The sequence below is a fragment of the Neomonachus schauinslandi genome, chromosome 8, assembly GCF_002201575.2.
Source record: "Neomonachus schauinslandi chromosome 8, ASM220157v2, whole genome shotgun sequence".
NCBI lineage: Eukaryota > Metazoa > Chordata > Mammalia > Carnivora > Phocidae > Neomonachus > Neomonachus schauinslandi.
In genome coordinates, this window is record NC_058410.1 from 41,465,258 (window position 1) to 41,884,248 (window position 418,991).

The 418,991-nt window shown below is 35.7% G+C and overlaps 2 protein-coding genes and 1 non-coding gene across 4 annotated transcripts; 1 reads left to right on the forward strand and 2 right to left on the reverse strand.

Moving 5' to 3' along the window:
- Positions 1–17,988: 17,988 nt before the first annotated feature.
- On the reverse strand, positions 17,989–31,924 carry GJA1 (gap junction protein alpha 1). 2 transcript variants are annotated; one of them, XR_006540471.1, is made up of 3 exons: positions 31,706–31,924; positions 18,756–20,924; positions 17,989–18,482 (listed from the first exon to the last, which is right to left on the reverse strand). XR_006540471.1 is itself a non-coding variant. In XM_021693100.1 (2 exons), exon 2 carries the CDS (start codon positions 20,906–20,908, stop codon positions 19,760–19,762), a length of 1,149 nt encoding a protein of 382 aa, XP_021548775.1. In that variant the 5' UTR covers positions 20,909–20,924; positions 31,706–31,924; the 3' UTR covers positions 17,989–19,759. The 2 variants fall into 2 exon arrangements, 1 of the variants encoding a protein (XP_021548775.1); XM_021693100.1 differs by having other exon boundaries at positions 17,989–20,924.
- Positions 31,925–102,001: 70,077 nt separating this feature from the next.
- TBC1D32 (TBC1 domain family member 32) lies at positions 102,002–309,883 on the forward strand. Its single transcript, XM_044917351.1, has 34 exons — positions 102,002–102,040; positions 102,222–102,379; positions 111,366–111,527; positions 122,576–122,753; positions 133,944–134,012; positions 135,900–136,025; positions 137,568–137,646; positions 137,751–137,854; positions 137,946–138,007; positions 138,600–138,744; positions 141,461–141,520; positions 144,465–144,555; positions 147,520–147,660; positions 150,306–150,398; positions 152,578–152,720; positions 156,410–156,537; positions 164,664–164,865; positions 165,436–165,518; positions 173,783–173,921; positions 177,566–177,653; positions 179,851–179,969; positions 188,095–188,211; positions 199,523–199,611; positions 232,260–232,382; positions 233,725–233,833; positions 234,561–234,654; positions 250,508–250,633; positions 256,065–256,148; positions 277,301–277,370; positions 279,077–279,192; positions 279,943–280,097; positions 287,282–287,422; positions 296,489–296,677; positions 309,442–309,883. The coding sequence occupies exons 2-34, from the start codon at positions 102,225–102,227 to the stop codon at positions 309,559–309,561; spliced, it is 3,900 nt and encodes a 1,299-aa protein (XP_044773286.1). The 5' UTR covers positions 102,002–102,040; positions 102,222–102,224; the 3' UTR covers positions 309,562–309,883.
- A 38,612-nt stretch (positions 309,884–348,495) lies between these two features.
- On the reverse strand, positions 348,496–348,600 carry LOC123325607. Its single transcript, XR_006540542.1, has one exon. It is a non-coding gene; the product is annotated as a U6 spliceosomal RNA (small nuclear RNA).
- Positions 348,601–418,991: the final 70,391 nt, after the last annotated feature.

A 418,991-nucleotide genomic window follows, 5' to 3' on the forward strand; every position in this document is an offset into this window, starting at 1 on the left:
AAGAAGAAGAAGAAGAAGAAGAAGAAGAAGAAGAAGAAGAAGAAGAAAGAAGAAGAAGAAGAAGAAGAAGAAAGAAGAAAGAAGAAGAAGAAGAAGAAAGAAGAAGAAAGAAGAAGAAGAGGAAGAAAGAAGAAGAAGAAGAAAGGAAGGAAGAAAGAAAGAGAGAGAGAGAGAGAGAAAGAAAGAAAGAAAGAAAGAAAGAAAGAAAGAAAGAAAGAAGGAAGGAAAGAAAGAAAATTCTCCTTAAAGAAGAATTACAAACAATATGTGTAGATATCTCCCTCCTGGAAATGCAGGTTAATCCCCTCTCTCCTTCAGTGTGGCCTGGATTTAATGATACCTCCAAAGATCATGGAAAGGGAAAATTGGTAACTTTCCACTGGAAAGAACTGGCAAAGACTATATTAATGAGGTGATCGAGGCTAACAGCACCAATGACAGGTTAGGCTGATATCATATACTTCCTGATTTAATGTGATACTGTTGCTATGTAAGAAATATTCTTTTTCTTAGGAAATGCACACTGATGATTCAGTGGTAAAGGGGCATAATGTTAATTTATTACATGGTTCAGAAAAAATACCTACACAACACATAATATGTGTATGTTTGCAGATATATACACACAGAAAATGACAAAGAAAACATGGCAAATATTAACAGTTGGTGAACTGGGTTGAGAGGTCTATTGAAATTCATTGTACTATTTTTGCAACTTTTCTGAAATTTTAATGTTTTCAAATAAAAATTTAACAAAATTTAAAAGTGATAATTTTTTTTAATTTCTTACAACTTTTCTTATTCCTTATTACAGAATCAATATATGGTCATTGTGAAATAAATTTTAAGAAACAAAACCAAAAATTTTAAAATTAATAACAATAGATTATGAATATTTCATACTTTCAAAATGCATTTATATTTTTTAAAGAAATCATATTAGACAAATTGATATTTAATCTTTTTTCCTATATTGTGAACATTTTGTCATATCATTGTAGTTATACTATTATAATGGCTGAGTGACATTTCATTATAGGATTATTTCCCCAATTCCCTAATGTTGCTTATTCAAACTGTTGACATTTCAGTATAATAAGCAACCCTGACATGAAACATATTTGTAGCTAAATCTTTTCCCACATGCGTAAATATTTTCTGAATATAATTTTCTAACAGTTATCAATTTTTTGTTGGATAATAACATTATTATTATCATATGTATTTTTACATAGAAAAAAAATTTCAGTAACACCTAGGGGATCCACAGACCCCAGCACCCTAATTCCATTCTGTGGATGTTATGACCGTAAATGTATTGCTTTCAGTTCTGGTGGTTCCCTTATAACTTTAAATCACAGAGCCCTGTTTCTTTATCTGTTTACTTCTAGCTATGAAAGGTGAGGGAATTAGTGCACTTAAATCACCACCTACCTTTATTTCCCCTCTCTACCTTCAAAATTATATTATAATCTTGGATTTATTATGAGTCAGCATGAACCATGTGCCAGGCACTATATGAAAAGAGGAGGAGTGTCAGAGAAAGAATACAGGTAAAATAAAAATATTTTATTTTTTCTTATTCTTAATTGATCTATAAATAACTATTGGTTCAAAGCAATAATAGCAACAATATGTTGGGTGATTATACTTTACTGATAAGTAAAATGAATGATATCAATATTATAAGAATAGGAGAAGGAAATTGAGAACACTCTAAGACTGATCTGCACTATCCAGGAAGGATCATAGTGTTACTTAAAGATGGACTTAGTTTGCTGTAAATGTCAATTGCAAAATCTAGGGCAACCACTAAAAAAGTTTAAGAAGTATAATTGATATGCTAAGAGAACAGAGAAATGGAATATTGTTAAAGGCTCAGTTAATAGCAGAGTAGGCAGGAAAAAAAATGGAAGACAGCAAAGAGACAAAGAATAAGAAAGCAGTTACAAATGTGGTAGATATTTTTCTCCCCTGTGCTGGCAAACAGAGCTATCTGCTGTGAGGTGGTGGCAACAATTGCCTTCTCTTCTGTTTGGATCACTTTGCTCCCCAGCTGCCAAGGATTCTGATATTTAGAAGCAGTCTCTGCTGCTGCTAGTGATCAGAAGAGTAGAAAGAATGTATTATATTGAGGTATGGGTATCTTAAAGCAGTGCAGCAGTGAGCTAGCATCTTGAAGGAGTTTTGGTGAAACACTCCTTTCAGTTTTTATCCCCCAACCTTAGGAAAAAGGCAAGAATTCATGGAAACTGGGCCAAATGATTGTCTGAATGGCAGAGACATTGTTTTAGTCAGACCCACTGTCCCTTCTTTCTCTTTCTGAGATGTCCTTAAATCAAGCTCTATTTGTTTATTCTGAGAAGTTATATGGTGGAAGGCACTGGGACCAACATGAATATAACCCAGTTACCGATCTCAATGACTTCACATTCTAGGAGAGAAAGTAGAGAACAGAAATAGGATTACATTATACCATAATAAATGCTATGACAGAGAGGAACAAACTGTAGAAACACAGGGTAGAAGTAACCTAGACTGGAGGGGTTATCTAGAAAAGATAAGATGACGAAGATAAGCTTTGAAAGGTGGAAAAAGGTAAGTTAGGTGAAGAAATATGTTGTAGACAATGTGAGCAGCACACACAGGAACATGGAATTGGGAGACATTTTCAGGGCCATGCTAGTATTCTTAGAATAATTTCTTTTCAAAGGGTTCCTTGGTTCCTTTTACAATGTGACTAGTGTCTGGGCCTGCACCTCAATTTACCAGACATCTAGGGACATTTCTTAAAGCAAGGGTTAGTAGTTAAAGTGCAAAGTGGAATCATGGCTGAGGAAAAATCATTGTTAAATCCTAGCTAAAAAGAGAACACAAGAAGCAAAATAGGAGGAAGAAGAGAGACAACACCAAACTCCCCTCCTCACCAAATGTACCATATTGGAGGTGTTTGGTTCTGAGTCAAGAAGTGGCCTTGGGAGATGCATACAATCAGGCATGTCATGCAGAAGATATTTGCACTAGCATATTTGCGATCTGAGAGATGCCAATACCTGGCAACTGAAAATATGAGAAAATATAAGACTTTGTCAGCAACTGTTGAAAATGGCAGGTGTTAGCTTTTCTAATGTGACCCTATCCAGTGAGTTCTCATCCTTTGCTGTGAAAACAAGTCCAGAATTTATCAAATGATCTGACATCTTGTGTTAGGCCTTGGTCTTTTGGCTGACATAGCATGCAGGATGTTTGGCTGTAAGAAGAGGGTCAGTTGTGTTTTTAAGGCCCATACTTCGTGGTCCTACATTTCAGTATCCACAGAAAATCTGGCTAATTTTTCTTTCATTTCCTTTTCACCTTAATACATAGTGTTCTACCTTGAGTTGAGAAATCAGCCAGCTATCCCTAAACAGCTTTAGATGTCAAAATAATATCATACATCATCTTACAAACAAGTTAAACAAGTCGCAAAAGCTTGAAATGTCACCCTCACGATATGTACCTATGGCAATAAATTGTGACCTTAGCACATCAAGGAGAACACATCAAGGCAGAGCATAATAGAATTGGCCATCTAAAGTTCTCTCTACAACAGGCCTAGATCTCACAGGAAAGGATTTTTTAGAGCATGAATGCAAATGCATACACTTAACTCCTTGCCCTTCCTTTCTACTCTGCTCATTCTTGGTCAAGATTACTAAATCTGTAAAGTGGTTTTGAACTTTTACCTTGATTTCATGAACATTATTATCTCTAGCTTCCCATCTTCTCACTTTTCCCCTGGATTCAATTCAGAAGTCAGCACAGTGTCCTCATTAGCTGCTTAAACCACAGCAATTCCTCTTCATGGCAATTCTTTTCTTTTGCATTATGTCCAGGAATTTTGGTACAAAATAATTTATTTCTTCACATTAACTTTTGAACTAAATGAAGGCATTGAGTAGATTTGGTTTCTAAATATGTTTTCAGAAATTTTTTATGTGGAAAAAAATTGAAAATAAGACATTAATCTAGAAATTATTGGTTTATATAAATCTTTTATGTCTGGTAAGAACCTGTGACCCAAGCCTTTGGATTTAGATACGCCTGTTTTATTTTTAAAAAGTTAAAAAGATCTAAGGTAGCATCTGGAAAAATAAATGGGTAAGAGCATTTAATAAAAATAGATTTCAAAATTATAGACTGAGCTCTAAAATGCCCTTCTAGATAATAAAATTTACTCTGAAATTAGCATAACTTTTATGAGGCCATTATAACATAATACTAGACACAATTCAATAAAACAGATTTGATGGGCCAGAACTGACTCTATTATATATAAATTATAATATGATATAAGAAGCATTACAAATCAATGGGAAACAGATGGACAATGCAAAAACTTTCATTGTTCCAAAAATTCAATGTCATAGAAAGGGTGGAAAGAGAAAATTAGAGACTTAAGAGATACAACAAAATGCAACATATGGACTTTGGTCTCAGATGCAAAGAAATCAATTGTAAATAGACACCTCTGGACTCTCAGGTAAATCTGGATATGGACTGAGTATTAGTTGATATTAAAGAATTATTGTTAATTTTTTTACATAGGATAAAGGCACAGCTATTATATATTTTAAAAGGAGATGTCTTTCTCAGTTAGAGAAACATACTGGATTATTTACAGTGAAATGACCAGATCTCTGGGATTTGTTTCAAAATATTCAAGATTAAAAAAACAAAAACAGTGGGGAGGAGAGAGAGCGATGATATAAGGAATACAAAATGATCATTGGTGAAGTATGGGAATTCATTACATTATTCTCACTACTTTCCTGTACTTTTGAAAATTTCTATAACACAGTTATTTTAAAAAACACTGGAATCTGTTCTTCAAATAAAACCTCACATCATAATAGGAAAAAAAAAAAGGCAAAGTATTTCTCTGGAAGAAGAGAGAAGAGAGGGCTACAAACTCCTAGTTCTTCACCCTTTCCCATGACAGCCTCTGAAATGTCTCCATGGAACATGGTTTAAATACTGCTGCATCTGGTCCAATTCCCTAAGCTAACAGCAGAGGCTCTCTCCAAGCTCCATAGTTTCAGAGTTGACTAACCATCCCCAACTAACCTGTTCATAGGAATACACACTGTACTCACCTCCTGGTACAACTACCTTCACCCACCTCCCCAGGTAGTGATCTCCCTTGTTCACACTAACCTCATGCTTCCCTTGTTCTTGATGCCTAAGAACTTGGTAAATATGTTCCTCATTTTTTGATTTGGTGTCCTTGTGTGGGATATTTCGCCACAGCACTAATCATAACTTTCATATTATTAAAGGACTATTAAACTGAAAAGAAAATACTGTGGAGGTAATTGGTCAACTATTCAGAAAAAATTTAGTATATGCCTAACATACATTTGCCAAAATTTTGAGAGCAATAAAGAGTCAAATGTAAAATAAAAGTAAAAGCATAAAATAAAGAGCTAAGATAAAATTATAGTTGAATATCAAATCTCTACATGAGACATAGGATTTTGTAATCTTGAAAGTCAAGATCAAAATTTTTTACAATACAGAGTCTAAGAAATGTTTTAAAGTTTAAAATCACATAATAAGCTAGAAAATAGCCACAGCAAAAAAAAAAAAAAAAGAGAGAGAGAGAAAGTGGTTAAACTTTTTATTATAAAAAGAGTTCTTTTTTTTTTTTTTATTTATTTATTTATTTATTCATGAGAGATAGAGAGGCAGAGGGAGAGGGAGAAGCAGGCTCCCCATGGAGCAGGGGGCCCGATGCGGGACTCGATCCCAGGACTCTGGGAATCATGACCTGAGCTGAAGGCAGACGCTTAACCGACTGAGCCACCCAGGCGTCCCTATAAAAAGAGTTCTTAAAAACACTAAGACCACAAAAGAGCAAATGGCAAATGTCATAAACTATTATTTCATATGAGAAAAATACCACAGGCATATCTATATAAATATAGATAGATATTATTAATGTCTCTATTAATTTAAAAAATGCAAAATAAAATGAGAGTTTTACTTATTAAAATAGCAATAAAAATGTATCAGATATAATTCTTGTTAGGTTCAAAAAAGTCTTTAAAATATTCTAACCTTTGACTCTAATTCTTTTTTTTTATATATATATTTTTAAGGATTTGTTTACTTCTGTTAGAGAGAGAGCGCACACAAGCTGGTGGAGGGGTGGAGGAAGAGGGAGAGAGAGAATTTCAAGCAGACTCCACACTGAGCACAGAGCCCCTGACACAATGCTCGATCTCACAACCCTAGATAATTGACCTGAGCCAAAATCAAGAGTTGGACACTCAACCGACTGAGCCACCCAGGCACCCCAAAACGTTTGACTCTAATTCTTAAAATGTATCCTAAAGAAACAAATCTTAAATTTTAAAAAATGAACAAGTTTGCTCATTAAATGTTACTTATAATAGCAAAAAAATTGAGAAAAATATTACTGTTCAACAACAGAAGGTTAAACAAATAATAGCTCAAATGCTCAATGACATCTAAAAAGATTCTGTTATGAAAAGACAATCTACTGAATGGGAGAAGATATTTGCAAATGATATATTTGATAAGGGGTTACTATCCAAAATATATGAAGAACTTATACACACTAAAACCAAATAATCCAATTAAAACATGGGCAGAATAGACATTTTTCCAAAGGAGACATACAGATGGCAAACAGACACGTGGAAGATGTTCAACATCACTAATCATCATAGGAATGCAAATCCAAATCACAATGAAATAACACCTCACACTTGCTACCTAAGGATGTGGAGTAAAGGGAAGCTTCACATACTGTTGGTGGAAATGTCAATTGGTGCAGCCACTGTGGAAAACAGTATGGAGTTTAACTGTAAACAATTAAGAATAGAAATACCATATGATCCAGTAATTCCACTACTGGTACTTACCCAAAGAAAATCAAAACACTAATTCAGAAAGATATATTCACCCCTGTGTTTTTGCAGCATTATTTACAATAGCCAAGATACAGAAGCAACCCAAGCGTCCATCAATATATGAATGGATAATGAAGTTATATATATATATATATAAAATACATATAAAAAAAGAATTAGAGTCAAAGATTAGAATATTTTAAAGGCTTTTTTGAACTAGCAAGAATTATATTTGATACATTGTTATCACCGTTTTAATAGGTAAAGCTTTCATTTTATTTTACATTTTTTAAATTAATAAAGACATTAATAATACCTATCTATATGTTTCATATATACATATGTAATGTTACTCAGCCATGAAGTAGAATGAGATCATTCTATTTGTGACAGAGTGGGATGGACCTAGAGGCTACTAAGTGAAATAAGTCAGACAGAAAAGACAAATACTAAATAATTTCACTTATATGTGGAATCTAAAGGACAAAGCAAAAGAGTAAACAAACCAACAAAAAGTAGAAACAGACCTATAAATACAGAGAATAAACTGACGGTTGCCAGATGGGGCAAGGGTGGGTGGAGGGGACTGGGAAATACAGGCTTCCAGTTACGGAATGAGTAAGTCACAGGCATAAAAGGTATAGATAGGGAATATAGTCAGTGATAGTGTAATAGTGTTGAGTGCCGAGGATGGTCGCTACACTTGTAGTGAGCATACCATAATGGATAGACTTATTGAATTAATATGCTGCACACTGAAACAAATGTAACACCATGTGTCAACTATATTTCAATAATAAAAATTTTTTTAAATTAAGAGATTCTGTTAATGCAAAAATGGTTACATTTTATGATTAAGTCTAAAAAAATTGGGGGCGCCTGGGTGGCTCAGTCGGTTAAGCATCTGCCTTCGGCTCAGGTCATGATCCCAGGGTCCTGGGATCGAGCCCCGCATCGGGCTCCCTGCTCAGTGGGGAGTCCGCTTCTCCCTCTCCCTCTGCTCCTCCCCCACTTGTGCTCTCTCTCTCTCAAATAAATAAATAAATAAATAAATAAATAAATAAATAAAATCTTTTAAAAAATTGAAGGATGTAGGTTTCCATATAAAAACTATTGCTAATATTTTCAAAATAAAGGCAAACCTACTTATAGATTCAAAAATATTAAAACAAAATCTCTATATTTAGTCATTCTTTCCTTTGCATATTGAGATTAAATGAGGGTTTTTTTCTTCTTATTTTCTGTTAACTTTTAAATTTCTTTCAAATTTTCTCTAATAAATTTTCCTTACTTTTATAATTTTTTAAATACATTTTGGAAAAGACATATGCTATACTTACAGTGCAAACAACTAGTGTTTATGAGGAAAGAATGACAAAGAAGTTGGGCAATCTAAACTGTTGCTTGATCTTCATAGTGATATAGTATGCTGTAATGAAGCTTATCGTGTCCTTTAATTATAGATCTTTGTATCAAGCTGCTAGCTAGGCAGAAAGTGAAAAGGAATTGCTGAGTTCACACGAAATACAGATCTCTGGCAGAGTTCTTCATCTTCCCTTAGCAGAATTCTTGGAGATTATGAAAGACAATGCCTCATATTATTCTGAATCAAGAATTGCCATCATAATCAAGACTTTTTATATCATGAGTCAAACATAATGTCAATCAGATTAAGAACCATATACTGATTATGGAGAGTGGCAAAATATTTGAGATATATCATTTAGGGGGGAAAAGACATTCTGCTAACTAACATTGCTTCTTTTAATTTTAAATACATGGCTAGGATATGTATACAAGAATTGCAGTATTATTTGTAATAATGACATATTGGGGAAAAATTGAAATGCCCAGTAACAGAGGAATAATTAAATACTGTACAGGACAGGGTGCCTGGGTGGCTCAGTCATTAAGCGTCTGCCTTCTGCTCAGGTCATGATCCCAGGGTCCTGGGATCGAGCCCCACATCAGGCTCCCTGCTTGGTGGGGAGCCTGCTTCTCCCTCTCCCACTCTCCCTGCTTGCGTTCCCTCTCTCGCTGTGTCTCTCTGTCAAATAAATAAATAAAATCTTTTAAAAAAATAAAAATAAAAAATAAATATTGTACAGGACATTCATCCTGTGGAATGTTATACAGCCATTAAAAATGAGGTAGGTCTAGGGTGGCTGGGTGGCTCAGTCCCTTAAGCGTCAGACTCTTTTTTGTTTGTTTGTTTTATTTCAGGGGTACAGGTCAAGCGTCAGACTCTTGATTTCAACTCAGGTCATGATCTCAGGGTCATAAGAGCAAGGCTCCATGCTCAGCACAGAGTCTCCTTGAGATTCTCTTTCCTCTCCCTCTGCTCCTCCCCACACTCATGCTCTATAAATAAATAAATAAATAAATAAATAAATAAATAAATAAATAAATAAAAATCTTAAAAAAAAAAAAAGGAAGCAAGTCCCTATAGTTTGCCATGAAAGTTTACTGTAAAGAATAAATGATTCACAAGCAGTATGTATATGTGTAGAGTTTGGTAACATTTAGCAGGTGGATAGTAAGGGGATCTTCACTTTTTTACATACTTCTGCCTCTGTTTGCATTTTTGTGATGAAAGGGCATTGCTTTAATAACTAAAGGAAAAGAAGAAGAGGAGGAGGGAGGTGGAGGGATCAACAGTAACTGCACTAGCAAAGCAATAGCAGAGCAAAGAAGGAAGGGAGGAGGAAGGCAGGAAGGCAGGAGGAAGGAGAATTTGCAGCTGCAGCCATCAGATCCGTGAAGGGCCATTCTCTGGAGGTGGCCTTGACCATCCACAAAGGGTGTCCCACGATGGCATTGTTTTAGTGAAATCACTGTAGGCCAGGGTATGGTTCTACAGTTTTGCAGCTTGAATGTCCATTTACCAAGAGCTGATCTATTTGTGAAAGATGAGCCTAAAATTTTCTCCAAATATGAAGCAGTTATAAAAAGTGGGAAACCACCTCATACATTTAAAATTAGAAAGAGATGCAAATATTGAACCAGAGCCTTATATTCTCTGATGAGCGTAGCCCTCTCCTCTCTACAAGGCCATTAGGGACAGCAGAGTAGTGAAAAGTGTTCAGATGCGCTTTCAGATCTTGACTGGGCCACTTACTACTATTGACTCTGGTCAAGTTACTTAACCTCAGTTTACTCATTTGTGAAGTGAAGATACTAATAATGATCTCTCAGTTTTGTTGTGCAGAAAAAGGGAATATTAATATGCTGAGGAGGTAATTTGATGAGCATAGAAAAAGAAGGAAGAAGTTTGATGTGAAAGGTTAACTTCGACTTATGCATGTCTCCCTAGAGGAGATATATGTCTGGTATAGAACTAGAGAGTCATGCGTGCTACAGTTGTGCTCACGGATCAGCAGTCAGTAATTTGGAGGTGTTGCTGTTATTACTATGGCAGACAAAATGCTAGGCGCTGATGGTAACAGCAGAGAAAAAGACAGAAGAGGCTCCTGTTTTCATAATGAGTACAGTATATGCGGAAGTCAAACACTGAATCATTCCGTCTATGTTGTGATAAGAGAGCAAGGTGCCCTAGGAGTAGAGTATAAAAAGAGAAAGCTTCCGGGAGGAAGCAAGAGTTCAGCTGAGAACGGAAGGATGAGTAGGAGTTAGCTGTGTAAAAGAGGAGGAGGAATGTGAATTAGTCAGAAGGAACCCCATCTGTGCAAGGACCACCAGTAGAAAGAAACTGAGAGCTTCGGAGGTGCTGGGAAAAGTCTAGAACAGCTATGGCTCAGAGAGCTATGAAGAGCAATGAGACAAGAGCCCAGGTCCAGCGGATGTAATGTCTGAGAGGCACCTGAAGGATTGCAGTCATTATTTCCATAAAGACAAAGGGAGCCAGTAAAGATTGCTTAACTGGAAGTCTATCTTGCCTTCCCTCTATTCTTTTTTTTTTTTTTTTTAGTATTAATAATGCTCTAGACTCTTAGCTACTCTATGGTGAGGACACATTCTGACTCATCCTTATAGGTTTATATCATCAAATTCTCAAGAGTTCTGAAGGTTCCTTACAATGTGTACCTACCTATCTACCATAGGAACTGAATTTATGTGAAGTGCTTCTCACCTTGTTTCCTTTTCATATTTATACTGTTCTTATTTTCTAGTCCTTGTCTACATTGTTGAATTTGGCATAAGACACTAAGACTTGTTTTCCAATGGCCTTGTGATACACAAATTGACATACCACTGTTTTACTTACTACAATTTTTACAGAAGTAGGAAACACACACACACAATAGAAAAAGAAAACACAGAGGCTGTGTTTTGACGCTCTGAATCTGACCGTACTGGGTCTTTTTTTTTCCAGCATTACTACCTTTCCCTTTGTCATTTCTCTTGAAAGAAATTGTAACCATTAGTTACTGCTTTCCATTTATCAAGGACTTACTGCACGTCCTATGTATGTTATTCTCATTTAATCATCACAACAACGTTGCAGAAATGAAAGTTTATTTTTGTTTATAGTTGGGGGACTGAAGCTCAGATGTTATATAGATCTTGTTCAAGGTCACACAGTGGATAAATGACAAATACTAATCAAGTGGTCTGTTTCAGTTTACCTGTACTTCTGTCACTTCAAAAATCCCGAGAACCATAAATGTAAATTAAAAAAATAGTATTTCTGGATAGACTCTCAAAAAATTTATGTTTGAAATTATGGGCATTGAAAAGTGTGAAAGGAAAACTATACTACTCCTCAAACCTCGAGCCCACAAGCAAAATATGCAAAATCTGATCATTGATGAAAAATACATGTTACTTGCTATAAATGGAAATGAATGGTAAAAATAAAAGTACACCATGTCCAAACCATCAATACAGCTTTACCCTGACATATGGTTGTATTTATGGTTTGGGGAGATACTAAAAATAACAAGAAAGGGCACAAGACTTGTTTAAAGCACCATCTTTTAAAAATGTGTAGTGTATAAAGATGAATACAAGACCGAATCTTATTTAATGTATCAAGAATTTTTTCAGACACCCTTTTCTCGACATTTCCTGTCTAATTCCACTTTTGTCATTTTTGCTTGACATATCATTTCACTGCACAGCACACTTGTATTGATCATCTGAGGTTTGTGAACAGTTTTCAAGAGGCAACAGAGTTTATGTTCTACAAATATTGGAAATTCCCCAGAAGTCCTGGGATTTTTGGAAAATCTTCAGACATTCATGCTTCTAATTCTTGAAATCATTCGCAGCCTTAATGTAATGTGGCTTTTAAAAGCAGTGCCTGCATTTTAAAGGTCATCTTGCATTTAGCCACAGATTGAGAGGATTGTTAAACATACTTTTTAAATGAAAAACAAAATCCAGTCTAAATACCTGAACCAATCATAGGGTTATCTTTGTCACCACAAACTATAGGTCTTCCTTGACTTATGAGGGGGTTAACCCCCAATAAAACCATCTGAAGTTGTAAAGATCATTAAATCGAAAATGCATGTAGTACATCTAACCTATGGAATATTATAGCTTAGACTAGCCTACCTTAAATGAGCTCTAAACACTTACATTAGCCTACACGTAGGCAAAATCATCTAACACAAAGCCTGACATATAATAAAGCATTGACTATCTCATGTAATTTATTGAATACTGTACTGAAAGTGAAAAACTGAAGGACTGTACGGGTACAGAATGGTTGAGGGTTTACCTTCCCGACCATGTGGCAGACTGGGAGCTGCAGCTCTGCCCGGTATCAAAAGAGGATCCTACTATATAATGCTGGCCCAGAAAAAGATCCAAATTCAAAATTTGAAGTACAGTTTCTACTGAATATTATCACCTTTGCACCACCATAAAGTAAAAAAAATCCTAAATCGAACCATCATAAATTGGGAACCATTTTGTATGGGCTTTGTACTGTGTTAGACTGATTCATGACACATTGAAAGAGTGAAGTTTCTTTTGTCTTAATGACTTATTTCCAAAGCTAAGTTGCTACTGTACACCTACAAAAGCTGTAAATTCCTGTGTTAACTAGCTAACCACACTTTTTTCTATCAGAGCTACTCTTTTTTCTTACAACGTTAGTGTATTTTATATGAATAGATTCCCACCTTGAAATTTTTCTCTAATTTGGTGTTACTTGGAATACATTATAGCTTCTTTAGCTCTTTTTTCACTCGCACATAAGAGCTAATTATCATGGAGAATCATCAGTTCAGAGGCAGAGCTTGGCTATAATGCTGACTAAAACTGGTCAAATGCCAAGGCACCCTGGTTCCCACATTTGCCACGTTTGGAGTTTTAGATAACCATCACCTACGGTTCTCATACTCTTTAATTATAAATGCTGGAAGTCCTCCAGACAAGTGAGGACCAGAGTAAAGATGAAAACCAAACGAATATTGTGATGGTTTTTAATGATAGTCTTTAATTACAAATCTTAAACTCTGCCAGATTATTCCAGAGTTACTACTGAAATGTTTAACTTGGCACTTGTTAAAAAGTAAATATTTACGGGAGCAAGGAAAAGGTATATATGATGAAAGGAAGTGTTTGGTACCACAAATTAACAAACACCTAACAACAATCTTGCAACAAAACTGTTCTACATGTGCATAAGAAATAGAAAGGAAGGAGTCTGATGGAAGCTTTATGTCATTTCATCCATTTTATCTTCAATTGCAAATTCAGCGTGGAAAAATTACACAATTGAAACTCCAGCTATGAACAAAACCTGAGAGGAAAGTGTGTGTGTGTGTGTGTGTGTGTGTGTGTGCGTGCGTGCGTGGCTGTATACAGCTATGATAAACCAGAAAACTCTGATGAGAGGTTAGACTGAAGAAACGAATGGAGAAGAAATGTGATTTAAAGTTCTACACTGAAATCCCCTCAATCACGATCTAATTTACTGTATCTGCTGTCATTTTTCGTTTTGAAAATTATGAATTACAAAATTATAAATTATGATATATTTTAAGTATCAGAAAGTAATGTAACAGGCAAATCTCTGTTACAGTTTTAACTTACATTGAATTATAGATGGCAAGATGCTGGATATAGTTACATTTAATTTCCAAATTACTTTGGTCTCACTGAAATTTGAAACTCATGAATGTAAAGTGGTTCCCCCCAGATATTTTTGAATTATCTGCCCCAAAAAGGCAGTCATTGACAAGCTTGGCCAAAATACGGAAAGTTGTCTCAGAACAAACATTGTCTTTAACTAGTTCTCCTGTTGTTCTATCTTTGAATAAATCTTTATATAGTGAGGAGCTTGGATGATTAGAAATTAATATGGTAGAGCACTATGAAGGCCAATGTAATTCCGGTTGCTCTGAGTTGAGGAAAACTTAAACTAGACCTACAATCACATCAAAGTCTTCAAGGGCAATGACCAATTCAACTTTGGGACTCTGGCTGGAGTTGAGGCTTCAAGGCCGGTTTTAATGGATCTCAACATTTTCCCCTTCGTTCCCTACAATTCTTTGAGTTAACCTCAATTGTAGTCATTTTCATAGAGTTTAGGCTTAAGGTTAGTTTACATTTTATGTGAGGAAGCTTTTCTAAATTAATTAACTGTGTTTAGAATTAATAAATATGCGTGAATATATGAACTATATAACTCTGACCCAAGTTTTTCAAAGCAGAAGAAAGTCTTACACTTTTCTTCACTTACTTTTTTTTTTTTTTTTTAATTTATTTATTTCGGAGAGAGAGAGTGAGAAGGCAAGAGAGGGCACAAGTGGGGAGAGGGGCAGAGGATGAGGGAGTAGCAGACTCCCCACTGAGCAGGAGCCCGATGTGGAGCTCGATCCCAGGACCCTGGGATCATGACCCGGGTCAAAGGCAGACACTTAACCAACTGGGCCACCCAGGTGCTCCCTTCACTTACTTTAAAAATAAACTTCATGGTTTCTGCTACCATAGCAAATTCCGATTAAGTTTTGTAAAGAGTTACTGACTCAGGGCGCCTGGGTGGCTCAGTCGTTAAGCGTCTGCCTTCAGCTCAGGTCATGATCCCAGGCTCCTGGGATCAAGCCCCGCATCGGGCTCCCTGCTTGGCGGGAAGCCTGCTTCTCCCTCTCCCGCTCCCCCTGCTTGTGTTCCTTGTCTCGCCGTGTCTCTGTCTGTCAAATAAATAAATAAAATCTTAAAAAAAAAAAAGTGACTGACTGACAAGAGATTCCAGCACAAATGCCCAACGAGGCTCCAGTTCCACATTGCAGAGAGGCAGAGGGCTCGTTGCATTAAATAAGACTAGGGCCAGGCTTTGCTTTCAAAGTGGGCGCCTCTTTGAGACAGTTTTTGTATTCAACAGGAAAGTGTGTAGGCATTGAAATTACTCTCCACGTCATAGCCCAAATAAGCATTTGGTCGTTTGGAAGAAACATCCGGCACCAGAAGAAATAATGACTTAAAATTTTGACACTTTTGAAGACCAGGAAACATGCAAAATTTTTCCTCCGAATCAGCTTTCTTCTTTACATGATACTCTTTATCCTGTTGAAGCAGTGTTTCCACGGTATTTGTTCCGTGTCTGCTCTTGAGTTCTGAAAATTGCCAGCTGCGAATTCTGACATGCCAAGGGCTCAGCTGTATTTGCCCAACCAAGAAAAGGTAAAAACAGAATCTCAGAGCCAGTGAAAATTATAAACACGTTTCTACACTGTTGGTGTGCTGTTTATAAAAAGAACTCACTTTAAGACTTTAATAAGCACCCAAACTTCATTATTTTGCTCTCCCCCCGAGTACAAAGCACAGATGTTTTGGCATGTTGGGATTTGAAGTTTGGAATTTTTAGGAGAGGCAGTGTGTGGGCAGAAAACTAGCATCCTGGGCAGGTTGAGGTTCAGCAATTTTCTCAAAATAATGTAAAAGAATAGCCCATGGCCTGGAAACTTAATAGAGACTCACAGGGGCTAGGATGTTAATGCACTGAACCAAAGAAGGACACTGGACTTCTTCCCAAAATTTGAAGACATTAGACAATCGTGCCACTTTTAAAAATAGGCAGCATAAGCTTGCGTATGAAATTCTGAAGTAAAACAATGGTAACATAAAATATATGATTATCTAACAAAAGACTAGAGAATTCCACATAAAAGCAGAGGCTTTGGGTGCCTGGGTGGCTTAGTCGTTAAGCGTCTGCCTTTGGCTCAGGTCATGATCCCAGGGTTCTGGGATCGAGCCCCGCATTGGGCTCCTTACTCAGCCAGAAGCCTGCTTCTCCCTTTGCCTGTTTGTGCTCTCTCTCTCTCTGTCAAATAAATAAATAAAATCTTAAAAAAAAAAGAAAAAAAAGCAGAGGCTTTGTTTAAAAATAAGTTTCCTAGTGTTAACAGAATAAGAAATAGTGTTGTAAGACAATAAAAAAGAATCTTGGAGTTTCTCTTCCCTATTCCTATTCTAATATTAAACTTTTTTTCCCCCAGCAGACTCTAGAACTGCCCTGCCCAATATGATACCCACTAGCCACATGTGGCTGTTTAATTAAAATTTAAATTAATTCATTTCTTCAGATTCACTAACCACATTTCAAGTGTTCAATAGATGATGTGGCTAGTGGCTACCATAGTGAACAGAATAAAACATTTCCACCACCATAGAAAGTTCTACTACTTCTAGAAGATTCAAAATTTTGATTTTTTTAAAGATGAAATTTTATGCAAAAACTGAGTAATATTCGTGGAATGAAACCACATTGTTTTCTCGTAATTTTTAAACACAACTCAATTTAATTTTTAGCTGTGGAAAGCAGGCGGCCAATTAAGAAAAATGTAGAGTGGAACATCTTTTTTAAACTTCTGGAAGAGTTCACCTTGAAGCTTCCTTGGGCAGGAATTGTGGGGCCATTCTAAAAATTGCCACTCCTTAACTACCTGACATATGCTTAACAGTGATTTCCTTTGGGAATGAGAACTTCTCAGATATATGTATACATTTACAAAACTGTGTACATTTCTAATATGCCTATTTTTAATAAATTGTGAAAGCTTTAAAGTTGGGGAATGTTTAGAATGAACTATTTCTGAAATATGTAACTTGCCCTCTCATCTCCACACAGCTGTTATCAGAAACCTATTTCATACCACCACCCTACTTCAACATTCAGTGGTCTAATCATTTGTCCATCCACATCCTGTGACCCCTGCATGTGCAGGACATAGAAACACGTACATTCAAATAAATCATTAGTTTCTCTATTCCCCGTAGTAAGTGTAAACACATACATGCACAGAGAAAACTTGCCTCTCCCATTGGTTTCTCAGCCAGCCAAATGATAATACCTGAAGATATGTTGACATTACCAATTACATAATTGACTGGGAAACTGGTTATTAGATAATCCTTTGATTTAAAGCAGATCTCATAACCTTTGCTCATAAAAAAAAAAGCAACTGGACTAGATTATTTCTAAATTAGTAATGATCTTATGCTCTAGTAATTGTTTGCTTTGTAATAATGTATATGTAGATTTAAAAAAAGCTATTGAAATGTGACTTAGTAGTATTACTGTTAATAAAGTTTATATTTAAAATTACAACATTATACATTGCCCCAAACTGTTCTACTCCCTCTGAATGATTCAATTTGGGGGGATGGGCGGAAAGGGAACGTTAGGAATTTCTAAAATGTATCTTCTGTATTTTCACAATGTCTTGGAATAATGGACTCAAAGATCTTTTTCATTCTTTTGTCACAGAGCATACAATACTTATACTTTGTTCTTATTATCTCCAGGAGGCTCCACAGCTTTAAAATACCGTCAACCTTATCTTTTTATGCTTACTTCTGTCATGTGAGATCTGCTAAATTACCTAGCATTACCTTATTTTAAACTTTATCACGCATCTCATTAATCTTATATCCAAAATTCTACACTTGGGTACTTTATCTTCTTCTCAGTTGAACAAATACCCAAAAATGTTAACAATCAATGTTGCACTGAACCTAATTAATGATAATTGTTTTAAAGACTCCTGAAACTTGTGAATCTTATTTGCCTAAATCATCATAACCGATGGAAATGTCTTTGATAATCGTGAACAGATGTACTACAAGGTTTAAAAATCACACAGGATATAGAGGCTATCCTTATACTAAATTAAAACTTTATTGAATAAAGAACACTCTCCAGAACACATCTGATGGACTAGGTCTACATTACATGCAATGAAGCTGAACATGACAGTAGTTTAACATGGAATGTCAAACAAATTAATATTTTTCATTGTACAAAACCGTTTATGTAGCTGACATGCAAGAAGAAAAGTATGATACTCTGCATTTTCACTAATCATCTCTGATGAGTTTTAAAAAGGCATCTGAAGAAATTGGTAGATTTCCTTAGGGTATATTTCAAATAAATTAGTTACATGTGTACTACTGGAACTCTTTCAACCTCTCTTGCATTCCAAATAAAATCTTAGTGCAAACATCAAAGTTGCTGGTCACTCCAAAAGACTGCCTAACTTATAACAGAATACAAGTTCTTAATGCGTATTAAGTAGGACAAAACCAAGAATACCAGTTAACTGCAAAATTCATTTAGGCACACTTAAAATCCCACTCTAAGCATTTCTTCTAAGTGTCTCACATTAATTACTACAGCCTGTTTACAGTACTAAAATTCTATCATTCAAGCATCCACGATTACATTTCAGAAAAAGAAAATCATCCATTTCAGCAATAGCATTACTGCTATATTCTAAAAAAGAGGGGGAAAAAAAAGGGAAAAAAATCACAATTAACAAAAACCAGTATCCACAATAGGATACATGGGGGGGGGGGAACCACTTAGGGGAAAAAAAAAAAGTGTGCTTTACTTGCACAGCAGGAATTATATAATGTAAACACCATATTGGCCCACACCACAAAATCCATGAGAAAGGCTCAAATTTGAACACTGTGTTTGCATTATTTTCAAATCTGTGTTTGTGAGTTTATACTGCTCTGCTTGTACCAATACATGACGAATAAAACACACTCTTCCACACACATACACATACAAGTGATTGTTAAATATTGAGCATGGCTTGCTTCCCTGACTCTAATTCAAAAAATGTTAAGTGACATCCCAACTGTTTTAAAAATGTTTACAGAAACCATTAAATGAATGTGAACAGTAGTTGAGGAATGATGAAAAAGTGATGGCATTGACAGGATGCAAGTAGATGTAAAAAAAAAATTAATAATGTACATATGACTGACTGATATTTGGGGAAAATGCACGGAAAGTCTTCTTCTGTGGGCCTTGTCTGAACCTTTAACTGATACCAAGAATAGAAAATACACTATGACAAGTCCACGGCCACCTGGAGGGTCAGGCCTACAACGCTTACCTTCAAAGTGCAAATTTTAACAATGGAATGTTTCAGCAGGGACATTAAAGACAACCCTCCAACTTTTTCTTGATAAAATGAAACAAGATGTCCAGGAAGTATTGTTTCCTGGCCAAAGTTATTTCAGTTTCATGGTAAAACAAAAAAAGTATTTAACCAAAAATATCACCCACTCTTTCACATACACAGAACTATTCTTAGGGGGTATGGGGGGGGGGGGAGAAAAAGCCCTTACCTATGTATCACCTAATGCAACTTATATTTAGAACTAAAGGTCTTTGAATCCACTACATTAAATACCAACTTGTACCTCCCTTAGCCCCTCCCTCTCCACCCACCTATCCCAAACACCCCCAATGAGCCTAGGTATTCTAATGTCTTTGTGTTTTCTAAGCCTCATGACAAAGGCTGTTGAGTACCACCTCCACTGGAACAAAATGAACACCTAAGGTGCACTTTCTACAGCACCTTTTCTCTTCTCCACAACTGAGTGGAATCTCAATGCTCTCAAGCCTGGCTCTAGATCTCCAGGTCATCAGGCCGAGGTCGGCTGCTGGCACGGCTGCTGGCTCTGCTGGAAGGCCGCTGGTCCACAATGGCTAGTGGTTGCAGTTCATGCCCAGTAGCTAGTTTTTTAGAATTCTGGTTGTCATCAGGGAAATCAAAAGGCTGTGCATGGGAGTTGGAGATGGTGCTTCCGGCCTGCCCCATTCGATTTTGTTCTGCACTGTAATTAGCCCAGTTTTGCTCACTTGCTTGTTTGTTGTAATTGCGGCAGGAAGAATTGTTTCTGTCTCCAGTAACCAGCTTGTACCCAGGAGGAGACATGGGAGAGAGGGGAGCTGTGGGTGAGGAGCAGCCATTGAAATACGCATATTTCGGAGATCCACACTCTTTGGAGGGGCTCAGGGGGCCAGTGCTAGCATGGTAAGGATCACTCTTTCCCTTCACGCGATCCTTAACACCCTTGAAGAAGACATAGAAAAGTTCAATGATGTTCAAGGCAAGAGACACCAGGGACACCACCAGCATGAAGATGATGAAGATGGTTTTCTCCGTGGGGCGAGAGAGGAAGCAGTCTACTTGATGAGGGCAGGGATCTCTTTTGCAAGTGTAAACGGCACTCAAGCTGAATCCATAGATGTACCACTGGATCAGCAAGAAGGCCACCTCAAAGACAGACTTGAAGAGGATACTAATGATGTAGGTTCGCAGCAGGCCCCCTCGCATTTTCACCTTGCCGTGCTCTTCAATACCATACTTGAACTTCTTTATTTCAATCTGCTTCAAGTGCATTTCCACGTTGGCACCATCCGTTTGGGCAACTTTGAGTTCCTCCTCCTTCTTGTTCAGTTTCTCTTCCTTCCGCATCACATAGAACACATGAGCCAGGTACAAGAGTGTGGGAACAGACACAAATATGATCTGCAGGACCCAGAAGCGTACATGAGAGATTGGGAAGGATTTGTCATAGCAGACATTTTCACAACCAGGTTGTTGAGTGTTACAACGAAAGGCAGACTGCTCATCACCCCAGGCCGACTCAACTGCTGTCCCCAGTAGCAGAATTCGGAAAATGAAAAGGACAGACAGCCACACCTTCCCTCCAGCGGTAGAATAGGCTTGAACCTTGTCAAGGAGTTTGCCTAAGGCACTCCAGTCACCCATGTTGCCTGGGCACCACCTGAAAAGAAACAAGAAGACAACTAAATGATCACGGACTAGAAATTATTAGTTAAAATGTACAGTTGTTTCCAGTCAACGGTCAAAATATTATAAAAAGTCTCATATCCTTCTATCACTTTTCAAAAAAAAAAAAAAAAAAAGGGCAAAATCTTCCTGTCCCGTTTTCCCCTGCAAAAAAGTCTCACAATTTTCTTTTTTTTTTTTAAAGGTTTTTTATTTATTTGACAGAGAGATAGAGAGAGAGAACAAGTTGGCAGAGAGGCAAGCAGAGGGAGAGGGAGAAGCAGGCTCCCCGCTGAGCAGGGAGCCTGATGCGGGGCTCGATCCCAGGACCCTGGGATCATGACCTGAGCTGAAGGCAGCCGCTTAACCGACTGAGCCACCCAGGCGCCCCAAGTCTCACAATTTTCTTGAGATATGGTAAGTCATAGACACAGAGCTGACATGCCCAGTAAATTGCAATCTTAACTTGCAAAGATATGTTACTTGCTCAACCATGTGACTTGAGAAACTGTCTATGCTAAGTGCCTCTGCTTATTTTATCCATCTGATAAATGAGGACAATTCTTGCCGGATAGGCTTGTGTCTGGATGCATGACTAAGCAAAATGCTGAAAGATGGTATTCAAAAAGTATGGATGTTTAAGAACTGGGATAAGAACACCCTTGAACACACACAACCTGTTTCCAAACCTCAATCCTATTATATAGCATTTTATTCTTAATTATACTCTGAACTGTTTCACCTTGCTATTTCAATTGTATTTTGTGCATGTTCTATATTATGGTCATTTATACTTCTGTTTCTTCTTAAGCAGTGACTTATGTGGTTCAGAAGTCTGTCTTCTGCCCAGAGAAAAATATGCTGTACTAAAATACACCATTTTGACATAATGTGTCATTATGTGCAGGAAACTACTTTCAAAACAAGCAAAGATTAAATGCACATCACATTTCTTTTTTTTACAAAAAATTTTTTTATTTTAGAGAGAGAGTGCGTGTGTGCGTGAGTTGGGGGAGCAGAGGCAAAGAATCTTCAAACAGACTCCCACTGTGTGTGGAGCTCCACATGGGGCTTGACCTCATCACCCATGAGATCATGACCATAGCTGAAACCAAGAGCCAGAGGCCTAATCAACTGAGCCACCCAGGCACCCCTGCATATCACATTTCAAGTAGAAGTTCAATTTGTCACAATACTAATTATAGCCTAAAGGGGCGGGGGGGGGGGGGGGAGACGACACCATTTTAAAGTGTTATCTCTAGCAAAAATTATTGGTTTTTCATCTTTTGATTGCTGTATACTTTCAAGTTCCCTTATCAGGCTTTGGGCCCTTATCCTATAGACTAGATTTAACTTTTCTATCAATACCTAGATATCTTAAGCCTAGGACTTCCCCATTGCTGGGGATGAGAAATGGACCAAAGTCTGTGGAGATGACATGGATCTCAAAAGTTATTTAGCTAATTCGATTTATACTTCTAATGCCAATAGTTCATTTAACTAATGAAAGTGGAGCTCTTAAAGGTATAGGAAATATTTGACTATCAGTAGAGGCACAAGGAGACTTATGATCCCAAGGCTAAGGATTTCCAATGCACCACACTGGTTTTAAAATTATAGTGAAGCTGGATTAAGGCTAGAAATGTTTTCATGCTTTGATACAATCTTAGCAAGGGCTGAGAGCTGGGAATAAATGAGTGACATTACATGTGGCAGGCACAGAGAATATAGTTTAATTTTCAGAGAGTATTAAGTGGAGAGTAAAAAAAGGATGAAGTGGTCAAAGATTATTTAATAATCAAAAACAAGCAAAGCAAAGACTTTCCAGGAGCTTAGTAATGAAATTTTAAATAGTGCAACTGAAAGTAGGATTATACAGGCTTCTTGGAAATATGTTCATTATCTGAATATGAAAGTTTCTCATCTGGTATTCAATTATGAGCCACCTTCTCCTTGTAGGAAGTAAATGAAATCCAAGGGAGTCTTGTCCCCACCATGCAACGTTACATTGCTGTTTAATGCCTGGACCTCCGGGCTACAGGGGCCAGAAAAAATGAAATGGAAATCTGGCCTGGGATTTCCTGGATTGAACAAAGAGATGGCTGATCCATAAAGTGAAACTATGTACCAGCTATCTAAATTGGCAGTTGATGGGTGTCTTTGATGGCAACCCAAAGACTGATGCCAAGGAATGCTAAGGGAAGATTGGGAGGTGGGTGGGCAGGTCACAGAAATAATGCTTTTCCAATGATCATAAAAAAGGGAGCTTCCCTTCTACTTTTGGGAAGGGCCATTTTAGATTCAGAGGTGACATGTTAGACAGTGAAACTGATGTATGAAAAGAGCAGTCAAAAAAGAACAAAGGGAAAAAAAGAACAAAGGCTTATAAGGTTGACAAAGAGAGTTAAAGAGTCAAGAAGGCTCAAAGTGATAGGGAGTAATTTAGCTTTGATGGACAGTTTGATGGTGAGACAACGTAAAAGAAAAAACCTACAATTTAACAGAAAATACTACCCTGGGAATGAAGAAGTACAGTCCATGAGGGTCAAACAAACATAACAGAATTTTTGGAGCTCTATCAGTAGATAGTTTCTATGTGATGATGTGTAAATTGGCCTTAATTCTGTTTGCAGAGAATTACAATATTTTGCCAGTGTCATCTGCTTTTGCTCAATACTCCAACTGCCGGGAGGGAAGTGGGACAGAGAAATCAACTCTAAAATGATTAACTGTCTGCATACATCTCATCAAATTCACTCAGTGATCGAGCTCAAGACAAATTTAACATGTTTAGATATATTACTGGGCATACTGAGAAGTCATTTTGGTCAGTGTTTCATCATTATTCAAGGCTCAAAGTTAAAATAGAATTATGTAGATGCTTGTGGCAATTAATGACTAAGCTTCGGTACATTCTATGGAAAATAAAACTTGACTTTCATCTAATTCTGAGGTTCCCCAAAATGCCCCACAGTGCCAAAGTATGTGAATTGGGTCACTGAGCAGTTCACTAGGTAGTCTTCTTTATTAACACACCAGCAACTTAATTGCAAAGTTGTCTTTTCTTTAAGCACCCACACGGTTGTCATTTGCATTAATGAGTTATACTCTTTCATCTGAATGAGATGAATTATCCAATTAGACACCTGGTATCCTGTAACCAGTCATTACCACTATCATAGAGACCATCAGATAATGTTTAATGTGAATGTTTATAATGCTTGTGATTTTCAAGGAGAGGTAACAAAAATATTACCTTTTCTGGGTAGGTGTTCCCTTTGTTCTGAGTCAAAAGTTCTATCAACTAGTTGACCCCCCCACCCCATTAGTATTGTCATTTTTCCAAGTCTTGGTCAAAAAATTAATGTCTTTTTATAATTAATAGGCATAATTACATGTTCACAGAATCCCTGGCATTGATTTACACACTACAGCCCTCATTCATATTCACCAGCATTAAGACAGGTCTATTTTTTATATGATACATGAGAAAAGCACAGCAGTGGAGGCAGCTGAATGTTCATCATATATATTCATGCCTCCACCTCCAGGTTCCCAGGTTGGAACTTTATAGGTAGAATAAGGTCTCCATTAAGGAGTTATGCAAATGCTTGACAGCAGGTGGAGCATCCTTCTTCTGTCCTCTGTGTACCGTATTAGGGCACATTTTCCTTTGCTCTTTATGGCCCTCTAGACTAGAGGCCAAAAGCCACAGATATCCAAGCATGACCACTTCTGCAGTGGTCCCTGAACCGCACCACAATCATTTGGTAGCATTTGTTAAAAACATACATTCCTGGCACTCACCAGCCTGACTAATCTGATTTGGGTGGGGGGAAGAGTGCTGGGATATTAGTTTGTCTCTTTTCTCTTTTTTAAACAAATGCACCAGGTAATTCTGAAGTTTCAGGCCAGCAGGCAAGCCAAGCGTTCCTTGACATTTTCGGTGCTCTCTTGTTCAAAATATTTAGGACTGGGAAATGCCAGGAGAGCAGAAAGGGACGGAGAGTACCTAAAAAGGCAAAAGGGGTGGCCCAGGATCAGGAGCAGAGGCTGACTGGGTGCCTGGGAATGAAGCTCACCCTTCACGGCACCACCTTGTGTCACTCCACTTGCATCTGATGCGCCCCAAGACCACAAGGACTCAAACACCTTATTTAAAATGAAAATAAGTCTTCAATTTTAAATTACGTTTGACTGTCCCTTTTGCCAGAGCAAATCACCATGCCAAAGCTGTAGTCAAGTCATTTCATGTCATTAATATACTAAGAATTGTTAGGAAAACTAGAAAATATTTTAATTTCAATTTTAAAGAATTTCCCAAATGACAGCTGTAATGAGCTTGGAGCAGGGACTTAAAAATGGCAAATGGGATTGTTAAAAACCAACATGAGACGTGACACCTATCACCTTTTTTATGACTGAAAGTAAGCACTTAAGAGAAGATGAAGAAAAAATAAAATCACGAGGGCTAAAAATGTGTAAGAAAATGACTATATAAGTTCCTCAAAAAATCATTAAATAGATCTATCTGGGGAAAAGTGTAATGCTGTGTGTTTTTAACATACTACAACCAAAAAAATTTTAAGCCCCTAAGCTAAAATGTAAACCTCCTGATGTTTTTCTTTAACTTTTAGAAGAACCCCTGTCCCTTGCAGTAAATGTCTTTGAGGGGGCTCAGTCAAGACAGTTACAATGGCCAAGAGGTTCCTTGGTAATATTCACATCTACACGTAATTAGCATAACCCACATTCATTCTGTCAGCAAATACTATAGGCTTTATCTTCCTCCAAAACCCAGACTGACGAATCCCTCCACCACCCCTGCTCCTAGCCCCATCTTGGCCATCATCACCTCCTCAGGTTTCAGGTCACTAGCCTAGTCACCGTGCTTGCCAAACCATTCTCCTCCAAGAGCCAACCTCAAGAACGAACACTCAAGCTCAGCTCCGTCTCTGTGGTTCACTTCCTCACTTCTGTAGGTCTCCACTCTGGTCTCACTTCATCAGCCAGCCCTCTAGTCCGCTCACTTCCTATTCCCTTTGTCCTGTTCTTGTTTTGTTTTGTTTTGTTTAATGGTCTTTAGCTGTACTTGACGTATTACATATATTTACCTGTTTGTTGTCTGTCTCCCTCCATGGCAAGGACTTAGTATTATCTGCTTTCCTCCACTACAATGTGAGCTCCTTGAGGGCGTGTCTTTGTCCACGGCTGTAACCACAGTACTTAAGAGTCAGAGATACTAAATAAGTATCTATTAAATGAATTAAAGGAGGCCTGTATCAAAAAAAAAAAAAAAAAAGGGCACCAGGTTCCATTCATCAGTGTTGTTTACTACCTCTTTGGGATTCTCTTATGTATTTCCCAAACTTCTGAAGTTTCAAATTAATTTAAAAAGGGACTTTCTGGGGCGCCTGGGTGGCTCAGTCGGTTAAGCGTCTGCTTTCAGCTCAGGTCATGATCCCAGGACGAGCCCCGCATCGGGCTCCCTGCTCAGCAGGGAGCCTGCTTCTCCCTCTCTCTCTGCCTGCCACTCTGCCTACCTGTGTTCTCTCTCTCTGTCAAATAAATAAATAAAATCTTTAAAAAAATAAAAAAAATAAAAAAGGGACTTTCATAGTAAAAAAAAAAACAAAAAAAGGACTGTCAGCATCTCCTGTTATACAGACATTAAATTTTCAAGTGGTAATTGCTAAAACAGAAAACTGTCTGTTGAAACAACATGCTTCAAATGATTCCTGAGCAGTCAGTAAGGACTGATGTAAGAAAAAAAAAAAAAGGTTCTTTAACAAAGAGCTTCTTGAATTTATTACGTGACATCATAGTAATTTGGGATTCTTGCAGCACTGTGTCAGGTATCGTAGATGTTGACTCAGTCTTACTATTCTGTTGTTACAGGTTAAGATTTTAAAACAACCACCGCGTGCTGTCATCCCCCCAATTCTGCAGTATTCTCACTCTGTACTATGTGATGCAATCACGGCTGAGAATAAGTAACACCAGAGTGTCTCGCAATAGAAGAAACGGCCTGTTTAAACTTGTTTCTATTTCAAGGATGACAAATCTTGAGGTAGGCCTGGAGCTCTGAAGGGTTGCTGATAGCAACCCTGGGTAACAGAACATCTCAGTGTAGTCGTCTACGCAGGCAATTAAGTGATTTGAATCGGGTACCATGGCAAATATTCCCAGTTCAAATAATACACAACCTTTTGCTTCCTTATACCTGGACGGTTACCCTAACTCTGTGGTGCGTCAAACCTACTCCATTTAAACATCTATTTACAATTCTGCCTCCTGGTTCCCTGATTATCCTTAGATTCCTCTATAAAGAATGATACCATTTTATTTCCTCAGGCATATGATGCACAGCATAGAACTGCATGGTTTGTTTTTTTGGGGGGGGGTGGGGGTAGGCGAGGGGTGGGGTGGGGAGAGACTAACCTCTTTCCTTGGTTCTTACCCCTGTTCATCACATAAGTCAATCTACATCAACGTCCACAGAACATTGAGATGAGATGGATGTTGAGGGGTGAGGGACTCCGAAGATAGTATGAGGCCTACCAAAGAGAGACAACATCCCGCCCCAGTTCTGCAGCTACCACTCAACTCCCCCACTAATAGAAGTGTCTCATGGTCACTTCATGGGTGCTAGAAGAAAAACCCTAAGCCAGAAGCCGCAGGCAAAAAGCCATGTTCTTCTATTGTGATCTGATGAGCTTAAAAAACGTAATTTCTGTCAGTTCTTGGTGTTCCCCTCCACTCACCTCCGAATTGACTATTTTTATTGAATAGCCTGGTTATTTTCTCAACATGTAAACACACCATTAGGGTGCTCACAAGTGTATTGATTAAGAACAGTCTATTTTCTTCAGTGAGCACTGAATAAGATAACTCATGTACTTGGAGCTCTTTTAAGAGCTCAATGAAGTTTAGTTATTATTCTTTAAAAGATCTTTAGATATAGATACAGTTCATGTATTTTATTATCTTGGAATATTTTCTTTAGCAAAACAGCAACTAGGAAATGATTAACATTTTCCTAATGGTAATCAAAATTAGTTTTCAAGATGTTCTTGTAATGAGTACAATATTGCTATTTTAGCAATCCCATACAGATCTGTGAGAAGGAAGAATTTACCCTTTATCAGTTGATAAGGAGAAAAAAACCTTGAAGAATGTTTGCCTGTCTGTTTGTATTTGAAGGCATCTTCCCCAAATCATGAAAAGAGCCATATCCTATAGGACATATCTGGCTCACAGAAATTGCTAAAAACAAACACACAAAAAAAACCCACCACTCCATTTCTGTGTTACTGTGAATTTTAAGCATTCCATAAAACATATTTTCTAGAAATTAATTAGAAAGCTAGGGAAATTTGGATATAAAGATTATGGAAAATTTTAAGGCTAAAGCCATTGATATACATATCTCACCATGGTTTGTGTTTTCATTTTGGCAAAAGACAGTATGTACCTACATAGCCAAATGGTCAATTTAGACAGATTAAGTGAAGACTTTAGGTAGTTATCCCAAGGATCAAAAAAATATATACAATCAATTAATCTCCCAATGAAGGAGAAATCCTGGGGATTTTTTTCTTAAACTTGACTTACCTATACTGCATATTGACCTTAATGATAAACACTAAATTAAACTACTTTTCCCTCCAGAGCTGAACTGCTGTCTGTGGATAAGCTTCAACAATCTATTTAAACAACCAAGAATCTTGGAGGGAAGTCAGAACAACAGGAAAGGTGGAGTAGAAAGTATTAATCACTGGTGACTTCCCTATCATTCCCTTCCCTCTGGTATCATATATTAAAAGGCTCTGAGGCTTCATACAAAGAGATACCTCTGGATATTATAAAAGAAAGGAAGGAATGCACTGTATCATGAGTTTCCATCCTTCTCTATGCAGGAATTGGAAACATCTAAGAAAACAACTCTCAGTATCTGCAAACACACCCTTTTAGATGCTTGCTACAGAATATCTTTGAAACCTTGTTTCCCAGAGAGGGTCGGCAATGTGGGAATCAATCATACAGTAAAGGGTGAGAAACCAAGTGGATGGCAGCTGTGGTGATAAACTCTAAAAGGCATTAGAAAAATGTGGAACCTGTTTAAACAGTGAAGAAAGTAGGCGCACAACACTACTGCCATTTTCCATGCAAAGGACAAGTGACAGCTATACTCTGACTTTGGGAAGTACAAAGCATCACACATACACGCTGCCAGGGCAGAACCTACTCCTGCCATAATTTTCAGTCAATTGGCCTACCTGGAAAAATTACCCTTCCCCAGAGGTCTTTTCTACCTAACCAGTTGGTTTTTTTGTTTGTTTGTTTGTTTTTTTTCATTATTTGAGATGGAATTAATTTAATGAGGTCTCTGCATTACTACAGGCTTTTATTTTCAACAATCCTTGCACAAAAATAAAAATTTGGCTTCTTTAAGAAATCTCAATCTATTGTTCACATTGCAACGGGGCACTTTGTGATCAAGTGTGCCCAATTTTCAAAGGGTGAGAGGAAGCACCTTTTTCTTACTAACTTGGTTGGTGATACAGAAATTAAATCCACCTCCGGGCGCCTGGGTGGCTCAGTTGGTTAAGCGACTGCCTTCGGCTCAGGTCATGATCCCAGGGTCCTGGGATCGAGTCCCACATCGGGCTCCCGGCTCAGCGGGAAGCCTGCTTCTCCCTCTCCCACTCCCCCTGCTTGTGTTCCTGCTCTCGCTGTCTCTGTCAAATAAATAAATAAAATCTTTAAAAAAAAAAAAAATTAAATCCACCTCCAAATAAACCCAAAGCTACCAACAATGTATAGCTCTCCTTTTCCCACCCCCACTTTGCACTTCTGAAGAGAAACACAGGCACATCTCAGGTTGAGGATGAGTATGAGGTTGGTCAAGGTGAGATTATGATAAACTTTATCTGACAAGCTCAGCAAACATTTGGATGCCGAAGAGGATAGTGTGGGCAATCCGCTGCTCGGAACTCAAGGTTTGAGTTTCCGAATTCTGTACTGATTTGCCTTTGGACACGTCATTAGCTCTTCCCTTATTTCATTACGGGCACCTCCTCCCCCCCCCCCCCCCCGGCTCCCCACTCCCATTCTTGGGAAGTTTTTGAGAACTTCCAAGAGAGTTACAAGTGAAGTATAAGCACGGTAATTCCCAAGGTAGTCAGATTGCCTTACCAACGTTTACACAGTAGGATTCAACAAGTTTAAGAGGAAAAAAAAAAAGGAGGGGGAGGGAAGGTAAATTGGATTGACACGTTTAATTAAATTAATCGTTTGCTCTTCTTTTACCATTTGGCACCAAGTCCATCTGCCCCTGCTCCTCCCCCCCCCCCTTTCTTTACAGTGGCGGCGGCGGACTTGAGCCCGGTTTGACTGGTAAGGATTTCAGGGAAACGTAGCAAACCTCGACAAACCCCGCGGTCGGGCAGCGCAGGAGTCCGGGGCGAGCCCGACGGATGCTAAGATGGCAGAGGCGCCCCGCGCCCCCCCTCCTCCCCCCCACCCCCCCGCCCCAGCCTCCGCATAAGCTTTCATTTTTACTTGCTTTTCAGCATTCGCCGGTGCAAATACTTCAAACCTCAGCGTCGCACCAAGAATTTAAACTAATTACTTTGGCCTGTGAAGTGTGAACAGACAAAATCCTTAGCGGGCACGAAAATGCATGGCTGCACTTCTGGCTAACAGAAGGCGTGTTACCAACAAGAGCATTTAAGAAACTGAACCGTTTAACATAACAAATCAACGTAATCACTGCCTACAGGCAGCACTCAAGCAACTCCAACCCGAAGTTGCCCTACAGTTCTGAAGTCTGTTACAGGTTCGGACAGGCAGAAGAGGAGTCGGAGGGGTGGGGGATGGCTAGCTCCCTCTAAGGCGCTGTTTAAGAAATTTTGTTTCATATTCTTTCTAAGAGTTTCAGTCTTAGGAGACGGTTTTGGAAATGCACCCTGGCATTCACTTTTGTTCTAAACGTCTCTTCTTCCCTTCTAATGCTTTGTAAGTAACCACCACCCATTCAAGGGATTTCATCTGCTGAATTGCCAACGTGGTCGAGTAAAAAAGGTGGCTCTCCTGAGGGTCTCATGTTTCCATAGTGGTTGCTAACACAAAGTAACTACTTACTGTTGCTTTAAAAACCTCAATATTACAACTCTGATTTTTATATCTTTTTATTTACTGGGGAAAATTCTAGGAAGGGACCACGTGGAAGTCAAGTAACCGCAAGGTCTTAACAAAGCACTTTGTTAAGAAGTTTGCTTTGCACAGCTATAGAACATCAATCAGGATTTACATATGAAAAAGCACAAAGTGTAGAACTCTATAGCAAGCAAGCTAAGCAAATTTGCACTTTGATTTTTTTGTGATGTTGTCAGTCAAATCCCCAACCCAGGCCCCAATCATCCCCCCCCCACCCCAGTTACAAAACACCTAGACTATTATCGATTACCCAAAAAAGTAAAATTATACTCTAAAATGAAGAACCGAATATCCAGTAAACTGGTGCTTTATTCTAATCGGAAAGGTTTGGATCTTATTTTACCTGTTGCATTATTGTTAGAAACGTTTCAACAGTTAAGAAAATACTGAACGTTCAATTTTAAATGTAAAACTATAGACACATTTTCAAGTACATCATTCCACTTACAGTATCATATCAAAGCTACATTTAACACATTTTAAAACTTTAGAAAACTTTTACGTGTAGAAATAGAAACGAATAGGTAAAGGTTTTTTTGTTTTTTTTTAACTTACTCTTTCTCTTAAAAGAAGTAGGCACGCCAAGTAATTGAACTCCTTGGAGGATGAAGTAAAATGAAAAAGCAAGCTCAGGCACTCAGACCTGTCTATTTAAAGTTTAAAAGTCTGCTGCTGTTTGGTACTTTCTTCACTCCTTCCCCCTAATGAAAGAAAAGTGCTGATACCTCGTAAAAGCTTTTTTCTAATTGGAGCACAGAGCTTTTAAAAGTTTCAAGCCACTGACTCAACGAGGAGGAGGGGCTGGAGAAGGGGAGGGGCAGAGGAAAGGCGGGGAGGAGAGTGGGGAGGAGGCCGGTGAACGTGGAAGGGTGGGGGAGAAAAGGCTCAGAGGAATAGCCAGGTTGAGATCAAGTTGTAGTTTAAATTTGCTGACGAGAAAAATGGAATAGCATTCGAGACGTGAATGCCACTACTTGCAGCTACTCTTTATAGATAGCAATTACTGGTTTTAGTTAGTGCTTGTTTCACCAAAAGTCCAGGGATAATAAAAAGTTCTGTATTTTACAATACTACAATCTTTTCTTCAATTATATATATATATATATATATATATATATATATATATATATTGCATGTTTCATGTTGCAGTAAATAAAAATGGTGGAACAGAGTTTAGCCAGTGCAAACTTGTTTGATATTGGCTAAGGTGTGTGAAGTTAAAGGTGGGTGTGAGTTATTTAATGATCTAATTCCTTTCCTCTTAATTTAAGTAGGGACAATTAACAAAGGAAATGGTGGGATGGGAGAGAGACATTGCAAAAATGAACATATATGGTGGTATGCCCATCCCAAATCTACCTTCCAACACCGCCCCCCCCGCCGACTGCTTTGAATTTTTACTCTTTCCTTCAGTTTAGCAAAAACTAGTTTTATATTTACAACTGTATTGTATATAAAACATTTTGACTGTGGGTTCGTGGTAGCTGACCTCTACCAGATCTTTTTTTAATTTTTTTTTTTATGACCTCTACCAGATCTTTGAGGAACAGAAAATTTATAATATCTCAGTTCCATTCATGGCAATGCATTAAAAAATAATGCATTTGCAGTAAAATGTCAGGATTTTTTTTTTTAATGAAATACCCACATGTAAGTTGGCATTAAGTGGATCCCCAAACTATTGACCCTCCTGGTGACCATCTCCCTCTCCAAAACCCACTGTAGAGTTTTTTGACCAATGACGGCAGAACTGTGCATACAATTTTTAGATGGTTTTCCTCCACTTCCCTCTTCAGCATTCTGCATTAAGGTTTATAATAGCCTGAGTTATGTTGCCTCATTCTTAGAGTGGGTACTCCTTTGAGGACTCCCCAGATGCCATGCCAGAGGGCTGCGGTAGGACAATTCCCCATAAATAGGCTTCAGTGATGCTCCTGAAGTTGGGCAGGGAAATCTCTTGGCCATTATTTTCTGGAAACAAAGCAAACTCATCTAGCCTGAATATTCCTTACTCTTTTCTCACTAATACAAGTACCAAGAAAAGGAGATGGCAAATACTTCCTGACAGATACCTTTCCCTACTTTCATTAAAATGATTATAAAACACCTTTTGAAATGTTATTTTAAGACACAATTTTGCTCTCATTTGCTGGGCTATACTATTTTCAAGGGTACATTTTTCTTTAAGTTAAAGAAGGTGAATAAAGAAGTAGAAATTGTAATCTGACTTTCATATCTCCAAGCTCAGCAACCCATGAATATTGTTTTGGTCTTGTATATATATCGTCCTGTCCTTCACATGAGTCTATTGTGTTGTCCTAACTAAAAATTATTGTATTCAATTCAGAAAACATTCATGAAAATGTGATTTATTCTCTTTATTATAAGAAACTCTGCTTCCCCCCTTTAAAAAAAAAAAAGTCTGTGCTTCATTTAGTTTACATTACTATGTGTTTTACTTTAGTAAAATTATTTATCAAGTACAATTATTATTGAATTTATCCATTTTATTTTAAAAATTTCCTAAAATGCTAATTCAGAATTAGTTGCATGATTGAAAAATTGTGATTATTTTATAACAAGGTTTTTTAAACAAAAAATTGTGTTTGTTTTCAATTATGTTTTGTTAGTGTACAAAAGAATATTGATGTTTAAGTATTCTCTTACCTTTTCTTTTTAGTGTATGCTATATGACCAACTTGAAATAAAACTAAAGAATTTCTTTATACCAAATTAAGTTATTCACGGATGTCACTTGAACCATTTCCTAAGCCAAAGGGATTAGTGAAAGCATGAGCCAGTAATTAAATATTCTCTTAACATATGGAATATACTATATCTTTTATTTCTAAAATGATTTTCACAGAATCATTCCTAAAAGACACTCTATGTGATTTTCTCTTCTTTTGGAATAATTCTACCAAAATGTGATCCTATAAGTAATAATGCTCAAGGGGAGGTGGGTTACTGTGAATAGCTTCCCTGTTAGAACACTGACAACCAGTTCTCTCTCGTGAACACCTACCAGCTTCTCCAAATGCCTGGTAGAAACTCCTACTATAATTCTTACTCTAGCAGTGCTGATGAGTTACATTTTGACCAGTAATGTACTTTTATTTTATTTTTTTAAAAGATTTTATTTATTTCAGAGAGAGTGAGCGAGAGAGAAAGCACAAACAGGGGTAGGGGCAGAGGAGGAGGAAAAACAGACTTCCCGCTGAGTGGGGAGCCCGGCATGGGGCTCGGGGCTCCATCCCAGGACCCTGGGATCATGACCTGAGCCCAAGGCAAGCACTTAACTGACTGAGCCACCAGGCGCCCCAGTCATGTACTTTTATAAAGAATCTCACTTACCTGAACTTAGAAGCTTGTCTCGATTGAAATGTTCTGTAAAAATTGTGGGACAGATTTCTTTAAATATGTTTTTCTCGTATTCTCAGAAATACTAATGCCATTTCATCAATATAAACACTGACTTCCGAGAACTGTAATTTCTCTGATTGCTGGGTCTTGTCTGTGCAGAAGAAATGGATGCAGTCTGATTTGCTAGTCAGGCACTACTGCTCTTGAGGGCTGAGGGACAGTCACTTACAGTTGCCATCATCTGCACAGCCTCTTCAGGCACCACCATGGGCCAGGCTTAGAGTCTGCTGTATCCTTGTTGCTCTGTGGGTTGAAAAATGCACGTTATTGGCACAGTAGAGAATAGACTCTTTTTCAGAACTGTGAGGATTTCTTAATATGAGAAGCAACTGTATTTTTGGATTTTTACCTTTATTCCAAAATACCAACTTCTGGAATTTTTAAAGAGATGAACAGATGGATTCGTTTTTAAGGACTTTAAATGCCTATCTCACATAAACTGTGGTGGATTACTCTCATTTCAACGAGTAGCATAAACATCCAAAAAGAATTGGTGGCTGTAGATTGGAGATGAGTAAGGAGAACATTGTACTGGTAGAGGAATGAGTTATGGGAACTTGAACTAGGGTACTAGGAGTAAGAAAGATAAAGGAAAATAGAATTATCAGAACTTGATGACAGATTGAATGAGGAGGACAAGGGAGAGAAGGTGTGGAAGCAGAGTTTGGAGTTTTGATTGGGAAAATGTTACTAACACAAAAAAGGAAGTCTGGATTAGGAACTGATTTGCTGAAAGAGATGTAATGATTTTGATTTGGAGTATTTTAGTATGAAGAAGTGAAACATCTAGGTAAAGATATCTCACTAGAAATTTAAAATATTGGCTATGGAGTTCAGGTTAAAATTGTTAAAGATTTGGGATTATACGCATAGAACTGATGTTTGAAAATAACAGGTACAGATGAGATTACTGAGAGATAGGATGATTTAGGCTATGTGCCAAAAAGTCACACACACACAGCCCGAGTGGATTTCCTCATTTAATGTAAGCAAATAAAAAAAAAAGAAAAAAGAGGCAAGGTAGAATCTGGGAAAGAGAAGGGTATTTAGAATGACCACAAGGGCTTATTTGTAAGGAAATATCACCTAAGTACTGGGAGAGTTTCAACTTTGAAAAAAGGACATTTATTCCTTTAAAACAAGAGTGAATGCAGAGCATAAAGAAAAAAAAAAAAACGTTTTGGGGTGGAGAGCATGAGCATTAGGAAGCTGGGGTTTGAAGATAACTTCTCAAAATGGTGAGGTTATCAGCTGACTACAAATGAAGAGTGAGTTGAGCAGACTTGAAGGTTGCAATACCTCTGGGGGACTCCGAAGACAGATGAATAAAAGGATTATCTAAAACAGGGAGGGTCTAGGGTGATTATGTATTGGAGTAAAATGTCATTGTTTTATAGATTTCCTTTTATTAGTATCAGAATAATCCTTTCTATGCACCAAATTTCCATTTTATCTAATAATGATTGGACAGTAAGGAAGCAGAAGTTAATTTGGACCTCAATAATACGCAAGTTCAGAAATACTCTACCTAAATTGGTAAAACCAGCCATAAAATGTGTTCTTAATGTGACGGTTGATCAATCATACTTCCTTTAGAATAGTGAAGATTTCCCAACATATTACTGACCTGTGCTAGAATCCTTTTTCAGTAGATGTATTTCTGGGGTCTGACAATTTGCTTCATAACTCCAGAGAATTCACTTAACTGAGACTTGCTTCCCATTATTTAGCATTCTATCATCCTTGAGAGAGATTTCAGGATCAAAGTTTGTCTCAACCTGGGTAAAATCTGAACTTATTCTGAGAGATAGCCCACCTCTCCACCTCTATCTCCAAGTATATCTTACTGTGAGGCTACATACCAAAAAAAAAAAAGATTTGTCAAAGGAAGAATTGTTTTGTTTTGTTCTGTTTTGTTTAATGAGAGAGTCCCAGCCAGTGGATAAATTTGTCTTTGGCTCCACCTTCTGTACAAAGTGAAAATGAACATCATCAGAAGTAACTGGTAAATCATTTAATACTTTGATAATTTTTGCCTTTTTAAAATTAAGCTTGGTTCATTTTTTATGATCATTTTTTAATGTTTATATTCCTTCATGCAGCAAATATTTCCTATGTTCTGAGGAACTATGCTAGTGACGATTTTTTAGTTATGCAGTGAAAACAAAAACAGTATTAGGTTGAAATTCATACAGCTTTAGGGTTTGAGTTTTCTTTAACTGAATTTTGAAAAAGTGACCAAATAATTTTTGGAAAAATAATAGTTTTTTTCTTAAAGGAACATGTTCTTTTTTCTAAGGTTCTACAGGGAGTTGCTATTTTTAAGCATCCTATTAATGCTGTGTCCCCTTTAAAAAATTACCAGAAGCAAAGCTAGAAGTTTTGGATCTGAAACTATTGATTTTGCACATATATTAATTTATATTAAGGAGACACATTAAGGCATTTGGACAGACTGACAGTTGGCTATTTCCTCTAACAATTTAAGTCAGCTAAAGCTCATCTAACAATGAGAAAATATTGTAGTATTTTAAGCCAAAGAAAATGAACATTATTTAATTAATTAAAAATCATTCAGCAAAATAGTTATCTCGTCAATAAAATCATTCACCATCATTTTATATTTGGCATTGTACTGAATGCAGTGGAAATTTGGAGAACAGAGAGAATATTTTATAAGTGCAGGTGATTCCTTTATATGCAAAATGTTTGCAAACAATCAACATGAGCAACATATAGTTATAATAACAAATGCATGAACAAAAGTATTCACATGCGTGTTGAGTTGATGCCAAAGAAAAGGGAAAGACATCATTGCTTCAGAAGTCAGCTGATAAAAATTCCCAAATGAAATATTTATATGCTTGGTTATAGCACCACTTACTAAAGTCGTTAAAATGCCCTTCTGTTGTATGTCTAAGCCTGCTTTGGTGTACAGGGAAAGGTACCTATGGGCAGCTTTTATACAGTACATGTCCTTCATGGATACCACCAAATTTAATAGAGCTTTCATTTAGGATAGCATGAAACAACACAATTATCTATAAGAAATTATGTTTCATAATCACTGACCTCTACCTCTGAAACTAATAATACATTATATGTTAATTAATTGAATTTAAATTTAAAATTCAAAAAAAAAGAAATTATGTTTCATAGTAACAATAAATTCTGTATGTAGTAAAAATATTACAGCCCACATAACTCTAAGAATGACAAAATTAACAAACTCCGTAAGACCTTAAGAGAGCCTCCAGTTTTCTTATTAATTAATTATTTGCTGCTGGAAATGAGTAGTACTTTAGTGTCAGGTGGGTACTGATAAAAAAACAAAGTCCAAAACTGTTGTAGCAAATTTAGTATGTTTGGAAGGTGTAGGTGCCTTTTTAAACTCTTGAAGATTCATGTAGTCACCTACAACAAAACACTAGAGGTCAGAGCCAGCACAATATAAAGTCAGAATATTACCACCCAGTGAAGTATGGTTTAAGGCCGTTCAAAGCTCTTTCAGACCAAAACCGTCTTCCCTAGTCATTCACTATGGAGGGTAGATGTTCCACCATTAAAGTTTTACCTGTGGATTAAGACATTGGAGTCCTTAAGGAGGTGACAAGGTACCTATGGGCAATTTAACAAAAAATTAATTTACCATTGTGACTTACAAAAAGAGCTTTAAAAATCTGGGGATATAAATTTGTGCCATGTGCCATGACATTAGTGCCAGATTAAAATACAAGCTTTTAGACCAAGGTCAGCCTCACATTTAGACACTTTTTAAGTACTTAGTAGTAGGCAGGCACTGAACATTTTGTATAACTTGGTGTGTATTCTCTATGAAGTCCCAACTTTGTTCTTTGTAGGTGCTGAGACCACCCCTTCACGTGAAAAGAAGTGACGATATTCCAGAAACAGCACTCATATTGTAATACAAAGACTTGGCCCCCCGATATCCTCCAAACCAATGACTGGACACAGAACGAAGGGTCAAGTAACTAGTTTCTTACAGCCTGTTCATGCGAAATTATAGCCAATGTACATTTGTTGAATACCACTAAGTTCATCAAGAAGAGCCTATTTCTAACATTCATTTTGCTGATTAGCAAACCACTAATTTCACTAGTGAAAATCCCTACCTAACATTTGGTGTGTTTCAAGGACATGAATACAGAAGCACTGGTAGTTCTCTCTGAGGTGGCCTTTCTGATGTGTGTTTGCCACCCAGCCCCAGACCATGAATTCTTGATTAAGTATCCATATTCTACATGTAACTTCAACCAACCAACACACACATTCATAGCACTGTATCTTTGCTGAAGTTTTAAAAAGCGAATCATAAAACAGGAAAAGTATGTATCCCTTAGGTAGTACAATTTAGTATACTAGAAAATGGACGTAGCTTTTGGGATTCCTAGTGGTAAGAGGGTAAGAGAAAGCCAGGAGTTGAAAGCAGATGCCAGAAGAATTGGAGCATATTAAGAACACATAGGGATATTTTAATAATTTTACATTTGCATGGCCCCATCTCAAGAAGTTAGGCATTTACTCCTTAAAAAAAGGCAGGGATATTTTAAATGCTTTTAGTTTAAAGTTAATATGTGTTCTTACTACTTCATAATACTTTATGTTTACTTTCATAAGTAACTTGAATCCTACATCATATAAGTCCAGATTTACTCGTATTCAATAGGTTTTCCTTCATGTTCCACACTGACCTTCTCCACCCCACACCCCGGACATTTTCCCAACCCCGGATCATTCATGTTGAAATACTAGTAGGCAGGTTGTTATCACCTGACTTCTGATCTTGCAAGCAGCATGGATAGTCTCCTGGCAATCTTGTTTTATAAAATTCCTAGTCAAAATAGCAGACTTGGTGTGTTTGAAAGGGTCAGGTGACTTTTTAATCTATTAGAAATTCATGCAGTATTGGGTGGAATTCATTCCAGTAATCAATTTCCCTTCTGTAATTTGAGTAGTTCTTTTATTTTCATTCTTGAGTAAAACACTCATGGTTTTTAAATATTGAAATTTAAAATATTAAGGTGTGGAAAGTGAAAGAAATCAAGTTATTATTACAGGTAACAGTATTTTTTTTTTAAATTCTGAAGCATTAATAGACACAATGAATGTACTTCAGTGATATAATTCTTCATTCATGGATTTGTATATAAAGATTTTCAGTAACTTACTTGGCTTCTTTGAAATAGTTTAGTCAGTGGGAAAAGGAGTACAGAGTTGTGAATCAGACCTTTTGATTATGCCCATCCATAAAAAGATAGCACATTGTGTGTTTAGATTAAATTCTAAAATATAGCCAGCTTTAACAGAATTTTTAATGAATTGACCACTAAACCAGATAGGACATAAAATCAATCTTTATTTTGGACCTTAATTAGGCAATGAAAACTGCAATTTTGGATTCAGATTCAAGAAACAGTTATAGAAACCTATTATGTCTTTAATATTTCTGTGGTTTTACCTAAAGGCAATCCTAATTAAGTCAGATTCATTTGGAGGGGCTTCCAATATCCTTAAATATGAAGACATGCTAAAGCCAAATTATAAAATGCTTGATATACTTTAATATTTAAATTAACTAGTTAATAATTTTAATATAAAACCCCACAAAGCTATATAATTTACTATTCATATCACAAATTATAGGATATATTTAAAACAATATAAAATTGCCTAATAGTTCATCATGAGGCAAGATGAGCCCATAATGCTTAAAGGTTTTTGATGACTACAGTCTTCTTTTCAAATGTCAGTTTATCTAACCATATGTATAACCTTATTTGGAAATGATATCAAAACTCCACAGTTGAGGCCTTTCCTGAAGAGAAGGCCCAGACCAAATGGCCCTTCTGATACTGGCCTTTCTGTTTAACACCTACTCTGTGCCCTGGCCTCTTAGTAAAAAGATCTGGATTCCAGGCTAGGAGTTGAAGCTTCTCTGCCATTGACTTGCTAGTCACGTTTGCTTTGGATAATTCCCTGACTCTCTTTTCTACCAACTTTTTGATGTGTAATAAACCTATAGAAGGGTGAACATATCCTACATGTGTCATTTGAAGGATTTTTGCAAATCAGATACATCTGTTTAACCAGCAATCCTATCAAAACTGGAAAATTACATCAGCATCATCCCCATAGCTTTCCTTGAAGCCCCTTTCTTTCATTAGTTCCCCCATAGGGTAATCACTATCCAGTCTTCCTTATTTTTCCCTCCTCTCTTTAATTAAATGGAATCTTAAAGAATGTGCTTTTTTGTTGTCTGGCTTCTTTCAGTTTCATCTATATCTCTGTAGAAAGTTATAGGTCATTCATTATTATTGATCAGTCAAATACTCTTGTATGAAATACCACTGTTTATTTTTTCTACCTTTAATGGACTTTTGGGTAATTTCCAGTTTTTGGATTTTACAAATGAAAATTCTCTGAACATTCTAGTACATGTCTTTTGAGTTTTATGTCATTTTTTACTGATTTGTAAGAGCCCTTTATTTATTTAATGGGTCCTTTTGTTCAGTATATTGTGAAAAGCTTTTCTTCCTCTGGTTGCCTTTTTACTCTCTTAATGGTTTCTCCTGATAAGGAGAAATTTCTAGACTTAATATACTCTAAATTGTCAATCTTTTCTTTACAATTAGGATCTTTTGTAATCTTTTAAAGAAATCTGCCTACTCCAACTAAAATCAAGAAGATATTTTCCCATGTTTTCTTCTGTAAGTTTTATTGTTTTACCTTTCACCTTTAGATCGGCAATGCCTGTGAAATTAACTTTGTGTATGGCATAAAGTAGAGGTCAAATTACATTTTTGTCAATATAGAAATTTAGCTTATGCAGCATCATTTATTAAAAAGACCATCCTTGGGGTGCTTGGTGGCTTAGTGGGTTAAACGTTTGCCTTTGGTTCAGGTCATGATCCCAGAGTTCTGGGATTGAGCCCCTTTGTTGGGCTCCCTGCTCAGTGGGGAGCCTGCTTCTCCCTCTCCCTCTGTCCTTCCCCCCTACTCATGCTCTCCCTCTCTCTCTCTCAAGTAAATAAATAAATAAAATCTTAAAAAAAAAATAAAAAGATCATCCTTTTTCCATTGTACTGCAGTGTTCTCTCAGTGGTAAATCAGCTGACTATATATGTCTGGGTCTATTTCTGAAAACTCTCCATTCTGTTCCATTGGTCAGTTTGTCTATCTTTGTACCAATAACTTGTTCTCTTAGTTACTAATCTTTTATGAAAGGTCTTGACATATGATAGTATAAGTACTGCAGCTTTGTTCTACTTTTTCAGATGGTGTTGGCTATACTTGGCCCTGCATTTTCATATGATGTTTTAAAAAATCATCTCATTTTTCAAATACATACAAAATAAAAGATAAATAAGAAAAAAAAAAACTGTTAATGTTCTTATTGGGATGGCATTAGGATGATTCTATAGATTTTTATTCTTTATTTTGCCTCGTCTTCAAGGGTATTTTCACTGGATATAGAATTTGGGGTTGACAGTTTTTTCCGTTAAGCACTTGCATGCATCATGTTCCATTCTTTCCTAGCCTCATAGTATCTGAGAAGTGAGCTATTAATTGGATTATTATTCTTGTATATGTAAAGTGTCATTTTTTTCTTGCTGCTCATAAGATTTCCTCTTTATCTTTGGTTTTCAATTATACAACTATTGTAACTGAAAATTTCTGTCTTTCATCAAATTTGGGAATTGGAGGCCATTACATCTTCAGTTGAAAAAAGTGTTTTTTTTCTGCTACATTCTCATTTTCATGTCTGTTTGGACTATGATGTATATACAGAACTATGTGCTAGCATCTAACAGGACACTGAGGCTTTGTTCATTTTTTTTCCTCCCTATTTTCATATTGGATAATTTCTTTTGATCTATCTTCAAGTTCATTTGCTTTTTCTTCTGTCATCTCCATTCTGCTGAGTCCACCATTGATAATTTTTTTTAACATATATTTTTTTTGGCTCTAAAATTTTCATTTGTTTTTTCCTTTATCATTTTTATTTCTCTGCTGAGATTTCATATCTTTTTATTCAATTGTGAACATATTTTGTTTTACTTCATTGAAGTTAGTTAAAATAGCCACTTTAAAACTCTTAACTTCTAATACTAACATTTGGGACATCTTAGGGCTGCTCTTAGTTGATTTTCTTTTCTATTTCAGTGTGTTCCATTTATCTGGTTTTTCATGTCAGGCAATTTTAAAATTATACCCTAGAAATGATAAGTGTTAAGTTTTTGAGATTCTGGATTCTGTTATTTTTCTCTGTTGTGTGTTATTTCTTTTGTTTTATCCGGCAATTATCTTATTGGAATTTTTGTAGGATAAAATTATTTTAGAGCTGAACTAGGACATCTCTATGTTTATCTTAGGGACATCTGGAAGTCTGTCACCTAATCTTGGCCAAGAAAAGATCAGTGAGCTAACTAATAATTTATAATATGCTGTTTTAGGTTCAAAACTCCCCCTGGAGCCACCCAAGATTGACTTGTTTGTGGATGAATTATACCTGGCATGACCAGTTAAACTTTTGAGCTTGGCTTTTATACCTAAAAGAACATTAAAGGGCCCACTGAAAATTTCTGGGCAGGGTCTCCTGAAACCAAGACTTAGCAGAGAAATCTTGGCAATTCAATCCCAAGATGAAACACATACTCATTTTGTGAGAGTGACAGAGCCTGGGGAGCTGAAGGTCTCACACATGTGCTTAGTGCTTGCTTTTTTTTTTTTTTTTTTTGCTTCCTACCCCATCCTCCTCTTCTCTTGAACCGTATTTCCTTTGCCTTCAATAAATGTCTTACATGAGTATGCTCTGTGGAGTCTTGTAAATCCTTTCAGTTATCTAACCTATTGTAACCTATGCAAAATTGAACTGCTAATTCTGTTTCTTGGGTAGCAGCATTTCAATTACTATTGGCCAGGATCTTTCTAACTGTTCCACACATGTGTGATTAAGGTGTCAGTCAAAGATATGGGCAGGATGAATTTGAGCAACCCCTTTCTGATTTTTTCCTTCCAAAATTTACCTACTCTCTTCGATGGTCACAGTTTTCCAAGCTTCAGTTTTATGGCTTGCCAGGCTGTTTTCCATCCCAGCCCCAGTGCATCCAGCACCATATGCACTTGGCCTCCAGCTGAAAGTTGCAAAAAAGGGGAACTCACTTGATGGAACTCCATTTTTCTAGACAAGTACATAGTCAATCTTATTCTGTTCGCTCTCCAGTGCTGTAAGGAGCTGCTATTTGTATTAGGTCTAGATTTTATGGATGTTTTCTGTGGAGGATTCAGGCTGGTTTGATCTTACTCTATCATTATAGGAAGTGGAACTGCTCTCATGAGATTTTTAAACTATTGCCTTTTTTAAAAAAAAATTATTTTTTTAAAAAAAGTGGTACATTTTTGTTTGTTTGATACACAAGACTTATTGGAAACCCTGAGCTAATGGAATGTTTAGAACCAGAGCATTTAAAGGAGAGTTTGTCTTATCCTAAGAATAATTATGAATCCATTTGTTCAGAAAAAATATTTTTACCAAAAAATAAAAGCTTCATCAGTTGTTTGCTAATTCTAACTAAGTGGTCTAATGATGTATTTGACTCACTACAGCCCTAGCATTATTGGATAATAACAAATAGATGCCAATTACATCTAGGGGGGAAAAAAAAGCTTGCTATATATAATACATGAATATAATCTCTTCTTCCTTTTCACTATGTTATTATACAATCTTATTTAATCCAATGAGGTAGGTATTGTATATCTATTTAACAGATGACCAAACAGATGTTCTGGGAAGTTAAGTACCCTGCCCAAAGTCACGGTACTAAACGATAAGGCCTGGTCTATTTGATTTCTAAGTCTGAGCTCTTAGTTATATATAAGACATGATTAACTACTGTGAGTTAATTGGTATCTATAAGGATGTGTGTGTGTGTGTTTGTGTGTATGCTTTTAGTATATTTGTAGTAAGTGATATTCCTGGCAGAGGGAAAAAAAGCATTACTGAAGGAAAGTACCCTGGCAAATGCTAACAACTTTACAAATTTCTTGTGAATAATGGTATTAAATTGATCAGCAAATGAATATGGTTTTTATGAGGCATATAAACAAGTTTATAATAAACCATAATTATTCAGTTTTCTTTAGTATATTTAAAATAATTATGTCCTATAGTTAGTACCTCTGGAAGCACAGATATATTTCATGGTATTGTAGGAAGATCTGTAAGGCAGAATGGCAAACTATGATCCACAGGCCAAATCCTGCCCACCATTTATTTTTGTAAGTAAAATTTAATGTTATGATATTTTATTGGAATACAATCATGATTATTTTTGTACTTATTATCTATGGCTGTTTTTAAGCTATAATGGCAGAGGTGAGTAGTTGTAGCCAATACAATATGACCCCCGAAACTAAAATATTCACACTCTGACTCTTAGCAGAGACAATTTGCCAACCCCTACTCTTAAAGTATCCTTGAGATTCTCTAGTTTTTCTCTCTCCCATCTTCCACCTTCCCATTTTATTAATAAGGTACTTGAGATCCAAAGAGGCCTAGTAACAAATGAATTGTATATCTAGGACTAGAACCCAGGTCCCTTATTTCTCAATTTGGAACTTTGAATTAAATCTTTCTTTCTTTTTCTTTTTCTTTCTTTTCTTTCTTTCTTTTTTTTAGGCTCATGTTTATAGAAAGACATGGTTCTCTGATCTCTGTGTGAATTTTATTCCGGTCTTTCTCTAAATCATTTCCCACATGATGAATTAGGTTTATAAGCTAGGAAAGTATTTCCTTCAGGTTCACAAACACAGAATCAAATCACAGAACAGCCTGTTTTAAAAGGCTACATTTTTACACAAACAGTACATGATTTGGTAGGCTAATATTTAGAAGACCAATGTCAGTGGGTAGAAACAGTTTGTTCACTTTATACCTGCTTGTCTTAAGTTACCTTACCTTCATATTTGCTGAAATTTTCAGATGTGTAATTGATCTGTCTAAAGGTGGTTGCTGGTTATCATGCTAATTTCCAAAGCTTTAAGACTGATAGTGAAACATTTCAGAAAGTTAACAGTCATATATTTAAGAAGAAAAATTCTGCTGCAACAGGTATCATTCTAATGTAGTATGTGCATGAATTTGCCCTTTGTTTCCAAAGTGTAAGGTTTTACTTCTAACATTGATTCCTTCTAAAAACCAAATGAAGATTTGGACAGAAGACCTCAAGCTTTTGTGTATATATGCTAAACCTCCGTCTTTAGGCACAGATCATGATAATGGGACAGCAGATGCAGCTGCACAATGAAAAAGCATTTTTATCATTAAAATATTATCTAAACATTATTCACAAAGGCTTTTACTTACATCACTGGAACGCCTCTAACTTTAAGTAGGCTCTAGAATAGTTATTCACAAAGGCTTTTACTTATAACATTGGAACCCCTCTGACTTTAAATGGGCTCTGTAGTAGTGGGTGCAACATTTGCAGAATATGATATTTAATTGGTGAACTTTCTTAAATGCAGATGATTGGGATCCACCAGAGGTATAGGGACTCTGAATCTTGGGGTGGGAACAGTTGCATGTACCTTAAAGATTTAAGGGTCAAAACTGTTCAGGGGGGAAATGATGAGAGAGAAGAAGGCTAACTGAAGACAAAGCATAAGCTGACACCTGCAACCTCCCCTCACCCCCTACTACTGGGTGGGACATGTGACATTCTTCCAGGAATCTCCCAACTATCTTAATGTTAATGCCTTGCTAGAGGGGAAAACAACCTTAACTGGACAATGGCATGGCCTCTGGTATCTTGTAGGTCTTTTTTAATCCTTTTAAAACCTCCCTTTTCCATACTTCCCCCAACTCCAAGTATATACAATCAGCCACTCCTCATGACCCGGTGCCGCAGCTCTTTTTGCCCATGGGTCCTGTCCCCGTGCTTTAATAAAACAACCATTTTGCACACACAAAAAAGATTTGCATGTGACTCTGAATCACAGCAAAGTCCCTCTGGTAATGAGGAGACTGTTTTCATCTGACAGTCTAGAAAACTGAGTTCTAATCCTGACTATCCTGTTAAGTTATAATGTGGCCTTGGACAAGTCACTTAGGTAGCAAATAAACAGGGCGGAAGGGCTGTTCTTGCCTTTCTCCAGAGTTGTTCAATTTCTTTTGTTTTCTCATCTGTGAAACCAGGATGATACTACTATCCACCTTGCAATTCTTATGAGAATTAAGATCATGCAGATACTTGATTTTGGCTCAAGTAGTGATCCCAGGATACTGAGATCGAGCTCTGCATATAGTACCTAGCACATAGTAAGAAGCCAGTAAAAGTTAATTCATTAGACTTACTATGATCATTATTAGTGCTGTTGCCAAAATGACTTAGAACTATAATTCAATATACTAGACATACTATTGGGATGCCTGGGTGGCTCATCGGTTAAGCGTCTGCCTTCAGCTCAGGTCATGATCCCAGGGTCCTAGAAGTAGATGAAATTGCTTTTTACCAAGTGTTTAGGCTTTTTTTTTTTTTTTTTTAGTAAAAGCAGCAGCTTGTTGCTTGACTACTATGTCTTTTGACAAGGTAGATAAAAATTCTATGATAATGCCAAAATTACACTGCAAATTGTTGAAAACAGCCATTATATCTCTCCCTTGTTGAGTATTTGAGCATGAGCAATGCATTGTGTGTTTCATTAGGGAAGAACAGGATCCTAGGATCATGACCTGAGCTGAAGGCAGTTGCCCAACCAACTGAGCCACGCAGGCGCCCCCTTGTTGCTATAATTTTAAAGACTTAATAAAATTGTTGTTAATAGCCTTTTCATCATTTAAACTGCCTTCCCTTGAGAATTCCATAATTGCTTCTGATAAATTCCTTGTAAGAGTATGGGGAACTGAGGATAAGAAATGTTTAGATGATCATGAACATACACAATATCAAAGTTTACTTTATGAGAAATAACACTAGGAATATTGAGAAAGAGCCAGTCAAGAGATGCCATGCTTATTGTCTTATAAACTAAAACTTATGTTTTCTACAAGGTAAGTTAAATGAGACTATAAGAGTGAACGTGCTTGCTTTTCCTATCAGATCTCTCTTCCTCAAGTTTGAATTAGAGAAATTTCCCTACGGGGAAAAAAAATAGTTCTTAATACATAAAGTGAAGCAATAGATTAAAAAAAAATATTGTAATACATGTAGAAAATAAAAGAAAAACCTAGCAAAAGACTAATTTGGATTACATAAAACAACATCAATGGTAGTAATAGATACATAGGCAAAGTATATTAACCAAGAAATCGAAATGATTAACACATTAAAAAAATTACCACCACTAGTAATTTAAGAAATATAGATTAAAATAAAATAGCATTTTCTCTACAGAATTAGTAGAGATTATAAAATAGCAATATGAAACACTGGTAACAGGGCGTGATGACACTACTATTCAATGCTACTGTGTGTATAACTTAAAGTTTTTAAAAAATCATTCAGGGGCATCTGGGTGGCTCAGTCGTTCAGTGACTGACTCTTGATTTTGGCTCAAGTAGTGATCTCGGAGTCCTGAGATCGATCTCTGCATTGGGCTACAGGCTCAGCATGGAGTCTGAGCTCAGCAGGGAGTCTGCTCGAGATTCTTTCCCTCTGCCCCTCCCCCAACTCAGGGGTGCAATCTCTGTCTCTCTCTCTCTCAAATAAAGCTTTTTCTAAAAAAAGTAATTTAGCAACAAAACATCAGTCTTGAACATGTTACATTTTTGTATTAGTCTAGTCTCTGAGGTTTGCAAGCTACAGAAACCATACTACACCTGTTTAGGTCAAAAAGGAAATCATATCCTAGTTTGAGAATGGAATCTGCTACTAAAATTATGTTATTAAGAATCTCTAATCTCTTAAAACTAATTTCTGGCTTTTCTCTTTCCTCCGTGTTAGCTTCATACCAAGGCAAGCTCTCTCTAGTGGTCACTAGAAAATTGGGCTTATATCACACCTGTTTAGCAAAATCCCTAATGAAAGGGAATGACTTTTCCACAGTAGTTCCTGGAAGAACCCAAGACTGAATCTCCTTGTCTGGGTTGGGTCTCACATTCAGTCCTGAGCCATAGATGCCCTAATTCCCAGGTGTGGGTCCTGCATGTACCTTTGGAGCTAGGAATGGAGTTGGCTTTAACCCAAACCTCTTGGAATACAGGGTGATTCTCCAAAGGGAGATACTGTCACCAAAAGGAGGGGAAATTAAGGCCAGTCAGGAAAAACAAATAGTTATTCTAGGGATGCCTGGGTGACTCAGTTGGTTCAGCATCTGCCTTTAGCTCGGGGCATAATTCAGGGGTCCTGGGATAGAGCCCCACGTCGGGCTCTCTGCTCAGCAGGGAGTCTGCTTCTCCCTCTTCTTCTGCCCCTCCCCCTGCTTGTGCTCTCTCTCTCTCTCTTTCAAATAAATAAATTAAACCTAAAAAAAAAGGAAAAGGTTACTCTAGTACAGTTTTACCCTTTAATAATACTCTGTGAATCAATGCTACGAAATAATAGATGAAGATTTACACTTATTTTTTTAATTTTTTTTAAAGATTTTATCCATTCAGGGCGCCTGGGTGGCTCGGTTGGTTAAGCGACTGCCTTCAGCTCAGGTCATGATCCTGGAGTCCCAGGATCGAGTCCTACATCGGGCTCCCTGCTCAGTGGGGAGTCTGCTTCTCCCTCTGACTCTCTCCCCTCTCATGCTCTCTCTCACTCTCTCTCTCTCAAATAAATAAATAAAAAATCTTAAAAAAAAAAAAAGATTTTATCCATTCATCTGACAGAGAGAGAGAGAGCACAAGCAGGGGGAGCAGCAGTCAGAGGGAGAGGCAGGCCTCCTGCTGAACAGGGAGCCTAATTCGGGACTGTGTCCCAGGACCCTGGAATCATAACCTGAGCTGAAGGCAGATGCTTAACCAACTGAGCCACCCAGGCATCTCCAGATTTACATTTACTACAGCTTTAGTTATAAAGCTTTAGCAAAAAAAAGAAAAAAAAAAGAAAACAACAACAACAAAAAACCCTTGAGCAATCCTATTGCCCAACAATAGGGGAATTGTAAGTTAAGAAATATAAAATGTTTTAGGGAGTCATAAAATTATATTTTCAAATGGTTTTTAGTGCCTATGGGGAAAGGACATTTTATAATATAAAGCCATAAAGGCAGAATATAAGATAATACATACAAGATGATCCCACTTTGTCAAAAGTACACAGGAAAAAAACTTAGGAAAATCTATTAAAATAACGATTAGCCCAAAAAAAACTGTTGGAATTCATGTATTCATAAAACAAATATTTTTGAAATTCTTATTTGATTCCAGGAATTTTTATTCTGAATATTATTGTCTCTATAATTTTCATATTTTTACATATGTTACAGTAAGCAACTGAGAGGTGTACTGCATTTAAATTGAAATTCTAATAACCCCACTTAAATCCTTATAATGTTCCAAACATCGTTGTATGGTGGTTTCAGGTACACTGTTCCATTCAGTGTACCTCTTATGAAATCAGTTGTCCGTTCTATTTGCTCCGTGTGAGTATTGTTCTTCTGCAGAAGCCATAAATAAAATTTGTTGATTGACAGAGCGATTCATTTGTTCATTCATCCAACCACCTATGAATTGTTGGTGGGATTAAAAAATAACCCCTAAAGGAATTTCCTAAAATTGGGTAGGTAAGAAAGCTTTTAAATTATCATGGGTCAGTGAACAGGTTTTTCCAATGATTACTATATGTTAATTATACTTTGCTTTAAGTAAATGAAGAGCTAAATGAATGTCAGCAATTCTGTCAAAGCCATTGTGTGTGAAGAGGTTATGCTCATATACAGTAGCCTTCAACTGCAATCATAAAAATCATTTATGTAAATCGTCTTTCTGCACAATTTTGGAATTACTGTATCTTATTATGAATATTTAAATATAGTATTGGTGTTTAAATATACTATAGATGCATTACCTATATTCAGAGCTCATTTATTTTCAGCACATTCATTTATGAATAATTTTTATTCATTCTGCTGGCTCAGGTGGAATAAACGGTTACGAAGTTTTCTGGCCAAAGGATTTTCTGGCAAGAATTTGTGGCTGCCACCCCCTGAAACTTCAGCTCATGAGAGAACATTATTGGGGGAGGTAATGCTTCCAAGGTTCAGAGGAGATTGCTGTGGCCAACTTTCATGAGAAAAAAAAAAAGTAGGCAGAGGTTTCCAGAGCAAATTCTGCTGGGAGGAAATGCAGAATGGCCTTGAAGGCCAGCTGGAGGCAGTAATCTTGATTATATAAGGGGCTGACTGGGTTAGTATGTAAGGGTGCTGGGTGATGGTAAAGAGATTCAACGGATACAAGAGAAATTTTCTCTCATTTTTATTGTAACTCCTTTTTTATTAGTACTTCTTTTATTTATTATTAACTTGGAATGTTGATTTTATATGTATTGGAATAATTATTTTGGAATTAGATACATATTTTTATCATATATCACTTCTAGACATGTACCCAAAGGAAATATAAGCAAACTATGCTGATTAAAATATTATTAAAACCTCCTCACGGGCGCCTGGGTGGCTCAGATGGTTAAGCGTCTGCCTTCAGCTCAGGTCATGATCCCAGGGTCCTGGGATCGAGTCCCACATCGGGCTCCCAGCTCAGCGGGGAGCCTGCTTCTCCCTCTGACCCTCTCCCCTCTCATGCTGTTTCTCTCTCGCTCGCTCTCTAAAAAATAAATAAAATCTTAAAAAAAAAAAACCTCCTCACATTCAGTGTCCGGTTCTTTTGAGAGATTCAGAGTCACTAATACCCAGTTTTTCCTTACAATATCACTCTTTGCGCCATTAGGGTATTTGTGAATTAGCATATTTAACTTTTTAATTATGAAATGTAACATATATAGAGAAGAATATGTAACATTTAACAGTACAGTTCAACAAATAATTAGAAAATGACCCCCTATGTCAAAAGAATGTTATGCGCACCCAAGAAGCCCAGCATGCACTCTCTCCTACTCCTCACAGGAACTACAATCAGTTTTAATGATAATCATTTCCTTGCTTTTCTTGCAGTTTTACCAACTGTATTTGCATCTGAAGCTCCCACCCCCCACCCACCCCACACTGCCCCCAACCTTTCTGTATTAAGTGGTTTCTGAATTAGATCTCAAGTACCTGGGTGTCCCCTTGAGTGACAACGGGGGAGGAGGAGCAGTAACTGGTAGATGGTGTTGAATATGATCCCAGTGAAGTCAAATCCATCCAGAGCTGCTGGGGGATTCATAGTTCCTTCCAGGTCACTGATTTATGTAATGGACTCTTCCTAGACTTGAGATCAAGAGCTAGTCAGTCCATTCAATCTCTTGGTTAGGAGTCAGAACTAAATAGGCTAACCTGGCCTCTGATTCAGTTGTCTATGATAACCATGGAAGACTGTCTATAACGGGTCACAAAGCAGACAGATTTGTGCTGCAAAGGCCTGGGGTAGTTTCTGAACAGGCCAGAGGAGAGGCACTGCACACTTCTTACTTTGGCCACCTAATGCAAATCAAGAAGGTGACGGATGGCTACCTGTCTAAACCCAGAACTTAGTGTGTCCAGATAACTTAATAGCCATTATATCTGCCATTTATTGAATGTCAAACACCATTCTTAGTGATTTACACACAATAGTTCACTCCACACTAAACCCCGTAGGATAGGTACTATTAAACAGATGAAGGAACTTTTTTTTAAACAAATAAAGGAACTAAGGCTTTGAAAATTTACTTGTACAAGATCACACAGTTAGTAAATGTCTGAGCTCAAATTCATGCTTAGATTCTCAGGGATGGTTCCTAAAATGCTGAAGGAACACAGATGAACTACACTTGATAGAGGTAGGTTTTCATTTCCATCTTCATAAAAAGTGCATAACTTTTACACTGTAACTGAATAAATAAAATTTCTTTCAAGGTGACTTCATGTATTTTCTTAAAGTTCTATTATGTTTCCAAAATACGTTTGATTTGGGAAGTTGAGAGGACAGGAGATAGATAATCAGTTAAACACTGCACACCAATTCCCATTACCACCCTCCTATTGCAGAATGGCGAATTCTGTCCTTTGCAGCTGCGTTTGCAATGTTTACCACTAGAGGGAGGAATCAGACCATGGAGAGTAGCAGCGAGTCCCCTAAGGACCACCTTGGCCACTTCTTGCTCTTCATTGGCAGTTGGAAGTAGAATGAGCATGAAATTGGAGAGGCATTTGTTAATAAAAATAGACGTCTTCTTATTATCTGGAAGAGATGATTTCACAACCCCGGTTAGAGAAGAGTCAACTCGTGGAGCCTCAAAGTGAGAAAGGCAAACATGCTTAGTATCCTTGATTTGAGGATCCCTAGTAGTACTCTAGAAACCAGTAGCACTCTTCCCCCCAAACTGTGACAATCAAAAATGTCTCCAGAAATTGCCAGATGTCCCCAGGGGCAAAATTGCCCCTGACTGAGAACCACTATTTTAGAGTAATCCAAATGTCCTGAAGACTTGAGGGCTCAAATAAAATCCTCCCTTCCTGGTGAGTGGGGAATCTGGGGCTCTTCTTGGTCTGGGTTTCACTATTCAAGGCTATGAATAGAAAGGTTAAGGCTAGTCCTAGTTCATAAAAGAAGGATAACATCACAAAGAATAACATCACAATGCCAGGCAAAGTGGCTAAAGACACAAGAAACAGCTTGAAACTTCACAATTATAGGGAGAAAAGAGTAAGAAATGAAACAAAGGAATGAACTAGAGATGATGTTAGGAGTTATCATTGCAGCTACAAACATTGGGGTGCAGGTGCCCCTTTGGATCACTACATTTGTATCTTTGGGGTAAATACCCAGTAGTGCAATTGCTGGGTCGTAGGGTAGCTCTATTTTCAACTTTCTGAGGAACCTCCATACTGTTTTCCAGAGTGGCTGCACCAGCTTGCATTCCCACCAACAGTGTAGGAGGGTTCCCCTTTCTCCACATCCTCGCCAACATCTGTTGTTTCCTGACTTGTTAATTTTAGCCATTCTGAATGGTGTGAGGTAGTATCTCATTGAGGTTTTGATTTGGATTTCCCTGATGCCAAGTGATTTTTTGAGCACTTTTTCATATGTCTGTTGGCCATTTGGATGTCTTCTTTGCAAAAATGTCTGTTCATGTCTTCTGCCCATTTCCTGATTGGATTAGTTGTTCTTTGGGTGTTGAGTTTGATAAGTTCTTTATAGATTTTGGATACTAGCCCTTTATCTGACATGTCATTTGCAAATGTCTTCTCCCACTCTGTTGGTTGTCTTTTGGTTTTGTTGACTGTTTCCTTTGCTGTGCAAAAGCTTTTTATCTTGATGAAGTCCCAGTAGTTCATTTTTGCCCTCGCTTCCCTTGCCTTTGGCAACGTTTCTAGGAAGAAGCTGCTGTGGCTGAGGTTGAAGAGGTTGCGGCCTTTGGAGGACTTTGATGGATTCCTGTCTCACATTGAGGTCTTTCATCCATTTTGAGTCTATTTTTGTGTGTGGTGTAAAGAAATGGTCCAGTTTCATTCTTCTGCATGTGGCTGTCCAATTTTCCAACACCACTGGTTGAAGAGACTGTCTTTTTGCCATTGGACATTCTTTCCTGCTTTGTCAAAGATTAGTTGACCATAGAGTTGAGGGTCCATTTCTGTGCTCTCTATTCTGTTCCATTGATCTATGTGTCTGTTTTTGTGCCAGTACCATACTGTCTTGATGATGACAGCTTTGTAATAGAGCTGGAAGTCCAGAATTGAGATACTACCAGCTTTGCTTTTCTTTTTCAACATTCCTCTGACTATTTGGAGTCTTTTCTGGTTCCACACAAATTTTAGGATTATTTGTTCCATTTCTTTGAAAAAAGTGGATGGTATTTTGATAGGGATTGCATTAAATGTGTAGGTTGCTCTAGGTAGCATAGACATTTTCACAATATTTGTTCTTCCAATCCATGAGCATGGAACATTTTTCCATTTGTTTGTGTCTTCCTCAATTTCTTTCATGAGTATTTTATAGCTTTCTGAGTACAGGTTCTTTGCCTCTTTGGTTAGATTTATTCCTAGGTATCTTATGGTTTTGGGTGCAATTGTAAATGGGATTGGCTCCTTAATTTCTCTTTCTTCTGTCTTGTTGGTGGTGTATAGAAATGCAACTGATTTCTGTGCATTGATTTTATATCCTGCCACTTTACTGAATTCCTGTATGAGTCCTGGCAGTTTTGGGGTGGAGTCTTTTGGGTTTTCCACATAAAGTATCATATCATCTGCAAAAGATTAGAGTTTCACTTCTTTGCTGATTCAGATGCCTTTTATTTCTTTTTGTTGTCTGATTGCTGAGGCTAGGAATTCTAGTGCTATGTTGAACAGCAGTGGTGATAGTGGACATCCCTGCCATGTTCCTGACCTTAGGGGGAAAGCTCTCAGTTTTTCCCCATTGAGTATGATACTCGCTGTGGGTTTTTCATAGATGGCTTTTATGATATTGAGGTATGTACCCTCTATCCCTACACTGTGAAGAGTTTTAATCAAGAAAGGATGCTGTACTTTGTCAAATGCTTTTTCTGCATCTATTGAGAGGATCATATGGTTCTTGTTCTTTCTTTTATTAATGTATTGTATCACATTGATTGATTTGAGGATGTTGAACCAGCCTTGCAGCCCAGGAATAAATCCCACTTGGTCATGGTGAATAATCTTTTTAATGTACTGTTGGATCCTATTGGCTAGTATTTTGGTGAGAATTTTTGCATCCATGTTCATCAGGGATATTGGTCTGTAGTTCTCCTTTTTGATGGGGTCTTTGTCTGTTTTGGGATCAAGGTAATGCTGGCCTCATAAAATGAGTTTGGAAGTTTTCCTTGCATTTCTATTTTTTGGAACAGTTTCAGAAGAATAGGTATTAATTCTTCTTTAAATGTTTATAGAATTCCCCTGGGAAGCCATCTAGCCCTGGGCTCTTGTTTGTTGGGAGATTTTTGATTACTGCTTCAATTTCCTTACTGGTTATGGGTCTGTTCAGGTTTTCTATTTCTTCCTGGTTCACAATAGCCAAACTATGGAATGAGCCTAGATGTCCATCAACATATGAATGGATAAAGAAGAAGTGGTAATATATTTACAATGGAATATTATGCAGTCATCAAAAAATAAAATCTTGCCATTTGCTACGATGTGGATGGAACTAGAGAGTATTATGCTAAGTGAAATAAGTCAATCAGAGAAAGATAAGTATCATATGATTTCACTGATATGAAGAATTTGTTAAAGAAGACAGGATCATAGGGGAAGGGAGGGAAAAATGAAACAGGAAACCAGAGAGGGAGACAAACCATAAGAGAGTCTTAATCTCATGAAACAAACTGAGGGTTGCTGGAGTGGAGGGGGGTGGGAGGGATGAGGTGACTGGGTGATGGACACTGGGGAGGGTATGTGCTATGGTGAGCATTGTGAATTATGTAAGACTGAATCACAGACCTGTACCCCTAAAACAAATAATATATTATATGTTAAAAAAAAAAAAAGGTGTTATCATGCTCAAGAAACAAAGCCTTCCATAAGAGGAGACCTTGTATGTGATATCTGCATGAATGGGGAAGAGCTGTTAAGTTCTTAGAGCCAATTCAAATGCTTGTCTTCCAAACCTCCTCTTTGAGTATTTTCTTTCTGACTTACTGGTACTCAAATCCCTTATTCAATCATACCAGAAACCTTGGAGTTATTCTTTGATTTAAATATGAATTTTTCTATCTGTTAGACACATCTGGGACCCATAAGACCTTGGTTACATTGAGGGTTGTAGTGAACACTCTGCATTCCAGTAAGCAGGCAACAACTTCCTTACTTGCAAATATGGTGACCACACACAACCCAAAAGAAATTTTATCAAGAGGAAAGAACCAAACTCCTAATATACAACTTACAGAGTACAAGAATTCAAAGAGCTGTGTGTTCTGTAACGCCATAGTGAGCCCCTTATACTGCCAAGAGCTCTGTTTTTACAAAAGTAATATCCATGGCTCCTGGGTCTTGATACCAATAGGTCACTGGTTGAGGGTTCTGGTAGTTTCAGATCTACCTTCTGGTACAGGTAGCTCAGTCTAAGCTATCCATTCACTTCTTCGGAGGTCTTTTGCCAAAAGGATGATACATGGATCCATCCCACCTAGTGATGAACTCTTCTGTTGAAAAGTATGGTTTCTTATACTAAATCAGTAAAAACCATTAGACTGTTATATTCAAGGGCATCTGACTCAAACACAGTCACATTGTTTGCTGGAGTGGGTCATAGTAAGCAGGACTCAAGAAATGTTTATTAATTGAATATATGAAGAAATGAATGAAGAAATGAATGGCCACACTCACAACTTAGAATATCCTACTATTTAAATTTTTCCTCAAACATGGAAATGCTTTTACTTTTTTAGTGCTTGCTTCTGCTCTGGAAAGCAAAGGGATTTTAATCAGAGAATGGTGTTGGTACCTGCCTAGATTCCTTTTATTAGCCTATAAGCAGCCATCCTACAAGGACTCTGTTAACTACTAACAACTCAAACCTTCCCCTTTCTCTTTCCAGAGAATTGCCTTAGGTCAAGTGGTAGCCAGGACCCACCTCACCTATCTTGGAGGCTATCCCCTCCCAACCTTGGCCAATGACAAAGGAATCCAAAGGTCAGCCCCCTTGCCTCAAGGTGAGTCAAATTTGTGGTGTAATTCACATTCCAGAGCTTCTCCATGGGATCAGACTGAAACTATTGTTCAGTATCACTGCTGAGCTTCATTTTTCCCTGCCTTATTCTTTTGTCTTCACTTTGCTTCTCCTAAGGACACTCCCCCAATAAATCATTTGAATAGGAATTTCCATCTCTGGCTCTTCTTCTATGGACCCTGTGCTAAGGCATTCATTGATGGCATACCAAGACCACATGTCAACATTTCTGTCTTTCCCAAACTTTTCAGGAAAAAAAGGGGATGGCAGAGCATCCTGTTTGCATATAATTATTCTCTAGTTGTTTTGAAGTCACCACCCTCATCTTACTTTAAACTTTCATTTGAGCTCAGTGTTCTCAGTGTAAGTCCTTGGATCAAAGTACTGTAATGGTAAGATCTTAGGATTGGTATTTACAGAATGGTAGAGTTTTACAGCTGAAAAAGAAATCAGCTAGCTTAAGTTCTTATTTTACAAATGAGTTCATTGTAGCCCAAAGACATGATTTTCTGAAGGTGATACAGTTAGTGAGTAGCAAAACTGGGACAGAATCAGATTTCCAATCTCCCATTTAAGTGTTTTCTCCAAACATCTCTTCTTGTTAGTTACTGTGCTCACAGGAGGGAATCTTTTAAGTTGGGTGCTATGCAGGCAAGTTGGAAGAAATGCCTTAAAGTCTCAACATCCTTGAAATATTATCTTAAATAAATGTTAAGAACAATGTGACTGTAGGATGATTACTACCTAGATATTTATAGTTCTAAACCTCTATAAAAATTTACTGAATTTTCTCGCTAGGGCTAAGTAAGTTAGTAAGACAAGATTTCATTTCAAGAAGTTTTGTAGGGGAGACTGTCAAAAGAACACGGGGGCTACACTAGTGTTACAAGCAAGCTGTGGAGTCAGAGAGGCAGTAATTAATCTCATCTGACAGAAGAAGGGAAAGCCTCCCAGAGGAGGTAATATTTGAGATGGTTTGTGAAGAGTGAGTAGAATTTTGATAGGTAGAGAAGAGAAAAGGGCATTATAGATAAAAACAGTGGAATGTGCAACAGCACAGATAGGAAAGTTTGGGCACTGGAAAGCCTTCCTGTGTGGCTGAAGTAGGTACTTCTTGGGAAGAGAGGCTAAGAGTTTGACTGTGTGAATGGAATTACTGTGAAGAGTCTGGGATGCCATATACAACGTTCTGTCTTTTCATTATAATGCCTCTCCATTCCTTCCCCCCCAATTTTCACCTCCATACATTGTTTTTTTTTTCTTTAGTTCTTATGGGGTATGGCACCATGATGAATACTTCCTGGTATGCGCTTACATTAAGTTAGAGAAAGCAGAGAGGAGAAGTGGCCTGCAGCTTTCATCTTCATCCCTTTTCTTGGGCATTAATGAAGAGAAATAAGATATACAATTGGGAGATAAAACGGTAGCTTCAACAAAAAGATTAAACTGTCAATCTCTTAACTAATCAAGAAAAGAAACTAACATATTGAGCCATCTAGGACAACTACTAAATTTATTAAGCACTTTAAAATTGCCTAATTTAATTCCCACAAATTACTGCATCAGATCTATAGCTGTAATTATCTCAAGTATAAAGATAAGAAACCTCAGGCACAAGCATTCAGTCACATGGCCAAGGTCACAAACTACCTTGATGTGGAATGCTCTGTCTGGATTGTTCTGTCTGTGCCACAGGCTTCCCAGGAAGCACTAAGGGTGCATACAAGTGGCCGGAAGTACAGCATCTGAGAGCCAGCCGCTGGGATCCTGGGTGGGTCCTTTTGTAAGAGAAATAATTGAGAAATTGAAAGAGGAAAAGAGGAAGGCAAGACAAAGAGTCGTAGAGATAGGAAAGGGAGAAAGAAAAAGGGGCAATAAAGATACGCTTTAAAAACATTGAGGTTGATTATAAATATTCTCTCTACCAAGATATTAAATATACAAATGCATCACATCTTTCAATATATAATAGGGAAAAAAATCCCAGGAAAACATTTGGTAGTTTAAAATATCGATGTACAAATATATGTATACCTGTTTTGATGGTTGTTTTACATAGGCTTAAATTATGAAGTAAAGCTCAACAAAAAGAAGACCTTGAAAGTAACGATCACAACCTTTGGTAATAACGTAAATGCTTTTTAAAACTTCACCATCTAAAATGCTTTAAAAATATTCCCAACAAAATATCATTTACATTTCAAATCTATTAAAATCCTTCATTTTTCTTAAAAGAATATATTGAATCATTTTGATATGCTCTCATCCATATGTATAATAATGACAATTTATTTCTTAAAACATTAGTTTTTTCCCTGTGGATTAGCATTGAAGTTAGACTTGGCTCTGGAATGCAATAGGAAATATTAGATTTCAGACACTCAGAGGAAATTTTCTGCCCATGCATGGTGGATAAACACACATTATACTGTTTACATATATTGTATTTCTTCTCTCTCCCACTTGGGAAAACAAAGCCTATAAATTGTATTTATACTGTTAGCAATGGAGTCTTTGTTTAGTGAACCTTATAGAGCATCAGGTGTTTTTCTCCTTGGGTCCTTAAACTGAAACTTAATTGTCCCATGTCACATCTGTTCACATCAATCACATTACATTATTTTCTTTACCATGTGTTCTTCGAGGTGATATGATTGATATGACTAAATGTGATGGATCAAAAAGGTCTGTTAGGCACTTCAGAAAATTTCAAAATCTCAAGCCTGCAGGCCAAGGAATCTCTGTCTGCATAATTTGGTATAGAGTTAAATTTGGAAGGGCAATACAGTTCATCAGATTAAGAATTTTTGACAGTGATTCTTGACAAACTCCTTTTTGATGATAAAGAAAAGTATGAATAATTTGCTAGGGCAGAGTCAAGGTTAGGGAGTCATTACCTTGTTGTATATTACATAAATTCAGGAATGAATCCATGTGGAAAAGGATTTGCAGTTGGAAGACTCTGTTTTGAATCCCAGCTCCTCATGTTCCAGTTACGTGACCTTGGAGAAATCACTTTAATTCCCTGAACCACAGTTTCTCATCTGTATCGTCTATCACAGAGAGTATCATGAGAATAACAGGAAAGAATGTATCTAACAGAACGCTATAAATTACTAAGTTTTATCTCAAGACCCCACAGTTTTATTGAAGGTCTGCACTGAGTAGGAATCAAATTATTTTTAAACACAGAAAGAGTAACAGTTAAAGTAATTAGGTCTTTGATGCCCAGGAGCACCTCCAATGTAAAAGGAAGTAAGTGGTGGAGGGGGAGGGGAATGCCTTATGTTCAGAATCCTCATGTATCTAATAACTATTCTGTTTTGACCATCCATACACTGAAGCAGTTGTCAAAAGTCTGAGGAATCACTCTTGGTGAAAATATTCTCTTGTCAGCTGATAAATTCTCCACTTATATTTTCACCAGAGTTGTACTGTCATTATAAACCTTAAACTGGGAAAGTTGTATCACTATTAATAGAACTCTCCAAGTGGGATTGTGGCTTGGAATTTTCTCTTTCCTACATTCCATTCTTGCCAAAGACATCTGATGAGAATCTGTCAGTGACTTTGGGTTCCTCCTTGACTTGTTTTCATAGGTGGCCTGCTATAAAATAACCTTTTAGCTGTCTGTAATTTTTAATTATTTTTTAAAAAGATTATTTTTTTATTTATTTGAGAGAGAGAAAGCATGAGTGGAGGTGGGGGTGGGCAGGGGCAGAGGGAGAGGGGGAAGCAGACTCCTTGCTCAGGGAGCCCCGATACAGGGCTCGATCTCAGGAACCCAGGCCCATGACCTGAGCTGAAGGCAAACACTTAATGGACTGAGCCAACCAGACACCCTGTGTAACTGTAATTTTTTAAAGCAAACTATACCTGTAATAAGCATCAGACACACGGGGCTGAGCAGAATAAAGAGCTGCATACTAACTAGAAGTTGGGGCTGGGAGAGGAAAGTCAAATGTAGGGAGAAGAGCCCTTGCCGAGGAATCAAGACACTTGTATTTGGCAAAGAGGGCCAGCTTTGTACTAAGGTCAAGTGTAGTTAAAATGCCCTTCTTTTTTCAGCTTCAGCTTTGGCAAGGATATTTAAGCTGTCTGTGCTTCAGTCTCTTCATGGATGGCATCTTCTGCAGCTCAACTTCTGTATTGTGAGGTGGTAAATGGACTCCACTACAACTCAAATGTGCAAAGTAAAAGAGCTTTAAGCCTCCTAGGTAGTGAGGGGGAAAAAAAAAAAACCTCTATAAACCAAATTTAACGCACATCAACTTGAAGCAGTAGGGTCCTATGATTTAATTTTTCTCTTTAGGTAAAAACCCAGTTTATCTTGCATTATTCATGATCTTTCAGGATTCTGCTTCATTTTTGGGTTCCTCCCAAGTGGTAGCTTTTTGGGGAAAGGGGTTATTGGACCTTAGGACATGCAGCAAATAGAGGGAAACAGGATCTCCTTGGCTTCAGCCTGGTCTTTAGGAGTGTGCTGGCTGGTTTATTTCATTTCTGGGCTGTGCCCACTGCTGAAATCCAGTGCTGACAATTATGGCAATGAGCTCGTTCTCTCTTCATCCTCAACTCAGTGAGGACCTGGCGTTTTTTCCATATTGACTTGGTCTCAGCTTGGCACTCATTAATGCTGCCTAAATTTCTAAACTCCAGTCAGAGTGCTCTGTTCTTCAATCTCCAGCTTCGAGAACCCTCATCCTTACACAGCAGCCACTCCTTATAAGCTCCCAGCTATAATTCAAGAGTTGCTGCCAAGTTTACTTGGCATGGTCTGCCTCTGGTTCTGAGAGATGGGTGTCCTTTCAGAGTTCCAAAGATAGAGAAGAAACAGGTCTCCTGCATTTGAAATTTACCCTAACTTGTCTTCTCTGGAAAGGAGATTAGAGAAGGTGGATCAGATTACTTCTCACACTTCCTTTCTCTCTCTTCTTTCTCCCCACCCCCAACCATGCCCAAAGGGAAGGGCTTTCCTTTTATTTCCTCTATATCATATTTTCCTTCTACAATAGGACTGCAAGACATCCTAGCTATTATAAATAGAAGGAATTCTTTTTTTCTACTCTGTGGGATAAATCCTATGATCTGGTCTATCAGATTGGAGGATTTGGGTTATTAAATGTGCAACTAATATTTGTTAGATTACTATTCTTTATTTGCATTATTTAGACCATTTAAATAAAAATGAGCTGAGCCAAAAAGTAAAATATGAACACCTTCTCCCTCCACAGAAGTTTTTTTTTATCTGCTATTAATTATTTTGCTTTATTGTTTTTCTTAGAGTTCTAGGTACTTCTTTGTAATTCAACCGTGTTGTCAATCTAAGTTTCATCAGGAAAAAAGAAATCACTTTCAGTATTTACAATAAAGGGAATTTAATGCATGGAATTGGAATGCAGGCAGAAGCTGAGAAGCTAAGAGAGTGCAGTGGAGTAACTGAAAAATTTAGCAACAGCAGAAAGTTACCAGCACCTTTATGCTAAAGAGAAAAAAGAGGGTGGTGTTGCTGTACTCCAGGGTCTGAAGCCATGGCTTCCACATCCAAAAAGAGCTAGAACCAAAAAGGAAACACCAATATTGCTAAAGAAGCTGCCCAAGATAGAGAAGGAAGAAAATAAATCATCTGATTTTTCTTCCTTTCCTCTCTTTCAACTGTTTTCAGTGGCTTCAGTCATTCGCTTGTTGCAATGGTCTGAATGTTTGTGTCCCTGCACCACTCATACGTTAAAATCCTAGTGATCTCTGATAGCACTGGGGGAGAAGGGGGGTCTTTGGGAAGTGATTAAGCCATGGGGCTGGAGCCCTCAAGAATGAAGTTAATGTCCTTATAAAAGAAGTCCAAGAGAGAGCCCTTGTCCCTTCCACCATGTAAGGATAGAGCAAGAAATCTGTGACCCCAAAGAAGGCCCTCACCCAACCATGCTGACACCCTATCTTGAAGTTCTAGCCTCCAGAACTATGAGAAATAAATTTCTGTTGTTTATAAGCCACCCAGTCTGTGTTTTCTTGCTATAGCAGCTTGAATAGACTAAGACACATGGTAACATAGAGGCCTGGGAAAGTCAATCTTCAGGGGCCATCCCTCTTGAAACACAGAGTAGAGGAGGGGAAAGGCAAAGAATGCATCAGAGAGCAAGCAGGACCAGGAATGGCACAAACCAGTTTTCTAGAATTCCTCTCAGCATTTTCTGATGCACTAGGGGCTCTAGTCATTTCATCTTTGGGAAGTGGTTTCTCCTGGGGGTTTCTGAAGTCTTTTACCAGCTCTAACTGGATTGGATATCTATGAGGCTTGGCTCCAGTGGTGAATCCTGGAATCACCCTTCACCTGAGGATTCCCTTTGTCTCTGTCCTGAGCTGGATTTTCTATTTTCTATAACCCCATGTTTGTCTTTCTAGGTTTATCTCTTCAATTGTTCAAATATATTTTCTTTTTTAAGATTTTATATATTTATTCATGAGAGACAGAGAGAGAGAGAGAGGCAGAGGGAGAAGCAGGCTCCCAAGGAGCAGGGAGCCCGATGCGGGACTCGATCCCAGGACGCTGGGATCATGACCTGAGCCGAAGGCAGATGCTTTAACCATCTGAGCCACCCAGGCGCCCCAAATATATTTTCTAGTAGCTTTCTGAGAAATGGTACCCAGGAAGCACATTTTGAGATCTTTTATGCTGGAAAATATCTAAATATTTTTATTCTATTCTCATGTTTGATTGATAGTTTGACTATGTATGGAATTCTAGGTAATAATTCCATACATACCACAATATGTGCCAATTTTCCATTAGAATTTTGAACGCATTATTCCATTGCCTTTTATCTTCCACTGGCTATTGAGAAGGCTAAAGCCATTCTTTTTCTCGGGTGTGTGTGTGATTTTGATTGCTGTAATAGGTAATACGTGCATGGTCCAAAATTCAGAGGCAACAAAATGCTAACAGAAAATGAAAGATGACTTTAGCTACCTCCATTTTGACCTCAGTCTGTATTTTCTAATTGATTAAGTTCCTTCGTTCCAGCTTATCTCTTAACTCAGGCAAAAGACGCAGCAGGCAAAGCATCCCCTGATGGAACCAAAACTACCCCTTCAAGCAATAAGGACTTTCTGGAGCCATCAAGACCCTGCAGGACTGGGATGCCTGGGTGGCTCAGTCAGTTAAGTGTCTGCCTTCAGCTCAGGTCATGATCCCAGTATCCTGGGATCGAGCCCCGCATCGGGCTCCCTGCTCAGCGGGAACCCTGCTTCTCCCTCTGCCTGTCGCTCCACCTGCGCTTGCTCTCTCTCTGATAAAGAAAAAATAAAATCTTTTTTTTTAAAAAAAGATACTACATGATTGATTCCAAGAAAATGATCCACCTGATCTTTACTGCCTACCTGCATGTGCCAAACGACATTTGTCTCAAATTTTCCTTACTTTATAAACCTAGAAGTATTTTCAGCACTTTGGAGACAGTTTTTGAGACATTAGTCTGCTATCTTCCTGGTGTTGGCTTCACTGAAATAAATTCCTTTCTTGTTTCACCACCACTTGTCTCTCTGCCTTTGGATTTTGTCAGTGGCAAGTCTCTCTGCCTTGTCTGTTTGGGAACCCCAGAGCCAGGTCTCCTGCATCCACGTGCCCTGGTTACGAAAAGTAAGTCTTTCTCACATTCCTTTCCCCAAGTCAACTGGTTTCCTACCCTCAGAGTTGTAAGCACTATTACCAGCTTCTTATAATATCCAACTCCTAAAGATACTCTCTTTACATGTATATTTACATATCAGTTTATCAACATAAATCCTCTCATTTGCACAGATTGTGTGAGTATGTGTTTTAGGCATTGCACTCTGCAGGAATCAGACATCTTTTACTAAGATATTGGTTAAAAGTGAGGCACTGAGCTTTAATATAATGATTCATGTTAACCTAGGTCATTTATTCATTGACATATCATTCAGTCTCTGTCACACATTATAAGTATTGTAGATCTTATCAAAAAAGCAATGGTTCCATTATTTTCTAAAATGTTATCTGTTCACTGTGGAGAGACTTTTATACATGGCCAAGAAAGAATTTAACTCACTCACCCTTTCAGGCAGCTTCTAGAAAGATGGTTAAGTAAAAGTTTTGACAATTCCAGTATGTGGGTTTTTTTCCCCAGATCACCAACAATTCTCTGAAAGCAGCTGGGTTTTCTACAATTTAACTCAATTCTAACACTATCTGCCTGGAAATAGCATCAGATCCCACAAGTTAAGGGCTCAGTCCTCATCCTCCCTCAGGCCTACCCACCCCCACTTCAGATGCCAATCACAAGTCCTGGTTATCACCTGTGCTTCTGACCAAGGATCTGGGCTATAGAATGGAGGTTCCAAAGACCCCCTTCTTGGGTTTGATTAATTTGCTAGAGAAGTTCAGAGAACTCAGAGAAACATTTTTTCTTACTAGATTACCAGTTTTATCTAAAAACGATATAATTCAGAAATAGCTAGATGGAAGAGATGTATAATACAAGGTATGGGGAAAGGCGCAGATCTTCCATGATCTCTCTGGGAGTGCACTCTCCTTGCATTTATATGTCCTCATGTCTTCAACCTGGAAGCTCTTTAAACCCTGTCCTTTTGTGCTTTATGAAGGCTTCACTATCTAGGCACGATTGATCAAATAATTGGCCACTGATAATTGATTCAACCTTCAGATCCTCTCCCCTTATGGGGGGTGTGGGAAGTGGGAGGCATGGGGGCTTGGGGGAGGGGGACGCTGAAAGTTCCAACCCTCTAATCACATGATTGGCTCCACTGGCAACCAGGGTCATACTTAGAAGCTTTATAAAAGTCAGCTCATTGACAGAAAAAAGGACACCTTGGGCTTTCTATCCAGGAAATTCCAAGGGTTTTAGAAGCTCTGTGTTAGAGGAATATCGAATATATATTTCAAATCATGAGAAAAAAAAAATAAAGTGATGATGGTATAGAATTGTATATGAGAAAGGATATTCCTTCAAAATTTAGACATTGCTCCATTCTTAATGTTTAGAAGTCTAAACCCATTTTTAACTTTTCATGCTTTGTATGAGAACATATTTTATTCTTACGAAGATCTTAGGATCTTCTCTTTTCTCCAGTGTTGTGGAATTTCAAGGGATGTACCTTGACATAATGCCTTCAACCATTCCATCAGCCAGTGTATGAACCCTTTTAATCTAGAAACTCTTCAGTTCTGGGTTTTTTTTTCTTGAATTATTTGTTTTTGATTTTTTCCTTTCTGCTTCTTTTCTCACCTTTTCAAAATTCTTGTTTTCAGATAATGGATTCTCTGGATTAGACTTCTTTTTTTTAATATTTTTTTCATCAATTTATTTTTTTGTTCTACCTTCTAAGAATGGCTTCAATATTATTTTTCTGTTCTGATGAGGTTTTTTTTTTTTTTTAAATTTACTGTCATATTTCTAATTCCCAGAGCTCTTTTTGCTGTCTGAATATTTGTTTATAATAGAATCCTGTCTTGTTTTGTGTCTGCAATATTATCTCTTTTCTCTCAAAGGAGATTTATGAGAGTATTTGGGGGGAGGAAGGGTTTTTTTCTCTGTTTGCTATAAACTGGGTTTTTTTTTGTTTGTTTTAGGTCTCCTATTAGAAGCCTTTCCTATTAGAGGCGTTTCCCAGATCCTTGGTCAGGCAAATAAGAGTAGGGGATTAGAAAGCTGGCTGGAAACAGCACATGGTTGGGCCTATGAACTATGTAAGTCTATAAAGGTTGAGAGATCAGTTGTAGGGATTGGACTTAAATAAGTGTGGGAGGAGCTACAGACTATAAGGGGGTCCTGGAAGTGAAGGACTGGCAGATCAGTGAAGTCTCTAGCAAGTTCTTCTTCAAGCACTGCGAAACACAGACAAGTTGGGATTTGTAGGGGAACCTAGGAAACCAAGTATGTCCAGCCATCAGAATACGACTACAAACAGGAGTTCAAGAAGAGGTCTGTGGGAAACTATTATCTCTGGACTGTTTCTGTAGGTTTGTTGCCAGGTGTCTGGTAGGTAGTAAGCCTGGGAATGCTATTTGTTACCAGGGCCTACAGTTGAGAAGAAGTGCTAGACATGGAGTTAAGGAGAGGGGGAGACAAGCTGGAACCTATGGAGGCTGCTTTTAGGCAATAGGCTTGAGCAATGGAAACTTGAGCAGGGCAAAAAGCCCACAGTGATCACCAAGCTTAATGCAAACAAGCTCATTAAGCAACCCACCTGGAAATAGCCATAGGCCCTAACTGACCAATTACAACCAGCCACAGGTAATCTTAGGAACTACCAAAAAAAGGAAAATTCCATATGTCCCCATTCTTCCTCATTCTGTCCTATAACTGTGGCTCCTCACCACTGCCTCCTGACAGTCAGTCCCTCCTTTGCTGTCCTGCCAGCTGCTTCCTTGTGATATATTCAATAAACTTCAATCTCTTCTGTTCTGCCTTGGGTGAATTCTTTCACAGCCCATGCTGCCAGCTCCCTCCCCCCCAGTTGCAATGCCCTCCTTGGGTGGCCTCCCCCCATCTGATCAGAGCACCCCACAGAACCTACTGGGAACTTTTCACTTTCTGGCATGATATTTAGCTCTGATTATTTAGAGAGGAATGACCACTGCTTAACTTTTGTCCTCAAATTTCATGCAAGTTTTCTCCTGGCCAGTTCTGAGAACCATACAGAGAAGGGGAAATGTAACTCCCAACTTAGCCAAGCTGGCAAGAGAACAACATAGCATAAGGACTGTGAATTTAATTATAGGATGCGTCTGAGAAGTTTGATCTCTCTTTTGGGGCTGGTCCAGTTCCTAGAGAAGACTCTATCCATTTCTGACAGAAAGGGTGACTTCCTAGGTGTCTGTGTCTGGTTGCTAAGGGAGGAAGAAGCTAAAGTAATGGATTAGGCTTGAGTGTGCAAGTATTTATGTAACATCTTTGTTTTGAGTATGTTTTTCCTGCCCCAACATTGGTTTCCAAGTCTAGAGTCCTCTGTTTATTTCTTCAGAGAATATATCCCCAAATCGTAGCTGGGATCATCTCCATTTTTAGTGGCATCTGTGATTGCTGATTTGTGAACTTTGGGGCAATTCTGTCACTTAAACCAGGTTCTCTTCTTGGCTCTTAGCTTCCTCCTCTTCTAGCTTAAGATTACTTTTTCTCAGGTCTGCTGAGTCATTTCCTGCTTATCTATTTGCTTTCTAGCTTATAAAATTATATAGCTGTTATTTTTGCATCTATTCTCCCTTTTGTGAGTTTATACTCTTAAAAATTCTTCATTATCACTTTAGTATGGTTTAAAAAAGGAACAGAGGGGTGCCTGGGTGGCTCAGTTGGTTAAGCGACTGCCTTCGGCTCAGGTCATGATCTTGGAGTCCCAGGATCGAGTCCCGCATCGGGCTCCCTGCTCGGCAGGGAGTCTGCTTCTCTCTCTGAGCCTCCCTCCTCTCATGCTCTCTATCTCTTTCTCTCTCTCAAATAAATTAAAAAAAAAAATCTTTAAAAAAAAAAAGGAACAGAAATAAAATCATGTGTTCAGTGTATCATCTTTGACTAGGAATTCACAAAAATTTATTTTATCTATTTGGAAGTAAAAGTGATTGGATTAAAAAATTCATATGGTCCATGGTGGGAGTATTCAGATAGAAAGTGAAAGCTTGACCACATATTCTGGGTTTTTTTTCTCACCACCTACTCTGCCTTGGAATAATAAAACAACCAGATCTATGAGTTGACCAATTTAAGAAAATATATCTGAGGTCACTGTAACAGAATCTCATTTATTTCTTTATTCAACATGTATATTTTAAGAAACTATAATCTTTCAGGCACTGTTTTAGGTAATGAAAATACAGCAATAACAATCAGGAAAAACAGGAAAAATCTTGCTCTTGTATATTTTATATTCTAGTAAGCAGAGACAGATAATAAGAAAAATGAGCTGATTGCTACAAAGAAAAATAAATCAGGTTAAGAGGACAGGGGAATGGGTTTTTGCTGTTTTACATAGCATGAACAGGGATAGCCCCTCTGGGAGGTCACATTTGAGCAGAAAGCTGAAGAAAGTAAGAGAAGTGGGGAAAGAGAGTTCCAGGAAGATGGATCAGGGCTGTAGGACACAAGAATGTTAGATTGGTCCAAAGAGTCTCTCAGATAAATTACATTGGTAAGGTTGTGATTGTTGGTGGGTTTGGGGGGGGGGGCGGTTCTTAATAGGATCACTTGTCCATTCCTTCTTCAGGCACACCTATGTCCTCATAGGTGCAGGAGTGTCCAGAGCATGAGAATATAGGTTAAGAATTCATTTTCTTAGTGTTAGGCAAGAGCAGAGTAAGGAAGCAATGGCAGAAGAGATGGCCCATGTCTCTTCAAGGCTTGGTGTGAAATCCAGTAATTTCAAGCATATTTGTGAGTTCTGTTGAGGAGGGCTATGTTTCCAATGGCCTATGGCCTAGAAGAAAACAAGCTGAACCCAGGCCAGAAGCAAACCACTGGGCTGATTTTTTCACTGTCCCTGTGGTTGAAAGAGACCAGAGAGCAAAGATGCCCTTTCTTCTACCTCAAAAGAGAGGAAACATTAAAACAAACAAAAAAACTGGCTTATCAGAAAAGATAAAGAAACCAACAAACTGCTGTACCTTTATCAATTACTAGTTTTTTCCTATTTGAGGGAGCCTAACAGATTGCTGAACAGCCAAGGAAGATCAAACATGACCAAAGGGGAAGTGCTAATCACTTAAGTAGATTCAGTCACCACAAAGGTGAAGACCAAGCTAAAACCTGATGGCTCTCATTGGACTAAAAGTAATGGAAGAGAGAGAATTAACCTTTATTTTTTTTTATTTTTTTATGTATTTTTAAAGTTTAAATTCAATTAATTAACATATAGGGTATTATTAATTTCAGAGGTAGAGTTCAGTGATTCATCAGTCTTATATAACACCCAATGTTCATTACATCAAGTGCCCTCCTTAATGTCCATTACCCGGCTACCCCATCCCTCTACCCACCCTCCCCTCTAGCAACCCTCAGTTTGTTTCCTATGATTACAAGTATCTTTGGTTTAAGAAACAAAACAGAGGATCATAGGGGAAGGGAGGGAAAAAAATAAAACAAGATCAAAACAGAGAGGGAGACAAACCAGAATTAACCTTTAAAAACAAAGGCTTCCAGGGACAAAGTGATAGGACACACAAAACTTTCTAGAATTATGAATCATGATTTTTTAAAAAATGTCTCACTAGGGATGCCTGGGTGGCTCAGTCGGTTAAGCATCTGCCTTCGGCTCAGGTCATGATCTCAGGGTCCTGGGATCGAGTCCCGCTTCAGACTCCTTGCTCAGCGGGGAACCTGCATTATCCCTCTGCCTGCCACTTCCCCTGCCTGTGCTCTCTCTCTCTTCTCTCTCTCTGACAAATAAATAAAATCTTAAAAAAAAAGTTTCACTAGACTAACTGAAAAAAATAATGGTTCCTGCTGATAAATAAATTAGTAGTTTGGGACATTAAGTAAAACAAAATAAAACAAAACAAAACAAAACAAAAAACTGTAGCATGGAAAAGCCAAAAGCAAAAACACAAAGAGATAGAAATCATGAGGAAAAGAGAAAAGGCTTGGAGGATAGCTCCTGAAGTGAGAACATAATAAAATTGGAATTTCAGAAAGAGAAAAAAGAATAAATGCAGAAGTAATAAACAGAAAATTAAATAAAATTTTCTTTGCTGATGAAAGACTATATTAGGCTCACTGTGTCTCAAATATGATTCATTAAAAGGATCATGGCATGATGATATTTCTGCATTTTAAGGATAAAGGAAGCTCTTTCCAGAAAGAAAAAACAAATTAACAACAAATTAACAACTAGTATCAGACTTCTCATCTGTAATATTAGAAATTAGCATACAGAATAATAATGACAACAGTCTACTGAGAGGGGCAAAGAAGCCATCAATTCTCCAGTTTAGCCATTCACCTTTGAGAGAAAATGAAGGGCATTTTTAGCTGGTAAGGATTCAGAAAGCATAACAGTTATATACCCTAACAAAAATACTTTAGGAAGTATTCTAGCAAGTGATAATTAAATTACAAGAGAGCTTTCAAAGTAGGGAAAGACAAAGAAAAAAAAATAAGTGGGGAGTGATGAATCTTACATAGGTTACAAATCTTAAGGAATTAGTAATATTGCTTAGGAATTTGTAATAGAATTATGAAGTAAGAATTTTTGAAACAGAGGAGATAAATTGTGAAAGAAACTCCAGTCATAACCTGCAACCCAGAAGGTTAAATTAGAGCAAAACAAAGTTGTGAATAGAGTAGGATGAGTGGAGGAGTAAAATATGCTAAAGGTTTTATTTATTTATTTATTTATTTGACAGAGAGACACAGTGAGAGAGGGAACACAAGCAGGGGGAGTGGGAGAGAGAGAAGCAGGCTTCCCGCCGAGCAGGGAGCCCGATGCGGGGCTCGATCCCAGGACCCTGGGATCATGACCTGAGCCGAAGGCAGACGCTTAATGACTGAGCCACCCAGGTGCCCCGCTAAAGGTTTTATTTAGAGCAATGGCTAAACTGAGTGAATATAACATAAATTTTAAATTTTCAACTTGTTTTTTTAAAGATTTTTTATTTATTTGAGAGAGAATGAGAAAGACAGAGAGAGAATGAGCAGTGGAGGGCAGAGGGAGAGAGAGAGAGTGAGAGGCAGACTCCCTGCTGAGCAGGATTCAGGGCTCGATCCCAGGACCCTGGGATCATGACCTGAGCCAAAGGCAGACGCTTAACTGACTGAGCCACCCAGGTGCCCCTAAATTTTCATCTTATTATGGAGGAAGTTGCCAAGTAAGGTGAAAGGGATAACTGATATTTTATTTTAATATAATAATAGAGATATGTAGTTTAATTATGCTTGTTAGGAACAGGAAGGTAAAAAGCAGTAGATCTGGTAGGTATAGTAGACCTTATTTGTTAAGAAAGAAGAAAAAAGGTCATGAAAAGATAACTGCTCGTGTCAGTTAGAGGAAAGGAAAGGAAATTAGGGGAAAAATAGTTAAATAGTGAACCTAAAATAAGGCAAAGTAATAAAAAAATGACCTGTGAACTACTGACTTTCACAATTAAAAATAGAGACTTGTCAGCTTGGGTGAAAAAAAAATTAGCTAAACTTATTTCAAACAGAGTTGGGAAAATGTTGAAAACAAGGGTCCAGGCAAATTATACCAGGCAAATGAAAAAACCAAAAGAAAGCAAATGTGGCAAAATTGAAACAAGACCAAGTGAAAATTCTAGGCAAATGCATTAAACTACATAATGATAAAGCAAACAAAACCATATGCACTAAAAAATATTATCAATGAAATATACAAAGCAAAAACTAGAAATAAGAATAATTTTTTAAATTGAGTTATTTGACAGAACTGGGTGTATATAAACTAAATAAGAAGCTCCTCTCTTCAGTAGATTTATATGTAGAAACTTATACTCAATAGGACTATACATTATATTGGCAACATTTGTAAAATTGATCATATACTTTGTTGATAAAGAAAACAATGTATTTTTTAAATAGAGATTTTTATAGACCACATTTTTAAAATTATAATTATAAAAAGCTTAGCTACTTTTAAATCAATAAAAACTCTCCAAAATATCCATTTGATAAAAAAAGGAAATCAAATTACCATTGACTACATAGAAATTATTGAAAAAGATTATAGTGTGGGGATTAGCTAAAACTGCTTTCATGAGACAAATATTTTTATTTGTATTTAAAAAAAGAGAAGAGTGTCTTAATTTGTGTTCACCCAAAAGCAGAGCATAAGGCAAGGTCTTGGGGGCAAAGAGTTTATTTGGCAGAAAGTAGGAGTGTGGTGGCATGGAGAGCAAGACGAGGAAAGAGGAGGAGAGGATAGATATAAATAAGGTATGTGATTATGGTTGCTCCTGTAGAAATGGGGCTCACTGGCCTCCTGAAAGACATTCACCCTTCCCTCCCCTGCAGTTCTCAACATAAATAGTTTTATTTAAAATTCAAGTGGCAGAATAAAAAACCAGGAGTAAATAATAAAAATATGAAAAAGAACAATGATGGAGAAATTGCTCTACTAGATATTAAGCTTGGCTATAAAGTCACTGTACCCAAATCAGTAAGGTATTGGCATGAGAAGAAATAACTAGGAAGTATAACAGAATAAAGCATTCAGAAACAGATTTAAGTATATACAGAAAATTAATGTAATAGTGATATATTAATTAAATGAGTAAAGGATTATTTAGTTAATAAGTGGTGTTAATGGGTTATCCATCTGAAAAAAACAACAACAACAACAGAATAAGACTTCTCTTTCATCCCACATATAAACCTAAATCAAATATTAATTAAGGTCTAAATGTTAAAACAAATACAAATGTTAAAAATATTAGATGACATTATAGAAGAAAATTTATATATAAAGTGGCCAGGAGGCTCTCTCTAAGTAAGACACAAAGTAAAAGTGGACATATTTGTCTACTCAAAATTAAAAGCATATCTTAGAGCAAATTATATTCCAATAAATTCCAAAAGATAAAATTAAGGAAAATATTAGTAGTAATAATTATAATAGCAACTAACATTTAATTAGCACTCTCCATGGACCAGGCACTGTTCTACTGCTTTACATATATTAAATCATTTAATTCTCACAATTACTCTTTGCAGTAGGCATGTCATTTAACTCCATGCTATATATGATTTAGAGAAATAATCCTCCTAACATAAAAAGATCTCTAAATTTGTTAAGAAAAAATACAGACCATCCAATAAGAAAAAAAAAAAAATGGGTACCATCTATGAATGGGAAAACAACTAAGAGGAAACCCAAATGATCAATAAATACATGAAAGAATGCTGAATCTCACTATTAGTCAAGGAAATGGAAATTAAAGCAAGAATGAGATAGCATTTTTCATTTATCAAATTGGTAAAACTCTAAAAGAGAGACATTTAGCTTGGTGAGGATATAAGGAAAGGGTTATATTCATACATACAATCATTGAGTTATTGTCATACATTCAATCATTAGTAAGAATGCTAATTTCCTACTTTTTGGAAAGTAAACCTGGAAAATCTATTTAAATTAGAAACATCCATACACCACAGGGAATATACTATATAGAAATAAAGACATGAGTATAGCAGGCTACCTGTAAGAGATACTTACTACAGAGAGGGTAAAAACTGGAAACAACCTAAATAGGATCCATAGAGTTACGGTTGAATAAACTCTGTTTTCATAATATGGAATTTTGTGACATTATAAGAAGAGCTGACATGATATATTTATCTGGAAGGATGTTCATGTGTAATGTGCAAGGAAGTGATAAATTCAAATTCTAGAGTAATGTATGTAATATGAGTTAGCCTGGTGATGGGTATTAAGGAGGGCATGTTCTGCATGGAGCACTGGGTGTTATATGCAAACAATGAATCATGGAACACTACATCAAAAACTAATGATGTACTGTATGGTGATTAACATAACATTATTTAAAAAAACCTCCTAAATATGTGTATATATGTTTTTATGACATGAAGAATAGTATGAAGGGGCGCCTGGGTGGTTCAGGCGTTAAGCGTCTGCCTTCGGCTCAGGTCATGATCCCAGGGTTCTGGGATTGAGCCCCGCATCGGGCTCCCTGTTCGGCGGGAAGCCTGCTTCTCCCTCTCCCTCTCCCTCTCCCCCTTGCTTGTGTTCCCTCTCTCGCTGTGTCTCTCTCTGTCAAATAAATAAATAAAATCTTAAAAAAAAAAAAAAAAGAATAGTATGAAGAATACACACCTTACTGTTAATAATAGTTACCCGGGGGACAGAGGAGCAGTGTGATAATTAACGCTATCTTTATCTCTTTCTTAGTTTACCAATCACAATTGGCATGCAATTCTTTTGTCATTACATGTTCACATATTATATTAAATATTGTTAAATTTCTATTTTGGTAAAAACACTTAAAAATATGTTAAATCAGAGAAGGCTGTCAATGCTTGCAAAATTAATTCAACTAGACACACACAGTGAGATGTGTACTTTTTTTCCTAATAAACTTCATTTTTTTTTAAGATTTTATTTATTTATTTGTGAGAGAGACTATGAGAGACAGAGAGCATGAGAGGGAGGAGGGTCAGACGGAGAAGCAGACTCCCTGCTGAGCAGGGAGCCCGATGCGGGACTCGATCCAGGGACTCCAGGATCATGACCTGAGCTGAAGGCAGTCGCTTAACCAACTGAGCCACCCAGGTGCCCCATAAACTTCATTTTTTTAGGAGAGTTTTAGATTTACAGAAAAATCAGTTAGTGCAGAGAATTACCATACTTTTCACCCAGTTTCCCCTATTATCAACATCTTAAATTAGTATGGTACATTTATTACAATTAATGAACCAATATTGATGCATTACTATTAACCAAAGTCTATACAAATATATAAAGTCTTCATTCAGATTTTCTTAGTTTTTACCAAGTGTCCTTTAACTGGTCCAAGGCCTCATTCAGAATACCCCATTACATTTAGCTGTGACAGTTTTGAACAGTATTGGTTAAGTATTGTGTAGGATGTCTCTCAGCTGTGGTTTTTCTGATATTTTTCTCACTATTTAGACTGGCATTATGGGTTTTGAGAGGAAGACAACAGAGGTAAAATGTTTTCATTGCCTCATATCAAGGGTACATATTGTCAACATGACTTAAACTATTGATGTTGACCTTGATTGCCTGGCTGAGGTATTTTTGTCAGGTTTCTTCACTGTAAAGTTAGTCTTTTTCTTCTCTCTTTCCATACTGTAATTTGTGAAAGGAAGTCACTAGCTATGCACAGCCTACACTTAGGGAGTGGGAGTTATACTCCATCTCCTTGAAGACAGAGTATCAACATAAATTATTTTTAATTCTTCTGTATGAGAGATTAAGAGATTTGTCTCTTCTCTCCTATTTACTTATTCAATCATTACTTTATATTAGTAGGACTTATGGGCATTTATTTTATGCTGGGTTTTAATCCAATGCTACTTTATTTTTTTGTTTGAATTGTGCCAGTTTTGCTCATTGGGAGCTCTTTCATTTGGCGTCCATGTTTCCTTTACATATCCCCATCATCATGAGTTGTTGTTTTATTTTGAGCCCTTCCTTACTTTTTGACACTACAAGATGATCCAGTTCATGTCTTTTGCCTGCACCAGTCCTAGAATCAGCTATTTATCCAAGGATCCTTTTTTTTTTTTTAACTGGAGAATGATCTTAGAAACCAGATCTACATGCTAGATATGCTCTTTGCTTTTAAAATGTCATTGCTTCTAGGTCTTCTCAGCTGATAGAGCAAGGAAATACTATGTATATACTAACCTGTGTATATACACATATCTATAAATATTTCTATATGTAACCATCTAAATCCATATTATTAGACTAAACATGAGTTCATACTGATGTCTCCAACTTTAATCCTCTACCACATGATCCTTCTAGCCTCCTCTACTTGTTTATTTGTAAACAGCACTCTTAACAGTGAGACACCTGGCTCCTACTATCTGCCATCTTATTTTTTTAAGTCCAGCACACATGGATAGCAGTATTAGAATTGCTAACTTACACTTCTGTGGAGAAAAAAAAAAATTTTCAACTAGAATATTGTGCTTACGTACAGTTTCTCTTGCCTTTAATCTAATACACTCCAGATAGTTCTAGAGTTGTTAGGTCAGCACATTTTCACCTCATCCTCTACACTTGTTTTTCAGTTTGTTAATTTTTGTTTGTTTGTTTATCATATTACTTTAGATCTACACTTGCATGGGGTCAATGTTTGGAGAATTTCAGCCACAAGTTGGGTAGTTTCTGTACAGTTCTAGGGCTTGTCAAAAATAGAGATACTTCCCATTTGGGGGTTGGTCTGCTTGTTGAAACTGTTATATCACAAAGAGAAAAATAATAAGAAGTCTTCAAAATACAGGCATCATCCAAAAATTTCATTGTTCCTTTTTTCTATCTCAAACATAGTGACAAGCAGTATCAAGATATTACCTTCACTGTTTCTGCCCTCTGCTTGAAGGTTGGATTCTTTAATTTTCCATGGTTTGGAGTTCCAGAGATGGGAGTGAATGACAAAAGACTTGTTCAACACCTATCACAGAGTCTCCACCAGCAGCACTGGGTTAATTTCAGAAGGGATAAAGGTGTTCCAATATCTTTTATTACCTTCCCCAGGGAAGAAGGCATGGGCCCATGGTGAGACCTACTCATAGTCCTCATGCCTCATTTGGGTCACTGAGGTAAAGCTTCTCTTTATCCTTCATAAAAACAGAAAAAAAAAAAGCAAAACTGGACTGATGCCTAAAGAAAGGTGCTTTGGGCTGAGGACTTACACATTGCAAGAAACTCTTCCCCAGCAGAGTTAGTACCTTATTTTCTAGGAAGGAGCAGTGGATCTTGACAATTCTTTCAGTAAGAACAACAGACAAAAATCATAGTCCATTAATCTCACCTACTTCTCATATGGAGGGAAAAAAAATCATTACATGGTGGTGGGAGATATTTTGAGTTCCCCAAATGAGATTTTTCTGAAGGTCTCCCATAACGCATTCATCTTTCCACACCGAAAAACCCCACAAAATATTGTCAGAGTCACAAACAGCTTTGTGAATGAACTCATCCACATATTGAAAAGTTCCTAGGTTTTAGATTCCACATTTAGGGAGTCCTGTGGAACTGCACAATAGGATGGTTTGGAAATCAGTCTAGCCTATCTAGGTGATTCTGGGAACACTCTCTTAGAATGGTTACTAATGCTCTCATCAGTCTCAAAATAATCCTGTAAGTACCATATTTTGAAGTGACTTAGATTATTCCATGAGAAGGTCATTTTCTAGGCAATTCCCTATGGAAGTGGTAATTTTATTTCAACACCTACAAAGATAATCCTGGTAAAGCCTCAGTATAGGTCATCTCCAGGAGAATTATCTCTTCAGATGATGAAGGAAAGATTACTCCACGTATGACCTGTCAGGGTTGTTACCATGGTGATCATTGGATATATTTGTCCACCCTATTAGTGCCCTACTGGGACCATTTCTACATTTCCGTGACATGCATTTCTCTTCAAGATGACCATGAATTTTAACTGATAATCTGTACCTCTAGGGTTTACATCCATCACCCTATTATGCCCCTAGAGCAACAATGAAGAAGTCTGATATGACTTTATCAGGAAGCAAACCAGATTCAGCAATAAGATTTGTATTTATCAGTTTTGTCAAATATATATGTTATGTGTTAAGTGAATTATAATATATAATACATAATTTATCTATCATCTCTCTTTGTAGACAGATTTCATCCTTTTGTACTATACATGGGCAGACACTAGGTGTTCCTAGAAGCGCTTAGTCAAATTTTCCATTTATAAATCCCTTTATAAAACCCGACACACTATTTTTTCCCCTCACTTAAGAAAAACATGCAGACAAAAGTGACTTGCTTTGGGGCACCTGGGTGGCTCAGTCGTTAAGCGTCTGCCTTCAGCTCAGGTCATGATCCCAAGGTCCTGGGATCGAGCCCCGCATCGGGCTCCCTGCTCAGCGAGGAGCCTGCTTCTCTCTCTCCCACTCCCCCTGCTTGTGTTCCCTCTCTCACTGTGTCTCTCTCTGTCAAATAAAAAAAAAATGATTAAAAAAAAAGTGACTTGCTTTTTTTTATTCTTAAGTAAGTCACAGCAAGATTTATGTGTGCATTAGCCAGTAGCGGTAACAATGACAGTTCTAGCCAGAAAGCCAGGTAAGCACATGGTTTAGGGTAGAACATTAGCAAAATACAGTGCAAAGCATATTATTTGTATTATTGAGAATAAAACTGTTTTGAAATTCAGAGTGTAAAAATTGATTTCCTTATATATCTTTGTTATTAATTATGAAATGCCTTTATATTCCATTTTTTTCCTACCTGGGTGATTACCAGTAATACAATGTTTTACAGTTTATAGATTAAATATAAGCCTTGATTAAAGAGATAGTGTAATACAGAGGTTAAGAAGGCAGGTTCTGGAACCAGACTGGTTTTGAATCCAGCCCTACTATACACCAGCTGGTATTGTGTGACTTTTAGCATGTTATTTATCTTTTTCCTGCCTCAGTTTCCTCTTTGGAAAAATAGGGGAAAACCTAGTTCTGCATCATTGAGTTGTAGTATATCAAATTAATTAATGCATGTCAGCTGCTTAGAACCAAGCCTGGCACAGAGTAAGCATTTAATAAATGTTAGTTATGCATTATTTGGACTTATGACACAATCTGTTTTAACTTGTTTGGTTTTAAATATTTACTCATAAACTATTTGGTACTTGTAGCCAAATAGGAGCTACAGAATATATCTCAGCTTCTTAATCATCTGGTTTAATTTGTTATAGCTCATAGCAAAACAGGAGAAATTTAAAAATAAGACTAATTTCCTTGAAATTACAGATTAAATATCCACCACTAGTGGAACAGTAATATGTAATCTATATTATAATTCATATAAAGCTGGACCTGATTACTCTCACTCTGAAATCAACCTGAACATGGTATATAATTAGAAAACAAACACACAAATAAAAAACGTAATACAACATCTCTAAAAACTTGGAAAGCAACTTAATTGTCTCCCCAAAAAACACCAAAGAAAAGTTTCAGCAATAATACACCACAGAATTTCTTTAAATCCTTTCTCCCACTTACCTTCTTAGAGTCTTGCACCACATGGTAGAGCAGATCACCCTAAACTGTGATCCTCAGAACTCCCCCAAATATCCCCTAAAGCCAGATGGATTGATCTTTAACTTTTTTTGCCCTTCTTTTCTTTATTTTTTCTTCCTTGCCATATTTTTCTTCCTGAAGCAACTCTGTCATTTCCAATTTAAAGCCATCTAATTAGCGCAAACTTCTTTCAATTCTGGCACCCTGATCTATACAACAAAACCCAGGAATTTAAGAGGCAAAAGAGAATTATTCATAGTGGGCTAGGAAAGAAAGAGGACATGAAAATATTTTAATATTTTTTCCTGCACCAAAAGGAGTTGTAAAACAGGAAAATTATTAGAATATATGATAATTAATACAGACATACACTGATATAAATCTTCAGAATTTATTTTTCAACCTTTGCTTCTGTTTACTATCTACCTGGCAAAATAAATATTTAAAAAATTGCTGTAAGTGCAAATCATGCTTCTTTAGATATATGGGAAGCTTTGTAAGACTTAAGTCCATTTTTAGAAAAAAAGAAGATCAATTGATTTTAATTAAAAAGTAATAATTCATTACACCTTAAAGTAGTTATATATTAGTGGTGGTTACGCATGTGTTTTGGATAGTGTCCTTTGTTTCCAAAAGTTAACAAAAAGAATAATAAAATTCTGTTTCATCAGAATATTCAGTTGAGTTACCCTTTTTGAATCTTTGAATCACTTTTTGAATTTCTGATCATTTTATATCTCATTTTGTTTAAACAAAAGTAAGAGAATGGGGAACTTAATGCCTTATCAAATGGTTTTTTAAATTCAGAAAGGAAGAATTTCTGCAAATTTGACACATTCTATTGGAACATGGAAGAGAAAAGGAGGGTCAGAATAGCAACACTGAATAGTACTCAGTTCAGTAAATCTTATTTTCCAGTTTCTCTGTATAGCTTATTGTTGACATGTCCTTTAATCATGACGAAGTATAATCAGAAGTTACAACATTAAGTTATTACCAAGTGATAAAATGTTTGATTGCTTTATACTATTTACTGCCTAAATATTCCCCAAAATCAGTTTTTATTTTTATTTTTTATTTTTAAGATTCTATTTATTTATTTGAGAGAGACAGAGAGAACACAAGCAAGGAGAGGGGCAGATGGAGAGGGAGAGGGAGAAGCAGACTCCCTGCTGAGCAGGAAGCCTGATGTAGGGCTTTATCCCAGGACCCTGAGATCATGACCTGAGCTGAATTCAGATGCTTAACTGACTGAGCCACCCAGGCACCCCTCAAAATCAGTTTTTAGATTAGGAATAATTTTTGAAATATTATGTTACAGATGGTGTAATCAATTTGAAAAATATTTGAAGTTCAAATGAAGATAAATCAATAGTTGAAAATATGCTTCATGTAAAAAGATCTAAGGATTTCATCCTAAGGATGAAACTGACACATCGTTTGGTTCATATTTACAAAGAATTTATTGAAGAATCAAGTATAGGTCTCTCTGAGCATTCATTTGGATATTTAGAAGAAAGTTATGAGCTATGTTGTTCTTCTCTACCACAGGCAGGCATTTTCCTGAAATACATTGATCTTCTGAAACAAAACAGTACACAATCACCAACAGACACATGACTTATCAGGGAAATGCAAATCAAAACTATGATGAGATATGACCTCACACCTGTCAGAATGGCTAAAATCAACAACACAAGAAACAACAGGTTTTGATGAGGATGTGGAGAAAGGAGAACCCTCTTGCACTATTGGTAGGAATGCAAACTGGTGCAGCCATTGTGGAAAACAGTGTGGAGGTTCCTCAGAAAGTTAAAAATAGAACTACCCTGTGATCCAGCAATCACACTACTGGATCTTTACCCAAAGAATACAAAAACACTAATTCAGAGGGATACATGCACCCCTATATTTATAGCAGCATTATTTACAACTGCCAAGATATGGAAGCAGCCCAAGTGTCCATCAATTGATGAATGGATAAAGTAGATGGGATATATATATATATATATATCTAAAATGGAATATTATATATATATATATATCTAAAATGGAATATTATCCAGCCATTAAAAAAATGAAATTTTGCCATTTGCAATGACATGGATGGAGCTAGAGAGAGAAATAAGCCAGAGAAACACAAATACCATATGATTTCACTCATATGTGGAATTTAAGAAACAAAACAAAAGGGAAAAATTAAGAGAGAGAGATAAATCAAGAAACAGACTCTTAATTATAGAGAACAAACTGATGGTTACCAAAGGAGAGGAGGGTGGGAGGATGGGTTAAATAGGTGATGGGGATTAAGAAGGGCACTTGTGATGAGCCCCAGGTGATGTATGGAAGTGTTGAATCACCATCTTGTACACCTGAAACTAATGCTGTATGTTTAACTAGAATTAAAATAAAAACTTAAGGGACGCCTGGGTGGCTCAGTCGGTTAAGCGGCTGCCTTCGGGCTGGGTCATGGTCCCAGGGCCCTGGGATCGAGTCCCTCATCGGGCTCCTCGCTCAGCAGGGAGCCTGCTTCTCCCTCTCTCTCCCTCTGCTTGTGCTCTCTCTGTCAAATAAATAAAATCTTTTTTTTTTTTTTTAAAGATTATTTATTTATTTATTTGACAGAGAGAGACACAGCGAGAGAGGGAACACAAGCAGGGGGAGTGGGAGAGGGAGAAGCAGGCTTCCCACAGAGCAGGGAGCCCGATGTGGGGCTCGATCCCAGGACCCTGGGATCATGACCTGAGCCGAAGGCAGACGCTTAACGACTGAGCCACCCAGGCGCCCCCAAATAAATAAAATCTTAAAAAAAAAAAACTTAAAAAAAAATAATAAAACATTATACAATCAATAGCAAGAGTTTTTGAACCTCAGCCTCATATTTGACTTTTTGCTATAGATTATCATACTTTATTCAAAGTCTTAACAGCTAGACATCAAAAAGAATGATATGTCTTGGCTTTTTTTTTTTAAGATTTATTTATTTATTTGAAAGAGAGAGAGAGAGAGAGAGGGCATGAGTGTAAGGGGCAGAGAAAGAGAGAATCTTAAGCAGACTCTACACTGAGGGTGTAACCCCATGCGGATCTCACTCTCAGGACCCTGAGGCCACAATCTGAGCTGAAGCCAAGAGTCAAGACGCTTAATCAACTGCACCACCCAAGTGCTACTAGTCTTGGCTTTTGCTGTCGTTTAAAGTAGATGTAAGGATTAGCCTTTAGGAAAATAGTAATCATTTAATTATTCACTGCGTAACTTACTATTTCCATAACGACTGCATATTAACTTTTTGTTGTTGTTGTTTGTTTGTTTGTTTTTGTTTTTAGAGAGGGAGAGAGTGGGGAGGGGACAGAGGGAGAGGGAGAAGGAGAGAGAATCCTAAGCAGACTCCATGTCCAGTGCGGAGCCCAACGTGGGGCTCGACCTCACAACGCTGAGATCATGACCTGAGCCAGAATCAAGAGTCAGTCGCCTAACTCACTGAGCCACCGAGGCGCACCTGTTCATTTTTCATAGTGAGTATAGTGTTTTATGTTTAACTGTGAGAAGTTGGCCCAGAAAAAAAATTAATGTTGTTGAGTGGGAAGATAAGTTCTCATTTAAGCACTATTATAAAATCTAAGTGATTTAGAGAAAATTCTGTTGCCCTTAGCCTGGTTGTAAGATAATATTAAGACACATTCCACAGGGCTATTCTTAACACTGGTTAGTGACATTTAGCAACTTCTGAAGATGTGCAGCATATAAATATTTCCATAGTATGGTCCTTACCATAAAAGTGTACACAGCATACAAGTAAAAATTCTTCTATAGGCTGTTTTTTGCCCCCATGTGAAATTATGCTTCAGTAATATTTAAGGCAAAGGGAAACAAAGAGTTCAACATAAGGTGGAGAGAAGCAATTGTAAGTTCTCCACTGCCAAGATTAATTATGTTGTTTCTGTAGAAAATTAAACAGCAAGATATGATGTAAGAGGGGGCAGGATCCTGGTTACCATTTACTGTTTACCCACAGGTCCCTGAGATTGTCTGCCCTGTTTTGAACTGTGTAGTGAAGTAGGGGATCTGCAGGCTATGTCCCTCACTGGGATTCTAATCCTTCCTTTAGGTCTATCTAATGCTGCTGAAGAAGAAATCACTAGCCTTAAAAAAGCACTACCTTGATATCAAAGAGCAGGACCACACTTTTGGTAGACATAGGCTAACTAACAAGCAACAGAAGAACTATAAAATATGTTTTTTTCACTGGTTTGCTAACTTGGAAAGTGAAATATTTCCACATGACTGGCTATTGGACAAGATAGAGAATCTTAAAGGCCTTATCGAAGATATTATGAGGTTTTTTTTTCAGATTTTATTTATTTATTTGTCAGAGAGAGAGCACAAGCAGGGGGAGCAGCGGACAGAGGGAGAAGCAGGCTCCCCACTGAACAGGGAGCCAGATGCAAGACTCGATCCCAGGACTGTGGGCTCATGACCTGAGCCGAAGGCAGATACTTAACCAACTGAGCCACCCAGGCATCCTGAAGATATTATGAATTATTAACATTCTTCCCCAACCTCTCTAGCTAAGAAAAACTAATGAGGTAGAGTAATTATGTAACATTAGGTAGGACAATTTGAGGGAACAAATTTTATTTCACTTTTTGCTTTTTTTTCTTAATTTTTTAAAAAAAACATTTAAAACTAGTGAGTTCAGCTATTTTTTTAAGTGCTTTTATGGGGGTCTTGATTTTTCACTTAGTAAGTGGATAACATTGTGTTTTGTCTCTTAAAAACCCTTTCTTTCTATCCACATGCCATGCCTTGTAGCTTTCTTTAATGTAAGCACTTACAATACCATGCTATCATTCTTTCTCTATGTGCACTGCAGTCAGTTGAAGTTATGGTGAGAATCAATGAACATCATTGTTGTATTCTATGTCTTGACATTTGAAGTAAAGTCTAAACACGATTCAGAGAAAACTACATAGGAAGTCATTATGACATCCATGACATATTAAAGGTACTGAGATTTTGGATTCTATAACTATCTTTGTGGTCTGTAAAATCTAAAAGTGCTAGGTTTATCATAATTTTACTCAAAATACTTCCATGCTCTTCCTACCATTACTTCTTGTACTAAAAAAAAAAAAAATGGTTGAGGAAAAAAGACTCAGTGACATTTCATATTTACTGCTGATTAAGATATTCAGGGTTTATATAGTTTTCTTTGCACAAGTAAAAATATTACTGTAGGCTTTTTATTAAATATATTTTGTCTGGATAAGCGAAGCCATAAATATTATTGACTCAAGGAAGGTTAGTTAAAGTTGGCTGACTGCCAAGAAACCTCATAAGACAGCACTACCTTGAACAATTTACTGCAGTCTGACTTTAGGGTCTGACACAGTGTTTCAGGCTTTTAAAATTTGTAATATTTTTGTCAATGTGCCACAGTTGAAAAACCAGAATTGACTCGAAGTGGATCAGCCCTGCAGGCTATAGGGGAATCTCATGGAAAGAATTTCATGATGAGGAGCCAAACCTCAGGAATGGAAAGTCAAGGAATTTTCTAGTTTTTTTTTCTTTGTCCATACTTCCCACTGTGCATTTTTAAAACTTTCCTCTTTGTAGACCTATTCTGTTTATCTTCTCTCTTTTTGTATATATTGTTGAACTTATTAATTTACAAAGAGGAAATATAAGTCCCAAAGTCCAGTGCCTTGGTTTCCCCAGTAGGCAAACTTCAGGTAAATCAAATTATTTAAAGTTAGTTTGGTAAGCATGGAATACGATTGGGTGAATAGGTATGTCTATATAACTTTTGAATAGTAGCCCCTTTGAAATTTTATCCCTTTCAGAGCTCTTGTTGAGGTGATGGGCATGGGTGGTCATGTTTGTATCATGTGATACCATGAATGGGCAGACAATCTGTACATAGATCTAATCATTCAGTCTCAATGTTTAGAATTTGAACCAAGGGACACAGACACAAACACTGTTTTGGAAAATGTGCCTACTGGATTCTTCTTGCGAAGTCAGTGTCAGACCTGGCTCCTTGGAGAGCCTGAACAGCCAGCAAGCAGAAGTTGTAAGGGAAGAAGAGAAGATGTTAAGATCAATCTGCAAGGAGAAAAATGAAGCAAATACATAAATCTAAATAGACACAAGGATCTTTGTGGTCCTACAGAGAAAAAGATTTACAGAGTAATGGCCTGACTTTGAAGCCTGGCTTTGGGTCCTAAATTTGTTTGTTTCAAATTTCCTTGTTGCCTATGTGTAGTGTTTTCATTTGATCTACCTTAGGTGAATTTCTGTACTTGTAGTGAATATGGCATACACACACACACACACACACACACACAAACACACACACACACACCAGTATTTTTTTAGGTTTCAAAGTGAAACATATAGATAATTTAAAAGCCAAATAGTAATACAGTGTTTCTAATGAAAAGTAGCAAGTAGTCCAATGCTTCATTTCCTCCTCCCTCCCAAATAACTTCTCTCCTGAACAAACCACTTTCAACTCTTAGTTTCTTTTAGAATTTACTTCTGTATTTCTAAAACTTTTGTTCAAATTCCTATTTCTTATTCTATAAATTTTAGCGTTATAAATTGATTTCCTACTATGAAAGCAGAGGATTTAGCTGCCTTTTACCAATTGCCATCCATTCATCTAGTATATTTACATCATTATTTTTGGTGAAATCAACTTTTAATTTTTACATTATTATGACTATAGTTGTGTATTATTACTGTTACATATTGCTCACTGCTGAGATATGAATTGTACAACAGTTACATTTCCTTTTAGAGTTAATAACTGCCTCATTTTGGGGAGGTTTAGATTTTTATGGAACTGTCATTAATTTTTCCCCAAACTCTATAACAAAAATCCCAAAAAAGCTAAAAGAAAGTTTTGACATAGTTTAAAAAAAGCAGGAAATCTGTCAGTTTCGTTTAGATCCTAGAAAAATTACTCTAATTTTTCCCAACACCATTTTTGAAGAGACTATTTTTTCCCCATTGAGTATTCTTGGCTCCCTTGCCAAATATTAGTTGACTGTATTGTAAGGGCTTATTTACAGGCTCTTGATTCAGTTTCTCTGGTCTATGTTGTCTATTTTTATGCCAGTACCATATTGTTTTGATTACTATATCTTTGTAATATAATTTGAAATCAGGAAGTTTTATGCCTTCAGCTTTGTTCTTCTTTTATGACTGCTTTGGCTATTCTTCTGATCCATGAACATGGAATATCTTTCCATTTGCTTGTGTCTTCTTCAATTTTTTTTTTTCCATCAAAGTCTTACAGTTTTCAGTGTACAGATCTTTTGTGTCTTTGCTAAAAATTTATCCCTAACTATTTAATTGTTTTTGATGATATTGTGAATGAGATTTTTTCTTTATTTCTTTTTCAGATGTTTTATTGTAAGTATATAGAAACACAGCTGACTTCTACATATTGATTTTGTACCTTGCAACTTTACTGAATTTCTTTATTAGTTCTAACAGTTTTTTTTGGTGGAGTCTTTAGGATTTTCTATATATAAAAGATCATATCATCAGCAAAAAAGACAATTTTACTTCTTTCTTTCCAACTTGGATGCCTTCTATTTCTTTTTCTTGTCTGGTTGCTCCAGTTAGAATTTCCAGTAGTATGTTGAACAGGAGTGGTGAGAGTAGGCATTGAAGCACAGTGATGCAGGCCAGTGACAGAAGACAGGGCCTGATATTGGCCCACAAGCAGCTGTGGAGACCCTGGCTGTTGGAGGGCTCCTCATGTCCATACAGTCTCTTCCGAGCATGTGCATTATAGTGTATGCTAATGACAGGTGTCAGGTTGGCGATGTGCAAGTGCATGGCTGGATGGGCTAGCCTCAAAAGTGCTTATGGTTGTAGGAGTCAGCTGCAGGAGTCTAGGCTGTCATCTTGCAGGAGGGCAGCTGTAGAGGCCTGGGCTGGCTGTCAGTGTGTTTCCCAGGCTCTAGTGGGGGGCTGGCATCAGGGAATACAAATGCCGGTGGGACAAAAGCTAATGAAAACTACAGAGGGTTCTCCATGGCAGCAGTGCTGGCTATTAGTTTCTTCAGTAGTGAAATCTGCTGTGTTAGTCTGCAGAGCAGGTCACTGTAAACCACAGTCTCTCCCAGTATGTGGCGGCTATTGGTAACCCCTGCTTTTCTTCCTTGTCCCTAGCTGTGTCTATAGGTTCAATATGTCTCCATTTTGTGGGTCTGGGAGAGGTGAAGCCTAAACAGGACTTTGGTGCTCCAAGAGGCTGGGGAAGCTAGATGCTTACCCGGCTTTTCCTTTCATGGTAAGGGCAACTCTTAAGAGCTGGGAAATTGCCTCTTAGCACTGAACAATGCTAGCTTGGGGGATTCTTGGGATGATGCTGGAAAAATGAGGCTGTCTTCTTTCTCTTTTAGTGTAGTTATTCTCAGATTTTTTTTTTTTTTCCATTCCACTATGTTGCTAAAGTGGGTGTCAGAGCTCTCTCACAGCTGTTTTTGTTTGTTGATATCTAATTGTTAATCTCTTGAAGGATGGAGGCTGGCGTCTCACTCCAGTCTATCAATTCTGCCATTCTGATATTTCTCTTGATCATTATTCAGATTATTCCCTCACCTCTCTTCTGTGTTCATTCATTTATTCATCCATTGAACAAATATTCTAGAGAGCTATGTGTCAGGCAGTATTAGGGATACTGTAGTTCTATTGATGAGAAGGAGAGAAAGTCTCTGCCTCTATAGAGCTAAAGTTCTAGTGAGAGAAGCATAGCATAAAAAAAATGTAGTAGGATGTGAAACTAAAAGTTTCTATTGAGACATCTATGTATAATAGATATGATATTCCAAAGTGAAGTAAAAAAATCAATTTTAAAGTTTTTAGAGAGTTGAGAAGTTTTTTTTTAATTAATGTATTTGAGAGAGAGAGTGCACAAGAGAGCAGGAACAGGGTTGAGGGGAAGGGAAGAGGAAGAGGGAGAAGCAGGCTCCCCACTGAGCAGGGCTCAATCCCAGGACCCCACGATCATGACCTGAGCTGAAGGCAGATGCTCAACCAACTGAGCCACCCAGGCACCCCAAGAATTGAAAAGTTTTTGCATGATCCTTCACTGCTCAGGAAGTAATCAGACTGTGTAAAGACTGGAGAGAACTTTGTGAAAAATGATAATGAAAGGGTATTAAGTTTATTTTTTTTAATATAAGGTAGTCAGTAAAAGATCCTTCTTTACTGATCTCTATTTGTTTTATTGATATTTGGGCAGAGAGCTAAAGGAAGTGAAAGAATCAGCTACATGTATATCTGAAAGGAGGAACCAAAACACAATGGCTTGAAGATAAGAGAATGCTTACTGTGTTTTAAGAATAGCAAGGAAGACTGTAAGTATCAGAGTGACTAGGGGAGGGTGGAGGAAGACTAGATGGAGATGAAACTGGAGAGGGAATTGCTGACCTGGGGTGGTGTCACTGGATGTGGTAAGAACTGGAGAGATTCTGGACATGCTTGATAGTGGAGCTGGCACAATTTCCTGATAGCCTGGGTGGGTATGGAATATAATGTAAGAAAGGAGTCAAGGATAGTTTCAAAATTTTAGGCTGAGCAATTGGAAATGAGGGTAGGTCCTTTACTCAGATGGGAGAGAGATTCAGGAAGTAAGAGGAAGCAGAGTATGTTCAAAAGTTGGCTTTGGAAATGTTAAACTGTGAGAGTCCTATTATCTATCTGAATGGAAATGTTCAACAGGCAGTTGTATATAAGAATCTACAGTACAAGTGAAATGTTAGGGTTGGAGATAAAAGCTAGAGAGTCATCACAGTACACTTGGCATTTTAAAATCATGGATCATTAAGTCTTTGTAGGGTATCCCTGCCTGAGTTTGGTGAGCTCTATCTTCTGACTCATTTCACTCTTCTAAAACAAATAGGGTTTCTCTCTCTCAAGTTAGCTTGCCCTTGACATCTCAGTAAACTCATGCCTATATTCCTTGCACGCCAAAGACTTTTCCTCTGAATATAACAGCTTATGTCTGATGAGGTCTGATTTCAGGACAGAAATCAGAAACAGATTTTTAGAACTGTATGGAATCATTCAAGATGATATGTAGCACCTTGTCTAATTATTTGCATACATGTCTCCCTTACATGTTACATGTCTCTCTCACTGGATTATGAGCCAAAGATAGTAGTCTTGTCTTACCAATTTTATGGTTCACTGGTCTTAGCATAGCATTTAGCAAAGTACCTCACACATGGCAGATAGATACGCTTGATTAGTAGATGGCTAGTAAGTGATTTTACGGAAATGATCAGTGACTCTGAAAGAAGAAACCAAGTGCATTTGCTCAATTCCCTTCTCCTTTTGATTTTTACTCTTAGCCTATGCATAGGATGCATGCACTTTACTCTCTGCTTTCCTCTGTGGGGGTGGCCAGCTATTTTACAGCTATGCAAGTGACTGGGTAGGTAAAGGCAAATTTAGTGATGAAATATTAGCAAGCCTGTTATGACACATATATGTTACATCTTCAATTAACATTTTCCCCCCCCTAAAGATTTTATTTTTAAGTAATCTCTACACCTAACATGGGTTTGAACTCATAACCCAGAGTTCACGTGCTCCACCAACTGAGCCAGCTATGTGCTTCTTTCAATGAACCTTTTAATGAAGTTGATATTTTATCCCTAGCTATCTGACTCCTCTGTTTACCTTTCAGTTCTGATCTTGGGTGGGAAAGGGGGGGTGCTATTTATTGGGCCCCATGTACTACGAAGTTTTAAAGGGCATTCTGTTTATAAAATGAAAGTATAGGGGAGCCTGGGTGGCTCAGTTGGTGGAGCATGTGACTCTTGATTTCCGCTCAGGTCATGATCTCAGGATTGTGAGATTGAGCCCCGCACTGGGCTCCGCACTGGGCATGGAGCCTGCTAAAGCTTCTCTCTCTCCCTCTCCTTCTGCACCCCGCCCCCCCCACCACTTGCTCTCATGTGCTCTCTCTCTCTCAAAACAAACTGAAAAAATAAATAAATAAAATGAAAGTATATATATTAATAAAAATCAAATAGTATAGTAGGGCTTATAACAGAAAGCAAGCCCTTCTGCCTCATTGCTGCTCCAACTCCATTGTACTTTCAACTTCTTAGAGGCAACCATATTCAAATGTTTGTTTTTGTCTTGATAGTTTTCTCATTAATTCAATATAATACCACCATATCATTATTTACCAACTTATCAACTTTAGAGATAGTCCATTGGCTTCTTTCTTCTATGGTGCCTAAGGATTTAGTGCACTTATACCATTCCTGTATGAAGATCTTGTTAGACCTAGCATTATATATACTAATATCACAATTATGGTAGAAGAAATTTTCATGCATAATTGTGAAATGTATGTGTGTATGTATTGCCAAGGACATAATCATGCATTTCAGATTATAGACAATAAATATTGAGTGAATATATACATTTTAGGTTGAAATTTTTCCATTTAAAATATGAATATTTCCCATTATTAAATATTCATAAGAAGCATTTTTTTTATTTTTTAGATTTTATTTATTTATTTATTAGAGAGAGAGAGAGAGCAAGGGGAGAAGCAGAGAGAGAGGGACGAGCCGACTCCATGTTAAGTGCAGAACCTGATGCAGGGCCCCATCCCTCGACCTGATCCCATGATCCAATCCCACGACCCTGAGATCACTACCTAAGCTGAAAACCAAGAGTCAGTTGCTCAACTGATTGAGCTACTCAGGCACCCCAGAAAACATTTTTTTAAATGGCTGACATTAATAACATATGGCTGCACCATAATTTATTTAAACTTTAGCATATCATGAAATATTTAGGAGGTTTTCCAATTTCTTAAAGATACAAATAACCGGGCGCCTGGGTGGCTCAGTTGGTTAAGCGACTGCCTTCGGCTCAGGTCATGATCCTGGAGTTCCAAGATCGAGTCCCACATCGGGCTTCCTGCTCAGCGGGGAGTCTGCTTCTCCCTCTGACCCTCCCCCCTCTCATGCTCTCTCTCTCTCTCATTCTCTCTCTCAAATAAATAAATAAAATCTTTAAAAAAAAGATACAAATAACCTGTCTATAAACATCCTTATAATAAATCCATCAACTGTATATCTGATCCTTGGAGCAGATTCCTAGAAATGGAATTACTGAATCAAAAGTTCTTGATACATATTGCCAGTTTCCTTTCCAAGAAGATTTTGCCTATTTGTACTCCTAATAAAAGAGATTACTATAAAGGAATATTATAAGAGTATTCATTTTGTTGCATACTATTCAATGCTAAATATGTGTATGCTCTAAAACTATGCTAATTTTGTAAATTTAAAATGGTTACCTTGTTTTAGTTTGCTTTTTTTTTTGATTGCCAGTGTGCCTGAAGATTACTTCTTGTGTCCTATTATTATTACATTTTAATTTCTTCAGTTTAATATTTCACTATGTCACTAAATTGAATTTTTTAATATTCAGAGAAGTACTTTATAAATTACTTCTTGGTTTTAACATTATTGGCTTCTTGGTTTTAACATTATTTTACACTTAAAAAAAATCCCACAGGAAAGCAATGTTAAGGATTAACAATCTTATTAAAAGTTTACAGTGATACAAAATTTAGCTGCATAGTTATATTTATTTTGTTTTTCATTATATACTGTGGGTCATGGAATTTCAATTAAACTTTTTGTTATTGAAATTTGTGTAATAGTCATTGCATATTATTGCCATCTTCAGGTGAAATGGTTTTTATAAGTCAGAAGGCCTCTGCCAATGTTTATTGTACTTTATGTATTTGATGCTTTATGATCATTGTTTTAATCTTGATCTTTCCCACGGTTTTCCATTTACTTTTTGTCATTTGAGTGGTGTGCTGTGGTGTGTGATGTATTTGTGTAATTTGAAAAAGAATCCCTGTAGTAACTTATGCTTAGGAGAGGTAAGCAGAGAAGATAGCAATCCTTTCCACTGTATTACCAACAAAATTCACATGGTAGCAACTGATTAGCTCAGGCTGTGTCAACTGCCTGTGTCTGTTTGTCTGGGGTTGAGAGAGGGAGCGTCTTCCTCATGTGGAATCAGAAATGAGAGACACATAAAACGAACACAGTGTTGTATGTCAATTATACATCAATTTAAAAAGAGGAAAAATTTTTTTAAAAACGAGAGGCTATTTCCCCCAAATTTATGACAGGGTAGAGAATCCTAGACAGTGAAAAAAACCAATAGCAATTACCTTATTTTTACTAAAGAATTTTCAATGGAGCCATTGTCTGCTGGATAAAGTTTTATTCTTGTGATATACTATACAATCTTGGTCTCTAATAATCTAGATGACTGTATGTTTTTGAGAATTAACTACACAAAGATTCCTCAAACTTGTTTCGCAACTGAGCACTAGTATACTTGGGCTAATCAGGGAATGCATGAACCTTGAAATTAATTACTAGCTCAAGTCAATTAATAACATTTTTTCCCAGTGGTTTGGAGGGAATCCTGGACCAACTAATATCATTTTATAAGTATTCTAAGTTTTCAGTTACATTATATAAACACTAATTAAATATTGTTTGAATTATTTAAAATAGTGTTTGGTAAAACAAAAAGCACCTTAGGAATATGTAATAGCCCTTCATTATTATTCACTATTATATAAAACCATAAATAGTACTATGTAGTAATAAGTTACATTTCATTTGGTTTTGAGTATCATTCTTTTAGGATTATGCGTTTATTTGAAAGAAATGCTTTTATTGACAGAATGGTATCAGTCACTACTGGCTGACCTTATTTTCATTCCATTAGCTTAATATTTCTTGGTTTTGAACATGTCTAGGAATATGAAATTATATGCTGAGCACTAAAGCCAATAAAAGCAAAGGAATATTATGAATATTATATTATGAATGATATAATTCACTACTTGTTTAGCATACTCTAAAATAATTTTTAAAAATAGTTACAGGTATGTGAGAAGATGAGAGATCATGTCAAAGGTGAAAGCTTAGGACTAATAGGTAGAATTTGACTAGTTGAATAAGTACAAAAATATTTAGTCAGTCAGTCAGCTGTGGGAGTTTAAATTGGGTTCTTGCCGAGCAGTATTCACGATCAATTTCTTTTCCAGAATATATGGTGTTACTTGCCACAGTGATGGGTTTTTGACTTGCTCATCTTCAAATCTGTATTCCTACTATGCCTTCCTATTCTATAAAAGTTGTTATACTATCAATGATGTTTTTAGACACCGTTGCAGCTTGTTCTGGATGTGCATTACTCTCTGCAAATTAAGTGCACTTGCGCAATTTGGAAGGTAACCCAAATGTTTTATGTCTTTTCTTGGTTGTGTATATGCTGGTAAACATGGTCATGGAAATGTGACGTTTTCTGTAGTAGCATTTCATAATCTTATCTCCAGCTTCCTATGGTGTTGGAAACAATTTCAGTGGAGATGGTGGCCATATTTCAGTGCCCAGTAAATGGCTCTGTGGGATTTAATGGGCATTTGTGCTGATCATAGTGGCTTCCAGACTCAGGTCTCCTATCCCTGAATTTGGCTATTGCTCTGTGTTCACAAATTCAATAGTTCCATGGTAGCTCAGAAGGAGTATTTCTACTGCAGGGTCAGTTCTGTAGTGCTCTAAGAATAATTTCTGGAGTCTCAGATTAAAGCCTTCTTCTCTTGCCTTCCTAGTAATTTTGTAAACTCCTAAATACCTGTACTTCTTAAAATACCTAGAGTGGTTTCTGTTTCCTGACCTGAATTGTGACTGATTTAGCCCTTTACTAAAAATGTGTACAACTTGGAAAGTCAGAACAACTTGCCACAGGGATATGTGGCAGAGACTGCTAGCTATCCACCAATATCCATTCTGTCTTCTTTTAGTAATTAAAGATCCTAGTTTTTCTTAGCCAGGCAAAGACTCTACTTTTTACCTCTGTGGCAGCTACCAGTGTTCATATAACTACATCTTAGCTAATGGGATGTAAACAGAAGTGATGTATGTCACCTCCTGGTGATGCTCTTGCCCGTTTCTCTTCTGTATTGGCTGAAAAACAGATGTAGTCATGGAAGGTGGAGAAGCCACCTTGGACCCAAAGATGAAAAATTCTTGTTGATGATGGCAAAGCTGCTCTACCAGCCTCAGATTTACTACGTTTGGATGGCAACATAAGAGATAAATAAGCCTCCTTGTTGCTTAAATTACTATATTTTTGCTCCGCCCACCCCCCTTTCTTTTACAGTGGCTTATATTGTAACCTAAACGAATACAAGATATATATGGACTCTGAAGTTTGAGGTCAAGTCTTAAAATGACTGAATGTTACTCTATTAACAGGTATTCCTATAAACATATTCCATATATTTATAGGAATGACTTAGAGTAGCTCATCTACAATTTTTATATAAAAAGACCTTTGGCTGTGGGCTGGTAATATGCTTTCAAAACACAGAGTTGGGTAAAGTATTTAAAAACTGTGTTAGGGGCGCCTGGACGGCTCAGTTGGTTAAGTGTCTGCCTTTGGCTCAGGTCATGATCCTGGGGTCCTGGGATCGAGTCCCGCATCGGGCTCCCTGCTCAGCGGGGAGGCTGCTTCTCCCTCTGACCCTCCCCTGCTCATGCTCTCTCTCTCTGAAATAAATAAAAATCTTTAAAAAAAAATAAAAACTGTGTTAAATCAAATCTTCAAAAGCAAAGTTCAGTTATACTTGAGAGTGCATTATAATCCTGCTTTCAAAGAGTGAGCTTCTTGTCTCACTCGCATACTGTTAAAAGAAGAATTGACAGACAGGATAGGACCATAGCTCAGAGATTAATTCAGAATATTCTTTAGGTCAAGCTAGGTGGGATCAGTACATGAACCCTGTATATAAGGACAAATAGGTATCTATACTAATTCAAATTCTTTATCCAGACATTGGAGCATACCCTCAATGCTAAATACTTATATTTTGGGTAAATGGCCAAAGGCCATGTGAGACCTTTGGAAGAATTTTTCATCAGTAAGACTTTGGTTTTCTTATCAAATGACAATATCCCTCTGGAAAAAAGCAAAGTCCACTCGGAAATGGGAAATCCCAGATATAAAGAAGGCTTTAATAGCAATGTTAGAGGTTTATATCCTCATTGCACTCTGATTTATTGTCTAGGGAAAAAAAAGAGCCAACTTCAAAGCTTTGAAAATTTGAAATGATTTACTCTTTTATTAGATTATGTAAGTTGGATCTGACCAAGTTCTATGAAAATATTCAATTCAAAGCTGTAGAAATGGGCAACAACACTTCCCCCAAATTTAAGGCCTTTGTTAGTCTTTTACATGTGTTATCTCATTGCAAGTCCAGGAGTCCCAAGCACCTTTTATGTCCACAGTCTAATTTTCGCTTTTAGTTAAAGCAAACATGTAAAAACCATGTTTTAGGTAATTGACCTTGCTCCTGTGGCCATGTATGTTTGGAACAAAACTCAGTGCCTTGGCAAAAGTCCATGGACAGAAGGAAGACCAGCAGTTTATGCCATCATCAGAAACTCATCCTATTAGGAACAATATATATCAGATAGTGGGATACTATCTAATTGACCCAGTCAGATTCTGTAGCAGATAGCATTTCTCTGGAAACAGACTCCAGGAATCCGAGATTTGTATGCAGACTTATTAGTGTGTGTTCTTGGAGACAGTATCTGGTAGAACTTTGGGAAGTAAAATTAGGAATAAGAAGTTCAACTGTAGGGCGCCTGGGTGGCTCAGTCATTAAGCATCTGCTTTCGGCTCAGGTCATGATCCCAGGGTCCTGGGATTGAGTCCCACATTGGGCTCCTTGCTCAATGGGGAGTCTGGTTCTCCCTCTCCTTCTGCCCCTGCTTGTGTCTCCTCTCTTGCTGTGTCTTTCTCTGTCAAATAAATAAATAAAATGTTAAAAACAAAACAAAACAAAAAAGAAGTTCAACTGTAATGCCCTTGCAATAGAGGCTTCAGGAAATCACGAGGAGTTCTGAAACTGGGATGCTTCAGAGTTGTTCCAACTGAGACAAAAAGAATGGCTGATTAGATATCACCCTGACCAGTCATCAGACATGAGCCTTTCGCAGGGAGGGAGCATGACCACTTCCTTCTTCCAGGGCAATTCCTGAAGAGGGATTCAGCTATAAAATATCAGTAGCCAACACTTCAAGGAGATGAGGGAATAAGTGCTTTGTCCTGAAGGGATATGGGCTATGCATCAAGGCATCCTCTATAGAGTCTTAGGGAGTTTGTTTGTATGTTTGTTTATTTTAAATTCAAGTTAGTTAATATACAGTGCATTACTGGCTTCAGGAGCAGAATCCAGTATTCATCACGCACATATAATAGCCAGTGCTCATTCTAACAAGTGCCCTCCTTAATGCCCATCACCTATTTTTTTTTTTTAAAGATTTTATTTATTTGACAGAGAGAGAGATAGCGAGAGCAGGAACACAAGCAAGGGGAGTGGGAGAGGGAGAAGCAGGCTTCCTGCCGAGCAGGGAGCCCGATATGGGACTCGATCCCAGGACCCTGGGATCATGACCTGAGCCGAAGGCAGACGCTTAACGACTGAGCCACCCAGGCGCCCGCCCATCACCTATTTAGCCCATCCCCGCACCTACCTCCCCTCCAGCAACCCTCAGTTTGTTCTTTATATTTAAGGTTCTCTTATGGTTTGCCTTAGGGAGTTTTAAATGCAGGTGGCATTAAGAAAAGATGGTCATGAACAGACATTTTTCTAAAGAAGACATCCAAATGGCCAACAGACACATGAAAAAGTGCTCAACATCACTTGGCATCAGGGAAATCCAAATCAAAACCTCAATGAGATACCACCTCACACCATTCAGAATGGCTAAAATTAACAAGCCAGGAAACGACAGATGTTGGCGGGGATGTGGAGAAAGGGGAACCCTCTTACACTGTTGGTGGGAATGCAAGCTGGTGCAGCCACTCTGGAAAACAGTGTGGAGGTTCCTCAAAAAGTTGAAAATAGAGCTACCCTACGACCCAGCAATTGCACTACTGGGTATTTACCCCAAAGATACAAATGTAGGGATCCAAAGGGGTACATGCACCCCGATGTTTATAGCAGCAATGTCCACAATAGCCAAACTATGGAAAGAGTCAAGATGTCCATCAACAGATGAATGGATAAAGAAGATGTGGTATATATATATACAATGGAATATTATGCAGCCATCAAAAGGAATGAAATCTTGCCATTTGCAACGATGTGGATGGAACTGGAGGGTATTATGCTGAGCGAAATAAGTCAATCAGAGAAAGACATGTATCATATGATCTCACTGATATGAGGAATTCTTAATCTCAGGAAACAAACTGAGGGTTGCTGGAGTGGTGGGGGGTGGGAGGGATGGGGTGGCTGGGTGATAGACACTGGGGAAGGTATGTGCTATGGTGAGCACTGTGAATTGTGTAAGACTGTTGAATCACAGACCTGTACCTCTGAAACAAATAATACATTACATGTTAAAAAAAAGAAGAAGATGGTAGGAAGGGAAAAATGAAGGGGGGGAAATCGGAGGGGGAGACAAACCATGAGAGACTATGGACTCTGAGAAACAAACTGAGGGTTCTAGAGGGGAGGAGGGTGGGGGATGGGTTAGCCTGGTGATGGGTATTAAAGAGGGCACGTATTGAATGGAGCACTGGGTGTTATATGCAAACAATGAATCATGGAACACTACATCAAAAACTAATGACGTAATGTATGGTGATTAACATAACATAATAAAATAAAAAAAATAAAAAGATTAACAACTAAAAGAAAAATTGGCAAAGGTTCACTTTATGTGAATTCTTTTCATAAGGAATTTAAATGGCTCTTAAAATATGAAAAGATAACCAACTTTGCTCATAATAAAAGAAATACAAATTAAAAAAAAGAAAAGATGGTCAGAAGCAGTAGAAGCAGAGATTATAAAGAAAGAGTCAAAGTGAATCATGAAAATGATAGGGTTATTATAATATGGACAACAAGGTAATTAGGTTTCTACAACAGTTTTGGGATATCTTAAGAGGTTTTTGTATCTTTAACAATGATAAATGATATTTCAGTTCTTCATAAACACTAACTTTGCTGAGAAAATTTTTTCCCTGTTTCTTACAATCTGAGAAAGCAAACCTAAAAAATAGATCTTAGGTATTCAACTTTGAAGTGTATCTTATGTGCAGAAACCTTCTCTGGAAAATATTAGACTTCTGGAGAGATTAAGAATTTTGCTTACTTATTTTAAGTTAAAAATTTTATCTTCCTGTTGAATTATGAAGTGCCATGCTATGTCCCTAATGTATTTTTTCCTTAAGTTTTATTTTTGCTGACACAAATATAGCCTCAACAGCTTTCTTTTGGATAATATTCATCTGGTTTATCTTTCCCCACCTTTTTAATCTTAATTTTTCTGTTTTTAGGGTTTTGATAAATAGAATATAGCTGCTTATTTTATTATTTTTTAAGATTTACTTATTTGAGAGGGAGAGAGTACAAGTAGGAGAAGGGGCAGAGCGAGAGAAACTCAAGCAGACTCCCCACTGAGCAGGGAGACTGCTGCTCAATCCCACAACCCTGAGATCGTAACCTAAGCCTAAACCAAGAGTTGGACACTTGACTGAGCCACCCAGGCACCCCTATAGTTGGTTATTTTAATAGTCAGTCTGACAGTTCCTACAAGAGGGCTGAGTTTATTTAAATTAATCAGTATTTTGGACTTTTTCTATCATGTATCTTTGTATATTTTAATTTTTCCTATTTTTCTTATGCTTCTGCTTTCTTTCTTGACTTTTTTTTTTAATTGAATGGGATTTTTGCTTTTCTCTTATTTCATTTTTCCTTCTGTTTTTGGTATTTGTTTCTAATTTTGTAATGGTTACATTTGAAATTTTACTATGCCTACCTAATCAAGTTCAGTATCTTAAACTCCATGTAGAAAAATACAAGAATTGCAGAATACTTCAACCTATCATGACTTCCTACTCATACATGATTGTTTACAGTATTTTAGTGCTATGCATTTTTACCTTCACAAATTAGAATATTATAGGTTATTATTATTTTATACAGACAATATTTATTGAGATTTACTTAAATGCATTACCACCCTCACTTGCTGTCTGGCTATCTTCCATTCTTTTATCTCAGGTATGCTATTATGGTTGTTTTTCTTTTTCCTAAGTTATATCCTTTAGAACAGTGGTTCTCAATCTGTGCAGTTCAAATCACTCCTGCTTCCCAAGAAAGCATTTTATAAATACATGGGGACATGTTTGTTATCACAATGATTAGATAGCAGTTACTGGCATCTGTAGTGTGAGCTAGAGATATGAAACATCTTGAATTACACACAGAAAATTTCCCACACAAAAGAATTGTTCTGGTTCCTATATGACTCTCAATGATCCTGCCGGACATTCAGGTAGATGAAAAAGCTCTTGATAACTATTTGAGTATAGGAATGAATTCCATTTTATATAAAAATATTTGGCAGTTTTAACACCAAATTTTCCCAGAACGCAAAAACTGTGTAATCAAGGAAAGGGTATTATTTTATTTTGTTCTGAATTTTAACAATAATAGCTTACTATTTCAGAAAAATCACACCACTACTAGCTCTGTTAATCTTGATGTTTGAGGTGCTAATACAACTCATCTGTGTTAATCTAAATATGTAGCTATCACATTGCTGGTGATTCTGTGCATGTGCACACACACACATGCATATATACATAATGGGTTTTATAGGTTCACCCACAAATAAAGTTACAAGTGTGCCTACTCTGGTAGATTAAGCATACATTTTACCAAGAAACATGCTGCCACAGTTGGCAAGGACATATTATACTTTTACTCTTGGAAGTAACAGCGTAAACATCAAGGAAATCACTGATTCTAGCTAACATGTGAAGTGTATCAGATGTTATTGGACCAGAAGTGTAAAATTTAAGCTGGATAAGGGAGAATTTATTGACATTAAACCACTCATCAGTGGCTTGGGACTATTCCATAGACACCAGGATCTGATGCTAATACTCTGATGGGTTGGCTCCTTACCTTGGACATGACCATGGTCTGGGGATTTATCTAGATTGGAAACTGGATGAAGGTCTATGATTATGCACTGCAGTTTCCTGCACAGGTTCCTCATATATGGTATCTCATGGTGTCACTATGGAATCCAATTGTGTCCTGTTGCTTCCAAGATTAATCTCTAACCCATAAACATGCCAAATATGACCCTTTCAGTTGTGGCCTATTTGCTTCTCTAGCCTCCCCACCTCTTCCTTCTAACTCTACTAACTGGAGTACCGGCGTAGGTTACACCTCTCTCTTCGCTTCTTTTCTTGACCCTTCTATCGGGTTAAAAGGGGATTCTGGATTTCCACAACACCTACCTGGTGGGTTTCTCTAACATAACACTTAATTGCACTGTGGTGTAAACGTTGATTTCTTTTTGTGTCTGATTATGAGGGCCGTCTTCTTCACAGTTCCCAGCAAGGTGCTTGGTAAGGGGAAGGCATCAATAAATGTTGGCTGCTAAAGAAAAACCGCGCTGTAACATTTCAATACCATTCACGTAATTAAAACGTTTCAATCTATTTTCAGTTTCACTTTTACTCAACTCTTTCTCTTCGTACTCGGCTCCCTCCCATCTACAAGTCCAAGGCCAAACACAGCGAGCGAACCTGAAACTTCCTTTAGGAGCCCGGCAGGTCCCCAGTGCCACTCCCTCTCACCTAGGAAGCCCGTCAACGCGCTGACGTCACGCGCACCGCAGGCGTCCCGCCGTCTGGCCCACCCGTCAAAACCTTCCGGGATCTCTATTTTTGCGGTTAGCGGGGACAACTTGAACTCTGTTCGTACGGAAGGCCGGCAACGACGAGGACCAAAGGCGGGTCCTTACGGACCCCTGCTTCCCCAAAGTAAGGTGACTTGTTTCCCAGAAAAACGCGCGGGCAGCCAAGGATCCACCCCCAAGCACTTGCCGCGGTCTCCCGGGGAACGGCGTAGCGCGCAGGCCAGGGCTGGGTGGGGGCGCGCGTGCGCAATGCGCGGCGTTTGCGCCGACCTGGAGTAATGGGCATGGGCGTTTGATTCTTGCAGAGGATGGCCCATTTCTCAGGCGAGGACGAGGTGATGCTGCAGGCGATGCTGAGGCAGTTGTTCCAGAGCGTGAAGGAGAAGATCACAGGTGCTCCCTCTCTGGAGTGCGCCGAGGAAATCCTCTTACATCTGGAGGAAACTGATGAAAATTTTCACAAGTAAAATAGCTTTTGATGTCTTAAGCAAACAAACCAGCCGATCCAGAAAAGGTCCAAGTGTAGTTAGAGAAAAAATGTTCGTTTGATTATTGTTAAAATAGCACCCAAGTTGGAGGTTCATTTTGGGGGGGTTTATTTACACAAATGCCGAATTTATGTATTATTTATTCTTTACTTTCCAAAGCTGCTGTCTTTTCTGTGTTTCTACTGCCACAACCAACATATCCTAATTCTTCATTTTTCCTCATGGGCAGCACAGTAACAATAATTGTAAATTGTCATGTTCTTCTAAGAGCAATTCTGTTATTTCAGGGGATTCCTGTCACAATGCCTGAAAGCAGTGAGTTTCCAAGATCTCTCTTCTTTGCTATGTGGTATTTCAGTGGGTGCACCAGTTGCTCGTTCTGAGCACTGCAGGAATACTGAAGTGGGATTATTAACGTCCTATGGAATAGCTTAAGTTCTTATGAAGGGATAAGCCGCATACTCCAATGCCTGTGATACATAGCAGAAATATAAGTGCTGTAGCAGGGCTAGAGTACTCTGGGCTTGGGAGCAGTAGGCAGAGGAGTTTTTAATGAGAGAGGTACCATTTGAGATTATTCTGGAAGGTTATGTTTCTTTAGAGACTTTTGTTTTTGTTTTTGTTTTGGTTCGTTTAATTTAAATTAATCCTCTCCATTGAAAAGCCTTCTTGCAGGTATCTCAATTAACTGTTATTGGTAACAGTATTTTAATTTCAGTGTTTGTATTTCATTTTGATCTCACAGAGATGATACTGAAAATTTATCTTATGTTACCTTTAAACTGACTTTTGGGTGCCCTGAAGTTGTATTTATCTGGAACTTCACCCATTTCTTACATGGGCATAAAGGGATCCCGGAGCCCTTTAATGTAAAAGTTTGTTTTTACTTGCAGTTTTATAGGAGTATTTACAGTTTTCACCAGATTCTCAAGGGAGTTTTCAAAAGTGTGGAATTCTTGTTAATATAAAGTTACTAATTTCATTAATATTTCTGGTTATACATATAGTTTTTTTGTATTTCCGTGATTTTCTTGTTTATTTCTTCATTAAATCCACTGCTAATAGCTAAGTAGATTGTAGAATAATTGCAACTTTCTCAAATTAAAGTTTAATTAAATAGTGTTTTGTAAACTCATGTAATACAAATTTACCTCACACAGATCCTCTTAAACATTAAGTTTGGGGTTTTATTTCACATGCAAGCAGTTTAAATTGTAAATTACTGTCAGTTTTTCCTAGGATCATATTCTGGGCATTTGTACATTTCATCTAGATTTTCAAATTTATCACTATAAAGTTTTTCATTAATATCCTGTTAACTTTTTAATATTTTTATTTTTTTTTATTTTATTATTATTATTTTTTTAGAGATTTTATTTATTTATTTGAGAGAGAGAGAATGAGAGACAGAGAGCATGAGAGGGAGGAGGGTCAGAGGGAGAAGCAGACTCCCTGCCGCGCAGGGAGCCCGATGCGGGACTCGATCCAGGGACTCCAGGATCATGACCTGAGCCGAAGGCAGTCGCTTAACCAACTGAGCCACCCACGCGCCCAACTTTTTAATATTTTTAGTATCTGTAGTTATATGTCCCCCTTTTTATTTTATTTATTTTTTGTGTGCCTTCCCTCTTCTGCTAGGGGTTTATTTTGTTAGTCTTTTAAAAGAATCAGCTATTGGCTTAGTTTTTCCTTTCTATTACGTGTATATTTTATGGTTTTTACATTCTGTTCTTTATTTTCTTTCTTCTTGGAAAAATTTTAAAACTTTTGTGATCAGTGGTTAGCTCATTAATTTGCAGCTTTTCTTCTTTTTAGCGTAAATGTTAAAGGCTACATATTTGCCTGTATTGTTTCAGTTGCTCCAATTTTAAAATGCTTTTCAGATTAAAGTTAGGTCATTGATGTTCCTCTCAGCAGTCTAATGACTCTTGTAATAAAGTAACTTACTCTTCAACAGTGCATTAGATTAAATGCATGCTGATTAACTTTCATAGTTAATTTTCACTGTTTACTGAGGAGATTTACTTTTGGTCTACCTAAAAAAATCCAGACACTCTCAAATTATAACAGTTTGTAGTCTTTAAGATTTATAATCCTTAAAGTATTTTAATTAGTTTGTAGTCTTAAAAGCATAGATGGTAAAATTTACATGTTAATTCACTAACCTGAGACCTGTGTCTTAGGAGGAAGGAACTCTGGGTAGGAGAGGAGAAGAAGAGGAGATGCTTGTCTTTGGTGTTTTCATAGAATCTTACAATTCAGAGTTGGATGTGATAGTAAAGGTCAGTTAGTCCAGCTGCTCATATTTTGTCTTTGTTTTCACTGACCTAACTCTCCTTGAACATGATATGTTCTTGAGTCACTTAGGTATATATTGCTTCCTGAAATGGTTCCTACTTCAGAATTATCTATCTTCCCATCTCCACTATCAGAACATTGGTTTCTTAAATCCACCCAATGTTGTCCTGGTCTTGGCAAGAACAATTTTATTAAACAGATGTATAGGGGAAACTGGTGTCTTTAGAGTATTGTATTTTTTTAAGAAGATGGTTAGGACAATTGAGTCCATACATGATGGATTTCAGGTAGTATGATAAACTAAAGTGGGGGAAAATACAGTCATTTGGGGAGAAACCATAGTGTAGACAATAGTAGCCCTTTCTGGGGGGTTTGCCCTAATGGGCAGTTTTCCTAAAGTATCTCTGCTTTCCAGAACCTCTTCTATTTTTCTGCCTTAAACTATACATATTTTCTAAAAGATCCAAGCTTTCCCCTTTGTCTCTGAAAGTGGCAGCAAGGATTTGAGGCCTGTGGGAGGGGAGAGAGGTAGGGATGAGGACATTGCTTTCATTATGTGTGTATGTGTTGTGTAGATTTTGACACTTAAACTGGCCCCCAGGAAACAAACTGGCCCTGGTTTTCAGTCTTGGCTACACCAGAATCAGCTGGGCCCCATGTAAAAAAAATACTGACGCTTGGGCCTCTTCATAAACAAATCAGAATATTGGGGTGGGGGGAAGAACCTGGCAGTGGGGGAATGGTAGGGGCTGGGCCTTGTTTTTGAAAAAGCTCTCTAGGTGATTCTAACATGCAGCCCAGGTTGAGAGTTGACAACCACAGAGTTAGAGCATATTTATTTGCATTTATGCAAGAAGTGTGTGTGTGTGTGTGTGTGTGTGTGTGTGTGTGTGTTTATTTTAGTAGTTATCAACCCTGATGATTATAAAAGTCTCTAATGCAGATGCTCATCTTTGTAGCCCTCACATCCAATATACTTCGGGTCTGATACAGATGGAACACAATAGTATTTATTGATTTGGGTTTATTTTTTGTTTTATAGAAGAATCTACCAGTGATTTTTTAAATTAGTGAACTCTAGGGTGTTTAAGTGTTAACTTCAAGAAAGCATCCATTGTGTAAAGTGATATCCATGTATAGTGAAATTACTAAGAATTATATGTGTGCTTCCATAATTAATGAATGCATTTCTAGTAATTGTTTATCATGACTCAGAAGCCTATTCTTTGACCTAAAAGGTTGTAGGTGATGTAAAATACTCGTTCCTTCTATTACATATCCTTTTATATACTAACATGATATATAAAGTTTGGTTGGTCGTATAATAAATCTTTTGATTCTGAAGTAAGAATTCCAAATATCAGCATTATAATTCATAACTCACTCTAATAAAGTCTCTTTTTAAAACATGTCATTGCTGATAATTTTTTCTATATATGATTGAAATTTTTTTTGCTTATTTAAATAGCTAAGAGAATGATTTCTTGAAACAAAATTGTACTAGATTTTTTTTTGTTTTTCTGTTGTAATAGTACTCTGTGTATCAGTGCATATTTTGGTATATTTTGAACAATTCAGAATTTCATCATGAAAGAAATAATTGAATTTTCTTGGAAAAATCTAGGTAATAAAACTGGAGAAAAAAATTAGAAAAAGTGGGGAATGTTCTTTTAGCCAACTTTGTAAAGTTTTTCTGTGTAAATGTGAAAAATTTCATATTCATCAGTAGTAAAGCAAAATGATGAAGCACATTGCTGTGTATTTCAGTTGAGCTGCTTCTGAAATGTGAGGTGAACACGTTTTTCCTTAGTAGGAAACAACTGTACTTTTAGCTTTTAATGTCCCTTTTTGAGAAATATTTGGAAAAAGATATTTTGCATTCATTTGGTAGTAGTGTCTTTGAAACCAAATTTTTATTTTTTTCTCATTAAATTACTTTTAAGGTAACAAATAAGGTTAGTCAAATATATGTATAGTATATTTGGTTTGAAAAGTGTCAAAGTATAGCTATGTGTAATAAACAGCAGTTTTTGCATTAGGATTACCATTATTGTTATGTAGCAGGTACCTGAAATTTGGCAAGGTCTGGTGTTTTGTCTAAGGTTACAAGATTGACCAGTGTAAAATTTAGAACTTAAACCTGAAGCAAAGGGATTCATAGATTTCTAAAGCTTTAACATTTATTCATTGTATATATCATGTTCTTTAAAAAATAAGAAACTTCATTACTAGAAAATTTTAAGATGAACTTAATAGACTTACAAATAAATGGAAGTTGTATTTATTGTAGTCCATGGCAAAGCTGTATTATTCCTTAAATTTCCAGTGCAATTAGAGTATGTTAATCTGAAAATGTTAACACAGAGGAGTCTGCTAAAAATAAATCTGAAAGGAAAGGACCTAAATTGTAGCAGAATTGACTTAAATTAAGCCTCGTAAGGATCTTCTAAAATAAGTTCTTAAGAATGTACATTTTTTTGAAGGAAGTTTTACATTTCTTAAATAGAAATTTTAAACATAGAGGTGATTCACCAGTATCTTTAGTGGTCAGGGTTTTATAATGCTTCGAGTGAGGGGATGTTAATGGTCAAACTGGAATTCTGCAGGCCATACTTGGTCTGTAGATGTGTTTCTTTGGCTTTGTTTAAAAAAAAAAAGGCAACATTTAAGAATTGGGAGGTGGCACATAAAATAGTTTTCTGGCTTTTCTTAGAACATTGAAAAATCAACATTAGGCTAATATTCCTAAATGGCAACAAGTGGCTAAAGCCATGTAGAAGCTCTTCCTTTTAGCTGAGACATGTCCTTTTATTTCACCCTGCCTCTTTTCTCTCTTACACATGGCCGACTTTACTGTCTACCCCTGGTAACATCTGAGTTTGCAATTCCGGAATAAGTATGGGACCTTTTGAAAGTCTCTTTTGTGCATCCAGGGCTTTTGCTTTTATAAAAAATAAGCATATTGCAACACCTCCAGAATAATTTCTTAAAAATGATGCAATGGGTTGGTTTAAAGAGCTGTGGTTATCATTAATCTTTTGGATTAGTTGTAGATTTCATAAGAGCAACTCGATGGCACCAATACTGTGAGGATTACAATGAAGCCAACACAGTACTTAATTTTATAGAAGTGTTTCTCCCAGCCCATAGTAACAATAACTTTCTATCCTGGGCACCACTATAGAAAACAGCGTTCCTTGCAGGATTTTATGGGACATTGCCGTGAATTCATATGGTAAAAAAACCAACACAAAATGAATTGTCAGATGGGAATTTGAAGCCTTGGATTTTTCTTACCCAAAGAGAAGAAGGGTCCAATTGCAGAAATGACTGTTTACTAATTTGAATCTTCCAATGATCAATGAGTCAGTAGAGCATCCAAAGGGCCGTAGGCAGCCTGGTAGTCCTCACATGACAGAGGGCCTTATCCTCCCTGGAGATCTTTTTTCTTAAAAGAGCAGTGACCCATTAGGCAATATTCAATTTTGGGGTTCTTGGGATCACTTAATTTGGAAGATGAACCAGAACCTTGAAGTATTTTGAATGGTGTCTTCTGGGACATAGTACTATGGTCATAGATAAAAATGATGTCACTAGAAAAAAGTATGTGGTTATTCAAGTTCCCAAAGAGGAGGTTTAAACTTTTTCTCAGCATATTTGCTATTTGCTATTTATAGATGATGCTAAATAGTGGGGAGGTTTTTTTTTTTTTTTTATGTGTCTTTTATTTTAGAATGGTATTCTCTTAACTTTTTTTTTTTAAGCTTTTTATTTATTTATTTGAGATAGAGAGAGACAGAGACAGAGCATGAGCAGGGGGGAGGGGGAGAAGGAGAGGCAGAGGGAGAAGCAGACTCCCGGCTAAGCAGGGAGCCCAACATGGGGCAGATCCCAGGACCCTGAGATCATGACCTGAGCCAAAGGCACACACTTAACTGACTGAGCCACACCCAGGTGCCCCTTCTCTCAACTTTTTGAATACATTTTGTTAATGGGCTTGTTTTATATTTCTTCACTGCCTTAGTTAGGAAAATGTCATTTCTGTTGCTTATAGTTTGGGCTTTAAACAGAGCAAACACAAAAGTTATATTTCTCAGTTAAATATTCATTTCTTGTGATTGCTTGATTTGTGGCACAGAAACGGGGCTGATCAAACTAAGGAATCATTTGCCTTTCCATAGTAGACGTTGATGATGAGATGTAGAATTCATCTTCAAAGTGGCCCTTCCTTTAGTTTCAGAGAATTAACTCAGGCTTCCCCATGTTTTGTTTCCTACTGAGTATCTCAAAGATGTGAAGGAAAACTCCTGTGTCTGTTTGACTAGCCTAGAGCAAGATTGTGAGGAAGATCGAGATTGTTTTTAGGGACCTTTCATCTCTTTGCACTTTCTTCCAATTACACTTTTCCTTTTCCCAGCACTAAGAGTCTGGCTGTGAGGTCATACTGATTAGGCTGAAAGGATTATCTATTCCTGGATCCTTTTTTATTTACAAGGACATTTTAAAGAAAGCAATGATACATTTTTGGTCTTGGAATTTCAGATACTCTGATTCTTCAGAGGGTTTCTGGTTGTGGTGGGATGGTTGTGGTGAACACATATTTTTTGGGCTCTTCAGATCTCATCACACATAGCTGCCAACTCTAATCTCAGAGCAAGCTGTCCCTCTGTGGAGGCATTATAGGGACTGTCAAATGTTAAAAAATTAGCATCTTTAGAGGGCATGTATTGAATGGAGCACTGGGTGTTATACGCAAACAATGAATCATGGAACACTACATCAAAAACTAATGATGTAATGTATGGTGATTAACATAATAAAATTAAATTAAAAAAAAAGACTTACTGTAAAAAAAAATAGCATCTTTAAAAGATTCTCTTGAAACCTTAATCTCTGAATTCTTCTTGCCTTTTTGTAAGTTTTCGTCATTTTGTATAGAATATGCAAAAATTTGGTTTATAATTACAAATACACAAACTAAAAAATAAGTTTAACATTTAAAATGGATGGTAAGTTATGCTTGTATAAGGGAAGATCTTCAAGGTAATATAAGGCAATGATGAATCACCAGAAGAAGCAAAAACTGTAAAACTGCTTAAACGATGATTAGAGGCTATTTTCTATGATATATGATTCAGTAAGTTTTGGGTTTTGTTTTTCTTGGAGTATTTCTGAAAATTAGTGTTCATCATTTTGATGTTTACAAAATGATGTTTTCTTCTTCTGCCATTAATAGATACCTATTTTCTTAAAGCTTAGAAGTTACTAGCTCAACATTGAATCTAAATATTAAACATTTAAAAGTAAATTCAATAAATAACTTAAAATAAATTTTTAAGTAAATTATACTTTTAAATTTAATATGTGAATTATAATTTTGAGAAAATAAAATGTAATAGATTTATCTCCCTAAATGCAAGAAATTTAAATAATATACAGTTGGTAAAAACATGAGTGTTACATTTATCTATTTCCCTTTCCAATCTCCATTGAGCACTACAGAACATCTTATTTTATTTCTTAAACATTTTTGAAATTTTTCCATTTTGGGGAGAGTGTGGGATTGTGGGAATGACAGGAGTTTCGGATTAAGGTGGAACTGAATTAGTAGCTCGTGAATTTTTTTTTAAAGGTTTATTTGAGAGAGAGAGAGAGAGTGTGTGTGTGTACATAGAAGCTGGGGAGGGGCAGAGGGAGAGAGTAAAGAATCCTCCAGCAGACTCCCCGCTGAGCATGGAGCCTGATGCTTGGCTTGATCCCAGGACCGTGAAATCATGACCTGAGCAGAAATCAAGAGCTGGCCGCTTAACCAATTGAGCCACAGACGCCCCTGTAGCTTGTGCATTTGACAAGGCTTTTTAACTTTTCAATTTGTGTCCTCATCTATTTTACCTATTTCATGTGGTAAATAAAACAATATTAATAAAATACTTAGGGCAGTGTCTAATACATGATAATCACTTAAAAATCCCTCCTTGCTTATATGCAAATCAAAATGTTTGGTGTTTGTGGAGAAAATTAAGCGTGGCCTCATGTAAGTGGAGATGCAGTAATTAAGAGGCTTGATTGATTAGGTATTTAAATGCTAAGCCAAGGAAATTGTATTTGAAGGATAATAGACAGCCAATAATTAGTTTTAAATACAACAAATATTTATTGAGACATTATGTATGTGATGTGGTATGAGGTATTGATATGAATAAAATGGCTCTAACTCAGATAATGAAGTCTGTGAGTTTTGAGGACCAAGATAACTAGTGTTCAGGATAAATATGAGAGGGAAGGGGAGGTGAAAGAAGATGAGCAAGAAGGCTGCAGTAGTAATCTCTGTGTGAGGTGATGTGGATTTTCACTGACCAATAGAAGTGGGAAAAAAGGAGAAGTGATGAAGCCAAAGGATGTGTAGGCAATATTAACAAATGTTGATGACTGGGTGGATTGATGGAGTGAGTGGGCATGGGATGCAAGCAGAAAATGCCAATGTCCCAGAAAAAAAAAAAATTCTAGATTAGTTTGGTGATTGGGATGAAAAATTTAATCCTAATGTAAGGTAAGAAATCTGAGTATTGTATAAAACATTCTGTGCTAACATTTTTTTCCTGGATATGTTTAATAAGTGAGGTCATGATATTTACTGATTTATTTTTTAAATATTTGTTTTAGCTATGAATTTGTGAAATATCTTCGGCAGCATATATGTAACACTTTGGGGTCTATGATTGAAGAAGAAATGGAAAAATGGACATCTGATCAGAATCAGGATGAGGAATCTGGCTATGACACAGTTGTACAGCATGTTACTAAAAGGACTCAGGAATCTAAAGAGTGAGTATGCCCACAATAATGTTTTGTTTTATTTTATTTATTTATTTAATTTTATTAAAAAAATTTTTTTTATTAACATATAACGTAGTACTTGTTTCGGGGGTACAGCTGTGTGATTCATCAGTCTGACACAATTCACAGTGCTCACCATTGTACATACCCTCCCCAATGTCCATCACCCAGCCACCCCATCACTTCCACCCCCCTCCACTCCGGCAACCCTCAGTTTGTTTCCTGAGATTAAGAGTCTCTTATGGTTTGTCTCCCTCTCTGGTTTCCTCTTGTTTCATTTTTCCCTCCCTTCCCCTATGATCCTCTGTCTTCTTTCTCAAATTCTTCATATCAGTGAGATCATATGATACTTATCTTTTTCTGATTGACTTATTTCGCTTAGCATAAATACCCTCTAGTTCCATCCACGTGGATGCAAATGGCAAGATTTCATTTTTTTGATGGCTGCATAATATTCCATTGTATATATATACCACATCTTCTTTATCCATTCATCTGTTGATGGACATCTAGGCTCTTTCCATAGTTTGGCTATTGTGGACATTGCTGCTATAAATATTGGGGTTCAGGTGCCCCTTCGGATCACTACATTTGTATCTTTGGGGTAAATACCCAGTAGTGCAATTGCTGGGTCGTAGGGTAGCTCTATTTTCAACTTTCTGAGGAACCTCCATACTGTTTTCCAGAGTGGCTGCACCAGCTTGCATTCCCACCAACAGTGTAGGAGGGTTCCCCTTTCTCCACATCCTCGCCAACATCTGTTGTTTCCTGACTTGTTAATTTTAGCCATTCTGACTGGTGTGAGGTGGTATCTCATTGAGGTTTTGATTTGGATTTCCCTGATGCCAAGCGATGTTGAGCACTTTTTCATGTGTCTGTTGGCCATTTGGATGTCTTCTTTGCAAAAATGTCTGTTCATGTCTTCTGCCCATTTCCTGATTGGATTAGTTGTTCTTTGGGTGTTGAGTTTGATAAGTTCTTTATAGATTTTGGATACTAGCCCTTTATCTGACATGTCATTTGCAAATATCTTCTCCCACTCTGTTGGTTGTCTTTTGGTTTTGTTGACTGTTTCCTTTGCTGTGCAAAAGCTTTTTATCTTGATGAAGTCCCAGTAGTTCATTTTTGCCCTCGCTTCCCTTGCCTTTGGCAACGTTTCTAGGAAGAAGCTGCTGTGGCTGAGGTTGAAGAGGTTGCGGCCTTTGGAGGACTTTGATGGATTCCTGTCTCACATTGAGGTCTTTCATCCATTTTGAGTCTATTTTTGTGTGTGGTGTAAAGAAATGGTCCAGTTTCATTCTTCTGCATGTGGCTGTCCAATTTTCCAACACCACTGGTTGAAGAGACTGTCTTTTTGCCATTGGACATTCTTTCCTGCTTTGTCGAAGATTAGTTGACCACAGAATTGAGGGTCCAATTCTGTGCTCTCTATTCTGTTCCATTGATCTATGTGTCTGTTTTTGTGCCAGTCCCATACTGTCTTGATGATAACAGCTTTGTAATAGAGCTTGAAGTCTGGAATTGAGATGCCACCAGCTTTGCTTTTCTTTTTCAACATTCCTCTGGCTATTTGGGGTCTTTTCTGGTTCCATACAAATTTTAGGATTATTTGTTCCATTTCTTTGAAAAAAGTGGATGGTATTTTGATAGGGATTGCATTAAATGTGTAGATTACTCTAAGTAGCATAGACATTTTCACAATATTTGTTCTTCCAATCCATGAGCATGGAATGTTTTTCTATTTCTTTGTGTCTTCCTCAATTTCTTTCATGAGTATTCTATAGTTTTTGAGTACAGATCCTTTGCCTCTTTTGTTAGATTTATTCCTAGGTATCTTATGGTTTTGGGTACAATTGGAAATGGGATTGACTCCTTAATTTCTCTTTCTTTGTCTTGTTGGTGGTGTATAGAAATGCAACTGATTTCTGTGCATTGATTTTATATCCTGCCACTTTACTGAATTCCTGTATGAGTTCTAGCAGTTTTGGGGTGGAGTCTTTTGGGTTTTCCATATAAAGTATCATGTCATCAGCAAAGAGTGAGAGTTTGACTTCTTCTTTGCCGATTCAGATGCCTTTTATTTCTTTTTGTTGTCTGATTGCTGAGGCTAGGACTTCTAGTACTATGTTGAATAGCAGTGGTGATAGTGGACATCCCTGCCATGTTCCTGACCTTAGGGGAAAAGCTCTCAGCTTTTCCCCATTGAGTATGATACTTGCTGTGGGTTTTCCATAGATGGCTTTTATGATATTGAAGTATGTACCCTCTATCCCTACACTGTGAAGAGTTTTAATCAAGAAAGGATGCTGTACTTTGTCAAATGCTTTTTCTGCATCTATTGAGAGGATCATATGGTTCTTGTTTTTTTTTTATTAATGTATTGTATCACACTGATTGATTTGCAGATGTTGAACCAACCTTGCAGCCCCAGGGATAAATCCCACTTGGTCGTGGTGAATAATCTTTTTAATGTACTGTTGGATCCTATTGGCTAGTATTTTGGTGAGAATTTTTGCATCCATGTTCATCAGGGTTATTGGTCTGTAGTTCTCCTTTTTGATGGGGTCTTTGTCTGGTTTTGGGATCAAGGTAATGCTGGCCTCATAAAATGAGTTTGGAAGTTTTCCTTGCATTCCTATTTTTTGGAACTGTTTCAGAAGAATAGGTATTAATTCTTCTCTAAATGTTTGGTAGAATTCCCCTGGGAAGCCATCTGGCCCTGGGCTCTTGTTTGTTGGGAGATTTTTGATTACTGCTTCAATTTCCTTACTGGTTATGGGTCTGTTCAGGTTTTCTATTTCTTCCTGGTTCAGTTTTGGTAGTTTATAGGTCTCTAGGAATCCATCCATTTCTTCCAGATTGTCTAATTTGCTGGCATATAGTTGCTCATAAAATGTTCTTATTGTTGTTTGTATTTTTTTGGTATTGGTTGTGATCTCTCCTCTTTCATTCGTGATTTTATTTATTTTGGTCATTTCTCTTTTCTTTTTCGTAAGTCTGGCCAGGGGTTTATCAATCTTATTAATTCTTTCAAAGAACCAACTCCTAGTTTTGTTGATCTGTTACTGTTCTTTTGGTTTCTATTTCATTGACTTCTGCTCTGATCTTTATTATTTCTCTTCTCCTGCCTGGTTTAGGCTTTATTTGCTGTTCTTTTTACAGCTCCTTTAGGTGTAGCTTTAGTTTGTGTATTTGAAACCTTTCTTGTTTCTTGAGAAAGGCTTATATTGCTGTATACTTTCCTCTTAGGACCGTCTTTACTGCTTCCCAAAGATTTTGAACAGTTATGTTGTCATTTTCATTTGTTTCCATGAATTTTTTTAATTCTTCTTTAATTTCCTGGTTGACCCATTCATTCTTTAGTAGGATGCTCTTTAGCCTCCATGTATCTGAGTTCTTTCTGACTTTGCTCTTGTGACTGAGTTCTCATTTCAAAGCATTGTGGTCCGAAAATATGCAGGGAATGATCCCAATCTTTTGGTACTGGTTGAGATCTGATTTGTGCCCTAGGATGTGATCTATTCTGGAGAATGTTCCATGGGCACAAGAGAAGAATGTGTAATCTGTTGCTTTGGGATGGCATATTCTGAATATACCTGATTTGTGACCTAGGATGTGATCTATTCTGGAGGATGTTTCATGTGCACTAGAAAAGAATGTGTATTCTGTTGCTTTGGGATGGAATGTTCTGAATATATCTGTGAAGTCCATTTGGTCCAGTGTGTCATTTAAAGCCTTTATTTCTTTGTTGATGTTTTGCTTAGATGATCTGTCCATTTCAGTGAGCGGTGTGTTAAAGTCCCCTACTATTATTGTATTATTATTTATGTGTTTCTTTGATTTTGTTATTTATTGGCTCATATAATTGGCTCCTTCTATGTTAGGGGCATACATATTTACAATTGTTAGACCTTCTTGTTGGATAGACCCTTTAAGTATGATATAGTGTCCTTCCTCATGTCTTATTACAGTCTTTGGTTTAAAATCTAATTTGTCTGATATAAGAATTGCCACCCCAGCTTTCTTTTGAGGTGCATTAGCATGGTAAATGGTTTTCCACACCCCCTCACTTTCAATCTGGGGGTGTCTTTGGGTCTAAAATGAGTCTTTTGCAGACAGTATATTAATGGGTCTTGTTTTTTTATCCAATCTGATACTCTGTGTCTTTTGATTGGGGCATTTAGAACATTTACATTCAGGGTAACTATTGAAAGATATGAATTTAGTGCCATTATATTGCCTGTAAGGTGACTATTACTGTATATCGTCTCTGTTTCTTTCTGGTCTATGTTAGTTTTAGGCTCTCTCTCTTTGCTTAGAGGACCCCTTTCAATATTTCTTGTAGGGCTGGTTTCGTGTTTGCAAATTCTTTTAGTTTTTGTTTGTCCTGGAAGCTTTTTAGCTCTCCTTCTATTTTCAATGACAGCCTAGTTGGATATCGTATTCTTGGCTGCATATTTTTCTCATTTAGTGCTCTGAATATATCCTGCCAGTCCTTTCTGGCCTGCCAGGTCTCTGTGGATAGGTCTGCTGACAATCTAATGTTTCTGCCGTTGTAGGTTATAGACATCTTGTCCCAAGCTGCTTTCAGGATTTTTCTCTTTGTCTCTGAGACTTGTGAGTTTTCCTATTAGATATCAGGGTGTTGACCTATTTTTATTAATTTTGAAGGGGGTTCTCTATGTCTCCTGGATTCTGGTGCCTGTTTCCTTCCCCAAGTTGGGGAAGTTCTATGCTATAATTTGCTCCAATATGCCTTCTGCCCCATCTCTCTTTCTTCTTCTTCTGGGATCCCAATTATTCTAATGTTGTTTTGCTCTATGGGATCACTTATCTTTTGAATTCTCCCCTCGTGATCCAGTAGTTGTTTATGTCTCTTTTTCTCAGCTTCTTTATTCTCCATCATTTGGTCTTCTATATCACTAATTCTCTCTTCTGCCTCATTTATCCTAGCAGTTAGAGCCTCCATTTTTTATTGCACCTCATTAATAGCCTTTTTGTTTTCAACTTGGTTAGATTTTAGTTCTTTTATTTCTCCAGAAACGGATTCTCTAGTATGTTCTATGCTTTTTTCAAGCCCAGCTTTATAATCATCATTCTAAACTCTAGTTCTGACATCTTACTAATATCCGTATTGTTTAGGTCACTGGCAGTAGGTACTTCCTCTTGTTCTTTTTTTTTGAGGTGAGTTTTTCCATCTTGTCATTTTGTCCAGAGAATAGTTGAATGAGAGAACAAAATGCTAAAAGGGTAACAACGACCCCAGAAAAATATACACTAAACAAGTCAGAAGAGACCTGAAAGAGGGGTAAAAGAAAGGGGGAAAAAAAAAAGGAATATGATCAGGCTGGTGAATAGAGCAGACCCACACACTAGATTTTGAGTGTATTTTTGCCTGTTAGAAGAAATTGCCTCCCAAAATTTTAAGGAAATAAAAACTTATATATATATAAAAAATAAGGGTAAATACAGTGAAGGGATAGAATATGAGTATAAAGATGAAAATTTAAAAAGATTTTAAAAAAGAATCGATAAGTTGGTTGAAAAAAGAATGAAAAAGAATTAAAAAAAAAAGAGAGAATGTGATTAGGCGGGAGAGTAGGACAATGTCATACACTAGATTTGGGGTATATTTTGGTTTGTTAGAAGGAACTGTATCCCAAAATTTTAAAGAATGAAAAACTTACATATATACAAAAAAAATAATGTTAAATACAATGAAAGGATAGAATATGACTGTAAAAATGAAAATTCATAAAAGATTCTAAAAAAGAAATTGATAAGATGTTGGTTGAAAAAGGAAGGAAGAAAAATTCAACCCAAAAATAGAAAAAGAAAAAAGTAAAGAAAGATTAAAAAATTAACTTTGAAAAACTAAAGCAGCATGGGAAAAAAGCCATGAATTCTATGTGCTGTATTCCCCTATCACTGGGGTTTTGCCGTTTTCATTGATGAATAAACTTGTCTTGGCTGGATGTTCTTGCTGATCTTCTGGGGGAGGGGCCTGTTGCAGAGATTCTCAAATGTCTTTGCCTGAAGTGGAATTGCACCGCCCTTGCCAGGGGCCCGGCTAGGTAATCTGCTTGGGGTTTGCTCTTGGTAGCTTTTATTCTCTGAAAGCTTTCTGTATAGCTTTGGAGGACGAGAGTGAAAATGGTGGCCTCCCAATCTCTGCCCAGAGGAGCCGAGAACTTGGGGCCCCACTCCTCAGTGAGCCCTCAGAGAAAAGCAGTCAATCACTCCTGTCTCCCCAGTCTCTGCCGCACTCCATGCTCACTCAGCCTGTGACTGAGTGTTTCTATCTCTGGCACACGACCCCATGTGGAGTCTCCAAACCCAGCAGGTCCCTGTGGTGTGCTCCCATGCCGCTCCTCCTGGGGGAGGAAGGGAGTCTCCCTGGATCTGCCGCTTGTTGCATCCCTGCTGGAAGAGCAGTGGCCCGACTGTGCCGCAGATCACGGTTTATGGCAACCCTGAGCTGAGAGCCCACTCCTCAGCTCTGTCTCTGCAGCCGGCTTCCCCGCTCCAATACCTGGGAGCTCTGCCGCACTCAGGCACCCCTGGTCTTTCTGTGACCCCGAGCGTCCTGAGACCATACTGTCCCAGTGAGGGTTCCACCCCCCGCTTAGCCAGTGGAGCGACGTCCTTCAGCAGAGCAGACTTCTAAAAGTTCTGATTTTGGGCTCCGCTGCTCTATCACTTAGCAGTACTGGCTGACGGAGGTACCCTCCCCCTCCGTCTATCTTCCCGAGTATTGCCTCCCATTCACTTCTCCACACGTCCTACCTTCCAGAAAGTGGTCGCTATTCTGTTCAGAGAGTTGCTGCTATTCTTTTCTTCGATCTCCTGTTGAGTTCGTAGGTGTTCTAAATGGTTTGATAACTATCTAGCTGAATTCCTGGGACCAGACGAAATTTAGGTCTCCTACTCCTCCGCCATCTTGCTCCTCCTCGGTCACCAGCCTGCTAGAAAAAGACACAAGTCACCAGCAGCTAGGTGGAGGCGTTGTGGGTCAAGGTGTGGGGTGTGGAGCTCCTATGCTCTCCAGGGGAGCTCACCATTCCCCCCCAACCTCCATGTGTTTTCTATTTTATTTATTTATTTTTAAAGATTTATTTATTTGTCAGAGAGAGAGATAGTGAGAGCGAGCGCACAAGCAGGGCGAGTAGCATGCAGAGGGAGAAGCAGGTTCTCCGCCCAGTGGGGAGCCCAATGTGGGACTCGGTCCTGGGATCATGACCTGAGCCAAGGGCAGATGCTTAACAGACTGAGCCACCTAGGTGCCCCAGGATTTCTTATTTCTTGATTTGAAGAAAAAACACAAACTAGAGTCATGTTCATCTTTGGATAATATAATTTCTAGTAATCTATTTCTGGTGGTACTATTAAATTTATTCTAAAAGGAGTATTAAAATATTTTGTTAGTCAGAAAATGAAAGCATTTTCATGCTAAGAGCAGAGTTTTATATGGGAATATTAGGAAATTTTTTTATATCTGCATAAGCCATTTAATTTTCTTATGTTTTAGTTCATCCACGTGTAAAAATTAAAACAATGATAATTACCTCACAAAGATGTTCAATGTCTTAATGAGTGTATTCTGCTTTGTGAGTCGTAGATGATAGATTTTAAGTTGTGCAGAGTATTATTTTTTTCTTTGTGTGTGTGAAATTGAGAAATTATTTAGGACTAATGATTAGGCAATAGTATCTCTATTAACAGCATTTTTCTGTAATAATTAGAAATTATTTTCTTAATTAAACATTTTGATATTTTTTAAATAGAGGTTTACAGATAGAAGAATTTATTTGTAGGGTCTATCATCTATTCCTCATATATATAAGTGCAACTACTAACCATGTAGATTTTCATTATTAATTGATGTGGTTTTTATTCATTACCTCTTAGAACTTTTTCTTATTTTGACTTCTTGGAGTATTGAATGAGTCTTAATGGTGTTTATAGTCCATTTTATATTTGTTTTACTTTGGCTTTTTCAAAACTGCAGTGGCTACTATTGAAGACTAGTTCATTTGACTCTTGATATTGAGGCTCTGGCTCTCTAGCTTTTTGTTTTTTTAAATTTTAAAAATTACTATTCTTGGGGTGTCTGGCTGGCTCAGTCAGTGGAGCATGCGACTCTTGATCTTGGGATTCTGAGTTCGAGCCCCTTGTTGGATGGAGAGATTACTTAAAAATAAAATCTTTAAAAAAGATAAAAATAAAATTTTTTATTCTTATCTCTTTCTGTGGTCAGTTTGCTGATACTTCTTGCAGAAGAATTCATGTTGGTGTTTTCAAAAAGGTCTGGAGGAAACATGTCTAAGATGAAACTTACATATTTTCTGTGGATTTTAATGACCCTTGATCCTAACCTATATACATCATTGAGATTCTTACCTTTATATTCATTTATTAAATTACTATATCGTAAATTATAAGGGGAAAGGACTTTGTGTTGTTTATATGGCTATGCCTAACTGGAAAGGAGTATGGGTACTGTAGTTTAGACCTGTGTCTAGCTATAATACAAATACTGTGGAAGGAGAGAGTAACATTTGATGGATAGTTCTTGATTGCTACCAAGGCATTGTTATGCTTCCCTGTTGCTTGCTGCTGAGAATGTGTAGAGGAGAAAGGAGGAGGCTTTTTCAGTTATCCTGTACGTACTTTGCCATTTAGTCTGATGGGTGTCCTAGGATTCCTTCTTGCTGTTTATATCCCCTTACCTTAAACTTGGATCTTCCCTGGACTTTTTCCTCACCTCTATAGCAGTTCTCTTCTGTATGTGTTTTCCTCCTGCATTGTTCCTAAATATTCTCATCTTCTTTCAATATTTTTGTGTTTTCTCACAATTTCTGGTGCTTTAAAAATACATACATAAATTAACTTTGTGTTGAATTAGCTTCTAGTTATATATTATATAAATTATATGTTGCTGAATCATATTAAATATATGAGAATATATTTTAAGTTGTATATAGAATTACATATATTTAGCAATACGTAATGTGTATCATATAATTTAAGATGTATTTTAAAATTCCTTTAAACTTTAGGGCGCCTGGGTGGCTCAGTTGGTTAAGCGACTGCCTTCAGCTCAGGTCATGGTCCTGGAGTCCCAGGATCGAGTCCCGCATCGGGCTCCCTGCTCAGCGGGGAGTCTGCTTCTCCCTCTGACCCTCCCCCTTCTCGTGCTCTCTGTCTCTCATTCTCTCTCTCTCAAATAAATAAATAAAATCTTTAAAAAAAAAATAAAAAAAAATAAAATAAAATTCCTTTAAACTTTAAAATCTCAGCCTCCTATTTCTATCCAAAACCCCAGCATGGTGTTATTGTTTATATGAGAGTAACTTACCTATCCTTCCTCAGATTTATGGAGTTACAATGACCCATTTATCGGAAATATAAAGAAGGGGAAGTTTCTGTGCTTATTTTCCTAATATATTTTTATTACAAAATGATAATAAATATATGTTTCATGCTTTATATTTACAAAGAACTTTCAGATACATACTCTTATGTCTTGCTACAGCTATATGAAATAGGTCAGTTAAATTGTATTCTTTTTATCTCATTTTATAATTGAGGAAAATGAAACTGATTTATGATGACAAAGCTGGTAGGTAAAGTAGTCAGGATTGTAATCCAGGGTTTCTGATTCCAAAATAATATTTTATTCCCTATGTTTATTTAAATCATTATGCCTTTTTGTTTTAAATATAGAAATTTCAGTGGTCCTGGTCACATATTACAGGTTCTTTAGAAAAAAATAAAAGGCTAGATTGAATTTTTTTTAGTAGTTTCATCTAGCTCTAAAATTCAGTTTCTAGGATTTTGGGGCTCTCAGTCTTTTTTTTTAAAAGAGTTTATTTATTTATTTATGAGAGAGCGAGAGAGAGGCAGGGGAGAAGCAGGTTCCCCATGGAGCAGGGAGCCCGATGCATGCCTCGACTCGATCCCGGGACTCTGGGATCATGAACTGAGCTGAAGGCAGACATTTAACCGACTGAGCCACCCAGGCGCCCTGGGATCTCAGTCTAATGTTAATATGGATGCTTGAGGGTTTGCATATAATAAGTGGAGAACTTTATAAGTTCTTTTTGAGACTTTATTTATTTATTTAGATTTTATTTATTTTAGAGAGAGAGAGACAGCACACATGCGTGAATTGCGGGAGGGACAGAGAGAGAGAATCTTAAGCGGGCTTGTGGGGCTTGATCTCATGACCCTGAGATCATGACCTGAGCCGAAATCAAGAGTTGGACGCATAACCAACTGAGCCACCCAGGGACCCCATCTTTCTAAGACTGGAGCTAAAAGGGATTTAGAAGCTATCTGGTTCAAACTCTTACCAATTTCAGGAATCCCTTGCTTTTCTTTTTTTTCTTAAAGATTTTTTTATTTTTTATTTAACAGAGAGAGACACAGCGAGAGAGGGAACACAAGCAGGGGGAGTGGGAGAGAGAGAAGCAGGAATCCCTTTCTTAACATCTCTGACAGTGGGTTCTTTAGCCTCTGTTTCAAAGGACTTACTGGTAGCTTAACTCTTATTTAGGTCTTAATGGTGGCTGTAGGTGCCTATAACAATAGGCAGGGAAGAAGGGAAGGAAAGAAAATAGAGGAAGAGAGCAGGATAGAGAAAGAGATAGAAATAAACGGAATAAAAGGGACATGTAAGATAGACTGTTCTGGTAGCATGATATTAGCAGTTGACTGTTGTGGAGTACAGGTATCCATGCCATTGGAACATCTGGCCTTAGACTGTATTAATTTTACTACCTTGGTCCATGTAATCAGATGAAGAAACCTGTGAAATAACATATGTTTTGGAATTCTTGTTAATTTTTATTCCTGTTGTGTGAATTCCATTGTGCTACTTGTTCTTTAGGAAAAACTGATGCATTTTTTTTTCTTTTTAGAACTGTGCTCTTAAAGGGACTTTACAGAAAAAAACATAAGATAGTTTAATTTAGCTGAGTGTTTTAATTTGTGCTAATAGTCTTTCTCTTACCAAGACTGCTTTGAATTTAAAGATACAAAGAAATGATGCATTCCCTGAAGAATATCATGATGGTAGTGGTGGAATCTATGATTAACAAGTTTGAAGAAGATGAGATGCGAAGTCAAGAGAGGCAGAAAAAAATCCAGAAGGAGAAAAGCAACAGTTACTGCACAGATAATTGCTCTGATAGTGATTCATCATTCAATCAGGTGTGTTGTTTCATTTCGCATTTATGTCTTGAAATGGTATTTAATAATCAGTAACTTCAATACATTCTTTGTTAGCCAGATTTTTTTCTGCTTTCTAAGATTCAGAAGAAAGATAATAAAATTACCCAATCTTAAAGATTGAGTACATGAAATAACATCTTCTAGAATTATATGTTCAGTGAATCATTACATTATATCTGAGAAATCTTAATGAGGTATGGAAATAAACTAATTGATTTTGGATTTAAAAAAAAATAACACTTGAAACATCTGCTTAGGCTTTAGTTAAATAAAACATCTTATTCCCAATTGATTTTTATTAATCAAAGTTTACATTATAAATGAGATATGGAGATAAAACATTTCCTTTATCTTCTGAGATGAAGGTCACTGTAGATTGTTTTGAAACATGATGACACCAATAGTGTCATCTCAACTAACTCAACTAACACTACATCAGAAACTAATGATGTACTATATGTTCGCTAATTGAATTTAAATTTAAAAAAACCCCAAAACAAAACAAAAACAACAACAAAAAACATTAAGCTTCTTCTTTTTGACATCAAGAGATTTGAGGTTTTACATTTTCTTTTTCCAGGTTATTGGAATCCTTGTCATTTGGCTAGAGCAGAGCTAGCAGAAAGGCCACAGGTTAGATTAGTCCTAATAGAAGACAAAGGAGACTAGTTAGACTAGAACCTTATATGCTTGTACCATCAGCTTCCTCACAGAAACTTCCGGGCCAATGGAGTCTGACCTTTGTGTGAATCCTACCTGATATTTCTAATGAAACATTTTCACCTAATTAGTGCTAACTTGGGGACATAGCTATACAGATCCTAGCCATATACCAAAAGGGATTTGGGGAGTTTGGGTGAAATGTGAAACAGTCACACATATTGTTCACAGTTGAGACTGCATTTATCAAGGAAAAGTGTTTGGAAGTCATTAAAGCAGAACTTAAAAGTTGCTCTGCTCAGGAGAGATTGTGCTAAGTTTTGAATTTTACAAGTCAGGTTTATTTTCTGATGTGATGGAGGAAATGGCAAAGACTGTGAATTTTCTTCACGTTGTAGCCCTTAATATTTCTTTGTTGATTGACTCTTTGGAAGAAGCTGGATTATAGAGATTTTAGTTTAGTTTTATTCAGTAGGTTATGGAACTGCTTCTTCAGATCAATGAAGGCACAGAAAGACCCAACTTTTAGGACTTTGGGTGCTCACAGAATTATACTTTCTTACTTGATGAACCATCTGTTTACACTGAAATTGAACAATAAAAGGAAAAAAAAAATGAAGCATTGTTATTTGTTCTAAGAAGTCCAGGTGTTCAGACCGCATAGGGTTGATCGAGTAGCTAGCAGTCAAAAGGTGTTAATCTGAAATGTTAAATTATTTCCAGTCCTAGAATCATAGGTTTTTTAAGAAATTCAAAGCTTTGGTAGAAATGGCGTCGTACTTTCAGAAGATGTTCTTGTTTTTTATTTTGTTTTGGTTTTATTCTTGAGAAGGAATCAGACTTTAAGTTTATATGGCTTCTTTGGGATGCCCACAGGGTATATCTGCATTTTCAAGTATCTGTCCTTTGGATATGACTTTGTTTCAGAAGGCTCTAATTGAGTTGAAAGTGAACTGTGTCCACCCACAAGGCATGGGATCCCTGGACTTTGAGAAAAAAGCATATGAATGCCAGAAGTACCCCCAAAACTCTTTCAGTGTGACCAAACTCCAGGAGATGTTTGGGTATATCTTTGCTTAGTGAAAAGAGACCCTTTTACATGAGCAAAGAGAGCATGAATTACTATATTCAGAAGTTGAAAGGGTCTCTGAAGATATGTCAGTCATTCATTCCATTAAATACTGATGTTAATAATGCTTTCAACATTGATAAGTTATTTGCTCTGGGCTTAGAAAAATCTGTCTGAATTGTTGTATGAATAACCTTGAGTAAACAATTCTGATGCTACTGTTTTGATATTGGTAGAAAACTTGTATTTTGTGAATAGAATAGGCTTTATTTCATTGTTGTTAATTTTAACAATTGCAGGCTGATTATATATGGATTTCTGACCCATTATTGAAAAACTTTGGACATGGTTGGCCTTGGACACTATTGGTGTACATTTGAGGATATTAAAGAATAAAGAAGAGAGATTGGTTTTTACTATAATTGTGAGCAGAGCACTGAAAGGATTTGGTATTGTGATTAAACCTTGAAAAAAGTCATTGCAAAATAATGCTGGAAAGATAGAAATAATAATATTAGCTGTATGTTATTGAGATTTCTGCCATACATTGGTACTTATAGACTCTACTTGACTTTATATTCAGTATAGGTGTTACTAGGCCACTCTATAGAAAAAAAGTGAGGCTTACAATAATAGGTAAGTAATTTGCCCAAACTCGTATTGCTAGTTAGGCGTGAACTGTGAATTTAAGCCTGGTCCCTCTCCTTCCAGAGTCTTTGTTCCATACTACACTGCCTGGAGACTGCTTGGGTTCAGATCTCGGTTCTACCACTTACTAGCCATGTGATCCTGGACAAATGTCTTAACTTCCCTGTGCCGTGGTCTTTCTCATTTGTAAAATGGGAATGGTACTACCACTTACGTCATATTGTTTTTGAGAATATTAACTGAGTTAATGTATAGCAAGTCCTGAGAACTGTTGCTGCTACTCTATACATGTTAGCTTTCATCTCTTAAAGGATGTGGTGGAGTGGGTGCCATTCAGAGACATACTTCTCAGCTATGGTCCTGTATGGTTTTTAACTGAGCTTCTCTGAGTTGTTTTCTACAGCTGGGAAGTAAGAGGATTACCTCTAATATACCTTAAGCTTTTAAAATTCATAAGCTTTCCTACTGCAGTTTTTCTGTCTTCCCCTTCTTTGACAGTATTTGGTGTAGTACAGCGCAGGCACTAGGCTGTGTTATAGTGTGCAAACTATTTCATTATGTTCCAAAGGAATGCCAAGGTGCACACTATTTTATATGGAGGAAGTGAGTTTAGGATAGCAGTAACCTGTTACTCTTGTATAATGTTAACTTATTTAAGGGGTTTACTGTTTCTTTGCTTTCAAGACAGCCTCTCTTTGAAACCCATCTTTTGGTATCTATGGTTGGCAGAATAATGGACCCCTTGAAGATATCCATATCTGAATCCCCAAAACCTATGAACCTGTTAGCTTACATGGTGCAGGGGTCTTTGTTAATGTGATTAAGGATTTTTGGATGGGGGGGGCTATCCTCACCTAGAAGAGTCAAACGTAATCACAAGCATCTGTATAAGAGCGACTCAGGAGGGTCAGAGTCAGAGTAGGTACTGTGTAGGTAGGCTGAAGTAGAGGTCGGAGTGAGGGGATTGTTGGCCTTGAAGATGGAAGGAGGCCAATGAACTAAAGAGACTGTAGGCAGTCTTTAGAAGCTGGAAAAGGTAAGGAAATGGATTCTGCCCCAGAGCCTCCAGAAGGAACACAACCCTGCTGATATGTTTTAGATTTCTGACCTCCAGAACTGTAAGATAATAAATTTATGTTGTTTTAAGTCACTAAATTTATGGTAATTTGTTGTAGTAGCAATAGGAAACTAATCTGGTGCCACCGTCCTTGCTAGTTCACTGGTCTTCTCCACAAAGCTCAGGGATGGTCTTTCCTGTATCTTAATTCATAGAAAAGAAGATACAATTCCTTTGACTTTGTGTTTGAACTGTATCCTGGGAACAATCTGAACCCTGTCTTTTGCTAGGCTTTGAATTCTTCCAGTAAGATTTTTCTTGAGTAGATTTTTTTCCTTTATTGGGTGCATGGTCTTTCCCCTATCTTTCAGAGTACTGACTTTCAACCACTAGTGTATGTTTTATCCTAACTCCTCAAACCTTAGAGTATTTTGAGTTCAACCCATTTTCTGGCCTCCCTAAAATCTTCAAAGCTTTTACAGTGCTCTTTTTGGTGAGGAATTCTGCTTTTGAGGATATCACACTATGGCTGACGGATTATGATTCTCCTCTTTTTTTAGCAATATCAGCCAGATAACGGTAGGATAGCCACAGCCCAAACCACATTTCAGAAGTTCTTCCATCTCTAGCTACCCTCAGTTCATCAGATTTTGATTAGTCTTGTTGTATAAGCAGAAAAAGATAAGAGCCTAAAGCCTTAAATGTAGAAGTGAGAGGGAAAGGTAGCTGAGACTAGAGAAAATGAAGATCATAGCATTGATAATGCAGCTTGCTCATATGAGGCTGGAGGCAGGTGGATTGCTGGGGAGAAGAATTAGGTAGGTGCAGGTGTGAGCTTTTTTGTTTGCTTGCTTAATAGTTCTCTCTTGAGACAGTTTGACACCAGAAAAACTGATTGATTAACAGTGCTAAATTTCTTCTTTATGAATACCTAAAGTTTCTTTATACTTTAAAATATTGATAGATTTTTGTTATTACCTCTTAATGGTAGCAATTTTAAAATGAAAGCTGTTTTTGTTAAAACATAATTAAAACATAGGAAATTAAGAAACAATTTATCATTTTTTAAAAAGATTTTATTTATTTATTTGACAGAGAGAGAGAGAGAGATCACAAGTAGGCAGACAGGCAGGCAGAGGGAGAAACAGGCTCCTTGCTGAGCACGGAGCCCAATGCAGGGCTTGATCACAGGACCCTGGGATTATGACCTGAGCCAAAGGCAGACGCCCAACCGACTGAGCCACCCAAGCACCCCAAGAAACAATTTATCATTTGAAAATGTTTTTAAAACATTGTTTTTGTTTTGAATTAGTAACTGTTCTGTATTTGAGACATTTTGAAAGGGGGGTGCATAATTTAAAAAGTTTTAGATGCACTAAAATTTGAAAAAGCTATTCTACAGGAAGCTAATTCATTCTGAATCTTAGAAACAAACCAGTCTGAAATAAAGTCTGGCTCTGCCATTGATGAGTTGTGCACCTTGGTTTTTTCTCTCAATGCCTCAGTTTTCTTATCTGTTACAGTGGAGATAATAATAGAACCTACCTTATAGGGTTGTTTTGTGGATTTAATGATTTAATGTGTGTAAAGCATTTCGAACACTACCTGGCACATAGTAAGCACTAAGTGTTTGCTCTTGTTCTGTTCATCATCACTGAGTGATGTTTCTTTTTTTTAAAATTTTTTATTGTTATGTTAATCACCATACATTACATCATTAGTTTTTGATGTAGTGTTCCATGATTCATTGTTTGTGAGTGCTCCACGCAGAACGTGCCCTCTTTAATACACATCACCACACTAACCCATCCTCCCACCCCCCTCCCCTCTAGAACCCTCAGTTTGCTTTTCAGAGTCCATAGTCTCTCATGGTTCATCTCCCCCTCCGATTCCCCCCCTTCATTCTTCCCCTCCTGCTATCCTCTTCTTCTTCTTTTTTTTTTTTAAGATATATTGTATTATTTGTTTCAGAGGTACAGGTCTGTGATTCAACAGTCTTACACAATTCACAGCGCTCACCATAGCACATACCCTCCCCAATGTCTATCACCCAGCCACCCCATCCCTCCCACCCCCCACCACTCCAGCAACCCTCAGTTTGTTTCCTGAGATTAAGAATGAGGAATTCTTAATCTCAGAGCGATGTTTCTTTTCTTTTCTTTTTTTTTAAGAATAGGAAGGAACTTGTGCATTTAGACATTAAAGCCTGAAGTATCATTAGGTTCAATATTTATATATTTCTTATTTTCTGTAGTTCAAAAAACAATAATAGTTGTCTATCTTTGCTTGTATTTTAATGGTTTATACAGTTTACAAACCAAATATTCGGAGTTTTCTAGGGTAAATTAATTTTGAGGGTAGTTTGATTTTGTTTAAGTGTAGTCATTGAATAATGTGAATATTCTTTAGTACATGTTGTAATAAAGTAATTGAGTGTGATATCTGTTACCAAAAAATTACAGAATGTTTTATATTTGTAATCCTTATTAAACTGCATTTGACAGAAATATATCCCAATCATATTTCAGCATATCAATACCTTTAATTAGGATCTATATTATCCTATAGAGGACCAGATACATTTTAGATTATCCTTCAGTTCTGTTTCTGGCTCTTTCTCCTTAGAATGTGCTCAGAAATTATTTGCCAGCTTATGCTTTAACATACATAAATATGTTTTAAAAATCTTCCTTTTGGAAGTATCAACTTATATTGATATCACCAACAGATCTGTCTTGTGTTGCTTTACAAATCAAGTTGGCATATACTACTCCCCTCAGGAATTTTCAATCTAAGAAATATCTAGCACTGTTGAAAAATCTTAACAAATCTGTATTACATGGGACACACTATCTACTTGCTCTAGTTAAAGAAGTTACTGGTTAGTTGCTATGGAAATTTATGTCAGTCCACTGATAGACAATAACAGACCTTAAAAAAAAATAGGTAACCTTTAAGGCAGGTATTAGGTTGGAGAATGAACGGAATTAGTAATTAAATAATAAATAATTAAAAGGAAGTAGATTAATGAGGCTTCTTCAATCAGATAACTATTAGAGGCTATGCTTTTTTTTTTAAGATTTATTTATTTTAGAGCGAGCACACGTGCACAAGCATGAGTGGGAGGGGCAGAGGGAGAAGGAGAGAGAATCTCAAGCAGACTCCATGCTGAGCACAGAACCCATCGTGGGGCTCAATCTCCCGAACCTGAGATCAGGACCCGAGCTGAAACCCAGAGTTGGACACCCCCAAGCTATGCTTTTCTATGTATTATAATCTGGGAGAAAAGGCAAATATGGTAGAATTGAAGGATTTCACCTCTTTGGTTGTCTGTTCACCAACATATGCTATGTGCAATATATTATGTGCATATACTATGTGAAATATTTTGTGAACCTGCTAAACTGAAAAGATTAATCAGGTATACATTATGTCTTCAAGGAGCTTACTTGAGATTGTGAAGAGGTTATGTACATAAATAACAGAGTTGTAAGGTAGAAATAGTGCATCCTGGGAATCTAAAGAAGAGTCTTTATAACTAAGACTATCAAAAAGCTATGGAGGAAAGTATTTCAAACAAGGGAATGGACAAAAGCTCTAAATCAACAAAGAATATGTCCTATTGGGCAACCTGAGTAGTTTGTTTATATGAAGGGTTAGAGCAAAGAGTTTGTGGGAGTAAATTGGAAGGGTAGAGTAAGGCCAAATTACAGGGCAAGGTTTAGATCTTAATTTATTGTTCCTAGCTATAAAATTCTAGTGCCTGGTACATTATGTTAATAGGTATCCGAAACATAGTAGATGTCAAATAAATATATGAGGAATAAATGAATGCATTCAAAAGCTAAATTGGATTATTTTGTAAGTAAAGGGATATCATTTTAGGTTTCTGAACAGAAAAGTGTGTTGGGGAGATTTACGTGATAATTGTGTGCAGAAGGGCATGAGCAGGTGAGGAAGCAGATGTAGAGAGAGAAGTTAGAAGGCTATCATGATAGTTGAAGTAAGAAGGCCTAAACTGAGGAGGCTTTGTAGAAATAAATAGGGACTGATGTGAGAATTATTACAGAGGTATGATCATTAAACTTGATTATTGAAGTGTTTTGCGGGGAGTAGTGCAGAGTAAGCTGTGGTTTCAAGCTGAGGTGGTAGGAAGACCATGGTGTCATAAACCATGCCTGGGATTAGGGAGGAAGGTTAGGTGTGGAGAAGAATATAGGGAGTTCTTTTTTTTTTTTTTTTTCTTCAAGATTTTAAATGGCAAATACCAGTAAGGTATTCCAGTGGTGTAGCAAGTGGTTGAAAATGCAGGATTCACTTGGTAGAAAGGTTGGGCCCACCTAATTAGGTGAGACCTTAGGAAACACATTTTCAGAGGGCCAGGAGAGACTAATGGGTGGGTCAGAAAAGAAGGTACCAAACCACAATGCACTGGGTAGGAACTTAAGGGAGTATGAATTTCAAGGTGGAGGTGATGGTTAACTAGCTGTAATGAAGGCTAAAGAGAAGTCACTGCTGAGGACTAAGAAAAGATCTTTGAATTTGGTGAATAATTCACTGCAGAATAATACTGGGGAGGGGGGGAAGAGGAGGTAAGTTGAAGGATCATCATGTTGATTAACCTTAATCATTTTTGTGAAATAAAAGGCAAAACCGTTTTCAGAGAGTAAGGGTTGCTTGCCTAGAGTATTGCACATAAGATTAGAAAACAGCCTTTGTCAAGGGGAGCATTTAAATAAATGAATTTTGTTAAGATTTATGTATTACATTTTTTGACTGCTGCTTTGACATAATATTGGTTGCTTCACCAAGTATGAACTGGCTGTAGTTGGGAATGTTTGAACAATGTCTGGCTCCCCCCATTTATCAGGGCTGTTGTAGAACATGCCTCTATACTGGGAAAGAGGCTGGATTAGAATGGGAATCTATGGAAATGAATGAATTAGATCTTTAGATTTCTTGATCTTGAATAGGTAGTTGGTAGGTAGAGTCAGTTATTTTATATTTTCTCATAGAAAATTTCCTGAGAAACAGGAAATTTACTTCAAACTTTAGAATTTTATAACAAAATAAAGCAAAAGACTTTGCAGTTTTCCCATTTAATTCTTCCCAGTGACACTGGGAGGTAGATGTGAAAACTGAGGATGGGGTTCAAGACTCCAGGGTCATATAACTAGTTGAAGATTGAGCCAGGATTTGAAACTTCATCTGTCCAAATAAGATTCATGTCCTTGACATCATACTTATTTTTTAGTAAGTTGGATGGCAAGACGTTTTAGACCTTGATAATGATCTGGTAAAAGTCATGATGGGAGTGTGGAAGGATCAGAAGAAATCAAGTTTATAAGAGGGGCAAAAGGGCCAGGCTAAAGGGGGTAAAAAAAAGCTTGTCTAGCAGTAGAACAGAATGAGTAAGTATATATATATATACTTTACATGTATTTGAGTACATTTATATGCATGTATATGTATATACTTCTGAATGTACATATATGCATTATATATGTATCACAAATGCATATAAGTACATATGCTTATATATACTATTTAAGATATTCTATATTATTTATGTTTTTTTTTCATTTGGCAAGACTGCTGCATTCATATACTTATATTTATTGTTAGTATTCCTAGATTTTAATATTTTAACTATAATATAAAAATTCAAAATTGAAGGTCTATTTAATATATATTGCTTTTAATTTTGAAAAGTAGCATATACAGAGTCTTTAGCAGTTCAACTATATACTTTTAGAAAGGAGTAAAAGTAAAACTTAAGGTGCTTTAAGAAATGGAATATCAGGCTGTTTTGGGTTTTTTATAGAATGGTTGTATGTACCCTGTGTTGCTAAGGACAATGTAACATTGTGGGAAGACTCACTTTGTAATCATTTATATATTAAACTAATGTGTATTGAGTGACTACTCTGTATGAGGCACTAATTCAGGTATTGGGGATACCATAGTGAAAAAAGACCAAATTCTAAGCAATAATAGGGCAGCCATGCAAAACTCTGGAGGAAGAGCATTGCCAGGTGGGAGGATGGAGATGGCAAAGGTTCTTAGGCTAGAGTGAGCATGGCATCTTCCAGGAATGGGGGAAAAAAGGCCAGTGTGACTGAAGTCTGGATGGCAGAGGGAAAAATTGTAGGAGAGTGTGTTAGAGAAGCAGGGGCCCAGATCATGTAAGTAAATCTATATTCTGAGTATTGTGGGAAGTATCCTTTGTGGGATTGAAATAAGGGAGATGAAGAGATTTGATTTGTAACTTTGAGAAGCTTCATCTGACTGTTGCTGGAGAATGAGTGGATGGTAGGGTGGAGTAGGATGGGATTTAAGAATAGAAGCAAGGACTGAGGGTTGCTGGAGTGGAGGGGGGTGGGAGGGATAGGATGGCTGGGTGATGGACATTGGGGAGGGTATATACTATGGTGAGTGCTGTGAATTGTGTAAGACTGATGAATCACAGACCTGTACCCCTGAAACAAATAATATATTATATGTCAATAAGAAAATAAATAAAATAAAACATTTTTTTAATATAAAAAAATAGAAGCAAGGAGACTAAGATGAATTGAAAGAGTCTAGGCTAGAGTTGATGGTGCCTTGATTTAAGCTTTTAGCAGGGAAGTATAGGGTAGTTGGAGTTAAGATATGTGGAACTTGGGGGTTATCTTATGGGACTTAATGATATTGGGTATAGGAAATAAGAGAAAGTGAAGATCCAAGATTGACTTCTATTTTTGATATAAGTAAAAAATCTGGATGGGTGGGTAGTGTCATTTAGGAGACTGGAGAAGTTTGGGGAGGCGCAGGTTTGGAATAAAATCAAGAATTCTGTCTTGGACATGTTAAGTTTGAGATGCCTATTAGACATCCAAATGGAAATGTTGAAAGGATAATTATATATAACTTTGGAGAAGCAGTGACTGATGGAAATTTGAGTCATCATGATGTACCTAAAGAACTGGATGAGAACACCTAATGGAAGAGTGTACATAGTAAAAATGTGGATGGGAATCTGAGTTCTGATAGCTGGGTGCCTTGGAGAAGTTATTTAACCTTAGTTTTCATATTTCTCATATTTCAGTCATTGTGAATTGAGATCATATAGGGCTTGTTACATAAAAGGTAATAAATGACAGCTATTATTTTAATGGCAGTTTTATTTTTAGATGATAATTTTAGGTATTAGTCATATTTAAACTGCCTTCAGCAAGAAAAAGACCCTTTCCTTTTTCAAAATAACTTATGGTCTACTATAAACTTTTCTCTAGATAGAGGCTTTTATCTCTGGAATTTTTCACCAAAGAGGCGGCATGGAGGGCTAAGGAAAAGTACAGGAAAGATAAAGAGACAAAAATGTTCAAGCAGCATCATAGCTCTGCCTAGGGTACCATTAGTGCCTTCTTGTTTTAGCTTTCTGTTTCATTCATCTCACATTTCTGGGTACAAAACATCTTGGCTTTACATCTTTTGAATCTTGTACTACATATTGCAGTTGCTCAGCAAATAATAATAATTTTCATATACATGAAGTACACTGTTCTCCTGAGACTTCAGTTCCCATTTAAATGCCTTGGGAAACAAATTCCACGTTTTCTGCCAAATCAGAATAGATCACTCTCTTTTCTTGCTCAGAATGCATTTTGTGCTTTGAATTATATTAAAAAATAATTTATAGCAGTACTTCTAAAAAGTCTACTAAATGAATGTTCTGTCAATTGTGTTACAGAGTTACAAATTTTGTCAAGGAAAATTACAATTGATTTTAGACCAGTTGGATCCTGGGCAACCTAAAGAGGTAAGTTTAAAGGATAGCTGTCAAGTTCAATCAGGTATATATATTTATAATATATTAGATTATAATCAGTAGCAGGTGGACTGTTTCTCTTGAAGATAGGCTTTTATTATCATGGTGCTCCTAGACTGATGTCGCTGCTAGACTTTCCAGTCTTGAAATGAAAGGTCACAGAATAAGGGAGGCTGTCAGAGAATTGTCACGGTTTGTAGGAGGAAATTTTTATGTCTAGTTTCAGTTTTGAAGGGATAAAGTTATAAGCAGTTGTCTCCCAGACTGTTCTTTCACTGTTGCTTTGTATGTGATATTTTAGTGATTTCCTTGAAGAAAAACGATCTTCATTTAATGTTCTTTCTACTTCTGGAAAATGTGAGCAACTTTGACACATGTATTCATTTATTAGAAAAAGGATTTTAAAGAAGGAGTTCTATTGAATTGTGCCTGTTTATATTTTAAGATTATGTACATTGCTGTTTATCATCTTATTTCATTAAATCAGTCTGAAATAGAAAATAGGATTTTAAGTACCTAAGACTTTTGTGCATATCTTGCCAATTGGTTTCAGTTTTTGAAATGTTTTTCAAGTTTTCATTTTATTTTACTTTATTTTTTAAAGATTTTATTTATTTGAGATAGAGCACGTGTGAGCACAAGTCAGGGGAGGGACAGAGGGAGAGGGAGAAGCAGGCTCTCCACTGAGCAGGGAGCCCAACTTGGAGCTCGAAGGCAGACACTTAACTGACTGAATCATCCAGGCGCCCTATATGTTAACAATCTTATTGTCTTCAGTTTAAGTGGATTACTTGGAAATCTGTACTTGTTCGGAAACTTTTATTGTGCTTCTGCAAGTAATAAATTCTTAATGGGATTTTGTCCTAAAAATTAACTGAAAAGGAGAAAATATTTAATGTTTCTAAAATCTCTCCAAAGTCCTCCAGTCCCTATCACAAATATAGTTGTGTTTAGGAGTTCTTCTTTCATAAGAATATATAGACACTTTTAAGTGCATGTGTATTCTTTTTCACCTAAAACTTGATTTAGAGTGTCTGGTTTCCTAAGGTCTTAGCTTCTCCTGCCCTTCCCCCTTCCCCCCCACCTCTTGCCCTTTTTAGACCACTAGGTTTCAGTTATTTCAGCTGGAGAAACAACCAGATTTTGAGAAACGGGTTGGAATCAGTGTGTTATTACTCACTAGTTGGAGAGTGGTGGGGGAGAAGCCTTGCTCCATTCATGATTGGAGTAGAGCTATTTTTCACTGCTGTCATTTGGGTCATACTGTTTTGGGTGAATTCTGATTCGATTTTGCAAAGAATGATTAAGAAGTAAGCTTTCCATGAAAATACAGACATTCAATTTTGCATGACACTGTTGACTTTTCCTACCTCAGTGGTTAGAAGGTCAGAAAATATGGTGTAGCAACAAAAACTAGTCCAAATTATTTTGTGAGAATTGTTCCTATATTCTGGAATGGGAATGCTTCACCAGGGGCATATTATGCTATTTTTAAAATTAAGGCCCTCAAACTATAGGACCACCTATAGGTGCCTACTTAAGTAGGGAAAATGTGTGAGACAAATCCATTGGAAAACCTTGCCCTGGTGATTCAGATTTAGCCACCATTCTTCTTCCTCTTTCACTTAGACATGTGACCTAGAATCTCCAACAGTTAGGTTTTAATTTTTGCTTTATGTAAAATAACAACCTATTTTTTTCTGTTTAACACTTAGTTTCAAAAAATGAGTTCTCAAAAATTGTTTTATAAAAGGACTTCTGATTTTCATCAATTGGCTCTTTGAAACAATTATCTAGACTGCTTTTCAATGTTTAATATTTGAAGTATTGGTGGTATTCTAGTGGCTGGGTATTAATAAAACATGTTTTAAATTATAGGTGAGATATGAAGCCTTGCAAACGTTATGTTCAGCTCCGCCGTCTGATGTTTTGAACTGTGAAAATTGGACGACTCTCTGTGAAAAACTGACAGTGTCTCTTTCAGATCCTGATCCTGTGTTTAGTGTAAGGAAACACACTGAGCAAGACAGAAGTCTTTGCTTCATAGAACTTACATTCTAGTAGAGGAATCAGTGAACAATTATTAAAGAAAAAAAATCTCAATACGTTTATCTGTTGAAAATCGCATTCTTCCATCAATGAAGATATAATTATACTGATAAACAGAAGTGGTTTGGAAACAAGTGGTTTGTTGTTTTTATAAGGGGGGGGAAATGTGTTCAATTACCTAATATCTGGATGCGGTTCAACCTGACACCAGATGATGATGCAGACTTCTGTAAAAACTCAATGATCCAGGAACTTCAAAAGGGAAGAAGATATTTCAGGGTCACTTTTAACATTTCAAGGCTTTCTAAAAGCAAATACAGTTGTAAATTTCTCTGTATTTTTTTTCTTAACAAAGAAAAGTGGTCAGAGAGGTTTCCTTTTAAAAAGTTATTTAACAGCTTTATAAACAGTAAATATCCTAATGGGTCAATATAAGTGGCTTTGTTTAGCCATTATAGATTATTCAGCAAGAATATTGTCAATGTTTAATAAAATGGGAAGAAGTTGTTACAGAGGGGAAATGGTAATAGAACCAATCATTTTGGACTAGAAAACAAGACATGGCATTCTTTTTTGAATTTATGCTTGATCCAGATTCTTGAGTTGGATTCTGTTTCTTCATTTCCTATTCTAAAAGACTCTTGCATGTAACTGAGTGAAGCCTATAGTGTTTGAAGAGTGTGACAGATACTTACCAATTGCTGTAACTATAAAAATAAACTTTCCAAAGTATTTAATATCCTGTATTCAGTAAGAATTCCTTCGGGTTATTAGAAATTTTTAGTCATTTGGGTAACCATTTTTTCTAATTATGCTACATTTGATATAGGTAAGTTATTTACCCCCGCCCCAGAGTAGAACACTTGAGGAGATGTTATGTTTTTCTTTAATGGGATATTGAATTTCATGATTAGGATTAATTTCATCACAATATTAAAGTTGGTAAAATTAAAATGATAGGTGTCATTTATAAGTACTTACTAGTGCCAAATACTTTTCTAGCTACATCTATTAACATTTAATTCATTTACCTTGTGATAGTTTCTACTTTAGGTTTTAATAATGTAAATTTGGAAGATGTGTTAAATAATTCTTTTCTTGGGAATGGGCAAAATATTAGAGTCCTAAATGTCAAATTACTGAAACTACCCATGTAAACAATTTTAAAAAACAACAAATGTTGGATTTGGAAGAGTGGAGTATTTTTTGTTTGTTTGTGTTAACCATTTAGTACTCCTACTTTTCCCTTGATACCTTCACATTGTACCTTCTTCTGTCTATCAAACCTCACTCTCTCCCCTCCCATGTAGTTTTAGTCAATTTTACTTTTTACTCACCAACATAAGATTGTGCTCTTGTTTATAAGTACATTCCTACTTAAGTTTTGAATGGATTATTTTGTTTATTTTCTAAGTTTTTCACTATGTGAAAAATAGGTTTTTCATCTCTATTCTATTTTTGTAAGAATCTCTGATGCAAATCTTTTCATTTCCACAGGACCGGATTTTAAAATTCTATGCACAGACGTTTACTCTTTCACCATTACATATGACCAAGGAGATTTATACAAGCTTAGGTATGTTTATTAAATTTTTTTGTGCTTAAGAAAATGGATAGGAAATAACTTTTCAGAAAACACTGTAAATGAATGATATCATATTTTTAAATTTTTCTTTTCAGCTAAATATTTGAAGTTATACTTTCTTTCTAGAGAAAATTATATTCCTACTCTTTCAGCTGGTATAGATATAAGTAATCCTAATGTGATCTGCTTACTTAAAAAGGTATTCACTTGCTATATGCTTTTTTAAAAATTTAAATAGTTCTATATTTAAGAATTCTGATTTTTGAGAACTGTTACGCACTGCTTTTCAGGTTCGTCTTCTAAATGAATATCAGAAAGAGGCTCCATCTTTCTGGATTCGTCACCCAGAAAAGTAAGTCCTCTAATTTATGCTAATATAAAATATAGGGGTGTTACTGTCCCATGTACATTACAAGGAGAAAGAATAGAGACAGTCTTAATTGACTTACGTTTTTGGGAAGGGGTTCATAGGTTTATTTAGCTTTTCATGTTTTGTGCTTTCCTACATGAATGGCTCTATGCAAATATCATTTTATATTATTTATTTATCACAACAAAGCAAAATGAAGTTGTTGTAGCCTCCAATTCTTTTATAATTTGTCTTTGCTAGTTTGGACAAGTTCCTTAAGTGTTCTTTAACCTTTTTCCTTTCAGTTCTAAAATTTTTTAATAAGGTTGTAAGAGCAACTGTAAATCTAAAAAGGAAAGTTAAGTTTGGAGAGCCAGTGTTGAAGTAGAAAGAACATATGTTTTATAAAAAGCAGGAAGAAATTGGGTGTGAATCCCACCTCTACCATTTGCTGAAACATAAAAAAAAAAGTTGTTTCTAAAAATTTTCACTTCATTATTCTATAAATATAAAATATATCACTGGTACAGTGGGTGTGTATATGTGTAATAGCATTTGTTTTTTTTCTAAAACTGTTTCGTTCCCAAACTTTAAGGTATATGGAAGAAATTGTGGAGAATACTTTGTCCTTATTATCAGTTAAACATGATCAGAGCCATCTTGTCTCACAAAAGATTTTGGATCCAATTTACTTTTTTGCATTGGTTGATACCAAGGCTGTGTGGTTCAAAAAGTGGATGGTAAGGAAAAATGGAATGTTTTTATACTTTTCAGTGCATTGCTGTATTGTTTCAAAGAATAGCTAACATTCCAGTTTTTACTGTGTGCTAAGAGTTCTAATCACTTTTACATGTTAAACTCATTTAAATCTTACAGCAATCTATGAGATAGATGGTATTATTACCTCATTTTACTGATGTGGGAGCTGAGGCATGGAGAAGTAACTTAAGATTGTTTACCTAGTAAGTGACAGAGCCAGAATGGGATTTTAAATGATAATTCATTTGAATCTAGTAAACTGAATGATCTATCCAAAATCTAGTCTTTTTTAGTTTAAAAGCTTCAGATTTTTTAAGTAGGTATGGTAGAATGTGAGTTCAATGTTCATTTTTCTCTGACTTAGGAAGTATGTCTGAAAATATCCTTTCATTTACTTCCTCCTGAACCTGTAGTTTGGAAAATGTTTAATGCCTGAATGCCGGTGATTTCCAGGGGAGCTCATTACTGTTCTGGAACTGAAACTAATTGAAGAGTAAAAGAGATCCTTATGCTGTTCCTCCCTCATCTGCTGAGGAATAAGAGTGGTCTGTGTGGTAGTAGCTGCAGCAGTGCTGGCTTTTATTCTTACATCTTTGTCCCTCTAAAATTGGTCTGCCAGGCATTATGTATTTGCTGCTGTGGGGAAGGGAGAAGGGTGGGGCCATGACTTGCCATGCAAAGCAGCAACATGTTTATTTACTGCTTGGCACAGTTTGGACATTACCTAGTTTGGCTTATTTTTATTTTTATTTTTGTTATCTAAACTGGATAGTAATGCCTAATTAACCAAAACCCAGTTCTGTCCAGGGTTTAGCCCTTACCTGGCCTATACTGTTTATGTTTGATAAGTGTTTGTGCTCAATTTAATTAACTTGAACCCTTTGTTTCTTACATCTGACACTTTCTCCTTAATTTTTAATTATCAAATTATACCTTTATTGTAGAAAACATGCGAAATATGTAAAACCACAAATTAAATTTCTATAACACAGATATAACTATTAAGATTTTGGTTATGTAGTTACATTATATACAATTGTAAATTTATCGGTTTAGGTCTTTAACAAATCCTATTCTGTTGGGACTCCTGGGTGGCTTAGTCATTAAGTGTCTGCCTTCTGCTCAGGTCATGATCCCAGGGTCCTGGGATCGAGTCCCACATCGGGCTCTTTGCTCAGTGGGGAGTCTGCTTCTCCATCTGTCTGCTGCTCCCCCTGCTTGTGCTCGTTCTCTCTCTCTCTCTGACAAATAAATAAATAAAATCTTTAAAAGAAAAACAAATCCTATTCTGTTTATAATTTTTTCACTTAACATTTTTTATTGTTGGTACTTGATTCTCAAGAGTATGCAGCAGATCACAGGAAAACTAACCAACAGAAAATTCTTTAAAAAAAAATCAGCTCCTGAGTGTGTTCTAATATTAATGAAAATTCATCACATTACCCTATACTCATCTAAGTCAGAGGTTGGCAGACTTTCTAAAGGGCCAGCAGTAAATTTTTGGTTCTGTGGGCTGTACTGTCTCTGCACCTACTCAATTCTGTTGTAACCCAAAAGCATCCATAGATAATATATAAAACTTTATGTACCAAATCAGGTAACAGCTGAACTTGGTGTGAGGGATATAGTATAGTGACTGGTCTAAGGCATGCCCAATGAGGATTTCTTTTCAGAACATGATCAGAAGTTGAATTGTTGGTTACCATTTCTCTTTTAAAACTGAAAAAAGGATTAATGGTTTTTGAAAACATTTTAAACCACTAGGGTTAAAACACACAGGGTTTCTATTAAACCTCAATTAACCAATACCCCATTTAATTAAACTCTATTTCCTAGAATTGTGATAGTTTTTTCCAAGTATAATACTGTTTAATAGTTTTTATTAAGTAAAATGAAGAAGCTATGTTGAAAATACATATCTAATATAATTTAGTAATATTGATGTATAGTCTCCCCTTTGTGCAATGCATAAAAAGCATGTTTTAATCCTACTATATTTAGCTCTAAGGAGAGAATTATTTTTTGGCACTTCAAATCACTTAAAATATGTGATTGGCAGAAAATGAATAAGATACTGTTCTTTCAGAACATTTCATGCTTGGCAAACTTCTGCATATGTAGACAGTAGAATATCCTCTTCATTGTGAGGGTTGTGATCTTCTCCTCCCCCACTTTTGTATCTTTCCTTCAGATATGTGTGTTGATAATGGTTTTAAAATAACTTAGCACAGGGCGCCTGGGTGGCTCAGTTGGTTAAGCGACTGCCTTCGGCTCAGGTCATGATCCTGGAGTCCCTGGATTGAGTCCCGCATCGGGCTCCCTGCTCGGCAGGGAGTCTGCTTCTCCCTCTGACCCTCCTCCCTCTCATGCTCTCTGTATCTCATTCTCTCTGTCTCAAATAAATAAATAAAATCTTTAAAAAAAAATAAATAAAATAACTTAGCACAGAAACTGGTTGCATTTGAGGGATCGAATATTTTTTCTACTGGTCTGTTAATAAATGATCCGTAGTTTTTTCTTATCATTTGCATTCTTGTGATTGCTATGCTCATAATCCATCGTACATAGAAAAACCTGTTTTGTACTGATTACAGTAATTTAAAACTGTTGTTGGTAATTTATGTTATTGGAAATGATGCAGGAAAAATAGACTTTGGTATAGCTTGAATATTAAATATCATTTTCTCCTAATTTTAGCATGCATATTATAGCAGAACTGCAGTACTAAGACTTCTAGAAAAGAAATATAAATCTCTGGTAAGTCTATTTCTGTCCTTATTTTGAGAAATAATATCACAAAAAGATATACAGTGTAATAAGTTGAATGTGCAAAGTTGAGTGATAATTAATCTTGGTTGATGAAACAATCCCCCTTTTATGTGATCTTTTTAAAACTACCATTCTGTGAAATATAAAAGGATATAAGTAGAGACTTAAATTATAGTCAGGATAACAATTAGGAAATCCATAATTACAGAGTAAATTGAGATGCTTAACAAGCTAGTTTGAGATAAGCCCTATTTTTAAGTATTATAACTTAATTCAGGTTGGGTATTTGTAGGGGAGTTAGTTCTGTAAAATATACCCAAGTTTTTGACTGAAGGTTGTATGAAAAACGCAGAATGTTAAATGCTTTTGTATTTACAAAATTAATTCAAGTTACACCAAATATAAACTAATATTGTAAAATACATTAGCAAAATTTTCTACGTTTATTGCTATTGGTAGAATAGTATGTACAGGCATTGAAAGGAATTGAAAAGCAATCAAATCAAACATAAAATGTGAAATTTATTAAAATATTTTTAAAAGTTCTCATATGACTTTGAAATAAGTATGATTTCTGTAGTTAGAATCTTGAGTTTAAAAGGGCAAGTGAAATATTCCTAGAGTTGTGAACTCTCTGAGTGCAGTAGAGCATAAAATGAAAGAACAATAATTTTTCTGTGTTTGGGAATCAAGAACATTGAGTTTCAGAAAGGAGAAGAGAGGAATGTTGAAGAATAGAGTGAGGATTTATTAGTAGAAGTAGTAAGTGTTTGGGGCGCCTGAGTGGCTCAGTCCATTAAGTGACTGACTCTTGATTTTGGCTCAGGTCATGATCTCCAACAGAGGGAGGCTCCAAGCTCAGCAGGGAGTCTGCTGGAGATTCTCGCTCTCTCCCTCTGCCCCTCCCCCTACTTGCAGGGCTGCTCTCTTTCTTTTTATCTCTCTCTCTCTCAGATAAATCCTAAAAAAGTAGTGTTTAAGAATTTTTAATGAATTGAAATAGTCTTTCCACATCTCATTTCCCTCCCATTCCTATTTTAAATGAAGATTTTTGCCATATGAATATAGACTGATCCTGTCAGAATAGAGGAAGGGGGGAGAAACCCCAGTGATTCACCCTCCCCATGGTCTGTCATACGAATAATTTACTGTTGCTATCACAGGAGCCTGGGTGGAAGTTTTGCAAATGTTTCTGATAGATTAACTTTTTAAATAAGGAACAAATTTTTAAGAGTTAATTATACTATAATCAGTTTTTAGTCTGAAAATAGTTACTTTATTATAAAGAACTTTATATCAAATACATCCTGTACATAATGGGTCAAACTTGCATGAGATTTCAACTTAAACCTTATTTTCTCTTAAAAAGCTTTCCTAAACTTACAAAATATGAGTGAGTTCATAATAATAGAGGATGGATGGCAACTCAGGTACACTTACTTGCCAACTCCTAAGATGGAGGAAGGGCAGGGGAGGGAAGTTAAAAAAACAGGATATGTGAAAAACCAAGAGAAAACTTAAATTTTAGCTGTCAATATTTTTTTTAAATGACTTTGCGAGGGCAAGAAAAAGGAAATACACTACATAAAGCCATTTCAGAAGTCATTCCCTTAAGGGTAGATTGGGCAAAGAATGAAGTTGTTTAAATAAAAAGTTAAATGTTTATGCTGATAGCCAAAATGCTTTTCAACTAGTTCATGACTTTACAATGCTATGGAAATAAAGCTCTCAGCTTTCTCAATTCTTAAAAATAGACAGCATGGGGGTGCCTGGGTAGCTCACTCAGTTAGCATCTGCCTTCCGCTCAGGTCATGATCCTAGGATCCTGGGAATGGAGCCCTATATTAGGCTCCCTGCTCAGCAGGGAGTTTGCTTCTCCCTCTGCCCCTCCCCCCCATGCTTGTATACACTCTTTCTTTCTCTCAAATAAATAAATAAAATAAATAAATAAAATCTTAAAAAAATTGACAGCAAGCATATAAATTGTGTTGCCTAATGCTACCTACTTAAAATTTCATAAATGTCATAAATGTAATAGAATTGCACAGAGTAGCCACTAACCATGTATTAGTTTTAAATTATAATTAAGGAAAATTAAAAATACCCAGTTCCCTCAGTTTCCCTAATTACATTTCAAGTTTTCAGTAGCCACATATAGCTAGTGGCCACTCTGCTGGACAATGCAGACATTCCTCAGTTGCAGAAAATGCTATGAGACTATGGAGAAGCTAGAAGAAATGCTTTAGCAGGTCATCGTGCCAAACCCACTGCCATGATTAAAGCCTTTATGTAAGGAGCTCTAACAAAGCAAAAGACAAATGCATGGAATGGTCTTAAAGTTTCCACTGTACGTGCACAAAATCTGATCTTCAATTCTGAAAAGTAGGGATAGAGTTTATATTCATTTTTCCCAATGTTTCTTTTCAAAAGTTGGGCCACGTATACTTTAAAATTTATACACACACACACATACACACACACACATATCTTTTGATATTTGCATCTACTGAATATATAAAGGAGTTCTCCATAGGGAATAGAAAGCTGATCTAGTTCATATTCTGCTGGCTAGATAGGAAGAAAAGACTCTAAGGCAAGGGAACTGGGGATATTGGCAAGAGAGTTCTTAAAGTCATGGTCACAGAATTTTTGCATCTTTCACTGTAAAGTATGAAGTATGTATCTATTTTTGTCCATTGACACTGACATTATAGCAATATTGTTGGTCCACAAGTATGAATGATGCCATTGTTAAAATATAATTGGGGAGGCTGAGCTCCAGTGGCCTGGAAAAATATTATTTTAAATATTTTTCTTAAATAATTTTTCCAGCATATTTTTAGAACCTTAATTAACTTTTTTTTTTTTTTTTTTTACTGCTTGAACTTGGGGGCTGTAAATTTTTAGAATTAATAAGTTATTATTTTATTAGATAACTACAGCAGTTCAGCAGTGTGTTCAGTACTTTGAGTTGTGTGAAGCCATGAAAGCCGATGAGATTTTGGGTCATTCAAAGCATTGTGGTAAGTATTGTTTTCCTCTGTTACATACTTTTAAAGATGATACCTTTTAGTAACTTAGTTTGTAATGGTCAGTAGCATGGTAAATTAGATCACTTCTGCTAATGTAAAATATTTTCACAAATTTAAAAGACACAGCATGATGATGACTTTAATAACAGCTGTACATTTGAAATTAATGCATTATCATATGGATTGTTACATATGCAGTTCTTCAATTTATACTAGAGTATATGTCCTAGTCTGTTATATTGAGATAAGATACTGCTCATTCTTTCCTCTGGTATATTAGTCATTTAATTGACCTTTATGCGTTTTAGGAGGAGAACATTTCTGTAAAATACTGTTTTATTACTGGATACCCCACCCTTTGATTCCTGTCTGCTTATCCTCTTTCTGAGCTAAAATACCCTAGATGTTTCATAATCTGGCCTTAATTACTCTATTGAATCTCAGGAATAAGTAAAGTGGATCTTCTCTTATAGTCAGATTCTGCTACGTACCAATGTCTATACACTTTTGTTAATCTTTTTTCCTTCTCTTTTGTCACGTCTCTAAGCAAATAGTACGTTCTCTGAGAATATGAAGATCTTATTTTTTTTTTATCCTTGGGTAAATTCTTTATCTAATTCAAGCAAGAAAAATGGTCAAAGACCAGTAATTAGTGGGTTTCAAAAGCTAGTGTTTTGTAGTAAAGGGGGAAGTATAGAAGCCAGAATTTATTCAAGAGGAGGAAAAGGATAAGTTTATATAAACTTACCTCATTTATAAATTTATGGATTTTTAAAAGTTTTTGATATTAAAATGTTATATCTAGTGATTTTTTTCCTCCCCCTACCATTCTACTAGGACATCATGGCTTTGCTCTCTTCCCTATCTAGTGAAGACCTGGGGTGCTTCATGCTTTTTTTTTTTTAGCCATTTCTTTCAAAATCCTTGCTCTTTCTCTTTCATTTCAGAGTTTCCTGTCTGCAGTTTCTTGTCTTTAGATCAACTCAGTCTTCCATCCTCTCTGGTCTTCAGGAAATTGAGCAGAGAGCATTTGTTATGCATTCAGTGGACATACTGCTTTTCTAACCATAGCAACTGTGTTGCATCCTCTTAGGTATTTTTTCTTCAGTGTCCACAATAGCTATTGCAAGCTTTTACCAGTCTTATCAAGGGCCCTGCTTTACCCTGGCTCACTTTTCTTTCAAGAGGAGACTTTGCATCCTACTACACTAAGAAAAGTAGAACTTGGCAGATATGAATTCCCCAAACGTCCTGCTTCTGAGCATACAAATGCATGTTTATATGCCCTTATCAATATCCCTTTTCTTTGGACTGCACTGAATAGGTATTCTTTTCCAGATTGATTTTTTGTTCTTGATTCTGTTCCCCTCTGGTGTTCTTTGGGTTTTGTTTCCATGTTTTAGAACTGGGACATTGCTTCACTTCTTACTGTGTCTCTCTTTCTGTTGGTACTTGCCCTGCATTATCCGAACCTCCTGCAGAGAAGCTTCCCTGCAGAGAATACTCTTTTAAGTATCCTAAATACGCCCAGGGCCCATTTCTTTACCTCCTATTCACTTTTCAACAATGGAAATGAGGCAATTTCTAGTGCTCCATATCTTCCCTTTATCCATTTCCCCTCTTTCTTGTCCTAATTTTATAGCCTTTGCCTCTGTTGACCCTTTCTTCTTCTTGGTACCATTCTTTCTTGGAATTCCTCATTCTCATGAGGAATCCTCATTTCACTGGAAAGGCTCTTTTCTTTGTATGTGTGTATTCACAAGGGTGTTGCCCTTTTTTCTCACCTTAGTCTACCTGTTCTCTTTGTGGGAGCCCATTTACTTTCATGGTTTCAAAAACTATATATGTGTATGGTGACTCTGAAATATTTAAGTCTGCCACTTTACTGAATTCCAGATCCATATACCCTTATCATACTTAGAATATCTATCCGGGTGCTCCATGGGCACTTTAATATTAAAATATCAAAGACTGAAATCACTTTATTCTGTATCTAGAGTGGTTTCTCCCTCCTTTCTCCTTTAGAATTACTTAAATTCACTATGTATACAGATGTTGAGGTAGGAACTCGAGAATTTTCTTATTCTTTCACAGTCCCCATGTAGTCCTGTCTGAGGCCTATTGACTTAATTTTCTTCAAGATTTATCTGTCTTCTCTTCTCCATTCTTGTTGCTGATGCTTTTGCTCATGATTTTTTTTTTAGTCTGATTTCAGACCTTTACCTTCTTCCATCTACCTTTTATGCTACCATCAGGGTTAGTTTTTTACATGCATATTTGATTACTTTCATGCTCATAACACTTTAATATCATTTCAATCACCTCTATAATAAAATCCATATTCCTTTTGTAGCTTAGTCCTCTGTTATCTGCCCCTGACCCTCAAATTCTGGTCATGCCAGACTGCCATGAAATTGGAAGCCCAGTTTCATGCTTCTTACTGGTTTTTGACACCAGCAAATAATTCATGGTCTTATATCAAACAGGTACTCAGTAGATCTTGAGTATATGGATGAATGATATGTATTAGGTGTATATATTTTACAGATTCTAATTTCATTTGCTAACATGGTTATAAATACAATCTTTTATAGTATTGACTTTTAATTGGTAGAATTAAACAGTAATATTTTCTATTGACTTCCTTAACTTATTCTTGAAGTTCCTCTTGATAACAAATGATAATTCTGACAATCTTATGCTGATTTAGAAGGAATACTGTATGCATCTTACACTTCCCTGAGCTTAAATTTTGTGATGAATGCTTTTCCCCAGAGATTTAGGTGTTATAGGATCTTAAGAAAGATAATTAACTTTTTTTTTTTTTTTTTTTTAACACCAACAGAGTCTTCATTATAGACTGCAACCTTATTTAATGTTTGGAAGGGGATGAAGATAGGTACTATCTAAAATATAATAGCATTAAAATAAATATTTGTTTGCTTCTCTTTTAAGGGAACAAACAGAAAACCTTCTACTACTCAGGACAAGAATTACAATATATTTATTTCATTCACTCACTGTGCCTTTTAGGAAGGTTATTGATCTATACACAAGGCAGACGGCTATTTCCCATAAAGCTGAAGAATAGAAAAGGTAAGTACAATTAGGAGAAACGAATATGTTCAGCTTGGTAAGGTTAAAGTGCTATGAATTACTAAACTTTGGAGATTTTGCATGGTCTCTTCTAGGATACTTAGTGACATACCTTTTAGTCTACTGATGGCTTGTATACCTTGAAGTATTACATTTGCTCTTATCAGTATGTGCTTTCCCCCTACATTCTAGTTTTTTCTATTCATCCAGCCTTTAATGCTTTCCTTATTTCTCCCTGTCTTTCAAAATCCTAGACATACTGAACGATCCAGATCTGGATTCAGAACTAGAAGACCTTGTTTAAATTCTAGTTCCCTTATAAACTGGTTATGACCTTTGGGCAACTCACTTAACCATTGCTTGTTTTTTTTAATCTACAAAGATGGAATAATATCAGTGATATTGAGCTCACACAGTTTTTGTGATGATTAGAGATGCGGTTTCAGAACGCTGTTTTATAAACTGCAAAGCCCTGTACCATTTGATACATTACTATGTTACCCTAAGTCCTATTTTTAAAGTTCTCCCCATCAAACTTCAGCACATGCTATTACTTTTTTGCCTCCCTTAAAACTTTAAGTCTATATAGGACTATAGTCTAGCGACCAGCAAACTTTTTCTGTAATGTGTCTGATAGTAAATATTTTTGGTTTTGTGGGCTACATACTGTCTCTGTTGCATATCCTGTGTATTTGTGTATTCATGTGCGCATGTGTGCAAAAGAGTTATCACAGCAGGCCTGAGACTGCTATCCTTAGGAAAGCCTGCTTGCAAGGTTGCACTAGCTGGCGTCTGGGAACTTGGATTTCTCACTCTTCCCAGAACTGATAAGAGTGGTTCACTGTGCCTACCTAAACTGTCTGTACGCACAATGTAGTTTATACTGAATACTTGCTTTCCTTCTGGGAGTCTGGAATCCTGGTATGTGCTAAGTAGAGTGTGCTTACATCATCAGCCCCCAGTAAAAAGCTTGGGCACTGAATCTCTAAGGAGCTTCTTGGTAGCCAACATTTTATGTGTGTTGTCACAGCTTGTTGCTGGAAGAATTAAGTATATTTTGTGTGACTCCACTGGAAGAGGACCCTTGGACGTTTGCACCTGGACTTCACCTCATACACTTTTGCTTTGTATCTTTTGTTGTGAAATACCATAGCTGGGAGCACAACTGTATGTTGAGTCCTCCTACTGAACCATTGAATCTGGGTATGGTTTGGGAGACCCTTGACACAGTTTACACACCTTTATTTATTTATTTATTTTTAAAGATTTATTTATGTATTTATTTGTCAGAGGGGGGGGGGAGAGAGGGACACAAGCAGGGGGAGCAACAGGCAGAGAGAGAAGCAGGCTCCCCACTGAGCAAGGAGCCCGATGCGGGGCTAGATCCTAGGACCCCTGGATCATGACCTGAGCCGAAGGCAGATGCTTAACTGACTGAGCCACCCAGGTGCCCCATGTACACCTTTAAAAGTGTAAAACAAAACAAAACATTTTTAGCTTACGAGCCTTACAAAATTAGGCCATAATTGCTATAGTTTGCCAATCCTATTATGGAGTATCTTCATTTTGAATACTTTTGTACCGTTCCCTAGTTGTTTTACTTAAGGTTTTCTCCTCAGTTACGCTGGTTGTGAGCTCCTCAACAAAAACTGTTTTATGTACTGATATATCCTGTGGTCATGTAATTCTAGGCATAATGAGCACTTAGAGAATGGACTTTCAAGAAAAGAGCTGCCATTTTATAGGATATTGTTGAACTTTACAGAAATAGAAAGATTAATAAATGCTTGTAATGTTACTGCAAGTATTGAACTGAAGTTTATATGTCTATCATCTGTAATTAAGCACTTTATGTTGACTTTTAACATCGACCTTTTGGCCTGACGAATGTCATAGGTCATCTCAAAACTCAGTTTTGAGAGCTTTGTTCTACTATATTAGCGTAAGTCAACAGTTACCTCTAAGTTTTACCTGCATTTTCACCAGAATCTTGATGAAAATAGTCTGCAGCAGGGGTTGGTAAATTACAACCCATGGGCCAAATCTGGTACTGTTTTGTATGGCTTGTGAGCTAATTACTAGAAAAAATTATGACTATTTTGTGACATGTGGAATAAAATTAAAATTTTGGTGTATGTAAAATCTTATTGGAAGACCACTGTACTTGTCCATTTGCAAATTGTCTATGGCTACTTTACAACATCATAATTGAGTATTTGTAACAGAAACAGTTTGGCCACTGAGCCCAAAATATTTCCTCAAAAAAGTTTGATACCTTTTCTACAGTTCTATATAGATAAGTTGGCTGGAACAACATATGAAGCTGAATTTTATCGTTCCTAAAAAACTCATGGTCCTAATGAGATTCCAAGATCTTCCTGCTGTAGGTTTATATGAAGTGACGGGTCCACCATAAGTGGTAAAACTGCACCTGCACATAGGACCTGCTGTGTTATTGTCCTTGCCACCTTTTAACTTCCCATGTCTAATTTGTTTTCCTGGGGCCTTCTGTCCGGGGTTCCAGCTCCCTTCTCCTGATTTTACCACAGTCTCTGAAAACTCAGGAGGATGGGAAGCTCAGTTAAATTTTTCTAAGTTGTAAGTGTATACTAGAAAATAATCTTTTTCTTTTTTCCTTTTCAAAGATTTAGTATCCCTTACAGATCTTCTGGTTCTGTTTACCCAACTTATCTATTACTCACCGAGTTGTCCAAAGATGACATCAGCTGCACATTTAGGTAATTCTGCTTCTATTTTAAATAGTGTAATAGAAAACATCTAAAAATACTTAATATTCCATTGTCTAGACATTTTGAGTGACTGACCTAGTTTTGGTAAAGAGGTTTCCTAAGATGCAGTATTATTCATAACAAATTACGTTGGTCCTGGAAGTAAACCATGAAATTTAATTTTGTTCATTGATGTTTTAAGATGTTCCTAATTTTCTACCTTTTTATGTAGAATTGATTTTTCTGAGAATTTTAATGTTGTTCTTAAGATCAGGATGTTCTTAAGAAATGCTACTAAGGGAAATTTGATTGATAGGTACTAATGTGTTCTTTCTTGCTGTTTTCTATGCTTTATACTTGCCTGATGTTTTGATCAGCCTGCTTGTTTTAGCTCACATCTAAAACTTCAGATCTTCTCTTATGAAAGAATAAAGCAAAAGCAAAAACTTCATGTTTTTGAATATAATAACTTTTAGTCTTTACCTGTTGACTGGCTTATAACAAAGTGGTTTACAATATTTACATTTAAAAGATAACTTACACTTTTTCCTTTGACTATCAATGAAAGTTTACAAAGTAAAACACTTTAATAACAAAACACTCCCATAATCTATAGGCTCACAGTGTTCTAAACTTGGAAATTACTGTAGAGATGCTGGCAAAATTCTGAGAAGAATTCAAGTGAATCAAAGAAAAAAAGATAGTTTGGGCCATATATATTAATGCTATATGCACCTATCAATCAGTATGTTTTATTTATGTAATTATAACAGCTTATTAGTCTTAACAATGGCTCTCAAATTTCTTTCTGCCTTTACAGCATTTCTATGTATAAACATGTAGCTTATGTCCTCCTGTGATATGTTCCTATAACATACGGTGCTTCCTTTGTTAAAAATGTTCCTTCTTATAATTATTTGCCAGTGTCTTAGTTTACCATCTAGTGGCCTGTTTTTTGATTTTTTTTTGTGTCTTAGTTACAGTGCCTAGCACAGTGTCTGGCACATAGTAGGCACTTAAAAATAGATAAAAGAATGGATGAATGAATGAATGGCCATATGCTCAGCAGTAGTATCTCTCATTGCAAACAGGGTCTGGAACTGGTTGGAAAAAAATCACTAAACTTTTCTTCTCCATTTTCTTTTTGTCAAGTATTGACTTGAAGTCTTAGTGTGTTCATGGAGTATAGAATATTGTAACCTAAATTAAGAATTTTGGTGTTACCTTTAGTATTATAGCTTACAACCTAAGCTGCTAACTTTTGGTTCCTTACATTCTTGTAGAACACTATTTTGTGAGTATATTAGGTAGTATAACCTGAAAATATATTGATTTATGAAACCAAAAATATCACACTTATTTTAGTGACTATTCCCTGTGTTACATTTATTTGTATTTGTGTTTTCCTGTGTATATTTTAAAAGAAAGTTTTTACAATCCTCATTCATTTCACCAGTTTTATGGTGATACGAGTAGTGGTGTGTTAGTCTTAAAGGAGGTTTTACCTTTTCTGCCCTTTTAGCCATCATTTTGTTTTACTTTCATTTTCTACTAGGCTGGAAACTTGAATACATATATTTTTTTTCTTTTTAAAGATTTATTTATTTATTTGAGAGAGAGAGTGCCTGTGCGACTGGGGGGTGAGGGGCACAGGGAGAGGGAGAGAGAGAATCTCAAGCAGACTCACCATTGAGCTTGGAGCCCGAAGTGGGGCTCTATCTCGTGATCCCGAGATCATGACCTGAGCTGAAATCAAGAGTCAGATGCCTAATTGACTGAGCCACCTAGGTGCCCCAGAAACATATTTTAAGAAAAAAGAAAAAGTGAATACAAGTGTTTGCTGGGAGGAGAAGAGTTGTACATTTGCTTCAAATCTCATCTGCACTATTAGCAGTGACTTAATGTCAAACAGTGAATGATCTTCTGTTGTTTCTCAGCATTCAGATTTGTCATTTACTTTTTAAAAATTAACTTGAGGATATATTGAGCTTAATTGATCACCCCTTAGGTTTCAGGTTATGACTTGACAATACCTCATCCTTTGGGCATTGCGTTGTGTGATTTTTTTTTTTTTAACTATTTAACTTTGATGTTGATCTTTTTAGAACAGCAATGGCTAAGTCATAAATAAGATATATTAAGTTCTTAATGTTTAAAATTTTAATATCTAAAAGTACTTGTTTATCAGATAATTACTCTCCTGCAAGTATGGTGACTGAAGTTCTTCGGATACTCTGTGATCAAAAAGAATGTGCAATCGAATGCTTATATAATAACACTGTGATTGAGGCACTTCTTCAGCCTATTCATAATTTAATGAAAGGAGCTAAGGTTGGTATTTACTAAAGAGAGTCTTTTAATTGGGTATTGGGAATATTCAATGGGACTTTATTTTTAAATTTGACGTATTTGAAATATTTATTAGAATATCTTTCCATATATGAATGTATTTTATGCTGACCCTAGATTTTTATTTAATGTTAAATCATAGTTTATGTAGTCAGTTGATTTATTTGTTATTGACAGTGTAGGGGGAAAATACATATAACATAATTTTCTTTTCTAGTCAGGCTTAGGTATAAGGATTGAGGGAAGTTATTAAGGTATTTGTCTTGCAAATCTAATCTTGTGAATTTTTTTATTTGTTTTAACAGTAATTTTATAGCCTTTACATTATTTTTCTGAAGAGTCAGCTCTGTTTTATGTGAAGAACTAGTTTTTTAGAAAAAAAAAAACTTACACATATGTTCAGAACTGGGATGCTCATATCTCTTTACAGTTTGTATGGCCCGTTCCTTTGCATTTTGTAATTGAATCCTTACAACTGTGGCTGAAAGAAGTGGATTGCTCGAGGTCCAACATTTAACAGGTGGCCGAGTTGGTACCACTACTAACCCTGCTATCTGTCCATTTCTATGACTTAAGCTTCGGGGGAATGACTTAAATCTTAATAGGCTAAAGGTTTTGCCTTTCCATGTCTGTGTTTTGTAGTGTTTTTACTGTTTTCATCTCCTGTGCCCACTCCTCAATGGGCTGGGCAACTGTTCATCCCATCATATAGTCATTATTCGTTGCTCATTCAGAAAACATTAAGCATTTAGGTGAATGTGGTACAAAGTATGGAATTCTAGGAAATTAAGGGGCTGTAATTTTGATTTTATGGTTAGCCTTAGGAAGATAAGCAGAGAAGGACCAATAGAATTCCTAATACAGTTTAATGTAATAAAATGCCATAATGTCAATGGTAATATGAAATGTGAACCTCATACCAGAGTTGAGAAATGTGCTCTTGGATTTTGTTTCAGAACTGTTGTTTGTCTTTGCTTTCATATATCTTTAACTTTTTATCTTCTTGTGGCTTCTTTCCTTTATCTGTAAATATGCCTGAATCTGTCTCATAGTTGGGATGAGAGAAGCCCTTGATCATCCAATGCACATCTTTAGCTACCACCTAATATCTGATCTTCTTAACAATTAATTATGGAAGACTGCCATTGTTTCCTGGCTCCCTCTATTCTGTCATGTTTCAAAACATTGCATTTTGATCTTAACTCCATCACATCATTGATTGCTGTTGCTTGTAACTTCCTACACCTATAACTAGTGACCACTTTTCAGACTATTATCTACCTGATTATTAACACAGTAGACAACTTCTAAAATTGTTTATCTGGCTTTCCAAAGTTCCTATATATTTTTTGCCCTCCCTTTCTAACCATTCTTTCCCTGTCACCTATGAGGGCTCCCCTACCAGGTCCCTGCTGTCTTCAGTGAGTCATGACCTGGTTCACTCTTTTCTCTCAGAAGAGAGTTTTTCCTAGGTGATTCCCTCCAGTCATGAAGATTAGATGTATAATTAACATCTAAGTTTAGATCTCTTCAGCTCTAGAGTTGTCTTTAGATGCCTGCTAAACACCTTTTTGAGTTACTCCATGAGCAAATCAAATGCAATTTTCAAAACAGTAGTTTTTGGTTTGTCAGTTTTTTCTTTTTCATTTTCTTTCTTTTTTTTTTTTTAAGATTTTTTTATTTTTTATTTGACACAGAGAGAGAGAGAGTACAAGCAGGGGGAGCGGCAGGCAGAGGGAGAGGGAGAGGGAGAAGCAGGCTCCCGGCTCACCAGGGAGCCCCATGTGGGGCTTGATCCCAGGACGCTGGGATCATGACCTGAGCCGAAGGTGACACTTAACTGTCTGAGCCACCCAGGCGCCCCCTTTCTTTCTTTTCTTTTCTTTCCTTTTTTTTTTCTCTTGCTCCACTTCTTCAAGCTTGCTCGTGTGATGAGTAGGACTGATGTATATCTAGACTTCTTCCTCATTTTCTTCATTCCATTTGTAATTAAGCCCTATAGACTTGTTCTCTTATGTGTCTCTAAAATCCATGTATGTCTTTTAATCCCTACTGCTTCTGATTTTATTTAAGCTCTAATAATTCCTTGCTTGGAATATTGAAATGATTTTCTTATTTTTCCCAGTCTTTCACCTTTCTGGCCTGTCCTCTGTATTGTCACTAAAGCCATCACAATACTTTCCTACTTGTTGCTTGTTAGATAAATGTCTAGTTAAAAAGTCTGAAATTTATCAACTTTCATGTTGTAGCCTACCTATTTTTTCCCATGTATTTCAGTTATAACAGATTATTTGCACTTTTTGACAAGGTTATAATATTTCCCTATGCATACTTTTCCCTCACCCTGGGAAGTCTTGGTCTAAGTGAAAAATTCCTTTCTTCAGAATATAGTTTGTTTTTTTTTTTTTTTCCTCTGAAAATTTGTCCTAGTTCTTCCTGGGAAAGTTAGGTGTTTATTTCTCCATATTCCCATGTTATCTATTTCTCTAATTATGCTGGCATTATTCTTGAGTGTAAGAAACAGCCCTCTCGCACATAATAGACATTCTGTATTTAATCTTAAAGCATTCAGCATCACCCTTTGAACCACTACTGTATCATTGGTGCTTCGCTAGGTATTTGAAATATAGAAGAGATTAAGACTTGTACTTTCTTCTGAAGGAGCCTATTCTAATAGGAAAGGCAGACTATTAAAATACTGGATGAGGAATAGAAAGGTTTAAAAAAAGCAAATATATGAGAGAAGGAAAGTATTCCAGGCAGAGAAGTTGTTTTAAGAAGGGTATTTAATGTGAAAGTAATAGACTGTATCATAATGCCTAATATAATAAGGAAATATTCAGGTGAATATGCCTGATTCATTAGTTATAAAGCTAACTCACTGAATTTATTAGGCCGTATTGGTTTCAAAGTATAGATACTCAGATTTCTTATAGAGAATATGTGTATTGGCAGCTATGCAGGTATAGACAAATAAGTAGGCCCCCAGAAAGAACAGGAACTTTAGGAGACTTAGGCTTCTAGATGGGCTCCAGCATTAATATGACTCTAGTTTTTAGTAATTGCCTTGTACTAATTTGCTATATGCTGGCAAAGATATTTTTAGTATTCCCACTTAAAATTAAAAGTAAAGAAATATGATTGTTTCACCCCCCCCATTAGATGACATCATTGGTTATTGGTCAGCACGTGAATTGGTTGTCCTTACTCAGACCTATAATTCATGACCCAGCCAATTGCACAAAGGAATGGTGTTCCTTAGAAATGATGGCAGTGTGTTAGAAATCGTGTATAATAAAATTAGGGTGGATGTTCAGGAACTGGTGAGTGGGAAGTAAAGGGCAAGATGGATCTAGAGGAGCTACTGCATTTGTCAAACAGAATTATATGTAAAACTGTAATGAGAACAGCAGTTCTCTCAAGTGTCTTAATAAACAATAACTGGTTTGGATAAAAAGTCTGTATGTATCTGCCTCATCAACTGTGCTGGTAAGTGAATGTAATATAGTGGCACATTTAATTCAGACATACTTCATAGCCAAACAGTCATTAAATTTCTTTTTATTGTGGTAATATAACTTTGTTAGACTACACTACCACCCTTAAATTTTAGTCTGTGAAATGTTAGCATGTCATAAAATTATATGATTTGTTATCTTTTTAATGTACAGACTGCTCCAAATTGCTCTGACACAGCTTTAATTCACATAGCTGATATTTTGGCAAGAATTGCATCTGTAGAAGAAGGACTTACCTTACTACTTTATGGAGAAAATATGAACTCTTCTGAAGAAAAAAGGTATATGTCTATATTTTAAGTTTGTGGAATTTTTAGCACATTTTCTTGATCTGATTCAAAAGTTTCCAAAATGTCATGCAATATGTTTATAATGAAAATCAGGATAACTATTCTAGATAGTTAGGTTCCTAATCAGCCACTAACAATGTATTAGATGATTTCAGGTTGAAGTAGTAACCAGAATTATGGACAATGCAGGCAGATTAGGCCTTGATGTGAGCAACTTCAAAGTGAGAATAGGAGGGTTCACTCTAGATGGGATGTTTTTGCTTCTTGGACTCTTTCAGTCTTCTAAAGCCACCCGTGATTGATTCAAGTCAAACCACACAAAGGTGCACAAAGGAAAAGCTAACTTTTCCGTCTTCCTTCTCTACCCTCGCTTAGTTCTATCTCCTGGCTGTTACCAGTGGTAACATTTTGGTTATGCTTTTAGACTTTCTCTGAACTTATAATGATCTATCAAACATATATTCATAATCACAGAATTTTTGTTTCCTTTTCATAAAAATAATATCATATACAATATTCAGTTTTCTTATGTGTAACCATAAGCATCTTCCAAAATGAGTACAAAATGAAACACTGTTTTTAATAGCTCCATAGTACTTTGATATGGCTTTACCATAATATTTTCAAACTTTTCCCCTATTAATGGATATCAGGTTGTATCTAGGATTTTTGCCTCCATAAATAATACCACAATAAGTGTTTTTTTTTTTTTTAATCTTATTGATTGTGATGGATTATATTAATCTTTGAATATTGAACTCAGCATTGCATACCTAAAATAAATCCCATTTTGTTGTGGTATATAATTCTTTTTATACATTGTTAGATTTGATTTGCTAGTCTTTGTTGAGGATTTTTGTGTCTATGTTCATGAGAGATATCAGTCTGTATTTTTTGTAATAGCATCATCTGGTCTTGATTTATTCTAATGAAAGCCTCATAATGAGTCAGAAGAAATGATTTCTGTTTTCTGGAAGAGATTGTGGAGAATTGGTATAATTTCTTCCTTATATATCTGATAGAATTCACTAGTGAACCTATTTGGGCCTGGTGTTCTCTGTTTTGGAAGATTATTAATTGATTCAATTTTTATATTAGATATGGGCTTATTCAGATTGTTTATTTCTTCTTGTGTGAGTTTTGGCAGATTGTGTCTTTCAAAGAATTGGGCCACTTTTCTAGGTGATTAAATTTGTGGATATAGATTGTTTATAATATTCCTTTATTACCCCTTTAATGTCCATGCGATCAGAATTTATGGTCTTCTTTCCATTCTGGTAATAGTAATTTGTCGTTTTTTTTTTTTTTAACCTAGCCAGAGGCTTATCAATTTTATTGATATTTTAAAAAGACCAACTTTTTTTTCCTCTGCTGATTTTGGTTTTGTTTTTAACTTCATTGATTTCTGTTTTAATTTTAATTTTTTACTTCCTTTGGTTTTAGTTCTTTTCCTAATTTCCTATGGTGGAAGCCTTGATTATTGATTTTTAGATCTATCTTCTAATATATACATTCAGTGCTGTAAATTTTCCTCTAAGCACTGCATTTGGTGCATCCTATAAATTTTGATAATTTGTGTTTTAATTTTCACTTCAAAATATTTTTAAACTTCCCGAAAGACTTTGACCTATGTATTTATGAGTCTGAGAGTGCATTCTTTTTAATTTAAGGTATCTTACGGCTCAGAATGTGGTCTATCTTGGTGAATGTTTTGTGTGAACTTGTATATTCTGCTGTTGTTGAAGTATTCTATAGATGTCAGTCATATTTAGTTGGTTAATGATATTCAGTTCAGCTTTGTCCTTAATATATTCATGCTGGATCTGTCAATAACATACTTTGTTATGTGTTATATCTCTTTATTGAGGTTCTGTGTTTATCCATTCTTCTCCTGAGTTCAGTGAGCATCTTTATGACCATTAATTTGAATATTTTAAATTAGGTTCTTATCTCCATATCATTTTCTGAGGTTTTGTCTTTTTGTTTGTTTGTTTTGTTTCTTCTGTTTCCTAATTTGTCTTGGCTCTGTTTTTTCTATGTATTAGGTGAAATGCAGGTACTTTTCTCAGTCTTCAAAGAGTGGCCTTGAATAGGTGATGAATCTCTAGTTCAGCCTTGTCCTAGCTCTTGGTTGTCTTTCAAACCTTTGTGATTATCTCAACTGTCTGATTTATTATTGATATGCGCCTTTTTTGAGGGCTTGCCAAGGCCTGTCCGTGATTCAAGGGGAGGAAACTCATTTAGCACCTAGTTTCAGTCTGATTAGAAGCCAGACCTTCAGGCCACAGCTTTGAAAGTGTGCAAATATATTTAGTCCTATGGGGTCACATTTGTAATCACTGCTGGTCTCTAGACCAGATCTGGAGGTTTCTCCTGGGTGTGAGTTGCAAAAATCATGAGTTCCAGATGAGTGTATAAGATCTTCCCTGGGCAGTCTAATCCAGCTGTAGTGAGGCCAAGGGGGTGTGCAAGGATGATGCTTTCCTGCTTTTGTTCCTTGGAGTGCCTCCTTAGCCTCTTGATGTGTGGGAAACTTGAAGCCTGTTCCTGAGGCTAAAGCTGTAGGCTAAGTAAATAGGCCTTTTTTATAGGAAGACTGGGATTGTTTCAGTCTGCTGTTGGTGCAGGGCCCTGGGATTGATGGCCTGTCAAGAATGGTCTTTCCAGTTGTTATACTCTGGTGGAGCTCAGGGCCAGGTGATCAAGGGGTGTGGTTTGTGTCCATCTGCTGGCTTGAGCAAGGCAGCTAGAGGGTGTAGAGAACAGGGCACATTCACTAGCTTTAGAAAGACAACAGGAAAATGTCTTGAGTGTATGTTTCCATGGGCTTCTATAATAGAGGTGGAGAGTGCCTTGTCTGTATACTGGCTTTAGGTTGGGAATAGGAGACTTCCCCGACAGCTCACACTCCCATGTTCCAGCTGGGGAGTTGGGGAGTACTGCAACTCTCCACCTGGCCTCAGCAAGTGCCACAAAAGCTCACCCCTGCTGTACCAGCAAGGTGGTGGTAGCCCTGCTAGCAGGCCATGTGGAGAGTGCATCTGTGGCATCTACCATCCTCATCTGTCTCTGAAGAGCATCTCAACTGTCCCCCGCCCTTCCAGCCAATGCCCCCACATTAGCAAATGAGTCTCCTTTACATACATACAGTCTAGGGGCCTTTCCAGACTACTGTTCCTTTGCTGGGTCTTGGGGCAAGACCACAAACAATCCCTTCAAGAGGGGAATCTGTTTCCTTATAGCTCTTTTAGACCCCCTGGATGTTAGCCCTTTTGGTTTTCCAAGCCAGGTGTTCTGTGGGCTTATTTCTCTGGTGTAGATCCCAAGAGTGGGGTCCCTGATGTGGGGTACCAACCTTTTACTCCTCTGGGAGAAGCATCTGTCTGGTGAGATCCCTTCTTGTTATGTGTTGCCATGCCGTGAGTGGGGTGTTTTTTGGGAGACTGTGTCTCTACTTCTCCTACCTGTTTTGATATGGTCCTTTTATCCTTTGTTGTGGGAAGCAGTTCATTTAGTTTTCAGATCTTTTTCACAGGGAAATGATCATATGTAGCTTGGGTGTGTCCATGGGAGGAGGATTTTCCTACCACTATCTTGGACCTCCCCTCCAGGAGCTTGCTTTTTAAGTTTTTTACTGTCTAAGAAATGTCCTCAGCTTTATTTTCTAGCCCTTAGATTCAGATTGTGGTTTGCATTTCTTAAGTTATATTTTTTCTATAAAAGAACATTCTTATTCTACTATCCTATTCTTGTTTCATGAGTTTTAAGTTCTCTTATATCCATGAAGATACAAAGTTTTCATTTCTCATTTTCTTTTTTCCTTCCACATTGATTTTTCTATTTGTTGTCTTGGTTTCTGATTTTAAATTAGAGATTTCTTCAGATACTTAAAAGTCAGTAAATAGCTGTTTGAGAACTATGCAGGAACATGGGACCTTTTTACTTGTGGTCTTTGCTATGGGGGAATCTTGCCATGGATTTGTTTTGGGAACCTCTAATACCAGCCTCTTTAGTCTTTGTTCTGGTCAGATTCCATAGAGAAGGATCCTATAGCTAGCCGCCTGCAGAGAGTATAAGCTTAGTGGGAGAAGATTACTGGGTGCAGAAAGTGGTTTTCAAGTTTTACTCTATAAGCTTTGATTTAACCCTGTGGTACTCTCTACCGTTCTTGATCTTTGCCTGCTTTCCAAAAGATACATGGGGGTGGCTATATGGAATGTGGAAGGGAAGCTGGTCAGACTTTTTAAGTTGACTTTCAGGCAACTCTTCTGTTTTCAGTCCCACTTCTACCCCTAGTAGAACCAATTTGAGTTTTTTGAGAGGTTCTATGAGATAAATTGTGTTCTGTTTTCTATATTGTGGCTGATCATTCAGTTTTTCCAGGTCCTGAGTTACTTTTTGTTTTTTTCAACTTTCTAGATTCCAAAACATTGTTACTGTCACATCCTTTCTTTTCTCCTTGACAGCTATAAAGGCCTTCTGAAAATTCCCTTCACTTTTGCATTTTAGTATTTTAAGAGGGTGCAGATGTGAATGTATGTGTTCAATCTGCCATATTCAACTGGAAGTCTTTTTCTATATAGATAATAATCTTTTGTAAAATGAAGAAGACTAACCTTTTCTCATGAGTTCTAAGGTTTCTTTTTATTCTTCATTACTTCCCTATTTCATTGTTGTTTTTTTTTTTGCTTATAGACATTTAATTATGTAGTCAATTTTTCCCCAATCATTAGTATTTCTAAGTTTTTAATTTTTAAAAATTTTTTATTATGTTCAGTTAGCCAACTTATAGTACATCATTAGTTTTTGATGTAGTGTTCAACGATTAATTAGTTTCCCTTATGTTGAAGTTAAACAGATAAGACATTAAATGTCAGTTTCTTTTGAATCACCATCATGCTGTGGTTGTTTCTGATTATATTATTTATATTGGAAAAAGACTGGAATCATCTCATGTCCAATAACAAGAGGATAATTGATTAAATTGTGTTTGTACAAAGGAGCACTTAGCAGCTGTGCAGTGGGAACATGGAAATTTTTTACGTATTGCTGTGGAGTTATCTTCAGGATATCTGTGAACAAACAGAACTCAGAAGAATGTTTTAGAATGCTACCTTTTATATAATGGAAGGGAATATGAATAAACCAAATCCTATTGTTATTTTTCTAAAGGAGTGATAAAAGGGTAAACTGAAAAGTAATAGTTTTAGAGGAAGAGAGAAAACATGTGGATAGGGAGGTAGAGATTGAAGATATATGGGTTATACCTTCATTGTACCTAGATTTGACTTTGGAATCATGTCGCTGTTTTACATGCTGAATGTAAAAGTTAAATCAAAAAGAAAAATTCACATTTCAAAGAAATTCAAACAAATGGGAATAAGTGAATTTAACTACCAAGCAAGTTAGTGACCTACCCATGCAGAGGAAAGAATTACCTCAAGTGACCTGATTTGAACATTTCTAGTGGGATATATCATAAGGTTGGAAGAAAAAATTCTGAAAATAATCTTAAACTGCAATCAGTATATTTTGAAACTATTATGAACATATTCTAAAATAAAGCAAATAAGTAATTAGCATCATAAGGAACTAGAATATAGAATTAAAGAAGTTAAACTTGAATTTTAAATTCATAATGGAAATATAAGTATTAATTTATTTTTCTTATGCTTTTCTCAGAACTACCACTGAAGAGGTCTAGAAGTAATAACAATCCCTTAACAATGAGTTGGCACCCAGATTGTGGTCTCTAAATATCTAAGTTTTTGTTATTGTTGTTTTTTCCTACAAAAGGGGGAAGGGATCCTTGAAGGTAGTTGTTTCTGCATTGGGCCAGGAAATATGCAAGGTGATCCTGAGATATCTTACCATTCTAGAAAGTAAGGAAATTATCTAAGACTAAAGACATAGTGTCAGAAGTACCCCAAGCCACCAGAAGGGGCCTCCTACTGGTTTAAGGTAGATAATTTGAGGATTAAAAAAATGACTTGAATGATTGACATACATAAAGCCTGCAAAAATGGTTTTAAAAACACACTAAAATTAAAAAAAAAAAAAACCTTGTCAATTACCAGTTGAGGTTTTGAGGACACCAACTCATTATTTTGCAAGTTGATTAAAAATGTTCAAAATCTTTTTTTCTATTTCCTGTACAAACTGTATTTTTTTTTTAAAGATTCATTTGTTGATTAGGGGGAGAGTGTGCAAGCATGAGTACGAGTAGAAGGGGCAGAGGGAGAGAGAGAGAGAGAATCTCAAGCAGAGTCTGTGCTGAGCATGGAGCCCAATGCCGGGCTCAGTCTCCTGACCCTGAGATCATGACCTGAGCTGAAACCAAGAATTGGACACTTAACTGACTGTGCCACCCAGGCACCCCTGTACAAACTGTATTTTAATGTAACTATTAAGTTACTGTGGATAAAGTTCTTCATAGAAAAATTTTAGTTAATAAATGCAGAATAACTAGAAAATCATCATTTGGTAACTCCTAATGAAATAGTTGATTTAGGAAATTATCATGAATTGATGCTAAAACCATTAGGTGAAAGGCTTGATGTGGGGAAGACTTCCCACTGGAGAGTTCAGGCTCATACCATCTGACCAGTTGATTTTTAGCATCATTACAATTGGAATAACCAGATATGTATCTAATGATACGATGCAGTAGAAGGTACACAACAGCAACCACCTATGAAGTTATTTGGCTAAGAAAAAAGAAGTTGAACTTTAAGCCTCTAGATATAATTATCAATTTATAAGAAATATGGAGAAGTAGAGGAACACATTAAATGACAGCATGGTGAAGCAATTATCCATATAAAGAATGGATAGGGAAAATATGTCATTTCTCCAAATTAATGGCATGGGTAAAAAAGAAAAGAGGGGGGCGCCTGGGTGGCTCAGTTGGTTAAGCGACTGCCTTCGGCTCAGGTCATGATCCTGGAGTCCCTGGATCGAGTCCCGCATCGGGCTCCCTACTTGGCAGGGAGCCTGCTTCTGCCTCTGACCCTCCCCCCTCTCATGTGCTCTCTCTCTCTCTCATTCTCTCTGTCTCAAATAAATAAATAAAATCTTAAAAAAAAAAAAAGAAAAGAGGGGGCCTAAATGATCACAATAACTTAATGCACTCTGTGAAACTTGTTTGAATTTTGATTTATACAAATCTATTATAAGAAACACCTTAAGACAATCAGAAGAATCTTGATATGGGTGGATTATCAGATTATATTAAAAAATTATGTTTTGTTAGTTGGGGTATTGGCATGTAACATAGAAACCTTAATCAGAGATGTACACTAGGTGAAATGATGTCTGGCATTTAGCATACAATATTCTAGTAGAGGTGGGCAGAGGGGAAGGTCAGGGAATAGATAAAACAAGACTGGCAAAATGTTAATAACTGTTGAAGATGGGTGGAGGGGTACATGGAGAGTCAGTACCCTATCCTATCCACAACTTACTGTGTTTGTTTTTAAAGCCAGAAAAACTAAAAGTGTGCTGCCCTGGAGCTAGATACCCTGGGTTTGAGTCCTGGCTCCACTTCTTACTAGCTATGTGATATTGTTTAAGTTACTTAACTCCTGTAAGCTTTAACTGTATTTCCTTATCTTTTTAAAAAGTGAAGAATATATCTACTTTATACGGTTAGTGTAAGAATTAAATGAGTTAATACATCTAAAATACTTAGAACAATGCCTGGCATATTAAGTATTTACTATGATTTCCTTATTTATTATTACTATGAAAGTGCCCAGCCTCTGAAATAGAGGAGCTACATCCTATTAATGGCTTGGGAACTCAGGATTATGTTTTTACTACAATCAGGTGAAGTTACATATGGCTGTGGGCCCATGGTGTCTATAACCTTTTAAGCGTATAGTTTTGCTTTTTTCTATCTGCGTATTCTTTCCTCTAGTCTCCTGAAACTGTTCTCCTTATTAGACATTTATCTGTACATGTGTGGAAACAGGAATATTGATATGTTAGAGAATAGGTAGAGAACCAAAGGGAAGCCAAGTAAATGCAAAGTTTGTGATATGGCTAGACTTTTTGGTGGTACTTTAAGAGGTCATGATTTATAACATTGGAATCACTTTTAGTCTATCATGTTTTAGTCCTACAGGTGCTCATACCATTGCCCAGTTTTCGAAAAAACTTCTTGATGAAGATATTTCTATTTTTTCTGGATCGGAAATGTTGCCCGTGGTTAAAGGAGCTTTTATTTCTGTGTGTCGTCAAATATATGGTACATGTGAAGGCTTACAGGTGTTAATTCCTTATAGTTTGCATGAGTCTATAGCAAAGGCGTGGAAGAAGGTAAGAATTTTCAAGCTTTTTTCCCTTCCTGTAAATCTTTATTTCAAATATAGTCACCATTATAATGCAGTTAAAATCTTTTACTGGGGCAAATACGACTTTCTTAGCATCACAGTACTCTGGGGAACATAATGCTTTTTAATTTGGTACAGGATGACTTCATCTCATTTCCTACCAGGGCAAAGTTCTAGGACCAAACTGGGCACTTCAAAGTCTTTTCTTCTGGTAGGAGAGCCTTTAGATAAATTATCTTTGCATAAACTGACATTCTTCTTTGGAAGCTATTTCTGAGCAATTTTTACAGACAGCTGGGGCTTTGTTATGGACACTGGAGATTATAATGTAGCAATAGTCAAATGTAGTATGTATCAGTGAACTAAGCCTTTTTCTCCCACATTTATATACTTCCTTTATAAAATAATTTTACATGATATTTAATGAAAAACCAAGTAACTTAAAATTTGAAGGTAATTTAATTTTAATTATATTAAGGATCAACTGTAAAAATGTATCATGAGATCTTATGAATAATGCTATCTATAAAAAATAATGTAATCTGTTGTATTTTAGACAAGTTTGCTATCAGAAAGAATTCCTACTCCAGTAAAGGGTTCGGATTCTGTTTCTTCAGTAAGCCAGGAATCCCAAAACATGTAAGCACAATTGACTAAACTTACCTGTTTCTCTACATTTGCTGAAATAATTTAAATGAGAATGTAATTGAATGGTGTAGCAAAAATACACCTGAAACTAATACTACACCGTATGTTAATTAACTGGGATTGAAATAAAAACTTTATAAAAGAAAATACAGGAAGGAAACTGTGTACATATAGGATTAAGGAAAATTACATCTAGGGGGAGCTTTAGAGATCATGTCATACTTTTACCTTAAATCTAACATTATTTATTATACTTGCTTTATCCTGTGTTTACATTTGGGGTTAAGAAATTGGATCTGTTGTAATGTTTCCCGAAAATGTGGAGAATTATCAAATACTAGATTTGGAAAGCTAACTAGGGATTTCCCGTAGGAATAAAGTGTTTTCAAATGCCAATGAAGTCTATTTATATTTAAATTATGATTTTTCAAAATGTGTGGGAATGCATTTTAATTAGATTTTGGCATTGGAAAATAATTAAAATCAGTATTTACACTGGTTTTTAATTTAGACGTCTCCATGTTTTTTTTCACAAATACCAATAGGACATGGAGTCAGATTAATGAGAAAAAAACATTTTTTAAAAATTAAGATCTGGTGACTTATGTACTGGAATTCTCTTCTTAGTTGTTGGCATACTCTAAACAGATAATAGAACTTCAAGGGATATTCTTAAGAAAAATTTAAAAATCAACATTTCAGGTAGACATAGTTTAAAGAAGTCAAACAAAAAGCCTTTTTCATTTCCTTAACAGTGTAATGGTTCAAAAAATAGTTAATTCTTCTCTAAAAATCAGCTAAATTTTTTTTCTGATAGTTGTCATAAACTTAAATCCATTGCCATTGTGTGTGTGTGTGTACGTGTGTGTATGAGAGAGGAGGGGAGAACATTTATGCAATTTTTGAGGTGATTTTTAGATCTCTTTTCTTTTCTTTTTTTTTTTTTTTTAAGATTTTATTTATTTATTTGAGAGAGAGAGAATGAGAGACAGAGAGCACGAGAGGGAAGAGGGCAGAGGGGGAAGCAGACCCCCTGCTGAGCAGGGAGCCCGATTTGGGACTCGATCCCGGGACTCCAGGATCATGACCTGAGCCGAAGGCAGTCGCTTAACCAACTGAGCCACCCAGGCGCCCATAGGTCTGTTTTCTTTTCTTTTAAAGATTTTATTTATTTATTTGAGAGAGAGGGGGAGCACAGAGCAGGGGTGGGTGGGACGGGGGCGGCAGAGGGAGAAGCAGACTCCCTGCTAAGCAGGGAGCCTGATGTGGGCTCCATCACAAGACCCTGAGACCATGATCTGAGCCTAAGGCAGCCGCTTAACCGACTGAGCCACCCAGGCACCCCTAGATCTGTTTTCTTTGAGATCTTTGTGATTTGTCATTTTTCATTTCATTCATGCATTCATTTTCTAATTCATTCAGCTATATAATGGACCAAGTGCTTTGACTTCTTAGGATACCTGTATGCCTTAAAGGAGCTTATTGTGTCCTGTAGAATACAAATAAATACAATGTGGCAGCATAGTATGCTAAATTTATATGATGGGGCCATGTGGGGTCCATTGGGAGGCAACTTATGGGGGAATCTTTCCTTAAGAAGTTGTTAAGCTAAGTTAAAGATAACATATGTTAATTGACTAAAAACTAAACATTATTTCAGATGGAAGAAATGGTCAATAGGCTAGAAGAGGGAACATGATTAATGTAGTTAATACATTTTACTTTGAGTAATATTTTTAGATTCTGAAATTAGAGTGTGAAGGAGCTAATAAATTATATGCCATTCCTTCCCTCCTGAATTGTGAACCAAGTAATAGTGATAAAGAAGTCAAACAAATTAAAACACTGAATAACACAGGCTTCCTAAGATCTCAAGAATTAGATTTACCCTTCTGTCACAATTGGCAGTGGACAGCCGTAGGCTTCCCTCTAATGTGTAGAGGAAGCAGAATGTGTGCTTCCTACAGGTAGGTGGATCACAAACAAGTAGGCTGAGAGAGAGGCATTGCTAGCTAGGCATGCTTAGGTCATTCTCCAAATCGCCAGAGTCCCTTCTTCCATGGGAGGAGTAAGTGATTAGGTGGGGAGGGGCAAGCAGTGTTAAACTGGGGAATGTGCTCCATGTGGAAACTTGTTTCTGGGGGAGAAGGAGGTTCCCTCAACATGACATTAATGTCTTAGAAACAAAAGATTTATTTATTTTTTTAATTTTTTTTTTTTAAGATTTTATTTATTTATTTGAGAGAGAGAGAATGAGAGAGAGCGAGTACATGAGAGGGGGGAGGGTCAGAGGGAGAAGCAGACTCCCTGCCGAGCAGGGAGCCCGATGCAGGACCCGATCCAGGGACTCCAGGATCATGACCTGAGCCGAAGGCAGTCGCTCAACCAACTGAGCCACCCAGGTGCCCCTAGAAACAAAAGATTTAATAGAGTTTTTGATAATATGGAGTCAGAACTGTTGATTTCATTTTCATCATCAAAATTAAATTAGCACTTAGAGTTGAATGTCTTTTGTTCTTTTGTGTTAATTGAGAAGTTGGTGTGAGATAGACATTATTTGTTGCTTCATAATTTGGTAAAACTTGAGTGTAAAACCATCAGGGTCAGTTAACTAAACATATCCTAATGCCAGTACATAGCAGATTCCTAATATGTTTCTTTTCCTTTTTTTTTTTTTTTTTAAAATTCCAGTATAATTAACATATAGTGAGTGTTATATTAGTTTCAGGTATACAGTATAGTGATTTAACAATTCCATACATTACTAGTGCTCATCATGATAAGCATACTCTTAAACCCCTTCACCTGTTTTCACGCATCCCCCCATCTGCTTCCCCTCTGGTAACCATCTGTTTGTTCTCTATAGTTAAGAGTCTGCTTTTTGGTTTGTCTTTTTTTTTTTTTTTGGTTCATTTGTTTTGTTTCTTAAATTCCACATATGAGTGAAATTACATGGTATTTGTCTGTTTCCAGCTGATGTATTTCACTTAGCATTATACTTTGTAGCTCCATCCATGTTATTGCCAATAGCGTGATTTCATTCTCTTTTATGGCTAAGTACTATTCCGTTGTGTGTGTGTGTGTGTGTGTGTGTGTGTGTGTATGCGCGCATGTATATATATATGCACACATATATACATACCACCTCTTGTTCATTCATTTAATGATGGACACTTTGGCTGCTTCCATGTTTGGCTATTGTAAATAATGCTGCAATAAACATAGGGGTACGTATCTTTTTAAATTAGTGTTTTCGCGTTTTTTGGGTAAATACCCAGTAGTGGAATTACTGGATCATATGGTAGATCTATTCTTAATTTTTTGAGGAACCTCCAAAGTGTTTTCCTTAGTGGCTGCACCAGTTCGTGTTCCCACCAACAGTGCACAAGGGTTCCTTTTTTTTTCCTCCATATCCTCGCCAACACTTGCTGTTTTTTTGTGTTTTTCATTTGAGCCATTATAACAGGTGTGAGGTGATATCTCATTGTGGTTTTGATTCGCATTTCCCTGATGATTGATGTTGAACATCTCTTCATGTGTCTGTTAGCCCTCTGTATGTCTTCTTTTATGAAATGTCTATTCTCGTTATCTTCTGCCCATTTTTTAATTGGAATATTTTTTTGGAGGGTATTGAGTTGTATAAGTTTTTTTTTTTTTTTTTTAAGATTTTATTTATTTATTCATGAGAGACAGAGAGAGAGAGAGAGGCAGAGGGAGAAGCAGGCTCCCAAGGAGCAGAGAGCCCGATGCAGGACTCGATCCCAGGACCCTGGGATCATGACCCGAGCCGAAGGCAGATGCTTAACCATCTGAGCCACCCAGGTGCCCCGAGTTGTATAAGTTCTTTATGTATTTTGGATACTAACCCTTTATCAGATATACCATTTGCAAATATCTTCTCCCTTTCCTGATACCTTTCTTGAATCAGTGAATAAATTAATAACACTTCTCCTACCTCTAGACACTAGTCTCTAAATAATGACACCAACAGTAAGACTGATATGATAAAGGTAAAATTAAAAGTAAGTTGCTAAAAGTCTTATTTTTGAGCCTCTGACAGACTAATGTTAGGTATTTTGATCTTATATTTTCCGATAACATATGTTAGAGATTTCCCCTCCATCCTTCCATTTATTGATGTTTACTACAGAGAAGATAGAAGTATTTATGTAGTCATCATAGGGGATTGGTGTCTTTTAACCATTTTTTTTTTTTTAAAGATTTTATTTATTTATTCATGAGAGACAGAGAGAGAGAGGCAGAGGGAGAAGCAGGCTCCCAAGGAGCAGGAAGCCTGATGCGGGACTCGATCCCAGGACCCTGAGATCATGACCTGAGCCGAAGGCAGATGCTTAACCATCTGAGCCACCCAGGCGCCCGGGGATTGGTGTCTTTTAAATCTAGACTTTGAATTGCAATCTCAACTCAAATTTCTACCATGCTGGTTTGGTTGATTAATTGTGATGACAAGCTATGTGGGATCATCATTAGGGTGACCATAGAGAAGAATATAATCAGAGGGACAACAAGGTGCCCAATCCGCCCCAACCAATCAAGGGGCCTTTAGAAAACTAGAGGGTGAAGTAAAGTTGGGGGTGGGGGGAGTCTTTAATCTGTAAAACTCAGCCTATGATCTCAAAGAAATAAACACCTAAAACTCAATTTCCATGAAAGTGTCTAACCCTCCATAATATCTAACCATTCAAAGAATGGAGTTCTCATAAGCTGACAAAACCATGTATTCTTTGCCATTGCCCTTATCCCAGCACCAATAAACAATTCAATGGCTTGGATTTTCCATTTTGAAATCGTATCTTCTCTATAATTGAAAGAGAATTAAATGCTAAGATCATGGCAGAAAAAAATAAATTATGTCAGTTCTCTGTAATTTTTGAGAATGGGATGCAACCTATAAGTTTTTTTGCCTGTGTTGTTTTATTTCAGGGGTGGGAGTCAAGGTAAACTTTAAAATGCTCTTTCTTTAATGGCTAATGGTTATTCAGGTTTTTTATTTGTGTTTCAGATATTTGATTATGTTTTTTAAAAATACTACATTTTTTAATCTAAACATACACATTTTTGTTGACTTGTTCAAGGTATTCTTGTATGATTAAAGAAATTCTTTAGCTGTAATTATTTTTAGAGTCTTAGTATTTTTTGGCCATTGTCCCCCCTTAACTACTTTATTGCATTAGTTTATGCAAAGACCAGGTTTTGGTTTTGCTAATGCTCTTTTCATCTCTCTCCCTCTCCTTTTCATTGTCTCTCCTTCCCTCATTCTGTAGTACAGGAAAGTAAATGAAAAGGGAAATGAGAATGGATGGTGAGAGAAGCAATCTACATCAGCCATACTAATTTTAATACATTTTTATATGTAGCACTTTCATATTAAGCTCTTTTAAATATTTTAAGAACTTTCTATTTTGATTTTACTCTTTAATCCATGAAATATTTGCAGTACACTTGTTTTCAAACAGTTATTTTTACTACTATCTTTTTTTAAACTGTTGACTGATAATTAATTTATATTTTCAGAGAACCTGGGTAGAATGGTATGTATCCTTTTATGTTGGTTGAGATTTTGTGATGTAGTACAGGGTCAGTTAAACCCATAATCTGCCTTTGCTTGAAAAACCTTACTTTGTGTTCTTTATTGGAAGCTCCTAATTTTTCTTTTCAGTCAGTTATTCAATTTGTAGACATTTATTATTTTTGCCATTCATTCAAACTTGTAGCCTATTCTTTCTCATAGGCTCACCTTTTTCCCCCCTAATGAAGTATATGTTTAAGTTTCCAAATAGTTTTCCTTTAATTATTGTTTAAGGATTTGAGAGTAGTTAACTGATACTCTCTTTCTATCTGAAAATGACTATTTTCCCTCCAACCCACAAACCCACCCCTCAATGTATCTGTTCTCTCCATCCCCTCCCCACCCTCTGTCTCACCCTCACTTTTTTTATTTTTTAAGATTTTATTGAGAGAGAGAGAGAGAAAAGGGGCAGAGGGAAAGGGAGAGAGTGATCCCAGGCTGACTCTGTGTTGAGCTTGGAGCTGGACACAGGGCTCAATCCCACGATCCTGAGTTCATGACCTGAGCTGAAATCAAGAGTCTGATGCTTAACTGATTGAGCCACCCAGGCGCCCCTCACCCTCACTGTTAAGGGTACTTGATAGTTTCTCTGGGTATAAAAGTTTTGATAGGTAATTATTTCTCATCAGTATTTCAAGCTATTACTCCATTTTCTTCTGGAATAAGTAGTAACTGATGAATCTGTTAATATAATCACCTTTCTCTTATAGGTCATATATTTTGTCTCTCATAGCTTATGATTTAGTTGTGTTGGGTTTTTGTTGTTGTTGTTGTTGGTTTTTTTGGACTGGTGTCTTTCCTCAAATCTAGAAAAATTTTATTATCTTTTTAAATATTCCTTTCCTTCTCTTTTACTGCTTTTATTTGATGTATGTTGAGACCTTTCAGTATGTGTTCTGTGTCTCATCTGTTAAACATTTATTTCTTATCTGCTATCCAATCAATCTTTGTACGTGTTTAAGTGGCTATGTTTTTTTATTTCCAAAATTTCCAGTGGTTCTTTTTAAAAAATGTACCTGTTTTTATTTACCCTTTGCTATTTGCTTTAGTTTTAATAGAAAAATTTTAAAAACTTCCTTTCAGTATCATAAATTTATTTTAGTCATGATTTCTGAAAATTATTTCAGCTGGAATGGATTCATTTGATAAGTTTGATTCTGCTATCTCTTAGCTTTAGATATCTTTTAAAGTTTGGGAGTTCATTTTTGAGAGATTTTTTTGTTTGTTTCCTTCCCTACTTTTCTCCCTCTTCCCTTACTGTTTCTCCCTACTTACGTTTTTATGTTCATTTTTTCATGTCCAGTTTTATGGTTTTTCTCTTTATGGTCATGTTTTAAATAGATATTGTATTGGCATTTTGAGGCTTCTGTCAGTGATGATGCAGATATCACAGATACAACTGAAGAACTAGAAAATAAATTGATCATATGCTCATTTCTAGAAATGAGTATCTGTCTGTGTCTTCCTGTTGCCCTAGGCTTATGGCTTGTCAAAGTCCCACTTTTAGAGTCTGTGTTATACATATGTAAGTATTTTGTTATATGTGATATTTCTTTAAATATATAAATTTTATTTTAATTCAGTTAAATATATATTATTTTTATTAGTCTTACCCAGTCCTAGGTCTAAAGCAGTGAGCTTAACACTGGTCTTGTGTCTCATATGTAATTCCGTTAGTCATTTATATCCTACTGGAACTAAATTTGGTTTCCATTGTCTCCGTTTACCTTAAAAGTAGAGTTCCATTTTTTTGTATTTCTGTTCTCTGTCCATGGTGGAATTTGTTATTTAAACATGGTTATATCTTTGGCCATTGCTTTGTGATTGGCATAGAGAATATGTGTCAAAATATGTACTAATGATTCTTGTTTTGATTAGAAAAGTCCTGGATTTCAAATTTCTTTACTGTTCTTTTCAAAACAGACTCTGACACTTCCTAATTGGGGAGGGGAATGGCACACATCTCCATACTCAGTTTCACTATACATGTAGATACTGGTTTTTGGCCTACTTTTATATCCAGTTTCTTTCCAGACAACTAGGACTATCCAGTAGGTAGTACATTTTCTCCTTTTGGTACTTCCGAATGAAGTGCTCATATCCCCTCCTACATTTCCATGTATCCAGCTCTGACTCTCCTATTAATTGTGTCTTCTGAATGTTTCAGACTTTTTCTCTGAAGAATGTTAGTGGCCTTCCTTTTAAAAGTGTTTTGAGGAAAAAAATATCATTCTCCAAAAGTAAAATTAAAAACCTATGAAAATAAAGATACTGTACCTGATATGCTTTAGAAAGTTGGAAGACAGATACTCTGTAATGAAAAGAAAGTATAGAAATAATGGAGATTTGGGACTTGGGGACTCCAGGCCCAGCAGAATTATGGTAGAAGAGAATGAAATTAAAGCAAAGATGAGAGAACCTAGATGTAATAAAAATGCTGACACCTGTAGTTAATATTTGATTAAAGTTAAAATTATTGGGTTAGAAAATATAATAATAAAAACTCAATATCAAAGAAACCATACTTTTTATCTTATTTTTTAAACTGAATACTTAGCCATCAATATGTACTCTATAAGTTTACTAGCAGTATTAAGCTGAAATATTTTCTTTTCAGTTTTGAATGGAATAAAGAAATGCATACCTTTCTTTTTACCTGTTTCAGTATGGCTTGGGAAGAGAATTTGTTAGATGATTTACTAAATTTTGCTGCCACTCCCAAAGGACTACTGTTTCTTCAAAGAACAGGTGCCATCAACGAATGTGTGATGTTTATGTTCAATCGATATGCAAAAAAATTACAGGTATGAATTACCATCTGCTGCAGGCAAAAAGAATTTTTGTTGCTCTAAAAGCCATTAAGAACATCATTCTGTCTTCTCTGCGTGAAGAGGTTATTAAACCTCAATTAAAAAGCCATATAGCATTGTAATATTTAACTTGATATTTTTACAGGAAAGCATTAGAGTTGATGTTTCTATCTATGGATATGTTTACAGGATGGGAAGCAACCAGATGGAATTGAAAAATATAGTTAACCATCCAGATGTGTTATAAATATAATAAACATCTGGTTACACTAAAACTGGGTGGAATTTCAGGAGGGGGAGAAACCTCATTGGGTCTAAATGTACATGTCAATAAGAATTTAGTCCTCACAGTAAAAAATATTTGTAGAGGGATTTTACTGATACTGTTAAATAAAATATAGAGTATAATTTAGTCCTTTCTCAGATGTTCAGTGAGATATATTCAATGAGGTATGTTCAATGAGGTATATTCAGCTTTTTGGTGTGATAGTATAAACATCTCTGAACTTCTTGGCTTTTTAGGATCATATGTATGCTTTTTTTTTTAAATTTTTTTTTTTTAAGATTTATTTATTTATTTGAGAGAGCGAGAATGAGAGAGAGAGAGAGAGAGAGAGTACATGAGAAGGGGGAGGGTTAGAGGGAGAAGCAGGCTCCTCGCCGAGCAGGGAGCCCGATGCGGGACTCAATCCAGGGACTCCAGGATCATGACCTGAGCCGAAGGCAGTCACTTAACCAACTGAGCCACCCAGGCGCCCCCATATGTATGCTTTTTTTTTTTTTTTTTTTAATTTATTTATTTGAGACAGAGAGAATGAGAGACAGAGAGCATGAGAGGGGGGAGGGTCAGAGGGAGAAGCAGACTCCCTGCCGAGCAGGGAGCCCGATGCGGGACTCGATCCCGGGACTCCAGGATCATGACCTGAGCTGAAGGCAGTCACTTAACCAACTGAGCCACCCAGGCGCCCCATATGTATGCTTTTAAAAGTGTCTTCTTTGTTTCTGGCATCTGTTGTATATTGATGTTACTAGATTACCAGGTTGTAAATACCTTTTTATTTGTTCTTCAGTTCTAACTTCCTGCTTTTGCCTAAGCCTGTAGAAACACAAAAACTTTTTTTTTTTTTTTTTAGTTTTTGCCTGTGAAGAGTAAGTAGTTTATGAGGGAGGGCCGTGACCAACAAATAAAACATATGAACATTAGTTCATGGGTTTATGATATTAGGTTCGTATGTACAGATATGTTTTTATTGTTCTTATTTAAATGGATCTCAAGTATAGAGAACTTAGTTATTTACACGCCTCAGTTTATGGCATACTGTAAAATGTCTGTCTTGATTAATTTTATTCCCCTTTCATTTCTGATTCACAGTTCCATTTCACCTGGCATGCATCCCTCTACCCCAGGCTTCCATACTAATGTGTTTAATATGTGTAATATCCTGGGATGTGTATACTTCATGTTGAATATTGTCTTAGTCCATTTAGGCTATTAAAATCCCATAGATGGGGTGGTTTATAAACAGCAGAAATTTATTGCTCACAGTTCTGGAGGCTGGAAGTCCATGATCAGGGTGCTAGTGTGGTCGGGGGAGGGCCCTCTTCTGGTCATAGATGTCTCATTATGTTCTCACATGGATAAGGGCTAGGGAATTCTCTGGGATCTTTTTTGTAAGAGTACTAATCCCATTCTTGGGGACTCTCCACCTCATGATCTAATCAAGGTCCCACTTACTGCATCACTTTTGGGGATTAGGATTTCAACATATGAATTTTGAAGGGACACAAACATTCAGACTATAGTAAATAAAGTTTCTTGGGAGTTTTAAGTTTACATAAATGAATTTGTCATTTTAATATGAATTTCTCTGCTGCTGAGTTTGAATCTCCTTGTGTACTTAATTAACCATTTGGGTTTTAATTTTTTTTTACATTTTTGAAAATATTCAAGCAATTCAAAGACATTTTTCTTTCTCATCAGATGCTTGAGACTATGCATACATAACTTTTGCTACTGTGATAATATATCTAGGACTAGATGTCATTGTTTTAACATTTATGAATATGAAAAAAATCTAGTCTTTCTTTGTACCACACTGGTGGTTATAATAGAAGATACTGTTCCCTGTTCTCAGTAACTCACAACCTTATAATATGATACAATACTTTAATGGTGCTTTATGTTATTCAGGACTTTTTTGGAAAATTTAGATTCTCTGGTATCTTGTAAGAAAGCCACTAGGCCATTTCCTTAATTTTGCTGAAGAGAAAGTAGAGACCCAGGCTTGTTAAATGATCTGTGAATGCTCACACACCTAGTTACTGAAAGCAGTAAGACTAGAGCTCAAATTTGTCTTTAACAGTGTTCCTGAAAGCTAACTCTTAGTTTAATAAAGGATCTCTGACTTCTCTGAAGTTTTTCTTTGCCTCTTCCTTTTCAGTACTTAATGTGAATTTGGGAGGCTCCTGTGGCTGCTAGTATCAAAATCAGCAGGGTCAATGGGGATGACTGATGAGTAAGGTGTTTTTTCAGTTATTATGGAAGAGGGCAAGCCAGGAAAAAGACATTCATATTTCTGTACCTCTGTGTCATCTAACTACAGAACTAATGTATGATAAGTTAAGGAAAGTGGAAAATATGAGTAATAAAATTAGAAAAGGAAGGCAAACTTATGAAGACATGAATAGCAGAAAATTGAAGAAATCTAATTCCCATGGTCTTTTAGTTCCTTTCTACTTTTTTTTTTGCCCTCAAAACTGAATGTACAGTTATATTTTTAAAATTTGATTAAAACAGATCCTTTTAATGAAATGTCAAAAAAATATAAATTGTAAATGGTTAGCTTTGTTTAGAAATCAACCATTTTATTAGCCAACCTGGTCATAACTAAAATCTGAAGAGGAATATTTTTTTAATGTCTGTTATTTCCTTATTCTGTTTTCTGCCAAGAGTGATACTTTGTACTTACTTTACCATGAATATATGTATAATACTCTCTTCGTGACATAACAAATTATCCAGGGTCTTCTACAACACTGTTTAGAAACCTGTGTGTTAATGAGGATTCTTTGTGTGTGTATGTGTGTGTTTTATATATATCTATATATATCTATATATAATATATGTAATATAATTACCTTAGGGAAAAAAATCACATTTCCTCTAAAAATAATTACCATTGAGAAGATACTGTTTTTTAAAGTTTTTTGATTATTTACAAGTATATTTCAACTGGTAGTCAATACAGATTTATTAATGAGGAAATTTATTATTGAAGAACTAACCTAAGGAATAAAATAATAAAAGTTAAAGTTGGAAGGCATGCTAATCTTCATCTGGTTAAAGTCCCTTATTTTATGTATGAAGAGACTTAGAACTAGAGAGAGAAGTGACTTGTGTAAGGCGAAAAGCTACTTAATTTTAAGGCTGGGGCCAGAACCTATATCTGAAATAAGATTGTCAAAAATATTAACTCATTGTTAGGGTGTCTGAGTTTGTTTTGCTGCTCATTCTCTTTACCTGAAAGAATGTCTAGTATTCTAAGAAGAAGAATCAGTAACTCTACATGTAACATGTAAATAAAATATTATCATTTTATGTTTTCCCGCTTTTCATTGTTCCTTACTTACGTTGTTAGATCAGCAGGCATAAAAAGTTTGGCTGTGGAGTTTTGGTAGCACAAGTGGCGTCAACAGCAGCAGGTGCAATAGCACTACAAAGTTCAGGTAAGTTTTTCCTTTTAATTAAAATTCTAATTATTTTAAATAAAATGAACGAGCCAATAGAAAATTTAACTGGCATGATCAGCTCTCAGGATGTTTATTTTAGAAAAGTTAGTAAGGCCTTGCTTTTCCCAAGTTAGGAAAAGTGAGGCCTTAGGTAAGGGAAAGTTATGGGGTTTCCTTTATTTTTTCTCTTCCATGAAATTGCAATGGATTTTTTTTTCCCTTGAAAGATATATATACACACATCCTTGTTCTCTTTTCTGAGAACAATGGAACATAAATTAAACTGAGAAGTACTTGATCTTTAGGAAGTTGTCTTCGTCTTATAAATCAAAAGGATATCATCCTTTCAGTACAACTGAATCTTACAGGATTTCTTTCTTTCTTTTTCTTTTTGAATCTTCTAGGATTTCTTAATGCTCAGTTTTAGTGGCCTATATATGCTTCAGAATTTACAACCACAATAGTTAGCATACATACATACATCCCATTTCCTTATTCCCCTTCTTCCTTTTTTGCTTCTTGAAAGCTTCCCTCTCACCACTTAGCTTTCACCACTGTCTTTGCAGTCAGCATGTATTAACTACTATGGATTGGATTTTTAAGAAGTTTAAACATCACTGACTTAATATATCTTAAGGTTATCTGAACCCTGAACCAGAGACAAGCCATACCTCTAACAGAGATGCTATGGTTATATTTTTCAAAGCTTAGGGTTGATGAATTACAACATCACTGACCACAACTGATTCTCTCCTTAAATGAAAATATTTTACTATAATATATCTTAAAAACTGTTTGGCTAAACTAATTTGGACTATTTGTATTATGAAACATGTTTCTTGGTAGAAGTTGTCCTAAACTGAACAACTTATTTTTTCTTCTCCTCAATATAATATCTAATATACTGCCGTACTAGAGGCACATTAATGGAAGCATTTGGAGATTAGATTTAATCTCCGATTTCCCTGTTGGTCAAGTCATTAAGCTTCTAAGCCTCATGGTATCAAGCTTTTCATCAGAGGGTTAAATGCAGTTATTTTACAGGACAATGGAAGGAAGACTAACACTACTTGTGTTCCTATGAACTTAGGGTACTATATTAGTAACTCTAATTTATTCTTCATGGCAACCCTCAAATATAGCATTATTTCAGTTTTGAAAAGGGGGAACTGATGCTCTAAGAAGTCAAGGGATTTGTATAAGGACACACAACTACTGAGCTGGCAGGTTTATAATTTCAACCCTGATATTCTTGATTTCAGAGCCCATATTTTTTCTCTTATACCACAGGAGCCTTTCTGCTGTAATGTTATCACGAACTTACCGATTTTATGATTAGATGTTCTGTTTTACACTTTTTTATGTAATTTGATTCTTCATAAAAGAATTTAATAATCAACCTTAATAATCACTTTCACTAGATGGGCTTTCTAGGGGCACCTGGGTGGCTCAGTCGTTGAGCATCTGCCTTTGGCTCAGGTCATGGTTCCAGGATCCTGGGGTTGAGCCCCACATCGGGATCCCTGCTCCACAGGAGGCCTGCTTCTCCCTCTCCCACTCCCCCTGCTTGTGTTCCCTCTCACACTCTCTCTCTCTGTCAAATAAATAAATAAAATCTCTAAAAAAAAATCACTTTCATTTAGATATATAGTGTCTGACTCATGAGAATTTAGACTGAATTGAGCCAGAAGTTGTATGAAATGAATTGTTTTAAGCATAAGAATTACAAAAAAAAGCTATATTAGAATAAGGAACACACACTCTTTAAGTGCCTACCCTGCCTCTTGATACCTGCTACATGCACGCACGCACACATGCACATACATACCATCTTTCAGCTGCCTTTCATTGTTGGCTCATTTGCAGAGTAAAGTGTAAATCTTACTTTTCAGAAAAACATGCTCAGAAGTTATTGGCTAAGGGATAAATACTAAGACTCAGAATTCAGTTCTCCAGGGAAATAGTGTCTCAGAATTTAGTCATTATGCAGTTTTATGACAATGAGGTATCATGAAGGTATAATGAACAGTAGGAGATACAATTTCTACCAAGGTTAGAGGTTATTTCTTACACAAGATATAAGTATGTGTCTTTTGTCACTGTGGACCAATCTTATCAGAGGGATAATTATGTCTTTTTCCATAATCCCAAGAAATAATATACTGTAAATATGATGTAACATAATTCTTCTTAGGGTTTATTAATGCACTTATAACTGAATTATGGGCCAATCTGGAATGTGGAAGAGATGACGTTAGAGTAACCCACCCCAGATCTACTCCAGTGGATCCTATTGACCGGAGCTGTCAAAAGGTAGGGAATGATCTGAGTATCTCTCTCAAAAATTACTTCCTCCAGGGTGCCTGGGTGGCTCAGATGGTTAAGCGTCTGCCTTCGGCTCAGGTCATGATCCCAGGGTCCTGGGATCGAGTCCCACATCGGGCTCCCTGCTCCTTGGGAGCCTGCTTCTCCCTCTGCTTCTCTCTCTCTCTGTCTCTCATGAATAAATAAATAAAATCTTTAAAAAAAAAAATTACTTCATCCAGGCTTTATATATATATATTCAGTTACAACCAGCAGCTTTTCCAAACTTTCTCTTCTCTCCTTTATTTCATTTCTAATTTTTTTGTTTTCAAAATAAGTGGCTAGAACTACCAGTGTTCAAAGAGAATTGCATTTTGCAAGGATGTTTTCCTTTCAAAATGTTTTTGGTAATTTTTCTCTTAATAAAGAGTAATACACACTAGACATGCTATGAAAAAACAACCTCCCTCCCCCCACCAAAACCCTAAAACAAAAACCAATCAACCAAAGCAAAAAAAAAAAAAAAAAAAAAAAAAGCCCTTGGGTTTAAATCTAATAGAAAATTGTCAGGATTATTTGAAGGATGACTGGGCAAAGAGAAGATGCTATCATTTAGTGTAATGTGCCAAAAAAAGAAATTCTAAAGTACCTATACAATGTTCTGTTATAATTCAATGGCTTTTATGTATTTGATATGTTTCCCCAATTTTTTTTTGAATTTGCCATGTTAACTATTAAAATCAGCATTGGGGATTAGATCATTCACAATGTATTAGATATAGTCCATAATTAATAGAAATATGAAGAATAAGAGAAATGCGATTCAAACCCAGAAAAAGGCAACTAATAGAGATTGAAATGATGAAGAAATTGGAATTATATATAAGAATTTTGAGGGAATTGTTATAAGTAGCATGCAAAGGAAAATATTCCTTTTTTTTTTTAAAGATTTTTATTTATTTATTTGACAGAGAAATAGAGAGCACAAGTAGGCAGAGCGGCAGGCAGAGGGAGAGGGAGAAGCAGGCTCCCCACTGAGCAGGGAGCCGGACGTGGGGCTTGATCCCAGGCCAGGACCCCAGGATCATGACCTGAGCTGAAGGCAGCCGCTTAACCGACTGAGCCACCCAGGCGCCCCCAAAGGAAAATATTCTTGTAATGAATAAACAAACTGGAAATTATAGTAAAGAAATAGAAACCATATAAAAGAACCAGATAGAAATTCTAGAACTAAACTACCTTATCTGAAATAATTTTCTAGATGGGCTTAATAGAATATTTAAATACGACAGAAGAACTAGTCCATGAACTTGAGATAGATAAATAGAAATTATATAATCTGAAGAACAGAGAGAAAAACTAGGGAATGCTTCTGTGATTTGTGAGACCTTATCAAAAGTTTTAATACCTTTGATTGATATATAGAAATAGAAGAAGAAAGGGAATGGGACAGAAAGATATTGAACAAAAGCTGAATTTCCAAATATCTTGAAAAATGTAAATTTATAGACCAAGAAACAGTGAATCGCAAGGAAGAATACGCAAAGAATGAAAATGCAAAGGCAACCACAGCAAGGCTCATTATAGCCGTACAAACTGCTGAAAACTAAAGATAAAGAGAAAATCTTGAAAGAAGCCATAGAAAATCATACATAGAGGGGAATGGCAGAAAAGTGTGCTGATGTCTCATTAGAAACTGTGGAGGCCAGAAGATAATAGAGCATCTTTAATGTGCTGGAAGGGGGAAGCCCAGTCAACCTAGAATTCTGTATCCAGCAAAAGTACTCAAGGATAAAAGTAAAATAAACTTTAAAGGTTAAGAAAATATTTTTTAGCAGACTTGCATTTTATTTAACACAAAAGGAATTTCTTCATGTTGAAGGACAATGATACCCGATGGATATTTGGACTGAAAAGAAATTGCAAGTAGGTGAGTGAGTATAAAAAAGCCTGTTGGAGTGCCTAGGTGACTCAGTCCGTTAAGCCTCTGAGTCTTGATTTCGGCTCAGGTCATGCTCTCGGGAACATGAAATCTGAGCCTTCTGTCAGGCTCGCACTCAGTATGGCGCCTGCTTGGGATTCTCTCTCTCCCTCTCCCTTTGCCACTACCCCTTGCTCACTTGTGCTCATGTGCTCTCTCTCTCTCAAATAAATAAATAAAATCTTTAAAAAACAACAACAACCCTGTTTTTCTCTTAATTCATAGGACTCTTTAAAAGAAAACTATGACATATAGTGGGATTTATTTTATACTTAGAGGTAATATATATGACAGCTCTACTACACAGGGTAAGCAAATGGTATAATGGTATACAAATCTATGTGGTTTCAAGATTCTTAAATTTTACATGAAGTGGAACAACATTAATTTTTAATCCCTAGAAAATATTTCTATTTCTATTATAAGGTTGGGATTTTCTTTAACTTCTTTGACTTTGACTTAGAAATGTCAGCATAAACTAATGGTTAATTTCTGTTAAAAAAACGTATATTCCTCTAAACTGGGAACTGAATTATCTAGAAATAACTCATAGCAAACATTCTTAGTGCCCAGCTTGTAGTTCTAAATATTATTCCCTAGGGAATTTGGATTTAATTTTACTGTCTTTTAAATTATAGAAAACAATAATGTGGCCTCCATATATAATGAGGTACACTAAACTCATTTCCAGTCCAGCCTCCTCTTACCTCTCTATACCTGTGTTTTGGAATATGATAGACAATAGTACCATGTGGCTATATAAACCTACTTAAAACCAAAGTTAAAAATTCGGTCCCTCAAGTACATTTAATCTTGTGTTCAGTAGCTATATGTAGCTAGCAATTGTTGCATAGTTCAAATAATATAACATTTCCAACACCACAGAGAGGTCTATTGGACAGCTGACCTAGAAAACCACAAATAAAATGCAAAAGGTAGAGCTAAAATAAAATCCTAAAAATAACCCCATGCAGAGAGGGACAGAAAAGGGATGGGAAAAAAGAAAACAAATAGGAAAATAGTAGCCCTAATCAATAACTGCATTACATGTAAGAGACTAAATATTTAAAATGCAGAGATTTTCAGAATAAGACCCAAATATGTGCTGTCTCTAAGAAATTCACTTTAAAGAAAAAGACACTGATAAGTTGAAAGTCAGTGAATAGAAAAAGAGGAAAAAATATACATTAGAAGACTGCAGTAGCCATATTTAATGTCAGAGACAGAGAAAATGAAGTAATGTTGGATTAAGAAACATTGGTCAATATATCAGGAGGACATAACAATCATAAGTTATGATCCTAGAAATGAGATTCAAAATATATGAAGCATTAAAATAACTTAAGGAAGATATAGGCAAATCTACAGTAATAGTTGAAGATTTTAACATTCCTCTTTTAGCAATTGATGTGACAGATCTTTCAGTCTGTTCTCAGGTACATGATATGAATATCACTAGTTATCACTTGATCTAATTGTTCTTTATGGACTACTATATTCAGTGACTGCAGAACACGTATTTTCAAGAGCACTTAGCGTGCTTACCAAGAGACTTGCTGGGCTGGAGTGTTAAGTCTGCATAAACTTAAAATGACTGGAATAATACAAAGTATGTTCTGAGACCACAGTGAACCTAAGTATCACAAGCTAGAAACTGTAGAAGCCCAAATATTTGGAAATACACCTCTAAATTCACACAGCTCAAAGAAGTCATAAGGGAGATTAGGAAATATTTTAAAGCAGAAAATAAAAAGTAAAATAGAAAATTTGCAAATGTTTCTGAAGTAGTGCTAAGAGGGATATTTAACTGTAATATTTATATTAGAAATATCTAAAATTAATGAGTCAAGTTTTCACTCTAAGAAACTAGAAAAAGAACAAATTATACCCAAAGCAAATGGAAGAAAGGAAATAATAAACATTAGAGCAGAAATCAATGAAACAGAATAAAGACAAATGAGAAAAGTAACAAAGCCAAAAGTTGGTACTTGCAAATGATTATTAAAAATAATAAACCCCTGGCTAGACTCATCAAGAAAATGAGGGGCCCAAAGTTAATCAAGAATGAAAGAAGAGTTTCACTGAAGATCCTGTAGTTATTAAGGAATAATAAAGGAGTATTATAATCAGCTTTATGCTGTAAGTTAAACAACTAAGATAAAATTGGCAAACTCCTTAAATATGCTTACCAAAACTGACCCAGTATAAAATAGAAAATCTGACTAGCTATGTTCTGTTAAAGAAATCGAATTCATTATCAAATTCCATAGAGAGCCACGTGGTTTCACTGGTGAATTCTATGAAACTCTTAGAGAGAACAACACTCTTCCACAAGTTTTTTCACAAAACAGAGGTTGAAGAATCAAGTTCTAACTTATGTGAGGAGACCATCATAATATTGATGTGGATGAGATAACACTGTTACTGAAAAAAAATAGACAAGTATATCTGAGCATAGACTTAAATATTTAACAAAATATCAAATTGTATATAGTAATATATAAAGGATCCATCATTTTTTATGATCAAGTGGGGTTTATCCCAGGCAACTGAAAGTTGGTTTCTCATTCTAAAATAGGACTATAATATTAACAGAATACAGAAGACTCATACGATGATTTCAGTAGACATGGACACATCATTTGACAAAACTTAATGCCCATTTATGATAAACACTTGGCAGATTTCATTCGATCTGATAAATACTATCTATCAAAAACATGAATCTCATATTTAATGGTGAAATATTGGACCTAAAATCTGTTCACTCTTATCAATTTAACATTGTATTAGATCTTAGTGCGATAAGTAAAAAAAAAAAATAGGAAGGCATACAGATTAGAAAGATGTAAAACTATTTAAAATGGTTTGATTCTCTTATCTCAAATTCACCTTTTTAAATCACTTTCTGATTTCTGTATTAGAAACTTAAAAATACATTTTTGGTGTAATAAGTATAATTGATAGAACCCCAAATTTTAATTTATTTTCTCCCGGTACTGTCTACCCTCAAAATCATTTTCCTTCACAGCTTTCTATCTATAAGGTAAAATGAAATTCCCATTACTTTTCTGGAAAAACTTAGTTCTTTTTCCTAGAGGATAAAGGCAGTGATCATTAACATAGTACATCTCCTCCTGCCTCCCTGCCTGCTACTTTGCAGTCATAGCTCTCATCTCCTCTTGCTTTGCTGTATAGTGTGATCCTCCCAATGTCCTTCCAACCCTCTCTATAGTATGGTACCATCAGATCACTTGGAGAACCATTTTAAATGATCTAATAGTGTATTTGTCCTCTATTACAGTGTGAGTTCTTGAGGGCAGGGACCATTCCTTCATTCATATTTTTATTCTTAGCATCTGGCATAATAGCTGATAAGCAGCTGGTGTTAAAATATTTTGAATTAATAAGTGAATGGATGATCATTATCAACCTGAAGGAGTTTTAATTCATAAAAAGTGTTTGTTCTTGGGTAATTTTAAAATGCTTTAGTTTCAAGATACATCAAATATTTGGCCTTTAATTAGTTGCCTCACTTTTACTTTACAAAACCTTATTTTCTTCAAGACATGGAATTAAAATGTTTTGTGCTAATATAAATTTTAGGATAATTAATGTTTGATATTAGCACATCTTATGATGTTTTCTTAGGAACTCATGATTATATTATAAATAAGACATCACAATTTTATAGTATGCTAATGTTTTTTAAAAAAAATGCTCACTGTATGAAAAATGCATTTTTTCTCCTAGAAACAAGCTGCTGAAATTTTCTCAAGTTTCTTTAAAATTGTTTAGTTCGTTTTGTTCAACTATAATTACTGAATTTTTACCTTATGTTTTACATAATTAGAGTACCATATCAGAAGTTACCATGATTCTATGTGGTCTAGGTTGTTTTATTTCTTAGGTGAAAGGAGGAAGTTTCATGTTTACCCATGGAATTCCTCATGTGCAAATAATACAAAAACTCTCAGGATAGTATTGATATGTGATTTGTAAAGACCATGTGCCTTTATGGACAGTGTCAGATGTTAAGATGAACATTTATTAAAAAGTTTCTTGTAATAATAGATAGGAAGGATATTTTAAATAAGACTCATTTATAACTCTAAATACTGGGTAAATATTAAGAACATTTATAAAATATTTACATATTTAAATTATAAAGCATTTTCCATTTATTTTTTAACATCTTATTTTTTTCATAAACTGGGTGAATAATACAAATATGAAATCTATGTTAATCATCTTTGTAGTCAACACCTGGATGATTAGTGAATTTTTCCTAGGTGGTTTCGTAGGTGGCCATGAATTCTCTAGTTTCCCTGCAGTTCATTTTATGTATAATTAATTGACACATTCCTTAAACATCCTTTCCTTGATACCAGTTTTTTTGTTTTATTTTGTTTTCTCTATAGTGAACACTTCTTGCATAGTGTTCTTTAGATAAGCATTCAGTAAATGGCAACTAGGTTATTAAATTTAGTCCTTCTACTTTATGATAACTTTATTGCTATCCAAATGATACTAGGTTTAAATCAGGAGTATATAGATTATTTTCTTAGAAGTAGTTAAAAATTCCATCTTCATTTTATGGAATATTCATGGGAAGAAAAGGAAACTTTTAAAGAATTCATTTTTCATTCTACAGCAACATTTTGTTAAAATCCACTGTGTTAAATATATTGAGTATAACCACTGTTATTTGTTAAGGAATATTGCATTTGGCATAATAAGGGTGGAGGTGGAGATAAAATGGACTGTACCTTCCAAGTCCTCAAACAAGGACTGTGTAGCACGGTGACATTGTTAAATAGCGTCTGAAGATTATACTGGGAGTTGTAATGAGTAACCTAGCCTGAAAATAAGAAAATGCCGATTAGTTCTGCTGCCAACTTTCTGATTGCGTGTCTTTGGCTGAGTCACTTAACTTCTCTGGTCCTTAAGTTTTTTCATCTAGTATGTGAGAGATTGAATTAATTATTCTTCTAAATTTTCTCGTGTTCTGATTACAGTGAAAATTGTTAATTTGATTCTCAAATTTTCTGAATCCAGTGAAAATTTTTTTAAAATGATAAGCAGAAAACTTAATAGTTACAACTAAATACAACTAATACAATATGAATGAAACATACAGGTATTGGCAGAACACAGGGTTTCTAGAGGTGAATAGAATTCATTAGAAAGCCTTCTAGAGTTTATGAAGTGGGATAATGAGTAAGTGGGAGGGTAGGAGGAATATGTTGCTAGGATCAAAAGGTTTGCATATGTGGCAGTCATTTATTTGAAGGAGACCACAGGCAGATTCAATTGACTGAAGTAGTGATTTCCTGCTGAGGAATAATGGAAAACAAGGCTTTTGACACTGTGAAGAGAAGAAAGGTGTCAATTAGTTAAGTGCCTTGAAAGTCTTACTAAGGAGTTTAGGCTTGATAGTGATGGGCAACCACTGCATGCTTTTGTTCAGGTGATCCAAAGAATGAACTGTGCCTGAGAAAAATCTTCAGGTTGCTTTTAGTAAGATGAAATGTGAGAGCTTAAAAACTTCATGGAGAGATTAACTTGTTAAGATTGCACCAGAAAATGAGCTGGTTTTGATAGGTAAAGGCATGGCTTTTTAAATTAACTATAATATTTAGGTTAGTTGGATTTCCAGTGAATGTAGTTAAAGGATAAAGAAAACCTTGTGACCTGAATGCGAGAATATATAGAATTTATTATCTTGCTTCAGAGCCCCACAGTGTTACTCTCTTGTATTTCTTACACATCAGTTAAAACAATGCAAATAATGAGAAAGATGGATCATTTCTTTTTTTAACATTTAATATTATTTTATTCAGCTTTTTCCAGCAATAAAATCATTTCATTTTTTTTCTCAAAACCAAACTTTTCAAGAGATACAAGACATTTTAAAACATTTTCCAACTCCTATATATTCTGTTACAATTGTTATGCATTATCAGCACATAGATTATTGTTGAGGTTAGCTATTTGGCACTTAACATGTATGTATTTCATATTTATGTAGATTAATTAGGCTTATTTTAAAAAATTAACCCTCATAGTTATACTCCTATAAAACTGTATCATGGATGTGGTTGAAAAACATGCACCATTTAAATGACAGTGTTTTCTTTCTTCCCTGCCTAGTCTTTTCTAGCACTGGTGAACTTGTTACCGTATCCTGCTGTTTATGAGCTGGTAGGCAATCAAGATCTTCCTAATAAAGCAGAGTATTCTCTTCGTGAAGTCCCAACGTGTGTTATTGTAAGTCATTTTCTTTTAATCTTTACCTTATATAAGTGATATTTGAGATTTGTAGTACAGTGCAGTTTGACAGAAAAAAGGAACATTATTTAATGGTGTTTAAAGGCTGATTTGATTTATTTACCCATGGAATATGCTCCGAATTATCTGTGCCTGGAATTTTTGATCCAGGTCACCTAAAAGTTACAACACCTCTTGGAATACAAAGCTAATGCTCCCCAATCAGGAAAGAAACATGGCATAAACAGAAATATGTACGTGAATGACTTTTAGATGGTTTATGTTACTAGTCACACCAGTGTTGCTTCTTCATTGGCTAGAATAATTAGGATTAAACTAGATCCAAGGAATCCAATATATTTTCTGCTTATATTTTAATGAACTACCTATTACTGCCCCATGAGGGCAGTATATACATATTTATTTGAGACTTTTTTCATATTCATACTCCCAAATGGGTAACTTGTTTTAATCATTTAGAGATATTTAGTTCCTCATCTTTGGGTAACTTTATGAATTAAGCACATAAAATATGTACTTATGCATTCATAAAGAATTATTTAATTAACACTGAAATTCTATTAATCATTCCTATTTTCTGGTCCCTTTGACCTGTGTGTTATTGTTTTTTCTATAGTTTTGCCCATTTGAATATTTTTAATTCTTGTTAATCCTAAACATTCTAATTTTTAAAAAAATTCTCTACTCTGGAAATTTTTGATAATTTTATGAAATATAAAGATAGATACTTCTAATGTTGGATTTTTAATTTCTATTCTCTTTTCCTTGAAGTGTTTCAATTTTACCTTGTGCTACTTGTATCTTGGCATTTCTTAAGTAGTTTTATAATTAGCCATTTATGTGTCTGTCTTCCCTGCTACCCTGTGAGTGCCTGAGAGCAAGTAGGATATCTTAGTCATCCTTAGCATTTAGCACATAGTAGATGTCCAGGGAATGGTTTTTGAAGATATTCCTGAAATTATTGCCTTTGTTGAAATCAGTTATGGGAGTCTTGTCACTCTCTTCTACGTCTGTGGTTCTACTTCTGGTTCTCTTCCAGCTTCTCTGGTCTCTCCTATATAGTCTCCTTTGTGGACTTCTCTACCTCTGCTGTCTGTTATCCAGATTGATCTCATCCAGTACTGTGACTTTAGTTGTATATGGACAGTTCTGACCTATATTGCTCACCTGTCAAATCTATACTCAGATTTCTACCAGATAATGGACATCTGGACCACTGATGGGCATCTTAGTCTTACCCCTTCTAGAACTGAATATAATGTTCGGTTTTTTTTTTTTCTATTTTAAATCAATTCCATTTCCTGTTTTCCTATCTCAGCATATGGCACCATCATCCACATAACTGAATGCTCTAGAAACCTGGAAGTCATCACTGACTTCTCTTTCTATATATGCAATTAATCACCATGTATAGATTTTTGCCTCCCTAATAACTACATCTTGTTTACTTTTTTTATTCCTATTAAGGCCACCTTAGCTCAGACTCTCATTTGTTGTCTAGATTACTTCAGTGAGATCCTAACTGCTTTTTTTTTCCCCCAGTCTCAACCTGTAATCTATCCTCCTGCTGATTTATTCTCAAAGTGGTCCTTTAGAAATGAAAACCAGATGTAGTAATTCTATTTAAAATCTTTGCTGACTTCGTTTCGCCTCCATGCGTAGCCATGTTCCTTTGCCTGACATACAGCTTCTCCTTGTTTCTCAAAGCCCTTTTTTTTCTCTTGTCACCTTCCACTCTCTGATTTCCAGGGTCTTCGAACAAGTTTCTTCCTTTCTCTGGGATCTGGAAGCTTTCTAAACCTTGCTTTTTGGCTATATAGTATCTCCTCATTTTTCATGCTTTACTCAAAAGAAGTCGTCTCATATGTCACAGTATTGTATAATTACTTTTGCATTTGTCTCTCCTAATGGACTATAAAATCCATGAGGGGAGGAACTGGATTTTATCCTTTGCCCAAAAAGTCTAGCAAGTTGTTTTGTTTTTCTTTTGCTACTGTGAGCATGGTAGGTTCTCAGTAACTTCACTGTTTTATTAATTATATGATAGGGTCTTAATGATCTTGGCCCTTCTTAGGCTTTATTCAAAAGAATTTAAATTTAGTATCTTTCTGTTTTCTTTGGGAGTCCTGTGACAGGAACCCTAGGAAGTTAAACTGAGGAACCGTGTGTGTGTTTGTGTGTGCATGTCCATGTGTGTGTGTATGTGTATTTAACTGCACACATTCATGGGTGGGCTTTCTTTTGCAGATGCTTTCAAACTTGCATTTAAAAAAATGGTATAATGAACTCCCATATACTCAACACTAAACTTTAGCTTTTATCAACATTCTGTCAGTGTTCTGCCATCTGTTCCCCTGTTCTTCACCAGTTTCCTCTCCTTTAGTCCTGCATTTTTTTTCCTGGAGAATTATAAAGCATATTTTAGGCATAATGCCAATTTATCTGTAAATAATTTATTACGTATCTTTAAGTAATAAGGACCTCTGGGTTTTGTTTCGTTTTGTTTGAATTACCACCTTGTAAACCATCATGGCTTTAATCATATCTAAAATGTTAGCTATAATCCCTTAATATTATCTAATATGTGGTCTATATAGAAGTTTCCTTTTTCTTAAGATGTCTTTTTTTTTTTTTTTTAATAGTTGGTCAAGTCATGATCCAAACAAGGTCCATACATTGCATTCAGTCATTATGTCTTTTACATCTTTTTTCTAAAACAGTTCTTTCTTTGTTTCCATGTCATTGATTTATTGGAAAAACTGGGTTATTTGTCCTGGGTTGCATTGATTCATTGTTTCACCAGGAGATGTGAAGTGGTGATTCTAGTTCTGTCATTCTTTTTCTATTTCACTGGAATTATTTAAATAATAAAGGAAACCCTGAAAGAGTTTTTTTTTTCAGGAATGGCAGAATAAATGCTTGACTATTTATAAATTCTCAAAGTAGTGAATTGGTCTAGTAATCTCCAAAAGGGATGTTTTTTATTAGTATCATTATGAGCTTCTAGTTTTTATATGTATATGTTTCAATCCAGTACAGTTAATCATTCTTGCTTTTGATAATCAAGATATTCCTTGGCTACAGAGTCCTTTTGACATGTTGTTATTCCTGTTTGATATATTTCTCATGTAAGATGTTCTGGGCTCATTGTATACATTTTCTGTCTCAGTCCTGGAATCGGCCATCTTCAAAGAGTTGTTCCTTTTACTAGGACTTGCTATTTAGAAACTATAACCTGGACACTAGAAATGTTCATTGTTTAGGGTTGTCATTATTTCTAGTCTTTTCAGTGGACAGCTGAAGAGTATAAGTTTTTTTAAAGAGAAATTCATCATGAGCCAGTATTGATTTTTTTCTTAGATTTTTTCTCTTTCACTGAAAAGCTTGGTTACTAATGACATGAACGAAACTACTTATTTGCTTTTATTGTACAGTGTACATATAATAGTTTCAGAATAAAATAAGATTAGTGCATGCATATTGACATTTCATTTCAGTTAGTTTTGTTATTAGAATTTATACCACCAGGGATTTGCAATCAAAATGTTGTGTTTTAAAGTTACTTGAAGTAAGTAAATCTCTGTTCTGCCTCATTATGCTACTAACTTAATAGACTTGTTTTAGAATGTTCTAAATTGAGAGGTTGTTTTACCTTTTGTATTAATTTTGTCTTTTCGATTCTTACATGATTTAATGTTCTTTTAAAATATGTGACTCCAATATGTAACGAGGTATAGTCACAGAATGTGCTTACATATTAATCCCTTTTGTCCTTTCTCACCGTATGTATGTATTGATCTTCATTATAATAGCAGCTAGCTCCATGTAGCTATTTAAATTTAAATTAATGACAACTAAATAAAATTCAAAATTTCTCTCCTTTAAGTTCTATCCACATTTCAAGTTTTCAAGTACCCACTAGCCATAGGTGGCCAATGACTACCACATTAGATAGCACAGACAGAATATTTCCATCATTGCAGAAAGTTCTTTTTTATAGCACCCTTATAACTAACACTTTTTATTAGTTTTTGGCTTATACTTCAACTGTTACTTTACAACTGTTACTTTAAAAAATAATATATATTCTTTCCCTCCAGACTTAAGCAAAAGATAGTATGCTCTAAACACGGTCCTGTCTCTGCATTTTTCTTTTAATTCTTTACCTTTGAGATTACTGCATACCAGTATATAGAGCTCTGCCCTTATCCTTTTCTACAAATGCATGGTATACTGTTGTGCTAGAGTTTATTCATCCAATCATCTATTGGTGGACGCTGGATTCTTTAAGGTTTTTGCTATTTAAAGTTATGCCAAAATTAATAGCTTGGTTTATATTTATTGTATTTACCAGTGTGCCTATATATTTTTTCTACTGTTGCATAACAACTTGCTACAAACTTAACAAATTAAAACCACACATTTAGGAGCTCACAGTTTTGTACATCAGAAGTCTCTCATGGTGTTTCTGGGTTTTCTGCTCAGAGTATTATAAGCCAAAATCAAGATGTTGGCCAGGCTAAGTGCTCATCTGGAGGCCCTGGGGAAAACTGCAATTCCAAATTAATACTAAGCAGAATTAAATTTCTTAGGTTGTAGGACTAAAGTGCCTGGCTTTCTGCTGGCTGTCAGGCAGGAGTTGCTCCTGGGGCTTTGTTCAGTGGCCCTCTCCATTTCAACAGTGAAAAACATCCCTCCTGTCAAATCCCTTTCATGCTTTGAATCTCTCTGACTTCCTCTTCTGTGAACAGACCCGAGAAAATTCTTTTCTTTTGAATGGCTCTTGTGATGATATCAGAGCCACTTGGATAATCTCCTATTTTAAAATCAATTAAGGACTTCCGCAAAAATCTCTTCACAGCAATACATGCATTAGTGTTTAAGGCCTCAGAATCTTGGGAGCTCTTAAATTCTGCCCACTATAGAATCTTTGGGCTAGATTTCTAGAAGTGGAGTCACTGGGTTGAAAGGTAAATTCATATGTAATTTTAGTATATGTTGCTAGTTTTTTTATCCACAGGGAATAATCTTTTTGCTTTCCCATCAATGAGATATAATAGTGACTGTTTTCTAGCAGTTTCATTAAGAAGTTTATGTGATCACAGGTTTAGATACCTGTCTGACAGGAGAAAAGTATTAATGTATGTTTTTCTTGTCAACACATTTTTTCATATGCTTAATGGCCATTGGTGACTTCTCAATGGTGTTTCAATTTATTTTTATTAATTTTCTCTTTGTTTTCTTTTTCTTACTTTTGAGGAATTGTTTATATTTTAGGGATGTTAGACCTTAACTTCTCATGATTTCATAACAGGTATCTACCAAAACTCTAGATCCTGCAAACAACTCTCAAGCTGTACTTTAATAAGTTAAAGGTCAACAACAAAATATTCTGTCCCTTTAACACATATAATCTTTGATTGTTTTTCAGTTCCTATCACTTAATTTCCAGCTATATAAGTGAAGTATTAGGTAGGACCCCTTTGGTTATTGGAAAAACTCCGTTTGAATTAGTTTCAGTGGAAGAGGAAATTTATTGACCTGCATAAGAAAATTTATTGGCATGCAATGGAAAAAACACATTCTCTTTGATAAATGGTGCTGGGAAAATTGGACAGCTATACACAGAAGAATGAAACTCAACCATTCTCTAATACCATACACAAAGATAAACTCATAATGGATGAAAGACCTCAATGTGAGACAGGAATCCATCAAAATCCTAGAGGAGAACTTAGGCAGTAACCACTTCGGCATCAGCCACAACAACTTATTTCAAGATACATCTCCAAAGGCAAGTGAAACAAAAGCAAAAATGAACTTTTGGGACTTCATCAAGATAAAAACCTTCTGCACAGCAAAGGAAACAGTCAACAAAACAAAGAGGCAACCCACAGGATGGGAGAAGATACACTACAGACAAAGGGCTGATATCCAAGATCTATAAAGAACTTCTCAAACTCAACACCCAAAAAAACAAATAATCAAGTCAAAAAATAGGCAGAAGACATGAACAGACACTTCTCCAAACAAGACATACAAATGGCTAACAGACACATGAAAAAATATTCATCATCATTAGCCATCAGGGAAATTCAAATCAAAACCACATTGAGATACCACCTTATACCAGTTAGAATGGCAAAAATTGACAAGGCAAGAAACAACAAATGTTGGAGAGGTTGTGGAGAAAGGGGAACCCTCTTACACTGTTGGTGGGAATGCAAGTTGGAACAACCACTTTGGAAAACAGTGTGGAGGTGCCTCAAAAAATTAAAAATAGAGCTACCCTATGACCCAGCAATTGCACTCCTGGGTATTTACCCCAAAGACACAGATGTAGTGAAAAGAAGGGCCATATGCACCCCAATGTTCATAGCAGCAGTGTCCCCAATAGCCAAACTGTGAAAAGAGCTGAGATGCCCTTCAACAGATGAATGGATAAAGAAGACGTGGTCCATATATACAATGGAATATTACTCAGCCATCAGAAAGGATGAATACCCAACTTTTACATCAACGTGGATGGGACTGGAGGAGATTATGCTAAGTGAAATAAGTCAAGCAGAGAAAGTCAATTATCATATGGTTTCACCTATTTGTGGAATGTAAGGAATAGCATGGAGGACATTAGGAGAAAGGGAAAATGAAGGGGGGGAAATCAGAGGGGGAGATGACCATGAGAGACTATGGGCTCCAAGAAACAAACTGAGGGTTTCGTGGGTGGGATGGGTTAGCTTGGTGATGGGTATTAAGGAGGGCACGTACTGCTTGGAGCACTGGGTGTTATACGAAAACAATGAATCATGGAACACCACATAAAAAACTAATGATGTACTGTATGGTGACTAACATAACATAATAAAGTAAAATAAAATTTAAATAAATAAATAAAATGTTAAAAAAAAAAGAAAATTTGTTGGCTCTAATAAACATCTGCAGCTTGTGTGGAGTAACAGTGTGGGAGATAACTGAGAAACTTGGATGCCAATACCAGTGACAGGAGTATTCCATGTTCTTAACAAGAGGTGATAGCTGATTATAGTTCTCTTTGCATAACCAAGGAGTATAAACAATTATTTAACCTAAGGGTGAACTTGCTAATTGTCAGAGCTGACTAAAAGTGGGATAGGCTGCCTTGGGATTCTGTGAGTTCCTTATCCTGAGTTCTTTTTGGTGGAGATACTGTAGATCATATCCAAGAACCTATTGGATGGTTGTAGTACATAATCTTTAAGCTCTTTGTCAACCCTGAGAATATGTTTGCAGTATTTAGCATAATGCCTGGCACACAGTAGATGTGCAGTATATGCTAAATAAAATATTTGTGGACTTCGTTATGCCACAAGAGCAAAGAACAAAACAAAAAACAAGGACAAGTAGAAATAGAACTTCAAATGTAGTCAGGTTCACATCTGTCTGTCTCTCTGTGTCATCTTGTCCTGTTACTACTCTCTATCTTGGCTTTATTGAAAGCTATACATAGTGTAGTGGTTAAGAGTTTGTATTCTGAAGCCAGACTGCCTGGATTAGATTCTCAGTTCTGCCTTTTACAAACTATATGACCTCAGAAAAGGTAAACTTTAATTTTCTGTTAAAAGAGAGCAATAACGTTCCTATCCCAGGGTTGTTGTGAGAATTAAGTGAAATATAAAAGTTTAAGTCACTGCTTGGCAGGTAATAAATGCTATAGAATTGTCTGGTATAATTATCATTAGTGTTTTCTTCTTGAGATGGTGTTCTCTATAGGAGAGTACGTAGGACTACCTGTTACTCTATACTGACATCTTCACCATTTCCCCTTGTCTTTGTTTCTTATGGCTACCATAACAAATGACCACAAATTGGGTAGCTGACAACAACAGAAATTTATTCTCTTACAGTTCTGGAGGACAGATGTCTAAAATCAAGGTGTTGGGGCGTCTGGGTGGCTCAGTTGTTAAGCGTCTGCCTTTGGCTCAGGTCATGATCCCGGGGTCCTGGGATCGAGCCCCGCATGGGGCTCCCTGCTCGGCGGGAAGCCTGCTTCCCCCCCTGCCACTCCCTCTGCTTGTGTTCCCTCTCTTGCTGTCTCTCTCTCTGTCAAACAAATAAATTAAAAAATAAATAAATAAAATAAAATAAAGGTGTTAATAGGGCCACATTCCGTCCAAAGACTCCAGGGGAGAATTCTTCCTTGCCTCCTCCAGCTTCTGGTTGTTCCAGGCATTTCATGTCTTGTTGCTACATAACTCCAGTTTCTGCCCTCCATCTTCACAAGGCTCTCTCGCTCATCTGTCTTAAATCTCCCCTTGTCTTTCTCTTCTAAGGATACTTGTCACAGTCTTAGGGCCTACTTGGGTTAATCCAGAATGATCTTATCTCAGAATTCTTAATTACCTCTTCAAACACTCTTTTTCCAAATAGGGTAACAATCATAGGTTCTGGAGATTAGAATGTAGACATATCTTTTGTTGGGGGGTCACAATTTAACTCACTATGCCACCAAATAGGACAGTGGCCTTTCCCTCTACTTCCCTCTTGTAGACTGAACATGTACCCCCCAAATTCATATGTTGAAACCTAATCCCCAATGTGATATTTGGAGGTGGGCCTTCAGGGAGTGAGTAGTATCTTTAAAAAAAAAAAAAAAAAAGACTCCGGTTTTGCACAGTGGCAGTATCATAGCCAATGAGGTTTATCCGAGGTGCTGCAATTATGGCTGATTGAAAAAAAAAATAGACTCTAGAGAAATCCCTGACCCCTTCTGTCATGTGAAGGCATAGTGAAAAGATAGACTATCTATAAACTAGAAAGTGGGTCCTTGCCAGACACAAAATCTTCTGGTGCCTTGATTTTGGACTTCTCAACATCCAGAACTGTAAGAAATAGAATTTCTGTTGTTTATAAGTCACCCAGTCTATGGTACTCTTGTTACAGCAGCCAGAATGGATTAAGACCCCTCCCGCTTGAAAAATCCCAAGGAAGAACGTTGAAGGTTGACTTTTGTTTGGGGATGCTCATGGGCTAACCAGTCACAAACTGCACCTAGTGGTGCAGGTGCAGGAGTATTGGCATTATAACTGATCTCTCCTTCTCCTTTCACAGCAGGCCCTCAGGCATGTATGTATTTATGTGAATGGATATTCCTTTGTTTTCCTAGTTTTGGTCTCATTCTGGCCTACTAGATCATTGAATGTATTTTCCAGCTGGACAGTATCCTTTGAAAGAATTTCAGACTTGTTTTTGTTTGTTTGAGTCCCAGGCCTTACTTGCCACTAGCTCATTGTAAGGAAGATGCTGCTTCATTTAGAAAAGTGATTGCCTTATTGACACATGTTGCAGTGCTTAGAAACTGAAGTTCTCCGTAAGGCAGGCTTCCCAGGAGTTTCGTTTTCTTCCCTACGTGGTGATCCATCAGTGTAATCCTCTTTAAAGAACAAATTATTTACCGTAACATTTGTTCTCTGAAAATGCATTATCATTGATAGATCACTGCAATCTACTCTTCCATTAGCTTGCTGGTAATACATTCTCTCTTTTATTCTTAATATATCCAGGACTTAGGTATGGAACTGGAACTTTATAGAGTCCCACAGTGTCACTGGCTGTCAAAGTCTGAGCTTAGTATTCAGATAGATGGACAAATTTCAGTCAACTATACTAGTATCCTACTAATGACGAGAAATCTGTAGTAATCCTTCCAGAAGCTACTATGCATAGAACTGATTGGCAGATTCTCTTCTCTCAGATAAGAGAAGGCCAGTGATACATAATTCTAGATGAATCTGTGAAGATTATGATAAGACAGTGATCATTTCTTAAATTTTTTTAAGCAGTAAAAATACCTCTTTGAAGCAACACTTGGCAAACAAGTTTCTCCATATATATACTGCAAAGACTACTAAATAGTATCCACGTGCTGGACAAGTCAAGCAGAGCTCCATGGCTCTGTCACTGTGTTTAATCAGGACTGTCAGAGGAGAAATTAGGAAAAAGAAGAGAGTGGGTAAATTATTGAGAATCTGAATGTGAAGCTGGCAATAGAATGAATTACTTAGTTCATGTTCTATCATAATGTTTGAAACAAGGAGTGCCCAGCTAAGAAGCAGACAAAATGACAGATTTTAAGATAGCAATCGTTTTATTCTTCATGTTAGGCAGTTTATTTAATATTTGCTGATTATAAACTTTTGTGTTAGTACTTACACATTTTTACAAGATATCCGTAGAATGATAATAAATGCATTCCTAGGTGTTAGGTATAAACTTTTACAATACAGGTTGACACAAAATCTAGTTTTTACTATGTTTCGATTTGTGTTTTTCAAATTTTGAAAGATTCATTATTTCCTCAACCTTGCAAAGTCATTTCATGCTTCTTATTTATTTGATCATATGACATTTGTACTATCATCCACATAGACCTCTGTAAATATTACATGACTTTACTCCCTAGCAAAACCTTCATTTTGACCTATCATAGGTCACAGAAGTCTTCAATTTGAACTCACTGGAGGGTAGCAAGTTTCTTGGTTAGGAAAATGAACAGTGAGAGAGACAAGTATTCATCTGTGAATGAATTTCTTAGGCCTAAACCCAAAGAAATACACAAAGCAGGGCATTATAAAAAAATACTTTTAGAGAGTGCTCAAAATCGCATAGTTGGCTTACATGGTCAGGGCTTGGGATGGCTGGTGGCACCTGGGTCATCAGGTTCTCTCTACACTTGCATCATGATTTTTAAGCCTGGCTACACATTGCAACAGCTTGGAAGTCTTTTAAAAGGGTATTAATGTCAGAATCTGACCCCCAAGGATAGTGACTTAATTGGTCTGAGGTAGAGCCTGGGCATTATTCATATATTTATATGTATATATAATTTTTTTTAAAGTTCTCTAGGTAATTCCAATTTTCAACCAGGGTTGGAAACCACTGATTTACATGAGCAGAGACTATCAACAAAATCTCAGCTACTAGATAGAACTATTTAAATCCACTGTTCATGCTTTACGTTTGTAGATAAGTTGCTCATGCAGTACCAGAATGGGGTAGAAATTAGTGATTCTCCACTTTGGCTAAACATGAGATGACTCATTTCAGGAACTTTGACAAATCTTAATACCCAGACACACCTAGACCAATTAATTCAGAATCTCTAAGGGTGAGACTTGGGCATCTTTTTTTTTTTTTTTTAACCTCTCTCTAGATGATCAAATGTAAAGCCAAGTTTGAGAACCATAAATCTAAATAAATCTTTGTTGAGTTGATTTTTCTTTAAATGGTCTCATTCCAACTCTTTCTTTTTCAGGATATTATAGATAGACTTACAATTTTGAATTCAGAAGCTAAGATTCGTTCTTTATTCAACTATGAACAATCACACATCTTTGGTCTAAGGTAAGGTGCTAAATTTTACCTGAGGTACATTTTCTATCTTGCAGAAACAATTAAGCATATGTTCTATATACTTTCAAAAAGTATTGAAAATGAGCAAATTTTTAAAGCATGTTTAAAGGTAAGTTGTAACTTTAGACAAAATAAATATAGCTATTAGGTTTTTATATAATGGCTTTTGTCTACATTTAGGTTCTGTATTAGTACAATGTCTTCCACTTTTGTTTGATTTACATTACAAATGCCTCTTTAAAAAGAGGCATTTTGCCTACTCTTCAGTTTACTTGGGAGTCAACTGGGGTTTCCCTGGGTTGGTATTTGATGGGACTCCTTCCATAATAGAGACTTGAAAGAGGCCTGAAAAAGCATGATTTATCTTGAGGCTCAAATTTTGCTCCTCGATGTTAACCATTACTCCTTAATCTCAGTTTTCCCAAGGTTTAAACCTTTTTGGTCATATATAGACCTATAATTTGTTTTCCTACCTATAAATTACCACTTTTAAAAACAGCTGAATAGGTTTGTGATTCTTTTTTTTTCCCCTTTCTACTAGCAAACTAACTTTTTCAGCCAACAGGGAGGGGGTCAGTGAGAATGCTCTACCTAAGAAATAAAGCAATCACTTTTCTAAAATTAGAATCTCTGATGGTAGTATATATTATAGATCTTATACTCAAACTTTGTTTTTTTACCATTAATAGCTGAGTTTCATTTTTGGACTTTTAGTTCAAAGAAGGTAGAAAAATTGTAGCTATTATAGTTCTTTGAGTGGTGTGTCCTTTATCTCAAAATGTATTTTCACATTACATTTTAACTTCTCATGTATAGCATCAGGTACCTCATATAGCAAGCAATGATGAAGAATACTGGGAAAAATCTATTCAGTAGAACTTGCCTCTGCATAGCAAGTATATTTCTGAGTTTTGTAGTTATAGAATATAGATTCTAGCCTCTTTTTACTGATACAGTGAGTGAATGTCTTTTTCTTTATATAAAGAATAGTAGTATTTTTCCCTAGTATTCTTGTTAAAAAATAATAATAGGATTTTAATTCATGTAAAAAGCCATCCAAGAAGTAAAATGCCCCAGGGAATAAAATTTGCATAGCATGTGCTTTTTTCAAATGGAATGCATACATGTAATATGTATGAATGATACATGTAATAGAGTTGTGTAGTATGGTGGTATGGTGGTTAGATTAGCAACATGGACTCTCGAGTCAAGACTGCTTGCTCTTACTAGCTGTGTGAGTTGGGATCTCAGGTACCATCTGTAAGACAGAGGAAAATTATATTATTTTCCTCATAGAACTATTACGAGAATTGCATAAGAAAAATTAAAATGACTTAACAGTGCCTGGCATGTAGCAAGCACTATAAAAATATTCATAATAGATGTAGTAGCAGTAGTACTTCAAGTGTTTATATCTGCTTGCTTTATATGATTTTTGTGTTTGACTAGGAAGTAAATTTTATCTCCATTCTTTCAGTACCCCAGTAGTCTTCTACATGCTGCCAAGTAATTTGCTATGTTTACAGCATCAGCAATAAGAGAAAGAAAAAGACCAAATCATTTTCTGAGGAAAAGTTTGCATTTTATTTTTTGTGCTTTTTTAACAAGTTTTCCTTTGACAATATGTTTATTTCATTGTATTTCAAAGTTTATGTTCATAATATTCAGTTATATTTTTAAGTCATACATTTGAGGTTACTTTACTTTCTTCTAATAATTTCAGTCTAGCGTTGATCTTTGGGGCCCAATAGTGATAATTTATATCGTAGCTTTGTATTCTATAAATCTTGTGGTTCTCTGTGTTTTGGATTCTTACCTACATCATTTTCTTTACTTTCTACATTGGTTTTATTTCTAATTGTACCTTTATTATACTGTTCCCTTCAGTAGATCATCTCATGAGTGTATTTGCCTTCTATACTTAGCACTGTTTGTTCCATTCACTTTTTCCCCCTCTGAATAAGGGTAAATTTAATACAGTTTCTGTAGGTTTGCCACAGCACTTAGATGAGGCTAATACAGGGCTTAGTGAAATGTGGATTTTCACTTTTTTTTTTTTTTAAGGTTTTGTTTATTTATTTGACAAGGAGAGAGACAGCAAGAGAGGGAACACAAACAGGGGGAGTGGGAGAGGGAGAGGCAGGCTTCCCACTGATGCTGGGCTCAATCCGGGACTCGATCCCAGGACTCCGGGATCATGACTTGAGCCGAAGGCAGAGGCTTAACCAACTGAGCCATCCAGGCGCCCCATGGATTTTCACTTTTTAATAGAATCACATTCTCTGTAAATTTCTGAATTTTTATTTGTTCGGATCCTAGAAATCTTGTAAATGACTAATATATGAGAAGGTTGCTCCTTTGATTAGCCCTTCTATCCTCTTTGTTTCCACTTCTAGCCTATCCTTTTCTAATTTTGGTATCTTGGTGCAGACATGCCCTCACATGTTTCATCTTACAATGAAACACACTCAAAAAGAAATTTCTCTTGACCTCCTGTCTCTGAAGTCACTGTCCTGTTTCTCTTCCTCTCACCATAGCAAGTAATCTGTACAAACTCTCCCCTCTTGCTCACCTCTCTTTACTTCTCAGCCCACTTAGATTTGACATTGACTCTATTAACTCTGTCAGAATTACACATCCTGTTCAAGTCGCTTGTAGCTTCTGTGCTGATGAATGTAATAGATTCTTCTCTTTTTAATTCTCTTCTTATTATAACTGTCAGCATTTGATGGAGTGGACCATTTCTTTCTGTGTGAAAGTTCTCTTTGCTTCTGTGACACTTCCACAGCTGCTATTTTTTCTCTTTTGCATTTTCTAAGCAATTTTTAGAATTTGGAATACTAAGGACTTTGTCCCAGTTGCACTTTTTCCTCTTTGTTCTACCCCAAGTCCATCCACTTACACCTTTACTTTTAAGTATCCTGTATGTCCGTGGGTGCCCCTCAATTTATATCCCTAACCTAAATCATTATTCGGAGTTACCAGGTTCAAATATACAACTCTCTCTTGACATCTCAGTTCGTACATTTCTCGGACATCACAAACTTAACATGTCTAAAACTGAACTTTTGGATCTTCTCCCATAAAAACAAACAAAACAAAATCAATCTTCTATTTCCATCTCATTAAGTGGCCCAACCAACTATTCAGTTGCTCAGTCTTGAAAGTCATCTTAACTTTTTTTCTTTGTTTTTCAAACAGTGATTTATCTTTATTATAAAGAAATTAACCAACACAGGAGACTAATTATAATACATAAGGGACATTCTTCCTAACTCTGAAAGTAACATTATTTTTAAAAATTTTAATTCCAGGGGCACCTGAGTGGCTCAGTTGTTAAGTGTCTGCCTTCGGCTCAGGTCATGATCCCAGGGTCCTGGGATCGAGCCCTCCATCGGGCTCTCTGCTCAGCGGGAAGCCTGCTTCTCCCTCTCACACTCCCCCTGCTTGTGTTCCCTCTATCACTGTCTCTCTCTGTCAAATAAATAAATCAAATCTTTAAAAAAAAAAATTTAATTCCAGTGTAGTTAACATACCGTGTTATATATTAGTTTCGGGTGTATAATACAGTGATTTGACAGTTCTGTATTTAGTGCTCATCAAGTAAGTATACTCTTAATCCCCTGCACCTATCTGAAAGTAACATTAACATTGAGGAAAATTATTCTGGACATCTTTCTGTGCATGTACATACAGAAGAATAGATATATGGAGATTATTTTATAAAAATGGAATCATAATAATTAAATTTACCATTTTAATTTAAATTTTAAATTCCAACTGAATTTTATAGAAAAGAAAAACTAGTGAGACAGAAGAAATGGCTGAATTTCAAATAACTGTTTTTTCACTCCAGGTGTTAGTATTTCCCCAGAGATTCCTCTAAGTTTAAGAAAAAAAAGATTATGTAAAACATTTCAAGTGGTTTGAACATTATATTTCACTTTTAGACAGTATTGATTGACTCTCTACTATGAGAGATGAGGACGTTATTGCTCTCATTGGCCTCCCACCTTCCCTGTGTCCACCTGTGTTAGAAGGATGTTCTGCCATTTCCTAACCTGCCTACCTAAGTCCTCGATCTTATTTTCTTCTCTACCCAGGAGGGAGATTAAACTAATCCAGGTTTCTTAGTGTAGTGACATGAGATACGCAGCACTTCTTTAATATGACTGCAGATTTATATTTATAATTGTTAGTTTACTCTTCTCTACTTCATTTACTCCGTCAATATTTATTGAGCGCTTGTTATGCTCTGTGTTAGATGTAGGGGATGTAATGATGAGTAAATAAGATGTGGTGCTCATTCTCTTTAACCTTACTACCTAATGAGGAATCAGATACTAAGGTAATAAAAAAGTGAGGTAATTAATGCAGAAAAAAAACACATCCTTATAAAGCTCCCCACCTTTGCATTTTAAATAACTGGCAGTTCCAGACTTCCTTATGTGGCTTTCAGCTCCATAATATACCTACACCTTTCCTATGTACTTTATTTTCCACCTTCCCTCAGCCTGAACTAATGCTGAATAGGTTAGACTTCTGAAGCGCAGTGTTTATTATTGCCTGTATACCTATTTTTTTTGTCTTGAATATTGCTTTCACTTTTGTCATCTTATAAAAATTTGACTCATCCTTCAAGGCAAAGCTGGCTTTATGAATTACTTCCTCTGTGACTTACAACAGCACTTTGATCTTGTCTTTTCCCTGCATGTCCTTTGCCTTTATAGTCGTTCCCACAAATTTGATATTTATTTCTCACCCTAACTAAAACTTAAACTTCCTAAGGGGATATCATTTTCTTTGACTTTCATGTTCACCATATTGCTAGGTACTTTTTGATTATTTGGTTAACATTTATTTGCTAAATCTGTTGGTTTTTTTAATTTAAGAAAGCTGTACATTTATTGAAAAGTTTGGGTGCAAATTATTTTCTTGAACATTGCCTTTTACAGACAACAGTTGAGGCACCTTGGGGTTCTTATCCTCTATAATTTCTTTTTTTCCAAAGTTGAGGCTTAGTTAAGATATATAATTGACATATATCAGTTTCAGGTTACAACATGATTCAATATTTGTATATATTGTGAAATGGTCACCACAGAAGTCTAGTTAATATCTGTCACCATACACATAGTTAAGAATTATTTTTCTTGTGATGAGAACTTTTAAGATTTACTCTCTTAGCAACTTGCAAATATGCAATGCAGTATTAACTACGGTCACCATGCTATACATTACATCCCCATGACTGATTTATTTTTTAACTGGAATTTTGCTTTTGACTCTCTTCACACATTTCCCCCACTCTCCACTCCCCACCTCTGGCAATTACCAGTCTATTCTCTGTATTTATGAGTTTGGTTGTTTTGGAATTCCACATGTTAGTAAGAACATACAGTACTTCTTTCTCTGCCTGACTTATTTCACTTAGTATAATGTCCTCAGGGTCCATCCATGTTGTTGCAAATGGCAAGACCTCATTTTTTTTAATGGCTAAATAGTATTCCATAGTATATATACTACATTTTCTTTAGCCATTCATCCATTGGTGGACATTTAGGTTGTTTGCATATCTTGGCTATTGTACATAATGCTGCAGTGAACATGGGGTGCATAAATCTTTCCAAATTTTGTGTTTTTGTTTTCAGATGAATACCCAGAAGTGGAATTGCTGGATCATGTGGTAGTTCTATTTTTAATTTTTCGAGGAACCTCCATACTGTTTTCTCTAGTGACTGCACCAATTTACATTCCCACCAACAGCACTGCCATTCTGATAGGTGTGAGGTGATATTACTGTGGTTCTGATTTGCATTTCCCTGATAGCATCTATTCATGTAGCTATTGGCCATCTGCATGTTGTCTTTGGAAAAATGTCTATTCAGATCCCCTGCCCATTTTTGAATTGGATTTCTAAAATTTTTTTGGTGTTGAGTTGTGTAAGTTCTTTAAATATTTTGAATATTATTAACCCCTTATGAGATAAGATTTGCAAATATTTTTTCTCATTCAGTAGGTTGTTTTTTCATTTTGTTGATGATTTCCTTTGCAAGTTTTTGAGTTTGATGTACTCCCACTTGTTTATTTTTGCTTTTGTTGCCTTTGCTTTTAATGTCACATCTCCTGGAAACTTCTGATCCTGCTCATCATGGCTTAGTAGTAAGATATTATTAACCATCTTTAAGTTAGAGGAATGTTATGCTCATGCCTAAATTATTTCAATATAAAAACTATCTCATGGAGAAAGAATTATGTCATTCAGTATTAATAGTTTTCTTTATATGAAACTACAAATTAAGTTTTAATTACAGAGTCTAGAATTGTACATTTTTAGCAACTTAAATCTTATATAGTAATTTTTCATTAAGTATACACATTAAATTTAATACAGTTAAAGAAATGTTAGTATAGTTCTCCTAAAACTTACTCCTTCTTTATTTGAAACTCTCATGTGGCCTGTTGTTAGTTTTCTTAAAAAACAAAAAATACTCTGAAATCTTTATTTATAGAACACCCTTTAAACACCCATAGAACGCCCATAACAGTAAATTATATACACAGTATAACAGGTGTTGTTTTTTTTTTTTAGATTATTGATTTATTTGAGAGAGAGAAAGCAGAGCAAGGGAGAACAGGAGTAGCGGGAGAGGGGCAGAGTGAGAGGGAGAAGTAGGCTCCCCACTTCATCAGGGAGCCTGATGCAGGACTTGATCCCAGGACCCTGGGATCATGACCTGAGCTGAAGGCAGACGCTTAACTGACTGAGCCACCTAGGTGCCCCACAGTATAACAGTTTTATCTATGACTATCTTCTTTGTAAAAAGTCTGACCTGTAAGATGACTTTAAGATGAAAAGTAAAAAGTAATTTTCAGTTTAGAACCAGTGTAGTTATTTTAGCAAACATAGATAAGTGTTAATATTCCATCAGAACAAATCATGAAATTGTTTATTCCCAGTGACCCAGATGCTAACTAGACTTAAATTTGATTAACATTAGTAATAAGCAATTTTAAAATTATCTCTTGCAGTCTTTTTTAATATCAGAAATTAGATATAATCTGACTACAAAACCATCCACATTTTGGATTTTGTATACACATGTACTTGAGCACATAAATACATATACAATATTTAATTTAATTTGAAGAAAACAGATGATCTATTACTAATTGACATCAGTAATGTATTCAAAATTCTTATTTAATCAAAGAATTCCCATTTTTATAGAATAATTAGAAAATAATGAAAACAAAACAATAGTTGTTAGTCTTCTTTTAGAGATATTTATCATTAACCTCTTCATGCCAAAATTTTTCATGTTTTAGCTGGATATATATATTTTTTAAATGGTTTTATTGTTTTAACACTGCCTTTTTAATTTAATTTTAAATCATCCTGTCATACCTATAAATGTTAATGTATACCATAATTTTAAAGGATTGAATAATATTCTAGTATATGGATGAGTCCCAGTTTTCTGTGTTTAGATGTGTAGGTTATTTTTTAAAAATTATTGTACATTTTTATAAATATCTCTATGCCCATAATTATCTTTACAACAAATCATTAGAAATGGACTTGCTATGTTAAAAAGTTAGGCACATTTCAAATATATTTCTATCTTCCCTCTTTTCATGATTCCTTTTACTTTACCTCTCTGTACCATTTTATATTCCACCCACTATTGACACCTTTTCCTTTCATTAACTTGTTCATTCAGAAAGTATTTATTGAGTTCCTATTAAGTGCTGCACTGCTGTCTACTGTCTTTTTAAGATTTTATTTATTTATTTTAGAGAGAGAGAGTGCCCTGGGCAGGGAGGTGCAGAGGGGGAGGGAGAGGGAGAGAGAGATAATCTCCAGCAGACTAAATGCTGAGTGCAAAGCCTGACAATGGGGCTTGATCCCACAATCCTGAGATCCTGAAGCAAGCCAAAATCACAAGCCCGAATCGAATCGAGTCAGACGCTTAATGGACTGAGCCACTGAGGTGCCCCTATCTATGGTCTTTCTTGGAGATTCTGTGACTTTGTTCTTTTTATTTCTGGATTCTCTTTTCTCCTTTGTTTTTGCTGATTCTTTTTCCTCTTCCTCTATTTACCCTTTCAATAGAATTCTCTTCTAGTGTATGTCTTCAGTACATTTACCTCTTTTCCTCTGCAGTGGCTTCAGTTATCCCTCTTTACTGACTATACTCCTGTATCTATGTATCAATCCTTAAGCTTTCCCTTGATCATATGTCCAGATATATTGAACATTAGGCATAACATGCAAGGTCAGCAAACTCAGTATATCCAGAAATTATACTCTGTATTTACAGGAGTCCAAACTAACCTCTAGCTTCAGGAGATCCCAGAGCACTTTCTGAAATAGATATGAATTTGGTATCTAGAGCAAGTGAGTAGGCTCTGTACAGCCTCTGCTCACATAGGTTCGTTGGCAAACTGACTCTACTCCCCTCTTCTCCTCTCCAGATATGGTTGTATGTGCATCAGAAACTTTAATCTCCAGATTTGGAGGTACAGTTATTGTGTGTGTAATCCATGTCGCATTCTTGGATTTGATCACGACAGGGAATTGGGCATTGCATCTCTGCTAGCTAGTTTGTATGTGGTGATCAGAAAGAAATCTTTTGTGTTGGATTTTGTATTGCTTGTGTATATCTTAACCAATACATTTGATTACAGAGTTAATGAATAACTTACAGAATTTATCATAATGCATACATGGAAATATTCAGAATGTTAGTAGAAATGAAATGTGTTGATTCAATGTATTTAAGGAAGAAATTCTAGAAGAAAGGGGCAGGATAAAGAGAAAGGGCTTGTGACTTCAGGCATGAGGTAAACAAAAAACATGGTTCAAATTTCTTCAAGTGGAGATGGTAGCTAAGACTGAACTTCACAGAACCATCCAGGGTACCTGGATATTACCTACATATTAATGATGTAATATTTGAAAGTGACATACAAAGTATGTTAGTAATTAAGAACAGAGTTATTTGTGTGGTGAGATTTGATTTGGGTTATTAGCAGACTCCTGGGGGAATCTGTAATATTCAAGATACATTCTAAAACAAGTGAAAGTATTAAAGAGGGCACGTACTGAATGGAGCACTGGGTGTTATACACAAACAATGAATCATGGATCACTACATCAAAAACTAATGATGTAATGTATGGTGATTAACATAACAATTAATTATTTAATAAAAATTAAAAAAAAAGTGAAAGGATTAGTCTCACAACCCTGAGATGATGACCTGAGTTGAAATCAAGAGTCAGATGCTTAAGTGACTGAGCCACCCAGGCCCCTCACAATACATTGTTATCTATTAAGAATGGTGACCAATTGATTCTTAATGTTTAGCACAAAATCTTGCATGTCTTAGGAGTCTGGTGACCCTGGCTAACAGTCTTTGCCTTGAAGTTCTGAGTATACTTTGATCTTTTTTTCCTCCCTCCCCTAAGAATAGTTCCATTTTTGTAGTTCAGTAATGCAAGTTTCCTATTATTAAGCCTAAATCCTTTGCCCAGGAGGAATTTTGTTTCGGGTTTCTTATATAAGCAAGATAAGCTCATTTGGGATGCCAAATTGGCATTTAGATCTTTTTTTTAAATAACTTCTTTACCCAAAACATTTTTCTGTATGATGAAAAATTAAATCATATTGAGTTTCATTACATTAGAGATAAAATTTAATAAGGTAAAAAGAACGTTTTAAAAAAGACAGTTTAGAGCTTCGAAAACAAATATATTTGTTTTTGTTTTATCTACTTGAGCAAAAGTAAAGGACTGAGTAAGGGTCCAGATTCTGTGTGGCTTAAATTTACTTTCCACTTCCAGCACAGAATCTATATTTACCTTTTTTGGCAGAGCAGCTAGAAAAGATACTAGTTCATGGTCTATGTCACATCTACCAAACACTATTTTTTATTTACTTTTATTAAAGTAATAAAGGTATAGAGTGCCTGGGTGGCTCAGTCGGTTAAGCATCTGCCTTCAGCTCAGGTCATGATCCTGGGGTCTTGGGATCAAGTCCCGCATTAGGCTCCCTGCTCCTCCACACCGCTCATACTCTCTCTCTCTAGTGGATAAATAGAATCTTTAAATAAAATATTTTAAAGTAATAAAGGTATATAGTTTAAAAAGCCAAATAGTATGGGAAAAGCATTTGAGAATGAAGAGTAGTCCTCTCCCCATCCTTCTCTACTCCCAAGTCCCAGTCCTCAGAGGCTGTCACTTTCGACTCCTTGAATTGTTTTTTTCTGTCATTCATCTCCAGATTTTTGAGTAACATGTTTATACTATGTTTTGATTTTTAAACTTTAGATTTTATCTTGTCATTAGAGATTTAGAAGCTTAGGATTTAGATGTCCTCTGCTTTCCCTCCTTCCCTGCTTTATAGTTTTATCACAAATCTGATTAAGTCACTATTAAAAGCTTATATTGTACCTCAGAAACAAATAATACATTATATGTTAAAAAAAAAAGAAGAAGAAGATAGCAGGAGGGGAAGAATGAAGGGGGGGAATCGGAGGGAGAGATGAAACATGAGAGACTATGGACTCCGAAAAACAAACTGAGGGCTCTAGAGGGGAGGGGTGTGGGGTGATGGATTAGCCTGGTGATGGGTATTAAAGAGGGCACGTTCTGCATGGAGCACTGGGTGTTATACGCAAACAATGAATCATGGAACATTACATCAAAAACTAATGATGTATGGTGATTAACATAACATAATAAAAAAAAGCTTATATTTTTATGTCTATATAAATATTATTTCTTTATGGGCCAAGGAGTGTACTATGACTATATTTCATTTTTCCTAGTACTTTTTTTCCCTGAAGTTAATAATTAAATGATTTTACACTTGCTTCATTTTTTATGTATCTACTAATGTTTGCCTCGACTATCATTAAAAAATACACTGCTGCCTCTGTTACGGCATAGCCTAGTCCTTACATAGTTCTCACTATGTCCTGGGTACTGATACTGGTTTTACATTTAAACACTTAATTTCAGAACAGCCCTTTAAAATAGGTACTCTTATCTCCCATTTTTACAAATGACCATAGAAAAGTTAAGCCATTTGCTTGTGGTGACACAGCTAGTAATTAATGAAACTGGTACTGAACCCAGATAGTCTGGTTCCAGAGAATGTAATACCTGACCCATAGATTGTAGTGCTTTACAACATAAATGTCAAGATGCCTTACAGTCATTCTTTTTTTTTTTTAAAGATTTTATTTTTTTATTTGAGAGAGAGAATGAGATAGAGAGAGCATGAGAAGGGGGAAGGTCAGAGGGAGAAGCAGACTGACTCTCTGCTGAGCAGGGAGCCTGATGCAGGACTCGATCCCGGGACTCCAGGATCATGACCTGAGCCGAAGGCAGTCGCTTAACCAACTGAGCCACCCAGGTGCCCTACAGTCATTCTTTCCAATTATGTTTTTATAGTCTCAAGGTTTTCACATTCTTGAGGGCAGGGACCATGTCCTATTCATGTTTGTGGAAACATACAATAAGCTAAAGGACATCAGGTAACATAGTAGCTTTTTTCCTTGTATCACATCCCTTTGTTTCATTTTGTACTGGAGGATCTTTTGGCCCTATGTGTCAGCCCTCTGGGATTTCCCTTCATCATTCAGGGAACTGCTTTTTATTTCTCTTCTGAGCTAGATCCTCTTTTACCTAGGATCCAATTGCCTGTTTCTTGGTTTACTTACTCCTTGTTTTGATGGAGACATTTTCTTACTAAGAAAGGATGGTGTGGAAGTTTTTCAAGAGTGGTAAGGGATGGAACATTCCATAATATAACTGGAGGAGTTACAAAACAAATTGATAGTTGTAAATGATTGAGTAGGCCGGGAAAGCTAAAACCCAAGGTAACAAGGGGAGGCACAGAATCAACTTTTTGTGTCACAACATTTTAGAAGTACTAGGAACCAGAGGCACCGACGTGGATATAGATGGAAGTAGAGGACTAGGTGAAAGTCTAAAACTTTCTTTTTTTTTTTAAAGATTTTATTTATTTGACAGAGAGAAAGACAGCCAGAGAGGGAACACAAGCAGGGGGAGCGGGAGAGGGAGAAGCAGGCTTCCCGCGGAGCAGGGAGCCCGATGCGGGGCTCAATCCCAGGACCCCGGGACCATGACCTGAGCCGAAGGCAGACGCTTAACGACTGAGCCACCCAGGCGCCCCAGAAAGTCTAAGACTTTCAATAATAGGGTTGAAATTAAAAGATTCAGGTATGCCTCACATTCTTTCTACTTCTACCCCATTCTTTCCCTCTTTTGGTAGAACATTGGAGGTTTACCTTCTGGAAATCATGAGTCAGAGGCAGTTAGTGCAGCTGAGAGAAAAGGGTATTGTGCTGAAAAGGGTTAACTGTTACTCTCTGCCAATTCAAGAGCTATTATTCTATTATTCCTTTCCTATTCCTATTATCTCTCCTTTACTTTATTATTCCTTTCCTCCCCAAATTTATTTTTCTTAGTATTAATAAGACATCTTTTTTTCCATTTGCTTGCTTTTCCCTGTATATCTAGCAGTAATATATCTCAAGATGTTCCTATAAAATATAACAATGTCAGATATTTACAGCATTGCTTACTGTGTGCCAGGTATGAGGCTAAACACTTTAAATATTTTGAGTCATTTAAACCTCAGAGCATTAAAGCTCCAAACAACAGTGATAGCAATAAACGTTCTTTCACTAGCACAAAATAATTTCCCTCTCACAAATAAAAGTGCCCTTACTCTCTTCCCTGACAGGGAGATCTAGAGTCTCTTCAATGTTAGCATAAATCTCTAGGTGATTTTCATTCTTTGTTAGTTCATTTACAGTCACTTACTCATATCCTTTAGCCTATAGACTAAATTACAAATCAACATCCTATGTAAAATAGGTGGTAAAAGAAATGAAGAAAAGGAAGTTGGTTAATACCTAAGTTTTGCTTAAACCAGAGCAAGGTTGAAAATATGGTTAGCTACTGTAGTCCTCATTTCTACAAGTGGATATGAGGCTCTAATTGATATTTATACCTTCTTTACCCAATTACTTCATTCTGTTTTCCCTTGATACCCAAGCAGCCTGAGCTGGTTAGGGTTTTTTAATCTAGTAGGGCAACCCAGAGCTTCCTTGTTGTGGTTCTTGAGTCCTTAGTGGTCTTATCTGTATTAAGGTGCATTAGTCTTCCTTAACTTTTATTGCTAGATATGGCAATATTAGGAGGTACTACAGAGTATTCCCTGGACACTACACTTGACTTTCCTGTGTCTCTATTGCACAATAGTAGGGTTTTTTTGTTTGTTAGTTTGTTTTTATGATCATGGTTAATCCCTCTAAGCCTACAGAGTTACTTTATTTTGCTTATTGTTCCAGGGTTTTGAGGAGCCTCAAAAGGTTAGAGGAGTGTTGTGGTAGAAGTATAGAAGTATTCTTTTTTAGAATAATATCTCAAAACTACGGTCTTCCACCCCCATGCTGCATCCTACAGAGTTGAAGGGAGAGAAAACCATAGAAAATGATCATCTCTACTTCTACCCTTTAGCTCCTAGACCCATATTACAGTTCTGAAACAGCACCATATATTGGTTGGTGGTAGTTCAGAGTATCTTGTAGGACAGCACTTCAGTATTGCAAGGTATTATGTCCTACATGAGGCCATACTGAGTTTTCAACATGCCATTATACCACTATCTAAGATTGGCTACTTCAGGGAGGGAAGGGTACATTATAAAACTAGTGGATATTGTGGATGTTTGCTCAATGCTTCTTTTGTTGTTAGTTTCTTGGCCAAAAGTGTTTTATAGATGCCATGACTTAATTTAGCACAATAGCTAAACTTACATAGGGAATTATCCATGATTTGAACGACATGAATTCTCTCATCACAGATCTAGCTAGGTACCACTGAGTGCCCAAATTGCAAAAGAGGACTCAAAATATAGCACATAATCTGGAGAGACCAACCAGCTATCTATCTAGTGGCAGACTAATTACATTAAATGTCTTCTTACACCTCATATGAAATTTGACATCCATGGCCCCCATGGTTCTCTACCAAAGATGATCTTACCAACTCTGTACTTACTGAAGGTCATGGTATCCATAAACACTACTTCTGACCAAGGAACTAATTTAACAACAAAAAAAGCATTGAGCTAACATCCACAATATTCACTAGTTTTATAATGTAACCTTCCCTCCCTGAAGTAGTTAATCTTATTTTTTTTTAATTTTTAAAGATTTTATTTATTTATTTGACAGAGAGAGACACAGTGAGAGAGGGATCACAAGCAGGGGGAGTGGGAGAGGGAGAAGCAGGCTTCCCACGGAGCAGGGAGCCCGATGCGGGGCTCGATCCAGGACCCCAGGATCATGACCTGAGCCGAAGGCAGACGCTTAACGACTGAGCCACCCAGGCACCCCTGAAATAGCTAATCTTAGATAGTGGTGGAATGGCATGTTGAAAACTCAGTATGGCATCATGTGGGACATAATACCTTGCAATATTGAAGTGCTATCTTACAAGATCAGGCAATATATGGTATTTTTTAGGTATTGGGCATTATGTTATTTTCCAAAACAAAGTCTTATATGCATATAACTCCATCACCAAGTGCAAGTAGTATTTATAAGAATATTAAACTGGCCCTGAGAATATAAGTAAATTGTATGAACATGTGGTGCACACATTCACAAGACTACCTATGGCTCCTGGGAAGTTTCTCTAACTGGGTGACCAGGGAAGAAGAAAAAACTAAATCTGTTTCTGCATGATATGTTACTACCTGCTAGAATTGGGCTACTATAGCTTAATAGCTTTTCAGAGGGAAAATTTTGAAGTAGCATGTCTACTTACTTATTTTGTCTAGGAGATAGGACTTCAGATATTGATTTATAAACTTATAGAACATGCCTAAATGCTGTCCTGGATGGTCAGGGGCTCAGAGTAAAAAAAAGATTGGAAGACTGGTTTAAGAAGATTGGTAGAAGAGGTATATAGATGATCCTCTGAGAATATACCCAGACTAAGATATTTTTGACTCATGTCAGTGTCCTTGAAGGGGATCTCTCCTTCTATAAAGGAGGTAAAGTAATCTCTTTTGTTGTTGGGTCAGCCTCTTTCCATAGCTACCCTAGTGGCTTACTCACATGGGCTTATGAACCAAGTAGCCCTGATCTCTGGAGCTGGAGATTACGTTCATCAGACAAGAATATTTATTTAACAAAGAGAACATGGATTTACCCTGAAATCATAGGAGACCTTGTGTAAATCTTGTATTGCCCATTGCCAGAAGCTTCATGTAGTATCTTATCAGCCATTAAGACTTTGACCAACATTGAATCTGTTGGGCTAAAGGCTCAAGTGATAGATTTTCCTGACTTGGAGCCTGCCTGAGTTTTAGATCTTATTTTAGCCTTTGGGTCACATAAAGTTGATAGGTAAGGGTTACTTGATAAGTAGTTCAGAGCAGCACACTCAAATATGGTAGATATTGCTTCCCAAATTCAAAGAGGCTAGAATCATGCATTATGTTACTTTCTTAGTCGTAAATAGTATAAGATTTAGTAATACACTATGCACATTATGTGTGATCTAGGCCACTAGAACTTAAACTTCATGGAGATGGCAAACCTCTCAATTTGTTTTGTATTTTTAATAGCTTTTTATTTATTTTTCTATTTTTTATTTAAATTCTATTTAGTTAACATACAGTGCAATATTGGTTTCAGGAGTAGGATTCATTGATTCATCACTTACATGCAACACCCAGTGCTCATCATATAAAGTGCCCTCCTTAACACCCATCACCCATCCAGCCCATCCCCCACCCACCTTCCTCCATCAACCCTCAGTTTGTTCTCTTTAAGAGTCTCTTATGGTTGGGGCACCCTAGGTGGCTTAGTCGGTTAAGCATCCGACTCCTAGTTTCAGCTCAGGTCATGATCTCAGGGTGGCGGGGTCAGGACCCAGGTCAAATCCGGGGTGGGGCCCCGAGCCCACGCTCAGCATGGAGTCTGCTTGAGATTCCCTCTTTCCCCCTACCCCTCTGCACCTTTCCCCACTCACGCATGCCCCCCCATAAATAAATAAATAAATAAATAAATGAATGAATGAATGAATGAATGAAATCCTAAAAGAAAGAAGAGTCTCTTATGGTTTGTTTTCCTCTCTCTCTCTCTCTTTTTTTTCCCCCCACCCGTATGTTCATCTGTTTTACAAACCTCTCAATTTGTATGGATCTTTACTGTCTGGCACACCTATGTTTTAATAAAACATCTAGAGTAGCAGCTACTTCCTTCCCACTGAGGGAAGTCCAGTTAACATTTTATCAGTAATTTTTCATGATGACCTGAGGGATGGTAGGACAATCAAGGCAGTCTTGGACTAAATTTTGATAAAATGATACAGTTACATTACTACTGTCCATGTCAGTGAAAGCAGACTGCTTCTGGTGTTCACATTGGACAAATCAGCATTATCTTATCATTTGTAGAAGTTTTGTTAATTCATTCTTGTAAAGAAACTTTATCTTGACGTCTTTTGTTACATATAATGAACACACACTAAGGCTTAGGGAAACACAAGACATTGGGCAAATTGAACAGTGCTTCCAATTTCTGATGTATACAGAAAATTTCTTCACTGAGGTTCATAGTCAGTACTTAGTATTTCAGAGTATTTTGATATCAACAATAAAAACATGGTTGGTTTTCCACAGTTATGAGAAGACTGGGAAAATCCCTAGACTCTCCATGAATATTTTATATTGTTTTTTTTTTTTTTCCAAATGGAGTTTGTAAATTTTGGCTATTTTATTTGAGTAATGTATTTTAGGGATGTCTGTTTTTCTTCACAGAAAATTTAATTCACTTATTAGATCTTCTCTTCCCTGTGGCAATAAGATTTCTGTGGATTATTTGTCTAGAGATAATGCTTATGTGCAGCATTAAATGTCTAATAGAGATAGGGATTTAGCCTTCAGTGGCTGAGATGAGGTGAGCAACCTGGATTATTGGATGTCAGGTTATTAGATGTCATCAATAAACTTGGCTCAAATGAGGTAATAGAGTTGGCTAAATATCGCCACAGGTATCCAGATGCTTTCACAGAATTACTAAAGGGGCGTCACTCAATCTCTCCCCACCTTTGTCATTTGTCATGCCTCCAAAAGCTTGACTATGGATAAACTCTTTTATATCTTCACTGCCTTCAGACAGCAACCTCATAGCCCCTGGGGTGCTAGACTGTTTGGGCTTATGGGAGCCATAAGACTATAGTAGCATGGATAATATTGCTTTAGAATTACATGAAATTGGGAATAAAGAACATCTCAGGTCTTTGACTATTGTCTGTCTTTTGATGTACAGAAACTTATTTCAATAAAAGTAACCTAATGATACCTAATTTAAGAAGGTTTGTTTCTTCTAACCATATCCTGAGAGAGACAGACATGTATATAAATACACATACTGTTGTGAAATTGGCCCATGGCACTTACTGTTGATATTTTTACATAAACTTATTACTTTAAATTATTTTTAATACTTTTTCTCTGTACATAAAAAATACTGGAAATATACCACTAAAGCTTTTATCCAGTTTACCTGTGAATTTGGATTTACCTTGGCTAATTGCTGACTTTCTTTGGAATGCTTCTGGATATAACCATCTTGTTTTATATGTGAAATGAAGAGATTTTTTTCATAACTTCTGGAAATTGGGATTGGGACCAACAAAAATTAAACTTAACAGTTTGTTGCTTATACACCTACTCATATTTACATTTTGAGATTTTCTGATCATTTTTCTAGGTTAGTGGGTATAAAATAATATGTACACTATTCACTTTGTAAATTTAGCTTTAATATTATCATTAGGCTAAAAAAATTGTCTTACTCAGGCTTTTCCTTCCATGTTTAGTCTGACTGCTAGCTTATAATTAATGAGCCACTAAGATCTGTTCATTAGATGATTACATAATTGAGTAGTGAATGGTATTAGTTGTTATTGAGTCTTACAAGAATCTTTTTGCATAATTATTAGAATATGCATTTTTTATTAGTGTTCTGTATTTGTTTGTTACATTCATGTTTATACTTCTTATGGATGTAATGACTTTTTCCATTACTCACCCAGCATAATACTTAAGTTTTTTCAGAAATTTTAAAAATATAAATATTACATAAAATATAAACCTATAACTTAACAAATTGTTGTAAAATAAATGTCCACGTAATCCCCATTGAGTAAACATGTTTAAGAGAACTTACTAGCACTATGCATTTTGTTTGATCATGAGTCCTTTCATTCCCCCTGATGGTAACCACTATTCTGACTTTCATGGCTAAATTTACTTCTTTGGTTTACTTTATATTTTTTCCACATAGGCAAGTATTCCTAAACAATATATTTTAATTTTGCTACTTTTGGAGCTGTATATTAATGGTAGCATAGATTGTATATTCTATTATGTCTGACCTTTTCTGTGTAACATTGTTCCTAAGATTAATGTTGCATGTATTTCAGTTAATTTATTTTCATTGCTGCATAATCCATTGTATGAATATATTGTGTTTTGTTTATATATTATCCTGGTGGTGGACACTTTTGCTTTTCACTATGGGCTATTATAAACAACTCTATTACATGTGAAATGTCAGCTACATATTTATTTGTATACAGACATGCATAATTTTTCATTGTGTTGCAAAACAGGTATCTGTTTCTGAATTTCCTATTGTGGGCAATTGGATTTTTTTCATTCTTGTACAAATATCACATTGTTTTAATTAGTATAGCTTTGTAATAAATTACAATAACTGATAGAGGAATTCTTTCCATTTATTCTTTTTCAAAAAATATCTTGGCTACTTTTACTTTTTTTCTTTCCATATAATTTTTTTTAAGAATCTATTTATTTATTTTAGAGAGAGAGAGCGCAAGAGCAAGTGGGGGGGAGGGGCAAGGGTGGAGGGAAAGAATCTTAAGCAGGCTCTGCCCTGAGCACAGAGCCCAGTGCAGGGCTCGATCTTATAACCCTGAGATCATGACCTGAACTGAAACCAAGAGTTGGACACTTAACTGACTGAGCCACCCAAGCACCCCTCCATATAAGTTTTACATTCAGTTTGTCACATAAACCAGCCCACTGGGATTTTAATTATCATTGGAATGAATCTATAGATCAATAGTGAGTTAACTGTCACCTTTTAATACTGAGTTTTCCAATCTGTTAACATGGTATATATCTCTGTTTAGTTTAAGTGTTCTTTAGTTACTCTCATTAAAATGTTTTTTTCCAAAGAGGTCTTCTGTATCTTTTGTGAATTTAATATTTGTAGACTAATATTATATTCCTCTGTATGTCCTACAGTATGTGACAGTATCAGTCGTGGTTAAGAACATGGACTCTTGAATCCCATTGCCAGAGTAATCTTAGATAAAATTTTTAACCTCTTTATGCTTCTATTTCCTCATCTGGAAATGGAGAGAGTGACAAAATTCCTCACAGAGTTGTGAGACTAAATATGTTGTGCCTCTCCCAAATGTAGAACATAGTAAACATCTGATAGTCTATGAGATTTAATGTATATACAAATTATTCATTCATTTCATCATTCTCTTTTAAAAATGTTTCTTTTAGATTATTAGTGGAGGTATTTTGTTGAACTCTTATAAAAAGCTTAAATTTTAAATTATTGCATAATGTACCTTTAAACTAACTTCATAACTGAATCGAATACACATCTTTATAATATTTAATATTCTAATCCAGATAGGTGCTATGTCTAGTGAAATTTTTTACATTATTTAGTGATATATTTTAGCTCTTTACATATAGGACCTATGCATTTCTTATTAGTATCTTCTATGTTATTATTTTTGCTATTGTTAACACAATTTCTTTTTCCATGGTAATGTTTTAATTGGTTCTTACTGGTATGTTACTACTAGTATGTTATATGTAGATTATTTTTTGTATTTTGTTACTGGTTACCCTCATAATTCTCATATTCATATATCTCATATGCACACACACACACACATAATTTTTTTCCTCTTGTTTCTAGTTACTTTCTCCATATCAACCAAATGGCACACCATACTTTTAGTTGCTAAGATATAAGTCTTGGAGTTTTTTTCTATTTGTCTATAATGTATTACCAGAAACTTTGTGGCTTGAAACAACACACATTTATTTATTTATTTATTTTTATTTTTATTTTTTTAAGATTTTATTTATTTTGACAGAGAAGAGAGACAGCGAGAGAGGGAACACAAGCAGGGGGAGTGGGAGAGGCAGAAGCAGGCTTCTGAGAGCAGAAAGCCTGACATGGAGCTCTATCCCAGGACCCTGGGATCAGGGCAGGCACTTAACGACTGAGAGCACCCAGGCGCCCCAGAAACAACACACATTTATTATCCCAGTTTCTGTCGAGGTACACCTTTAGCTGGGTCCTCTGTCTATAGTCTCGTAAGGCTACAATCAAGGTGTCAACTGGGGCTGTGGTCTCATGTGAAGCTCAATTAGGGAAGGTTCTGTTTTCGAACTGACACAGATTGTTGGTGGAATTTAGTTCCTCATGGTCTTAGGACCAAGGGTCTTGTTTTCTTGCTGCCTAGATGCTAGAGGCCTCTGCAGGTTGTCTGTTGAAGGCTGCCCTCAACTCCGAGAGACCAATTGCAATTCCTTGCTACGTGTTTTTCCCCAACATGGCTGCTTACTTCTTCAAAGCCATCAAAGGAGAGAGATTCCAGAAAGAAGGACACAAACTCTTATGTAATATAATCATATAATCATATCTGTTCTCTCACCTTTAACATTCTCTGATTAGAGGCAAGTCAAAGGTCTCCTGCCTACACTTAAGGGAATTATGAGTACCAGGAGGGTAGGGACCACCCCAAGAGTCTGTTCACCACAGAGCTATTCTTCTGATTAATAGATTCTTTACTAACAAAACCCTTTTTAAGCCACTATCTGATCTTATTGCTATAAGCTTATTGCTATAGCTTTTTTAAAATTGGTGTATCTCTTTCGGTTCCTGCCTAATTTCAGCCTATTTTGTAAACAGCAGCCAGAGTGATCCCATTTAAAAACAAATCAGATCATGTCAATTTTATACTCACAAGATTTCTCTTTTCAGGATAAAACCATACTCCAGTGGTTTCTCATGTCATCAGAGAAAAATCTGGAGTTATTACAATGGCCTTAGAGAGTCCCGTGTGTTCTGGACCCCTAATATTACTTTGACCTTATCTCCTAATACTTTTCCCTTGTTTATTCCTCTTCAGTTATACTGGGCACCTCACTCTTCAAACATGCCAGAAATGCTCTCACCTTAGGTCCTTTGTTCAAACTGTTTGTTCTGCCAGGAACACTAATCACTCTGATAGGTCCATGGCTTGCTTCCTCATTTCTTACAGGTCTTTACTGAAGTGTGTCACCTTCTCCGTAAGGTCTTTCCTAACCACCTTATTTAAAATTACAGTTATCCATCCCTATCACCCCCTTGTTAAAACTCTATTCACTTTCCTGCTTTAGTTGTATCCATACTGTGTTTTGTTTAACTCTTTCTTTTGTCTTCCCTTCCTCTAGTATTTTGCATTCCATAATGACTGGGATTTTTGTGCCTTTGTGTTCAGTGATGTATCCTGGGCGCTTCCAACAGTGATTGGGACTTAGTAGATATTCAACCAGTATTTCTTAGAATTAAGTAAATTGAATTTTATGTCGTGGAGGAGTGGTTTCCAAATAAACAGTTTTATTGTCTTCTAATAATGAACCTTACTTCCTTTCAGATTGTTTTTTTTCATCTGTCTTTGCATTTGGCTTAAACTTCTAGAAAATGTTAAATAATAATAGGCAATTATGCTTTCCTCATGACCTTAATGGGAATGCATTTCCTATTTATGCTTTTAGCTCTTGCACCGAGATAAATTTGTTTTTTAAATCAAATTAAAGAAGTAACCTTTCTTTAATTCACTTAAAATTTCTTGGAGGACAGGGAATAGAGCGTGGATGTTGAATCTTGAGTAGCTTTTAATCATCTGGTCAGATGATTATATGGTTCTTTTCTATTACATATTGATGTTATGAATTACATCAGGAGATGTTTTAATATTAAACTATTCTTTTCTTCCTGGAATGAACTGTACTTGGTCACAGTCTGCTATTCTTTTACTTTATTGCTGGGCCAAATTTTCTAAGCTTTACATTATTCCTAGTACTTGTAAGATCTTAAAAGTTCTACATCATTTGTTAAAGTTTCTATTTACTCATTCTCTAATGAGGAGAATTCGATCTGGCGTGTATTTGCTCTCAGAGTTGCTCCAGTTCACCTTGGACCATCTCATGGTACATTTATATCCTTTAGACCCCTTCTTTCCAACATAAACCAGAGGACATTGGGGGTCAGTTTCATTTCCTGTTGACTAATTAGTAGCCTAGAGAAAGCAGAAAGGTCACTAGGTTTCCCTGTACCTTCATAACTGTGAAAGCCTTATTATTTAGTTGATCCTTCCTATTTTTCTAACAATATCTATCCTCCTTTTTCTTGGAGCACCTTTGTATGTATCTCATGGTATTTCTTTTTGGAGAGATATGAATTTTTTCATTATTAGCTGTTTGTAGAAGGCTCATGTTGAAGAAAAAGCAGGGTCATATTTCCAGTTAGCTGGAATTTTTCTATAGGCCTAAGTTTTGGGTGTGTGAGTGTCCCTTTTTTGTGCTGTCCCACCTATCTTACTATGGAGGTAGTCGGTTTTGTTATTAATAATTATCTCTATAACTAATAGTTAATAATTGATTTTTCTGACTCCTTGTTCCACCTTCCTCCTTCTACTAAGAAACATAGTAGGACCAGGGATACTCCTGCTGCTGTCTTATGTATTCTTTTTCCACTGTCGGAAACAGAGGATAAAGTTTTCCATGTATGTCATATCCCTAAATTTTGAGAAATTTGTTGTTTTTACTCAGGAATTTATTCTTGGCGGGGGGGGAGGGGAGGAGTTATTTTGCTATGTTTTGCCTGTAATGGGCAGCCATGGCATTTTTTTTCTCAATTTCTATCCCTCCCATAGCAGTATTTGTTCTATTTTTGCTGCCCTTGACTGTCTTCAACTCACTTTGTGGCTAAAAATTTTTATGCTATACTATTTTCTTCTCCTGTCAATCCTTGAAGTTATTTCTAGGATGAGAAAGGAGAAATGCCAAATTAACACTATAATCTTCAATGTAGAACTCTAAGTCTTTTGGATTCATTGCATTTTACCTAACAAAAACTTTTTATTTTTATAAACTAAGTATGGACCATTTCTCTAAATTGATGACAGATTTTCCCTTAGTTTTATATGCATTTGGTTATTTTGCCAGATGAGTTTTGACTCTTTTTTAATCAAATTTTTATTTAAAACCTAGTTTGTTAACATATAGTATATTATTGGTTCCAGGAGTAGAATTTAGTGATTCGTCACTTAAATATAACACCCATATAACTCAACATAACCAGTGTGCTCCTTAATACCCATCATCAATTTGGCCCATCCCCTGCCCACCTTCCCTCATCAACCCTCAGTTTGTTCTCTGTAGTTAAGAGTCTGTGATTTGCTTCCCTCTTTTTTTCTCCTTACTCTATGTTCATCTGTTTTGTTTCTTAAATTCTACATATGGGTGAGATCATATAGTATTTGTCTTTCTCTGACTGATGTATTTCACTCAGCACATAATACACTTAGCTCCATGCACATTGTTGCAAATGGCAAAATTTCATTCTTTTTGATGGCTGAGTAATATTCCATTATGTATGTATACCACATCTTCTTTATCCATTCATCAGTCGATGGACATTTGGGCTCTTTCTGTAATTTGACTATTATTGATAACAATGCTATAAACATCAGGGTGCCTGTGCCCCTTCAAATCAGTATTTTTGTATCCTTTGAGTAAATATCTAGTAGTGCAATTGCTGGGTTGTAGGGTAGTTCTATTTTTAACTTTTTGAGGAACCTCCATACTGTTTTCCAGAGTGGCTGCACCAGTTTGCACTCCCACCAATAGTGTGAGAGGGTTCCCCTTTCTCCACATCTTCACCAACTTTTGTTTTCTGTGTTGCCAATTTTAGCCATTCTGACCCATGTGAGGTGGTAGCTCATGGTGGTTTTGATTTGTATTTCCCTGACGATGAGTGATGTTGATCATCTTTTCATGTTGGCCATCTATATGTCTTTTTTGGAAAAATGTCTATTCAAGTCTTCTGCCCATTTTCTTTTCTTTTTTTTTTTTTAGATTTTATTTATTGGGCGCCTGGGTGGCTCAGTTGGTTAAGCGACTGCCTTCGGCTCAGGTCATGATCCTGGAGTCCCGGGATCGAGTCCCGCATCGGGCTCCTTGCTCGGCAGGGAGTCTGCTTCTCCCTCTGACCCTCCCCCCTCTCATGTGCTTTCTCTCATTCTCCCTCTCTCAAATAAATAAATAAAATCTTTAAAAAAAAAAAAAAAAGATTTTATTTATTTATTTGACAGAGAGAGAGAGACAGCGAGAGAGGGAACACAAGCAGGGGGAGTGGGAGAGGGAGAAGCAGGCCTCCCACCTGGCAGGGAGCCCGACGCGGGGCTCGATCCCAGGACCCCGAGATCATGACCTGAGCCGAAGGCAGATGCCCAGTGACTGAGCCACCCAGGCGCCCCTCTGCCCATTTCTTAATTGGATTATTTGGTTTTGGGGTGTTGAGTTTAGTAAGTTTTTATAGATTTTGGATACTAACCCTTTATCAGATACATCATTTACAAATATTTTGTACCATTCTGTAGGCCGCCTTTTAGTTTTGTTCATTGTTTCCTTTGCTGTGCAGAAGCTTTTTATCTTGCTGAAGCCCCAATAGTTCATTTGTGCTTTTGTTTACCTTGCCTCTGGAGACATGTTTAGAAAGAAGTTGGTATGGCTGAGGTCAAAGAGTTGCTTTCTCTATTCTCCTCTAGAATTTTGATGGTTTCCTGTTTCACATTTAGGTCTTTCATCCATTTTGAATTTATTTTTGTCTGCGGCGTAAGACATATGGCTATTCAGTTTTCCCAACACCATTTGTTGAAGAGACTGTCTCTTTTCCATTGGATATTCTTTCCTGCTTTGTTGAAGATTAGTTGATCATATAGTTGTGGGTCCATTTCTGGGTTCTCTATTCTGTTCCAATGATCTATGTGTCTGATTTTGTGCAGTAACATACTGTCTTGATGACCACAGTTTTTTTTTTTTTTTTAAGTACCTTTACTTTTTTTTTTTTTTAAGATTTTATTTATTTGACAGAGAGAGACACAGCGAGAGAGGGAACACAAGCAGGGGGAGTGGGAGAAGGAGAAGCAGGGGGAGTGGGAGAGAGAGAAGCAGGCTTCCTGCTGAGCAGGGAGCCCGATGCGGGGCTCGATCCCAGGACCCCAGGATCATGACCTGAGCCGAAGGCAGACGCTTAACGACTGAGCCACCCAGGCACCCATTGATGACCACAGTTTTGTAATATAGCTTGAAGTCTGGAATTATGATGCCTCCAGCTTTGTTTTTCTTTTTCAGGATTGCTTTGGCCATTTGGGATCTTTTGTGGTTCCATACAAATTTTAGGATTGTTCTAGCTCTGAAAAATGCTCTTTGTATTTTGATAGAGATTGCATTAAATGTGTAGATTGATTGGGGGTAGTATAGACATTTTAACTATTTGTTTTTCCAATCCATGAGCATAGAATGTTTTTCTATTTCTTTGTGTCCTTTTCAATTTCTTTCATAAGTGTTCTATGGTTTTCAGAGTACGGATCTTTTACCTTTTTGGTTAGGTGCATGCCTAAGTATCTTACGGTTTTTGGTGCAATTGTAAATGGGATCAATTCCTTGATTTCTCTTTCTGCTTCATTATTGGTGGATAGAAATGCAACAGATTTCTGTACATTGATTTTATATCCTACAACTTGGTTAAATTCATGTATCTGTTCTAGCAATGTTTTGGTGGAGTCTTTTGGGTTTTCTACATAGAGTATCATGTTGTGATTAATGAAAGTTTGACTTCTTCCTTGCTGATTTGGATGCCTTTTATTTCTTTTTGTTGTCTGATTGCTGAGGCTAAGACTTCCACTAGTATGTTAAATAACAGTGGTAAGAGTGGACATCCCTGTCTTTTTCCTGACAGTAGAAGAAAAGCTCTCCGTTTTTCCCCATTGAGGATGATAATAGCTGTGGGTCTTTCATACGTGGCTTTTATGATGTTGAGGTATTTTCCCTCTAAACCGACTTTGTTGAGTGTTTTACCAAGAATGAATTGTGTATCTTGTCAGATGATTTTTCTGCATCTATTGAGAAGATCATATGGTTCTTTTATTACTGTGGTGTATCATGTTGATTGATTTGCAAATATTGAATCACCACTGCAGCCTAGGAATAAATCCCACTTGGTCATGGTGAATAATCCTTTTAATGTACTGTTAGATTCTATTTGCTAGTATCTTGTTGAGAATTTTGGCATCCATGTTCATCAGGAATATTGGCCTATAATTCTGTCTTTATCTGATTTTGGAATCAAGGTAATGCTGTTCTCATAGAATGAGTTTTGAAGTTTTCCTTCCATTTCTACTTTTTGGAACAGTTTGAGAAGAATAGATATTAACTCTTCTTTCTTTTTCTTTTTTTTTTTTAAGATTTATTTATTTTAGAGAGAGTGTGCACCCACAGTCGGGAGGGGCAAGGGGAGAGGGAGAGAAAGAATTTCAAGCAGACTCCCCACTGAGTGTAAAGCCCGACATGGGGCTCGATCTCACGACCCTGAGATCATGATCTGAGCTGAAGCCAAGAGTCAGACACTCAACTGACTGAGCCACCCAGTTACCCCATTGTTAACTCTTATTTAAATGTCTGGTAAAATTACCCTGGGGAGCCACCTGGTCATGGACTTTTGTTTATTGGTAGATTTTTTATTACTGATTCAATTTCTTTGCTCGTTATGGGTCTGTTCAAATTTTCTATCTCTTCCTGTTTCAGTTTTGGTAACTTGTATGTTTATAGGAATTTGTCCATTTCTTCCAGATTGCCCAATTTCTTGACATGTAATTTTTCATAATATTCTCTTAATAATTGTATTTCTTTGGTGTTGTGATTTCTCCTCTTTCATTTGTGATTTTATCTATTTGTTTTTTTTCTTTTCTTTTTGATAAGTCTGGCTAGAGGTTTATCAATTTTATTATTTCTTTTGAAGAACCACCTCTTAATTTCATTGTTCTCTTCTGTTTTTTGTTTGTTTCTATATTGTTTATTCCTGTTCTAATCTTCATTATTTCCCTTCTTATGCTGGCTTTAGGCTTTATTTGCTGTTCTTTTTCTAGCTCCTTTAGGTGTAATGTTAGGTTGTGTATTTGAGACTTTCTTGCTTCTTGAGGTAGAACTATATTGATATATACTTCCCTCTTAGGTCTGCCTTTGCTGTATCCCAAAGGTTCTGGACTATCGTGTTTTCATTTTCATGTATTTTTTTATTTCTTCTTTAATTTCCTGGTTAATCCATTCATTCTTTGGTAGGATGTTCTTTAACTCCATGTATTTGTGGTTTTTCCAAATTTTTTCTTGTGGTTGACTTCAAGTTTTATAGCCTTGTGTTCAGAAAAGATGCATTATATGATCTCAATCTTTTTTTCTAGTTAAGGCCTGATTTGTGACTCTGTATGTGATCTATTTTAGAGAATGTTCCATGTGCACTGGAAAAAAATGTGTATTCTGTTGCTTTAGGATGAAATGTTCTGAATATGTCTATTAAGTCCATCTGGTCCAGTGTGTCATTCAAAGCCGTTGTTTGCTTGTTGATTTTCTGCTTAGATGATCTATCCATTACTGCAAGTGGGGTGTTAAAGTCCGCTACTATTACTGTATTATTATCTGTGAGTTTCTTTATGTTTGTTATTAATTGATTTATATATTTGGGTGCTCCCAAGTTGGGAGCTGTAAATAGTTACAGTTGTTAGATCTTCTTGTTTGATAGACCCCTTTATTATGATATAGTGCCCTTCTTCATCTCTTGTTACAGTCTTTGGTTTAAAAATCTAGTTTGTCTGATATAATTATGGCTACTCTGACTTTCTTTTGATGTCCATTAGTGTGATAGATAGTTCTCCATCCCCTCACTTTCAATTTGGAGGGGTCTTTAACTCTTAAATGAGTCTCTTGTAGGCAGCATGCAGATGGATTTTTTTTTTTAATCCATTCTGATATGCTGTGTCTTTTGATGGGAGCATTTATTACATTTACATTCAGAGTAATTATTGATAGATATGCATTTAGTGCCATTGTATTGCCTGTAAAGTCATTGTTTTTGGAGATTTTCTCTGTTCCTTTCTGGCCTTTGTTGCTTTCGGTTTTTCTTTCCCTCTCAAAGAATTCCCTTCAATATTTCTTGCAGGGCTGGTTTTGTGTTCACGAGCTCCTTTAGTTTTTGCTTGTCTGGGAAACTCTGTCTCTCCTTTAATTCTGAATGACAGCCTTGCTGGATAAAATATTCTTTGCTGCAGATTTTTCCCATTCAGCAAACTGAATATATCATGCCACTTTCTTCTGGCTTGCCAGGTTTCTGTGGAGTGATCTGCTGCTAACCTGCTTTGTCTTTCCTTGTAGGTTAGGGATTTCTTTTCCCTTGCTGCTTTCAGGATTCTTTCCTTATCTATGTATTTTGCAATTTTGCTATATATCTTGGTGTTGGCAGGCTTTTGTTGATTTTGGTTGGAGTTGTTTATGCCTCCTTGATTTGGATGTCTGTTTCTTTCCCCAGATAGGGTAGTTTTCAGCTATAATTTGCTCAAATAAACCTTCTGCCCCTTTTTCCTTCTCTTGTTCTTCTGGGGCTCCTATGATATGTATGTTATTATGCTTTAGGGAGCCACTGAGTTCCCTAAGTCTGTATTTGTGAGCCAATATTTTTCTTTACCTCTTCTTTTCAGGTTCATTATTTTCCATAATTCTGTCTTCTATATCACTTATTCATTCTTCTGTTTCTTCCATCCTTGTGTTCATTACATACAGTCTGTTGCATCTTGGTTATAGCATTTTTTATTTCAGCCTGACTAGTTTTTAGGTCTTTTATCTTTGTGGTAAGGGTCTCTCTGGTTTCTTCTGTGCTTTTTCCTCAAGTCCAGCTAGTATCCTTATGATTGTTGTTTTAAATTCTGGTTCAGGCATATTGCTTATATCTGTTTTGATTAGCTCCCTGCCCATGACCTCTTCTTGTTCTTTCTTTTGGGATGAATTCCTCCATCTTGGCATTTTGTCTATGTCTGTCTTTTGTGTGTTAGGAAAGCTGTTCCTGGTCCTAATTTCACTAGAGCTGAAGCTTTGCAGCGCTCCGTGATCAGTAGACCTGGTGCATGCAAGGGTTTGTGCTGGTCTTCTGGGGGAGGGCCCTGCTGCTGCTCTGGCTCTCTATCACACTTGCCTTATTAAAAAGGCACTTGTAGAGCACAGGGGCAGGGTGTGGTGTAAGCTGCTCAAGCCTCCACTGTGTGTACTGTGCCTCTTGCTAAAGTCCTTCTGTGCTGATAGGAGGGGTGAAAATGGTGTCAGCCTGCTCTTGTTCATGGACAGAGGAGTTCACACCCATCACTGTTCAGGAAGCCCTCACAGAAGAACAAACAATCTCCCCTCTGGTGTCCCTGGCTTCCGTGAGATTCCTGCCTTCACCCTGTCTGTGTCCAAGCCATCTGCCCACCGGTGGCCTAGTGCTCTTGTGTTTTATCACAGGCTTGCGGCTGTGTTTTAAAACTCCAAATTTTCGGGACCTGGCACTGATCCTCTGGGGGAGGGTCTTACCGAGCTGTGGCTAGTACCAGTTTGTCCCAGAAAAGCAGTTGCATGATAGTGCAGGAGTTTAGAGTTTATGGTAAAGTGTGGCAAAAAGCCCACATCCAGATGAGCTGCCCTCAGCAGACATCTCTGCTCATATGGTAATGAACAGGGCAGCTCAATATCACCTGCGGCTGTTTTGTCTCCTGATAGACAGTGCCACCTCTCCCAAATGCACTCTAAGAAGAGGAACTCTCTTCCATCATGACCCAGGGGATCCTCAGAGCATGCCATCAGCTCCGGGGCCTCTGCCCTCCTTCTCTACAAGAGCACTGCTATGCCCCCCAGGTTTATCCTGGCAGTGGTGTGGACTTCTAAGACTTCAGAAGCTGCACTGTTTATAAAAACTTGGGATAATCAGCCCCTCTTATTTTTGCACTCAGTGTTTTTGTGTAATCCCCTCTGTGCTTTCTCTCAGCCTCTCTCTTTTTTTCTCTCTCTCTCATCTCTCCATGATCAGGGCTCCCTCCTCTCTGCAGCAACCACAATTCTTTTCTTCCCCAAATCACATCACCACACCTCCTACCTTCCATGATGTGGCCTCTTTTCTCCTTCTAGTTGTGCAGTCTGTTCTTTCAGTCCTCAGATCAATTTCCTGGGTGTTCAGAATGATTTGATAATTATCTAGCTGTGTTCAAGGGATGAGGGAAACATAACGTCTTCCTACAACTCCACGATTTTAACTCCTCTTGCGATTTTTGACTCTTAAAGGCATCTGCCAAACATTTTTTCTCTCTATGGATGCTATTGAATAGGTAAAGCATGCAATTGCACCAAAATTCAAAAACTATAAAAGACATTCAGTGAGGAGTATGTTCCTCTCCAGTCACTCAGATCTCCTCCCCATCCCCAAAGCTAACAATTCTTACCAGTTGTTTTGTCCTTGGGGAGAGATTCTGTGTAAAAACATATATGTATTTAGGGGCACCTAGGTGACTCAGTCAGTTAAGCGTCTGACTCTTGATTTTGGCTCAGGTCCATCTCAGGGTCATGGGATTGAGCCCTACATCAGGCTCCACACTTAAGATTCTCTCTTTCTCCCTCTCCCCTTGTGTGCACATGCTCTCTTTCTCTCTCTCAAAATAAATAAATCTTTTTTCAATAACCCCAAAAACAAAACAAAAAAGACTCAAATATATATTTAGGTATATTCAAATGCTTTTCCATTTTTGTTCAAATGCTACTGCTATATACAATGCTTTGTGCCTCTCCTTTTTCACTTAACGTACTTTGGAGATAATTCTTTATCTAAACATATATAGCTGCTTTGTTCTAATTTCTGCATAGTATACCACTATAAAATCTACTCCAAACATTTGAACTTCATTCTATGAGTGGACACTTAAAATTTTTTATTTACTCTTATGACCACTCAGCAATAAATGTTCTTATAAGTATGACTTTATGCTCATGTTTGACTATAACTCTAAGATAAATCAGGAAATGAGTGATTAGAAGGTTAGCTTCTTCTTGGATCTCCTGATTCCTCAAATGCCGCCTTTCAGAGAAATTGTCCCTAACCACTCAATCTACCATAGCCCCTGCTGTTACCTTCACATTATCTTTTTTATATACTTTTTTATCATAGAATTTTTAAACATATAAAAAGTAGAAAGAGCAATAATATAATGAAAGTTCATGTGCCTTGTTTTTATCAATTATCAGTATTTTCCAATCTTGTTTTAGCTCTCTCTCACTCCCATACATATTTTTTCTTAAGTACCTTAAAGCAAATTCCAGATATGCCATTTTACCTACGAACAGTTCAGTATGTATCTCTAACATATAAGACCTGTTTATAAAAAAAAAAAAGCATTACCACTTTGTCATTGTTACAGCTAACTTAACACCATTTTCTTGATCTCCTCTAGTACCTATCCCATATTTTCCTGTGTGACTCAAAAATGCACTTTACAGTTTTTGCTTGAATCACCGTCAGAACAAAATCTTCACATTTGCTTTTAATTTGTAAGTTACCTTATCTGGTTTTCATATTTTTTCCCCAGAAGAAATAATATATAATGATGTGTGGGATTTTCTAAATTCTTAATTTGGTTGACTCTTTCCTCCTTGTGTCATCTTTTAATATATTTCTCTGATTTTTGTATTTCCTGTAAACTGATAGTGTAATGTATAGTAATTGTTGGTTAGTTTCAGGTTCAGTTTTCTTGGCAAGAATATTTCATAGATTGTGCAGTGTATGTCCTCTTGTATCACAATGAGATCCACATGATTTCCACTTATCTTTCTTTTAGCAATGTTGAGAGACAGGTGGAAATCATGCATGTTTAGAGAGAGATCAGTGTGTTTTGGTATTCTCAGCTTTATTTGACTATTATAAAGTCAGCCATTGACATTTCACCTAGTGAACATTTCCTGGATTGGTAGCAAAATAATTCTGTCATTCCTTATGTAATTAATTGTTGATAAAAAGTGGTGGCAATTTGCAGTTTTTATGGATGTGCTAATGTTCCCTATATAATTTTTAAATTAGTTGTGAGAACTTACTAGTCCTAGATTTAGATAATTTTTTTAGAAAAACTGGATTAGAAATTGCCCATGGTCTTTAAATAATATTCCAAAGAGAAAAACTTTTGAAGTCTATTACTAATCAAAATTATTACAAATGTATTTGAAGTAACTGTGATCTTTCTCATAAAATTTGTATTTCCATGTGTAGGTATTACTGTGAGACACCAAGAAAGTTTCTAAACTTTTAGAATATATTTTATAAAATCTGTTTTTATTGTTCCTGTTTATATAGGTTATTAAGTGTGGTATGCTGTGATCTAGACACTCTTCTCCTACTAGAGGCTCAGTATCAAGTATCTGAAACGTTGCTAAATGCTCAAGAAGAAAATATCTTAGAGACCTCTGAAAGCCACAGGTAAAAACAAAAGCAAAACTGTTAAGACAATATTATTAACAATAGTTTTCTTTTTTTTTTTTTTTTTTTTTTTTTTTTTTTTTTTTTTTTAAAGATTTTATTTATTTATTTGAGAGAGAGAATGAGATAGAGAGAGAGAGCATGAGAGGGGGGAGGGTCAGAGGGAGAAGCAGACTCCCCCCTGAGCAGGGAGCCCGATGCGGGACTCGATCCTGGGACTCCAGGATCATGACCTGAGCCGAAGGCAGTCGCTCAACCAACTGAGCCACCCAGGCGCCCAACAATAGTTTTCTTTACAGATGCTCTGTTAAGACAATAATTTTGTGTGTATAGTTTCATGTTTTTCCCCTATCTGAATTCAGCAGATTTGAATAACAGAATAAAAAGCAATTAAAATATAAATGTCACCATTAGAAAGATTGTGATAGATGTTCGTGGGGAAGGCTTGAACAGTACTGCTTTCTGAGTTTTTTGTTTAATTTAGCTTTTTTTTTTTTTTTGACCTGATTTTATTGATAGTTCCATGAAGTTGTATCACCTTTAAATTCAGGCTGCATGTGTAAGATGAGTCATTAAACAAAATGTTTGATTTCGTGTCCCTTGTAGTAACTCTTTACTCCATTCTCTTAATTATGTTAATTCATATTCATAAGCTCTGTTTATTGCAAAATGAGGTTATGGTAATATCTTGATGATTTTTTTCTACCACACTTGTCATTACTTCAATTTGGCTGACATTTATTGAATACATATTCAATATCTGGTATTGTTTTCATCTCAGTAATTAAAAAAAAATTGTGCTTCCATTCTAGCTGGGATTTAGAAGAATATAGACGACCAGGCACATTACTGGGTTCTCTAGATTTGATATAGAAGGATGGTATTAACAGCTGCAGGAAGTGTGGAACCTGCTCAAAAGCAACATTTAGATTTTGAATTTAAGGTGCTGAGTCTAGAACCTAAGGGAACCTTTACTAAAAATGTGAAAAAGTCATTGTGGAAATAATGTAGGTCTTAATTCCATTTCTTTAAATGCAGTAACATTTGACAAGAAAATATTAAGAGAATGGAGTAAAGAGTTACTACAAGGGACACGAAATCAAACATTTTGTTTAATGACTCATCTTACACATGCAGCCTGAATTATATCTCCATCAGTTCTTTGCTTTCTGACAAAAAAGCTGTAAGATAAAGTGAATTTAGCCCTTTTTAAGTGATACATTGTTAATCATTTTCCAGACTTTTTTATAGAAAATTTTCTTTTTTCTTTACATTCCACTGTTGGTTCTGGAATTAAATCATATTCAATTAAGATAACAAAATTGATATGTTTATTTTTCAGGGATTTCATAATCGATGGCTTATCGGTAGAGAGAAATCATGTTCTTGTTAGAATAAATTTTATTGGTGGTCCCATGGAACGTATTTTGCCCCCAAGGGTATTGGAGAAGGTGAGTAGGGTAAAGACGAATATTTGTCAATAGAAAAGCTGTAGGATACAAATAAACACTTTAAAATGAAAATAGCATTCTTTGTGACAGAGGGGTCATAAGTGCTAGTTTGTGTTGCAGAGTAGGCTATAGTTTCATTAAAAAGTTGTCATTTTTCTGTGTCTATGATGTTTACTTTCAATGTCTTTTTCATGATACCTAATTTTTATTAGATGAAGATTTTTTTTGTATTTAATTAGCAATATTGAGTACTTTCATCAGTATTCATAGACGTTGGCTTTTCCTTGAAGGGCTTTTTTTTTTTTTTAAGTACATTTTTGCTTTGTCAGTCTGGGAAAGATGAGATAGAAATGATTGACAATACAAGATAAACAGTTTGGTTTTTTGAATTTGTTTCCTATTTCAATATAGGAAATACAGGTTTCTTTTGAAGACTATAATTTCTCTTTCATGGAAAAAAAATAGTAAGGCTACCATTATCAGTCCTAGTTGCTAGAACAAGTTACCATATATTTGTCTTCAGGGCTTGTGTAATGTCATTTCTATTACATTTCATTTTAGTTATTATCCTTTGGAGTATTGAATTGTAATTGTTAAATAGGTTTTGGTTAGTTAGGTTACAACTCTAGTATCTATGAAACAAAAGCCAGTTTAAATTAGTATTTCAGAAAGCCTTAAAATTCAATATTTTATATTACTTCCTGAAGTTATTTGTCTTCTTTATTAGGGTGATGATCCATATCCTTGGCCAATGTTTTCATCATATCCTTTACCTAACTGCTATCTTTCAGAAGTTACAAGAAATGCTGATCTAAAACAAGGTAAGATATTTACCATCAACTGCCATGTTATTTTAGTGCTTTTGTGGTTATAATTTGAAAAAAGATAAAGTAGTATTATGGGAGATTAATACTATTTTTTATTCAGCTTGTGTATATAGATACATTTATGCCTATTTCTTTGTAAATTTCTTACTAAATTATTTGTGTGATATTGAATAATTCTTATCAGAGCTTTTTGTTTTAAAAAAAGGAGTTATGATTTTTTATGAATTCTAGATACATAGAACGTTATTCAGCAGAGTAATATTTTTTAGTATCTGCATGCCATACATAAGTTCTGGGTCCTCAAGATTTGAAATATAAATATAATGTAAATTATATAAATATAATAAAAGTTCAGACGAGTTCATGAACTTTTGGAGACTACATACAAGTAATTAGATAATTGTATGGTAGTGCAGTGTGATAGGAACTAGTCAAATGTGTAGCCTGCTAGCATAGCATATATGCAGGACACCCTTCCAAAGAAAATCAAAGTTTAAAGCAAGGCACGAAATATGTGTTCTTGGGTAATATAAGAGCATTTTTGACAAAGGAAAACAGCAGAGAGGCTTGAAAGGAGCAAATTATATTTAGAGAACTGTGAGTAGTTCAGGATGTCTGAGATTTGGTATGTGAGGGCAAGAGAGACCAGAATTAAGACAACTGGTATGCCAAGGTCAGCCATAAGACCAGTGTAGCTCAAGACTTTATTGTGAGAGCAATGAAAATTCAAACCGTTCTTAGATTAGAGAATTCTAAGATGAAATATGAAGATATATGATCAAACTACTCACTAATTTGAGAAGTTAAATCTTTTATCAGTGTGATCTTCTTTAATACTATTGAAGTTGTGCTGGAAAAAAATAGGTATAAGATTCATTTAACATAGGTTAAGATTGTATGGAGTGATTGTTGCAAAAATGTTTCTGTGTGAGACTTCATGTATCTTTCACTTTTTCCTACATTTACTTGCTTTGAAACAATTATAAGAAGCCATCAATTGATATGTATTGTTTTTATTTCTATCCAGTGTTTGAGATATACATTATATTTCTCACAGTTGCATAGAAACAAAAATTGTGCTTTGTTTTTTTATTTCGGTCTACTTAGGGGTTAGGGAAAGAGAAAGGGAGCTTTTTAAGTTTTTTTTTTTTTAAGATTTTTAAGATTTTATTTGTTTAAGTGAGAGCGCAAGAGAGAGAGCATGAGCAGGGGAAGGGGCAGAAGGAGAGGGAGAAGTAGACCCCCTGCTGAGCAGGGATTCCCAATGTGGGGCTCAATCCCAGGACCCCAGGATCATGACCTGAACCAAAGGTAGACACTTAACCGACTGAGCCACCCAGGTGCCCCTAAAGTTAATATCTGTCTTTATAATGCACTAAAAATTTTGCCTTTGTTTTCCTCTTGTGCAACCTAATCTATTGCTTTCAGAGATGTGTGAGTGATAGGAAGTATTTTTTAAGAAAAAACTCTTGAGAGAATACCATTTTGAACACTTTACCCCACTGACTCACATCTTTCAGTGAACCCAAGCCTTTCTCAGTCTGTTACTCTCATGCTTTCCTATTCCTACTTTCATTCTTCTTAATGCCTTTATATTTTGTCATTGTTGTTGTAGGTTTCATCATTTATTTGCCCCCTCATTCCTTTATTTAACGTTTTTCTCAAGTGCTAATTATCAGGTGCTTCACTAGGCATTGGAGATAAAATGATATATTAAGACATGATCCATTCTTGGTACCCCAACCCTTTTCCTGATCCTTTCCTTGTTATAATAAAGCATTGTTGTCTTTGCTGAGTTTCACTTGGAAATTAATATTAATTTTTTGAACAACAAATTCACTCATTATGAGTTTTATTATGTGACTGTCATATCTGATTATTTGGTTCTTCAAAATAGTTCGATTAAAAAAATGTCCCTTATTTTTTAAACAGAACAAGGCAGACAGAAGTAAGAAAAATAAGGTTAGATGGACACTTCCTGAAAAGAAAAGCTACAACATCAATTCCTAGGAATTGGTTTACAGAGGAATATAATTTTATTCCTGCTCTACTCTTGTGAGTGATTTAGAAAAGGGAGTAATAATAGCATCTCTCTCTAGCCCAGAAGATAACTGCAGAATGGTTATTAACTGTAAGTGGGCCTATCATACTGCCGGGCAGTCATACATGGTGTCCCCAGGTCCGTATTCTCCTAGATGATCATTTTAAAATCTTCTCTCATCAAACCTTCACTCCATCCTTGTCCATCCTATCTGATGATGTAATTTTGTTTTCTAGGTTACTGAGGAAATAGAAACAGAAAAAAATCTTCCATGTGCTCCTGATAAACACCAACTCACTTAGCTGAATCTATTCTAATTTCGGATTTTTGTTACTATGAATAAACTGCCAATGTTACTGAGAAAGGCTGGCTGCTACATTCCATCTTCTTCTCAAAGATAATGCTTCTAACAGTTCTCCCTTTTTCCTTTATTGCTGTTTTTGGGGGGTGTTGTGGATGGGTCTCCATTGTGGCTCTTTGTGAACCGACAAACATGCTGTTAATTCTTCCATATTTAAAATATCTTCTTTTGAACCCACTTTTAAATTTCTGTCCTTTTTTCTTGCAAAATTCTTTGAAGGAGTTGTCTAATCTTGGTATTCCAGTAACTCCTTCCATTTTCTCCTGAACCCACAAAGCTAAAGAGGCTTTCACCCCTACCATTACACTGTGATTAGATCTACTGTATAGATCAGTCCTCATCCTACTAGATTTAACATTGTTATTTAACATGTTCACTCCCTCCCTTTCTTTTGAAACACTTTCTTCACTTGGCTTCTAGAAAATGCATGATGGGATTTTCATCCTGTGTTTCTGGCAAGTTCTTTTGTCTCCTTTGATCTTTCACTTCCCTCTAACCTCCAAGCTTTGGAGTGCCCCGGGGCTCAGTTCTTAAGTCGCCTGTTTTTCTAGCTGTACTTAGTCATGGGGAACATCTCATCTCATGACTAAAATCCTGTCCAGTATGCTGATGGCTGTCAGATTTATATCTCTAACCTCTGTCTCTCCCCGCAACTCTGCATTCATACCTAACTGCCTACTTGACACCTTTGCTAGGAGGGTTAATAAGCACACCACATCTAACAAGTCTGACATAAACTTCTCATACTTCCTCAAAATCTGTTCCTTTGGTTTTGTTACTCATTTCAGAAATGGCAACTTTTGCTTCCAGTTCTTTAGGCAATAAACCTGAAGGCATTCTTTGACTTCTCTTTGTCTTGATACCCACATCTAATCTGTCAGCAAATGCTCTTGACTCTGCTTATCTGAAATCCCTTTCTTGCATGACAGCCCTCCTGTCTCACCTGTATTGCAGTAATCTGCCAAGTAGTCAGTGTGTTCTCAACACAGCAACCAGAGTAATGCTGTTGAAATGTTCATTGCATCCCGTTACTCCTTAATTGAAACCCTCCAATGGCTTCCCATCGCTAACAAGGCCCAATACATTTGTGGCTTCATTCCTGTCAATGCTGTTTTACTTTAGTACCATTTCAAACCTCTTTAATTCCACATTTCCCCACCATATTGGACAACAACTTCTATTGTCTTTCTCTTTGTCCCTAAAACACAAGTGTTTGACTAAGACATTATTCTCAATTTAATAGCAGTACCTAATACTTCCTCCTAATAATAGTGGTTCTAGTTTTGTTAAGCAGGAGAGAATGATCTAGGCACCAGTGGATAATCCAGAATGTACATCACAGAGATATCTCTGTGAACTCAATGAGAAAAATGGAGCCAATGAATTTCTAACACCTATAAAGCTAAATTGAAAGTATGTTTCTGGTTAAATACAGTTCAATAAACTAAACATTGTACAATTTTAAATATACTGTCTTTGAGCTTATAATACTTTAAAACATAGCTATTTTGAAGGCAGGAGTTCTTATACTTTTCATTTTGCTTTTTTTACTTGAAAATAATGATTCATTGATTCTGATAGGTGTTATGTTAGTTGTCATTTGTGCTGCAAAATTTTGGGATATAATTTCATTGTTGTGGGGGGAAAAAAATCAACTTTGGTTGTGTGCACATGGTGACATCCTCTCATTTGTCTCCCAGCTTCGACATTTATCCTCCTTGCTACAGTTAGCATCTCCTCATCTGTTAAATTGCCTCTTGTTAGCTCATTGGCATTAGTGTTAGCTATTAAATAATTTATCTTCATCTGTAAATAAGAATCTTGAGACATCATCTGGTTCAGTTATTTTTCTTTGTGCACCATTTTAGGGTCACCATACTAAAATGTAAAAGCCCTTTAAAAGCTAGTGATTAATATTATCTATTTGTGTACGTATATACGTACATTATGTGTATACATATATAAGCATGTACAGGTATATATGTACACATGTGCACATGTGTATGTATCACAGGTGTGTAATATATAAATAATCTTACACACATGAAAAAATTCTCTTCCATGTGGTAGAAATAACTTGGAATATTACCTTTCTGTTACCCTAGAGTTTAGACAAATTGGAAGAAGGTTGTGAGTGCAGTAACTTACTATTACCTGTGCCGCAGAGAAAAAGGAAAGGGGAGTGGGAGAAAGGAGAGTTGTGCTGTGGTTAAAAGCCAGTACGGGTTAGTGTGTTCAGGAGCTGTTAAAGTGAACTACTGGAGATTGACTCATAATGTCTTTTCTATATGAAACAGATCATGGGATAAACAAAACAAAACAGATTGCTTTGTCTTCCTAAGCTAAACTTAGATCTCCCAGGAGTTATTGTTATACCCCTGATCGGCCAGTCTGCTCTACTCCATTCCATTTTGGTGTGTCCAGGATGGGACTTCCTTCCCTAAACAGGAACAGAAATCCAGTACTTTCATACTGAGAAATAAAAATGGCGTGAGGGATTAAATAGCATGCTCTGGTTATTGGAAGCATTAGAGAGATATCTGAAGGTGAGAAATTTGCTGTTCCTTCCTTTCTAGCATCCTATATTCAATTTATTTTTAAATTACTTTTATAATGTTTATTCAGGCTGAATTATAAAATAATCAGCAATCTAGATTATACCTGTATTCTATATACCTTATTACGGTGGAATGCCTGTCTTTATCAGGAGACCATTTGGATCTGTATTCACTCAGCTGGGGCTGGTATCTTCAAAGTAGAGAGTGAGTTTTTTGTGTCATGGCTTGTATGTTTCTCGTACTCCTGACAGGGCCATCCGAGCAGTAAAAGCACAGCACTGACTCCCAGGGCCACTGGCAGCAGGGCCACGTGGCATTGTTTTTCTTTGATCTTAGAAATTTGGATGGCTACTCATTGAAAACCTCAAATATATTAGTGACTCCTAATGCAAGTGAACTTCTGCATGTTCCTTGCAAGTCCACCATGTCACTCTTTACCCACATATCCTTCCAAAGGCCCTTCCTTAAAAAACAAAAAACGAAACAAAACAAGAAAGAGTTTACCTCCTTTGGGCTTTCTAATAAGTAAACAGTAACAGCTAATGGGAGCCAGCTGTATAAACAAATGTGTCACTTTCCCATTCTTTTCTCTCCCTTGCCCTGACTTCATCTCATGGCCTTTCTCTCTATAGTAATTGACCTACATACTCTGCATAACCCTGTGGGTCTTGTTGTTTTGTTTTGTTAAAAACAGCTTTATTGAAATGTAATTAATGTACTATATAATTCACCCATTTAGAGCATGCAATTCAGTGATTTTTTAGTATATTAATAGATATGTACAACCATCACCACAAACAACTTTAGAACATCTCACCACCTCGTTTTCACCACCAGTATTCCCTCTTCCCCCACTTCTCTCACCCAGCCCTAAGCAACCACTAATCTACTTTCTGTCTCTGGAGATTTCTCTAGTTTGGACTTTTCATATGAATGGAATAGTGTAGTATGTGGTATTTCATGACTGACGTTTTTCCTTAGCATAATGTTTTCAAGGTTCATCTCAAAGGTTTGTTCACGTTGTAGTATGGATTAGTACTTCATTCCTTTTTATAATTAAATAACATTCCATTATGTGCAAGTACCACAGTTTGTTTGTATATTTATATCTGCTGATGGACACTTGGATTGTTTACACCTTTTGGCTATTAGAAATAATGCTGCGGTAAACATGTGCAAATTTCTGCGTGAATATATGTTTTTATTTCTCTAAAATATATACCTAGAAGTAGAATTGCTGAGTTATATGGTAATTTTATGTTTAATAGTTTGAAGAACTGGCTCACTATTTTCTAAAGCAGCTGCACCATTTTATCTTTTCACCAACAGTATTATGAGATTCTCATTTCTCCACATCATCATCATCATCATGTGTTGTGATCTGGCCGTCTTAGTGGGTGTGAAGTGCAGTTTCATTGTGGTTTTGATTTGCATGTCCCTGATGACTAATAATGTTGAGCATCTCTTCATGTTATATATCTTTCTTAGAGAAATGACTATTCACATCCTTTGCCTATTTTTTAAATTATTTGTCTTTTTATTATTGAGTTGTAAGAGTTCTTTATATATTCTAGATATAAATTCCTTATGGGATATATGATTGGGGAACTTCATACATACATACATACATTAAGTTTACGCCTCTGGGCCTTTGTTCTTGATGTTTTCCTTTTCCTGGAGTACTACCTCCTCCTCTTTACACAGGTAGTTCCTTCTTAACCTTTTATGCTGAATCTGAATGTTACTTCTTCAGAGAAGTTATCTCCACCTTATCTAACACATACTTCTTCCCTTCTGGCTTGCTATCTGTGGATTCCACTATTAGCACTGTACCTTACTATGAGTTTATGTATTTGTTCACTATCAGCTGCCCTAGAGTGTAACTTCCATGAGACAAAAATGCTGCCTGCCTTAGGTAGTAGACAACAATAAATGTCTATTGAATGAATGGATGAATTAACATTGAATTTCTTTTCTATTTTTCCTGTCATCAAACACTATCTTCCAAATTTTGTCAGTGGACGTTGGGAATTCCTTTCAGGTTAATATGTAAATTGAGAAGTTTTTACTCAAACCTAGAATGATCTCTTATCTCACTCATTTTTTTTTTTTAAGATTTTATTTATTTGACAGAGAGAGACACAGCGAGAGAGGGAACACAAGCAAGGGGAATGGGACAGGGAGAAGCAAGCTTCCCGCTGAGCAGGGAGCCCGATGCGGGGCTCAATCCCAGGACCCCGGGATCATGACCTGAGCCAAAGGCAGATGCTTAATGACTGAGCCACCCAGGCGCCCCTATCTCACTCATTTTTTTAGAGCATCAATAACTTTGCAGTTAGAAAGCCCCTTGAGCTAGACTTCTGTATATATCATTCATGAAGTAGACACCTTTATTATAGTTATTTTATAATTTACAAAGTGGTACCTTATGTTTTTATAGCACATAAAAGGTATACACTGTTAGCATTACATCTCATTTTTTCCACAATTGAAAAAAATAACCAAAAAAATGTACAGCCTTTATTCTGTGATTACTTCAAATTTAATCTTGTGTAGTTTCAGTATCTTAACTTTACTGCTTCCTCTGCTGCATTTTTACTTATCTGATAGGAAATTGATTTTCTGCCTGGCAAAACATTCTCTTTCAAATACTATATAAAAGAGTAAGTTCCTTGGTGATAATCGTTCCCTTTAATGGAATGCACCACATAATGTTAAAATCTTTATAGTCTGATTGCTCAGATATTTTTAATTGGATATTCTTAGATGACATTATTCCTATATGAAAAAACAGGTCATTTTTAAAGTTCATAATATGTGAGATATAACTATCTCACTGTAGTAATCCGCCCCCAACATGAAGTAGTTTTGCTCTCTTCAAATTAATAAGAAAAGGAGGGAGGACATCATATAAAATTGAAGTGAATTCCAATTAAAATTTACTTTTTAGTTTGTACATTTTCAGCTCTGAATGAATTCAGTATAAAATATATGTTGAAATTAGGTTCCACGTACTGATCAAATGTCTGTTAGGACCATTCTTAGGTGAGAAACTTGAATCTAAGCCACTGTATTAAATCTATATTATTTGCATAGATTTGGTTCTTTATAAAAGCATAAACAAAAATGCAAACCATTGGCAATGTTTAATAATATGTTTGGGGGTAGAAAAGGCTTTTTGATAGGTATCATATATAAATTTATTTTGAACATTTTGTAATTGCAGACTAATATTTATAAAATAATCTTTGCAATGTATTTTGTTCAATAGAAAGAAACAAATATTAATAGAGAAAGTTTCTAAATTAGAGCTGGAACTGAAGAACAAGAGTACTATAGTCTCTGTCTCTGGAGTTAGGCATTGTGCAGTGAATGAGAAATAAAGTTGATGGGTTTTGTAGTTACATTCTTAATGCCTGCATATTTTATCCTAGCTCTCAAGACATGCTGGTATTTTTAATTTTTTTTTTTTTAAAGATTTCATTTATTTATTTGACAGAGAGATAGAGAGAGAGCACAAGTAGGCAGAATGGCAGGCAGAAGGAGAGGGAGAAGCAGGCTCCTCACCGAGCAGGGAGCCGGACGTGGGGCTTGATCCCAGGACCCCGGGATCATGACCTGAGCTGAAGGCAGCTGCTTAACCAACTGAGCCACCCAGGCGCCCCAAGACATGCTGGTATTTTAAATCGTTTGCATTAAAAGATATTACAATTTAGCCTTTTCAACTACAAATACTGTAATTTTGTCATTGGAACAATGTTCTTATTTTAACAAGACCATTCTCATTAATCTATATTGATTTTGTTTAATAAATTTTGTGTCCCTACTGGGTTTAATTCTTTATTCACTGATGCTACTTCTTGCTGACACTTTGATAATTTCTGTCTTTTCAGACATTAAGTCCATGCCCATGTCCTTGATGAATTATTTTTGTCTTTTTAAATTTACAAATGGGATAACAATCCATTATGTAATCCTAATAGTATAGATCAAAATTGGAATACTACCTACGTAATATGTAGAAGTAAACTTTTCAAGAGGAAAAAAAGGGAGAATGAGAGGAACTGTAACAGCAACTACATTTTAATAAAAGAAGGAAAGTACCCAGCTAACAAGTTGAGTAGACCAGATTATTTCATTGCTAGTCTGATTGATTATGTAAGATTTAGGATAACCATTCCTTCTCCAGTCAACTAAGAACAGAATGCCATAGGAAAACTATGTAAGAGTACTTTGAAAAAAGTAAGGCATTACATAAAATATAGTACAACATAATGATGGATATTGTTTGTTCTGATTTTAAAAGCTTTTGAACTATGTCTTGTACATATAGTCAGTCTATAAATATTTTTAGTGATGAATTCTCTCTTTTATCAACTACTTATTTTTTTTTTTAAAGATTTTATTTATTTATTTGAGAGAAAGAGAGACAGAGAGCATGAGAGGGAAGAGGGTCAGAGGGAGAAGCAGACTCCCCGCCGAGCAGGGAGCCCGATGCGGGACTCGATCCAGGGACTCCAGGATCATGACCTGAGCCGAAGGCAGTCGCTTAACCAACTGAGCCACCCAGGCGCCCTATCAACTACTTATTTAGGCCTTTATTTCAAATCAGACATTTTATTCTTTTTTCTTATTGTTTCTAACCTTGCAATTAAGATTTATTTTCTGCAGGTAAAGGTAAATGACTTTTATTTGACATCATTCTGGTAACTGAGGGGACTGGAAGTATGAGATTATGGTTTCTTTTCAATGTAGTAAATCTTGAGATGCAGCTGTTGAGATCCTTAGCTTATAAATCAGAGTAAGTATTTACTTTTGAATAATAAAACTTCTTATTTTCATGTACTTACTACTTCATGCTGGAAACATACATATCTATAGCAACCAGGGAAAACAGATCACCTGTTAGTTTAAGTGCAGATGATAAGGGAAAACGAATTCCTCATTTCTTGAAATGTGACTCATTTCTTTTATAGTAAGTGATTATCACATATTTTATTTTCTTTTATTATTATTATTTTTAAAGATTTTATTTATTTGACAGAAAGAGACACACCAAGAGAGGGAACACAAGCAGGGGGAGTGGGAGAGGGAGAAGCAGGCTTCCCGCTGAGCAGGGAGCCCGATGCGGGGCTCGATCCCAGGACCCCAGGATCGTGACCCAAGCCGAAGGCAGGCACTTAACGACTGAGCCACCCAGGCACCCCGATTGTCACATATTTTAAAAAAGGAAAAGTGATATAATTCCACAGTGAGGAATAACTGTAAAATATAGATGTCATGTGTTAGGGGTCAAGCAGTTCAAGTAAAATGAAAATGTGTAATGAATTTAGATACTCCCAAATTTAGAGATGTACAGAGAACTAATATACAGAATTTGGGCATATTTTCAGTTGCTTCTCAGAGACTGCTCCAGAGTCTTCCCTTGTTTATTATAATAAAAGTAAACTGAAGTGACTGTGTTAAACTACATGGAAGAGGACAAGCAGAAATACAAATGGAAAGGAAATATTACACAAATAAGGTTCAGGATAAGACAAAGGTGACTATCTAAATTAAACCTAGAAATCTGTTGCTAGTTAGTTTATGAAATCTTCCATTTATTTTGTTTCTTTTGCAGAATCTGTTACGATATTCTGTGTAAAGTGGGCATTCACAATTGCATTTAGGAAAGAAGTACTAAAAGTTTTCCATGTAAATAGCAGGTTTTCTCTGCACTTATATTGAGCTTATATTTTTTCCTCCCTTTGAAACTGAGGTTCCTTTTATATTGTCCATAGTAATCTTATAATCAATATAGCATTTCTATGTAATAATCTTTTGAGAAAAAAATTATACAGTATCCTCAAGTATGAAAAGATTATAGTGCTCACCATAACAAAGAATTTCAGTTTAGATATGTACTATAATTGGTGAACATGAAACTTGATGTCCCCCCCTTTTTTTTTCCATTTTCCTCAATTAAGGAATGAGTTTAAAAAAGATTTTTTACTTTCTCTTCCAACTTTGCATTGTCTGTAAATCATAGTGGTCTGAAGGAGCAAAGAGAAGAAGAGCATATACTTACTAGACACACCAAACCGCTCTTGGGAAAACAAAACAGTAGATGAACATGGTAACTTCATAACTAGATGTATAATTAATACACTGAAACTAAACTATGATATGGTACTTTCTCTAAAAATAATACTGTAGGGTAAGAAGTATATAAAAACAATTGAATAAAAAATGTGACTTAAGAAAGAAATTGTGTTCAATGTGTAGAATATAAACCTGGATTCTTCCTGGTGAAATAGATCAACTGTTTTCTCATTTAACCCTAAGAAGTGAATATTCATTTCATTACAGGAGACTGGATTGTACAGAGAAAGGAGCCAGAACCTCATAAGAAGATATAACAATGAGGATTTTAAAAATTTATACTTTAAAACACTTTATTATAAAACTGTGACTAGGGTTCTTTTCATGTGAATCATTTTATACATGCCCATACTTTTAATTAAAGTTTATTGAGTTCTTATATAGACTTTATACCAAATTAGGAACTATAATTGCTCATATTTTAGAGGCACTAATATGCTTAGAAGCTTTTATTCACGGTCACTTTCAATTATACCCCACATTTACACACACATATGTATGTATAATCAATTTTTTTATATCAACAGAATACATCCATTTTAAGAAGAGTTTGAATTTTGACATGTCTGCGCACACATGAGTACCACCATAATCAAATATATAACATTTTTATGACCCCACAAAAGTTCCCTTTGTCCCTTGCAGTCTACTGCTCTCTATTCCCAGCCTCAGGCAATTACTGATTCCCCTCCCTCCCCCCTCCCCCTGCTACTATAGATTAGGATTTCTCAACCTCAGCACTGTTAGTATTCTGGGCTGGGTAATTGCTTGTTGCCAGAGGGTCTGGTCCTGTGCCTTGTAGGATTTTTAGCAGCATCCCTGGTCTCCACCCACTAGATGCCAGTAGAACTCTTTCTGTACTCCCCACTCCTAGGTATGACAATCAGAAATGTCTGTAAAGACTGCTGAAGTAACTTCTGGAGAGCAAAACAAAGTCTGCTTGAGAATAGCTACCAAAGATTAGTTTTTCCTATACTAGCGGTTCATACAAATAGAATCATATAGGATACTTTGTGCCTGGTTTCTTTCTCTCAGCATAATGGTTTTGAGATGCATCCAGTTTGTTACGTGTACCATTTGCTATCTCTTTTTACTGAATGGGGTTCTAGTATGGATAAAGTATAATTTGGTTAAATTGTACCAAAACATTTGGTTTTGTTCACATTTCCTTTAAATACTTAAAAATAGCTGCTTTAAAATCTTTGCTAATCATATCACTCTAGTCCTTTCTGGATCTATTAGTTGATTTATCTACTGGTTGTGAGCCACATTTTTCCCCTTTCTCATGTCAGTAATTTCTTTATTGAATATCAGACATCATTCGTTCACATCATTCATTCACACACATTCATTCATTTTGCTTTTCTTTAAATAGTAATGGACATTTTTTTAGAGTGCTGTCAAGTTATTCATGGATCAGTTTGATCCTTCAAGGCTCTCATTTTTTGGTTATGTTGGGTGTAGAGTTGCCTTTATTGCAAATTTAACTCTATTACTAAGGTGTTACTTTTCTGGCACCTTTATGGACTATCCTGGTAGTTACAGGACTCTTCACTCTGGAACTTGGACATCAGCCAGCGCTAAGTATATTCTGGGAATTGTTCATTTTACAAGCTCCCAACTGTTTTTTTTGCCCAACCTTGTGGAGTCTCATTCTTCATTTGCATTGCTGATTATTTTGCAATCAGCTTGATGAAGGCTTACACAGATTGCTGTAGTTCTTTGCTCTGCTCTTCCTCTTTAGTACTATGATCCCAAATTTTTTTAGCCTCCTCAGTCTCTGCAGTTTGACTTCTGTCTCTTCAACTCTGCAAGACCTCCATAGCATCCCCATCCTGCATAGTGATCTTGAAATTTCCTTCAAGATAAAAGGCCAGTTGTAAAGCTCACCACATTAGTTTCCCTTTTCTCAGGCAAAACAGTCCTGTACTGCCTGTTGCCCAATGTTTGGAAACCATTGTTTGTTATATTTTATTCAGTTTTCAGGTTGTTTACAGCAGGACAGCAAGTCTATTCCTAGTACCTCCATCATGACCAGAAGCAAAACTCTGGGTTTTAATTCTTTTGTGTTAGTATGAACATAGAAATTTTGGGAAAACATCAGATTCATATTTGCTCTACTCGCATAGTTACTAATATAGACTTATTATATTCCTGTAGTACCATTCCTGTGATTCCATTTCCTCTTGCCTCATTTTATATGTCCAAGGGCCTTTGCTGGTCTAACACCATTGGCCTTTCTCTGGCTTTGCCCACTTATTCTGCACAAAGGTAGGAAGAATGTTTGGTAGGGGAACTTGGGAGAAGGTTGGAAAATCTTGGATTAGCCTACTTGTGTAAGGTGTACTTTCATGTTAGCCTATCTTTAGGTTATATTGGTACATTTTAGTTAGCAGAGGCCTTTGGTTGTCTATCATTGTCTGTGATTGAATAGGTTAGTTTAATTCAGGGAAGACATTTGGGAGTTCATATGGCAGCAGATCTAAGTAACGGTGTCTACTTTAGCTGTTTCAGTACTAACATAGATTTCTTGGACTCCATTTATCTACTCCTATCTACTACTCTGTTAGTCCCAGATTTGGAGGGGGAAATAAAAGAATCATTGTTCCCCTCAAACCTAAATATCACAGATACACGTATTTTTCAGTTAACATTATAGCAAATCACTAAATACTTTTAACTGTGAGGAATGCAAATTGAAAAGCTCACACTCTCATTGATTGAGAAAATGTAACCAGATATATATAAAGGCTACCAAGTTGTCTCTAGGAGTCTTTGTAGTCACTCTGTCTCTAGCTCAGCCTAAATTCCAATTTCCAGGTAAACTGGACCCTTTAACCCTTCCACCAACTGGTAGATTCACATGCACACCACATCTGCTGCTTCAGCACTGTTTACAATTGTGGTACCTTGTGCTCTTTTTCTTAGAAAGAGATGATAAAAAGCAAAACAGAATAGCTAATGTGAAAGGATAGGAGGGCAAGAGGAGGGTGTAGGGCAGGAGGGAAGAGGGAATGGAAAATATAGGACTTTTCAAGAGCAGGTAATTTACAAAAGAGCTACATGGGCATCTTCTACTTGAAGGAGATAGTAGTAGTTATAAAAGACAGGTTATACATGGATAGAAAAGATGATATAGAGGAAAAACAGAGATGAAAAGCTACATTTGTCTTTGCAATTATATGCCACTAGTGATTCTTATTAGGCTTTAGATAGTTTGTTCTTGGGAAAGAAGTAATGTAGATATTCTAAATGGAAACTATAAAAATTATTTTAATGCTGTTGAATCAAGTATTTTGCCTAATTCATATTAAGATACATTTAACATTATAACTTTGTTATTAGTAATATAATTAAACAAAATTATCAGCTTTGGTATTTCTTGAGTTTAGGTTAAAGGTTTTGAGAGTTTTTATTAAAAAGAATCATTTTCTCCTTTGACTTAATAACTTAATTATATATATATATATATAAGCATATGCTTTATGACATGTGGGTTTCATGAGGGCAAGGGACTTTGGCTTGATTATTATAGCCAAGTAGGAGGAACTCCATACATATTTTTTTAAATGTATTTTTACAAAGATTGGATGGAAAAATGAAAATAGTTGGTATGGTAGAAAGATTAATTTTTTAAATATGTAAGAGTAAGGACTTGCTTTATTATTATAAAAATAATATTTTTTTTAAGAAGGTAAGAGTTGGTTGAAACTCTCTCTAGTATTAGATTGACCACTGTTATCTTCCTGGTGGGATTTATCAGCCCAAAGAGAACTTTGGCAGATATATTTTGTAGTGTTAGTGTTCCCAGACACATCTTTGGGCAGGGGCAGTCAGGACTTTGACCCTTTATTTTCAAAAGGCTCTTGTTCCTTTTTGATCCCCAAATGTCTTTCAAGGAAAGTGTTAAAAGGTATGAGTCTAAGTGACTACTTATTTCACCATGATCTTCTGGAAAATAAGAAAACATTATTGCTTCTCTTTTCTCCCCCTTGAATCTTTATATATGTGTGGGAAGATAGTATATATGTTTGTTTGGATAAGTACTTGTATATCCTTTTTTTTAAGGATACCTACATCCTTTTTAATATATTATTTATAGATGTTTTCTAATACAAAATCTCATGGGAATGATATTAAAATGGAAGATGGAAAGGTCTCTTAGGAATAAAAGTAAAATGGAAAAATAAAATTAGATGGAAGTTGCCATGTATTCATGAAATTGCTTAGAAAGAAGTTATGTTTTAGCCATAGATACTCTTTCAGCATCACTCATTTTTGGTATAATTTTTTGCAAGAAGTAGAAATAAATAATTTACTAGAAATTTTCTATGCTTATGTTTTCTTTTTGCTTTTAAAGAAATGAATCAAATTGTGTCTGAATTGCATGAGAAAGGAGTATAATGTTCATGTCAATCTATGTAGTGAAATCTTACATCTATCACATCTGTTATTTGATGTCTGTTGCTTGAAATACTCAGTAATGAATCATGTTCATATAAGAAAAACATTCAAGAATTATGGTTATAAATCAATCCATTTTGTGAGCTTTTAATAAATTCATTTTATAGGATTTTAATAAGTATAATTGATGGCATAAGATGTAATTACGGAAAAATGTTTTCTTTTGTAAGCTATATACTATTTCTGGAATTTGTAACTGTTTATATATTTAACATTAATACTTATTTTTCAGTGTTTCTAGCATCTCATTATAATAATATAACATGTTGTGTTTCTTATTAGACAGTGATCTTGGCAAACTTCTATTACGCTTCAAAATGTCTGATAAACAAACTGAGTGGATAGAAAACTGCCGAAGACAATTTTGTAAAATGATGAAGGCCAAACCTGATATACTCAGTGGAAGTGGTGAGTATGTTGTTTAATTTTTGTGGTGTTTTTGGTATGAATATTATATTAATGAAAGCTGTGTTTCCTAAAGACCAGTGTTGACATGTCTAGAATACATAATACTGACCCCAGAAGTCCAATGACTTCTGAGAAACTTATGATCCTGGAAAACAAAAATTATCTGAAATGCAGGGAAGCTGGGGGCCAGAAAGAAGGTGGGGGAAGAGGCCCACCGACCCTCACCTCCTAATGACAGTAAAATTGTAGGCAGCACAAAAACTGCCAAAAAATATTAAAATCTGAGAAACTATTAAACTTTTTTTAAACTAAGAGGTCTTGGTAAGCAGTTGGAACACTGATCTGCCTTTACCCAGGTAACCATTTGCTCAGTTTCACCAGCTTTCATTATACCATACTGCTATGTTTTTGGAAACCTTATTGACTTTTTTATTGACACATATTTTGAAACTGTGCCACATCTAGCCAAGTAAATTTAGTCACTCTTAAGGAAATTGAAATTTTATTGTGAGGGAATAGCGGTTTCCTAAACTAGCAAATAAGTTGTTTTATATTCAAATATTTATATGTGCGTATGTTTTCTAAAAATCATCATTTTTAAATTAGCATTATTTTGAATAAAGGTCTAAGAAAAAGGTTCTAATGGAAATATACGGTAGATTTTTTTGAAAGCTGTAGTTTAAAATTGTCCACGTTATTAGCCATACTTTATGGTTTTCATATTAACTGTTATAAAATTAAAAGTGGGAAATAAAAATGTTTTATATTTTGTTGTTGGAGAAAGTATATTTTCTGAGAATAGTGACATAATCTATTGGCAACTCAGAGATGAATTCCCTAGATTTTCTTTTTGCCTCATATATCCTAGAATGAGTGATTAAGAACACCATCAGATGCAGGATAAAAAGGTGGGGTCAATAAACGCATACTCTCTAGCGAAAAGGACCAGGAAAGGGGTAGTCTATCAGGACACATTTTTATAGAAAGTGACCACTTTAATCCAGCCAAACACCACAGAAAATCCTGCTAGCAAGACTTGGGCACAGTCTGGACTTCCATCCTTAACCTGGCAGTAATGGGACACCCTTGCCTCTCCTTGCTAGGATTGTATCAGAGGGGACTTAGAGAGTTAAGGATTTTCACTATCACTCAGTGGTAACAGGGCCAGACCTCCTTCTTCCCCTACACACATGTGTTTGTCTCACACATGCAACAAATTTAAAATTAGGAAGTATCAGCAAAGAAATAAAATCCAAAAGGAAATTTTAGGAGTCAAAATACTGTAACCAAAATAAAAAGCTAAATGGATTGGTTCAACAATAAAATGGACAGAGGGAAGAATTGGTGACTTGAAGGTATCAACAGAGAGGAAATAGACTGAAAAACAAAACAAAACAAAAAATTAACAGAGACCGAGAGACCTGTGGAACCATAACAAAAGGTCTAACATTTGTGTCATTGGAGACCTGGGAAGAGGTTAGGACTATAAATGTATTTGAAGAAACATAGCTAAAAACTTTTCAAATTTATCAAGAAACCCAAATCTAAAAGTATGGATTCAAGAACCACAAACAGGGAAACCCAAAGAATTCCACACCAAGACACAATATAGTCAAACTTCTAAAAACTAAAGACAAAAATATCTTGAAAGCAGAGAAGGAAAAACAACATCATACCTACAGGGGAAAATCAATACCGTTGACCATGGACCTCTCACCAGAAAAGATAGAGGACAGAGGAAGTGGCATGACATTCAAGCACTGAAAGAACTGTTAATCTGAATTCTCTATGCATTGAAAATAGTCTCCAGGAATAGAAAATCAAGATATTCTCAGATGAAGAATTTGTCAACAGCAGACCTATCCTAAATGAAGGGATAAAAGAAGTCCTCTATCCTCACAACTTCCTGAGACTCTATAATTATACAAAATAAGTTTTCTTAAAAAATATAGAGGAAAGTGAATATAAACTACTTGAGAACATTGAGAAAAATAGTCTGACTGTGCTTATAATTTGTATAAAAAGAGGATATGGTTGGATGCAGTAAGATTGTAAAGTGTCTGAAACCCATGAGTATAGTGTTAACTTCATGGGGTAGGGAGATGGGAGCCATGATTTAGTTCTTGAATAAGCAAGTGTTCAAGGAACAAGCCTCTGGTGGTTCCACGCAAGATGGATTGATTGGGAAAAAATTGGGTCTCTATTGCAATTATCTTATGATCTGATGATATGCTAGCAGTGATACAAGATAAAAAAGAATTAAAAAAGAATGAATCCAGGAGAAATTTTGCATGTTTACAAACACTGAGCTGCTTTAGTTTTGGAACCAGCTTCTGTTGTGATAGCAGTGCCAAGGGAGAAATTAGTCAATACCCAAGTATCCCTGAACAATCTGTCCTCAGTGTTTCCTCATGAGATAAACCCGTGTCCCTTCGTAGTTTGTATGTACACGCACACACACACACACATATACACATATATCTTATACATTTTGTTTTTATAGTCTGTGTCATAGTCCAGCCCCATGGAATAAATATGTTTAAAAGGAGGCAGCTTATAATCTAAAATCCTTTCTAGAAATTCCAGGTCTATCATTTGAAATAAAAAGATCCACTTAAGATGAAAAGAATATTTTATGGTTTACTTTCTGGACAGTAGTATTCTAGAGTTAATTTGTGTTTAAAGTTAAGCGTTTCATGATATGAACTAATTTCCTTGAGTTATAGATGATGGAATTTTCAGTGAATTGACGAGTGAAGTGGTTGGTCATACTGAGATAAGTAGCCACTCACTAGTAATTATGCAAGTTCAGCTACACTTGTTTGGTTAGTTAGATGTGCCAATGAGATTTTAGCCACGGGTTCAACTACCGTATGTAGATCAGTTTTTAGTATTACTCCATGATTATAGCCTATCCCTCAAAATATTTGGAAGTGCATAGTGCTGTTTATAAGGGTTGCTGGGCAAAATGAGTCTATTGGAATCAGTAGAAATCCAGAACCTTCTCCAGATAGTTTGGCGATGTAATTTTTGCATACAAAGTATAAAAATAGTTAATCTAAAAGCCTCCAGTGTATGGATCTAATGGCATAGTTTTGCATTTCAAGATCAGTACTTGCCATAAAATAGTGTGCTTTGCAAAGTCTGCAGTTAGTCTGGTAACTCTTAAGTTTCAAATTATATTGTGTTTAGCTCCACAGATGTGATAAAGAATTTTTTTATTTCACTGAAGTGTGTTTAGGTATCTGTCTGATGGCTAAACCTGATTCTGGGCATAGGATTCAAAGAATTGCTTAGCAGTATGCTTTGACCTTTCCCATTAACTCATGCACTTTACTTCAATGCATAGCATGTAGCAAACATTCGGTTGTGCTAAAATGAGAATAATTATAATGTTAAATGGATATTTCCACTTAAAATTCTTTTTATATAATCTTTGTTACTAATGTGTATCTCACATTTTATTCTTATCATTTGATTCAGAATGATTTTCTAAAATTCGTTAAGATATTCTTAAAAAATTGTAATCTCAAGAATCTCAAGACTATAATTTTTTAATTTAAATTCAGTTAATTAACATATAATGTATTACTTGTTTCAAGGGTACAGGTCTGTGATTCATCAGTCTTTTATAATACCCAGTGCTCACTACAACACATACCCTCCCCAATGTCCATCACCCAGTTACCCCATCCCTCCCACCCCGCTTCCCTCCAGCAACCCTCAGTTTGTTTCCTAAGATTAAGAGTCTCTTATGTTTTGTCTCCCTCTCTGGTTTTGTCTTGTTTCATTTTTTCCTCTCTATATTAACTAACATAAACAAACACATGGAGGTTGAAAGCTCTCACCTAAGGGCTATTTATGTATAGATTCATAGGTAAAAACTTTGAAAGATTTTTCTGTGAGTGAGAGAATTTATCCCTATGCATGTAAAGATAGAACCATTAAACAACTATAAGTTTAAATAATTGACAATACTGTTGCCCTTTCTGACTCTCCACTACTATATTCTCATACTTTTTAATACTTATTTTAATTTGAAATCAGAATATGAATAGTTGTTTTTATCTTAAGCCATTAAAGAACTATGATATGTAGCTTGTCAGAGCTACAGTTGTTGGAAAGCACATGTTATTCCTGTTTGATTGTACATTTTTCACATGTTGAACACTAATTTCCTTTATGACTTATGTGCTTAAAATGCACTTGGATATGAAAAAAGGGTCCATTTAGTTAATACAGGTCAGAGTCAATATCCTGAATGTAACGCAGTTTTAAAAGGTGACTTAAGCTTGCTTGTTTTATATATATATATAAATATATATACTGTGTATGCATATCATTTACTTTATAGATATATTTCCAAAAAACCAATTCTGGATTCTATATTAAGTATAATTCATCTGATTATATACATTTTGAGAGTGGTAAATGCAAACACAGTGGCATTATCAGTCCAGTCCAGGAATCATTTGTTCCTTCTAAACCAGAGAGAGAAAAGCTTACTTTTTTTTTTTTTTTTGATACAGTTCTTTACTGTTTCACTGAAAGATAGGCATCTTTTCCAACTTTTTTTTGATTAATAAACTTTTTTAGAGTAATTGTAGATTTACAGCAAAATTGAGCAGAAAGTATGGAGAGTCCCCATATACATGCTATGCCTTACACATGCACAACCTCCCCCACTATAAACACCTCACATCAGAGTGATAACACTTGTTACAATCAACGAACCTACACTGGCACATCATTATCATCCAAAGTCCATAGTTTACATTAGCGTTCACTCTTGGTGTTTGCACATTCTATGAATTTTAACAAATGTATAATGGGGAAATTCACCCACCATTGTTGTGTCATAGAGAAGAGTATCACCGCCCTAAAAATCCTGTGTTCTACCTATGCATCTTTCCCTCCACGCAACTGCTGGCAAGCTTACTTTTGATCCAGTTGCCTTAAACAGATATAAAGTTGCAAAGTGTATAAAACACATAATATGTCCTGGTCTTGAAAGGGAAGGGAGTTATGCCTTGATTGTGGTTTTGGAGTTTAGATAATTTTTTTTTCTGCATGTGTGAATAATGATGATAAGATATTATAGCCTAATTAGTGATGATTTTATTTCTGTATTGAAATCATTTAGCGAATTCTGAAGTAATCCTTAGAGAATCTAAAGATAACAGATGATTCTTTTCCAGTTTTACATTGAATAGGTTCTCAGTGAAGCAATTAAAATTTAATTTACATCAAAAACATTGTTATGTTAACAAAACACATTATTAAAGTGCTTTGTGTTTTGAATTGGACCCCCTTAAGAGTGTAACTGAAGAAGTTCAGATGACTTTTATCTACTAGTCTGTGACTTTAGAGATGCATTATCACGTATTATTCTTGACCTTTAATATCCTAATTATTCTCTTGTTTATTACAGCTTTACTAGAATTGCTTGAAAAATTTGTGCTTCATCTCTCCGAAAGCCCATCTGAATGCTACTTCCCCTCAGTGGAATATACAGGTATGTTTCAAGCATCTTGAATTTTGAAAAGCACTTAATTATCTAAAAAATAGATAATATTTCATAGAGCTGTCTAATTAGATTAAAAATACGCACAAGGTTTTTCATCTTAAAAATCTCTCACTTGGGGGCGCCTGGGTGGCTCAGTTGGTTAAGCGACTGCCTTCGGCTCAGGTCATGATCCTGGAGTCCCCAGATCGAGTCCCGCATCGGGCTCCCTGCTTAGCAGGGAGTCTGCTTCTCCCTCTCCCGCTCCCCCCCCTCTTGTGCTCTCTCTCTCTCACTCTCTCTCTCAAATAAATAAATAAAATCTTTAAAAAAAAAAAAATCTCTCACTTGGTGCCATATACAGTATAGATATCTTTCAGTCTCTTCTGTGCAAGTGTCTGGGTTTTCTTGTAACTTTCTAACTCTTTTTTGAGCTTTTTTTTTTCCAGTCTACCCATCAAAAGTTGTTTTTCATTAAGGCAGTGTCTTCCTCTCTTTTGATTCTATCCACTCTCCTCTAGGATCTCATTTGTTTGTACTATTTTACCTACCTCATATGTTGATAACTTCAAAATTCACATCTTCTATTCAGAGATCTACTACATTGTGGTATTCCCAGCAGCTTAAAAGGTAAACATCACCTGGATGTGCTACAGAAACCCTCAAACTCTAAATGTCCAGCAAGGCCCTCACCTCATCATACCTTATTAACATATACCCTTTTCTACATTGTGTTTTGCTGGGCAATACAATCATCTCCTGTCCATCTAAACCAGAAACTGAATAATGATCTAAGTCCATATTTTCTTCTCAATTACCAAACTATGTTAATTCTATGTTCTTAACAGATCTCAAATTTATCTACTTAATTGATCACTTCTTTGTTCAGGCCCCCATTACTTCTTGCCTAGGGTATTACAACAGCATCTTTTCCAGTTGTCGCTGATTAGAATCTGATTTCTTTTCAAAGGTATCCTTTATGCTGCTCTCAGAGTGACCTTTGAAGTGCAAATCTGACCTACTCATTCCTTGAAGTACAAGGAAGATCCTTCCTTGGAAGGATCAACATTGACCATTACATAAAGTCTAAGCTTCTTACCTTGATACCCAAAGCCTTACATTTCCCTTCCCTTTTCTTCCTCTCTGGCATCGTGTCTTTTTCTCCATGCCTTCTGTTTATTTTTCAGGAACACTAAACTATTAGCAGGATTGCCAGCTTCTCCCTTCCCCCACCCAAAGACACATTCATTTATTAAATGCATACTTACAGTTTTCTACTATTTAATAGAATTTTTATAAGCATATAGACACATCAGTAAACAAAAGAGGGAAAGAATCTTGCCTTCTGGTGGGAAGACAGACAATAAACAAATACTTTAGTATATCAAATAGTATGGCAGCAAATGAGAACTACACAGCAGGGAAGAGGCCTGGAGAGTGCTAGGTGGGGATGGGGGTTACATTATTAATCATGTTCGGACTAGCAAAGTGGGGAGCAAGAGATGTAGGTACTTTCAGGAGAGGAGAATTCCAGCTAGTGACCAGGAAAGAGACGAGTATGGCTGACCAGGAGTATGGGAGAAGCATTGTTGGTATTGAAGTCAGAGAAGGAAGGATGATAGAGGGTTTTTGAAAGTCACTGCAGCCTCTTGAACATAGGAACACAGGCTCTGATTTATATTTTTACGAAAGATTGCTGTGGCGCCTGTGTTGAGCAAAGACTGAAGGGAGGACAGAGGGCTAAGACAGGGAGATGAAGTAGGAAGCTGTTGAGAAGATCCAGATGAAAAATGGCAGTGGTTTGGATGAGGATGTCAGTGGGAGATCGTGAGAAGTATTTGGATTCTGGGTATATTTTGATGATAGAGCCAACAGAATTGAGTAACAGATCGACAGTGGAATGTGAGAGAAAGGAAGGAATCAAAGAAGACTCCAAGTCATTGATCCAAGCCACGGGAAGGATTAGATTATCATACAGTGAGATGGGGAAGAATGAGGGAGAAATAGGTTTGAGAGAGGAGATGAAGAGCTTGCTTTTGTTAGGTTTTGAATACTTGTTATACATTTAAATAGACATTTTTTTTATACATTGGATATTTGAATCTGGAATTTAGGGGAAAGGTGTGGGTTGGAAATATATATTGCTAAATCATCAGCTTAGAATATAAAGCCAATATGCATCTGTCATGTCTTTCTCATATTCCAACTTAATGTCTTAATGTGACAGTAAACTCCTGTAGGGTAGTTTTCACATCTTATCTGTCATATCCTCTGCAACTAGAATGACAGTGTTAAGAAATATTTGACAAATAAAAGAAAGAATAGCTAAAAGAATGAAGGAGGAGGGCTTTATAAACTGTATCAATCAGTTTGTCTTAATTTTAATAGGCAGTAGATTAAACCCTTTAAGATTTCTGAGCAAAAGCTTTACTTGACTCATCGGTACTTTAGGAAGATTATTTAAGTGACTGTGTAAAGGATGAACTAGAGTGCAGAACTGAAATCTGCCAAAGGTGAATCCCCAGGACATGAGAGTTGGTAAAGAAATCGTGAAGAAAGCAGAGAAGTAGCAGAGACTCATGAAAATAGATAATCAAGGGATACTGCTCCTCTTCCTTGAAAGGGTAACATGACTTCTCTGTTTGCTGAAGAAATCATCATTTAATTATTTATTCAATTTAGACACTAAATGTCCTATTTCCTTAAAAAGAAAAATATATGCTTCCAGTCTGACCCAGCCTATCCTTCTGGCCACCACTGATCAAAGGCCTCCTATGCATTCATGTCACTGAACCTTTGTTCTTACTATTCCTTCTAGATGAGCTTTTCTTTCCCCATATGATAATGTAAAACTTAACTATAATGTTGCAGCTAAAATGTTCCCTTCCCTCTTACTCCTAAGTAGATGTTCCTCTTCTGCACTCATTGTATTCACTTTAAACTACCATTTTGATATTTATTATATTGTATGTGGCTAGTTTAAATTATTCCATTAGGTCTCAAACTCCTTTGTATCTTTAATATAGTATTTGATATATCTTTATTGAATTAAAAATATATACTGTTTCATTAGCATCTGTATTCATTAGTGTAACAATTCTAAATATATTGATATTTACAAATACACGTATGAACATATACCTAATTATTTACACAGCAACCTTTAATGCAAATTTGGCAAAGGGATAAAAGAGAACATAAGAAAATGAGAACAAAGAAATGAGAGGAAAACATAAGGTAGCATTAAACAGAGATTAAGGTAGGTGAAGGGAATTGATACCTACTGAGCACCTCTTGTGAGCTAAATAGTGTGCTGAAGAACTTGATGTGTGTTATATTATTCAACCCTAAAACTACTGTTTGCAGTAGGTATAATCATCACTTTTAAAATGAGGAAACTGAGGTACAGAGGAAGCAACAGGAATTGTGAAGAGAGTTTTGAAGAAAAGCATTTGTGAAGAAAATTGTAACAAACCTGAAAATATGTGTGAAAAGATACAGGGATTAATGGTCAAGTCTATGAGTATGAGAGGAAATAAAAAGTGATAATTATGGAGATTTGCATGGCCAGAGTGGGTATCTCCCTAGTTTCACTATAATCTCTCAGTTTCTGCAGCTTGGCACATTGTTCTGTTGGATCATATTTTCTGTAAATAATCTAAAATTAACATTATGTTACATACATCGTCTAAATACTCAACAAGACTAATTGCTCAGTGTGTACACATTCACTGCCCTCTGTTGAATTTCTAAATTATGATGAGGGAGTTCTCAGATGTTGGCTCTTTTGAATGTATTATCTAGGCAGATAAACCCCAAATGTGAATTTAAATTCTTTAAAGGTTCCAAATGAATAGCTCTCCACTGGAGTTTCAGAGTACAGCCAAAAATAAGGTGGCTTCCTGTTTCTTGATTGTATAATATATGTTGTTATGATATGGTAAGCTTGTTGCTAATATCATTTTCTTCCCATGGCTAAAGATATCCTCACCCTTCATCATTTATTTATTTTTTTGGCTGGTGGAACAATGATTTCCTATTATAAAATTTCACTCTATTTACTTTAAATAAATAAAAACCATGCTTTGATATAAAAAAGAAAATGCTGGATAGATATATTCAATGTTTTTTCATGTTTCTTAAAATGAGAAATTGATTGTCTTTTTAAAAATGACATCTTGCTTAAACCCTAAGGTAGCTGAGATTAGAATAACACAATCATCCATCTGTTGTTAGTTACCTCAGGATTCCAATCTATTATAAAATTTGCAGATCTGGAAAAATCAAATTAGTTTAGCTGTTTATCCCCTTAAAGAAAGAGGAATGAACGAAGTTCTGCACATTTGCAGTTTGTAAATCTATATAGGTATCTTTCCAAATCTTAACCGATGTTAATTTTTTGTTGGTTCAATTCCCTGGAATGAGTTGGGGATTTTTTTTTTTTCCTAATGTAATTCCTTTTTTAAATGATGAATTAAGTACTCTTTTAAAGGTAGGAAATATTTTTAATTTTATACCTTTACTCTTTATGTTGCTAATCAAAAGGTTGGAAAGAAATCAGAAAATTTTGCATTGTTTCACCTTTTGACTATTGAAATACTTTTAAACTTAATATATATTGTTAAACACCTTTTATACTTTCTTTGGATATTCAGCAAATACACTCTTTTCCACCTTCCATTTATGGCGCATGTTTGTGAGTATGCTTAATAATTGCAAGGAAGTATATAATTTGAATTACTTAGCCTATCCCCAAGTAGGGGAAATAATGCATACACCTAAAATGATGAATTAAATAAATTGCAACAATTAGTAAGAGAAAATAAAGAAAGAAAACTGACATTTTCCAGCTGGCTGCTTTATTTCAAGCAGTGTGCCTTTAAGTATGGTATTTGAATTGGGTTATTGTCAAATGAGGGTTTTTGTTTTAAGTGCCATAGGTGTTTGGTGGAAAGAGTGATCAGTGTTGACTAGTGCTGTCAGGAAAGACAAGAGGAAAAAGTGATAATGGAGCAAGAGGAGTGTCTCTAGTATGGCTAAAAGAAAAAATAGGAGAAGGGGAGTCTTGCAGGAAAGGGTAATAGCATAAAGACATGGAAAGAAATCCTTTTTCCCAAATAATGCTGACTATGCCAATTAGGAGGCTGATACTCTTACAGTAACGTGGCCACAAGAAATTGAATTTTATGTCTGTATGAATTGAATAAAATGGATAGTTAAACCCTATGTTAAAAGAGAAGCAACAGAATCTGCAGACTGACTCTGGGAAAGGAAGGAGGTAGAAGAGAGTATATGACCGGTTGACTTCTTTGGGTGGTGAGAGTTCTTTGACTTTATAACAGTTATAGCAGGGCTTCAGAAGAATCAGTAAACAGCCAAGCAGTAACTACTTCTCTAACCATGGAAGTGTATTCCAGTGGAAAAATTCTTTACTCTTCTGAAAATTAATTTTTTTTCCACACCATTAGCCAAGTGCCAGGCAGAATAGATTTCATTTCTTCTACTGCCCTATGTGCTAGCTTTGCAAACCAAAAATAGAATAGACTGCATTACCAGAGTGAGCAATTTCAGTCAATATTAAGTCAATTTTTCCAACTCATTTTGTTCTGAGACCATTATATTTACAATTACATGGATTGGTTACTTCAAATAGTTAATGCTTTGATTAAATTAGACATTAAGTAGGGTAAGTATGATGCTACAGGTATCATTGTTTGGTTGACTTTTTATCAGCAACTTGTTATACTTTTCTTTTTTTTTAAGATTTTATTTATTTTTTGACAGAGACAGTGAGAGAGGGAACATAAGCAGGGGGAGTGGGAGAGGGAGAAGCAGGCTTCCCACGGAGCAGGGAGCCCGATGCGGGGCTCGATCCCAGGACCCTGGGATGATGACCTGAGCTGAAGGTAGGCGCTTAACGACTGAGCCACCCAGGTGCCCCAACTTGTTATACTTTTCTTTTTTTTTTTTTAATTTTTTTTTTTAAGATTTATTTATTTATTTATTTAACAGAGATAGAGAACATAAGTAGGCAGAGTGGCAGACAGAGGGAGAGGGAGAAGCAGGCTCTCCGCCGAGCAGGGAGCCCGATGCGGGGCTCAATCCCAGGACCCCAGGATCATGACCTGAGCTGAAGGCAGCCGCTTAACCAACTGAGCCACCCAGGGGCCCCTTTTTATACTTTTCACAGTGACTCCAGGGAGTGGGAGTTGTATCGTCCATTTGTTACTTAATTTCAATGTATAGAAAATATTTTTAAGTCCCTATCTATTTCCATCTTCCAACTTGCTCCATTTGATATGAAGTACAGTTTCTTGTTCATTCATTTATTCATTTATCTATTCATTCACTCAGTGTTAAGCACCTATATTAAAGTATCTCATACAGAGATGTGCACATTTCAGTAAGTCACTGGTTACCAGTGATACATCAGAGTCCCTTGAAGACATCCATTTTTATCACTGAATTTTATTTATTTTATCCCATCAATTTTGTTTTATTTATGAAGATTTTAGTTCCTACTTCGTAAGTTGTATTTAGTCCAGATTGTATAACAAAAGATTATTTCACCGAACTTTTGTAGTCCAAGATCTGTTTGTTTGTCAAGTTGGCATATATCAAACAGAAATTTAAAATTGAAGTGTCTCTTTTAATAAAATATTTGGTAAATAGGAAACTATTTTCTGACTTCTGCATTCCTGCTTGGAAAATGTTATTTTTTTCAAAGGGGTTTTATTCACACTACTCTCACCTATATCTATTTAATATTGGGGTTTTTTTGAGTGGATATTTGATGTTTGTTATGGTATGCCTAATACCCCCATATATTCTCATTTAAAAGCCGTTTTAAAGATTTAACTACTACATTCTTTTAAGTGAAATTTCTGAAGTGGAGTATTACTATCTGATTTTAACTATATATAAACTTTACTTTTATTCCTTTAAATGTGGATCTCAAGTTCAGTGCACAAGAAATAAGCTGTAGAGGTCTTTAAAAATACAAATGACTGGATATTTACCCTCAGCAATATCATTCAGTGGTCTGGAGTGGAGTCTTTTTATCTTTACTTTTAAAAAAACTCAAGAGAATTTTGATGTACAGCTGTTATTGGGAACTATTATCTGTTGAAATGTGCAGAATTAAGTTTCTACTCTGAATATACAGAAACATAAACTTTTAGAGAAGGAATAGATCTGGGAAATTATTTGTACAACCCCAGAAAAGTTAAAAGGACTCCTCAGACAGACAGCTAGATCAGTCTGGAACGATTCTTTCCTTCCATGGGAAAGAACTAAGAACCTGAATCATGTAACATGAGTGTCATAGTCCTTTTGGGAAACTCCCCTCACCTTGATCCTTAACTATTCCATTCTTCATTGATAGAGAGGTCAGCATCTTCTCCTAGAAATCACCCTGATCTATAGAATACAATGGCATCAAGAAGGCTCATTATTAGCACCATTAGCCCACTGCACATTCCTCCTACTACTGTTAAGATATTTAGCTGTATTATACTTTCCAGAAGAAGAACATTAGTGTTACAAGCACACAGATCTATATATTAATGAAGATAAATATTTCTCATGTTTAATAATCCAGTTTTATCTGTACTAGAATTTTAAGTGTTACCATCTAATCTAAATTAAAATTGTTCTGGTAATCGTTTATAAAAATCAATCCTTTATATAAATACAGAGAAGTGGAATTCATGGATCAGAGAGTAGAAGTGTGTTTAACTTTATGAAAAATTGCCAAACCATTTTCCAAAATAGTTTATGATTTTACACTCTCACCAGCAATGTATGACAGTTCCAGTTCCTCCTTATTCTTACCAACACTTGGTATTTTCAGTCTTAAATTTTAGCCATTTTAGTGGGTGTGCAGTAGTATCTCCATGTGGTTTTAATTTGCATTTTCCTGATGACAAATGATGTTGAACACTTCTTTTGAGATGTCTATGCAAGTATTTTGCTTCTCACTCACCGCCATCATTTCTGTATGGGTTTCATGACATTTTATGAGTTATAGGTGGTGGTTATATAACGATTATGGATACAATCTCTTGTCTAATTTATACTGCATATATTTTTTTCCATTGTGTGGCTTGTCTAGTCATTTTCTTAATAGTGTCTCTTGATGGACTATGGACTCTGAGAAACAAACTGAGGGTTTTAGAGGGGAGGGAGGTGGGGGGATGGGTTAGCCCGGTGATGGGTATTAAGGAGGGCACGTACTGCATGGAGCACTGGGTGTTATATGAAAACAATGAATCGTGGATCACTACATCAAAAACTAATGATGTATGGTGACTAATGTAACATAATACAATAAAATTTTAAAAAAGTAAAAAAACTTCTTCCACGGGGTGGGTGATAGTGTCTCTTGATGAATAGAAGATCAATTTTGATGAAGTCCAGTTTGTCAATTTTTTTTTTCTTTTATGGTCAGTACTTTCAGGGTTTTGCTCAGAAAAATCTTTGCCTACATCGAGTCCATAAAGATAGTCTTCTATACTTCATACTTTGCCTTTTACCTGAAGGTCTATAATCAGTTTTGAGTTATGTTTTGTGTATGGTGTGAGGTAAGGGTTTACATATTTTTTTCCCTGATATCTAGTTGTTCCAGAACAATTGCCTGAAAAGCTTTCTTAGCTCATTGAATTGCTTTTATATTTTGTTAAAACTTAATTGAGTATATAAGCAGGAATATACAACTTACTTGTTCCTATCCTTAGGGGAAAAGTTTTACATTGATTTTTGCATTTCTGAGATGAATTCTTCTTAATCACGATCCTTCATCCTTTTAATATATTGCGGAATTTGAGTGGCTAATATTTTAAAAATATTTTTTCTATTTATATTCATGTGCAGTATTGGTCATTAGTTTTCTTTTAATGTCTTTGAATTGTTTGGGGATCTGGTTATGCTGTCCTTTTAAGTGTGCAAGATTGTTATTATTTTACTTATTTGATAGAATTTACTAGTTACACCATTTGGGTCTGAGTTTTCTTCATGGTCTGCTTTTTAAATATTAATTCAACTTCATTAATAAATGTAAGACTCTTCAGATTTTTATTTCTTCTTGGGTCTGTTGGATCTATGGTGATATTTCCTCTTTTATTCTTGATACTGATAATTTGTTTTCTCTTTCTCTTTTTTCTTTATAAGCCAGGTAGAGATTTGTCAATATAATTGATCTTTTCAAAGAACCAACATTTGGTTTTATTGATATCCTCTGTGCTTCTTTATTTTGTATTTTTTGGTTTCTGTTATATTTTATTTCTTTTTTCTGCTGACTTTAGGTTTAATTTCCTCTTCTTTTCCTAGCCTCTGTGATGGAAGCTTACATCATTGACTTTAAACCTTTATTCTTTTCTAATAAAAGTATATAGAGCTATAAAGTTTCCCCTAAGCAATGCTTTAGTTGCCTCCCAAAGCATGTTTAGAAATGTCTTAATTATCATTTCATTAAAAATATTTTCTAATTTAGCTTGCTAGCTTACTTTGACCTTGATTAATTTGCAGTGTGTTGCTTAACTTTCAAGTATTTGGAGATTTTCCAGATATCTTTTTGTTACTGGTTTCTATTTTAATTCTATTGTGTTTATAGATTATTCTCTGTATAATTTAATTTCTTCCAATTTTTTTGAAACTTTTTATGGCCTAATAAATGTTCTGTCTTAGTAAATGTTCCATTGACAAGTGAAAAGGTATATATTTTAGAGTTGATGGTTGCAGTGTTCTATAAATAACCAATAAGGACAATTTAGTTGATCCTGCGATTCAGATTTTCTGGATAATTTCTAAATTTTTGTCTGCTTTTGGTACCAAATACTGATACAGTAGTGTTGAGCTCCCTTTATTATTTTATATTCATCTACTTGTCCCTTTAATTCTTCAGTTTTTGCTTCATATATTGTGAAGTTTTCCAATTTGGTAAATATATATTTAGTATTGCTTTTTCTTCTTGATGAATTGACCATGCTATCATTTAAAAAAAAAAAAAAAGTCATTTATCTATAATACTCCTTGCCCTGGAGTGTATTTTGTCTGATAATAATATAGACATTCAGCTTTCTTATAAGTAGTGTTGGTATAATATGTCTTCCCAACTTTAATATATCATGTTTTTTAATTTAAAGGGCATCTAAAGATATATAGCATATGGTTGCATCTTGCTTTGTTTTTAATTCAGTCTGAGAATTTCTGCCATTAATTGGTGTTTTTAGCCCATTTACATGATTACTGATGTTTTAAAATTTTATCTATGATTTTGATATTTTTGTCTACTATGAATTACCATGTCTTTCACGTAAGAACCTTACAAAAGTTTATTTCCGTTTGTCCTTCCTGTGTGCTGTTTTTTCTATGCATTTTATTTTTACATTGTTTTTCCTTTGAGTCAATTATTTTAAGTAAATTAAGAAACAAGAGCAAAGTTATTTTATATTTACCCATACATTTACAATTTCTTATACCCTTGTACATGTGTTATGTGTGTTGTGTGTGTATGTATCTGTGTATTCATCTGGTATCATTTCTCTTCAGCCTGAAGAACTTTACTGTTTTTTGTTTTGTTTTGTTTTTGAGTATAGTTGACACACAGTGTTACTTTAATTTCAGGTGTACAACATAGTGATTCAATAAGTTTATACATTATGCTGTGTTCACAAGTGTAGCTGCCATCTGTCCCCATGCGTTGCTATTACAATATCAATGACTATAATCCTTATACTGTGGCTTTTATCCCCATGACTTATGCATTCCATAACTGAAACCCCTTCACCCATTTTGCCTAACCCTCCACCCCACTCTCCTTTGGCAACCACCGGTTTGTTCTCTGTATTTATAGGTCTGATTCTGCTTTTTGTTTGTTCTTTTTTTCCCCCATATATGAGTGGAATAATATGGTATTTGTCTTTCTCAGTCTGACCTATTTGCATAATACCCTCTAGGTCCATCCATGTTGTTACAAATGGCGTTACCCCATCCTTTTTTATGGCTGTATAATACTCATTGTGTGTGCATATATATATATGTATACCACATCTTCCTTATCCATTCATCTGTGGATGGACACTTAGGTTGCTTCCATATCTTGGCTACTGTAAATAATGCTACAATAAACGTAGGGGTGCATGTATCTTTCTGAATTAGTGTTTGTTTTCATTTTCTTTGGGTAAATACCTAATAGTGGAATTACTGGATCATATGGTATTTCTATTTTTAATTTTTTTAGGAATCTCCGTACTGTTTTCCACAGTAGATGTACCAGTTTACATTCCCACCAACAGTGTACAAGGGTTTCTTTTCCTCCACATTTTTGCTAACACTTGTTACTTATCTTTTTTATTTTAGCCACTCTGATAGGTGTAAAGTGATAGCTCGCCTTTGATATTTGCCCAGGAATGTTCAGAGCTCTTTATTCATGAAAGTCAAAGTCTGAAAAAAAGAAACACAAATGTCCCAAAAAAATAAATTTCAGGATATATGTTGAATAAACAGATTTCAACATATTTACATAATGGAATAATACTCGTAATAAAAAAGCATGATTGATACATGCTACAATATGGAATGAATCTCAAAACATTGTGTTAAGTGAAATAAAAAACACAAGAGGTACATATTGTGTGATTCCATTTATATGATGTTCTAGGTAAAGCTAAACTAACAGTGAAAGAGATCAGAACAGTGGCTGGTTTAGGGAAGAAGGATGTGCAGGAATTGGCTAGAAGAGAGCATGAGGGAACTTCTAGATGATGGAAATATTCCATATCTTAGAGGGGTCTGGGTTATACAGCTTGTATGCATTTGTCAAAATTGATTAAGCTGTACATTTAAGATCTTTATATTTCTTTGAATGTAAGGTATACCTCAATAAAATATGATATTACTAATTAAAAAATCAATCTTATAATACCCTGTTATGATAGTTGCTAGGAGGTAGGTCTATTTCATGGCTCTAGAAATATATAAAACCAAAATATTTTATTGAAACTACTTAAATTTTGCAAACTCAGCCAGTGTAACCAACACTGCAGCACTGAAGTCTTACATTATTTACACTTGGGAGACTAAAATACAATTAATAATAAAATATAGGATCACCATAATTGTGTTCAGGTACTGACACAGAAAGAACTTCCTGATCACTACCCAAATGAATTTAATCTGATTGTGTTGTAGTGGACATTGGTAAAGCTATTTAAATTATGGCTGACTTTTTAAAAATGCTGTTAATAAGACTAAGAACTTGACATTATGGTGAACATATGAATGATGATTAGTAGTTTTAAAAATTGGCCATTTTATGAGAGAATAATTTGTGACATGTATGTTTTTGGTATAAAGTAATGGAAAGTCTTTTTTTTTTTTTTTTGTCTAGGAGAAAGATACTGGCTCATATAAATGGGGCAAAGCTGTCCTTAGCAATTTCTACATCTAGAATGTAAATCTATTAGTACAGTTAGATTTATAAATAGGGAGGAATTCTAAGATATATAAAAAATAACTGCTCATTATAGACCAAATGTAACAATACTGCTAAGTTTGTGTTCTGATCTGAATAAGTAAAACTCAGATATAGCTTGTCAAGAAATTAACTGAGCACTTAAGTTTATTTCATTTTATTTTAATTAAGTTATTTATTTTTAAAGAAAATTACCAGTGTAGGTAGGTAAAAGACCGGTCTGGTTTGGCTGGAATTATGAGGGCTTCCTGGGGCATGAGACTAGAAGAAACAGGGTACGTTACCTCTAAGAGTGCTAAAAGATGAATTATTGCTGGTCCAATGAGTAGATGTTTGATAACAGTGATGTTTAATTTGTTGTTCTTCCTTATCTCTGTAGATCTTAAGTCTAGCTATATTTTAAGGTTCAGTTTAAGTGCCACTTCTTCATAATCTCTCTCTCTTTCTGAATTCACATAACACTTTATCTGTACCATTCTTGTTCCACTTAGTCCTTTAAAACATCTTTATCAGCGTTATCTATATACGAATTTTATCTCTGGCACTACATGGAAAGTTCTTTTAGGGCATGATGTATGATTTATCTTTTATCCCCCATAGCTTCTAGCATGGTGCTCCACACTTATTTTATCAGAAAGGGTGTATTAAAAGGAATGAATGAGTCCACAAGTTAAGTAGATCATACTGATAGGATGAGATGCACCAGTGTGTAATAGAAGGTAAAAAAAAAAAAAAAAAAAAAAAAAAAAAAAAACTACTGGCATGAGTATGAGAAACCCAGCTTTTAGTCCTCGTTACCACTAGGTATGTGATTTTGGACAGTTCCCTTAATATTGTGTGTGTGTGTGTGTGTGTGTGTGTATGTGTGTATATGCACATGCATGCTACAGTTTCTTTAGCCAAAACTGAAAATTACAACTAGAACCCTCAGTGCTATCTAATGATGCTATTGAGCATTCACTGTTAGCTGCATCATCCATGTTCTCCAGACCTAATCCAAATTTTCAACCACTCTTGTTGTCCTCTGTACCATATAGCCTCTTCATTTTTGGTAGATCACAACTCCTACTCCACAAAGAAAATCCTCCTGCTGGAAGAACCTTGTTGACTCCACCCTCATATATTGTTATACATTATAAGCAGTACACTGATTATACCTTCTTGACATTCATGTTTAAATCTTTAAGAAGTGAACAGCCATACTTACACGTATTTGTAATTCAAAGTCTTATATATGCATTGCTTGATGAAAGTACAATGTTCTAGATCATTTTGGGGTTAATAGCTTTTGTGTTCTGGGACCCAAGTAAAAATAGATTGCTTTAAAACTACAATTAGTCGTGGAGGGGGCGGAGCAAGATGGCGGAGGAGTAGGAGACCTGGATTTCGTCTGGTCTGAGGAATTCAGCTGGATAGGGATCAAACCATTCTGAACACCTACAAACTCAACAGGAGATTGAAGAAAAGAAGAGCAACAACTCTCTCATCAGAAAAGCGACCACTTTCTGGAAGGTAGTATGTGCGGAGAAGTGAATCCGAGGCGATATTCAGGAGGATAGACGGCGGGGGAGGGGCCTCCGGCGGCCGCTTCTGGCAAGTGATAGAGCCGCGGAGCACAAAATCGGAACTTTTAAAAGTCTGCTCCGCCGAGGGATGTCACTCTGGTGGCTAAGCGGGGGGTGGAACCCTCCGGGACAGTGTGGTCTCAGGACCCACGGGTCACAGAAAAACCGGGGGTGCCTGAGTGTGGCAGAGCTCCCAGGTATTGGAGCAGGGAAGCCGGCTGCAGAGGCGGAGCCCAGGCGTGGGCTCTCAGCTCGGGGTTGCCATAAACCGTGATCCGCGGCACAGTCGGGCCACTGCTCCTCCAGCAGGGACCCAACAAGCGGCAGATCCGGGGAGACTCACCTTCCTCCCCCGGGAGGAGCCGCGCGGGAGTGCGCCGCAGGGATCTGCTGGGTTTGGAGACTCCACCCGGGGTCAGGTGCCAGAGATAGAAAAGCGCGGTCACAGGCCGGGTGAGCACGGAGTGTGGCTGGAGACCGGGGAGACGGGAGTGACTGACGGCTTTTCTCTGGGGACTCACTGAGAAGTGGGGCCCCGAGTTCTCGGCTCCTCCGCGGCGGAGATTGGGAGGCCGCCATTTTCACTCTCTGCCTCCAAAGCTGTACGGAAAGCTCGCAGGGAACAAAAGCCCCGGAGAGCAAACCTGAGCAGATTACTTAGCTGGGAGGGGGCAAGGGCGGGGCAATTCTGCCTCCGGGAAAGACATTTGGAAACCATGGCAACAGGCCCCTCCCCAGAAGATCAGCGAGAACAGCCAGCCAAGACCAAGTTTACCCATCAATGAGAACGGCAGAACTCCAGTCTAGGGGACTACTGCACATAGAATTCATGGCTTTTTTACCATGATTCTGTAGTCTTTCAAAGTTAATTTTTTTTTAACTGTCTTTTTTTTTTTTTTTTCTTTTTGAATTTTTCTTTTTCCCTTTTTTAACCAACATCTTATCAATCCCTTTTTTTTAAAAAAAAAAAACATTTTTTATTTTTCATTTTTAGAGTCATATTCTATCCCTTCATAGTAGTTACCCGTATTTTTGGCTTATATATATAAGTTGTTCTCTCTTTAAAATTTTGAGATAGTTTCTTCTAACAGATCAAAATATACCCTAAATCTCTAGTATATGGTGTTTTCTATTCCCCTGCCTGATCACATCCTCTCCCTTTTTTTTTCTTTTTTTAAATCCTCTTCTTTCTTTTTTCAAACAACTTCTTATCAATTCCTTTTATAAAATTTTTTATAATTTCCAAATTTTTTATAATATTCCATCCCTTCATCATATCAACCCTTATTTTTGTACATATATAAGTTTTTCTTTCTTTAAAATTTTGGGAGGCACTTTCTTCTAAAAGACCAAAATACACCCCAAATCTAGTGTGTGGCACTGATCTATATATCAGCCTGATCATATTTGATCACATTCTGGGTTTTTTGTTGTTGTTGTTTTGTTTGTTTTTGTTTTTGTTTTTATCTTTATCTTTATCTTTTTTTTCTTTTTCTTTTTTCTCTCTTTCCCTTTCTTTTCCCACTGCTTCAGGTTTTTTCTGATTTGTTTAGAGTATATTTTCTGGGGACGTTGTTACTCTGCTAGCATTTTGTTCTCTCATTCATCTATTCTCCTCTGCACAAAATGACAAGACGGAAAAAATCACCTCAACAAAAAGAACAAGAGGTAGTACCGACTGCCAGGGACCTACTCAATACGGACATTAGTACGATGTCAGATATAGAGTTCAGAATCATCACTTTAAAGATACTAGCTGGGCTTGAAAAAAATATGGAAGTTATTAGAGAAATCCTTTCTGGAGAAGTAAAAGAACTAAAATCCAACCAAGTAGAAATCAAAAAGGCTATTAATGAAGTGCAATCAAAAATGGGGGTGCTAACTAATAGAATAAATGAGGCAGAAGAGAGAATCAGTAATATAGAAGATGAAATGATGGAAAATAAAGAAGCTGAGAAAAAGAGAGATAAACAACTACTGGATCACGAGGGCAGAATTCGAGAGATAAGCGATACCATAAGACGAAACAACATTAGAATAATTGGGATCCCAGAAGAAGAAGAAAGAGAGAGAGGGGCAGAAGGTATAATGGAGCAAATTATAGCAGAGAACTTCCCTAATTTGGGGAAGGAAACAGGCATCAAAATCCAGGAAGCACAGAGAACCCCTCTCAAAATCAATAAAAATAGGTCAACACCCCGACATCTAATAGTAAAACTTATGAGTCTCATAGACAAAGAGAAAATCCTGAAAGCAGCTCGGGAGAAGAGATATGTAACCTACAAGGGTAGAAACATTAGATTGGCAACAGACCTATCCACAGAGACCTGGCAGGCCAGAAAGGACTGGCAGGATATATTCAGAGCACTAAATGAGAAAAATATGCAGCCAAGAATACTATATCCAGCTAGGCTGTCATTGAAAATTGAAGGAGAGATAAAAAGCTTCCAGGACAAACAAAAACTAAAGGAATTTGCAAACACAAAACCAGCCCTACAGGAAATCTTGAAAGGGGTCCTCTAAGCAAAGAGAGAGCCTAAAAGCAACATAGACCAGAAAGGAACACAGACAATATACGGTAACAGTCACCTTACAGGCAATACAATGGCACTAAATTCCTATCTTTCAATAGTTACCCTGAATATAAATGGGCTCAATGCCCCAATCAAAAGACACAGGCTATCAGGCTGGATTAAAAAACAAGACCCATCGATATGCTGTCTGTAAGAGACTCATTTTCGACCCAAAGACAGCCCCAGATTGAAAGTGAGGGGGTGGAAAACCATTGACCATGCTAATGGACACCAAAAGAAAGCTGGGGTGGCAATCCTTATATCAGACAAATTAGAATTTAAACCAAAGACAGTAATAAGAGATGAGGAAGGACACTACATCATACTTAAAGGATCTATCCAATAAGAAGATCTAACAATTGTAAATATCTATGCCCCTAACATGGGAGCAGCCAATTATATAAGCCAATTAATAACAAAAGCAAAGAAACACATCGACAACAATACAATAATAGTGGGGGACTTTAACACCCCCCTCACTGAAATGGACAGATCGTCTAAGCAAAAGATCAACAAGGAAATAAAGACTTTAAATGACACACTGGACCAAATTGACTTTACAGACATATTCAGAACATTCCACCCCAAAGCAATGGAATACACATTCTTCTCTAGTGCCCGTGGAACATTCTCCAGAATAGATCACATCCTAGGTCATAAATCAGGTCTCAACCGGTACCAAAAGATTGGAATCATTCCCTGCTTATTTTCAGACCACAATGCTTTGAAACTAGAGCTCAATCACAAGACAAAAGTCAGAAAGAACTCAAATACATGGAGGCTAAAGAGCATCCTACTGAAGAACGAATGGGTCAACCAGGAAATTAAAGAAGAATTAAAAAAATACATGGAAACCAATGAAAATGAAAACACAACTATTCAAAATCTTTGGGATGCAGCAAAGGCAGTCCTAAGAGGAAAGTATATAGCAATACAAGCCTTTCTCAAGAAGCAAGAAAGGTCTCAAGTACACAACCTAACCCTACACCTAAAGGAGCTGGAGAAAGAACAGCAAATAAAGCCTAAACCCAGCAGGAGAAGAGAAATAATAAAGATCAGAGCAGAAATCAATGAAATAGAAACTAAAAGAACAGTAGAACACATCAACGAAACTAGGAGCTGGTTCTTTGAAAGAATTAACAAGATTGATAAACCCCTGGCCAGACGTATCAAAAAGAGAAGAGAAATGACCCAAATCAACAAAATCATGAATGAAAGAGGAGAGATCACAACCAACACCAAAGAAATACAAACAATTATAAGAACATATTATGAGCAACTCTATGCCAGCAAATTAAATAACCTGGAAGAAATGGATGCATTCCTAGAGATGTACCAACTACCAAAACTGAACCAGGATGAAATAGAAAACCTGAACAGACCTATAACCACTAAGGAAATTGAAGCAGTCATCAAAAATCTCCCGACAAACAAAAGCCCAGGGCCAGATGGCTTCCCAGGGGAATTCTACCAAACCTTTCAAGAAGAATTAATACCTATTCTTCTGAAACTGTTCCAAAAAACAGAAATGGAAGGAAAACTTCCAAACTCATTTTATGAGGCCAGCATTACCTTGATCCCCAAACCAGACAAAGACCCCATCAAAAAGGAGAATTACAGACCAATATCCCTGATGAACATGGATGCAAAAATTCTCACCAAAATACTAGCCAATAGGATCCAACAGTACATTAAAAGGATTATTCACCATGACCAAGTGGGATTTATCCCTGGGCTGCAAGGTTGGTTCAACATCCCCAAATCAATCAATGTGATACAATACATTAATAAAAGAAAGAACAAGAATCATATGATCCTCTCAATAGATGCAGAAAAAGCATTTGACAAAGTACAGCATCCTTTCTTGATCAAAACTCTTCAGAGTATAAGGATAGAGGGTACATACCTCAATATCATAAAAGCCATCTATGAAAAACCTACAGCGAATATCATTCTCAATGGGGAAAAACTGAGAGCTTTCCCCCTAAGGTCAGGAACGCGGCAGGGATGTCCACTATCACCACTGCTATTCAACATAGTATTGGAAGTCCTAGCCACAGCAATCAGACAACAAAAAGAAATCAAAGGCATCCAAATTGGCAAGGAAGAAGTCAAACTCTCACTCTTTGTAGATGATATGATACTTTATGTGGAAAACCCAAAAGACTCCACCCCAAAACTGCTAGAACTCATACAGGAATTCAGTAAAGTGGCAGGATATAAAATCAATGCACAGAAATCAGTGGCATTCCTATACACCAACAACAAGACAGAAGAAAGAGAAATTAAAGAGTCGATCCCATTTACAGTTGCACCCAAAACCATAAGATACCTAGGAATAAATCTAACCAAAGAGACAAAGGATCTGTACTCAGAAAACTATAAAATACTCATGAAAGAAATTGAGGAAGACACAAAGAAATGGGAAACATTCCATGCTCATGGATTGGGAGAACAAATATTGTGAAGATGTCAATGCTACCTAGAGCAATCTACACATTCAATGCAATCCCCATCAAAATACCATCTACTTTTTTCAAAGAAATGGAACAAATCATCCTAAAATTTGTATGGAACCAGAAAAGACCTCGAATAGCCAGAGGAATGTTGAAAAAGAAAAGCAAAGCCAGCGGCATCACAATTCCGGACTTCCAGCTCTATTACAAAGCTGTCATCATCAAGACAGCATGGTACTGGCACAAAAACAGACACATAGATCAATGGAACAGAACAGAAAGCCCAGAAATGGACCCTCAACTCTATGGTCAACTCATCTTTGACAAAGCAGGAAAGAATGTCCAATGGAACAAAGACAGTCTCTTCAACAAATGGTGTTGGGAAAATTGGATAGCCACATGCAGAAGAATGAAACTGGACCATTTCCTTACACCACACACAAAAATAGACTCCAAATGGTTGAAAGACCTCAATGTGAGACAGGAGTCCATCCAAATCCTAAAGGAAAACACAGGCAGCAACCTCTTTGACCTCAGCCGAAGCAACTTCTTCCTAGAAACATCGCCAAAGGCAAGGGAAGCAAGGGCAAAAATGAACTATTGGGACTTCATCAAGATAAAAAGCTTTTGCAAAGCAAAGGAAACAGTCAACAAAACCCAAAGACAACCGACAGAATGGGAGAAGATATTTGCAAATGACATATCAGATAAAGGGCTAGTATCCAAAATCTATAAAGAACTCATCAAACTCAACACCCAAAGAACAAAGAATCCAATCAAGAAATGGGCAGAAGACATGAACAGACATTTTTGCAAAGAAGACATCCAAATGGCCAACAGACACATGAAAAAGTGCTCAAGATCGCTCGGCATCAGGGAAATCCAAATCAAAACCTCAATGAGATACCACCTCACACCAGTCAGAATGGCTAAAATTAACAAGTCAGGAAACGACAGATGTTGGCGGGGATGCGGAGAAAGGGGAACGCTCCTACACTGTTGGTGGGAATGCAAGCTGGTGCAGCCACTCTGGAAAACTGTATGGAGGTTCCTCAAAAAGTTGAAAATAGAGCTACCATATGATCCAGCAATTGCACTACTGGGTATTTACCCCAAAGATACAAATGTAGGGACCCGAAGGGGTACGTGCACCCCGATGTTTATAGCAGCAATGTCCACAATAGCCAAACTGTGGAAAGAGCCAAGATGTCCATCAACAGATGAATGGATAAAGAAGATGTGGTATATATATACAATGGAATATTACGCAGCCATCAAAAGGAATGAGATCTTGCCATTTGCAACGACGTGGATGGAACTGGAGGGTATTATGTTGAGTGAAATAAGTCAAACAGAGAAAGACATGTATCATATGATCTCACTGATATGAGGAATTCTTAATCTCAGGAAACAAACTGAGGGTTGCTGGAGTGGGGGGTGGGGTGGGAAGGATGGGGTGACTGGGTGATAGACACTGGGGAGGGTATGTGCTCTGGTAAGCGCTGTGAATTGTGCAAGACTGTTGAATCTCAGATCTGTACCTCTGAAACAAATAATGCAATATATGTTAAGAAAAAAAAAGAAGAAGAAGAAGAAGGTAGCGGGAGGGGAAGAATGAAGCGGGGGAAATCGGAGGGGTAGACGAACCATGAGAGACGATGGACTCTGAAAATCAAACAGGGTTCTAGAGGGGAGGGGGGTGGGAGGATGGGTTAGCCTGGTGGTGGGTATTGAGGAGGGCACATTCTGCATGGAGCACTGGGTGTTATGCACAAACAATGAATCATGGAACACTTCATCTAAAACTAATGATGTAATGTATGGGGATTAACATAAGAATAAAAAAAACCCTACAATTAGTTGTTTTGTATTTAATATGCTTTTAAATGATTTTTATAGGAGAAAAGTTATTATAAAAAGTTTCCTGTTAATTTCTTTGAAAATATAACTGACAGCTCTTAAAAGAACAAATCCATCAGTGTTTTCAAAATTCACATTAAAATATGTAAAAACATTACTTTCATCAATTTTCAATTAAAATGTGATTATTATGCAGACTTTTATACATTTTTATAACCCAGTTTTCTCTTGTTTTTAGCTACTGATGCAAATGTGAAGAACGAAAGTCTTTCATCTGTGCAGCAGCTTGGCATTAAAATGACTGTCAGGTATATTATAGGGAAATATCTCCCTTGCGCATTTCTAGAATTTGTTTATCTTCCTGATATGTGCTTAATAGTATTTAACAACTGACTATTTTGTGTACTTTAAATGCAGAGTTTATCATTCAGAAAATGATAACTTTGTTTTGGGGATATTGGCACATGATTAAATTACCTCTGCTGGTAAATCAGTTATGGTTCATTATCATTTCAGAGGCTAATTACAGTGTATTTAAGCCTCTATGACTACAGGTTTTTTCCAAAAAAAAAAAAAAAATGCATTGTAAAAATCAGCACATTGGTAGCACAATCATGCCATTTTCTAAAATATAATAGATTTTAATTGTCAAACTATGGTGATGAGTACAAAAGTACCTTAAGGATAGACACTGAAGTTAAAAATGAATAAACCAATTATAGTAGTTTGAATTTTTAGTCTCAAATTGTAATTTTCAAAAGAAATAAGCTAAACAGCAGACTGTGAATTAAGGAGTGAGTCTCCTCTCTTGCTTATTAAATGGGGATCTTAACAGTTCCATCCTACTTCAGTGGGTAATCTTTAGAATCAATTATAAAAAAGATGCATATGGAAACTTTTAAAATGACTATTTTTATAAATTCATAGCATTATAATGAAAAGTGTGATAGTAATTCCGGCTAATCCATCTGTGTCACATAAAACATGTCACTCATTGTTTTGTGACCCTATATCTGCTTTTTATTTTGTAATGTCCAATTTCTATTCTGAAATGGAATCCATAGATAACATGAGCAAGCTAGTCACATATTTTTAAAATTCAATATAATGTCTTATTGGTAAGAAGTAAATGGAAAGTAATTTGTAATGAAATGTTTGTGCCCAACTACAGTATATGACATAGCTGTCAACCATATAGAATCATTGTGACTTTGGCAGCCACAAATAGAGACTGATGGTGTCTTGGTCCTTCAAATACTGCTCGAGTTTTGCCACTGGCAAAGTGACTTTCCAAAATGGAGAACAAGTCTTAGGCTTCAAACAATGAAAGTACTGTCTTTCCCTGATTTACACATAGTTGCATTCAGTGTATCATAAAAAATATAGAAAAAAATATGATCTTATATAAAGCAGAATTGGTTTCAAATTATGAATAGCTTCTTCACCCATGCAAATAACAGGCAGGCCATTTGCAAGTGGTTGTGCAGGACTGTCCCACATCTAACCTCCTGACCATCACTCACCAACTGCCGTTAGTGCCCCCAGTCACTATGCAATCAAAAACGCCCCCATGAATTTCCCAAGTGGCCCCAGCAGGGGAAGTGCTCCCTTTCAAAACCTTTGGACTAGATGAAATCTAAAATTGCTTCTAGACTTAACATTCAGTCAGTCTAACCTGTCAACATTGCATGTTTTAGATTAAGTTCAAGAAAAAATGCTTGTATTCTTCTTATCTACAGTATCTACATTTTGTTCTCTCATTACTGTTTTATTTTCCTTTAAAGTTGTATTTACCAGATAACTACTGCTAATCCAAATATAATTATCAGGAACATATATTGAGTGTTAAGCTCTCCCTGTAAGTGTTCTGTGTAGCATAGTTGTTCTAGAAGTAAAAGAAAACTTAAAACCTTGGGATCTCAAGAGGACTATGCTTGATGGATTTTAAAAAGTGAATTTGCAATGCAGAGCCTGATGTTTTTCATTTTGTATGTTTTGTGGGCTTTTAATGTAGATATGGCAAGTTTCTCAACCTGTTAAAAGACAGTGCAGAAAATGATCTTACCTTGGTTTTAAAGCACTGTGAGAGATTCCTGAAACAGCAGCAAGCTCCTGTAAAATCTTCTCTTCGTATCCTTTTTGAGTGGATTCACAGTAATTGAACATTATGTGTTTTTCATAGTTCTTTGGTAGGGTACCTTAACACATTTTTAATAAAATAATACTTTAACCTATATTGCTGATTCGTTATGATGTACCTTTATAGTATTCTGTATTTTAAATATGAATTTTATTAAATTGTGTAGTAATTACTAAATTCAGTCTTACTTATTGAATCTTAAACTGAGTAAAGTTATTAGGCTATATTTTCAGATACATATAAGAAATTTTTAAAAATAGGTTTAGTATATCTAGAATAAGAGTATTCTAGAGTGAGTAAATCTAGAATAACAATAGAACATACATTTATTTTACTTGAATTGGTTATTTTTCAGAAGTAGGTTTGACTTGAAGGGAAAAAAGCATATGAACCACTTGCATTACTGAATTCTAAAAATGTATGGATTTTTAAATATTTGATTATGTTAGTAATTTAGCAGGTAACCTAATCCAGAGAAAGAAGTGGTACTATGATTTTAATGACTTGAATAAATGTTGCCACAAAGCAGATAGTTCTTTCTGCATTTACAAGTGCCATTGCCCTCCTTTACTTATGTAAGTAAACAGCAAATTAGCTTGTAAATTGGTTGAAGATAAAATGAGGACTAGGTATCAATATCTCTTTCCTGATCAGGATCCTGGAAATGAGTATTAATGGAGTTCTTATATTTCATCTTCTAAGGTAAAATATTGCAGAAGTTCCTTAACTGTGGTTTTCAGTCTGCCTGCAGGGGACTTATGCTGGCCATGACTGGTTTGTATCTTCTTTGTTCATGATAATGTTGGGGGACAAAGAGAAAACACTCAGATTTCTTCAGCAGTTCTCGAGGCTTCTGACTTCTGCTTTCCTTTGGTTGCCAAGACTACATGTTTCTGTAAGACTTTTTACTCTGTCTTTAAATGAGTGTGTTAAATTTTAAGGCAAATCCTATTTAAATTCATTGGGATCTTATTTGTAGAGGGCTCCATAATAAATTACGTTCATTTTCCACCTGAATGCTTTTTGTCTGATTCTCTTTGAAGACACAGATTTGACATTTTCCCAAATGCTTGGTGTCTTACCTAATGGTAACTGAATGAAAGATTAGTGATAATAGTTGGATTATTAAATTTTAAACTTGTAATTTAGTAAATTATAAAAAATACATATGTAAAAAGAGCTATTGAATTTTTTTATTGTTGCTTTGTTAGAAAGAATCAGTTAAATTACAGCGTAAGAAAATAATTAGGTCAGGCGCCTGGGTGGCTCAGTTGGTTAAGCGACTGCCTTCGGCTCAGGTCATGATCCTGGAGTCCCTGGATCGAGTCCCGCATCCAGCTTCCTGCTCGGCAGGGAGTCTGCTTCTCCCTTTGACCCTCCCCTCTCTCATGTGCTCTCTCTCATTCTCTCTCTCTCAAATAAATAAATAAAATCTTTAAAAAAAAGAAGAAAATAATTAGGTCAAAATTGTCAACATGTTCTATATGGAATATGGAAATCTATGATGAGTTTGGAAATCTATGATGAGTTTTGATTACAGTATTATAGTATATTTTATTTTATTAATTTTTTTATTATGTTATATCAATCACCATACATTACATCATTAGTTTTTGATGTAGTGTTCCATAATTCATTGTTGGCCTATAACACCCAGTGCTCCATTCAATACGTGCCCTCTTTAATACCCATCACCAGGCTAACCCATCCCCCCACCCCCTCCCCTCTAGAACCCTCAGTTTCTCAGAGTCCATAGTCTCTCATGGTTCGTCTCCCCCTCCGATTCTCCCCCTTCATTTTTCCCTTCTTACTATCTTCTTTTTTTTAACATATAATGTATTACTTGTTTCAGAGGTACAGGTCTGTGATTCAACAGCCTTACACAATTCACAGTGCTCACCATAACACATACCCTCCCCAATGTCTATCACCCAGCCACCCCATACCTCCCACCCCCCACCACACCAGCAACCCTCAGTTTGTTTCCTGAGATTAAGAATTCCTCATATCAGTGAGATCATATGATACATGTCTTTCTCTAATTGACTTTTTAAAGGGTTTTACTAGCTTCATGAAATCTTAGAGTTTAGAGGTAAGAGCATCCCTCAATTTGCTAACGTTTCTGTATTTTGTTTTACTTACTGCCATTAAGATCTCCAACTTGGGGAAACTGTCTACTATACAAGATAGGCTAATACAAGACAGCATACAGGTGGACCATGTTTCATCCCGTCTGAAAAGTCTGTGTTTCAGTCCATATGTTTATTTTTTTATTTTATTCTTTATTTTATTTTATTATACTATGTTAGGGTTAGTCAAGCAGAGAAAGACAATTATCATATGATTTCACTTATATGTGGAATGTAAGGAATAGCATGGAGGACATTAGGAGAAGGAAGGGAAAAATGAAGGGGGCGGAAATCAGAGGGGGAGACTAACCATGAGAGACTGTGGACTATGGGAAAAAACCGGGGGTTTTAGGGGGGGGGGGGGGGGGGGGGGGGTGGGATAGCCTGGTGATGAGTATTAAGGAGGACACATATTGCATGGAGCACTGGGTGTTATACGCAAACAATGAATCATGGAACACTACATCAAAAACTAATGATGTACTATACGGTGACTAATATAAACTTTTTCAAAACACATTTTATTTTTAACACAACAGTAATGTTGTGCTCTAATAGGTTTTCTTTCCATAAAACTGAAATCAGGCAGGACTCTAGCAGCTTGGATTTTATTAGATTTATTTTGATAGCATCATTGAATATGGAATATAGATCTGTGAATGGAATGGAGTGACGTGTTACTCAGGGTGTTTAGGACAAACTCTTGATGTAAAGCCTTGATACCTTTCTGTTGGTGCAGCTGTACCATCAATGAACACTTATGCAGTGCCTTATATAGTACCATTTTTTCTTTTCAACTGCAAATATACCAAGTTGAATATTTTGTTACCAGGAGTTTGTTTTAGTGCTTCTTTGTAAAATAACATTCTGCTAATATTCCTCTTCAGGGATTTTGTCTTAGAGCTGTTAGCTAAGTCACTACTCCATGGTATAAATGTTTTTGATTTAATCATTTAATGGATTGGTGCTTTTTCTATGCCGCTTGTTAGTGCATTCAGTAATAATATTAATTATTTAAAAAAATTAGTCCCTTTTCTATTTTGTTTGTTCCATTGGTCTCAAACATTGCAGTGACACTTTGTGTGCAGGTTGATAAAATAAGCTAATCTGCAATTATGGTGAGATACTTTGGCTTTAGCTAATAATAGTACAAACTTGTCCACCTTCTTTAACTCAATCTCGTTATTATAATCAACCTCACAAAAGCTTCAACTTATGCCCCAGTCCAGCATTCTTCAACCTTATTACCCTGTTCCTTTTCTTCCATAGCCTATGTCAATTCTTTTTTTTTTTTTTAAGATTTTATTTATTTATTTGAGAGAGAGAGCACATGAGAGGGGGGAGGGTCGGGAGGGTCAGAGGGAGAAGCAGACTCCCTGCCGAGCAGGGAGCCCAATGTGGGACTCAATCCAGGGACTCCAGGATCATGACCTGAGCCGAAGGCAGTCGCTTAACCAACTGAGCCACCCAGGCGCCCAGCCTATGTCAATTCTTAATATGCTGCTTAATTTGTATATTTATTTAAACACTTAAATGTATAAGCTCTAGGAAGGCAGGGTTTTCTCTTTTGTTTATCAGTGTGTCCCAAACTATTTTCAATAGTAATTAATTCAACAAATAGGTGTTGAGTGTGTGAATTAATATTTAAATACAAATATGTAAAGGACAGTAAGCTTTTATTACTTTAAAAAAATATTCAAAAGATAATAGATCCTCTGCATTCTTAAGAATGTTGTAAGCAAATTATCGTGTATTGGAAGAAATTATGCCACACTTCAAAAAGGTGTAAAAAATTGGCCTTGGATAAGCAATATAGGAAATAATGAAATATTACTTTGAAGTTCTCAAAATTTTATAAACTATGACTATCTACTCATATGAGATAAAAATAATTTGAAAAAATTTTTCCTTTGAAGCCATTGAGACCAGAAGAATCCTTTAATGTATTGACTGTATTAAATTATCTTTCATTATTATTTGTTCTTAAAAAAAAACTTTCTAAATGATAATATACTAATTCTTTATGGAATTTCATCAAGAATCAGAGTTTGGCTAATTTTAACTAAAAGCTGTTAATAAAATGACAGATTATGAAAGATCAAAAAATCAAATATTTCCATGTGGGAATACCTAATCTCAAGTAATAATTATAATAAAAGCAACAACCACATATGTCTTCTGTTAATAAAAACATATGCAAAAGGAGAACAAATTAAATTTAAATAAAAACTGAACTATTTCACATTCACGTACAGGTAAAACTCCATTGATGATAAATCAAGCTAAAGTCATAGTCAAATGAACTAGTGTAGTTCAACAGGAAGATCATGGGAGAGTTATATATATTTTATATATATAAAAATATGTGTGGATATATTCCTCTCTTACTCCTCATAAAATAAAAAACAGTTAACACAGGAAGTTTAGAGTTAACAATTCTAATACTGTTCAAATGTACATTTAGATTTAAATTTTACAGCTGTCAATGTGTCTTGGCACACTTATAACCATTTGCAAGGCATTAGCAATAGTAAATCATATGACCAGTCACTTGTAGGACAGAACTAGTGTCAAAACCCCTTTCTTTTCTGTATAACTTTAAGTCTTAGATCCATATTTAAAGATTGCATTTTCCCATGTGCTTTTTTTCCCCTGGAGAGAAGAAAGATGGGTTTTCTAGAATTTTAGAATCAGAGGTAAGAAAAAATGTTTTCTGTTCACCTCCTGCATGATGCAAGTGCTGCACAGATTCATTGCAGCCTTGCCCATACAGCATGGCCCATTCTCTGCACACAGATCCCCAGAGTGGAGGACTAGACTGCACTGGTTTGGGCCCATTTAAATTGGTTTGGAGAGTTTGTCTTTCTCATAGGGTCTTTCTATTTAATTTCCATAGAACTAGATTTTTCTAGTGTCAGGAATAGAGTTGACTCATCAGAACTACCTATAGTGGAAGGGAAAAACCAAAAGACTGCTTACTATGGTCTGTCTTTTAAGGCGCATATCTTTTCATTTTTAATCTCTAAAGTAAAATACTCTAAAAAGTATTATTTTATAAAGTCCTTGCTTCCTGTTATGATGCTTTCTAGTATATCCCAACCCAAAAGTTTTACCGATATTCTTTTTCACAGTTTTAGCATAGTTTGTATGTTATTTTATGTCACTTAGATGATATATTACATGCTGTTTTCCTACATGTTTTGTGTTTAATCCTATATTCTGAATTTTACTTAGAGTTACCGTTATTAAAAGTTGCCATCTTTTCAGAGAGTTGTGACTAAGCAAAATACATCAAAACACTAGAAGTATAACAAACAGGCTTTATAATTTGATGATTCAGAAGACTGTGTTGTATTTAGGTAGATCAGAGTTATTATTGATCTGGTTTTATGAACACCATTTACTATAAATTAGAGTTATGTAGTGGTAATTAATAGACCAATTAATAAAATTTTTATTATAAGTGAGTGTACTGGGATTACAAGGTACAGTCATTAACATCTTTTCTTGTAATTCAGTCAATAATTTGTTGTGTAGCTATTCTATGCAAGGCTTGGTGCTGGGAGCTGTGTTGGTTACAAAAAAGTATGGCATAATTTCTTCCAACACAGGATAATCTATAAGAGTAGAACTCTTGCCTGAGCTTTGGGACTCCATTACATAATAGCTTGTTTTTTCTGAGAGTGTAATTAGTCTCTTGTCTCCATCTCTAAACACACCTACTCCAAATATATTGTTTTCAATACAACATAGAAGACAGTGTATAAGAATTATTTCTTATACATACATTTCTTACACTACTATTATGCTTATATTCAGAAAATTATTACCTAGGCTTTCACTGAAAATTAATATATATGTATAAGTTGATTTTTTGTGTTTTTAAACTCATTAATTCTGTACAAATAGTCATTAGTGAAATGTGTATTTCGTAAAAGAAGATAAAGGATCCAGATTTTCAGTTTATATATGTATATATGAATACATATATATTTATATGTATGTATATATACACATATATACATATATTTTAATAGGTATATGTTAATGTATATGTATCTATACATATACCTTATGTATGTGTGTATATTTATATTTTATTTTTTTAATTTAATTTTTTTTTAAAGATTTTATTTATTTATTTGAGACAGAGAGAATGAGAGACAGAGAGCATGAGAGGGAGGAAGGTCAGAGGGAGAAGCAGACCCCCCGCTGAGCAGGGAGCCCGATGCGGGACTCGATCCCGGGACTCCAGGATCATGACCTGAGCCGAAGGCAGTCGCTTAACCAACTAGCCACCCAGGCGCCCCTGTATATTTATATTTTAAAGATGTATTTACCTGAGAGAGAGCGAGCATGCATGCATGTGTGTGGGGGTGGGTTGGGGGGGAGGTGGGACTTGGGCAGAAGGAGAGGGAGAGGGAGGGAGAGAATCTCAGGCAAATTCTGGGCTCAATCTCATGTTCCTGTGATCATGACCTGAGCCGAAATCAAGAGTCGGATACTTAACTGACTGAGCCACCCCAGTGCCCCTAAGTTTATATTATTTTTAACTATTCAAAGGAAAGTTTATTTTTTGTCAGTTATTCACCTGAGGTTGGCTATAGGATGTCCACTTAATGTGCTGTAGTATGTCTCCAGTCATCAGTATATAAATTAATTTTTGTGTGTGTACTCTGAGGTATCTCTGAGAACCTGTCATAAAATATATATTTCTACATATATATTCCTATAAATATATATTTATGCAATGTGAAATGGTAAATTGTCCTTTATGATGATAAATGATAAAACAGAAAAACCACTGATAAATCATCTTACTGGTTTCAGAAATTTTAGTATATAACTCAAACCTAAATCCTTAAAAGCACTTTAGCAATAAAGTTTGAAAGAAATCCTCATTTTAACTCGTATATAATTGTTATATATAAGTTGATTTGTTTTAATTTAAAAACATTAATTTTCTTTATTACAGTTATCCAGTAAAGAACATAAAATGCCTTTCTGGAAGAAGTTTCTTAATTATCCAATCTTCAGAATTAATTTGAATATCAATTTTTAGTATAAGTCTATCGGGTATAGTCTATCAGTTTTTCTTGACATAAAATGATACCTCTCAAGTTTATTCTTTGTTTTAAAATGTTGTGGTTAGATATTGGACACTCACTGAAGTATTATAGAGTGATCATGATGACATAAATTGTACCTAAGAGCCAAACTGAAAATATAACCAACTTTATGAATAAATTGCAGAAAAATGCCAGTTTGGAAGATGTGTGTATATATATCCACACATATATAAATGGATATATAAATAAATGTAAAATATAAAATATGTAAATTATATAAGATTAATATGTAATTATTATAGAAATATATAGAAAATAGCTGGTCTAAGAACTTTGATGGGAATGCACTATGCATTTTTTCCCAGTTTTAGTGATAAATTTCCAATGGAGTTCCCAATTTCAGTTATTAGTATCTCAAGTTCAGATTTAGGTTAATACTATCTTAGAAAAAGGGGACTATGCAGATATCCCAAAGAGTTGACAAGCTAAAACTTTTTTATGTGATAGAATCATTGGCCAAAGCCTGCTGGATAGCCAGCATATAGAAATACACTCAAGTAGTGAAATGTAAAGCTGTATTACTTGTGTACTCATACTTTTATTCTTTCATGCAACAGCCATCCCCTTCATTCCACAAGGCACTGAATTACAGTATTAACTTTATTCCTTTGTCTTGGAAGGTATAAATATTGCCTTAAGTGAGATTTATTCTTTCTACAGTGTTTATAACATTCTGACTTTTTAGCTTACATAATTATAATGTTTGCAGTAACTTGTTATGCCACCACATTAATTTTGAAATAGCAGCTCAAAACAAAAGTTGGTTTGATTATTTTACATTAGTTGCATGTTCATTAATTCTGTTTCTCCTTTTTATGCAGAGGTACCTAGCTACTGACACTATAGAATCTGGCATCCATCCAGTATATTTTTGCAGCACTCACTACATTGAAATGCTCCTGAAGGTGGAGGTGCCCCTTGTGTTTTCAGCTTTTCACATGTCTGGTTTTGCACCATCCCAGGTAATCCAGAAGAAATAGCGTTTCTTCAACTCCCAGATCTCCGTGTCTTTAAAGAACGTTAAAGTGTCACCAAATATAGGAAATACATTTAAATTAATAAGATCATTTTATAAGTATTCATACTTTTCTAACTGAATTTTTTCCCCTAGGTCTGTTACAATATACAGATTTCTTTATAGTAGATTCCTGGCATTCAGATTTCAAGTTCACCTTCAGCTATTCAAGGACGTAGATATTCTGGAAGTCTATGACATGTAGGCTTTTTAATGGAGATAATATCTGCTTCCTAAGGCTAATGTAAGGATTAAGTGAGGTAACTGAGGGTAAGAATTCTTAACACTGAACATCTGGTATTTGAGATACCTAACAAGAAAGCCCAGCTCTCTATTTCTGCTCTCGGGATCTGGGAAGGATTAATGATTTTTCCAGGGCCTGGAGTTGTGCTTGTCACATGCAGGAGTGTCTCCTGTGCATAGGCAGTCCTTCATTGGTGGAGGGGTGTATTGTTTCTTTACTGTTATAAGCAGGCTACAACTTAAAACTTTAGAGCTTAAAACTTTTTCTGTTTTTAGAATTAAATCTTTAGGTCAGAGTTCCAGAAGGTAGAAATACTTAACTAAAAGATATGAACACTTTTAAGACTGTTGACACATATTATCAAGTTGCTTTGATCTTACTCTTCTAACAGAAATGAAGAAAGTATCTGTTTTTCAGGTCTGGGTATTAGGCTTTTTCAAAACTAATAGCTAAATTAATAGGTGGCATTTTCTCTTTTTAAAATTTTGTGAATTTTTAAACATTAGCAAGGTTGACTATAATCCATAGCCTAGTTAATAATTGAATCTTCTTAATTGCCTACCTACCTGTCTTAGCGTGTTTCTTATTGATTTGTACGTTCTTTAAAAGGAACCCCACTACCAAAATCTCTTCAATTCCTGTTATGTATTTTATTTACTATTGTAATTTATTACTTACTTATTTGCTGTTAGTGTTTTTATGTATTTACTATTGTATTATTTATTACATTTTTCTTATTACATCCTTATATTGTGTCTTAATGCTGGTAAGAATCAACCTATTATACACTTTCTAACTCCCCCCCCCGAAAAAGCTAATTTAACTATTTCTATTGATTCCTTTATGTGCCCTCTAAAGTGATTTTTCCTGTTTCAAATTGGGCATTTGGATGTGGATAAAATGCTATTATGTTCACTTTTCTCAAAGTAATTTACAGTTTATGTCCTTACTGACTCAGCCTTCCTATCTAGGAATGTAGTAAGTTTTTCCATTTATTTTCTTTGTATTATATTTTACTAAAGTTGTATATTTTTTCCATATAGGTGTAATATCTTTCTTATTACAGATATTTCTAATTAGTGTAGCTTGAAATCTCTTTTTCAATTTTATTTCCTTTGTGGTTACTGTTAATAATTCGTGAAGGCATTAAATTTTCTGTAATCATTAGGTTGTACACTTTTTTCTAGATTTGTGTTTTTTCCAATTTTGTAATGTATTTTATTTCTGTTTCATTGTTAATTAAATTCTGTAATTTTTCCAGAATAATTCTAAGTAGTGGCTTGCTTGTTTTAGACTTGGACAATTATTAAGAAATCATCTAGTATTTCACAATTAAGAGAATTATTCCCTGTCATGCTATGGAAGAATCCTTCTACTTTATGTAAAATATTGAATTTTGTTTCCTTTCTTTTAATCAAATAAGAATGTTGAATTTTGTCAAGTTCCTTTAGGGTTAAGGTTATCTTGATCTTGGGGTTTATGTGACTTGTTTATGTGACCATTGATAGATTTCTTAATAGTAAACGATGGTTGCATTTCCTTGTATTTGTCCTCCTGGTAATCTTTTCCTCTTAACTAGACCATATAGTTCTTGGTAATGTGCCTTTAGACTTATTTTGAAGAGCCCTTATGTCATGTAATTACATTTACTTGCATCTGGTTACTGTGCCTGTTGAGTTCTAAATTTCCTGAAGTTAATTAAGTCTAAAAATAACAAGGAATTGCATGTAATGAAAAGGAATATTCTTTCCTGGCCAGTTGTAGCTCTTACTTGGCATGTGCCTAAAACATTTTTGGAAATTCTGAATCATAAAATGTTTAATTCTGGTTGGAAGTAGATACCTAAATGTTTACTAAGCTGAATAATCTATTCTTTCTACTCTTCTAAAAATCCAAGCTAGGGAACAAAATGTTCCTGAGAGCTCTTTTTGCCATTCTAGTCTTGAGTAATGTAATATATATTGTCTAACGCCTTCAATCATTTATTAGTTCCTAACATATATCCTTTAAATTTAAAATAGTCTACCACGAACTGTGGGAAAACCTGTAGTACCTCTGGCCTCACTGTATCAATTTGGTACCTTTTTATTATTTTGGCATTTATCAATTTGAAATTGCATATATGTAGCAAATTTATCTAATAAAACCCACTGCATTATTTCCAAGCAGTAATGTTGTTATGTTTCTTAAATTATCTAATGTAAAAATGCCTTTTTAATGGCTCTCGTTGTGAGCTAATCATTTTCTTCCTTAAATATATATCATTGCTTTGTTGATATTATTTGCCATTTTACTGCTAATTATAAAATATGAAACAACTTTTAAGTAACAAATAGGTGTAGGTGCTTAAGTAATCGTTTGGATACAGATTTTGTATTTCAAAGCTTATTCATTTTGATCTAATTAGGAGCAGTGCTTTTTGAAGTTGTGTATTTACAGACACTAAGGGATTGGTTGATTAATGAAGGATTTGTGAGTAGGTTGCTAAATAAAATACATATATCTCTAGAGTAAAAATATATATTCAACTAGAATACAAAAAAATTAAAATAGAAATATATGTTGATTAGAGTTTAAGAGTAACTGAGAGTGGAAAATATAAATTCCAAATATATAGTTCTCCTTTTTAAATGAACAGAAAAATCACATATTCTAATTAACTTTTTCACAAATTTTATCCTTTGGTAAAACACTTTCCTTACTGTACTTTATTTAACTTCCTAGCTTAAGAAGTACCACATATCTTTAATGATTTATCTCTTATAATTCCTTGGGGTCATTATTCTGCATATCATTATTGTACTATACTGTGTCCACAAATGGGCTAACATGGATAATCCTCTAAATATACTTTAGAAAAACCTCATGGTTGTTTCTCCTTTGGTGTTTTTTTCTCCTCCTCCCATCATGAAGACTGGATTTAAAAAAAAAAAAAAAAACTATTCTTACATTTCATATTTTGTGACATAGTGTTTTTTGAAAGTGCAGAATTATATAAATGCAAAGCAGAATGTTTCTTATTCATGCTCCTATTCATAAATGTCTGTATATCTATATATATCTATATATCTATACATACCTATCTATCTATCTATCTATCTATCTATCTATCTATCTATCTATCTATCTATATCTCCCCAGGCTTTCCCTCTTCTCATGTTGCTGATGTTATCACTTGAAATAGTACTTCTTTCTCCCTGTGCCACATCTTTGTGTCAGCTACTTATCCTTTATGTTTGTCCAAATGGAAAATTTTTCTTCAATGAACTACAAGTAGATTTGAATTTGTGTATTGTTTCTATACTTCCAGTAGAAATCTATATCTTGCCTTGTGGAATAGTTATCTGTGTCCTTTATCTCTTTAATGGTTAAAGTTCCTTAAAGGTATGTGTGCCTGATTTATCTTGAGGTTCTTTGGGTGTGTGATAGAGTATCTAGCCTAGAAGTACAACAGAAATATTCTTATGTATAACAACTCTTTGCAGTGTAAAGATGTATTTCCAGAACTTATCTCATTCAAAATTTTGACTACTTCATGTGACAGAAGTAGAAATTCAGAATCAGTGAAGTCAGTGAATTGACTTATTGAGGTTACCTTGATAGCAAGGACTTCACTTGAAGCCACATCTTTTGATTTTGAAATTAGTTTTCTTTCTTTCTTTGCTAATATTCTTTCTATGGTGAGAGCAAATAAAGTAAGGCCAGAAGAGTTGTTAAAAACATTGTCTTTGAGTCATAAAACTTGCTCATTTAATTCATACTTATTCTGACTTAATCAGATATCCATAAAAAATTGTTTTAACCAAACTTTTTTTACTTAATTCTTATGGAATTTTTTGAAGATCGTTTTTTGGATCTTGATACAAGTGAGAATAATTTACCTCAGATAAAATAATTATGTTTATCTCAGTGTTGCATCTTAATGTCCTTTAGTAGCTTAAGTGTGGTTGAAGAGCAGAATTTCCTAGGAAGGTTGTGGTACATTTTCAGGTATATCATACAAGTGATTTTCTTTCCTTATAAGCCTAAAACACCATGTAAATGTTTTAAAAAGTAATTAGGTTTAAAGAACATTGGTTTTACTATCAGAACAAATGTAATTAGTTTGTTTCACTTTCTTTGTAAACCATTTCATTACTAATATTTTTTTGATGAATAGAAGAACTCAGCTTCTTAGTTTTGAAGATGCAGTACATCTTTGGACTTATAAGAGGGAATTTGGCAGTGTCTAGCAAAATCTTACGTGCATTTACCCTTTAACCCAGCAATCTCATGTATAGAAATCTATCCAGGAGATTTTCTCACAAAAATTTGAAAATACCTACAAATGTTTGTTACAGCACTGATTATAGTATCAAAAGACCAAAAACTGCAAATGTCTATAAATAGGAGCTTGGTTGAAAAATTATGGTTTATCCGTGGTGGAATACCATGCAGTTGTAAAAATGAAAAATACCTCTGTATATTGAGTTGGAGTGATATCCAGGATCCTTTGTTAAATGATAAAAAGGTGAAGAGAGTGTTTAGTATGTTACCATTTATACAAGAAAGAGTGAACATACAAATGCATGTAGAAATGTGTTTTATTAAAAACATGAAAGAAGGGCGCCTGGGTGGCTCAGTCGTTAAGCGTGTGCCTTCGGCTCAGGTCATGATCCCAGGGTCCTGGGATCGAGTCCCACATCGGGCTCCTTGCTCGGCAGGAAGCCTGCTTCTCCCTCTCCCACTCCCCCTGCTTGTGTTCCTGCTCTCGCTATCTCTCTCTCTGTCAAATAAATAAATAAAAATCTTAAAAAAAAAAAACATGAAAGAATATACCACATTTTTTTAAACGATTGCTTATAGGGATAGGGAAGGAATGAGCTGAAGAGTCAAGGAATATACCTTACTTTTGTATTTTTACTTTGGAATCATTTAAATATTTTTTTAGATAGTGATATAAATACATGTAACCAACAAAATAAACAAATTCTGTCCCTAAGAATACAAAGTCAAACTGAATCAAATGAACCTAACAGTACACATTTGATAGTATAAACTCATGAGAATCACTTTAAAACACAGTAATTTATGTCAAGTGATATGTTGTCGAAAGCCAAAGAACAGCAAAAATACCGTTTTAAGTAATCATATTACTTGTGGTAGTGCTGGTTTTCTAAGATTATATTTGTCTTGTGTGATAGATAAAAAGAAAAACTGATGCCATTGGTAACTGAGATTTTTCTGTGTGTTTTAAAGCAAACACAGAGATAATTTATAGCAACTTATGATGTATTTCTTTTAAAAAGTTTAAAGAAGGGGAACCTAGAGAGGGAAATGTGCTGAAGAACCTTACCAATCAAAATTTTGAATCTGTGGTGGGTCTGGTTCATGTACTGTTTTTCCTTTTATATATATATTTGAAAAATTCCATAATAAAAAATGTTTTATGAGTTTATCATTCTGCTTGGACACATACTATTTCCTTTATTCTTTTAGAATTCTAGATTGTTAGCTGATTTGCAAACCTTTGCATTCTATAGAGAAGTTATTTGCTTAAAGATTAAATACTGTGACTCATTGCTAACCTTTCTAGGGGGATGTGATTTTAGAATTCTGTTACTGTTTAATGATTCTAAATCATCTTGCACACAGAATAGCTGATATAATTTCTGCCAAATGAAGAGGGACATATATTTAAAAAGTGTACATCTCCCCTTTGAGTGTCAGCTCAATGAAAGCAGGGACTAAATGTCTTTTGTTCACTTAAAAATTATAATGCTTGTTTGTCTATTAGGTGCTTGATAAATATTGAATGAATAATAAACATCTGTACTTTGTTATAGAGTAACATTTATATAGTGCTTTATATACGTTCAAAGTGCTTTCAGTTATAATCTCATTTTCCTTTCCTAAATTTCCCATATGTAGAAAAAGACAGGCATTATTTCTGTTTAATGGAAGAAAAATAGACAATGTATAGAAAACAATGCTTGAATGTATGTAAATGCCAGAAAACTGCATTAATAACTATGTATAAGAAAGAACTAATTGCAGATCCTGGGGTGGCTTTCTTTTAACCAATAAACGTAAGTATCTCCCTACATATATTTTAACTTCAGATATCTTTGCTTGAACCATATAAAGTTGTGAGGTTTCAAGATCAAAATGAGTTGAGGATCAGCAGTTTCACACCGTCCAACCTCTATAACAGTAAGGCTCTGAAAAAGAAGATGGACAAATGCTGTGACCCCTCATCTCTGTCTACATGTCACTCACCCCTAAAACTGACAGCAGAATGGGAACTGCCTTTTCTGGCTGCGGGGATCATCTGTACTAATTTCTACTCTTCTTTTGTTTCTCCTTAATTCATCCAGAGACTCATTTTTATTAAAAGAGTATGGCCATAAGTTGCTTGGCATTAATAGCTATAGCAAAGAACAGAGGCAGCAGTGCATTAAAGGAATTATAAGTATTACTTTTTTAAAAAATGACTGCTTTCAACCTATCTAGTAAAGTAAGAGTAGAAGATATTTTCTCCCCAGTGCTGTAGAGCCATATTATGTGGGCAATGGAAGTTTGGTAATGAGCTCTGCATGCCAAGCTACCCTGCAGGTCAAGATCTGGGAGAAGAATCCTGTTAGTGCTAAGATTAAAGTTGGGGCAAAAGGGAATCAAATATATTCTACCTGTTGATAACACTGGGCATTCATAGATAAAATTCAATACTGACTTAACTCATAGACTCTATGACTAGATTTTGAGCATTATAGAATGGGCTCATAATATTTATAAAAGCAAAATCTTGTACCTGAGAATGGAATTACAGTAAAAAACCAGAAGAAAAATTAGTGATATGTCGTTGGCATTATCAATAATAGGAAATACGAGTGGAAAATGAGATAAAAAGATATGCCTATAATAGCTGAAATTAAAATGTTACTGGTTAACATAAGTAATAACATATGGAAAACAAAAATTCATTAATACCATTTGGTATGGGCTGAATTGTGTCACCCCACGCCCAAAATTCATATAATCTTCACCACCACTACCCTCAGAATGACTGTATTTGGAGACAGGGTCTTTAAAGGGGTAAGTAAGTTAAAATGAGATACATTAGGGTAGGCCCTAATCCAATTTGTCTACGGTCCTTAAAAGAAGAAATTTGGGCACAGATATCCAGAGGAAGACCAGGTGAAAACATAGAAGACTGGCATCTACAAGCCAAGGAGAGAGGTCCAACCCTGCCAACACCTTGATCTCGGACTTCTGCAGAACTGTGAGAAAATACATTTCTGTTATTTAAGTCACCTAGTCTGTGGTACTTTGTTATGGTAGCCTAAACAGAATTATACACGATGTTCAAGCCACTTAACGGTAGAATCAGCATTCCCCCAAATTGAATCAGATCTAAAAAAATAAGTTTTAGAAAGTATTCAAGAATATATCTTTAAAAGGGTAAAATCATAGAACAAAAAAGGAAGATTTGTGCATCTGTTTTTTAGATCTATGACAAACTGAGATAAGCCATTATATCTGTTCCCATTCCCTGCTCCCCACCCCCAAAAATAAAAGTAGAAGAGATTCAACAAAGGAAATATTTCTTCAGTGGTAATTTGTAAATCATAAATGAAAACTAGAATACTGGAAAGTAATTATCTTAGTTTCCTAGGACTGCAGTATCAAAACAGTATGAACTGGGTAGCTTAAAACAACAGAAATTTATTGACTCACAGTTTTGGAGGCCAGCAGTCCAGAATGAAAGTGTTAGCAAGACTGTGTTCCCTCTGAAGGCTAGGGAAAGAACATGTTTGATGCCTCTCTCCTAGGTTCTGATAGCCTTAGATGGTTTTGACTTGTAAATGCCATCTTTCAATCCGCTGTCTTCACATGACATTCCCCATGTGTGTCTTTTCATCTTCCCTCTGTGTGTGTTTCTGTGTTCACATTTTCCCTTTTTATTTGATAACAGTCGTATTAGGTTAGGACTCACCCTAGTGATCTCATTTTATCTTGATTACCTCTGTAAAAACCCTGTTTGCAAATATTGCCACATGCACAAGGACTATGGGTTGGTTAGAACTAGGACATATTTTGGTGGAGAGACACAGTTCCACCCATAGTATCGATGTACCAAAATGTTAACAGTGTTAATCACTGTGTCACTGTTACTATGCTTTTTTTTTTTACCCTTTCTATTTTTTTCCCCACAACGGGCATGTATTCCTTTTATAATCTGAACAATCTGAATGTTACTCAAAGAGTAACATAAATGATTTTTTGTAAAAGTCTCACTTTTATTTTCTACATTAGCTCCCAGTTTTTACGTTATATAATCCTGTTTGGTTTAAATGATTTTCTGATTCAGCAAGAGTCCATTTGCATTAATGTAACATTTAGCAATCTGTCATCTGCATAATTATACATCTGTGATTATAGGTAGGGTAGAAGAAACTAACATCTCTGAATTAAAATGGTCTGTTAGCATTTGTTATCTGTAGAGAGCAGACTGATGTTGTGGGTAAGAGGAGGACTGTATGAATAAAGAAGGCATTTAGCAATAGGTGTATGAGCAGTGTGAACACCGTCAGTTACCTCTAAGTCTTGAGTCCCTAGGCCATGAAAGTCTTCTCACGCATTAAGCAAATAGATGAAGCATCCTAGGATGTCTTTCTGTTTGGATCATATGCCAAGCTCTTCATTAGTTTTGTGTGAGTTAGTGGTTACTGCTTTTTTTAAAGTATGTTTTTATAAGCTTTCTAATGAAGTAACTTCTTTTTTTTCTAGATTTGCCTACAGTGGATAACTCAGTGTTTTTGGAATTATTTAGACTGGATAGAAATCTGCCATTATATTGCTACTTGTGTTTTCCTTGGTCCTGATTATCAAGTGTATCTCTGTATAGCTATATTCAAACATCTGCAGCAAGACATTCTGCAGCACACTCAGACTCAAGATCTGCAGGTTTTCCTAAAAGTAAGTAACTTTAGGGGGAAAATGGTGGTTAAGAGTTCATAGCTAACTTTGATGGGATGTTTATATGTCAGACACTTTTCTTGACAATCATCTGAAAACAACCTTAAGAGGTAGGTACTATTATTCTCATTTTATTTATTTTATTTTTTTTTTAAGATTTATTTATTCACTTGAGAGAGCGAGAATGAGAGAGAGAGAGAGTACATGAGAAGGGGGATGGTCAGAGGGAGAAGCAGGCTCCCCGCTGAGCAGGGAGCCTGATGTGGGACTCGATCCTGGGACTCCAGGATCATGACCTGAGCCGAAGGCAGTCGCTTAACCAACTGAGCCACCCAGGCGCCCCCTATTATTCTCATTTTAGAGATGAGGAAACTGAGGCACCAACTTAAGTTGCTCAAGATGGCACACTAGGGAGTGGTGGGACTGCAGTGTGAAGAAGCTAAGATGTCTGTTAGCCAGTGTTCTATCCCACAAGATGTATTTTATATCTATATCTATCTATCTATCTATCTCTATATATTCTTTATATCTTATCTGGTCACTAAAAGCTCAAGCTACTATGTTAGGACAGAGGTTTGAAACATTTTAAAAATATTTCATGCAATTTCCTGTGCCTTCATATTCTATATTTTTTTAAACTTTCACCTATATCTATAGAATGTTTCCATGAAAGATTATTCTATCATAACATTCTTTTTAAAAAGTCACTACATTATGTAAGTTAATATTTTAAAACAAAATATAACTTTCTTTCTCTTTCACAGTAGTGTGTTTTGGAGCTCTGGACTTTAGGAAATACAGTTATATAAAGGCATCCCTGTGTGCAATTCTTGATGGAAATCCAACTGTATTTGTCTTAAGTTAAAATCTCTCCTTGAATTTGAGAGATTCCCTCAAATATTTCCCTCCCCCTGCTCCCCTCACCATCCCACAGACACACATACACATGCATACACCAAAACCAGCATTTGTCCTTTGCTAGGTTTTCTCTAGATCAGCAAATAATTTCTATGTTAATTAATTTTATCATTATTTTTTTTACTTTTTAAAATTAACATATAATGTATTATTTGTTTCAGGGGTATAGGTCTGTGATTCATCAGTCTTACACAATACACAGCACTCTCCACAACACATACCCTCCCCAGTGTCCATCTCCTAGCCACCCCATGCCTCCCACCCCACCTTGACTCCAGCAACCTTCAGTTTATTTCCTGAGATTAAGAGTCTCTTACGGTTTGTCTCCCTCTCTGGTTTCATCTTGTTTCATTTTTTCCTCTTTTCCCCTATGATCCTCTGCCTTGTTTCTCAATTTCCACATATCAGTGAGATCATATGATACTTGTCTTTCTCTGATTGACTTATTTCACTTAGCATCATACCCTCTAGTTCCATCTGTGTCATTGCAAATGGCAAGGTTTCATTTTTTGATGGATGCATAATATTCCAGTGTGTGTGTGTGTGTGTGTGTGTGTGTGTACACCACATTTCTTTATTCATTCATCTGTGATGGACATCTGGGCTTTTTCCATAGTTTGGCTATTGTGGACATTGCTGCTATAAACATTGGGGTACAGGTGCCCTACGGATTATTACATTTATATCTCTGGGGTAAATACCCAGTAGTGCAATTGCTAGGTCATAGGGTAGCTCAATTTTCAACTTTTTGAAGAACCTCCATTCTGTTTTCCAGAGTGGCTGCACCAACTTGCATTCCCACCAGCAGTGTAGGAGGGTTCCCCTTTCTCCACATCTTCGTGCACATCTGTCATTTCCTGACTTATTAATTTCAGCCATTCTGACTGGTGTGAGGTGGTATCTCATTGTAGTTTTAATTTTATCGTTATTCTTTATCACTAGATACTTGTCAGAGCTCTTTCCCCTTTAATCATGATGTTCTATAAATGTCATTGATTATTCAAGATTGCCAAACTATCAAGAATTTTTATTTCATTAATACTGAATTCAAAAGGTCTCAAACTGTCTACATATATCACTAGAATTGTTATCTTAGGAACTTTTTTTTTTTTTTTAAGAGAGAGCGAGAGTGAGCATGAGCAGGGTGGGGTTGAGGGGCAGGGGGAGAGAGAATCTTAAGCAGGCTCCATGCCCAGCAGATAGCCTGACGCAGGGCTCCATCTCACTGTCCCAAGAGCATAACCTGAGCTGAAATCAAGAGTTGGATGCTCAACCGACTGAGCCACCCAGGCACTCCTTAGGAACATTTTTAATGAAAAAAATATACCAAGACAATGATTGTACATGTAAAAGGAAAACTTAGGTAGAAAAAGAAAACAATTATCTGCAAGAAGTAATTTGGAGAACAGGGATGGTTAAAAAAATGGGGATTATGTTGAGGACAAAATGTGGGTTCCTTTTTAGTAAGTGACACTTTTATCACTACCGTGGTCAATTATAGGAATTTCAGAGTCTGAAATTTTCCCAGGAGCTTATAATATCCTCTAACCTGTAATGCTCTAACCTTTTATCCCACTTCAGTTTCTCTTAGAGTGTTTGTCACTAGCTGAAATTTTTTAATATATATTTTTGTCAATCTCAGTATAATGTTTATGTTCCACAAGGATAGTGATTTTGTCCATCTCGTTTACTAATGTATTTTCAATGCCTTGAACAGTATCTACCATATAATAGGTGCCCAATAAATATTTGTTGATAGAATAAACAAATAATACATATAAAGGGAAAGATGAACTTATTTTTGTTCACATTTAGTAACAAACATTACTAAATTCTTTAAATCTAATTAATGTTGATGATTATTGCAGTTTCTTCTCTTGATTACTTCTTGATAATGCTATCAGTTTAAAACTAAAGAATTTTTAAATGAGGGGGAAAAGGTTACTACTCAAGTCCTATTTAAATTACTAAAATTTTAATTGAATTGATTTAAATCCAAACTAAGAACATGTTGGCAAAGAATTAATTTTAGCACTTGTCCTGGAACTAACCTTACTTCTTACTCCTTCTATTTGCATTCATCTCAGGGATTAGGGAAAATATCATTCTGATATTGGACTTCATTTTATTTTTTGTTTTATTTTCAACAGGTAGGTCTCAAGTTCACTGATCTCTTTTGGTGGGCAGTTATTTTTCTTGTGAGATAAATTCCAGCGTGGTTTATTTAAATATGGATTTACATGCCCCTTTACTCTATAAAGCCCTGTTATGACCTGTTGTTTCCCATGTATATAAACATATATAGACTCTTTTCCACTTATTCACATATTAACCAATAATGAAACTTTAGCTAATAAAGCGATGTTCATTTTTCCTTCCGTTGAACACAACCCAAGTCAGAAATAGTTATAGGATTTAAAAATTTCTCGTTCAACTGTAGTTATAAGGATTAAACCTGGGAAATTATGTTTTATACTTTCTAATCCAGAAATCTCAGACTTGTACAAAGGGTGAAAAAAAAAAACCTTAGTAATTCTCCATATAACTATATACCACAACCATAATATTATTCTTACATAGATTACATGTTATTTTCTGACTATACATATTTAAATATGATTGCTTCTGAAGAGGTGAAGTAGAACAGAGGACTTTTACTTTTTAGTGTATTTGTTGTTGTTGTTTTTATTTTTGAAGAATGGGTCCATACTTCTTTCATAACAAAACTTTTTAAAGGGAGGGCATTGAATCGTTATATAAAAATAGATAAAATAAGCATCTGCCTATGGTAAATATGTTCAAATACTCAGGCCCAACTGAAAGTTTTCCAAAATATAGAAAAACCGCAAACATGTTTTCAACTATTATCAGTTCTCCTGAGAAACTTCAGGTAATGAGATGGTTCCAGAAGATTGAAAATATGCAGTTAAAATTTTCCTGGTTTAAGCTTCATTTATTGACAGAGAGTGACATGATAGAAGCATTGCTTTAGGAATAATAATAATCTGTCTGAAGCATATAGTATAGAGATAGTATTAACCCATTTGTATTCATTTGGGTTTAGGCTCAAGATTTTAAATTAGGTAATTGGGAGTCTAGACTCATTGCCTACGTTTCTGGTAGCCCACTGAGCAATTCTTCATGATCAATGTATTAAAAAGATGATTTGGAATTTCTTAGACCAGGTGGTGAACATGAATAGTCAAACCAGGTTTACTTGAAAAACAAAATCACCCCCAAACCCCAAATACTTTATTTTTCCTCTTTTGGCTAAACCACTAAATGATTAAATGAATGGCATGGATATAAGATGATATCAGCAAGGTGTTTTCTGAGTTTTCCACAATATCTTTGTAGACACAACAAATAAGTGGGTTTGATAATAGAGCAGCATTATTATATATTATGCATAATAAGTGCATTATTCCCACATGTGGTGATTGATACATCAGTCCTGAGCTAAGACAACTTTTGATGGTTTGCTGAAGGGCTTAATCCTTGGATTTAGGGTCCTGGACGTTTTAATCTGTGACAGATGATGGGCATCACACTTACCAGAAAGAAAAACATCACCCAGAAAAATAAGTGCAGTACTCTCAAATATACCAGTGAGCTTGAAAGTCTAAAGTTTGTTTTAAGTGGAGTGTCTCTTTCTCTTCCTCTCTCTTTCTCACTCTCACTCACTCATGAAAGCAAGCCAGTTTAGAAAGAGTTTAATAGTACTTGAGAAGACCCACTGTTTTAGCCAACTGGCTATATTACATTTCTCTCTAGCATGATAACAGGTTGGCACTGATCTTGGTTTTAGTTTGTGAATTCAGTTGAGTTCAACTTGGGGAAAACTTCACTGAAATGCCAGGCTAGGAAAAGAATGCCTTCCAGTGAAAATCAGGCTGTGAAGGCCCAAAATACTTAATTAAAATGCTTCAACTAAATCGTGCATGTTATGGCAAAATCAATTTATAATTATGAAAAAATCAGATTAATTTCAATCCAATCAGTAAATTGTCAAGAGGAATTTTGTTGTTGTTCCTGCAGCTGTTACCAGAACATGTTGACAGGGTAAGGAATGGAGATCAGACTGAGAAACATCACATGAATTGCTAAGCTTTTAAAAGACAAAAGTATACATAATACAAAAAATAATTCATCATCTGAAAGAATAGATAAAACACGTTCAGTTTTATGTTAACTGTGGTTTGCAATAAGTGTTTTTCATTGTTCTTATATCACTGAGTTTGCCTGTATTCAGATTCTGGCTCTATCACTCTGTAAGCTTGGATACCTTGCTTAACCTCTCTGTGCCTCAGTTTTCTCATCTGTATAATTTGTTGTGAAATAATACCTATTACATGGAATTGTTGAGGAATTAAGTGGTATCTTTTTGTAAAAACTTCTAGAACATTATCTGGCACATAGCAAGTGCTTTAAAAAAAAAAAAGTTAGGAGTTATTTGAATATCTACATCCCTGTCCCATCCTTCTCTTGTTATTAACTGAAGAAAAAGATGTGTAGAGAACACAGCAAGCAAAATAGGCCTTTTTTCCGAGTCCATAGCTAGACTATATACTTTTGCTCCCATTTTTTCTTCTCTAGCCCCATGGACATCTTAGTAAATCATAGTCATACCTGGCATATACTTCAGATATAGGTCAGGATCATTCTCTTACATTGTATCTGATCAAGGTTTATCCCCTCATTTATGCAGCCAGAATTGGATCATCTCCCTAGCCATTACATATGCCCATGTATCCCTCAGCTAAGTTAAATTTATTTATTTATTTATTTATTTATTTATTATTTGTTATTTTTATAATTTTATAAATTATTATTTTTAAATTTTTTATTTAAATTCAGTTTAGTTAACATATACTGTATTATTAGTTTCAGGGATGGAGTTTAATGATTCATCAGTTGCATATAAGTGCAACCCAGTGCTCATTACATCAAGTGCCCTCCTTAATAACCATCACCCAATTTCCCCATCCCCAAACCCCCTCCCCTGCAGCAGCCTTCAGTTTGTTTCCTGTAGTTAAGAGTCTCTTATGGTTTGCCTCCCTCTGTTTTCATTTTATTTTATTTTTTCTTCCTTTCCCCTATATTCATCTGTTTTATTTCTTAAATTCCACATATGGGTGAAATCATATGGTATTTGTCTTTCTGTGCCTTACTTCACTTAGCATAATACCCTCTAGTTCCATCCACATCATTGCAAATGGTAAGATTTCTTTCTGTTTGATGGCTAATATTCCATTGTATATATATACTACATCTTATATATCTATTCATCTATTGATGGACATCTGGGCTCTTTCCATATTTTGGCTATTGTGGACATTGCTGCTATAAACATTGGGGTGTATGTGCCCTTTCGATATCATTACGTTTGTGTCCTTTGGATAAATACCTAGTAGTGTAATTGCTGGGTCATGGGATAGTTGAATTTTTAACTTTTTGAGGAATCTCCATACTGTTTTCCAGAGTAGCTGCACCAGTTTGCATTCCCACTAACAGTGTGAGAGGGTTCCCCCTTCTCTGCATCCTCACCGACATCTCTTGTTTACTGAGTTGTTAATTTTAGCCATTCTGATCAGTGTGAGGTGGTATGTGTTAAAATCTTTCACATACTCTTTCCTAAATATTTTTGAACCTCATACTCTATCCAGAACTACACACACTATATAAACTTCCCTAATACTGAGGATCATTAGTGTGCTTATTAAAACTGACATATCTAGACTCCTCCACAGACCTACCAAAACAATTTTCATGACAGGCCTGAGTTGCCAGGTTTTAGTATAAAATCTCAAATAGCTTGAAACCTTTAGAATATGTAAAAATGTTACCTTTGAAACTTGAATCCAGAATGCCAAGACCAGGGATTTAAAAGTTCGGGGCTATTGGGCTTAGAAATTTCTAATTATACCAAGCACCCCAGGAGAAACATATTAGAAAAAACATTACTTACAGATTGGTTGTTTTTCTACCACTTTGACCAAGAAAGAAGGTCCTTTTTCATGATAGGTCCAACACAACACACAAAAAATCATCTCTAGCAAAGGTAAAGAGCAGAGCTAAGTTCACAAAACTCCTTCTCTCATGTGACTCTTATTATATAATTTGATGCTTCTTATGTGAGATTTGATATTCATGTAAATCCTTTAAGTTATCTCAGCGTGTATTAAATTCTACACCTTTTGTGGTAAACTTTTATATGTCTCCAGGTGATTATTGTTCCTATTTAACCCACTCAAAGTGACTTTTTTTCAGACTTTATAAAGAACTATTATGTCTTTTTTTTTTTTTTAAAGATTTTATTTATTTGACAGAGAGAGACATAGCGAGAGAGGGAACACAAGCAGGGGAAGTGGGAGAGGGAGAAGCAGGCTTCCCGCAGAGCAGGGAGCCCGATGCGGGGCTCGATCCCAGGACCCTGGGACCATGACCTGAGCCTAAGGCAGACACTTAACGACTGAGCCACCCAGGCGCCCCTATTATGTCTTTTTGAAATCACCTTTCAAATGCATTAATAATTAAATTCGGGAAAGAATATAGCAGAAAATACCTAAACTTGATCCTGAAGTCATAAAACTAAGGCATGTAATGCGAGCACACTCAGTCTTTTTGTACTTTGTATTTATTTACCAACCCAAAAGACTTATCTTTGATTCAAATTCCAAATTTACAGGGCTTGCAGTAGCTCTAAAAACATTTTTGCTAGAAATTATTTTTGGAAACTTTAACTGATACAAGTAATGTTTGAAAGTATAGGTATAGCTTGATTTCTATAAGAGGCATATTCCTGAGAAGTTGCAAGATAAGACAATATAATATTTTAAGTGAACTGTTCCCTTATCTTTTTAGCAAGAGGTTGAAAAACAGACTGGAGTCAATAATCTTCGATGTTGAACATTATAGATTTGTAGCGTGATCAAGAAAATCTAACTTAGCCACTTTAGAGGCCATCAGTTAATAAAGATGTTTTTACTGTGAAACCATTAATACCTGGAGCGCTTATTGAATGCCAGGCACTGAGCAAAGGGATTTATGGGTATTGTTAATTCCCTCATTGACTTAGTCAACTATTGTACAACAGCTGTGTCCCAGGCACAGCTCTGTCACAAGACAGGCCATGTCCCTACCCACACTGACCTTTCATTCTACTGGTAGACAAATATTTGAATAAATATATAATGCTTTGGGTATTGATAGATCTTATTATAAGGAAATCAAACATCTTAAGAGAGTCAGACTAAGTCAGAGATGCTATTTAGATAGAGTCCAACAAAGGCTACTCTGAGAGAGTAAGCAGAGATCTGAATGAAGCAAAGGAAAAAGCAATGCAAGGACTTCAGGGCAAAATTCTAAATAGGAAGAAAGGCAAAAGCAGAATCTTAGAGGTAAGTATGAGGTTAGCCCACTTAGAAAGTGTTGAGATGACCACTGTGGCCAGAACAAGGTGAGATAGAACAGTAAGAGAGGAGTCAGGAGCTAGATCATATAAGGTTTTATAGTCCATGAAAAGGAGTTCAGACAGTACAACCTTATGCCATTATTGTCTGCATTTGCACATGAGAAATTGAGGCTTAGAGTGTCAGTAAACTTCCCCAGGTTCATACACCTAGTAACTAATACAGGGGAGTTTGAACCCATTTTTGGTATGAATCCAAATCTTGTACTCCTTCCTAGTGTATCAGGTTGTCTCTCACTGACTAGTCTGGTTACCCTTTTAAAAACCCTGAATTCAGTGGACCTTCTAATTAAATGTTCTAAATAGTAAAAGAAAATCAGTGGATACATATTTGAAACTGGGTTCTGTATATAAAGGAGAGAGGCAAGCTGTGTATATGTCATATCATGTAATATTGAATGCACATGAAATACTGTGGTTTAGAATAGTAATTCTTATTTTAATTTTTTAAAAGATTTTATTTATTTGAGAGAGTGAGCGAGAGAGCACAAGCAGAGGGGAGAGGCAGAGGGAGAGGAAGAAGCAGACTCCCGGCTGTGCAGGGAACCTGAGCGACTCGATCCCAGGACCCTGGGATCATGACCTGAGCTGAAGGCAGACGCTTCACCGATTGAGCCACCCAGGTGCCCTAGAATAGTAATTTTTAATGCTTTTTGATGATTCAACATTTGAAACCCAGAATTAATGAAGAGAGCCAATCATTGAAGGCACACTGGTTGAAAAACCCTTAGGTACAAAAAAGAAAATGCAATATGCTCAAAATGAACTTCTAGTCAAAATATAAACCACTTCATAAGTAACATATTAAAAAAACCTTGAAATAGTGCATTGTTTATATAAAAAAGGGATAGTGTTGCCTTATATAATTACATATGTCTGCTTATTTAAAGGATAAGGGAATTCAGGTGTGCCTGGCTGGCTCAGTCGGTGGAGCATGCAATTCTTGATCTCGGGGTCATAAATTCAAGGCCTATGTTCAGGGTAGAGATTACTTTAAATAAAAAGGAATAAGGGAATTCATATTTTTATACTGAGGTCTATAAACAAAATGATAAAGCAGTATTCTGAGGAAATGGTCTGTTATAAATTGAATGATAAGCTGGCAGTTTAAATGGTTATAATTACAAAGTAAAGTTATCCACTAAAGTCATTAGAGAACATTTAGGATAAAATGAAAAGTATACCACTCTGAAGACAAAAAATAGAATAGGAGATTCTGAAGATTTTATTAAGAGTTATAAATTGTAGGGCGCCTGGGTGGCTCAGTTGGTTAAGCGACTGCCTTCGGCTCAGGTCATGATCCTGGAGTCCCTGGATCGAGTCCCGCATCGGGCTCCCTGCTCGGCAGGGAGCCTGCTTCTGCCTCTGACCCTCCCCCCTCTCATGTGCTCTCTCTCTCTCATTCTCTCTGTCTCAAATAAATAAATAAAATCTTTAAAAAAAAAAAAGAGTTATAAATTGTAAAATTAAATAATGAACTACATCATTTAAAAACATTCTTTTAAAAATGAATATTTTTCTCTTATGAAATATGACCTTTATACACATAATTGGCCATTTTTTTTTGTTTCAAGTTTTTATTTAAATTCCGGTTAACATTCAGTGTAATACTAGTTTCAGGAGTAGAATTCAGTGATTCATTACTAACATACAATACCCAGTGCTTATCACAAGGGCCCTCCATAATCCCCATCACCCATTTAACCCATCCCCCAAACTCCTTCCCTCCAGCAACCCTCAGTTTGTTCTCTATAGTTAAGAATCTGTTTTATGGTTCGCCTCCCTTTTTTCCCCCTATGTTCATCTGTTTTATTTCTTAAATTCCACAGATGAGTGAAATCATATGGTATTTGTCTTTGACTGACTTATTTTGCTTAGCATAATACTCTCTAGCTCCATCCACATCATTGTAAATGGCAAGATTTCATTCTTTTGATGGCTGCATAATATTCCATTGTGTATATATTACCACCTCTTCGTTATCCATTCATCAGCCGATGGACATTTGGGCTCTTCTCATATTTTGGCTATTGTGGTTAGTGCTGCTATAAACATTGGGGTTCATGTGCCCCTTCAAATAACTATATTTGTATCCTTTGGATAAATACCTCGTAGTACAATTACTGGGTTCTGAGGTAGTTCTATTTTTACCTTTTTGAGGGAACTCCATACTGTTTTCCAGAGTGGTTGCACCAGTTTGCATTATGGGTGTCTCTTCAGTATAGTTATCAGGGTATTTTCTCTTTATTTTAAAATTAATGTCCAAAATTAAAGCAATAATTCAAAAAATATCTCAAGGAATAAATATCTGTAAAACAAGTGATAACAATGGTTCTCCATAAGTAGTTTTTATTTATTAAATTAAGTGGGACAGTAATTAAAAGATGTTCAATAGATTTTGCATATTTTTTCTCAGAAAAGAATTATTAGAGCTATTGTTCAAATGGTGTAATCTCCTATTGTGATTCAGTTAATGAACGATAAGCATTCTTTTAAAAATCATGAACATGCACTAAAGCAATTTTTCTGACATTGGGTTTTTATCTGGTTAGAATAACACATTACTATAATTTCTCTCCAACTGAGATATAGTTTTAATGAGGACTTGATCAGTGCCAAATCATACATAATTTGAATGAAAAGAATGGATAAATTCATAAATATTCCATGACCGCTACGGTAACTGTTTAAAGTGAATTCTTAAACAGTAAGAATGGTCTTACTTCAATCCTATTTTTCCCCAAAAGCAAAATGAAATATTTTTTGATAGGAGAGAAGTTTATGAAGACCCAGTATTTTTCTGCTATTCATAAGATTAACATCTTCCCTTTGATTGAGTTGCTTATATATAAAACTGAAGACACAAAGATTAATTTGGCAAGTCCCTGTCCTAAAACATTAACAGCTGAGGTATACATTGTGTCTCCAGTTTATAATCAAGAATGAATGAGTTAATGAAGAAATAAAAGAATAGATAACATTACAATTATTTTTAAAATTAAGAGTGAAGTTCAAATATTTATGTTGGAAGGAATTAGCTCTAGCCAATGTTATAATATTATGCATACATCATTTAGTTCTTTTAGCTATAACATCAGACTTATAGATCAGTAATAATTTTTTTTAATGTACCAACTATTCCTCCAGGTTACCCATACTTTAGATGATACATGGCAAAATAAGTATAAGTTCTCCCAACTTATTTGCAAGTGAACTATTACTTAAATAAGTGAGCAGTGACATCTGAGGGAGGCCTTTACAAACATTCATTCTTAGTGAGAATTGCATGTCATGTTTTTCTAGTTGTTATACATTCGTGTGTCTCATCTATAGACTGTCTCTCACACAATATCTGGTATAGGATAATATATTATCTTTTCTTTTTGAACTGCTTTTGTTTTTTGTTAGTAACTTTTACCTTTAAACTGTAATCTCTAGAAAGGCATGAATTGTCCAATTTTTAAAAATAGCTTCCAAAACTCTGGACATAATACTACATTGGATCAGATATGATTTTTCTTTAGAATTTTTGTTTTACTTTGGAGGGTAGGTACTGCATAGCTAATCTTTGGAAATGCTAAAAGAAATAGCTGTACAAATCCCTTAAAGTCTCCAAGATTCTAAGTGAATATTCCTCCTGTTTTAATTTATTCTTGAGTGCCTCATTTAGGACACTAACCATTAAATTCAGAATTAGCAAAGACATGTGTTGTACCAACATTATGAGTTACAGACTATTGAAGGTTTTATGAACCTTCAGAGCTGTAGAACAGATATTTCTTGCAACATTATAGTATCCTTTGATAAGCTTTAGGGTCTTTATTAATTACAAATACGAACAATCATTCTATAATTGAAACTTCATCCAAAATATTAGGAAGATTTCATTATCTAAGAGTTTGTCTTTTTTTTTTTTTTTTTTTTTAGCTGTAAACCATATTTGGTTTTAAAAACAGACAACCGGGGCACCTGGGTGGCTCAGATGGTTAAGCGTCTGCCTTCGGCTCAGGTCATGATCCTGGAGTCCCGGGATCGAGTCCCGCATCAGGCTCCCTGCTCGGCGGGGAGTCTGCTTCTCCTCTCTCTGACCCTCCTCCCTCTCCTGCTCTCTGTCTCTCGTTCTTTCTCTCTCAAATAAATAAATAAAATCTTTAAAAAAATAAAAAATAAAATAAATAAAAACAGACAACCTTGTTTCATAGGTACATGATTTCCTTGCTATCACATACATACACAGCCTACTAGATAAAAAGCAATTACACATTTACAGCCCCCATCTATAGCTGAAAAAAAAAGTCAACTATTTAAAATTCATTAACTTAGAATTGTGTTTTTTTACCCCAGTGAATTAACTTCTGTTTGTATTTTTTGACAGGAAGAAGCACTGCATGGTTTTCGAGTGAGTGATTACCTTGAATACATGGAGATTTTGGAACAAAACTACCGACCAGTGGTGCTGAGAGACATGCGGAACATTAGAGTGCAGAGCACATAGATGGTGGAGTGCACAGTTAAATGTCGTGTTTTATTTATTTGTAAAGGAAACAGAGGGACTTGTTTGTTTTCTGTGTCTATAACAACATATGCTTTGTGAATCAATACTGGGACTTTTTCAATATAATAATATATATTCAAGTAGGAATTATCTCAATTTGTGACATGAAGTAAATTCATTTTTGTTAAGTTCATTGTTCTGTGAGGTTGTTTTAGAATCAGATCTAATTTACTTATACTTCTTTATGTTTAAGAGCTAGTCCCAACCGACATCTCTTTCTTCACCAGAAGATTAAAGTATTATTTTTCCAAATGAGTTTTGAAAGAAGTATCAATATTATAAATAATCGTTTGACTAGCCAGAGGTAGAGTCCATAGAAACAAGGAAGACATTTGTTTTCTTCATGTTTTGTCTGCACATATAAAGGAAAATAGACAAAGCCACAATTACTGATTTTACATGTGGAGGAAATAAATGATATTTAACATGGCAAATGCTAAGAAAACTATTGTTCTCAGACATAATTGTTTTTCTAGGAATTGCTTTTGATACCTACATCAACTTATAATTTTTCATGTGAAATGTAGGCTCTACATGGTTCATTTAAAAGAAAGATTGGTTATTTCATACTGATAAGCATTTGATTTTCATTTATTATGCATTTTTCTTAGTGATAAATTTTATTTGTACTGAACTTAAAAACATTAAGGAGAATAATTTCTAAATTATTTTAAATGACTAACACAGTGTTTTATTTAAATAGAAGGCTTTGCTCCAATGAGATTAATATAATATGCTAAGGTCTATTTTCTTATAACTGTCACATTTAATATATGAAAAATAATACACAAAAATATTTTTCAGTTAACAATTTTAACAAGTTTTTCTAAATTATAGGTAGTAGTCATTTTGTATGCATTACTTACATTTAAATATAAATCAACCGTTAAAACCATTTTGAAGCCTTTTTTTTTTAAACCAAAAATACAGCTCATCCACAAACTCATTTTTTGTTTCAGTATCATGAGACAACTGGCACCATACAGTTTTCAGTTTTGTGATATTTAGGCTATTGTAATATCAACCTTCCAAAATTAGGTTTTATGCTGTAAATGCTAACAGTAGCTGCTCAGTAATGGTGTTCATAAAGGGCACTGAAAAAGTTGAGAAAAGAAAATTGAGCAAGTTAATTTGACATATTGCTCCCTTTAGCTCTGGTTGATAGGAGTTAAGTAAGAGAGTCCTAGGTTACTCAAAATACCAAGCTTTGTCTACTTTCAAACTTAATTTTGGAAAGCTGTAATACATGTTTATGGTTTCATTTCTTTCCATTCTGCCCCTGAGTTACTGTTATTGATACTAAAAAATTGCAGCTTTATTTCCTTTTTAAAAGCTCTCACATGGTAATTGGAACTACAAATGGAGAAGGAACTTTAACTTAGTTTTATAATATTCATTGATGATTTTGATTGGAAACTAAAATAAGATCTAGATAATAACAGTTATATTTTGGAAAAGTGAATTCAGCTGGAGCCAGAAGGTGTTTGTTTTCATTTGTTAAATAAATGTCTTATGAACAATAAGCTAGCAATTTGGTGAAATAAAATGTAAAATATGGTAGTTTATGTAGCTAGCATTGTAAATTATTTTTGTCCCTATTATTTTAAGAATACTCTTTAGAATAGAAATAAATACAACCTGCCTTGCCTTTCAGTTTTGTTTGTAATTATTTAAAGTATAAGTCCTCGCCTGGGTGGCTCAGTCGGTTAAGCGTCTGCCTTTGGCTCAGGTCATGATCCCAGGGTCCTGGGATCGAGTCCCGCATCGGGCTCCCTGCTCCGCGGGGAGCCTGCTTCTCCCTCTGCCTCTGTCTCTCTCTCTCTCTCTGTCTCTCATGAATAAATAAATAAAATCTTTAAAAAAAAAAAAAAGAAAAAAATAATAAAGTATAAGTCCTTAGGGTAGACTTTATTTCTACTTTGTGAATGGGTACCTCCTACATTTTACAAGATTCATTATAAGAAACTATATTTTATGAAAACAATATAAACAAATCTGTGAAAAATTTAAGTGCTCATATATAAATCTTTGAATATCTGTTTTCAAAATTTCATCTCTGTAGTTATGCATAAGCATCTAAGGAATCTGTGAAGGTAAAATAAATCTCAGAAATTAACCTTAACAGAATTCTACCCAAATTTATGATTATTAAATTATGGCATGCTCTAGTTTGATTTTCCAATTCCAAGACATTAAAGAAATTTCTTTGGTTATTCATTAAACAGACATGTTTTGAGGGTTGCACATATAATGAAATATTTTTGATATTCAGGATAGGATAAATGAAATAACAACACTGCCACTCACAGAATCCACAATGAGAGATGAATAATTTTAAACTGTGAAAATGTAGTTTTAAAGATGACAAGAATTGATCTCTGGATTTGGTGGCTTTGATAAGGGCAGTTTTGATGGAGTAGTGAAGTTTGTTTGGAGCAGGGTTAATGATGCTGAGAGGAAAGACTGGAGACTGATCCTTCTAGGAGCATTGCTGAATAGGGAAAGAGAGTATGGGTGGTAGCTAGAGGAGGCCTGGAGTCAAAAGACTTTTTTAAAATGGAAAATGGAAGCATGTTTATATGTGAGTGGAAATGATGCAGTAGAGAAAGAAAACATGCTGAAGAGAAAAATGCTGGAGTGAATGTCATAAGACTCATTGTAGGAATGAAAACGGCAACAGCCATTTTGGAAGTTTAGTTTTTGTTTTGTTTTTTTCTTTTTCAGATTAGGTTAAACACACACTTCACTATGTGACTCATCAATATTCCTTTTAGGCATTTCCCCCAAAGAAATAAAAGATATGTCCATACAAAGGCATGCATGAATAATATAGCTTTATTCATCATAGTTCAAAACTGGAAACAACACAAACCTCAACTGGTGAATGGATAAACAAATGTAGTTCATTCCATAAAATGGAATACAACTCAGCATTAAAAAGTACCACCTACTGATGCACACAAAAGTATACATATTGAAGATTCCATTTACATAATGTTCTAGAAAAGGTATATCTATAGTGACAAAATGTTACTGGTTTCCAGGGCCTAAGCTGCGGGTGGGTGTGAAGAAAAGGGATTTTCTGCATAGAGGCAGAGGGGACATCTATGTCATGATTGTAGTGATGGCTATATGACTAAATTTTTAAAAGTACTGTGAAATGTATGCTTAGAATAGGTGAATTTTAAGTTTCACCTCAATAAAGCTGATTATCAAAAGATAAATACTGCAAAGAGAAATTGACAAATCCCTTATAATGAAAGTGTTTCAACACTAGCAATTATATTAGCTGTAGGTTACTTGTGGATGCCTTAAACAAGTTGAGGAAAATCCTTTCCATTCCTATTTTGGTGAGAGTTTCAGGAATAGAATTTCTGTTTGGAAATGATTTTATTGAATACTTTATGTGAAAGTAATATTTGCATGACTTCCCCCCCCCCTTTTTTGGTCTGTTGATATGGTAACTTCCCAACATTTCTAATGCTAAACCAACCTTGCATTCCTAAGATTAACTCTACTTGGTCATAACATTTTATCATTTTTACATATTGTCATATTTGATTTGTTAAAATTTTGTTAGGGATTTTTATGTCTATGTTCATAAGTGACATTGATCTGTAGTTTTCTTTTTCTGATTTTGATATCATGGTAATGCTGGCTTCATAAAATGAGAAGTGTTTATCTGTTTTCTAGAAGTTTGTATAAAATGGTACATTTTTTCCTTCAACATTTGGTAGAATTTCCCAGTGAAGCCTGGAATTTTCTTTGTGATAAGATTTTTTACAAAAAAAAAAATTAACTAATAGATACGTGGCTATTCAACATATTTATTCTTAAGAGAACTTTGGTAATTTCTTTTAAGGAATTTCTCCATTTTATCAAATTTTCAAATTTATAGTAATTGAGCTGTTCATAATATTACTTGGTTACCTTTTTAATATGTGTAGAATTTGTGGTGATGTCATTGCTCTCAGTTTTGGTATTGTTCATCTGTATCTTCTGTTTTTTCTTGATCTGTCTGGCTAGAAGTTTATGAATGTTCTCAAAGAACTAGCTTTTAGTTTCAACAATTTCTCTTTTTCAGTTTTCTGTTCCATTGATTTCCACTCAGAATTTTATTTCCTTCTACTTAGTTTCCGTTTCATTTGCTCGTGTTTTTCTAGTTCCTTAAAGTCATTTATTCAAGACCCTTCTTGTCTAGTATGAGTGTTCAGTGCTATGAAATTCCCAGTAAGTACTGCCTTAGTTGTATCCACAAATCTTGATATGTTGCTTATACATTTTATATAGTCAGGAATACTTTATATTTTACCTTCTGATTTTCTGTTTGATACATGGGTTATTTAGAGATGTGTAATTTAGTTTCCAAATATTGTGGGATTTTTCCAGGTATACAGTTGGGACAACACAGATTTGAACTGCGCAGGTTCATTTATAGTTTTTTTTACAGTGTAGTCCGGTAGATGTATTTTCTCTTCCTTATGACTTAACATTTTTCCGTCTAGCTTAGTTTATTATAAGAATATATAATACATAAAATATCCAAAAATATATGTATTAATTGACTGTTATCAGTAAGGCTTCCAGTAAACAGTAGGCTATTGGTAGTCACGTTTTTGAGCAAGTCAGAAGTTATACGTGGATCTTCCACTTTGGGGAGTGGGAATGTCAGCTCCCCTAAACACCATGTTGTTCAAGGGTCAGCTGTATTTCTGTTACTGATTTCTAGTTTAATTTCATTGTGGCTAGAACATTCTTTATGTTAATCCTTTTAAATTTATTAAAAATTGTTTTATGTCCCAGATTATCTACCCATAAATGTTTTTCATGTAACGTAAAAGAAATATATATTTTGCTGTTTTTGTGTGGAGTGGTCTGTGAATCTCAGATCAGTTGTTTGGTATTGTTTGTCTTGTGTATCTTTACAGACCTTTCTGGCTACTTGTTTTAGCTACTGTGAGAGTAATGTTGAAATTAACTGTAATTGTGGATTTTCTGTTTCTCCTTTCAGTTCAATCAGTTTTTCCTTCATGCATTTTGAAGCTCAATTATTAGGTATATAAATTTTATGATTGTTATATACCTTTGATGAATTAACTGCTTTATCCTTGTGAAATAACTATGTTTATCCCTAGTAATATTTTTTCTTCTGAAGTCTGAATTTAATATCTAATATTTAATAGTCTTCTGAATTTAATATTGATATGGCTATTCCAAGGTTTTATTTTGTTGTTGAGGATTTGTGTGATCTTTCTCCATTATTTTACTTTACCCTTATATATTTTTATGTTTAAAGTGATTTTATTGTAGGCAGCATAAAATTGAGCCTAGTTTTACCCCTTCCCCAGTCTTGGCAAATCATGCCTTCTAATTAGGATGTTTAGACCATTTACATTTCATGTAATTATTGATATGTTTGGGTTTACATTTTATATTTGCATTTATCATCTTGTTTGTTTTCTGTTTGTTTCAACTGTTTTTATTCCCCCCCCCCTTTTTTTTCCTGCCTTCTTTTGGATTGTTTTAGTTGATTGCATATTATCCCCTTCACTGGTTTATTAGATGTTTTTCTTTCTTTATATTAGTGCAACTTTCAGGTTTATGTTACACATCTTTAGTTATCCACAGTCTACCTTCAAATAATATAACACCACTTTGTCTTTAGTATAAGAACCTTATAACCAATAAACTCCAAAACTTTACTGGGTCACTCTAATCCAAAGTATTCTCATTTCTCTTAAATTATAAAAGGTTTCTTAGCTACCCTCTTGTAAATAATTATATAGTCTCACATGCTATTTCTTATATTATTTTGAATTGTTTTTTTCACTCTCATTATTTAATGCCAGCATTATTATTCAACAAATGGATCAGTAGTAAACACTTTTCTTTGGGAATGTCATCTCCCCAAAATTAAGTATATATTTCAGAAGGACAGAGGCAAAGGTTATTAATTCCCATCTCCCAGAAATTCTAGCCCCATGCCAGACACAGAGCAGAATATCAGATTATTTGCTGCATGAAATATCAAAGTTTTGAATTATTACAATAATACAGAAGGACCGTAGTTTGAAACCTTAGACCACACTTTCCCCTCCATTCCTTTAATAGGTACAGGGAGGAAACAGCTTATGTTCTTGTTACAAATATGTTTTCTGCTTGTTTGTTGTGAAATGTATTTTTAATAAAAATAATAGTTTGCTAAATTCTGTTTAACAGCGATTATAACTAAAATGTATGTGTGTTTTCCTTCTGTGTGTGTGTGTGTATGCATGTGTGAGTGGTTCATTGCATATTGGTATTATTTTGGCTATAACGTGCATCTGATAGGCTTGAGTGACCTAGCTGAGAATCTAACCATTATTTGGAAATACCTTTTTGAAATACACCATGTGTGCTTATCTTTTATTTATATATAATAAGTGGACAGATAAATTTGGTGTTTGAATCTGTATAATCAGATAGACAGTCATATGTGTTAAATGATGTAGTTCTGAAGGCAGAAGACTTGAACATCTCATGTGTCAAGATCTCTCCCAGGACAATGATGCTGAATATTTCTAAATTTGTTCTTGCTAAGCCTGTCTTTACTATTCCTATATTATATATGATGGTTTAGACATAGGCCAACAAACTACAGCCTCTTTCTGTAAATAAAGTTTTACTGGAACACTGCTTGTTTATGTATTGTCTATTGCTCTTTTACAATGGCAGAGTTGAATAGTTGTGACAGTATGTGTGGCCCGCAAAACGTAAAATATTTATTATCTAGCCCTTTACAGGAAGTAGTCTGGTTTAGAGTACTAATTACATGTATAAATCCAATACACTTTGGGATAAACTTTTTAGAAATACAGAAGACACTAGAGGACATCTAATCCAAAACCTTTATTTCACAAATGAAGCTATGATTCAGAAAGTAAAGAGGGGGTCCCAAGATTATATAGAGGAGAAATATAATGCAGTAGATAAAACTGAGAGCTCAGGAGGCAGACTGCCTGAATTTAGATCCTGGCTCTGTCATCAAGTTATTTAACTCCTCTGTACCTCAGTTTACTTGTTGGTAAAATGGGCATAGTAGTAGTACCTACCTCATAGGCTTATGATGCAATGCGTGTGTTTTTAACGATTCCTTAGCAAGCCTTCATTAGTATTTGCTATCATAAGGTTAGTTGGTGATTGCATAGCCTGGAACCTAATTCTTCTGACTTTAAGTTCAAACCTCTTTTAACTGTATTATTTATTTATTCATTTAGTCACCCAGTATGTCTTTATTAAATTCCTACTGTGGATCAGACACTCTTAGGTATGGTTATAATCTTTTCCTTCATTCAGCCTTTTACAGGAGTAACATATTTTCCTATTTTATCTTTTCCTTACCGGTTATAAAATGACAGAAAAGTCCTATACAGTCCAAGGTTAAACATATTTTTGTACTTTATTCAGTTTCTCCATGTTTCCTTCCTGTTTTGAAAGGTTAATTTTTTTTTTTTACTCTAGATTTTGTGATACAGACAGATCAATGTATAATGGATTAGCAATGTATTTTTGAATTGTTTTATATTCTCCAGTGTTAAATAAAATGTTTTATGTGACAAAAATTTACTAACATGTTCTTTATAGCAAAATTGACTTACCTACATTTTTTTTCAGCAGAATATTAAGAGTTATTATTATTATTTTTTAAAGATTTTATTTATTTATTTGACAGAGAGAGAGACAGTGAGAGCAGGAACACAAGCAGGGGAAGTGGGAGAGGGAGAAGCAGGCTTCCCGCCGAGCAGGGAGCCCGATGCGGGGCTCGATCCCAGGACCCTGGGATCATGACCCAAGCCGAAGGCAGACGCTTAACGACTGAGCCACCCAGGGGCCCCAAGAGTTATTATTTAAGTAAATACGTTGGCACCTACTTATCTGATGAGTTTAAACAGGGTCAGGGCAGTTAGCCTCAATATAAGCCCTGAGTTTTCACCACTAGCAGTACTTTAGCTTTTAAAATCAGTTAACTTCTTTGGCATGTTTCCCACTCCATATTCTACTGTTGGCAGTAGGCCACCATGAAATGCTAAGCACCATGGAAATAATTGGACTGTCATGTTTGCTAATAGAGTGCATTTGAGATACATTGGGGGAGACAGTTATTAAAATGTTAGCTGTTAAAATTTGATCATCTAATCCAGGATTTAGGCTTTGATCTGCTATCAGAATAAGTGTCAGTTCTTTATTGAATAACACATTTATATTTAGTCTTTACCTGAAATGCTAAAGTTCATCTTTTTTAGAGCATCTCTAAAATCCTTTCTCTTACAACATCAAATATAATTACAGTTTCATTGGAAATCATTAGATAATGGAAATCAAAATGCTTCTATTGGTCAAATGATCTCCATATTATATAAACATAACTGCCTGCATTTTAATTTTCCTTAGAGCAAATTTCTCAAATTAATATTTTGCTTATAATCATGAAATTATTTTAGCTTAAGAAAAGTATTTAGGGGCGCCTGGGTGGCTCAGTTGTTAAGCATCTGCCTTCGGCTCAGGTCATGATTCCAGGGTCCTGGGATCGAGCCCCATGTCGGGCTCCTTGCTCAGCAGGAAGCCTGCTTCTCCCTCTCCTACTTCCCCTGCTTGTGTTCCCTCTCTTGCTGTGTCTCTCTCTGTCAAATAAATAAATAAAATCTTTAAAAAAAATTTAAAAAAAGAAAAGTATTTATTAGAATGGATGATGGGTACAGCAGGGACTGGTTAATGTTCCAAAATCAGTTTCTGCTTCCTGGGCTAAGTATATTGCAGGGCATTTAATCAGTTTCACCGATGTTAAGTAAGCTAGCCAAGGCATAAAGTGCAGGTGTCCCTTCTCTCTGAGCTTTCTTTTCTCTTTCCTAGTGCCCCTGGAGCCTGGATACTTGAATTTGTGAAAAGCAAAATCTCCCTGTCAACCACGTTGGACCGTGACCTGAGGAAGAAATCAGTCTTGAATTAAATAATTAATTAAGAAAATTAAGATTAAGAGACTCTCTACCCTCAAGGAGCTTATGACTGAGAGTGATAAAACTTGTACAAGAAAAGATGAGAATACAAGTGCATCCTGAAGAGTACTGATAGCAATTGTGACAGGAAGATTCAGAGGAAGCAGGTATTCCCTCGGGCTAAGTGACCGTGGGGTAGCAGGATTTTCATCCAGAACAATAGGAATAGGGCAAAGCAGCAGGAGGAGCAGTAGAGGACGTATTGAGAATAGCCTGAGCAGAGTGAGAGTACAAGAAGCAATGAGGGAGATTGTGTAAAACCCTCTAGCTAGTGTGGAGGTTTTGTTAAAGGGAAAATACTGGAAGATAAACTTGACTGGCCAGGTAATTCAGACTTTCTCCTGTAGGTTGTGAGTAATATTGAAGATTTTTCAACAGAAGAGGAACGTGACATAGTAATTAATTGTAAAACTTAAACATCTTTGAATATTCTGACAACTACAGATCTAATTTATTTCAAATTCTCTTTAAAAACTTCTCTTTGAAGAATTTCTACCTTAAGTAATCACTTTTTATTCAGCAAATTTTATGAAATAAATATATTAATCTATCATGACTGAAATGCTATGTTGAAAACAATTTAAAATCAAATTTTTCTATTCTTTATTCTTTTATCATATGCCATATACCTCATAGTTATTTACCAATAGTGCACATCTCTAGAACTTTTTAAGCTGTGATTTATGCTAATAAGGAGCATCCTTCAAAATGACTTAAAGCAGGATTTTTTAATTTCTCCTTAAACGGTATTTGAAATGCAATTCTATAAGACACATGAAGGTGAAGAGGTTTGCATTCAGAATAAAAGGACAAATAAAACCTTCAGCAATTCTAGAACAAGAATCTATTCGAGAGAGAATGAACACTGCTAAATTTTTCTAATGAAGTAATTATCTCAAGCTGTGTTTCTTAAGGAATATTAAGTAATTAAGTTTATGAGTCCTTAATGAGAGCAAAGCGAAAATAAAGCACTGTACAGAATCCTCTTGACTGTTAAAACACAGCCATAGAGAGCAGATCAAAGGATGTAACCTTGAAAGGCCACCATCCGTACTGTTTCTTGTTTTTGTTTTTGTTGTTTACTTTACTTTAAATTTTTATTTCAATTGCACTGTTTTTACTTTGTGAGGGGATCTTGACAATAGGTTTAATTGCTGTTTTTAAATGCTGTATGGACATTGGCCCTGGACAAAGCTGTTGCTTAGGAAATGTACCTCTTCTTCATCATTTGCCCACAGTCCCTTAGGGAATCAACTGATTTGATCCTTTCTGATCTCCTTCCAAGGTACCCCTGTTCTATATTCCACAGTCTAGAGCTTTACCTAACTTTAATCTCCTTCCAATTTAATCATATTACATAGTGCAGGGAAGAACACTGGGACAGAATTGTTAATAGTGTGTATTTTAGTCTTGACACCATGAACAGCAAACCATGTCATCTCAGCACCTGAATGTTTGTGGGCCTCATTTCTTCTGGCTTAAAATAAATGCACTAACCAACTAACTTCTTGGGATCATCCTAGTCTAACCTTTTGTCCTAATATTTTGTGCCATGTTACTGAAGCTTAATTCAGGTGATCTCCTACCCATATCCCACTGGCATTTTCAAAATAAACTTACTAAGTGTGATTTTAAACCAGTGGCCATACTAGGCACTAAAATATGAATGGTCTTTGTGTTTCTCATTAAAATGACTTTTTTTTTTAAGATTTCATTTATTTATTTGACAGAAAAAAGAGAGCACAAGCAGGGGGAGTGGCAGGCAGAGGGAGAGGGAGAAGCAGGCTCCTCCATGAGCAAAGAACCCGACATGGGGCTCCATCCCAGGACACTTGGGATCATGACCTGAGCTGAAGGCAGAAGCTTAACCGACTGAGCCACCCAGGTGCCCCAGTTAAAAGGACTCCTGATGAGAATTATAAGTTATGTGGAATACTGATGGAGATGATATATTTATTGTGTAGTCTGTGGAAACAAAGTATTATATAAACACACATATACCTTTCAGTGTAAATAAGAAAACATTATTTTAAGATAATTTATGAGAATACAGTAGTGTTGACCTACTTTTTTTCTACAGATATATCACTGAAACAAGTCTGAACTCTTTTTGAATCTGGTCTATAATTATAATTAGCCAGCATTTAATGGGTATTCGACACTTCAAAAATTATATCCAGGTATTGAGAAACACTGTCTTAAAACAGTTTGCCTTTGGGGTGCCTGGGTGGCTCAGTCGTTAAGCATCTGCCTTCAGCTCAGGTCATGATCCCAGGGTCCTGGGATCGAGTCCCACATCGGGCTCCCTGCTCGGCGGGAAGCCTGCTTCTCCCTCTCCCACTCCCCCTGCTTGTGTTCCTGCTCTCGCTATCTCTCTCTCTGTCAAATAAATAAATAAAATCTTTAAAAAAAAAAACAGTTTGCCTTTTTGATTATGAACAGTGAAAGACTGCTGCCAATTAGAATTCCTTATATTGAGAATCCATTATGACTGAGATATTATTATGTAGCTTCATCTTATTCCCATTCTCTTTCATTTCAGTTTAAACAAAATCCCTAATCAACAGTAAAACTGTTTTTAGCACAGACAGGGAGGAGAGCTAATTCTTTTCTTGAATGCTGCAAAGGCAAGATTTGAAACCATTACAGTAACCTTGGCAGTAAATTGAGTTTTAAGGATATTAAGTGCCCAGGAAAATAGTAAGAAAGGCCATCTGTTTAGGGTTTCTTTGTTGTTTTTAATTTGATGGCAACATTTCTAGTGCAGATGAGGTTGGGAAATTAGAAACTATAGTGCTTGGATTCATAAAATTTGTATTGAACAGTGTTTAACAAAAAGCAATATTAATTATCAGCAATAATTCATCCTTTTAAAGTATTCAGTATCTGAAATTAGGATAGAATTTTAAAATTTTGTATTTTAAAAGAAGTAAAACCTCTAAAGCAACACTTTTGTGTGTAGTTGGCAGAGAAACAAAGTGTTTGAAAGTAATCTGGTGCAAGATCTATTAAAATTAAAAGTCCATACACCTTTCGACCCAGTAATCCGTCTCCTTGGAGGTGATTCCCACAGAAATAAAGGCACCCATATGAAAAACAATGGTTTGAGGATATTTATGGTAGCGTTGTTTCTAATGGTGAAAAACCGGAAATAATGTGGATGCCTGTCAATAAGAAAAGGGGTGACTAAAGCACAGTACTTCCACACACTGTGCCATTAAAGCGCATGACTTAGAGCTCTCTCAGCTAACCTGAAGGATTTTCTTGAAGTATTTTTGAATGTAAAAATCAAGATACACAAAAATATGTGTATGACACTATTGTTTTGTTAAACAAAACCTGTGTGTGTGTGTATAAATTGTTATATGAGCCCCAAGAAAAATATAGTGAAATAGAAACTAGATGGTTAGTATGAATGTTGTGGAGGGTGCAGCGATACTGAGGTATGGGGAAAAAAAGATGGGAAAAAAAAGCAAGACTTTAGCAGTGGAGCTAAAAAATGTCAAAGTGGTTCAAATTTATCACAGAAACTCTTGCAAGTTTTTATACCATAAAAATACCTATTTTGACTGACTGATGTTAAACCACTGAGAATTATCAGATCAGTTTGGCTCAACAAATCTTAGCCTTTGGAACAGATGAAAAAATTAAGATACATGAGGCAAAGGAAGGCAATGAGGGGTTTGAGGTCAAAATAATATGGTATGACTAAAAAGAAAGGGGATATCTTCATGTGAATAAGCCAGTCTAATAATATTATATTCATAATATTATTCATGGTTGCTTTCCAAGATTTAAAAACAAAAACTTGTGATGCTAAAATAGTTCTAGTGATCAACAAAATAGTGTAGTTACCATGCTACTCAACTGGAAAACTAAACACCTTGAGTAGACAATGGTAATGATGACTACTTAACTTACTCTAGAGGATCATTCATTTCAGGAAATCTGGGTCATTTTAGTAGGCCAGGGATTTTTTTTAGGCCAGGGAAGTATTTTGTGCAACAGATTCCCTTTTCCTTTGAAAAGACAGTGAAGGAACGACTGAAACTATGACCGTATGTGCAAATACAGGTTTCCCTTGTTATCTAAAAGTAGAGTGTTCCTATGAAAACGTTCAAAGCCAAAATGGCATAGATCAAAGAAGCAATTGCCACTAATTTATATGGAAAAATTTTTGAACGTTCCCAGACCCCAAAAATAACCTCTCAGGCTTTTTTAACACCTTAGGACACATCTTGCTAACAGATGCCTAACAGATGCACCAAAGAAAATCAAGATAAAGCACAGATATTCATACAGTCAAAACTCTGGTGGCTGGATGCTGAGATGCTGAGTGCAGTTCTCGGGGAAGGCGCTTGGAGGTGCCGCTCTCACTGCTTGGGGTGCTCTGCCTCTGTAACTGCTTGCTGCAAAACACTGGGTGCTATTGTCACTCTTTACCTTTTTTGTAAAGGTAAAAATCCTCTTCAGATTTCTTTCTGTTAGTGAAAAGAGGTACTAATGTAGGTCTTTTGTAGAAGAGTAGTGGCAAAATGCAAACTTTTGAAAAGTGGGGGATACTTGTATCAGGATTAAAGGTCTTGAGTAATAGAGTTTGGCCAAGCCCAGGGCAGCTCTGCATGGCTCAAGTTTCAGTAGACTCTCAAAGATCTGTGGCCTCTCAGGACACAAGGTAATTTTTATTGAGCGAATCTAAACATGGGAGGAAGGGGTATGTCACACAAACACCTCCTCAGCCTGGTCCTTGAGGAATGTGACATAACTTAGTAAAAGAATATAGCTACTTTGGGTGGAACAAAATTTAATCATTGGGCAATCAATTAACTAAGGTGACTGAAATCAGTGTTAACATAGGCAGAAATTTCTCTGTTGAGGTGGAAGGAGCTATGGCTCCCAGGGGATGAGTTGGAGAAGGATGGTAGCAACAACACTGAGGAGAGAAGTCATAAACTACTATTGCAGTAATGGCTGAGACTGCAGAGTAGAAGGTTAGGAACACTAGTGAATTGATATTTGGAGTTGGGATAGTGTGAACCCTTGAAAAAGATTGTGGCTGGGGATTTTCTCCTGATCGGTCTAGTTTTATTTGAGGAGTGGGTGAAATTGAAATTTCTGTAACTGTGGGTCTGGAGTTAATTGCTTCCAGGATTACAGTTCAGTCGATTTATTTTCTTCATGGCTGGTAAATAATAAGAGTAATCTTTCTGCATTCATTTATTAATTTGTTCAACAAACATGTTTTAAATTCATCCACTGGCAGATTCTACTTTGTGCATGTATGAGCCAGACAGGTAGACTGACTATGCCTCTACCTCACAACCCCCAATCCCGGAGTCCTAGCTCTTCCTAAATATAATGTTCCATGTTTTCAGAAAGTACTCAGCTTCGATTTCTGTCCCAATTCTCTGTCCCAATTCCTTCACCCTCCATAACTGATACTGTACCAGGAATAGCTTTTGCCTTGGATCCATCTCTCTGTGTCTGTTCAAGAATTACCTCCAACCCTGGCTTATCTGTCAATACAGTCCCTTCTTTCCATCTTGCAAAAATTATTTTTTTGATATTGTCAATTTCAATCCTCAAAGCTGTTATGGATTAGATATCTTTTTACCCATTTTCTGTTATTTTAATGGGATTTTGGAAGGTGGGATGATAATCTGACAGAAAGATATACTGAAAACAGACAAGTAGTCAAGTGAGTAGGGGCAGAATGAGTGTAGGTGAAATTAGATTAGGCTACTTTGATAGTCCAAGACAAAAGATGTTGCTTTTATGTTTTTTATTTAAAATAAGAAGTCTTCCTTTTAGTATCTCAAGGGAAAATTAGAATTGGAAGAAGTAAAACAGTTACAAAGAGTATTTTAATAATTTACCAAAACCTTCACAGTGAGTCTTTATTTCTGAATTTTTAGCATTGGATTTAATATTTTTTTAATAGAGTCATCTGTCCTTCTTACTTGACATGTTACTGGTGATGCTATACTTTTAATAGCATATGAAATATTTTGAAAATATTTTTAACATCTGAGTTTATATAATTATCTCAGACTTCTACTTTGACAGATTTTTTTTTTTTTGCCAGTTGCACAAATGCCTGCAAACATACCAGATAGACTCATTTATACAATTTGACAGAAAGAAATACAATTTTTTAAAATAAAGATGCACCAACTAACAAAATCTAAAAGGAAAGCAAAATGTCAGCTGAAAATTTCAGAAGTTGGGTCTGAAAATATGGAAACTTAGTTAGGGCCCAGCTGGAAGCACAGTCACAAGTCTTCATATTTGATCAGAGCCTAAACCCTACCTCTACCTGCAAAAAGTGTGTGCTTCTTTCTTTTGGCTATTTAGTCCAATTTCATTATACTCACCATAGGTGTTTGAAAGAAGAATAGAAAAGCCCAAACTAATGGGTTTTGTAGCGCCGTAATTCTGTACAATGGCCAAAAGCTATTGCTATGTTGTTTTCTATAGTGGCACAGACCACTTTTCCTCTGGGCAGTCACTGCTTGAAATAATTACTGACATTAATGATGCAAGCTCCTGAACTTAATAGATCTAGGTTTATGTTGTCATCCATCACCGTGCAAACATCTTTGCTATTACTAAAAGTTTCCTTAAATGTTTTAAGATACTTTACTGACCCAGTGATGCATTTTAACTACAAGGCAAAAATTCCACCTCTCTTTTATGTATATTATGGTAGTTGTATTAGTACAATTTTTTTTTTTTGCCAAAACTTGAACACAATTGATGCAAATGAGGTCCACATAACACATCATCTTAGTCTCTCATATATGACCTTGTAACACAGTAAATTGTCACTACTTAATAAAGGTCTTGGTGCAATAAAGATTTTTCTAGTCTTCGTAAAAGGGAGAGTTTATATAACCTTGTTACGTAACTGTTCAGATTTGACTACTACCCTTCTCTGTTGGTGAAGTATAAGTAAGATATAAGTAAGGTGGATTTTCCTGAACTCTTAGGAGGGAGGTGTGGGCCAGGAGACACTGCTAGCTTCAGCTTGAGGGTTCCCTTCCCTGAGGTTACTTCGAGGTGTACAAAATACGACCTTTCTATGTCCCCTCTACTCTCCTTCCCCATTTTTATCTGTATCATCTGTCCTGTTCCTTAGCCAGTGTGTCCCTGTCTGGCTCAACTTAGATTCTCTGAGTAAATTCTCCTCTTTTAGGGCTTTATCCTGGAAGAGAGCGTGTGTTGGCTAGTTTCAAAAGTTCCTATGGCCTGTTATCACCCTAGCATCATCTGAATCTTGTGTTTCCCCTCACTCTTACCCATGAGTTCTGTCATAAATTTGTCTACTCTTCTCAGATTGGCCTACTGAGCTTTCTATGTTGAGTAGGGACTCTGTTTTAGAGGTGAATACCTGCCGACATTTCAGATTCTGGGATTCTTACAGGTCTTTTTGCTTTACCTTTGCTTCTTGTTGGGCACTTAGATACCCCACATGTCCTATTGCTGTTGCTGTTTGTCCATACCCACTTAATTTTGGAGTCTGTGGAGATCACTTGTCTTTTAGTTTATTGTAGCTTTTGTCTGTGGATTTTTTCCTCTGCTATCCTAATTACTTTGATTTTGTAGGAGTTTGGGGAATTTACCCGAGTAGGCTGCCTACTGTAGCTGCAGTCTTGCTCCAACTTCCCTTTTAATTTCTTCTTGACTCTGTTGTGCTAAATTATACTTTTCTAGGAATTTTTCCATTCCATTTTAAATTTTATTTTGTTGAAAGAAATATATATACAGACAGGTACACAAACTAAAATGTAGAGCTTGTGAATTTTCACAAAGTGAAACTCTGTGTAACCATCACTCAGCTGAAAAAATACAATTAGTATTTTCTAATTTCCTTTTGACTTCCTCTTTGACCCTTGAGTTAATTAGAAGTGTGTTATTTAATTTCCAAATATTTGGAGATTTTCCAGATATATTATGGTTATTAATTTCTAGTTTAAATCTATATGATCAGAGAATACCTTTTATATGATATTAATCATTTAAAATCTGTTAAGCCCTGGGGCGCCTGGATGGCTCAGTCCTTAAGCGTCTGCCTTTGGCTCAGGTCATGATCCCAGGGTCCTGGGATCGAGCCCCGCATTGGGCTCCCTGTTCTGTGGGAAGCTTGCTTTCCCTCTCTCACTCCCCCTGCTTGTGTTCCCTCTCACGCTGTGTCACTCTCTGTCAAATAAATAAATAAAATCTTTAAATAAATAAATAAATAAAATAAAATCTGTTAAGCCCTTTTAAGGCCTAGTGTATGGACTACTTGGTGATTTTTCATATATACTTTATGACTGTATATTCTGATGCTAGTGGAGTATACTATAAATATTAATTAAGTTGGTTCACAGTCCTGTTTAGGTCAAACTAATTTTATTAATATACTAACTGATTTTCTGTCTACTTGTCCTGTAACTAAGATAGAGTGATAAAATCTACAACTGTATTTGTAGATTGCTTATTTCTGCTTCTAATTCCATTAGGTTTTGCGTCATGCATTTTGAAGCTCTGTTGTTAGATGCATACACATTTAAGACTTTTAAGTCTTCTGGGTAAATCAGCCCAATAATGTGTATGTAATATCCCAACTTTATCCCTGGTAACATTCTTTGTTCTCAAGTCTATCTTGTCTTTTATTAATATAGATATACCGGCTCTCTTTTGATACCTGTTTGCATGGTATATCTTATTTTATCCTTTTAACCTATCTATGTTTTTGTATTTAAAGTAGGTTTCTTGTAGACAGCATGTAGTCAAGGTTTGCTTTTTATCAAATCTTCCTTTCAATTGGTGTTTAAATCTTTTATGTTTAATGTAATTATTGATATAATTAAATGGAAACCTACCATTGTTCTATTTTTTTCTATTTCTTACTTCTGTTGTTTAATTTACCTGTTTTTCTGTTTACTTTTGGTTGAGTATTTTTCAGGCTTCACTTTATCTCCACTATTGCCATATTATTATATCAATTTATCTATATCTATATATACGTAGTTATATATGCACATGTGACTATGTAACTATAGTTACTATAACTATATGTAACATGACAATAGTTACATAGTTATGTTATACATAATAACAAGTTATATATATATATATAAAATACATTTTATCTTTAATCACAACCTACCTTCCAATTATATCACACTGCTTCACCTAAGTATAAAAAGCTTACAATATAAGTTTACAACTGTTTATTTCTAGTTCCTCCCATCCTTTTGCAATTCTGTCATTCATTTTACTACATTGCTACTACTTTTGCTATAGGTGGTCAAGTACTCTTTTTAAATGGTCCTTTCACTAGGAGTCTGGGGTTTAATTACCCCCTCTGCTGCATAATTTCACAACTGTGCTCATATTTAGGGCCAAGTGATAGAGAGAAAAAGCAATGCAGGTTGGCCTCACCTTCTTAAAACCCTAGCTTCACCAACTGGAGAAGAAGTTTCCCACTATCAAACTTTGTTTCCTGTGGGCTCTCCTTAACAGTCATTGCCACCATCACCACTATCACCATGGAAGTGCTGGGGGGCTAGGATCACAGACAATGGACGGATAAAAGAGGAAAAAAAAACCTGATATAAACAAAGTGCTGGTCTCTCTGTGACCATTAGAAGTTCCCTTTCCAGGGGCACCTGGGTGGCTCAGTTGGTTAAGCATCTGCCTTCAGCTCCGGTCATGATCCCAGGGTCCTAGGACCGAGCCCAGCTTTGGGCTCCCCACTCAGTAGGGAGCTTCTCCCTCTCCTCTGCCACTCCCCCTGCTTGTGCTTTCTCTCTCTCAAATAAATAAAATCTTAAAAAAAAAAAAAGTTCTCTTTCCAGCTCCTGGAGCCGGAACTAGAGGGATTCTCTGACTTTGGGCCATTTTTGGGGTCACCAGAGCTTTGACTTCAAGTCAGGGAATACTGGAAGAACAAAATGTCAAACTCAATGACAATTCCGTGGCACTTTTAATTTTGGTCTTCTGCAATCCTCCTCTGATATTTAATTGTCTGTCTTCTAACAGCTGTTGCATGCATTCTGCCAAGGTTTTATAGCTGTATTCATTGAGGGAGATAGGGTGGAATGTATTTCATTTTATCCCCAAACTAGAAACGGTATATTGTGGTTTTAATTTGTATTTCTCTGGTTACTATTAAGGTTGGAAACCTTTTCATAGATTTACTGGCTGTTTGGATATTATCATTTGTAAGTTATGTGTTAAAGTCTCTTGCCCTTTTTGTTTACAGTTGGGTTGCTTATCTTATTATTGACATATAGAAAGTATTGTGCTCTAATGTGACATTTTTATCAATTATCAAGTGCTTGTCTGTTTGAGGTCTGTTTCTGGGATCCCTATTTGATTCCTCTTGTATATTCGTTCATTCTTATATTGATATCATATGGAGGTAATTATTACATTTTAATAAGCTTGATATATAGCAAGTCATTTTAGCTCACTTTGTTCAAGGTTTTCTGGGCTATTTTTAGTTCTTTGCATTTAGATACAAATTCCAGGATCAGCTTATTAATTCCTGTGCCAGGCCTAAAATGAAAATTGATAAAGCTCTGTTTGGCATGCATTGAATGGATAGATTAATTTGGAAAGAACAGACATCTTATAATATTGAGCCTTCCAATCAGTCCATTTCTTTAAGATTTATTTTTAAAAATAAATTCAGTGGTTTTGTTTTCTGTATCAGGGTTTCACACAACTTTTAATATATTTGTAGGTATTTAATATTTTCATGTTACCTGAAATTTTAATTTAATTTTCTGTTTGTTGCTGGTATGTAGAAATGCAAATTATTTGTGCAAAGCAATCACCTATCCAGCAGTCTAATAATTTATTTGTGTACTCTTTTGGATTTCCTTTATATACAATCACCTTTGATATGATTAGAACTGAAATTTTACTTTTTTTTCTTTTTAAAGATTTTATTTATTTGACAGAAAGAGACAGCGAGAGAGGGAACACAAGCAGGGGGAGTGTGAGAGGGAGCCCAATGCAGGGCTTGATCCCAGGACCCTGGGATCATGACCTGAGCCAAAGGCAGATGCTTAATGATGGAGCCACCCAGGTGCCCCTGAAATTTCACTTTTAACTTTCCAATCTTCATACTTTTTATTTATTCTTACTCTCTAGCTAGGACATCTACTAAAATTTGCTAAAGCATCTAGTATAATGCTGAATAAAACATCCAACAGTGGAGGTCCTTGTCTTGCCTCAAATCATAAAAGGAAATCTTTTAACCTTTCACTGTTTAGTAAAATATAGAATTTTATAGATACATTTTTTCATAGTGATCTTTCCCCTAGTTTGTAATTTTTTTAAAAATCAGAAATGTATTTTTGATTTTATCAAGTTCTTCTTCACCAACTGATATGAATCTGTGATTTTTTTTCCTCCCTAATTCTGTAAATCTGGTGAATTACATTGATTTATTTTTGAATATTAAACCATTTTTGAATTTGTGGAATAAATCCTACTTGGATATAACATATTATTCTTTCAATAAATATCTAAACTTGGTTTGCCAATATATTATTTGTGATTTTGCATTTATGTTTATGTGAAAGATTGGCTGGGATTTTTTCTTTCTTATAATGTGCTTTCTCAGTTTTGTATTAAGATTATTCTGGATTGGGTGCCTGGGTGGCTCAGTTGGTTAAGCGACTGCCTTCGGCTCAGGTCATGATCCTGGAGTCCCGGGATCGAGTCCCACATCGGGCTCCCTGCTCAGCAGGGGGTCTGCTTCTCCCTCTGCCCTCTTCCCTCTCGTGCCCTCTGTCTCTCATTCTCTCTCTCTCAAATAAATAAATAAAATCTTTAAAAAAAAATTATTCTGGATTAATTAAGTGAAACGGTGTCTATTTTTATCTGTTTTTTTTTTTTTTTTAAGTGTGTACAAAATTGAAATGGTTTTTCCCTGAAAATTTGGTGGAATTTCCTCTAAAACTCAGGCATTTCTTTGTGGGAAAATTTTTAATGATTGCCTTTAACTAAAAAAATGTTTATAGAACTAGCCCGACTTTCTATTATGTCTTTTTTAAGTTTGTAAGTAACATTTTTAAGAAATATATCCATTTAAAATTATTTAACTATATTATTTAACTATATTAGTTAGTCTTTAAAAAAAATCATAGTCATGTCCCATTTTACATTAAAATGCTATTTACCTGTGCCTTCTCTCTCTTCTTTCTTTTCATGAGATTTTAACGGATGTTTGGCTAGTGTATTACTCTTCTCAAAGAACCAACTTTTGATTTTGTTGATCATCCCCACTGTGTTTTCTTTTCAGTTGCTTTTTTTTTAAATATGCTCTTAACTATATCCTTTCCTTCTATTTTATTGGATTTATTCTATTTTTATTTTATTAAATTCTAAGTGAAGGATTTTACTTATTAATTTTCAGAATTTCTTATTTAAAATGTACATTTAGGGCTAAAATTTTTCCTTGCTGGTCATCTGTCATTGTATTTTTAAAGATTTGGTATGTTAGTATTTCATTATTTACTTCTATGGATTTTAAAATTTACATTATGATAGTCTGATTACTGAGTTCTTTAAAAGTTTTTATAATCTTCCAGATATGTAGATTTTTAAAAACTCATCTTTTTGTTACTTCTTCAACTGTCATTCAAGAATGTGATCTGCACTTGTGTATATATAAAATTATACTTGTTTACAAATGTATTTTTAATTTTCTTATGTGTCATCTTATGACAAAGCATTTAGAGCTATGTTAAAATGGTGATTTTAACCTCCCATGATGGTGGATTTGTTAATTTCTTCCTACAATTCAATTTTTGCGTTATATATTTTGAGGGTATTTTATTTTATGCCTGCATATTTAGAACAGTTTTGTAGCTTCTTGGTGAATTAAGTCTTCTAAAAAGTATTATGTAGAGACTCTTACGAAGTTTTGGTTTAAAGTTATTTTGTGTGATGTTAGTTGAGCAACATCATTTGGTTCCTTTGTTCCAGATACTTTCCATTCTTTAACTTTCAACCTTTGTATCCTTTGTGGTATCCTTTGTGGAGAGCATGTAGCCAGATTTTTAAAAATTACAGACTGACAGCCTGAGCTTTTTAATTTTAAATCAGTGTCAATTGACAATGATTATATATTTGCACATTTTAAATCTTTTTTTAATTTATCCCATTCTTCCTATGTTTTTCTACTTTCTTGCCTATTTGGATGTTAATATTTATATTTCTTTTATATAAGAACTTTCACATTTTCTCAATATACCTATTTTTTCCATATCCTCTCCCAAATGCTCATGACTTTATATTAAGTAGTTTTTTTTCTTTAGGGCTTTTTCAGCCTTGGCATTTTTTGGCATTCCTATGTTATTTAGAATGTTATTTAGGTTATTTAGAATTCACTTTGCTTCCTATTAGCAATCCTTTGTTATCCTAATCCCCTATAATTAACAATTCTTTATCTTGCCCTATTCAAATTACTATGTGGTTGGACTCTGAAAAATAATTTAATCCATAACAGGATGGAGTAAACTTAATGTGAGATGCAAATGAATCTGAATGGCACAAGAGGTAGATTTAAGTTGCTAATGTCAGGGCTCCACTCAGATCCCTTAGTATTTGGTGGGGTTTTTTTCCCCAACAGCCAGCACCAGCAGCTCTTTTATAGAGAATGGCTATTAAATACTGAAGTCCATTGCCTATGGAGAGCCAGAAGACCTGCAAATTGCCTCTTCCCTCTCCTTCCCTATAAACAATAGGAGTATAAAAATTCCTGCTACTGGGGCACCTAGGTGGCGCAATCAGTTAAGCATCAGACTCTTGGTTTTGGCTCAGGTTGTGACCTCAGGGTCCTGATCTTGAGGTTTGGAGATGGAGCCCCACCTCAGGCTCAGTGGGGAGTCTGCTTATGATTCTCTTCCTCTCCCTCTGCCCCTCCGCCCACTCTCTCTCTAAAATAAATAAATCTTAAAAAAAAAAAAAAAAAAGTTCCTGCTACTTTGGCTGGAGTCAGGAGAATGCCCAGGTGTGGTAACTTTTAGAGGATCAGACTGAAGCTACAATACCGATAGTACTTTGCCCTTGTTACTTCCCCAACTGTTCACAAGAATCTTCATCTCAGGTTCTCTTTCTGAGGAAGTTGATATAAGACACTTAGTCTATCTGTTCTACTAGTTGTATTTCAGATAGTGTATGTTTTTCAGATTGTAATATTTGAGATAATTGTACTCAGTACAATTTTGGCCCGTGTACTCCTATCTATCTGGAGATACTAGCTTCTGTATATGATGAAATGTATTGGGGAATACAAGGGCCAGACTGTAATGTGTTTCCCCCCTAGTGAAATCAAGGATAAAGGAGGTGAGAAACCTTAGGACAGAAGCACTATGTCCCCCAAGACAATGCGTAATCTTTGCCATTTATTTTTCCAATAAGCTTCTCATTAGATGAGGGTTTTTTTTTTTTTGAAATACTGGGGGGAGGTTGTCCTTCTAGTTTGTAATCTAAGAGCACCAGGAGTTCACAGATGGAGGGGCAGAGGATTTAGTGCTCAGACTGTCAATTCCAACGGTTATTTTAATCAACATTTTAAGCAAGTAGAATTTTTGCACATCCTTCATATTATTCTCATGGACAGCTTCATTAATATATGATCATTTTCCCTGCTTTCTATAGTGAGAATGTAGGCATGATTCCAAACTGAGAGCAGGGACAAACTAAAGTTTAAAAGATGTTTCTCTATTTTCCTTTTTTTTTCCTTAAGATTTTATTTATTTATTCGACAGAGAGCACAAGCAGGGGAGCTAGAGGCAGAGGGAGAAGCAGGCTCCCCGCTGAGCAAGGACCAGCCCTCCCCCCCCCCCCCCCCCGCCCAAAGCGGGACTCAATTCCAGGATCCTAGAATCATGACCTGAGCTGAGGGCACACGTTTAACCAACTGAGCCACCCCAGGCGCCCCTCTAATCTATTTTCTTACTGTGCCACAAGCCAAACTACTTCGGGCTACTCTATATAGTTGAATTCACTTTCTCTCTCAAGAGTTTTCATGGATTCCACACTTCACCCCCACCCCTATTTCTAGATACCTTGTTTTCCTCTATAGTTGATTTTCCGAAAGGATCCAGCATTCAGTGTTCATTTTTAAAATTCTGGCAGGAACCGAAAGCCTTGCTTTGGCACACATTCCATAATTTAACCAGAACATTAACAATAACTTTGTAAGTAAAAATACTGCCACTCTGGAGAAAGGAAAAATAGATCCTCTATATGCATCAAACCTCTGGTTCAGCTATTTACAACCTTTTGGGAGAGTACGCTTTCTTTTTCTCCCAACATAACTTACAGTTCCGGTAAAAGGGAGAGGGAAGATAGAAGACCGCGCAGGGGAGTCACAAAGCCAGGGAGAAGGCAATGGGATCTCCCCAGGTGTTCGATGAGTGCTTTGCCTTGCTTGAGTTCCAGAAGAAATAAAGATGACACCGATAGGCTGGGAAGGGCTCAAAAACCAAGACCAAGTGCTTCCTATCCGGAGCTGGTGTACAGTCCTCCGAAAGCCGCACTGCTGGACGCCGGAAGTGTGGGACGACCAGTGTCTGAAGTGTGGGCGCAACGGCTGCTGGGTACCGCGCAGGCGTCCTGGAGTCCCTCACCGCCGAGCGAAGTGGGCTTGACGGAAAGGTGGTGGAAAAGCTCTCTGTGCAGGTTCTCCTCATCCTCAGTTTCACTTTGTGGTTCCTGCAGAGGAAGAATGGGACTGCCATCTGGGCAACAGTTGCTGCTGCCGGTAAAATTCCACACACCCCTCAAAATGGGCAAAAGGACAAATAGAAGACTTGCCTGGATTCCTTGTTACCTGCAGATTCTATTCTAACAGTTGTCCCAATGTTGATTTCAGAGGACGTATTTTTTAGCTGTTTTTTGAAATTCTATTAGAGCAAGTTGAAAGTGTAATTAGCTTTCCAGCCAACCAAATTTATGCGTCTGAGTCAAACATATTTAAGTGTTACTGTGCCTTCAAAGAACTATTGATTTCTGAAGTGTGTTTTGAATGATTTTTTTTTTTTTGTAACTGTTTGGATTTAAGTTATGCTGCAGAAGTCTTAGTAAGAAACATTTGGTTTTGTACAGACTTTATTTCCACTAAAGGTTATATCCTGACAACCTTCCCCCACCTCCCCAAACTAAGAAACAAATCACAAATTCTCACCAACATGTTGAAGACCAGTGAAGAATCAGTGACTCTTAGAAGCAAAACAATTGCTCTTTGGATTTTTCTTCAGCTCTTGGAGTAACTTCCAGCCTGGGTCTGACTGGCATTCCCTGTATTCATATCAAGTACTGAACTAGCTGTAGGAAAGTCAAGGCCTGCTCTCCTCATGACCCTCAGCTGAGCACTCACTTCCTCCTGTTGGCAAGGTGGACCTTGTACTGCTCCTGGAACAAACTCTAGAAAAGAGCAAATATTGAGGAAACTAAAATTGGCAATACTTTACAGAGATAACTTGCAGATACGTAATTAAGAGAAAGTCAAGAGGTCCATAATCAATTCCTTAAGAAGAAATTTTTATTTTTCTCTTCTAAATGCAGAAGAAAACTATCCAGCAGGTAGGAACTCCCCCTCCGATTTTTTTTCCTTTTTAAGGTAAGAGTTGTGCAAATATAAATAATCTAGAAGTAACTGAGCAATACTACATGGTAGTCAATAGTTTTAAGACTAATGGGGGTAAGAAGTGGCAGCAGTCTTAAATTAGCTGGTCAGCCCTCTGCTATTTTATGAGTATCTAGGTTGTTCTTTCTGGTGTATTTAGTGGCTCACGCTTTTATAGAAAATAGATACCAAAAAATACAATAAACTTTTATTGTACATATTTGCTTTAGACATGCCATGAATATTTAAACTCAAATTTTAATTGGAGCAACAAGAAAAATCTAATACAGTTTTGCAGTGAGAACGGTGTGTGTGCTTCATTTGATTTTTTATTCAGAATGAATACAGACTCCTTTCATCTGGTATTCCACCCATTAGTAATAATAGTAGCAATAAAAGGTTAATCAATTCCTACTGAGAATGGAAATTGTATGTGAGAAAAAAGCTGCATAGTTAATAGTAATCCTTTGAAGAACAAAGACCAAGATCTCTTCTTTATTAATTCTTTTCTCCATATCAATTGCATTTTTCATATTCTTTTATTTGAGCACCACTGGGGTATTTGTTTTTAAGAAACAATATTTGATATCTTGGTGTAGTATCCACTCGTTTACAGTGTACCCAGTGTCTGAACACATCGTAGAGTTTTAATAAATGTTAAATAAATACATAAGACAATGTTTAGCTATGCCATGTTCTATAATACTTGATTTCAGTATGAAGAGAAAAACCTTTTTATAGGCTTAATATTACACTTTGCCAAATAATAATAACAATAATAATATTGAAACTTGCACTTGAATTCTTATAAATATCACAGAATCATAGCAAGTGAATGCATGGTCGTGATTGATTTTTATTTTGAACAAAACAGCTATAAAACATATTAATTGGAGGGCGCCTGGGTGGCTCAGTTGGTTAAGCGACTGCCTTTGGCTCAGGTCATGATCCTGGAGTCCCTGGATCGAGTCCCACATCGGACTCCCTGCTCAGCAGGGAGTCTGCTTCTCCCTCTGACCCTCCCCCCTCTCATGTGCTCTCTCTCATTCTCTCTCTCTCAAATAAATAAATAAAATCTTTAAAAAAAACATATTAATTGGATAAATTTGAGGACTAGTTGTTAGATAATATCAGGGGCTTATTGTTAATTGAGTTGAGATAAAACTCCTTTTATATAAGAAAATATCCTTATATTTTAGAAGTACATAATGAAATATTTAGGGGTAAAATGTCATGATGTATGTAATTTATTTTTAAGTTTTTAGCAAAAAATACATGAATATAGCAAAGTGTAAACAATTGTTAAATCTAAATTTTATATGCTTCTCTCTGCTTTTCTCTGTTTGAAATTTTTCATAACAAAAATACAAAGATAAGACCAAAGAAAAAGGAGGAAGGAAGGAAGAACACTAGCATTGTTTAATAGAAAAAACAAAACAATGAATATAGAATCAGGACACCCAAGATTAGGGGTCATAGCTAATACTATATATGTAATTATAGTTAAGCGATGTAATTGCTCTGAATTTAGTTTTCTCATTTTTTAAAATGAGTACTCCACAATGAAATACTACTACATATCCACCTGATGGTTAAAATTAAAAAGACTGATAATATGAAGTGTTGGCAAGCATATGGAACATATGTAGCTGGTAGCAGTATAAAGTTGTATTACCACTTTGGAAAACTGTTCAACATCTTCTTCATATATATAGAACCTATGGCCAAACAATTCCACTCCCGGTTACATACAAAAGACAAATGAGTGCGTGTTAACAAAAGTATTATGCAAAATGTTCACGGTTTTATTAATAATAGCAACAATATCAATAGGAGAATGGATAAATATTGGTATATTCATACAATGCAATGCTATGCAGCAATAAAAAATAACCAACTCTGGTATATGATACAATATAGATGAAATCTATAGATACTATATTGACAGAAAGTAGTCAGGCACAAACACGTATTTATTCTATGGTTCTATCTGTATGAAGTATGAGAACAGACAAAACTAATCAGTGATATAAATAATAGTGGAAAACTTATGGGATTCTGGAAATGTTTTATATCTTGAGTTGGGTGTGATTACTCAGGTCCATATACATGTAAAAAAAAAAATCATGCTGTACACTTAGGGTGAGAGTTCTTTATGCACTTTCCTGTATCTTTGCTATCCTTCAAATACGTAGAATAAATAAAATACAATATTAATATCCAAATCCCAGGAGGGAGGAGCAAATAAGATAATGTATCATTGTTTACTAAATTATATAAATTAAATTATAAAACACTATACAAATTTCATATATTTTCATCTTCTAAGCTAAACTGTAAAATTTTTGCTAGAAGTAAGAGTTTAATTTTAAGTTGTGACCATTATTATTTGTACTGTTTGACCCACAGCTTTTCGAAATCCAATTCATTTTGGACTAAGCCTTGCCACAGCCTTATTCTTAAATTATCATTTTCACTGTTCCATTGGTAGTGGAAAAATTTACTTGAGAGAGAGAGATTGTGAGAAAGAGCATGGCGGGGGGAGGGCAGAAGGAGAGGGAGAAGCAGGCTCCCCACGAGCACGGAGCCTGATGCGGGGGCTCAATGCAGGGGCTCAATTCGGGGGCTCAATTCGGGGACTCAGTGTGGGGGCTCAACGCAGCGGGGCTTGATCTCAGGGCCCCAGAATCATGACCTGAGTCAAAGGCAGATGCTTAACCAACTGAGCCACCCAGGAACCCCTATGCCTTTAATATTCTCAAAGAGACATACTAGCTGCTTTGGTAAGGTTTAAAGCTCGCTTTTAAATAGGAGATTTTAGTGCTCAGACCTTTAGATGTTACTCATCAAGAATACTTGAATGTAAGTACTCACTTCCCATGATTCCCGTCTTTCAAAACATCAAGTACAAATTGGTCTTTAAGAAGTGTGCAAATGACACATAATATGCTGAGCAGCATGTGATCATTTGAACAGAAGATTTGAAAATAGTTAAATCACTCTGAAATCTCTGGAGACTTTATAATTCAGGCACAGAGGGCCCCCATTCTGAAAGGTAATATATCTTTTTAAACACCCCCTTTTTCTGTTCTCATCTTCCAAGGTTTCATTTCATAAAAAAAAAAAAAAATGTTAGTTGACATTATAAACAGATGCTGGAAAAGCACTCATCCAACTCATGAAAAATTCAGCATAAGTTTTAAGCAAACATAGCAAAATCACTTACTAGGAAAAAATGCAGTCTGATAGATGACCATGATTATTAGGTAAATTATTCATTTTTCTTCACAAAGCAATCACCCAGTGTAGACTCACTCATTATTCACAGGTTGTCAGGGAATACAGGGTGAGAAGTGAGGATGTGGTATGGGTTTGCATTGCCATGTAAGTTGCAGAGAAATGCTAGAGTGCCCCAAAGCTACCTGAGTGCAGTAAGAAGTCCAAATGAAGCCAGGGTAAACATGAAGTCTGGGATCACAAATTTACAAAGGATCCATTGTAAAATTAACATGACAGTGCTACAGAGACAGACTAAACTCTCATAGAGTCATCAGAGCCCAGAAATTTTTTTTCTAGCTAAAATCTAGCTGCATTAGGGATGTAAACACAAATTCATGACAGTCTTATTTTCAAAATTCTCAAAAACAAAAATAATTATAAATCTGAAGCAGCACTTGAGTGGGTTGCATGTTAAGATATTTCTGTCAGAGACTAAACTTTGAAATAATCATTATTCCGGCTATCAGGTAACACTATACATTGTTTATGCTCTGTAAGCTTCAGAAAATTCTAAATGTTACATATGAATTGGTGCAACATTTAACTTGCTAAGTAAAGATATTGATTTCATTGTGTGTTTTGTGGAAATTAAAAATTATAGTTTTATCTAGTACAATTGTTCAAGAGAAATTATTTTCCTTTTGAGCCAATTGCATACCTTTTCATTCAGACCAATCAATCAATATTTATGGCCTTTGTTGTCCAGTTGTATTTGAAGTTGGTTTTGAGGATAAGTTGTAGTCAGAATAGTTCTGCTCTCCCATGTCTGCAGATAGTCATAGAGGATATAAGATAGATGTCACCTATTTTAACCCAAAACTCAGGGTTGCCTTTTAGCTGAAAAGTAATGTTTTCACAGCTCATCATACATAATTCAGTCCTATTTTCTTTCAGGGTTTATCTGTATCACAGAGTTGTTATGTGGCTTATAGTTAGGACACTGAAAAATTCTAGTTTATTTTGCAATATAGGGCTCAACTCTTACCACATATTTCGAATTGGGTCATATTCAGAAATAAATATATATCTTTCATACATAATCCACAATCCAATAGGTTTTACTACCACATAGATCCAAGAAGAGATCCCATAGGAAATATGTATCTATATTAAAAGTAAATTTGGAAATCTAGTCCCATCTCAATAAAAAGTAACTCTCTTTGGGGGAAACTGGAGTAATGACTGATCAAGTTATACCTAAGATTAAATAGCAAATCACTACAAAGTAATATTCAATGTAAAGGAAGCTGAACTTTTAGTTCAATTTGTTCCCCCCAGTGAAACCCTGTAGGCAATCTGGCCCAGAGTTATAGAATCAAAGGAGCTGAAGGCAGGGGCATTAGGAGTTGGCCTGGGCTGTCTTTCCACCTTGATATTTGATTACAGTAAAAAGGCCACGTGAAAATTTGGTCTAGAGTAAGTTCACTAAAAAATCTACTTACTATAAATGAGTGCTTACAATCACAAAGACAAAGTAAAATGTTATACTGAGAGATCTTGGACTGGAATTTCTCTTTCTGCTTATCTTTCACTTCCTGCTTTGCACTCACTTTTGAATTCTTAAATACACAATAAATGACCTTTTTCTTCTTAATGATATAGTTGGCCTTTTAAAAGTTTTAGCCTCTTTTAAAATGATTTGTGTGAGACACACATTTATTTACACTCTTTGCATTTAAGTGTCCAAAACTAGATGTGGATTAACATTTAAGAATTGAACAGTGAGTTCAGGGAAGTCTATGGAATAACACTGAAAAGTCAGGAGAGGAAAGAGCTGTTGGAGGTTGGAAAGCAAGGTGGGGATTAGCAGGAGGCCATGCACCGCAGACTGGTCACAACAGGTGATTCTACCAGCACTGAATAATTATTAGGGAATAATGAGTAGGAAGAAAGTTTTGAGAATGAGTGGGCTAAAGCATAGGCAAAAAAAACAAACCAGCCTTTTGTGTACTGCTGACCCTGTTTAACCCAGTGATTCTGGACATTTTCTCCATTTTGGCAGGTTCCATTCCACTAATTGATATGTTCCACTTATTCTCTCTGAAAGGTTTCTTTCTCTGGGTTATTTTAGATATTCTACTAGATGGTATTAGTTTCTATATCAGTGAAAGATTTTGGTTTCCTCACTCCTCTTTCCTCCCTTTCTCCCTTCTTTCAGCAGTTACTACTAGCTCAGATAGAGGAGTAATCTAGATGCTGGGATGTACCTAAGTGAATAGAACTCCTGCCTTGAGGTTGCTTGTAGACTAACGTGTGGATCAGACAAATGATATACATATTTTATTTTTCTCCACATTTACTAAGGGTTTGATACTCAATCTAATTAAGTCCTAAAAAAAAGTATGAAGTCACCTGTATTAGTAAGCTCAGTCTGCCATAACAAAATGCCGTAGACTGGGTGGCTTCGAACAAAAGAAATTTATTTTCTCACAGTTTTGGAAGCTGGAAGTCTTAGATCAGGTTGCCATAATGGTCAGGTTCCAATGAGAGCCCTTTTCCTGGCTCATAGATGAGAGAACTATGGTGTTTCTTCCTCTTGTTATAAGGCCACAAGTTTTATTATATCAGGGCTCCATTCTTAGGATCTCATTTAACCTAGTCACCTCCTTAATAGCCCCATCTCAAATATAGTCACATGGGGGTGGTTAGGGCTTCAACATATGAAATTTGGGGGATATAGTTCAATTCATAGTATACCTCAGTAATATCTACTTCAGTGATACCTTCCTTCCCCCGGTTTGAATCCACCTAAGCTGTCTTCATCCCAGGTCTACTTCCAGCCAATTATTTAATATTTAAAAATTTCCAGTTCAAGGGGCACCTGGGTGGCACAGTCAGTTATCTGTCTGACTCTTGGTTTCGGCTCAGGTTGTGATCTCAGTTCAGGAGATTGAGCCCCAATTGGGCTCCATGCTCAGTACAGTCTGCTTAAGACTCCCTCTGCTCCTCCCCACTTTCTTTCTCTCTCAAAAAAAGAAAAAAAAAATTTCCAGTTCAAAAAACCTTCTGTCCTCTTTTTGCTTACTTTCCAGTTCAAAGAATGTGATCTATAACTAATGTAGCGTTTTGATGTATAATTATATATTTTGTCTTCCCTATGAGTGCCTCAAGGGCAATGTCTCAATTATCTATTTCTGTGTAACAAATCACACCAAAACTTAGTGACTTAAAATGAGGATCATCATTTTATTACTTTTCTTGGTTTTCATGGGTCAGGAATTTGGGGAGGGTTTGACTGTATGGTTATGACTCAAAGTCTTTATATTAGTATGCTCAGACTGCCATTACAAGAAGTTCAAGATCAAGGTGCCAGCAGGGTGGGTTTCTTGTGAAGTCTCTCTTCCTGGCTTGTGGTCATCTGACTTATCACCACTGTGTTCTCACATGGCCTTTTCTTTGTGCAGTCATGAAACGAGAGAGATCTCTGGTATCTCTTCCTTGTCTTATAAGGATACCAGTTCCATGGATTAAGCCCCACCTTTATGACCTCATTTAACCTTAATTACCTTCTTTTTTTAAAAGATTTTATTTATTTATTTAGAGAGAGAGAGAGCAAGCATGAGCATGAGCAGGGGGAGGGGCAGAGGAAGAGGCAGAGAGAGAATCTCAAGCCGACTCCCAGCTGAGTGAGGAATTTGTGGCTGGGCTTGATCCCATGACCTGCAATCATGACCTGAGCCAAAATCGAAGGTTAGATGCTCATCAGACTGAGCCACCCAGGTGCCCCCTACATCTTAATTACTTTCTTAAAGACCCTATCTCCATATACAGTCACTCTGGGGGTTAGGGCTTCAACATATGAATTTTGTGTGGGTCATGATTCAGTCCATAGCAGTCGACAATCTCACATGGATGGAATTGAAACACAGGACTGGAGGAGCTGGAGCTGTTTGAGTCTCTTTCTCTTTCTTCGTATATTCTTAGAATCTGTGTGGTCTGTCCGTGTGAATTAGTTTTTCTGTTTTGTTTTGATTTGTTTTTACTTTAATTCCAGTTAGTTATTGTAGTTTCAGCTGTACAATATAGTGAGTCAATTCCATACATCACCTGGTGGTCATCACAGTAAGTGCACTCCTTAATCCGCATCACCTATTTTCCCATCCCCCCACCCACTTCCTCTGATAACCATCACTTTGTTCTCTATAGTTAAGAGTCTGTTTCTTGACTGCCTTGCTCACTCTTTTTTTCCCCTTTTGTTTGTTTTCTTCCTTAAATTTCACATATGCATGAAGTCATATAGTATATTTGTCTTTGTGTGACTGACTTATCTTGCTCAGCATTATACTCACTAGCTCTATCCATATTGTTGCAAATGGCAAGATTTCATTCTTATGACTGAATAATACTCCATTATATATATAACACCAACTCTTCTTTATCTGTTCATCAACTGATGAACACTTGGGCTGCTTCTGTATGTTGGTTCTTATAAATAATGCTGCTATAAACACTGGGGTGCATGTATCCTTTTGAATTAGTGTTTTTGTAGTCTTTGGGTAAATACCCAGGAGTATGATTATTGGATAGTAGGGTAGTTTTATTTTTAACTTTTTGAGGAACCTGTATACTGTTTTCAGTTTGCATTTCCACCAACAGTGGAAGAGTGTTCCCCTTTCTCCATGTCCTCCCCAGCCCCTATTGTTTCTTGTGTTGTTGATTTTAGCCATTCTGGCAGGTGTGAGGTGATAGCTTATTATAGTTTTGATTTGTATTTCCCTGATGATGAGTAATGTTGAGCATCTTTTCATGTGTCTGTTGGCCATCTGGGTATCTTCTTTGGAAAAATGTCTATTCATGTCTTCTGCCCATTTTTTAATTGGATTACTCATTTTTTTGGTGCCAAGTTATATAAGTTCTTTATATGCTTTGGATACTAACCCTTTATTAGATATTTCATTTGCAAATATCTTCTTCCATTCCATAGGATGGCTTTTAGTTTTGCCGAGTGTTCCCTTTGCTGTGCAGAAGGTTTTTATTTTGATGTAATCCCAATTGTTTTTTTTTTCTTTTATTTCCCTTGCCTCAAGGAGCATATCTAGAAAAAAAAATTTTTATGACTGATGTCAGAGAAGTTACCGCCTGTGATCTCTTCTAGGATTTTTATGGTTTTAAGTATCATTTAGGTATTTAATATAATTTGAGTTTATTTTTGTGTATAATGTGAAAAGCGGACCAGTTTCATTCTTTTGCATGTTGTCCAGTTTTCCCAACACCATTTGTTGAAGATACTGTCTTTTTCTCAAGGGATATTCTTTCCTGCTTTGTGGAAGATTAATTGACCATATTGTTGTGATTTATTTCCGGATTTTCCATTCTGTTCTATTGATCTGTGTGTTTATTTTTGTGCCAATACCATGCTATTTTGGTCACTACAGCTTTGTACTATAACTTGAAGTTTGGAATTGTAATGCTTCCAGCTTTGCTTTTCTTTTTCAAGATTGCCTTGGCTACTTGGGGTCTTTTGTGGTTCCATATGAATTTTAGGATTGTTTGTTCTAGCTCTGTGAAAAATGCTGTTGGTATTTTGAAAGGGATTGCATTAAATGTGTAGTTTGCTTTGGGCAGTGTAAGCATTTTAAGAATATTTGTTCTTCCAATCCATGAGCATGGAATATCTTTCCATTTCTTTTCGTCATCTTCAATTTCTTTCATCAGTGTTTTATAATTTTCAGGGTATAGGTCTTTTCACCTCTTTGATTAGGTTTATTCCTAAGTATCTTATTTTTAGTGCAATTGTAAATGGAATTGTTTTCTTAATTTCTCTTTCTGCTTCTTCATTATTAGTGTATACAAATGCAACAGACTTCTGCTCATTGATTTTGTATCCTGCGACTTTACTGAGTTCACTTATTAGTTCTAGCAGTTTTTTGGTGGGGTCTTTTGGGGTTTTTGTACATAGTATCATGTCATCTGCAAATAGTGAAAGTTTTACTTCTTCCTTACCAATTCGGATGCTTTTTATTTGTTTTTGTTGTCTGATTGCTGTGGCTAGGACTTCCAATACTATGTTGAATAAAACTGGTGAGAATGGACATCATTGTCTTATTCCTGACTTTTAGGAGAAAAGCTCTCAGTTTTTCCCTATTGAGGATAATGTTAGTGTGGGTTTTTCATATATGACCTTTATAACTCTAAACCTACTTTGTTAAGGGCTTTTGTTTTTGTTTTGTTGTTTTTGTTAAGGGTTGTTGTTGAGGGTTTTTTTTTTTTTTATCATGAATGGATGTTGTACTTTGTCACATGCTTTTTCTGCATCTAGTGAAATGATCATATGATTCTTATCCTCTCTCTTATTGATGTGATGTATCATGTTGATTGATTTGTGAATATTGAACCCACTCTTCCAACCCAGGAATATATCCCACTTGATCATGGTGAATGATTTTTTTAATGTATTGTTGGATTGGTATGCTAGTATTTTGTTGAGGATTTTTGCATCTTTGTTCATCAGAGATATTGGCCTGTAGTTCTCTTTCTTTGTGGTGTCTTTATCTGGTTTTGGTATTAGGGTAATGCCGGTCTCCAGAACAAATTTGGAAGTTTTCCTTCCTCTTCTATTTTTTGAAATAGTTTGAACAGAATAGGTATTAATTCTTCTTTAAATGTTTGGTAAAATTTGCCTGTGAAATCATCTGGTCCTGAACTTTTCCTTGTTGGGAGTTTTTTGATTCTGATTCAGTTTCTTTGCTGGTAATCATTCTGTTCAAATTTTCTGTTTCCTCCTATTTTGGTTTTGGTAGGTTATATGATTTTAGAAATTTATCCATTTCAGGATGCCTGGGTGGCTCAGTCGGTTAAGCATCCGCCTTTGGCTCAGGTTATGATCCCAGGGATCGAATCCCACATCAGGCTCCTGCTTAGTGGGGGGCCTGCTTCTCCCTCTGCCTACCACTCCCCTTGCTTGTGCTCTCTCTCTCTCCAACAAATAAATAAATAAAATCTTTAAAAAAAAGAGAAATTTATCCATTTTTTCCTAGATTTCCGATATGTTGGCATATAGTTTTTCATAATATTCTCTTATAATTGTTTGTATTTCTGTGGTGCTTGTTATTACTTCTCCTCTCTTTTTTGTGATTTTATTTATTTCGGTCCCTCTCTTCTTTTCTTGATAAATCTAGCTAGAGGTTTATCAGTTTTATTGATTTTTTTCAAAGATCCAACCCCTGGTTTCATTGATCTGTTCTATTATTGTTGTTATTTTTTTCTATATTATTTATTTCTGCTCTAATCTTTATCATTTCTTTCCTTTTGCTGGTTTTAGATTTTGTTTGTTGTTATTTTTTTAGCTCCTTTAGTTGTAAGGTTAGAATGTTTGTGATTTTTCTTGCTTCCAGAGGAAGGCCTGTATCACTATAAACTTCCCTTTTAGAACTGCTTTTGCTGCATCCGAAGATTTTGAACCATTGTGTTTTCATTTTCATTTGTTTCCACATACTTTTTAAATTTCTTCTTTGATTTCCTGGTTGACCAATTCATTGATTAGTAGCATGTTATTTAACCTCCATGTATTTGTGGTCTTCCCAGATTTTTTTCCTTGTGACTGACTTTTAGTTTCATAATGTTATGGTCAGAAAAGGTGCATGGTATGATTTTGATCTTTTTGAATATATTGAGGTTTGTTTTGTGGCCCAATATGTGATCTATTCTGGAAAATGTTCCATGTGCACTTGAGAAGAATGTGTATTCTGCGGTTTGGGGATGGAACATTCTGAATATATCTGTTAAGTCCATCTGGTCCAGTGTGTCATTCAAAGCCATTGTTTCCTTGTTGATTTTCTGTTTAGATGATCTATTGATGTAAGTGAGTTGTTAAAGTCCCCTACTATTGTTGTATTATTATCAATTAGTTCCTTTATGTTTACTATTAAATATTTCATGTATTTGGGTGCTCCTGTATTGGATGCATAAATATTTGCCATTACATCTTCTTGTTGGATTGCTCCTTTATTATTATATAGTGTCCTTTGTCTCTTGTTACAGTCTTTGTTTAAAGTCTAGTTTGTCTGATATAAATATTGCCACTCTGGCTTTCTTTTGACATCCATTTGCATGATAAATATTTTTCTATCCCCTCACTTTCAATCTGCAGGTGTCTTTAGGTCTAAAATGAGTCTCTTGTAAGCGGCATATAAATGAGTCTTTTTTTTTTTTTTCCATTTGTCATCCTATGTCTTTTAACTGGAGTGTTTAGTCCATTTACATTCAAAGTAATTATTGATAGACACATGTTTATTGCCATTTTATTACCTGTTTTGCAGTTGTTACTGAAGATTTTGTCTGATCCTTTTTGTCTTTCTCTCTTTCATGGTTTGCTGGTTTTCTTTACTGATATATTTGGATTTCTTTCTTTTTATTCTTTGCAAGTTTATTAGGGGTTTTTGATTTGTCTTCTGCATATAGCAGTCTATATTAAGTCAATAGTCATTTAATTTTGAACCCCTTCTTTACTTGTCTACTTGCCACGTTTTAGGTATATGTCATCTTTTACATACGTTTATTTTGTGATTTCCTTGACTGGTATTTTAAAAAAATTTCTATTTTTACTGCTTCTGTGTTTCCTACCTTTAAACTGTCACTTTTGGTCTTTCCTTTCCATTTAAAGAGTCCCCTTTAATATTTCTTGCAGGGCTGTTTAGTGGTCTCTTGACCACTCCTTTAAATTTTGTTTTTCTGGGATTCTCTTTATCTCTCCTTCTGTTCTGAATGATAACCTTGCTGGCTAGAGTTTTTTTTGGCTGCAGATTTTTCCTATTCAGAACTTTCAATATATCATTCCACTCTCTTCTGGCTTGGAAAGTTTCTGCTGAAAATCCCTTGATGGCCTTATGGTGTTTCCCTTGTATGTAACTTTCTTTCTTTTTCTTTCTTTCTTTTTTTCTTTCTTTCTTTCTTTCTTTCTTTCTTTCTTTCTTTCTTTCTTTCTTTCTTTCTTTCTTCTTTCCTTCTTTCTTTTTTGTCTTGCTGTTTTTAATATTTTTTCTTCATCACTGTATTTTGCCATCTTAATTATATGCCTTGGGGTAGATGGTTCTTGGAGGAGTTTCTGTGAATGCTGCCTCCCTGGGACACACTCTGAGATGAGCAAATAACCTCTCCACTGTATGCATCAGGTGTTCTTTAGATCACTGTTTCCACACTGTAGATCTGCAGGCTGTTTGCCCTGCATTCTCTTCTCCCCAGTGCCTCTGGGCTCTCCCTGAGCCACGCCCACTGACCTTAGAACTCCAGGCTGTAAGCCCCATTGGTTGCAAGAACTCATGAAATTTGGCCCCTCTCACTTTCTAAGTCAGTTGCTGTGAGGATTCATTTTCCCTGTACCCTTCTCTGCAACTGTGGTCCCTCCCCACTGTGGTAACCACAATCCATTTCTCTCTCAAACCAGGTCTCCACATTTCTTCCCTTCTTCAGTATGCCCTCTTCTCTATCTTTAGTTGTGGGATTTGTTTAGCCAGCCTTCAGGTCAATTTCTGGGGTATTTAGGATGATTTGATAGTTATCTAGTTGTATTCATGGGACAAAGTGAGTCTAGGGTCCTCCTACTCTGCTGCCATCTTCCTTTCCATGTGAAGTAGTTTGGGCTCAGCATAGAAATCTTAGGGTTGTTAGACTGCTTACATGGCATCTGGCTTCCCTCAAAGTAAGTGTCTCAAGAGAGTAAGGCAGAAGAACATAGCATTGTTATATTCTTGTGTTAAAATCACATTTTATTACTTCTGACATACTATGTTTGTTGAGGTAAAATGTCATCTAGATTCAAGGGAAGGAGACAGACTGCCTCCTGATGGGGGTAATATCATACTTATATAGTAAAAGAGCATGAGGGTTAAGAGTTATTGTTACTGCTATTTTTGGAAAACCTGACTTACCATAGACAGGAACCATGTTTCTACAAATTTTACATTACCCATGCTTAACACAGTGCCCAATATGAGATGGCCAATAAGTAGTTTTTATGTCATCCTTGCAGAGGGGTCATGGTAATCTTCTCTGTATTGTTCCAGTTTTAGTATATGTGCTGCTGAAGTGAACATCCAGTAAGTAATTTTCAAAAAAGGTTTACTGCTCTCAGTTCATGTGCATATGTTTTTCTGTTTGAACTTTCTGGGGTCAGCCTCTTTAAATTTTAACTCATTGTTTATAATTGTAATTGAAAAAAAATGAGACAAATTTAGATACAATAAACAGTAGCAGGACTCATAAAGAACATCTAAACATATTTCTATATTAAGTGTATTAATTCTAAAATGAACCTAGAATGCCATTTTACTTGACATTGACTAATCGGTAATAGTATATTTTTTCAAATTTGATCTGATTTATTTTAAAATGGACATACATATACACACACATACACACACACACGATTGAGAGAGAGAGAGAAAGATGGATTATAAGGATTTGGTTCACATGATTATGGAGGCTGGCAAGTCCGAAATTTACAAGGTTGAACAGTAGGCTAGAGACTCATGGAAGAGTTGATGCTGAAACTGAATCCAAAAACAGTCTGATGATAAAATTCCTTTTACTTCAGGGTAGGTCATTCTTTTTCTTAATACCTTCAACTGATTGGATGGGACCCGCTCACATTATGGAGGGTAATTTGCTTTACTCAAAAGTCTACTGATTTAAATATTAATCTCCTCTTAAAAAATACCTCCATACCAACATCCAGATGTGTTTGACCAAATATCTGGGCTCTGTGGCCTAGCCACTTGACACATAAAATTAACCATTACAGACACTAATGATAGGGTTGGTTATTGTTTTCACTAAGAACGTTAAAAACCTTTAAACCCACATCAGACAGAGATTTTACTTGTGAAATTATCTCAAATAGCTGAAGTCTGTTTTCCAAATTTTCTCACTCTGTATGTTTGTGTGGAATTCTCAGGATATGGTGTGAAAAGGTTAGGCTAACTGCAATAGTTAGCCTAATTGCAATATTTTAGTTGCTTAACACAATGAGAGTTTATTTGTTTTATTTTTTTTATTTTTATCCAAGTTTTATCTGAGAAATTATTACTGAGGAAAATCACTGTGTTAAAAAGCAGTAAAATTTAACAAACATTTACTGAATACCTATTATGTATCATGTGCTGGTATGATATTGCATTCTGTAATTGAATATTATTTATTAAAAGTTGCATATAGTAGAATGTTGTATGAAGCTAATTTTTTTAGTATTTTAAAGTTTTAAAAATAACTTTATTGAAATATAATTGATATACAAAAACCTTACATATTAATTTGGCAATCTGCAAATACAGAGAACAAACTGATGGTTGCCAAAATTTATTTATTATTTATAGAAAAGCTTAGCATCCATGAGGCATATTGAGCATCCAGACTGTTTATAGCTGTACCTCTGCCTTCCTTTACATTCTCAGCATCATCTCTACTCAGCTGGTATATGGCAAAAGGAGAAAGTGAGGAGAAGCTCTCTCTAGGTGGAAGGGAGCTGATAAGTGCAGGCTAGCAGTGTCTCAAGGAATCAGAGGAAGTCATAGATCTTGGTGAGCAATCTTAGGCCATCATCTAGGGGCATGAGAGTTCTGGGTACTGCCCTCCATCCAGCAGTGAAAAATTAATTTAGGAGTAGCAACAGAACAGGAACCCTAACTAGAGGTATCCACATTCTTTTTAGGGTACCCCATTTCTTGATTGGGATGTGACATAAGGTTTTTTACTTTCCATTCCATAAATATACTTAGAGTGTATTACCTCTATTTTAACTATGTATTTTAGTTTAAGTCTTTAGGAAGAGAGAAGATTCTGTAAAATTTCTCTTTGCTGGAAAACAAGAGACTAAAAACAAGACTCGAGGCTTTAGATCAATCAATGTTTCCATCTGGTGAATGTTCTCTTTGATGGCCTCATTTAGAACTTCAAGAGGTTTTGCTCAAATTTAAAATTCTCATTACAGTCCCTGCCAAAGCATCTTAAATGCAAAACAATGTTAACTTTAAAAATTTAGAAATTGCTAAAGGAGATGTACCATTTAGAGCCAATAACTGAAAACTGTGAGATAAAATGGGTCAGAGAAAAAAATTCTAGCACATTCTATAAGACTGTTGCTCTCTGAAAATAAAAGTAACAAGACCTTCATTATGGTTTAAAGGTCCTTTTTTTTATATAGAGCTATATTCATTTTTTCTGTAGCTTGTAGGTCCCATCCCAATTTATAGGGAGATGTGAATTATAGCTGATGGAGGGTTCTCCTAACATTTGCCCCTTTCCTCACCTTTGGAATGAATCCCAAATGGACTTGGTTTTATAAGTTACATGTTTCTTCTGTTCTACAAGTAATATTGATTGCCTTCAAATCCATTTCTTTTTCTTCTAGAAAAGAAGTCATTTTTAGTGGACCAAAAAAAAAAAAAGTACATTCATTTTGTTTTCCCCAAAAGCACTTCATTTTATCATTAAATTAACCTTGGCCTACCTTAGAGCTCCTCAATGGCTACCGATTTTAAGCTTTCTCCATACCAACATCTCATTCTTACTGCATTTTAGAGATGTCTTAGTAACTTAACTATTTTTTCTATGAAGGTTTTTCCGTATTTTATATGGATTCCCACAACACATGTGTTTTCAAATTTTAGTTTCCACTAAATTCTCATAGGCATAATTTTCTTTGCACATTTTCCTACTTGGATTTTTAATTTTACTACCTTCTCTCTACTAAAAAAAACCCATAATATTTCTTTAAATAAAATAGAAAAGAATGAGTAAGCATCAGGAAAGTGTGCAGAGCCATCATAGTGATAGATTGGCAATTTCTTTATAATTATTTTTACCATAATTCTTACACAGATAGTACACAATGACTTCAACAGAAGATATATGTATTTAAGTTTTCTTGGGAATATCAAACACAATATGCTAGAGATACAAGACATATTACCATATATTCATAATGCCAACAAATTGTAAACAACTTGATTTAAAGATTGTTTTTCAGAATTAATGCTTTATTTGCTATATAAATGAAGGATAAGATAGGCAAAGGGAAAATAGTCCCAATTTGCAATGGAAATGGAAGAAAGGGAGAAGACCAATGTTTAGTGAGTACCCTCTTTAGGTCAGGCTCTTTCATACAAATTATCTCATTGATTCTCACAATATCCTAATTGTATGTGTATGTAATTGTTGCTACCATGTATAGGAAAAATTGAAGACTCATTTCAAGTAATAAACAGAAGGTTACACTGCTAATAAAAAAAACATGGGGTTTAAAACAACTCTGTGGGACACCAACTCTGGATATTTATGACACTATGACTGTGGGGCCTGGAGAAGACAAAGAAATGTAAGAAATCCATAGGATGGCTTTGAGCACATGAATAAGTTATTTGTAAAAATGATATTCAGCCATCTTCAAATCTACCTATTCCAGCATTTGATAAAAATGAGAAAATTTTATTTAATTGGTTATAATGTGAATCATGTGCAAAGTGATGGTAAAGACTATGAATTTGAACTCCACCAGACAATTTTTTTTATGATTTCATGGATGACTAAATTAAAATAGTTGAAGGATCATTAAACATACAGGATTGATTACTAAAGCAGCTAGCTGAATTGTTTTCTTTGGCTCTTTGAGAATGAAGGAAAATGAATGATCTTTCCAAGTTAAGTAGATGGGAGAGAGAATTCATTTTCCACAGGTTCTTCAACACACAGCTCCTCTGAGAAATCTACCTTAATGAATTACCTTAACAACTGAATCTTCTATCCTGTGCTTCCTCAAACACTTAATGTACCATAATGTTTTGTATAGTCATTTGTATCCGGTTACTGTAAGTTGTGTAAATGTGTTTGGAGTGTTGCTCAGTGAACTAGTTAATAAACTTCTTCAGGACGGTGATCAAGCTCTCTAAAGTTTTTGTATTGAGGTGCATGTGAGGGAGGGATAATGAGAGATAAGGGCAAGGAGACCAATATTTTAGTAAAAAAAAAATAAAATAGTAAATAAGACTGAGAAGTAGGGGACTTAAGAAGTAAGAGAAAAGTCAATAAGAATAGTACCATGAGTCAAGAGAAGTTGACTCTAGAATGAAAACCACAGAGAGGTTGATCAGAATGGGATTGACAGGTGGCTGCTGGTTCTTAGTAAAGTGATTGATGGCAGTTTTATTAGATTAATGAGAGAATAAGGTAGACTCTAGAAGATTGATGAATGAATTGGAGATGAGAAAGTGGAGGCAGTTAGGACATACATCTTATTTTTCTAAGGAGCTTGATCATAAAAGAATAGAAGAAACTAGAGTGGTGGTTTGAAGAGAAATCAAGACTGAAGAAAGGTAGTTTTAAGATAAAAATACTAGAGCATGTTTAGAGATTAAGAGGAACATGATAGGAATAGACTGAGGTTTAGCAATAAAGAAGGAAGTCTTGGTCAATGCTAATCTTGGATGATCTGACACTAGACCACTAGGGTTTGAAACTTGGATTTATCTTTTATTAGCTGTGTGAACTTGGGCAAGCCTAGGTTTTGTCATTTATTAAATGGGAATAATTAAGCATTATGGTAAAGATTAAATGTTACAATTTATTTAATGTGCTTATCCTAGTGACTGGTGCAGGTGAACATTCAATATGTGACAGCTATTATTGTTGCTGTTGTTAGAAAGCTCCTAAATAAAAGTCATAGATGGAGATGTTAGTGTGCAAAAGAACAGGAACTATTGTTTTTTTCTCACTGAGGAAGATTAGGACTGATGATGTTATAGATTACATGTAGAAGGTAAGCTGAAGCTGAAGGAGAAAATCTCAGATGGGTTTGTTTTGGTTTTGTTTTTGCTTTTGCTTTTTTACAAAGAAAGGAGTTTATCTATTGAGAATTGATTATATTAGATTTGGTTTGAAATCTAATTTGGTATGATCATATCATATTTAGATTGGGTTTGAAACTACTTTATTCCATTGACAAAGAGAATTATGAGAAATTGGTGAATACAGTGGTGGGTAGAAAACATTGAATACACTTTGAAAATGAAAACTACAAATTTTATTGTAGTTGATTTCTACTGTTACATGAATGTTATCCAGCAATGTGCAATAGTCCAAAGGAAAGAAATGAGAAAAATATTTTGTTTTTTCAGGGTTGATTAGAAAAGTTGTCATGGTAAAAGTTGGGGAGGCCATAGAATTTGTGAATACTTGTAAGAAAAGAGTTGAAATGGATTTAGACTGGATAGGGAAGGGAATGAAATCAGGAAGGGGACATAGAATCAACATTAAATTATGTTGAGGTTAGAGCAGGATCAGTAGATCAAGCTGTAGGATGAGGAAGTTGAATCAGAGAAGAGAATTTCAATAGTTCAGAATTTTAGGGGTATTGATGTTAAAGTTAATAATGATTCCCAGGTTTATTGCTCACATTTAGTAAAGGTACATGGTAAACTCTACAGAAGTAAATGTGTCTTCTGCAGATGGAGCACAGAACATGCTGAGAATCAGGACTCAGACTTAATTATAAAGGAAGTAGAACAAGTCTTGCAGGCAAGACTCTGCAAGTCTCAATGTCAAGATCAGGGCTCTAATTGGGAAGGTATGGAATCCTGAGATTTGGGATAGGGACATTTGGGTCAACACACTTGACTGAAAACCTTGAAGCCTCACATTCCTTTAACTCTCCGAACCTACAGAAGTGGTCCATGCTTCCTTTTTGAAGACAAGCACTATAATTCTTCTTGAAGATAATATAGACAACAAATTTTCTCCTCCATCTCTACTTTTGTCAAGTAATAACATAATGCAACCAGGGTAATGGTCAGCTTAGTATGTAAGAGAAGGGACCTAGCCAATATGAACCAGCAGGAGTCTGGAGAATATGTGTGGAACAGAATTCTGGGGATAACTGAATCAAGGGAGAATAGAACATTAAGTTGGATAAGGGAGTACTCTCCTGATATGGGAGTACTCTCTTCTGATACAGAATTTAACACTGTTAAAGGTCCCACGAAATGCTACTAAAATGGAATTAAGTTGGCTCTTAGAAGCTTGGCCCATACTAAGTGATGTGGAAATGACAGAGTTGCCATGACAAACCATAGAAGAAGAAATCAAAAGACACAGAGAAGTAAGCATGCTAGATAGATGTACTTTGTGAATACACAGGGCACTCTCATTTTCCAAAGTAATAAGAAATGTTCTGGTGAAAGGAACCAGCATTAATGAGTTTCTCAGTGGTGGCTGTCCTCTGTAGATTACAAGTGATGAGAGGAGATGGTGTTAAGAGTTGGGCTCCCTAATAGCAATGGAAGTGATAGGATTCTGAAGTAATAGAAACCAGGTCATAGCACTTAACCATCTGAAACCACTGAAGTAAGGTAACGAGTGGCAATATCAGAGATGTGTGTGTGTGTGTGTGTGTGTGTGTGTACCAACTCACAGAGAAATTTATGGAAATGGTTAATAGGATATGACATCCTTAGAGATAGGGTTTAAACCCTACAAAAATTAATTGGTCCATTATGTCAATGAAATTTTTATGTAGAGAGTGGTCTGGGGCCCGCTGGGCCATCCCCTCCAAAATATAGGACAAATTATTATATCTCATAATTCTCAGGATTGGGCATAGTTCCCTGACCCACTCACAAGTGCCTGGAAGTTTTTAGTTTTGGGTGAGGCTCAGAGCAGGTCCAGGATGGAATCAACATATATTCTAGATATATATTTGCATTTGCTGAGCCTCAGCCAGCATCACTATTCATGGGCTGATAGAATGTATGATCTACTGACACAATATTTCATATGACATCATATGGGACTAAGTGACTCACTTTACAACAAAGAAAGTTCTATCATAGAAGCTGCTGGCCTTATAGAACAATAGGACAGCATATTAAAGCCGCAGCTGAGGCACCTGATTGGACACAATGCACTCAAAGACAACTATCATTATAGGGATGTAGAATTCCAAGAACCAAGATGTGAAAATAGGAGTGACCCAAATTATCATTATTCCAAGTAACCCAGTTGGCCATTTGTGATTACAACCCCACATTTTAGGTTCTTAGAAACTAGAGTTCTTATGTCCCAGAGAGGAGATGCATCTACCAGGAGACACAGCATGAATCCTATTCAATTTTAAGCTATAGATGTTCTCTGGTCGCTTCAAGTACCTTGTGGCAAGAGAACAGCAAGCAAAGAAAGAAGTTACTATGTTGGCAAAGATAATTAGCTCTGATCACTATGGGGGAAGAAAGGCTACTGTTATATAATGGAGGCAAGAAGAATGCATTTGGCTCCCAAGTGTTCCTTGGGGTTTTTTTGTGGTATACAGGCAAGTTTTGATTCTAAGTAGAAAAGCAAAGCAGTTACTGTCTGAGAAGGGTATGATGACCAATGACTCAGAATCTTCAGGGATAAAACTCTGGGTCACCCCAGTAGGGATACCAGATGAGGGTGAGGGGAATCTAGAGTGGATTATGGAAGAGGGGGATGATGAGTATTGATGGTACCTCTAAGTTCAGAAGCAGTGGTGGGGGCTATAGTTTTTCCCTCTTAACTTCCCTCTTTTAAGTTTTATCAGGAAAAGAATACATTTGAGCTGTCCTTAAATGGGGAAAACTTATTATACAAAGTAATTGGATCCAAATTATGTTAAGGATATGCTATAGTAGATATTTTGGTGTACTGCCCAGGTCTCTCCTTTCATGATCTAGGCACTCATTTCCCCAGCTGTCAGGTATATTGGTTGCTTTTGGCTCATAGTTAAGTCCCTCTCTAGCAATTGCCTTTAACCAAAGGGACTTGCCTTATAAAAATCATTACCCCTTCCTTGGGATATATCCAATGACTGGTCATTGTGGGGTTTCAAGGACTCAGTCCTTTTGCCTCAATTCCAGGCACATATGAAAAGTCATCCTGACTCTAGAACTTCCTGTATGATCTCCTAAGTCCCCTGTTGTCACTGTAACACAGTTGAGATTTTCTTTCTGCCCAATTCTTCTTCCTTCACTTCCTTAGAAATCTTGTTCCTAGGAGCATACTTCAAGAAAATATCTACATGTAAATTCCTGTCTCAGAGTCTGTTCCTCAGGGAACTCAAACTAAAACAATAATGGTTCAGAAAAGGTGAGTACACATGTTCTTATAAGACTGTGGACTCTGAGAAACTGAGAGTTCTAGAGGGGAGGGGATGGGGGGATGGGTTAGCCTGGTGATGGGTATTAAAGAGGGCATGTATTGAATGGAGCACTGGGTGTTATATGCAAACAATGAATCATGGAACACTAAATCAAAAAAAAAAAAGACTACTCTAGAAACTTAGAATGGCCTTCTTGTTTCTCTTGCATCTCTCTACTTTTCTAACTTTAAAATATGGTTTTCAGTATAACTTTTTTCGGAATATTGCATAAAATATGAGAGTGTAGAGTTAGGATATAAAGAAAATAATATTAAAATAGATTTATACAGAAATTTGGCTTACTCGGTTAGGGATTATTTACAGGGAAAGTTAGGCAGAGAAATAACTAAGGCTTCCTATCATTTAGCACAGGTCCAGGCATATAGTGGTCCTCTATAAATGTTTGTGGCATGAATGGGTAAATGAGATTTTTGGCAGAATATTCTAATTCTTATACTGCTGCTAATGTTCAAATTAGATGTGATATTTAGACCAATTATAGCCCTCCAGAAAACTCAGCCATCTTTAGTTATATGACTGGAGCATAGCTTAATGTTTTTGAAATTTTGTTTCTTTGTCATTATAATGCCTACCTCCATGTAGTTTCCAACTGAACTCAGCCTTGAGGGTAAATTATCATTTTCCCATTCGTATTCCTATATTATTCCTCCATGACAAATGGAGTCATCAACATGAGGAAACTCATTATTTGCTTTTAAGGTTACCTTTCCCTTTAGTATTGTTTTCATTCGTGCTTTCCTGCAATTCAACTTATATTAAGTATACTTTTATTCAAATGATAAATCTTTGGGTTCTCATAAAGTTCATGTTTGTACTAAAGCATAAATTGGAAATGAAATTATACATATATTCAACTGGAAAATAGCTAAATTGTGAATTATAAGTTTTGTAAGGTTTTTAATTTTGCTGTAGTTATTTTGAGGCCACATTTGTAATTATTAAGCCTTAAATATGGTGACAGTCAACAAAAATAATTGATATAATCAATTGTGATTATAGGTCAAAAGATACATATCCAAAACCTTTTATATGTATAACTGAAAGGGGAAAAAAAAGTATATTTTTATTCACTAGAAATAAAGTTCCTTTTAGAAAAGGAACTATCTTTACTTAGAAAAATAAAGATAAGTGACTTCGATAACTAGGAATTGGAAGGAAAGATACCAAGAAAGTTGGACTGAAGATATTTTTAAAATCCTAGAGCAGAATTACCCTGTTATTAAAAAAAAAAAAAAGATATGCTAGCATTTTGGGTCTTGAGAGTAGCAATGAGAGAGGGAAAGAGATGGAATGAAGCAACATGGAGAGAGGCCCAAAATGGCAAAATTGTTCAAAGGACTTTTTAAAAAACAAAGGTGTCAAATGTGAAGGTGTTCTCTTTGCAGTGACATTACTTCTTTCTCTCCAGTTAGTCAAATTTTCTACAAAGCATGACCTTTCAGTACACATGGAATGGAGTTTCTTTTTCTTTTTCTTTTTTTTTTTTTAAAGATTTTATTTATTTATTTGAGAGAGAGAATGAGATAGAGAGAGCATGAGAGGGAGGAGGGTCAGAGGGAGAAGCAGACTCCCCGCCGAGCAGGGAGCCCGATGCGGGACTCGATCCCGGGACTCCAGGATCATGACCTGAGCCGAAGGCAGTCGCTTAACCAACTGAGCCACCCAGGCGCCCCTGGAGTTTCTTTTTCTGAAAGCTAAAGAAGAGGGATTGAATTTCTTTCTTTTTTTTTTTTTTTAAAGATTTATTTATTTATTTATTTATTTGAGAGAGCAAGAATGAGAGAGAGAGAGAGAGTATATGAGAGAGAGTGCTGAGCAGGGAGCCCAATGTGGGACTCGATTCCGGGACTCCAGGATCATGACCTGAGCTGAAGGCAGTCGCCTAACCAACTGAGCCACACAGGTGCCCCAAGGGGTTGAGTTTCTTAACCAGTATAGAATGGACTGGAAAGAACAACCTCATGAGACAGAACCAAGACTAAAAATTCACGAGACATAGACAATTACAGCCAGAGGTGGCTCTGAGAAAGTCTGAGCTTTCAGTCTAATCTTACTTAGATTCTGAGAGGCAGAGTGAGCCAAGCTGACTCTAGGTGACACATAGTTTGATCTCAAGGTACACAGCAATCATTTCTACATTACAAGTTGCATGACTTTGGTTAAATAACCTGTCTCAGTTAGTTCATTTACAAAAATAGAACAAAAACAGGGTCTACCTCAATGGGTTGCCCCAATGGGAATAAAATGTTAAATATTGTCATTGCAGTTGTTATTATTACTATTTGATATTCTCTTTTTTCTTTCTTCATTTCTTTCATTCCTAGGAGACAGTATTATTATAATAGTCCAGTTAAAGATGATGAGGAATTATAGTCATGGACATGAAGAATTAAGTGGACATATGTAAAATTAATCTTTCTTACCCTACTCATCCAAAATTCTAAAAAAAAGAAAGTCTGTATTCACTCTCTCCCCATTTTCACTCCTATTCACTTTTCAACTGACTAGTCTTCTTTCTGTTACCAATTACTGTTCCTAAAATGCTACTTTCATAAAGAATGTAAATGTACCAATTAAAAAAATTCAATTGACACTTCTTATTTTCATTCGCCCTTTCCTGCATTGACATTATTGATCACATACTCCTTAAAATATTCTATACTTTTCTGTATCCAACTCTCCCAGTTTTCCTCATGCATCTCTTTCTCTCTCTCTTTTTGGTTTCTATCATGAGTGTCTTTTTTTCCATGCACCACACATCACCAGCAATGCTACCATCTCTGCCGCCAAATATTATTACCCTTACCCAGTGTTCTTCTGCTTACCTAACTCTCAAAGTTTTAGCCGTTATTGTACATTGTTAATTTCCAAATTTTATCTTCATTTCCTGAGTTTTAAGCTCATTTATTCAACTGCCAGCTGGAAAGCTCTACCAAGATATCCCACAGATACTTCAACATACATCCAAAATTAAATAACGATAGTGTCATTCCTCCCTAAAAATGGCTTCTGATTTGTTATTTTCAATCTCATTTGGTAACAACAACAACAGAAAGGATATTTTGTCACTCAAGTAGAAACCAGTCTTCCACATACCTTTTCCCTCCTACTTCCTTCCTATATCTAATATATCAGTGGTCTCCAAACTCTTTTGATCTTTGCACTTAGTAAAATATACTAAGCAAGCATTCCAAAATGAGTTAGATATTATTTCCACGTGTTTTCAATCCACATCTTTAAGGAAAGCTGATTTTTTAATGTTTTCAAAATAAAAGTTAAAAGTTCTAATCTTTATTTCCCACAACCACTATATTGTCATGCTAAATCCTGCTAATTCTACCCTCTAAGTTTTTAATCTCATTTTTTGCCTTTTTCCACTGCTCTGATTCAGATTCTCATGATTTCTTGCTTAGACTGCTGCACAAGCTTTATATTGTGGTTTCTCAACTCGGCCTGTGTCTTCCCAAGTCTTTATATATATTTATTTTATTTTAATAATTCATCCAAACTATACTACTAAACCTTCTCAGTCTCCTGTTTAAAACCACTCATTAACCTTTCATTGCCTATAGGATAAAACTAAGCTCTCCATGATCTACATCTCTTTCTATTCTTCATATATTAAATTTCAGCAAAATAATCAAGTTGCTATACTTCCTTAAACTCAAGCACTTATTTTTCATTTCTCTGCCTTTGTGTATTTTCAGTGCCTCTTTGTGTGTCCTTGCCCTCTCTTTCACCACATTTCTTTTCCTGATCAATCTCTACTTACTTTTCTATACTCAAATTGGGTGTTGCATCATCTAGATTGCCTTTTCTCTGACTATTGGGATTAATCATGTGATCCACAGAAATCTATAATATCCAGTAGATAGCTCCACCATTCTGGAGCTAAATGTGGTGGGAGGAAAATATCCAACTGTGATGATGAGTCTCCCCTTAAATCTGTGACCACAACTTTCAAGTGGGCTCTTAAAAATCATAGTGGATGTTCCTAGTCACTCTCTCAATTTCTTGGGTTATTTCTTGACACACTATCTTATCTCTGCAAATCTCCAAGCCATCCAGTCTGTCCTCCATTTCAGTTAACAAACTGAAATCTTTTTTACTAAAGATAGTAACAGATGGAAGAGAAATTCCACACACTTTCACCACCCCATTTTTCAAGCTACATAACATCTATAACCATAGCAAATACTGTACTTTCTCACCTGTTACCATGGATGAACTGCTCCCTATAGAAGAACTACTCATTTTCATATCTAATTCTACTTGTGCACTAGATACCATGGCTCTCTTGCCAACTCAAGGGTATTACTCCACCAATATTTTCTGTGTCTCTTGCATCATCATTTTTTCCCCTCCATTAGATTATTTCCATTACCACAGAAACGTCCTATTATTCCTCCCATCTGAAAAAAAAGCAAAACAGAATATAACTTACTGTTAACTTATATCAAGAACTTGCCATAAATTTTTGTTTGGTGTGACGATGCTAAAAGGTCCTCATCACTTGGAAATACCTACTGACATATTTTAAGTGAACTGATATAAAGCTTAAAATGTACTTTAAGATTCACATAATATTGATAATTGTCAAACCTGGATGATGGGTATTATGCTGTTTTCTGTACTTTGGTATATGTATGAAATTCTCAGTTCTAAAGTTTTGACAAATGTATGTAGTTATGTAACCACCACCATAATCAGTATACAGAATACATCCATTATTTCAGAAAGTTCACTCATGGGGCGCCTGGGTGGCTCAGTCGTTAAGCATCTGCCTTCGACTGAGGTCATGATCCCAGGGTCCTGGGATCGAGCCCCGCATCGGGCTCCCTGCTCCGCGGGAAGCCTGCTTCTCCCTCTCCCACCCCTGCTGCTTGTGTTCCTTCTCTCGCTGTGTCACTCTCTGTCAAATAAATAAATAAAATCTTAAAAAAAAAAAAAAGGTCACTCATGCCCCTTTGCAGTTAATACCTTTTCTCTACCCTAGTCCCAGGGAAACATTAATAAATTTTCTAAATTTTGGTTTTGCTTTTTTTTTTTTTTTTTTTTAAAAATATTAATTTGTTTGTGAATCTGCCTTTTTTTTTTGGTCCAGGCGTAGTTAGGGGCCTGGGATCCGGCCCCGTTTTGGACTCAGTGCTCAGCATGGAGTCTGCTTGAGATTCTCTCTCTCTCTCTATCCCCCTCCCTCCACTCATGTTCTCTCTCTCTCTCAAATAAATCAAATCTTTAAGAAAAAAAAAATGTCATCTAAAAGGTACCATACATTATGCAGCCTTTCAAGTTTGGCTTCTCTCACTTACTATAATGATTTTCATATTTATCCATATTGTTTGTATCTGTTGTTTAGACTTTATGTTGATGATAAGTATTCTGTTGTATTTATGTAACATAGTTTGTTTAAGCTTTTAGCAATTAATTAACATTTGATTATTTCCAGGATGGATATTATGAATAGGTCAGTGAACATTTGGGCAGACGTATTTGTGTGGATATATGTTTTATTTCTCTTAGGTAAATAACAAGGAGGGGATTACTGGGTCAAGATAAGTGTATGTTTAAATTTATATGAAATCACCAAACTGTTTTTCAAAGTGGCTGTACCATTTTGTACTATTATCAGTGATACGTAAGTTCCAGTCATTCTGCATTACTGCCAGCACTTAATAATGTAGCTCTTTTCAATTTTAGCATTTGTTATAGATGTGCAGTGGAATATTGTGATTTTTTTTTTTTAAAGATTTATTTATTTGAAAGAGAGAGAAAGAAGGAGAGAGAGCACGCATCGGGGGAGGGTCAGAGGGAAACAGAGAGAGAAAATCTCAAGCAGGCTGCACAACCAGTGTGGAGCCCAATGCAGGGCTCAATCTCATGACCCTGAGATCATGACGTGAGCCAAAATCAAGAGTTGGATGCTTAACTGACTGAGCCACCCAGGCTCCCCCACCTTTTTTTTCTTAAAGTAGGCTCCATGCCTAGCATGGAGCCCAACACAGGGCTTGAAATCACATCCCTGAGATGAAGACCTGAGCTGGAACCAGGAGTCAGACACTTAACTGACTGAGCCACCAAGGTACTCCAAATATTGTGGTTTTTAATTTTCATTTTCCTGATGACTAATGATATTATGAATCTTTCCATATGCTTATTTTCTTTCCACTCATATATATTCTTTAGTGAAGTGTCTGTACAGATATTTCACACATTTTGTATTAGGCTATTTTATTATTAAGTTGTAAGATTTTTTTTTTTACTTATTTCAGATATAAGTTCTTTATCATATGTGAGTTTTATAAATATTTTCTCCATCTATGGCTTGTTTTTCCCTTTACTTAATGGGTCTTTTGAAGAAGGAAAGTTAAATTTGATGAAGTCAAATTTATCATTTTTCTCTAACATGGTTTGTGCTTTGAGTGTCTAAGAAATATTTGACTAACTTAAAATCACAAAGGTTTTGTACTATATTGGCTTCTAGAAGTTTTATAGTTAGAGCTCTCAAATTTAGATCTGTGATCTGTTTAGAGTTAATTTTTATATCATTAAAAAGTGTGATTGAAGTTTATATTTGCATATAGATGTCCAGCTGTTCTAGGACCATTTATTGAAAAGACTATTCTTTTCCCATTGAATTATATGGGCACCTTTATTGGAAATCAACTGATCATATACACTAGTTTGTTTATGAACTCTCTATCCTCCTTCATTGGTCTCTCTTGTCTATCCTTACACCAAAATAACCTTAGTTACTATAACTTTTTATGAAATCTTGAAACAGGTAGTTCTAGGCCTCCAGTGTTTTTTATTCTTCCAAATTGTCTTGGATATTTTAGGTAGATACTGTGCATTTTGATATAAGTTTTAGAATTAGTTTGTTAATTTCTACAAAAGAGCTTCCTGGCATTTTGATTGGGGTTATATTTAATTGATGGATTAATTTGTGGGGGAATGGACACCTTAACAGCTGAATCTTCTACCTTGCAGTGTATTTCTCCATTTATTCATGTCTTTAAATCCTTTCAGCAATGTTTTAGTTTTCAAGTGTAGGCATTATACATATTTTGTGAAATTTATCTCAATTTCTTATGTTTCTGATGCTAATGTAAATGATATTGTTCTTAAAATTACAATTTCCAATTATTTGTTGTTAGTGTATGAAAATGCAATTGTTTTTAAAATACTTAACTTGCATCCTATGGCCTTGCTTATTAAATTTAGTTAGTTCTGGTAGTTTTGTTGTAGATTCCTTGGAATTTCCTATGTAAATAATTATGCTGTCTATGAAGAGAAATAGTTTTATTTCTTCCTTTCTAATCTGTATGCTTTTTTTTTCCTTAAATTCTTCCTGCAATTCAGTGTTGACTAGGAGTGATAAGAGCAGATAACATTGCCATGTTTCTGATCTTAGGGAGAAAGAATTCTGTCTTTGACTATTGTGCATATGTTTGTAGTTATTTTGTAGATGCCCTTTGTAAAGTTGAGGAAATTAGTTTGTTGAGAATTTTAAGTAAATTTAATTAATTTGTTGAATTTTGTTAAATATTTTTTCTGTATCTACAGAGATGGTCATATACATTCTCAGTATGTTAATATGGTGAATTATATTGATTGATTTTTTTCAATGTTAAACCAACCCTGCTTTCCTAGGATAAACCTAAATTCCTTGTGACCTATTACTCTTTTTATATGTTGTGGGATTTGATTGCTGATACTTTTAAAAAGCATTTTTGCATTTGTATTCATGAAGTATACTTGTTTGTAGTTTTCTTTTCTTGTAATGTCTTTTTCTGATTTTAGTAATAAGGTTATGCTGACCTAATAAAATGAGCTGGCTGATGTTCCTCACTCACCTACTTTATGAAGTAGTATTACCTAAAATTGATATTAATTCTTTTATTCTGTTGAGCTGTTTCAGCCTGGAATTTTCTTTGGGAGAAGTTTCAGTTTCTTTAATGGATAGAGGGCTGTTGGGATGATCTGTTCCTTCTAAGAGTTTGTTCATTTCATCTATACTTTAACTATTAATCATATTCATTTTAAAGTCTCTGATGATACCAACATCTGGTGCATCTCTGGGTCTGTTTCTTTTTATTGCTTGATTTCTTGACAATGGATCTATTATTCTTGCTGATATTTCTGTCTCATAATTGTTTTATTGCTGATATTATGTGTGGAAAATCAGTAAAAACTAAGGTAAATAGTGTTTATGTCTTGAAATGGTCAGACCTTTTTTCCTATCAGGCCATTAATAGTATGGGCAATTTGATTAATTTCAGTAGTTTCACTGAATTTTGTTATTCACCACAGACTTTAAATTCTTATAGTGGAAGACTCTTGCCATTTTTTCCTTAGTGCAGGTCTGGGTTTTACATGGTGGAGGTGGAAGTGGTAGTGGTTCTGAATGTTTCCCCTTCACATCAGATCCATTCATAGTTTTTGGTAGGCTTGCATGCCTGCACCACAAATGGGTTTCTTTCAGCTCTTTTACCTCCTCCAGTAGTAGAGTGCCATTGCTTCTCACTTGCTTCAAGACTACTAGTAGTGGCAGGGAAGAGGGCTTCTGTTTTTCTTCTCCAGTCATAGTTTTAGTAAGGCTTTGTGTTCCTAGTCAGATGAGTGAGCTTTCTTAATCTTAAAAAAACTGATGGTTTTTGTTTAGGTTCAATGCAGGGTGGGGAATGTGGGTTTTCTACCCGTCCCCCAGCAACTGAAATCATTTTCATGGGATTTGCAGGTAGGAGTGCTTTCTGGCCTTTTCCTAATACCACATGGGGTTTATTTCTAACCCTTTCCCAAGGGCCACCAACATTTTTCTGGGGTGGGGAAGGGGAAGTCAGTGTGGGGGTTTTAGTTTGTATGATGAGTCAAGTCTAGAACACTCCTAGGTTTGTACTAGTTACCCATGGTACAGCTGACTGCATACCTCTATGCTTATGCCCAAGAGAGTGGTTCTTCCAGGTCTCCTGCACTGCCCCCAGTCTTTCTTGTGAGTAACTGACAGAGAGTCTTAAATTGCTAGTAAGTGTTTATAGACTCTTTTTGTGTCTTTGGCTCCTAGGGATTCTAAATTATGATGGTAGCCTATAGTAAGCCTTTAAGATTTGTTAAAAGTTTTTCTTCTTACTTTTGTGGTTGCCATTTCTTCCATCCATGCACTGCCAAGATCAAAATAGTTTGTGATTCCCAATTTTCCTTGGAACAGCTTGTTACACTTTGGAATTCTGAATCTTGGGTGTTTTAAAATCTTGGCTCTCTGATAGGCTCAAATAAAGCTAATATTATATAGATTGTCTGGCTTTTATTCATAGTTAGGTTGGAAATAATACTCTCTTTATTTACATCCCAAGTGGAAGAACTGGTTTTTCTCTTTTGTATTCTGATTTAGGACTCTCATTATAGGGAACATCTACAAATATCAAAATGTATTTTATAAAAATGTACTTAATCTGCAAGTGCCTCTAGAAACACCATGGAATCTTGGTCTTGGTGAGAATTCCATTTTAGAAATATTCATTTGGTTGCTGTGCCTGGGTGGCTCAGTTGGGTAAGTGACTGACTCTTGATTTCAGCTCAGGTCTTGACCTTGTAAGACTGAGCCCCATGTGGGGCTCTGCACTGGGCAAGGAGCCTGCTTAAGATTCTCTCTCCCTCTGTCCCTCCCCTCCTTGCCCCCACTTGTGCATGCTCTCTCTCTAAATATATATATACATTCGTTTGGTTCAAATTCCAGTTACCTCAACCATGGCCCCAGAACACAATATAAAACATTCCTGGTAGCCACCTGGATCTCTTGCAGGGCCTCAGGTTTGGATACCATCAACTTCTTTCCTCTTTCAGGACCATCACATCCAGCTCCTCTGCCTGGATCTCTCCTTCCTACTCTTGCTTCTTATGCAAATTCCTACATCACCCTCAGCTCACAGTTTAAATTCCACTACTTCAAAAATGCCTTCCCTAATTTCTAATATAAGTGAGGCTCTCCCTCCCCATTATAGTCTTACACAGTACCTTATAGATTTCCTTCTCAACAACCACAGTTTGCAATTTATAGACACATTTAGCTATTCATTTAATGAATTTATTCCTCACTGTTAACTCCATTGAGCTAGAGACCCTGTCTGTATTGTTCACAGTTGTTCACTAAACTCTTGATACAGTTTAACTAGTACTTCGCAATTTGCTGGATGTTAACAGCTACTCAAAATTTGTTGAATGAATGAAATTCTTATGAAGTAGAGAGTCAGAAGGGAGAGATGCAATAATAGCTAGAGGAATAAAAATGCAGGACAGACTTCCAAGTAAATTTGGGCATAGAAAACACTGAAGGCCACTGCTCAGAAATGGAATCCAAAGCCAAGGCCCAAACTAGGTTCTGCTTATATCTGTCCTTTAAATAAGCAGACCAATCTCTAAGGGTGAGCAGGAAGGCGCGATGAATATTTGCTTTGAGTTTATTCTTCCATGTGAGCTTAATGAAATAAATGCCCACTTAAATTTCAGATGAGGTGATTAAACATGAAAGCTTTGGGTGCATACCTGACTCAAAGAGCTCTGTGATCTGCTTAGAGAGAAATATACAGACTTGAACACTATAATAGTCTTTATATAGCAGGCATCTAGGATTTGGCCATGTAATGTTTCATAGAAATTATCTCACCCCAAATTACTGAAGAAAGAACAGATTGCTTAGTAAATAATGTTGGAAAAACTTGTCTTACTCTATGGAAAAATAAAAGTAAATTTCCACTTAATACTACAAAGTTGAATTTCAGGTATATTAATCCTGCAAAATTGATAGATTCTAATATAGGAGACTATTTTTGTCATGTAAGGTAGAGGAAAGACCTTGTAGAGAAAACCTTAGAAGCACAAATCATGAGGTAAAAAATGGCTTAATTTTATTTCATAAAATTTGAAGATTTCTTTTAAATTATGGACATTATAAAAAAATAAACAGACAGATACAAAAATGGGAAAATTATTTGCAATGTCTAAAACTGACAAGACAAATATCTATAACACAAGGAACTTAACCACAATGAAATAGAGGCAAAGGTAGGAATAGGGTACTCACAGAAAAAGTACCGCAAAAGTTATCAGGCATCTAAAGAGATGTTCAGTCTGACTGGTATTTGGAGAAATGTAGTTGAAGCAGCAGTGAAGCATCACTTTGTAACCATCAGTTTGGTGGTGAATAATGCAAATTTAGGGATACAAGGGTGCATGAATCCTTCTGTATTACTAGTGGGACTGTAAAATCTGTGTCAGGCAGCTATTCTAAGTTCCACCTAAGAGTATTTACTCAGACTAAATGCATATGTGACCTATAATCTAACTATTCTGCTCCTGGATGTATACCACAGAAATATATTTTTTAAGACTTTATTTATTTGAGATAGAGAGTGAGAGAAAGCATGAGCATGAGTGGGGAGGGCAGAGGGAGAGGGAGAAGCAGACTCTCCACTGAGCAGGGAGCTCAACATGGGGCTCGATCCCAGGACCCTGGGATCACAAAGGCAGACGCTTAACTGACTGAACCACCCAGGCGCCCTGCACAGAAATATTTTTACAAAGGTCCTTGGTGGACATATATGAGGGGCATTATTTGTGATGGTGGGGAGTTGGAGGCAGTTTAGTTGGAAGAATGGAGAAATGAAACATGGTGGACACATACTATGAGCTAGGATACAGCATTTTAGAAGCATCAGCCCAGCTGTACATAGCAACATGGATAGATTTTATGAAACAATAACATATAAAAATAGCAATCATATTAATAACAATAGGTAGCACTTATGTAGTATTTACTACCTGCCAATTACTGTTCCGAGATCATAACAGCCCTGTGATGTATTATTATTATCCACAATTTAAAGATGAAGAAATTAAAGTACATAATGTCACACAGTAAGTGTATGTGCTGGGATTTGAACTTCAGCAATCTGGCTGCAGAATTCTTGCTCTCAAGCAGTCATGATATGCCTAAGAGCTACAATGAGAGCTGTAGAACAATAGTATTAATGGAGATAAAAAATTCATACACACCAAACTACAATACATATTTTTATAGAATACATTAATACTAAAGCATTTCAAAACACATGAGAATGGAAATAAAAGGAAATAATTAAATAAATACATCAAGAGAGGGTTATTACACAACCTGGTGTTGAAATTGCTCTGGATGGAGGAGTAGGATTGTTTTAATTCTTTGGATGTGTGAGAGTAATATACTTAACTTATCAAGATTTTTTACTTAAGCATGCTTTTTCAAGCATTGATATAAAGAGAGACCAGGAAGTAGCTCCAGCAAGAACCTGGAAAAGCAGGTATGATGGGCAGATGCTAGTGAATAAGGACAACATGAGACCCAAAGATAAAATCAAAAAGTAGAAGCAGCAGCAAGATGATAACAAAAAATATTTTTTTAGCCACTTTGGTGAGAAGGAATTGGACTTTTTTGTTGGTCTTGTCTTGTTTAATATACAATAACAAGGAATTTGCAGTTGAGGATTTAAACAATTTTACCTTAGTCAGAAGTCAGTCTTATAGTTTGGTATTTAAGGAGCACCAAGAGCAGGATTTCTTACCTTTTCTGTACCTAATTTTAACCTTTTTATGTAAGTCCTGTCCTTATTCAATAGCCATAAATTTAATTCAAATAAAGAATTGCTTTGTAAATTCTTGTTATATTCCTGATAAAAACATGGGTTTTGATATGAGCAAAAAAAAAAAAAATCATAATGACCCGATAACGAGAAACATAAAACAAGACTCACAGAAAAAAAATGAAGTAAATTGTTAGGTATTTTTCATTCCACATTTTTGTGTACACAAATGCACAGCAACTGGAGATTATGCAGTGGGAACGATCTGTGTCAGAATTGGAACGGTAAAATGCAAAGACAAATGGCAGTGCTGAAAAGAGATTGTAACCTGTTTCTTGCTTGGAGGTGCAAATGGTTGTTATGAGTCTTAGAAACAGGTAGGTTATTAGACTGAACTCACGGAGCAGTAAGAAAACAACTTACAAGGAAGACGATTGTCTCCAACTTTTTTCTTATTCGTCACTTCAATCACTATTTGCTTTCTTCAAGAAGAACTAAGGATCTCTCTCTTGGAAACTGCTTTGTTCCATTTTCAGATAAATTAAAAATTTTGGTTTGGTAAAATTAAAAAAAATCTTCACCCAATAGATGATATAAAAGAATAAAGGAACCCTAATTTTTCCTCTGTTTATAAAACTCTCTTAGTATTTCTAATCTGGGTGCTGCATGGTAGATGGCCTAAGGGGGCTATGTGATCTACAGTAGAAATGAATAATGAGATGTATTGCCCCTCACACACTGTAGTTTTCAATGTAATTGTTCAATTGCTGTTTGTAGTATACAAGCTATACTCTTCTGTTCGAGTGCCTCTATCACAATTTCCTCCTCCTATAGCTCTTCCTATCTCTACCTTTCAAAATTCATCCATTCCTTTGAAGCTGTCTCCAGATCCCACCACCTCGATTAAACATTTCCAAATCTACTCAACCCAAATTAAGCCTTACCATCTGTGAGTTTCCATAGCACTGTGTTTTAATTCTGCTCTGTCACCTATCAGTTCTACCTAGGACTCTACTAATTTGTGTGTACATTTTTGTTTTCCTGTCTTGTTCACCTTTGCTTTTCTTATAGTGAACGTTTACACATGATATATTCTCAGGTGAATACTGAATTAAATTAGAGGTTTTGAAACACAATGAATGCAGTTTTTTAGCAAGATAAATCTGGTAGTCCTACATAGGATAGATTGGGGGCTAGGATATTAAGGAGTTAGGAAAAAATGTTCACAACAAATTGTGATATTCAGGCATGGGGCAATGAGGGTCTAGAAGGGCAGTGCCTGACTGTGTATAGATGAGGAAGTGGTGATTCACAGGGAGATCCTGGAGAGAAAATGATAGATTGTTATGAATAATGATGATGATGATGATTATTAGCAATGGGGGTGATAGTTTATATTTGTATAGCAGTTTACAGTTTATGTAGATTATTCCAGAGTAATGTATGCAGATCTCACTCATGAGAATCAAGTGAAGTGATATGATAAATAATCATGTGTTAAAGTGTTGATATGCATGGAATTCTTGTGGGTTTTTTTTTTTTTTGAAAGGTTTGTTGGCTTCAAAGTTGGAAAAAGATATATAGCACAGAACACAATGGCAACTTAGAAATCAGGTTAATCATGGCAATTTACAAATTGCTGCATTTTTCCTGCTCATCAGAAGATTTATCCAAGAAATAGTCTGAGAAATCCGTTACAGCCAGTATCTAATAATGAATTCCAAATTCCAGTATTATTTTTAGCAAACATTTATTTAATGCCTATGGATTTATTGGGGGCTGAATTATTCCTCCAGGGGGATGAAGACAGAACAGTAATAGCTCCTTCTACCTAGGGAGACATTGACTTCCAGCTTGTTATATTTTGGGGCAAAAGATAAAATGAATGCCTTTGCCTTCTGAGGGCAAAGACCACAGGAAATTTTTAAAGGACGCCACTGGCTCACTTGTATTTGTACCATAGGAACCTGAAGCTATAAAAGAGCTGACTGCAGAAACCTCAGGGACCAGAGTACTTTCTTCATTATTGTAGGGTTATATATATCTTGGAATGTGTTGATGAATGTCTTACCATCCTTTTAAGCAAATTGATTGGAATACAAAGCACCATGTGCTTAACTGGTATCTACTTAAGTATTTCTCATTATCAGCTAAAAAATAAAGAGACTTAATATGTACACACATTGGACTGGACTAGTTCCATTTTTTTTTGTTTCCCTCAATTTGTGCTTGTAGAAAGGGCTTGAACTCTGTCCTGTTATAGGATAGAGAAGGATTATATTATTTTGAGACATAAATTAGTGCTATCCTCACAGTTCCACTTTCCTCTTTATGACCATCAGGGATAATGGAATAAAAAAAAATGGTTAGAAGATCAAGTCTAGAGTTGGCTCCTGAGAGAGGAATAAAGTCTCCAAATCCTATTTCACATTGGGAATGGAAGATGACCATTTGGTCTGGGCATGAAAGAGGATCATAATATTCCAGTTCAGTGTGAGGAGGGAGGCAAAGTGGCAGAACTCTCTAAGCAGAGATGATTCTTTTAGAAGTCCTGGGCCAGTGCCTTTTTCCAGTGAGATTGACTGGGTAGAAGTAGGATCACAACAAATGTAAACTTGATGTGAATAAGCCAAGGTAATTTCATTGATCACATCAAATCAGGAGGGGAAGGAAACTAAGCTTCTATTTATGCAGCACTCTATCACCTGGTGTGAATGAGGCTACCAATATACATATGGGAATGGCTTTGGAGAGAGGGTATATTCAGTGGCAAAAAATGGGAAAGAATTAATTTAATAATGAGATAAATGAATTGTAGCTAGTTAAAGAGGAAGAAAATATTTTTGTTCAGGTTAGTTCATACTGAGGTTGATAGGAGAATGATAATCTGATTGGAAGGGTGCTATCCTTTGAGGTAACATTTCAGAATGTCTGTGTGAGGAGCAGCCCCCTTAAGGGATGTCATAGAAAGGGATCTGTTGAAATAGTCACTCAGACATGAAATATTTCTTTTATTTTTGGAAAGTTTGGCTTCTTTTTGTAATGGTTAAGATAGTGAATTTTACTTAATTATTTATTTCCAACATTATTAAGTTGTTAATGATATATAACATATGTAAGTTTAAGCTGTACAATATGATAATTTAATATAAGTATATATTGCCAAATGATTACCACAATAAGGGTAGTTAACACTGCCATTTTCTCACATAGAGAAACACATTTGTGTGTGTGTGTGTGTGTTTGTGTGTGTGTGGTTATAACATTTAAGATCTACTTTCTTAGGGCACCTGATTGAGTATCCGATTCTTGATTTTAGCATTGTGAGATCAAGCCCTGCATCAGGCTCCATGCTCAGCAGGGAGTCTGCTTGGGATTCTCTCTCTCCCTCTTCCTCTGCTCCTCCCCTCCACACTTTCTCTCTCTCCTGAATAAATAAATAAATAAATAAATAAATAAATAAATAAATAAATCTTAAAAAAAAGAGATCTACTTTCTTAACAGCTTTCAAGTATATAATACAAAACTCTTAATTTTAGTCACCATGCTGCTTATTAGAGTCCCAGAACTTACTCATCTGGAATAAGTATTCATCTGGAATAAGCTGGAAGTTTGTACCCTTTAACCAACATGCTCCTATTTCCCTCGCCCCCTAAGCTATGGTAACCACCACTTTTCTCTGTTTCTATGAATTTGGTTTTTTAAAGATTATACATGTAAGTGATATCATATACTGTTTGTCTTTCTATGCCTAACTTATTTCACTTAGCATAATGCCCTGAAGGTCCATTCATGTTGTTGCAAATGGTAGGATTTCCTTTTTTTTAATGGTTGAATAATGTTCCAGTGTGTATGTTTAGCTCATTTTTTAATCCATTCATTATTGATGGATCCTCAGGTAGTTTCCATGTCTTGGCTGTTGTGAATAATGCCTCAGTGAACATGGTGGTGTATATAATTTTTTGAGATGGTGATTTCATTTCCTTTGGATATATATTGAGAAGTAGGATTGCTAGGTTATCATAGTTCTATTTTTAATTTTTTTGAGGAACCTCCGTACTGGTTTCCATAGTGGCTGCACCAATTTACATTCCCACCAGTAACAGGAACCCACCAGGGTTCCTTTTTCTCCATAACCTGGTCAACACTTGTTAGTTCTTATCTTTTTGATAATAATCATTCTAACATGTATGAGGTAAAATCTCATTATGGTTTTGATATGCATTTTCTTGATGATTAGTGATGTAGAGCATCTCTTCATGTACCTGTTGCCCATTTGTGTATCTTCTTTGGAAAAATGTCTGCTCAAGTCTTTTGCCCATTTTAATCAGATTATTTTTGCCATTAAGTTTCTTAGATATTTTAGATAAATGATTTGCAAGTATTTTCTCCCATTCCATAGGTTGCTTTTTCATTTTGTTGCTTATTTCTTTTGCTGTGTAGAAGCTTTTTAGTTTGCTGTAGTTCTACCTACTCTCATGGTACAAAAAATATGATAAGGCAAATTCTGTAAAATACTAGAATTTGGTGGATCTGGAGTACAAATATTTTGAAGTTCTTTGTACTGTTCTTACAAGTTTTCTATGCCTAAAAAGATTTCTAAAAAACTGTAAAGGGGTAGTCCAAGATGGTGGCATAGGAAGATCCTGACCTCACCTCCTACCACAGATACAACAGATCTATAGCTACATATGGAACAATCCTCTCTGAAAAGACCTGAAAACTAGCTGGAAGCTTCTCCATAAGAAAGAATAAAAGGGCTACACTGAGATAGGTAGGAGAGGTAGAGGCACAGTTTTACCGAAACCTTACTCCCAGCATAAGATCTCACAAATATGGAGCTTCTCCTTGAGAGTGATCAGTTCATTTAATACCTATCTTCCTCAGACTCTTCCAAAAAATTGAAAAGGAGGAAACACTTATAAACTCATTTCTCAAGGCCAACATTACCCTGATACCAAAACCAGAACAAGACACCACAAAAAGAGAGAACTACAGACCAACATTCCAAATGAACACAGATGCAAAAATCCTCAACAAAATATTAGCAACCAAATTCAATATTATATTAAAAGGATCTTACACCATGATCAGGTGGGATTTATTCCAGAGATGCAAAGATGGTTCAATATCCACAAATCAATCAATGCAATACACCACATTAACAAAGTGAAGAATAAAATCATATGATCGTCTCAGTAGATGCAGAAAAAGTATTTGACAAAATTCAGCAACCATTTATGTTAAAACCTCAACAAAGTGAGTATAGAGGAAATGTACTTCAACTTAATAAAGACCATATATGACAAGCTCACAGCTAACATCATACTCAGTGGTGAAAAGCTAAAAAATTTTCTTGTAACAACAGGAATAACAGGTATGACCACTTTTGCCACTTTTATTCAACATAGTATTGGTAGTACTAGCCAGAGCAGTTAGGCAAGAAGAAGAAATAAAAGGCATCCAAATTGGAAAGGAAGATGTAAAACCATCACTATTTGTAGACAAGAGTTTATATATACAAAACTCTAAGGACTCCATCAAAAAACTGTTAGAACTAATAAGCAAATTTTGTAAAGTTTCAGGGTACAAAATCAGTATACAAAAATTCATTGTTTCTATGTACTAACCACAAACTATTAGAGAAATTAAGAAAATAATCCCATTTACAATTTCATCAAAAAGAATAAAATGCCTAGGAGTAAATTTAACCAAGGAGGTGAAGGGCTTGTACACTGAAAATTATAAGACATTGATGAAAGAAATTGAAGTAGATACAAATAAATGGAAAGATAGTCTGTGTTCGTGTATTAGAAAAATTAATATTGTTTAAATATCCATATTGCCCAAAGCAGTCTACAGGTTCAGTGCTCTCCCTAGTAAAATTCCAATGACATTTTTCATAGATAATATAAAGAATCCTAAAATTTGTATGTAACCACAAAAGATCCTGACTAGCCAAGCAGTCTTGAAAAAGAACAAAACTGGAGGCATCATACTCCTTGATTTCAAACTATAATACTTAGTAATCAGAACACCATGGTATTGGCATAAAAACAGACACATAGGAACAGAATACAGAGCCCAGACTTAAGCCCATACATACATGGTCAGTTAATTTACAATAGAGGAGGCAAGAATATACAATGGGAAAGGGCAATCTCTTCAATAAATGGTGCTGGAAAAACTGGACAGCTAAATGCAAAAGAATGGAACTAGACCACTGTCTTAAAGCGTTCACAAAAATTAACCCAAAATGGATTAAAGACTTGAATCTAAGACTGTAACTTTCAGAAGAAAAAATAGTAAGTTTCTTGGCATCAGTCTTGGCAGTGGTTTTTTTTTGGATCTGATTCCAAAGGTAAAGGTAATAAAAGCAAAAATTAACAAGTGGGACTTCTTCAAACTCAAAAGCTTCTGCACAGTGAAGAAAACCATTAACAGAATGAAAAGACAACCTGTGGAATGGGAGAAAATATTTGCAAATGATATATCCCATAAGGTTTAATATCTAAAATGCATAAAGAACTCCTACAACTCAATAGTGAAAAAAACAAACAATCTATTAAAAAGGACATGAATAGACATTTTTCTAAAGAAGACATACAGCTAGCCAATAGGCACATGAAAAGATGCCCAACATCACTAATCATCAGGGAAATGCAAATCAAAACCACAATGAGATACCACCTCACACTGGTTAGAATAGCTATTATCAAAAAGATAAGAAATAACAAGGATGATGAGGATGGGGAGAAAAAGGAACCCTGTATGCTGCTGGTGGAACTGTATATTGCTGTAGTCACTATGCTAAATAATATGGAGGTTCCTCAGAAAAACTACTAGGACTACCATATGATCCAGAAATTCCATTTCTGGGAGGCTGTTGAATATAGCTTTGCATTCTCCTTGGCAAACCCTATCCAGGACTATGCCACCCAGCAGAATTTATATGAGGATGCCACAGAAGCTACTTGTTTGAAACCTAAACCTGAGAAAACACAAAAAGCAAACCAGACCAATTTCTCTCATGATTATAGATGTAAAAATACTAATATAATAATGCAGTTGAGAAGGCGGTGCTTAGTAAATGTGTATCAGATTACAACCAAGATTTTTTTTTCAGGGTTAAGCAGATGGTCAGTATTAGAAACACATAACTCACTTTATCAATAGATCAAAAAAAAGATTAATGTAATTATTTTAATATAGTGCCAAGTATATTTGATGAAATTTAACATTAAATCCTGATATAAACATTGTTTTCTAAAAATATATTTCCTGGGGCGCCTGGGTGGCTCAGTCGTTAAGCGTCTGCCTTCGGCTCAGGTCATGATCCCAGGGTCCTGGGATCGAGCCCCGCATCGGGCTCCCTGCTCAGCGGGAAGCCTGCTTCTCCCTCTCCCACTCCCTCTGCTTGTGTTCCCTCTCTCGCTGTGTCTCTCTGTCAAATAAATAAAATCTTTAAAAAATATATATATATATTTCCTTAACATTTTGAAAAAGCCAAATCATACTCAAAGATTAAAAGCCCAAAGCGTTTGCATCAGAATCAGAATTCTCCCATTCGATAGTGGATACAATAATGCTACATTTCAGAGTTGTGAGAAGAGAGAAAATGCTGAAAATAGCTAATAAGCATAAATGAAATAAGATGGAAGTAATGAAGTCAAGTATATAAGTCATTACACTAAATGTGATTGTAGAGAATTTTCCTATTACACACACACATACATACACACACACTCACACACTTGAATTATTGGCAATTTGCTGGTATGAAAGACAAGATCTTTAAGCTTGACTATCAAACTCTATTTGATCCAAAGATAGTGCACATCATAAAGGCTCCATAAATGTTATATCATGCATGCTTCTTTGGTTAAAGTCATATAATCATAAGAGCTTTCAAATATGTATGAAGTTATGGGTTACTTTATCATTATAATTATTAAGATTATTAGTTACCTAAATAGACATAAGCTCAGTATGCACCAAGGAAATATTGACACATCTTTCATGTAGATGAGTTATGAATGATGTAGTATGTAATGACCAGATAGAGACTAATTCTTACTGGCCAGAAAATAATCCCTGAAACACATATTCTTGCTGGTATTGGAAAAATTCCTTAGAAAATCATTTACAAAGTAAATAATTTATACCATCTTCTTGCCCTATAAAATGCTTGGGAAGTCTTAGGTCAAGCTGTTAGGTTTTGAGAAAAAATTTTTAAAAAGATAAACCATGAAACTCTGACATAATGAAAAACCAGTAAGAGATAAAAGAACTGCTAAATTGAGTGAGTTTCTCCAACAAAATATTTACAAAGCAGAGCATCTGCTTATGAGATACAAAATTCAGACATTCTTTAAAAAATATTCTATGACATCAAATTACTTATATGACTCAGTTCATTTCTGATGCAGGCTATGTCTACTCACATTCTCTTAACTACTTCCTTTCATGGGCATTTTCTTTCCTTTATAACACTTCCCACAATTGTAGATTAAGTTTTTGTGAGGTTTTTTTTCAATGTCTACTTCTCTTACTAGACTCTGAACTTAAAAAGAACATGCTAGGTTTGTGCACAATTGTAATCTAGAAGTTAGCAGAGGGCTTGGCATAGAGTAGTCCTCCATCCACATTTACTGAACCAATAAATATATGAACTGGTCAAGTCAATAAATTGAATCGTTAGTATATTTAAATAATTAGATTGCTCCCCAGATAGCCTTCACCCCACTCTTGTTCTTTGGTGATTGACAGATTAAAATAAAGAGATTGCTTTTATGATTGTGTCTTCACTAGGACCAAACAAAATTGCTGGTACCAGGATGAAATAAGTTTTTATTAAGGCAGCATGGATGAAAGAAGTGACTACCTGGTGTGTTTAGGCTGGGCATTAGTATGATGACCATAATTATGAGTTGGGTCTGACAATTGGCTTAAGTAGCTATTTTTTAAAAGATCATGAAGGGCGCCTGGGTGGCTCAGTTGGTTAAGCGACTGCCTTCGGCTCAGGTCATGATCCTGGAGTCCCTGGATCGAGTCCCGCATCGGGCTCCCTGCTCAGTGGGGAGTCTGCTTCTCCCTCTGACCCTTCCCCCTCTCATGTGCTCTCTCTCTCTCTCAAATAAATAAATAAAATCTTTAAAAATAAATAAATAAATAAATAAAAATTTAAAAAAAAGATCATGAAAAATTCATTACAACTAAGGAGTAATTAAGTGGCTAAACCCATGCTGTGGAAGGAGAACTATGTAGAAGGGCTATAATTCATATTTAATGTGGTTCTGGTATTTTTTTTTTTTCCAAACCCTCCCCATTAGAATAATGGACCTGTGGTATAAGCAAACATTTCTTCAAATCTTAGGAGGGAGCCTTCCCTTTTCCATCATAATTTTACTTTGATATTCTCCAGTGTTCTACTTCTGAGTTCTGCATTATCTATTGCCTAACTGCACCAGAACTTTTGTACAAATTACAGGTAATTCTCTGTCTCCTTTTGTAAATGCTCAAATTTACACACATTAAGTTCTAAGTACATAATTTTTATTAACTATATTTCTATAACTCTAGATATCACCAATCTCAACTGCATAAAAAATTATATGGAAGTCCCCAATGTTCTTTCAAAGATCCTTGCAACTGGTTACTTGGTTACTCCAGGAATGGTTCTAGTGAATTTGCTGTGACCTTTTGGCCTGCCTTCATCTGGTCCCTGTTGCAAGGAGGTGCAGTGATAGAATGAAAAGGTTTTATTTCCTCCCTATTCCTTAGCATTTTGGTTGGAAAGAAGAGAGCATCTTCAGGATTGACTGTAATCTGAATATTGCTCTGATTTAAAATGTGCCTGGGATTTTGTTTTTATTCAGGTTTGGAAAGATCAGGAGATGATTACCATTATAAAGATGGCTTGTTACCTAGAGTTCCCAAGAGGAGGAGGAATGCCATGCCATGCAGAGCCAATGAGGAAGCAAAGTTTTGGTCAGGAGGCAGAAGGAATGAGGGAAATCATTGGTCAAAATCTTTATTGTGGTTTCCATGGGAAGGAATAGGTGAGGCAGGGTAAACAGCTTAGCAGGCTTGAAAAAGACTGGATAGTTTGAATAATTTCGGCAGTCTGGGCTGTCCGGGTGTTCCCTAATTTTCCAGTTTCTGGCCTTGGGGTGATTTAGGGCAGGGGAATATTGGCTTCATGTATGGGAGTTAAATCAAGAAGGTGGTCAGAGGTATGGGTTCTGGATGGGTTGGTTTGGAAAAGCAAAGATGTGGCCTTGTTAAGTTGTTTACTATCTCTAAGAATTGGAGTCATGCGAGGGGTAGTCTCTCCCCAGTCAGCAAGACCCCAGATGCCAGAAAATACAGAAAACAAGAAAATATAGTAATTATATGCTCCTTCACTACATTAAAGTACTTGCAAGGTATTCCTGACCCTTAAGTCTCCTTCTTATCAGACATATCATTACCTACTGCAGCAGATTTATTATCTCTTAACTCTTTCATGTCCATTATGCATTGGTTTCATGCCCATGATTCAGATATAAGAGATAAAATATTATAATGCAATCAGCCTGACTACTTTATGTGGACTGATAAAAAGTTATTTAAAAAATTGCATCTTAAAAAGAAATCAAAAGCATTTAAATTATTGCTCTGTCAGTATGTAAAAGCAGTCAGAGTCATTTTAGTTCCTCATGGCTGTAAGAGTTCTGACCTATGGATCTAAAGAGCAAATTCTTCCTCATAGTCCTTTGATGAACTCAAATTAAATGGAATGAATTTAGAACACTTAGCATAGAGCCAGGCTCATATTGGATGCTCAGTAAAAGTTAGTTCCTTTCCCCCTTTCAGCCTAACTAACTTTTTAACATCAACAGCCCAAACAACATTAAGTATCTGGCATCCACTTGACAGTTAATACTCTTTAAAAGATCAGATATTCTGAAAAACATTAACAACAAAAGGTACAGTTTCCTTGAATCTTTTTTTTTCCCCTTGGTTGTTTTATATATTAACCATTGTAAGCTTTTTAAGAGGATAATAGTTTCTGCTACAACAAGGAATAGAGAAATTAAACATTTATATAGTTAAGTTGTTTAATACTCTTCAATTTAGATTTAATGTCTATGTGCTTATTTACTTACATATAAACAATTCTTAATTTCCTTTCATATCAATTACTGACTTAATGAATAGATTGTTTATTATCTCCCATGATGCAGCCTTGAAATGTTTTCTTATAAATCACTGAATATTCTAAGGCTGCATGACTGTGTCTCTTTAGTATCTTAATGTATCTGGAAGTCTGGGAAAAGAAAAAGATATTAAACAATGCCCTCCATTCCTTTTAATAGCATGGCCACAAATGCTCGTTTTGCTGTAGCGTCAAAATGATGAATAATTGCTGTACTTAGTCATATATTTGCAGTGGCAAATTAGGAGTCTTTGGATGTGAAAAACCACATTAAGCTTCCTTCAAACAAGCTTCCTTAGTCTTTAATTCTAACTGTAATGCAATAAGAAGTCACTTCAAAATGATGGTATAGAAATGCTACTCTTCAGTTCATGATGGGACCTAAGATAAATGAAGTTCTTTAAATCCCCAAACCTCATAACCAAATACTGTTCAAAAGCCAGTTCTCTAAAAGGAATACATAATGAGGAACACATTCTAACATTCTAACACATAAAGGAAGTTATGATTGTCTATATTTTAGTTTAATATTTTAGGAAAATTAGGATGAAATACTAAAATGCATCATATTTGATCCATCATCTGTAATAAAAATTCAATTATATATGAGTAGTTTATATCCAATAATTTTTATGAATTATTTTATATTTAGTAATCCAGTTACAAAAATCTTTTTATATGTTGGTTTTCTCTTGATTGTCCTTATAGGCTAGACCTTGAAGATATTTAATTTCTAAAAATTGTGAGGATGATATATAAAAAACTTTTTATGTGCTGCCTCTCTTTCCTCTGTCTCTATTACTCTGTTTCTGACTGCCTTGATAATACAGTAAGTTCATGATGGGACCTAAGATTAATGGATTAACTCTAGTTTGATTTTTCCAATGGAAATCAAGTTTGTTTCATTCTTATTTTCATTCCTAATATTGCTTGGCCAGTGATCTTACAAATGACAGAAGATGGACTCGCTAAAAGAGTTTGGTCGGAACAAGCTACAGGAATTTGAGCTTTAGGAATCTTTATAATTATTTAGTCTAAGCTCTACTTTTAGAGTTGAGAGAGAAAGTGTGATCAAGAGATGTTGTCATTTACTTAAGAGTGTTGAGCTATTTAATGGTGAAACAGTCCTCATGATTCCAAGTCTAGTACTCTCTCTACTAAACTCAACTGTTAATATCATCACTACTTATTCCAAGTGCTAAAGAAAGAGTGTTGCTATGTGGCAATGGGTATAAATGCAAGGGCTGTCTGGGTAGGCAAATGAGGAATTAACATTTCCACATTAGACCCCCATTTAAAAAAAAAAAAAACTGTGGCTCTATTAGCCTGTAGCTGCTTGAAACTCTATGTCGTTCACTATCTGTAACAAATAAATTCAATTATTTGATCAACATGGCTAGCCAAATCAGTCCAAAAACATTAAAGTAGAACAAATCCTTAGTCTGACTTATTTTAAAACTTAACTGTCTTTTGATTTATTTGAATTCATTAAAAAATAGTATAAACTTAGAGATAGTTGGCGGAATCTATGAAATTATTTCTGTAGTTTCCTAAATCAATATATTTTTTTCATTTTACTTTTAACTTATGAAATGCAAGAGTGACCAGTTGAGATAACTATATTAACAATTTGAACATTAGAAAAGAACATTTTTGTTTCTGCTAGGGAAACAATTCCATACTTTTCCTGTCTCCAAAATTCTAATTAGTTCCTATTTTTTTAATGGCAAGGTTAAATTAAAACAAAACAAAACAAAACACTGGAATTCCAAAAAGAGAGATGCTGCTACTCTTTTCTTTAGCATTAGATACAAAAATAGAAAGTTTTCAACAATTTGAATAAAGATCAGTTAGCACCAATGGAATCCTAATCTATAATCCAAATTTTCAATTAATTTCATGGTGGAGAGTGCTATATAATTTGTTAGCATATGTTACCTTCATACTGTCAATAAATTATGATATCATTTGAACACCTTTAAAGATTAAATCAGGATATAGATTTTCATTTTCAGTGTGATTTGTATCACAAATGTAGTCCTCTTGGGCTCAACTCCCAAAGCATAAATAAAAGGAAAAAGTATTTTCCTCTTTTCAAAGCGTCTTAAACATATTAAACACAGTATTTTTCTGAATGGTACAGCACTACTGCCTTGTACTTCTTCCTTCTGCACAATAGAAAAGAGAGACATTTATGATAAATGCAATCAAATGATTTATTCATTGAATTACTCCCCATCTATTTATGCTTGCATTTTGGGGGAATGAATAGAGTAATTATTCCTTAGGGAATCCTGATTTATTTTCAAAATAAAAAAATGTATTTTAGAAAATAATTGCAACTACCACTTGGGCATATACAAAGTTCAGCCACAGAGAGAATCCTAAAAAGCAGTCAGCTTTTATTTATAGTTGATAAGGTAAATTTTGATCCACAATAAATATTTTATTCTGTAAGCATAAATTAACAAGGTATATAAATCACCTTCCTAGAAAAGAAAAAAAATCTGAATGTATGTGTGTTGTGCTTTTTTAAGCCTTAATATTTACTTATTTTTAGCTACAATCTTTTCTTGCACCAAAAGGAAGAACTCTCTCATTATAGGTGTTAAATAGTAAGGTGTCCTTGAAAGAGTTTTAATCTTTAGGAAATTATTTCTTAAGTGAGCTCTTTCCATGGTAGTAGTGTTGGAAGTGGGGAAAAGAGCAGAAAAGAGATTAGCATCTAGATAAGTTTTTTATTATGAACAAAAATCCAAGTATCTCTTGATAGAAAACTTTGTAGTTACTATGCAGTCAGGCCAAGAAATTCAACATGAAACTTCAGACTCAATAAACCTCACACAGTTCATGCTAAATTCCCCTAATTGCCAATGAATAGTACACTCCTGCAAAGAAAACCAGAAAGGTCATGCTAAATTACACAGGCTCATGCTGTTCTGCAAATCCATTGTACCTTGCGTCTCTGTCTTGTTGTGTCTGCCGTGCAATTTTCTGAACTTTACTCAACTTTACCACCTACTGGTTATTCAATTCTAATCAACAGAAGCAAATATTCACATAGCCTGACCTTCAGTAAACTGTAAGAAGGCTGGAAGGGCAAGAGAATTCAGAGAGGAAATAATAGTGACCATGTCTTATAAATCACAGGAATAATTTAATTTTTTGTCTTATTTTAACGGGCAGGGAGTAAGAATGATAAAAAGAAATTGGCTTTTAAGTTTGAATAATTTATAGTAGAGCCCTGGAAAATGTCCATTAATTCAGTTTTTCATGACCTCTATGCAGTAAGAAGATGTAAACATGTTACAATAGTAGCAAGACTTCTTTTAAAAAAGCAGGAAGGGATCACTTTCTGTAATTTGAGGGCTAAGAGAAAACCATAAAGAAAATTGCAGTGGTTCTTTTCCTTTCAATCTTTTAAATCCTTCCCCCAGACCAACTCTTTTATCTAGAACACCTAAAAAGAATGCATTGAGAAGTGTCTAGTGTGGTGCCTCTTGACCTCCACAATCCTGAAAATGTGCACACAGCTGTCACCCTCACAAGAAAAGAAGTGTTTGAGAACTAAGAGGGAAAGAAGGAGATAAGAAAATGGGAAGGCAGAAGAGGAGGATTTTGTTGGTAAAAGACAAAGTTTGCCCTTGGTTAATTCATTTCCTCTTCAGCTCCTCACTTTATTTCTTTCCTTACTCCATAGCACTCTTTAATCTCTTCTCCTCCTCTGTCAAAACTGGCTACCACAGAGGCTCTCGAATCAGTCTTTTCAACTTTGTGGTAAATTGAAGTTAGATTGCTACTCTTTTCAAATTATATTTGCATATTTACACCTAATATGTAATTGTGGAATGCAAGATTTGTTTTCTGTTAAAGGATTTTTTAGGCACCAATAGTCAACTAGAGGAAGGTTTATTATTTGGGATGTTGTGCAGTCATATAAAATTATATACTTCAGAAATAAAACTTACTGAACTCTACATTGATTTACCTTAAATTTTCCTGAAAGCATATAAAACTAATGTCTGTCTGCTTTGAGGTAATTACCACCTGTAACATCAATTAAGGATTTTAAAGATTACTAAAACGTTAAATAAAATGAAATAAAATTCCAGAGTGTAAAAACTGCTATTTGAATAGGAGATTTTAGCATCTCTGAAAAGTCTCTATGCTTGTGTATTGAAAAATTTTATTCACATTCTTTTGGTAAGAGAGGGATAAGGAATGAGAATATTGATTTTCCTAAGTATCTGCTCAGTGCCAAACACTCTTCTAGACACTTTCACATACAATTTTTTTTTTACTCTAATAATTACTTCTTTAAAAAAATAACACCAGAATTATTTTTAAGGATTTTGGAAATTAAAGTTTTTTAAAAATATTCTTTTTGGTTATCTGAAATTCTAAAGTAAAAGTCTTATAAACTGTATAAAAGTAGTAGCCTTTTAAAGGCATCACATTTTGCCCTTACATCATTGGGTCTTCCGATAGAGAAAAGTATGTATTATGGAATGTTTTCTAAGAACTTGTGTGATATTTGCACTTTTCTTATTATTTAATTACTTTTAATTTGTGAAAGAGTAAATTTTTTAAACATGTAATATATTGGGAGGAAAACTATATTCTTTTCTCCCAAATATTTGTGATTTCATTAGTACTATTGATGTGTGGGTCCTGGAATAGTATTCCATTTACCCATCTTATGGGACTTGGTGTTGATTTAAGTTAACTCCAGAGGGTGACTTTATACAAGGGGACAAAGGTTCCTAACCATAGACTAAAAGCAGAGTCAATGGGCCCTAAAAACTCCAGGTGTGTTATACGGAGGATGATGTAATATTAAGTGCATGATGTCAGGTGGTTGTCATACCCTGGGAAAGTGAACCACTATTGTGTTTTGTAGTGGATCATAAAAAGAATTAGATATGCTAATTTAACAAGATGTTTTGACTCCATGGTCACATAGTGAAGTGGTCGATAAGCTACTTGTAACTGGCAAGAATATGCAACTGGCTTAAATATGTTTATTATGAAGTGATAGGCACTTCAAATTCTCATAAGCTTTCACCCATTTTCCATAGAATGGTTTTGTCATATTTATTCTCATGGACTGTAAAGTGGGCCCTAAATTGATTAACATCCAGACTTTTTCAAAACTTTGGCAAGATATTCTCTTGAAAATAAACCCTTCATTAACTTTAGAGATGACAGCTGTGTCCATAATTCTTTAAGCAGATCAGAAATGTTTTTGCAATGCAACAAAAGGTCAAAGACAGAAAGCTCACTTTTAATAGACCATTTCTTTAACCATGTTTTTCTCAAAAAGTTTGTATTAAAATGCAGTATATCTATTTCTTCCATTTCAGGTATTAATTATTTTGACAAGCAATGGGGAAGTCTCAGGAATATGTGAACTGATGAAAACAAAAGCAATGATGTTTCCAAGGATGCACCTGACAGCTCTTAGGGGATCTAGAGAAATGAGAGTAGAATTACAATGATTTCAAGTATTTTAGTAATACACTCAGGCAATTTAAAGTTGCAAAAATTCATCAGGTTTATACTGAACTTAGATCTTTTCTGAATGCATAGTAACTCTCTTTTGTAATTTTTTTAATGCTATAAATTTCTTTTATAATGATTTGACTTTTTATTATGAAAAAGTATACTTATTATAGATTTATATATTGAAACAGTTTTATATGTAGTAATAACTATGTCTTGATCTAGTCTATAAAATGCTTGTCTGGATTACTAAATCTTAAATTTGGAGAGTTCTGTTAACAGAGTTTCCTTTGTAACCCAGTTAATTTTTATAATAGATCTTTATTTATTATTTGGTATATTTTTCTATCTTAGATTTTTGTACTTTCTTTTAATACTAGAACTAAATTTCCCCTATGGAAAGGTAGATTCTTAAAGCTAAATTATTTTATTAATCAAAATAAATAAATCGACAACATTAAGAAGCTTGAAAGGTTATGGGAATTTCTAGGGATCCTTTCATTTATAAATTATAGTGGGATTTTTCACCTATTTTTCCACTATCCTGAGATTGAAGCAGTATCATAGATTTCACTATTATTACCATTATTATTGTTGTAGTGACTTCTGAATTATAATGAGATATTAAGAACAGCCTGTTTTATTATTTTTTTAAAGATTATTTATTTATTTGACAGAGAGAGACAGGGAGAGAGGGAACACAAGCAGGGGGAGCGGGCTTCCCGCTAACCAGGGAGCCCGATGTGAGGCTTGATCCCAGGACCCTGGGATCATGACCTGAGCCGAAGGCAGATATTTAACCGACTGAGCCACCCAGGCGCCCCAAGAACAGCCTGTTTTAATGCTACCAACCCATCCATGTGTTCTAGATGGATAGAACACCTTCTATACTGAGGCTTTAAAAAAGGGGGGGAAAAAAGGCAAATTTATTAGCATACCGGACAAACAAGGAGGTGTTATTAAAATTCTGCACATCCTGTTTCCCAAGGCAGGGTATTCTCAGGTAACAGGAACTCTTCCCCTAGAGGTGTATTGGACTGGCTGCAAAAGAGACTGGCTCTAGAGGAAAAGGTTTGAGCCTACAGTGGTACCCACACAAGACAGGTGGTATTAACCGGTAGCAGCAATTCTGTTTCATATCAGAATCCTCCTATAGTATTCTTTCATTCCTGTCTGTTAGGGCAAGATCAGCTTCCCACTGCTCCATCACCCCAAGTCTGCTACATCAAAAGCTAAGGCTTACTTCTCATTTTCCTTTAAGATGTTTTAAAGAAATGTGGCTCTAACTATTTATGGATCAAATCATTTTATTACTTAGGGATACAAAATTAATTAATCAATTAATTAAATTCCAGTATAGTTAACATGCAGTGTTATATTAGTTTTGGGTATACAAGATAGTGATTCAACAATTCCGTACATCATCCAGTGCTCATCACAAGTGCCCTCCTTAATCCCCATCACCTATTTAACCTATTCCCCCACTCCCCTCCCCTCTAGTAACTATCACTTTGTTCTCTATAGTTAAGAGTGTGTTTCTTGGTTTATCTCTCTCTTTTCTTTTCCTTTGCTTGTTTTGTTTCTTAAATTGCACATATGAGTGAAATCATATGGTATTTGTCTTTTTCTGACTGACTTATTTCATTTAGCATTTTACTGTGTAGCTCTATCCATGTTGTTGCAAATAGCAAAATTTTATTCTTTTTTATGGCTGAATAATATTCCATTGTAAATATATACCACCTCTATCCATTTTTCTATTGATGGGCACTTGGGCTGCTTCCATAATTTGGCTATTATAGATAATGGGGTACATGTATCCCTTTGAATTACATAGAGGTGCATGTATCTCTTTGAATTAATGTTTTTGTATTTTTTATGTAAATACCCAGTAGTGTGATTACTGGATCATAGGGTAATTCTATTTTTAACTTTTTGAGGAACCTCCATACTATTTTTCACAGTAGCTGCACCAGTTTTCATTCCCACCAACATTGCATGAGGGTTCCTTTTTCTCCACGTCCTCTCCAACTCTTCTTTCTTGTGTTGTTGATTTTAGCCATTCTGACAGGTAGTGAGGTGATAGCTCATTGTGGTTTTGACTTGCATTTCCCTGATGATGAGAGATGTTGAGTATCTTTTCATGTGTCTGTTTGCCATCTGTATGTCTTCTTTGTAGAAATGTCTGTTCATGTCTTCTGTCCATTTTTAAATTAGATTATTTGTTTTTGGGGTGTTGAGTTGTGTAAGTTCTTTATATATGTTGGACACTAACCCTTTATCGGATAAGTCATTTGCAAATATCTTCTCCCATTCTGTAGTTTGCCTTTTAGTTTTGTTGATGTTAAGGACATTACTGCCTATATTCTTTTCTTGGATTTTTAGGTTTCAGGTCTCACATTTAGGTCTTTAATACATTTTGAGTTTATTTTTGTACATAGTGTAAGAAAATGATCCAGTTTCATTCTTTTGCAAATGTTGCTGACCAGTTTTTCCAACACCATTTGTTAAAGAGAACATCTTTTTTCCATTGGACATTCTTCCCTGTTTTGTTGAAAATTAATTGGCCACATAATTGTGGATTTATTTCTGGGTTTTCTATGTTGTTCCATTGATCTATGTGTCTATTAGGGATACAAAATTTAAATAATATAGGGAACCTTAGCATTTTTGAATTCCTATCATATGTACCAGAAAAAGATTATCTTTAATTTTCCAAAAGAAGTAAATTTCAAATCAAAATCTATTCAACATGACTCTCAGTTTTTGTTTTCTCAAAATGAGATAAAATCCCTTTTTAATCATTAAGCACTTACTAGATATGACTTTTTCTCTGCACAAATAACATCAATTGCAAAAACAAAAATACTCTGTAACTTTTAGACAAGAAAACTAATACACAATTCATTTATAGATAGGAGTTAAAGATTCTTAAAACTTGCTGTCATCATCTTTATTAAAAAGAATGAAATGTGATTAACAATAACAGAAAATCATTCATGTCTTCCAAAACAATAGTCATGAAAAATTTGTTCAGATAGGGATAATTATCTTCTACATAAAAATATTCATATATATCTCCATTGGAAGGAAGAGGAACAAATCTTCCTGGATATCTTGTTTACCAGTGAGAAAACTTCTCCAACAGCTCCCCCATGCTTTCTTTTAAAGAAAGAAGAGAGAAGGGTAGGTTTGGGGTAGCCAAACAATGACATCCTCTGTTATATGTAAGGTCAAATAAAGCAATAATTAAGAATCAGACTCAAGTTACATGTTGAGGTTAAGGAATTTATAGATAAACAATAAGGAAGTGTAGTCAAGAAGGTAGTAAGTGTTCATAAAATGGCTAAGCTAAGATTGTCCAAGGGAAAATAGAGATAACCATTCAGAGGCTAGGACAGGAAGTAGGTGGTATTTTCAGGAGCAAAACACCAAAATTTAGTATCTGCTAATGCCCAAGGCTTCTTCTTGGGCATTACATGACTTCTACCCCCCCCCCCCCCCCCCCCCCCCCCCAAAAAAAAAAACCTTTTTTTTTAAACCTTTGTCTTCTCTTCTGGTTTATAATAGTTCATAAAATATTAGTTTGAATTTTCATAAATACGGTTTAGTGATACCCATCTTGCTTTCCTAGTTGACTTTTCATTGCAGGGACTCTTTGTCAGAGGAAAACTCTAATCTATTATTACTTTACTTATGGTCATTAATTTACTCATTCCACAAACATTTGTTAAGGACACATTTTGTGCTATGGTTCATGGTGCTAGGTCCTGAGATTCCAAAGGTGTTCACCGTTGGAGGAGGCACATATGTAAATTTATAATTGTGGTAGAAAATAATATGTTTTATATTTGTAAAACTTCATTGTGGCAGAGCATTTTCTGGAGAGGTCAGGAGTGGCTTCATAGAAAAGGTGTCTAATTTGAATTCTGGTGGTTAAATTTGACTGGTAGAGAAGTTGGGTAGGCTATTTCTGGCAGAGGGAAAGCCTTATGAAGGTATAGAAATCTAAAATAACATGTCTCATTCAGAGAATTTTATGATATGATAGCATCATAGGTACAAGATAAGAAATAGGAGTCTGGAGAGGCAAATTTTGATCAAATCAGGACACATACGATGCTACAAAGTATAACAAATAAAAAGCCATCTTTGGGTTTTAAGTATGGGTTGTATTTAAATTGTGGAAATATCACTTTAGTGGCAGTATGAAAAGTGGACTAGAGATAAAAAGAAATGAAAGAGAGAAGACCAGTTAGGCAAATACTGTAATACCGAAGAAAGATGAGGAGAGTTTAAATTTGGAGAGTGGCAGTGAGAAAGGATAAGGGAAAAGGTTATTAGGTATGACTTGAGGACGAATTGCATTTAGAAAGTAAAGGAAGGGAAAAGTGAGAATGCGTTCCATGTTCCTTCTTTGGGAGATTGTGAAGTAGATTATCCAGCTATAATAGAGTGTGGATACACTTTAGGAGGAGAATGGCAAGTTCAGTTTGCACATACTGAGTCTGAGATGCCTGTGAAACATCTAGGTGGTTATACCCATTCACAGGTGGTTAGGAGAACAGTATAGGCTAGATGTAGATTTTGTGGTTATCAACATGTAGAAGTTGGCAAATACTTGCATTTATACCCTTCAAGGGGATATAGTGAGATGAAAAGAGAGTAAGATTTATGAGGATGAGGGCTATATTTGTTTTCCTCATCGCTGTATTTCAAGGACAGCTAAGCACCAGATACGTAGTTACCTTTCAGTATATGCTTGTTTAAGGAACAAATAGTGAGGAGAAGCCAGAAAAGGAAGTAATGGGGAAAAGTAAGAGACAAAGGAGGATAATTAGGAGGAAAAACTTAGTGTCATGTACACCCAGGAAGGAGGTTCAAGAAAGGACTTGTCAACAGTGTTTAAAGCTGCAAAGGGGTTACACAAAATAGAAATTGTAAAATTAGAACATGTGCTGTTCTTCTTTTATACAAAAACCCAAATACATGTATTTTATTTTTATTTACATTCAATAAAATCTTAATAGTGGAATGAATGTCAGACCATGTTTTTGGTAGATGAATTTCTTTTTTTTTTTTTTTTTTTTTTTAAAGATTTTATTTTTTTATTTGACAGAGAGACACAGCGAGAGAGGGAACACAAGCAGGGGGAGTGAGAGAGGGAAAGCAAGCTTCCCACAGAACAGGGAGCCCAATGCGGGGCTCGATCCCAGGACCCTGGGATCATGACCTGAGCCGAAGGCAGACGCTTAACGACTGAGCCACCCAGGCGCCCCTAGATGAATTTCTTTTTATTCAACTTCAGATTTCCCTTATAATTCTCTGAAGTACATATTTATCAGAACCAACAAATGTACATTAAATGAGACTGTTAAGAAGCAAAATGATGTTAAATGTAGGTTAAATTATATAATCAATAATATACAGATGCAAATGCAATCTGGGGCCTTAAGAGTGAAAACAAGTATTTTATTTTTTAACATGTTACAACCTTGTGAATTCTCATATTTCACAGAAAGGCAGCTAAGAGCTCCTAAGATACGAAAGAAAACTGGAAAAAAAAAAAAAAACCTTTGGAAACGTTAACTCAGGGTAAATTCATATAAGGTGTTTTAAAGTGAAATAAGGAAACTAATTCTGCAGAATAGTTGTTCATTCGGGGCACCTTGGTGACTCAGTTGGTTAAGTGTCTGACTCTCACTCTCAGCTCAGGTCTTGACTTTAGGGTTCTGAGTCCAAGACCCCCCAGAAAAGAATAGTTGTTCATGCATTCATTCATTCAACAAATATTCATTGAGCACCTACTATGTGCCAAACACTGTTCTAGGTCATGGGGCTATCGCAGTAAATGAAGCAAACCTAGCTCATATCCTCTTAGACCATGCAGTTATAGGTGATATGAAAAGTATATGATTAAGAAAAGTTAGTTAGTATATAGTATATAACAAGATTTAATATATGCCCTTATAGTACCAAAATATATATTGCAGTAGTCTTACAGAAATGATATTTTTTAACTGCCTTGAGGAAGTGCAATTTATTTTGAGAATTCAAAAATGAGTAGTTAGCTTGACATATTGGGAGTGGAGAGGTTTGGAGAGATCATCGTGAATGGAAAGGACGGCATATGCTCCCTTGGGTAGAAAGAAGCCAGCATATTGGGAGAATTGGAAGCAGAAGGCTTTGTCTGGAACACCAGAGAGAGAAAAGAAATGTCTGGAGAGATGGGACAAAGAGCCTCAGGACTATGTTAAGAGTTTGATCTTCATCCTTTCGTGAAAAGAGTAAATGATTGTAAATAGATGAGTGACATGAACAGATGGGAATTCTTTGAAAACTCTTTGTTTAGAGTATTAAAAAAACACAAAGCTAGGAAATAGTATACAAAGAAAGCAACTATCATACTTAAGCTGTTATCTTCTATGATTAGGAATTTCTTCATATAAAAATTAGAAATGAGGGGCACCTGGGTGGCTCAGATGGTTAAGCCTCTGACTCCTGGTTTTGGCTCAGGTCATGATCTTAGGATCCTGGGATCAAGCCTGGCATGGGCATAGGGTTCCTCACTCAGCAGGGAGTCTGCTTCTCTGCCTCACTCTCCCTCTGCCACCCCCCCCCACTCTCTCTCTAAAAATAAGTAAATACATCTTTTTTAAAAAGAAAAAAATTGGAAATGATAACATTCTTTTAGGATTATTGGAGGATTAAATATTTAAAGTGCTTCATATGGTTTCTGATACATTATAGGAAATATTTTCCTTCTTAGTCTCTAGATAAGTAAAATCAAGTTAAATTGGCTGTCTGTTTACCACTTTGTCTAACAGTAAGTTAATGCTAACTGACTGGCATTTTAAGGGAAAAAGTAGAGGCTTTTCAAGAATATGACTTTCCATTCTGGGAATATCTGTCATCTACCTATTAAGGAAGGAAGCCTGATATTATCAGAATGACATCCTTGATGGGCATTGGCCTTCAGAGGTACCCAGATCGGAAAGGCCTAAATCTAGAAGACCACCATGATACAGAATTGCCTTGGGATATTTGCATTTGGTTTGGGGTTAATTATAATTACCTGTAAGTCCCTCAGGAAATCACATCATATTAACATTTTCTAAGGGGCGCCTGGGTGGCTCAGTCGGTTAAGCATCTGCCTTCAGCTCAGGTCATGATCCCAGGGTCCTGGGATTGAGCCCCGCATCGGGCTCCCTGCTCAGTGGGGAGCCTACTTCTCCCTCTCCCACTCCCCCTGCTTGTGTTCCCTCTCTCGCTGTGTCTCTCTCTGTCAAAGAAATAAATAAAATCTTTAAAAAAAATTAAAAAAAATAAAATAAAATCTTCTAGGCACCCTGAGTATCCTGCTTCACTAGAGAAAACAACCTGAAGCCATATCAAGCCTCATAATGGAAATTTTCATCATATTTGTGTCCTGAAAGCCTTGGTTGCTTAAAAACAGTGTTGATAAAGCAGTTTGTAGCCATTTATAGTTTTGAAATTTTGAGTGATTTTTAAAAGATAGTTCTCCAGTACAGGTGCACATCACATATTGAAATTTAGAGTTTCTCTTTCAGATTGAAAATGTACATAAAAGGGGGGGTATTATTTAATATGTTTGGCAGTAATAGTGTTTGGGAGTGAATGAAAGCCTGCTAAGACTCTCTGTTAGCTTTCAAATGAGTATGGGAGCTATAGCACACAGTATCCACTGACTTCTTTTCTGAGGAAATCCTTTTGGCAGAATGTCAAAACACCAAACTCCAAAGGAAGTGCTTTTCTAGGGGAAAAAAAAAGCAACAAGAAGCAGCAGCCATGACTATTAATTATTACATTATTTCAGAACACGGAATTCTTTTTTAGCAGGCAGTGGTAGGAAAATATTCCAGCCTGAATAGCCATTTATTTTGAAAATTAATCATCAAAACATGGTCATTAGGGTTCATGTGTAGATGATAAGCATTTCGGGAAAAGTGCCCCTTCCATAATTCTCCAGGCTTGTGATGCTGTGAGCTGTTGATATTTTGGTTTCACTTATTAGTTTGTTCTAACAGAGACATATAATGCAGTCCTTAGGACTGACCTCAAAATTTGAATTAATTGAAATTGAACCCTGTGGAAATTGCAAAGTTTTCACTTACTGTGAGGTTTTATACTTCCTTGAAAAATCTGGAAATTAGTTAAAAGAAACAGAGACTAGTAAAGAAAAAAAATACCATGTTCCTTAGAAAGATAACTAAGAAAGGTAATCAACTAAAGGGACATATGTTTTTTGAGCAAGATAATTAGAACTATTTAGATCAAAAAGATTTCTAGTTTAGCTCTTCAAACCAGGATCCATTAAAAAGAGCAGAGAGAGCTTATTTTATAGGTACTACCTGTCAGTTGCATTAACACTTTATGTTGTTGGAATAATGGAGCACAAAAGCAACCAAGCTAGAAGATAGGAAGTGACAAATACATTGATTCCTGATTCATTGGCTGCCTAGAATCATAAAAATTCAGACATCATTCGCCAACAACAACAGTTAGTCTTCTCAAATGTTTTGGAGGCTTGGAGAAATATCAAAGGAGTTATCATTAGTAGTAGTAGTGGTATCGTTTTTCATGCTGGCCGTTCAGTGTACATACATGTATACTAACAGTATGCTTACATTGGCACAAGAAAACATATGGCAGTATTTACAGGCAAAGGTGAATAACCAAGCCTGTATCTGATTCTTTTTTTTTTTTTTTAAAGATTTTATTTATTTATTTGACAGAGAGACACAGCGAGAGAAGGAACACAAGCAGGGGGAGTGGGAGAGGGAGAAGAAGGCTTCCCGCAGAGCAGGGAGCCCGATGCGGGGCTCGATCCCAGGACCCTGGGATCATGACCTGAGCCGAAGGCAGACGCTTAACGACTGAGCCACCCAGGCGCCCCCTGTATCTGATTCTTAAGATGTATGCAGGTTTTTCTACTGACAAAAAATATAATTTGAAGCTAATCAATTTTGGTACTGTTAACATTAATTTAGAAAAGGCATAACAAATAATAATAACACAAAACAGTAATGGTTATGTGCTTATTTTGTGATATATGCTGAATTTAAAGAAATGAGTATGACCTCTGCCCTGGAGGACCTTACAGTTTAAGTGGAGGAAGAAGAAAAGAAGTAATGACGATGGCATGTGAGGAAGATATATAAACAGTAAAGTGCTTGCTCCTTGTGAAATATTTGGAAAGTAATATTTAGTCTGTATCTAAAATCCCTGTGGAAGTTACTTGAGAAGTGTAAAAGGTGGTAGTGCATCCCAGACAGAGGGAATAGCATGGTCAAGGACTCAGAGGCATACAATTGAGTGGGTCTGAGCCTACTTCTCAATTACTTGCTTTTGTTCCTGTAATCGTTATGCAAACTAGTCTTATCACCCAAGTTTTTAAACCCAAAGGCCTAGAGGCCTGCTACTCCTACAAATCCTTCTTTGCTCCTTTATTTTTTACTCATACCATACTCATGCACCTCTGAATCTCTCCTACTTTTTCTCCTGCTTTTTAAAAAGAATTCTCTGCTCCTATCTTAATTAATAGCAAAATCAGATTTGGTTCCAGAGCTGCTACAATAGCTTCTAAAAGGGTATTTTACTAGAGACTGGTTTTACTCCAGTACATCCTTTGCCTTCTAGTCACTCCATACACTCTCTTATCTATTTCTGAACAATTGCTATCTTTCATGCTTTGCTTACATACCTGCTCTTTCTTTTCATTGCAATGCCCTTTCCATCCTCCTGCACATGACCTGACTCAGTCTTCAAGGCTTAGACCAACAGGCACCTATTGAGAGGAATCTTATCCACTCTTCCTTCCAGCTCATCAGTTATCTGTGTTCCCATAGTGCTCAGCACTTAAACTAATATTAGTCACATTTTACTTTAATTGCTTGGTTACCTGATTTACTCCCTTTACTTATTAAACACTCTTCTAAAAAAGAATCATGATTGTATTTTATATTTGCTATGGATTTTAGGATAGTACCACATCTGCCACATAGTAGGAATAAAACAAATGCTTTATGAGTAATTGAGTATCTAAATGTTCATGAATCAAGATACTGTTAACATTAAAATGACTAATACTGATTTATTAAGTTTATAATCTGATATAAAATTATCATTAAAATGTTTTTAATTGCACAGAAATCTGATATTAAAATAAAATTATAAATAATGGGGGAAGAAAACTTTGTTTTTTCATTGGAAGGTGCAAAGGCATAAAGGTTTTGAATGGCCATTACTGGCTTTATTCTAAATGAACTAGAATATCTGTAAAACAAACATAGTTGAAGACCTTGGCTTAACCAGAATACTCAACAAATGTAGGCTTGGTGTAAAATTCAAGGATATATGTTTTCCAGGCTTTAGTACGTAACTCAGATATTGAGAATTTTGAGTTTTGAAATAAGGTGTCAGAATGTCTGCTAAAGTCTAGAATTCTCTGGGTTTGTAGTTGAATGTTGAGGATCATAACATCAACAACTCACATGGACCCTATAGGATTAGAGACCTCTCATGACAAAACGGCATGTCCATGAATTGTTTCTCTTGCTGAGATCACACAACAGAGCTGATTTTATCTCAAACTCATGAGAGTCAGAGATTTTACCTTGTATCAGCTTTACTAATAACTGCAAGGATATAAGTAATCTCAGGGAATAGTGGGGCATGGAGAAGTCTGACACAGCCAGTGTCATTCCCTAGGTCCCTTTTTGTTGCATGCTCTGACCAAGATTTAACATGTGACCTCCCAAAGTAATGTATGTGGCTAAATCACATACACAAAAGAGGCTGTTTCAGTCATGAATACATCTCTATTTTATACAGCTTACATGTTATTTCTCTTGATTCACAGATTCCAGGGTTTTTGTTGTTGTTGTTATTTGTTTATTTGTATTTTTCCATAGGTGATCCTAGAATGAGCAGATACATTTTACTAGAAGCATTCTATCCATAACCTTTCTAGGAAATACCACTAGTATATTTGCGTGAAAGCCTTTCATTAGCATGCTTACAAAGGAATCTGACAAGATTATCTCCCTTCTCTTCTGGGCATGCTTCCTCACTCCCATGTAAGGAAAGAATGGAGTGCAAACTGATGAATCCTTTCCTTCCCACCTGATACTGTCGCCTTTGCTTTTCTTCTACTTATCAATGGATATGGGTGTTGATGGGGTGATGTTGAGACTGGGGGAAGATGTAGCTGGTGGGAAAAAACTTGGTTCCTTACTGTAATTTGAAAATATATAAAATCTTTTAGAAGCTTCTACATTTTGGGTCAGATTTGACCATAAGAACTCAGATATCTTACATTTATGCTAGCCAGTTGTCTTGGTCTTCATTTATTTTACCCAGGAAATAATATCAGTGAAATGGGGGGAGGCATACATAATAGAAACCACCTGCTTTTTAACATTAATTTGATTTGGGGGAAAAGAAAGTAAAGTTCGACACCATATAGATCCGTACAGTATTTACATGAAACCTGAAGTCAAACTGGAGAGAAACTGTGAGGGTATGAAGAACTAAAAGTAATTGTTGAGTATAACAAAAAACATATGAGTAGCTGATTTGCTGTATCTTTCACTTTTTAGCTATGTTGAATTGAATATTTAAAGTGGGAAAGTTTTATTTAACAAAAAGGAAAATAATATAAAAGTTCTTCCTATATCTCCTTTAAAATGGAAAAGGAAAAGCAAATATCACACTTGTCAGTTGTTTCTGAGAAGAAATACCATCTGTTAGTCTTCATTTATGAATAGGGATAATACAGAATCTACATTTAAAATGAGAGACTCTTTCAAAGTCCAATGTGATTATTTTGGTTTCTGATTTACATAGAGTATTTTTCATTTTAAGTATATTTTCAGTGTTAAAATCATATCAAGAATATTTTTAAACAGGGGCACCTGGGTGGCTCAGTTAGTTAAGTGTCTGCCTTGGGCTCAGGTCATGATCCTGGGATCCTGGGATCAAGTCCCACACAAATCCCACAGAAGATAAATCTTCCAAAGAAAGGTGGGTTGATGTTTATGGAGAGATACTCCTTTTCCTTGGGAAAAGGACTTTTCCTTGGGAAAATCATTTCCTTAAAAAAAAAAAAAGGAAGCTACAACAAAAATTGATTCTCCCTTAGGGAGGAATGTGAGAGTGACATGTAGAGTCTAAGCACGTAGAAACATGGGGAAAGTTATAGAGAAGTCTTAATAAAATTCTGAATGTAGAGCATGAAAGTTAACCAAGGTCAGGGAACACATTGTCAACAAAATTGCAGTTGAAGTGGGAGGACATCCTGGACACTAGCAATTGCCAAAGAGCCAGCCAGGAAATTTATAGGAGGAGAAACTCAAGGGTGCATTAAGAGCCAGCTCTTAGTGCCAGTGTTTCACTTTAACTTTTTGAACAATGTAAAATACATATCATTTTCTCAAGAGCCTGGTATTATTTTAAAATTTTAGTTAAAAAAAATATATAAAGCATTTAGAAAATACAGAATCAGTAAATATAAGAATCTACACTCCTGAAAACAATGACTGTTACTGTTTTATTTCCTTTCAATCTTTTTCTATATTTTTTATCTTAAATAGTTGCGATTATATATATATATGTGGCCATATATATGTATACACACATATATAAGCATGTATATACATATACATGTGATTTTCTACTTGTCTTTTTCACTTAATAATTATACACAAACTTATTTCCATGTTAGTATTATAAAAGAACCTTAACTCTGAGTTTTTCCGGTTAGGAGAAAGGCAATGTGACAAGATCTATTACCACATTAACATTTGAAAAATATGATTCATCCTGGGAGTATAAATACATTTCAAAGAAAAAAAAACACAAATTAATGAAGTTCTAAAGGTGTAGAATTGGTGGAAAAATTGTCTTGAGTCATGGGGTTTTCTTGGTATTCCTCCATACATCCAGTTGAGAAAATTTATTCATCCACTTGCATTAACATTCCTGACAATGCACTATGCATATTATTATTGCATTCATAGTAATGACAGAAACAAAATTTTTATTTGACTGGAAATTGAGCAATGTAGAAGAAGAACTGAGTTGACTTTCATCATGTTCCTAGTAATATTCTAGGCTCCTTGAATCCAAGGATCTGGTGCTCCTTAAATGCAAGCTATGTACATTTGGGGAGGTTTAACTATATGATAAAATAGGTTATATATTCTTTTCTTCCTCGGTTTGGTGTTCTGATTTCCACTCAAAGATTAAAATGGTTCTCTACTTCTATCAAGTAACCCTCCAACTATAGTTGTGAGGAAGATTCTTAATTTGACTGCTGATAGAGCAGTATGTTGCAAAGAGGTTTCTAAACCCAGTGTAGGCTACTGCCTACACTGCTGAGTTAGAGATTTATGAGCAAGGTCAGGCATGGTAGTCCAAGGATGCCAGTGCAATTAGAAGGGTGTTGGACTTGTCGTCTAAGTGTAAAATACCCTTTGGCTGCAGAGTGAAGCCCTCATTTTCTAAGTAAATTAACTAATAACTATCAAACTACAGCTGGTAAGCAAGCTAGACATCTGTGAAAAGGAAATCCATTGACAACAAAAGCCTTGTTAGACATTCCTGCAAGATATGGAAAATTTGAACAAACTGAGCTGTTTTTGAGCCCATAAAAGGCAAAATACAATGTAAAAATATCACCTTATTACTTCATCTTTGCAAAGAAAAATAGTTGGGAGATGAAAGGACAAGTTGGATGGTTAAGATGTTCATCTTGAAATTGGCACAAGCAGATGAAACAAGCAGAGTGAGAGCACTGCATTTATAAGCTAGCAATGGGTATGCAGCAGATACCTTATGTAACTCTCTGCTATCCGAGTGTGTCTGAATTCTGCAAAGTTTTCTCTGGTCTCGTAATTATTTGTAAACTCTCATTAGTGGGCCATGGAACTGAATTTGTGAATTTTGTTCAACTTTACTTTGGGCAAAGAAATATAATGAAATAATCACTCTGTTTCTTTACCTGGAACCTCCATAAAACAGCATCCATATTTAAAGCTTTTCAGTCCTATGGCACATGGAAACTGGAGTTCCAGTGTCTCTTCAGAATCTCTTTATACTGGAGATCCAAAGAAGATATGCCATACTTTCTTTGATGCTTAAAGGAATTCCTAATTCCTCTACTAAACATAATGAATCTCACCCAAACTCTTCCGGAGGAAAGAGAATGGATACAGAATCAGAAAAATTTGTGTTTGAATCTTAGCTAAATCACATTCTGATACTCGGCCAAATAATTTAACCTCTTTGATTCTTATTTCTTTCAATTTTTCATTTCTAAAACAAAAACAGTATGTCACTTACAGCATCTTATAAGCCTGAAATGATATCATATTTCTGGAATACCTCTGCTTAGTGCCTGTACCATAGAGGATGCTCAATAATTGTTTCCACTGTCTTCTTTTGAAGCTGAGTCAAAGAAGCCCAAATTTCCATATACTCACTGGCATTCTCTAACTGCCTTAGTTAATTCCTTAAAGGAAATCATGACAGCATGAGGAGAAATTATGACCAAAGAAAGATATTGACAGGAAGATAGTTGTTGATAAGGCAGCTAGAATGAAGAGACAAAAATAGGACATATATAAAACTCAGACGGCGAGCTACTATCAAAGCTAAGTTACCTATACCTACTACCAAGTGGGGAGCTGCCTTTATGGAAGAATTTATAAGGTTCTATATTAAGGTAAGGCTAATATATTTTCACATGTTGTAAGTCCTATCATAACAACCCCCCCCGTTTTTTGCCTCTGCTACATGATGTAGATCAATTATTGAAAAATGCCTTGAGGAGTAATAATAATAAATACATAATTATTATTTATGGCTATTTATTTCACTTGAGTAAAAACTTATTGACAGCCTCATTATGTCAAGCTATAGCAAGCTGGTAACTTATCCTGTGGTCTTTGAAATCATTTGTTGGATTGTGCTCTGCATGAGCAAATGAGTAATGGCTGAAAACTCTGTTAAATGGAACTATGCAGTGAATGCACCATTTCCCCATTAAATCATATGTACAGAACTCATGCAAATAAAATGGTATAAAGGGAGACTGGCTTGAAAGCAGTACATATTGAAAACATTTAGGACTTTGGAAGACCATATTGTCAATATGATACCACGTTTGTCAAAAAAAGTTAATTCTTTCTTAGGCTGTATTACTAGAGATGGAAAATTCTGATCCTTTGAGATGCTTGTATCAATGATATAATGCCTGGACTATTGTTTTCATTTTAAGAGAGAATGAAAAATAGGTTTGTTTTATATGAAGAGTAATTAAAGTTTCTGTGAATATTAGGAGAAATAATTGTTTTATTCAGTTATTTTTAGATTCTGAAGAATGAAGGGTACTTAAGTTATGTTGTTTCGGTCAGTATAACTTTGACAAAAGAAAAAACATTATGGAAGGAAGTTGGCTTGAAAATAGGGTAGAACTTTCCAATTACTAGAGTTTTCCAACATACAGATGCCCCGAATTAGAAATATTCCTGCAGGGGCACCCTGATGGCTCAGTCAGTTGAGCATCTGACTCCTGGTTTCAGTTAAGGTCATGATCTCATGAGTTGTGAAAGCCCCAGGTCAGGCTCCCCAGTCAGCAGGGAGTCTGCTTGAAGATTCTCTCCCTATGTTCATCCCCCTACTCATGTGAGCGTGTGTGCTCTCTCTTTCTCTTTCTCTTTAAAATAAATTAAATCTTTTTTTAAAAAAATTTATCTATTCATCAGAAAGAGAGAGAGCACAAGAAGGGGAAGCGGCAGGCCGAGCTGGAGAAGCAGGCTCCCCTCTGAGCAAGGAGCCTGATGTAGGACTCGATCCTAGGACCCTGGGATCCTGACCCAAGCCAAAGGCAGACACCCAACCAACTGAGCCACCCAGGCACCCCAAAATAAATTAAATCTTTAAAAAATACATTCCAGCAAAGTTTCTCCATTGGGTAGGAGGATGAAATAGATAACATTTTTAGCCCTAACCCTAAAATTCATTTTTCAAATTTTCAAATATTCTAATAATAAATTTCTGTATAAAGTCAAGTAGTTGAAGTCAGTTGAGTTTGTAATCTTTAAATTCTAAATCATTGTTTAGATGAGCTCTTAATTTTCATAAATTGCTACCAAGTTTAATTTTTCATAAGTTTTTCTTAGGGGGAAGGTAAGTACTTCGAATTAAATAATTAAAAGCACATAGATGCTTAGGCAAATAAAATGTGAGTAACTGTATACTTTGATTTGTGCTTTGCCTTGATTACTTAAAAAGAGGACACAGATATAAGCCACTTGCACTGTCTACTCTCTGTCTCTAAGCTCAAATGTTCAGTTACATATCAAAGAAACAAAATCCCAAGCATGAACAAGTGAACAGATAAGCAGACACACACACACACACACACACACACACACACACCTGCCAACACAGGAATCCTGTTTTAGAAGAAACAAAGTTTGAAGTTTCCAGAGTAATGTAACCCTATGGCAATTCTATTTTCTATATATTTTTGGAGATTTCCACTTGCAGAATACAAACGATGATGGTTCATTTTGTACCAAATGTACATAGTGGGAATTTTCAGGAGTTTTCTTCCTTTCTTTTCCTTTCTTCCTTTCTTTCTTTCTTTCTTTTTTCTTTCTTGTTTCTTTCTTTCTTTCTTTCTTTCTTTCTTTCTTTCTTTCTTTCTTTCAGTTAACTCTTACCTCAGGAGAAGTAAAAATATAAAAATAGAGATGTTTGTTTCTGTGGAATAGGACTATGCTAGGGACAATTGAAGCAGGAAACTTGTTTCTCATTATATGCTTTTCTTTTTCAATTTTTACCATATGTAAGTATTACTTGGATATGAACATTTAAAAGGAATATAAAGTAAATCAAGTGCTATCAAGTCAGCCTGGGAGAGCCACAAGATGTACTGGAATCAAAGGTATAAAGAAACACTGCATGAAGGGAAGGGAAGGCTGATGGGAAGTAGTGGCACCAAATAACACCCAAATATGGATTTTCTCTGTTTCCTGTTAATATGATAACCACCCCTTAAGGGTGTGTAGCTATTGGCAAGCTCAAATTGATGCCATGCAGTTACCTGGAAAGCATGGAATATCATCTATTGAATTCTACTATACTGAACTGTTAAATTCTCCTGTAACCTCTCTCACTTTTTTGTTCTCATTAATCTATTATTTATTCTCATCAAGTTCTCAAGTCCCTATTGACCTTTTATTACTTTGTAAAATTAATTCTTTACTCTTTTCAGTTGCTTTTTACCAAAACTGGATATCATGGTCAGACACTGCAAATATTCTCAAGCCAGAGGCCTGAAATTCCTGGTTACTTTCATCTTATATCATACTTGTGTGTCAATCAGTATTCTTAGCTATGAAAAACAGAAATCAATTCAAGATGACTTACACAAGCAAGTCATGCATTTGTACCATATTGAGTAGCTCTTCAAACTAGAAGGCTAGAAAACTAGACTCAAAAAATGGAAAGGAACCAAGATGGGCAGCATAGCCAAGACTACATCCAAAATAATATTTCAGAAATGACTTGAGAAATGCCATTGCCACCGCTGCTGTACACTTGCTTCTGGTGGTACTTGGTTCTGCTGCTTCTAGAAATAGATGTTGCTACTGCTGCTCCTGAAAGAAATTGTCCATTCTCTACTTGTCTGTGTGGTTTACTTCAGAATCAAACTTGGGATGTGCATGAACAATCCCCAGTCCTGTGTTTTTGCCCTAGCTGCTAAGGGTGAGTTTAAGGGAGTGACTTTGTAGCTTTTAATGTCACCCACCAAAATTTATACAGTGGGACATCCGGCAAACATAGGATAGGGTTCACATGCTGGGCTGCCAAAAGTGGTTAACATATAAAATAAAATAAATAACAATATAACAAATATTTACAACAGTATAATTTGTCATTAAATAACTCTTGGTAAACCTACTCTTCACTTTTCCATAAATCTATGCTCCATATCTACATTTTTTCATTGTGTTCACTTCCTAGCAACATAGTTTTTATCCCTATTGATCTTCTTAATTTTCTCTGTAAAAAGTCTCCTCATTATAAAATCAAATAACACCTCATTTCTCATCCTGTTCTATTTCATTATCTTTTTTATGAAAGTTATTCTTAGGCTTCTGTGTTATTGTTCAGTGCTAACCTTTGACATTTCCTTCCTAACTACTTTTATTTTAAAATATACATATTATCTCTAAGAATCTCTTCTCAGTTTTCCTTTTCTATATTATTTTGTCTTTTTGTTTTTCTCTGCCATGTCATTTATTGCCATAATTTCGACTATCATCTATATCCAAACAACTCCCAAATATACATCTATCCCCTCAATCTCTCCATTAAGTTCCATACTTAAATTAATAAATGCTTAATAGGTATCTTTACATAGATTTTTGTCCTATGACCTCCCATTAATCATTTCTACAATCAAACTTGTCTTTAACAACAAACATTTTCCTCTATAATCCTTTGCTGGGTTAATGGCTTCATATTTTTTACAATCAACTAGACATGCCATTTTAGAATTAATTTTAATTTTTCTTTCTCTTAGAAATCAAATCTAACAAATTACCAAGAAAAGTCAGTTGTACTTCTGCAGTTCCCCATCTCCTCCTTTCTGTTAACATTGTTACTGACCTGACCTATTCCTTCATTTCCTAGTTTGTACAACTGTAATAGCTTCCTAATTGGTTTCCCACCTCTGGCATTCAGCCTCTCCAGTCAATTTTGGTCACTGCCATGAGAGAAAGTTTCTCAAATCACATATCATCATATCACTCTTTGATTCCATAATCTTCTATGACTTCCGCTTGTATTCTTTCCTGGATTGCAGGGTCCCCATCATCTGATCCTAAGTGGTCATTTTATTCCTATTACTCCTTCCACTGCACCCCAAAGCCATGCTTAGCATCTGCCGCTCCCAGAGCCTATATTGATCTTCCCTGCCACTTTGTCCTTGATCTTGATGTTCCTTCCATTAGTAGTGTCTGTCCTCCATTTCTGCCTGTAAGTATCTATTTATTTATTAGGACCCAGTCCTGCATAATGTCTATCTTCAATTTTTTACTTGTGTAAATTTTAATAGCATTTCATTTTCCTTTATGTTCATAGCAGTTTGCACTGTATTGTAGTTATTCTATACATATTTGATTCTTTTTAGTAGATCTTAAATTTCATGAGAACAAGTAGCTTCTCTTCTTTCCAGTATCTAGTTCAGAGTTTTAAAGATAATAGGTGCTCAGGAAAAGGTTTATTGTATTGTATTCTGAACCCAGAAATGCAAATTAAAGATCTTCACCTATTCAGAGGCAAAATCAAAAGAACAGAAATGACAGATACTTTTTATTTATCCTAACCCATTGCTTCTTTGCACTATTACAATTTGAAAGTATTTGTTATGCAAATTGTCCATCATTTGAGTCATAATCATAGAACTAATTAACAATAGATAGTATTCTCATTTAGCACGCTAAAATTTGTATTTGACATTTAGATATTAGACTATTTAGCCAATATTTCATTTAACCTTAAGGTGAATTCAACATTCTGAATTTCAAAATGTCTACAATTTTCATAGAGTTGCTACTATTTGGGAGCCTAGAAAAATTACACAAACGGGTGATTAGCAAATTAGCTTGGGGATTTAAAGATATATCTATTTGAGGGCTAACCATTTATGTTAACTCACATACAATACTTCATCTACTATTTTTCTCTTTTGGCTTTTCTTTACACACATGAAAAATAGAAATACAATATATTTTAAATATTCTACATATTGGTCAAATAAATTAATCTAGATTATGCTTTATTTGGTAATGTTAAATTACTAGGAAGGAGTGTGAGCAGCTGGATATGGGAGAGCAAATAATCAGGATTATATAAGAAGCTGCATAAGGAACAAGGAAGTCTGTCTTTGAACAGTTCCATCTTAGGAAATCCAGTTTGGAGGTTTGAGCATGGATTGGAGCACAATGCTAGTGTTAAAATTGCAGCTCCAATCCTCAGTAACTCTATGACTTTGGGCTTAGTCAACTTCTCTTCAGTTCCTTTATCTTGTAAAATGGGGATAGAAGTATCTGCTATGTAGGGGTATATAGGAATTAACTGAGCATTTAGTGTTACGAAGTGTTTACATGTATGTTTTCTACTGCAAGTATGTATTGTTAACTTAAATATTAAATGCATTTATTGTTTTTATTAGCTCTGTGACATTTATTTCAGCTTTTGATATGAGTTTGTTTTCTTGCTCTCAAGCTTTATGAGAAACACAGGAATCAATAGGGATTATTTCAACTGAATTTAGAGCTTATCTAAGAGAACTTCAAGGGTTAGGAGACCAAACAAAACAAGAAAAAAGGATTTAGAAGAAGAAATTAGATTAAAAGTTTAAGAGATTAAATGGGTAGATAAAGAAACCCAGCATGTATTTTAGATAAAAGCTGGAAAAGCAGCAGTGCTACTCTGCTTGGTCAATGGCTCCTGACCCCATTAGCAATAAATGTTTAATATTACTCTTATTGTTCTTATTAGTAATGAAAAATGGACAGTTTTTTTTTTCTGTCCTATGAAGAAATGTATTAAGCATGATCTGTGATTTCCTCTCAGGAGTTATAATAACTAGAGAAGTAAAGGAATGGTGGTAATACAAGAAAAATACAGAAAATAATTTGTTACATAGATGTCAAATATAAATAATATTTGCCATGGAAATCAATGTTGGTATCAGAAAAGAAGAGTTAAATTTCAACTCTATCTTTCAGTTGCACAATATAAGATCCAGGAACTTTTAAGGGAGAATTATAGAGAAATCTGGAGAATATCAAACAAATTAGAGATTATGGTTCAAATATGTTCATTTACTCCTATTTTAAAATTGAAGTATAGTTGACATACAATATTATATTAGTTTCAGCTGTACAATATAGTGACTCAACATTTATATACTTTACAAAATGATCTCCACAATAAGTCTAAATACCTTTGTTCATTCACTTTTGATCATTATTGATTTTACAAGATTAAAGATTTCAAAAAAAGTGATTTTCTATACTTAAATAATTTAAACCTAGAGGCAAATTTGTAATACATTTATAGTAACTATAGGAATTTATGGTATCAAAATCAATATATCTATATCCATATATCTACCATTATCTATATCATCTATATCTATATATTTAGTCCTACTTCATGTTATCTTCCAATCTTTATTTTTCCTTGCCTTTATTTCCTCATCCATTTTTTAATTTTGTTACACTATAACTGTGAAAGCATCCTTAATCATTTAAAAAATGAAGTAGAATATCAAAAAGACACATAAACACAAAGGGGTAAATAAGGCCTCAGTAATCATTTACCTTACTGCTTTTTACTGCTTTGGACATGAGCAGCCATGTTGGGTCTAATAAGTACAATTAGAACTATGGCAGAGATTTTAGTTTCTAGTATTAATGGAAAATCATTGGAAGGTAAACTGTTCTTTCCTTCTTTCCTTGTTTTTCCCTGAAAAGGGGGGTTTTCATTTTCTGGAATTCTATTTCATTCCTTAAGACCTATAAGACCTTACTCACCAATAGTAATTAAAATTTTAGTCTACTTTTGTTTATTTTAAACCACCTGATATTTTATTGTTGGTATTTATCACATGGTTCCTTGATTTATTTTTTACTTAATCCTGAGGGATAGAGAAGCCCATTAGATAGTAACTAATGATCAAGGACTTTTTCCTTTTCATGTAAATCAAAGAAAATTTTATTCTCGATTTCAGTATCTTGAGTTTTCATTAACTTCCACACATGAATGTACTCCAATTAGGTTCTCAGATTTTATTTTTAATGTCATGCCATAGAGACAGATAAAATGTGCCAAACTCATGATTATCTTGGCAGGGCTGTTAAATCAATACTTTTAATTTTCTCATGTAGGATGTACTTTCTTTTGTGACTAAAAGTCATGGTAGCTTTTGAGTTTTTTGAATCTAGATGTTCTTCTAGCACCTGCCAAGTAATTTTGTATGGTCAGAATAACCTAGAGACTGCATTCAGTCCTTTATTTCTATATAAATTCATGATTTGAACTTTTGGTTTTTTTCTAATGCTACTTTAATCACTATTTCTGTAACAACACTCTAAGATGTTAACTTAAAAAAACAGATTCAGAATTGTATTCAGAAATTAAACCACTAGAGACTACGGGTATCTATTAAGATTTTGTGAGCTCAAATGAAGGCTTTCATCTTTCTGTGTGCCACTATATCTCTGAGAACTTAATAGCAGTCATTTTAACATACCTATTGTATGTCAACATTTTCAACAAAAAAGTACTGCATACTTTTGAAAAATCTATTTTTAATGAAAGGTATATTAGTGTGTAAAATTTATAGATGAGAATGATGTCAGTATTTTGAATAAAAATGCCTTAGAGTTTATTCCCTCTAAAATTTAAATGTAGAATGAAATGGTGTTTCTAATAGATTGCAAGAATGGAAGCACTGGGAAGGAAGTGGCTTAAGCTCGGATTTTTTGAAAAGCAATAGTGGAAACAAATGTTACCTTTTGAGTAGGCTCAGTCATGATAGCTATCTCTGATGTACTATGCTCATTTTAGGAGTTGTCTTCTCAGTTGCCTGCTTATCAAGAACCGTAAATAAAAGGGAAAGATAAACCTTGTATGTACCAGTGTCTCGTTTTTCTCAATCAAGCTATACTTTACAGTGAATCAGAAACACTAACTACTTTCCAATACATACTGTAGTCTTATTTTCCTGTTCATAGTCCCTTTAATCTTTACAAAATTGTTTTCAAAACATTTTCACATTCATTCTTTTATTTGATCTTCACCAAAAGCTATAAGATAGGTAAGGTGGTATTATTACCCCCATTTTACAGGTAACCAAAAAACAACAACAAAAACAAACAAAACAAAACAAAACAAAACCACACACACAAAAATCCCAAAACCTGAGATGTTGAACTATGTCTAAGTCTCACTGGAAGACCATAAAATAGCTTCTAGGAGAGAACCTGGGTGTCCTGAATCATGACTTAATCTCATTTCAGAAAACATGAAAACGTGAAAGTTCTTGATCTTGATCTTGGCTAGAGGAGTTTTCCTCCGTTGCCTTTCCCTTTTACTTTCTTTTAATAGGGTCTCCCTTGCCTTCAAATGGTCCTCCTTTGCCCCTGGTAAACACATGTTGTGCTAAATCCCTTCTCTTCTAGGAAGCACTGTGAATCTGCTAGGAATTGCCTTCTGCTAGCAACAGAGAAATGACTAACAGCTTAAACTCCTAAGGTTTCTTATGATGAATTCTGCCCATAGGAATCAGAGCAACTTCCCAGAAAGGGTTATATTTAAGTTAGGACTAGATTGATAACAAAGAAATTTTTCATGCTGACAAAGGGATCAGGGGAAGTCATCCCCATGTGTTCTGAATTGTGATGGAATCACATTAAGAAAAAAAATGAACAAACTGGAAATGGTTCAGACTGTTATAGAGGCTCTGTAAAGGTAATGGAGATCCAGGTACCTTCCATCTTTCTGATCCAGAGTTGTTAGTACATAACTTCTGTTATGGTCTGAATTCTTCCCCCTCAAATTGGTATGTTGAAGCCTTAACCTACAGTCCCTCAGCATATGACTGTATTTGGAGATAGGGCCCTTAAAGAGGTGATTTAATTAAAATGAGGCCATTAAGATGGGCCTTAATACAATCTGACTGGTATATTTATAATAAGAGGAAATTTGCACACACAAAGAGACACCAGCGATGTGCATGCACAGAGGAAAGACCATGTGAGGTCACAGCAAGAAGGCATTTATCTTCAAGACGAGAGAAGACCCCAAAGAAAGCAAATTTGCCAACCCCTTGATCTTGGACTTCCAGCCTACAGAACTGTGAAAAAAATTAACTTCTGTTCTTTAAGTTACCTAGTCTGTCGTATATTGTCATCATGGCAATCCAAACAGACTAATACAGCTTCTATATTTAAGGCTGCCTCTTAGTCCAATATGACTGCTGAAACTCTAGCCATCAGTTTATTGTCTGTAAAAGAAGGTTGGAGGAAGGGGGAAAATTGCCAGCTGTCTCTCCCCTTTTGGAGCCTTTTCCAATAACAGCCAATCATAGCCATTTGCCTCTCATTGGCCAGAACTTAGTCACATGGGAGTCATATGTCTGCAAGGAAGGTTGGAAAATATGGTTATTAGCTGTGTACATTGCCTCCTTGACTATCTTGGGGTTCTGTTTTTCTTGTTTTTTAAATTGAGGTAAAATTGGCATATAACATATATAAGTTCAGGTGTACATTATAATTCACCACAAAGTGATCATTAGGCTGGCATCCATTTTGTCAGTTCAGATGAAAGCATGAACACTAGAGGTTATATGGTTCCCAGGCACAGCTGGACTGGCCAAGGAACATGTAGGCATAGGCTCAAGAGATAGAAATCCTTGCTTATCATTCAAACGAACATGTAGGAAAGCAACCCTACTAGCTTACAAGTAGTTAATCAGCACTATCCTAAAGATATAATCATTAAATATGCCTAATGAAATCTGCAAAATAAAGATGTTTTTCAGACTTTAAGTGTCTTGAGATGGAACAGACTTCTGTGGAACCAGACCACGTGGCACCAAAAGTTTTTAAGTAACATCTGCTAACATGACCTCATGGGCCTCCAATCAACAGGTTCCACCTTCTCAGGAAACTCCTGCCCCACATTTTGCCTTTTAAAAATCCTCACTTGTGGAGCACCTGGGTGGCTCAGTCAGTTAAGCAGCTGCCTTCGGCTCAGGTCATGATCCTGGGGTCCTGGGATCAAGCCCTACGTCCGGCTTCCTGCTCGGTGGAGAGCCTGCTTCTCCCTCTCCCTCTGCCTACTTGTGCTCTATATCTCTCTGTCAAATAATAAAATCTTAAAAAAAAAAATCCTCACTTGTAAGCCATTTTGGGACTTTTGAGCTCCCTGTAATGCTGGGTGGCGCCACACCAATATTTCTTCTCTGCATAAGCTCTGTGTCGGTTTTTATTGGCTTACTGCACATTGGCCAGAAAAATTTTAGTTTGGTTACAATCACCTCTAAAATTTGAGTTGCCATTTATCACTATACAATTGACCCCTTTACCCATTTGAGATGATCATATGATTTTATCCTTCATTTTGTTGTTTTGATGCATCATGTTGATTGATTTGTGGATGTTGAACTATCCTTGCATCCCTACAATAAATTCCACTTGATCATGGTGTATGATCCTTTTAATGCATTCTTGAATTTGTTTTGCTAATATTTTGTTGAGGTTTTGTGCATCAGTGTTCATCAATAGATACTGCCTGTAATTATTTTTTCTTTTTTTTAAAGATTTTATTTATTTGAGAGAGAGAGAGAGCTTGAGAGAGAGATCACAAGCAGCGGGGGTGGGTACAGGGAGAAGCAGACTCCCCGCTTATCAGGGAACTTTATTCGGGACTTGATCCTAGGACCCTGGGATTATAACCTAAGCGGAAAGCAGAAGCTTAACCAGTAATTATCTTTTTATGTGGTATCTTTCTCTGGTTTTGGTATCAGGTTAATACTGGACTCATAAAATGAGTTTGGAAGTGTTCCTTCCTCCAGTTTTTTTGAAGATCTTGAGAAGAATATATATTAAATCTTTGAATGTTTGGTAGAATTCACCAGTGAAGCCATCTGGTTCTGGACTTTTGTTTGTTGGGAGGGTTTTTTGGTTTTTGTGGGGTTTTTTTTAAGATTTAATTATTTATTTGAGAGAGAGTGTGTGCAAGTGGTGAGAGGTTCAGAGGGAGAGAAGCAGACTCCGTGATGAGTGTGGAGCCCAAAACGGGGCTTGATCTCATGACCCTGAGATCATAACCAGAGCTGAAATCAAGAGTCAGATGCTTAACTAAGTCACCCAGGTGCCCGTCTTGGGAAGGTTTTTGAGTAGTGACTCATTCTCCTTACTAATAATTGGTCTACTCAAGTTTTTTTTTTTTTTTTTTCTTCTTGATTCAGTCTCAGAAGATTGTACATTTCTAGGAATTTATCCATTTCTCCTAGGTTGTCCATTTTGTTAATTTATAATGGTTCATAGTAGTCACTTATGATCGTTTGTATTTCTTTGGCATCAATTGTAACTTCTCTTTCATATATGATTTTGTTTATTAGAGCCCTCTTTCTTTTTTTCTTGGTTACTTTACATAAAAGTTTATCAATTTTGCTTATCCTTTCAAAGAACCAGCTCTTAGTTTCATTGACCTTTCCAATTTTTTTAAGTCTCTATTTCATTTGTTTCTGTTCTGGTTTTTATTACTCCTTCTTTCTACTGACTTTCAGCTTTGTTCTTCTTTTTCCAGACCCCTCAGGTGTAAGGTTAGGTTTTTTATTTGAGAATTTTCTTGTTTCTTGAGGTAGACCTGTATTGCTATGATTTTCCCTCTTAGAACCACTTTTGCAGCATCCCAAAGATTTTGGTATGCCACATTTCTGTTTTCATTTGTCTCTAGGTATTTTTTAAATTTCTTATTTGATTTTTTTGGTGACCTATTGGTTGCTTGATAGCATTTTATTTAATTTTCATGTTTTTGAGTTTTTCCAGTTTTCTTCTTCTGATTGATTTCTAGTTTTATATCATGTGGTCAGAGAAAATATAATATCTCAATCTTTTTTAATTTGTTGAGACTCTTTTGTGGTCTAATGTGATCTATCCTGGAGAATTTTCCATGTGCACTTGAGAAGAATGTGTATTCTGGTGTTTTTTGTTGAAATGTTCTATATGGATCTATTAAGTCTGGTCTAATGTGTCACTTAAGGTCAAGGTTTCCTTATTAATTTTCTTTTTTGATGATCTGTTGATGTAATTGGGATGTTAAAATCCCCCACTATCATTGTATTGCTGTTAATATCTCCCTTTAGGTCCATTAATATTTGCTTTATATATCTTGGTGCTCCTATGTTGGGTGCACCCATATTTATAAATGTTATGTCTTCTTGTTGGATTTACCCTTTTACCATTATGCAATGCCCTTTTTTGTCTGTTTTTTCTGCTATGAGTATAGCCTCACCAGCTTTCTCTTTATTTCCATTTGCATGGAGTATCTTTCTGTATCTCTTTACTTTCAGTCTGTGCGTGTTCTTACTTCTGAAGTGAGTCTCTTGTAGGCAGCATATAGATGGGTCTTGTTTTTTCATCCATTCAGCCACTTTGTCTTTTGATAGAGATTTTTGTCCATGTACATTTAAAGTAATTACTGATAGGTATGTACTTATTGCCATTGTGTTAACTGTTTTGTGAATGTTTTTATAGTTCCTCTTGTTCTGTTCTTTGTCTCTTTCTTTGTTCCTTTGTGGTTTGATGGCTTTCTTTAGCATTGTATTTAGATTCCTTTCTCATTTTCTTTGTGTGTGTGTGTCTGTGTGTGTGTGTGTGTATTTGCCTTAAGTCTTTGTTGTGTTTGCTGTGAGACTTACATATAACTTTCCACATATATAATGTCTGTTCTGACAACTTAAACTTTGAACAAATTCCAAAGTTTTACATTCCTCCTGACATTTTGTATTTTTGATGTCACATTTTATGACTTTTTATTTTTAGCCAGTTATAGTAGTTTTAGTTAATTTTACTATTTTTGTTTTTTAAACTTCATACTTTATAACTGATTGATTTTCTACCTTTACTACATATTTACATTTTTTTTTTAAGAGAAAGAGAGGGAGAGAGAGTGAGCACACATGAGGGGGCAGAGGGAGAGGGAGAGAGAGAATCTTAAGCAGGCTCTGATGCAGGGCTTGATATCATGACCCTGAAAACTTGACCTGAGTTAAAGTCAAGAGGCAGATGCTTAACCAACTGAACCACCCAGGCACCCCTATATTTACCTTTCTAGTGAGAATTTTACTTTCATATGTTCATATGCTTTCTTGCTACTAGTGCCATTTGTTTTCCATTTAGAGAAGTCCCTTTAACACTTCTTGTAAGGCTGGTTTAGCGATGAACTCCTTTAGCTTTTGCTTATCTGGAAAAGTCTTAATTTCTCCTTTAATTCTGAGTTATAACCCTACCAGATAGATAATTCTTGGTTGGATTTTTTTTTTTTTCTTTTCAGCACTTTGAATATGTTGTGCCACTTTCTTCTGGCTTCCAAAGTTTCTGCTGAAACATCTGCTGAAAGCCTTATGAGGTTTCCATTGAGTTGTTTTTCTTTTGCTGCTTTTAAGATCCTCTATCTTTAACTTTTACCATTTTAATTATAATCTGTATAAGTGTGGATTTCTTTGGGTTCATCTTTTTTTTTGGAGCTCTCTGGAATTCCTGGACATGTATGTCTATTTCCTTCCCCAGATTAGTGAAGTTTTCAGTCATTATTTCTTCAAATAAATTTTCTGATCCTCTTTGTCTCTTCTCTAGCTGGGATTCCCATAAGGTGAATTTTTTGAATTCCATTGCTTTCTCTTTTAGCTTGATGATTCAGTGTGGAGGGTGGAGGGCTGGACAATGGCCCAGCTGGGATGCATCACTGCATTATGGCATGGTGTTGGGCACATAACTCCTTAATCTTGAAGAGTGTGAAGAGAATATATGGTGGTTAAAAATAATTAGGTTTAATCCAGAAGACATATTTTATAGCAAAATGTCAGTAGAAAGTACAGGCTATGAGGAAAAGCTAAGGGTTTTTCTCTTTATGTTGGCAATTAGATTTTAAGAGATTCAGCTGCATATTTAGTCAATCAAGACTAACACCACAGAATTAGATTCTCTGAAGTACTGTTGCTTTGATTTTGATATAATTCTCCGACACTCTAAAACTTCTGTTCATTTTATCCTGGATTTCCTCTTATAGAAGTAACACAACAGGGAGTTATATGTATAAGACTACAGATTATAGTTGCAGCACATAATCTAGGATATTACAGTATTCTTAGATACATGTTTTAAAGCCCATATTATTCTGAAATTATTTTGTTTTGGTGATGTTGGCTGAAGGGTGGTGTGAATTCCACACACAGCAAAAGGAAATTCTAACATCAGCCAATCAACAAAAAAAAATGAATACTGTCTTCTTTCTCTAAGTGTGGGGAAAGAGTGGGAGGTTTTTGTTTTTTGTTTTTTGTTTTTTGTTTTTGGTTTCTTTCTGGAGTTTATCTTTCAGTAAATCTGCATGATATTTTAAACCAGTGGTTTTCAAAGTGTGGTTACTGAATTAACATCACTTGGAGAATTGATAAAAATGCAAATGATCAGGCCTCACCCCAGAGTCAAAAACTTGGAAATAGGAGGTTTAGTCACCTACATTTTATCCAGCCATTCAGGTGATTTTTTATGAATGATAAAATTTGAGAGCACCGGTTTAGACCACTGATTTGGCTAGCAAATGTGGCTTTAAAGGCTTTAATCAAGTCAAAGTTGCATTTTTGTCTTGCATTTAATGATTTTATTTGCTTTTATAAATCAGTAACATTTTGAAAAGTAGTGTTGCTAGTACTGCAGCTTTTGATTTAGTACAAATTTTATTTTAATTTGTTCAAAATGCACTACCATATACAACTTTAGAAGAAAATCATATATTGTTTTCCTCTTAAAGCTTTTATTCATTTTAAGATGAGCAATGTGAATTAGACTCTGATTAAAACCTTAAGGAAATTAACAGAATTTAGATGTTATAATCATCTCAGGCCTATTATGTTTTTCTTCTAAACCTAATGTAATATCTCTATTAATCATATTTTAATATATCCATTAATTATTATTTACAGAGTAGAAAGTTTTATCTATGTAGTTGTAAGGTCAACAACAAAAATTAAAGGATGCCAAAGGAATGTGATTGACCATATAAATGATTGATGCTTTGAGTAATTAATGTATCCTGCTTTGAAAAATAATACTTGCCTCTGAAATACCACATAGAATAGTCATTCATATATCAAATCTATATCATATATAATATGTATATATAAAATGTCTACTAAAGATATGTGATGGGATGGGATATAATATTTAATAGGGAAGGACTTACCAAGAAAGGATTTTTGAATAAATATCTGAAGGAGTTGACAGAAATGAGACCTGTGAATATCTGGGAGATGAATAATCTGGACAGAGAGGACAGCAAAGGGCAAAGGCACTGAGTATGAGTGTGCTTATCCTGTTCCAAGTCATCAAGGAAGCTAGTGTGGCTAGAGCAAAGTGAACAAGGGAGATAGTAGCAGAAAACAAAGAAACCATATTGATCACTTTTGCACAAGTTTAGGCCAGAGATAATTATGCCTTGATCATGGCAGAAGTGGAGGTCATGAGAAGTATACAGATTAAGGTCATGTTTTAAAGGTAGATGTAGTAGGATTAGCTAATAGATTGATTTAGGCTGTGAAAGAAAAAAATAAATCAAAAATGATTCTGGGTTTCTGTCCTGATCAAATGGATATTGGAGTTGCTACCACTGGGAAGTAGAGAATGTTAGGAGGAGCAGGTTTTGGGGAGAACACTGGGAGTTTGATTTTGGACATAAAACATTTGGAATGCATAGTAGATATGCAAGTGGATATGTCAAGTAAATAAGTGGAACTACAGGTCTAGGGTTCAAGGTATCAGATGGGGCTATAATTTTGGAAATAACTTATAGGTGGAATTTTAAAATACAATGCTAGCTGAGATCACATAGGGACTGAGTATAGACACTTGAGTTCATATATACTCCAGTGTTTAGATGTTAGGGAGATGAAGAGGGGCCAGCAAGGGAGACTGAAGCATGACCAGTGACATCAGTTTTATCAAATTTTGTTGCTATATCAAATTATGAGAAGACTGAGAATTGATTATTGGATTCGGCAACATGGAAGCCTTTGGTGACATTGTCAAGAGTGGTGTTGGTAGAATGGTAGGGTGAAAACCTAATTAGGGCAAGTTCAAGAGAAAATGGGAAGAGGCAGAAGATACTGATAAATATTTCAAGTTTTTCTGTAAAAGTGAGCAGAGATAAAGAGCTGGAGATAGATGGGGATGTGGAGTCAACTGTTTTTGTTTACTTGTTTTTTTTTGGTTTCTTTTTTGTTTTTTTTTAGATGACAAAAGTAATGTTTGTGGATAAGAATAACGTACTTGGGGCACCTGGGTGGCTCAGATGGTTAAGTGTCTGCCTTTGGCTCAGGTCATGATCCCAGGGTCCTGGGATCGAGTCCTGCATCGGGCTCCCTGCTCAGTGGGGAGCCTGCTTCTCCCTCTGCCTCTCTCTCTCTCTGTCTCTTATGAATAAATAAAATCTTTAAAAAAAAAAAAAGAACTCTTTAAGACCTTTAAAAAAAAAAAAAGAATAACGTACTCAAAAAATAAATAATCAAAATGGTGAGGGAAATAGTGGAAAGTTACCAGAGTGATGTAATGTCATCCTTTTTGCCTCACTCTAGCACACACTAGAGTGATTGGCTGTAGATAGGACAAATGGTTCATCTAATAAGAGAGAGGTGAGTGTAAACAGAGACAGATACAATTCTTGGATTGACATAAAGTGGTTAGTGGTTAAAAGGGCTTTTCTTGTTGCTTGTGTGATTCAGTAAAATTGGAAGCAAGTCAGTGTCTGGGATGAGAATGAAAGAAGGCATGTGGGAAGTTTAAGAAGAGAAGATAGGAAGTACTGGTAGATTCATTACTGCACTAGGGCCCACCTGTTTATGGTCATAAATTTAAGGGTGACCTGGCTGAATGGTACAAGCATGCACGGAGTAGACAATCAGCTATATTTAACCAGAATTGAGATTTTGTTTGGCACAGTTAAAGCTTTTAAAGTATATGCATGGGATTTTAATAAAGAAACATAGAAACTAATCTGGATAATGAGTGAAATAGGGAAATAAGAATGATGGAAGCTTGTATAATCAATTTATTGTAGGTCACAGAGGGGATTTTAAAAAGTAATTAGAATTGTAGTACTAAAGGGACCTGGAAGCAGACAGAAAGTGGGGGTGCTTGAACCTAAGATTAGGGAAGGGATACAGATATGGTTAATGGCAATATCTAGACTATAACTTGGGAGTAAGACTGACTGTGATATTTATATTTGCTTACTTTCTTGATGTTATTTATTATATCACAAATCATAATTTTGTGCTCCAGATTTTACCTTAAAAGTTATTATTATTTTTTATCAAGAAGAAAAATACTAATTTCAAGTAAAACAACAGATTGAAACATTTGCTTCTGTCCTAGAGCCATTTTGAGAATCAATCCAAGAACTAATTTTCAAATAATCTTCTACTTCTATTGTTTCACCAGCTGTTTGTACTGCGAAAGTAAATGAAATGCCAAAGATGTACATAATGAAACCTGAATTACTGAGTTCTACTTCCCAAGTGTTAAGTGATATTAATTCTAAATGAGACTATTGAATTTTTTTCTGGAATCATATCCAAGGCTGGGCCCTTTCTTTACTAATATGCATTATTGCTTCAAATTAATTATTTATTTTTAGAAATTGTATCTAAATTATTGTCTTTTGATGTTTTGCCATTCAACATTCTGTCACACCAAGATTAAAGTCAGTATTAAAAAAATATTTGTCTGATATGAGGAATTCTTAATCTCAGGAAACAAACTGAGGGTTGCTGGAGTGGGGGGTGGGGTGGGAAGGATGGGGTGACTGGGTGATAGACACTGGGGAGGGTATGTGCTCTGGTAAGCGCTGTGAATTTTGCAAGACTGTTGAATCTCAGATCTGTACCTCTGAAACAAATAACGCAATATATGTTAAGAAAAAAAAAAAAGAAGAAGAAGAAGAAGAAGGTAGCGGGAGGGGAAGAATGAAGCGGGGGAAATCGGAGGGGTAGACGAACCATGAGAGACGATGGACTCTGAAAAACAAACAGGGTTCTAGAGGGGAGGGGGGTGGG

Bases quoted from the DNA above. Each gene is read 5' to 3' on its own strand.
- GJA1 (XM_021693100.1), bottom strand. From the start codon at position 20,908: ATGGGTGACTGGAGTGCCTTAGGCAAACTCCTTGACAAGGTTCAAGCC.
- TBC1D32 (XM_044917351.1), top strand. From the start codon at position 102,225: ATGGCCCATTTCTCAGGCGAGGACGAGGTGATGCTGCAGGCGATGCTG. The intron at 102,380-111,365 runs GTAAAATAGCTT...TATTTGTTTTAG, and splicing joins ACTGATGAAAATTTTCACAA to CTATGAATTTGTGAAATATC. The intron at 122,754-133,943 runs GTGTGTTGTTTC...ATTGTGTTACAG, and splicing joins GTGATTCATCATTCAATCAG to AGTTACAAATTTTGTCAAGG.